The sequence below is a fragment of the Dipodomys spectabilis genome, unplaced genomic scaffold (assembly GCF_019054845.1).
Source record: "Dipodomys spectabilis isolate Male_0828 unplaced genomic scaffold, ASM1905484v1 ptg000045l, whole genome shotgun sequence".
NCBI classification, from domain to species: domain Eukaryota; kingdom Metazoa; phylum Chordata; class Mammalia; order Rodentia; family Heteromyidae; genus Dipodomys; species Dipodomys spectabilis.
This window is the reverse complement of record NW_024870722.1, coordinates 1,780,979-2,307,158: the sequence shown is the minus strand read 5'-3', so window position 1 is coordinate 2,307,158 and position 526,180 is coordinate 1,780,979. Positions and strand designations below refer to the sequence as shown.

The following is a 526,180-nucleotide window of genomic DNA, read 5'->3' as shown; positions in this document are numbered from 1 at the left end:
GCATAGCAGAGGCCCCACGCTGAAGTGTCAAGGTGGCCCTGGCCCATGCTTCAGGCAGCCCTGGGGACACCTCCTCCCCCCATTCAGTATGGACTTGACTGCAGAGTTCTGTGCTGTCCTCCAGGACTGAGGGACAGAGCATGCTCCTGAACAGAAGGGAAAATGAGTCCAGCCTCCGAGTTGCTTTGGACTCTAACATCCCCACTCTTACCCAGCTAGGGAAGGCTGTTCAGGAATCTCAGCCAGAAGCCTCTTTCCTTAAGACAAATAGTTAAGGCTCCTTCCCTCATATTGGTCATGACTCTTGGGATTCTGACACCTGAAAGTTTTTAAGTATTTAGCAAAACAAAAGGATAATAAACACATTTTAGTATCATGAGCATGAGTTCAGAGCCCTCTGAACTCCCTCTGAGAGGAAGGTGGACAGCAGAGGAGGCAGATGTAGAAAACATCTTTGGCTGGCTCCCTGTCTGTCTTGCCTTTTTACTCTATTTTCAGAGCTTACATTATGGAGACAGCTAACCATAAGCTCAGCATTGACTGAACCAAAAGGGAAAAAGCCAGCCACATGCAGATATAGACACACATTTGTAAAGGCTGCCATCAAATACCACTTAAATCATTTTGAAATATTCAAGTCTGCTCTCGAAAGAAAGACTAAGTGTGTTTTGAAAATGGGGAAATTATCTTTGCTCCCCACCCTTTCAGCTCCCATAAGGCATTTACTTGCAAAGCTGGAGGTAGACTATTCCTGGTGAATCTAGCTTTAATCACAGACTCCCTGAAGTCAAACCGGTGTTTTTGGCCTGCAACTGAGATTTAACATTTTCAAGTATCTGGCGGTAGATAAGGAAGAGCCCATCCCCCAGTCTCAGAGAAGGAAACATGAAAATAGTCCAGCAGTCAGGCATGTCCTCCATTGTTCAGCCTGGAGCAGTACTCTCAAGGCCCTGGCTAGAACTGCAGCCATGGAAGGTCCAAACACCAGGGGTGTGATGGTGGACATTTTCCTAGTATAAAGAAGTAGGAACTGATTTGCTGAAAATCACACTACTTCCTGTGTCCTATATGGGCCCTATTGGCTGACACACTTCATGGATAGCATTCCACATTTATAGCTTATCCAGTTCAAAACTGGAGATTTGATAGACTGGACATCTTCCAATACTAGTTTGTGCAGAGGGCCGGTGGTAGACTGCTTGGATTCCCAGTCTCTTTTCCTCTGGGAAAGAAGCTTTTGTGGAAACTGAGGGTTTTTTTCCCCCTAGCAATCCCAAAAGGTTGTCATGAAGAATGAAGGGATAGAAAACTAGAAGACTCCATGGGGCTCACTTTTCTAAGTTATTTCTAATGTATTCTTGGAGTCTGATTTTTATATTTCTATATTTAACCATGATACTTGAGAGTTTATTTTTCCTTCCAAAGGCCTCTGAGTTCTGTGATAAATATTCAGGATCGAAAACAAAAAAAAAAATGCATTTGAGGCCAGGGGGATATAGGAAGAGTATATATTCTTTAAAGAAGCATGGGAAACTACCTTAGTAAGTATACTCAAACTTTACTGAAATGCATGTTGTAGGTAGATGTAGGCACAAGAGGTAGACAAGACCTAGGTAGCGTATTGCTTAACTATTAAGAGACTTCTTGAGTGGGCTTCTACCCTTGGCTAAGCATGCACTGTGAAGCTGAGATCTCAAGTTACCAGCCAGATCTTATAGGAAGGACGTTCATTCAGCCTAGTACCCTCACAGCTGGGTACTATCTGCTGACTGACCAAGGACCAAGTCCCAGCATTAATCCAGCCCCTTCCTCCCATGATCTATTTCAAAGGCCTAATGTAACCGACCTGGCACATTGAGGACTTCCCATTCGGTTTACCCTTGCATATCTTTCCCCCCCAGCATTGTGTGGATGCCACTGGTTGTCTGTCCTAAAGTCCAGGTTCTCAGAAAGAATGTAGGTCAGGGTCTTACCAGGTATCCACAGGGAAAAATCCTGGTTGTTTGGAAAGTTTAGTTTTTTCTGGAGAACCTGTGGCGACCATCAGTTTCTTTAAGACTTCTCCCCTCTATGGGAAGATTACATTGTTGCATACTCAATACACCTGAGTTTCCTAGAAGCAGATACCATGTCCTTTGTTGCCTGCACACACTCTCGGGGCCATCTTGGCTCATTCTAGGACTTATCCACTGGGTGCAGGGGATTTAAGTACAATTGCTTGCTTAAACCATAAAAGAACACCTGGTAATAATTGGGTTTGCTCATTCCCTTTTATACACAAGAAAGTTGCTTGCCCAAAGTCATCCATCTAGTAAGCAAAAGTGGGCTCCGTTGAATCACAAACCTCCAAACTTTGTGCTTATGCTCTTCCTGCCCTACAGAAAAAGCCTTCCCTATCCAGCCCTGTGGGGGGAGCCATCAGTTCCCCACGAAGCAACTATGTGTTGAAAAGACTGAGACCCACAGCTCCACTCAACCACAGACACCACAGTTCCTGGTGAACACGACGCCCTATTTGATGTTCATCCAGGAAGTCATTAGTGCTACAAATAGAAGTAGTACATTTTCCTTCCCCTTCCAAATAGAAATAACACTCAGCTTCTTTTCAAATGGAATTCCTAAGTTGGGTTTTGATTGTAGGTGAGGCAGTTACCCTCAGAGTTGGGGATTTCCAAAATGTGGCTGGCCAACTATTAGCTGGCCTTGGAACTTGCTTGGAGTGGGTGGCTGGGCCGGGAAGGAGGGATTGAGGACAATATAGTAATTTGTCTTTCTCAGGGAGTGGGCTTTTACGGTTCATTTGTTAGTGACGTGGACTTGAGCTGTGCATTTGTGCTGTCCTGCTCTCCTCTGCATTCCATCTCATGGCTGCAGCTTTTGAATTTGACCTGGGATGATAAGCTAGGTTTCTGATCTCTTTTACTGTGGTGGATATAGGAGATGAAATCAGTTATTGATATTCTTGGGCAGAGAGTCAATCCAAAGTGACTTCAGAGTATAAGATAGTCAAATCCTTTCCTCTTATATCCCAGAGAGGACAAGTGACATAGCTCAGGCTATGCCATCTGGTTTTCTGATTCTAAAATCTTACACTGCCTCACTCAGCATGAATTGAAATTAGAATCTAGACCTAAATTGGATCCTCTGAGCTGTGGCCAAGTAATATTTTTTAAAGATGAACTCAATTATGTCTTGAATGTACTTAGAAAACTAGTTGTTTATTTTTTTTCCACATTATAACTATAATGTGAACAATGGTCTCTTTGTTGTCTTATGTAGCAAGGATGTGAGACATGAATTCAGGTTTCCATCTTTGGAATTTGCTACGGTCTACTCTACTTCAATCCCTCTCCCTACTCCATGGCTCCAACAGGACTTAGGTTTCAGCCTCTGACTCCACCCACTGCCTACTTTCTTTAGCCATCAAGAGCCCTAGAGTTTGCTGGGTAGAAGCCATGCCATTGGAGAGCTGGTTGGAAAAACATCAACGAGCAAGAATCCCATTATTTCACTTCCCTTTGGGGAGAGGGAGGAAGGCAATGAAAGAAAAGTTGTGTAAGTCTGCAGTGTGGTTCCACAGTGTTTATTGGCAGTGGAAATGCCATGCTGCTTTCCTACCCTGGGCAGAGGAACCAGCAGAGAGCTCTGAGTATTAGGGGATAGTCCAGATGGGCTGGAGCTGCTGGGATGTCTCTCCTGCAGAGAAAAGACCACCTGTGCTGCTCTGAAAGCGATGAGTCCAACAACGATGGGAGTCTGGCTGGGAAGCAGCACTGTGGGAATAGACAATAATAGTCTACTGGCCCTTTTCTCCCCTGCATCCGAGTCCTTATTTGCTGGGGCCCTTAAGAGCAGCTATCAAAGCATCCGGCTCTCTCTCCTAGCTCCTGAAGTATTGCACTACTGAATACTCTTGAATCTGCTGCAGCCCTTCCTGTTTACACCAGCAGTGAATAGAGCGATAAAAAGAACATGTCATATGCAATGTGCTTCGTGCTTAGTGCAACAATCAAAGCTCACCGGGGCAGGTGTAGCAGAGAGTACACAGATGACCCTGGAGTCTTACTGTTGCTGTATCTCTCCTGCCCCACCCAGCTCTCTGCTGACCCATGCAGCCACCACAAGGGCTAAATTACTGATTGAGCCCACTGGTTTCTCCTCATAAATGCAATGACTTATTTGTGATCCTGAGTCTAATCCCAGGCTCGGAAGCATAAGCTCATGACCTACTCCTTTATTCTGCCCCGTGCCTTGCCCAGGGGAGGGAGACATTTCTAGCAATCATGGCTTTCTTTTGCTGCCTGGTGCTTTTGTAGTACTTCATTTGTTTTGTGTATGTGTGTGAGCAGTCTTTTTTTTTTTTTTTTACTGAAATTGCATTAGTTGGTTTGTCAAGAATATATTTATTGTGTTTGACAAAACATGAGTATATGTATATGTGTATGTATAAAACCAAACATATATATATATATATATATATATATATATATATATATAAGTCAAGGCATGTATACTAGATATTTTAAAGTTATTTATCAAGAGGGAAAAAAAGATGTGTGTTATAAAACAGAGTCTATATTTTATATATCATGTAGATAGTAAAAATAGCTTATAAATTATAGAAGGTTTTGGTTTTCTGTTTTTATTATCAAAGAAAAAAGAAAAAAAGTATGGGGGTGGGGGTGTATGCAACTGTTCTTAAAGGCCAAACTACTGTGGGAGCTGGGAGGTGACCCTCTCTGCTAAGCTCCAGCAGACTAGGGTCTGCTGGTCCAGCTCTTGGTAACCATGGTTACCTGTGTGATGCTCAGGGCCAGGGGTTCACTTTGTTCATCAGAGCCCTGTGCCGCTCAAATGCAGCTTCTGGCTGCTCACCATAATTTGTGTTCGTGGGATAAAGATGGCAAATAAAGGCTTCAAAGAAGATAAAATTCAACTCAGTCTCATTTTTTCCAGACTTAGATGCTTATGGTTTACTTCCTGCCCAGTGTGTTGGATGGATTTGCAGCAGGAAAGGAGTACACTGGAGAGGGGAAGATGGTCAAATGTCAGCAACACCCAAGACCTTGAACCATGGGAATCAACTGACCTTCCACTTAATTGGGGATTACTGCATGTGAGCCCTGGAGGCACTTTAGAGGCATCTCAGTCAAATCTTCATTTTGGAAGTGTTGAAATAGAAGGAAAATAATCTGCCTAAGGCTTCTTGGGGGGGGGGGAGTGTGTGTATATGAGTGTGTGAGTGAGAGGGTGGGGAGAGGGACAGAGAGGGAGATGTTGAGGGAGAGAGAGAGTGTGAGAGAGGAAGGAGGGAGGGAGGGAGAGAAAGAGAGAGAGAGAAGCTAAGTTTAGCATTTTCTATTTGAATACTATGCCAAGGGGTGGGGAGCCTTTTTTTCTCAAAGGACCATTTAGATACTTATAAAATCATCTGCAGGCCACACAAAATTATCAATATAAGCAGATGGCCACAGGTAGCTAATGCAAAGTCCAGTCATGTACCACGAAGCCACCTATCCTTCACCTCTGTCACACCAAGTTCTGAAAGACCTTCTGACAGATTCACTTGACATTTAAAAGACTATCTTTGCTTACTTCTTTCATAGCAGTGGTTAAGGGCAGCCAATGTGGACTGAGCGCGCTCACTTGAAGTTTGCATAGCGTGGGGTCTCATGGATGGGTTGCTTTCCACTCTCTGCTGATGTTATCTAATACACACAAGCATTTTGTCTGCACCAGGCCTGCCCTTTACTTAGATAAAAAAAAATAAGACATAATTCCACCAAGCCAGAAATCTCATTATTCATTCCTTCATGAGCAGGTCCTGATAAATCAGTGAAAATGCAGTAAATCTGCATCCACATAAGATTAGTACCGTGTACACATAACAGTCTCTCATCCCTCACAAGAAGGCAGGACTTAAAAGGCAAGACAGGAGTACTTTGTCAAAGTTAGAAATGCCATGGGTCCAAATATGAAGCATTGTCGAGACAGGATTCCATTCTCCCATTTCTTTCAGCAAAGTTACCTGGGAACCAACACACAATGGAGGTTGCCAATCTCCTACTCATTTTAAACCTAGAACAAGTTATTCTTCATAGGGTTGGGCTTCTTTTTGCAAATAATGATTCCTTCCAACTCGGGCCTATTTCTTGCTTGGTAAATGGAAGATTATGCAGGCTGAACATTCTTAAATCTGAAAATCTGAAATCCAGAATGCTCTGAAACCTGAAAATTTTTGAGAGCCATCATAATATTTAAAAGGTTTTGAGAGCTGGGTGCTGGTGGCTCACACCTGTTATCCTAGCTACTCAGGAGGCTGAGATCTGAGGATCACAGTTCAAAGCCAGACTGGGCAGGAATATCTGTGAGGCTCTTATCCGCAGTTAGCCACCAGAAAACCAGAAATGGGGCCGTGGCTCAAAATGGTGGAGTACTAGCTAGCCTTGAGTGAAAAAGCTCAGGGACAGTACCCATGACTGACGAAAAACAAAATGGTTTTGAATTTTGGAGCAGTTTAAGACTTTGGATTTTCAGATTAGGGCTGCTCAATCAGTATTTACATATTCCAAAATCTAAAAAATAAGTTGCTCAAATGTAAACTTCAGTCCCAAGCATTTGGATAAAGAATATGGAGTCTGTACTGCCTTCTCCTAAGCCATGGAATGGGATCAGTACCATGTTAAATCTCTAAACTCACTCCTAACTGCTGCCCTCCATGGAAGAACCACAGCTGCACAGCAAAACCATTCTGGTTGTTCTTCGCTGCTCACACGAGATTTCTGTATCCTCCCATGCCTGTCTACTCAACCACCTTCCAGTTTCATTTCCTGCTGCCTGTCTCTCATGCATTTTTGCACCTACTGTAACAAGTCAGGGTGATTTTTCTTTTTAAAAAGTGACTGCCACAATTTTTTATGAGAATGAGTTACATATGTACAAAGTATGCAGAATTTTTTTTATAGAAATAGAATTTAAAACACTTCATCGCATTTTAAGTAGTCAGGTTCCATTTCATTAGTCCATAGCCACCTCATTCTTGCCTAAGGAAAGAAGAGCCCTTTGTCTGGATACTTCTTGGCTCTGTCCCAGCTCCTACTGGAAGGTTGTCCAAGAAGTGTAGAGGAAAAAGGCCCATCACTCCAGAGTCGGTGCTGAGTTACATACAACCAGATAGACAGTGCTGGAACTCATTTGAGCCAAAACTACCACAGAAGACTAATGCAAGTTGAAACCATTCAAAATAGTTTGTCCTGTTCATTCAAGCTTAGGCTACTTTGCGAATCTTATCTCTGAGTCTCCATCTGCTGAGGAAATTCCTTAGAGATGACTTGAGCTATGACAGTTTATGGAACATTACTGTGGCCCAACCACAGGTCTTCAAGATAAATGCCACCATATTTGGCTAGTTGTTGGGCTTCTTCTAAAATGCCTTACTCACTATGGAAATACCTTTCTCTCCTAATTCATTCAAATTCAGGTCACCTTGGATCAAATCAAGTTTTGTTTTGTTTTGTTTTTTTCCTTTAGCTACCTTTGAAAATGAGGCAATTTCAGTCATTACAGGATCTTCTATACATACCCAGATCTATAGATGCTCAGATCCCATATAAATTGGCCTAAGAACTACACATATTTCCCCATATACTTTAAAACATCTCTAGATGACTTATAATACTTAAAACCATGTAAGTACTTTGTCTATAGTTGTTATACTTTTAGGGTTGGGAATATAACAGGGAGTGTCAAGAGTTATTTGTATATTCATAAAATCATTATAGGTCACACAAAGCCATCAATCCAGGCAGATGGCTGCAGATAGCCAATGGGAAGTATACAAGAAGTATCCATATCTGTTCCACGGAGCACTAAGTAATTCCACCAGCTGTCTATAGCCCACAGACCTGAAGTTCCCCACCCTGGAGGGAATGATGACAAGAAGAAAGGCTGCATATGATCAGTACAGATGCAATGCTTGTTTTGGATTTTTTTGTTGTTGGTTGTGGAGCCTGAATTCTGGGCCTGGGTGCTGTCCCTCAGCTCTTCAGCTCAAGGCTAGCACTCTACCACTTGAGCCACAGCACTACTTCCGGCTGTTTCTGCTTATGTGGTACTGAGGAATCTAACCCAGGGCCTCATGCATGCAAGGCAAGCACTCTACCACGGAGCCACCTTCCCAGCCCTTGTTTTGGATATTTGCACTGTTGGTCCATTGGATCTGGAGATGCAGAGCCTGTAGATATGGATGGCCTTCTACAGGAAGCTGAATTCAGTTTTGATCATGTCCTAGAATCACAGCCTGGAATCTACATACCTATGTGTTCCATCGTCTCTGATCCTTTCATCATTGGTTATCAGTGCTCTGGGAAGGAGGACCTCTAAGTAGGCCTTGTGTGACAGTAGCTGACGGATAGGCCCTGTGTGAAAAGCCTAGAGGTGTAAGCTTAGTCATGATCTCTCTTAGAGAAAAGGGTCTTTATTAGGTCAAGGTCAAGGTAAGGCTGTCTGAGATTCCCTTGGGAATTAAAGAATCATTCCAGCTTCCCCAGAAACAAAGACCAAGAAGGTATTAATAGCTAATGAAATCCCAGGGCAGGAAGGAAGACCAGAGCCCCTCTGTACTCCTAGATGATGTACAGGTTGTGTCAGCCAGAAGATGAGGCTAGCTTTTTCAGTGGGCTGGGCTGAGGGACCTGGACTTGATGACATTCAGGTTTCTGCTACAAGAATAGAGTCAGAGTTAGCCCATCCCCACCACCCAAACTGCTGTATTTTTTTGTTTGTTTGTTTTGGCCAGTCATGGGGCTGAACTCTGGGTCTGGGCACTGTCCCTCAGCTCTTCAGCTCAAGGCTAGTGCTCTACCACTCAAGCCATAGCGCCATTTCTGGCTTTTTCTGCTTATGTGGTGCTGAGGAATCGAACCCAGGGCCTCATGCATGCAAGGCAAGCATTCTACCACTGAGCCACCTTCCCAGCCCAACTGCTGTATTTTTTATCTGGCTGTGAAGCACTAAGACCATAAATATGGTGGAGGAAGGAGGAAGGCAATAAAGACAACCGAGAGAAGAAGGATCCCTGGGGGTCACAAAGGGAGGTGAGGCAGTGGCAGAGGTGGTAGTTCACGCCAGGAATAAAAAACAGAAGAGCAGGAGAGAATAGATGAAAAGACAAGAGAGTTATGCCTTTAAGCCATGGAAAGTTGTGAAGATACTCGTGGCATGAGATGGAGAGATTTCTGCAATAGGGGCTGACAGGCCTTGATCAGAGTCTGGGAACAGCTTGGATGAGGAGGAGGGTGGCAGATGAGAAGGAATGAGGGAGGAATTCTTACAGGAACTTAAAATTCCTGGCTGACTCACTTCCATGGCTGTTCAAGGCTATCATGCTGTTGGCATTTGCTGGGAATTTCTCAATCTCAGCCACTTTGTGTGGGGAGTGGAGAGGAAGCACCATCCCTAAGACCCTAAGAAAACCGTGGATCCCCTCCTCTTTTCCTGCTGCTTTTCCTATTTGAAGATCTCCCAACGCCGACATGTTCATGGACTCGACATCTGCCACCTCACCCTTCCATTTTCCACCCCTTACGGTGTCAGAATCAAAGGAAACATCTCAGTAGAAGCAGGTATGGGGCACCATTGCACACCATCTGAGTCCATTTCAGGTGGAAAGTGAATCCAAACACTAATCCCAAAGTTCAATGATCACTTCGTAAGGAGTTTAAATAGAATGACGACCACTTCCACCTTTTCTTCCTCTCTTCCTTTTCCTCCTCCTTCTCTTCCTCCTCTCCTTCCCCTCTCCTCCTTCTCCTCTCCCCCTCCTTTTCCTTTCCTCTTCCTCCTCCATCTCCTCTTTCTCCACTTTCAAGTAGGAAAAAGTAAAAATGCAAATATAACCCAAACTGTACAGGACATATCCTTTTTGTCCTAGATCTTCATTCCCATTTTTTTAGAGATAACCCCCAATGATTTATATTCTCTTCTTGATGTTGTCCAACCACACACCCTCATGTTTAATATCCATATTATTTTTCAACTTATTTTCCTCTTAATGATTTAACATGTTTACACATAGGCATTTCAGACAGACCTTATACTTAAGACTTTATGGAGAGAAATCTGCTTCAAAATTCAAATTAATTACAAGAGAAGAAAATAAAAAATTATTAATACAAATACCACCAAAGTACAAATATGTACAAGAGAAAAGGAACACAAAGTGTACAAAACAACTAGTAAAAAAAATAAAATCACAAGTATGTTTATACTCAGCAACAATAACTTTGAATGTAAATGGATGAAATCCCCTAAAAAGCTACAGACCTACTGAATGGACAAAAAGATAAAAGTGATCTAGTATCATGCTGCTTATAGCAAATGCACATCACCAATAAAGACCCAGCCAACCACAAAGGGAAGGTAATAATGCATCCCACAAATGGAAGCAGAAACTGAGCTATTACTTACATCAGGCAAAAAGATCCTAAGTAAAAAGATAAGCACAGAAGATCACTATATCATGACTAATGGATCAACAAGCAGAACTCTCAATTATATATCTATATCTATATCTATCTATATCTATATACTCATGTCAAAACACCCAACTTCAGAGAGAACATATTATAAGACCTAAAGGCAGACTATAGCTAACAATACCATAAGTGGGCCAGACATTTACAGAACATGTCATCCAACAGCCGTAAAATACACATTCTCCTCATACGCACATAGAACATTTTCTAGGATAGATTGTATCTTTTTTTTTTTTTTTTTAAATTTTTTTATTGTGAAAAAACTGTACAGAGGGTTTACAATTACATGGGCAAGATGAGTACATTTCTTATCAAGCATTGTAACCTCCTCCTTTGTTTCCCCTTCCCATCCCTTCCAAGCCTCCCTCCTCCCCATCCTCCACCTGTACAGAGGGGTTACAATTACATGGGCAAGATAATGAGTACATTTCTTTTTTTTTTTTTTTTGTATTTTTTTTTTTTATTGTAAAGCTACTATACAGAGGGTTACAGTTACATGAGTGAGGTTATGAGTACACTTCCTCTTGAACATTGTTACCCCCTCCATTGTTTTCCCCCTACCATCCCCTCCCTCCCTCCCTTCCCCGAGGTTCTTTTTTTTTTTTTTTGATTGTGATTAAATGATTACATAATTTCAAAGTCACAAGTTCATTCTAACTTCCCTGGAGCAAATTGTCTACCACAGTCTGTAATATATAACAGTGTTCACATGTTATATACCTTATTTGTGATCAGCAGCATGAGGATATTTAGTAGTGGTTCAACCAGATGAGCGGGAGTTCTTTGTTTCTTAAGTCCTGTTAGTTTTGTCGTATCACCTAACCTTTTGGATTTAGCATCCACTTATGAGGGAGACCATGTACCGTTTGTCTCTTCGTTCTTGGCTTACCTCGCTCAACATGATTCCTTCTAGCTCCATCCATTTCCCTGCAAATGCCATTATTTTGTCATTTCTAATGGCTGCATAATATTCCATTGTGTATAGATACCACAATTTTTGGATCCATTCATCTGTGGTGGGGCATCTAGGTTGTTTCCATATCCTAGCTATTGCGAACAGTGCTGCAATAAACATGGAGGTGCATGTGTCCTTGTATATTGGTTCCTGTTGTTCAGGGTAGATGCCTAGAAGTGGTATGACTGGGTCGTAAGGGAGGTCAATCTTTAGCTTTCTAAGGACCCTCCAGACTGCTTTCCAAAGTGGTTGTATAAGTGTACATTCCCACCAGCAGTGTAATAGGGTTCCTCTTTCTCCACATCCCCTCCAGCATTTGTCGTTGGCTGATTTGTGGGTGTGGGACATTCTGACTGGGGTAAGGTGGTATCTCAGGGTTGTCTTTATTTGCATTTCCTTCACCACCAGGGATGATGAACATTTCCTCATGTGTTTCTTTGCCATTTTTATTTCTTCATTTGAGAAGTCCCTCTTTAGTTCCCTTGCCCATTTAGTAATTGGTTTGTTAGGTTTGGGAGGGATTAGTTTCTTGAGTTCCCTGTATATACAGGATGTTAACCCCTTGTCTGATATATTGCTGGTAAATATTTTTTCCCAATTAGTTGGTTGTCTTTCTAGCTTAGTTGCGATAGATTTAGCTGTGCAGAAGCTTTTTATTTTAAGGTAGTCCCATTTGTCGAGTCTCTCTCCAACTTGTTGTGACCCTGGGACTCTGTTCAGGAAGTTCCTTCCTGTGCCTATTAGTTCAAGTGTCTCTCCTACTCTGTCCTGCAGTAGTTTCAGAGATTCAGGTTTAATGTTAAGGTCTTTAATCCATTTTGAGTTGATGTTGGTGCATGGTGATAGGCTGGGGTCCACTTTTAGTTTTCTGCATGTGGCTGCCCAGTTTTCCCAGCACCAGCGGTTGAAGAGGCTGTGTTTCTTCCATTGTATGTCTTTGGCTCCTTTGTCGAATATCAGCTGGCTGTAGGCCTGTGGATTTATATCTGGATCTTCTATTCTGTTCCATTGGTCTTCGGGTCTGTTTTTGTGCCAGTACCATGCTGTCTTTGTGATTATAGCTCTGTAGTAGAGTTTGAAGTTCGGCATGGATAGCCCTCCCATATTGTCTTTATCCCCTAGAATTGTTTTGGCTATTCTAGGTCTTTTGTTGTTCCATATAAATTTTTGGACTGTTTTCTGTATTTCAGTGATGTACGTCATTGGGATTTTAATAGGAATTGCATTGAATTTGTATATTAGTTTTGGAAGTATCACCATCTTTACTATATTGTCGGCCTATCCAGGAGCATGGGAGGTCTTTCCATTTCCTAGTGTCTTCTGCAATTTCTTTCTTTAACTTTTTATAGTTCTCATTAAATAGTTCTTTTACATCTTTGGTTAGGTTAATTCCTAAATATTTTATTTTTGGGGAGGTTATTGTGAATGGGGTTGCTCCCTTTATTTCCCTCTCTTCCTGTGCGTTATCAGTGTATAGGAAGGCAACTGATTTTTGTGGGTTTATTTTGTATCCTGCTATTTTGCCGAAGTGACTTATGATTTCTAAAAGTTTGGGGATGGAGTTTTTGGGATCGTGGAGGTATAGTATCATGTCGTCTGCAAAAAGGGATAGTTTCACTTCTTCTTTCCCTATGCGGATCCCTTTAATGTCTTTTTCTTGCCTTATTGCCCTGGCTAAGGGTTCTAGGACTATGTTGAAGAGGAGTGGAGACAGTGGACATCCTTGCCTTGTTCCTGTTTTTAGGAGGATTGGTTGTAGCTTTTCCCCATTAAGTATAATATTGGCTATTGGTCTGTCATAAATGGCTTTTATTGTTTTTAGAAATGTTCCTTCTATTCCTATTTTCTCCAGAGCTTTTAGCATGAATGAATGTTGAATTTTATCAAAGGCCTTTTCTGCATCTGTGGCGATAATCATGTGATTCTTGACCTTGGCTCTGTTGATATGCTGGATTACATTTATTGACTTACGTATGTTAAACCATCCCTGTGTCTCTGGGATGAAGCCTACCTGATCATAGTGTATTATTTTTTTTATGTGTTTCTGGATTCTGTTAGCTAGAATCTTGTTAAGGATCTTTGCATCTGTGTTCATCAAGGAGATTGGCCTGTAATTCTCCTTTTTGGTTGGGTCTTTGCCTGGTTTGGGGATGAGTGTGATATTGGCTTCGTAGAATGAGTTTGGGATAGCTCCCTCCTTCTCTGTTTCTCTGAAGAGCTTGAGGAGTATGGGTATTAGTTCTTCTTTAAAGGTCTTATAGAATTCTGCTGTGAATCCATCTGGTCCTGGGCTTTTTTTTGTTGGAAGACTTTTGATAGCTTCCTGTATCTCATTATAGGATATTGGCTTATTTAATTGGTTAACTTCTTCTTTGCTCAGTTTGGGTAACTTGTATTTCTCTAAAAATGCATCCATTTCCGCCAGATTTTCTTCCTTTAGAGAGTATAGCTTTTGAAAGTAGTCTGTTAGAATTGTTTGGATATCTTGGGTACGTGTTGTGATGTTTCCCGTGGCATCCCTAATCCTATTAATATGGGTTTCCTCTCTTCTTTTTTTAATTAATCTTGCCAACGGGCCATCAATTTTGTTTATTTTTTCAAAGAACCAGCTTTTTGTTTGGTTTATTTTGGTTATGGTTTTCTGATTTTCTAATTGGTTAATCTCTGCTCTCAATTTGGTTATCTGGCTTCGTCTAGTAGCTTTAGGTCCCATTTTTTCTTGTTTTTCTAGCTGTTTTAGTTGCAACATGAGATTATTTACTTGGTCTGTCTCCATTCTCTTGATGTGGGCACTGAGAGCAATAAATTTGCCCCTCAGGACTGCTTTTGCTGTGTCCCACAAGTTTCTTTGTGAGGTGTTTTCATTTTCATTGAGTTCTAGGAAATGCTTTATTTCTTCTCTGATCTCTTCTGTTACCCAGGTATTGTTAAGGAGTGTGCTGTTCAATTTCCATGTATTAGAGAAATTTCTGCGGTATGCTTTGTTATTGAGAGCTAGCTTGATTCCACTGTGGTCAGATAGGATACAGGGGATTATGTCGATCCCTTTGTATTTGCTTAAGTTCCTTGAATGAACCATGATATGGTCTATTTTGGAGAAAGTTCCATGAGCTGCTGAGAAGAATGTGTACTGTGTTGTTTTAGGGTGAAATACTCGGTAGATGTCAGTTAATTCCGCTTGAAGTATGGCCTCACTTAATTCGGTAGCTTCTTTGCCAATCCTCTGGTTGGTAGACCTGTCCTTTGGTGAGAGTGGCGTGTTAAAGTCTCCTAGTATTATCGTATTGGGATCTATTTTATTCTGTAAGTTTGAGAGCATTTGTTTAACATATCTGGGTGCACCGATATTTGGGGCATATAAGTTGATGATGGTTATATCCTCCTCTTGGATTGTTCCCTTTATTAATATGTAGTGTCCGTCCTTGTCTTTCTGTACTGATTTTAATGAAAAGTTTATTTTGTCAGATATCAGGATAGCTACACCTGCTTTCTTATTGGGGGAATTTGATTGGTAGATCCTTTTCCACCCCTTCACTCTGAGTTTGTTTGTATGTTTGGCTGAGAGGTGGGTCTCCTGAAGGCAACAGATGGATGGGTCTTGTTTTCTGATCCAGTCCTCAGTTCGTTTTCTTTTAATTGGCGAATTCAGCCCATTTATATTAAGAGAAAGTATAGAGAGATGCATTGTTGTCCCTGCCATTCCGTTTTCCTAAGTTTTTCTTCTTTCCTTTCCTCCTGTGCTTGCTCAGTTAGACTTTGAGTAATGCCTGTTTGGGGCAGGTCCCAGTTCCTGGTTGCTTTCTTCAGGTTGTGTCCCCCCTCTTAGAATTCTTTGTAATGCTGGCTTAATGTTTATGTATTCATTTAGTTTTTCTTTGCTATTAAAAGTTTTCAGTTCTCCATCGAATGTGAATGCTAGCTTTGCCGGGTATATCAGTCTGGGTTGGCAGTTATTGGCTCTCAGGGCTCGTATGGTGCTTTCCCAGGCTTTTCTTGCATTCATTGTTTGTGTGGAGAGATCTGCAGTGATTCTAATTTTTTTCCCGTTGTAGTATAGCTCCTTCTTCATTTTTGCTGCATGCAGGATTGTTTCCTTATTATTCAGATCCATCATTGTTACTATTATGTGCCTAGAGGTGTTTCTCCTGGGATCTTGCTTGTTGGGTGTTCGATAAGCTTTTGTGATGTAGTTAAGATGGTCGTTTTTGAGGTGGGGAAAATTTTCATTGACTATCTTGTTAAATAGGTGTTGCATTCCCTTGCTCTGGAATTCCTCACCTTCGTCCACTCCGATTATGCGAAGGTTAAATTTTTTAGCATTATCTGCTTGCTCTTGAATTTCCCTTTGGTTTAATTTGAGTGATTTTTCCATATCTGTCACTTTTTGGTCCAGTTGGTGTATTCTGTCTTCTGTATCTGACACTCTACCTTCCATTTCATTCACTCTGTTGACCATGGCTTCTATTGTGGTTTGCATGGTGGAAATGGATCCCTTTATGGATTCAATGTTGGTTCTCAGAGTACTGATCTCACCTCTCAATGAGGTGAGATCAGTATGCATTACCTCTAATTTGGCGTTTATCTCACTTCTTACTGAGGTTTGTGCCGCTTCTATTTTTGCATCCAATTTTTGTTTGATATCCTGTATATCTTTTGATAGTTCATCCTTGTGCTCTTTCAATTTCTGATCCATTTCTCGCTTTATTTCTTGAGTCATTGCCTCCAGCAACCCTTGGATGTAGTTTTTGTCTTCCATTCCTGCTTTGCTCCCACTGGGGCTCTCCCCTGCATGGCTGCTGGCTTTTGAGGTGAGCTTGCTGTCCTGGGTAGTGGTAAACCTTGTGATTTTTCTCTGTGATTTTCGCATGGGGGTTCAGGAGACTGCTCTTCAATCTTGTTTTGGTGTGTCTGTCTTTGCTTGGTTGCTGATTCTGTATTGGTAGAGAGAGTCTGTGCCTGATCTGGATTCTGTTGGGAGCCTATTTCCAGCTGCTATTCACTTAGGATTCTCAGCTCTCTGCTGTAGCAATTCCCGCCTTTGGAAGGGTTGAGCAGCCTAGACTGCTTGTGTTTGCTCCTGCGGGTGCTCTTGGGAAGATCAGATGCTCTGGATGCACTCTCTCAAATACTGGAGTCTGCTATGGGCTCCTGATGTGTTTTTGTTTGTTTGTTTTGGGCTGGTTGTGGGCTTGAACTCTAGGTTTGGGTGCTGTCCCTCAGCTCTTCAGCTCAGGGCTGGCACCCTACCATTTGAGCCACAGCCCCACTTCTGACCCTTTTTGCTTTGTTCAGGCGCCGGTCCCCTGGCCCCAGCCTGGAGCGCGCTCGTTAGGCCTGTGCTAATGTGTATACCACCTTGGTTATGCAGCCTGGAGGACACAGTTCAAATTTCTTCTACTGTTGGTAGTCTTGACCCAGGGGCACTGTTCCTGGCTTGAGCATTTAAGCTCCCTTCCAGGGGCGCTCTTGCTCTGGCCTGGCCAGCAGAGTGTGCTCCACCGGCTGGTGGAGCTCTCGAACAGTTCCCAGTTTTAGTGGGTCCTGTGGTCCGGGTGTTGGGGTAGGGAGTCTAGGTCAGGGTCTGGGGATTCCCTCCAGCTCTGGTCTCCCTTGATGGATTCCCTGTCCCCTGATGGGTACTCACCCTGTAGGTCGTCAGTTGTTGTTGCAGTCCGTCAGTTGTTGTTGCAGTCCAAGTTCAGTTGGGGTGGTTGCGGGCTGGGTTGGGCGGCCCCCCGCCGGGTCGTTGCTATCGCAATTGGGCGGGTGGTCTGCGGACAGGTCCCTTTGTGGCGCTGCTGGTGCCGGGCGGCTTTGGCGGGATGGAGCCTCTCCGCTCCGGTGGAGAGTGATGGGTGGGGTGGGATCCTCCTGGAGACTCCCGGCTGGTAGGTTTCTCTGTTCCTGGCGATCTGCTGTTCTGCAATCCGGTACCTGGTGATCTGCAAGCAGCCCCCTGTGTCTCTGTGGCTCCGGCAGCCCCTGCCGGGCCGGCTGGCCGGCGGCTTGGCGCACTGCCGCGCGGCCAGTAAAGGTTGGGGGAGGGGTCTTCGCTCTTCTCTGTTCTGAAATTCTTCTTTTCCTCTCTTTCTTTTTTTGTTATTTTCCACCTCTGGTTTTTCTCTGAGTGTTCGTCTTTTTGTTGTTGTCGGTCTCTTGGGGAGATTAAAGGTTGGAACTCGAACTCTCTTTTTGGTTGGAGAGAGCTGTGGCGTTTCCCTACTGCCCCGTCGCCATCTTTCGGATAGATTGTATCTTAAGCAATCCTATCTTACTTATAACTAATCTCATCATTTTTTTTAAAAAAGTGAAGTCTTATATGCGTATATAAAAATGTCACAATGAAACCTATTATTAGGCCAAGAATGGTACTTATTCCTGTGATCAAAACTACTTGGGTGGTGGTATTGGGAGGATCATGGTTCCAGGCTAGGCGGAGTAAAAATTTGGTGAGACCTTATCTCAACAAATAGCTAAATGTGGTGGCATGTGTCTATTGCCCCAGCTATACTTGAAGCTCAAGTAAGATTGTGATCCAGGCGGGTCTAGCATAAACTAGAGACCCTATTCTAAAAAACTAAGCGCACGTGGTAGCGTGCCTGACTACTAAGCTTGAGAACCTGAGTTTAATTTCCAAACCCACAGGAGGGGGGAAAGACGTCAAAGTAAACAACTTAATAATGCAACCCAGGAAAATAGGAAAGCAAGAGCAAATCACATCCAAAATTAATAGGAGGGAATAAAAATCAGAGAAGAAATTTTCAAGCAAAATAGAGATTGAAAGAAATATAAAAGATCAATGAAAGTTGTTTTTTGTTTTGCTTTGTTGTGTTGTGGGGGCTGAACTCTGGGCCTGGGCACTGTCCCTCAGTTCTTCAGCTCAAGGCTAGTGCCCTACCACTTAAGCCACAGCGCCACTTCCGGCTTTTTTCTGCTTATGTGGTGCTGAGGAATTGAACCCAGGGCCTCATGCAAGCACTCTACCACTGAGCCAACTTCCCAGTCCCTGTTTTTTTAAATATAAATAAAACAATTGGGTGCCCACAGCTCAAGCCTGTAATTCTAGCTACTCAGGAGGCTGAGCTCTGAGGAGACTCTTATCTCCAATTAACCACCAAAAACCTGAAGCATAGCCGTAGTTCAAATGGTACAGCTCCAGCCTTGAATGAAAAAGCTAAAGGACAATGCCCAGGCCCAGAGTTCAAGCTCCAATATCAGCACACATCCAAAAAAATGAACAAAACTGGCAAGCTATTATCTTGACTAATCAATAAAGAAATAAACATACCCAAATAAATAAAATCAGAAATGCTAAATGAGACATTAAATCAGATACACAGTGATATACCACATATATGCAAAGAATCATTGGGGGCTATCACAAACTATAGACCAAATTGGAAAAGTCATAAAATTGGATGTCTAGGTAGAATGGCCTACCAACATTGGTAGGATGGCCTACCAACACTGAATTATAATGAGCCTAGAAAACCCAAACAGACCCATAATAAGAAAAGTTCAGGGCTGGATAGCCTCACTGCTGAGTTTTACCAAACCTTTAAAGCAGAACTAATCCTGATTGTTTTCAAACTATTCCAAAGAACTGAAAAGAAAGGGAACCTTTCTAAATTCTTTCTCTGAGGTCAGCATTCCCCTGTTAACAAAACCAGACAAGCACACAACAAAAAATATAGCTGATGAACACAGATGCAAATACGCTCAATACTGGCAAATCAAATCCAACAGCACATCAAAAAGACCATAAATTATGGGCAAGTGGGAATCATCCCAGAGAGGCAAGACTAGTTCAACCTATGCAAAGCAATCATTTCTTCTTCTTTGCTGGTGGTGCTGGGATTTGAACTCAGGGCATTGCACTTGTTAGGCAGGTACTATACGACTGAGCCCCATTTCTAGCCCTAGTTTTCACCAGTCATTTTTGTGATAGGGTCTTGTACTCAGTTCACCTATTTTAGGCTTTTCTGTCAATGCTGAGATGACAGATGTGTGTCTCCACATTCAGCATCTTGTGTTGACATGGAATCTCAGACTTTTCGGCCCTGGCTAGCCTGAAACCTCATCCTTTCAGTCTCAAGCCTCCCATGGAGTATTATATGTTATCATACCCAGCTATGGGTTGTGAGGGTATGGAATTTTCTACTCTGATTGGCCTTGAACCATAATCCTCCCATTCTCAATGCCATAAGTGGCTAGGAATAAGAGATATAAACCACCATCACCTGACCCAAATCAATAAAAGAAATACATTATGTCAACAGAATGAAGGACAAAATGCATGATTGTCTCAACAAATGCTGACAAAGTATTCAATGGAATTCAAGAATACAAACAGAATGTCAAAACCTCCCAAAACTTCGGAATAGAAAGAACATACATCACAATAAAAGCTCAATACAACAAACCCAACATTTATACCAAATGAGAAAAGGCTGAGTTTTTTTTCTAAGATCTGGAACAAGACAAGGATGTCTGCTTTCACTTTTGTAATTCAATACAGTATTGAAGTCTTAAAGGTTCCAGTAAAAAATAAAGGATATCCAGTTAGGAAAGAGAGCAAATTATCTGTTTACAGATGACACATTTTTTTATATACAGAAAAATAAAAGAAAAAATTACAATTGATAAAAGTCAGTAAGGTCATAGGATACAAAAATCAGGCACCAGTGGCCCCTGTCTGTAATCTGAGCTACTCTGGAAACTGAGATATCTTAGAATCATGGTTTGAAACTCATCAAGTTTGAAACTAGTGAGACTCATTTCTCTAATTAACAAACAAAAAGGCTAGAATGGAACTATGGATCATCTACAGTGCCAGCCTTGAGCAAAGTGTTTGGGCCCTGAATTGAAGCCACAGTACCAACTAGGATTAACAGATATAAGCCACTTGGCTCATAGATTTATCTTTATATGACTCCAAAAGCACAATTGACAAATAGGACTATATCAAAGAGTTGCAGGTAGCCAAAAAAACCAAAACAAAACAAAACAGTGAATGAAAGAACATATTCACAAAGTATACATCCAATAAGGGAATAATGTCCATCTGACTTAAAAGTAGGAAAATGTGATGAATAGACATTTTTCAAAAGAAGATATACAGTAGGCCAACAGGTATGTGAGAAAATGCTCAACACCACTAATCGTCAGGGAAATGCAAAAACCCACATCAAGACATCATCTCTAGTTAGAATGGCTATTATCAGATACAAACAATAACAAATGCTGCTGAGGACAGCAGTAGAGGGGAACTCTCGAATCCTGTTGTAGGAAACAGGATGGAGGATCCTCGAAAAACTAGAAATGGGACATTCTCACGATCCAGCACTTCAACTTCTGATTATATATACAGAAGAAATAAAATTAGTGTGTTAGCTTTCTGTAACTGTCACAAATACTGGAGATAATTAACTTACGAGGAGAGGAGAGTTATGTTGGCTCACATTTTCACAAGTTCCTGTCTATGGTGGGTAGGCTGCATTCTTCTTAGACCTACAGGGTATAAAATGGGAAAGGAGAGGACTGAAAAACAGTCAAGGTCCCACAACTCCTTGGGAGAACCCACCAATAACATCTTGAAGACCTCTCTCTAGGTTCGATCTACTGAAGTTTCCACCATCTTCCAATAGAGCCACAGGTGGGGACCAAGTCTTAATACACAGGCCTTTGGAGCACATTCCAGATCCAAATCCCACCTATCCGTATGTTGAAGAAACATCTGTACTTATGTTTATAATAGCATTATACACAATAGATAAGACAGGCATCAACCTTGGTGTCCCTCAATGGTTGAACTGATATATACGTGTATAGAAACAAATATCACATGTTCCTACTTGAATGTGAATGCTAAAATGTTGATCTCAAAGCTGTACAGATGAAGATAATGGTTATTTGAGCCTATGGAGGATGGAGTTAGATGAACAGGTACAGTTGGATGAGATGAATTAACTTCTAATGTTGAATATAACACCTTAAGTAACTATGGTTAACGGTGAGCTGAACATTTCACAGATTTTTGAATGTTCCCAAAGAAAATGGAGAAGTTCTGAAATGTTAGATATACCAATTACACTGATCTGATCATTATGCGTTGTACACACGGGATTCTACCTTATAAACATATATGATGATGGCAGGAACAAAAAGCACATTTTAAGATTCTCACTAAAAGCTCACAGTAATATTCATGTCCTGAATATACCACTAAACTGTACATTGAAAATGGCTTAAAATGGTAGATTTTGTTATATGTATTTTAGCACAGCTGAATCACAGCACCCCCTTCTGGCCATTTTCAAGTCGCCAGCCTGACATTTTGAGCCTTGATAACAGAGCTCTCTTGTTCTGGAAAACCTAAAAGCAAAAGCACGGCTTGTATTTCTTGATCCCAACGAATTCTATCATTTACCCAGGTGGCTATTGGCACAGTGTTTTGGCGCATGAAAGGGCTCTTTGCTAGGCCTGTCAGGGGTCAGAAGACAGCTTATTACCACTGACAGCCCTTGTCGTCCATGAGGACAGAATCCTCTCCAGCTCCGAATGCCTTTCATCCTCTGCTCTGAAAGCCCTGCAGAAATTAGGCCAGGGCTTGTGAAGCCATTCAAGCCTGGCCACAAAGGCCCACAGTCTATGATAGCAGAAGTCTGCATGGAAGCGATCCCGCTCCCTCTCCCCCCGGCCCCCCTCCACAGCATGCCCCCTAACCCTTGTTAAGGATGCCTTGTACTTTCTTTAGTGGCAATTCTCCATCCTTGACCCAGATAAAGGGTTTAGAAAAGGCCTTTTCACCAGTGATGTGTTCAGATAAGTTAAATCCCCTGCGATTCAGCGCCAGGTGGTCTAATCTGCACAGCTCAGTGTTGCTGTGTGACCTACAGACCAAGGAGCAGATCAGGTTCTGAGAGAACAAAGGCTGATGCACAGCATATCGCTGATGCAATCACCAGGCTGCGTTCCTCTGCCCTTACTAAGCTGGCTCACATGGAAGAGCCCCAGAGGAACTGCCCTGGCTACTGGCCCACGATGGCCGCCTTAGTCACACATTCACCACCTGGGCCTAGTACTATGGAATCCAGATTGTTGCCATGGCCAGGCAGGGAAATCACTTGAAACCTGGGAGGATCTGTCTCAGCACTTCCCTGCTGGAGATCTACAAGTTTCCTAGTGCCTTGTCACTCCTTGTAGTGTTATGCCACACCATTGCATCCAACACAGCAACATCTTGGCCAAGTATACATAGATTTGAGTGAGGCCTGGCTTTGTGTTTATCTTCTAAATTCATGGATATTTTTCCCAGTTTTTTTTTTTCCTTTTTACCTGGCAGCCTTTATAAAATAGCCTAGAATTTCTCTGAACCATGCAGAGAGCATACCACAAATGCAATCACCATTAGCATCCAACACTCACCCCTATTCCAGTATCCTGTGCTCATGTGTTTATGAGCTACATCCCAAATTCCCCTTTACAGGATGCCCATACATCATTCCTTTGCACAACCAGGGCTTGCTGGGCCTAGTGATGGCTTGTCTTCTCTTCTCAAGCTAGAATCCAGGGAGAGGAGAGAACTGGCGCTTGCATTCAGAGACTGCTGCGGGATGGGGCAACCACATGCCCCACCCACTGCCCTTGCTCTGAGGTCAGACTGTTTTCAGATCTTATCGTGTCACTGAACTAGTTGCCCAGCAACTACTGTACAAGGTGAGGTAAATGGGTTGGGGTCTGGCCCTGAGAGGGTTGAGACAGGCCCCAAGTTACCTGGCTAGCTAGGTAGCTTCTTGAGATCAAAGTTTTACTCTGGTTGCTGCATTGTCATGGCATCTGATAATCCTTTAGAGCCATTATAGAACTGTTTTCCAGACTCTCAGTACAGAAAACAAATAGGATCAACGTCTGTTTTTATCTTTTATGTTGTGGGTCGTTGGTTAACACTCAAGAGAGTGCACACCACACTCATTCTATAACATTTTTAGCTCAGATGCTTAAGCCAAACGACTTCTCCCATCTGCACAAGCCAAGTCCGCCATAGGGGACAAGAGATTTTCAATCTGGGTCCAGACAAGTATAATTTGAACGTACCTCCAGGCCAGCCAGTTCTCCAAGTGTGGCTCCTGGAGCAGCAGCAAAAGCATACAACATTGGGGAAGCTTATGAAAAACACAGATCCCCAGATTTACAGAAGCAGAAAGGCTGGGGTGGGCCCAGCAAGTCCTCACCACAGGCATAGCCTTTGCTGAAGTTCTCTGCACCCCATCTGTCCCTCATCAAGATTGTTTGCCTTCTACCTGGCTCTTGTTAAGGACTGTTCTAGAAAGTGGCTTTCAGCTCTGCTACATTTTAAAATCAGCTGGGGAACGTTTCCAGACAGCAGATACTCTAATGTCACCTCAGAGGTTCTGAGTTCACTTGACTGATGCTAAATTAGACCCTCCAGGTGGTTTCCATACCCAGAGAAGAGTTTAAGATCCACTCAGGTGGAGCTTGTGCAGAGTTGCCCAGGCTTGTAAGGACCCACAGGAAAATCTCATGTTCCTCCCCAGCACAGAGGGGACGCATTCCTTATGATAATTTATCAGTTCTGCCAAGATGGGCAACTCCATGCAGGAAGGCAGCACAGGGGAGAAGAGGCAGATTCTCACCCAGAGGCCCCTTCCAGGCTGCAAGGGTCTGGAACATTTGTAAAACAGGAATGATACTAATCGTTCTCTTTCCTCAAAAAGCCTGGAAATGGTCTCTTAAGGTCTTTACCAGAAAAATAAATCTTTTGCTTCTGAGAACTTTTAAAAAGTCTGAACTTGTCTTTAGTATAGAATTGTGGATGCTAGCCGGGCGCTGGTGGCTCACGCCTGTAATCCTAGCTACTCAAGAGGCTGAGATCTGAGGATCGAGGTTCAAAGCCAGCCAGGGCAGGAAAGTCCGTGAGACTCTTATCTCCAATAAACCACTAGAAAACCGGAAGTGGCGCTGTGGCTCAATCGATAGAGCACTCGCCTTGAGCTGAAGAGCGCAGGGACAGTGCTCAAGCCCAGAATTCAAGCCCCATGACCGACCAAAAAAAAAAAAAAAAAAGAATTGTGGATGCTGATTTCACTTCCTCGGGTAGGTGCAGAAAATCTTATGAGCAGGTCAATTTTGCGATTTTCTGATATTTACAGATAGGAGTTGAGCCTGAAGGAATTTGGCACTCAGGTAAACAGATGACAAAATGAAGCTGTAACAATGGCTCATATTGCTGTGCTCTAAAGTGTCCTAGCAGGCGGGGCTGGGAAGGTGGCTAAGTGGTAGAACGCTTGCCTTGCATGCATGAGGCCCTGGGTTCGATTCCTCAGCACCACATAAGCAAAAAGAAAAAAGCTGGAAGTGGTGTTGTGGCTCAAGTGGTAGAGCGCTAGCCTTGAGCTGAAGAGCTGAGGGACAGCGCCCAGGCCCAGAGTTCAGGCCCTAAATAAATAAATAAATAAATAAAGTGTCCTAGCAGGCATCCAGCACCAGGAGACAGGCTTCGATGTCCAAACAACTCTTATCTTTACGTTCAAGGTCATTCACTACTTCCACCTAGCCCCAGACCACCCCCTTCCTAACTTTTCAGTTCTTTCTGGCCCTGAGAACAATGCAGTTATCTGCCTGTGGCTGAGTCTATACATCTTACCTGCTAGGACATAGCTGCCCCAGCTTTTGTGCCTCACCCCCTGCCAACAACTCCAGTTTTCCAGGAAGAAGAAGGTAGGCCAGATGGCAAATAGGTCTACTAAGGTAGTTGCTTAGTCATTTTTTGGTGTGTGCCAATCCTGGGCTTGGACTCAAGCCTGGCCCTGAGCTTTTTTGTTCAAGTCTAATGCCCTACCACTTGAGTCACAGTTCCACTTCTGGCTTTTGGAGGCAGTTAATTGTAGATAGAGTTTCACAGACTTTCTTGTCTGCGCTAGCTTTGAACCATGATCCTCAGATCTCAGCCTCCTGAGTGGCTAGGATTACAGGCATGAGTCACCAGCACCTAGCTTACTCTTTTATCTTCTGGATACTTATTTTCTTCTTCTCTGAAAAAAAACAAACAACAAATTAAGATTCAATGTTCTCCTGTAGCCCTCAACAATAATAGAATCACAAGGCTGTGAGTTGGTGGCAAATTGTTTGGTGTTGACATTGTGTCCACCATACTAGTAAACCTGTCTAGAAATCCCTTCAGAATTAAAGACAGAAAACCCAACAGAGGAACCCAGGAGCTTGCCAGAAAACACAGCCAACCATGGGGACATCAGCTGTCAGAGTGCTGTCCCACCTTCCTCTCTTCAGCCCAACGCAACTCCAGTTTTCCAACTGCAGAGTATTCCTTCTCTGGTGATGTGTTCCAGCAGCCACTGAGCTGTCCCCCTGGGCCAGGGTGAAGCCTTCTGGCTCCTCTCCCAGCTTGAATTTAGGAGACACCAATGTGGCTGCCAAGAACAACAGATGTGCTTTCCATCCAGGGGAGCCGGTGATCACCTTTGTTTTCTTTGTATGTTCTTCCCTTGCTGCTGGCTAGACATTCTGGACACCAGCTCTGCAGTCCCGGGGAGCTGTTTGGAAGTTTCTCAGAGATGCACCTAAGCATTTGGCATGTGGATAGCACACACTAATTCTGACTAAACAGATTTTTAAAATGAGTCTTTCTTTGCTTCATTATGTTTCTTTTTTTTTTTTTGGTCGGTCATGGGGCTTGAACTCTGGGCCTGGGTGCTGTCCCTCAGCTCTTCAGCTCAAGGCCGGCGTGCAACCACTTGAGCTACAGCGCCACTTCCGGTTTTCTAGTGGTCTCATGGACCACTAGAAGTCTCATGGTCTTTCCTGCCCGGGCTGGCTTTGAACCGCGATCCTCAGATCTCAGCCTCCTGAGTAGCTAGGATTATAGGCGTGAGCCACCAACACCCGGCTGCTTCATTATGTTTCTGAGAGGATTTTTTTAAAATTTTGTCTTTTATTGATAAAGTTGATGCTTAATTACATGTCAGGTGAGTATATACTTTTCTTATTGTGAAAATACTGTATAGAGGGGTTACAATTACATGGGCAAGATAATGAGTACATTGCTTATCAAGCATTGTAGCCTCCTCCTTTGTTTCCCCTTCCCATACCTTTCCATCCTCCCCCCACCCCCCCTACCCAACCCTCCCCCCCCCACCAAAGTTGTAAGTTTGTTTTCGACATAACGACTTGTACGTCTCATTGTTGCAATGGGTCCACCTGTATCCCTATTTAAACGATTTGTTTTTCCCCTTCCCCTCCACAAATTATAACAACATAAAATACAGTGAAAACAGGGGTTATACCATGGGGGAGGGACATACAAAGCAACAAAGAAATAATCTTATAAATGTGTTAGAAAAAAATCACATGAAAGAAAAAAAACATTTGAATACATATCTTAGGGTTCATTTTCCTAACATCAACTTATCTGACCTTTTCTGCTTGACTCAGACATATACTAGTTATTGCAAATAAGGGAAACCATGGGACCTACGTTTCTTTGGGCCTGCCTTCACTTAATATAAATTTTTCCAAGTCTTTCCATTTCCTAACAAATGGGGCGATGTCATTCTTTCTGATGGAGGCAGAGTATATACTTTTTTTGGACAATATCACCCCTTCCTTTGTGCTGTTTTCCCCTCCCATCCTCACCCACTAGTTGTATAGCTCATTTTCAACACAATGTCCAGTGAGTACCACTGCTTCATTAGTTCACCCATTTCCCTCCATTTCTGTGTCTCCCTTTATCCTCCCAAAGTGAGATTAATGAACAAACAAGACAAAAAAGAAAACCAAATACAGTAACAAAGATAAAACCTCTTGTGTCCATTTCTTGGAGTTCATTTTGATAAATATTATTTTATATGATCAGATGCACATAGGCATTGCACCTTTGTGTTTCTCCCCTAAGAGTATCCTCCTGTGGTCTCACTATATGAATGCCTAGAATCCTGTATAATTTATCCTGTCCTGGAGTATTTCACTGACAGGATGTTTTAAATGATAGCTGCTGTTCAACTCTGATAAGACAGGGTAGCTGTCAAGACAACTTCACCCTTTGGTTTAATATGTGCATCTTGAAATCTTTTTAGGGTTACTCAGGTGTCAATCCCATTGTACAATTCTACAACAGAGCCTATGTCACAGTGAAACAAATCAGTTCAGCTGTCATGTCATGAGGATGCCGGAACTGCCCTGGCCATTCATTCATACATGAAACTTCACCCCATTGGCTAATGTCAGACCAATCATAATAAGCAAGGAGCCCTACAGAAAGAAGCTTGTTGAGTCTGCCTACATAGTACTTGATTTATCAGATTCCTCACTGATCCTCTCATGGCCACTGGTGTTCAGTTCTCAGTCTTCTTTCTTACCATATAACTGATTACTCCCTCTCCAATATACTGTTAAAGCCTGGTTTCCATTGGGTGGAGGACATGACTCAAGTGGCAGAGCACCTGCCTAGCAAGTTCAAGGCCCCAAATTCTAACCTCAGTGCTACAAAAACAAAAAAAAAATCCTGGGCTTTCAGGAAAAATCTCTTGAGGGATTTGATTTACTTGACTCTCCTTCTATTCTTTATTGTTACATATTGGTGATGCCATGCTCTCAGCACCTTTAGTTACTGGTGTTTCTCCACATTTTATAACCTGCTGGGCCTCATATATCAGTCAGAGCTTAGTTAAGGGACAGTTACAGCACGATTAGAACAGTGGCAGTTTGATGTAATAGGGCACTGGAGTAATAGAGGACCTGCCTGCATTGATTATAGAGAAAAAAAACAAATACTAAAGAATTCAGGAGTGTAGGGAGCAGTCACCCCACCCCGCAGTGCGCGCACACATGTGCACACACATACACACACACACACACACACACACACAAAGAGAGCATCTGTGGGTGCTAATCTGTAATCTGGTTCCTCCACAAACTCCCCAGAACTGAGCTCCAAACCTGGGCAGAGCAGCAGCAGCTTTGGTTCATGGGAAGCAGTTCCCTAGGCTGTTGCCCTGACAGGACTGAGAACTGACCTCGGGCTGTCTGCTGGTTAGTGCTGCACCTCAGAACATGCTACAAAGCCACACAAGGAAACCACCCACACAGAAGTGCCTTGTCCTGCTGGCTGTGGTCCACTGCAGGAGCTGGGGACTGCAGACACTACACCCCAGGCCTACCAAGATGCATTCCTTGATTCAGGAACAGAAGCCCTTTCCCCCTATAAGGTCTGTTCTAATGTACTCTGCTGAGAATACTTTACATCACGCCAAATGCTTACAGATCTAGCTTTATTAGTGTTGAAGAGACAATGAAAGATTCATGTAGAATTGAAGGCAATTCTCGGGTTTGTGACCCACAAGTACTTGGCATTTTCACTGAGATGTGTAATAGATAACTCACCATGTCCACAGATGAACTGGTGCTCACACACCTGCTCTGTTTGCAACCTGTTGCTCAGGCCCCAACACTTAATTTCATTGCTGAATCCTATTTTTTCTCTCACAATCTGCTTAATTTGTGGTGAAATGGCAGTTGACTTTACTTTAAAACTGTATCTATAGTCTAATACTTGTCACCCTTGGTCTAAGTCATTACTATCATTCCTTGCTCTGATTTCCATGATTTCCCTAATACATATTCCAGCTTCAACCTATCAGTCCCTGAAGTTTATTCTCAGCAGAGCCACCAATGTGGTTCCTTGAGTAGGAGTTCCAGTTTCCCCTGGAGAAATGGTCTGAGTTTTCTCACTGACTGATGTAACTTGCTATTTCTACTACTGTCACTCCACTCCTAAAGTAATTGCCTCCTGTCATTCTTCAAATCAATAGGTATACTCCCAATCAGCATCCCTTTCTTCTTCTAAAATAATGAATGTATACATATACTATGTGTACTGTTGTTGTCTGCTTACCCTGCTAGGATGCATGCTTTATATGGAAGGGACATTTTATTTTACTTTCTATGTATTCACTCCCTTGGACACACCACAGGCTCTTAGAAAAGAATGGGAGCTACGTAAACATTAGTTGAATACTAAGTCTCTGAACAGAAGTGTCCTGTGGTCATCTCCTCCCAGCTCCCCACACTGCCAGCCAAGAGTGACTTTTTCTTCCTGGAAAAATTTATGCCCTGTATGAAAATAGAGCAATAAAACCTATTGAAGTAGTTTTAATGGGGGATGTGATAAGGGCGAGTAATAGAGGTTGGCCCATTATATAGATGTGTAGAAATGTCACAAATAAACCCCTTTGAACAACTAGCGTATCCAAATTAAAACAAGAACAAACCCAGCAGTTTATATTGCAGATGGGATGTAGCTCAATTAGTGGAGCATTTAGCTATGGGTTCAAGCTCCAGCACCACAAAAAAGAAGGAAAAGCCTTCATCTTTTTTTCTTTGAATTTTTTTTCTCTCAGAACTAGGGATTGAACTCATGACCTTGTGATTGCCTAGCAAGCACTCTTTTTACATGAGCCACATCCACGGTGTTTTGGCTTTTAGTGTATTTTTAAGATAGGGTCTCAAATTTTGCCTGGGAAGCCTCAAAATTCCATTCTCCTACTTTCCCCTCCCAAGTGGATGGGATTAAAGATGTATGCCACCATGCCTGGCACAACACCTCTTCTCAACTGTAATATCTCTGGTCTCTGCGAACCAAATCAAAGGCATACATTCTACCTCCTACTTCTAACTCCTTGCTAAACCCTGGAACTCTTATGCACTCTTAACAGAAGTTCCTCTCTATAGATCCTGGTTCATCAAACTACTGGTGTAGACATCATGCTGTAGTGACAAAAGCAACAAAAATTGTTTTATTGGGTAAGATGCAGTGGCTCATGTGAGATGGGAGATAAAAGGATTGCAGTTCAAGACAAGCCTGGGCAAAAAAGTGAGACCTCAGATTTAAAAAAAAATCAAGCTGGGTGCAGTGGTTCAAATTTATAATCCCAGCTACAGAGGAAGGAGGAAGAAGGAATATGATCTGAAGCTGGTCTAGGGAAAAGTGAAATTCTATCTGAAAAATAAAATAAAGCAAAAACAGCTGGAGGCTGCTTCTTTTTCATTTTCTGTGATTCCCTTTCCAGGCTGAATGCATTCTCTTTTGATGTAACAGCCTTTGACCTGATATAACAGCCTTTTATATACGTTAATGCATCAGGTGTCTGTGTGGGTTGCAGGATCACCTGCATGGTTTACAGAACATGGCTTACACCATGTTCTATGACTGTAATTGAACAATGCAAACTGTATACTCTATAAAGAAAAGGTGTTGGGGCTGGGAAGGTGGCTCAGTGGTAGAGTGCTTGCCTTGCATGCATGAGGCCCTGAGTTCGATTCCTCAGCATTACATAAGCAAAAAGAAAAAAGCCAGAAGTGGTGCTGTGGCTCAAGTGGTAGAGCGCTAGCCTTGAGCTGAAGAGCTGAGGGACAGCGCCCAGGCCCAGAGTTCAGGCCCCATGACTGGACCCCCCCCCAAAAAAAAAAAAAAAAAGAAAAGGTGTATTTGGCTCACAGCCCAGAAGGTAGAGAGGTCCAAGACTGGGCAGCTCCATCTCCAGATACTTTTTGTTGATGGGTCTCTCTGCAGAGTCCTGCTGTGTTATCAAGCACCACATGGCAAGAAGCACCTCAGTTCTAGTCTCTCATTTTCCTATGAAACCACAGTCCTATTGGACAAGGACTCCACCCTTATGCATTCAGCCCCAATTACTTCTCAAGATCCCACCTCCAAATACATTACATGATTAAACTTCCACCTCTCAATTACAACAGGGAACATTCAAACCATAGTAACTTGTCTTCAGCAAAGTCTAAGCTCCTTGAGGTTGGGAGTCTTTCCAATGCTTGACATAGTAGACACTCAAATATTTGTGGAAGGAATAGATGTTTGTAATTCTCTTCATTCATAGCTTCCTTTCCTATCAAATCATAGTCTCTGGGATGGATCTAGTAAACACATACACAAACCATCAGTGTGATTGAATGCATTCATTCTTCCAGAACTCCTGGCTCCTAACAGCAGAGAGAATCTAATAGTGGCTCTAATAGGGGAGAGAATCTCAAACTAAGGAAATGGCCCTAACTATACTGAGAAGCAGCAGAAGGGATGAAATTGGAACTGAGAAGTATAGGCTGGTGAATCATATTATGTGGACGACTCTTGCATTGTCCTCCAGTAATGCTAAGCAGTACTGTGAATGAAAGCCCCTTTTACCTTGAGATTCAATTCTATCCCTAGCACTACAAATAGTTCCATAGTTTAGTAAGAAGTTAACCACCAGAGGGCAGTAAATTCATAAGCAGTAAAGAACAATGAGCAACAAACAGACAGTAAGTTATACATTCACATAAAGTGACTTTAAAAATTCTTCTCATAGAATTCCATTACACACACACACACACACACACACACACACACACACACACACACACACATGCCACATTTTCTTGATCCATTCATCTACTGAGGAGCATCTGGGTTGGTTCCATATCTTAGCTATGGTAAATAATGCTGTGATAAACATAGTTGTGCTGGTAGCTTTCGTATGGCTTTGTTTGTGATCATTTGGGTAAATGCCCAAAAGTGGGATTGCTGGGTCACAGGGGAGCTCTCTATGGAGTCTTTTGAGGGAAACTCCATACTGCTTTCCAAAGTGGTTCAACAAGTTTACACACCAACCAACAATGCAGTAGGGTTCCCTTCTGGCCACATCCCCTCCACCAACTGTTTCAGAAAGAATAACATTGCCCCATTTGTTAGGAAATGGAAAGACTTGGAAAAATTACATTAAGTGAAGTAAGCCAGGCCCAAAGAAACCCATGGTTTCCCTTATTTGCAATTACTAGTACATGTGTAGGACAAGTAGAAAAGGCCAAAAGCTATGTACATATGACCATATAAGATGATGTTAAGCTAAATGAACCCCAAGATAGGGACACAAATATCTTTTTTCTTTCTTGCTATTGTTTCTAACGTATTTATAATGTACCATGTGATTTTTTTTGTTGCTTTGTATGTTCCTCCTCTATGGTATAACCCCTGTTTTCATTGTATTTGATGTTGGTGCCCTGCATCTTGTATATACACTTCTCTAATTCAGGGAGGGGAAGGGAAAAAAACAAAATGCTTAAATAAGGATACAGGTCGACCCATTGTAACAATGAGGTGTACAAAACACTATGTTGAAAATGTTGAACTTTACAACTTTGGTGGGGGGGGGGGTAGTTGTGGAGGTGGGAGGGAAGGGATGGGAGGGAGGAGGCAACAATGCTCAATAGGAAATGTACTCATTACCTTGCTCATGTAACTGTAACCCCTCTGTACAGCATTTTTACAATAAAAAAGTACCAAAAATTCTTATTTCAGGTTGGGCACTAGTGGCTCATGCCTGTAATCCTAGCTACTCAGGAGGCTGAGATCTGAGGATCACAGTTTGAAGCCAGCCCAGGAAAATATGTGAGACTCTTCTCTCCAACTAACCATCAGAAAAACTGGAAGGAAAGCTTTGACTCAAAGTGGTAGAGCACTAGCCTTGAGCAAAAGAACTCAGGAATAGCTCCCAGGTCCAGAGTTCAAGTCCCATGGCTGAAAAAAAAATTATTTCAACCAAATGCCTCAAATTTTATTGCCTGTCTATAATCCATGTTCTAGGAGTCCAACAATTAACGACTTTGAACAGCTCACATTCCAAACACATAACTCTACTAAAGAAAGAATGACAGTCTATTCACATTGTGTGGACTCCCTTTTCATTCAGTAGGTCTATATTAAGCACTTAACTTACTGTGTGCCAGACACTGTCTACGAGCTCAGAATGCATCGTTTACAAAGCAAATATCCTGCACTTTGTGGAGTTGATATTCTGGTGAGAAGACATAGCATAAATCTGGAAATAAATTGTGCAGTATAATAGGAGGTTAGAGCTGTGGAAGAAAGATATAGATAGGGGAAATGGAGAGCAAAAAGACAGATTAGGAAAGGGGTACAGTTTTAAGAAAGATGGTGAGAGCAGGCTAAGGGGAGGGGGCATTTGAACAAGGAGATGGAGACAGGATGTATGGCTTTATGAAAAGTGTACCAGAAGAGGGATGGGAGAGACTCATTAGTAAATGAGGTCAAGGTAAGAGGAGGCAGATCATGAAAACCTTTGAAGGCAGCTGTGAGGACTTCGGTTTTTACAACGAGTAACATGGAAAAGGGAAAGTTTTGTAGGATCTTGTGCAGAGATGACACTTGCAAAGGGACACATTGGCTGAGCTTTCAGAATAGCTTCAAAGAGGTTTATCTCTAAGAAGCTTCTACTGTTAACAGCTCACCAAAAAGCAGGGAAGGGCAGCTGAAAGTAATATTGCTGTCGCCATTCAGCAAATAGCAGCCTGCTTGAATGCAGGCATTGTGCTAAGTATTTTACCCCCACATTCATTTAATCCTTCCCGAATACCTCCATGTCATCACTGTTGGCTCGATGGCAAAGGAGGTGATAAATGTTAGTGACTAGTTCTATGTTCAAATGAAGTAAATGGACTTAGGAGAGCCACGCTTTGAACAATTCTGCTTTCTAACATGAAGAAACACTAAGCAACCCCAGAACTGATGATGGAGGGGAGGGTTAGGAGGGAAATAAAGGTTTGACTTCAGCCACAGCTTCTGTCTAGCCTCTATAACACTACTCACACTGTAACTGTACTGGTTTATCTACCATTGATTTGCGTTGGAGTCAGTATAGTCTATTAACATTTTGATTATTAAAGAGTCAGCACCCATTATTGAACCTTCTTTTCTCTAAGGTATTTTTTTTTCTCTTTTTGGTGTTGATACTAGGGCTTGAACGCAGGGCTTGGGTGCTGTCTTTTAGCTTTTTTGCTCAAGGCTGGTGATCTACCACTTGAGCCACACCTCCACTTCTGGCTTTTTGGTGGTTAATTGTAGATAAAGAGTCTCCCGGACTTTCCTGCCTGGGCTGGTTTCAAACTGTGTTCCTCGGATCTCAGTCTCTTGAGTAGTTAGGATTATAGGCATGAGCCACAGGCTCCTGGCTCTGAAAAATCCCTTTTAAACTATGGTGGTTTAAAAATCTACACTCCTGTGGTGTGACACCTCCAGGCCCAAGGGGTGAGACAGACCAGAAATGGAAGGGGTTAATACACTTTAAGAGCATCCAATAGGAATAATTCGGGACTTGTAATGGGCACTTAAAAAAACCACAAACTTCATTTTTATCCTTTTGTATTTTACCTGAGAGGCTAGATAGGCAAGGAAAATGATCTGACCCTATGTATAAGGCAGAATCTCATAACATGCAACAACCGACGAAGAAAACCAACTCCTTAGGTACAATAAAAACGTCCAGGACACCAGACTTTGCAGGCAGTCAGTGGTCTGCAGGAACAGTAGGACTTAACAACGGTTTCCTTCTAACTTTTTGCGCAGCTCCTGGGGGCTTGAACTCAGCGCCCGGGCGCTGTCCCTAGGCCATTCTGCTCGGGTCATGGTTCCACCCCTGGCTTTTCGGTGGTTAACTGGAGATGAGAGTCTCACGGACCTTCCCTGCCTGGCTTCGAGCTGTTGACCCTCAGCTCTCGGCCTCCCGGGTAGCTGGGATTATAGGGGTGCGCCACAGGTGGCTGGCTCCTTCTAATTCTTGTCCCTATTTCCAACTTGGCCTCAGCCAGGGAAAGCCCAAACCTGCTCTCCACAACCAACCAATCACCAAGGCGCCCGCCCCTGCCCCGCGCTGCCTCCGCCCCGGCCGCGTCGGGGTTCAGGCAGAGCCGCGAGGGACCGGGGTCTGAGCCAACAGCTTGGTCGGTTACGCCTCCCCGGTCAAGTACTTCCGGGACACGCTGTCCCGGTAAAAAGAAGCTTCCCGGAATCAAGGGTGCGTCGGAAGGCAGATCGCAGACGGATCTCCCGGGCGGAAAGGGTGGAAAATCCTTTCCCAGAGCCGCGGACCCGCCTGGCTCTTTCTGAAAGTCGGGGCTTTGGCTTCCGGGTGCTGGCCTTTGCGCATGCGTCCGCTCCGCTGCGCGTGCGCGTTTTGTGGCCTTCGGTCACGCGGCGCTGATGTCATGTCTAGTGGCCCGGGAAGCGGCGGCGGCGCCGGCGGCGGCGGCGCACGAGCGCTCCTGGGCTCCCAGCAAAGCCTCCCAGCAAAGCCTCCCAGCCCGCCGTGGGTCTGAACGCCCGCCTGGTTTCCACTCCGACCTCTCAGTCTCCACCTTGGGTGTGTTTTCCCCTGCTGGAGGTGAAGCTCCTCACGGGAGCGCGGGGCCTGGCGTCTGGCGCCGGGCGCTCGCGGATCATCCCACCGGGCCGCGGAGGATGACCCGGGGGAAGGCCGGGGTTGCCGCCGTCACCAGCGGCCTTCCTCCGGGGGACGCCGTGGCCACGTAATCGCAGACCCCGGGGCCCTTCGAATGCAAGACGGGCCCCCAGGTCCGTCTCGTCTTGTAAGGTTCTCCCGGAGAGCTTAGAGCGCTGTGAAAGCAAAGGTCTCAAGACACGAACTCGTCTTTCCAGGGGTGGAGTTGATCCCTTGAATGAAACCTTTTCAGCAAGCAAGAAGCCCTCCCCCGAACAGCTTGGGCATTTTTAAGCCCTGAGGCTTTACTCTTTCTTTTGCGTGGACACTTGCTTTTTTTTTTTTTAAGGATTTACATCTTTGGTGTTTTTGAAACACCAACCTAAACGATCTTTTTCTTGATTGACCGTCAATACAAATGAATGCCGTTTTGAAAGAACCCCCGATCACAAAGCTACTTAAAATTCCCACGCCAGACTTTAAACCGTTTTTCTGCTTTGACTGTGGCGTCTCTTGTACAGCCTCTCACATTCCTAACTCTTTTTGTTACAATTTACTGTTGTTGCACGTCTGGTATTTTGGTAATTATACTTGATAGAATTTTTCTACAGTGAAAGGAAAATATAGGACAAACCTGTGGGTATTCACTTTTATATAACTTATTTTCCTTCACACACACACACACACACACACACACACACAAAATGCCCATTTAAGAAAGAATAGCTAAGTAAAAGAAAGGGGAAAAATCACCTAGAAGCCTACGTAAAGATAATCACCACTAACATTTTGGAATATAGTCTTTATATACTTGCTATGTAGTTCACCCTTGCCTGGAACTCACCATCCTTCTGCTTCAGCTTCCTGAGCACTGGGAATACCAGGCACGACTTAAATTTTAAGTGAATAATATTTTACAAAAAAAACAAATTCATAGTTTATACTGTTTGAAAACCCCTTTTCGCAACACATCTTGCCTGGTTTCTCATCTCAGTGTTTATACATTTATAATGGCCATAGAATATTCGGTCATGCTAGGAGCTCCCCTAAGTAAAGTAGGAACCCTACTTCATATACTTTGGGCCATTTAAGCAGCTCCAGGGGACTATTGGCTTATATCTTGGATTTGGCCAAGGGGCAATAGGTGAGATGAATTGTGTAAATGGAAAGATTTTGTGTAAATCAAAAAGTAAATTATATCTGTGTCCATCTTTTCAAGGTGGAGAAAACCATTGGAATGTTTTCTGATTGTTCATTCTGTGTTTCTAGGTTCACTTCTTTTTCTATTCCTTCATCTCTTTCCCTTTCTCCCCTCCAAGAATGAATCATGACTGAGGACTCTCAGAGAAACTTTCGTTCAGTATATTATGAGAAAGTGGGGTTTCGTGGAGTTGAAGAAAAGAAATCATTGGAAATTCTCTTGAAAGATGATCGTCTGGGTGAGTTATATATGTTAAGCTTACTAGTTCCCAGTCATTCTACTATTCTGAAGTACATATTAGGAGGCATTCAGGGGTAATTTTTAAGAATCTTATTGTATTGTAAAGATGCTGTACAGAGGGGTTACAGTTACATGAGTAAGGCAATGAGTACATTTCTTGTTGAGCATTGTTACCAGGGGTGGTTTTTAACTTGCTGTATCTTTTTTTTTTTTTTTTAGTGATATGATGTATTTTGAGAAAAGTTCCAAATTTTGTATTTCCTTTAGATACGTTATCATAGCTTCTAGTAAGCTTTTTCAATAATGCCCATCATGTTTTTTTTTTATGGAAATACTAAAACTGAACCATGGCTAAAAATAGTTGTGGTTTTTTTTTTTTTTTATAGAGTGCTCCCCCTGCCCCATTCCCTGCCCCTTCTTTTGTCTTCCCATACCTCTTTGGTGCTAGAAGATTGCAGTCCAGTGTTCTACCACTGAGCTACATACCCAGTTCATATAGTGCGCTTTTAAAGTTTCAAAAATATTTCACATCTGATGTTACTGTACATTCCATGTTTTAAATATGTCTAGCCTTATTCTTCCTTAATAAGCATAGGTCTGGAGGTCCAGGATGATTTAGTATTATTTATTGGGATTTGAAAGTTGACTATACCACTTACTAGCTATGTTAATTGGGTGAAGTAACTTGACTACTTTGAGATTCACTGGTCTTGTAATGTGGATTAAATGAGATAAATTCTATAATTAGTCTCTGCTGCTAATGTAGAGAATGCAGTAAGTTAAATGTACCTCTTATGCTCTAAAATGCCAATTATTTTAAATAGCTTAATGGTGGAAGACTTAGGCTAGAAATCAGACGTATCTTTGCTGTATTTGCAGACTGCATGGTAGACTTGCCCTAAAAATGTCTGATGTGTACTTTCACTTTTAACTTGAAATGTGCTTCTCCACACTGTAATCAGCCTGAAAAGCTTATAACTACTTGTTTGTTTTTCTCTTCTTCTACTAGATATTGAGAAGCTTTGTACTTTTAGCCAGAGGTTCCCTCTCCCATCTATGTACCGTGCATTGGTTTGGAAGGTGCTTCTAGGTATGAGACCCAGGGGTTGGGAAATTTACCTTCAAAAGTATTAGATAATGGGATCATTTGTTATCTTACGGTTAGAAAAGCAGGATTTGGCTAGGCCTTTTTCTGAGTATTGGGCCTTCCTCTGGAGACACAATTACTGCTCTCTGTAAAAGCCTTTAGGATTGCTTCAGCAGAAATATATTAGATATTACTCCAGGAGTGTCAATTTATTTGTGATGGAAAAGAAGCTAACATATCCTCCTAGGATAAAGTGTGGACTGGAGCAAGGAGAAATAGTCTAGCCCGATAAGAGAGAACCACTGTGGGCCGCATTTTTTACATCTGTACAGTTAACAGTCAGGAGCTAAATCACATCTAAGTTTTAGCTTTAAGTTTGTTAGATTCTTCAATTCTCAGTGGCAGAGGTATTACTTCCTACAGTGTACTACCAGAGCCAAAGAGGAATCCGTTTTCTTTCCCTAGAGGTGTGAGTGAATGAATTATGATGATGAGTGGCTGAAGGAGAAGGAAAACTGATCTGCCTCTTCGCTTGGGACAAAGACACCGCCCAAGCAGTTGGCAGTATCCTTTTGTAGCCCAGGATGTTTTTCTCTGTCACTGCTGAGCCTCCCAGAACATAGAGTTATCCATCATCAGCCATTACTTTACCATTCTTTAGCCCCATAGGTCACTTTTCCTTGTGAGGGAAGTAAAGGCACTGGAAAGTTCAATCTGTCAGAGCACATACAACTCTTTCTAGCACAAATTTTGATTGCTCTGGGACCTGTATATACCTGGTGACTTTTTAGATAACTATCAGAAAGAACAGTTTAGGATCACTTTTTGAAAACAGTTTACCATGAGAGGCATTGTGCTGCCTGTGGATGGAGTTTTGGCTACAGCTGTGTAGTCTGTATCAACCCAGATGTGGAGGATGCTTTAAGTCTTCCTTTGGTTTCCCTAAAAGCCTGGCCTAGAGCCCTACAGCTATGGCAAGAGTAAATGTGTGTCAGCAAAAGAAAATTCAAATAAATTGTTAACCACAGAGTTTTGAATCATCTAACTTTTCTTCCAGAATGTTCTGGAGGATACTGGATCTGTGCTGCTTTGTACAAGAAATGAGCCATAGTCAAATGTGCTAGCTGACACTAAGCATGTACTGGGTTACTCTTCTTAGTGCTTTATGTATATTGATTTGTTTATTAATTAAGCAACTGTCTAAGATTAGGTATTAGTCACTTTTTTTTTTCTTTAGATGAAGAAGTTAAGGCATAAGATATAGAGAAAATTGCTGAAGATTTCCCAGGCCAGTTAAATATAAAGCCAGTAATCAAACCTCAGAAGGCTGAAACTGAGTCTTTGCTTTTGTCCAGTATTGTTACAGTTAATGAGGCTGTGATAATTAAGTCATTTTTTTTCTGTTGTAAAACTGAGAGCCTACAAAATATGTTGTCACCATTCTTCTAATCTATTTGAGTGTGGTACCATTTTCTGATGAACTCCTAGGGCTCAGAGCAGAGAACACTTGGTGAAATTCTCATCTATTCTACTTCTTGCCCCTGATAAATGAAGAACCAGATACCCAGAGACCCTGATATTAGCAGTTCTAAGGCTGGAACCCAACGTTACTGAAGATCCTGCCATGATCTTTTCACTAAGCCATTTATTTAAAAAAAAAAGATTCTTGTGCCAAAGCCTAATACTGTGCAGACATCATCATGTTTAAATGAAGTAATGAACATAAAATGTCATAGGAATGTAGTGTACGATTGGATACCTCATCAATGAAGTAGAGGACTTGTGTGACTCTGATGATAGGATACTTTGTGATTGTGTTTTAACTGTTGAAGAATAAAAGGACTCAGCCAGCTGTCAGTGGTTCTGAGACACACATGGAGAGAGGTCTCTAGGAGTGAGGAGTGGCCCCATGCTGAGAGCTATAAATCGAGTTAAACCATTATAGTTGATGTGGTCTTGAAATTATATGGCAGACTTATTCAGAGGCTTTTAATTTCTCTAATAACAATGATGTATCATCATTCAAAAATCAAAAGTATTTAACATAAGATTATAGTGAGAATTTAAAATTTAAAAATGCTATTTGTGTAAATTCTAATTGTGATAAGATGCAGGATTGAGGTTAGTGCTTCATTATTTTGCCCTTTTTTTGTTCTGGGTTTCTGCATAGGGATCCTGCCTCCACACCACGAGTCTCATGCCCAGGTGATGATGTATCGCAAGGATCAGTACTCTGATATCCTTCACGCTCTCAAAGTCACTCGCTTCATCAGTGATACCACGCCTCAAGTTGAAGTGTATCTTCGAATGTATCAGCTGGAGTCTGGGAAGCTGCCTCGAAGTCCGTCTTTTCTGCGGGTAAGTGATCACTCTTGCTTGATGCTTAGCTCAACTCTTCATCATCCCATGTTGTCAGCCTTTGATTGCATTCTGTCTTTGTTTAGTGGTTTCCCATTGTCAGTACAATGAAAGTATCACATCTTTAACTGGCATCTGTGGCCCTGCACATTCTGATCCAACCCACTTTAAAATTAAAAAAAAATATATTTCATTGTGAAAAATACACATGCATTGCTTAATTATACGAATATATTGTTTTATTTGCAGACATGTATTCTTATTCAAACTAAGATAACTATGATGTCACTAGTTTTATGGTGACACCATCATATAGTAGGTCTCCTGTTGACTAGAACATTGTTACAACTTCAGAAACATTACAAGAATATTGTCAGTGATTCCTGTATACCGGTTACCCAGATGCCAATGAACATTTCATGACATCTGTTTTGTCTTTCCTGTACATGTACACATATTCCTTCTTATAAGTCATTTCAGAGTAAGATGCAGACATGATTCTGTTAACTGAGAGTCCTTTAGTGTGTCTGTCTTCAAGACCACCTCTGGAGGTATTCATAGTAGTTATCAAAACTAAGAAGTTAACATTAGTAAGAATTGTCCTCTAATTCATACTATCAAGTCTGACCAGCCGTATCAGAAATATTCTTGGTCTTGGGTTATGGATGGCATTGAGTTGCCATTGCTTTAGTTGCCTTTGAGTTGGGTCAGTCCTTTTGTGTTTTCGTGCTCTTGACATTTTGGAAGTGTGTCAATCAGTTGTTTTTTGGTCGAAATCTCACTTCAGCTTTGGCTACTGCTTCCTCCTGGCTGCATCATGCTTCTGCGTTATTGGCAAGGGTACCATAGGAACATTAGTCTCATTACTGTGGATGGTAGCTTTGAACACTGCCTGCTGAGTATCTGATTATTCTTTTTCTCATTGGAATTAATAATTTTGAAGGAAGTATTTTGAGATTTGTAAATATACAACCACTAATAATTCTTGCCTAGAACAATGTTACTGCTCTACCAAATGATGGTTTTCTAATCCCATTAATCCTGAATTTTAGTTGGTTTTTACTGATGTCACTGTAAATGTATAGTACTTTTTGCATCACTGGCTTGTAATTTTGTACTGCCATTATTGCTCTTGATGTCCAGAATGTCCCAAGTTTGAACACTGGGTGTCCCATCAAACATCTGTGTCTTTTTGAAGGGTTACCATTAATTTGAGTGATTCCAACTTTCTAACACAGCAAAATGTTCCAGGCTTGTCTTGGACTTTCTGGGCTGTGGTCCTGCTGCAGATAGCTCTTTCTTATTGAAGTAGAGTGTGGTTTTTAGAAACCAAGAACTGGGCACTAGATCTACTCTGTGTTCCCTAGCTGCCATTATTTCTGGGCCCTCTCAGCAGACAATGATAGGAAATGTATGTATGTATGTACACATAGTACCATACAATTCACACACGTATATGTGCATGTGCATATGTATGCATATACATATGTATTTGAGCTACAGTCCTAACCCCCATGTATTGTATATTATTTGCCGGTGTATTAATCCTTAGTCCACACTGATAGGTCCAGTTACAATTCTATTAATTCATTCTAACTCCACCCTTTCCACACTTGCAACTCTCTTTTAACAGGTGCAGGTGTGAAGACTCCTATTATGCTCAGTATATTTATTTATCTGCTTTTTCCCTGTGTGTGCCAGTACTGCCAGCCACTTGTGGCTCTGGCCTGCAGGCCTTGTGGGCTTCTGTGTCTCAACCTTTAGGATTCTGGTAGTCTGGCTGTTTTAACACTGTCTTCAGGCCTGACCTCTCCTCAGTCTCAACCTCTTCCTCTGCTTGAGCCACCTCACAACCTCAGCCCCCCACACTACTTCTTAGCTTCATCTGTAACAAACCCCTGACTCTAGTTACTTGGATTATTTTTTGTAAAGGAAAGAAGGAAGGAAGAGGAAGAAGACAGAAAAAGGAGTATTACAGGTTTTGAGATTTGGCTGCCTAATTATAGTCTCTGTAGACATTTTGTCTAGGCAGGGTTTGGCTGTTCAGTCCAGGGTGGCTTCAAACTCACTCTGTAGCTCCAGGCTGGCCTTAAACACTCAATCCTCCAGCCCAGCCTTCTGAAGGCTAGGATTACAGACCTGTAGGCATGTACCACCTACATGGCTTTCTAGACATTTTAATATTTTTCTTATTTATTTACATAAAACAGAATGAGTTATTTGAACAGGGGTTTGCTTGTGAGCTCTGCTCTCTTACTTATTTTCATTGCAGATTGGGCTTTGAGCCAGGTGCAGTGGTACATGTTTTTAATCCCACCCCTCTGGAGGCCCAGGCAAGAGGATCACAAGTTCCAGGCCAGCCTGGACTACATAGTGAGACCTTGCCTCATAATGGGGAACGGAGGGCTGATGTATTTGTTTTTGAATTGATGATGTGACACTCTTGAACAAATTGTAGAACTAGTCTTGGTCATTTGCTTTTATTAAACTTATGAAGAGTAAAAAGATCCCTGAAATAACTGGATGTCTCACACTCTCCCTTAAGGTTCATTTATCATCAGAACAGTGAAAATGACAGTACTACCTGAGTCCTTAAAATTACATATTAAAATGTATTAGATAATCTGCTAGCTCAGGAAATCTAAATGAGAGGCCACAGCCCCACCTCATCTCTGTTCAGCTGGTCTGCACTCCAGGATCCGTGCCTAATGTGGGCCCAGTACCCATCTGAGGTGGGTTTGGAACCAGTTACTGACCCTACTTATTTTTTTTAATCTATTAGTAAGTTTGTGTGTGAGACAGTGCTCAGCAGGGAGTGTGGTCAGCTGAAGGACATTGGTCCTCTGCTCTAATCCTCTCCCTTGGACAGCCATCAGAAACAGCATGTGCATGCCACCTTGGGGGCAAGGGACTAACATCAAGTGACCATGTGGGGTTCAAGCAAGAAGACTTTTCTTTCTTTTCTGTCCTCTACCATATTAATAACAAATTGAAATTCATTTCTTTAATCTTAACTCTGGTATGCTTGAGTTTTTATGGAATTTTAACAATTTGAAAGAAGGCCTAAACATGAAATAGTTTCTACTTTTTATTGAAATTAGAATTTTGACTTAACTTGGGACTTTTTCAGGGAAATAGACATTTCTCAGTTTTAACTGTAAAATCTTTCTTCAGCTATGACATTCTTGATGAAAATATAAGGTGTTTTTTAAAAAATATATTTGAAAACAAAATAACTTCCACATATAAGGATCTAGTTCTCATAAGATTTCTCCTGAAATTTACTTGAAGGTTTACTATGTTCTGAGTATTGACCCATGGCTTGAGAAATGTTATTCCTTTGATTCTTAAAATTCTGATTCTAGGGACAGTTTTAACTTTTCAGGCATGTACAAATGCTTTGAAGTAAAGCAAGTACTGTATTAATCCTTCTAGAATCCTTAAATATTGGTAAATTATAGACAAATTATATAGACAAATTACCTCCAAGTATGGTTTGTGTGGGAAGGGTTTTTTTTTTTTTTGTCAGTTATGGGGCTTGAACTCTGGGCTTGGGCGCTGTCCCTCAGCTCTTCAGCTCAAGGCTACCGCTTGAGCCACAGTGCTACTTCCAGTTTTCTAGTGATTTATTGGAGATAAGAGTCTCACAGCCTTTCCTGCCTGGGCTGGCTTTGAACCATGATCCTCAGATCTCAGCCTCCTGAGTAGCTAGGATTACAGGCCTGAGCCACTGGCACTCCGCTGGTTTATGTTGTTCATTACACTTGTGTGGAAGAAATTCCAATATAGCTCTGAGAGTATTTTGAGTGGAGAGTTATTGCCCTGCTTACAATTTATGTTGACTTCATGATTTTATTTTGAAGAAAACAAAAGCTGTTTCCATTTCTTGGAGTGATGGGTTTATTGTTACCTGAAAACTAGTTATTCCCAAAAAGCACTGGTTCCGAGAGGCTTCCAAAGCTGTTTGCCCTCCCTTTCCCCTTGCTCTTCTCTTTTTCCATACACTCTGCTTTCTGAAACCAGTTTGATTTCTTAAAGTGGCTTCTTCAGAATAGAGAGGGTAAGGTTTCTTTTTTATTAAAGAAATATATCTTGGTCTTGTCACCTGTCTCTCTCCTAAGATTTACTATTAATCTTTCAGCAGCCTGAAGATGAAGTATTTCTTGCCATTGCTAAAGCCATGGAAGAGATGGTGGAAGATAATGTTGACTGTTACTGGATCACCCGATGCTTTGTGAACCAGTTAAATAACAAATACCGGGATTCATTACCCCATCTGGTAAATTTTTTTTTTCCTGGTGAGGGAGTTGGTACAAGATGTGATATTGGGGTCTTCAGAGAGTACTCTTATTTCCTGGTGTACCTGCAGTTATGAGTGGACCATCTATTGGAGAACTCATCAAATATTTTCTATAAAAGTCCAGATAGTTGCAGTGTCATAGGCCAGAGGATTATTATTGCAGCCTCTTAGTTTTCTGTTGGAACACAAAAGCAGCCACAGACTGCTGGGTCAATCTACTGTGGATGCCCTGCCCCTGCCCTACTGCAGGCCAGTTTGCCAACTGCCGCTTATCCCAGTCCAGAATCTACCAACCTTTTATTTACAATGGTTCCTTATGTATTAGCTAGGATTTAGGTGTACCCATAAGTAATGGGAGGCTCACATAACGGTAGCTTGTTTCCACTCATGTAACCAGCAGGGAGCTATGATATTCTTAGGCACCATCTTTCCTCTCCCGCTCACAAGGTATAGTTTGGGCCCATGGCTATGACTTCCATGGAAGGAGATAAAAGTAAAGGAAAATAAAGACAAGCCTTTAAAGTTTGTCATTCTTGAATTGGCTTTCCTTCTGTTTGAATACACATTCTCACTGATGAATTCTATCCAAATTTAAGGTGAAAACCTAAATTCAAAATGCATTGAATATATTTGATCTGCAGAATATCAGTTTAGCAGCAGGGGGCGCTGTAGAGTTGGGTTGATCCTTGCGGTAATACAGCTACTAGGTGAGTGTTTCATACCTCCTATTGATATCCCATGAAAAGCCAGAATTCCAAGTTCAGTTTCTATGGAATGTCTATTGCTTTCATACCCATTGTAAAGTTGAAAACCTTAGGTCACACCATCAGAATCCTGAGACAATCAATCCATATGAGTGGCCACAACTGTCATTTGGTTCCCCATCTTCAGCAGAGGCTGGGAAACAGGGTTTTTAAAACCTTGGTAGTCTCTTGTTAAAATAGCAGTTCTGCTAATAAAGGAGGAAGGCTGTCTGGATGTGGCAGACAGCCAGTTCTGTGTGCCAATTTCTGGCCTAGGAATTTTAAAAAACCAAGAGGTACTTGCTTCATGCATGAGCTAGATTTCCTTGGCCTGTTCCTTCTTCCCTCTGCTCTCATTTTCTCCCTTAGTTATCTCATTCTTCCATGAAATTTTATAAAATCATTTTTATGTGAATCTGTCTTCATAAAACATTGTTTTTTTTTTAACTTGAAAATCCTATTGAAGTGGTAGTAGTGGTGGAAGGAGATGGAAGAGAGGTAGTGGTAAAGGTGGAGGGTCCCCAAAGGTCACTGCTTTAAGTGTGTCCAGTTCTTACTAAGCAGGGTGGTGGGCAGGACACTTTAGTTTATTGAGCTCTTACAAGAGCAGTACTTAGTATTTCAACTAAAGCATAAATTTGACCCACTTTATTGATTTCAATAAAAATAAGTTATGGAATTGGAACATTAGTAAATATGTTAATCGCCTAATGAAATCAGGCCTCAGTTATACCAAATTTAATCAACTTTTTAGTTTAATATTAGAGCACTTTTTGTGATTAATGCCATATTTTAAGAAGTCATTCTTGGACTAGGCATGGTGGTGTTGTCTATAATCTCAGCTATGTGGAAGTCAGAGGTAGTAGGATTATTGTCTAAGGCAAAAATGAGTCTCTTAACTGAACTAAAGCAAAAAGATCAAGGAATATGACTCAGATAGTAGAGTACCTGCAGCAAGCACAAGACCTTTAGTTCAAACTCCCATTATTTTGGGGGAACATAACAAATGGATACATTCTCAAAAAAATTATACTAACCAGATGAGTCTACTATATTTTTCTAGATCTGTGCCACCTGGTCTACACAGTGAACATGGCTTCAAAAGTACTGTTGTAGATGCTTGCATGCATATGTATATACAAAATGAGTGTGTTAAGCCAGGCACTGGTGGCTCACGCCTGTAATCCTAAGTACTCAGGAGGCTGAGATCTGAGGAACATGGTTTGAAAGCCAGCTCTGGCAGAAAAGTCCCTGTGAGACTCTTATCTCCAATTAACCACTCAAAAACCAGAAGTGGTGCTGTGGCTCAAAGTGGTACAGCACTAGTACTTTTGAGCAAAAAAGCTCAGAGACAGCTCCGAGGCTCTGAGTTCAAGCCCTACAAGTGACAAAAAAAGAAGTTTTAAAAACACACAAATGGTATCATACAGTGCACACATGCCCTACCATTCTCTTGTTTTGCTTTTAACTTAATGCTTGGAGAACTTTCCATCTTAGCACAGAAAAATCAGGTTTGTTTTTTTTTGTTTTTAAAGATAACTTGGCAAAGCTTTATTAAGTAAGTCAGAAAGGCAAGCAGACAAACAGACAAGTAGAAAGACTGAAGCCTATTTTAGCCCAGTGTGGGTGCTTTCAAGGGGAGAGACATACCAAATCAGCAGTTTTATTCCTGACTTCCTATCAGTTCACCCAAGAGATTAATCAGTCGCAGCCACTTCTCCCCCCAGGCCAGTGGAATCTGAATCTCTAGGGGTGGGGTCCTGGAATCATCAGGAAATTCTGATGGGTAGTTGGGGGCTGAGAGCCACTCAAGTAGAAGCCCCCCCCCTTTTTTTTCCTAATTTACTCATTGTATTCCCTGTTATAAATTTGTCATAATTAAGTATAATCGACTCGAACCAGTTGTGAACGTGCCATTGCACAAGGAGCTCTGGTAGCCAAGCACTTTGAGCTTGACCCAGAATAGCACCATCATTCTGCAGAGTTTCCTCCTTATTCATGGGACCCAGTCAGGCTGACACACCCTGAAGCCAGGGATTTGATGTTATCTTTTTTGTTTGTTTTTAATTCCATGCGGGTGGCAATATCTGGACCAGTGGATATGGTGCAACTTACCAGTTTACCTCTTTGACAGAGCAGAGACAGAGGTTTAGGAAAAATAAACATTTATGTTTGTTTTGGTGACATGGGATGTGGTCATCCTCTTCCAGCAGGTCAGTATGGACTTTAGGGTCTGAGCCTCAGTATCTGTTCTTAGCCAGTGTACCCTAAATGCAGTGGCTTGGCTGGCTGTCCCAGTCTTCCAGAATTGGCTTAAGTGAGAGAGACTATCAGAACCTGACTGCTCTGTTCCCTCTGAATTCATTCTCTGTTCCAAGAAGTTTTTGTGTCCATCTGTGCTGGGGACTGAGCCCAGTGTTTGTACATCCTCTCTCTAGCCTCCTTGGCACTGTACATCGTGCTTAGGAAAGGGGAGTTAGTGTCAGTCAGTGGCTGATGCATTGCTGTGTATCACCTCCTCCATGGTCCACCTGCCTCATTCTTCGTAACTCTCCACCCTAACTCTACTTTTTCTTGCACCATTCCCTTCTCTTCTTCTCCTGCCCTATGAATGCTGTCCCCCCCCCCCCCACCTCATGTTTTTGAGACAGGGTCTTGCTGTACCTCAAATTGCAGTCCTCCTTATCTCAGGCTTCCGAATAGCTAGTATTCCAGGTGTGTGCCACCATATCCACCTCTCCCTTAAAAAAAAAATATAGCTGGGCGCTGGTGGCTCACGCTTGTAATCCTAGCTACTCAGGAGGCTGAGATCTGAGGATCGCGGTTCAAAGCCAGCCCGGGCAGGAGAGACCGTGAGACTCCTATCTCCAATAAACCACCAGAAAACCGGAAGTGGCGCTGTAGCTCAAGTGGTAGAGCGCTCGCCTTGAGCTGAAGAGCTGAGGGACAGTGCCCAGGCCCAGAGTTCAAGCCCCATGACCGACCAAAAAAAAAAAAAAAAAAAAAAAAACAAACTATATAGATAACTATCTGTTCCAGAATAGTCATTTCATGGACCTTTTGTTTTTTTTTTTTAAGCTTCCCAAGACAGTTACATTTTGCTTTGGATTTTGCCTTCGACTGTTGGATCTGATTCACGCAGTGGGCCTTGGGAGGAATACCCACTCTGCTTATCTGGGACCATACTAGAACAGCCCTGGGTCCTAGGAATCCTCTCTTGTCACTGTTGTACTGGAAATGGCTGTGTCACGAGTGACTTTGGGCGATTCTGAAACTTTCTTTTCTAGCACTTCCTTGCATGCAATATACAGTTCTTTTCTTGTGTGCTGACACTATGGCTTGAACTCAGGGTCTCACACTTGCTCTGCTTGCTTGCTTGGCTGGCATTCTACCTCTTAAGCCATGCTTTTAACCCAGCATTTTTGCTGTTAATTTGAAGATTGAATCTCACAGACTTTTCTACCCAGGCTGGCTTTGAATTTAGTCCTCTAGATCTCAGGCTCTTGAGAAGCTAAGATCACAGATATGAACCACCAATGCCAGGATGCAAATATTTTATAGGCTGTCACATCAGGTGACGTTATATCAGAGAAAATGAGTAATAATATTCTTGTTCCATCTCTAGCCTAAAGCTTTTGAACAGTACTTGAGTCTGGAAGATGGCAGGCTGCTGAGTCATCTGAGGGCGTGTTCTGCAGTGTCCAGACTTCCTTATGACCTTTGGTTCCGCAGGTGTTTTGCAGGATGTCTTCCTGAATCCAGTTTGCAAAGGCAAGTGTTTGTGCTGAAGGCCTGCAGTCAGAAAGACTGGCCTTTCCTGTAGCCATCTGTCAGAATGTCAATTTGTTTTACAGCAGCATAGTAATTTGAAGCTAAGTTCTTGAGCAGCTGCCCCAACAGGGCATGCTTCTGCTTTTCATGCTATACATTTGAAAGACTGCAGGCTCATCATGGGTGGATGCTGGAAGCAGCAGAAACAACCTGCAGGAGTATGCATGAGCTGGACCTCCTCTTCCTGCAAGTGTGCTGCATCTCATCTAGTGCAAATCTCCAGCCTCCTTAGTTTTATCGTGTGTGCGTGTGCGTGCGCGTGAGTGCGTGCGTGCGTGTGTGTGCGTGTGCGTGTGCGTGTGCGTGTGTGTGTGTGTGTGTGTGTGTGTCTGGAGATTGAACCCAGGGCCAGCCTGCCACTTGCTACACAAGTACCCTACCTCTTGAGCCACATCCTATCATTTTGTTTGTATTTTTGTTTTTGAGATCAGGTCCTACTAACTTGCCCTGGCTGGCCCAGAACGTAAGACCTTCCTGTTTCCTCCTCCAAAGTAGTTGGGATTACAGTAATGCCCTACTTTGCCTACTCTCGTTATATTTTCAAAGGAATTGAATGCAGTCAGAAATGACAGTCAAGCTGACCTTTTTCCAGTCTGTTTCACACCACGTGTTTTAAGTGTTTCTGAGTCCAGCCCATCCCTCCAGGACTTCATGATGTAGATAAGGAGTTTACTAGAGGAAAATATATACTTAGTGTACACAGTATACTGCTAACTTAAGAGTTACAGGATGGGCTGGGAAGGTGGCTCATCGGTAGAGCACTTGCCTTGCATGCTCGAGGCCCTGGGTTCGATTCCTCAGCACCACATAAGCAAAAAGAAAAAAGCTGGAAGTGGCGCTGTGGCTCAAGTGGTAGAGCTCTAGCCTTGAGCTGAAGAGCTGAGGGACAGCGCCCAGGCCCAGAGTTCAGGCCCCACGACCGGACCCCCCCCAAAAAAAAAAGAGTTACAGGAATAAACAGTAATTAGCTTAGAGTAATAGTGAATTGGTAACTAGCTCCTTAAAAATCCTTGGAGAAGTTTCAGCAATCTGTCCTCAGGGTTACAGCCAATGAAGCTGACTTGACCTCATATTTTGTGTGTGTGTGGTTTTTTTTTGGTTTTTTTGCCAATCCTGGGGCTTGAACTCAGGGCCTGGGCACTGTCCTTTTTTTTTCTTTTGCTCAAGTCTAGCACTCTACCACTTGACCCATGGCTCCACGTCTGGCTTTTTCTGTGTATGTGGCATTAAGGACTCAACTCAGGGATTTGTGCATGCTAGGTGAGCACTCTTATCACTAAGCCATGTTCCCAGCCTTTGTGTGCTATTTTTGTTGACATCCTGGGGAATGCAGCAGTTCTGATAGCCTTACAGATGACCAGCAAAAATTTGGTAGATACCAGAGCTGTCACTTTTAGTGAACTTTGTAAAGACATCAGAGCCTTTTACTGATGCTGATCGTTGTTCCAAAGTAATTCTGCTCTGAAACTTTATGAAAGAGTAGTTTGATCTTATTTTTATAGTTTCAGATGTCTAGGTAAATATACACTAAACTGTTATTTGATGATGCTGTGTTTGCTTTTTCTAGGGTTTGGGATAAAGTTGTAAGTGGATCCTGTAAGATTCTACTTTTTGTAGCTGTGGAAATTTTGCTAACCTTTAAAATAAAAGTCATGGCACTGAACAGTGCAGAGAAGATAACTAAGTTCCTGGAAAATGTAAGTGCGCTTTATTTGATTACATTCAAATTTAGAAATGAAGTCAACTTAAGCCAAATTTTCCTATTCTGCTAAATTATTTCAAGTGGTTGGATAGTCATTGTATATTTTTAGAGAATGATGTGGGGTGCGGGTTAGATTGGAACAAATTATAAAGGTATGTGGAAATGCAAAGGTGAAATCCCCATCTTTATAACAAATGTAAGCTGGAAAAAAAAAAGCTTATTTTTACTTTATGAGAAACATTTTTCCCGTGAAACATTTTGTCTGAAAGTTGGCATGTGGATTATATCTATTTAGGGGATGCAGGTCTGAACCTTGAGACCACTGTTCAAATGTGTCTTCTGTGGGACCCATGATCTTATCCCCACATGACCTCCAGCAGGCAGGGTGGGGATAGGAGGAAGCAGGAGTTGGCTGCAATCCTTCCATCAGCAAGGAATCCTGCAAAACCTTTTCATATCTGTGCTAGCTCTGGGGCAATCCCAGGTGGATTGATACTCATGTTACCACAGTGCATGTGGAAAAAGCCTGAATGAGTTACTTTTCCTTTTGTGTCTCAGCATGTCTTCTCTTAGGAACAAGCTGGGGTAAGGACACCTAGGCCCAAGTATAGACCCAAGGTCTATACTTCTTATTTTGGCTTAGCTAGCTCTCTACCACTTGCGCCATGCCTCCACCCCAGCTTTTATGCTGATTAATTGGAGATGTGGAGTCTTGGACTTTTCTGCCCTGGCTGGCTTTGAACTGAGATTCTTTAGATTTCAGCCTTCTGAGAGCTAAGATTATGGATGTGAGTTACTAGTGCTCAGCTTTTCTATATATTTTATATTAGCATCCATTTGTCGTACAGAAGGTCTCATTCTGATATGTCTACATGTATGCAATGTACTTTGATCAGACTCATCCCTCTATCCCTCCCCCCTTTTTAAAAAATTAGTATTAACATTTGATCAGTGGCCTGGAAGATAATGAGTACTAAGTGACTGTGTGTTCAGTAATGAATCATCATCATTACAATAATTAGTGGTCAGCTGTGCCAGCCCAGCTAAGTGAGGATTATCTCTATCACCCTGTAAACAGCTCTGGAAAGCGGGCTGTCCTTTCTGGTTGAGAGTTGAGCTGGGAAGCCCAGATGACCGGACTCCATGACCAGTGAGCCATGCAGGTTGTCACAAGGCCATCTGCTACTAGGCTACTCAGTATGTCCTCCTTTGTGCTATCTCTGTCTGAAAAACAGTGAAAGCTCCATGGAAGTTTTATGCCAGAGTACATGTGAGAAAATGATGAAGTTTTTGTAAACAAGTTTCACCTGGCCTGATTTCTTCTGTTCACAGATTCCCCAAGATAGCTCGGATGCTATCGTGAGCAAGGCCATCGACTTGTGGCACAAACACTGTGGGACCCCAGTTCATTCGGCCTGAACACTCCGACCACTGAGAAGTCTGCCAGCCTGCCCTAAATGTTTTGTTCTGTCATAAACGGATTGGTTTATAGTCTTGCTATGGTGCTCAGTGTGCAGTTTTTTTCAGTAAAATAATTTAATTCAAATATCTGGTGTTTCATTTTGTGAAGTCTTTTGATGACACTGTATAAACATAGGGAGTTCACTTCAGACTAGCATTATGAGGTGTTGTTAGAAAATATCCACCACCTGAAGGTAGGTATGTGTACATTTGTGAACAGTTGCAACCTCTCCCCAGTTAGCACCAAGGTGTTTTGTTAGTACCAGGATTTAAATCTTTGCTGGATTGGCTAGATTCTCTACCACTTGAGCTACTCCTCCAAGACAGCTTTATACTTTATAATTGGAGATGGAGTTTCTTAGGCTTTTCTGCCTAAGCTGGCCTCAAATTGACCTCCCGTCAGCCTCCTGGGAGCTAGGATTACGCTTTGAGCCACTAGCACTCACGTAGTACCAAGCGTTGAAAGGTGCTAAGAGGAGTAAAAAGTGACTTCCTTTCGTTGGCACCTCACATGTGGCTCTTGTGGGTGCAGAACTTGATTAAAGCTAAGTGATTTCCTTCTCAGGCTTCATTCTGCTAAATAGGCTTAAAAAGAGTTCTTACATTCTTTTTCCTTTTGTGCCAGTCCGAGTGAAATCTCTTTCAAATATGTCTCAATTTACCTATTAAAGGGGAATGCTTGTTTGATAATCTGCTGGACTCAAGCTTTCCCCTGAGTGATTAAATGTCGATAGACTGTAGGGAGCCTCTGCTACACACAAAGGAGTGGAGAAGTGGCAAGGTCAGGCTAACAGCTGATGACCCCTGGGCTTCTTGGGGCCGTAGAACAGTCACCATTCACCAGGCAGTTGCTGGCTTTGAGAATGGTGAGTGAATTGGGGTCCTTGTTTCAAACTCAGCCATCAGGCCTGCAACAGCCTGCATGGTGGTTGGATCCTCCACCCGTTCCCCTAAATGAGGAGGGAGACAACCTTGGATATACAGAGTTAGACGAGGAGTCATTGCAAATGGAATTTTTGAAACAAGCCTGTATTTCTGTATAGTAATAGATCCATAGTAATTTTTTAAAGCAAAAGTCTCAGAACATGGCTGGAAATGTGGCATAGTGGTCGAATGTTTGCCTAGAATGCATGAAGCCCTGGGTTCAATTCCCTAGTACCACATAAACAGAAAAAGACAGAACTGGCGCTGTGGCTCAAGTGGTAGAGTGCTAGCCTTGAGCAAAATAAGCTCAGGGATAGGACCTGGAACCTGAGTTCAAGCCCCAGGACTCACAACAACAAAAATCTCAGAACACAACCCATTTATAGCAACTACTACCTACATTTCAAACTTTAAAAGGTGACTTTTCTGACTAAAGTGTTTTTACTCATAGGTGAATCTAGACCTTTGAAAAAAGAAAACATGATTGTAAAAGGGACTTTGTGGGAGTGGAACCAGTGGAGAGGGGAGGGGAAAAGAGTTATGTGTGTCTATATGAAAATTTTAAAATTGCTAAAAGGGAGGAGAAGGAAGAAGGGGCTAAGAGTAATATAGATGGAGTGAATTTGATCAAAGTATATGATGTGCATGTTGTAAATATTACAATGCAGCCCCTTTTATAATTAATGCTAATATTTTTTTTCGATGATTGTCATTTAGCTAGTACCTGCCTCTGCCCCTGAGAATGTGGGTGACATAGAACACGAACACACACACACACACACATATCCCTGGCCCAATTGCCTGCTATCTAGTGATCTTGAGGGACGTGAAATCCACATAATGATAAAGTAGACACGTTACTTTTGTTTAAGAGTCACAATGTATATATGCATGCATGTATATTTGTATGTATGGCATCCATACATGTATAGATAGCCAGGGTCATGCATTCTGGACATAGACTGTGGGATGGGGATTTTTTTGGAAAGTGAGTCAATGTGATACCATCAAGGATTTTCTTGGCCAGGCATGGTGATGCTTGCCTGTAATCTCAACAATGTGAGAGGTGCTACCCATTGTCACCTCTGGACATGCTGTTGTCCTTGCCCCAAACTTCCTTCCTGTGTCTCTCATCTCTGAGACTCAATCCAAGTGTTTTTTCCTCCATGGGGTTTCTGCTTCTCTTGAGACTCAATCCTTAAGTGTTTCCTTCCATGACTGTTAGACCTGCTAGCCTGTGATCTACTTGAGGCCAGAGGCTCTGTCTTGATTCTTTCTTGCCATGTCCTGAGTGTCTGAAGACTTAATGTTAAGACTTCTCTAGTAACAAGTCACAGAGTTGTCCCTGAGCTAGCAAACTTTGCTTATGAGGGACAGTTATAAAACACCAAGGCGAGGCTAAGAACTCAAATAGGATAGGGCTGGATTGGACATGGGTCTAAATGAGACCTTGGACTCGATTATTCTCTTCTCTGTGATCTATTCAGCATGTTGGCTATCTGCTCTCTCTACAGTCTGGTTGTCCTGGTGAAACAGACTTAGCCTACATTGAAAATTCTAGAGGACAGTGCCAGCCTCTGCTGCCAGCCTCTTGACCCTAATTCCTAAGTCAATGAGGACGAGACTGAAGTCTTGCTTGGGTCTGGTGCAGCTATGGTTCTACAGCCAGTCTTCAGCCAAGGGATGGAAGGGTCATGTGGCAGATACCAGGTGCCAGGAGCCCTTGTGTGCCTGTGGCAGTTTGGGGGTGGAGAGGGGGGGGGCACTGTTAAGGGGTCACTGCTGACTGGGAAGATATCCTCAAGAGCTCTGCATTCCACCCGAGTCTGTTAACCAAATTCCTATCTAGGACCAGGAGGCTTCTGCCTCCACACTAAGTCTGAGTGGCTTTTTCTGCCCTATTCTTTCCCAATTTCTGCCAGCCACTATGCCGGTGGGCAGTCAGCCCTCAGAGGGTAGTCAGTGTCCCACTGACAGCTTTGGCAAACTGTCTTGCCCAGCCAGGTGTTTTCCTGGGCAATCACTCTACCAAGTGTTGTTTGTTCTAGAGTGTATAGAAATCGGCTTTGTCTTCCTTATGCCTCCACCTGGATCAAGTAGGAGAATTGAGGTGGGGGCAGGCACCTGCTGGTAGCAGCTGTGTCTATGTGCTCTGGGTGCTGGGGAAGGCACAGGGCTTCACATCTGTATCTCACATGTGTGTCTCCAGACCAGGCTGGGTCTGGTCAAGCCAGGTGACAGCCAGATGAACCTAAGTAAAGTCAGGGTCAGCGGCTGCTAAGGCTGACAGATTACAGACAAAATGGGAGGCATGCCTAGCCCTGAGGAATGTCCAGCTGGAGGAAGCCCTGGGAGCAATCAATTCTCAGATAAGAGAAGCAAGGTTCCAGCAAAATGGGTTAGATAAGGTCAGCTGGTGGTTAAACAGGTTCTAGAGGCTGCTTTCCTGGCTGTCAGTCTAATGGGTTTCACCAAACCCTTTAGTATTTCATCCTGAAATATTGCCTCACCCCAGCTTTCTCTGAGTCTTACAATACCTTCTTTGGAGGCTAGAGGATGGAGCTTTGCCTAGCATGCACAAAGCTCTGGACTCATTGCTAGCAAAGCACACACACCTCCCCTTCCCCCCACCCTGCCCCTCTGTGGGGCAAACCAGTTCAGAGAGGCAGTGCCGGCCTAGACCCCTTATTTGAGCACATTGTCCTCATCTATAAACCAGGATGCAGGATGTAGACTGCTTCCAGAAGAGGCAGTGTAGGGGAAGAGGCCTACTGCTGGGGCTGTAAACCCCACACTGAAACAGGGGTCTCTGACGTTACGATGCACAGTTGACCTCAGAACCTTGTCACTATAAATTTTGTCAATATATATAGGAAGGGTTGGAACTCTGCATTTCAAACAAGCCTCCTGATTATACTGTCGCTGCTGGACCTTTGGGACCATAGTGTGTCATGTGGATTTTACCTAACACAAGATTTAACCTGATTCCTAAGGAAACCAATATGATGGGTCATCGGGGGTGGGGGTGGGGGAGAGGGATGACACCGAGACATGGGCATGATGGCTCAGTGAGCCCAGCACCACAGCTTCCACTGTGTCCAGAAAAGATGGAGTTTGGGGCCCCTGCTCATGTTGATGTCCCATGAGTGTGGAGGGAGTCAGGGAGGACGAGCTTTCAGTGTGACCTTGGGAAACCTGGGTCTACAATTCCTGAACCCAGCATGGAGGCCTGGAAAGGGGCACTCCCCGCACGGCTTTGCTGCTGAGCCTTGTCATTGGCACTGAGCTCTCTCCTAATGATCAGAGCCCAGAGTAACCTATGTCCAACCATGATGGAATTATCCACAGCTTGTCTATCCAAACCTAACATTTCTCTCAATCATCCTCCAAATCCAGTGCGACCAAACCTGGCCTTTCTTTCCAATGCACACCATCACACACACGTATCTCTAGGGCGTTCCTGAAGTACAAACTCCACATCTGTACATTGAATAACAAATAGCAAGAACTGCACTTACCCTTCAGGGGCAGAGGTGCGGCCATAGACCAGGAACACATGGTGCCATTTTACCCTCTCTGTGCTTGTCTGGATGGCTCTGGTTTTTTCTTTGCTCAGGTGCTGTGTGGTCTCCAGACATCTGCATTTCCTTATGGTCACCTGGTCCTTTTAAAATTTGTTATGGTTGAAATGAGAACCTGTGCAAGTCCACAGATTGCACACCACCCATTTCATTGTGCATATTTCCTGGCCTTTTTTTTTTTAAGTCAGTCAGTGTGCCTGGGTGCTGTCCCTCAGCTCTTCAGCTCAAGGCTAGCACTTTACCACTTGAGCCACAGGGCCACTTCTGTTTTTCTGGTGGTTTATTGGAGATAAGAGTCTCATGGACTTTCCTGACTGGGCTGGCTTTGAACCGTGATCCTCAAATCTCAGCCTCCTGAGTAGCTAGGATTATAGGCATGAGCCATGATGCCCGGCCTGATTTTCTTTTTAATGGAAAAGAATAGGGGTGTGTGGTAGGGGCACAGGAGATAAAACGCAACCAGGATAAAAGGGTCTGTGTCTCTGCACACTCCAACCCCAGGTTCCCTTCTTTAGAGCCAACTTTCGTGAGTTTAAGTAAACACTGCTATTTTGTGGGCTTTTCTAGAATGAAAGATAGGGTTCTTCCTGTTCACCCTGGGCTGATGTCACAGAGCCAGATAGATTCAAGGAAAATCTGATAGAAGCTAAACTACAACAAGGAACTCTTGTCACAGCAAACTGTGTGTAGAGCAGCAGGGTGAGGCCATACACTGGGGCTGACAGAGGTGACAGCTGGCTTGGAAAGGGTCCCTAGAGCCCCAGCAACAATCAGCACACAGAGGAACAGGGCCAGCTCTTGTCAGTGGGTATTCGTGCTATTTGAACCCCTGAGCCTTGTAGAGAGCAGGCACACTGGGGCTTTGTGAGCTCTGAGCATCCCAGGGGGGGAAAGTCCAGATGTGAGCAGAGAGGCCCAGATGTGATCTCACAGCCGACATAACAGTCAGTCCCAGGGTGCGGGAGACTGGCCTTAGGGCTCTGGAGTGGGACCAAAGATGTACTGTTATTTGTTCCTTGGTGGGGACTCTCTGAAACAAAACGTGCAAGCAAGGCACACAGCTTTTCCATTGGTGTGGCTGTGGAGCTGGTCATGTCTTTCTCCAGCTGGGAGTTTGAAAAACACAGGTCTCACAGCGACCTGAGGCTCACTCTGGACAAGATGTTACTGATGATGTCCTACTCCATGGTCACTAAAGAACAGACCAGCATGTTCCTTCCTCCTGCCACCATTTTCTTTTGTTGTTGTTGTTCTTTTCTTTTCTTTTTTGCCGTGAGCCATAGCGCCATTTCCGGCGCTTCTGTGCTGAGGAATTGAACCCAGGGCCTCATGCATGCAAAGCAAGCACTCTACCCCTGAGCCTTGTTGTTGTTGTTGATGGTGGTGGTAGTGGTATTGATGCAGATCCTGGGGCTTGTCCTAAGGATTTGGGAGCTGTCCTTCAGCTTCACTCGTGGCTGGTGCTCTAGCCCTTGAGCCACAGCTCCACTTCCAGATTTTTGGGTGGTTTAATTGAAGAGTCTCAGACTTTCCTGCTTGGGCTGGCTTTGGATTGGGATCCTCAGATCTCAGCCTCCTAGGTAGCTCTGATTACAGGCCACCATTACCCACCTTCTATTTTTTTTCTATTTTTAAAGAGACATAGCAAGAATGATAACCACCATGCAAGAAACACCATGGCTCACAGACCAAATAACCTATGAAGAATGAATTTATCCCAAATGAGGAAAGAATTAGAGTCTGGAACTCCAGTTCAGTCTAGGATAGACCTAGACTGATTGTCATAGACTGGAAGAAGGATTAGCAGTTATTACATTTCCAAGTAATAACCACAGAACAAATTCATCAATTGAACATGGCCCGTTTGCCTTAATCTAGGGCACTGCTTCCCTGGAAATACTGGGTGAGCATGGCTTTCCAGGATGAAATATGGAAAACATTGATTAAGGTCTTAACTCCTCCCCACCTTTTTTTAATTACAAAGTAGCTTCGAGGAAGGAGTTGGATGCTTACCTACAATTGATCAAATACCCAATGCATGCTTTTCTGTCATGAGGCAGTTTGTCATTTTTCCTTGCCTTTGCTGTGACTTTAGGTGGGGCCCACACAGCGCTAGGGCCTTGATCAAGATTATTTCCCTTGCGGGAAGTCATAAACACTAGCTGTCAAGTGACTGTCATTTGCCCGTTGGAGGGCCCCACTGGTGGGAACTTCAGTCTCACCCCAGAAGGGTAGTATGTGGAGAGCTGGAGAGCTGTGGCGATCTTTCCTGGTCCCTGGCTCTCCAATATGAGGGTAAGGTCATCACTTGAGACAGGCAATAGGGATAAGTAGATGGACAGTGGAAACTCAGAGGTAAAGCAGTAGTGGAGAGGCTGAGGGCTGGTCTAGTCTCAAGTAGGCTTGTGGTGGAAGCCATTCTGCTGTTCAACCATCTGCATATTGGCTCACATGGTTGTACGGGCCTGTGTTGTCATGCGCAAGGCATTTCAGGTGAAGTGGAAGAACATGTCAAAACTGTTCAGTGATCAGGCACTGGTGGTTCATGCCTGGATTCCTAGCTACTCAGGAAGCTGAGATTTGAGGAGATATGTTCAAAACCAGCCTGGGCAAATGAATCAGAAAGACTCTTATGGCCAATTCACCAGCCAAAACCCTGAAGTAGAGGTGTGGCTCAAATGGTAGTGTCAGTCTTGATTTAAAAAAAAAAAAGCCAAGCAAGAACTCAAAGCCCTGAGTTCAAGCCCCAGTACTCACATACACAGCCTCATTAAACACACACCTAAAAACCAAAAATCAACCAACTAAACAAAAAATGGTTCAGTGTGTACTCACAGTGTCTGTGAGTGGAAGCTACTAGTACTGGCCCTGGTAACAATCAAGAGACCAAGCAGCCAGTATTAGAAATGAGGTGCCCTGTGCCAGAGGTGAAGCCATTGTCCATACTTTGGAGGGGTGTGGTTGATGAGCTCCCTGGCTCATTAGAGTTCCAAGATCAATTAAGTGAGGCCTCTGTTGGACAGCTTGAGGGGCACTTGGGTGTTCATTCCTGGAAGGTCCTTGCTGAACCCCTGGTGGCCCCCAAGGTGGCCCCGTAGTATTGCTGCATCAATACATGCCAGAAATGCCTTCATGGACACTCAGCCGTGGACAGGGATCACACTGTCACCAGAGAGGTCACACTGCAAGCAAGGTCACACTGGGGTTTTGTTAGACAGCCAGGCTGGGGTGGGGAGGGGGCTGAGGAAGACACCAGGCAAGGGAGTGAAATGAGCATGTCTGGGCTTGAACAGCCACAGGCCTGGAGCCTGGGCTCCATCCCTAGGTGGGAGACAAGGGTCTTGGTGACAAAGCAGCAAAACTGTCAAGGGTGGATTCTCTGCAGAACTGGCAGGTGTCCCTGTTTAGCTGGAAGTGGAGAGAGAAGGTGGCTTCAGGTGGTAGCATTTACTGGGAAGGAAAGGAGGAATGGGACAGGTGGGGAGGCAGGGCTTGGAAATAGGAAAACAAGTCTGAGAGTCTTGGAGTCGCTGGTGGGATGTGGATGTCAATCAAGCAAATGAATAAATGTGTAGTAGGGTCTGTGTGTCTCTCACACACACACAGACACACACTGTTTCAGGCACCTTGTACATACTGCTGTCCTTCATCCTAACAGCTCCATAAAGCCAGTGCTTTTATTACCATTTTGCCCACGAGACAGCAGAGACCCATCAAGAGTAAATGATTTGCCTCATGTGACCCAGCTAGGCAGGGCTTGGGTTTGACCTCAAAGCCCTCTGGGCTCAGTGCCCTGTGATCTTGAGATCTGTGCTGCTTTGTAACATGGAGAGATCTTGGTCTGGAGCTCAAGTTAGAACCTGTGCTACTGCTGTACAGGGGGACATCTCCAGCCACAGTGGAGGAGACTGAGGCAGCGGGGATTGATCCTTTGGATGAACAAACATTTAGGCTGAAGTAACCACATTGGGCAGGTACCCTCAGATGGGGCCCCATGGAGGACAACACGTTCAGCAAAGCTACTGAGCCCCTGTAGGCAACTCAACTAGGGGATGGAGGAGAGAAGGCTGTTGGCAGAACTCTAAACTGCTCCCCAACAAGACTTAATTCAAGCTTCCTTCACGACTTCTAAAACGCCCATATCCCTGGAGCTGACAAGCCAAAGGATGAACACGTAACTCAATGGTCCTATTTTCTAAATGAGAAAACTGAGGCCTGAAGCAGTTGACAGGGCCTACGTTGTCCAGTTGGTTGCAGTAGCTGAACCATCACTGCTATCACCAGACGCTGTAAACCCTGCGAAGACACACGCCAGGAGTCTCTGCTTGCTTGGGGAGAATGTGTAGCCATGACCTGAAGTTCACTCCTTCCCAGCCATTTTTATTTTTTCTGTCTTGCTAGGCAGAGACTGTGTGTGGCTTCTCAATGCCCTTCCCTCTCCCTGTTGCCCCCTACCCCTTTCATGAACCTGGACTACAGAGTCTGGTTCTACACATTAGAATTTTGAAAAGCCAGGGAGCTTCAGGAAGAAAAGGCTGGATGAGGGAGGCAAACTTGCAGATCGGAAACTGAAACCCATGTGTAAAGCACTTACCATGTCTGCTGCCAACACTGCTTCCAGAGCAAGACAGCCCAGCCACTTGGATGCAAAATCTGGAGGACCGAGGAAGCTAGCAGGGTTTTCTCAGCAAAGACTAAGGCCCTACATGTGAGCCATTCGAGGTCCCTTGTAAGGAAAAAGAGGATCCCTTTCAACTGTTGTTCCAGGCTGGAACCAACCCACTGCAGCTGGTCCAGCCCGAGGGGAGGGCTTGTTAGCCACAGAGACTCTAGCCCGGCCCCACCCAGATCTGCTAGGTGGGTGCCTACTCATTAACCAAGTCCACAGGTGTTTCCTGGGCAAGTGTGAGTTCAGTGAGCAGCCCCTCACTAGGCCCCTCCACCCAGGCAAAGTGTCCTATACGTTTTTTGTGGCCCAGCGATTTTTTTAGTTAGTAACTAAATTATGCAAGAAAGTGTTTGTTTTCTGGTCCTGGGGCTTAAACTCAGGACCTGAGTGTTGTCCCTGAGCTTTTTTTGCTCAAGGCTAGCATTCCACCAGTTGAGCTACATACAGCTCTACTTCTGGCTTTTTGTGGTTAATGGGGATAAGAGTCTCATGGACTTTCCTGCCCAGACTGGCTTTGAACCATGATCCTTAGATCTTGGCCTCCTAAGGAGCTAGGATTACAAGCATGAAACACTTGTGCCTGGCTAAAAGGTGTTTTTTGTTTGTTTTCTAATAGGACAAATACTGAGTCTTTTCAAGATGTGAGGAAATTGCCTTCTCCAGATGTGGGCGGATTGTCTGTTTTTGAGGGTCTGCCCATGGCCAATACCAATATCTGTGATTGTTCCAGTCCTTTATATAAAATGACAAACTATTTGCCTAGGACCTGCTCACATCCTCCTGTATACTTTAATCCCTGTCTATATTACAATTTTCAATGCAGCCAAAATTCTGGGTCAATAATTGTTATACTATATAATGCAAGGAGCAGAGGTGAAATGTCCACTATATGCTAAAAAGTAAAGCTATCTTGGGCATCTCTTTAGGGCCAGGTAAAGAACCCCCAGTATTCATTGTGAGTTTAGACCAATACTTAACATCCATAAAATGACCCAGAGTGATTTAACAAAAATTTCATTTATAGTCACTATCCCAGAAAGGCAGTGTGTGGGGGGTGGGGTGGGGGGAGGGGTGCTGGGGCTTGAACTCAGGGCTTGGGAACTGTCTCTTAGCACTCTAGCACTTGAACCACACTGCCACTTCTGGCTTTTTGCTAGTTAAATGGCGATAAGAGTCTCATGGACTTTCCTGTCTGGGCTGGCTTCTAACCAGGATCCTCTGATCTCAGCCTCCTAAGTAGCTAGGATTACAGATGTGAGCCACTAGCACCCAGCTGGGCAGAACATTATAGGTATCCTGAAAGTTAAGAAAGTCCTAAAATACAAAAGCCTTGAAGAAAGTTAATCTATGTGCAACAATACTTCCTCATATTACTAGGTACAGGAGCCTGCCCCTGTATCATCACTGACTAGTATTATTTTGCTGATCAGATGAACTTTATCCTTCTTGGAGCCCCTTTCCCACCCCAACTAAGTATTCTTTTCTCCTTTCCTTTCCTTTCCTTTTCTTTCCTTTCCTTCCTTCCCTTCCCTTCCTCCCTTCCCTTCCTCCCTTCCCTTCCCTTCCTCCCTTCCTTCCTTCCTTCCTTCCTTCCTTCCTTCCTTCCTTCCTTCCTTCCTTCCTTCCTTCCTTTTGGTAGATCTGCGGGTAATAAAACACACAGTAGTCAATTTTTTTGATTTTTTGGTTTGTTTTTAAAGAAACTGCATACATCATCAGACAAACAATAATTTAAATACCATGCAGTTTCTGTATGTACAAAACCTAGGCCATAGAGATCCAGTTTAATTCATACATCATCTTCCTCACACAGCTGTCATCTGTGGAACAAGAACCTGGAAGAGCACGGACTGACGCTCACCACACGCACTCACTCCTATACAAAGACGAACTATGTACAGACACCGGAGAGCAACTGCAAAGAGCCGCCGGCTAGGGGATCACCAGACAAATGGGAAGAAAACGTTGCCGGAAGTGACCTTTGCCCACTGGCTGTGCAAGGAAGGCGTGTGTGACAGCCTGAAATTCCACACCACAATGTTCAATCAGCAAATATAAATACAGGTTCAGAAGCGGGAGAAAAATAAACTCAGAGCTTCTTATCACAATGGACCATCTCCTTGTTTGGTTTTTCTCTCATCTGACAGAAAGGCTAAAGTTTTCCATCTTTTACAGGGCTTTGAGGGCCTTTGGGGGAAAAAAGAATATGAAAGTGGAGCAGAAATTTCACAAAAGCAAATCGGCCAGAGCCTCTAGTCAAGGTTGGGGTTTGAGGTGGGGTTTGGCACAAAGTCTCATTATGAGAGGGAACTGATGTGAATTCAAATGACAGCACACTCCACTGGGCATGGAGACCCTCAAATATACTGTCCTCAGAACTGCACGCACATGTTTCAGGAAAGGGGTGTGTGTATGTGAAGCTGTCTAGCCCACCTCTTTTCCTTCCCCACTTAAGTCAAATCGTCATTTTGGGAAGTAACACAAGTTGCTTCAGTAACGATATGGGGGAAAAAAAAAGAAAGAAATATGGATAGATCATCCTAAAAGACCTTAAGGGTTTTAAAAAGAGACAGCAGAGGGCCCTGTCCTGCAGGCTGCTGAGCTGGGTAAAGCCACTTAACTTGGGTTTGTCATAGCTGATCCTGAAGGTCAATGACCTTTCAGGAGTATGGGAAGTGCACCCTTAACTCTGAGACAATGACTTCCACAAAGGGTGTCCTTGTAGCAGGAAGAAAAGTGGGGACTGTTCACTTTCTCCCATGCAGAGAAGGGACTGCTGTCTCAGGGCACTTGGAAGGGCAACCGGGCCTGTGGGCTGACTACAGGGATGTCAGTTTGGGCCTTCTGTTCCCAGGGGGAAGGCCCAAGAATCCAGGCCAGTAGAGAAACCCTGAGCCTTCCTGGGAGGAGTCAATGGAATGAGTTCCCAGGACTCACTCCTGGCTGGGGAAGGCCCGGAGGTCAGGCCAGGGCACTGTGTGCTTCCTAAAGCACAGCTGCTGGTTAGAGGAAGTGCCGACCTCAGGCCACAGCCAGGCAGGCAACTGGGCCTGCCCACAGCACATGCCTGCCTGCTTTAGAGAAGTTCAATGAAAGAGCCCTGCGGTCTTGTCCTACCGTTTGCACATTCAAATGTCAGTAAGCCTTTCCAGAAGACTGTGTTGACAGCCATGAAGACTGTGTTTATAGCCACGTTAAAATCTCAACCACATTTTCCCTGAATACCTCTCCCAACTGCAGGAATTATTCAAATTCAACATTCAAATAATAATGAAAAGATCTAGTGATAGTGGTGTCCTTGGGCTAGACAGAGTCGTGCGCTGCCTGTGGAGATATCCTGAGCTCCCCCTCACTGTATCTCTCTTACCATGGAGAAATTAATGCCTGCCAAGAGATCCATGGCCTCACGGATGGATTTTACATACTAAAAGTAACTAGGTTTCCACACAGTTGATGGTGGGGCCTTGATTCTTTTAGGGATAGCCAGGCTGGCATCTTTCTAAACCCGGGGCATGTGTGGTATAGAGAGAGCTATCACCAAGAAGGACTGTGGTGATCCTGAAGCTAGGCACACCACAGATGGTTCAGAAGAGCTCCGGTAAGGAAAATAACGCCCCTGTGGCAAGCCTCATTAGCATACTTGTTAGAGTTTGGACAACCAAACTATATATATATATATGCCCTGGTCAACAGAGCTTGCCTTCCTGGGGTCCCAGTACACAGGACTATTGGAGGCACATCTCCAGCCTCCTACCATCAGCAGAGAGAAGGATTCTCTCTGGATCGGTGGAGCATGGAGGTGCTCTGTGGGTCGGCATGGCTGGCCCATACTCAGCTCTGGACATCTCCATGGAAATGCATCAGACAGAGAAAAGAGAATTAGAAGGCCATGGAGAGGTGCTGGGGTTCCAGTCCCTCAGGGGCTGGAGAGCCAGTCTTATAGCATGGCTTCTGGTCCCCATGCCTGATCCTAAAATCAGAAGCTGTTTATTTCCAGGCCACATCATCTTAGTAGACCCTAGGGGGCATAGAGCAGCTGAAGGATACCAGCCAGAGTTTCTGACCCTGACGGGCTCCTCATGTTCATACAAGTGAACGCCATGTTTTTGATGGTGTTCATCTGTGTGGATCACCTATGGCATTAGGCTTCCTGAACGTGAGCGGGTCAATTAGTTTGAACTGATTAGCTAACAACTCTCCTTTTCTATCCCAGAGCATCTGAGCAGGCATCTCAGCTCAGGATAGGGGGCAGCCTGGAGCTTAGCACCAGCTTTCCCCATCCACTCACACATGCTCAGGACCAACAGGCTAGAACACAGACTCTCCCAGGAACAAACTGAAGAGAAAGGATAAGAGTGACCCAGAACTCCTCCCTCCTTCCTCATATCCTCTTCCTTCTCCTCAGGGATTCCCCAGGACGGGTGCCACATCTGGAGCCAGTGCGTCTGGCCAAATCTAGAAGGCCAACTTTGTACACTCACTCCCACACTAGGCCACATCTCCCACATCCTTGGACCCAGCTCATAGTCCCTGGTGAGGAAGGAATTCATGGCAGACTAAACCAACACGGTGCCTGCCGGGCCTGGATGGAGAGGGTGAGGACCACTCCACCTCTGCGAGGTCTTCAGTCTGGGCTCTGCTGGCTGCTTGGGACCCATTTCAGTACTGGAAGTAGAGCCTGCAGTTCTGATGGAGCATCGGTCACCATCACGATGTTGTCACACTTAGAATCCTGATTGTTTCCTTTTATTTTGCTGCTGCTTCTTTTTCTTCTCTTTCTCTCTCTCTCTCTCTCTCTCTCTTTTTTTTTTTTAAAAAAAGGCAGTTCAGAAGATTTACATCTTAATGGGGAAGTGAATAAATACCAGCACTTATGGTTCTTATAAATTTATGTTTTGAAGACAGCAGAGTACTCAAGAGCAATTCCACTGTTAAGGTCGGTGAAACCTAGGAAAACAAATAACTTAATCAAAGACCAAGGCATTGGATTTGGCAAGACCACTTCCCATGTTTGTGATAGTGATTGGAGGAGGTATAACCCTCCCACGTGAGACAGCTCCACACAGGAACACACCCGAGTACCAAATTCCCCTCTAGTTTTAGGACAGTTTTAATCTGGAGTTCCTAGGGGCTAAACCAGGCAGTTCTGGTGGGCTGGGTCTGTCCATGGGCCTGGTTCTAGTAGCAGGCTGGAGGAGGAGCCTGGACCATTTTCCCTACATGTTTACCAAAGGAGAGTAAGTGGAAGAATGAAGGCAATCACTTACTGGCTAACCAGCCATCTAACCTTTAATAAGCCCTTTAGTGGTCCCATGCCTTAGTTTCCTCAAATGTCATCACCCAGCACTGTCTTAGAGAATGGCAGAGAATAACAGACGTGAGCTCACTCTGGAAATTCTATGTGGCTTTGGCCTCTGTCGACTGGGTAGAAATTGGGATCCACTTTGCTTTCCACTTTTAAGTTTTCATAAAAGTTCACTTCTGGTTTATTGGTAGTATGGTGCTTTTACATTTTTCATTTGAATGAATTTAAAAAGTGAAGTTTCAGAAGGCTTCCTCATCTTACTTTGAGTAAATGTGGAAATTTATGTTGACTTTTCCTTTATCTTTCCTCCTTGATACCAGCCAAATTACTTGTGACCCACAGGAAATGCTTACTGCCATTGGATGGAAGGGAGGAACCCCAGCTAATCCCCCCTGGATACTAACCTTGTTAAGTGTCTACTCAACTCATGAACTTCCATCTCAGTGCTTTTAAATTCATTGAGCTCCTTCCGAATGGCAGCCTGGAATGAAGAGCTTGTCAGCACACAGTTTAACATATCTAATGTGGATTTTTTTCTTATTTTTACATTGAGAACTCCTTTTATTGAGAAAGGAAAACAATCACCTAGACTGTCCTCTGGAACCTCCTAAGATTCCTCTTCTTAGGGGAAATTGATGAGTACCTAATACAGCAAGTGATGCTTGTTGATGTGACTATGATTTGTTTTCCATTTCTCCCATTAGGACAAGAATAGCAAACACAGTGGCTTTAGCTTCTTCAATTCTGTGCATCCTTCACTGGATACACTCACTGGAGGACCGTGACCTTGTCACAGTCTGTGATAAGCCTGGAGCCTCATTTCTAGGGATCAGCCTGGAGTTTCATACCCTTAAACTGTCCAGTGCTTGCAAAAGCACTATCTTGCCTCTTTGGGAATAGCCTCCCAAGCTATGGCTTAAATGAAAAGTTCATGTGTTAGAACTTTAATGCTCAGTGCATGGTATTGAGAGGTAGTGAGGCCTTTAAGAGACATCAAGAAAGATTAATGTTTTTCTCAAGGGAGTGGATCAGTTACAGCAAGAGTGGGCTGCTAAAAATATAAAGCAAGACTTGTTTTTTTTAATCTTTTCTTTCTTTCCTTTCTTTTTCGTTCATTCGTTCCTTCCTTCCTTCCTTCCTTCCTTCCTTCCTTTCCTTCCTTCCTTTCCTTCCTTCCTTCCTTCCTTCCCTTCCTTCCTTCCTTTCTCTTTCTTTCTTTCTTTCTTTCTTCCCTTCCTTCTTTCCTTCCTTCCTTCCTTCCTTCCTTCCTTCCTTCCTTCCTTCCTTCCCTTCCCTTCCCTTCTCTTCCCTTCCTTCCTTCCTTCCTTCCTTCCTTCCTTCCTTCCTTCCTTCCTTCCTTCCTTCCTTCCTTCCTTCCTTCCTTCCTTCCTTCCTTCCTTCCTCCCTTCCTCTATGTGTGGGCTGGTACTGGGCCTTGAACCTGGGGTCTGGGTACTGTCCCTAGGCTTTTGTACTCAGGTTGCTGCTCTACTACTTGACCTACTTCTGGCTTTTTGGTGGTTAATTGGAGATGAGAGTCTCACAGACTATTCTGCCTAAGCTGGCTTTGAACCCCAATTCTCGGATTTCAGCCTCCTGAGTAGTCAGGATTACAAGCCCCTGGCACCTAGCAACTGCTTCTGTTCTATTATGAAACACCTTGAGGCCCTCACCAGACCCCTGAACTTGGGACTTCCTGGCCTCTAGTAACAGTGAGACTTAATAAACTTCTTTCCTTATAAAATTACCCCATCTCAGGCACTGGACCGTCTTATGCGTTGTCCAAGTGGTGAAGAACACCAGCAGTGACCTTCCTGCTGATCACGGAGGGGAAGGGGTGGGAGAAGGAGCACTATTAGGAATGAATAGCACTATTAGGATGGAGTTCTGAGCACCCACCAATAGAGGCAGGCGGTGGCCTGGCTGTTGGTCTCTTTTCAGGCTTGCCAGCAGCACATGGAAGTCTCCCACCACAACCCTCCCCATTTTTCCTTGTGCCCTTTGCATACTTTATCAGCAGCGGTGAGGCGGGTCCACGGCTTGTCTGCCCTGCGGTCATAGTCCTGAGCATCGGCCACCTCCACGTAGTCACTGAAACGGATGAGGATCTTCCTTTCCCGAAGTTCTTCCACTGTGGGCCTTTGACTGAGCTGCACAGAGGGATGAGAGAAGAGTCAATCAAAGCAGTTTCACCCATAAGGTCTGTTCATGAAATTGTAGGCATTGGAAAACAAGCTCCAGAAGGGCAACAGGCATGGCACGTGGCAAAGGCAGAGCAGGGGTCTGGTGTGGGGCAGATCCTGGGTTCCCAACTTCTGAAGCTACTTCTGACCTATGATGATACAACACGTTTCAACCAATGTTATTTTAAAACAAAAATTTCCCCATGTTTAATGCTATATAAAATAAGCAAGTATGTCCAGCTTGTTTTCTGGGGTTTTTTTTTTTTTTTTTTTTGGTGCCAGTCCCAGAGCCTGGGCACTGTCCCTGAGCTATTTTGCTCAAGGCTAGCCCTCTACCATTTGAGCCACAGCTCCACTTCTGGCCTTTCGGTGCTTAAGTAAAGATAAAAGAGTCTCATGGACTTTCCTGACAGGTTGGCTTCAAACCATGATCCTCAGATCTTAACCTCTTCTGTAGCTAGGATTACAGCTGCCAGCTTCCCCTGGCTATGTTTTTTTAAATTGTCACACAGCTGCTTGGTGGTGGGTACTGGGACAGACAGAAGCAGGCCTGCAATGCTGCTTGGCCAGTGGTGGGAAGCTGTGGCGATGTCCACTGGAGACCTCCTATGTGGCGCTGTCCTGCCTGAGGTAGCCATGGCATCAGTGATAGACCTTTACGGGAAGTCACAGGCTATATGTCTGGTGTTGCTGGAAACAAGAATAGCGGCCATCCGGGCACCAAAAAATTCCTCTCAAAAATGTTGCACCCAAGGAGGATTTGTACTATAATTAAACTATATTAAAAGCATTTAATATTTGCCATTTGAACCTTAGATAGAATAGAGTCTTACTCACAATCTCCTTTGTGTTCCTAGCTGGATTTACCCTCAATGCATTGGACAAGCAATATTCCTTTCTGTATGTGCTGACTCCAGGAAGTTTGTTAAGTCCTGACATTTGAGTTTATCTTTCTGGGAATCATGTCCTGGATTTAACGTACAGCCTGTCTCTCAGTGGCAGCGTCTGGAGGGAGTGGAGATTTAGTGTGAGCTCTGAAAGACAGAGACTATTTGTCATGCCTGGATCCTGCCAGGTATTTCAAACCAAGAAGGTACTGTACTCAAGTGTCGGGGGTAGTGAGTGAGAACAAAGCTGACTCTCTCTGGGGTCTCAGGTGGAATGTGAACCCCAACACTAACAAGCAGTCACTAGGAGTCTCCTCCATGAGTGTGGGTAAGCCTGGGATCAGCCCCCAGCCATGTGAAGCTACATCAGCCCTTAGGAAGGAAATCATCTTTGTTTGGTTATCTATCCATCTGTCTGTCTATTGATGGTATTGGGATTTGAACTCAGGGCAGCAAATAATCTTTGTTCAGTACTTGCTTGGTGGTACTGGAGTTTGAACTAAGGGTCTCATGCTTGCTAGACAAGTGTTACCAATTGGGCTATGCAATTTTCACCCTTGGGAAATAATTTTTGTGGCCAGCGTTGGGTTTTCTGGAGATGAGACTGAAGAAGGGGTAAAGGAAAAGGACTTGTAGCATTTGTATTAGTGTATAGTAGCAATAATATCATGTGTAACAAAAATATTTAAAAAAAAGCAAGTTAATTGAGTCCCAAATTTTACTAGTAATACAACCCTGACCAAGTTCATTTCTTTCCTTCCCTCCCTTCCTTCCTTCCTTCCTTCCTTCCTTCCTTCCTTCCTTCCTTCCTTCCTTCCTTCCTTCCTTCCTTCTTCTCTTCTCTTTTTCTTCCCTTCCTCCCTTCTCCTCTCCTGTCTTCTCTCCTCTCCTCTCCGCCCCTCTCCTCTCCTCTTCTTCTCCTTCTCCTTCTCCTTTTCCTTCTCCTTTCACTCTTTCATGGTACATACTCTAGTGTTGAGCTACATTTTCATTTCTTTGGAAAGAGGTGAAGGGCTGGAAGCTTTTTAGTATAGAATTTTTAGGTTATAATCAATTTGTCAAAAGAAAATGACAGGTCAGTTGCTATCAGCATCAACTTCTGGGTTTTATTTTTCCTACTAGTACATTAGAGAACTTTGGACTAAGGATATATAAAATGAAATACAATCAGTCCTGGCATATGGACTTGGTATGATAAAGTCCAGAGAAAAGAATTTGCCCAGAGCTGGAGTATGATACAGACCTGCTGCCTCTGACAGGTACCACAGCTCTGTGGACACAAACACATGTGCAAACTGCTTCTCCATTCCCCCAGTCATTCCCTCCTAAACACTGACCCTCTTTTCCCTCATGCTCACTATTTCTTAATTTCCCAAGCCAGCACCAGGGCAGGGCAAGTGCTACAATCTCCAGATTCATTTCCCTGGGGGAGGAAGGAGAGCAGATCTGGGAGGATGCAGTTATCTTATCTGCAAAATGTAGGGGTTATTTGGGTTAGCCTTAAGGGATGTGGGAAGCAGCTCTTGGCCACTACTAAATTATATAATTATAATTAAGTTTCTCTCTGCATGAGCCTATAATATTTTTAAGAGATAAGAAGTGAATAACTGTCTAAGCAATTTTTATGGCTATCTTTTCAGCAAGCAATCTGAAAATTTGGGAGAATTTTGGAGTCCTAGCCATCCACTCTTCTGAACTTGAAGTCTTGATTTAAATATGTTTTGAATGCCTAAGCCTTTCTACATCAGAAAGGAGGAGTTTACAATAATCTCTTTTTCATATTCATTAAGGTCATGCTTAAAACAAGCCAATGCATTTCCCCCACCCTTCTCACTCTACAATGGAATAAATGCATTCCATTGTGTATCCAAAGATTAGGAAGTCTGAAGGATGGAGAAGATGAGATCTTGACAGAGGTTTGATTTAACCAATCAGAATGATTCACTGAAGTCCTAAAGCTCTCATTCTATGAGAGTAATGCCCTGACTGTTCAGTCCCTTGTTTGTCTTCCTTTAATTAATTTGGCTTTTGGTTTGTCCCTGATGTTCAGGATGCTTTTAGGGAGAGAAAGTGTTAAATATAAATCACTTTCTTAATAAGTGGTACAAAACTTTAGGACCTCTGAATTTCTTCCTTTGCATGCTATTTCTACTGAGGGGGGGAAATAACCCTACAAATAAAACTTCTTGAGATTAATTTTAATGGATCAGCATCTTTAAGATGGTCACTGTAGGAGGCTGATTGAAGATACTTTAGTCAGACAGAAGATAGTGTCATAGCTGGGTGTCATCAATTAATTAAACTTTTCAACATCATCCGAGAATAGCCTCAAGTTTTATTATTCAAGTTTATTATTCAAGAGACCACTCATGTTGCATGAGATCCCTGTGGGGATTTGCATTGCCCTATTATCTATTTGAAAGTTTAAAAATATACAAAAACTCCAGCTTTATGACTATCTATCAAAGTTGTTTTTCAAACACCTTCATTAAATTTATCTGTATTTTTTACTTTTTTTCTCATCTAATCAGTCAAACTGGATTTAGCATAATCAAATCAAATAATTTTTAAGTATTAATGAATAGTATCAGGGGAGCAAGGAAAAATCACAGATAATGGTGTTATATTTGTTTGTTTGGGGGCAGTAGTAGGGTTTGAACTTAAGACCTCATACTTGCTAGGCAGTGGATCTACCATTTGAGTCATTTAAACAGTGCCCTCACTTTGTTATACTTGTACTACTATTTATTATAATTTTAATTACTTTTTGCCTTTTGGAGATAAGATGTCACTATTTGCTCAGGTTGTCCTGGAACTCTTGATTCTGCTACCTTGACCTCCCAAGAGCTGGGATTACAGGTACAAACTAATATGCCTGGCTGAACTAATTTTTATCACAAATTTCTGGTGGTCTGATGTGGTGATAGCGGGTGTGTGTGTGTGTGTGTGTGTGTGTGTGTGTGTGTGTGTGTGTGTGTGTGTGTGTGTGTGTGTGTGTGTGTGTGTGTGTGTGTGTGTGTGTGTGTGTGTGTGTGTGTGTGTGTGTGTGTGTGTGTGTGTGTGTGTGTGTGTGTGTGTGTGTGTGTGTGTGTGTGTGTGTGTGTGTGTGTCTGCTATTGAACTCAAGGCTTCTTATATTCTAAGCATATCCTCTACCACTGAGCCATATCCCCATCTCCTGTAAATGAATTTTATTGTATTTTTTTGTGTCAGTCTTGGGGCTGTCTCAGAATGTCTTTGGCTCAAAGTTATCACAGCACCATTTCCAGCCTTTTCTGAGTAGTTTATTGGATGTAAGAATCTCAGGGACTTTCCTTCCCAGGCTGGCTTTCAACCACAATCCTTACATCTCAGCCTCCTGAGTAGCTAGGACTACAGGCGTGGCCACCAGTGTCTGACTCTATAATTACTTTTTAAAAACAAAGTATCTACGGTGATTGAAAGTATAATGCAGTGGCCATTTCGGTGATAAATGGTGGGCTGCAGCTAGCCATGAGTGATGGGGAGAGGCAAAGAGAACCTAAAATGGAGATCTCTAAGGGAAGTACTGTGATTAAGACTTCCTAACTCACAGGTACCCTCAGTCTTGCAGACTGGACCTAGGGATAAGAATGTAGTCTCAGCCCATTTCTGTGATCACTCAAACCCCATTAGGCTAGTGTTATTCTCACTGTAAAGACAACCTATTTTGAGTCTACTTGTAGTAGGTACTTAAAATGTACTTATAACAGGTACCAAAACTCTTTGAACTGTCATGAATTAGCTAACATCAGGAGAAAAGCCTGAGCCTCCATAAGCTATTTTTTTCTATAGTCACTTTGCAGTCACCTTGGGATCTAGCGAAGACAGGATTTATCGATAACATCTTTATGACCAAGGATGAAAACTACCCCTAAGGAACATGGAGCCTCTGGGATAGGTCATCCTCAAAAGAGAACATTTACCAATAATGATCAGGCTGTGACCTGGAGCCTGAGAAATCACTGCATGGGAACCAGGTTGCTTGCCACAAGTGATGACAGCGATAACTGGAATCCAGAAGAACCACAACTGAGATAATGACCTTGTCATTATCTGCACACCTTTGTCCTTGATTCTTCTTCTATTTAAGATTCATGTTGGTGCCCTGAAGTTGGCTGGCAATAAACTGAACTGCCATTGAGTGGCATGTCTATGCCACATAAACTCCTTTTTCTGCCATATTTCATTCCTAATAAACTTTCCTATTACTTTCACTGTGTTTGCATGTTGCCTTACTTCTCTGGCTGGACACAAGGACTGAGGTCGATTAGCTGTGCCAAGTTTCTTGTAAATACCTATATTGATTTTTTTTTTAGTGGGGAGGTGTTTGGTCATGGGGCTTAAATTTGGGGCCTGAGTACCATCTGTGAGCTCTTTTGCTCAAGGCTAGTGCTCTACCACTTTGAGCTATAGCTTGTTTCTGGTTTTCTGATAGTTAATTGGAGATAAGTCTCTCATGGGACTTTCCTTCCCCAGCTAGCTTAGAACCTTGATCCTCAGACCTCAGCCTCCTTGGGTAGCTAGGGCATGAGCCACCAGGGTCCAGCTATCATGAATTCTTAAAAACAAAATATCTAGGGTAATTGCAAACATAATGCAATGGACATAGGGTTGCCAAGGGTGGGTGCTGTAATTCAGTCAGGACTGATTGTCACCAGTCCAAGGGATGAAAGGTTGAAAAGCTGAGCGGACTGCCATCCCCTAGAGAACTGTGCTCTCTGACACAACAGGAAAAGGATAAACACAGGGTGTGATTGGCCAAGAGAGTCCAACGTATGCAATAGTCTACCCTCTCCTGGTACAGCTTTTGGCATGGAGAATGGGCTCACCTTTCGAGTTAGCCGCCTCTTGATCTCTCGTTTCTCCTCCTGTTCTTCTTGTTCATTCCGAGCTGAAAGAAATGTCCAAGTTTTGGATCTCAGTGCCCAAATACAGGTTCATCCTATATAAGTCTTAGCAGGTGTTAGGTCCAAGTTCCTCAGTTTGAAAAGGGGAAGAGAATCACCCTTCCCCCCACATCCTCCCTGGTCCCCTATCCCAGCCACCCTCTGCTTGGGGGAACGTGTCTAAAAATATCTGCATTAGGTCAACTTCATGATGCGCAGGTTGATCTTTTCATTTTGCTTTATGTCAAGGAGGGTCTGCAGACCCAGGTAGAGATGCTGGGTGGAGAAATGTGGTTATAAGACAAAAGGGCATGAAAGGAAGTGGTGTTAGCAGAGATGGGGGTGGGGAAATAAGGTTCCCTTCTTGGGTAAAGGCCTAGGCCTCATTCCTGTCCCAGTGAGACAGAAGGGCTCATTATGATGTGGCCCTGGTATCTGGTATGCTGTGGGGGGGAACAGATTAGATTCCACCTGCTACTGGCACAAAATGGGGCAGGGCCAGCAGCAAGGAAGGCCAATTACCTTGGGAAGAACTTCAAAATGCTCACCTTTTACAAACCCTGATTCCATTAATTCTCTGAATCTTCCAAGAAGTCCATAGAACAGGTGTGAGCTCAGGGTGAGGTATACAATTGCCTGCATTTAGACTGGGTAAGGAGTGCCTTAAGAGCAGACTTGAGCCGGAGCTTTCTTATTAAGCTTAATATGTGGGTGAGTTACTCTACAGAGTTTTAAAGAAGATGCGGGGAAGGGAGCAGAGACTTGAGGGGTAGAAAATTTGGGTTTATCTCTCCATTTAAGTGAATACCTTGGGCAGGCCATTTTCCTCTAGGCCTTGAAGGAAATTCCTAGTAACTATGGAACCATATGTACCAACTCAGTACTGTCTAACTTAAGACAAATCATGGCTGCCCACTAGTGTCATAGAAACCTGTCATTCTCATCCACTGGCTTTCCCACATATGTGTGTGAGGCTTGAACTCAGGGTCTGGATGCTGTTCCTCAACTTTCTTGCTCAAGGCCGTGTTCTTATCACTTGAACCACAGCTCAACTTTTTGCTCACTAATGGGAAATAATTGTCCCAAGAACTTTCCTGTCCAGGCTGGCTTTGAGCCATAATCCATAAATCTCTGCCTCCTAGGTAGATAGAACTAAGGACATGAACCACCAGTGACCAGCTCACAAGTTGATTTTGATCCAGCGTGCATTAAAGATTGCCTTCTTTTCTCATTTTGCAACCACAGTGGTTGAAAGCTACATTTTGACAACCTAGAGTGTTGGTGCAAGCTTGCAATTTGATTCTGGCCTCTGTCTCACTTACAAAAGAGGTCTTTAACAGAGGGAAGAAGGAAGAGGGAAATTCTTGTACTTAGAAACAGGTATAGGGACTATCTGATGAAGGTCCCTGTTTGGCCATTGAGGGAAGGCAGCAAGTACAACCACAGCCAATTCTAGGTGGAATCATGCTCAGGACTTGCTAACACTGCCCCCTTCTCCCCACACTCCCTACTGCTTATGAGGTGAAGGACCTTGAATAGGATCAGAGTCTTTTTATAGGGGAACAGGAGCTATATGAGAGTCTATATTATGTTCTGGGATAGATCACCAGAGGACTCCAGAGGGCTCAAACCTTCCTCCAGGAGCCATCTTTCCTATGGATTTAACTATTCTGGCTCTCTCCCAGAATTGTCTTTAAAAAAAAATTTCCTTAGATAAAATGAAAACTCATTAAACTCAGCCATCAATAGCTTAGTATGAATTAACTCATCAGAGATAAAACTGGGAGGCAGATAGCCAGATTCAGAAAAAGAGAGAAACCAAGAATGACATTTACAAATATGCAAATTTCCCTGGGATAAATTAATCTATGAAACTAGGCAGCCTCTAATATCTTAGTTAGGAAACCAATCTGTCAGCATTTGGAGGGAGAGAGCAGGAAGAAGAAAATGCTACACTTGCAGCTAGGAGAAAGGCTGGAAAAGTAAAATGATAGCATAGCCTTGAGGTGGCTAGAGAGGGCTTGGGTTAAAACTTTGAGCTAGGCTGGGTTTTCATCCTTGCTTTACAAATGAAGAGAAAGCCCCCAGGGGGTTAAGTGACTAGCCCTGGGCCCCTCTCCCTCATCCCCACTGCTAATGAGTTAGATAAATAGTTCAGACCTCTGTCTTTTCCTGCAGTTGCATATTGCTTGGGGCTGGCTTTTCTTCTCTGTACTGGGGACTGGACTCACTCTGGCCTGGTAGGCCCCTTCTGAGCCATGGAAGTGGGCATTCTGTGTCAGAAGTGACAGGGCATGGAGCTTCATCTCCTCCATGGTTTCTTAGTCTCTCTTAGAGGTGGGGCCACATGCTACCAATCTACAGAATCGGTACCTTTAGTTCAAAGTCATTTACAAACCCAGTGTCATGAACTCTCAGGTAGAAGGTGCCAAAACAACCCCATTAGGCAACTGGAAAAAGGGACCAGGAAAGACCCATGATGTCATCATTACAGAGGCCACTGTCAGAGTGTGTTCATTATGTGCTCAATGTGCACAGGGCCAGCCAGGGTGGGGCTGGAGGACAAACCCACCCTTCCCTTCAGCCAGGAGGTCCCTGAACTTTTCCTTTAGTGATTTAAAGCCCAGGAAATTGTTGGAGGATATTTTTGTATATGACTGGACATTTCTTGTTTAGCAAAGTAGATTAGTTAAAAGTCACTTTAGAAAAAACAAAGTTCGAGAATGCAGGGGAAAAACAAGTTCCTCTCTGAAAACTTTACAAATTGGGAAATGATGAACTTGTTTGAATTTGATCAAGTATCTCTTTGATACGTAGCTATGTGACCAAAACCAAAAGAGGGAATGGAAGAGAAGAAAAGCCATGGGAGCCATTGTAGGAAGCCCTTCCTGCTTTGGTCCCATGGGCTGACTAGAATCATGTAGCCGTAGACACCCAATACCAATGGTCTGAGGTCATCTTCTCCCAGGAAGTGGAGAAACTGAAGGTGGGAACAGAGCTAATGCCCTTGGAGAGCCAAATGTGAGCTCAGGGATTTCAAACCTTTTCTTTCCTTAATTAAACCTTGCCTCTTCTGAGATAAGTATCATTTTGAGAAACCTAAATCATCTGTGGAGGTTTGCAGCCTCTTTGAGCTCAGATATTAGATCTGAGGTCCCAAATCCAGTGGGATCTGGACCTAGTAAGTTGTATAGAGATGCCCTAAATAAAGGCAGATCCAAATAAGCTTTTGGAGCCAACAGAAGAGAGGAGGAAACATGGCAATTTGATTCCTGATTAAGAATCATGGATTAGGGCTTTTCTTTCCTTCCAGCAATGAATCTTTATAAATTGAGACACAAAGGGAGACAAATGCATCCCTAATCATGATGATCTCTGACAAAGTTTCTAATGCCATTGTTCAGCAGAGGAAGCGCAGTGCTTTCACTGGTTCAAAAAGTTATACCCAAATTCCTAGAGACCTAGGAGCCATTTGAGGTGCCCTAGAGACAGAGGAAGGAAGGCTGAAGACAGGCCTACACCTAGCCTGGGATGGGGGCGGGGGTCTGTTGCCATGGAGAAGGGAGACAGGATGCTGAGTCCAGCCAATGCAAAGCAGATGGGCTGCTTGCAGGGACTGCACATGCCAAGCCTCTGTAAAAGCCTTCTCAGGCAAAGTCAACACCAACCCCCAGCAAATCATGCAGCACTGACCAAATCACAAGGCCATTAGGAGGACAGGTAGAAAACTGCTCACAAGGACATTTCAGATTTGTTATGTGAGAACACTCAGCTTCCCAGAGCCAGGTCTTGTGTGACTGACTGGTGTGTGTGTGTGTGTGTGTGTGTGTGTGTGTAAGTATGGATGGATGGATGTGTCCTACAAACTGCATAATATATATTTCTCTTCTGGAGAGAAATTGGAAGGGTGTTTGCAGGCTGGGAGAGAAAGGGTCATGGATTAAATGAAAAATGGTATTTTTTGGTCAGTTGAGGCAAGTGAAAGGTAGTATTGATTCATTATATAGGAACAGAGTGATTCAATTTTTTAAAAAAAAATTTGATATCTACTACCAAATCAAGTCATGAAATAAGTGACTTAGTATTTTGTATTGTTTTTATTTTTTATTTATTTTTTAGGTATCAAATGGTTCCTCTGTCCAGATTTTATTGTTAAACCAGACTCTGTCTTGTTCTTTCCATAAACTAGGAACAGCCGGTTTTTCCTGTCTTACAGGCATGCCACTGGCCAGTTGAATCCAGACAGACAGGAAACATTTTTACTTGGAAAGCCCTTCCCCCCTCTCCCCACACTTTCCACTGTAAAATTAATGTTGACAAAAGCTGAGGATTTTTTTTTTCCTGGCAGGTGCTGATCCTGGGACTTGATCTCAGGGCCTGAGTACTGTCCCTGAGCATTTTTGCTCACTGCTAATGCTCTACCAGTAGTCACAACTCCTCTTTTGGCTTTTTGGAGATATGAGTCTCATGGGTTTTGGACTTTTCTGCCCAGGCTGGCTTCAAACTGAATGATGATCCTCAAATCATTCCGATCACTCAAGAGGATCCTCTGAACCATGATCTTCCAGATTATTCAAGGGGATCTCAGCCTCCTGAGTAGCCAGGATGACAGGTGTGAACCACTAGCCCTGGGCTAAGGCTGAGCAATTTTTATCAACAGCAGTTAGCTGCCACGGAAAGCGTGTTTGCTGGAATCCATTCTCAAGTGGCGATTTCCCCATACACCAGTTTTTAAGCCAATTTGGTTTAAAGGTGACTAATTCTCAAAAACACTTACTAGTATGTTTTCTCAGTCTGTTGTGTTTTTTTTTCAGTCTCTCTCTGTCTGCAATTCAGAAGGTTCTGAGTGCAGTCCACAGACTTCTTACCAATAAAGGAGAAGCAGGAGGACTCCAACTTGCCTTCTCTGTGCAGAGGCCCCTCTGCTTCTGACCCACAGGGATGAACCTCAAGGAGGGAGGGCTTTGCAATCCCCTCTCCCATGACCTTCACGGTAGAGGCCCCATTCAACAAATACTAAAGTCACCCTAGAGAGCTCCCAGGGTGCCCTGGGCTTGACTTACGTTTCAGGATGTTCCTCTGCTCCAACTCTTCAGCAGTTGGCCTCTGGCTCAGCCGCCTACGAAAAAAATCCAGGAAAAGTTTTTGGACCATATCATATCCTCCTCTGGTGGTTAAGCTCTTCGGCTCTTGTAGACGCAAGGGGTAGAGTCAGTGGCCAGAGCTCTTGTTCCATCCTGAGCTCCAAAAGACTGATGACTCCAACGCCTTCTCAGTTCCCCAATCTCAACCCAGGAAGGGCACTGTACGTCACTTCATGCAGAACTGCCCCACTGCCTTCCTCCCTCCACTCTGCCCCTCCCCAGCCCTGCTTCTCCAGGGCCCCAGGCCAGGGGACTGAAACTTAGTTGGATTCTCCTCTTCACAGAAGTCTCTTTCTTTCCTGATGGCCTCTTAACTAGCAGGCCTGTGGCCTCTTGCCTTTTTCCCTTGCCTTAAGGCTAGAGCTTGCTTCTTGCCACATTTGTGCACTTAGAACTTAGAGGCTCAAGGCCCGTGCGAGAGACAAAAGAGAGCAAGTCCTGTCTGCGTAGAACAATGGCTCCTCTTCTTCTTGTTCCCATCCATCATTACCAGATCCTTTTTAGACATGGAATGACAAATGAACAGGGAGAGAAAGGCCACTCCTGTTCCTGGGTGCATAACTCAGCCACAGCAAGTGAGGTCTCATCGCCAGGGTATGAGTGTGTGGGGACACAAAAGGGAGAGGTGGGAGGCAGGAGGCAGGTAGTGACAGAACTAGGTAGGAAGGAAATGGAGTGGCATCCTAGAGGAGAACTACAAAGTACAGTGGCAACGAGTTCTGGAAACAACAACATTCAGAGAACTGCATTATAGCAGTGTATTATGTGACTGCTCAGGCAGTGAAAAGCAAGACCATCTAGAATCACTGAAGACAGATAGCTCTCCTTTGCTTCATTAGCCTTGCAGCATGGGCTGCTCCCATCATGTATCTGACACCATGACAATGAAAGAAAAACCCTATAGAAGGACAGAAGTAGGGACTTAACTCTATTCTGGAAAGAAATCCTGATCCATTCCTAGCATTCCTCACCTTAAGCTCATGAATAACCTTACTGTCCATCAAAGTTTTCCCATAAAATGTGACTCTTGTTGTTTGAATTCAAGGCTTCATATTGGTGGGCTTGCTTGTTTGTGTGGCCAGTGATCTACCATTTGAGCTATGCCTCTAATCAGCTCAGGTGCTGGTGGTTATTTCGGAGACAGAGGCTCATGCAATTTTCTGCCTAGGTTGGCTTTGAACCACCATCTTTCAGATCTCAACCTTCTGAGGAGCTAGGATTATAGGCATGAACTACCAGCATGGCATGACTGTGATTTGCAAAGTCCCAATCTCTGTTGAGTATGTACTTTCTCTCTGTAATAAAACATCCATTTTCTTCTTTTGTCATACCTCTAAATTCTTTGATGGCAACAAGAAGCTAGCAACACTGAGTGGAAGTCTCCCTCTGGCCTGTTTATGAGACCTCCCAGCCTTTACCCCACAACATCATAGAATGAGACAAAGCTGTCAGAATCAAAATAGAATCACTTCCGTCAATCCCTAACAGTAGTAAGTCAATGAGGAAGGCCAAGATTTTATAATGGAGACTTTGCTAGAACCACAGTCTTGCACAAAGGCCATGGTAGCTTTACACACTTACACACACACACGTGCACATCCGGATTTGATTTCCTTTATAACAAACCAGTAAATATGTCATTTTTTTTTTTAGCTCTGTGGACCATCGTAACAAATTACTTAACTTGATCAAATTAATTAAACCCAAGGAGAAGTTCTTGGGAGCCTCAGATTTACAGCCAGTTAGAGATTATGATTTCCTACTACTGGTGGCTGGCATGAGACAGAGGAGCAGCGTTGCGGGGCTGACTGAGCGCATACCTGTGGGATATGACAGTATCAGAACAGAACTGAATTATCATTTGTTAAATTGGGCATGTGTGGAGAAACCTGCTTATCTGGCCACAGGAGTGTGCCATGTTGGGTGTGACTGTAGATAGAAAACTCTTCTTTCCCAATCCCATGAACACATTCTTCATTGCCACTGACACCCTGAGGAGGGCCTTTGCTAGCTATGTGTAGAAAGTCGTAATATGGCTGGCATTCTCACACTGCAGGAGGAAAGTGGATCTAGCTGAGCAAGTTGGTGTCATGGGTCTGGAATGCAATTTACTATGAAGTTCTTTCTCACCTGTCCCTTTACTCCTGTTCCTTTTGTAAGGGATGCATAGCGCTTTTGTGGAATGTTTGCTCACAGCCAGGCTTTCCATCAGTCTAGTCAGTGTTTCTTTTTTGGGGGTGAGGGGTAGGCTGTTCAGAACCAGTCCTCCAGATCCAAGAAGAGATTGCATCATGGTGGGCAGGCACCATGGTCTGGAGTTTTACATCAGGAGGGTTTGAAGGATGTTCTCTTGATGGTTTTTGTTGAGCTGAGTATCTCAATACCACACACATTGCATAGTGTGTGTTGGCCTTTTTCTTTTTTAAAAAAAAAATTAATCTCATAAATTATGTTTGGAGAATGTAAAACAATGAGTGAGTCATGACCAAGTTGCCATATAGTCTAATATGCAGGATTTCAAATGAGGCTCTCGATTTGTTTTTCATTTCTTCCAACGGGTCTGAGCACATCAAGATTAGTTAGTGTAGCTAAACCCTCCAGAGAGGCAGGTGTTGAAATTAGATGTTCTGACTTTGACAATGAGATTTCATAGGAAAATGATACACTGGCATTGTAACACAAAGTATCAAATAGCTGTGGAGTTGGGAGTTTGGGGACTGGTCCTGGGTTTTCTGGAACAACGTGCTTTGGACAAGGTAAAATCCTGTTAGTTCCATGTCTTTTTCTGAAACTAGTGAACAATCATTTAGTAAGCTAATGCTGACTTACTGTAATACAGATGTGTGACTCCAAACACTGCATGTATGTTAACTCATTAAATCTCTATCTCAAGATCCCAAACTTACTCATGGCTGCCACATCTTCCTTGCTGTGTTTAGTGATCTCTTCATGAATTTGGAGGATAGGAACATGGATATTTTAAGGGCATGGCAGTTCTTCCATAGCTACAGCCTCTTCCTAGTCAGAAGGTGCAAGCTGACATCTGGGCTTTCACTCTCTCTAGATCTGTCTGGCATACTCAGAGGACACAATGGTTTTGCTGCTGAATGCCCTTGGGTATGTGTGTACATGGCTGTGTGTGCAGCCCTAGTACTCAGTGGAATGACCCATATGGGTACATTAACATCCAACCTGCTTTCCTCCTCTCCCAGCACTCCTGACCCTCACTAGCCTTCTGAGTTTGAGGCCCCTAGACCACATCATCAAGTCCTAAGAATCTTCCTTTCCCCTCCTTTTTATGTGCTGATCCTGGGGCTTGAATTCAGGGCCTAGGTGCTATCCCTGAGATTCTTTTTCTCTACCCCTTGAGTAACGGCACCACTTCCAGGTTTTTCTGAGTAGTTTGTTAGACATAAGAGTCTCACAGACTTTCCTGCCCTGGCTGGCTTTGAACCACGATTCTTAGATCTCAGCCTCCTGAGTAGCTAGGATTATACGTGTGAGCCACCAACACCCAGCTAAGTTTTGTTTTTATAAGTTAAAAAACAAAACAAAACAAAATCCTGACATTCAAACTGTCCAAAATGGAGTAAGAGTCCTGTCAACAGCCAGACCTGGCTTAGGAAGCCTACAACTTAGTGGTGCAGAGCAGTGACTGAAATGTGCATGTGAAAACTGGGTCATGTTGGGTGCCAATAATCCTTGCTACACAAGAGCTGAGATATGAAAAAATCATGGTTCAAAGCCAGCCCAAGCAAGAAACTCTGTTGAGACTCTTATCTCCAATTAACCACCAAAAAGCTGGAAGTAGAGCTATGGTTCAAGTGGTAGAGCACTAGTCTTGAACAAAAAGAGCTCAGGGACAGCACCCAGGTCCCGAATCCAAGCCCCCTCAAAACAACAAACAAACAAACAAATTGTCTGAACCAGAGACTTCCAAGGAGCTGAAAAATATCCTCAAAACAATAAGTTAGGGCTGGGAAGGTGGTTCAGTGGTAGAGCGCTTGCCTTGCATGCATGAGGCCCTGGGTTCGATTCCTCAGCACCACATAAGTAAAAAGAAAAAAGCCGGAAGTGGCGCTGTGGCTCAAGTGGTAGAGCGCTAGCCTTGAGCTGAAGAGCTGAGGGACAGCGCCCAGGCCCAGAGTTCAGGCCCCACAACTGGACCCCCCCTACAAAAAAAGAAAAACCCAATGAGTAAGATGGACAAGTATCTTGGGCCAACTAGACCAACAACGGTCAGTAGCACATGGAAGGAGAGCTGGACACTGGAAAAAAAAAAGTATTCTGGTTCTATCTTGACTCAACTTCCTGAATCTCCCTTCTTGAGTCCCTGTAATTATGTCACCATTCTTCTCTATCTCATTCCTGTCAAGACTTGTTCTTAGAAGTGGGGACTATACACATTGTCCCCTATAATCACACAGAATACATTCTAAGACTCCACTAGTGGATGCCTGAAACTATAGTACATCCTGCATATAACCTGCTTTTTCCTATGCATGTATACCTACAATAAAGCTTCATGTATAAATTAGACATGGTATGAAGACAATGAAAACTGGATTGTTTAAACAGAATAACTGTAACAACGCTACAGTGATAACTATGGGAATCACCTTTCTGAAAATACCTTTATAGGACCAAGTGTAGCTAGAAATAAATAGATCAAAAACAACTTCAAAACCAAACATTTAAATCCCCACATGCACATTACACAGCTCTCTGTCAGTGCCGTGTTATCATCAGCATTTCAGTTGTTGTGCAATCTGTTGAGATCTTTTTCCTGCCCTGGGTTTGGTGAAAACATGCCTCCCTGAAAGCAAATGGTGCTCAAAAAGCAAGGTCAGAGGGCGTGGCTAAAGTGAACCTTGAGAGGTACTACTGAAAGGCAGCCCATCTGTAGCAGAAATTGAACAGTATAATGGGAAAAATGAATCAACTGTCCACAAAACAATACTGAACGCTAGGCATCCCAAGCATGCACACTTTTTCCTTAATGGCGGATTTCCTTGGAACCACACACCTGTGATACCAAAGGCCTCTTGTACAAGTCTCTGACCACAGTTGATTGCAGGTAGCTGGAAATGTGTGGGGGTGGGGGTGGAGGGGAGGTGGGGTGGGAAACCACTGTCATCTCAAGAAGTGATAGTACCAAGACTCACAGTTGAGACCCTTGAATGCATTGTGTCTTCCTAACTTCCCCCTTGCCAGTAGATTTAACTTACTGTTTCATTTAGACTAACAATAGGTTAAAACGAAACATCCTGACTCCATACATAGATATTTATATGCTAAGTGCCAAGGGAAATCTTCAGAGTTAAACGTTTATATAAAGTGACTTATCCAAAATTAAATGTTCAATGGGCTTTCAAAAGCTCTTAAATGGCTTTTGCTATTGTACTTCTGACCCTGGTATTTTTACCTCAGAGCAGCAAAATTATTTCCACACCTCTAGTGATTTCTTTATGGACCACAGCTAACTGAACTAAGAACTAAAAAAAAAAAACAAAACACAAAAATCACTGGGTTCCTGCTTAAATGTCACATGCCATCAGTGTGCTAAGTGAGACTTCTTGTTTTTAAAATTTAAGAATGGATCTTACCTCTTGGCTCAGCCTGAAGGATGCTAAGCATAAGAAACAAGTAAACCCAAGCCTGTGTTTTTTTGCATGAAAGGGTTGCAAATAAAAACAAAACCCCTAAACAAAGGGCCCTTTAGCTCTGGCCTTGAACCAAAGGAGAAAGCAGGAGAATAGGAGAGCAAGATGCTTTAAATACGTGCAGAACAGGGAGCCCTGCCTTACATCACAGCCTCCCCCCAGAGAGGTGACAAAGCCCTTGTAGGTTTTGCTGGTCTGACTGCTGGAAGATTAGTTCTGCTGCACAGAGCTAATGAGTCTTCTGTAGGCTGAAGAACACCAAGGTCACAGCTTCCATTAGCATTTACAGCTGCTTATTGTTTTGGGAGCCCTAATTTTAAAGTCTGGATTGCAGATGCTGGGTCTGCATTTCAGGGCAAGGTAAAGCAGAGTTAATTTTTTCTTTTTTTCTTCTCTGCACCAGAGGGCAGTGACCATATTGTCAGTCAGATGGAAACAGGAACATATAAATGCTCAAGGACATGAGAGGTTCAGGGTTCTCGCTACTAAGGTAGGTGGCAAAAGGGCTTTCTAATAGTACCCTTAGTAGGTATCTTTGTCTTACATTGCTGTAAGAAAATACCTGAGGCTCAGTATCTTACAAAGAAAAGGGGCTTATTTAGTTCAGAGTTTTGGAGGCTGCAAGTTCCAGATTGGATGGTTCCATTCAAGCTCCCTTTGGTGAGAGCTTCATGGCGATGGAAGATGGCACCAGATGAAGACAGGAAGCCACAGAGACTCAAGGGACAGGTTTTCTCTTGTTAACTCATTTTGTGAAAACTGAGATCTCACTGAACCACACTGATCTCCTCAACACTTCATCCTAAACTGTGTGCTGGTGGCTCATGCCTGTAATCCTAGCTACTCAGGAGGCTGAGATCTGAGGATTGAGGTTCAAAACCAGTCTGGGCAAGAACGTCCATGAGACACTTATCTCTAATTAACCACCAGAAAACTGGAAAACTATGGCTCAAAGTGATAGAGCACTAGACTTGAGCAAAAGAGCTCAGGGACAGTGCCCAGGCTGAGAGTTCAAGCCCTAGGACTGACAAAACAAAAACAAAAACAATACAATGACATAGTTACCTTTTATAAGCATAGTTCTAATGACATAGTTACCTTTTATAAGCATAGTTCTAATGACATAGTTACCTTTTATAGGCCCCACCTCTTAAAGGGTCTAGGGCCTCCCAATACTGCTGCACTGGGGCCAAACTTCCAACACAAGGAATTTTAGGTATAAACGTCAAATCATATCCAAATCCCAACAACAGGAAGCTTGAGCAAGGGAATCTTGGAATGGCAAGATTAGGGGAAAAGGGAGAAGTACCAAATTCTGTAAGGGTTGAGGCATTGCTATCTAGCCTTGATCATCTATATCTTCCCAGTCTCTAAGAGAACATAGAGGAAAAATAAGTGCTCATGATTTCAACTACCATCTACATGATGAGGATTCCAAAATCAAGTCACCCATCATGTGTCTGAGTTTCTGACCTTCTTTTCCAATGGCCTTGTAGTTCTACAAGCCATCAGACTTAAAAGATCCAAAGCTGACAAATTTATCTTCATCAGTTCTAGACAGACTTCTCCTTAAGTAGTTTTGGTTCCTTGTCCTCAGTGAGTTACCCACGCCAGGAAAAGGAATCACCCTCATTGAACTTAACCCTCAAGGTCTGCCTTTGCTTGTTGTTGCTATAACTTCATGCAACAGATTGGACAATGTGTAAAAGATGGTCATCTGTTTAGCTCATGGTGCTGGAGCATCAGATGCCATCTGCTCAGTGACTGGGGAGGGCCTCATGGCATATGTGAAGAGCATCACATGGCAAGACAGCAAGCTGCTCATGTTGCTCTCTCTTCTTCCTTTTCTGAGGCCACTAACATGGTCATAGGGGCCCTACGGCTCAGCCTCACTGAATCTTAATCACTTCTCAAAGGCCTTCCTTCCAAATGCCATTAGCATAGGATGGAGACGCAGTTTCAACTTAAGCTCCGGAGGTAGTGAGCACCAGATTTTAAGTACACAATGGCTGAATGAACACTAAGTCCTCCATCTGAACCATCTCTCATTCTATCTCACCAATCCCCATCTTGAGAGAGCAGGCCATCAGCATCTCTCCTGGTTGCCCTCCTGAACTCAGGCAGAATGATCTTACTTAAAAATTAAAAAAATTATTATAACATATATGTATGTTATAATAACATATGTATAATATATATATATATATATATATATATATATATATATATATATATATATATAACAGACGGGTTACAGTTACACAAGTCAGGTAAACACTACATTTCTTTTTGGACAATATCACCCCTTCAGAATGTTCTAAGACAGCAAATCTGATCATTCCCTGCTTGGAAAAAAAAAAATTAAGGCAGGTTTTCCTGGTGTCTACAGGAGCATCAACACCATCCGTCAATTTTCTGGAATATTCCTCATGATCAGCCCACTTGCCAAGAATCTTCCCATCCTGCTCTGTCATAATCATCTCTTCTTGGTTCTTTTCAGATCTCCAAGGTCTTCCTTGTCACCGTAACACTTGTTTCCCTTCTCTTTGTCTGGAGAATGGACAATAATGCCTAAGATTCCAGGTTAAGCATTAAATAGCAGGCATTGTATTTATCTCTGGGACAAGGCACTGCTGCTGGGTCCTGGTGCTCCTGTATCCCAGTGCTTGTTATCAATCTGCTTTGTCCACTGACCCCATGGCTTAAATTACATGAGGTAGGGGGTCATACGTACAACACTCACCATCAATCTTGGTTGCTGGCACTGCATCTGTGTAGATACACACCCATACTTAGATGTTCTTCTGCCATTTTGAAATCATATATATATATATGTATACTATATAATATATAAAATATAAAAAGTATATATAATAAAACAATAAAAGTATATTACAATAAATTATTATATATTGATATAAATATAATAGATAAAACACAGTGTTTATATATATAATATGTATATGTGAGAATTGAACCTAGGACCACATACATGCTAAGTATGTGCTCTACCACTGAGTGAGTCTCTAAGTAATTTTTGAATAAGGAACATATATTCATCACGGCATCTATGTAGACTGGCAGAGTTCTGATAACTAGAGATATTTAATGTTTGTGAAATACTTAAAGAAATGCTGCTCTAAGATTATACCTTATCTTTTTTTTCTTCTTCTTCTCCTCTCTCTTTCTCTGCTAGGACTTGAAATCAGGGCCTGGACACTGTCCCTTAGTGTTTTTGCTTAAGGCTGAAGCTCTATTACTAATGCCACAGTGCTATTTCCAGCTCTTTTGCTGGTGAACTGGAGATAAGAGTATCACAAACTTTCCCGCTCCAATGGCTGGCTTCAAACCTTGAATCCTCAGATCTCAGCCTCCTGAGTAGCTAGAATTACAAGCAGGAACCACCAGCACTTGGCCTTTCTCTCTTTTCTAGTTCATTCCAATTCATTTCCAATAAACTACAACAAAACAATTGCTATGACCACCGAAGCTATTCTAACCCTACCTCCTACCTCAGCTCCCATCACCTGCTTGCCCTTGGCTGTTAGATACCTCTTGAAAGAGTGGTCCAGGCTGGAGGCCTCCAAATGCATCACAGTCTAGCTTCTGGTCACAGTTTGACCACTGGTTCTCAACCAGGGGGGATTCAGCCTCACAGAGCACATTTAGTAATGTTGGGATCATTTCTGACTATATCATGACTGGAAAGGTGTTACTGGCATCTACCTGGTAGACAGAGGCCAGGGATGTTCCTACACATCCCACAGTGTACAGGCAACTCCACTAAGGTTATCTAGCCCATGACATTCACAGAGCCAAGGCTGAAAACCTTGTTCTATTGAATCAGTTCTTTATGAGGTCATCAATGATTTAACCTTATTAGTGGCCTTCACAAAGTCCTCTTTTTATTCCAGTTTTGTCTCAGATGACACCTTTGCCTAGAATTTACTTCTGGGACTGCTTTGTTCCACTGGCTTTCAGAAGGTTCACCTTTTTGTCTTCTAACGTCTAGGTCCTGCTCCTTACCAGATCTCAGGTCTGAGGAAAGTTCACAGGTGTCCTCTCCTTCAAGGTGGCTGGAGGGCGGGGCTGGGTGTGCTGACCACCAGTGGGGCTCCACTACCAAGCAGGTAGCCTTTTGCCCTAAGCCTCAGGCTTTCTGATTTAGTCGTGAGATGGAAAAAGCCTCTAATTGTCCACTTTGATCAGACTTCTTAGAGGTTTGGTGCGGAGATGGCAGAGGAGGAGTAGAGAGGAGAAAGTTTCTGCCCTCTGCTAGCCTTCCATAGCCTGACATTGCACAAAGAATAAAAATCAAACTCATTTTATATCATGTCCTGCAACATCAGTATAATATGGTCTCATACCTAGTCTACCCTTGCTTCTTATTCACTGTCAGATAGGCTGGTCACAGGTAGGTGGTTTAGGAAAGATGAGATAGACCTCTGATTCTACTAGGCAAGATAAGGCTTTCTCTTATCTCCACCATGCCCCATCTAGTGCTTGGATGGCCTGTAGGAAGATCTCAGTGGTACTGAGAATGTCTCAAGGGCACCAATTATATTTTATTTCTCTGTGTTACTAGTACTTAGTATACAGCTCCTGGGGCACAGTCAAAGCCTCAAAGATTTTTGATGATAATACCTCACCCTGAGGGTTGTGCTTATGGGGGGTGAATTTGTGCTTACAAGATGAATTCTGGGAAGACTGAATGGTAGTTTTGCTTTTCTACCTCCGAACTATGCCTCTTTGCCTCTTCTCTCTACATACTAAGGCAGAACAGCTATTTCTCTTTCTCCCTCTCTTAAAATAGCTTATATTATTACATGCTCACACACATTTATGTTCTATTCCAAACTCTTAGCTAGCTGGTAGCTCATGCTTGTAATCCTAATCAGGAGGCAGAGATCTGAGAATCACAGAAAAGTCTGAGAAACCCGTATCTCCAATTAACCAACAAAGTGCCTGAAGTGGAGGTGTGGCTCAAGTGGTAGAGCATCAGCCTTGAGTGAAATAAGCCAAGTGAGAGTGACAGGTGCTGAGTTTAAGCCCCAGTGCCAGCACCAAAAGCAAATCAACAAAACAAAAATAAGACAAAATCTAGCAAGCCCCTATTCCCCCGCCCCCCCCCCCCCTCGCCCCTGCCCATTAGTTAGAATTTCTCTGATCACTTCTCTTTGTCAGACTCGGGGGTTTCAGCCTCCAGCCAGCTTAGCCTCACATTCCTCCTACAGCCTTCTGCCTATTTTCCTAATAATTGTTGTTTTCTCTGGACCCTCAACCTTACAGCATGAGACTAACCCATGTGACCTTAAAAAATGCTGGATGTGAGCGACATACTTGATTGATTCTATTGGAATATATGAGGGTAGACACAGATTTCTTTCACTTTATTTAATTTGCTTTTTGATGCAATACTGGGATGGAACTCAGGACCCTCCCACATATTGATGTATGCTCTACCCCTGAGCTGTACCCTCCACAGGTACAGCTTCCCAGGTAATTCAGACTTGCACTTTGAGATTACATCTCAATAGATTGTATCTATTGGAGTCAGTACATTGCACTTCATAGTCCAGCATTGGGATCACCTGGGAATTGCTAACCATGCAAATTCCAGGGCTCCAGAGCAAGTGCATCAGGAACTCTGGGAGAGGGGTAGTCCTGGCTGTTTGAACAAGCTCTCCTGGAGATCCACTCAACCTAAAGACAGAACAATGGCCCAAGATGGTATTGGATGTGGGAGCAGGTTGCTTATACAGTGGGGTGGGGAAGAGACAAGTGAGTAATTGAGGGTTTGTAGACAGCACTGAGTGAAAGCACTTATGTGTCCCGAAAGGGCCTGATTCATTGTTAGCTTTACCATAACCAGGAGATTTGAGCAATTAGGAAGGAAATAGAGTGGGCAAAGCATTGGCTACTAAGAGAAAATGTCACATGTGTTCTGTATTCCATGGAAAGATCCTGAGTTAAAAGCCATGATTTCAATCAATGAGTTACACATTTACTTAGTTTCCATTTTATTTCACCTAAAAACACAAAAATAATGTAGGTGTTGAGGTTCAAACTCAGGAGGTACAGACTGGGAGGATTGTGGTTTGAGGTCAACTCTGGGGTGGGGAGTTATGAGACCCCCCCCCCCAAAAAAAAACCAAGTTGGGTGTTGGGTGCTGTGGCTATCCTTGGCCAGAAAAGCCAGACCATATCTGAAAAATTACTAAGGCAAGGAAGGGTTGGGGCATGACTCAAACAGTACAAGACCTGTCTAGTAAATAAGGCCCAGAGTTTAAACTCCTAAACTTCAAAACTAATTTGTTATTACAAAAATTCAGTATGAGTCAAAATATATGAGTTGAATATTTTTTGATTGAGTTGTTGGGTGGGAATTAAAATGATGAAGATGATAGGTAATAAAAATTGCGGAGCTGGGAGCCAGTGGCTCATGCTTTGCTATTCAGAAGGCTGAGATCTGAGGATATTGCAGTTTGAAGCCAGCACAGGCAGGAAAGTACATAAGACTCTTATCTCCAATTAACCACCAGAAAACTGGAAGTGGTTCAAAGTGGTAGAGTGTTAGCCTTGAGTGAAAAAGCTCAAGAATGGTGCCCAAACCCTGAGTTCAAGCCCCATTACAGACAAAAACCAAACCAAACCAATATGTTAGCCACCTGGCCTTGTTCTATTCTCTTCATCTGTTGTAGACTTATCTATGTTTTCATATAAAAACAGAGAAGCAATTCTATTGCTTTCTGGGTTAAGAACTAACTGTAATCTACATACATCACAATGAAAAAGAAGTTCATCTTCTTTGCTTACCCTGGTGAGATGAGGAGCTTTGGGTTGAGGAGGTTCCGGAAGCCTGTCCACATCTTTGTAATTGGCCTTTGTAAATAAACCCTCCCCTAGTAACCACAATAAGTGAACTACCTGTTTCCTGCTAGAAATGGACCAACAGGAAAGCACAGCCCAAAGATGCTCAGATTTAAGACCCGGAGGGATCAGAGTAGGGTCATAGTCAGATGCCACATCAGCCCTGTGATCATAGGGTGACAGATACAGGTAATCCGATTAGATTATTTTTGTATCATTTCTCTTTAAAGGTGTAATACTCTGAGCAAGAGAAGAAAAAAAAATCAAATGACTTACATATAATATTCTCAAGGTCATATATATATATATATAAAACCAAGCTCAGAAAAGGAGACATTTGCTGGGTGCTAGTGGCTCATCCTAGCTACTCAGGAGGCTGAGATCTGAGGATCGCAGTTTCAAGCCAACCTAGGCAGGAAAGTCCTTGAGACTCCTATCTACAATAAACCACTAGTGGTGCTGTGGCTCATGTGGTAGAGTGTTCGCCTTGAGCTGAAGAGCGCAGGGACAGTGCCCAAGCCCAGAGTTCAAGCCCCATGACTGCCAAAAATAAGAAAAAAGAAAAAAGAAAAGGAGACATTTCTTGGACTCAGGTTAGGCCCAGGAACCACTCATCACTGTGAAAATCTTAGCCAAAGTCCAGCTTTAGGTTCAGGAAGAAGTGCATATGATGTACGGGTATCTAGGAATTCCTTTCTTCACTTGACCCTTGCCTAAGCATCCCAGTACTCATTACCCAACTTTAAGGAATATTGTTTCTGACAAACACAGAGCCCTGGGCAAGGACAGAGTGTTTCCATGAAGAGAAGCGGCTCCGGGGTTTACTACTGAGGGTGGCCGCCATGGCTAATGTCACGGTTAGGTTGATGTATACAGTCCAGATGATACCAAAATGCCATGATTAATTAGTTCATGTAGAAAATATCAAGGTTCCACATTTCCCTCAATGCCCTTGCTTTGGTGGGATTCAGTAAGCCACACTCACAACATGATGGCTTTCTAAAAGCAGGCAAGGAATGGTTTATGCCTGTTATCCCAGCTTCTTAGAAGGCTGAGATCTGAGGACTGTAGTTCAAAGCCAGCCCAGGCAGGAAAGTCTGCGAGACTCTCATCTGCAATTAAACTACCAGAAAACCGAAAGTGGTCACGGCTTAAAGTGGTAGAGCGCTAGACTTGAGCAAGAGAGCTCAGGGGTAGTGCCCAGGCCCCTAGTTCAAGCCCTATGACCGACAAAAATAAGTAAGTACATAAATAAATAAAACCAAGCAAGGGATGAAAAGTTAGAAGCAGGCTCCCAAGTCTCCTCTATGGTCTGCTCTGACATTCCCCCTAGGAGCTGTGGAGTATTATGTGGCTTACAATGATTCCATGTTACCTTCCAAATGGCCAATTTCTTAAGATAACCAGCACTTCCTAAGATGCAAACTGAGGAAGAGGTGAGGTAGAAGCCAGGGGACTGGGGGCAGGGATCGGCACACCCTTCCCTCCTTATTCCATGAAACCATTGCTACTTTCATTTCCTCACATTCTGGTCACATTTTAGGTCACACACATGCATACACACACACACACACACACATACACACACACACACACACACACACAGATCAGACACAGACATACACAAAGACACACAGACACAGACCAGACACAGACACAGATACACACACACACACACACACACACATCCTTGCTCTGTTTCCTATGTGCCCTTGGACATGAGAGGCCAGATGGAATCCACAGGATCAGCAGCAAATAGGCAGGCAGCTTCTCAATGTGGAGTTCCTCAGTAGGAGGCCAGGAAAACCTGAGCAGATTCCATTAGCAGCTCTGTGCCTATGACTGTCACTTCCTTCTTAGGAAGCATCAGTAAAGCCAACTCCTGAGGTGTGACATAAACACATAGCTCCTGAAGGTCCTTCCTGAAGGGACCAGTAGATGGCTCACCTGTCAGGGAGCTATCTTTTCTGGAAAGTATAGTGTCTAATAAGAGGTCACTGAGAGACCCAGTGTGCTCACAACCGGATTCCTACACACAGCAGACAGCAATATTTGGACACTTGGAGCCCTGAAAGTCATCCTTCCTAGCCAGGCACCATTCATGGGAGAAGTACATGGACCAAGACAGAGGAGGCAGACTGCAGCAGTGCAGAGACCATTGTCGGTGCCCAAGTTCTCAGTTTCAAACATGGACACTCCCGATGATTTGTATGCATCCACGTGTGAACATTTTTTTTTCTACTTGAAAGAAGTGAATGAAGACATTGTCCTGTCATCAACAGTTCTACCTCCCCCTTCTCCCCTCCTAAACACATTAGTGGGTTTGAAGTTGACTGCAGCTATTGCTAGAGTAGCCCTGCATACCCCTGAGATACCCCATTTATATATCACCTGTTCACTAGGGTTCTGAGCTCAGATATGTCATGTGCCAAGGGGGCACTGCTTGCCTGTTGTCCCATCTTTTCCTAGGGGGCTTAGGACCTAGATACACACATACAAGATGGCATCTACCATCTTTGTTGCTATTTGATTTTTCAAGCTGGTAGCTAGCTTTCTTAGGGCCCCCACACATCTGCTAAGACAGATTTCCCCCTCTGTCCATCTGCACACCCAAGTCCCTCATAGCTGGCCAACATGTGAATGCTTTTGATGGTGCCTGATTCACCTTGAAACAACTTCTTAGGCAGGCCATAAATCAAAGTTTCAGAGCTGGCATAATTTGTATGCTATGTGGCACTCCACAGGCACATTTTGACTAATAAATTAGAGTCCATGTGGCCATTTTGATGATTAGAGAAATGAGTACAAAGAAACATCATGTGCATGTGTGATGAAAAATAGAATTTCCCCACCAAATAAAGACATTTTAAGCAGATGCCCTTCCTAAATGGACTGGGTGTCAGCATAGAGCAAGGCTGCCTCTGCTCAATGCCACCAGCATGCTACTATCCTTACACGCGCTGCTTCTCTTCCGCCTCAGGCTTTGTAGGCCATGGGTGGTCTCTGCTGCAACTGCTTTGCCATTAAAGTGTGAAATCAGTCACAGAACAGAAAAGGATGAGTGTGACTGTGTACCAATAAAGTTTTATTGACAAAGAGGATCTGGAGTCCTGGATTTGACCTATGAACTGTAGTTTCAGTTTCTTATGTCAAAGAATTATCACCAAAGCTTGAAAACTCTTCTTTCAGCACTGGTCAGTAAAGTGGAACCACAAAAGCTATGACAGGCTTGCTATATGCAAATTATTTTGGGTCCCCAAAGCAAAGAAATGAGTGATTCTTTAGTAACATGATAGACTTTTTTCTTTTTCTTTTGCTCTTTTCTTTTGCTTAGGTATTGTGCCTGAGTTTTTTTTATTTGTGTTCAAGGCTAGCACTCTAACCAGTTGAACCAAAGCTCCACTTCTGGCTTTTTGGTGGTTCACTAGAGATAAGCGTCTTTGGGGTTTCTCTGGCTAGGTTGGCTTTCAACCATGATACTCAGATCTCAGCTTCCTGAATGAATAGCTAGGATTGCAGGTGTGAGCCACTGGTACCCAGCAATGGACAATTCTTAACCCAATCTCTGATCTGAAAGATGTAATGTGCCGAGTCCCTCACATTAGACTGAAAAAAAAAAACCTGATTCCAGTCAACTGACTATAAAGCCCTGATGTAGTTTGTAGACTGTATAACGAGAATCAGATCACACAGGCTATGGGCCCCAATTGCTATGTCAATGAAAACCTCTGAAGAAGAGGGCAACTTGACTGAGCGTCGAATGAACAGGGACATGTTGATCTGGGGAGCTCCTTCAAGAACGTGCCACACTCATTTAGTGGGCTTCAGAGGAAAGCTTCCATTCATCTTTCATAAATAATTGGTGGTGCCAACTCAGTTAAGAAGGGCATTGTGAGGGCTTTACTTGGATTGGGACAGTGGCCAGGTTTCTTGGGGGTAGAATTCATGGCAAATTCATGAATTCAATCAAATTTATGGAAGGGTATATCTCATATTGTCATTTTAATGCACAGGAAGATGGTGTGTGTGTGTGTGTGTGTGTGTGTGTGTGTGTGTGTGTGTTACTAGAGCTAAAACTCAGAGTCTGGGTACTGTCCCCTGGGCTTTCTCGCTGAAGGCTGGTACTCTACATGTGAATCACAGTTCCATTCTGGATTTTTGTTGAGTAACTGGATGTAAAAATTTCACACACACTTTCCTGCCCAGACTGGCTTCAAACCATGATTCTCAGATCTTAGCCTTCTGAGTAGTTAGGATTACAGGCTTGAGCCACTAGTACCTGGTTGAAGATAGCATCTTTTAAGAAAAAAACTTGACCAGTTTAAATACAAGGATGAGTAAAATGAGTAATAAGAGACAAGGGAAGGCCTGGAATTAGGTAGGTAGGCAAACTTCTTTTCACCACATTGATTACCTGTCAGTGTCTGCTAAATAGCTGAAGGAACTAAAAAGGCTGCCCATTTTGAGAAACTATTGTTTTAGTGACTCAATGGGCATAGAACATCAAATTTTCATGACCATACTTCCCAAAATAGAAGTGTATTCACTTACATTTCAAAGGAATTACTTTTAGAATTACAGGGAAAGTGATTTTTCCAGCATTTTTATCTCTGGAAGGTTTTTCCTGTTTATGTTCTATCTGAAAATTACTATTTAGTTTTGGCATATATGTAATTGTTGAGGCTATTATAAAAATCATTGCATTCCAAGAGGACTGAAATAAACATGAAGATAAAATAAAATGCATTACTCTTTATTAGCATTTTGCATTCGAGTTATTTTGACAGTAAATAAAGATGTAGAGGCATTCATGAAAAAAACAACTGTGCTACAAATGTTCAGTTGTAAACCAGTTCTGCTATTTAAATACTCAGAACTTTATGTACGAACTGTGCAGAAGCTGCAGAAAAATCACATCCCTTCAAACCTGATGACAAATCTGGTAGGGGAGATAGAGCACTAGATACCATGGAAATGAGTCTGGAGATGGGCAATGCCAAGGAGCATTGGGCTGGGAAGGTGGCTCAGTGGTAGAGTGCTTGCCTTGCATGCGTGAGGCCCTGGGTTCAAGTCCTCAGCACCATATAAGCAGAAAAGACGGGAAGTGGCGCTGTGGCTCAAGTGGCACAGCACTAGCCTTGAGCTGAAGAGCGGAGGGACAGTGCCCAGGCCTAGAGTTCAGGACCCACAACTGACAAAACAAAACATGGACAAGCCATGCTCACACCTATTATCCTAGCTACTCAAGAGGCTGAAATCTGAGGATCTTGGTTCAAAGCCAGCCTAGACTAACAAACCTGAGACATTCTTATCTCAAATTAACCACCAAAAAAACTCCAAGTGGTAGTGTATACATACACACATAAACCAAAGACAAAAATTTAATAAATACAAATGATTAGAGTTTCACTTATTATTTGAGAGACTGACTTCCTATAGTAGACTAGTTTTATATGAAGGCACCAGCTAAGAAGTTCTCTGAGGTACCTTCTTGGTCTTCAAAGTTATCATTATTCTTTTTCTGCAATGCTGGGGACTGAATCTATGACTCTAGACATGCTGGGCAAGTGTTCGAGCACTATCCCTGGAAGGACAGAACACAGTTGCTAGACATTAGGAGATTCTGGATTTTGGAGGTATGTCTCTTTGCCACTGGCCATCTCTGTAAGATCATCAGTTCTGCTTTCTCAATCATGATGTAGCATTTCCAACAGCAGAGCTGTGTTGAAGATTGTTAGATGAGGTGCTCATTGGAAAATATTTTATCAAAATCAAAGGGTCAATACACATGAGGGGCCATTACCTTGAAGAGGATGGCTCTCAATGTGCTTGGGTTGATCCTCTTTATATTCAGCCATTCTAAGAGTCAGCGCTTTCCTTTCTATCACATGCTAGGATAAGCAATCAATCAGAATGCTGCTTGCACGGAAGGGAGAAGGATGGAAGGGGTGACCATTGATCAAGATTCAAAAATGAAAGTAAAAACAAAAAAAATGTTTTGCCTGGCACTTGTAGCTTATGATTATGATCCTAGCTACTCAGGAGGCTGAGATCTGAGGATTGTGGTTCATAGACAGCCCAGGCAGAAAAGTCTGTGAGACTCTTATCTCCAATAAACCACCAGAAAATTGGAAGTGGTGCAGTAGCTCAAAGTGGTAGAGCATCAGCTTTGAGCAAAAGACCTTAGGAACAGCACCCAGGCCCTGAGTTCAAGCCCCATGACCAACAGCCAACAGCAAACAAATAGAATTAGTAAAAAAATACATGGTTTAACAGATATGTAAAAAAATTAAAAGAATGATATCTGTAGAGGAGCTCCATAATGATTAAGAAAATGTCACAGGAGAACTAAAAGGAGGCTATGGATAACAGGTCAGTATTGGGAGCCTTCTACAGACTAAAAATGTGGCCTTGACAGCTGTTAAGATGTGTCCTTCACTCCTTGCTTATTTGTAGTTGAACACAGCGGTATCCTGCTCAACGTTTACACCCCACATTTGAAATGCAGCTGGAACGACTTACCCTTCAAAACCAAAAAGCTATGAAATATAAAAGACCCACAATCCCCAGGGATGGCTACTTCCTGTTAAAAAAGAAACCAAACAAAAACCTAGTGTAAGCTTGAAACACAGTGGCCATTTTTACTCTCACCTAGTAAGAGGCAGCTCTTTGTCCACCATACTTTCCAAACCACTGGAAAAAAATTGCACAGACTGCAGCTGGGAGGCACAGGTGTAAAGCACTCTCAGAACCTGACATCCTGGGTGGAGCCGTAGACTGTGTGACTCCTCTCCTTCTAAGATAGACAGACATGCATGCAAACATAAGAAGAATGTATGCATGTGTGGGCCCGACCCTCCCCCCTCTCCGCCCCCTCCACAGGGTCAGGATTTAGGAACTCCATTCTGTCATGAGATGTTACCAGCTCAGTGTTTGTTCTTCACAGTGGGAGTTTGGGATTAGAGAACAAGTTGATGCTTAATCACCATGGAGTCCTGGGATGAATGTGACCCATGTCTCCAGGCCAGCACTTCCACATGTTTATTCTACTTGTGTAGGTCCCCAGAGGGCCTAGCTCAAACCTTCCCATGGGACCAGTTTCCTCACCTTTCACTGAACACAAATACCCAATGAGCATGTGGCTTCTTTAACTTCCTGTTAGATGGGTAGTGCCATATCCTTGGTATGAGCACCATTCAAAGGATGCCAATCTTTGCCAAGGGCTGTCCAAAACAAATTTCCTTTTTTTCTTGTCTTTTAAAAATGATTATTAAGTAGTTGTACAAAGGAAAAAAACAATTTTCTATCTTGTGAGTTCATGAATGATGTCCACTGATCTGTGAGCAGCTTCACTCCTTAGAGTCCATGTGTTTGTAATACAAGTACGGCACAGCTCAGTTCTGTACTTTATTCATGTTCATCTGGACTCCTTCCTTTCGTCAAGTTTCTATTTTCATTTTCACAGGAAGCCTCAGGATCTTTTGAAAAGTATTCCCATCTAGGCTATTTGGATCTGCAGATCGGTGGATGCAAGTGCCCTCTTCCCATTTCTTTCTTGTGCCTTTCAGCGGTATCCATTTCATGCTACCACAGCGTACAGAGGAGAGGAGGGGGAGGATGAGGAGGAGGAGGAGGAGAAGCAGGAGGAGGAAAAAGAGGAGGAAGAGGAAGAGGAGGAAGGGAGAGGAGGTAAAGGTGGTGGTGGTGGTGGTTTGGAAAGATAAGGTCTAAAAAGAAACTGCTTCAGACTCATCTATTTTCTTCCCTTTCTTTCAACTGGTACGTGAGGTGTATCCAGGGACACTAAGTAAGTTCAAGTGGAACTGAATTCATCAAACCTTTGATTGGTATTCCTATTTTTAGAATGTGTTTTTGCAGCAGAAGAAATGATGTAGCCTGAGCAGAGCCAGCTCACATGGAACATTAATTCTTAGATTCCTAGCAGGGAGATGGTGTTTGCCACTTCAGAGCAAGGTACTACTGTGTCAGACCTGTAGCATCCATATTCTCAAATCATAAACACTATGCAAGCAACATTCATAAGTCAGGATTACTGTACTCTATTGTCTGTGCTGTGGATACAATAAAATGGGTTTCAATTTTCTTCCTTGAATACTACATTATGATTTAAACCAGCATACAACCCTCTCTGCATATTATTTGATATGCTGCTTATAATGACAATATTGTGGACTGCTGATACTTTTCTAGCATATTATTAAGTCCTAAATAAGAGAAAATTCCCATGCTAGGTTTCACAGGGAGCATCAGAGTATTTTTTATCCACCTCCCTGAGTGAATTTGTTAGACCCTTCTGCACATACAAAGGGACAGAAATCTATAAAACTATGTGCTAAGTATGTTTATTAACTCAGGTTTTTCTTACTGTAATAGAAAGCTAATAATGTTTTATAAAATGAATTCTCATTTAAAAATTTCATATTTTTTTTCCTCCTTCCTTCCTCCCTTCCTCCCTCCCTGCCTCCAATTTTGGCTTTTTGGTAGTTAATTGGAGAGAAGAGTATCAGAGACATTTCTGTCCAGGCTGACTTCAAACAGTAATCCTCAGGTAGTTAGGATTACAGGTGTGAACCACTAATATCCCACTAGCTCTTAATTTCCTTAAAACAATAATTGGCGAGAGGGGGGTGTAGAAATGATAGTAATAGCGTTTTCTTCTTGCCTCAGTATCTAGTATTCCTGCCTGCTTCATTTTTGCACAATATCTATTGGGCTATACACACTTGCACTTGAGGTCATGGTCCCCTTTTTTAAGTAGAACCAGTCCATGTTTCCCCAAGTGTTAAGGGAAGAATCCTGTCCTCCACAATTTTATATGTTAAAACACTAACATCTCAGTACCCCAGAGTGTGGAGGGGCAAGGTATTTATTGAGGTCTTATGAAGGCAATCCACTTAAAATGAGATTATCTTCTTAAAGTGAATTGTAAATTAATGTAAATGTTATCCTCATAAGAGGAGGAGATATGGACACACACACACACACACACACACACACACACACACACACATGAGGGAGAGTATCATATGGAAATGAAGGCTGAGGTTGGGGTGATACAAATACAAAGCCAAAGAGTAACAAAGACTTTCCACCATACCAGCAGAAGCTAGGAGAGAGGCATGAACAGATTCCTTTCTCTGTTTTCTACCAAGTCCCTTTATTTGTCCAGCAAGGGGCTGGACTTGACAGGGACATTCCTGGAGTTTGAGCCTGGGGTCTACAATCCCAGTTTCAGCTTTATGGAAGCCGACATTGTTTTCTTGGGTTTCTTTCTCCATCCTTGACTTTAGTACTATTTTTGGAATGTTGCACATTATTTGTCTTATGCAATGAAGACTATTAAGGTAAAACTATGTCTTCCATCTTGTTCTTGCATGAAGACTGCAAAGCTGGACACATGGTTTTTCAAAGAGCTCTAGATTTCTGGTTTATTATGGTAGCTGACTTCCACAGCCCAAGAGGAACACAGATTGATGGCGTCAAAAATGCAAACTCTATAACAGTTTTCTAGAGTCTTTTAGTTACTTTTTATATAAGTAGGCATGCCTGTTGTATAAAGTGACCAGATGGCCTAGTTTAAGATCCAGGGAGGGCAAATAACTACTTAGGAACCAGAGCTAGAAGCCAGAATAGACAGGTCAGTCACTTGTAGGCTCTCAGATTTCCTCTTCATTTTGCCCTGGCTTTGGGATGAATAACTAGCTGGAAGCACAGGGCTGGACTCCCCTTATAAAGAGACTCACTTCTTAGACTCTTTAGGTGGGAATCCGCAGCTGTGTTACCTCAGAGATGGTTTTGAGATGCTGATTAGGCCTTTCCACCTGATTTGCTGAACTCTGAACCAGCTATCGATCTGTTAAGATCTTCTGACATCCTCTCCTTCAGGCTAGATATGGCTAGAGGTGCCATAGGTCTTACCAAAGGAAAGAAACTCTTTAGTGGAAAGAGTGCCTACAGAGGAAGCAGATTCTGAACAAGGATGCAGGACTGCTTGGAGCCTTGAATAATGCCAGCACTGCCTTTCCTATTTGTGCCGCTCCTTGGTTGGTATGTATTCTTCTATCCATAATGAGAGAAGGCTGGGAATGAACATGTCGTAGGTAAACTTTCTGTGGGTTTTTATAAGTTCCAGGAAGTATTTATGTCTTGTTAGACAAGAAAGGTGAGGGTGGGGTGTGTGTGGGGGGAGAGATTTAAAAGACAAGGTTTTGAATACAGAGCGCTCTTTCCTGTCATGGGCCGGCAGCGTTTCTTTCTGCTCTGGGTTTTTTGTTGCCATGCTGCTGGTGATGGAGGTGGAATGTGGAAATGCGTTCAGGTAGGAGAGGCTAGGGGTTATGTCTCTTATGGGGAACAGCTGTAGGGTAGTGAAGCCCTTTCTCATTTCTGTCACCTGCCACGCTGGACAGTCAGATGGGAGGGCATCTCACTCCATTCCCAGAGGAGTCTACTATCTTCCCCTCACACAGCCAGGGCTCTGCTTGCACTGTGACAGAGGAGGGGGAGGAATTACAACAAAGGGCATACATAATTAGGGGTGGAGCTGAACTCTGGGAAGAGGGGTTAGGGTCAAAGATCTCCTCTTGTTGTTCCCAAGTCCCTCCTTAGGATAGTGCCATTTTTATCCTGTGTACCTCCCACCCACCCTCAGAGATGAGATTTGACTATATGTCATCTGGGAGAAGAGACCTGGGAAGGCTGAGAATATTATGTCCAGTGACATTGGAAGCATAATCTGGAACAATGATACCCAAAAAAAGCACTGACACTGTCTGCACATTGTCCACTGTAGGTACAGTGAACATTGGCTCTAAAGCATACCATGTTAAGAGAGAGAATCCTTTGAGCAGCTGCATAAGGAAGAGAGCAGATCAATGGACAGTAGTTCATAGGAGTTTCAATTTAACAGAAGAGTGTTCAGCAATCAAGCTCACTGACTATGGACCATATTCTCTAAGAGGTCCATTCTAAGAACTTAAGAAAGACTTTGACAGGACTCAGTGGTGCCTGTCTGTAATCCAAACTACTCAGGAGGTGATTGGGAGGATCATGATTCAAGGTCAAAACCTGGGCAAAAAGTTGATCCCATATCAACAAAAAAGCTGTGTGCAGTGGCCTGTGCCTACTAGGGAGGGGGCTGTAAATAGAATCAAGATCCAGGTCTTGGTTCAAGAGGCACAGCATCTGCCTAGCAAGTGCAAAACCCTGAGAAGACCTTGAGTTCAAATTCTAGTATCATCTAAGACAGAGAAAGATCCAGACAACCATGCTGTGACCATGTATATTTAATGAGTATGGATTGAGGTCATAATATGAGGCCAATTTATCCATTAGTATTGACCACTTACATAGCCCTGTATCATTGCACAACATATTTCAAGAGAAAACTAGATTAATTCTAGGAAGAATCTGCCCTTAAGTAACAAAATAGATTAGGTGAGAGGGAAGAAGACCAGCACAGTGTTGGACAAGGTCCATGCCTACATCTCTACCACTTTCCTCATCTGGGGGCTGTGAAACTCAGGGGTTGCTGGGAGGAGTAAATCAAACGTTAACAGATCATTGGGAGCATGTGGGACAAGATATTGTTTTAAATATTTATATTAACTTGTTTAATTTTCTCAACTCACTGTTTTGCAAACACTGAATCATAGGCAAAGTGAATCAGAGAATCAATTATTTGAAGCTATGCAATTAGTAAGAGGCAGAATTAAGATTAAATCCCCATAGACTTCAACATATTCTACAGACACTCACAAGTGTCTGTACAATGTACATGTTCAAGCTGTTTAAGTACTACCACAGAGAGGAAGCATAAATATGTCTATTCCATAGAGAAGCTCAAAAATGAAATGAATACATGTAAAATATTTACAAAAATGCCTAGAAAAGAAATGCTTGGGCTGGGAAAGTGGTTCAGTGGTAGAGTGCTTGCCTTGCATGCATGAGGCTCTGGGTTCGATTCCTCAGCACAACATAAGCAGAAAAAAGCCAGATGTGATGCTATGGCTCAAGTGGTAGGGCGCTTGCCTTGAGCTGAAGAGCTGAGGGACAGCGCCCAGGCCTAGAGAATTCAGGCCCCACAATTGACCAAAAAAAAAAAAAGCTCAACAAATACCACCCAATTCTGTAAAAACAGGTCCTAGACTGCAAATACATACCTGAGTGTTTACCAATAAAACAGGAAGCCATGCTTATATCTTTAATATACACACATAGATAACCACTCAAGAAAGACCCAGAGTAGTAATGAGGCAATGCTACCAACCATTTAACAGTACAGAAGAGTGTGATTTTTCCATTGTCCTGTGCTTAACCAAACTACAACTCCGATACATGTAAGTCTTCAATCCTCTTGGTGAAGATGATTTTTTTAAAATAGGTGATTCATCTCCCTTGAAATCTGCCTTTTTGTTCTCTGTCTAAAAAACCTTGACTCAACTGAAAATTTTAAGACTTGGCTGAGTGAAGAAGAGGATCTACGAAAACAAACCCATAGACATGACTAGTCTATAAACCCTGGCAGGTATTCTCAATTGGTCTTTTATGCCGTTACATTGTTCAGAGACACCAAGGATGAGCTGGGATGGAGATCACATAAGTTTGCTACAATCTGGAGAGCGAGGTCTCGCTCTAGGATGGCAGAGGCTGCTGCTGTCCTACCTGGTGAGCTTGGTGCCAATCTGCTGCCTTAGCTCCAGCCTCTCCTCATCCGTCTGCCTGGGGAGAATGTTCTTTTCTTCTAGCTCTCGCTTGGAGGGCCTGTTGCTGAGTTTGATGGCTAAGGAGTCCTTCCTGCAGACCTTCATGGCCAGGGAGCCTGCAGGAGAGAGAAGTGAATTCATTGACACAGACAAATACCTGTGTGGGCTCCCATCCAGTCAACTGTGGATTATAGGGTAAAAGGCAAGACAAAAGACCCCAAAAGACTTTGATCAGGCCTCCCTTGGTAGAATCTCAGCCATCTCTATACTTTATATGTATGTAACACTGTACAGGGCATGTGGGGGAGACATGGGGAGCATGTGATTAGGTCTCTCCTTCTGGAAAAATCCTAGCATGTAGCCAACATTACAAAGGGCAAAACTAGCTGTGGAATGCTACCCACTGTAGAGGTAAGAAGAGGACAGAGGCCTTCGTAGGCAGGGAAGGCTTCACTTAGGAGGGGCTGGAGGGACTCCCACAGCAGGAGGTTGGTGGGAATCTACACCTGCTGCAAGATAGGAACTCCCAAGAGAGCTATTCTGGAGCTGGGTAGGGGAGGGGGAGAGGGAGAAGCAGGGTATGTATAAAAGATGAGGTGAGGTAGGCTGGGATGGGAGTGGAGGTAAGGATTTTTTTTTGTTTTTAACATACAATCTATGTTCGTATATATCGATAAAAGCTGGCATTGCTTTTGCCCCCAGAAAGCAGCTGAAAAAAAAATGTAAAGGCATTTTTGGTTGATAAAACTGAGACTGCAGTAGAGAAGTAGCTACTGGCATCTAATGGAGAGAAGCCAAGGAGGTTGCTAAGCAGCTTAAAATACCCAGCACAGGCCCCACCACCAAGAGTGATCTTATTGCTGTCTCTCTCTGAGTCTCTCCACTACATCACTTTGGTCATTTTAGCTCTCTGAAGCCTAGTAAGCAGAGAGCGAGAGGAGGATACTAGCTAGCAGCAGGCTCAAGGATTCCTTTGGATCTTTACTTAGCAATGCTTTCTTTTCTTTCATCCTGCATAGGTTTTATTGGCTTTGGAATCAAATCCCAGAACTGCCTCTTGGCACATGCAAGGCTTTGAGCCAGTTCCCTCACCTCTGTTTTCTGTTCTTATCTATAAATTGGAATAAATAATATCTACACTTCAGGATAGTTGTAAGATATGCGTAAGACAACACAGTACTTTGCTGGGCACACAGTACGTGTTCAATAAACGAGGGCTGTTATTAGTAATTCAATTGTTACACACTGGCCAACTATCAGGCTGTACTCATATCACTAATGTTTATTTATTATTCAGGGTCAGATTGCTAGCTTTTGAACTTGGCTTTCTTCACATCTTGTCTCTTAATCTATTTAAAGGTCTTAAATGACAGATTTACATTCACACCTTGTAAAGTTGTTAAGGTTTGCTTAATAGGGATCTGTTATATACACAATGATTAATATTTCTGTATATTTTCTAAAGGGGAACAGATTTTTTTCAAGTCCCTTCAACTCTGCAACTATGCAATAAAGAAGGGTTGCATTCCCCAAAAAACAACAAAGGAGTCATGGTAGGATGGTGTTGCAATTTTTACAGCTATGAAAGCATTTAGGGGACGTTTACCCTCTCTTATTACTGCTGAAGCTGAGCTGCTCATTAACCCAGGGCCAGTAACACAAGACTTATGAGAGCCCAGAACCTGGGCATCTGGGTCAGTTCACTTTCTACAACACCATGCTCCACACCCCTCTCCCCGCCCTCCCACCATGGAGAGTTGGACGCACGTACTGGTGTACAGAGAGCTGTCATCATCTTCATCCTCTTCCTCTTCCTCCTCTTCTCTTGTGTATAGGCAAGAAGAGTCTTCATAGTCCGACTCATGAGGCACATTTTCTTTATTGTCATCACATTCAATCACAACAGTTGGCACTTGTCTTATTTCTGGAAGGCCCAGGGGTCCTGCTTTTGTGACACCGTCACTTGAGTGCAAACCAGAGCTGTGGTAAGAAGTGGAACAGGGGACTCGCTGCTCAGAACTGTTTAAAGAGAAGGAAGAAAGAGGAAACTCATTTTAGCTAACATGCCATCTACATGGCTGGGAACTTTGTACAATTCGGTTGCCCAGTCCTAAGTGGCAGGGCCCACCAAATGGCATCGACCCATTTCTCGCTATGTAGCTTACTGTAGCTCATTCTTTCAGGACAGTGGTTTCCTGATGGTGGCAGTGCCATGGAACAGGACAGAAGGATTCTAATTACCTGTGGATGCATGGCAGAGGTAGCTATACAACAATGTGGACATGGCCAATGCCACTGAATGGGACACTTTCAAAAGGCTAGCATGGCACTTTTATGTGTATTTACCATAATTAAACATTTTTTTTTTTTAAAAAAAGGAACCCAAGTCTCACAAATATTTCTGAATGAGATCACACTCTCCAAGGGACCAAAGAAAAGTTTACTTGTGACTCTCCTGTCTCATAGTAGGGGCAAAGTTGGAGATGAAGCCAGAGAACCAGGAGAGAGTTAATAAATGTGGTTCTAGTTCTCCAAAGCTATGCAGAGTGACTGGCAGGGACTGAAGGTAGGAAAGATGGATTGAAATGTCGCAAGAGCTGAAATTTGTTAGATGGAGTTGCCAGGATGAACAGAAGGCTAGAGACCCGTGCACAGACATCAAGGCAGGAAGGACTGAGATGACCTAGAGAAAGCTGTCTGCCAATGATAGAGTCAGGCCTCTGAAGATAGCTACAGGTAAGGTCAGCCTATTGCTTTTGCAAGATAGTTTTTCTAGAAGTAATGATGATGTTCCTAGTGTCAACTCTGAATAAATACTTTTTAAATTCTAATTTTATTGTCAAGGTGATGTACAGAGCTGTTACAGTTACATAAGTAAGGTAGTGAGTACATTTCTTGTCTAACTTACATTTTTTTTAATTAAAGAAAAAAAAAGCCATCCAACTGTTGCAGCTAGAAAATTAGGAAATGCACAACATCTGAAAGAAAGAAAATAGTTTTCTTGATAGTGTCTTTCTGCACTTTTGAATCCTTTTAATGCAGGAAGTCCAGCAAGAATAAAGAGAAATGTGGAATCAGAATATATAGTTACTGTTTTTCCTTAATAAAGATCGAACCCAGGACCTCATGCATGTCAGCCAAGAGCTCTGTCACTGAGCTTCATCTTGAGCCTGGACGACATTTTAATTCTTTTTCAGATTCACTACGTGCACAATTTTAATCCTTCACTTAAAGAATTTTTAAACACAGTAAACTCCTGTGGATGTATTTTGCCATTCTAAAGAAAGACAAAATAAAGAAATGGGCTGTAAGGTAATACCAGAGACCAACCTTCTACCTTCAAATATTTTATTCGAAAGAAATCATATGATACATACAAATCATTAGTTTTCTTGAAAGCTTTCACTTAAGCTTTGAATTATTGCCATGTCTCATTTAAATTCAGTTAACTTTCTTCCTTTCATTGTTTCCAAAGAACTGTTTCCAGCCTCTCTGCTTTGAACTTTGCACATAACTCTTCAGTGACACAAATGAGAAATCTAGTTAACACAGTATAAACTATGATGTTCAAGGTAATGCACTAAATCAACTTAATCACAACAAACTAACTTCTGAATGAGGCTAAACCATGTATTTACAAAACACAGCATTAGCTGGATTAAGAGACTGATTTCCAAGCTAATTTCATAAAGATGACAATGGGATCAAGAAGGTAGAGGACATGCTAGTTTCCAGGGTGACAGACACAGTATTTTACTCTAAGGTGTATTAACTGGAGACTTGCTGCTCTGCCCTGTAAGATGTTGCTATCCAGCAACAGCAATTATTGCATTCCACGCTGGAATGTCTACCTTGGGTATTGCAGGAAGTAAGGATGGAAGAAACAAACATGTAATTCCATAGTTCCCCTTTTGTCTCACCCCTGCCTTCTGCTTTCTCCATGGTTTAGTAATCATAGTTTGAACCATGATCCTGAGATTTCAGCTTCGTGAGTCACTAGGATTATAGGTGTGAGCCATTAGTGTCTGGCTACAGGGTATTAAGGTACATTGTTTAATTTTAAGGGGACATCTAGAGGTATACTGCAGTGTTTGGAGGGCTTCATACTTGTTGGCATCTTGTTGGCCTAGATAATGAGACCATCAATAATAGAGATATTGCATTCTGGTTAAATGCTTTCTGGAACATCGGCATGATTGACATTCCAGGCCAGACAATTCTTTCCTTTGGAAGGTTGCCCTGAGTGACGGTGGCACATTTACCATGGCTTCTGTCCTCTACTTACTGGGTTCCAGTAGCACTTTCACCAATAGTGACGAGTCAAAAGTATTTCCAGACATTGCAAACTGTCCCTAGGGGAACAAGATGGTCCTGGATATCATGTCAGTCTCAGTATCATGATCTCCCCACTTTAGGGGGGGAAAAAGTCTCAAGACATATGTTCAAGAAGAAGGGGGCAGGCATTATTGAATACAGGACTGCTATACACCAAAAAATAAAAATAAAAAACCTCATTCAACTCAGGAGCACTTGGTAAAGCTTAAGAGTTTAATGCTAGCCCTATCTTGGTGAGTGGGGCTTGGACAAAACTCTCTCATGTCTCCGTGGACACGCTGGGAAAGAACAAGCTTCATTGTCTCCCCTTCGTCTTGTCTCTCTTAGGGCTGACACTTACGTAAGTTTCCTTTTTGGAAACCAACTCTCTTTTCAGAAATTCTAATTCAATCAGATAGGAAACATATAGATTAAGAACACAGTGGAAAGCAAGCGTGGTGGTTCACACCCAAAATTCCAGCACTGGGGAGCCCAAACCAGCAGAATAGCAAGTTCAAGGCCCAACCTGTTCTATATCTCGAGACCCCATCTCCAAAATCAAACAAACATGCACCCTGACAGCACAGTGATGCTCATTTTCCTACTATTTAAATGGTCACATGCTTCCCCAAATCCTATAGACTCTAAGGATGAAGAAACTGGATGATCTTTCTTATTCATTTTTGGGTCAGGGTAAGGCACAAACATTATTTTGAATAACTCATAGAGAAATGAATGCAGAAACACTGCTAAGTAGTTAGGGCAATTCCATCAGTGGGTCTCCTTTGAAGAGAGTACCTCTCCATCACTTGGTAACTGGCTGATGGGGAGGAGAATGCTGTGGACCCCCCCCCCCCCATCCATCTGTGGGAATTACTTGTTTCCAACATCTTGGAAACTCCTGTAGGGAATCAGGAGCCTGTTGTGAAATTAAAAATCACTATGTCTTTCACATCTTTAATCTTCCTTAAAATACTTGGGAACCATTAACCATAATTTCTAAAGAAATAAAATGATACTGCTTTTTGGCATCTGATTTCAAATGCATTGACTCTTAAAGTGAAAAGAGAGAGAAAGAGATTCATCTTCCCAAAGGACCAGGAAATTTATTATCTGCAAATATGACACTGTAAATGAAATTAAACTTCAATAGGGAGAGCTTCTGTAACTTCGTCTGCATGAGTTATGAAGAGATTTTTCAAAGGAGAGAGAGAACAATCAGCCATTTTCCTCTTAGAGACCCAGAACGTGTGAGAAATTATGTTACAAATTACAGTGCCTGAGGCTGAAAAATGACAGAAATAACCACTGAAGCCCAAGAAAGTAGTTAATCAGCTTCATTTTAAGGAAGTAAGCACACATTCTATGTTTTAACATGGCCTGGGATTAGCCTTCAAAGATAGAAGAACAACATTAGAGCTTTTTGTTTTGTTGGACTTTAGTCAGCAGGAAACTATGCTTTTTCTATATATAGATAGGGGTATCGAGCCTTTCTGAACAGAGAATGTATTTTGAGTTTCTTTTTCCAGAAGTGGTAATGGGTTTAAGTTAATTCACTTCCATTTCATTGGTCCACTCAGGGACCAATGACCATCACATTGCTGAAATAACCATCTGGGATTTGGATGTGATGATTAATGCCACAAGATATACAGAGTCTGACCAACAGCCTATGCCTTTCAATGTTCTCCATTTCTGGCTATGAAATCCATCAGTGGTGGCTTTTACGCATGACTTTTTCTCTAGACCTCTGAGTGTGTCCTAAGTCATGTCTGGCTAGGGTGGTACCAGAGGGGAAGACACTGACTGAACTGTAGCCAGGCTATTCACCAGCTGTGCCCTTGGGTCCTTGGTTTCCTTTCAGATAATGGGGAAACCTGCTTGCCTACTCTCATCCTGCTATAGGAGACATGCTGGTGGGTGTGTTTCTTCCACATTAGCCTTGATAGGAGCTGCTGTTTAACTAGGATGCTCTTAAACATGGCGATTTATCATAATCTAGTCATTGTGTTATCTCCAGTGATGACACTTTAATGGATAAAGTATTATTCATTAATAAATGGATACAATGGAGAGATTATTCATTAATTTATTACAACACTTCATTTAGTATGTATGTATGTATATATGCATGCATGTACATATGTATGTATGTATGTATGCATCCATCTATCTTTAAGTCAGGATCTCTTTATGTAACCTAGCCTGGCCTCAAATTCACGATCCTCCTGCTTGTCTCCAGACCTCTGATATTACAGAGATGCACCACCACATTCAGTTTTTTAAAAAATATTTTAACTAGGAAAAATTCTGTACAACGATTCCTAGGAAAACAAAAAAAACCCCAATACTTATGAATTGTGATAAAGCAGTTTCTATCGAAGACAAGAATTCAAGTGCAGATTTTTTTCTCTCTTTCTTGAAAATCACTTTGTTTTATGTTTGTATGGTCTCACTTGAACTTTACACCTACCAGTTAGATTGCTCACCCTGACACATTACATCCCTTGAAATAGCAGGTAAAGCTGAAAAAGCAATATGTATGTAAAGTTAGCATTTAAAGATGATAAAGATAGACCTTACAAATAAATAACTAACCTAAGAGTTTGACAATTGTAGGATAAAGGGTTAAGCAGAATTGCATGAGAATTTGAAGAGATGGTGTTAAGAGAAGAAAACTTTCCCCTGGAAATACACTTTATTTAAGATAGACTATTTGCTCTACAGCGAACAAAGCCCTGAGCTTCAAATCAGTGCTGCTTCATGAGGATGTAATGCCAAGAACTTGGTCAGCTAAGGCAATGACCTTGTGTGCTTGTTTGCATGGAGCACCATGATTTACAGGTGAAAGATTATAAACAAACCAAGGCAGCAGCCACTCTGCAGCCAGGCTGCAAGGAGCCCTAGGGACTGTCTAGTTCAGGACCATGCATTACACAGAATTTCCTGTGCCTCCTGAGGTAACATGAGGAAAATGAAACAGATTTATCCTAGGATTATAAACTGTATTGTACTCTTTGAAAGGTTTAAAATTAGTCATGGGATAATAGAATTTTAGAGATTGAAGAGTTTTCTTTTGGCTACTGATTTCAATTTTTTCTGTCTAATTTAAAAAGGATTCTTTTGTCAATACTTTTGACAAGGGAATAATTTCATCTCTAGCTAATATATAAACATTCAAAAGGACATTATAAGCAAACAATATACTGTATGCATACCATTAAGATTAATTCAAAGGAAATTTTTTTTAAAGAATTGTATAATGCTATCACAGTGCTTGGCAAAGAAGTACTCAGAAAGGGTTGCTAAGAGTTTGAGGAGGTTCTGGAATTGTCTTGGGTCTGGTTGACCATGGTTCTAATCTTTCAGACATATACCTAATACTCCAGCTGAGAAGTAAAGCCATGTGAAGAACTTTCACATTAGAGTTAACAACTTATTCTAATATCACTAATGTGGAGTCACAGAGATGGACAGAGCTTTAGAGATGATCTGACTGGTTAGGTTTTTCTTCCTTTGGGAAGGAAAGACTTCGGGACTGCTGCTGGCCCCATCTTTCTCAAGGATTTCCAGGGTGTCCCATCCAATGGTTTTGGGGTTCTTCTATTTGGTTATACTCTGCTGTCTTTTCACTCATTCTCTAAGACTGGTCTTCTAAAATCCTGAAGAACAACTGTCAATTTCCTCCCTTTAATCATTAAAGGTCTCATTACTCTTTTGGAAACATTACTTCACACTTTCCTCTGATGTAACCATTAGAATGACCTCTCATTCCCCCTTCTCCCTCTTTCTCTGGCCATCCCTATTTTGGTACTATCAGGGTCCACTCTGAGCCCCACAGATAGCTGTCAGTCCTATTGCATGCTACCCTTCCACCCTGTACCCTTTCAGGTACTAATCTACTCAAACTACCCTTTCAGGGGATGTGCAGCTCCCTTGAGGGTAGCCACCCTCTGTATTCTTTCTAAAGCCTGGTCTAGAAAGCGTATTTAGTAAAGAATCGTTGATGGCGACTAAGTGCTACGGTTTGAATGTGTTCCACAAAACGCATGTGCCAGACAGTTAAGCCCCAATGCAACCATGTGAAGAGATGGAACATGTCAGAGGCGATTAAGATGGGGCCCTCATGACCTAATGGATTAATGCCATGATCTTGGGAATGGGTTTGTTCTAAAAGCAATTTCTTCCCTATTTCTTATCTTGCCCTCTCTCACCCTCACACCTTCCATCTTGGACTGCCATGGCAAAAGGCCTTGGTCAGACCCTGGCACTTTGATCTTGGACCTCTAGCCTCCAGAGAATGTATCTCTGTGGTTTAAGCCACACAGCCTGTGGTACTATGCCATGGCAGTCTTGGAAAACGAATGCGTTCTTGATTTGGTTTTGTGGAATGCTGTCTCTTTGGCTACTATGTGGGGCATGGCCTGAGGAGACAAACCACTAGGCAGGAGGGCAGACTTCCAGGAAGGAGGGCAAAGCAAAGCGGGGAGGACTAGGAAGGTTTGAGCCTGAGGGCAGAGGAGCAGATATCTCTTTGTAGATCAGGCTTGGGGCAGGAGGAAAAGAAAGGTATAAAAGGTGACCCTAAACTGGGTGCTGGTGGCACATGCCTGTGGTCCTCGCTACTGAGGAGGCTGAGATCTGAGGATCACAGTTTGAAGCCAGCCTGGGCAAAAATATCCATGAGACTCTTATTCCCAATAAACTACTACTCAAAGAAAGCTGGAAGTGGTGCCGTGGCTCAAGTGGTAGAGCACTAGCCTTGAGTAAAGGAGCTCAGGGACCCAGAGTTCAAGTCCCAGGCCTGACGCATACATGCGCACGCGCGCGCGCACACACACACACACACACACACACACACACACACACACACACACACACACACACACACACACACACGACCCTACTTCTCTCTTTGATCAACTCGAAGTACAGAACTGCCTTTAGTGAAGATGGCACTTTTCCTCCCTTACAGTGAAGTTCTTTAAGAATCTTTCTAAAATTCCTTCTGTGTCAACAAGGTCCAGGTCTATATCTCACTAGGAGAACACAGAGAACTTCTTAACAGCGGAAAGAAAACCAATGGCTGATTAGAGTTTAGTCTGAGTTCCAAGGTAGATGCCATCTAGAGCATGGAGTTTACTGCAGGTCTTAAAATTAAAAAAGAAAATTGAAACCATAAGCTATCACCTTCCAAAAAGATGTAAATTATCAGTGGAGAGCCGAGAACATGGTCTAATTCTAAGGAACTGGAATAAACAAAAGCTCAAACAAGAATTGGCTCATTCTTATTTGTAATGCACCTTTTAGGGCCACAAAGACAGCTTTTTCTTTGCTGTATAATTTTGCTTAATGTCATTGTTATTTATCGGACATTTGAAATGTGCCACATAATGACCCAATTGATTTGGATTGATGAAATCATTTGATGCTCACAAAATAACACTAATGAGGTTGTTGCTATTATTATTATCCTTGTTTTCCAGATGAGGAATGAAAGGCCACATGAGGTTATGCAGCATGCTTTGGGCCACAGTGCTAATCAGCAGTGAGTCTGAGCTCCATCCAAATCTTGGTGTTAAAAGTCTGGAACTCACGCATTTGGTCATGAGGTGGGATAAATACAGACCCTTCTTGAGACTTTGGATAAATACAAACCCTTTTAAGTTTGCTTCAACTGACCTAGTTCTAGTCTAGGACTAGCTCTAGTTCTAGGACAAGGGAGTATGGGGCCAGCAGACAGCAGGCGTTAGGAGGAAGTCAAGGAGGCAGGCTCCTCTCAGCAGATCAGATAGAATTAGCAAGGATTAGACATGAGGTAGGAGAGAAAGAAAGGTCTCAGAAGTGACTCAAACTCTCTCAAAGTTTCTGCATGAGCATCTAGAAGTATGAACCTGCTTTAATCAAGGAAGGGCATTTTCTTAAAGTGAAGTCTTTTGAGAATCTAAAAGCCAAAGCTCTTGGTATTTATTATTTTTTTTTAATGCTACTAAGCAGCCTCGGATGGAAGACAATTAAAAACTTCTTCATACAGATCAGAATAGATTCATACAATCTCTGAGAAACAGGAGAAAAGATTGTGAGAAGCCTTTAGGTTTTAGGACTTGGTAGCTCCTTTCAAAGGTCTGAAAACCTTTCATAGAAAAAGATGATTAGAAATAAGATGTGGGAGATAAAAGTTACAATTGAATAAAAGTCTTTTAGTTTAATATAAGAAAGGGCATAATAAAAATCAGGCCTTCTCCATAGTAAAGTAGACCCAGTAAGGCTCTCATTCAGAGACTAGAGGAAAAATGATCGGGAATGCTGTCTCAGGCAGGAAATTGGCTTCCTACATAGCCTTCAAGGTCCCTTTCAGTGGTAAGCTAAAGATACCTGGACGGCCCAGAAGCTAGTGTAATTAGAATGGTGCCTAGCTCAATATTTGATTTTCAGATTATCTGCAATGTTTCTATCAGGATCAGACTTCTGGTTGGTACTGATGCTCTGCAGATGGCATGCTATGAGATCTTCGGGGCAGTGACAACACAAATGTGGGAAGCCCCAAGGATCCTTGGTAGAATACCTGAGTGTTCAATGACCTTTCCCCCTGCAGTGTTTTGGGATCATTGGACATTGTCAGGAGGATAGAGAAACCATTCTTTCTGAATAAAACTTGGCTAGATCAAGGAAAAAATCATATTGACAGGCAGTTGGAAGGATTTTATTTGGGGGGGTGGTAATGATAAGGGTGACATCACCTGAGATACTGACACATTCCTTCATTTGTAGGGAAGTAGACAGACAGTGGCTTTATCCTTCCCTAGGACTCTGCTAGGACTATGTGGATAACATGGGTAGTCAGAAAAATCTCTCCAATCTTTCTGGGAAGACAGTTCTCTTCTTCTAGGTATGTAATCTTGTTAGTGATATGTGAATGAATCCCCTCAGTCCTGGCTAGTTTAGTAGGAGAACTCTACCCCTTGACTTAGGTAGAAGTTGAGGGAGACAGAAAGAGGAAACAAGCAGTTAGTGTGGCACAAAGTATGGTGACATCCTTAGCTCAGCTGCCAACCTTAGCTGTACCCTCTCTCCTATCTCCCAATATTCCCCTTCCAGTCTATTCCCTTGGATTCATTTCAATAAAGAGTTTAATTCAGTATAAGCCCAGTAGACTCCTTATTGGTCTAAACGCCACTGAAATATTCCTCACAAATACCCATGGATACCATGAAATGGTCTATTTTTTTAATTTTTGTTGGTCATGGGGCTTGAACTCAGGGCCTGAGTGCTATCCCTAGGCTTTTTTGCTCAAGGCTAGTGCTCTACCACTTTGAGCCACAGTACCATTTCCAATTTTCTGTTGGTTAATTGGAGATAAGAGTCCCCTGGACTTTCCTGCATGGGCTGGCTTTGAACCCTGATTCTAGATCTCAGCCTCCCGAGTAGCTCGGTGTGAGCCACTGGCACCTGGCTGAAATGGTCTATTTTATATGGAAACATATTCGCAAGATCCTACTAATAATGTTGTCACAAGTGTCTGTTTCAGATGATGAAGGCTCACAGGCAACATAAAATTTTACTTGGTGGAGAATCACAGTGACTTAAGTTGTCATCAAGAATCAGCTGTGCTGTAGTACAGGATTATGGACTTGTAAGATGGCAAGATCCAGGCTAGAAGGCTTGGCACCTCTACGTACTGCCTATAGCAATGCTTTTCAAATGGCTGCTCTGAAACAACAGTTCTAATTGTGTATTTCTTTTCATTCTGAATCCATTGAAAACTTGTGCTTTTGTGAAATACGAGTGTTAAAAATAATGAAAGCCTTTTTAGTCACAAGACTCAACAGACATAAAATTATCCTGTCTAACACTCTAAAAGTATCTGGAAGTATGCTCTCAACTTCTGCACTCATGGGTGCTGACAGGTGACAGGTGCTCTGTGCAGCATCCTTTGAGGGAGCAGCGTTGAGGGACTTACTCAACCTCTCCTGCTTTCTCCATGAGGATTAAATACGATGATGCTCCTGCTGCGGATGTGCGGATGCAGGCACAGATAAAAAGTTTTCTCCCAAACTTTAAGTTCTTAATGTTCTCACTAATAATAACTAGAGTTGAAAACAATAGCAAAGGGCCAAAGTAAGTTTTGTTTTTGCTTTGGATGACATAACATGATAAAATCAGAATACCTAAGAGGCAACAACTTCTCTCTGAGTTAAGTCTTTTCCCAAACGCACATACTTTGACCAAGAGGCTGGAAACCAAAGCTTAGATCTCTCTCCTGGGTACATCTTGCCCTTGGCTCTGCCTTGAGGTCTACTAGGCCTTCAGAACTGCTGTTTTCTCATCTGCAGGTCTTGGTCTCAATAAATAGCAGTTACTACCCGGGACACACATTCAGTGTCTCAGATAAGATATACTCTTCGCCCCAGATGGAAAAACTTTCTCCTTGTCATGCAGGGAACTCAAGTCAAGCAATGTGCCTTGGACATCTGGGCATTTCTCAGGCTGAGGTAGGATGTCTGGCCCAGAACATTCCATTTAATTCCACTCATGATTTTGGGGACAGAGGTGAGATCTGGTCTCAGTGGCCACTGTGGTAGGCCTCAACTGTGACTTTGACATTTCTGCTCATTCTGTTCTCTATACAGTGACCCAGGGACATATTTTAAAGGGCAGTTTCCACATCACTCCATGCTCAATAATAAACTCTAAACCTTCTGTATGTTTGTTCCTTGAGATTCAACGTTTGGTCTGGTTCATCTTCCAGTCTCCCCATCATCCCTTCCACCTCCATCCCAGGGGATGAGCTCTTGTTCACATTCCTCAGGTGATTGATCTCGATCCCCCCCCCCCCCCCCCCCCCCCCCCCCCCCCCCCCCCCCGGCAGCCCCTCTCCCTTCCTTCCCGGCCTCCATTACCTTTCCAGCCTCTGCATGGTCATGGCCAGCGTTTTATTCAGCTCGTCTATCATCCTGCAGCCGGAGGGGTGCATGGGGAGGGTGCCGGTGGAGGAGGGAAGGTGCTGGCCGTGGCTGCCATACTGCAGCTGGTGCTGGATCTGAGATGGCAGGACGGTGTGGTGGTGCTGGGCCACGCCCTGTTGGCTGCTCTTCTGGGCTGCGTAGGCTGCCAGGGAGAGCTCTGGGCCCCCGCCGGGCATACAGATCATGACTTTCTTTGGAGGTAGCGGAGGTGACAGTTTCATTGGCAGACAAGGCAATTTCACGGGGGCGCCAGGATCTGAGGGCAGGAGGTGGAGAGATGTGAGTTGAGGCATTAGAAGAAAGAGAGAACACCACAGCTCTTTCTACCTTGGGTTCATAGGTAAGGAGGTGGGCCCTCAGGATGCAATCAATCAGCTGAAGGCATCAGCATAGAGGATGCCCTCAGCTAGAGCTGATTTCCTGGAGCTCCGGGAATGCACTGGCCTCAGGCGCCCCAGGCAGGGTTGGTTAGTGGTATGGTCTCAGGCATGTCAGACTGAGACTCTGGAGCAGGCCTGAGAAGGAAGGCTGCAGGAAGGGACATAAGGAAGAAACTCACTGGTCTTCAAGGAAAACTTTTCCAGGACCTGCCAAGATTATCTACGTATTTGCCTTTATTAAAGTAATACATCCTTTTGGTTTCCAGTTCCCAACAGGCAGAGGGCAGAAGCCAGCACTTGGTTCAAGTCTGCTAAGGGCACATTTCTCTACAAATGACTTAACAGTGCCCACCTGAACTCCTTCATCTGCCTGACATCCAACCTTGGGAGGCTGAGTTGTGAAGATTTATGGTGGTACTGGGTAGGAGTGAAGTATGTGTGGTTGCAAGGCAAAAGCCTATTTAAAAATAACCAGCACAGGGGCTGGGAAGGTGGCTCAGTGGTAGAGCGCTTGCCTTGAATGCCAGAGGCCCTGGGTTCGATTCCTCAGCACCATATAAGCAAAAAGAAAAAAGCTGGAAGTGGCACTGTGGCTCAAGTGGTAGAGGCTAGCCTTGAGCTGAAGAGCTGAGGGACAGCGCCCAGGCCCAGAGTTCAGGCCCCACAACTGGAGGGCCCCCCCCCAACCAAAAAAATAACCAGCACAAAAAGAAGGAGAGGTAGAAGGAGAAGAAAAGGAAGGATCTCACAATAAACTTTGTTGTCCAGGATCTTCCCTATTTCAGCGTGCCACTAGTTGGGATTACAGGCATGAGCCATTGGTGCCTACCTTAAATCTTTTTTATTGGTGGGGGAAGGAGGAATTAGTCCTTGGGCTTGGGCCCTGTCCCTAAATTTTTTTTTGCTCAAGGCTAGTGCTCTACCACTTGAGCCACAGTCCACTTCTAGCCTTTTGGTGGTTAACTGGAGATAAGAGTTTCAGGGACTGATTTTCTTCTTGATCAGCTGGGAGGACATTTGTGACCATGTGGCAGAGAGTAGGAAATTGATAAGAGACTTTGGCTATCAAATCATTTTGCATTTAGTTAAACACAGGCTTTCAGCAAAGTTATTTTGTGGGGCTAGGCAAAACTTGAGTTACAATTTCAAATTGTGCTTTATTTATTTATTTATTTTTAATCTATTTATTTATTTGGATGCCAGTGCTGAGTGCTGTCCCTGAGCTTTTTTTTTTTTTTTAAAATTGTGAAAATACCCTATAGAAGGGTTACAATTACATGGGCAAGATAATGAGTACATTTGTTTTTTTTTTTGGTTCATTGTGGGGCTTGAACTCTGGGCTTGGGCGCTGTCCCTGCGCTCTTCAGCTCAAGGCAAGCTCTCTACCGCTTGAGCCACAGGGCCACTTCCAGTTTTTGTTGGTTTATTGGAGATAAGAGTCTCTTGGACTTTGATGCTGGGTCTGGCTTTGAATCTGATGCTCAGATCTCAGCCTCCTGAGTAGCTAGGATTACAGGCGTGAGCCACGACACCCAGCATGAGTACATTTCTTTTTTTCTTTTCTTTTTTTTTTTTCCAGGGCTGAGGACTGAACCCAGGGCCTTGCGCGCACTGGGCGGGTGCCCTTCCGCTGGGCTAAGCCCCCAGTCCCATGAGTACATTTCTTATCAAGCATTGTTGCCTCCTCCTTTGTTTCCTCTTCCCATCCCTTCCCATGCCGCGCACCCCCCCCCCCCTCGCCAAAGTTGTAAAGTTCGTTTTTCTTTTTTTGATTAAAATTTTTAATTGTAAAGCTGATGTACAGAGGGGTTACACTTACATAAGTCAGGAAAAGGGTATATTTCTTTTTGAACAGTGTCATACCTGCTCCCCTCATTTTCTCTAGATTTCTCCTTCCCAACCCCCTATTTTTATTTTATTTTTTGTGAGTCCTGGAACTTGAACTCAGGACCTGGACACAGTCCCTGAGCTTCTTTTGCTCAAGGCTATCATTCTGCTCCACTTCTGGCCTTTTCTGTTTATGTGGTACTAAGGAACCAAACTCAGGGGTTCATGCATGCAAGGCAAGCACTTTACCACTAAGCCACATTCCTAGCTCCCTTGATTTTTTAAACAGGTTCTCACTCTGTAGCTCAGGCTGGTCTCAAACTCTTATTTTCCTATCCTGGACTCCCAAGTGCTGGGATAATAGGCATGTGTTATAAAGGTAAAGTTCGTTTTTCAGCATAACAACTTGTACATCTCATTGTTGCCATGGGTCCACCTGTATCCCTGAGCTTTTATGCTCAAGGCTAGCACTCTACCACTTGAGCCACAGCTCCATCTCTAGCTTTTTGGTTGTTAATTGGAGATAAGATTTTTATGGACTTTGCTTTCCTGGCTGGCTTCAAACTGCAATCCTGAAATCTCAGCCTCTTGAGTAGCTAGGATTACAGGTGTGAGCCATTAGTGCCTGGCTCATAAATATAGTATTTGTAAAATAACTTTGTACATGAAACAAAGTCTGTACACATTGAATCATCGGATGTCCCAATGGCATGTTAGCACTCAGAAAGTTCTGAATTTTGAAGTGTCTTGGGTTTTGGGTATTCAAATTAGGAATATTCAATCTGCATCATGCTTTCTATATGCCAGACACTGGTTTAAGTGTTTTTTTTCTATGATAGTCATGTCTTCCAGCCAATTTAGTCCTATACCACACTTCTTGTTTGTGTAACTATCTCCTTGCCTAAATAACAATGGACTTGAACCAATATATCATGGTACTCAGTGCCTAGTTCACATGAGAGAAGGTACAAGCCATATAACACAGACTGAGCTGAAATGCTGATGATCTATTGCTAGAAGAATCCACAGGTTTCCTAGAAAGAGATCCTCCAAAAGGCATAAGGCAGATGAGCCATTTTAAGATCATATAGCTCTGAGTGGCTGGAAACAAAACTCCTAGTTCACAATAGGACACAGCAAAAGCTAGTAATTCCAAGGTCTCTGGTGAGCTTGGTCCCAAATGCAAAGCTCCTATGCTCAACCTCCAATTCCCATCCTGTTCACTGTGATCGCCTGGACACAAGGCCGCCCCAGGCAGGACAAAAACAGGAAGTATTAGCTCATTCTAAGTGCTGAGTGAAATGCAGAAACTCCATATTTGCGTCAGCTCTTGGTACTGACTTGTCTTCCTCTGGCTCCTGGAAGCTTTAGTGCACACCTACCAATCATGATACATCTCATTGTGTTTATGGTTTGGCTCCAGCAACTCTTTCCTATGATCCTTCATTTGTGGGTTCTGGGTCCATCTAAGGCAGCAAGATTCTTATTCCTTTCACCAGGAAAAGGTAAGAGCTAGGAAGGTAAAGTAGGAATGCTCTACCTAGGAGTGACAATGCTGGAAAGTTCTGCTCATCTTAAATGACAATCTCCCATACTGTAGGATTACCTGTCATTACTTCCATAGCAAAAGGAGCCACGTGGACCCCAGAAATTCTAACAAAACATGGGAAGAAGAAACTGCTAAATGAACTAATAGATATAGTCATTCTAATTGTTCTAGAAAAGATAGGTGCTGGGCACAGGGAAGTCCCATCCCTTTTACCTTTCCTGCTTGCATCTCCTTTCTGATTGTTCTGATATATGTGGTTATCATTTAAGTATGGGCAGAAGATGAAAGTAAACCATTTTAAATCTGGTTTCTTTTTGGGGGCTCAGTGGACTTGGCAAGGAAATTAAGAAACAGGTTACAATGGTGGAATTATCTATTTTCTGTCAATTTCCTATGCAGTCCCTATCCCTGCCCCCCCATCCCCAGTCTAACGAAATGCTGGTGAAAGCCTGGGCAGCTCAGATCTTTACTTTTATATTTTTATGACATCTCAGTATCAGCGCCATTTCCTATAACAGGTCTGGAGGCATGATTTGGAATCAGCAACATACCATTCTGAATTTCTGTTTCCTTATCTTTCTACCCATCTCAAACTTGTGTGTTCCTAACCCCCTTGCCAGTGTCCTCAATCTGGGATCTCATCATTGATGTGGATACAGGTCCCAGCCTGCCAATCCATCTTCACACAGACATCTCCTGAAACCATCATCTGTCCATGCTTTTGGTGTCACATGGCTCTTGTCCATGCTAACACATCCAAGTGCAAACTGTCAGTGTCAAATCTATTGTACTATTCTTACTCTTACTTCAGGGGTCCAGCATGTTTCCACGTTGGGTTTCTTAGTAAACAACTCATTTCTCTAGCAGGGCCTTTGTTTCCTCATCTCCCCATTCCTGCCTGAAGATCAAAATTGCCTTCACCCTTCACTGCTCAACTGAGGACCCACTGCCCCACCCAGCCTGCTTTTCCCTTGGGCCCTGTGACTCTGACAAGTCAGCCCCACTGAATTCTGCTCTATTTTTATGTTGTCAGCGCTCAACCACTTCCTGTTAGTTCTCTCCCCACCCCCATGCCACCTCCTAGAGTTCAGCAACACTTTCATATTTCCTGCAGGGTGCCCCATTGTGGGGCAACAGCACAGGCAAGGCTCAGGGAGAGTGAGCGCCTAGCCTCATGTTCTCAAGCCTCGTGTGTGTGTGTGTGTGTGTGTGTGTGTGTGTGTGTGTGTGTGTGTGTGTGTGTGTGTGTGTGTGTGTGTGTGTGTGAAGGTAGGTAAGTGTGAGAATTATACTGACACTGTCTCCAACCCCCATGATTCTATGCTAGGGTCCAGCACTGCAATTGTTAAAAACTAGGGGTAGAGTTGCAAACTACTTCTGTCTTTCTCTAGGCACAAAGTCACTGTTTCTTAGAGCAGAGTCCTGGGACCACCTGTAACAGTCACCTGGCACTGTAAGGTTATATCCCTGGGACTCTGACATACAAGTCAGGATCTCTGGGCCAGGTGTTTGGATCTAAAGTGCTGCCTGGGTGCTGAGGGCCAAGGATGGAGGGCTGCCAGAAGTTCTGAGTAGGATGCTGTTTAAGGCAGGGATTGGCCAGTCTGGCCCAGCTGTCCCAGTACACTCAGCACGGGTGCGAGCGTCCGTCCTAAGACATCATCGGATGGTCTCTTCCGTTTCTATACTTCCAGTAAGTAAAAAGGTAAAACCAACTGGCTCCAAGCTAGCTTCCTAAAAGCTGATTTGTTCAAAAGAAATCCACCTGATTGTTTTCCTTATATTTAAAATGTGCAATTAATAGTTTTTTTTAAAACCATATTATCTAACAGTAATTCCACTTGGATTTTATATAAAAATTACTTATCACGGAACATTTTGTGAATGATATCTTATGTCCCCTGACTGGATTTTTCTATTTTCTTTGCTTTAGAACACATTGAAGACATTTTAGTTGTTTGCCTAATGGGCCTTTCTTCAAATGATTGTCTCAAGCATTAACTACTTAATCAAATGTTTAGCTTTCCTAGAGCTGATTCAGCATTGGATTCTTTGTTCTTTCTCCTTGCCGATCTTCTATTTCCCTTCAGTGTACTTTGTGCCTATATTAAACAAGGAAATATATAGTGAATATTCATTGTGTGTGTGTGTGCGTGTGTGTGTGTGTGTGTGTGTGTGTGTGTGTGTGTGTTCCTGGGGCTTGAACTCAGGGCTTAGGTACTGTCCCTAACCTCCTTTTTGTTCAAGGCTAGTGCTCCACTACTTGAGATACAACCCCACTTTTGGCTTTTTCTGAGTAGTTTATTGGAGATAAGAGTCTTATGGACGTTCCTGCCTGGGCTGGCTTCAAACTGCAATCCTCAAATCTCAGCCTCCTGAGAAGCTAGGATTACAGGCATCAGCTTCCAGTACCTGGCTCTAATAATCATGTCTTGTTTTGAATCATGACTGTCTTGAGATCTCTGAGGAGCTGGTCTGGAATCCTAGCTGTAAGACTAAGGAGCTATGTTCCTCTGTCTAACACACACCCTTCCGAGGCCTGTTCTGATTGGCGTAGGGTTGTTACCCTGGAGGAAGAAACACTCTCCCTAGAGTACCTTATTCTAATTTTACAAAGTCTCCAGACAAGTTAGCATAGAGCCTAAGAGCCTCAATGCCCAGTATAATCCTTGATATGTCCCAGGAGTTCAATAGATATGGTGTTAATTGATTATAAAATAAACATCAAAATATATTCTCTGCCTCACTCACAGGTCATTCTGAAGGTCAGACACTGTGTGAATATGCTTTGCACAAAGCACAATGTGTACTTGCAGTGTTACTAAGTGGACTCTCATAATGCCCCTAAAAACTCAGCTATTGGTGCTTCCTCCCAGCATGGGTGAAAAGGTAGAAGTCAAGAAGCAGGTAAATATACCAGAGGCAATTGAAGAGTGAGTCAAGTAGTAGAGCTAAGAGCTTCCAAAGGACCATCTAAGGCATCTCCAGGCAGGCCAGGAAACACTGCAGCAGGAGCAGACAGAAGAGGAGGTGGGGATGGAGGATGAGGAGGAAAAGGAGAAAGAAGAGAAGGAAGAGGAGGAGAAGGAGAAAAAGGAGGAAGAAACAAAAAAAGCAGAGGAGAAGGAAGAGAAGAAGGAGATAATAGAGGAAGAGTAGGAAGAAGAAAAGGAAGAGGAGAAAAAAAGGAAGAAGAGGAGAAAAAGGAGGAAGAGAAGGAAGAAGAGAGGAGGAGAAGGAGGTAGAGGAACTGCCCAGGTTTTAGCAAGATGCTCTAATGCACACAGCACCATATAGTATTAGAGAGCTAAGGGAACAGAACCCAGAACTGGGGGTCTTAAAATCCAGGCCCCTTGCTTTGCGCTAACGTTTTTGGAATTCAGTCTCCTTAGTTGGGATAAGGCAGACACAGACATGCTTGCTTTACGTGGACAGGCTCTCACTGAGGAAGATGCTTTGATCTAGCGGATGCCCCTGTATTTCTTCCTCGTGGGAGGACACTCTGCCTTCCGCATTTATGATGCTGGTGGCTGGGGCAGCCGGAGCACACAGAAGTGTCTCTGCTTGCTGACTTCTTTCTGCAGTCAGCCTGATTGAGATGCAGTGTATTCATAAAGCTGTCTTTGTTGATGGAGTGGAAGAAGCAAAAACTACCAGTTCCAGGGAACAAGGAAAATAAACCCAAACTGTGAGTGTTGCACAGCCATAAAACCCAAGAGAGCCATATTTCAACATGACCCAGCTCTGGCTCAGGACTTCAGACAAAGAACTGGAAGTGTATGATTATTTCTGTCACTTGTCCTCATACAGTAAGACTGGGGGCTACAAATGGGAATGAGAGAGGGCTGAGGGAATACAGCTGAGCATCTCTAATCCAGAATCTGCCATGAAGCATGGAAAATTCCATGCTTGACCTCATGTGACAGGTCACAGTTTAAACACCAGTGCACTGCAAATGTGGCGCAACACTTCTGTCAGGCCTGAGCACACAGGGTATATGAACCATAAATGAAATTCATGGGCTAGGGGTGTGGCTCAAGAAGTGTCAGTGCTTGCCTAGCATCTGTGAGGCCCTGGGTTCAATCCCAAGTCTCAGTTCCACTAATAAATACATGAATAACTGGATGAATTTCATGCATAGACATGGGCCTCATCCCCAAGATATTTCCTATGTCCCCATCCTCTCCTTCAAAATCTAGAAGATTGCTAAACCTGAAATACTTCTGATCCCAAGTCTTGAATAAGGGAGACTCAATCTGTATCACTTTAGCTTCTTTTCTTACAACCATAAGTGAACTTTTTTTTTTCTCCTTTGGTAGTACCAGAGTTTTAACTCAGAGTCTCCCACTTGAAAGGTAGGTGCTCTATCACTTAAGCCATGACCCTAGTGGGTTTTTTTTAAACTCAGTTTTCCGATAGAGTCTTAGGCTTTTTCCCTGGGATCAGCCTTGGACTGCTATCCCCCTATTGTGTAGCTGGTATTACAAGCCTGTACTACCACATCCAGCTTGTTTGTGAAGATGGAGTCCTTCTAACTTTCTTACTCAGGATTTTAGCTTTGAACCACAAATACCCCTGCTCTCTACTTCCTGAGCAGTTGGGATTATATAGGCATGAGCTGCCATGCCCACGCCTCATAAACAAACTTTTAAATTAACACCTGGTTTATGAGTCCATTTATAACTGCTGATGTACAAGCAGTTTGCATTAACGATAGTAGCACTTGGTGCTTAATGAGCAAGCGTGTTAGATGAATTTCTCAGTCTCTTGCCATCTGGTTTCAGTTATTAAACTCTCTAGCTTCTTTCATACAGACAAGAGGCATCTCACCCAAAGACACAAGGGGCCTATTAAAAGTGCATTCAGAACTGGGCATCAGTGTTTCATGCCTGTAATCTTAGCTACTCAGGAGGCTGAAATCTAAGGATCGCAGTTCAAAGTCAGCCCAGGCAAGAAAGTCTGTGACTCTCTTGTTTTGAATTCACAACCAAAAATCCAAAAGTGGATCTGTGGCTCAAGTGGTAGAGTGTTAGCCTTGAGCAAAAAAGCTCAGGGACAACACCCAGGCCCTGAGTTCAAGCTCCAGGATTTGCACACAAGCATGCACATACATGCATGCATGCATACACGCACGCACGCACGCGCACACACACACAGTATAAGTCAGAGTTCAGCACCAATGAACTGCCAAATAAGACAGTACCCTCCCTTGCTCACAAGAGGGAGCTCATAGGAACTCCAATTCTTTGACACACCAGCCACCCTAGGATGACAGGGTAGCCTGGTATTTTGCTTTGGTCAAAGGCATAATGTGCTGACCTAATTGATAGCTTAATCCATTCACAGACTGGCAGAACAGTGGAAGGTGAGTGGAGGAAGTGAGGCACTGGGGTGAGGAACATAATGTTGAAGGGTAAATCCTGGTTTTGGCCTCTAACTGTTCCTCCTTTCGGCTTCCAGGCCGCCACAAGGAGAGCAGCTTTGCTCTCCCATGCTCTGCTACTATGATGTTCTGTCATCTCAGGCCCAAGGCATCTATCAGATCTTGGATTGAAACCCTAAAACCATGAGAGAGAGAGAAAACCCCACCCAAACCCAACCAACCAACCAAACAAAATTCTTCCTCCCTTTTCAGTCCCTCTCCCCATTGTGAAGAAAAATGAACACTCTGATCACATTTCCTTCCAACAGTCCCTAACACAGGAGAGAAGACTTATGGAAGAATTCAGAGTTGGAGAGCATGGTACTCCACTCCCTCAGAGGAGACTTATGGACAAAGCTTCTCCCCTTCCCAAGGCCTCCTGTTCTACTTCTGGCCAGCATTAACTCAGCATAGAGGAGGGAATGAGGCAAGCTCAAATTTTGCCCTCAGGAAACTTCTTCCTGGCACCTTTCCCAAGGGAAGCAGGTTGGCACCCTTTGCCATTTCTAGTCAATGCTGAGCTTCTCCTAGTAACATGTATACATCCAGTTGTCAATCAGTCTACCCAACAGCATCAATGGCCATCTTACCTATGCCAAAGATACCAGCTCAGCTGAAATGAAGTGATTGTTACTGACAGCCCACCAACGATACCCCCTTTTCTTTTCCTTTTTTTTTTAAATTTAATTTTATTTTATTTGTGAACATACTGTACAGAGGGGTTACAATTACATGGGCAGGATAATGCCCACATTTCTTACCAAGCATTGCAGCCTCCTCCTTTGTTTACCCTTCACCTCCCTTCCCAGCCTCCCCCCTCCCACCCACCCAATCCTTCTCCTTCACCCCCCCCCCCCCCCGCACCGACGTTGTAAAGCTCGTTTTGGACATGTCAACTTGTACTTCTCATTGTTGCAACAGGTCCACCTGTATCCTTAAACAACTGGTTTTTCCCCATCTCCTCAACAAGTTATACTGACATCAAATATAGTGAAAGCAGGGGTTATACTGTGGGGGAGGGACATACAAAGCAACAAAGAGATAATCTTATAAATGCGTTAGAAACACATGCATGAAAGAAAAAAACATTAAAATACATATCTAAGGGTTCATTTTCCTGACATCACATTATCTGACCTTTTCCGCTTGACTCATACATATACTAGATATTGCAAATAAGGGAAACCATGGGACCCATGTTTCTTTGGGCCTGGCTTACTTCACTTAATATAATTTTTTCCAAGCCTTTCCATTTCCTAACAAATGGGGCAATGTCATTCTTTCTGATGGAGGCATAGAATTCCATTGTGTATATATAGCACATTTTCTTGATCCATTCATCTACTGAGGGGCATCTGGGTTGGTTCCATATCTTAGCTATGGTAAATAATGCTGCAATAAGCATAGTTGTGCTGGTAGCTTTAGTGTGGTCTTGTTTGTAAACATTAGGGTAAATGCCCAAAAGTGGGACTGCTGGGTCATAGGGGAGCTCTATGTGAAGTCTTTTGGGGAACCTCCATACTGCTTTCCAAAGTGGTTGAACAAGTTTACATACCCCCTTTCCTTATCCAAAGTCGAAACCCTCACCGTGGCATTCTAGGCTCTCCAGCTTCCCTTCTGTACAGTCACTATTCAGCCCCAACTTTCATAATTACAGCAACCTACATTCCATCTTCCATTTCTGGAGCACCATGTGCCTCGTACTCTCCTTATTTAATATCAACCCCCACCTCCAACACCTTCCTTTCAAAATCAGATGCATCTGTAAGTCTTGTCTTAAGGACATCCTTCTTTATGATGCTTTTCATGATGCCTCCAAGAGGGTTTAACCTCTTGCTACTTGAAGTTCTTTAGAACTATGCTTCTACTTCTCCATATTAAATAAATATTTTCTAGGCTGGGTGCTGGTGGCTTATGCTTGTAATCCTAGCTACTCAGAAGGCTGAGCTCTGAGGATATCGTTTTCAAGCCAGCTCAGGCAAAAAAAAAAAAAAAGACTGTGAGATTATGATTTTCAATTAACCAGCAAAATGTCAAAAGCGGAGCTGTGGCTCAAGGGGCAGAGTCCCAGCCATGAGTAAAAAAAGCTCAGGGACAGTCCCCAGGCTGGGGCTTTGATTGCAAGCCCCAATACCAGCACAATTAAACATACACACACACACCACCACCACCACCACCACCATTAACAACAACAACAACAACAGATTTTTCTATTGCTTATTATGGCCTATAGTTCCAATGGCTGATGGCCTTAACATACAGAAACTCCTTATAGAGATTGGGAACTCAAAATATAAGGGCTGATTGGCTTAAATTTCCATACTAATAGTGCAACAACAAAACAGATAGACAATCTTTGCTTGATTACAGATGTCAGAGTGGGAGATATCTTTAAAAACTTTTTATTGATGTTTTTGCTATGTGGCCCAGGCTGGCTTTGAATCTGTGACCTTCTACTTCAGCCTCTCAAGTGGTAGGATTATAGGCATGCATCACAACACCTGGCTTATAAAAATGTTTTGATCAATAAATAGCGATACTATTGCCTAAAAATAAAAATTCTGCATTGTGAGAAAAGTAAACCAAGATTTGAAAAGCAGGTAGAAACTGGTATAGAAAGTAAGTTCAGGTAATGTTTTCATTTTGCTTCTTAAAGTTTATGTATGTATGTATGTATGAATATAGGTATGTATATATTTAGAACCAGTACTGGGGCTTGAACTCAGGGCCTCATGCTATTGCTTAGCTTTTTCACTTGGGCACATCTCCACTTTTGCCTTTCTGCTAATCAATTGGAGATTATAGAGTCTCTCAGATTTGTCATTCTGGGCTAGATTCAAACTTTGATCCTCAGATCTCAGCTCCTTGAGTAAGCCACTGGCACCTGACTTTTGGCTCTTATTAAATGAGTATTCCAGTATTATTTAATTGTATCATCCCTTTCCCAAATTCCTGTGTTGGAGCCTCAATTCCTCCTCTTCATCTCCCCCTCCCCAAGATGATAGTAATTGGAGGAAGAAATTAAGGGGAATTGAGGTCATAAAGATGGGATCTTACTGGATAGGATTAGTGTCTTTATAAGAAGAGACACCAGGGATTGCTCTCATCCCCCAATGATGTGAGGACAGAGCAAGAAGGTAGCTGTCTACAAGGCAAAGAAACCTCACCAGAAAAATAAAGTGTATCTGCATTTCACTCTCTAGAGCTTTGAGAAATAAATCTTTGGTGCCTCAGTCACCCAGTCTATGTAACGTGTTATATATGGCAGTCCAAACTAGCTAATAAAAGTTATAAAAATAAAGAAGCACGTTTAAAAAAATTTCTTTATCAGGTTTTCGAAGCAGGTTTTTCTCATTTCTCCATCAGATTAAAATATACAAAGCTTAAAAACAAAATGTTGGAATTACAAAATGTTGGCGTTGTCATGTGGTAAAGACTAATGGTGATGTGAGGATCTGGAGTCAAACCAAGCAGTTTCAAGCCCATTTCTGCCACTTACTGGTTATGTAACATAATCAAGGCATTCCACTTCTGTAAGAAGAAGGGTAAGAACGAGAAGGGTAGCTATCCCACAGGACTAAACACTACTACATAGTGAAGTTCTCAGAATATGCTCACTGCCCTGAAAATGCTTATTTTCCAAGCATGAGGCTACCATGTAGACTGAGTCATCATTCGATTGCCATGTGTGAGGGACGTCTCATAGTATAGTATGCGGAAGGCAGGGGTTATTTGTGCAATGTTCTACATTTGATTTCTGGGGTCTGGATGCCTGGAGAAGTGATCAGTATGCAAACCTAGAAAAGCAGAAGACAGATTTTTTTTTTTGGTCTCCATCACACTTTTCCTCTGGGTTATCCATCATCCCAGTGAGAATCCATTTTGTGAATAATTTAACTCAGATCACGTTCATAGTACAACGAGCTCGGATGAGCAAAAATACTTCCACAAATGCAGGACTCTGAGGCTCCAGGACTCTTGACTTTGTGTTATGGGCCACTGCAGAGGCAGGAAGACGAGAAGGTAAAAGAGGAGGTAGGGCTGGACCAGGCATGCTCATGCGATAGAGCTTCTGCAGAGTAAGTGCAAGAGGCCCAGAGTTCAAACACAAGTATCACTAAAATAAGACAACATAGAAAAGAGAGAGAGAGAAGATTGTCTGCAAGAGCAAGAACTTCTCTGTGCCTGGCTGAAGAAGAGAGAAAACTTGGAAGACAAAGATTCTCCAAGTTCATTGTGGGTTTTCCGGAGAAAGTGGAAACAAAAGACATAAGCAGAGAGAATTCGGAATGGCTTTTCTTGACCGAGAACTTGGAAACAGCTTTGGTTCAGCTTGTATCTCACCTAGTATTCGACCACTAACTACTGCCACTCTCTTTCCATTATGCTAGGGGCCTTTCCATTGCCCCATTCAAACATGTCAACAGAACAACAAACATCCCAGTACTCCTGAGTCTCTACTTCCAGCTCTGGAATTCTTAATTGATTAATTCCTTCTGACATGGCCCAGACTGTCTCCAGAGTAATTAGTAACAGAACAGGGTTAATGGAGCTGCCTCATGGTGATGCACATTCATTATGATGAGTTGCTCACTTATAAAAATTAAGCAAGTCTAAGTGTATTTAGAGCCAAAAGGATTGCACTAGACTGACACTAGATAACTACTGGCCTTGTCTTTAACATATTTAAGAGGCGATCAGGTACATGGCAAGGGTATAATGTGTTTCTATACACATCTGATCAAAGCTGCAGGAGGTAAGGCTCATGAATAATACAGTCTCTTTCCTGGGAAAGGACCAGAGACACCAGAGAGACTGGGCTAATTTAGATGTTTTCAGTTTTTCTTGTATTGTGAGTTTCATGGAACTCGAACTTTTCAAGCTCTAGGGCTCATGGCTGAAGCTCCGTGTGCCCTACCCACCCCCCCCCCCCCCATTACTTAGAGTGTGATCAAGTAAAGAAATTCTGTACCTGTGTATCTATGGTCTTCTCTCTCTTCTCCTACTGTCCACAGACATCTGCCAGCTCATACTGCCATGTCTGCAGTAGCTCCTCTGGCCCAGAACATTCCATTTAATTCCACTCATGATTTTGGGGACAGAGGTGAGACCTGGTCTCAGTGGCCACTGTGGTAGGCCTCAACTGTGACTTTGACATTTCTGCTCACTCTATTCTCTATACAGTGACCCAGGGACATATTTTAAAGGTTAGTTTCCACATCACTCCATGCTCAATAATAAACTCTAAACCTCTGTAAACTCTCACCTAGTGAACCCTGTCTCTCAGTACACATCCCAATGAAGCCTCCAGCCAAGCCGAACCAACTCTTCCATGACCCTAAACAGTGCCCATTTTGACCCTTTGTACAGGGTCTTCTTTTCTGGAATCCTCTGCATAAATGTCCTTCGTGTTCAAGTTTTAGTCTTCTACAAGGGCACCTTTATGAGGCTGAACTGAACCACAAATAACACTTGGAATGATAGTCATTCTAGCTTTCACCTCTGTCTTCCTATCTCCCTCCTTCTCTCCCTTCCTCTCTCTCTCCCTCCTTCTCTCCTCCTCTGGAGGAGCCTGGAATCAGTACCTCAAGGATGAATCAGAAACCACAGTGCAGTATTTGCACAGAACCTATACACATCATTCCATGTACTTCAAATCATTTCTACATAATTTACAATGTACGGAATACCCAATCCAATTTGCAAACACTGTAAAACAGTTGTCATATTATGTTGTTTAAAGACTAATGACAAGAAAAAAGTCTGTATACATTTCAGTACAGATGGACTTTTTTTTCCTCCAAATATTTTGAATGTGTGGTTGGCTGAATCCCAGTTGTGGAAGCCATGGGAATCAAGATCTGACTGTGTATGTATTCATTATCCTGCTACAGTGATGTATTCTGCCTTCATACCCAGCGCAGCATCCTGTCCATGGTAGTTATGTTGAATAAGTATGTGCTACATGCGTACATGAGAATTATTTTGTACCATATTTAATCTCGCAAGGTAAATTTGATGTCAAAGGCTTAAGCTTTGATTTAGCAATTTGGATTCTAGAAACTGGAAAAAGAGACACATAAAGATTTATGGAAGCTGTTGTTCAATGTTGTATGTATATTTTTATAATAGAGAAGCTAGAAAAGATCTAAAGAATTAAACAAGTAAGTCTTGATTCTCAACAAGCAGCCAAAAAAATTGTGCTGGGGACTATGTATTAACATAAAAATTAGTTCATGATTTATCAATGCATAGTAATACAGTATATGAAGAGATATTCAATTTTTATTTGGTGGATAAACAGAAGGATGGTGGGTGTGTCTTAGGGGATTGTGAAACTATTTCATCTTTGCAATTTCTTCTGAATTTAAATTTAGGGCACTGAACTGAAGTGTTATTGATGCATTGGGTGGTTCCTTTGGGTAGACATTGGTTCTTTCATCCAGTTGGGATGGATATGAACAACAGAGAATTGGCTCAAGCCTATGTTGGAACTGAGTGTAATAAACACAAGTACTGTGTGAGGTGTGTGAGGTCATCCTGCTCCCAAGGAGACAACAGCCACAAGGCTAGCAGTTGGAAAGCAGGGTCCAATCCTGCCTCCACCAAATTCCTGAAGAATCTACTTCTTTTGTCTGAACCTCAGTTTTTCTACAAGTTGAGTATTTCCTCCTAGCTCCATCCTCATTACATAATACAAGGTACAAAGCAGATCAAGTCTATATCATTTGTAAAAATACCAATCATATTGTAAAAGTGCAGTCAGTTATCATCAAGGTTCTTTCAGAAACCTTTTTATCTCTGATCACGCCATGATTTTAGGTCACAAAGTGGTATCGGATGCAAATGAGCACTGAAATACAATCTCATTGGAGGCCCAACGGACACAAACAATGGTGTGTACCTTGTGAACACTACAAACAAAAATATCAAAGTCATTTTAGGACAGCATGGCTAAGCTGATTCTTCTCTCCCTAATTTTTTTCCCTACAAACTTGTACATCACTGCCTTTGCTTTGCCTTTCCTTTTTTAAAGAGGGCTGACAATAACAAAATGAATTTTAATAGGAGGAATATACTAAGCTTCAGATGAATAACTTCAGGACACAACATACAAAGCCTCAACAAACTCATTATGCAAGAAACAGGGCACTGGTTTTAATTTTTGCAAACATGTTGATGTTGAATTTAGGTTTGCCCAAGCTACTCTTAAACTCGCCACATAAATACAAGGTACATATTTACAGATACACAGGACAGAAGGCTCTTGGCACATGGCTGGCAGGTGTATATCGAATGCTTCTTGACACAAAGAAAAACACAAACCCTGGTCATGACTGCATGTACTAAGACGCACACAGAAACACCCGAATGCCCCACAGGGCAACTGACCAGAGATATATTTTCAGGACTTAGATAACAAGCCCGAAAGAGGAAACAATTCTCCCTTGAAGGGCAGGAGGGACAGGTGCCATGGGAGGCCATGGCAGACTCACCTGTGAAATGGTTGGCAATCCGGGCAGTGGGTTTGGGAGGCAGGGCCGGGGGCTGCTTGAGAAGGGGCAGCTGCTTCACTGGGGTGTCCTCATGGTCTCCAGGGAAAGCAGCAGGTTTTTTGGGGGGCAGTAGCAGGACTGGTTTGGCTGAAGGATCTTGGGACAGGAGGACTCCAGACTCACTGGCAGAGGGACTCTCTTCAGACACTGAGGGGACAACCACATGATACACAGGAGACATTACATGAACGCAGCGCAGGTGGGGATGGCATGGGCCAGCCGGCAACACAGGACAGGGACGCGAGCTGGCTTAGCAAGACGGCAGAGTGACTGATTGCCTCAGGTTATCAAGTATGTGTGGAGAAAGGGGAGGACACCGGAAATCCATGAAAGCAGCAGGGGTGGTGGAGGGACATAGATGGGAGGCAAAGGAAAAAAAAAAAAAAAAGAGGAGAGAGGTGAAAGACTCCATTCCAAACTTGGCATTCATCATACAAGGTGTACTACAGATGCTGGGACTCAAGGGTCCAAAACCACAATGAACAGGATGGCAAGAATGAAGTGTGTCTGAACTGCACCAGAGGAACCAAATGTTGGCTCCAGGAAGGAAGAGAGACTGGGTCAAACTAAAGAGTCTCAATGTTGCCTGCTAAGTTTTCCCTCTGTCTTGGCTCTCATTTGGTACACTGGTTGGTCCTGTTAACAGTCTGGAAAGCTGACACAAACAGGCTGTGACCCAGCACTGAACAGCAACCTTCCAGATGAACTGCAGTGTGAAGGTCCAGCCATCTCCTATAAACTCCATCAGGGTTAAAGGATGCTTGAGGCCTTGATAGCTCTCATTTCCCTTCCCCCCTTGCATGGCCAGATTTTACTATGTTTCAATTATAACAGCTTCCATTCTAGCCATATTTTCTGTTGTTTCGATTCCCCTATTTCTCTTTGCTCTGCATTGAATCTGCCTCTTCCAGACCACAGAGATCCATGGACAGGCACCAGAGGCCTGCAAACTGTCAAGGGATGGGTTGGTGGCACACACACCTTCCTATCAAGCTGGCAGTCTGTGTGGTGATGTGAAACCCTGTGACAGTGCTAGCATGACAGATTCACTAACACATTCAAACCCACCTGATGCAATGTCACAAGGAAGGCTGAATTAAAAAAAAAATTCACTGCTCTTGTTAGAAAACTCTGGGAGGAAAACTGTAATTCAGCTGTACATCTTTCTCTCTGCCTTCCATCACTGCCGCAATTAGAAAACTTATAAATGACTCCTTCTTTTCTTCTTGGCCAGGGGATCAGCATTCTGCAAGCAACAGAGCCTCGCAGAGTACCCATAAGCCTCAAGGTCTCCCCATCTCAAAGGATATTCCTATTAGCAGTGATGAACACCTTGATGGAGCAATAACTCTCCAGGCCACTGTGGAGAATGGGAATCAACGGGGGTACACCGCCATTTCTCCTCTCCTCCTACCTGAGCTCCTGTGGGCATGGAATTTGCACACAGCATGCAGAAAGGACATGGGTTTTCTACCAGTACACCAGATATTCAAAAGCTTCCTTCCCACAGAGCTATCTGCTAACAGTGTGTACCAGTCCTGTCTGTCGGGGGAAAGGAGCAGTTAGTGACTGATAGTTGGGCTGACTGGGGGAACTCTGCACACCTCTCGAAAGCTGAGTGTTGGGCACAAAGGCAACTCTGGATTAAAGAGGGAGGCGATGTTCAGTCAGATGGTATAAGAATATATCTCTTGTATATATCTATCAGTAGGCTCCTGATTAAGCAGTAAATTGTACAGGATTGAATGAGCAATTAAATTAATTGACTGCATCCGCTAAATTGATACAATTTACTGAATTGATAGAACCATTGTCTGGTACACTGGGACTAGAAATTAAAGAGTGTTTAGGCCCTTTCCCGCCTCCTCCCCCCACCCTGCACCAATACTGGGGCTTAGCTCAGGACCTGGGTGTTATCCTCTAGCTTTTTTGCTCAAGGCTGGTGCTCTACTACTTGAGCCACAGCTCCAATTCTGGCTTTGTTTTGTGTGGTTGATTGGTGATAGAATCTCATGCCTCTTCCCTGGATTGAACAGCAATTTCCAGACCTCAACCTCCTGAGTAGCTAGGATTAAAGGTGTGAGCCTGGTTGTTCAGGCCTTCTGAATAGGCAAATTTGATAGGTATCATGTAGAAATGTAGCATGCTTCACCTTTATCTTAATAGAGATGAGTGTTAGAAAACAAAACAATGACATTTAAAAATCATCCATTTTCCCCAAACAAGCCATAAAACAAGTGAGAAAAATGGGTTTTAAAATGAGAACAACACAGGTAAATATCCCTATTTCCTTAAACTCTGTATATATGAAAAACTAATACTTGGGTCAGTTTCATCCCAGTTTCCAGATCTTTCTTTATATGTAAAAGCTAGAACCCCAAATCCAGTGGGAGTAGAGGTTCCCAGTGTGACACTCTGGGGTCTGCCAGAGGCATTACCTGGCCCATCCATAATGTCTGAAGCTTGGAGCACCTCGTATGAACAGGGATCCCTGGGCATGGGGACCGGCTCCATTTCTGACAGTGCAGGCAGAGACAGCTGGCTGGAGCTCAAGGACTGCCCATTTTCCAGGGAATCATCTTCATTGGATATGGAGAGCTCCCCATCTGTCAGAAAGAAGGGAATTGCAGAGTTAGAGAACGCTTGCCTTCCAAGGATGGAAGCCTGCTGATGCAAGTCTACATGCTTCAGACTTCTCTATTTTTAATCAAGGTCAGAACATATAAGGGGCATCTCTCCTTTTGGTTTTTTTTTTTTAAGACATGTTTAGAGATTAGTTGTCTAACTATCACTGCAATATTTTCTAATGATCGTTACAACCTTGCCTGTTTTTGTCTCCAACTTTCTCAACATAATCCATCCTGTGTTTTAGGTATCTACTTTTTAAAAATGAAAGGCGATGAAATAAAATCTTAACTTTTTCTTTTCTTTGGGTGCTGCACCTTAGTTTTGTTTTTGTTTTTTCCTCAACGTTAGTGCTCTACTACTTGAGCCTCAGCTCTAGTTGTGGCTTTTTTTTCTGGTTAACTAGAGACACAGACTTTTCTGCCCAGGCTAATTTTGAACTTCAGTCTTCAGATCTTAGTCTCCTAAGTAGCTAGGATTATAGGCATGAGCCACTAGTATTCAGCTTCTTTCTCTCTCTCTCTCTCTCTCTCTCTCTCATTGGTCATGGGGCTTGAACTCTGGGCCTGAGCGCTGTCCCTCAGCTCTTCAGCTCAAGGCTAGTGCTCTACCACTTGAGCTACAGCATCACCACTTTCTCAGCTTTTCTCTTAATGTTTAAAAAGCCAAATAGCCAGCAGGTAGCAGAGACTGAAATCAAGAGGGAGAATGTCAACCTTAGGTTGCAAAGGGCTTCATGTTGCTTAACAAGAAGTGAAACCACCGTACAGCAGGGTCCCAGGCAAAACATCATTCCACCTCCTGTTTACCTCCACTCTCATCCAATCTCTCTAGTAGGATACACATTTAAGAAGCTCTAATCTCTACCCAATAGGTGCAGCAGCCTATGGCTTTTGGGAAGTGCCAAGATTCTCCTGGTACTGACCATTAATCATGCCCACTTTGATCTGGCTTACAGCTCAGCTGCACAAGGGCTGTGAACAGACACCACAGCAGAGGATCAAAGGCTTCGGTATAATGGCCATTTGTCAGATCAAAATTCCCTCAGTGTGATTTCATCTTAGCTCTGGGGAGTCTTAGATAACTAGATATTAAAGTCAAATTAATTTTTAAAGAGGACTAAAAGCTGTTCAAGTCCAGTGAATAAATATACAGATGAAAGACAGAGTTATGTCTACTCCCAAACAAAGAACCCAGCAGAGCAATTATCTAACTTAGCTCCAGAAGAAAGATGACTGATAAAAATGAAACAGTGTGGTAGCAATGAGGTTAGTGCCTTGCTTTTCCAGGGTTCCATTCAAAGTTTGATTTTATACAATAATGCTTTGGGTGGCGTATAACTCTAGCATACCCCATTAGAACTGGTCCAATAAAATATATGTTCACCAGAGTAATCTATCAATAGGCTTGAAATAGTATATGATTCAAGGACATAGAATATTGGACCTGAATTTTCTGTAAACATAAAAAACATAAGAAGTATCCTCTCTGTTGCCTCAAGTCATCTATATCAGACAAGAGAAAGCAATGGCCAATTTGAATACTGGGTTGGATTTTTTCTTTTCATTCAACCTTTGTGCATGCCCCAGATTATCATAAAAGTTATTGTAATCGAGGTCATCAACATGCTTACTACTCATTCATAAGAGGACAAATGCAGTGGCAAGGCTGTGGATGTACCAAGGGTAGGATGGAAAGGGATTTGATGTGTTAAGGTATCATTTTTGATGGCCTCCAGTTCTCTTAATGTGATTTTTATTTATCATGGTCAAACTGATGTCGTAGGAAGTAGCTGGGCTCAGAGTTCCCAGTGGGTGGGACAATGACACAGCAGCCATTCAGCAGACTACATCTGTAGAAGAACCACTTTGGCTCTTGATGTTCCAAGTCTATTCACGCTCCTGGATAAGACACCCTGAGGCCAGGGGTGGGGGATCACAGGGCTAATGCCAAGTCCTACTTCTCTGGGGGGTTAGGGGGGACAAAGATGTACTTCAATGATCACCACCATGTTAACAGTTGAAAGTGCCAGGCAAAAGTGCCATTGGTAACAAAGATGCACTGCAGGTGGATTTCTTTGACTCCATCTATGACTCAGTTTTTGTCAATGCATCTGATTTACAGTGAAAAATTTTGCTAGGAACCAACAAGAGATACTGCTTACTTCTCTTGCGCTCAAAAAATTAAGTTCCCTGTAGAATTAAAGAGACCTTTGCTTGGTCTCACAGGCCCATGCCACTTGGGAGAGGGATTTACTGTGGGACTTCCATTTTTCTAACTGCTGGAGATTCCCATTGGAAAAATAAAAATGAGGTAGAGAAGGAAAATGGTGATCAAATAGCCACCTTAGCTAATAAAAACAAGTTTTTTTCTCTGTAAATTATTTTCATGGTTGTAATCTTACTATGTGTCAAATATGTACTGATTTTTCTTACTATTTTAAGCATAACTTGCCTAACCATCATCTTGATGATAGTAGATGAATATAGAAATACTTACTGTGCTATTTCCCTATGATTGGTCACAAAGGACTTCCATATATATATGTATGTATATATATTATTTTTATTTTTTGGTCGGTTGTGGGGCTTGAACTCTAGGCCTGGGCGCTGTCCCTCAGCCCTTCAGCTCAAGGCAAGTGCTCTACCACTTGAGCCATAGCACCACTTCCGGTTTTTTGTGTAGTTTATTGGAGATAAGAGTCTCATAGCCTTTCCTGCCCGGGCTGGTTTTGAACTGTGATCCTCAGATCTCAGCCTGTTGAGTAGCAAGGATTAGAGGAGTGAGCCACCAATGCCCAGCTAGGACTTCCCAATATTTTATACTATCATGAAAAAAGTATCAGGAGACCATCTTCTTGTATAGAGAATTTTCTACAACTAGAATTCTCTCCACTTTATTTATCCTAAAACAAATTCCAACAAGTCAAATCTTAGTATTAATATTCTAAAATCTAGTGATATAAAAATGGATCTCATAAGATGGTTTTTCTAAAGGGTTTTTGGTTTACACAGCCTTTCTTCCCCCCATGCACCCATCACTCCATCTGTGTACATACATATACATGCATGCACACATACACACTCAGTAAAAATAAAAGCCATTCAATAAGTAGAACATATCCATCATTAATCTCATTTATAGTCAATATGGTGGTGACAAAAAGAAGAGCCATTTGATTTGGGCACAACAATGTTGCCACTTTTAAGTAAGATTAAAAATTTTTATTATGATATTTTAAAACATACAGACACACTAATGAAACAGTGTAACTGTTTCCACATATCTAACGTCATACTACAAAATTAGCTGGGAATTCCTAATGCTTGGTGATTCCAAACTTTATTAATTGAAAGACTATTAGGAGTCCCATGCACATCCTTTTCCTATTAGTGTTTTATCAGTATCTTTGAAAGCATTTCAAAGTTTGCCTTTTTTGAGAAATGAATTCTGGCACACTTGTCCCCGGGAAGACTCTGTACCAAAATTAAGATGAGGCTTACAAGTTATGAGTCCCTTCAACTATGAGGTCATCACCATCTTATTTTATTATGGATGAGAGAATTCACTGAGTGATGGAAATTGCTTTGATGTTTCATAGCACTTAAAAATTGTCTGTTAATAAGATGTACAAGACACTATGTTGAAAACAAACTTTACAGCTTCACAACTTCTGGTGGGAGGGAGGGAGGAGTTGGGGAGGTGAGGAGGGAAGGGATAGTAGGGGAAAAACAAAGGAGGGGGTAACAATGCTCGATAGGAAATGAACTCATTACCTTACTCATGGAACTGTAACCCCTATGTACAGTATCTTTACAATAAAAATATTAAAAAATAAAAAGTAATAAAAAATAAAAATTGTTATTATTTGTTTTCTTGATAATAACAGGTGCTGGTGGGGATATGGCTTAAAGGGAATACTACTACACTGTTGGTGGGGATGTAAAATTGTTCAACCACTCTGGAAAGCAATATGGAGGTTCCTCAAAAAACTAAACATACAGCTTCCCTATGACCCAGCAATCTCACTCCTAGGCATTTACCCAAATGACTACAAACCAGCCTGCACTAATGCCACCAGCACATCCATGTTCATTGAAACATTATTGACCATAGCTAACATATGGAATCAACCTAGATGCCCCTCAGTGGATGAATGGAGCAAGAAGATGTGGTATATATGCATAGTGGAATTCTATGCTTCCATCAGAAAGAATGATATTGCCCCATTCATAAGGAAATGGGAAGACAGAAAAAGTTATATTAAGCAAAGTAAGCCAGGCCCAAAGAAACATCAGCCGCATGCTTTCCCTCATTTGCAATAACTAGAATATATCTATAACTCTACAAGTGAATCCACTGGATAGTAAAAGACAAATAATTACACTTGGACATGATTAATTAAACAGCACTCTAAGCATTGCACAGTGAGAACAAAGGAGGATATTTTTAGGAGAGAACCAAAATGGCTCAATAGCTATGTGTATATGACCATATAAAATGGTGCTTTATTGAAATGAACTCCAAGTTATTTATTTATTTTTCTTTCTTGTCCCCCCTCCCTTTGGTCTATTCCCTGTTGGCACTGTTTTTGATTTGTCTTGTATATAAGTTTATCTGATTTGGGGAAGGGAAAGGGAATGAAAGAAACAGTGGGACAAAGTATGAACCAATTCAACAGTGATACTTACTAGACCCCATGTTGGAAATAAACTATACTACTTTGGGGAAAAGAGGAGTTGGGAGAAAGAGTAGGGGAAAATGAAGGAGGGGGCAACACTGTTCAAAAGAAATATACTCATTACCTGCCATGTAACTGTAACCCCTCTGCACATCACCTTTACAATTAAATTTAAATTAAAAAAAGAAATCAGGACACTAAAAACAATTGTGTGAATGGCTCACAATGATCTTCAATCATTGGTTTCCCACTCAAACTAGTAAAAGTATGAACAGGAGGAAAGCAGAATGCAGGTGAGGAAACTAGACGGTTTGAGGCAGTAGGTAATTGGTGTACATCACAATGCCCTAAAAGGTAGCTGGAACCCAGATGACTAGCCTCTACCTCCAGAGTTTCTGACCCTGTAGGCCTGGAATGGCAATCAAGAACATGCTTGTTTATCAAGTAGCTGGATTCTCACACTTTGAGAATCACTGAATTAAGAGTTAAGTATCTGAGAGAAGAGAACCTGGAATGACAATGGTGTCTTGCCTGATGAAGCACAGGATAAGAAATGCTGGCTGATGCTAATACGGAAGAGAGAAGGTTGCTTTAAGCTAAAGAAATGGCAAGAATCAGGATGTTGAGTTTTCTAAATATGAATCTTGGAAGTAAACTTGGCAAAAAAAATAGATACCAACCTATGCATAGTGGCATGCCCTTGTAATCGCTTTGGGAGGCTGAGGCAGGAGGATGGCTTGAGCCCTCAAATTCACTGCCACCCTGGGAAACAGAGTCAGACATCAACTTGGAAAAAATAAAGAGCTAGGTGTGGTAATGCATACCTAACGCATACCTCCAACAGGAGGCAGGAGGATTGTAAGGCTAGCTTGGACTACATAGTCAGACTTAACCTGAAAGGAAGGAAGGAAGGAAGGAAGGAAGGAAGGAAGGAAGGAAGGAAGGAAGGAAGGAAGGAAGGAAGAGAGAAGGGGGAGGGAGATAGGGAGGAGGGAGAGAAAGAGAAACATGGACAACTAGGCTGAAAAGAGCAGTCAGGTGAAGTGGAAAAAAAAAACAATGTTAGCCAGACACAAGATGACATGTCTAACAAGGTAGAATCAGATGACAGAAGTGGCAGAGAATGGTATGCAGAAGTTGGTGCAGAACATTGTGAATTTTAAGTGATGAGACATTGAAAGCTATAGGCTTCTGTCAGGTATAAATGTGGCTGTGGAACTTGCACCAGTCTTACTCTCCTCTTTCTGTGACACTTAGGAATGAAGATGTTGGTTGGGTCAGGTTAATAACAAATAAAGGAGAGTGAGGACTGAATTCACTCAATTGACAAAACACTTGTTGAGAGACTATTGTCATTAACCACATATCTGAAATCACCAACTCCTACAGTTTCCTCCATCTTGTGAGGAAGGGCAAGGTTTGCTATTGGCTCCTGACAATTCATGCGGAAACTACCATTCTGTTGGATCTCTCCAGAGCCAGCATCCCTGCTGGTCCTTCTCAGGCATTAGGCAGAATGTTAAGCAGAAGACAGATGCACCTTGGGTAAAGAGAAATGGACAGGCTATCATGAAGTATTGTAGACCAGAGAAGAGTCAGCTTGAGCCAGCAGGTGTGAGAGTTAGGAAAAGTAGAATAAGAGACCCTGAGAAGCAGAGAAACAGTGTAAATGGCGAAAAAAGGTAGAAATATACATTCACGATATATAGAAACCATGTCCTAAAAAAAAAATTGAAGGTTTAGTCAGATTTTGGTTTAGAAGACACATTTAAATTTATGTTGTTATCTTTAGGAAGTGTACCTCTACAAGACATTACCATTTACCATTGTGGCTGTATTCCAAATATTTGGTGGGGCGGGGCGGGGTGTTAAAAATGGTTTGCTGTTTATCATTTGCTTTGCTTTAAGGTTTAGAATGGTTTGGATGTTGAATGGCCTACAAAGGCCCAGGCGTTAAAAGCTTGGTCTACAGATGGCGCTGCTGGGAGACTCTGTGAGCTTTTAGAAGGTGGGGCCTAGAGGGAAGTCTTTAGGTCATTGGGTGTGTCCTGAAATAGGACTGTGGCCCTCTGCTTTCTTCTTCTCTCTTCATCTTGGCCCACAATGTAAACAGTTTGCTTTGGTATGTGCACTCACTACTGCTATCTGGACATGCCCACCAGAGGTCAAAGCAGTGGGTCTATGGATCTTGGGCTGGAGCCTCCAAAAGTGTGAATCAAAATAAACTTTTCCCCTTATAAGTTAATGATACAGTCATTTTTTACAGTCATGGGAAGCTGACTGATGCAGGGATACTCCCTTTATTCAGTATAATCAACATCAGCTTCTGATCCAATTGATTTTATTAAAGCATACATTTAGTTGAAGTTGTTAGTTATAGATGAATATCACCATGGAAAACGGTAACAGAAATTCCTTTAGGTTCTCCTGGACATTTACATAATAACAGGTAGAATTAAAAAAAATCTTTTCAACCCCCAAGTTATGTGAAAAACAGACATTTTGTTTTGAGAATATGCAGTTTGTGGTCTTTTACGATTTAAGATAAAATTGTCCGTTCTAACTCTAAAAATAAAAATGCTTTAATAAAGTTAAGCTCACCATTGACTCTGATTTTCTAACATACAAATTGTGGTTTATAAAAAAAAGTATGTCTAAAATATATTTCTCATGGGACAAGAAATCCTTACTGGATAAATAGCAGTTGAATATGAGTATAAAGAAGAATATTGTATTTACATCCATATATTGAGCAATTATTGCTTTAAATTTTAAATATACCAAAAAGCTAAATATAAAAGCCCAAAGGAAAATAAATAGAAATATCAAAAAAGAGAACAGTAGAAACAACTATTAATTGTTAATTCAGACTGCACAAGAAGGAAGCAGATGGATAGTTTTGACTTACCTATAAAACTTTCTGACTTTTTTAATTTGCAAAAAGTAACAGGGTACACCAAGAGGAAGACGAAAAGCAGCATAAAGGAAAAAATAGGAGCTAAATATAGCTAGTAAAAGAACAGAATATTCTAAAGTAGGATGAGTGCTTGTTCAGGTAAATAAAAATCAAGTTCTAAGTGTCACTTGGAAAATGGAAATGAGAGAAATGCAAATGAAATGACCGTGTGGGTGATACTGATACATTGAAGATGTGTTTGCAGTCCTGTCAAGCACAACAGTAGGAATGTAGAACAATATGCACATATCAATGATAAAGACATCAGAATGAAATCTTTGTGTGCCCTGGCAGAGTTCTGAAGGAATTTGGTGAGATGGAAGCAGTTGAACCATCATTAACATTTTGCTCTATAAAGATGCACATATTTGTTTTATTTAAAAAATACAAAGGAATTACAGGCTGCCTCATTAAGTGAGAAAAAAAACAACAGTTTATGTTAGAGAGGAAAACCCATTCCTCACTTCCTTGCTTCTCTACATGATCCTGATTTTTGTTCAGTTCCTGACTTTGTACAGTTAGACCATGGCCAATGTGCAGCCATTGGTGCCTTATCCTGCAATGGGAGGAGAATCAAACTATCCTTCCCACCACAGGTCAGTTAACTCAGCCCTCACACCTGATGGGCTGATTCCAGGCGATAAGGATGAGGAGTCGGATTATCAGGCCCATTAGCAACTTCCTCCAAATTGGTAACAATTTGGAGCTCCCATTCGTCTCCTTTCTTAAATGCTTTAGAAACTCAGTGGTGTAAAAAAAACAAAAACAAAAACAAAAAAACAACCAAAGTGAACCCAGTAGGCTCCTCAAAAACTGTAGCAATCTGGAGAGCCAGTGGAAGAGGATGCTTTCCCCATCTCGGGTAAAAAGAAATAAAGGGAGCCACCAACAGGTGACAGTGAGGAGCCATACTCTCCTGAGAAACCCTAATCTTAATCAGAAGAGGTGTGTTGGCGAGCACCTGTAACTTATTCCCAGAGAGACAGGTGAGAGGGGAGAAGCAGCAGGCACAATGGGAAGAAGCCAGGACTTGGCATGTGAGGGTGACAAGCTGTCCCTGTCATCACTAGCTGACAATGAGTTCTTTAACCTTTCTGTCCTTTGGCTGGGGGATGGGAGTGGAGGAGTAACTGCATTTTTGGGGGGGGGGTGTCAACCTTGGTCTTTATTTTTGATCATATTTTTATTATTTAGTTGAACAAGAGTAACAACTCAACATGTCAGTTTCTGAGTACAGTGCATCTTGATCAACATCAACTCCTTTTGTTCCTCTCCTCTATTCCTCCTAACTCATCTATCCCTGCAATTTTCCTGGTTTCATGAATACCATGCCTGCATTCTCTTCCCACTCTTCTTCTCTTCATTCATCTCCCCTCTTCCCCTTTACCACCCTGCTAAACATCTCCAGTACCAACTTCCTGGTATTCATTTGATACATGTCCAACCTCCTTTCAGGTCAATGTTCTGCATGAGGTGCTGGGAGAGAGGAGAAGAAGCTTCTTATCTCCTCTAGACTTGCCAATCAGCCTGAAATAACATGTGAGCTAAAACAGCCAAGCATTTTATAGGGGGTTTTGTTTTTCTTGATTGTCTTATCTATTTGGACATACTGCAGCAAGAAATGGGAAGTAAACAAATGGATAAATGGGATTTTTTGGGCAGAGAAAGAGAATGACATAGAGAGAGGGAGGGAGGGAGAGGAGGAGGGAGAGAGGGAGAGGGAGAGAGAGAGGAGACAGAGAGACAGAGAGTATTAGGTGCTAGTCCTAGGACTTAAGCTTTTTAATTCAAGGCCAGTGCTCTACCACTTGAACTACAGCTCCCACTTCTGGCTTTTTGGGATGTTAAGTGTAGATAAGAGTCTGAGTTTTCTGCCCAGGCTGCTTTGAACTGTGATGCTCAGATCTCAGTCTCTGAGTAGCTAGGATTACAGATAAGTGTGAGCCACCAGCACCTGCCAAAGTTGATAAGTAAAGTTTTAATGTAGACCTAGAGGTTGGTAGCCCTTAAATAAAAGCTCTTGCATGCAGCAGAAATCTGGGGAGGAAGAAAAGAATGCAAAAATAAATGATTCTGGAATATCTTTATTGTCAAGTACTATGTTGTGCATTCTCTTCATGACAGGAATGGTAAGAACTCCTGAAACAATATTTCAGAATTCACTACATGCAAGGTTTATGTTTAGATCTCCTTCTCTACCTACCATGCACATGCACCCACCCATCCATGACATTGGCAACTTATCTCAAAATTTAAATGCTTCAAGGATGGCAAAACAATATAGCAATTCTCTATAAATAAGACATAAACATAGAACACACTCTTGTAATCCCAGCACTCAGAAGGAGCAGGAAATCAAAAGTTCAGGCTAGGCTGGTTGCTACAGAGAGGTCTTATCTCAAAAACCAAACCAAATCAAAACAAAAAAGTACAACACAGGAACAACACACACACACACACACACACACGTACACAATACTCATGTAGTTGTAATAAATTCTGTTAAATATTTGACCTTGTAGCAGAAAATAATGAATATAATGAAATCAACACTTACATTTAGCTCCTATTGTCAAGAGAAATTACAGTGTTACATGACCATTTTAGACTATGTAGAAACGTTTAACTAAACTGAATCTTTCCTGGTGATGAAAATGTGTAGAATTTACACTTGCAAAAAAAAATCAAACACATATTAAGTTACTGATGATCACCAAGGGCAATAATTAAAGTACAATTAAAAAGGGAAGCCACCAATGTTAAGGCAAATAATTAGCCTTGTCAAGACTCATCCAAGGATGCAAGTATCTTTTTTTCCTCTGAGAAAAGAGCGCTGCTGCTTAGTGTGTTGGGAGCACTCATTTTAGCTTCCCAGACACTCAATGAGCAAACAGGGTGCCATATCAAGAATATGTAAAGTGTCTTCTGTGGGAATGACACTAGATTATAGTGATGTCTTAGAGGATAAAAATCAATGAGCCATGATATAGAGATTTTGTCCAGTCTAATTCATTCATTCATTCATTCACTCACTCACTTATTCATTCATATTGATGCATTTTCACTACTAGAGTAGGAAAACACCCCTACTAATTAAGAGGGCATAGTCATTGCTTGCAGCCCATGAAAGTATCATATTAGCAACTAGCCACAGAGCTTTGCAAGGCTGGTCAGCTCCAATAAGCTTTTATATCACTGGAGTCAAAGTCACCAGCACCTCCTTCGTCTTCAAAATGAGACCGCAAGCAGGAATGAGTTAAGAAAGAACTCATCTAAGAATTTCCAAAAAGAGAACTCAAAACTTGAAACCTAAGAAGTAGAAAATGGCTCCCTGGCATTTTTCAACTTCGATAAGAGATGTTTTCTTCAATCTACCTGGGAGTACATGTGATTAAACAAAGTGGTAATTAAGGAAGAGAAGCAGTACATTCTGATGAAACACTGCATATTTCTTCATGGATATTATTGCTGTTTGATTCCTAAACACTTAAAAAACATGACAATCTTATTGATTCCTAAACACTTAAGAAACATGGCAATAGGTGGGAAGGTGGCTCAGTGGTAGAGCGCTTGCTTTGCATGCATGAGGCCCTGGGTTCAATTCCTCAGCACTACATAAACAGAAAAAGCTGGAAGTGGTGCTGTGGCTCAAGTGATAGAGTGCTAGCCTTGCGCTGGAGAGCTGAGGGACACAGTCCAGGCCCAGAGTTCAGGCCCCATGACTAACAAAACAAACAACCTCCCCCCCGCAAAACAAACAAACAAACAAACAAACACACACACACACACACAAAAACCCCATGTCAATCTTATGTTATTTAAGAAAAGAGAAATGGAGGGACAAAGGGTAAACAAATGCAGCAGGGGTACTCACTAGATGCTACGTTGAAAATGTGCTATACAGCTTGTGAGTGGAGGTAAAGGAGGGAAAATCTGGGAGAGAGAGAAGGAAGGGGTGATTTTCCAAAAAGAAATGTACTTATTACCTGACTTATGTAACTAGAATCCCTCTGTATATCACGTTTATAATACTAATTAAAAAATAAATATACAAAAGAACAAATGAATGAAAAATGGTGGTAGCCCTTCAGGTACATTTTTGTTTCCAATGAGGAAAAATCACTTTGGTATTGCATGTGTGTGCATGTGTGTGTGTGTGTGTGTGTGTGTGTGTGTGTGTGTGTTCTGTGTGAATCTGTTTCAGAGTGTCTGGGTTCCATCAGGATGTGAACACACATGCAGGATTTCACAGAACCAAGTATCCTATATTTTTAGAACTCACAGTCAGAGAACTTTTAATATTTTCTCTCTATCTGCAGCCAGAAGTCTCTGGGTTGGTTGAACAAGCTGTCTACAGGAAGAACGTTGTGAGATTGACAGGCTCTTTACACATGATGAAGATGTCTTTGAGACTCATACAATCTTTTAAGCTCACTGCCTTGAAGATCTATGCCAAATATATTCAATCTCAAAATTTCATTGATTTTGTGATACTCATGTGATTTCGCCCATGGGGAGGAATGGCACATGTTTTTGAATTGGAAAATCTTTTACTTAAAAAAAAAGTTGAAGCTATTACTGTGGACTTAAATCATCCTTTGATTTTAGTAGTCTTTTCTCTCTTGTTCAGAGGCCTTTGCCTAAAATAGTAACTGTAAGTGCCTGTGACTTCCCATCACAAAAGTGACAAAGACATTGACCTTGGACAGCTGGCTTCAGCTACATTTCCTGTGGCTATTTCCTGTTGCATTTATCAGTCTTTGCTGCTTTGAGCTATACTTTGTGGTCCACAGACCCCCCCTCCCTCTCCCCCCCCCCCCCCCCCCACACACAGAGATAGTCTGCATTCTTTTCTGTCTTGGCACCTGCTGCCTTGACTTGACAAAGTCAAAAAGTGACATCTACCTGTCAGAGGTGTCCGGTTCAGTCCTGGATAAATGCTTCTTCAGCAAATTTCACACCGAGGGCATTGATTGGTCTGCCTGTATCTATTCTGATGAGCTACGGGTGCTCTGACCACTATTTCTAAATAGTGACTCTGCTCCAAAATGTATAGCTGAAAGAATCTTGCTATTTATGGATGTTTTGATATCAAACATGCAACTGGGACTGTGTGTGAATATGAAATGAACTGCATATCAGTGTCGGTCCCTTGCAATAGGACAGTCTGTGTGTCACACTATCATTGTGAAAGGGGCTTAAAAAAATCATTACTGGGGTAATCCAGCTGAAAGAAGATCCCAAGATTTAAAATACTCCTTAATGGTTGGAGAGGGGTGTGGGTAGTAGGGACTAGCTACTTCCAAGTTTAAGCAGCACTGGTGTTCCAGCTGAGCTCTTGAAATGGGCCTGGTCACTGCATACAGTAGTTATTCAAGGTGGTTAGGGTTTAAACTATAGTTTATCAGTCAGATTTATCCCACTTCAAATGCTCCATGACCATCCATGACTAGTGGCTACTGTTCTGACCATTGCCTATGAGAAGACATGTTCTTCACTGCCATAAAGTAGATTAGAAAGTAGAGTTGAGAAATTCCTAGCAATAGTCTCATGTTATTGGCAAAAGCAAATGTGTTTTTGCAACTGCAGAGTTAAATGACACTCCTCAGCTGGCTCAGAGGGTGGGTGGCGTGCAAAGGATTATGGGAGAAGATGCTGGGGTGGAAGCCTGAAGCCCAGGAGAAGGAGGAGCTTCAGGGTGTGTGTGTGTATGGCAGGACCCCTGAGCAACACAAAACTGGGTGGGTGGCAGACACAGCCTTGGGAGGGGGAGAAGTTCTGACACTTCCGTGGTGGGACTTCAGCTACCCCCGAGTGCATTTAGAGAGGGTGGAGAGGATCCAGCAGGGGGTGGCAGATGAGAGGAGGGCCAGGGGCAGGACAGGGTTCATGTGTGGGAAGAAAAAAGCCCATGACTCTTGAGCTCCTACATTAGGTGGGTAATGGTCTGAGTCCAGATTGGATTATGGACTTTTATCCTCTGATAATCCTGAAGTGCCAGTTGGAGTTGGGAGTTCATCATCTGACAGCATCCCCAGAGGACCACTAGCTCGTGACAAGCAGCTTGAGGGGGCCAGAACTACAAGGCAGGGGATGGGGTGGGGGGGGTAGGGGGCGGTTAATAGGAAAGCATGACTCTGCTACCTGATACAGACTACAATCTGGGGTTTATGTTCAGCCAGGAAGCAGAATTCTAGAGAGAGGAAAACATATTCCCTGCCTTCCACACAAAGGAAATGAGACGCCAGGGACCAGACCCCAGCTTAGAAGTCTTATATGAGTACTGCCATCTTGTAGGTATTTCTGTAAGGCTCAAGGCCCAATGTTGAGTGGACACGTCTAACTCTAAGTCCTTGGCAAAAGTAGGAAGTCGGGAACCTGTTGGTAAGCTACAGGCAGCTTTCCTTTTATTATCTACTACCCTCCCATCATTTGGTTGGCCATTCCATGATGAACCAGTGTGAGTCAGTGGCTGGATGGAGCATCCGAGACCAGGTGCTTGTGAGTGGCCAGTGATACCCTGCTCTGAGTTCATAGGGGATAGCCTGGGGGCTGACAACACCTAGCACGTCTTCCAAAGGGAACTCACCAGGCAGTAGAGCTTTGGAAGTAGTTGTAATACTTAAGAGATTTATGAAAGCATTTGTCAAAAGTAAGGGAACAAATAGCTAGGGTTTATCAGTAAGCGCTCTTGTGAATGAAGAGCAGGGTTTTCTTGTTACTAGATTGAGATAGCAAGAAGATATATCCCTCTCCCCCTACTGTGGGAACTGTGATGCAGACACATGATGCTGGAATTGCTGCAGCCATCTTGTGATCATGAGTAGTTAATAACTTGAGGATGGCACCCATGAACTATGTCAAGTAACTGATGAATTAATCAATCCTACTACTTTCCTATCATTATGTGACATTCATTCCTTCTCTCATGTTATAAATATTAACTAAGCACAAACAAAGTAAACATTGGTTCAAGACATCTACCGTAGAGGACAAATAAACTAAAGTTATGGGCTTTGTCAGTGTTCCAAATTTTCCCATTGCTTCAGTATCTCTGAGTTAATTTTTTTATGTCCTGTAGGCAGAACATCTTTACTTACAGCCTGCTGACTGCACATTGACTTCACAGGTAACTGAACTGTATGCTACAATTACACAGCAGAAAAGTACTTGAAGTGCCCCTTCATGCTCCTTATTTTTCCCTCGTACATTTGACATTTGTGGACCATTTCCCCCAGTGAGCCAGAGTCTCTTACCTTGGTTCCCATAATGCTATGTTGTTTACTGCCATCTTCTTTGGCCTCTTCTCAGTCTCTGAGGGTTCTTTTAATTCACAGATTACTTTGTGAGTGTCTATGTGTGTGCTAGTCCCTGGGCTTTAACTTATGGGGCTGGGCACTAGTCACTTAGCTTTTTTTTTTCACTCAAGACTGGCACTCTACCACTTGGCACTCTACATCCGGCTTTATTGTTACTTAAGTCTCAGGACTTCACTGCTCAGGCTGGCTTTGAACTGGGACCATCACATCTCAGCCTCTGACTAGCTAGGTTACTTTAGTTAACATTCAGAACATTAACTATTGGGGTTCTGGCGTATTTTCTCCCACTGTCACCTATTTTCTTATTCTACACTTTCTGAAAGATAGTCACTTATCTGGCTTCACCACATATACACAGACGATGCTAAGCTATGTCCAGCACAGAACTCCCTCTGGAGCTTTGCATCTGTCCAATGAGTGATCTATTTAGACACTTGCATAGCTCAAAACCAATGGAGCCAAATTATCTCAATACTGTGTGTACTAAATTCACTTCTCTTGGGCTCCCAACACAGTGAATACCTCCTAGATTGGTTCTTCCCCAGCTGTTCAAGCTCAAATCCCAAGTATCAGCCTTGCTGCTTTCCTTTCCTCATGTCTTTCTCCAAATCTAAGCAATCCCAGAGCCCTCTTGTGTTTATCTCCTATGTATCTTCAACTTGGTCCCTGCCCCAAGCCTACGTTCCTCATTCTGTACTCATCATCTGAACCATGGAATCCACCAGCTATCTGATCTCTCCGACACATGTCTTGGACACTTTCCAAGTCATCCTTCCCTATGGGCAGAGCAATGAGGCCGCACATCTCATCATACACAGTGCCCCCTCACTCGAGCTCCTCTCCTCTTTTAAAAACAGGAACAAGCAGTGAGAACCGTTCTCTAGCCTGTAAGAACTGTCCTGGCTCTCTTTACCAAAAAGACATGTTGGACATTCATTCTCTCTTTCACTTTCAATATGGTGCCTCCTACTGTGTCTAGCCTTCATCTTGGGATACTCGCTTTTCATCTTTGCTAGGATAATTCCTTGTCATCCCTGAGGAATTCCTCTAGGAGACAGCTCCTTCCAACACATCTTCCCTGGATTTCCAGGCTTGGATAGATGACACTTCCATCTAAAGTCATCCATTTTTCTCCACCATATCTGCCAGGATTGCGAGCATTAGCCAGGATCCTAGCTTGTCCTTGCAGTACTTCTGGCATGCAGAATGGTACCTGCCACTTGATGGATTCTCTGCCCATATACAAGGAACCAATGCATGTACTAGGGAGTACTCACTGCTATAACAACTTCATTAATTCTCCTTGCATGGGACAGTGCTTTTCTGAGAACCTGGGGTTGCTCAAGAGAATTCTTAGTCATAATTCTTTCTTGGTCACTTTACTGTTTAAGCCTCTTTGCATCTGTCTCAGTTTGATACATTTACATTTTGAAAAGAGGATTTTGTTTAGAAGATCTAAATGAATGAGTATAGTAGGCAAGTCCATTGTACTAAGTACTGGAGTCCATACAGAGGACTGCACTCTGTGAAGAAATGGCCATCACTCTTCATTTTCGTTAATTTTTAAAAGAGTTGTTCTTGCTGGCTTTCGAGCTCCATTTGCTTGTAATACCTTTGAAAAATTATTCTCTATTACCTTTCTTTTTCTTTCTATTTTTGGATCAGTCTTGGGCTTGAACTCAGGATTTAGGTATTGTCCCTGAGTTTTTTTTTTTTTTTTGCTCAAGGTAAGTGCTCTACCGCTTGAGCCACAGCTCTACTTCTGGTAATTAATTGGAGATAAGAGTTTCACAGACTTTTTTGCCTGGGCTGGTTTTGAACTGAAATCCTCAGGTCTCAGTCTCTCAAGTAGCTAGGATTAAAGGCACAAGCCACTGGCATCTAGCTTCTGTGTGTGTTTATAAGGAGAACTAATACTTTCAAAAAGTTATGCTCCCCCGACTGAAGGGGAAGAAAAACACCCCAGTGCAGTTCATAGTCTGGGGTGCAATACTATCTCTAATATTGGAAAGTGACATTGTGCATGGGCACTTTATCCCTCCCTCCTGCAAACAGATGTCCTCTGCTGACCTCCTTCCTCTTCATGTGGGACTCTCTCTTGCCCCAGGCAGAGGGAGGCTGCAATGGAAACTTCTAGATGAGTTGCAGCAAGCCCCAATTACATTACTTCAGGCTGCTACACAAAGGGCACAGTTCTGTCTGGCATGCAGGGGCTGCCACATTGTCAGTTGGTGGTAGAGAGTGGTTCCTTTCGCTCCCTATCTCCTCCTTGTAGGAAACACACTCGTCCAAATTGGATAGACCTGTAGCATACGGAGCAAGTGAAGTGGTGATAGGATTGAGGTTTCATGGGAAAATCCAGTGATAAGAATAGCAGCACAGCCAGGCGCTGGTGGCTCACGCCTGTAATCCTAGCTACTCAGGAGGCTGAGATCTGAGGATCGCGGTTCAAAGCCAGCCCGGGCAGGAGAGACTGTGAGACTCCTATCTCCAATAAACCACCAGAAAGCCGGAAGTGGCGCTGTAGCTCAAGTGGTAGAGCGCTCGCCTTGAGCTGAAGAGCTGAGGGACAGCGCCCAGACCCAGAGTTCAAGCCCTCGACCGACAAAAAAAAAAAAAAAAAAAAGAATAGCAGCACAGGGGCTGGGAAGGTGGCTCAGTGGTAGAGCGCTTGCCTTGCATGCCAGAGGCCCTGGGTTCGATTCCTCAGCACCACGTAAGCACAAAGAAAAAAGCCAGAAGTGCACTGTGGCTCAAGTGGTAGAGCGCTAGCCTTGAGCTGAAGAGCTGAGGGACAGCGCCCAGGCCCAGAGTTCAAGCCCCATGACCAGACCCCCCCCCCCAAAAAAAAAAAAACAATGGCAGCACAATCGTCATGCTTATCCTTTAGAGTCTGCATTATATTCATTTGTAGGGCTCATTTGCAGTAACTACTGACTGCAGTCTTCATGAACGTCCTCTGACTACCAATCTGCAGAACTTTCTACATGGTGTTTGCTCCAGCAACCTTGGGATAGTTTCTGTTAAGTCAAGAAGCCACCTTGTCAGTATTTCCCTCTTCTGTGATGATTAGATATAATGACAATAATGAATGTTACAGTAAAATCAAGTCTCTAGGGTATCCCTGAGGTGTTGCAGAGAGACCTACAAAAAAGGAGGGAGGGAGGCAGGGGAAAGCATTATTTAACTGGATCTGAACAGGGTTTGGTCTGTGATGGTATTTATTGCAGCATGTGGGTGCTTATTACACAATATTATACCTGTAGTCACACATCCTCCTTCTCTCTTGGGGAATGAATATGGAGAAAGGAGCTTATGAGGAAACACAGTTGGGGGACTGTGTAGAAAGGAGATATTGGAGAAGAGTGATAAAGTTATAGATTGCTTTCTCCTGCAGTGCTCAATCAATCAAGGTGTTATATTCTGCCATAGCTTTCCCCATATGTAAGTAGATCGTGTGGCTCACCGCAGGGACTCATGGGCCCAGGAGGCTCTGACAATTATAGGATGTAGGTTGAAATAGTACTGCTTTGCATCCCTCTAGGATTTCTCACCACGAAGGCCGGACAAGAGCTGAGCTGATTCCTACTTGTATCTTGGGCTGGCAATTTGTGCTAAGAGAGAATGCTTCAAAAAATACCACTGGGAAGCTTCATGATAACAACAGAGGAGGCAGGATGCACCAGAGGAATGAAGCCAGATTCACAGGATAATCACAGGTGCAGCAAGATCTAGAAATTCAAACCACCTCTATGTGTCAGAGCCCAAACCTGGCCCACAGGAGAGCTACAAAAGCATGGTAAAAATGGCTAAATGATTGAAATGACGGGAGCCTTTTGACCATCATTTTGCATCTTGATGGTACTGTGGTTCAAAGTCAGGGCCTTGCATTGGCTACACTGGCATTATATACCATTTGAGCTACACATCCTCATCCCTTTTCACTTTTTTTTGGAGGGGGGGGGAGAGGACATGGACTACGACTTCCTATTCATACCTCCTGGTTAGCTAGGATTATAAATCAAGTTCCTGTGCCCAGCCATGCAGTATCTTTCAAGTAGAAAATATAATGCTTGGGTCATCCAAGTAATATCAGTCTTCAACAATCAACAGACCTGGCACAGACAGCCAGTACTAATGACCATAAGATTACTTCAGTGACAAACTTGAGACAGTGTCACCCTCAGAATAGGAGAAAAAGGAAAGGAAGAAGAGAGAAGAAAGAAAATAGTAGAGTCAGAGCTCACAAATATAACACACACACACACACACACACACACACACACACACACACACACACACACACCCTCTCCCTCTCCCTCTCCCTCTCCCTCTCTCTCTCCTTCTCCCTCTCCAGGTAGCAAAGGTCCCAGAAAGGAGGAATAAGGAACTGTTAATATAATGCCTAAACCATTGCAAACATGCCTGTTTAAAGAGAGTAATAAGCAAAAGACACATGGTGGTGTTCATTGGCCAACACATTCACAGAACATTTCAATCACTGTCAATATTTTTGTTTAAAATATCCTAAGTATATAGTTGTAATTTTTTCACTTCAGTTTTTTTTCTGTTGTATGCCAGGTATGGGGAGGGGAGACAAAACCAAAACAAACAAAACAAATAACTATTAAGAAAGTCCTAGATCTTGTGGATTTTGAGCATGCATTTTGGGGAGCCCCCAGGGGTGGCACAAGCCTCAGTAATTACATTCACTCCAGCTGTGCATTCACACATCAGCCCTACATCGTTCCTCAAGACAGCCTATTTTTCTTAGCATCCTGTGGTTTGTGTAAGCAGGGGAAAGGACAGCTCTCCCTCCTACAATACTGGTGCCGTTAGCACCCTTTGCTACATTCTTTTTTTTCCTCCTAAATCATCAGATTTTAAGTCCTTGCATTCTAGTGGAGTTATGCAGAGAAACAAATGCAAGGCTGGGAAGTAGGTGAAGAGTCCATGTGTGCTCCTGGGCCTGTGGTCTGAGGATTGTCTCTTACCTTTATCATAGATTTCCTTCAAGACCCCTCGCTTGATAAGCTCCTCTCTGCTTTGTCTCATTGAGATCTTCCTCTCCAGAGCTACAAGCAAGAGAGAGACACAGTTGTCAGTAGGTAACACCAACACTACTTTTTTCTATCCAAAGGATCTTTATATTAATAGGTACTGTAGTTAATATTTACATGAGATTCTATAAAATCAACATCTTAACAGTTCACTAATGATATGTGCCAGCTATGTATTATATGTTTCTGTTACTATGGTGTGTGTATGTGTGTGTGTGGGTATGTGTGTAGTTTGTGTGTGTATGTGTATGTGCCAATATTGAGGCTGGAACTCAGAACCTTGTGCTCTCACTCTGCTTTCTCATACTTGGCTGTCCTACCATTTAAGCCATACTTCTACTTTGAGCTTTTTGCTATTAAATTGTAGTTAAGAGTCTAATGGATTTGTCTGGCTAGGTTGACTTCAAACTAAGATCCTCAGATCCCAGCCTCCTGAGTAGCTAGGATTATAGATACAGTCCATCAGTGCCCAGCATAGATAAGCCTTATAATCTGATGACTTTGTTACATCTTCAAAATAGTCTTTGAGTTAACTATATTGTATGCCTATGTACTGAATTGGAATTAACCCTGATTTATGGTGTAGCTTCCTCGCAGGAAGCTACAGCACAGAGAAATCCAGTCATAGGATTCCACTCTGTACTGAGTGGAATCAGTACAGAGAAAGATACAGACCTCTGCTCTGAGCTTCCTGCGAGGCCAGGTGAATTTTCACAAGGGTGATCCTGACTTGGTGTCAGGACTGGTTTTTGGCTGAGCTAGCTCAGATTCACTGAGGAGTTTCTGAATTTGCAATGACTAAAAGCATGAATGCTACAGTCGCTCTTGAAAAGCACTTTGGATTGTCCTTTTGGGGCTCTGGGGACTCTCTGAGGGGCAGTGGGTGACTTCATCAGAGTGCCCACCCCCAGGCCTTCTTGTCTCAGGTTCCGCATGGGAGCAGCCAGGGGAGGAACGGATGGCTTCTCTAAGCTGTGCACCTGAGCCAGATGCAGGGGAGCGGGGCTTCCCTCTGGGAACAGTGGGCACCACAGTGACCAATGAGGCAGAAGTAGAGCACAGGGATGGTGGAGGAGGTGGTGGGGGCAGCATGAAGAGCTCACAGGAGGCAACCAGGAGCCTGGGGGTAGGAGTGGGACGGAGCTGCTTTAGTGCCCTCATTTCAGTCTCCTATCAAAACTGTCGATGAGGCTGTGACCGAGTATTTTAGTTGCTTTTGTCGGTCTGAGACTTTCCACATCGTTTAGAAGCCTAGTTGTTCAGGGGGGTAGAAGTCAACTGTAAAATAGAAGAACCACTCTATGCAAATTCAGATACAGATAAACACACATACTCACATCTCTGCAGGAAACACAATTTAGTCTAAAGACTATGAATAAGAGCCAAAAAAAACCAAACAGGGAACATGGGATGGTGATGCTTAGTCTGTCACCCACTAGCTCTGGGACATAGTCAAGTTACTTTGCTCATCTGGGTAAACACAGATGCCTCAGCCCAGCTATTGTGATTCCACAGATGGGACCGGCACCTCAATTGTGGTAAAGAGCTCTCTGGCTTATCCTTAGACATAGCAAGGCTGAGGGACACTGATGATATATTTGAAAACCTATTATTTAAAAAATGGCAAAGCTGGACAAGCCTGCAAACCCAGTTACTCAGGAGGCAAGTGCAGAAAGATGAAGAGTTCAAGGCCAGCTTGGGCCAAAAAAAAAAACAAAAAATCAAACAAAAGGGCTGGGATAGAGCAAGGAGTGATGTGTGCTAGGCCTTGGGTTCAATTCTCAGTACTGGAAAAAATGATTAAAAAAAAAAAAAAAGAGCCAGGCACCAGTAGCTCACGCCTGTAATCCTAGCTGATCAGGAGGCTGAGATCTGAGAATCTCGGATCAAAGCCAGCCCGGGAAGGAAACATCTGTGAGACTCTTATCACTAATAAACCACTAGTAAACCAGAAGTGGCACTGTGGCTCAAGTGGTAGAGCGCTAGCCTTGAGCTGAAGAGCTGAGGGACAGCACCTAGGCCCAGAGTTCAAGCCCCATGACAAAAAAAAAAACCTCCAAAAAACAAAAAAGAAAAAAGTTATGTTCTTTTTCTTAAGTGGGAATGAATTAGGTGGATGAGAGAGAAAAACAAATACCAGAACAGTTGCACTCACCTATGGCTTATAGAACAAAATAATAGACACCTATGAATGAATTTCAAGTTGCAGAAGGAAGCGCAGTGGGGTTGTTCATACCAAAGTCCACAAGTAAAGGTGGGTGGAGGAAACACTGGGCGGAGCTTGTCTGTGGGAGGAGCATCAGGAGCTATACAGAATGGCATGAGATGGCATGAGTGCAGAGGAAGACTGGGAGAAGGGCACCAGGACTACAGCTGGGGGCAGGGGGTAGGGGGCAAGGGGTAGTGGCTGAAATGCTCTGCTTGATCAGAGAAAATTCTGGCAGCAAAGTGAGAAAGGTCTGGATAGCAGGAGAAAAGCACAGGTTTTAAGCAAAACATTGCCACAGATCTTCTGGGTGACATTACGTCTCCACATGGAAAGAGATGCTCTGCCATCCTGTACTCAAGCCACATAAATGGAAGAATATAATGTTTCCCAGAACTTCCCCAACCCACAGACATAGTGATGAGGATGTGGCTGCAGGAAGGCAGGCTGAACCCCGGGCTTGATGGTCCAAGACTACGAGCTGTGGATTAAATGGGCCTGGTCTCAGGCCACCACTCAGCTTTCCAGAACCTGGCTGTCCCACCACACTCGTGAATAACAATGGAGCCACTGCTCATGCTCAAAGGGACTGGAGACAACTAAAGGGCCATCCGGCCCTCAGGGAGTCTACAGCTTCCAAGGCTCAAGTCATCATCAAATAATAAAATTATCTAACCTACAATTACTAACTGAGATAAGTCTGCCCTTTTGTGGTGGTATGAGGTTTGAAATCATGACCTTGCAATTGATAGGCAGTCATCCTATTACTATTACTGGAGACATGCTCCAGCCAAAATAAGTCCTCTTAAAAGGTAAGTGCATGAGCTGGGTGCTTGTGGCTCATGTCTGAAATTCTAGCTACTTAGGCTGAGATCTGATGATTGTGGTTCAGAGCCAGCCTGGGTAGAAATGTCCCCATGAGACTCTTATCTCCAATTAACCACTCAACAACCGGAAGCGGCACTGTGGCTCAAGTGGTAGAGCGCTGGCCTAGAGCACAAAGAGGCTCAAGGATAATGCTCAGGCCCTAGGTTCAGGTCCCATAACCAACAAAACAATAAAAAAAAGGAAAAGGAAAGTGCTTGGTCCCATGACAAATATCATTCCTTGTTGGAATGTCATGGGTTTTCTGAAGATCACTGAACTGAGATATGAAAGATAAAAATATATCTTTTTTTCCAGCAAAGTGCTGTTTGGTAAAGCTGAGGAAACACTCTGAACAGAGGAGCTGACCTGTGGCTCCTCATGGAGGAATCATGGTACCATCGAAGAGCAGAAAGAAAGTTGCTACGGATGCTTTCACCATCCAAATGGAGAATATCTGAAAGAAGACTGGAGAGGAGGAGGTTGGGCTGTGCAGATCTTCACAGACCATGCTATTCTAAGCTCAGTGGAAAGAAACGATCAGATCTGAGTTTTAGATGGACAGACACTCACGTGAGTGTGGCGGGCGGGCTGGAGCAAAACCTAGTTACTTGATCTGAGGTCACAGCAGGCAGAGGACAATGGCAACTTAGATGAGGGATGCATTAATGATATAATAGGTGGTCACACAGACACTAATGGAAGGTAAGAACTGCGCCAAATGCGTGCATAAATGAGAGGCGTCGAGACATCCTTCCTTGAATGAATGGAGGTGCTGTCAATGTCTGAGAAGCATGTTTGGAAGGGGGTGTGGGATAAGCTCAAGGTTAGCCAGGTCCAAGAGGAGAGAGCCAGCATGGGCTTGCAGTTGGACAGCTCATCAAACAAGAAGGAGCAGTGCTGTGTAGCACAGATTATTCCAGACTCCCTTGCACACCAGGGATTCTAGAATATTCTTTTTCCCACAGTAATACTCCTAATGGAAAAGGAGGAATTCCAGGGCCTCAGGGGGTATGTCTTGAGTTTGTTGTCCCATGCATGCCATTTCCTTGATACTTTTCTTTGAAAATTATAGTAAGTAGGCTAGGAATGGAGCTCAGTGGTAAAGCATTTGCCTAGTATATTCAAGGCCCTGGATTTGTTCTCCAGCATATCACATACATACATACATACACACACACACATGCACACACACACACAGAGCAGATAGCACAGAACATAATCAGTTTATATAGGAAACTATCCCTCCCTCCTCTACCATCCATTTCTGAGTTAAAATGACAACTTTGCCAAGTCTTTCAGGACTTTCCTAGAGCGGATTAGAAGATCAGGAGGACTCTTACCTAATCAATGGTTCATTGACTGTGATCAGCCCAGTGATGGTTTTCAAAATCTGAATAGACTACTGGAAGACGGTAGGAACTGGAGGAGGGAACTAGCTGGAGGAAGTAGGTCACTGAGGGCATGGCTTTGAAGGGAATATCTTGTTCCAACCCTGTTCTGCCTCTGCTCTGCTTCCTGACTGCCATATTGAACAACTTTGTTCCACCCAGTACCTTTGCCGCCACTTGCCTGCTATAATGGAAGCCTCTGAAACAGAGCTAAAAGGAGTCCCCCAACCCTTCAGATGTTCTCCCAGGGACTTAGTCAATCAAGGCCATTGTCAAGTTCACCACTGCTCCAGAAAGTGAAATTAAGTGAGCTGTCTGGTATAGGACACCTCAAACCATTTGACTTTGTTTCCTACTGAACCACAAACACAGAAAACATCATTCTTGCCTTTTCACCAATCAAAGAAATGCTCCGTGTCCTTCTCTCCCTTCCCTGTATTTTATTTGGCCTGGGGGAGAAGGTGGAAATGGATGGAAAGAGGAGAAATTATGAAAAGTCAAAGAAGTCAGGAGGAAAGAAGCATCAAGGAAGACCAGTGTGATTCCTATGGCCACCTGCCTGTAGGAGGAAGGAAGGGAAGCCAGGTAAATAGAGTCCAGGCTGCATGGGGAGCTGCTTCTCTGGGGGGCTTTGGAAGGTAGGAAATAAAAATAAACAGTACAGAATCATTTATTGTTTTTAGAAAACATAACAAAAAATGAAAAATGTGTATTGTTGGATAGATAGCAAAGACATGCAAGAAAACATTTACTTTTATCTGTATGCTGGATACCAGGGCTTGAACCCAGGGCCTCTAGCTGTCTGTATGCTTTTTCAATCACAGCTAGCTTTCTATTCAGCCACACCCCTATTCTGGATTTTTGCTGGTTAATTGGGCATAAGAGTTTCATGAATTTGTCTGCTTTGGCTGGCTTCAAACCATGGTCCTCAAATGTCAGCCTCCCAAATAGCTAGGATTATAGGCGTGAGATAATGCCCAGTTTAGGAAGGCATTATTTTCATACAAAAGAACAGTAGTCAGTAAAGACTGATTTTTTTTCTTTGTCGAAACGACTTTAATGGCTATCCACAATCCACGGATTTTATTACAGAGTTTTCATTCTAAATGATCACTGTCTATTTTTTTTATTGTGAAAATACTGTACAGAGGGGTTACAATTACATGGGCAAGATAATGAGTACATTTCTTATCAAGAATTGTTGCCTCCTCCTTTGTTTCCCCTTCCCATCCCATCCTCCCCCCACCCCCCCAATCTTCCTACCCCCGCCCCCCACCAAAGTTGTAAAGTTCGTTTTCGACATAAAGACTGATTTTAAAATAAGAAAATCTGTTTTAAAATGTGAGAGTCAATCCAGTATTTTCCAATTGTGACAGAAAGGGGCAGTATAAAAACCACTCATGGAATGCTTTGGAGAGAATTTTTTGGTTAGAAAACTGGACTGTGTTTCAGTACTCGAGAGGACCAAAAGTTCACGCCAGCTTGGGCCACATAGTGAGATGCTAGCTCAAGAATCAAACAGAAAAAGATTAAAACAAAAATCCTCTGAATTGTGGATGTAGTTCTACAACTCTAAATGCCCTACAATTATGGAATTATGGGATTGTACACTTCCATTGGTTAATGTTTAGTTTGTAAATGATGACCAATGTTCTTAACATATATGTGTGTATGTATATATACATATATCTGTATATATACATACACACATATAGCAGCATGCCTATGGTCATGCCTGTAACCCTAGTTCTCAAGAGGCTGAGTCTGAAGATCATGGTTCAAAGCCAGCCTAGGCAAAGAAATCTGTGTGAATATTTATTTCCAATTAACCACCCCAATAGGCCAGAAGCAGAGCTTGGCTCAAGTGGTAGAGCACTAGCTTTGAGCTGAAAAAGCTCAGTGACAATACCCAGGCCCTGAATTCAAGCCCAGAAATGGAAAAAAAGGAAAAGTCAGGGGCTAGTGGTTCATGTCTGAAATCCTAGCTACTTAAGAGGCTGAGATCCAGAGGATGTAGATTTAAAGCCAGACAGAGCAATATAGTCAGCAAAAAGTCATGCCAGAGTTATAGCTCAAGGAGTGGACTGCTAGTTGAGCAAGCAAGCTGAGCAAGCATGAGGTCCTGAGTTTAACCCTGCAGTTCACATGTGCAGCTCACATGCACCTGGAATCCATCAGGGTTTCCCGATGTCACTGTGGCAACTGATACATCAAAATAGAAAGAGGAACAGCAAACTTGTGTACACTACACTTCTAGAAACATCCAGCTTGCAAATCTAAACCACAGAGGAGCCATCTGAACAGGGAAAGGAAGAAGCAAATTTCGATTTGTACTTACATGCTGACAGTGAATTAGCTGGGTCAATCCAAACACATAAGCCAAGGCCACACATATCCCCTCTTGTCTGCTGTACAAGAGTGGGAGGAGTATTTCTCAATTACTGTATCAAAAGGGGCCCCAAAGGCTCCAAACAAGCCAGCTCAAAGGTTACCAGCCTCACCCGCAGACTGCCTGAACAAAAGAATTAGGCCTACTTCTTCTTGAATCATTACCACTGAGCTTCAACTGGACATACTCAAGCCGTAGTTCTGATGCTTGGATCTCTTGAGGCCTTGTTCAACCTGGAAGAATTGTTTCTAGAGACAGGAAAAGACTTGCCCTCCAGTGAACATGCTTTTCATAGGCAAAAAGGCCAACCCAGAGCCTAGAATCCCAGCCACCTTTCTCCACCCTAATCACCCAGGTATCTAGACAACCAGAGGCAACCTCCAAGCTGCAGAGCCTACAGAAGTATCCGCATTAGCCAGTCAGAAATCTGCCTGTCTTGCCACTTCTTTCCATGGGAATCAGTCAGATCTCCTCTGCCCACACAGTCTCCTCCTTCCTAAACAACCTCGAGGTTTCCTGGTGGCATGGTGGATATCTTCTCTTACCATCTGGGAATATAAGAAACTGTTTTTCTTTTTAAAGGCACTGCTCTTCAGCTCATGGTTTTACCAGAAGTGAATAATAATAAGGCTTAAATTTTACCCACTTACTTGGCAGGCAGAAAACTGAGGGGATTGTGATTTGAGGCCCGACTTGGCATAAAAAGAACTAGGCTCTACCTCAACAAATAAGCCAAACATGTGAGTATATACCGGTGATTCCAGTTACTTGGAAGTATAGGGAGAAGGACCGTGGTCCCAGGCTGGTCTCAGCAAAAGCTATGAGAACCTATCTGAATCATAACTAAAGCAAATGAATAACGGAGTGTGGCTCAATTGGTAGAGCTCCTGCCTAGTAAGCATAAGGCTCTGAGTTCAAATCTCATTCTGTAAGGGAGTAGTCATTTGAAAGAGAGAAAAGCAAATGAGAAATAAAGTAGCAATTTACCGAATAGTCTTCTATCTTTCGTTCTTAAAACAGTCAACTTGCAATTGGAATCTATATCTTTCACCTTTTAAACTCTACAACATCCCATGAAAGGGAAAATTAGGCTAGAAATCTACAAGTGACAAATGAAATGAAGTTCTAGAACCTAGAACATGTCTTCCCTTGTTGTCTGCCTTCATAAATAATGGGGGTTGTTAATATATGCAAGAGCTATAGGCAAAGATGACCACAAACCAGACACTCAACCCATAAGTAAATCTGATGCAACAAGAAAACCAGGTGTATTGGCACACATCTGTAATCCTAGCATTCAGGAATGAGACAGGAGTATCATGAACGTGAGTGCAGGCTGGTTTACATAATTTCACCCCAAAGTGGGGTGAAAATGTTGAAAGGGGGTGACACAGATCAAGATGAATTGTATTCACAAACTGCTTTGTTAAATGGCAAAAAAATCTCCCATAATTCAACACATATCCTACAAAATTAAGTGAGGGGAGGGGTAGGTTGGGAGGGATGGGTGAGAATTGAAAGGGGTGACACTGATCAAGACACACCGTATTCATAAACTCCTTTGTTGAATGGCAACTCCTTTATATAACTACTTAAAGATAATACAGATTTTTTTTAAAAGCTAGGATAGGATTACAATAAAAATCAGGAAAGGAAATGCCTTGAAAAAGTGATATTAGGGACTTATGAGTACTGCCAATATTTCCTCCTTTTGACTTATGGTTATGGTTCCAGGCTATTTACACTTCATAACCATCAGACAAACTGCATGTGGATACTGATCCCAGTTTTTCAACTCATATTTCATTTGCCTAAACAAAAACATTCAAACAATATTCATGTTCATTCTGCTTCTCTTTGTACTGTTGCAATAGACTCCAAAAAGCTTAGTCACTGAATAAAGAAATTGTGCAGCTGACTGGTGAAGTTGTCTGTTGAGGGCAGAAAGAGTGATCAGAAGTCAATAAAGGCACAAAGCATCTTTTCTTGGCTATTTCTTCCAGCAGGTCACACAAGTACAGAAGGGTTGTGCTTAACATTTACTCAGTCATTTCCAAAATCTATAGAAAGCAATACTTTTGGGTTAAAAAAGCTAGTAGAAAGTTTTAGAATATTACTGAGTACGAATCTGAATTTGGGGAGAGATGGAGAGAATGATGAGAAGGTGACATTGATCAAGAGGCATTGTACTCATAAACTGACAGGTTGAATTAAAACCCCTTTGTACAACTACTTGAGATAATAATAGCAATAATAACAATAATACTATTATGAATTTAGAAAATAGGATGGATGATTCTTGGAATCCATCCTAAGGTGACATGTCAGAAGCAAAACTTGAGAGTGCATACTCCAGTTTTGCTTTGTCTATTCTAATCTGCATAGGAAACTTCAAATCAAATGCCAACAGAATAAGCATCGTTTGCCACTTCTGAGATCGATGAGGTGTAAAAGAAATAATTTCTTCTCCATTTATTGGCCCCGGTTACAGGAACATAATAGGACATGCTTAATAAAACGAAGAATGGAAAAATAATTTATGAGAAGCCTCATTTACAACCTTCATTTTTTTCCCGTCATTTCTCCTAATGGATTTTTTTCCTCTGTGAAACAAGAAACAGGTGAATCTGTGGTGATGAAGGATGTAATGAGGTGAGAATGTTGATGTTAGAGACATGGTTGGGGCCTTGCTTCTATTACTTGTAAGAGTGTAATAATGGCTTTTTGTTTGTAATTGTACTCAGAGCCACAGTTTCTATTTCCACTGTGTTCTCTGTTGCCTTTAACACTACCCCCTTCCCCAGGAATAAAAATAAAATTCATTAATTTAGGACGACATAAGTGAGTTTATCCTTCCAAATGCAGCCAGCATAATGGTGCACTGTGTTTCATTCCAGACACCTAATTATTATTGATCGCCTTGTGATAGACATGTACTGCTTCAAGTTCTAAAGAATGGAACTCTGAAATTCTGCCCAGAACAGCTTAATAGCCCAGCCACCACCTGTTACCTAAAAGATAATAAGGCTCTTGTTTGATGGGTTTTGTGGTGCTGAGTTCAGGAAAGTAAACTTGTATGTTCTGCTGCATGCTTCTCTGCTCATGCTCAGAGCAACCATGCTGCAACGAATTCTTGAAGACAATGTTAATATTTTTAGGGCTTAAAAATATCTTGGAGATAGAGAAAGATAGCAGCATAAGACTGAGGGGTTTGCTTTCTGGTTATTTTTTGGTGCTGGAGAGGGGATCTGGGGCCTTGCACATGCTAAGTATGTACCTCTAATACTGAGCTACACTCTCAACCCAGATTGAAGAATTCTGTTTTTACTATATACATTCATAAATAAAGCATGATAATAATTGCATACCATCATTTAAAAATTCATGAAGCATACATATAGTTATATCATACATCATATAAGCACACAAATCAGTTACTCTGCTCTGTCCCAAGGGGCATTTCATATGAAGGCTTTGGTTCACTCCATCATCACCATGCATTAGGAATCATATTCTGTGTGTTTTCTATGCCACACTTTTAAGTGACACAATAACTCCAGAAGGTTGACACTATTATCCACCCCAACCTGGTAGAGTTACATAACATGAAGTAATTTCCCCAGAGTGAAGTTAGATGTGACTTGAGCCATATGACTCCCCAAGCATGACTGTACAAGTAGACAGGCTACAGCAATTATTTGCTATTATTATTATTGCCAGTCATGCGGTTTGAACTCAGAGCCTGGGTGCTATTCTTGAGCTATTTTTCCCAAAGTTAGTGCTCAGCCACTTGAACCACAGCTCCACTTCTAGCTTCCTCCTCCTCCTCCCCCTCCTCCTCCCTTCCCCCTCCACTTCTTCTTCCTCCTTCTCCTCCTCTTCTTTCTCCTCCTCCTCCTCCTCCTTCTTCTTTTTGAGATGAGTCTCAGACTTCCCTGCCTAGGTTGCCTTCAAACCATGATCCTCAGATCTTAGGCTGGCTTGCTCATGGCTGGTTATTTTAGAGATGGGGGCATAGGGAGCCCATACAAATTTTTCTGCAGAGGTTGGCTTCAAACTGAGATCCTCAGCACTCAGCCTAGTATTACATGCCTGGGCTGCTGGCTCTGGCTTCATCTTTAAATCACTTTCAGTTTTTATTTCTTTATTGGCACTATAGGGAAAACACTATAGGCTAGATTGTCAAGTATCAAATTGAGGAGAATAAATTACAGTCCTCTTACAGTGAATATTTTTTGTTGGTTGTAGGTCCTGCACCCTGGGCCTGGGCGCTGTCCCTCAGCTCTTCAGCTCAAGGCTAGTGCTCTACCACTTGAGCTACAGTCCCACTTCAGTTTTCTGGGTAGTTTATTGGAGATAAGAATCTCATGGACTTTTCCTGCCTGGGCTGGCTTTGAACTGCAATCCTTGATCTTAGCCTTCTGAGTAGCTAGGATTACAGGCATGAGCCACTGGCACCCAGCCCTTACAGTGAGATTTTTGACTATTTCACAATTCCTACATATGGTGGAGTTCATTTGCTTGTTTATTTTCTAGCAGTTACCTTATATTAAAGTTCAGAAGTTCATTCTTACTTCCACATTGCTTAAATCTTAAATGCAGTTTGACTAATATTAAATTTTTATATGTACCTGAATTGATCTTTGGATGGTAGTATTAGTGATAGTGATTTTCATCATCAGAAAATGCAACTTATCTGTAATATATTATCCTTTTCAAGATATTATTGAATTTAATTTCCTAAGACTGTATATATAACTTTTATGTTTATATTGTAGATATCAGCCTATAAGTTTCCCATAATATCATGTTACAATATCAAGACTTTTAAAACAAGTAATAAATTTCTTTTTATTCTTTTGCCTGGAGTCAGTTTGTACAAAAATGATACTGTTTCTTTATTAAATATTTGAAAGAATTCATTAGTGAAGCCATCTGCGCCATCTCGTCCCTTTTGGGGAAGTTTTAAAGTCATCAGTAGAATTTGCTCAGCAGAACAGTATTCATTCTATTTCATTTTCTATTTCAATTAAAAAAATTTTAAAACTGTATCTTGACTGGATAACAGAATCTTCCAAATTTGAGAAAATGCCAGGTAATTTAATGAGGCCTCTTCCTATGATTTATGGTACACATATTTTGTGTTCTGTTTTGGTCTTCTCTTATATGATAAAGTGCTTCAATCGGAAATAGAGTATGGGATTGGTGATATCTCCTATATGCACCCATCAGCTAATGATAAAAATAGTATGGCCAATACTCATTATCTTCAAGTTGGAGAACTGAATTGTTAATGTTCATTAAGGAAAAACCCTCCTTTGGTATTTGCATACCACCCATGAAAAAGAAAATCTTAGGATATTTAAGTGGCAGGTTTGTGCATCCAACATGTATCCTAATTGCAGTCAGAAAAACAGAAAAAGACAATCACCATAAACAAATAAGCAGGAATCTACACTGTCCAGGACAGAGAAGGAAGTCTAAAATCATAGAGCTATTCAAGGCTTCCTCTAGAAGGGGGTCATTGTTTTCTTAAACAAATATAGAGACTTGCCACTAGTTTATAGTAATTGCGACGTCTGAGCTTTGTTTCTCATGGATGTTTCTGTGCTGCTTTTGAAGTAATTATGGCATGCACGGTGCGTGCAACTATATCTGCAATCCTGAATTTGCAAATAAGAATCACAGGGGTCGTTTTCTTTCTTTTGCCTGGGATAGGTTTTCATGACTTCACAAAGGGTATACTTTATCCCATAATCTAGTCCAGCAAAGTCTCCTAGTTCTAGAGATGCATTCCCCTGGATTCCAGTTGGGATGACTGGAGTACAGATCTGGGCTGCAGTGGTATAGAATTCCGATTCTGATTTTTAGAACAACCTCCGCTGGTGTGAGTGGGGGAATAAGGTATTTGCTCAGGATGGGAATTTGCTGATCTTGAAGGTGTGCAAAGCAAATGTAAACCTTCGTCCCATTGTTCTCTTTTTGGCAAACTCATCAAAGGACTGTGCTGACTCTCATCACGAGGTTAATAGAAAATCTTGCCTGAGGTTACATCCACAGCATCACACAGGCACAAGTGATAAAAACAGATCTAGCAACCCGATTTGATTTTTTTTTCTTCCATCACCTGGAAGAGATAACCGGGAAAACTAATTGCTGCGAGACTGAAGATGGGGGCTAGAGTCACCTGGACTCCATTATACATCACATCAAAATTATTAGCTAGGTATCACCATAGCTACATTATGCTTTAATTGTTATTTTAAAATATGCAACATAAAGCTTATCATCAGAACATTTGTGATGTAGCTCAGTAGTGTTAAATATATTCTTTCCTTTGTACAACCATTTCCAGAACTTTTTAAACCTTGAAAAACTCAAATTCTGTACCACCAAACAGTAACTCTCCATTACTGCCCCCCCCCATCTATTTTAGGTACTAGATATGAATGGACATGTATTATTTGTCTTTTTTTTTTTTTTTTACTAATTTATTTACTTAGCATAATATCCTTGAGATTAACCCATGTTGCACAGTGTATCACATTTTCAATGTTTTTCAATTAATTAATTTACTTAATTAATTTGTGTGCCAGCAGGGAGCTTGAACTCAGGACTCATGAACTTCCTTTACTTTTTTCACTCAAGGTGAGCACTCTACAACTTGAGCCACATCTCTACCTCTACCTCCAGCTTTTGCTGGCTAATTGTAAATAAAGACTGATGGACTTTTATGCCTGGGCTGGCTTTGAACCTTTATTCTCAGATCTCAGCCTCCTTAGTAGCTAGGATTTCAGATGTGAGCCATTAGTGTCTGGCTTCACTCTGTTTTGTTTGTTGCTTTTGGTTGTGGAGCTTGAAGTCAGGGCTTGAGTGCTGTCCCTGAGCCTCTTTGTGCTCCAGGCTAGTGCTCTATCACTTAAGCCACAGAGCCATTTTTGGTTTTTGAGTGGTTAATTGGTCTCACAGGGCCTTTTCTGCATGGGATGGCTTCGAACAACGAACAATGATCATGCTCTTTCAAACCATATGTCAGTTCCTCAAAACCATAAAAATAATCAGGCATAGTGGTGCATTTCTGTAATCCCAGCTACTTGAAAGGCAGAGAAGGGAAGATCATGATTTGGAGCCACCCCACACAAAGTTACAGTTTATCTGAAAAATAAACTAAAAACAAAAGGACAGGGTTCATGACTTAATGGGAGAGTGCCTGCCTACAGAAAAAGCAAAAACATATTGCCATACAATCCAGTTATTCCTCTCTGGATAGGTATCTAAAAGAACTGAAAGCAGAATCTCAAAAAAGTTGCAACCCCATCTTCACAGCATTATACATAAGAGCCAAGAAATGAAAGCAACCTAAGTACATTTGTTCACAGATGAATGGATAAAGTAAAATATTATTCATCCTTAAACACAGAGTGGTGGGATGCCATTGCACAGGGCTGCAATCCTAAACTACTCAGGAGGCTGAGAAAGAGCACGGCACCATTGTACAGTCCCACCAGCAGCACAAAAGGATCCCCTTTCTCCACATCCTCACCAATATTTATCATTTATTTTAACCACCCTGCCAAGAATACAATGACCTCCATCATTTTAACATGTTGAATGAAACTCAAAGAGAGGAACAGTAGGAGAATCTAGAATTCTAGCATTTGGTTGTGAGCTTACATATTTTTGTAGAAGTTGGCATTTTCTCACCCTAAGCCATGGAAATAATATCACAAACTAAAGTCCTCCTTTGACCCTTTGGGATAAGATTTTATTTTTTCATAGCAGAAGTAGGCATGAGTTTTATAGAAATAATAAGTAAAAGGGAAAGGCAATATTCTCAGTAAAAGAAATGTTTTCTTATTTTCAAAATTAGGCCTTAGTCACAAATTTCTTTAAAATTAATTGACTGTGGTTTTACTGCAGAAACATGCATTTTTTTCTCCATTGTGGGTGATGAAAGTCTTTATTAATTATGTGAATCTATCAAGCTATTTTATGAAGAAACCTGGTTAGTTGGCATGGACTTGGATCTCCTTTGGGCTTTGTTGGGGCTTAAAATATTGATATTGTTTCAAATTCAACCCCATAAAAAGAGAGTTTTGAAATACAAAAATGTAAGGATTCTGTAAGCTTTCTAGCTCCATGATTCAAACAGATAGAAAAGATTAGTTAGATGCTAGTGGCTCACACCTGTAATCTTAGCTACTCAGGTGGCTGAGACCTGAGAATCATGATGCAAAATCAGCCCAGGAAGAAGAATCATGAGACTCTTTTCTCCACTTAACCAGCAAAAAAGCAGGAAGTGGAGGGAGCTGTGGCTCAAGTGGTCAAGTGCCCCCCTTGAGTGAAAAAGAGCATACGGCCCTCAGTTCAAGCCTTAGTTCAAGCACCAAAAATTAAAAAAAGGATAATTGGACAAAGTAATTAAAATAACTAGTTTGTGAGCAAAGAGAGCAGGTGTTGGCAAACCTCTATAGGTGGCCAGCTAGCCAATCCTTTTGGTTTTACAGGCCACATGGTCTCTGTGGAAACCACTCAAAAAGCCAAGCCACACCAGCCACACACAGTGCACAAATGTCTCAGCTCTTTCCTAGTTCTAAAGATGCACAAGATAAAAGTTAAGCGAAAACAAGTAGTGGGATGGACTTGGCCCATTGGCCACAGTTTGCTAACTATTTTAGAAAGATATTTAAAATTGCAGCTTTATGTTGTTGTTGATGGTGGTGTCATTTGTGTACTCTTTTTTTCCTTCTTCTGCTTTTTAGCAGGGGAAAAGTGGGCATGAAGAAAGAGAGGGAGGAAGGGTGAATAAATGCAATCGTGGTACTTAGGATACACTATGTGGAAAATGATCTATGCAACCTATGAGCAAAGACAGGAGGGGGAAACTGGGAGAAAGAAACGTACCCATTACCTGAATTGTGACATTGTAATTTCTCTGTGCAGCATCTCAATCACAATAAAATCATACTAAAAAACAGAGCTTCTCTTAAGCATAAAGAGGTGCAAGGCTTTGAGCTCTGTAGCAAAAAAAGACAAATAACAAGCATTTTATGTGATTTCTTAAAAAAAAATAAGTAAAAGGCAAGCATGGTGTTCCATGCCTGTAATCCCAGCACTCAGGAGGCTGCGGTAGGAGAAACTTGACAGTTTGTGTTGCATCAGGAGACTCTGTCAAAAAAATATCCTCTGAAGAAATGGATGAATGAATAAACTAAGAACAAAACTGGCTTTCATGTAAAAACGAAATGAATCTCATGGCTCCCTGTCATCAAGTTCAAGCTTCAGAAAGTCAACATCAGCCTTAGAGACAACCACAGTGGGTGAGGACGGAAGGTAGAGGCATCGAGCAGAAATTATGGGAGAAAACTATTGCCAAAAAGCCTGAACCTTGAATATAGGATGAGCTAAACAATTAAAAGAAGACAAAAAGGACAGCATGAATAAAACACCGTTAACTTATTTAAAATCTGCATGGAGATTTGACACACAGCAGATAGTTGAGGTCTGGCTTTAAGATAGTCTAGGCTAAAGTGTTCCATGTAAGAAATACTACTGACCCACTTCACATAAGCATTACGGAATTATTGTGTAAGGTGAACATGAGCATCACTACACTATGGGAACTGCCTTGCATGATGGAATTAGTGTGAACAGTATACTATCATGGGATTTACTCTATTATCAGTACAAGTCTAATTTTTGCATTTTCCAAATGCTTGTTTTATAGGCAATCTCATTTTTAATTTACATAGATGAGAATAGGCATTTTAATTTTGCAAATTACATTAGACAAACAAGTATGAACAAAGGGCAAGCTAATGCAACAATGGTACTCACTGGACACTATGTTGAAAATGAGCTATACAACTTGTGGGTGGGGATTGGAGGGAAAAACGGAGACGGCCAGGGAAGGGGTGACATTGAATAAAAAGAAATGCACTCTAGACCTGTCTTATGTAACTAATCCCTCTGAATATCACCTTTATAATAACAATATATTTTTTAAAAATGGCATAAAGATTCTATTTGTGAAAACTGTCAACAACTGCCTTAGAGAAAATAATTTCTTCTGTTACAAAGAATATAAGAAACAAATTTGTAAAGAAGAATAAAGGCTTCAGGAGGAGGTGGGGGCAGAATCTATGTCTCAGCTTAAACTTAGAAGTGGGAATTTGACAGGAGTAGCTTTTGTCAAACCCTGCCAAGGCTTTGTTCATGTTGAATGTTCCTAAAGGTTATGTAAAAATGCACCTGTGCACAATCACAGCTTGGATTGTCTAATGAGGTTATTAAACTATCTTCAAGCCATGCGTTGTTGGTTTATGAGAAAGTTCAGCTAAAATTTTAATTTGCCTCAATGGAATAGCAAAAAATAAAAAAGTTTACATTGGGCTCATGGTTGTTTAGCAAAAAATATGCAAGACAAAGAAAAAGTCCTCCAGATTGTGAGCTGTGGCCAAGGGAAGAAAAGACCTTCCACATATGTCTATTTTTATTTTCCAGTTCAGAGATACCACTGGAATAGGGATCCACTTAAGTTGGAATTACATTGATAGTTTTCTTTATGGTGTTCAGTATTTTTATTATTAAAAACTATTTGTGAAACAGAAGGGTTGCAGTTAGATATGTAAGGCAAAGAGTACATTTCCTACTAGTTTTTCCCTCCCACCTTACCCACACGTTCGAATAGTTTATTTTTTTTCCTTTTTTTTTCTTTCTATTTCTTTTTTGTCAGTTTTGGGGCTTGAACTCTGTGCTTGGGCATTGTCCCTAGCATTTATCTCAAGGTTAGTGCTCTTGAGCCACTTCTGATTTTCTGGTAGTTAATTGGGAATAAGAGTCTCATGGACTTTCTTACTCTGGCTGGCTTTGAACTGCAATTCTCGGATCTCAGCCTCCTGAGTAGCTAGGATTACAGGTGTGTGCTGTTGGCACCCAGCTGAATAGTTAATTTTCAACATGGTGAAATATATTGCTGTATTTTAAGTTAGAAGGACATCACCTTTATCAATGATTTGAAACAAACGAAAGGACTAGATGTGGTTCAAGTGATAGAACACTTGCCTAGTAAGTACAAGACCCTGAGTTCAATTGTCAGTATTAAAAAAATCCTTCTCTATTCCAGGAAAGTAAGATTTATATATATCAAGGGCAGAAAGTGGAGACTGAGGGAAATCTATATAAATTAATCCTGGCTTCTTTGTCACTTCTCCACTCAATTAACGACAGTTGCTTTTTTGTCATGTCACATTTCCATAGTTAACTACTCTTTGTCCAGCTGAATCTGTGTAAGTATTCATCACTAACACATCTTTGTGTGTGTGTGTGTGTGTGAGCTGGGGCTTGAACTCAGGGCCTGGGTGCTGTTCCTGAGCTTTCTCTGCTCAAAGCTGGTACTCTACCACTTGAGCTACAGATCCATTTTTGGCTTTTTGGTGGCTATTTGGAGAGAAGAGTTTCATAGACTTTCCTGCCTAGACTGCTTTCAATCACTATCCTTAGATCTCACTCTCCTGAGTAGCTAGGATTATAAGGATGAACCACTGACACTTGGCTCTTGTACATTTTAAAAGATTAAAAAAATAAACTGATATATAAAACAAGAAGTATCGTGTGACATTATGATATGAGAATACACTAATTAATATTTAAATCATATTTTATATCCTCAAATAGCCATCATTCCTTTGCAGCAAAAATGTTCAAAATCTTCCCTCCAGCTTTAGGAGATCTACAGTAAGTAGATGACTATTGTCTACAATTTCTTGCATGTTTTCAAAAACAACTGGCTAAATTCTTCCATTTTTTTCTTTCCCACATTCTTCTAGCTCCTCCAAAATAGTAACTTGGCACTTATTAAGATTTCAGATATAGCTAGGTGCTGGTGGCTTATGCCTATAATCTTAACTACTCAGTAGGCTAAGATCCGATGATCACTGTTCAAAGTCAGCCTGGGCAGGAAAATCTGAGAGACTCTTCTCTCCAATTAAGTGCCAAGAAGCCAGAAATTGTGCTGTGGTTCAAAGTGGTAAAGCACTAGCCTTGAGCACAAAAGCTCAGGGACAGTGCACAGGCTCCGAGTTCAGGCCCCAGGACTGGCATACACATATAACACAAAAGATTTCAGCTACACTGGTGTTACTTAAATATAAAAGCAGTAAACTGTCTTTATAAATCAGGGGACTGACTGGCAAATTTTAATTCACACACAGCCAATTTAGTCAGATCATTTAAACCATTTCTGTTTTTTTTTTTAATAAATTTTTTTATTCATGGTTATTTAATCTGAGTCCCAAGAAGAAACTCTTGCTTAAATGTTTTCAAATATTATAAAATTCTTAATATTAATTCCAAATGTTAACCATGTACAGATGCACCACCTGGACACTGTCCACATGGAAATACCTACATACACAGGGCCTCTAGTGAACCTGGGCTGTGTTCAACATAATAACATTTCAGAGCACAAGAAATATGGCACTATGTAGAGAGGATTTCTAATTTAAATTCTTTAATACAGCATGACATATTCATGTTTTTGTTTGTTTTATTTTTAAAATTTTCTTTTATTGTAAAGATGCTGTACAGGGGGTTACAGTTACATGAATAAGGTAATGAGTACATTTCTTGTCAAGCATTGTTACTCCCTCCTTTGTTTTTCTCCTACTGTCCCTTCCCTCTCCATGTTCCCCATTCCTTTCCTCCCAACCCTCAAGTTGTAAAGTTCATTTCCAACATAGTGTCTTGTGAGTATCATTGTTGCAATGGGTCATCCTGTGTCCTTGTTTCAGCATTTTGTTATTCCCCTTCCCCTCCGCAAATTAAATAAATGTATATACAAGATGCAGGGTACCAAAGAGACTTAAAGAGAGACTTCTGTGAAGAGGAAATAAGAATGATCAATAGACACACGAAGAAATGCTCAACTTCCCTAGCCATAAAAGAAAGGAAAATCAAAACAGTGAGATTGTACCTCACCCCAATTAGAATGGCTATAATCAAGAAATCTAATAACAACAGATTCTGGAGGGGAATGTGGCCAAAAGGAAACCCTACTGCACTGTTGGTGGGAGTGTAAACTTGCTCAACCACTCTGAAAAGTAGTATGGAGGTTCTTCAAAAGACTCCATATAGAGCTCCCCTATGACCCAGCAATCCCACTTCTGGGCATTTACCCCAGTGATCACAAACAAGGCCATACTAAAGTTCCCAGCACAACTATGTTTATTGCAGCATTATTCACCATAGCCAAGATACAGAACCAACCGAGATGTCCCTCAGTAGATGAATAGGTCAAGGAAATGTCATATATCACATATATATGTATATATTCTATGCTTCCATCAGAAAGAATGACATAACCCCATTTGTTAGCAAATGGAAAGACAGAAAAAAATCATATGAAGTAAGCCAGACCCAAAGAAATATAGGTCCCATGGTCTCCCCTATTTGCAATAATTAATATATATCTAGGATAATCTTATCAGATGAGCAGAAAAGCTCAAAAGGTATGTTCATATGACCATATAAGATGATACTAAGTGAAATGAACCCAAGATATGGACACAAGGGGTTTTTCTTTGTTGTGGTTGTTTTTAATGTACTATGAGATTTTTTTCTTTCTTTTGTATGTTCTTCCCCCTATGGTATATCCCCTGTTGTAACTGTATTTGATTTTGGAACCCGGCATCTTGTATATTCACGGGTTTTTAGGAAGGTGTTTCTTTGTTCGGAGGAACCAGAGGCAAAGTACTAGGAGAAGAATTCTGCAGTGCTGTTTAGAGGCTTTGTTCTACCCAAGGCAGCAGCATAAGCCAGTTAACAGTAAAGGGAGATCAGCCTCAAATAGTTTCAGGGCTTGGAAGAGAAAATCAAGTAACAGGAAAAACAATACAATAGAAAGACTGCTACTGTGTTTTAGGTTAAGGCCTCAAAATATGAATATGAACTAGAAAAGGAACAGGTGGCCACTTGCATGGGGGAACTTGGGGCTTAGACAAAAGGTTTATGTCCTTTCTGTATGCACAGGTTATGGGAAGGAGATCTAATCCCTGGTGATAGCATTTGGAGAGGGGATGTTAGCAGATCAGATTTGGTCAGTTTCACACGTCAATGGTATTTGGAACTGGGCAGGCCGTTAGAGTTAGATGAGGCCACGAGGGTGGGGTCTTCTTGCTGAGAAACAGCGCTGCTATTCCTACTTTATAGATGAGGAAACCAAAGCACAGGTGCTGAAGTACATTCCCAGGGTCACCAGCTGCTCAGGGACAGGAGTGGGAGTTGAACCCAGGCAGCTTAGCTTTGGAATCCATCCCTCCAGCCAGACCTTCCTCTAGGTGCCTCCAAGAGCCATCCACCCAGCATTCTAGAGGAATTCTCTGGTGCATAGGCCTTCTGTGCCAGCACTGCTTCTTTCGCCCAGAACAAAACACCCATCTCAAGCTAGCATATATTCTCTCTCCAGACCTCTGATGACCTCATATAACACCCCTCTCCACATCAAGAGCGCCCACACCTTCATTATACACTTTACTCTCCTACACTGCTGGGAGCAGAGCCCTAGCAAACAAGAGAAGTGTCATCTTGGGGCCTGACTCACTGGCCTTGTGCGGTCATCCTAAAGGAACAGAACAGCCACTCTGAATAGTTGGTTCAATGCTGGGATTCCTAGAACTTTATTAGGAGCTCAATGTTTGAAAAAAAAAAAAACATAGCAGGGGAAAGAAGAAAACCTGTTTTTAAAAAATGAAGTATCAGGAGGAACCCCTGCCAAAGCTCTTAGACAGTTTTCTTAGTTGCTGGTAAAGATTCAAACATCTGTCAGTGATTAAAGAGACTGACTCTCGGTATGGACAACATGTCACCCACACGAGCTACCTAAGGGATGGGGGTAGGTGGGCGGGGATGGTTTTTGTCAAAATGCAAATTCCATCATTCTTTACCTAGGTATAAATTTCTAATTTGGTCTGTTGTCAAAGGGTTTCAGAGCACTGAAATGATATAATTACACACCTAAGGGCTGGGATACAAAAACAAAATGAAAGAACAATAACAACAAAACCCAGACAGACTTTCTTTTGGAGTTCCTTTGCCTTGATGAAGATCTGCAGGATGGAATAGGAGTCTTTGAATCTTCTGAATTTTAAATTGCCAAAGCCAAGACACCATGACTCTCAGTCAACTGAAGGATCTGTCACTACACACCAGCTCCCCTTTGGTGAATTCACTTTTGGCTCGCCATCTCCATTTTAATATTTTGCTTGACTAGCCAGCCTCATTTGAAAGTTTTAATGTAAACACCTTTGAAATATGATTCAAATTGCAGTTAAAGAGTTGACATAGGAGGGCTTTTAGCTCTCTATCATTCAAAATCTACCTATATTAAAAAAGGCTTTTTGCTTATATTAAACTAAATTTGTCATTTAAGGTCCATTAGAGGCTTGTTCTTTCAGCTACTCTAAGCTAGAATGCGTACATGTAAGAATTATCTCCTACTCTTACCTGGGACTCAGAAAAAGAAGGGTAAGTTGCTGTGTGGTAAATGTTCTGACTATGTCTGACCAGTGAATCATGAAGTACATTGCTTGACTGGTCTGGTCCATGGGACTTATAACACTGCAAAGGAAAAATCTGAATGGTGGACTTAACTTATCCCACCTTTTTCTCAGATGCTATTTGGATCAACTTCAAAAAAGTATCTGGTAAACGTATATGACTATATCACCTTGTCTCATGACAAAATTTGGTCTTTTCACTCATAGAGCTTAAATCCTCTACTTGCTCATGCCTGTCTGTGCCTGACTGGAGTCTAAGAAGCAAATTTAATTTCAGTTGTAAACTGTAGGTATAAGGATGTACATATTACTAAGGATAGAACTGTTCTATTCTTTTAGTTGCCTTGTTTGCTTAACTTGTATTTTGGTGTGGGTTCCTAGGGAATTGTCAGTATTTTCTTGGTTATTTGAATTAGGAGTATCTGGGGAGAATACAGTCAAGAATTCAGTGTATATACCACAAAAATTAAGAAATGTAAGGGAAGGGGTGGGTCGAAGAGGGGCTGAAAAAATTGAAGGGAGTGACACTGATCAAGTCGCATTGTATCCATAACCTGCTTTGTTAAAATGGCACCACCTATGTACAGTTACTTAAAGATAAATTAAAAATAAAAATCAATTAGGACTATCCATTTTATTACTCTTGTTTGTGATTCATTTCATAATCACATATGCTTCAAAATGGTGCAGTAAAATAACTGCACAAGGAGCTCTATTGTTAGTGTTACTGACAGCCTGTAATAATCCTAAGACCTATCTTGTTTTAGTATCAAGAGTCTCACTCTAACTACTGAAGTATGCCATTCTTATTCATTAGGGAGTCATCAGGGAGTAGGTACTGAAGAATAATCTTCTTAAATCCACAGCTCTTAATTTCTCCAGTATACAAGGGGATGATGATGAAGGGGGAAAAAATCTCAAGTCAATTCAGACATGAAATAGTTTCTCAACAAGTGCAACAAGTTGAAATTAATCTCAATGGATTTTCATAAATCTATGACATGATGCCGGCCTCTGGCCATTTCACTGGAAGAGAAGATGTTCTTAACACTCACAAGGCCTAATTTATTATTTTTACTATTTAAAAATGCTTGGAGGACAAAAAACCAAAACAGTCTTTCTCTGTTTATTATGAATTTAAACTAGAAACAAAAAGAAAGCCTGAAAAGAGATGATGAAGAGGCAAGGAAGTCTCTTGTAAACCTTCCCATCCTAGGAGAAGAAATGCTTATTCAGAGCCTATATTATGAGAAATGCTTTTCATTCATATTACCCTCATAAATAACTACACTGTAAGAACTGTAGTTCCCATCCTAGAGATGAGACAGCTGAGATCTGAGTTTTATAGTAATAGTCCCTATAACAGGGTTTTAGTACTTTGCTATGGCTGCTCTTCTTAGAATGGGTCCTGCACTAGGCAAGTAGCAAAGAGATGAACTCATGAAATTGCCAAAAGGATTTAATGAGCCACCAGGATTTGGGTAAATCTTCCAGACATGCGGCTTCTTTATTCTACCACTTGAGCCATGCCCCAGCCCTTTTAGCTTTTGTTCTTTATTGGATCTGCAATTCATTCTCAGGCTAGCCTCATATGATGGTCCTCCTATTCATGCGTCTCGCATCACTGGGATGGCAGGTGCGCATCACCATGCCCAACACTTGCCACTCTTAATGCCCATTTATAAAGTCCAGGTATTTCTGATACAATACAATATGATGGAAGCAGAGAACTCACCAAGTGTCAGGGGCTAACAAGTAGATGTAATGCTTCCATCACTAATGAACATAATGGAGGTAGAAAATGATGTGTTCTGTGTGGACCGAAACTATAAGGTGAACTATTGCAAATTATGTTACATGACATTTAAAAACCCTAGCTCAGTGAGATTTAAAATATGCGCACCTTCGCATCTTCCTGACCAAAGACCCTATTTTTGTGAAGCTTACAACATGTGTTATTAACTAGTTGCAAATCAAGTGCCAAACAAAAATCTTGCTTGACTGAATCAAATACATCAGATGGTGGGCTGAGATTTAAATTTTAGCCTTTAAAGAGCTAAGGATATATTTTAATATGATATTTAATGCCATTTATTAATAGTTCTTTGGGATTCTACAAAGACTTTCACTTTCTAAACATGTGCACATGACAGAAGCATGAAAGAACAGCCCAAGTTCAAAACCATCCAGACTTAACATGAGATGGGAAAGATACCAATGGAAACAAAACCCCAAGGCCATTAAACATGGCGTCTTTCCAGAAGTGGTCTCCTCTCTTTGCTGCTACAAAGAACCAGTGACTTAATCTAAAGGGAAATCCTAGAGATGAGAAGTAATGAATTTCAATAGAAAAATGTCAGCGGTGAGAAAAATAGCATGGTAGCCAACTTCTTTCTACTGTGTACTTGGACTCTGAAGCATTTAGGTTTCAAGGCTCTGAGGTTTAAAGCTCAGCCTGTGAGTGATTGAACAAGCACAGGCCTCTCACAGGCTTGGAATAAGCCAAGAAGTTGAAGCGCACAGTGTCTCATATCAACAGGTCTGTTCTGACAAGTGTAAGGTGCTATGTATACATATTAAAAATGTATCTCCTACCAGCAGTGTAACTTGTGATAAGTAATTTAATCTCTGTATATCTCTATTTCTTCATCTGACAATGATAATACTGTCATCATTTCTCAAGGTATTATGAGTATAACATAAACAGAAAGCTTAAAAGTTCCTATTACAAGTTGAGTATCTTTTATCTGAAATACTTGAGATGTATAGAGTTTCAGATGTTAGATTTTGGAGAGGATTTTTGAATTTTGAGTACCTATGTATACACAATAGGATAATTTGGATGGGATTGAATCAAAGCCAACACAAAAAATTAATTCATTAACATCCCATCATTATAGATACTTTTGTGTGTGTGTGTGTGTGTGTGTGTGTGTGTGTGTGTGCACGTGCGTGTGCATGTACCAGTCCTAGTGCTTGAACTCAGGGCTTGGGTGTTGTCGTTGAGCTTTGTGCTCAAGGCTGGTACTCTACTTCTTGAGCCACAGCTCCAATTCTGGCTTTTTAATGGTTAATGTAAGAGTCTCACTGGACTTTCCTGCCTGGGCTAGCTTCGAACTATGATTCCTAGGTCTCAGCTTCTTACGTAGATAGGAATATAGGCATGTGCTACCAGCTAAAGATGATATTTTTAGTGTACCTGCACTCTTTTCTCTCTTCCTTTTCTTAATTGCATTCATCGATAATTTCACTGTGATGTGCATCTGTACTTTGACTGTGACTCTTCACCTGTACCAGGTCAGCACTCCAGCATATTTGGGAGTTTGGGTCAAGGATGCTCAACTTGCATTATCCCAGCACTGAAACGTTTCTCCATTAACTCATTAAATAACCCTTTTATTACCTTAAATGTTCAAATCTCATGGACTTATAGAAAGTATATAATGAATAAATGTACTACATAATACAAATGGCATACCCGTGAAGCCACCATTTGGAAATACCTCCCCAGAAGCCCTACTGTGGCTCCCTTCCTGCCATTTTCTCTAAAAGCAAACACTGTTCTATCTTTTAAGACACTTTAATAATCTTTCAAGGTGTCCATAAATGACTTAATGTATGATAAGTGGTCAATAAATATCTGCTTTTTTCCTTAATAAAAGGTTTGCTTCAGCTGTTTTCCACTGCCTCCTGTCACATTGCTCTCAACTGATAATCACCCTTTTTGTAAAGCCCTTCCCTGTCAACCTGTCCCAGGGCATGTTACTCTGAACGTGGTTTTATGCTGATTTGTAAAGCTGGCTCCTCCCTACGAAATGCACATGCCTCCCATTTCTGTCTTGTTAACTGCTTATTATTAGCTTCCTTAACCTGCAGCCTTAATGACTATATCTTGTTGACTGGATCTTTCCACAACTTATAGAGAAAAACAAGATAATCATCCCAGCCTCCCTGGGTGCTAAGTTCAGGTTCCGCTTTCAGGTAAACATTAAACTAAGTCATGGGAGGAGGAGGTGAGTCCTCGAAAGGCATTCATTTGAGAGACAGAATTCAGTGGCATAGGATGGGTAAGGGGCTGAGATATGGAGAGAGGAAGAGGGAGAGGAGGAAGAGGGAAGGGAAGAGGGAAAGGAAGAAAGGAAAGAAAAGAGGAATGGAGGAAGAGATGCAGAGAGGGAAAAAGAAGACAAATGGAAAGGGGGAAGAAGGGGACCGTTGTGGGAAGAACATGGTTGATGGAAGCATTCTTCCTTGGTTTTCCCTTGTAAAGAGGCAGCCCCTAATTTGGTGCTACTGAGAGGTAATGAAAACTAAGATGTGGGGTTTGGTAGGAGGAATTAGGTTATTAGGGCAGTAGTCTTCAAGGGGGCAGTAAGATTCTAATTCTTTTTTTGCTTATTACTTTCATCTCCTGGACATACATTAGGCAGCTTTGCTACACCATGCGATTCCTGCCATGATGTCTTGGCCCAAAAAGCAATGGGGCCAACCATCTAAACCCATAAGCCAGATTTAACCTTAGTTCTTCTTAAATTACCTCAGGCACTTTGATCTATTAAGGGAAAGCTGTGTGGCTTTCAAGAAATCACTTTCAGTTGAGTTAGACATAACAGTAAAATAAGGAAAAGACATACAATTCTTCAATCAGTTTCCTCTGATAGGATAAAAATGTCTGCCTGTGGTCATGATAGCATTTAGTTATAATGATTGAAAGAAGAATGAACCTACATTAAGATCCCCTATAGTCCTCTCATCTACAAATCAGGCATTGATCCTAACTTGGGAGGCAGCTTAGCCTTGCTTGATTATAGTCTTCTAGCCCTGGCATGACATGAATCAGTTTAGACGTCAGCTTTATACCTTTATGTCACCTGGTGGCATACATAATTTTTAACCTCATTAGGCTTATATGGATTTTCTTAACTTCATCTAAGCGGAGCTTCCGTGGGAATAGGTGTGAAATGTAGCACTGTGCTAAATAAATGCTCAATAAGATGTGCACGTCCTGTGCTGCCATGAAGATACTGATATAGATCTGCAACTCAGGGAGGAGGAGCACATTTGGAACAGGGTTTCTTAACTTCAGCATGATTGACATTTTGAGACACATAATTCCTGATTGGAGAGGGTTTCATGTCCTGGAAGATGTTCACCCTGAGCAACTGACACCCGCAGTACCTGCATGATTTTAACCCTCATATTGTTAATATTTACTGGAGGGAGGTTGGGGAGGAAAATGCCCCTGGGTTGAAAACTCCAGAGCTAGACAACTTTGTTTCTAACCCTAAAATGTGGTTCTTGATGATGAAATTCATCATGCGACAAAATGCCGTTCAGTGATAGCGGTGTGCATTTGTAGCTTTCTACTCAGGTATTATGAGTAATATTCCTGCCTTCTAAAGAATACTTTCTGGGGAAAAAAAAGAGGTTTAACCTGATGTTCCCCGGCAAGTCAGAGGGAGCCTTGTACCCAGAAGGCAGTGAGTGGCTCCTGGGTCTGTGTCTGGAGGAAGAGCTCTGGGCCTGGGCTCAAACCAGATGCTTCACACCTTAGACACTTAGGCTCTGAGAGATCTCAATGGATATGGAGTTTTTTTAGGAAATGAAGATCTATAGTCTTTTCTAGTCTTAAACCAGAAAAGAAATCTCCCAGCAGAGGGGGAGAAAGTAAAGCCACCAGCCCCAGCCCAGCAGCAGTTCCATGGAGTTAAAACAAACAAACAAACAACAACAACTCAGGGCTTCATGCTCTCACTTGGTTTTTTCTCTTCAGGCCTGGTGCTCTACCACTTGAGCCACAACTCTACTTTCTTAGTTCCTCCTAGACTCAGCCTGAAGCTATGGATGGCAGGTCTTTTATTTCCATTTTGAATTTCCTTGGTGTTCTATTTTTTTCCAAAATAAACAAGATTTTACTGCTTTTATCCATTATGATAATAGCAGTATTTCTAATAGTCATAAAACTGTGTTTTTCCTTACCTTAATTTTATGTAATCTGCAAATGACTACATTTGTTTTCTCATTTCCAATCCTTATAATTTTAATATATTTGTCTTAATGCACTGCACTGGCCAGGACCATTGGTATGATGGACAGACAGAAAGCTAAACAGTAGAAAGAAATTGACTCTCTCCATTTTTTTGTCAGTTGGGGCTTGAATTTAGGGCTCGGGTGCTATCCTTGAGCTTTTTCACTCAAGGCTAACACTCAACCACTTTGAGCCACAGCTCCACTTCCAGTTTGGGGGAGGTTAATTGGAGGTAACAGTCTCATGGACTTCTCTCCCTGGGCGCGCTTCAAACCATGGTCCTCAGATCTTAGCCTCCTGAATAGCTAGGGTTATATGTGAGCCACCACACATGCCACTCTGAGGCTAACTTTGAACTTTGTTCTCTTTTCACTTATGTATTTTATGTGCCTTTTCAATTATTCTCCTGATTTCTTCACCAGGGGTTCTATTTGTGGAGCTTCTGCGGCATGTATATTTTTCTGTTTCACAAATTGCTGTCACTATGTCTTGGGTATCTCTTTCCTTCTATTTTCTTTAGATGTATTCTTCTGAACTTAGGCTAAGTTTTCCCGTATGAATACTTCTAAGGCTGTAAATTTTCCTGTATCTCACAACTACTAACACAGTCTTTTAGTTAATTTGCTCTGTTTTAATTTCCGTTGTAATTTATTCTTTGACCCAGGAGTTATTTAGATGCATGCTTTTAAGTTCTACACACACAACAGTAATTCTTTAATTTTTTTGTTGCTACTTTTGATCAGTATTTGCTTTCATGGTAATCCTCCCTCTGCTTTTTCTTTGCACTCAAGTCTGGTTTGGGTGTCACATAAAGTATTTGATTTGATGCTGTGTTTCTGTTGTACTGGTTGCTCTATCGTGGAAAGAAAGCTTAATCTAAAAAAAATCATGCCTGAAAACTCAGCAGTTATTTGTAATATACTTTATCCCGAACAAATTGCTTGGTAGCCAAAGGGTCCTTTAGAGAACCTAGTCCGAAAATATCTGAGAGAAGAAAATAAAAAAAGACTCAAGACCTTACAAATAGGCTTCAACCAAAAGTCATCTGAGATTTGAGGAGAAACTGTTATGTGAAATAGAGATGCCATGTGAACAAAACCAACAAATGGTTCTAATGAAAATAAATAATACAAAGAAGAGAAGCACATCTGTGTGCACGCATGCGTGCGCGCGCGCACACACACACACACACACACACACACACACACACACACACAGAGTCCTTTAAGTGGAAGTGGACTGTGTGTTGTAAAAAACGAACAAGGCATAAGCTCTTGAAAGTAAAACTTAAAGTTTATGCATACAAGTTAGAATACAAAGAAAGCATCCCAGGAATCAGAAACAAAAGATGAAAAGATGCGCAATGTAGACATAAAGAAATAAAATCACTTAAAGAGTCTAAAAAATTTTCATAATGAAAGAGCAGAGAAAACCAAATGGAATACAATTTAAAAAGAAGAAAGCTCCCAGTACTGAAGGACAAGTCTTCAGATAGAAAAGGTCAACCAGATGCCAACCGCAGTACCTATTAAAGTTGACAAATATGACATTCTAGCACATCAGGGGTACAGAGAGCGCACAAAATAAAATATTTTGATGAATAAAAGGTTAAGTCTGGCAGAAGAAGAATCACAATGCATTTGACTTTTGAAAACCACTCAATGCTAAGACAAAAAACACAATATTCAAACTCTTAATTGTTTTTTCAAGTCCTAGTCCTGAGGCTTAAACTTAAGTCCTGGGCTCTGTCCCTAAGCTTTTCTTCTCAAGGCTAGGACTCCTACCACTTTGAGCCACAGCATCACTTTTGGCTTTTTTTTTTAATTTAAATTTTGTTGTAAAGGGGATGTCCAAAAGGGTTACGGTTACATAAGTCAGGTAATAAGTACATTTCTTTTTGAACAATGTCACTTCCTCCTTCATTCTCTCCCAGTTTTCCCCCTTTTGATCCCCCTCCCCCACAGGTTCTAAAGTTCATTTCTAACATAGTGTCTAGTGAGTAGCACTGTTGCATTACTTCTCCCTTTGTCCAACTGTTTCTGTGATTCCCCTTCTCAGTTCAGGTAAACATATATAAGACAAAGGGTACATTAATCAAAAACAGTGACAAAAGGGAATAAACCAAAGGAAAAAGAAAAAGAAATAACTGCAAACAGTGTAACATCCTGGGTTCAATCCCCAGTACCAAAAAAGACCAAAAAAAAAAAGTTAACAAAACCCCAGAAACAAAAAGCAAGAAACAAACAAGCAAACACCTCATTTCCATTTCTTGGAGTTCATTTTGATAAGCATCATTTGATATGATCATACCCATTGGATTAACTTGTAGATTTATAGACATATTCTAGTTCTTAAAAATGAAGGAAACCATGCAGTTTCACTTCTGGCTTTCTGGTGATTACCTGAAGAGTCCTGTGGAATTTCTTGCCTAAGCTGGCTTCAAACCATCATCCTCAGAGCTCAGCCTTCTGAGTAACTAGATTTAAAAGCAGAGCCAACAGGGCCTGGATAGGCAAAGTTACTTTAAGCTTAGAATTTTATATAGAATCAGGCAAACTGAGTTTATTGTTCCTCAAGATAAACCACAGAGACAAAGTAAAGTCATGTGACCTAGAAATCCATGGACTCCATGAAAAGAATTGACTGGGGAAGAGTTTCCCGTTGATAAAATAGTAGATGTGAAATAATCAATCTCTGAAAGAAGTGAAGTAGCCTCAGAGAAAGCCAAGATCATTTAATAACGATGCTGGGAAGAAAGAATATTGTAAAACATGACATTGCAAGAATAAAAGAACAACAGTTGAAAACAATTAAGGACTCTGGGAAGGGAAATAAGCTACATAAGAACAGAGCTATAAGAACGTATTAGCTCAGCATACAGACAACACTGAAAGTGGTCTGTCCTGATTCAATTACATGATACATTGAAAGGAGTAAGAAAGGAAATCGAGGACTAGGGCAAGAGTCTCACCCAAAGAGCAAGATGCAAAGAGTAAATACCTCAAGAACTGAAGTAGCAGTGTGTAAGATCGAACTGAACATCTAACGGAGTTAAAATTAGTTTCTTGTGAGCATCAGGACTGGAAAGCTGAGGAGTGGAATGGCAGTGGCTATATTTTTCTTTGTAAGATTTTTCTCTACTATTTGATATTTTACCAACATATTTCACTCCACAGAACTTAAATAGACAAATGCAAATGACAGAAAAGACATGATGCAAAGACGACACAACAAATAAGGAAGCTCCAAATCAAGTCCCAACACGAAGGGAGCTATTATTAAACAATTTGAACGTTTATAAAATATTTTTACATCTCGTATTAGCTAGGTCATGGTGGCATGCAAGTGCCCTTCAGTGATGCTGAGTTAAGTAGAATGGTCTTTCTGGATAGCAATATGGTCATTTGAATAAGGTGCCAACCAAATGTCCACGTCTTTTGATATAGCGATTTTATCTTGTCCTATGGATATAATAAGAAAGTACATTAATATTAATGTACATCAATTGGGGGGGTCTATGTTTCATTTAAATTGTGAAGGATTCTTATGTAAACTATGGTGTATGCATTCACAGGACTATTCTCCTGTCGTTAAAATATAAATCTCTAAAAATGAGGGAAAAGATAGTGTATAAAGAAAGAGAAAAAAAACAGATACAGAATTCTGCAAGAAGGACAGAATTTCAACTTCAGGCATTGATAGGCTAGATTGACTTGACCTTCAGCTGCAAAAAGCTAGAAAGTACTACAAAAAAGCCTGAAAAAATGTTTCTGGACAATTTGGACCAGCAGAACGAGACTGTGAAAAGAGAAATGAATGAAGTGAGCCCTGTGATCTCCATAGTTTTACACTGGAGATGGTTGCAAAGTGGTGCACAGTCAAGGTACCACACAGATCTTAGCTGCCTTGTGTTGAAGAGCTGGAGACTGACGCTCATAGGGAGGCTGAGTAACTGCTGTGAGCAACAGAGTTCTAGAGAGGAGAGAGCCAGAGACTCTGGCTGCAGAAATCCAATTGAGTTTTAGATGAGATACAAAGCTGTTGAGCAGATGATAACCCCTTAGTAGGAGAGAGAGAGAGAGGGGGAGAGAGAGAGAGAGAGAGAGAGAGAGAGAGAGAGAGAGAGAGAGAGAGAGAGAGAGAGAACCAGAAAGCTGAAGGCATTCAAATTCTGTCCATGAAAAGTGAAGAAACCCTACTAAATCTGCAGCCTCCTATACAGACACACAAAGGCTCTAGTCTAAGGGCTAAAGGAGTCCATAGGGAAAACCTACCCTAGAACTATCTGAAATAAATGTAAAACAAGCTACAAAAAAAGGCAAAATATATCTTATTTTGGAGGTCACATGGAACATTCAGCAAGTTACTCTGTCTCCAGTCATAAAAGTAGTCTAACAGTAAATTTAAAATAGCTGAAATCATGCATTATGTCATGTGACTGAAAAAGTAAAAAATCCATACCAAAATTATTGGACAATCATTTGTATAGTGCCAAATTATACAATAACAGTATGCATAAACTATGGGTCCAAGAGAAGAAATCATAAAGGAATTAAGAAAATTTTTCAAAGGGGTTAATATGAACATGTAACTAATCAGATTTGTGGGTACTGGAGGAGGAGATGCTCAGTGATAGATATGAGCTTAGCATTCTGCAGCCCTGGGTTCAATCCCTAGGACTGGCAAGAAATATTGTGTTTTATTATTGAGATAGTGGCTCTGTTCAATTAATCTGAATGTGTATTTTGCTGAATAAAACCAAGCTATCTTAAATCATTACTCTATTGGTAAGGTCTCTATATTATTTCTCTTTAAGAAAATGTTTCTTGTTCAATTACCATGCCTTAGCATACCACACACACACACACACACACACACACACACACACACACACACACACATATACAATCTCTCTCTCTTCTTCACACACATACATGCATTCTACCAAATACACATTTGTTTTAAGAAACTTTTTTATGAAAGATTGATTTTTAAGATACTAAGGACAAAAACCAATTAAAAGAATGTCACTTTAATGGAATTCTATTTATTTTTCTATTAATGTTCATTTTTTTCTGGATCCTACTAGGACTTCAAAGTTGAATTTAGTTGATATTACTCTTTATAATGTTAGTCTGTAATGATCAGTCTGTACTGTGGTTAATAAAACTGTACCAATATCAGTATTCCATCCCTGATTACTGTACTTTAGTCACCTAAAATGGCAATACTGGGGTGGCAAATGATAGACAAAAATTACAGGAGTCTATGGCTCTGGATTATGCTTCTGAACAAACCAGGCTAAAATTCAAAGCAGAGTCACCAAATTGAATCTAATTTTTATCTGACCTTTCAAGAAATCATTAGAGAGACAAGCAAATTTTCAAAACAGGCCAATTTGCCTGGCAATGAAGATCCCTGTCCTTAATCATTACCTAGAAAAGTCACCTTAAGTAACTTGATGTTAACCACTCAGTTATTGTTTTACTTCTAGTGTTCCCTACATTACAAGGCAAGCAATTCTTCCAAAGATTGGTCTCCTTTTGTTTTTCTTCTTTAGCCCTTTGCTGTCTCCAAAACCATCTTCCTCTGCTCAACTCCTCAGACTACTTAATCTATTTTATGGAAATGAAGTGTTGCCTTGGTTTTACAATTAAAAAAGCCAATTTAAGATCTTTAACTTGTAATTTATCCACAAAGATTAAGGGTATAATAAGGTCATTATGTTCTGTTTCCACATTATTGTAAGTCTAAACTCAGTTCAATATTAAGCATGAAAGCAATAGTTTTATCCCATACAAACATGTTTACATTCTTTTAAATGTGTAGTGTAGAAAGAAAACTAAAGTCCATTTTGAGAAGTTACTTCAGAAACTGGGTTGTAAGGGAAATAACGGGGTTCTACAAACTGTTGACACCTGCTATTTTTAGTGTAATTTCATGTTATGAAAGTAACATAATTACCATTTCAATGCTGTTGAAAGTATTTGCAAATTCTCACAATACTTAACCTCCTTTGGCACTTTGTCAGCATCTTTCTTGTTTCATCTTGGAAAAGAATTCAGATGTCTATATCTGAAGCTGGTAGAGAGCGTGTACGGAGCAGCCCTCATGTCTAATTTATAATATGCCTCCAATTATATCTACTGCTTAACACCCATATGCTTGCCAAGAAAGTAATACAGTTAACAGCATGGCACTTTCTCCAACAGGCCAAAGTCATCTATTTAGAATGTTTCCAAAGCCATATTTGTGACAAACCTTAATAGGTGGAAATAAGTAGAAATTTATCCCCTCTATTTGATGGCATCATAAAACGAATTCTGATCACATGAGAGGCAGGCAGCTAAGTTTTGTGAAGAAACTAAATAGCACAGCTCAGACTGCCTTATAAGATACAGTATGTTGGAAATGATCTGTACAACTTGGGGGGGGGGTAGGAGATAGGAAGAGGGAGAAAAATGAGGGAGGGATAACAACTTAGACAAGAAATGTAATCACTGCCTTACTTATATAACTGTAACCCCTCTGTACATCACCTTGACAATAAAATTAAAATAAAAAAATAAAAAAATCAAATCATGAGCTCTTTTACAAGCATCTTCTTGGTAAGAGGTTGACAGACTATAAAGAAAGTTATCGAGGTTTGTATGCCACTTAAGAAATTACGGCTATAACATGATTTGCACATGGACAACATGTAATGCACACGAACAATATACAATATGTATAACTTCATTTTGAAGGTCATGTACACTCCTATCATACCAGATGTTTATGTCAGCTTGGCCAAATAACAATGTTCACTGCTGAATGCAGGGACAGACATGGAAATTTTGTTTCTGTCAAAGACATCATATACATCCTGTGGTTATAGCAGCCTACTTCAGCCACCAGCAACACTCTTTGCAACAGTTCTGTAATGCTTCCAAAGCCAGCAAAAGTGTGTGTGTGTGTGTGTGTGTGTGTGTGTGTGTGTATGCATAATCCAAAAGTGTAATTGCCACAAACCAACAAGTTACACTGCTAGATGCTGTAATTCTCCTTGCCCTTCATTTCTAATTGTAGAGCCCACTGTATGAATTTAGAGACTTGGTATATTATATTTTTGGTTCTTCAGGAGAATTCCAAATTGCAGAACCATTCTTTTTCATGCTATCTATAACCTATTGCCCAAATCCAGAAACTGCCTTATTCTGAGCCAAGAAGTGGGATTTTTAATGACACCCAGTACAACTTGGTCAATGTAGAATTCTGATGATTAGTCCAAAACTTAATTGTACTTGTTTTTCCTCTAGTCCAATCAATAGCTCCTTGCATGGGGCTTGTTAGAAGCTGATTGCTAAATACTTGGCAACTGCTTTGCCCTTAGGGACAACAGAAAAATGCCACTAATTGCAGGGGTGAAAGTCTGGGTCAATGAGCAATACAAGGGTATTAACAGCCCAAGTTTGACAAGTATTTTCTGGCTGGTAGGGAAAGCCTTTGCAGAGACTTTCTGGGCCATCTAGAGTGGATGCCCAGTAAGGCCTATTTGAAAGTGCAGTGATAGTAACCAGAAGGTAGCAGGAACATCCCAGGGAGAGCCAGCATCCTAAGCATCTAGCTTTTGCACAGTTCCTCCTTGGCTAGGGAGGGTCTCCACTGCATAAAGAAGTTTTATTTTTATTTTTGTAAGCAGAGTAAGATTACTTGAAAGTAAAAGGAAATCCATGAAAGAAAGTAGTGAGATTCTCCATTCTGAGAGAAGCCCCAAAGAGGAGTTCAATGGAATCCTTTTGGAGAGCTGTTTTTATAATATGGGGCTCCTCTCATATCTCCTCCCCTGAGCTTTGTGCTGATTGCTTGATGGCTCCCACATGCACTGCCCCAGCTGTTTTCATCAGTTGAGTGGGCACCCAGGGCATTGTGGGAAGCAATAAAGAGTTCCTCATTGACTCTAAGACACAGAATTGAGTTTGAAACTGGTATTCTAATGGTAAATGTTGAGTTTTCTTATTTCTTTTCTTTGGTCCCAGTTCTGGGGCTTGAACTCAGGGCCAGGGTGCTGTCCCTGAGTTTCATTACTTAAAGCTAGCACTCTACCACTTGAGCCACAGGTCCACTTGCCGCATTTTTGCTTAAAAAAGAACCTCTTCAGAGATATCCTTTCCTACCTGTTCAAGCACCGTGATCCCATACTTTCTGCATGTTGAGTACATCACACAGTTTCTACATATTTCTCCCATTGTCAGCCCATGTGCTGATTGGATCAATGATGACGTACTGCTAACAAACAAGGCATTGAATTCTACATCCATCATTTTCTGACCACACAACTCTGGGCTACATAATTAGAGAACTGCTATTTTCTCAGTCAGTCTACCCTCTCTTTTTTCTCATAAATAACATAATTTTATTAAAAATAATTGTATTTTCCAAAAAAGTGGGAGGAGCAGGAATGTTTTTCCTTATCTTTGCAAATCTCTTTGAAATGAAGGGGCAATTTTAATTAGTTGTACTTACTTTGTCTTCATCACCAGCTTTAGAGGTCTCCTTGCTAAGTGATTATTTCTAATAGTTTTGCTGTAGACAATACCTCTGATCTATGGGTCATAATGGAAACAATCACTTAGGTTATGCTCCAGGAACCGAGAGAAGCCACTAACCATGCAGTACATGAGGGGTGAGCTTTTTCTATCAGAAGGTCCCAAATTCATACTACTGCTACCATTTTCTGAACATGCCTCCTGGAAGCTTTACAACTGCACAGACCACCTTTAGCTCACTTTTCCCTACCTCTAATTACTTTCCCCCTTGCCTCAGACCAGGAGGAAGTGAGCTGAGACTTGGAACTCTTGTCCACTGATTAGTTCAACTCTATAGAGGAAGGATTTCCTGAAGCTAATGATCACACCATTTAGGGAAGCCAGCTTCTGCCAACCAGTCAGCTCATAACATGAAGATGGTCCTACATAGATAGGAAGACAAAGATTGCCCCTGCAGGCTGGGAGAGAAGGGGAATAACTAAGTGAATACAGTGCATTGATTTGGGTAGAGGTATAGGGACAGGGAGAAGACTCTGGAGGAAAATGGGGACTTGAAAAGGCTTACTTTTCCAATCCATACAGTATATCTCCATAGGTTTTGACCTACCTACTAGAGGCAAATTATTTCAAGTTCAAGTACTTAGAACTGTATACATCTAAAAAAAAACCCCAACTGGTGGACCACATATTTGAGGCTATAATTCTCTTTTAAAAATTCTTGAAATAAATTATTACCATAAGATTCTTAATTCTAAAATGTTTTTCCATGACTATTCACTTTACCAAGTCCAAGTCCAACAATACATTAAAATTTGCTTGTTAAGCTTTGGGTCTTCATCTCTGAAAGTTCCTGTGTCACATAAAATTTTATCTAAATCAATGAATATGCTTTTCTTTTGTTCATTCATCTGTCTTTTGTCATAAGAGCATCAGACATGAATCTCACAATGAGCAAGGACAAGATGTCTTTTCTCCTCTACAGTGTGTGTGTATGTGTGTGTGTGTGTGTGTGTGTGTGTGTGTGTGTGAGAGAGAGAGAGAGAGAGAGGGAGAGAGAGAGAGAGAGCACTGTCACAAGGCTATTAAATCCTCATCAGGATTTCATAATCCAATCAGTATGTTTGCTTGAATATTGCTAAGTATTATAAGCTGAGCAGAGTAAAAGTGGTCCCCCTTAGAACATTACATCTTGTGTTTACCTTATCACCATCCACAATACTGAGAACTTAGTCATCTAACTTTAAAGTTACCAAAAGTTCTAACTTTAAAATGTGTACTTTTCCCTCCTCCCCATTTAAACCTAAGCATATAAGCATATAAACTAACACAGTAAAAAGAAAGCTGAGCAATGTGAATGTTAATGGCCTCTACTAAAGCAGCCCAAGGTCATCTTATTGGGTCAGTAGAAGTTTGCAGTTTAGTTGACAAAGTGTCTCTTCCTGTTGGAGAAACAGGATGGCTAGGGCAGAGTCAGATCCCATTGAGGCTGTGGGTTGACAGTTGGGCCACTGGCCATGCTACAAGAGGAACTGGGCTATTAACTACTTGGTGCTCAATCTAGAGAGAGGGGTATTCTTCCACCTTATTTTTTCTTCTTGTATCCAGTCAAATGGTTTTTTGTGCCTGAAAAGTACAGGAACTTTTCCTCTGTTCTAACAAACAAGAAAAAAAATCTCACAATGTTACTACAAATAGCTTAAACTATTTTAGAGGAAAATAAGTCATTTATGCTATTTGTGGTAGCCCTGGAGGGAAGAGGCGGGGAGAAAGGGGTGCCAGGAAGGCCTAGGCATGGATTCATTACATCACTGTGGATAATACTTTTCTGAGAAACAAATCCATATTTAATAAGTACAATCCTTTGCATTTTTGTCAGGAAGCAAAAAGAAACTCTGGAGACAATATAGGGATTTTGAGCCAAGATTCCTTAGCTAGAACACCACGAGAGCCTAAAGAATTCAAACTGAAGTCTGCAACCATGTGGGTTGAAGGAGTTAACTTCACTCTGTAAGCCTGACTTACAACATTTTGTAGCTATGGGAAACTCAATTTCCAATCATTTCCCTTCTACCTTATTAAATGTTTCCAGCAACAGAGAAGCATTTTTTTTTCTTTGAAAAAAATCCCAACAGATTGATTCTTGTCCAACCTTAGCGACTTTGGATTGGGGATATAATTCAGTGGTAGAGGATATGCTTTGTATAATAGAAGCCTTGGGTTCGACACCAGCACCATCAAGCAAAACAATCCTCTTGCTATTCTTTTTTATACACCATCTTTGCTTTATTTTTCCTATTTTGTGCAAGATCTCAGAATCCAGAGGCCATGGCTGATAGTGGGGAGAAACCATAGGTCTTTTGAATAGACACTTGATCTAATTCAGATCAGAGAAAAGATACAATCCTTAACCTGCTATTTCCCCCCCAGAACCTATGGAAAACAGAGCGCTTCCCTAAGTGTATCTTACTTTAGTTTTGTAAACCAGTTAGTTACAATACTGATTCATGTCTAAAAATATTTATTAAGTAGTTCTACAGAAGGGTTTCAATTTTAGAAGTGACAAGTACAATACATCTTGATCAATGTTACCAATTCCACCATTCTTCTTCATCTTTCCCCATCTCATCCCTTATCCTCAAGTTATGTAGTTCAGTTTCCATAACGTGTGCATTGAATATGATGACTGCATTTTCTCACTCTTCTTCCCTCCATTTGTAAGCTACCTCACTTCATTAGCCCTCTCTCCCAGCTTCCTGGTATTCATCTTGCTAAATAAGTCATTTAGTTGTTTGAAGGAGATGCACTGATGGACTCCTCCCCTAGATAAACAACCTTTAGTCAATTTGTCTGTATATGCATATAACCCTGTGTATGTTATCATGTATGTTTCTATTTTAGATCGAATGTCCAAGCTCTGAAGTTTAATTAGCAATACCAACCTGCATCCATATAGTCACCAAGATTAGATTTGCTTCCCTGCCAAGCTCCCCAAATATATTTTCCTGTTAAAAAAAAATGTTGGCAATAGTAGGGTTTGAACTCAGATCCTCAAGCTTGCTAGGAAGGTGAGGTACTCTCCCATATGAGGTATGCTTCCAGTCCCTAATTTCCCTAAATTTAGAGAATCAAAAAAGAGACATATGTAAGAAGACTTCCTTCCTAAAGCTTTGCTTCTAAGAGCTGTCTAAGCTATTTCTACTTAGCTTATGTATTTGACAGATCTGAGGCATTGGTTTAATCTCTAATCAGAAGAGCAGTTTCTCTTTTATCTTTAGGGACTCTTGTGAATAAGTCAATCCCTTGTTTGGCTCCCAAGATGCCACAATTAATACCAGGGAGTAGAAAAGGAAGGATCTAGTTTATTTCCCTTCATTTTCAACTTGCTTCCCATCCAGTAAAATGTGCTGGCAATACAGGGAAAAAGCAAAAAGAACAAATGTGGGCTGGAAACATTCTCATTTTCACCCCGTAGGCTGCCTGAATCCATTGGTTGAGGAAAGGAGTAGCAGAAAAAGTCAAGTTAGTATTGTGTGTGGGGATGAGGTCGAAACAAAAATAGACAGTGTGAAGGAGAAGGGCATCATTGCCAGTTGTGATTCAGAGCCTAGCTACTGAAAAGTACACAGTTCAAAGAAATGACACACCAACCAAGAAACCTCCTGCTATCTTCCTGGTTTGCCAAATCTCCACCGTTCCTATCCACTTAACACAGAACAGGAAACATGTTAAACCAATGGATCAAAATGTGATTCTTTCTTTAGATAGGTTACCAGCTTAGCTTTAGGGTCTTTAACAGAAAACTTCAAGGTAATTCACTTGAGTTGTTGAAGTTTAATATTAATTATGGTTCTAAGCTCAGGTTACTCCTTCCACTTTCCACCTTCACCTCCATTTTTTCAAGTCTTTGGGTGACCTTAAAGTTATGGGTATGTCTACAGTTTTTTTTTTCAAGAAACAATTTTTTTCTAGCTTTAACTCTAAAATAAAATAGCTCCTCCATATCAGATTCTACCCAGAAACGGAGCCTATCTATCCACTGTATTTTAACTTCAGTTGTCATATTTGAAGCAATGTTTAGTATTTTGTCTTGGTTGAATGTAAGTACTATATTCATAGTAAGTGTAACATCATTAGATGAATTAGACACAAACCCACTACTGATGATACAGGATGGAACACAAATGAGTCAAGAACCTGAGAGGAATTGACTTGAGCCTGGAGCCCTTGTTAGCAATCTTCTGAAGCTTTGCTCAAATGAGGAAAGAGCTGTAAACTAAACGGGCCTGAAATGTGCAACACAAGTGGCTGCTTTCTTGTCATACTGCTTTGTGGGCATGCTGGCCAGAACTGAAATGCTGTGACTGCTCTGAATGATCTACCAACCATCTGGCATATGTCTCATTGTATAGACCTGAGTACATTTAATATTCTTCTGACTACATAAAGCTGAATACTATCATACCTTAAGCTATTGAAAAAAATTATGCACATCAAACTACATGGGTATCTCCGAAGATTATATTATTATTCCCATTAATGTACTAAAAATCAAGTGCAATAAAAATAGATGCTTTTGACTTCTAGCTTGCCCTCAGTTTATAAATCTAGTACCATTGTGAACATTGTGGTTCTCAGTCTAAACAGCAGTGTGGGTAACATAGTCTAATATCACGAAGCATCATTCAACCATGTTAAGGCCTGGGCTGACTCTTCCCTAATCTGTCACTCACAGGCACAAATAAGACCATGGCTAAACCCCATAGCCAGCAGGTCTATTTTAAAGATCAGCAGATGAGGATATTTGAGAATCTCCTCTAGATACCTAGTTCCTATTCTACACTTTTTTTAAATACATGTTTATTGTAAAAGTACTGTATAGAGGGGTCACAACTTTCAAAATAAAAGAATATCTCCCTGCTTGAACCACTCAAGCTGTAGTTCATTCTGTTCTCAATGAAAATCATCAGCTATGTGCATACAGTAAAAAGGGATCTACTCCAGCATTTCTATTCTAGTTGGCTAACAGTGTCCCCAGGGCTAGGGGCCTCTGTCAGGGGCCACTTCCTTTCCCTCTTGAAGGTCCTATATGATTATCTCCCATAAGACTGGAAGTCACTTATGGGTAGGGACATTGCCATATTCACCATCCTACATCACCATGATGCAGCAAACAAATCTGGCATATATATCCCCAGACTTACAATAGAATAACAGAGCACACACTAATAGTATCATGAATTAAAAATGCATTGGTGGCTCATGCCTGTACTCCTAGCTACTCAGGATGCTGACATCAGAGGATCATAGTTCAAAGCCAGCTCAGTCAGGAAAGTCTATGAGACTCTTATCTCCAATAAAATACTCTGAAAAAGCCAGAAGTAGCACTGTGGCTCAAGTGATAGAGCACAGCCTTGAGCAAAAAAAGTTCAGGGACACAAATAGCAAAAACTATCCTCAACAGAAAGAATGGTGCTGGAGGAATATCAATACCAAATTTCAAACTCTACTATAAAGCCATAGTAATCAAAACAGCTTGGTACTGGCACAAGAACAGACCTCAGGACCAATGGAATAGAATTGAAAACCCAGAAATGAACCTACACACATAGAGCCACCTAATCTTCGATAAGGGAGCTAAAAAAATAGAATGGAAGAAAGACGGCCTCTTCAGTAAATGATGCTGGCAAAAATGGTCAACTACTTGGAGAAAACTAAAGCTAGATCCTTCTACATCACCCTGCACCAGAATCAACTCCAAATGGATCAAAGACCTTGGAGTCAAAGCAGACACTCTGAAAACATTACAGGATGGAATAGGAGAAGCCCTAGGTCTCCTTGGCACAGGCTGAAATTTTCTTAATAGAGACCCAGAAACACAACAAATCAAAGAATGGTTGGACAAATGGGATTGCATGAAATTGCAGAGCTTCTGCACGGCAAAGGAAATAGCTAGCAAGATCAATAGAAAGCCCACGGATTGGGAGAAGATCTTCACTAACCATTTAACAGACAAGGGTCTCATATCTAAAATATACCTGGAACTCAAAAAATTAAATCCCCCAACAACAAATCTTCAAAGAGACAACTGCCCAATAAATAAGTGGGCTAAAGACTTAAAGAGAAACTTCTCTGAAGAGGAAAGAAGGATGGTCAATAGACACATGAAGAAATGCTCAACCTCTCTAGCCATAAAAGAAATGCAAATCAAAACAACATTGACATTCCACCTCACCCCAGTTAGAATGGCTAAAATCAAGAACTCTAATAACAACAGATGCTGGAGGGGATGTGGACAGAAGGGAACCTTACTTCATTGTTGGTGGGAGTGTAAACTTGTTCAACCACTTTGGAAAGTAGTATGGAGGTTGCTCAAAAGACACCACATAGAGCTCCCCTATGACCAGCAATCCCACTTTCCCACTTTTGGGCATTTACCCAAATGTTCACAAACAAGAACTAAAGCTACCAGCACAACTATGTTTATTGCAGCCTTATTTACCATAGCTAAGCTATGGAACCAACCCAGATGCCCCTCAGTAGATGAATGGATCAAGAAAATGTGGTATATATACACAATGGAATTCTATGCCTCCATCAGAAAGAATGACATTGCCCCATTTGTTAGGAAATGGAAAGACTTGGAAAAAATTATATGAAGTGAAGTAAGCCAGGCTCAAAGAAACATAGGTCCCATGGTTTCCCTTATTTGCAATAACTAGTATATGTCTGAGTCAAGCAGAAAAGGTCAGATAAGGTGATGTTAGGGAAATGAACCCTAAGATATGTATTCAAATGTTTTGTCTTTCATGCAATTGTTTCTAACACATTTATAAGATTATTTCTTTGTTGCTTTGTATGTCCCTCCTCCATGGTATAAACCCTGCTTTCACTCTATTTGATGTTGTTATAACTTGTGGAGGGGAAGGGAAAAAACAAATCGTTTAAATAGAGATACAGGTGGACCCATTGCAACACTAAGATGTACAAGTCGAAACGAACTTTACAACTTTGGTGGTGGGGGGAGGAGGAAAAGGGATGGGAAGGGGAAACAAAGGAGGAGACTACAATGCTTGATAAGAAATGTACTCATTACCTTGCCCATGTAATTGTAACCCCTCTGTACAGTATTTTCACAATTAAAAAAAAAAGTTCAGGGACAGTGCTCAGGCCAAGAGTTTGAGCCCCAGGACCAGCAAAAATTAAAAAAAAAATCCTAGCCTAGTACCACAACACCCTAGCAGGGAAAGGGAGCCTTATTTCTACCAAGGTCCATCTGGACATTTATAACCTCATTTGTCAGCCATACAAAACTATCAATACAGGAAGACAGGCCATGAGTAGCCAATGAGAAGCGTTACACCTGTCCTGTCCTATGTGAAATGATTTCTTAGACCTTTTATGGCCCCTGGGGTGGATGTGGTGGCAGCATAGCTGGCTTGGTGTGACCACAACATTCACAAGTGCTGCGACACCCCAGCATCTATGAGAGATGATGAGACTACATTTAATGGCCTAGGAAAAGACTTAAACTCAAAATCTGAAAGGAAGTTTCCACTGCACGCAGGTTGTTTCCATACCATTGTAAAGTTAAAAAAAAATCATCAAGGTAAATAAAGTCTTTAATCTGTAAAGGCAAACTATTGAAAAAACATTTGTGAAAGAAACAAAATCTCTGTTTAAAAAAAGAAAAGGGAAATACTCCCATAGTGTTTTCACCTGCTTTTTGTGCTTCATTCCAAAACAAGCTTGGGACGTTACAAAGTTGTAGAATGCAAGGGCAAAGGATGGAGACCTGAGAGTCCATGTGGAGCTCAGTACAGTTGATTCAGTGGATTCCAGTGGAGGGATCATGGAGGAGATGAAACTGGAGAGGTGACGTTAAACGATGATAGCAATGTCACTCTGCTTTCTTCTGCGGTCTGGCTTCTGTTGCTTCACCTGACCTGATAGCCCGATGCTGTCCATGTGTGATTCTAACAGTTTCATTCTACAGTAACCAAACTGGAACCCTAAGGGTATAGCTGGAAAAAGGGCCATCCAGGAGCAAGAAACGAGTTCACTGTTACTCATCTAGTAGACCATCTGTGGGTCAGTCCATTTACTCGGGTCCTGGTTTCCCAACCTAATGAAAAGTTTGGACAAGGATTTTGAAGGTTATCTCTAAGTTCTTACATGTTAGGATTCTGCTGGAAAATGACAGTATGTCAGGTTAATGAATGTGTCAGGTTTCTCCACATTGTCTATTTCCAGCTGCACAAAAGCCAGGAAAGCCTCCCTGAGCTTGGTAGTATGAAGCCTCCCTGTAGCTCAGGCCTCCGTACAAGGTGAGATGTCTGAGCAGAGTGTATGCTGGCCAGGAACTTACACCTCTTTCAAAACTGCGTTGTGGGTACTGGGAACCTCTGTATTGCTTCCAAATGGTAAATAACTTCTAGGGGATAAAGCTTTAGCAGCTGACAGGTTAGAAGCTTCCATAAGAAGGGATGGGTGTAGGGTCGGATGAAATGAATGAAAAAGCGAAAGGAGGCTGAACTGCAATTGTTCTTTCGTTAATGGCAATGGAGTGACAGATGACAGGGACAGTGAAAGGAGAAGAACCAGACAATGCAGCTCATTACTACTCCCGAGAATCTAAAATAAATTGCTTGGCGTTCTGAGAGTTTGAAGTGTCATATAAGCCATTACCAAACATAATTGGCAGGACTGTTAGGCTCAGAGGATACAAAGCTGAATAGTGTGGTATCTCTGCTCTTGAGAGTCATGAAGAAATATTTTATTGTCTATTGCATTGCACTCCCAGCTTTCCTGCAGATGAGAGTCATTTAAATGTCATTGACTTGAGAAGGGTTCTTTTCAGGATGACCACGGAGAAGTCCATAAGTATGAGAACCAAATGTGAGAAAAAAAGAGAAAGGAATCAGAACTAAGAGTATCTGATCTGTGTTTAGAGGGCTCTTGAGAACACTCTAGGGAAGATTCCCTCGCTGCTCCCCCCTCCCCGTATCTATAAAAGGAAATTTGTTAAATAGAAACTAGTTGAAATGAAGTGTCTTTAGTACAGTAATTACTTAGTACAAGTTAAAGAGAATACAATGAAGAAGTGAACTTGTTCAGAGTACACTGTACACATTTATGAAATTGTTACAATGAAACTACCTTGTACTATTAATGCACAAAGGACTAAAAAAACCCAGATGGATCAATACAGACATGGAGGAAGGCATCACCTAGGTACAGATATTTGTGAAGGGGTCAGATGGAATAAGGACAAATTAAATTTTTCATAGGAGGCAGTATGAAGAGGCAAGCCTGTTAAGGGTGAAATGGAGAGTCAATTATATCGCAACCGAGCACTGAGCTTTGCTGTGTTTGGCTTTTGTTTTGTTTTATTTAGGGCTATCAAGTATAGAATCTCTGAAGGTTTACATTTTCTAATCTCTCTTAACTGCTCTATATGAATTCTACTTATTAACAATTAATTTACACCCATAGTTACACTGCCAAACCTTCCAGATTTGTCCTGTATGTAAAGATTGCCTTTTGTCTTTTGTTTTCTGTGTAGACAATGTGCCTCATTTTTGTGAGTCAAACCTTCAGAACTATGTGAAATAAGGGTGGTGAGAATGAGTCCTTTTCATTGTTATCTGTGTTTTACCATCCAGTGTGGGTCTTCTAGATGAATACTTTACTGAGCTAGAGATGTCTACTTTTAGAGGCAGAAGATACAGAGCATCCCAATTTGAACCTAGTCCAGGCAGCAAATTTCCTGAAACTCCATCTCCAAAGTAATCAACAAAAAAATCCATATTTAGAAATTTTAGTCCCAGTTATTTATCCCACCGAGATGAAAAACTGCTTGAATGGATGAATAGAATATTACTCGACAAGAAAAAGGAATGGACTACTGATATGCATTGTAACATGAGTGAATCTGAAGTGCATCCTGAAAATGCTATATGCTATGTGATGGTATTTCTACCACATTTCAAATCAGACCAAATTCTAGGTGAAGAAAACAAATCAAATGTCTGGAGCCCAGGGTGAGAAAAAGAACTGAACAAAGAAGGAAGGACATGCGCAAATTTTCAGGCACTAAAATTGTCAGTGTATTGATTGTGGCAAGGGTTTCCTGTCTACTTAAAAGCTCATATATCTATACATAAAAATGGATGAATTTTACCCTATGTAAATTATACCTCAATAAAAAGTTTCAGAAAGAACAAAGTTTCTGAAACTCCTGATTTAACTTGTGAATACCAGTTATACGCCGTTGAGCTTTTCCATTTCTACCAGTTCCCATCTTGGCAGTTGATATTAATTTCTATGTAATTGTGTTTTTAAGCTTAGATTTTCAAATCTGGGCATAAAATTGCTCTCGGTTCTTCTTTTGATGCATAAAAATGATTATATTATTTCCTAGCATTAAAAAAACTGTGTGGCCTTTCAGGTGATTACTTTGGCTAGACTTTCTATTTTAGAGGTCTTTTCCAATAACTGCTTTTAGGTTTTATGAGTGTCCTCATTGCTTCATTATTTTCTGATCCATAAACATTGGGTCATTTCAATTTTTTTATTCCCTAAGGAATGCATGTATAAAACTCCTTCTATTTACCACTTTAGCTTTATTTTTATTTGTGTTTGATATGCAATATATTTATGTCTAAGTCAGTTCCAAAGGCTTATTACTATCAGGCTTAATTTATTCTTGAATCCATAAAACATTTATTCACTTTGAAAGTTCTAAACTTTGCCAGGTGTGAGGCTCAGAAGCAGTCTTTGGAAGGTAGAGGCCAGAGGATTGGCAATTGAAAGCCAGCCTGAAATACCTGGAAAGATCCTGTCTCAAACTCAAGTTAAATCAAAACCAAACATCTTTGTTCTAAATTATATTCCTCCTCATTTCTTCTAGGGATTATCTCTTGGAGGTAAACTTTTTTTAGATGCTGATAGTTACAGCATATCTTCATCACTCTTGGAAGTGATGGCTGGCCTGCATGCATAATTGCTGGTTAACAGCCCATGGCAGCCATATAATGAATTCCATTGGCCATCTCTAGGTGCCAAGAGATGCTCACTAAAGCCCCTGGTGCCACTGTGGAGAAAGAAAACAGATAGGAGAGAATAAAGGAAGGAGAGAAGGAAAGGGATGAGGGGATCATGATAACCACAAGTAGGAGGCAGAACAGTTTGAAAAGGTTGAGTGAGGGAGACTATCAGTGGACTCCCCAAGAGTCTGTGCCTACACCTCTCTGTCTTGGCCATGATAATTCTTTCTGGCTAAGTATGAAGCTCTTCTCTTGTTGCACAGAATGTGTGCTGTCAAACTGTGAAAGAAAGCAGTGTGGCTGAGAGGGACACCATTTGGTCATGTCTTCATTTGGCTTCTTATTTAATGCTTTAGACAATATCATGAAGGTCTTTCAAATAATCATATCTAGGAGCAGCAGTTTGGGAGGGCATTGTACAAAGAGGGATAGTTCGGTAATAGAATACAGTACTTATTATTTCTGCTGCTACTCTATATAAATACAACTGAAAAAGTACTTAATAAAATTTGGCATGTTCTTTCCACATGTAATGATATAAAACCTAAGAACATTAGGGCTGGCAGGGCCACGCTGAAACCATCTTTGATGAACCTCTCATTTCATGGATGAAGTAAACAAACTCTAAGGGCACTGGTTCGTCGATAAGGAAAACCCACTTTGAGAAATACAATAGGGCTAAATTCCAAGGACCCATGTATGGATAGAGCTACACTCACAGTATGTATTGCTTTTGGAGTACATAAAAGAGTGAGAAATTCTTAGGGTTTCCATATCTCAAACATTGTATTCTGCTCTCAGGAATTAGGCATTGGCTACCCAACACATTCTAACTTAATGCTGATGTAACAAATGGCCCATTCTTTAAATGTCTGCCCTTAGTTTCCTTATTCTCCTATTTAGCTCATCCTAAAGATTCCTTTGGTTTTCTATTCGTCATAAAAAATGTTTTCTTTGATAAAAAGTTCTCACCACGGATGACACAGAATTTAGGCGAGGAAAATGCAACCACTATTGTACTACTTAATCCTAATACCTATTTTTTTTCTTCAACAGGGTTTTCTTTTCTGTTTTCCCTCTTATGGCACTGTTTATTGTCCTCAAGGATAAGGTAAGGGCTTGTTTGACAAAGATATTGTTTCTGACTCCTGATCCAGAGTTCACTTCTAAGATAATTACTGCCAGGTAGCAGATAGACAGGTCCTATGAGGTGGATGCAATCAGCTTTCTTCACCTGTTTTGTTCATGGCACATTTGAATGGTTAGTTCTTAGAAAACCATCTCCTATATTCAGAAAGCTATCTCATTTTAGAAGGTCTGTGCAGAAAGTAATTGAGTGCACTATTGATTTAGCTGGTAAGAAATCAGTGCAAGTCTCCTCTCTCTGACCCAAATACACACCTCCGTTCCAATTCAACCAGCCACATAAAAATTTTGAGAAGGTTAATTTTCCAGCTGGAAATGTTCATGGATCACCAGGACCTAGTCTCAATTACAGATGTCTCTGACACTGCTTGCCCTACAAAACCCTAAACTCCAATACTCACACTGACCTTTTCAAAGGTCCCTAAAGAAATACATTCAACTCTTATAAATCAGGAGTGATGCTTGTGTGGGGTGAGAGGGTCAGTGGAAAGATGAGAAGACAATATTAAGGTCAAGAGACATTATCCAAGGTCATGATAGACAGCTGGCTATAGCGCTGTTTTAAACAGATGATATCCCTTGTGGCAGATATCTTACATAAAGCTGGTGCAGGTAAAGTTTTTTAGTCTCTCAACACATAGATCCTGGTTTTAGATAGAAAAACAGTGGTGACAAGGAAGTCTTGTTAAGTGACTTTCCTTTGTAGAGAATATCTGGCCACTTTCAACATGAGAGGAAAGTTAGATGGAACAGAAACCTAGAGATGGTCTAGCCTTCAGACACACATCTTGAAGATGAAATGATAAAGGTTCAACAAGATGAACTCATTTCTCCAAGGTCATACAACTGGTTAGAGCTCCACCAGTGACACTGCTAGTGTATTGCCCTGCTCCTCTTAATTTAACATCCAATTAAAAAAGAAAGAGTGGCTGGTGGCATATGCTGCTATTAGGACATCATGGAACTTTCTCAAGGGCTCCTGGAAACCCCATTAATTAGAGAGAGCAAGCAACTACTGGGCATTTTACCTGTCAAAATCCCTTGAGGTATATTTTTGAAACTTATTGCTGGATGCAGGGGTGGCTTGCCAAGTATTCTTTGGCCTGCAAACCTAGCACTGCAAATCTGTGAGTCTCCCACAGCGAGAAGAGTGAAAAATTAATGAGAAGCTCAGCAAAGCTCATTTTCAAGGCTACAGAGATTGGAAAGGCAATGAAAACTGGAAGTGAAGGAAAAAGGCTTTCAGCTCTCAGCCTCCATCCAGCACTGGCAGATCATACAAATGGGGTGTGAATGTAAATAGACCCACATGAAAATGCACTAGCACTAAAGAGCTATTTAGGGGAAGGACTGCATGTGAATTATAAATGCTCAGGGCAGGACTCTCATTCTACTCATGGGCATCCATCCATCTCTGTGATGCCCAAACCCAAACTCCAGCCATTTGACACACACAATCCAGTCCAGGTTTTCTTGAACAAGTATATTTTACAGGAAGGACCCTGTACCTTGATTTCAAATGTGCTTTTCTCTGATTCTATTTGGCCACTACAGCTAGAAGTTTGACAAGGATAAAAATGAACTTGGAAGAGTTAGGTTGTTTCCAATTTTTGTTGTTGTTATTTTTGGAAGACTTAATTCCATTTCAACAGGTGGATATAATCCATTTCCCAAGAAGAAAACTTCAAGTTAAAAATAAATGAAGTTATCTTACTGACAAAGCAGAAGGCCACACCAGAGCAAAATGGACATAAGTCACTTCTGAGTGAGTACCAAATTTAGGATGTTATCTGCACTTGAACATCTTGGGGACCCTAGCTCAGGCTCTAACCTTTATCAGTTGTTCCTCACAAGTAGTTAAACCCCAAAGGAGCTCTCCAGCAGACAAGCCTGTGTTACTGGCTGGGGATCTACTTCTTGTTGTTGGAAGATATTATTGGAGGGAGAGTCATTCATTCTCTAGAGATGGCAATAATTTAGGCCATGACCTTCTCTGCCTGATTAAGAATATATGCAAGTCTTATCAATGAGTTGCCAATGAACCTCAGCTCCACTGATTTGGTAGCAGTTTTAAAGCCAATGATAAATTGCTGTCAGGCCTCCAGAAGATGCCTAAGAAAATGGCAAGAAGCTTGATTATGTTTAGAAAGCAATCAGCCTTCATCTCATACACAGTTATCATGGGCTGAACTGTGTTCCATCAAAATTTACATGTGGATGTTCTAATTCCCAGAATCTCAGCCTATGACTTGATTAGGACTTAGCGCTGTTCAAGATGTCCCTAGTTAGATTAGCATGAAATCATGCTGGAAGTATTACTAGTACAATATGAATGATATCCTCACCCAGCGCTGAGCAGACACACACCTGGGAAAGAAACCATGTGAAGATGAATACATTGGTTTCAGCATGATGCAGCTACAAGCAAGAAATGATGAAAACTGCCAGCAAACAATGAAACAGCAGAAGCAAGGCATGGAATAGATTCTCCCTTATAGCCTGGAAGGGGACAGCCTTAGGAAACGCATATAACTTCTAAAGTGGATTCGGCTACTCCATCTCCTTTTAGACATGATGCAATGTGGCCTGTGTGGTGGGGCTGTCCTGGCCAGGAGGGCTTGTATTGGTTATCTTTCCATCACCATTATACAATTCCTGAGAAAGTCTGCTTTAAAGGACAAAAGGTTGTTTCTGGCTTAAAATAGTTGGAATCAGAAGTGTTGATCCATAGTTGGTTCTGTGGCAGAACAATACACATGTAGCACAGAAAGCCCTATAGTGGCTAGGAAGCAGAGACAGGGGAAGGGCCTGGGGTCCAATCAGACTTCACTTCTTCAAGTTAACAGTTCGCAGCAGTGTCTTAGGCTGGTGATCAAGCCCTTGCAGGACATTAGAGATCCAAACTCTAGCAAGGCTGTTTGTCAGAAACAATAACTATTTCTGATCTAAATGCAACACATCTCTACTCCAATTACCAGTCACAAATTAACATGGTTCAAACTGCTGAGCATTCTTATCTTTTCTCTCCCCTTTTCCATCACTCCTATATTTTCTTTCTCCAGGCCTGCCATGTCTACCTCCTCCATATCTCTTCTTTCTTCTTCTTGTCACTTTTGATGCCAGCACCTTATCCAAACTCTAATTAGCTCTCTGCTAGCCTGTTATAACACCTCCTAACTGGCCTCCCCTGCCAGGCTCCCCACTGTCCCCCTCCTTTGTTATATCTATAACCATGGGTGAGTCACCAGCAAGGCCAGGTGTGATTGTGTTACCTCCTTGCTCAAAAGCCTCCAGTGGAATGTAAGCTCCACTTGACAACTTCCCACGGTTCTATCCCAACTTCTCTCTCCAAGCACTTAGCTATTATGACCCATGTCCCTACTAAGTCATACCTCTGAAGAACACTCCTAACTTCCTGTTGTCAGGGGATCCCATTGGCTGCATCCAGAAAGTCTTCTCCTCTGATTCACTCAGTTAGAACCCTGGCCATTCTGCAAGGATGGAAGCCTCGGTACCAAGGCCAGGTCTACAGGCTGTGGAATGCCATAAACCAGATCCATCCCAGCTCCCGACTCACTCAGATACAACGCTGGGAAGTTTTCACACACCTGTGTTTCAGGGTCCGTTCCTGCAAGCTCAGGGTTATAACATCTCATGGGGATATGGTGAGAATTATACCATAGGTCTAAATACAAGTGTATGAACTTCATTTAGGACAGCACCTGGCATCTTAAGTATCAGTAATTCCAGCTTGTGCTATTACATGCTCCTTTTATCATTCCTTCTGGACCTGCCCTTCCTGAAGGCAAAGTCCACTCAGAACTCCATTGTTTCCTTTGCTTCTGCTTCAACTGGACCACATCCAAGTGTCTCACAGTAAGGAGTTATAGTTTGTCAACTTCATGTTCTAGCATCTAACCCAAGGACTAGTATTCTGTAAGCACAGAAAATGAATTCTTACAGAGCAAAGCAAGACCACATGTTGAACCTCCAGAAGACCATGAATGTGACACTGCAGTGGGCAGGATCTACAGTTTTTTTCTCTACATCTAGACAGCCCTCCAGTGCCTGCATTGCCAGTGGTCACCTGTTGGTTGCATTTATCAGTGAACAGACAAGGGCTGAGACAACCCAAGGCATTAGTAACTGCCTGATGGACAACTGGGGTCATTTCCCTGCCCAGGAATTGTCACTCAGGACTAAAGTCAAACAATCCAAGAATCACCTGATTTGTCCTTCCAGAGCATGGTATATATACCTCAGGGTCACTTAGCTCTCAGCATTGTAATTATTGGTTGTTAGTTCTGTTCCTTTCACAAGTGTGCACTCAGTGTGGGTGACTATCTTTTAAAGCTCTTAATTTTCTCTGTATGGAATTTAGGAGATCTTGGGTATGTGATTGATGAAAAAGGCATTTTCAGAAGAAATGCACAGGGAATAATATGGTAATATTACCTGTTAGTAGAAGGAAGGAAGGAAGGAAGGAAGGAAGGAAGGAAGGAAGGAAGGAAGGAAGGAAGGAAGGAAGGAAGAAAGGGAAGGAGGGAGGGAGGGAAGGAGGGAAGGGAGGAGGGCGGGAGGAAGGAAGGGAGGTAAGGAGGGAGGGAGGGAGGAAGGAAGGAAGAGAGGAAGAGAGGGAGGGAGGGAGGAAGGGAGGGAGGGAAGAAGGAAGGGAGAAAGAAGAAGGAAGCAAGCTCTTTTTCATTGTTTCCTCAATTTATTGCTAAGAAGGTACTTCTCATCAAATACCATTATTGTCTCATAACACAATTCCAAAAAGAAACAGTTCTTAGCTGTATAAACCTCATCACTTGGGACTAGGATCAATTTTTGACTCACCGTATTTTGTTTTCACAGCCTGATGCAGTGAGTCAGAAGCCAGAAAGATCCCTTGGCATATGACCTTGAACTACAAACTGCTCTGCAATAGCGCATTGGGGAGCCAGGGCTGGGATCTTATAGTTCCAGATCAGAGAAGAAAGGAGCCATGAATGTGTTCTAGACAATGCCTGGTCTCATATGGCTTACAACATAGACAGAAACAATAATTCCTACAGTTAATCCTATGAGAACAATTTCCTTACGGAAAACAAAACAAGGACCAAAAAAGAAGGAGGAGGATGAGGAGGGGGAGGAGGGGGAGGAGGGGGAGGAGGAGAAGGAGGAGGAGGAGGAGGAGGAGGAGGAGGAGGAGGAGGAGGAGGAGGAGGAGGAGGAGGAGGAGGAGTTGTTGTTGTTGTTGTTGTTGTTGTTGTTGGAGTTGTCCCAAGCAGCAAGCCTTAGCTTTCTATCACTGTAACAACATACCTGAGACAAATCAGCTTAGGAGATGAAAGGTTTATTTTGGCTCCAGTTTTGCAAGTTTTGGTCCATGGTCAAATGATCTTGTTGCTTTTGGGCAAGGACTGAGGCAACACATCATGGCAGAGGCATCTGACAGACAGGACAATCTGTCACTCCAGCTGGCAGCAAAGCAAGAAGAAACAGGAGCTGGCAGGGTCTCAACAGCCCCTTCAGGGACACACTTCTAATGACCTAACTTCCTCCCTCTTCAAAGTTCCACATCTCTCCAATAGCATCTCAGGCTTCACCCCATGGGCTTGTGGGGGCATTTAAGACCCATATTACAGCAGGGCACTCCTTCCCCTTTATGAAATGTCTTCTGAATCTCCAGAAGAAGCCTGGATGAACTCTGTACCAAAATAAAGGCATCCACTGGAGATATGGGCCATTACAAAAGACATTATTCAGCTGTGTGTCAGTGGTTCACACCTGTAGTCCTTGCTACTCAGGAGGCTGAGATTTTTTTTCGTTGGCCATGGGGCCTGAACTCTGGGCCTGGGCTCTGTCCCTCAGCTCTTCAACTCAAGGGCAGCGCTCTACCACTTGAGCCACAGTGCCACTTCCAGCTTTTTCTGCTTGTGTGGTGCTGAGGAATCGAACCCAGGGCCTCATTCATGCAAGGCAAGCGCTCTACCACTGAACCACCTTCCCAGGGCCTAGGAGGCTGAGATTTAAGGATTGTGGTTCAAAACTAGCCCAGTCAGGAAAGTCCATGAGATTCTGAACTCCAGTTAACCACGATAAAGTAGGAAATGGAGCTGTGATTCAAATGGTAGAGTACTAGCCTTGAGCATGAAAGTTCAGGGATAGCACCCAGATTCTAAGTTCAAGCCCCAGGCCTGGCACAAAAGAACAAAAAAAAGACCTTAGTCTATGTAGTCTATGAAAACACTTCCTGTCTGAATTATGAATAACCAAAAATAATTCAGCAAAATTATAGTGAAATGGGATGCTAGACTACCAAAGTTCAAATCCTTCCTCTTTTCTTTTTCTTGTTGGTTCCAGGGTTTGAACTCAAGGCCTTGACCTCCTGCTCAACTTGCTTGCTCACAGCTAGTGCTCTATGACTTGTGCTGTATCTCCAGCCTGGGTTTTTGCTAGTTAATCAGAGACAGAATCTTGCAGACCTTTTGCTCAGACTGGCCTGGAACCTTGATTCTCTGATCTCAACCTCTTGAGTAGCTAGGATTACAGGCATGAACCACTGGTGCCCAGCCTTCTTGCTGTGGCTTTAAGATAAGGTCTCACTGTAGCCCATGCTGACCTCAAACATGGTATGTAGTGCAGGTTTCAAATTCATAATCCTCATGCCTTAGCCTCCTGAATGCTGAGACTGCAGGTGTGAGCCAGTTTTCCTTCTGAGCTTAAAAGCTATGAGCCCTCCGGGAAAGTTGCTTCACCTCTTTGGGCCACAGTTGCTCCATCATAAAAATGGGAATAAAATAGAGCTGGTGTTCATGAATGTCTGTGATGATTAATGACTGATCTGTATAACGATGTAAAAAGCATGGAATGGTATGACACATAAGTAATACATGGGATAAACCAAGATTAGATTAGGCAAAGTCTATCTATACAGAGTCGATCCTCAGTGAGATATGTTTGATAATCATTTAAGTAATTCTAATTTGAATACCCTAATTCAGGTTCCCAAAGACCACCACACTCTCAAATGTTTCTTCCATATATTTTTTTGCAGAAAAATACATAGGCAAAAATGAATATTTTATTTATAGATATTTTGGCTATGTATATAGATATATTATATAATCTATTATTTCAAATGAATTCCAACAGTATCTTAGCATATGTACTGTTGTACAGCTCAGTCTCCTTTTCTCATTTAACTATGTACCTAATGTTTTCTCCATAACTGAAGCTATAAATCTTCCTTGCACTGTTTGCTAGCCTACTGGCACTCCATGGTAAAGGACAGCTGTGATTTATACAACCCATCCTCCACGGATGTTATTTACTCTGCTTCCAACATTTTTGCTGTGATGAATGACCTTATACACCCTCTCACTGTGCTTCTGCAAGCATCCATGTAAGGTAGAATTCCTGACCATTCATAATTTCTTCTGGACAAGCTTTTCTTCCTACTTGGAACTTGATTTATTGGTCCAAAAGCAGGATTTGAACTTGGTATCTAACATTTTCTCTCATTGGCTGGTGCTGTACTGCCTGAGCCACAACTTCAACCTCTCATAATTGGAACTTTACAACATATTTTTTTTTCTTATGCCCAGTGTGTTCTTCCTTGCTTTACCATTCTTTGCTAGGTTGGTGCACTGAAAGAGCATTTACAATTTTGGTCATTCTTGTCATACTGGATGTAAAAAAGCCTGCATCATGTTTACCTGCTGTCAGCAACACTGTATGACAATGGTTGTTTCCCAGTCAGTTCCCAAACTATCTAAAAAATGGTATCTTACAAATTTCAACTTGTGTTTCTTAAATTATCTGTAATGTCAAGACCATATACGTATATGTGTAGATAGATATACACACATATCCACATGTATATATGTATATAGACACATGTACATATAGATACATATGTATGCACATAGGGCATATTTTCCTTTTCTTTGATTTTCTGTTTCTCTGTTTAAAACCTTTCATACTAGTCTATAAAGTCTGCATTCCCTACTATAATTTTTTAAAAAAACCCAAAACATACAGTAGTTGGTTCCTTCTCTGCTACTTCTCTCAAGTGTTTCTCCCCTGCCTAAAAAAAATGTGCTGATGTAGTAATGGCTGTGGTTCCAGCTTTAACTGTGTCATGTTCAAAAAGTTATCAAGTAACTGGTTGATATAATTCCAATAGTCACATACCTTACCTTAAAGTTATTATGAAACAGTTGATTTATTTCCCCCTGTGTTTCTTTTCCTGTGAATCCTATTATCAGTGACCATTTGTAAACAATATTCCTGCTATGGTGTTGGTAGTTTAGATTGGTAAATCTACCCAAGTATCTTTCAACTACTGAAGTTCTGTTATTACAATGGGAAAATGTTTAGATTTCAGTGGATGGGACATCTGTAACATTCACACCAGGAGTTGGTAATAAATTACAACAGAAAAAAATCAGCTTATATTGAGGCCAAGGATCCGACCTTCTGTGAGCTACTGTAGTCCAGCTTTGGAATACCTGGGGAAAAGTCTCATGGCCCTTGCGTGATTTCTCACTAACAACTTTCACTTCACACCACCACACATCTCCATCTCTTCCCCACAGAGTGTGAAGTCATTACTCTCCACATCACAGGTGGTGCAAATTATCACCACCTTCCCATAAGCAAAGGCCACAGAGCTATTTCACACACCAATGCACCCCTGAACCAGGTCTCTATCCCAAAGAAAACACCCTAAAGAAAGCAATGCTACCCACACAGATGTTTGTAGCAGGGTTATAACAACTCATGTTAGGAAAGGAGCTCCTGGCTATGAGCAAAAGTTTCTATTATTACATCATATTAAATGCAAAGCTAAAACAAGAGAGATTTATATTTATTTCATTTTTGAAATGATTTCATCTATGTGAAATTATGAAAGCAAGAATGTATAATCATAATTTATGACTGTCAGCATTGAGGATGTTCTGTCTCTACATTCAAGCTTTAATAGTATCTATCAATAAAAGGAAAAAAATCCTCGCCAGACGTCAGTGGCTCACGCCTATAATCCTAGCTACTCAGGAGGCTGAGATCTGAGGATCGAGGTTCAATGACAGCCCGGGCAGGAAACTCTGTGAGACTCTTCTCTCCAATAAACCGCTAGAAAACTGGAAGTGGTCCTATGGCTCAAGTGGTAGAGCGCTTGCCTTGAGCTGAAGAGCTGAGGGACAGCACCCAGGCCCAGAGTTCAAGCCCCATGACTGACAAAAAAGAAAAAGAAAAAAGAAAGAAAAAAAGAAAAAAATTCTCAAGTTTTCTATTTAGAGTCTCCATACAACATTATGATAGCATTGGCCAGGAGGGTAGAAATGAACAAATGAAGTTACTTAGAGGTACTTAGGATCGATAGGTGGAATTCAACATCCAAGAGCCCACTGGTCTTTCTGGACACTGATGTGGCCAGTAGGAGGAGACTCATTATTTTGAATATCTCTAAATATCTGGTCTAGATCTCTGAAATGATGTCCCTGTCATTCATTCATTAGGCAGGTGAAATTCAGCCTTCTGGTAATAGCAAATCTTGCAATGAACATTCCAAACTGTCTGTGCATGAAATACTTTTGTGCTACCTAGATACATTGTATGACTTTCATTACATAGCAATATGTAAGTGTGAAGCTGCAGAATTACAGTTCATGGTTGTTTCATATATTCTTCACGGAAACATTTGGAAATGTAATTAGCATGATGCTCAGATGATGAAGTTAAACAACCCTCTTCCTATACACCACAAAGTATTAAAAGATCCTTTTCTAGAAAACAATGATAGCAAGCAACTTTGGATGTGTTAGCAGAGCCTTTCATGTCCCCCAAACAAACCAGAGACTGTGGACACAAAAAAATGTTGGTATTCCCGAGAAGAGACCGTCATTCCCTTAGAAACTTACACTTGGTTAGTTTGAGAACAAAAATACAGTGAATGTTACAACTGTCTTCTGTGCCCCAATTATATCTCATCTGGGCATCATTAGTGCTCCTCTGACTTCTATTCACAAAAGCCTCTCACTGCCTGCCCTTAATTATCACCCATTGTGATTACACAGGAAAAGTCCTGGGGCTATGTGAGGTTGTCCCCCTCCCAGCCTCTCAGCCAGGCTCAAACAGCTCAGCCCAGCTCAGTACACAATGCCTTCTTTCACTCCTGTCATTCCAGGAATATCTCATTCACTTTCTATGCCCAGCTCTCCCTCAGGCTGATAAAGAGAAGGTGGCCGTTCTAATGTGTCAGAGCTGCTGGATTCGTGGGAAGCTTCATGTCTATTTTTCTCTATAGTACAATGACTACATATTAGTTGAAGTCACACAAACCTCAACGTGTAATGGATTAGTGTCATTTCTGTGTCCCCTATGCCATAACAAAGAATTCAATAAAACTAACCACAAATTATGTATGTGTGTGTGTGTGAGAGAGAGAGAGAGAGAGAAAGAGAGGGGGGGGATTGAGAGTCAACTGAGTGAGTGAGCGTATAGGCGTTAAACTAAGGGCCTCACACTCTTGCTTAGCAACTTTACTCATGGTTGGTATTCTGCCACTTGAGCCATTGCTCCAGTCTGACATTTTGCTACTTATTTGGAGATGGAATCTTGCAGACTTTTCTGCCAGAGTGGCTTCAAATGGTAATCCTCCAGATCTCAGGCTTGAGTAGCTAGGATTACAGGTATAAGGTACTGATGTCCAGTGTAATCCCTATACATTTATTTATTCATTGTGTGTGTGTGTGTGTGTGTGTGTGTGTGTGTGTGTGTGTGTGTGTGCGCGCGCTGATCCTGGAGCCTGAAGTCAGGGCTTGGGTGGTGTTCTTGAGCTTTTTTGTGCAAGGTTAATAATGCTCTACCCCTTGAGGCACAGCTCCACTTTTTGGGAGTTTTTTTGGTGGTTAATTGGAGATCAAGAATCTCAGGGACTTTTCTGCCTGGGCTAATGATCCTCAGAACTCAGCCTCCTAAGTCACTAAGAATTACAGACATAAGTCATCCACTTGGCTCTCTCCTCTTTTTATTATTATTATTTTTATTGTGAAAATACCATACAGAGGGGTTACAATTACATGGGCAAGGTAATGAGTACATTTCTTATCAAACATTGTTGCCTCCTCCTTTGTTTCCCCTTACCATCCCTTCCCATCTCCCCCACCCCCCACCAAAGTTGTTAAGTTCGTTTTTCGACATAACATCTTGTACATCTCACTGTTGCAATGGGTCCACCTGTATCCCTATTTAAATGATTTGTTTTTTCCCTTCCCCTCCACAAATTATACCAACATCAAATACAATGAAAGCAGGGGTTATGCTGTGTGTGGGGGGAAACATACAAAGCAACAAAGAAATCATCTTATAAATATGTTAGAAACAATCCCAAGAGAGGAAAAACATTTGAATATGTATCTTAGGGTTCATTTCCCTAACATCAACTTATCTGACCTTTTCTGCTTGACTCAGACATATACTAGATATTGCAAATAAGGGAGACCATGGGACCTATGTTTCTTTGGGCCTGGCTTACTTCACTTCATGTAATTTTTTCCAAATCTTTCCATTTCCTAACAAATGGGGCAATGTCATTCTTTCTGATGGAGGCATAGAATTCCATTGTGTGTGTGTGTGTGTGTGTGTGTGTATCACATTTTCTTGATCCATTCATCTACTGAGGGGCATCTGGGTTGGTTCCATATCTTAGCTATGATAAATAATGCTGCAAAAAACATAGTTGTGCTGGTAGCTTTAGTGTGGTCTTGTTTGTGATCATTTGGGTAAATGCCCAAAAGTGGGATTGCTGGGTCATAGGGGAGCTCTATGTGGAGTCTTTTGAGGAACCTTCATACTACTTTCCAAAGTGGTTGAACAAGTTTACATTCCCACCAACAATGCAATTCTGTCACATCCCCTCCAGCATCTGTTGTTATTAGAGTTCTTGATTATAGCTATTCTAACTGGGGTGAGGTGGTATCTCAATGTTGTTTTGATTTGCATTTCTTTTAAGGCTAGAGAGGTTGAGCATTTCTTCATGTGTCTATTGGCCATCCTTCTTTCCTCTTCAGAGAAGTTTCACTTTAAGTCTTTAGCACACTTATTTATTGGGCAGTTGTTTCTTTGAGGATTTGTTGTTTCCCTCCTCTTTTTAAAATAGACAAGTTAACACACATCATAGAGTTACCTTTCCCAAGTATAAATATCTGCAATCACCAAACCCTATTTCTATATTCTTTCCTACTACAATCAGATTTCTGAAGTCAAGTATGTTGAAAACTTACTACCTAGATATTTATATATCATGACCTTTTTACACATCATGATTTCAAATCACCTGTAAAGGTGATATTTCTAAGGAAAGCCCAGAATGCTTTGTAATAGTGTTTTTACCATTTATTTGCTGCATGATGCTTAGGAATTTACTGACACTTCCTGTGTCTTATTCTCCTTGTGGATAACCCAAATATTAGAAGTAACTATTTCACAAGACCATTGGGACATAAAAAGCCCATGGCAGCTTGTTCAGTATTGGTAATACTAAAGTATATTACGCAGTAACTATTAGGTCTGAGTGAAACAAAACCAAAGAGAAACAGCCAAAGATTTCTGAAGGGACACAGGAAATCCAGAGCAATTTACATCTAGATTAAAAAGCAAGCGACGGAAGAGATAGGAAGTGGACTGGACCTGGAAATTATATTGAGACCTGATTCAGAAGTATTCTCCAAGTGATTCATTTTCACATCAGGATGCTTCTGAAGGGGAAGTCAAACAGGGTATAAAGGAAGCATCTGGTGTACATAACCTTACGATGGTGGATCCCTTACAACCCACAATGTTTATACATATATATATATATATATATATATATATATATATACATACATACATACATACATATATAGCTGTTTTTGTTGGTTGTGGGGCTTGAACTCTGGCCTGGGCACTGTCCCTCAGCTCTTCGGCTCAAGACTATCACTCTACCACTTGAGCCACTACCCCACTTCTGGTTTTCTGGTGGTTTATTGGAGATAAGAGTCTCACAGACTTTCCTGCCCAGGCTGGCTTTGAACCACAATCCTCAAATCTCAGCTTCCTGGGTAGAGCCAGGATTCAGGTGTGAGCCACTGGTGCCCAGCCCACAATGTAATACTAATTCTCGTTTAGGAGACATTAGATTAGACCCAAGTAGATCTTTAAGAGGTACCTATAGTCCTGAGCTCATATAATTAATGAATTAGTGACTTAAGGTTTAGAAAGTTGTCTTGAGAATAGTTCTCAAGAATAGTCAGTTTGGTGCATCTTTTGAGCACTTCCTGCCTTTTGCCATCTATTTCCCTCTGCTACCTTGGGAATATACCAGTAAGAAGGCCATTACCAGACTTGGCCTATTGACCTTGGACTAGTCCCAAGGTCTGTTTTTCTTTTTGTTCTACCACTTGAGCTACTACTCAAGTCCATTTTGTTTTAGTGATATTTTTCAGATAGGAGCTCCCATTTTTTGTTGGGGAGCTGGCCTCAAAGCATTACCCTTCCAAATTTTACCTCCCAGATAGTTGAGATTACAAGCACAAGCTACCATACCTGGCTTAAACTTCTTTTCTGTATAACTTGTTTAGTCTATGGTATTATGTGATTAGCAGCAGGAAGTGAACTCAAACAATCTATATTTTAAATTCTGCCCAAGGCTGGTTCTGTCATCCACCAAGGACACAAATTAGGCCTGTAAGGAGAGCTAAATCCAATGCTGCTGCATGAATAGGAAACAGCAAATGTTCATCCAACTGGATGAACCAAGGAGCTTTACATGAGATAAACATATTCTAGGAGGAAAGGAGAAACAATGGAAGAGAACTATGGTCACCTATCATTTAACTAGTGGAATTCATTTTGAAAGATGCATCACTGGGTGATTTTGTTGTGAAAACATGCTAGGATGTACAAACTAAGATGTCTACAACAGTCATTAGAAGATGCAACTTATGATCCACCTAGAACATCATGATAAAGAGCATGACGAGATAGTAGAGAAAGAATAAAGAAAACTGAGTTCAAAAGAACTCAGGGAGAGTCAAAGGTGATTTTCCCATGCCCCAGTGAGAGGCAGCTGTAACAATTGTGTACTGAGTCCTCCGGAGGCTTTGGAAGGGGTAAAGGTGTCCAGGCCTAAGTGGGTTGAAATGAAGACAGAAGCCACCAAGATTTTTGGAGAGTAAGACATGCTGAAGGAAGACAGAATATGGTGCTGGTGGAATACTGCACTGGAGCAGAATTTCTAATCAAGACCTTCAGCAGAAGAGTTCAGGAGAGGAGGTGGACAAAGAGGACTGGGGACAAAGAAATCTAATTCTGCAAAGAAGCAAAGGGAATGACCCAGAATTCATGTCACTGAAATGCAGGGGAGGAGAAAGAGAGAGGGAGGAGGGAAGGGAGGGAAGGAGGAAGAGAGAGAAAGAGAGAGAGATAGAAAGAGGAGGGGAGGGAGAGAGAGAGGCCATTCTAATGTGCCGGTGAATTCAATTTTTTTCTTGAAAGAGAGCAGGCACTTCTGTTTGTAAAACGGAACTGACCTCAGGAACAGCCATTTCTATTTCCATGGCTGTGTATAGGGTGACCACATTCCCTGCTTTGCCTGGCATAAGTCATGATTTATACTTTCTAACCTGCTTCAGTAGTAACTACACTCTGCTTTATGAGACATGAAGATGAAGCACATGGGCCATTCTGCTTATGAATCTTCTCTTTTTGAGCCTTCTGACTTGCCATAGATTTTCAAATGGAGACTTTGGACATACTGACCCTATTCCCAATGCATGGCTTTTTCTGTCATGTGTATTTTTGCCCATGACTTACCAAGGGGAAACAGGATGGAGCACTTCCTCAGGGTCAATGTGTCAGTTCACTTTAACAGTGATTCAGAGAGGGGAGGAAATGCTTTAATGAATCTACTTGTTGGAACTTAAGAAACCCGGGGATAACTCCCAGCTCTGACACTGTGTGTGTTTAAAAGCAGGCTTCCATGCTCAGTCTTTTAAACAAATACTGCCTAGATGTCAGAGAAGTGGATCATCACCAGCAGACTCAAAACTTAAAATAAAAAGTCTTTCCTTATTCTGGGTATATGCCTAGAAGACAACAATGACAGACAAAATTGATTGTATGCAAAGTACAACCCTAAAAGTTTGTCTGCAAATTATTATCTTTCTGAATCCTCACAACAACTTCCTGAGGTACCAGTTTCAAGTGTATTTCAAAGATGAGAAAAACAAGGCAAGGGGAATGTATGCAACCTGCCTAGGGTTAACCTTACAACCAGGTTCCAGTGTCTAGGCCCTGGCCGTTGTTCAACAACACCTCTCTCCTTGAAAACTTTTTATCATTGAAGTCTGTGGCCACACCTACTTCTTACAATGAATGCTGTATGCTTTGTGTCCTTTTATACAATTAGTACTGTATCTATCCAGCCCCAAATCTAGTGACCCTTTTAAAGGCCTGTGTGATTGCTACCTGCTGACCTCAGAACAAAATATGCTCCTATGCCTGGTATAGGGAAATGAGGCCGAGGTCCAATGAAAACATTAATGCCATGATTCTGAGCGGTACTGGCTGAGAGAGTATAGATTAAGTAGTCCTTAGCTCAAAATTTGGATTTTGGAGCATTCTGAATGTCCAGATTAGGGAAGTCCTATCTGTACTGACTTACCCATTCAACAACTAGAACACACCCATCATGAATATGCCATTTGGAGGGCAAAGATGTATAACAGGCTACGCTCTGCCTTCCAAAGCATTTGAGAAAGACTCATACGATGACTTCCATTGTCAAGTTTGATCACTGAGCTTCTGTTCACATTTCAGCTTTAGAAAGGTATGTCAGAAAAAAAGCATTTTCAAATGCCACTGGTGACATTCTTTAAATCACCTAAATTATTAGCTCTAGACTCACAGATCTGACATGCAATATCATGTAGAAAACCGTAAAGCCAAATTCAAATCCTAGCTCTGTAATCTCTACCAATTATTCTGTCTTTCTGAGCCTCAGTGTCTTCACTGGCTAACCAGATCCTGTAGGTCTACTGTAAGGCTCAAGCCCTGGAGGTATGGAAAAAGTCCTTCATGAATGTTTCACATCACATGACATAATAAACGTAACATGATGGCTTCTGCTGTTGTTACTGTCAGTGTAAAACTGCAGTAGTATATTCTACCTGAGAGGAAGGAAACAGGCACCATCTGTTATTTGATACACCTTGAATGATGGTGCAGTTGGCTTCCAAGGAGGATCCTGGCATCCACATCATAAAGTTCACTGCAGCCATGAATCTAGGTGGTCTTGTGACTTGCTTGAACCACAGGCACATTGTGAATATCATCCTGGCCCAGACATAAAAAGGTCTTGCCCCTTCTACTCCTAAGATGATGTTGGAGACAGACCATAGAAAGACACTGTGCAGAAGGTCTTGAGACTGTATGGAGACTATATGTCTTGTTTGCTTCAGATGATTCCAATTCCATCTACTTCCAAATGTGTGTAAGATTCCCAATAAGACCAACAGAAGAACTTACTGGCTGAACCTGGTCAATCCCCAAGACATGGGAGACAATACAATGGTTTTGTTACATTAAATCACAAAGTTTGGGGGATTTTTAAATATCAGGTGCTAACCCAACCAAGAGTCCTATCCAAATAATCTGACCTTGAATAAATATTGTTATTTACCCTAACCTCATATAACTGTGATAAATAGAAAAACAACCAGAAATGTGCCAGATCCCTCAAAGGCCAAGTAAGGCTTTCCATCTTAAGATGCAACAACTGCTTTCTCTCTTCTTCTTGATTGTGGTTTAACTACCAAAAAACATCTGGCTAGCCATCTGACTTTAACTTCAATATGTGTTTATTGGGCATCTACTCTCTACCACGTGCAGTGGCCTTGCTGAAAGATAAGGGAAAGACTTACAAGCAGAGAGTTCTGGGTACAATTCACTTTGAAATCAACTGCCTCTTTTGTCATCCAGTAGAAGGTACTGATTTCCACAGTAGCCTGAATCTATTACAGTTTTCTTTAAAATAACTTAGGCCAGTATAGCTGCCTTGCCTTGTAACCTGTATGTATTCCCATTGTGGGTTATGATAGCTATACAAGTAAGAACACATGACCTCTTTTTAATTTCATTTTGGTTCTGGGGATCATACCCAGACGGAATGCTCTACCCAATCACCCAAAGGGAATGTGGGATCCAGCTACATGTGGAAAGCCACTCACTTTTGTTGGACGACTTATTAAAATCAGATGCTAAATAACACTTTATTTGCATATTTGTTTTCCCTAGTTTTGAGTTTTGGTGACTGCTGGAAAACGTGTGAAAATGTTCTTCTTCAGCTTTGTAATCACTCTGCTGGTGACTCAACTTCCCTCCCAATGCCAAAGCCCCATTGAGGCAAACTCGGAAGCTTGGTAATTGGATTATTCTTAGTACCTCCCTCAAGCTCACAGCCTCTTTTGGGTTTACTCTGTAGTACTCCACATTTCTCCAAGTCCAAGTTCCTGAGGAAAAAATTATCCTAATCCCTCCCCTTGCATTTACTTCTTAACTCTATGGCAACTAAATCCCAGATTCCTATCTGGCTTCCTCCAAACTGTTATCCCCCAAAATGTTAAATGCACTGGACATCTGTCCATCCTTACTATCTTTTCAGGATGTGTCAGCATTTCTCTTCTCTTTCCTTTCTTCAGCTTTCTCCACCTTTAGTTTGGTAGTATCATTGCTCCACTGGAGTTCCTTCCCAAGGCCCCAGTGAGTCTATCTGCCATTCACTGCCTCTGCTCATATCTTCCAACAATGGGGGTCCTACTGATGAAAGTGAACTGTACAACTCATGGGTGGAGAATGGAGGGAGGGACTGGGAGGGAGTGGGGGAACAGAAGACACTGTATGAATGGAAATGTACTCATAACCTGACTGTAATCCCTCTAACTGTAATCCCTCTGTATACCACCTTAATAATAACAAGTGAATTAATTAAAACAAATAAATAAATATTACAAAATGGGGGTCCTAGGGGATGCCACAACTCTTGTGATTCACACTTCGTATTTTGTCACTCCATGCTTAAGCGACATTCTGGGAACACAGGACTTGTAGTATGGATTCCTAGACGCCATTTTCTGTCCCCAGGGGGCTCTCTAGAAAACTGAAGAGCGGTGATGTCTTGAACACACACAGAAGTCAGCATGCCCCCAAACTGATCGTCATCTTCAACAACCTTCTCCTGTTCAGTGACCCTGACACAGTAAGTGGTACCTCCACCCACCATACTTCTCAGAGAGAAACCCAAATGTGGCTCTATATGTATTCTTTCTTCATCCTCTCTCTCACACACACACTGTAATCAAGTCTTGCTCATTCTGTCTCCTAAATATCTCTTGCTCTGTTCATAGACTTCAGCTCCGAATGTCACTGCTACTTAAGTCTCAACTGTCTTCCTTTCTCCTCAACATTATAATCAACCACCTGCTACTGGTGTCCTTGTGACCAGAATCAATAGGAACACTTAAAATTACATTTGATCTGACAGTAATGAGCCGTCTTCTTAATTCTAACACAAGTAAATCTTCTCTTATTACAGATAAATACATAGATGTTATAAATTTGAAAACAAAATTTTGCTCCATTCCAAGGTATTCCCATGGTACAGACAATGATTTTTCCTAAAATGCAATCCTCTGAGAATTTTTTTTATCCCATTGGGATAGCGTCCAGACTCCTTAACACACCTCTATGCACACACAGAGAATTTCACAGCTGACCCTTGCCCACCTAAACCTAACTCTAACCCTAACCTTCATTTCTCTACTCTGTGTCTCCCCACAAGAGGGTTCTTTTTTTTTTATTGTGAAAATACTGCACAAGAGGGTTCTTTTTAGGCTCCTGTCCAGGCTTTGTGGCATCTATTTTGTCCTTGGTTAGGATATATTTTTCTAGACAACTTTCCTGGAAACTTGTACCTCTCTGCTGTGAGATCTCAGAGCCTCTGTGCATCTCCTGTCTTATAGGACAGGCTTTAGTGTGTCTGCTAGAGTCATGAACACCAAGTGGCAGTGGCCACCAGTGCATAGGGAACCATGGGAGACAGTCTTCCTCGGAGCTGCCAGGAGCATCTGCTGACGCCATGACTTTATATTCTGGCCTCCACATTGTGAAAATAAATTGTTATAAGCTACTGAGTTTATGGTAATTTGTGATAGCGTTCTTGAGAGAATAATATAAATACCCTAGGTGATGTCTAATCACACAGGCTGGTACACACACACACACACACACACACACACACACACACATACACACACACAAGAATTTCCTTCCTTCTGAAAGTGTTTTCGGTCAGTAAATATCCATGGATCCTCACCCCACTCCACAGCCATAAATCTTTACTTTTTCAGAGTTCAGAGGGGAACTGCTCAATCTTTCCTACTGTAAGACCCATTGCAGAGACCCCTACATACCTATGCACTGGTCCTGAACATTTCTCCCTCACCAGCTTCAACAAGTGGCAGAGAATGAATTTTCTTGAACAACACACACACACACATATCAGACAGATATATACATATGGACTAAAACCGACCAACCAATTAGCGTTCCCACAATCAAACAATCCTCTTGCAGTTTTTCTGTTCTCTATGACTCATATCCACACACAGGAGATTTTCTACTTTATTACTTGAAGCTGTGTACAATCTATCATGTTGAATATCCTTATGTTGTCAAATTGTTACTTTGGGCTAAGGAAAGTTTCTCCTTTGTAAAAGTAATACAATATTCTGGGATTCAATTAAGAAGTGAGCGTGACACAAGGTAAGACATTAAATGAATTACAGAACAAAAGACACTAGAATAGCATCAGGTGTATGATGTCCTCACTCATTTCCCATGATATAAAGGTATCCATAGGTATCCTCTACCTTCTCTAATTCAGAAGCAGTGTCTTAAACCACCATCACGAACACAGAACATTATGATCAGCTGCCAGATGAAGCAAACTGGCTGTGGAGACCACAACACTTGCTAAGAATAGTTAGTAAGAAAAATATAGAGCCAGCAACTGGGCCTGTCACATGTTTGGATCCTTTCTCCCTGAAGAGCTAGAAATGAGTACTTTTCAGATTTCTTAGTGACTCATGAGTAATTTGACACCATTGTATCTGTATCTCTCAGAGGGACAAATCTTCCAACGTCTTTAAGAAGTCAGAACAATCGATCACAGAAGAAATCTCATGCTTTTCCCCTATGGCTTGGCCAAAGATGTTCAGCGAAGCCTTTAATTTGCAAGGAGGCATTGTGTTTATCACCCCGTCAGCCAGGGATTCATGCTGACACTTGACAATTATTTGAAGACGTGTTTGTGTTATTACAAAACACTTTGCATAGCAAAGTCAGAAAGGGCTCTTGTAAAATCTACTATTATTATAGCAGCAGCAGCATCTTCATCACTACTAATGGTAGTAACAGAATTTAAGCTGAGGGCCTCAAACTCACTAGGCTTGTGGGCTCACTTGGTGCTCTACCACTTGATCCATGCCTCTAGACCAGAGTTTTGCTAGTGATTCTGGATATGAAATCACACAGACTTTTTGCTTGGGCTGAACCTCAATCCTCTGAATATTGCAAGCTAGGATTACAGGTGTGAGCTACCAGTGCCTTGCTTTATTATACTCCCAGTTTCTTTCCTGTTCGTGTGGCTTATAACTGACCTTGAAGACACTATATTACTTTGAGATTTCTCCTCAATGAAACATACTATGGACATACAATACTTGCACATGATTTTGGTGGTAATTTGGTGATAATTTGCAGTGATAATTTGATACATGTATAGAAATGTATAATCACCAAATCCGGGTAATTAACATTTCCTTCTTAAACAGTAATCATTTCCTTATGCTGTGAAACTTCAAATACTTTCCTTTTAGTTCTTTATAAAATAGATAATAGACTGCTGGATGCTAGAGTCCCCTACAGTGCTACCCAACACTAGCATTTATTTCTTCTATGTAACTATTTTGGTTTCTATTTATCCAACAGTCTAGCCGCCCTTTTCTGTCTCTCTCAGTGGGGAATGTCCACTTGGCGTTTTGCTTACGTTTACACCACTCTGGGGATTTTAGGAATGCATGAATGACCTATATTACACCTAAGGCAATCCGTGCAGTGTTAGAGGAAGGAGGATACAGAGTCAGGGTGAAGGAACTCAGTCAGAGAGGCAACAATTTAGTGGGTCATGAAGTCATAAGGTCATTCCTCTCCAAGGAATTAACAAATGGCAGCAACTGAGTGGAGGGTTCCACCTAAAACAAAAAAGCCTAGAAAACATGGACTGGGGTGCAGGGATCTGTTCTGAGCACATTTCAAGATTTTCCCAACTTTATTATGCGTTTGTTTTTCTAGAGTGATTGTCATGAAGATGCTCAATTCTGTAGATGTTCAGGGAATAAAAAGGGGATCATCGATTTCCATGTTAAACGGGGTTGAGGCAAAGGGGGAAAAGCAGAGGAAGTGGTCATTCTGAGGGAAGGAAGCAGATTGAGCTTTTGAGGACATAGAGGAAGAAGGAAATCCAACTCTTGAAGAAGGCCTGGGCGGAGACTGAATACATAAACAGACACAGTGCTATTGACTGATTTGTGCCACATCCAACTTCATATGTTAAAATCCAAAGCACAGAGGGAAGGCATTTGGAGACAGGAGTTAGTCAGGGTTAAGAGGGTGATGTGATTAGTGCCCTTATCAGAAAAGACCCTAGACAGCATTCTCTAACACACACAAAGGAAGATTTCATAGCAGCAACTTGATTTCATAGCATTGATTTCATAGCAAGATTGCAGAAGTCTCAGAAAGAAACCTACTTTGTCGACACATTCTTCAGTCTCTACTACTGTAAGAAATACATTCTCTTAATTTAAGCCACAATTTGTGGTATTTTGTTATGGCAGCCCAGGAAGACTAAGAGAAAACTAAAAACTATCTGTAGAACTTCCCTATCATCTCATTGCAAACCAGCAGTATGCAATAACTCTTTGTCTTTTCCTGTAACATTTCCTTCCTCTGAACCCTTACTTCTCTAAAATCACCTATCTACTTCATCAGGGAAAATCTCCACAAATATGAACTTATGTAAAATACGAATTCTTACCCCTACTTCTGCAAATGATATAACTGAGGCAGAGAGTTAAATCAACTGAAAAAGCCATACACTAGCAAGTATCTTAGCTGGGATTTGAACCCAGGCAGCCTGACTCCAAATTGACAAATCTCAGCTGTGCTGACTTTCCTCATATTTCCTGGCTGGTCACTAAGCTGTGAACAGCATAGTTATCTTTATCATTCCAGAAATGACTAATTTCTATTCTTTGTTTTCCTGACTTGTCCAAGAATCATTTTTTCATGATTTTTCCTCCATGAAATAACCTATTCTTATCTGCCAACCACCATACATAACTCATTTTCTGCTGTGTGTTGACTTTTAGTGAAGCAGTGAAAATAAAACGAATAATAAGAAATGGATTGTCAATGCCAGAATGAAAGCATTCAATTATAGAAAAGGTAGAGTTCCAAGTCCAGATTATTTATAGATCAAATAGTAGGGGTAAGTTTTTAAATTAAAAGACTATAACCTCTCAAAAAATCCTCTCATGAGATACAAGGGAATACAAAGAACATAAAAGCCATTTCCAAGCAGATTGAGGAATTATTATTAAAGACAAGAGCAATTCTAAAGCTTGATTTTTTTTCCTATACTTTGGCCAGCTGGTGGTAATTTAATTCTCCAAATTAAGATATGAAGTTGAATTAAGCAAACACCCAATGAGAAATAAGGAAGCAGCCTTCTTACCTGCTGATGTGTGTTTGAACTTTTCGCTTTTCTTCTTCCTCCATTTCCAAGGCTTGAAAATCCTCCCCAGGTTGGCAAACTTACTTCTCCTCCGGATGGGTGGGGTGTGAGTGCCCGGGACCAGGGAGTCGGAACGCATCGCCGCCAGCCTCTCCACTTCCTCAGCTTGTTTTTTCCAAGAAAGAGATGGAAATAAAAGGGGGGGGGGAGAGAGAAGTGTTAAAATGGGAGCTTCACAGATGGCTAGCGTTTTCCATGGTTACAGATAACAGCAACCACGTGACTCGAGCTCCATTTGCCTTTTGGAATGGAAGTCATACTGATATGTTCCAAAGACTGGGGACAGTAAAACAAACCCTAGAGATTCAGAACATCCCAACTACATTTGTGTGCTTCTTTGTTTCTTAAAGAGACAAGGTCTCACACTGACACGTGCTCAAGTGATCCTCCTATCTTAGCCTCTGGAGTAATTTGGATTACAGATGTGCACCACCATGCCTACCTACTCTAACCAAATTTGCCCAACCTTCATTTAGATGGCATGAGATGGGCAAGAAGAAGACAGTGCTCTCTTGACATGTATCAAACTCCCCACGAGGCAGGGAAATGCCAACTGAAGATTCAAATAAAAAGTCAATGGGATTATTGGTCCAGTAATTCTCAACTTTGTGGAATCATTATGGCGCCGTCTAGTGAAGGAAAAGGAGAAGGAAAACATTTGCCCACCATCTATTCTCCAATATCTCCATTACCCAATTCCTACTGCTCAGATTTACCAAGATGCTCAGAAGCCTGCCATCTACCGAGGGTGGGACTCTAGAGTTACTACTAACAGACATTACAATTGCTCGCACTTTACTAGATTTTATGATTGCCTTAATTTTGCTGGATTTCTTTAACTCCTTGAGTTTTACTTTAAAGTATTCTTAGAAAACTGGCGGGGGTTAGGGAACAGCTAGACTAGTTTTGATAACTGAACATCTTGAGACTGCTATGGTTTGGGTTTGGAATATTCTCCAAAGACCGTGGGTTAAAAGCATGGTCTCCAGCTTGGTGTACTATTGGGAGGTGGTGGAACCCTAAAGAAGTGGAGCCTAATGGGAGGTCTCAAGTCATTGAGAGTGTGTTCTTGATTAAAATTGTGAGACCCTGATCACTTACGCTTTCTTTCTCCCTTTTTCTCCCCCATTGTGTGGTGTGTGTGTGTGCTTTGCCATATAATTAATACCCATCATAAAGTATTGCCTCACTCTAACAATGGGTCTAATTGGTCCTGGACAAAAACCTTCAAGATAAACCTTCCATTTTTTTAAAAGTTTATTTAGCTCAAGGTGTTTTGTTTGTTGATGAACACAAGGACATTAAGCTTTTCAAGTCTTCTTAAGGGAGGATGATGGACCTTCCTTGAATGCCACAATCTCACCAGCCTCTTTTTACTAGGTAGAACTAAAGAAACTGTTTTCTAAGTTACACAAGTATTTACATTGTCCAGTGAGCTAAATATACCACCATTTGAGTGTCTAAGACAAGAACATTCAGAGTAAATAACTTTCTCAGCAGAATGGAGGGGCTGACATAGAACTTAACTTTCCAGAACACAACACTGCATCTAACTCTGTGACAAACCCAAGCCACTGGATTTGTCTGGCCTGAATAACTATCCCTCCAAGGAAAGACATGTGCACTTGTACACCATATACAGTCCTGAAGAATAAGATCTTATGGACTGAGAGATTTTCTGTTGTAGTCTGAACATGATTATAACTTAGGAGGACTCCTTAACCTACAAATAAAGACAGGATTATGACTGGATGGCAGTCGGTACACTGTGGCAGTTATTCTGGTGACAGGTAATGAGAAGCTGGCAAAGGCTCTTGGCAACAAGATTAAAGGGAGGTCGATGGGCTTGGGAGGTGTGTAGAAAGCAAAGTCAATTCACGGATTCCTGATCGATTGAGTGACCTGAAGGACAGGAGGCAAAGCATTCCCAGTTCCAGCTCAGCAGAATGACACTCTTCTGTCATCAAGTTAAAAGATAGCAGGGTGGCACAGGCTGGAGAGTGAGTGCCACAACCATCTGGCTATTGCAATGAAGATGCATTGACCATAGATGCTCCTCCACTCCAAGATGGAGGGACAGAATGCTCCCAAGGTAAGCAGCTTTGCCCCACCCAGCACCCTCTCCATGACATCCTGCCTTCCTCAGGAGTCCTGAAAGTAACAAGTCTGCCAGATGATGGGCTGGAACTTTCAAAACTGTGAGCCTCAATTACACCTTTCTCCTTTATAGTTGATTACTTTAGATACTGGTTATAGTAACAGAATACTGACAGCCACATAAGCTAGTGACAATTGTGAGAAACCAGAGCCAGGGGGAAGAGAGAAGAAATGTCAACGTAAGACACAGCCATTTTGTCTTTCAGCCTCTTTCCCTGGCCCCCTGCTCCCACACCATTTCTTCCTTTAGTTTACAATGTTATTATGGCTGGCCCGGATTTCACAGGCCTCCAGGCCTATGCCCCCAAGCCCAGTCTCCTGCCTTTAATTCTCTCTTTTACTGTGCCACTGTCTTTCCTGAAGTCTGCTCAACCCAGAATTTTACAAAGCTTCCCATAGCTTGCAGTAGAAGCTTCAGATTCCCTGCCTTGATCTTCAGGGAACTGGACCTGTGTTGCCTGGCTTACATAGCTCTTCTAGTACTTCCCAAACACATGCTGCAGTGAAGTGAAAAGAGGTCTTGTCACCACAGCTCATTGGGGTGTCTGCCTCCCAGTAGCCTGTAGGCAGCCTTCTAGCCACTAAGACTATGCAAAACAATTTCCCTATGTTAGGTATCTGCATTTACTTGGAAGAGTTTCCATTTTCCTTTGGTCTCCAATATAACTTAGGATATACAAATTTAAAAATAATGAATTTGAATGCTCTTGAGGCCAGCCAACCTAAAATATCTGTTAAAGGTTAAGAAGGGATTAAGAGACAGACTCCTAGGAGGAAAAATGAAGATGAAAATTATTCAGGATTGATACTGAGTTTCTGTCTCCTGGCTCGGTACTCAGTAATGACTTATAAAATAAATGAGTTGATTATTTCAAATAAAGGAATGAATCACACACATTCATCTATGTCTTAACAGGGACAAAGTAAGTATTACTATCTGTCTTGAGAAAAATAAAAGTGTACCCATGGTTCCCGCTATTCAGGAGGCTGAGGGAAGAGGCTATATCAAACCTTATCTTTTAAAAATAGATTAAAAATTTCTGAAGTTGTTGCATTAAGATCATTATAATCAATTAGGAGAGCTTTGTTAAAACCTAGAGTGGCAAGGAGCAGAGAAAGCATTATAAAGGCATAATTATAACTCTAGTTAAATGAATCCTTAATAAGTGTATTATTAAATTCAAGATGGTTAGCCCATAAGTGCAGTAGATTATTGAGCAGACTAGATTACACTAGGCTTAATTGATTTATACTTTAATCACCCATATTGCATTTTTTCACCAGTTCATCTGATGGCAGAGGCTGGCTCTCAATCTGATGGCTCTGCTACCAGATAATGGAAGGCTGAAGGCTGAGGCCGGAGGCCAGCTTGTGAATAAAAATTGAAAAGGAAGAAAAAGCAAAGCAATGCAGGACTCGGAATCCAGTAGTCTCGCAGCGCAATAACGTGAGAAAGAATTGTGTTCTGAGAAGAAAGCTAAATAGAAGGGAAGGGGCATACGTTAGAGGCATTTTGGGGATGTTTTCATTGGACACAAAACACATGGAGACTGCTTTGAGCAAGCTTTCTGTTCTCAGTCCTACGGTGGCTTCCTTACAGCTTGCAAGAGAAGATGCTGTCTGGGAAAAATGCTCACTCAGACATGATTCAGCTTGAATGTCCACTACTAGGAAGGGCAGTGTGAAATCACGTGGTAGGAAGCTGGGAAGCTGAGCAGAGAAAAGTCTGGGCCAGGAGTGTCCCAGGGACTGTCTAGTCCTGACATCCAAGAGAATGTTCTTTATGAGACTAGACAGTGTGAGCTAGGTTGTTGTATCTGTACGGGGAAAATAGGGAATGCTTTTTCTTTTCCTCTTTAGAAATACCAGAAAGATAATAGTTGACTTGTAAATAATTTGAGTAATCATGGTCAAAGTACATGTTCTTGCTGGTACTCTGAACCCACCCTTCATGAAATTGCTTCTGGGGTGGGAGGGTCTGAGGCGCTTCAACTGGCACTCTTACCAGTTCTCAAAGTGACTTTGCGATCCAAAGACTTCTCTAAGGACAGAAGCAACTAGCTCCCCTTGGCCTAAGGAGTGTATGGTCTCCCACTGGGCCGCTAGAAAAGAAGGAAGCCATGTGCTTATGCTGCTGGGTGTCTGGCTGGAGCCAGCAATGGGAACACAAGGAACAGGCTATTTGGGGCTCCTTTGTAGCTAGTCCCATGTGCCAAATACTCCTAGGAATTTTGGAGAAGCTGAATCCAAAACTGTAGCAGGTTTTCAGATTTCCCCTCACAAGAGGGGACATTCTAAGTAGGCTAAGGCTTTCTTAGGCATTGTTATGGATGATAGCAACAATAATGCTGCTGTTAATGTTTGAGTCTTAAATAATCCCTCCAAGATGAAAGCTAGGCTTGTTCCTAGGTCTGTGGTGTTATTGGGAGGTAGTAGAACCTTTAAGAGGCAGGGGCCTAGTGGGAGAGAGCTAGGTTATTGTGGGTGTATCCTTAAGGGGGATATTAGGATCCCAGCTCCCTACTTTGTACCTCTCTGCTTCTTGGCTGCCATGAGGTGAACATATTCCCATGATGGGTTGTGGCTTTGCCACAGACCAAAAGCATCAAGGTTCAGAGACTATGGACAAAAATAGACCCCACCTCCTTTCAAGTTGACTTATCTCGTGTCTGTCACAGCCATGGGAAGCTGACTTAAACAATGACAGCAATAATGGTAATGAAGCTGATGATGACAGTAAGAGTATGAACAACAGCCACCACTTTTCAGACGCCCTGTCTGTACCAGACACTGACCTAAGCATTTACAATACATTACCTTAGGCAACCTTCAGGTTTCTCTATGAGATAGTGTCATATACTGTCCCATTTTATACTTGGGGAAATTGAGGCAGAGCTAATAAATAGAAAAAAAGTAACTTCTCAGAAGAAAAGGAACACATGCTTTTTAATTAAGATGTGTCTGTTTTCAAGAACATCTCCCTACTGTGTGACCATCTGGCTATTGAAATCTCTGTATTACTGACCAAGTAACAGGACAGCTTCAGGGATGAAGGAGGAAGTAAGCTTCCTTTTGTGAAAAGATTATACAACAGATGCCAACATAAATGGATCTGCTCTATCAACTGAAAAGAGGGGCAGTCTGATGCTAAAACATATAAATATGCATACACTCGTACACAGGTATGCTGGGGCATCCCCATCCTAGGTGAACAGAAAATCAAGACATTTTACCAAACACTTAGGCCATGGGCTACAGTGATGAACTCAGTGGGCACCAGTTAAAGGCTAGAATAGGCTCAAATCTACTTCATTTAGCGAATATAATAAATGGTGTAGAGTGAAAAAGAATGTTAGTTTTAAAATCAAGAGGATGTGGGTTCAGAGCTAACCTCCTGATTGCTGCTGACAGATTCTGATGAGTTCTTTTCGGCTGTTAGATAATAGGTGGCATGTGCTTCCTGACTTTCTCTAACCCTCAGGACTCATTTCCTTTCACCTCTAAGTCTAGGGTGTTCAGGAAGCACTTCCCTGGACCTAGACACTAGAAGTGAGCATGCCACCAGTGCCAGCCAATCAGAACATTTCATTTTCCCTCTTTTTTTCCTCCCATACCCTGCAGTGACTCTGTTAGGGATGAATAATTGAGCTTAGCCAGTCAACGAGACTCAATTCTGGATTTCTTTGGGATTATTGGTAGATAGGCTGCTTCAACTGGGATTGCAGATTAAGACTCAAAATCTAAACCAAGTAGGGACCATAAGCCTTTCTTTCAGTGTTGGTTAATATTAAAAAAAATATCAAGGTAATCACGATGACAATTCATAGGCTGAAAGAAGACACAATCTGAATAGGTCAACTAGTTTGCATTTCCTAAATGCTGCATTGGGAAGATGGAAGACGAGGGTATTTCTATTCTATGACTAGAGGATCACTCCTAAGAGACCACACAGGTAGGAGGGAAAGGCACTATTTAAATGTACAATCACGTAAGTACTATGCTATATTTATTGACATTGTAGATGTTATTGGCAAGATTCTTTATAAGATATTCAACACAAACTGCCTGTTTCGTCTCAGGAATCTAACCTCCAAGCACTGGCACATACAAGAACTACAAACGCTGATAAAGTATTCCATTAGTTATTTAATCTACAGAATATATGTGTACTGGGGAAAGGAATGTGTTTATTTAAATTGTAAATGAACTTGTAAAAGTGTGTGTTAATCCAAAGCAACAATCTTTAAATAATGTGGACTCTTTATTCATCCCCCAAACCTCAGACCCCAGGGTCTAGTGTTCTTGTAGTTAAATAAATAGTGCCATTCAGATACAAATCAACCCTAAAAAAATGAAAGAAAGAAAAAAAAACCCTGCTTTCTCCTGCAGGGGTCAGTAAATTCTTTCCTTTAAGTCAGCTGTAAACATCGTAGGCTGTGTTTACATAGTAGCATTTATTATATAATATGTGCTCAACTACCACACCATGAAAGTAGACATACAAATGGGCAGGATTATGTTCTAATAAAGTTTTATTTACAAAAACAGACAGATATCAGGCCCTTAGGGCCATCATTTGCCAGTCCATAGCTCCATAGCATGGAGCCGCTGGTAACTTTTCTGCCACTTTGAGGGGAGAGGCTGCCTGAAAATTCAGCCAAGGCAGAGGAAAAGACAGCCAAAGATGACTCAGGTGAGAGAGTGGACTCATTGTATCATTTGGAGCTGTGGACCCACCTCTGCCATTAAAACACTGGGCACTTTCCATATATGAGCAAGTAAATTCTCTCTCTTTTATTTTCTTTGAGTTAGATTATGTTAGTTGCAACCAAATAGCAAAGTCACTGATGGTCTTAGAAAAGTTCTATCAGTTTCTTCCCTGAAAGATGCAGATAATATTCACTTATAAAAACAAATAGGCACCATAATTTGGATTTTAAATGTCTCCCAAAGGGCATTTTTGCAAGGGGTATTCCCTAGCTGATGATCCAATCAGGAGGTGGTAGAACCTTTAAGAGGTGGGACCTAGTGGGAGAAAGTTAGATCATTGGGATCACAGGGCCTTCTCACTTTTCTACCACCCCTACTTCCTGCTTCTCCAGGTGAGCAACTCTGTTCCATCTGTATTCCCCACCATGACGCTCTGCTACCAACTTACAAATTCTGTTAAGTTTCATTTCACAGTTGCAGTAAAAGAGTCACAGGGCGTTAATAGGCTTGCATAGAATGCACCAGTAAGATGGGGAATTAAGGTGGCCCAGGATTACTGAGGCTAGAGATGGTTCACCTAGTTCACCATCACACACATATCATGTCTTGTGGGTGGCCTGAGAGGGACTCAAGACCAGGCTGGGATGGCTATTTGACTCAATCCTTTGAAAGCCATCTTTCTTCCATTAATCCTGTTAAGATTAGTATGGTTCTAAGCATTTCATCTCCCTTGAGCACATTCTAACACTTCATGATATTAGCTGCTTGGTTCCCTGTAGCATGTAGGATGCTGGACAATTACGGAGTACCTTGCATGCCACTGAAGACTCAGTTTTGGAATATACTTCTTTTTTGGTTCAGGGTTCTTGTTTTCTTTCTCTAATGACACTATAGTTTCTTTATGTAGCTCCTAAACTAGTTTTCAGTGCCACTTGTCATTTGTGGGGGGACTATGCAAAATTTAAACAGTACTTCTGGGAAGTATATTTTTGCTAGGATGTTGATCTTTGCTAAAATATCCTTGTTTTCTTTTTTTCCTCTTCCATGTGTGTATTTTAGTTACTATAAATAGCTTTCCTTTGGGTCTGCTCTGTTGCTCAGAAAATAAGAAAATCTGCTTTTATATTTATTGAGATTTTTTTTACAAGTTATTCTCTGTTTCTTTTGAAACTGAGTTTCACTGGTCATTTTTCAGGAGCAAATATCTTTATTATTTTTAAACTCTGTAGAGTCTCTTAATTATTTCTCTGCATGAAAGATGTTACATTTGTAAAACTGTTAACCGGAAGTCATTAGTTGACTTTGCTCCCTATGTGTTCTGAATTCATCTTCAACTTAGTTCTCATTTTAAATTATTACTTTTTTATTTTTAATTATTATTTTTAAGACAAAGTCTCATTATATATCCCAGGCTGGTTTTGAAGTTACCCACTAGGTGAACACACACTAGTGACATTTGGTGGCTACTCTTCATTGCCTGGATTCAAATTTAGGCTATCGATTGCTTATGCCTGCTGCTTTGTCATATTCACCCTGGATTGTTCTTGAATCTCCTCTGACAGACTCTACTGGGTAAAGCTCAGTGCTGCTAATGACAGTTCAACAGGACTCACTGCAGACAATCACTGAGACTTACTGATTCACACAATCCCCAGTAGGGCTCTGCTCTAAATTGCTCAAGAACAACTGTTTGCTTAAATTTATACTTATAATCTGCCATTGTTTCCTGCTTTTACTAGAAATGTTTATTTAAATATCTATAACAGCCTTTCTGTTTTCTTAAGGTTATAAGTTTATAAGGTTATAAATAAGCTTCACAAAATTAGTGCAACTGGAGCTAGGCCTTCTGGTCCATTCAATAATAATTATAGTAATATTGTGTTTATTACATCTACTATCATTTGTAGTCCTGGGAACAGAACCCTGGGCTTCACACATGCTAGGCAAGCATTTTACAACTGAGCTACACCATGGCCCTCCTTTCCAATATTTCTCAAATTAAAAAAATATAAGAGATGTCATAGGCAAGACTGAGATCATGACTCCTGCCCTCTTATCTGTCTTTTTGAGCACTGCTATAAAGTATAGCTGGCCCACTGTATCAACAGGGGCCACATCTGGGGGTCCAACTTACAATGGGGTGAAATTATTTGAAACAAGTTGTTAGGGCCAGGTGTTATGGCCTGTAACTACAATGAAGGCTGCCCAGGAGGCAGAGACAGGAGGATCATGCTCTGAGGCCAGATAGAGGAGAAAAAAAATTGAGCTTCTATCTAAAAAGAACAACAACAACAACTAAAGCAAAAAAGGGACTGAAAATACAGTTCAAATGACAGAGTACCTGCCTAGAAATGCATGACTCTGAGTTCCGATCCCAATACTGCCAAAAGAGAAAAAAAGGGAAAAGATTGCATTATACTACATATTTGCTGATGGCTTTCTTGGCATTCTTCCATAAACAATATAGGGTAACAATATGTAACATTTATACTGCATTCCATTAAGTGACCCCAGTCATCTACAGATAATTTATAGTATATAGATGGGTATGCCTAGGTCATAAGCAAATACATACGGGACTTAAGCATGGAAGAATTTTGGTATCCACTGATCTCATGGCATTAGTACCCTATGGATACCAAGGGATAGCAATACCAAAGCCCATGAGACTATGAGGTTTCAATACACTGACCTGAAAACATTTATTGTTTAGTTCAAATTATGGAACCAAGGTTTTGAGGAAAGCGAGGAAGTTCCTAGTCTAAAAAATTCTAAAACAGAGCCATAAAAGAAAACCTGACCACACATACAAAAAGCAATCCCTATTTCATCTTTAGAGGACTTTGAAACTGATAGACACTTAACAAAAAGACAAACCACCCTCCCCCCTCCAAAAAAATCCACATGTACATAATAAAAGGTTACATACAGAAAGTCAACCCTGCCTGATAGAATAATCATAAAGGTCATTATTTAAAGTACTATTTACTTCTGAAGCCAACTTCCAAATTTAAAAAGAATATGAATATTCACAGATATTTCCTGACTAGCTTAGATTTATTTTAAAGGGAAAAGAAAGTCCCTTTTACGCACGCCCAGGAATTGTTCAATTTTTTCCTCGCTAGGGTATAGAAGCCCTGCCACCTTCCCATCCAGCTCCTATAGAAACCCAGAAGTTAATTTCCCAGTGATAAAGCCCCTCCCTTCAATACCACCTGTTTGAGGGACCCAAAGTAGAGCAGGGTGAGTTAATGCCAGGAACTGCTGTCTCTACACACTTTATCTACCAGAAAAACATTCCATGGAGGGTGGAGAGCTCAGCAGAGAACAGGAAGTTCTCCTGCAGAGCTGATCAAATACTTATCCTGGAGATTATGAAATTGATTCAGAAAGCCAAGGAGAGCATCGTCACTGAATGGTTCTTACAGACACATTTTCTGCTGTTGACCTGACATATTAGGAAAATGTGTCATTTTTCCAAGAAAATCTTTTTGTGGTGGTCCTGGGGCTTGAACTCAGGGCATAGATGGTGACTATCCTTGAGCTTTTGTGCTCTATCACTTGAGCCACAGGTCCAATTCCAGCTTTTTGCTAGTTAATTGGAGTATAGAGTCTCACGGACTTTCCTGCGTGAGCTGGCTTCAAACTATGTTCCTCAGATCTCAGCTTCCCGAATAGCTAGGATTACAGATGTGAGCCACCAGCACCCAGCTTGCACTCTTTCTTGTTGAAAACATATCCAAATGCCCACAATGGACACATGGCTACAACCGCCTGGATGTATTTTCTCAGTATCCATCCCTTGCCTCATTACCCTATCACTAGACCCTCCAATAAACCAACAAGTGTGGGGAGTGGAGTATGTTAAATCCTTTTTTTACAAAAGAGCAAATTCACAGTGACAGAGAGGTCTGGCTGCCTGCCAAATACATTTGTCTCTTCCTCTTTAGTGATCACAGATTGATTTTTGTCCTACTGAAAATCATTTCCCAGGCTTCTCTGACTGTAGTGTGGCCAATATTGCAAGGTTTGACCAACAAGATATAAGTTGAAGTTTGTGACACCTGTGAGGTCTATGTAAGGGGAAGAGATGGGCGGGTTTGCTTTTCCTTTCATCCAAGTTTCTAGGGCAGAGGTGTGATGGTTGTATGAGAACAAGGGTCATTTCATTGATAGGGGCTTTGGCCTGTAAAAATGTTGCAGAACACCATATTTGGCAGCCTTGAAATGGCCACCTTTGTACTTCTTGAGAGAGAAATAAATCCTTGCTTCCGTTACTTTTTTTTTATGCAGTGAAACCAAATTCTTTTTTTTTTTTTTTTGTTTGGGTTTTTTTTAAAAACTGTATTTTTTTTGTCTTTTTTTTTTTCGGTACTGGGGATCGAACCCAGGACATTGCACTTGCTAGGCAAGCTCTTTGCCACTGAGCTACATCCCAGCCCCAGCGGAACCAAATTCTAATACAAAGAAGTGACTTACCTGAGTTTATTCAAATGTATAGCTTGTAACTGGCAGAATGCTGAGTGGTAACATACATGTTTACATTCTACTCTCTCTCTCTGGCAGAATTTCAAAACCTTTTCATAGAAAGCTATTTCTGTTTACATAGGAGCCAGATTCTTTCAGGATTATTATTTTAATACTTGACTTATTTAAAAGAAGCGAAAAACTGGGTGCTGGTGGCTCATGCTTGTAATCCTATCTACTAAGGAGGCTGAGAACTGAGGATTGTAGTTTGAAGCCAACCTGGGGCAGGAAAAACTGTCAGACTCTTGTCTTCAATTAACCTCCAAAAAGTCAAAAGTAGAGCTGGGGCTCAAGTGGTAGAGCTCTAGCCTTGAGTGAAAAAGCTAAGGGAGAATGTTCAGGTCCTGAGTTCAAGTCTCAATTCTTCCAAAAACTGTCAGAAGGTTTTTGTAGTAGGCAATATTCATTGCTGACTGAACTAAAAAACACCCTGGAGGGCTTTAACTTACTCAGTGGATTAATCCCTTTATGGAGTCATAATATGATCGCATTGTTAGGAGGTGGCAAAAGGTAGGAGCTAGGGCAAGTGGAGGAAGCCATTGGGGGCATGTCCTTAGGGCATGCATACTTCCTATGTTTCCTTTCTCTGCTTCGTGGCCACCATGATGTGATTTTTCACTTCTATGAATCACTCTTTGTGAGCCAAAATAAATCCTTCCTCCTTTAAGTTGTTCTGTCAGGCACCTTAGTTACAGTGACGCAAGTAATACAGATTTCCTGTTTCGCTCTTCTGTCCTATGCAGTACTTTTGTATCTCTTGGGACTTGATTTAAATAATAGAGTTCCTTAGGGCTTAGCTCTCCCCAAACCATTTTATGGGCTCCTGGACCTTCAAGTAGCATTGATCATCAAAATATTACTACATTTGTATTTCTGGCCTTGAAGACTCTCTACCTTATGCAGGACTAGCTGTAGAACTCGGATCAAATGGCTTTCTTTCTCTGGTCTCAGTTAACATTCCTGTAAATCAGGACTAATAAGATGATCTGTTTTATGGGGTTATGGTTAGCATTCGATTATTTCATACAAATGAATGGTGTGAACCAATGTCTGAATTACTGCTAGGATTATTATTACTCTTCATCTCCAATTCATAGTTCATAAGCAACTTAAATTCATTGTACTTAGTGTGACATATATTTTTGCACTGTTCTTCAGTAATGGAAATGCCAGTTATCTAACTGCTCAGAAGGGAGATCATAAATTATTCTTGAAGCCTTTTCCTTTACCATTTTCCCCCATTGAATTCTTCACTAAGACTTGTCAAAAGTAATCAGTAGTCCTTAACCCTCTCCACTTTCCTCTTCTGGTAGACCAGTTATTTACATCTTAATTTCTATGCCTTTTGTATCTGCCCCTAAGTCTTCCACACTGCAGCTGGGCATGTCTCTCATTAGAGGCATCCTACTGTTCTCTAGACTCAATAGGTCTTGTATGCTCTTAGTAGAGGGCCTCAGTTTTCACATCAACCCAGAAAGGGTTTTGCCCATCAAAAACCATTCACTGAGCTAAACATAGTGGTTCAAGTCTGTATTCCTAGCTACTTAGGAGGCAGAGGAGATTGGGAGAATCATAATTTAAGGCTAGCTCAGGCCAGAACTAAGTTTACAAGACTCTATCTTAGATTGATTTTTGTTAGATTCAGTGTCATTTGTCCGTCATCCTCAGTAACATATAGAAGCACAAATAGGAGGCTTGCATCCCAGGCTTGCCTGATCATAAAGAGAAATCCTACTCTGAAAATAAGCCAAGCAGTGCAAAAAAGGATTGGAGGCCTGGCTAATGTGGTAGATTGCTTACCTTGAAAGCATTAAGGCTCTGTGTTCAATTCCCAATATTATGAGAGAACAACAAAAACCACTTACTGCTTCATCAAAATGGACAAACAAAAAGACATTCCTCTATTTTTCAAGAATGGAGAATGCATAATTTTCTGTAAGAAATAGATTTTTTTTTTCTGCCCCCAGGTCTTTCCACTTGCTGCTCCCTCTACCTGGCTAATTAATCATTAATGTTACTCCTGCATACCCCTTTAACAGTCAATGCTGTACCCTTCCTACCCTTTGTATTCCTTAGCAGAGCCCACACGCTACTCAGAAGGCTATCTCTTCTCTCCTCCAGTTTACCAGCTTCCTAGAAGCCGACCCATGTCAGTTGGAGAGGGGAATTCTGTGGTCATTGATTGGTTCAAAGCCAGCTCTGGCCAATGAGGTCTGTTAGGGGCACTGCTAGGTGGTAGGGCCTCTTACAATGGCTTATTCCTTCACAGAGAGAGCGAGCTATTGAGAGACAATCCCATTTCTGTACCTTGTCACTGATAATAAGGCAGGGAATGACTTGTCAATGCAATCATTTGCCTATCTGCAATGTGAGATAGTATATAAACATATTTAGAACAACATGGAAGAAGGCTTCAGTTGCTTTAGCCAGAATTTTTCTAATTGACCTGCTAATACTGCATGGGTTACTCTGGAGGCAAGGATCACTTATGATATGGAGGAAGCAATCCATGAATATACTTTTAAATAAATAGATGAACATTTCCTAGAAAAAGACAGGACAGGCTCTGGCTTGGGTCAACATCATATTAATAATCTTAGTCTCCTGGCTTGTACACAGTGATATCAAATAATAGTAGTTAAGATCCATTCTGAATTCATTACAATAGCTGGTGATGGGGCTACAGAACACTCCAAAGTCTAGGTAAGAAACTGTACACACAAGGGAAAAAAATAGAGGCTATCATGTTTCTTTAAAAAGTTGTCATGGTGGGCTGGGAAGGTGGCTCAGTGGTAGAGTGTTTGCCTTGGATGCATGAGGCCCTGAGTTCGATTCCTCAGCACCACATAAGCAGAAAAAGCTGGAAGTAGAGCTGTGACTCAAGTGGTAGAGCACTACCCTTGAGCTGAAGAGCTGAGGGACAGTGACCAGGCCCAGAGTTCAGGCCCTACGACCGACCAAAACAACAACAAAAAAAAGTTGTCGTGGTCGTATTTTCTAGAGGCTTTGGGGGTGAGCTGACCATTGGCTTCTAATTCATGCCATCTGTCCCATGTTCCATGAAAGGATTTGCTGATTGGCTATTATTGAAGGTGAGATCCCAAACTAAACATGCATATTTTAGTACAAAAAGGACAATAACCCAATGATCAACCAGGAGGGACTGATTAAATAAAGGACCAGCCATCTGATGATGCTTGACTTTGTGGCCATTAAAATGATGGACAGCCCTAATATTCAACGTAAAAAAAATCACTATTCATTGTTCAGTGAAAAATAAGTTGCCAAATACTGTATATGGAACAAATCTATCTTTCTAAGACAGTGACTTGCTTGTCTATTTATCATGGGGTATGGGAGAAGATGCTTAGCTGGGTGCTGGTGGCTCATGGCTATAATCCTAGTCACTCTGTAGGCTGAAAGCTGGAGGATCAAGTTTCAAAGACATGGGCAGAAAAGTTCTCTACTTTCCATCCTCAAAATAACAAAAGGCAGGGCATTAAGGATGGTTCAAGTGGTAGAGCACTAGCCTAGCAAGCATGAAGCTCTGAGTTCAAACCCCAGTGTACCAAAAAGCAAACAGAAGGGGTAAAATTAGGGGATATTTTCAAAGATGGACCATATTAAATTTAGTTCAACTTTAATTAGATGCAAAATTCATCTTTATCATTTGGGATTTAAATTTCATAAATACAGTATTCTAATAAAAAACGGAGGTGGGGTATTTAAACTAATTAAAAACAACAGAGCCCATTAGCCCATATGTCTAATAAGACATATCTACAATTAATTTTAATCTTGAGGATATATGATAATTTGGGTTTAATATTACAGTCAAGTTGACAGGAAAGGCAAAGAGTTGTGCCTTGCACAAAGCAAGTACTCTTAAGTCTTCAAAGGTTTTGGATAACGTATTTCTATGGAAATTGCCTGAGATAGGTAAATCCACTAAAAAAAATGAGGCCATTGAAACCACTATTTTCATAGGTTTTTCAAACAGCATTTGATAGTAGTTGAGCTTGATCTATTCCTGATTTTTGCTACCCAGAAATCAGGAAAGGAAGCATTTTCCTCATTCATACTGGCTCAAATGCAAATATAATTGTTTCCCTTTGATAGTTATTTAGAAAAAAAGATGCACTCACAGCGTTCTGCTGATTCTAGAAAGAATCAATTCAGGATGGCAAAGCCAAACTAAGGGAGCTTGTATTTGCAAATGAGAAGTTCCATCAGAAAACAAGTCCTCAATGTAACCTCAAACCCAAAACCAAACAGGAGCAATTATCTGTAGCCCTCATCCATTCCTCCACTACTGATAGGAAAAGCTGACCTCTTAGCTCACCAAAGAAGCAATAGCTGAACTTCCAAGAGATAAAACACAAGGGGAAGTGGTTTGGGTAGGGGGGGGGGGGGGCGGGTGTGTGAGGCATGGATATCTTTATCAAAGTTCTTTAACAATAATTGTTTCATCCCAACAAACCACTTTTTATGAATTCAATTCAACCAACATTTACTCAGAATCTATGGATTAAAGAAAGATGACTCTCACTCTTCAAATACAATATTGCAGGACACACACACACATACACTCATACACACACCACTACCATCATCACCACCATCATCATCTATTGGCTTAGACAAGATATAGACAAAATTGTTCTCAGACTTTCTTGAGAACAACATTAGACAGCTATTTTAGAATTACTTGGGGGACCATTTTGCTCTATTTTAACTGATAAAATGTATGGATGCTTAAAAAAAATCCACCAAAAACATAAACTAGCTGTTTGAGGTCTCTGTAAGGCAGGAAGAAGGCACGTGCATTGTATTTGTATAGCACCAACTAAGTTCTTTTCTAGAATAAATCATCTGTCAAAGGCAGAAGGCATTTTTATACCAGCAATCATGGCTATGTGAATTAAGTTTCAAGATTCTGATGGACTGAATCTCATACAGCATTTTTTTCTTGGTTCTTGGGCTGGCCAACTAGGATAAATAACTATGAATAAACAGTATTATATGGTTATCTTAAAAAATCTTTATTGAATTTCCAATAATAGTTACATACAAGCAGTGCTTGTCAAAGGAATCACTGATATAATGGTACATTTTAACAGCACTCTACACAAGACAACTTGTCCATAAAACTACCCATAATACTTTTATATGAAGTACTCTCATGGCAATAGTAGCTAGATTATATCAGAGATGCAAGGTTATTGCACACTGAAAATGAAAAGTAACCAATCTGTTACTTCTACAAATTCAGCTGGGGCTGAAAAAGAGGTAGATGAGGAGGGGAGATGGAGAATAACTTTATTTAAAATAGGACCTGTGTCAAAATGCAAGGATGAGGATTTTACTGATACTAAGCATGTAATGCTTAAGAGTTTGTAGGTAAATCTGCATTATTCCTAGTATTTTGGAATCTGGGGAGAATTTTTAGTAATGGAGTCATGAGTCCTTTCTGTAGAAGGATCAATTCTGTGTGTGTTCTATTGTGTAGAAACTTATGGCTAATATATTTATTAATGAACACCTGCCTTCCATTGCTATTTCTCCTTCTATAGGTAATTTCAAGTGAAGATTTATGACTTAGGAAATGGAATGCAGTGGTGAATTCTTGTCACCTCAGGTATGTGGGGAGGCTAAGATTGAGAGGCTGGAGATTCTAGGCCAGCCCAAACAAAAAGTTTGGGAGACTCCATCTCAGCAGCAGAAAAAGCTGGGCACAGCGGTACATACCCATCATCCCAGCTATGATTGTAAGTATAAAATAAGGAGTATGGTCCATGTGTCTGTACCTTGGGAAAAAGTGAGATGCTGCATGAAAAATAAAAAGGCATGTGACTTAGTGGTAAAGCACCAGTCGGGCAAACCAAGTCCTTGGAATTCAAAACACCAGAATAAAAACAATAACTGTTAGACCTGCCCAGAAAAACAATGTTCCCTTCTCTGTTTGCTCTCCATGTGAAACTGCATGTAGACCCCTTTTCTCTCTCTGTGCAAAACTGCACATGGTTCTCCCCAGAAGTCCCTGCCCAGCACCTGTCACTGCCAGGTAACTGGTCACAGGCACTTGCGGGTCAGTGGGAGGTCCCTGGGGCTCTGCGGTCACTTCCTCATCCACTCAGGTCATGTATCTTCTCCTTCCCTGTAGCTGCACCCTACTCTGCAGTACAACCTGGAAATTTGGCTCTCCCAATCAACTCTTTTCTGCCTGAACCACATGGTGGTCTCCTTTTGGCACCCCTAACCATAATGAAGCTTTATCTCATTATCATCTATATTCTAAAACAATTAGCATATCACAATGAAGTACCTATCACATAAGCATAAAGGCAAGTACAAGGAATGTTTTGTACATGTAGAAAGGTGACTCTGGAAAATACTGTTGTGAACAAGATGATGTATTCTACTTGGAAGGACTGAGAGCTCAAAAATAACCAAAATGATTCATATTTTATTTTTATTTTATCAGTTGTAGGTCTTGAACTCAGGGCTTGGATACTGTTCCTAAGCTTTTTCTCTCAAGGCTAGTGCTCTACCACTTTGAACCATAGCTCTACTTCTGGTTTTCTGGTGGTTCATTGGAAATAAGAGTCTCACAGACTTTCCTGCCAAGGCTGGCTTCGAACCACAATCCTCAGATCTCAGCCTCCTTAGTAGCTGCAATTACAAGTATGAGCTACCAGGTGCCTGACTGCTTAACATTTATGTGTACAGCTCTTCTATAACCAGATAAAATAGGGGAAGGAATGAATGTGAATCATCCCATATGTAGATTCAAGGAAAAAAACAGGGTGAGTTCAAAATACAATAATCATGTTTTAGGAAAACAAATATTTGAAATACTATGAGCCATATAATTTTTCAAGGTAGTGAACAAAGTGATTCCCAGGCTATGTAACATCAGAAAAATATTTCATCCAGAATAGTGGGTGAAACAGTGTATTTCAGAACTGCTGTTCATGACACAGAAAATGTAATGTATTTATTATTAGACTAGTAAGTCCTCAAAAGTCTCAGAATAGTAATATAGCAAACTGTGGACAGATCCTATTATATATGTTTTAAAGATACAATCTAAATACTGACCTAATTCTCCATATCCCCTATAACTAGTTTTCCTACTATGTTAAATGACCTCATTTCCATGTGGCATTTAGCATAAGAGTAAGAAGTACAAGCTTTGACTTCATTTTTCTTTCTACCATTCTATGTCTTTGGACAAAAGTCAGTAAAAAAAAGGGCTAATTGTGTGTGTGTGTGTGTGTACATACACATTCATGCACCCTGCTACTAGAGCTTGAACTCAAGGCCTTAAGGTTCTTACTTAACATTTACTTCAAAGGCTGGCACTCTGCTACTTGAACCATGTCTCTACTTCTGACTTTTTGCTGGTTAATTGGTAATAAGAGTCTCTTGGATTTGTTTGCCTATGCTGACTTTGAAATGTGATCCTCCAATCTCAGCCTCCTGAATAGCTAGGAGTACAGGTGTGAATCACCAATGCTCAGGAGAAATGGTAACCTTGGGTAGTTGTTTTAAAGACATGGATAATATTAACATTATCTTATAAAGGAAATGGCCTCTTAAAGACAATGAATGTGCTTCTTAATATAACCAGAATTTACCTAGAAAGGTATCTGGTAGACAGCTTGAACAATACAACACTCTTATCACTCCAAAATGCCATCTCTGCCTACCAATATAAAACAATCAGTGATTATATTCTTCACCAACAAGTATAACCATAACGCAAACATGGGAAAAATCAGACCAAAAAAGCTAAGATTGCTCTGCTTAAAGTTTTAAATGAAATTTGTTACCATTAACTGGGTGTTTGACTTATATCATTGTTGGGATAGAATGGCATTCAATGTCATTAACTAGTTTGAAAAGTGTTAACTATTTGTCTAGAGTTCATAAAGATTGAAAGCGAGTAGTGATATGATTAACGCATCCAGACTTTTAAGGCAGGCTTTGTATGGTGGATGGTCATCACCATATTTTCAAATTAAAAAAATTAGGATACATAGACATTCAAAGGTAGGCATAGCTATCAAGTCAGTGGGAAGACATGTGAAATTAGGACTGTCTTCTGAATATAAGAAATCTGACAGGAATTGTCAGTTGTACAGATTGCAAAATACCATCTCCAGCTATTCTGGAATCATCCATTTATATTGGTGGTTTTTGAGCAATAATAATGTTGAGCCCAAGAGAGACTTGGAGTTATGGGGAGGTGTTATTGACTCTCAGACCTGGAGGATGGGCTGGTCGCAAGCATCTCGTACACAGTGGCCATCATAGTGCTAACCATTCTGCAATGCCCAGGACAGACTCACAATGAATTACCCACCTCAAATGTCAATAGTGCTAATGGTGACAAATCCTGCTAATGGTACCTTAGGACACAGGGCTTGTAATAAGCCAGGCCTCATTACATAAGTTCCACTTTGAGCTCCACTGTGTATTGCTGAATGAGTGATCACTGCTTGAGCACATGAATGGCTTGTCTGTGGTGAGTAACCTCAATACACAGAACAGAGACAATTCTTCATTACCCACAGACAGCCGTTTTGCATGTGTGATTTATCTTGATTCAGCTATAACATAAATAGAGCATTTTGAAAAGCAAATGCTTCCACTGTTTACTCAACGCTCCTGGTTTATGAGCAATAGACTTCACTCTAGGGACTCCCTAATTAACAAAGCAATCAATCGATTCCACATGTAAAAATCTAAGCTATTTATGTATACTTAATGCTAAAAATTTTCCCCATCAGATACTTTCTTAGTGGAAATTCCACAAGACATCTAAACAATTTCTTTGTGCTTTTTCACATAATTCATTTAAGATCATCTAATTTTGTTGGTGGTGGTGGTTATGGGACTTGAACTCAGTGCTGCTCCTGAGAGCTCTTTTGCTCAAAGCTAGTGCCCTACCACTTTGAGCCAGTGATCTATTTCTGGTTTTCTGGTGGTTATTTGGAGAGAAGAGTCTCCTGGACTTTCTTTCCCAGGCTGACTTTGAATAGTGATTCTCAGATCTCAGCTTCCTGAGTAGCTAGGATTACAGAGGTGAGCTACCAGCATCTGGCATTTTTATGTCTAGTTTTTAGCTTCTCTTTTTATTAGTTCTAATAGCACAATACACTGAGTGCCATGTGCTAGACATTGTAAAAATTCCCAGGACTTTTGTACTCTTTAACAGTTCTACTTGGTAGAAACTAAAGGCACTTCCTTATTATTCTTCAAGAAATCTGGAGATAAGAAGAGAGAGCTATAAATAAACACCTCACATTAGTTCATATAAATTCAATGTGAATTCCTTTAATGCAGTGGAAAGCAGGAAGGAAAAAGGAAGAGATAAGCAATACTTGTGATAATAATGGTCAATACTTATTGACTGCTAATTATTTGCTTGAGACAGTGCTAAGTGCTTCCTATTAGAATCTCATTTAATCCTACCACCAACCCTACATACAGAGGTTGCCAAACTCCCCACTGTACAGATACAGAAACTGAGGTTTTATGTGATGGTAGTCATGGCTTCATTTTACATAGCTGGGATCTGTGACCATTCTGCCACACCTGACAACAGACTGGGGATAGACCAGTTGTAACTCTTTATTTCAAAATTAGTCTGTTGCCTCCTTTGTAAATAAAGTTTTATTGGAACACAGCCATGATCACATTTATGTACTGTGCATGGCTGTCCTTGCACTACAACAGCAGAATTGAGTCAGAGACCATATGGGTGAACAGGAGTTGGAAGTATTTACTATTTGCTGACCCTTGATAGAAAAAGGTTGCCAACTCCTGTTTAAACTCTTCACTAGTATTATCAGTTTGCTATTTTATTACCAACTAGTTTTGTTTTCATTTAGCATAACACCTGCCGTTATTTTTTTGTGGCCCTCCTGAAGAATAGTAATTTAAAAATTAATTAGCTAGGTGTCACTGGCTTACAGCTGTAATCTGAGCTTCTCAGGAGACTGAGATGAGGACCATGGTTTGAAGCCAGCGTAGCAGGAAAGCCCATGAGACCCTTATCTCCAATTAACCAGCAAACAAACCAGAAGTGGAGCTGTGGCTCAAGTGGTAGAGTGCTATTATTGAGCAAAAACAGCTAATGGACAATGTCTAGGCCTGAACTCAAGCCCTAGTACAAGCCTGCATGCACATGTATACACATACACACATACAAATGTACATTGAATTTTTAATATGTTTTTATTGTAAAAATACTGCACAGATGGGTTACAAGTTACAGGAGTAAGATAATGAGTACATTTCCTATTGTAAGTTGAATTTTTTAATGGTGGTACTGGAATTAAATTCAGGGCTCCATGCATGCTTATTTGCTTGCTTGACAAGCTCTCTCCATAACCCTTTTAGTTTGATTTCAATGTCTCATGAATGCTAACTTTATCTAAGTCAGCCTTGGACCATGATCCTCTCATCTCTGTCTTTAAGGTAGCCAGGACCATAAGTGTTTACCAGTAGTGTATTACTGACTCACAAAACATAAAAAAATGGCACATATTAATGGAGTGCCATGTAATATATTTATACATTGTCTAGTGTTTAAATCAGGCTACATATATATGCATACACATATGATCATGACTTCATGATAAACATTCTCTTTTCTACTAGCTTTTTAAAATGTATGCACATTATTGTTGTCTGCAGTCAGTATATCAGAAACCCATATTCCTATCTAACTATAACTTGTGCTCACTGATTAATCTTCCCCATACCTCCTGGCCCCTAATCTCCCAGCCAATGGTAACTAATGTCTTTTCTTCTAGAAAGATTTTACCTGAACCATGGCAGTGGTGTACAATGAAATTTATTACATCTGATTTCTTCATGGTGAGTAATCATTAAACAAAATGAAACAAACGCAAAGCATTTATTGATTTACTCCTGGTAATAGAATGTGGGACAGAAATACAGAAATGAAAGCAAACAAACAAACGCAGTTCTAGCCTCAAGGACCCAGGTGAGAGGGGGAAACTGAGGCAGGCCTAGCAAGAATGGCTATGAGCTGCATTCAGTTATTGCTTATCTCAGGTTGAGAGCAAATGATATGGAGGCTCAGAGGAATTAAATAATGTGCCTGAGTCTCCCTAATCATAAATGTTGAGGTTAGGGTTCAAAATCAGGTCTTTTCATACAATGATGGGAATTAGAAATGATACCAGGTAAACACACTAACGCATGGTAAGTTTCGGACAGGTGTGTCTGGACTTGATGATGCTCTGCATAAGAGAATGGCCTCTAACTCAGCAGCAGCAGAGGGACAGAGTGAAAAGATCACATGGGAGTCACTAAGCAGCACAGGACTCTTTGGAGGGTTAAGGACTTTCGGAGGTGAGCTGTTGGCATGGAACTGAACAAGCCTCTGCTTCAGGCTTGGAAGACCACTGAGCCTGGCCGAGTGCATGCGCAGAGGGATTGGAGTGGAAGAGGAGGTCGGAGGGACATTTCCTCCCTGGGGGAAGCAAAGTGTACACAATAGCCCGGGTGAATGATAAGGCGCTTCCTTACCCCTTCCCTTACATGGGAAGGGCATACAAGTGACAGGAAGGCAGATGGACCTTGTTTTGTGCAAGGTGGTTGGTCGTGGAGTGCTGTTTGAGCCTGGCCTTACTGAGGAACTCCAGTTGTCAATATATTTATACATTCCTACATTCCTTTCCTAGTCACCTGTTATTTATTTATTTTTTGCATAGCTCTGTTAACCAACAATCACTGAGTAGAGATATTCTGAGACAGCATTTCTTCTCAGTTGCTAGGGTATAGTTTGAGCCAACAGCATTTGCCAGGAAAGAAAAATTCACGGAAGAAACCTCGCTGTTCTGTTTCTGTAGCTCTCCTGAGGGGGAGCATGTTCCATCTATATAGTATTATACTTTCTATGAGATGATTCTGAGGCAGTCCGTTCATTTCCTAGGACATTCATTGCTTATAATACTCGAAGAAGACGAAGAAGAAGAAGGAGGAGGAGGAGAAAGAGAAAGAGGGGGGTGGGGAAGAAGGAAGAAGGAGAAGCAGCAGCAGCAGCAAACCAAAAACCACAAGAAATGTAGGGTAAGTTCTAAGTTTAATGGTGCACATCCATAATACCAGCTACTGGGGGGGCTGAGCAAGAGGATCACTGGAGCCCAGCGTTCAAGGCTGGAAAACATAGCGAGACCTATCTCTAAAGAGAAAAGGGAAGGAAGGAGAGAGGAAGGGAGAGGAGGGGACTGAGAGTGGGATTAGGAGAGGCCAGGCAGTGACAGGAGGGATCTGCACTTCCTAGAGGACCTCATCCCAACCCTTCTTGTTTAAGAGCTTGCAGTGTTGTCTCCCTGTCAGGGAAAGGGCATTGCCAGGTGTTCAGAGTGCAACAGCAGCGCCTTCAGGATTCTGTTCTTCAGAGTTGGCTGGAACTCTGTGACCCACACAGGCTGAAAAAGGCTGGGCCAGGCATGCGGATACAGCACAGCCAGAAGCATTTCTGCCATCTGCTCCTCTGGCTCAGGGGATCCCTCTGTGCTGTCACCTTGAGCTGAAACAACTCTCATCCTCCTGGCCCTGGGAGTCACACCACAGACTGTTCAGGCTCCACCCTTATGGCAACCCTTGCCACGAATGGAGGTTAGAATAGCACAATAGCAGAGAAATTCATCTTCCTCTTGAGAGAATCCAGGCAATAGGGATCTGGTAGGTGCTAGATAGAAAAGCATCACAAAGCATAAAATACCATGTTCTTACTTTTGAATGATTTCCAGATTCCTACTTCCTATATCCTCTGGAGACCCTCTAGAAATAAAGTTTAATAGTTCTTTCTTACTTGTGCCTTTTTTTTCCCCACAAGAAGGAAACCAGGTGGGCCTTGGGTGGTGGCTGTCTGAGGCCATTGGAAACAAACTGAGCTGAAGGCCCCAAGCTGCTTTGCTTTCCTAAGCCTCCCCTAGAGGCTGGATAATTCCTTCTCTCTGGTAAACAAGGCCAGGAATGGCACTCCTAGGATTACACCACAAAAACACATTGTATTTGCTTTCTCAAATTGTGGCGGAGATCCTCCTGGCTGAATCTTGCTAGGGGACTAGCATGATGAGATTTTCCAAGTAAATTTGTACCGTTTCACTCATGGCTAATGATGCACTCGGAGCTAGTAATGCATGCTGACCCATTTGTCACGGGCAGGACTTAAATGCTAAATGCTGCTCTGGTGAATTTGAGAATGTTAGCAGTGCTGAGATAGAAGCAGAGAGACTATATAGTGGATCCAACTTTGTTTTAAAGAGACTATATAGTGGATCCAACTTTGTTTAAACTTTGTTGCCTTTTTAATTTAAGTAATTAATAAATGTTGATGAGATTAAGTATGCCTCTTGGAATAATCCGAATCTAAAAATGCTATATTGCTACTCATTTATAGATGATGTAATGTAAGTCACCATATAAACATAATACATGTTATATACATTTTCCTAAAAACAATTGTGTATAGGATGTATCACACACTCATACCTTATGGGACTTAGTTATACCTTAAATATGTCACAAGCTACCAAGACAGATTTATCAACATCTTTGTAGAATTAAAATTGGGCTGAAAAATGGCCCCTGGAACGAGGTACTGTTCATATTCAATATATAATTATCACTGGTGTTGGTGGCTCACACCTGGAATCCTAGCTACTCAGGAGGCTGAGAGCTAAGGATCACAATTCAAAGCCATCCCAGTCAGGAAAACACATGAGATATATATCCATCTATCTCCAATGAAACACCAAAAAAAGCCAGTAGTAGAGTTGTGGCTCAAGTGGTAAAGCATTAGCCTCGAGCAAAAAGACTCAGGGACACCTCCCAGGACCTGATACAAGCCCCAGGACTCTACAATGTATTGGCTGTTCTCTAAATGCATACAACAGAGAACAAATGGAAAACCACAGGACCCTAGGACAGACAGGGCCATCCCTCTGACCTCTGCCACAGCCATGTTCCTTCTCCTAAGTCATCCAGGAGCCCCATCCAGGGTACCAATATGTTTCTTCTTCCAAAGAATAGCTGCTCTATTATGTTTAGTTCTTGAATAAGTTTGCCTTTTTTAAATATGCGTTTCTCTTTTTGGTTTTCTAGAAAAACACAAAATACTGACCCAGACACACAGCCCAATACCTCTGACACTTTAAGATTTCAGTGCACTGATTCTCAAGCTCAAAGACCCAGGGCAAGGATGGAAGTGGGCCAGGAGCCCATCCATCCCTCTTCCCTGCAAAGGGTTCTTTGAGCTGTTGGATGTTCAAAACTCTCCTTTTGCATTCAGGCTCCATCTGGGGAGTGGCATTCTGGCCACAGGCTGCCTAAGAGTACATGAATAATTCACACCAAGACAGCCTAGGTACTACTCCTTCTCGATGGGAATTCCTGAGAGCTTTGGGTGTGCAAATCAACTGTGTGGTCACTTGGGAAATGAAGGGCACTCCACCCATGATTTGTTTGGCTTAACAGTGCCTCACAATGAGATTCTTGGATCAGAGTCACTGAAATTTAAAGAGCTCATCTCTTAAATGTGTAGTAGATCCATCATGCAGCCTGCTGCCAAGATCTGTTTGCCTCTTTCTCTCCACACACACATATATGTATATGTATATTATATATTATATAATAAAGATGATATAATATATACCTATGTAGGTATATATACAATCATGTATGTATACACATCATCTTTTCATCATGTGGAGGATAGTTCTGCTAATCCGACCACATCTAAACATAAATAAGCATTATTTATAGTACCTGCTGGATCCATTGTCATACACTTGCCTACCAACAGATTTTAAGTCTCCTAAGAAAGGATCTAATTCTGCTATATGCTCAACCTGCCAAAGACGGATGGTTGTTAACCGTGCAGCAAATTTCATTCCTCAAATTATGCCAGGAAATGTCGGTGCCAACGCTTACTGAGAACACCTTTAGAATCTCAAGGCCTGGCCACAATAATTCCAACCAATCAATAATCAAGTCTGGTAGGATGATCCCACCGATTCTACTTTGTTTTAAATTCCCCATTTCCAAGAAGATTCATGTCTTGCTTTCCACTTTTTCTGTCTAGTCCTATTTTTCTCTTGGAGCATGGTTACTGGATTGAGACATATATATCTCAGAAGGATCTGGGGTTCATTAGTAATTGCCATTTATTTAGATGACATCAGCAGTGAGGCCAAGGGGGCAAGGAAAGCAAAATACTGTAGCCCTAAAAATGAGACTTACAAAAAAGAAGAACCTCCCCCCCGCCCCAAGAGAGCCATTGCTTGGGGTTACAGCTTGTTTAGAAGATAATTATTTGATTTTATAATTACTTTTGTGGGCTGCAAAATAATTACTGTGCAGGCACATCTCCATGTGCCAAAATAGCAGAGACAATTGTTTTAAAGTTCACGCTGCAACAATAATAGAGTTGAGATGGTTAGTGCTTAGGTAGAGATTATAGAATCTATCTCCCTTTGTGGAAGAGCCAGCCTGAGGCCTACACAAAGGTCAGGGAAGAGGTGGGGCGCCAAAGATACTCTACTAACTGAACTCAGACCAATTTGCCCTTTCTAGCATAATTTCCACTTTAAAGCTGTTCATCTGAACACAGTAGGATGTCTAATGGCTTTTTTTTTTCTTATATTTTTTTTTGTCTGTTATGAGGCTTGAACTCAGGGCCTGGGCACTGTCCCTGAGCTTTTTCACTCAAGGATAGCACTGTACCACTTTGAGTCACAGCACCACTTCGAGCCACAGCACCACTTCCAGTTTTCTGGTGGTTAACTGGAGATAAGAGTCTCAAGGACTTTCCTGCCCCAGCTGGCTTCAAACTGCAATCATCAGTTCTTAGCCTCCTGAGTAGCTAGGAATGAGCCACCAGCACCTGGTTACCTAATGGCAAAAAAAAAAAAAAACCAAGTCTCTGAAAGGATAGAGGTAGGAAGATCATATTCAAGAGACACGGTCTAACAAACAACCTAAAAGCAGGGATTGGGGTATGGCTGAAGTGTTAGAGGTCCTTCCTAACAAATTCAAGGTTCTCTGAGTTCAAAACACCAGTTGAGGAAAAATAAACGTTTGAGCGGAACATTAGTGACCTGTGACACTGCCAAAACAAGACAAAAATCCACCACCACTACCCCTACCAACAAAATCTACCCTGAAACCTGAAACCAAATAACCAAGTATTTGGTAAGCCCTGGGCATAGTGGTACACATTCTTGTCACCACTGCTTAAGAGGTTAAAGCAGGAGTTACAGGCCAACCTTAGCAATGTTATTAAAGCACAAAGCCACAATTCACTTCTATGATCCTTATGTTTAACTGGAGACCAGATCACCTGTAAGATTCTCCTTACTTCTTAAGATCAGATAGGGTACTAAATGTTTGGGGTGGTATTATCTAATGATAGAAACTGTGATGTAGCCAAGGATCAACACCATTTTTCTGTACAGGGCTGGACAGCAAGCATCTTAGGCTTCACCAGTCTCTGTTGCAACCTATCAGCTGTGCAGCTGTGGTTTGAAAGCTGTCATAGACAGTATGTAACAAACATGCATGGCTGTGTCCCAGCAACAATACAGTCATGGGAACCCACGTGGGAATTGCCTGTGCCTGTGTCGTGCAACATTATTCTTTTTTCTTCAGCCATTTGAAATTGCAGAAAAGATTCCCAACCTACACACCCAGGTGGAAGGTCCATAGATCACCTTTTCCTAACCCTGAGTTTAGAAACCCCAGCAAAATTCATTTTCCAGGTGGAAGAAACGGGGCAGGAGGTAGGGGTCGGGCAGGTGTGACTCAAGAGCATGCAGAGGGTAGAAGAGGTCCCACAGGAACCTCACTTCCAATCAAATGCCCTCTTCTTCAGACAATTCACTTCACTTTTTAATAAGCTGGCAGTTTGCTTTGCAGAGTTTGGATTTATTTTTTTGCCCAAATTTTACTGAATGATTTTCACATTCTTCATCATGCGCGTGCGCGCGCGCGCGCGCGCGCACACACACACACACACACACATACGCATTCAGTTATAAAATGAAAATGTAATTCTGATCTGCGCTACAGGATGAGTGAGCCATCAAAGAAGCCAGGCACAAGGAACCCCATATGGGCATGATGCTATTGGTATGAAATATCCATCAGAGGGGAATCTATAGATAGTGAAAGTAGATGGTGGTTACTGGGATGGGAGAGGAGTTATAGGAGGACAGGATAACTAGGTTTAGGATTGTGTGTGTGTGTGTGTGTGTGTGTGTGTGTGTGTGTGTGTGTGTGTGCCCACATGCATATACATGTGCATGCTGCTCCTGGGGCTTGAACTCAGGTCCCTGAGCTTCTTTGGCTCAAAGCTAATGCTCTACCACCTAAGCCACAGTGCCACTTCCAGCCTTTTTCTGAGAAGTTTATGGTAGATAAGAGCCTCATGGACTTTCCTACCCATGCTGGCTTTGAACCTTGATCCTCAGATCTCAGCCTCCTGAGTAGCTAGGATTACAGGCATAAACCACCCATGCCTGGCTAGGCTTAGGATTTTCTAAAGGGAGTAGATACTGACCTATTCTGAACTGGATTGGTGATAACTTCACAATGCTATGAATATACTAAAAGCCACTGAATTATATGCTTTCAATGAGCTAACTATGTGGTGTGTGAATTATTTCCTAACAAAGCTGCTAAGAAACTCCACCTAGGGAATCTATTAAACTGTCAGAGAGCAAGTCCCACTCGCTTAGCACTACAGTGAGGGCACTCCTGTCTAGCCTCTACTCACTTCCCATTGCTCTGCAGCTTTTAAGCTCTGCTCCTGCCCCATGAAGCCACTACCCTTTGTAGTCCTGTAATAAGTGGGTTACATTTATCAGCTGGGTCTATATTGAATGATCACATATACTTATGTCATGACATATTCTATTACATGGTAGGGAAGAATATACTGTTGATGCTTAGTCAGACTGGCTTCATACTACAATACTCCAGGTTTCAGCCTCCTAAGAGGCTAGGCATACAGTGGTGAGTCACTATGTTCAACGGGGTACAGTGGATCTTTAGTACTTTTTTTATTTTGTTAATCCAAGGTCTGGCATATGCCAGGCAAGCTCTACCACTGAGCTGGATACCCAGCCTCAGCCCTTGGAAATTTCTTTTTTTTTTAAATTATTATTGTGAAAATACCATACAGAGGGGTTACAATTACATGGGCAAGACAGTGAGTACATTTCTTATTAAGCATTGTTGCCTCCTCCTTTGATTCCCCTTCCCATCCCGTCCCCTCTCCACCCCCTCACCCCCCTACCCCCCTACTCCCCTCCCCCCACCCCTGGAAATTTCTTGAAACCTCAAACAGCTGGTCAAGTTCAAGAAAGTTCTTACCATAAAAAAAGGAATGTTTAGGGCTAACAAGCAAGTGCTGATCCTTTTTCCCCACCCATAAAGTTTTATGCATATATTCTTATTTATGAGTGTTTTCAGTTTGATCTTATGTCCTTCAGACATTTGGATCTATTTGAAAGCTACTTTTCCCCACAGATTTTCAACATTTCTTCGCCTAAAGTAAGTGAATAGTTACAGATGTGTATAAAGTGTCAGAAAGAACAGAACAGAAGGAGAAATGATTAGCAAAATTATATGAGTGAAAAGTTATGCTAAAAATAAAATCCGAAGATTCTGATTGCTTGTGCGTGGAAGCATATTGAGCACATTTGAGCCCATCCCAAGGTTGTAGAATCTGTGTGTGTGTGTGTGTGTGTGTGTGTGTGTGCGTGTGTGTGTCTTTTTTACTCTTGCTTCTTGAGGCCAAGAGCTACCCTTTTCTGGCCATGGGAGTTGAGTTCTTCTCTTTGTTGGGTCCTTAGTGGGCACTGACAGCAACAGCATGGTAATAAAACAACAACAAAAACCCAACTCACCCCAATGTGCCTTGAAATGATACAGGAGAGAGGAATCTGGGTGATGAGTCTCGTTTTGCAGAATGTAAAATTTCTCATAATAATTGTTTAAGTGTTACTTGATTACACCACCATTGTGGCTGATGAAACGTCATATTTGTGGTGCTTAGTAACCAGAATCTGAACCCTTCGAGGCTATTCATGTCCTCTTTCTTGCCATGCTTCCCAAGATATGTATGTATGTGTGTGTGTGTGTGTGTGTGTGTGTGTGTGTGTGTGTGTGTGTCTGTCTGTCTGTCTGTCTGTCTGTCTGTACTGGAACCAGGATTTGAACTCAGGGCTTCATGCTCTCATTTAGCTTTTCTGCTCATGGCTAGGTCTCTACCACTTGAGCCATGTCTCCAACCCACTTTTCCATTGCGTAATGGAAGATAGAGTCTCATAGCTTTTTCCTTCCAAACCTGCTCCTCATATCTCAACCTCCTTAGCTAGAATTACAGGGGTTACCCATGTCCAAGGAGTTTTACCACTGTTGCTTCCCCCAGACACCTAAAACCTTCTCTTGGACATTTCAAACTTCTATGCACATCTGTGTCTACCTTCTTTCTTTTTAAAAATAGTCTCTACTATTCACCTTCTTTCTTTTTTTAAAAATCCTCTGCTATTCTATTATCTTGATGGCTTTTATTCATTCAGTGCTCAGCATAATACATTAAAAATGCTTCACAAATAAACCGGAAAGGCTGAACTGTCCTGCTTGTTTCTGAACTAACGTTATATCCTACTGCATTCTACCTGTTAAACTTGCCCTTTTTCCTGAATGCATCATGTTCTTTTGCATACATGTAGGTATGTATATGTGGTTTTTTAAAAAACAAAACATACTTCCTACTTTACTCAGAAAACTCCACCTTCAAATCCAATTGCAAATGGTCCTTCCTTTGGGAAGCCCTCCTGCCTTCAGCATATAATCAACAGTTTCTTCCAGCCATCTAACAAACTGTTTTGTTGCTGCTGTCACTATAAATACATTAAAGGCAACAGCTGGTTGATGTATCTCTTAGTATCTACCCTCAAACTAAGGTGACCTTGTTCACAAAAGCTGCTAAATTTTACAAGCAACAGCTCAGATGTTTAAAGATACCACACCATGACAAAAAGAGTCCATCTTTATTAGAATTCTCTGGCTCTGTACACTCCTTTCTAACCTCCAGCTAAGTCCTATTATTGTTATTATTGTTGTTATTCAGTACTGGGGATTGCAAATACTAGAGAAGTGTTCTATATTAACCTGCACCACAGCCTTGTTCGTCTTTCTAATACATAACTAGACCTTAAACTTGCCTCCCTTTTTTGATTATTCAATTGATCAAAAACTGCTACAGCATTAAAAAGTTGGGCATATATGTGAGTTCTCTTACCTGGAACTATTACATGCTTACATTGTGAGCTACAAGAAGGTTGCTTTCATGTTGGACAGAATTCAAGGGATTTAATTATGGAAGAGGCAAAATGGTACAGGATAAGCAGTAGGAGAAAAACCCAAGGCACTGTTGGACTTGGTGGTAGCCATACAAATGACAAGAATCACAGCTAATATTTTTAAGCACTTTATTCTGCCAGGCACCATACTGAGTGCTTTGTATCCATTATCTCATTTACTCTTCACAACTCCATGAAGTAAATAATATTGTAATGTCCGAACGTCTCCCTCCTCCAGCCCCAGCCAGTAAGTGGAGCAGCTCTTATTTGAACCCAGGCAGGAAGGGTTTTAGGATCCAGTTCTGAACCACTGCTGGCAGCCGCTTCTCTCTTTGGGGAAAGTTCTGTTCAGGAATGGATTGAGCCTGGGGGAGTACCTGCCTAACCTTAGTAACCCACAATTTTCTCATCTGCAAAAGGAGGAAGTGGTTCATGGAGACTCACAAGGTATTCTCGCCTAAAAGGCTGACATGCCCAGAGAGTGCTGCCATGTGTGTGACAGAGAAATAGCATGACAGATTTTTCTCACTCCAATGATATGTATTGGGATCCATTTCAAAAATGTTAAATAGTTCTAATCTCTAAAACAAGGTTTGGGGACACATCCAGTAAGTCAATGGATTACTGACGCTGTATGTGAGCGTTCAAAGAACAGAATCCATATTTATGTGAAATGAAGACAACCTTGAAATATTGATCACACATAAGAGACAGTGAGTAGCAGTCACAATTGATATGCATTGTTTCTAAATCTACCATTCTAATATTTACTTGGTTTGTTTTTAGTGCTGGGATTTGAACCCAGAACCTTGAACACATGCAGGGCTGGGTAATGTCTAGTCCAGGACTGTATGAGGCCCTAAGAATCATCAGGTCTGGCCATATCAAGGCTATCACTGGTAGAACTTGAAATTCAATATAAGTACGAGATATTTTTTCATAGGATCGTAACATCAATACCGCTAACATTACATACTAACTGGCCCTTGGCAATAACAGATTCCCCACTCCTGAGTCATATATGCAACCTTCTGCCACTGGCCTACACCCCCAGCCCTTGGCTTTTTGAGGCACAGTAGAGCCCTGTCTCAAATTCAGGATCATCTTGTCTCTGCTTTCCAAGTGTTAGAACATTTTAAATGTCACTACTAAAACAAAAAAGTCAAGAGACTTCCAAATATTTGCAAAACTGTTAAAGATATGTTCTATTTATGTGAATTACATTTTTATACTAACATATCTGTATATGTGTGTGATGCTGAGCACTGAACCCAGGTCTTCATGCATGTGAAGCACATGTTCAAACACAAAGTCATACTCCTAGCTCACATCCTAATAATTATTAATGAGGCTGTATTTCTTAAAATAAGTCCCCACTATTAATAGGCCTGAAATGAGCTATGAGAATAGAAAATGTGGATAAATTATATGCAGAAATATCTTGCTTTCTAGAGTACATTTCTTTTTAAACTTGAATTTTAACCATTTCTCTTACTAACTTCTAATCTAAAGGTGTGGTAATAATTTAGCTGTCACTTGTAGTTGAACCATGACTATAATCTCTATTGCATCTCCTCCCATACATGTCATTTTCTCTACCAAGCAGGTAAAGGAAGGTTAAACAATTATACCAGGAAATTCTGCAATTCTTTCTCATTTCTTACCCTAATAAACTATTGAAACTATCAATATATTCAACATGTGCATGCATACGCACGCACACGCACACACACACACAGAGATATCCAACTTTCTACATCCTAGGTAGATACAGAAACAAATCCATTTTTAAAAAGTCAAAGCCAGGTGCTACTTGGGAGGTTGAGCTTGGGAGGACTGTGGCTCAAAGAATTCACCAGTTGCATTCTCACCTCATAGATGGGAACAATTAGGTGCGCCTACCATCTCAAATGACAGAAATTGGGGCATAGGTGGGGGAGGTGGTCATGGTTCCAGGCCAGCCCAAACAGAAAGGTCTGTGAGACTCCATATCCACAGAGGAAAGCTATCCCAGAAACGATAGGAAGCCTAAAGTAGGTGGGTCAGGTCTTAAGCAGGCACCCAAGCAAAAAGTGAAGTCTGATTTTTAAAAACAACCAGCAAAAAACAGGACTGGAGGCATGGCCCAACAGTAGAGTGCCAGCTTTGTGAGATGCTCTGAGTTCAAACCCCATTCTGCCAGAAAAAGAGAAAAAAATCAATCAATTTGATGGCATAATAAGAAAATACCATGAATCTGTGCCATATTTTGTCATGTGGACTTTAGCACTGGAGTGTGATGTCAACTTGTCTCATCTGAAAATGGCCTCCCTATGATACCCACACAGTGAAAATGGAAGAAAACAATTTGGGCCATCAATGAACAGTGAATTGTACAGCATAGTCTCTTTAAAGCAGAAATTTACTTAAACTAAAACCAATTTTTAAAAAATCTTTAATACTAGTTCATAAATATTAAGAACGAGCAAAAAAGATCATCGCTAAAATGTAACTTCACCTTTTACCCACTGCTTAATTAACCAGGAGTATTTTTTTTCTTTTAAAATTTATTCTGCAGCAGCTAAATATTTTTTTTTTAGCTGTAAACTGTCTTTAAAGGGAAAATTATTGGAATATGCTTTAAATACGTTTCAAATAACTGACATTTCGTGTATATGTCTGTAAGTAAGTAAGTATTCCCACCGCAGAAATTCTGGAGAAGGGGCCTATTGGTAGAGCACTTAACTAGCATGTGTAAAGCCCTGGGTTCTATAACTACAAAAACAAAAAATTTTCTTCTCTTGAATGTTACCAACTAGGTACACTGGTAAAATGTACCATCAAAATCTTGACTACCACTACACATTTCCTGTAAAATAACTGACCCCCAAACAAACAAACCACAAAAGACTAGAATTGGCCCTCAGTCTTATTTCCATTAGTAAATGAGTATAGTACACACAGAGGCTTATTGATGTACAATTAGGCACTGAAACAGAGCATCCCCTTTTTATCATGTCAGGTGATATGCCAACACGCAACCACACAGCTAAGTGCATTCAGAGGTGTTGGAGGCGAAGTGACATGCGATGCTTTGGGTTAAAATACATGACTACCTTCATACACACAGCACCCAGTCTGTGTTCACAAGTGATAGAGTTCATAAGCACATTATGTAAACACACATCCTTGAGTGTAGACAGACACCTTTCCTTGTTATTGCAGCATTTAGAGAAAGTAATTGAAACAAGCTTTTGTGGTTAGGGAAGCAGGCCATTGGGATGTGATTCAGTCAGCAGAGGGGCAGACATTTAATAAATGTCTTGGCTGGCAACTCATGCTCTATTATACTAGTTGGGAAAGGTCTGCCTTTGGATCATCTCATTAATGTATTTGTCCTGGTGCCCTCGGCTTATTCAGTAATCACAGGAATCAAACACATATCAGGTGTGCCTCTCAGAAACGAATTTCCTTGCTAAAACTAAATGGAGCGGTATTGCTCCTCCCTCCTGCCTCCTGCCCTGCTCGGGGGTGCCTCTCTCATACCGCACAGCCTCACATGCCTTTTAATCAAAGAAAACTATAATTACTCTAGCAGGACTCTAATTCTGAAAAGACATTAGCCAAGACAATCACTTCATTACACGGCATTTCAGAAGCCCACAAAGAAAAGGATGGCTCCTAAGTAATATGTGTTCTTCCAAAGAGAACAAAACAAACTTGCCTGGTTGATAGGAAAATCTGCCTGCCCAAGCAGGTGGACATGTCCCAGAGGGACAGCCCGAGTTCCAGCCTGGCCAGCAGCGAATACATCCCCTGGAAAAATCTGCTGCCTAACAAACAAACAAGAACTTTTCCTGCGACCTTCAGCGTGGCCTTCTGGAGTCTGCTCCAGGAGCTGCTTGGGGGTTCTTGGGAAGACCAGGCCGCCACAGAGGCGCGTCCACATCTGCAGAGGCTTCAGCCTGATCCACGCCAGCTGTCTCTCATTCTGGGCTTCTTCCTCTGCCCATTGCAGCCTGGCTGGCACCCCTTTACCAGCCAACTTCCTATCAGATTGGTGGTGGTGGTGGTGGTGGGAACTCTTTGACTTGCAAGTGCCCAGCTCACCAGAAGGAAGGTTGGGCTGCATGCCCTGCCCCCCACCCAGCTCCCCACATTTTGCCATTAGGCACCTTTCCAAGAGAGACTAGCACCAAGCCAACTCCAAAAACCACAGCTACGTTTTACTCTAAACAGGCATTTTCACGAACTCCACAAGTCCTTGGGGGGGGGGGCGGGGCAGGGAAGGGGTTGCTGGGCGCCACCGCCCCCAAATCAAATCAACCTCTCCAAAGTAAACCCACCTGAAGGGAAGAAGGTGGCACCCCGGTAACGCAGCCCAGAAAAAAAAAATCCTGTATCCCAACTAACTGCCTGGATGGAGAATCCGTTAAAGAGCCTCCGTTAAGAGAAAACAAAAATCAAGTCTAACATTCCCCCCCGCCCCACCACCACCTCCAAAGGCTAATAATGTTGCTGTTCACACATCCCCTAACACCCCACCTTTCAAAGACAAATTCCAGACTTGTCCTTCTCCGTCACTTCGAACCCCCTGGGTTGGGCGAACCTCTACCTCCCCGGGTTCTGGCCACTAGCCGGGTTTGGCTCTGGATGGGTGGACGGTACCCTGCAAAGTGCCTGTCGGACGAGGGTCAGGCTCGGGTAGAGGGCAGACGTTCCCTCAGATCTCCAGTCTGCAGTCTCCGCTGGGGACCCAAGTGAGGATCGGGGTTGGGGGAGGGGAGGGGGGCCCGCCGAGCCGCCTTCGCGCCGACCCCCGCCACTCACCGTCCCGGGCGTCCTCCCCACGACTGCAGTTGCTGCAAATGTGTTTGATCTCCTTGCCTAGTTGACAGTGGATCACAAAGGACACGTTGCTGTTGTTGTTGGGGGCGGGCTCCTTCCGGGGGGGTTTCATTCTCAGCAAATAAAAAGCTTTCTTTTTGGATTTCTCGGCGCCTGGCACCGCGCCCTCCCTGCAGCGCGGCGAGCGGAGCGCAAACCTCCCCGGCTCCGCGGTGGCGCGCGTGGGATCCGCCATCGGGGCCCCGGGGCGCCCGGGGGCCAGCCGCTGCTTGGGTCCCCGCGCTGCCACTCGCGCCCCTCCGCCTTGCCTGCATGCCCCCCGCCCCGGCTCCGCCCCGCCCCGCCCCGGCCGCGGGGCGGCCACGGCGAAGGCGCCCACGGAGGGGGAGGGGGGTCTCGACCTGGCCGACCTCGCGGTCCCTTGCCGACCTGGATCGCGAGGTCCGAAGAGGAGGAGGAGGAAGAGGAGGAGGAGGAGCCTCTCCGCTCGTACCTGAGCCTCTCCACCCGCACCTGTGCCGGGCTCTCCAGCGCACCGCCTCCCGGGCAGCCCCACCCCTCCGAAAAATCTCCGCACCAGCCCTTGGGGAGCCTGCGGGGTTGGAGACTAAGGCTTAAAAACGACCACCGCTCTTGAGTTCTGGGGCAGAATGCCAGTCTCTCCCGTCCTCCCGCCTTTCTTGGAGCTTCACCCTGCCAAATGAAAGCAAGATGTGCCGCTCAGAAGGCAGCGGCACCCCCCCCCCCCCTCCAGCCCTTGGGGAGAAGCGCCTCTCAGACCAGAACAGATTTCCAATCCTCTGGTGGGTGAACCCCGCCATCCCTCCACTTGCCCTGGGGTAGACAACCTGTGACAGTACAAGGGACGTTTCCAAACCTTCCCTGAAGGGAGGGGACCTTCACCAGGGTCATGAACATCCTCAGAAAAAACAGCAACTTGCAACTTTGTGATATCAGCGAAATTAGCGGATCTCTCCAGCTGTCCTAACACAGCCAATAGGGCAGAAGCAAGCCAAAGACATCTACCGAGAACCGGGTCTGAAATAAGACACATCCATGGCTCAGGAATAAGATTAGCCACAAGTTATGGAGCCCTGACTCGCTCTGCGTTTACCACACATCTAAAGAGCCACCCATCCGCAAAAGTACTGTAAGACCCACCTCTTAGAAAATTACTTTTTTTAAAGCCAGCACAGACTTAGAAAAGACCCCTTATTATGTTCGCCTCGAGTGCTCTTTTTGTTTTTGCTTCTAAAATAGAAATTTGGGGCTCCAGCCCCAAGATCCTGGCGTGGTTAAGTCCGGAATCTGTAGCTTTAACAAGCTCCCCAGGTGATTTTAATGCAAGGCATCAACAAAGAAAGGGAGCTCACAGCCAGCTGTGTCAGAAGCCAAGCCTGTGCACTTTGTACCACTTTCCATCCCTCTCAGTCACAACCGTTAGTGCTTTTCTGGTCTACTAAAAGAGTGCCCTCAAGAAAGCATTATTCACCCATGGCTTGCTCCCAGAAACCTAGCTCTTCAAGAAGCTGGGCTCTGAGGGTGGTGGTTCGAAGCCAGCCCAGACAGGAAAGTCTGTGAGAGTCTTATCTCCAAAAGTGGGGTGGGGAGTGGGTGGGATTGAAATAGAGCTATGGTTCAAGTGTTAAGAATACCAGCTTTGAGCAAAAACGTTACAGGACAAAGCCTAGGGTCTGAGTTCAAGCCCCAGGACTGGCACAAAAAAAAAAAAAGAAAGAAAGAAAGAAAAAAGAAAACAATAGGAAGGAAAGAAAGGGGGGGGGGAAGAATAGAAAAAAATAGAATGCATTATCATTACCAGTGTTGATTTCCCAAAGCCCCGAGACAGGAACCTCCACAAAAGTTGGGTCTTCTCTAGCCTCTTCAACTGCGCAAGTTGTACCTACATGGGCCTTCCAGGTTAAAGGGTTGGCCATCCACTAGGGATGCTATCACAATATGCTTCCTAGCTCTCCAGCTGTACCATCCTGTCATCTACAAAGGCCTCTGGCCAAAAGGAACCCTGCTGAATTGTTGGTGGAAGTGTAAACTTGTTCAGCCACTTTGGAAAGCAGTATAGAGGTTCCTCAAAAGACTCCACATAGAGTTCCCCTGTGACCCAGCAATCCCACTTTGGGGCATTTACCCAAACAATCATAAACAAGGCTATACTAAAGGTACCAGCACAACTATGTTTATTGCAGTATTATTTACCATAGCGAAGATATGGAACCAATCCAGATGCCCCTCAGTAGAGAATGGATCAAGAAAAGAAAATGTGAGATATATATATATATATACATACATACATACATACATACATACATATATATATATATATATATATATATATATATATATATATATATATATGAATTCTATGCCTCCATCAGAAAGAATGACATCACCCCATTTGTTAGGAAATGGAAAGACTTGGAAAAAATTATACTAAATGAAGTAAGCCAGGCCGAAAGAAACATAGGTCCCATGGTTTCCCTTATTTTCAATAACTAGTATATGTCTAGGACAAGCAGAAAAGGTCGAAAGCTATGCACATATGGCCATGTAAGATGATGTTAAGTGAAAGGAACCCCAAATAGGGGGGACATAAGTGTTTTTTTCTTTTTTGCTATTGTTTTTAATGTATCTAAAATGTACTATGTGATTTTTTTTGTTTCTTTTGTATGTTCTTCCCCCATGGTATAACCCCTGTTTTCACTGTATTTGAGTCTGGTACCCTGCATCTTGTATATACATTTTTCTAATTTGGGGAAGGGAAGGGAAATAACAAAATGCTGAAACAAGGATACAGGCTGACCCATTGTAATAATGAGATGTAGGAGACACTATGTTGAAAATGAACTTTACAACTTTGGTGGCGGGAGGGAGGGGATGGTAGGGGAAAATCAAAGGAGGAGGTAACAGTGCTCAATAGGAAATGTACTCATTACTTTACTCATGTAACTGTTAACCCCTCTGTACAGTATTTTTACAATAAAAACATATATAAAACAAAAAACAAAAGGCTCTGGCCAAGTCAATGTGGTCAGAGCTCCACTTTCATTTTGCCACTCGGGTTAGGGAAGTGAAGAGTCCAGGCACCATTCTGTGACCTTAGCTGTGATGTCAGGGAAAAATGGAAGGCAAGAGTTGGAATTGTACACTCTTTAATTGGATCTCAGGCCCTACCAAGGCTACCCTCTGGCTTCAAGTAACTCGGTCCTTCCCACCTGAATTACTAGCCACAAGTAAAAGTCCTTTCATCTGTTCTTCCCTGGGCCCTGGTGTAATTATAAACTCTGGTTTAGAGAGCACAAAGGTCCATTAGTAATCCTGGCTGGAAAGCACTTTTTGCTTTGTGTTTTATGTAAACATGTGTCATTGTTTTTCTAATCTTCAGGCCCCACCTCCAAACTACATCTTTTGTTATCCTACCCTGAAAAGTAAGAAAGGAGGGAGCCCCTGTGTGTACAGCACATGCCATCTTTTCCTGACTGTTTATAAAATTGCATGCCTTTTCTACTTTCTTCTCTGCCCCACAGGTTGGAACAGGAAGCCTGTATAAACCCCATATAAATCCCATCTGGCCTTATTGAAACAACTGAGCTGGTAGCAAGCTTTTATTCACTCCCTGAATACTAAGCCTGACCTAAGGGCTTTGCATTTCCCTATCTTAATTTGCCAAGTATGGTTATGGTTGTAGCAGTAGACAACCAAGCCATAGTCACCAGCTTGAACTTAGATATCAAAAAATATTCCTTGCAGGGTAGGGGGCTTTCATCTGAGTTAAGTGTGTAAAAAGGTCTGTGGTTTGCTTGGAAAACCTGTTTTCCTTGTAATCCATTTTACTAATCTCTCCTGGCTGGATTTGCAGCTCCTAAATAAGTGCTGACCAATATGGCACCCGCTTGCTATATGGAGCTATTTAGATATAAATTAATTAAAACTCAAATCAATTAAAGTTCCTCAGTTACACTAGCCATGTGGTCGATAGCTACGCATGGCTAGTGGCTACTATAATTATAGTAGAGCGTGTCCATCACAGAAAGTTACAATAAATCATGACGCTCTTAGAGGATATATGGATTTCAATGTCTCTGGCTGATTTCAGAGATGATTAGTTTCAAAAGCAGAGAAATAATTGTCTCCTATCACCGAAAGCAGTTGGAGAAAGGACCAGGATGTAAGGATCCCTAGTGCCGGTGGCAGTTTGGAAGGCAGTAGCTGTATCTGGTAGCTGTAGACACCACTTTGCCTTAGGAAGAGAGAAGGACCAAAGTGCACACATATTGGCATTTTCCTATTTTTTTCAACTCTGGGTTCTGTGCTTGTTAGGCAGGTGCTCTCCGACTTGAGCCACATCCCCAGCCCAGGCATTTCCTCTTGACCCTACTCTGTGCCCTGTGTGCTACCTCATGGAAGCCTGCTTCTGGTGTCCATTGTCATAGTGTCCTTATAGCTCTTGATGCCTAGATGTCTTTTAGAGAGCTGTATATATATATATATATATATATATATATCCTCCTGTGTAAGAACACAGGTTTTATTACTTGTAATTAGGACTCATGGGATTGTTGGCATTGATGCTCATTTCTCTGCATTGAGAGTGCAAGAAAAAGGCTAACCTACATCAATGTACAAATATATAAAAAAATATATATATTACAGATTATTTTCACCTTTCAAAGACAGGAAGAAACTATCAAAGGGAAGAGCAACCCATTCCATTCCAGTGCTCATAACCGCGTTTCTTAACACCAAGCTTATGAAATGTATATGGAATTTTAATCCAGACAATCTACACAGGAAACAGATGACCTCTGTGATCACTCTCAGTGTCTCGTTCAGCTGGATGACAATCTCTCCATCTCTTCTTTAGAAATCAATTAACTTGTAGATTCCCTTCTTAAAAACTATTTTGGGTGTTCTAAGTCTAAGGGTGCTCACTTACCCAAAATGCTCAAAATAGATGCCAGGTACAAGAGCACTTATTAGAAGTGCACATCTAAAGTTCTGCCCCAGAATCTGCATTTTGACAAGGCTTCCACGTGACTTGGATACACAGTAAGGTTTGAGAAAGACACCCCCCCCCCCTAGAAATTGGCCTCATTAATAGTTTATCAGCAGTATTGATGGTAATAGTATTAGTTGCCTACCAGAGAAAAACAGTTTGGCTCTAATGTCAACCATAGATAGGACTCCTCATCTCTTGGATCTTATACCTTAGTGAAAGAGAGGATGCGCTCAATAGAGGGACATGGAAGCATAACAGAACACACCAGTGGAAACATCAAATTGTAATGAGGGACAGCTGTGCAGAAGAATGCATTTAATATGTGAGTGGGGGCTATGTGCAAAGGGAGTTTTGCAGGAGTTAATGAGAAAACAATGGAGGAGGAGCCTGGGAAAATGTGATCAGCAGCAGTTGGGGCAGGAGAGTAATGATGGTAGTGGTGGTGATGGCAGTACAGAGAAAACGTGAGATGTCAGGTGAGAAGAAATTTTGGTGAGGCTGAGTAAAGGGCCAGCAGCCATTGGCTCGGAATCCCAGTTACACCAGCAAGGCACTAGCTAAACACTGGGCTTTCCAGAAGACTCCATTATTAGGGGAAGGCAACCACAGCTCTTGACCCCAAATCTGAATGTGAGTAGCAGTAGGTGATCTTTATCAAGCCCAGCATTTCTTAGATATTCAGGGAACACAGTCAAATGTGAAGGGTAGAAAAAAGAAATGCTCACAAAGTTCTTTAACTCTTATATAAAAAGGAAAATAGTAGAAAAACAGCATATAAAAGTGAATGTAGGATAAAGATGGAACCATTTGAAGAAGTGTATTTTGATGAAAATCACTACACATACTTGATATAAGAAATGACTTTAAAAATCCTTTCTTTCCTTAGTGATTTGGTTTTGTTTTCATTTCTGTCTTTTTTTTTTCAATTTAAATGCTAGTTATCCATTTAATTTTCTACTTGTTCCTGTGATGCCTTTTTCTTTCTTGGCTTCTGTGTAACAGGTATAAAAGTGCTCCAACCTTCAGAAAATTGCCCGAGTCAAATCTCAGGAAAAAGGTGAATGGACCCATATTTGGAAAAAGAATCTTTGCAGATGTAATTCAGGATGGATCTTGAGATGAGATTATTCTAGATTATCTAGGCAGGCCCTATGTTCAGTAGCAAGCACTCTTTTTTTTTTTTTTTTTTTGTCAGTCATGGGCCTGAACTCTGGGCCTGGGCGCTATCCCTCAGCTCTTCAGCTCAAGGCTAGTGCTCAACCACTTGAGCCACAGCACCACTTCTGGCTTTTTCTACTTATGTGGTGCTGAGGAATTGAACCCAGGGCCTCATGCATGCAAGCACTCTACCACTGAGCCACCTTCCCAGCCCCCAGTAGCAAGCATTCTTATGAACGACACTCAAGTTAGACTCAGATAAGAGGGGAGGGGTAATGTAAAGATGGAGGTAAAGACTGGAGTGATGCAGACCTATGAATGCCAGCAGACACCAGAGGCTGAAAAAATACTAAGAATGAAATCTCCCTCAGAGGAATCACAGCTCACCTTTAACCGGGACTTCCAGTTTCTACAACTGTGACATAATAAAACTTTATTGTTTTAAACCAATTGTGGCAATTTGTCATACCAGCCCTTGATAACAAAGACACTCCATGAGCACCAACAGTGTGTGATAATCTTAATACAAGAATAGCAGCTATTTTCAGGCTTGATCTAAGTGTGCAGTGTGTTAAAATAAGAACTGTAAGCTCTATAATCTGAAAGCTAAGAACAAGGTTAATAATTACTTTCAAGTAGTAATGCACTGCTGTTCCTCTTGTTCATCACACATAGGTGTGCACATGTGTATGGCTGTGTGTATGTAGCGGGGATGCTTTAGAGTATTTTAAAAATTGTTTTGGCAGATGCAAGAATAAAAATGTGTCGTGGAACAGAGGTACACTGACATTAAGAGGAGATACAAATTTCAGGCTTCTGCATATTTAGTAAGTAGTTCTCCCTCAATACCCACAAGATGTATGTTTTAAGACATCTACTGGCTATCTGAAGTCACATAATACCAAGCCCTGTGCATACCACTAAAGTTCTTACTGAGAAGGTTAGCAACTTCAGCATATGACTTTTTTTCTGTCCCTATTAAGAACTTTTACCTTTTCACATAAAGGAGGCTCCTCTTTGGCGTATCCAAATTGCTAGCCTCATTATTTGTGCACTTTGGGACCATTATGAAGTAAAATAAGATTACTTAAACAAGAGTGCTTTGATACCAGGACAGTATTGTTCTAATAACTAGATGTGTAGTAAATAAGAAAAGGATTGACATGATGAGTGAAAGGAAGAGTCATGTCTAAGGTAAGACAGTGTGTGTGAGGGTACAAGGTTTCATCTCACCGTTCAGAATGGCATATGATACAAAATGAACATTTACTTACAGAACTGTTCATTTAAAAAAATGTTAGACTGTGGTTGACCATGGGTAGCTGGCACTGGGGAAAAGGGAATACTATACAGTCCATTTATATTCTGTACAAGGAGATGTAATCAGCACTAGATGTTAGGAGCCAGAGAAAATTCTGTGTGCAATTCAGGCCTGTGTAAGTAGAGATCATATTGAGCCCTCATACACTGGACCAGCTGTATAGATTATTTGCACCTGGCATCTCTTCTATAGGCTGAGCTATCTTTCAGATGCTTGCAAGTCTAATTATTAAATCCTTTGCATGTCATTCCTACAGATAAAGATTAGAAAGCAGCTATACAATGGGGGAGATTTAATTCTCTGACAAGTTAGCTTTTCCATCACACTATTTTTTCTTATGTTTTGGAAACTATAACAATGTTCTTCTTTGTTACTGTTTCTTACTCTAAACTGGCAAGTTTTGGGTGTAATCCAAGGGCAGATCTGTGGACAGCAGGTTTGTAAAAACAAATTTCATGTTTGCTTTTTGCAGCTGGAGTTCTTAAAAATACATGCAAGACAGGTAAATGGTATGAGCATATTTTTGGTATGTTTGTAGGGTATTTGGGTGATTTTTTAAGCAAATTTTTCCCCCTTAAAACTTTAGGTAGAAAGCAATTTTACCTGTAGGCTTATGATAATTCTGCTTAGTAAGGGATTGTTTCCTGCAAAGAATTCTGCAAACATTTAGCAGAGAGCAGCATAAGGAGAAAACATGGAAGTCATTTATACAAAACAGATGGATAGGGCACTGAGAGAGACCCTCCAAGGGTATCAGTCCTGTAGTTCCCTGACTGAGGTTATACTTTGGAAGTCTTCTTTATCTTTTTGAATTGTCTTGGAGGGGAAGAGGACTAGAACAACCTAGTTTTTGAGTCCAACTCTAAGGATCTTCCCCATAACAAGCTATGTTGTCAGAACAGTTATTATTTTTGTGGCTGTGACAGAAGAAAAGAAAAGATCAGATCTGGTGGAAATTTCTGAAAGATCTTGTATCTGGAAGGTCAATGATTTTTAAACTCTACATTGCTACTATCCAAAAAAAGGCTCTCATTCTCAATTTAAAAAATTGGGTGTTAGGTGTTGCTGCTCATGTCTGAGGCAAAACAGAGGATAGATTGGGTTGAGGTTAAGAATTGTTCAAGTTAAAATATGAGAATGAGAATTGCAGTTCCCTCAAAGCATTTAGTTTTTTTTTACATGTTGCTCCAAGTTATAAATCCTAATTTAAAAGCGATTTATAGCTGTTATGTTTTATAAATGTAGCCTTATGGTTTTCCTTTGGGGAATGAGATCTCTCTCTCTCTCTCTCTCTTTCTCTCTGGGAGTGTGTGTGTGTGTGTGTGTGTGTGTGTGTGTGAGTGTATGTTTTCAGATTGGGCACTTTTAGCTATTTATCTCATAGAAATGGAAGCATCAGAATATAGAGGTGTACTAAGTATGTTTATATTGTGGTAAAATAATGAGTAGGTCCACTAGTAAAGAAATGACTGAGCTTGGTGCTGGTGGTTCAAGCCTGTAATCTTAGATACTCAGGAGGCTAAGAGCTGAAGATCATGGTTCAGAGACAGCTGGGGCAGGAAAGTGTGAGACTCTTATCTCTAGTTAAATCACAGAAAAAATGCAGAAGTGGTGCTGTGGCTCAAATGGTAGAGTACTAGTCTTAAGCAAAATGAGCTCAGGGACAGGACTGTGGCCCAGAATTCAAACCTCCAGACCAGCAAAAACTGCAAATAATGTGATACATTATAGCATGATACCACTAAAACATGACTCAGACATAGTTAATGAAGTAATTTACATTATATATGCATATTTGTATATATTTACATACAAATTATGTATGTATAAACACACACATAATTTTTCATTTTTTTGAGACCAGGTTGGCTACCTAATTCAGGGTGGCCTTGAACTCCTGATATTCTGAGATTATAGGCATGTATCACCATGTTCATCTTCACAATGTACTGTCAAGTGAAAAACAAAGTTCAGAGTGTTGGCTATTACCATGATCTCATTTTAACCAAAGATACATTGTAGACAGCCATTTCGTTCCCCAGATATTTCTGATTCACAGCTTTCAGGTGCATGGTAGGACTGTAGTTTGTACAAGAAGATAGATTTCTTCACAGTGGGCAGATCCAAGTAAGCAGTTCTGATGTAGGAGTGAAAAGCCAGTGTTCAAGACAGAAGCTGCTGCTTCTGCTTGGGTTCTAGTGTGATGCAGTGATAAACTGCTGTAGGTTGAATCTTGAGTGTCTTTTCAAGGCTGGATTTCTAGTCTGTGGCACTACTGGGAGGTGGCAAGACCTTTAAGAGGCGGAGCCTCATGGGAGGAAGTTAGGTCATTGCCCTCAATGGGGCAACAATGCTTGTTTCCTGGCTACCACATGGTGAGCAACCTCCTTAGCCACATGCTCCTGTCATGATTATTATGCCATCATAGGCTCAATAAAATCAGGAACCCAATGGAACATGGGCTGAAGTCTCCAAAACCAGGAGCCAGGAGAAGCCTTTTCCTCTATTAATTATCTAAGATATTTAGTCACAGGAATGCAAAACTGACTAAAACATAAGCCACGAGAATGCTCACATGGTATAGAAATAAAGCTTATTGTTGTTTCAAGCTACTGAAATTTTGGAATTTTTACTGCAGCATAAATCTAGTCTATTGGAATAAATGCACTGAGAACAAATGTATCACATTATTTAACCATCAGATCAACTCCCTTTTATGATGGACCCTTAATTTTCATTTTGAACTTCAGGAAACAAAAACTCAATGAGATTACACATCTCCACATCTCCTCCCTAAACCCTCCTGCTTTCACAAATTAGCTTTTTTTTTTTTTTTTTTTTTTTGCCAAGCGGAAATCATACCTAAAATACATTCAACAGCAAAGCATACCTTACCTTTCCCCAAATATCTTGCTGACATTCAGGGTGCTGGTAGGTAGTTTTTCATCAGAGGACCCTCAGCACTATTTTAGGACTGAAGCATATGGCATCATAAAACATGACCAAGAAAGGTTATCAGACAACAGGCTCAGGACACAGAAACCTTGGCTGCCACGCAGAGCTGAGCTGCTGGTGGTAAAGGGGGCAGGGATAAAAATAGAACCACAGTTTCTTATCTATCATCTATATTGGCAAATGGCTGCCCTCTCCATGTTTTAAAGGGACTGCAGTTGTATATTCTCTGATGTGACCCTTTTTAGCCTGGGTTTATGTTTATGTGAGGAGCACCTTGAGACATTTCATAGAAGCTTGAGGTTGGCAAATGATAATTGATCTTTTCATACAATCACAACTATTTGTACAGGACAGGCATAGGAACAAAAGGTAAAAGGATGATGTAACCATGGTCCTTTCTCCAAGTTTGAGAACTTCAGTTATACATAAAACACAATTGCCTGTGTGGGCAGCTGCATTTAGCCAGCTATTGGAGAGTTAATATTTTATCCCAGGTGTATAAAATTGTGACATGCAAATGACTTCTTCTGAATAAGATGCTTTAACCCACCAAGGGAAGCATTAAAATATGCAATAAGACTTGTGAAGTGAATGATCAAAGCAACATCTCTGCTCCTAACAGGTCAGGTTGTATATTCTTTCCAACACGAAAGTATCCTGGGAGCTGGTGAGCTTCCAAGACAAGTTTTTCTTTTTTTTTTTTTTTACAGCAGAGACACCATGCCAAAAAGCGATGACATTTATCTTTGCACATTATATTTCAATAGAGCTTTTTCACTATGGTGCATATGAGAGCCACAGAGATTATTATAACAATGCTTTTTAGCCACCTTACATATAAAGGAAGGGTCTGTAAAGATGAAAGTATAAATTAAAAAGCCAAGAACAGAAAAATAAATTTATGCTAAATATATATATATATACACATTATATATTATATACATGAAAAAGGGAGAGAGAATGTATGAATGAAGGAGAATATATTCTAGAATCCTCCTCAGAAGATCTCAGGATGTAGCTCAATGGTGGAGAAATTTCTTTGCTTGTCAGAGGCTCCTAGGTTCAGTTCCTAGTACTGCCCAAACAAAATCATTCAGAAATAAACATTTCTCTGTTTCAAATCTTGTAATTTATTTTAAAAACTACACATTTTTCTTTGGCAGTAAGCAGGCAGAAAAGCAGAAGAATTAAACATTGGCAAAAATAGTCAGTAGCCAGATATGGTGGTATGCCCCTGCAGTCCCAGCTACTCAAGAGGCTGAGGTAGTAAAATCCCTCAAGCCTAGGAATTTGAGACCAGAGTGAGCAGCATAGCTGATCCCAACTGCAGTTTTTAAAAAGGAAGAAGAGAAAGAGGAAAGGATCAATACTTACAATATAAGTTATAGCTAAAAGTAAAATGCTCCCATGATCTATAGACATTGTCAACATGTTTTTGTATTTTACCAAGTCTAATGCATAGAAACTATTTAAAGGAAATCTTGGTGGAAAGTCCCTTTTCCAATCTCCCTTTTGGTAGTGCCCTTTCTGTTCCTTTCCCCAAATGGGCATAGTGTCAGAGAAACCTAAAGCCTTCAGCTTATGATGCCTTGGTTTCTAGAAGGCAAATCGTACCTTCATAGGTTTGCACACCCCAAAATCTGTCATACTTTTTCAAGGCCCTTATTGAATCTTAATTTTACTTAAAAAAATAAAACACTAGTTTGCTTGCCAGAGAAAGGTAAAGACAATTCTGGGTAGCCTGATGAGCAGAAGTTCAAGTTCTCAGCTGTGCTGCCTAGCATGAATGTATATGACTTACAAGCCATCGCTCACAAAGATTCCTTGCTAATGTTTAGGATCCGTTAGAGGACATATTAACACTCTTGGATTTTGGGTCTGCTAATTTTTTTAAAAAAATGGTTCATATTAATTCAACTGTGAGTTGTTGAGAGCATTTTACACATAGTTTTGGAACTATTAACCTGTCATTGAATTCATTTAAAGTAAACTCCCCATGCAGGTGTTGATAACATTAGGCTTGGCAGACCGTGGCACATGATCAAGCCATCACTGACTATGTTTTGGTGTTACGCAAATCTTCCAGCAGAGACAGGCTTTGTCATTGATATCGTTGTGCTCTTAAGCTTGAGGGTCATGGAGGAGACACATGATAATCATAAAGAAATGCTGTCTGCATAAAAGATTCCTCAAGTGTCCCTGAAGTCCTAGTAATGAGAGAGACATCTCCATCCACATGGGAGTATGAGACATAAAAAGACAACAGAGCTATTTTCCTGTGGAGATATGGATATGATGGCTAACCAGAATGAAAAGTGCAAATGTAGATGGTAGCATTCTGCCAGGTACGAAAGAAATTTAATGACTGAGCTAAAAACAGCAGCCATCTTTTGTCTTTACCTGAGACATGGATATTGTTTGCAAAATGAGATGAGCATTGTGTTTCTGTGCTCTCCAAGATGACCTTAGCTCACAGCTGTATGAAAGAAAGATGGATGACCCAACAAGGGAATGGCCCACTCTCCTACAAATGTATAGTTTGGTGTTAATGGTAAATTTAGATATACTAGATATCACAAGACTTCCCCAAACGAATGAGACCTGGATGATTAAAACAGTAGACAAATCTTCCTCTTTAAATCCAAACTGGTTTGAATTCAAATTAATAGACATATTGACACTAATCAAAGGTCAGTATCAGCTAGACTGAAATCTCTGCTGCGGCTGCTGCGGCTGCTGGCCATATAAATGAGACAAATTCTTCATGGACATTCTACTCTACCTATGGCTCAAATGGGTCATGGAAGATTAGGAAACACAGAGGTTTCAGACACAAGTGACAAAAAGAGAAGGCCACACACAAGACAGTCCCTTGCCTAAAGGGAGGGAAACACCATTTCTTGGATTTCATTGTTTTGGCAGTGTGAGGAATCAACTCCAGAGATGTTAGGCAAGTGTTCTACCTCTGTTATACCTTCAGCCTGCTAGTCATTTTCAAGGTCCACCAATTTCTATTGAGAAAGAAAGAAAGAAAGAAAGAAAGAAAGAAAGAAAGAAAGAGAGAGAAAGAAAGAAAGAGAGAAAGAGAGAAAGAGAGAAAGAAAGAAAGGGAGAAAGAAAGAAAGGGAGAAAGAAAGAAGGAAAGAAGGAAAGAAAGAAAGAAAGGAAAAGAAAAAGAGAGAATGTCTATTTATGGGAGATATTACATTCCAGGACATTACAAGGGAGCTTTGAGGAAGATTTGGTCCTGTTGATTGGCTACTGTAAATGTGTGGGTGGGGGGAGCAATGATGCAAACTGATGAGAATGTAAAGTCACAATCTGAAATTTGACAATGCATTCTCAAACCATGACCTCATGTACAAAGTGTCCTCCTTATAGGGTCACCATTTCCTACCAGACACAAGATTGTGAACCTTCCATATGATTTCTGATCACTCCCTTTGAAACTTCTATATGCAATGTTTCACCTAAGCCAAGCTCCAGTGGCTCATACTTGTGATCCTAGCTTCTTAGGAGGCTGACTACTGAGGATCAAGGTTTGAAGCCTGCCTGGGTAGAAAAGTCCCTGAGATTTTTATCTCAAGTTACTGAGCAGAAAGCTGGTATAGTAAAGTATAGGTATGGCTCAAGAAATAAAGTATCAGCTGTGAGTGAAAGAAAAACAATACAAGAGAATGAGGCCTTAAGTTTGAGCCTCAGTACTGGGAAAGTAAACATAAGATAAAATATGAGGCCTTATTAATTCCTCTAATGATTTATGATGTTAGAAACCTTTCAAGTTGGGGATGGAATGGGAATTCCACCTCGAATTAAAGTGACTTCTTTTCTTCTTAATTTTCATAATTAAAACACTACCAACATCATCTATAACGCCTTTAACACTGTCTGGCTGGATCACAATATGACTTCCATGAAATTTTCTTTTTTTTTCTTTTTTCTTTTTTTTGGGGTCCATTCGTGGAGTCTGAACTCTGGGCCTGGGCGCTGTCCCTCAGCTCTTCAGCTCAAGGCTAGCGCTCTACCACTTGAGCCACAGCGCCACTTCTGGCTTTTTTCTTTTTGCTTATGTGGTGGTGAGGAATTGAACCCAGGGCCTCATGCATGCAAGGCAAGCGCTCTACCACTGAGCCACCTTCCCAGCCCCTTCCATGAAATTTTCTACCTCGGCCCTGACACAGTTTGTCCCTGCTCCTCTTCCAAAAAGCCAACTCAAGTCCACTTGAATCAACCAGAGAAAAACTTTGCCAGCCAAACAACATTCATTGGTTGATTAAAATGAGGGGATTAAACTAGTAGATAATAGATCAGGCTTTCTTGAACATGCAAGTCTTTGACTTTAACAGGTGTTAAACTGCAACTATTGAAAGTATATCTTGGAAAAGGAAGAAGCAAAAAGAAGCTTCAGTTTCCACAGAAGTGGAAACTTGGAATGTGCATCCAGCTCCTCTAAAATATCAATCCTTGACCAAGGCAGCAAGACAGGCTGAATCTTCCTCTGTCTTTGCACCTCCAAAACACCTGGGACCTCCTGCCTTTATAGCTACATCTCCCAGGTGACTTAGCTCACTAGTGACCCTGTGCCTTGACACAGCTTCCCAGCATGCCATCTCATCTTTCCCAGAAACCTCTGCTTCCTTCTCAGCATCCCAGCAGTAAAAATGCCATTTTGGTTGGGCATGGTAGCACACAGCTATAATATTATCTACTGAGGAGGCAATGATAGGAAGATGGTGTTGGTCTGAGGCCAGATGAGGCAAAAGTGTGAGACCTCCCATTTGTGCAAAACAAATGCTTCAGTGGTAAATAATTTGCTTAACAAGTCTGAGGCCCTGAGTTCAATCCTCAGTACTGACACACAAAAAAGTTAAAGCAAATATTTTATGTCATAAGACTATACAATCTTTACTATATATTTTTAAAACGTGTTCTTCTATTTTCTTGAACAATTTGTATGTGACAAAGGTTATATAGCCTCTAGAATAGTTCCTAGAACGCTAACATAAATCTTCCTAAGTGTTTATTAAAACTCACCAGCCAAACCTTTCCTTTCCTTCCTTCCTTCCTTCCTTCCTTCCTTCCTTCCTTCCTTCCTTCCTTCCTTCCTTCCTTCCTTCCTTCCTTCCTTCCTTCCTTCCTTCCTTCCTTCTTTCCTTCCTTCCTTCCTTGCTTCCTTGCTTGCTTGAACTCTGGGCCTGAGTGCTGTCCCTCAGCTCTTCAGCTCAAGGTGAGCACTCTACTACTTGAGCCACAGTGCCACTTCTGGTTTTCTGGTGGCTAATTGGAGATCAGAGTCTCACGGACTTTTCTTCCTGGTCTGGCTTTGAATCATGATCTCTAGATCTCAGCCTCCTGAGTAGCTAGGATTACAGGTGTGAGCCACCAGCCAAACCTTTTCTTTTTGAGGATTCAATTTCTTAGGAATTATAGAGGTACCACTTTTCCTATTGCTTCTGCAGTCTTCTTGGTGATTTATAATTTACCTAAAAAATTCTGTTTTACCCAAGTTTTAAAATTCACTTGCATTCAGCTTATATTATTCTTTCATGATGTTTAAAATTATATATTATCAATTCCCTTCTAATATTTTATCTATGCTGTCTCTTTTATTGTAAGTAATGAATCTTGCTAGACATGTGCTTATTTTATTAATGTTTTCAAAATGTTGGCTTTTTGTTTTTTACTATCATCTTGTATTCCCTTTCCATTGTTAATCTCTAGTTCTTATTTTAGTATTTTATCTTTCTTTTTTTTTAGGATATAAATTTTATTATCTTTAAGTAGTGTGTAAAGGGGTTTTAATTCAACGTGCCAGTTCAGGAGTACAGTGCATCTTCACCTGAGCTAACCCTTCCATCATGCCCTCCCATTTCTCCCAACCCCACCCCCCCTCAAGTTACTCATTCCATTTGTGCATAGGTACATTAAATATTATGATTGCATTTGCCCACCAGTCCCCTCTCCATTTGTCTGCCCCAGTTTTTCTTAAGTTGTCTGTGTGACTCCTTAACTTGACATTTTTTTCCTCCTAATATAGTGATTAGCCACGTAAAGCATTTTTCTTCTTCTATGCACCACTGGCAAATCCAATGTATTTTGTATGTAGTTTAAAATTTCTTTATTTTTGATGTACTAATTTCTTAGGTGTTCATATAATCCCAAACATGATTTCATTAATACTTCATCAACCTACTGAATTTTAAAGAAAATGCTTTGTGTGATATTAATATTTTAAAACTTGTTGATTTTTTCTTTTGCAATTACCAGGGCTTGAACTCAGGTCCTATACCACTTGAGCCATAACTCTTGCCCAGCTTTTTGCTGGTTAGTTGGAGATTGAGTCTTTTATATTTCTGCCTGGACTGGCTTTCAATTTCAATCTACTAGATCTCAGCTTCCGAGGTAGCTAAACGTACATGTGTGAGCCACAGAGGCTCAATTTTATTTACTGCTTTATGATCTAACTTGTAATTTTTAGAATTCTTTTTTTTTTATTGTGAAAATACTGTACAGAGGGGTTACAATTACATGGGCAAGATAATGAGTACATTTCTTATCAAGCATTGTAGCCTCCTCCTTTGTTTTCCCTTCCCATCCCTTCCCAGCCTCTGCCCACCCACCCACCCAATCCTCCCTCCTCCCACTAAAGTTGTAAAGTTCGTTTTCGACATGACAACTTTTATTTCTCATTGTTGCAACCGGTCCACCTGTATCCTTATTTAAACGACTTCTTTTTCCCCTTCCCCTCCACAAATTATAAAACTTGTAATTTTTTAATTAAGTGATTTACAAAGGGGTTATAATTCCATAAGTTGGGTTATGAGTTCAGTGCATATTGATCAATGTCATCCCTTCCGGCAATTAATCTTTAAGTTGGATATATATTTAAATAATATGTACTGTTTAATTATTGCCAAGTTATATCAATGAAAATATGTTATTTGAGTGTGTATTAAGCTTGACTTATCAATTACTAGAAAAACATAATTTAAAAAAACTCTACTTAAACTTTTTTTCTAATTCTTAATGGCTATTTTTTAAATTATTTTTTAAAATTTAATTTTTGCTTATTTGGCATCAAGGAATTGAACCCAGGGCCTCATGCATGCTTGGCAAACACTCTTCCACTAACATACATTCCCAGACCCACCACTTACAAGTTTTAGTAATCAATTTTTACTTGTAATTCTGATTATTTCTGCATTACATATTGAAAAATCTATTGTTACATTTTATATCCTCCTATGAACTATTTTTTATCATTAAGTATTAAGATAATCATTAAGTATTAATAGTGTAATGTTAAATATTGTTTTCATTAAGTAACAATTTTCCTTGTCTGATGATGCCATTAGCTTTAAAGTATGTGATAGTAATTTGCATGCTAATTTCCTTAGGCTAATATTTGTCTATTGTGTTGATACATCATTTTCCCCCTGTCTTTGAGCAGGAAGATTGTAAGTAGTTACAATTACAGTGACTCATTTGTATCATGCTATTTTGTTTCTCTATTTGACTTTGATCCTTTTCATCTTTGATTGATGTAATTTTCTTAACACTTCCTGCCCTCTTCCTCCAGTGTAAAAGTTACATGTTTTGTTTCTGTTTACCATAATCATTAAAACTTTAACATATTTTGGTGTTAACATATCTAATTAATATGCTCCGGAGGCCTCAAACGTGATCCCATTATGATAATCCCACTTTTAGTTTATAGTTTGTTTATAAATCCCCTCTTAAATTTTTACTTACCTTTTGCAAACAAATTACTTTGATTTTTTTTTTGGAGACAGGGTCTTTCTATGTAATGCAACTTGCTATTAAGTCCAGAATGGCAACTCATAATCCTGCTTCTGTCACCTGAGTGCAAGAATTGCAGTCAATTACTAGGAAACATTTAATCTTCCCATCTGCCTCTCGAATCCCTCTCTTCCCCTTATCGTTCACTCTTCTCCATAATCATACCAATTAATTCTTGTAGTAAGGGTCCATGAATTGTATACTCAAGAGTCTGGTCAAGTCACTAGCATTGATCTTTGTATAGTTTAGGAAATTCGTGTAGTTTAAATTTTAATTAGTGGTGTAAACAATATTGTGTATTCCTAACTTCCTCAGAGATAATAATTTCCTGCCTTTTCTCCTATGTAAGCTATTCTTTACCTTTTATCCATGTTTCTAAATAGATATACTCATAATATTCTCTTAATTTGTCAATTTATCTTATTTATTTACAGTTTAATTTGAAGGAAGAAGACTGAGCTCTCTTATACTTTCTTATTTACCTGTTGCTCCTTCATTGTTACATCATTTTTCTGTTAAATATTCTATTATTACAATATTGTGATTTTGCTAGAATGGTTCAATGGAATTCTGTGATTATACTTCCCATTTTAAACAACCTTTTGTTTTTCCTGTAGTTCATAATGACTTAAAATATTTTCATGAGTCTTCTTTTCGTTAATCTCTAATCTTTCCATATCCTCCAATAGCCTCTCAGTGTGACACGCCACACAGGCAAATGTTTTGCCCAAGGAGCCTCACTCCTGGGTGGGCAGTTGTATACTCAAATCCGGGCACACAAGGATTTCTCTTTTCCCATGAGCTGAAGTCCCATCTCCTAAGGAAATCACTGAGAAGTTGTTTTATCCAATCCCTTGGAAACAGACCTTGAGGCACTGATTAATTGCTAATGATTCATTCTGAAGGTGCAAGGTCAAAGCTGGGGAATGAGAAAAGGAAGGAGTTGGTCAGGGGAAAAATAGAAAGGATGCTAAGCAATGCACATTGGGTTAGCTTCTGCTATATAGTGAGCTAAGGTGGGTGTGAACAGGAGTGGAAAAGAGAAAGATGGTACAGGAGACCACAAGTTGTGGAGAAAGCCTTGGAGAAGCTTATAAGGAACAAGTTCCACCCTAAACCTATGTCCTCTCATCTACCTTCTCCATGCATGGAGTTTTCTTACCTGCAAGTTGGGTCATGGTACTCAGAGTGTCATTCTTAGGCTTGAATAAATTAATACACAGGAAATAAATGATGAGTGATTTCCTTATATTTTCCAGTTTACTCATTCTCTATTCACTCTGCTAATAAATCCAAACATACAGTGTTTGATTTTATACATTTTAATTTTCGCTTTTATATGTCTTTTTTGTTGCTGTTCTTTTTAGTACTGGCTTCTCCTTCTACTGTAACTTCTACTTATCCTTGAATTTGCTTTCTTATTGTAAGCACACATATTTGATGTAACCTTTGAATTTCTCTCTTGTTTCTAGTTCTTCTATCAGATCTGCCAACTCTTCTTACTGTAGTCCATTTCCTCGTGTGCTTTAGAAGTTTTTCACTATAACTTTAAACCCAATAGTCTCATTCCTTATATAGTAGTTTTTAATCTGCTTCTATCAATATTCCAGTGATTCTGAAGGCCTGGAGGTAGTGGTGGAGGTGAGTAGACAGATGTTCACATTAGCTTGGAGCTTGGTGAATACTAGAAATTTGTATCAGTTGGCTTCTAGTTTCAGCTTCTAGCAGGGATCATTCACCTTTACCCAGACCCTTCCAACCTCAGACAGAGGGTGTTGATTAAAGCCCCTTGGTACTTCCTGGTCCTTATAGTAGAATCTTTGCTTTGTTTTCCTAATTTTGAAGCTTATCAATGGGTAGATCCTTAAGACCTCTTTAATCAGGAGGTCTCATGCCTCAAGCGAGTCCAAGGCCACATCTCTCCTCCTCCCTGAATTGGAACAGGCTGAATATCCAGCCCTGGGTATTTGGAGGGGATACCCAGGCCATATACCCTATAGGGATGTCACCCAATTTATCCATACTGCTGAAAGTTCTGTTTCTTTATGTATGCATCTCCCTTACTAGTCAGCAGCATCTCAAAGGCAAGAACTGCTGTATTATCTGCCATTTCCACCTGCTCTGCCTCATAGTCTCTAGCATAGCACCTGCATGTGGTAAATAGAAGCTTGCTAAATATTTGATGAATTAATGGATTTAATTTAGGTGGATGTGACATTTACTCAAAAGTTCCCTATAACTTACTGCTTACAAAATAGGTCCAGGTCACAGGCAAGAGATTTGTCAGAAAATAACAAGGTTTGGAGGAAGGCACTTGGAGACCTCTAGGGTCCTGATTGTTCTGCCCTCATCTGGTATGTTCCTCACTGAGAAGTTACTTAAATTAAATAATTAAAAACAATGTTAAGCCCCACAAATAGCGATCAGATGCAAATGCTATAGATAGATCCTGGTGACGAAGTTATGCAGTACACTGAAACAAAGCAAGAAGCGTTTTGACAATTTAATGAACATCTTTTCTAAAACTTCAACTTCTTAAAAACACAAGGGGACTTCATTTTCAATTTATTTACAGTGTAAGAGGAGGGCACTTTGCATTTGTCTTCAACATCCCCCACTGGGGGATTTAGGCTAGGGACTGGAGAGAGAAGAAAAGAAAGGTCCAGTCTTTAACCTGGAATTCATCCTTTACCCCCCATTTACTTGAAGTTAGTTTGTTACTTCTAGAATACCTTAAATAACAACCTATTCCTCAGTGCATTTGGAAGGTAAGAAAACAGCAGATACTAGGGCTAGGGGCATAGCTCAGTGGTAGAGTGTGTAGCATGCACAGGGCCCAGGTTCAACTTCCAGCAATGCAGAGAAGGAAGGAAGGAAGGAAGGAAGGAAGGAAGGAAGGAAGGAAGGAAGGAAGGAAGGAAGGAAGGAAAGAAAGAAGGAAGGAAGGAAGGAAGGAAAGAAGGAAGGAAGGAAGGAAGGAAGGAAGGAAGGAAGGAAGGAAGGAAGGAAGGAAGGGAGGGAGGGAGGGAGGGAGGGAGGGAGGGAGGGAATTAGGGAAGGAAGGAAGGAAGGAAGCAAGGGAGGGAATTAGGGAAGGAAGGAAGGAAGGGAGGGAATTAGAGAAGGAAGGAGGGAAATGCACTTCGACTCAAAATTTATGCTTTACACATTCAGTGATTGATATATTCATTCTATTAAATCCTGACCTAGATATTTTGTTGTTGTTGTTGGTCATAGTCCTGAACTCTGGGCCTGGGCACTGTCCCTCAGCTCTTCAGCTCAAGGCTAGCACTCTACTACTTGAGCCACAGTGCTACTTCTGGCTTTTTCTGCTTAGGTGGTGCTGAGGAATTGAACCCAGGGCTTCATGCATCCAAGGCAAGCATTTACCACTTAGCCACCTTCCCAGCCCCCTGACCCAGCTTTAAATAGAGTGTGTATAGATGATACTGTGTTTGTGAGTCTGTACATACCCTGACAAGAAGATATTATGGCTTAATCTAATTAAACCAAGTCCATTTTCCTGTGCTCACCATAAGAGCCCTGGCCTCTCTCAATAATGTGCCTTCTCATCCAAGTCTCAGCCTACCCCTTGGATGCCAGCCAGCTCATATGGCAACAAAATGCTGAGGTGGGACTTTAAGTTCTTCAGTTATAGATTTTTTTAAAGAAAAAGATATAGGATAGGACTTTGTCAGACAAGAATAAACCAAGAAGGGAGGGAGTATTTTTCATGAAATCCAGAAATCTGCAGGACACTCCTTTTCTGTATGGCTGGCCTCTAATCCAGGAAGCCATCTGTGGGCAGGTCTGCCTGTTATAATGGGATGAGCTGTTTTAATGGGTGAGCACTAATTTACTGGTCAGCCCTGTAAATGGAAAACTTTCTAGAACAGGACAGCTGGGCAAAGATATAAAATCAACTTATTCATTTATTGCACTGCAATAGTATTTGCCCTGATATCGTAAGGCTGCCTCTAAGAGATCAGGGTCCTTGGCAGTAGAAACAATTCACGTCACCCTGGCACATGGGAATTTTCCATTCTAGTCACATGGATGGTAACTCACACTGGAATCCACTTTCACATCCATGATCACTTTGATCCTCTCAAGAACAGGTGGATGGGTAGATGCCTGTAATTATCGTCATTTTATAGCTGAAGACAGTAAGGCAGACTGGCTAAGTGGTGCATTCCTGGTTCCATGCATCAGGGTACTGCAAAAATGTGAGCATGGCTCTTGTGGCTGAAAATCCCACCATGCATTTGTCCCCATGTTGCTGGGAAAATTGCTTAAACCTCCAACCTCAGTATCCTTATATGAAAAGGGGAATGTAATATCCTCCCTATAGTGAGAAAAAAAGATCACAGAATTAAAAGGTGCTTAGGTTATGCAAATATTACCATTTTGTAGCTTGGTGGTTTTCTAGGATTGATGGTCATAGCTTCATTTGTAACACTCCAGTTCTACCAGTACCAGTGATGATGATGTAGCCAAAGAGCAAACATGAACGTTTTTCTCCAATACTTCATTATAAATATTTAATATGGAAGCTGAGCATGTTCCTATCCTTTTGCTATTATGAATAGTACTGTGTGATCAGTATGACATGGCTTCATGGTACATAATACTTTGAGATGGTTTCTACATCATTTTCAGCAATCAGGCTAGATGAAACTGTTCAGTTCACAATTACATGACAATAGCTTCAATCTTTTTAAAAAAGATCTGGAAGAAATGGTTCTATTGTTCCTCTGCATTTTTGCCTGCCGAGATGATAGACTCCAAAGCATTTAATTTCTACTGTTAATTCATGATGATTGCCTTAGTTGACTGATACATGAAATGTGTGAGAGTAGAGTCTAGGGTCAGTTAGTGGTACTGGACTGAGTCTTACTCATTCCCATGGTACAGACCAATGAATACTTTGATGCCTGTGTATCAGGGACTGGAAGTCTCCTCAGGATAGCGCAGGTGGCAAGTCTTAGCCAGAATTCCTGGAAAAACTCCCACGATCAAGATGGGACAATTTATGCTTCTCCTTGGAGTTTTGAATGTGTTTTACCATGAAAGCATCATTAACTCTTACCTATCTTTCAGGCCCCAGGAATTCTTCACTATGAGATTGCTGAAAGTTTCCAGTGCACTACTTCACAGCTAACACATTCTTGTTGTTTCCAGTATCACTGCTTCAGGTAGAAACTGAGTGCCTCTCCCATCTCTTCTCCCTGAAAACTGCTGCCCAATGAGCTTTATTTGCACTAGGACTATTTTTATCTCACCATTCTTCTGCTCAAAAATCTCCATTGGCTAACACAATCCAGCCTTAAACCTTCTTTCTGGAAATAGAATCTGTCTTAATGTGCCATGGCTTTACCTGTACATCCGAGATCTCATTATTTCCAAAGAGAAACATTTGTCCTCATCATTTAGCTCGCATGTACACTTTGCTTTGGCCTCAAATGTCCTTTCTTGTGCTCTGCTTTCCATAAAACTATTATAAACCTTGGGACTGACTGGGGATGTTGCTCAGTGATAGAACACATGCCTAGCATGCAGTAGACCCTGGCTTTAATCCCCAGCACTGAAAAAGAAAAAAAAAAAAACAGAAATACTATGAATTTTTGCAAGCTTAGCTCTGACCTCATGTTATTCCATAAAGCCTTTCATTAAGATTCTGATTCACATGCCATTTTTCATCCCTAACTTTTTGCATATGTTGATGTAATACATTTTGGAGCTGATTCAAATACTGTTCTGAATTGTTCTCCAAGTGTTTCAATTTCAATTGACTATATTATTATGCTGCTATAAAAAGTACTTTCTGATCTCCTATTCACCTATATAATAAAATAAAAATTCTTAGTATTCTAGATCTTTCTTAACCTAGTCACAATAGATTATGGGATACAATTATAACACAATCCTTTTTTAAGTTTCTTTTTTTATTTTTTGCCATACTAAGTTTTGAACTCTGGGTCTTGTACTTGCTAGGCAGGTATTCTTCCACTTGAGCTATAATCCTAGCACAGTTTTGGTTTTGTTTTGTTTTTTGCTTTATTTTACAGATACTTTTTTTTCTTTTTCTTTTCTTTTCTTTTGCCTAGGACAGGCCTGGGACTTTATTCCTATAGTTTCCTGAGTAGCTCACATTATACCTGTGAGCCACCATGCCTGGAAAATTACAATTACTTTTGAAATCACATTTCTGATTGTGAATATAGGATACTATAAGAATACCATAAGGAATATATTTCTTTTCCTTTGTTGTTTTTGCTTTGCTGGTGGTGGGGCTTGAACTCAGAGCCTGGGTGCTGTCTCTAAGCTCTTTTGCTCAAGGCTAGTGCTCTACCACTTTAATCCATAGCGTCACTTTTGGTTTCCTGGTGGTTATTTGGAGATAAGAGTCTTATGGACTTTGTGGCTGGGGCTGGCTTTGAACTGCAATCCTCAAATCTCAGCCTCCTGAGTAGCTAGGATTACGGGTGTGAGCCAGCCAGCACCTGGCAGGAAAATATATTTCTTATTGTCAAAAATAAATGAGTCTGGGGCTGGGAAGGTGGCTCAGTGGTACAGCGCTTGTCTTGCATGCTTGAGGCCCTGGGTTCGATTCCTCAGCACCACATAAGCAAAAAAGAAAAAAGACGGAAGTGGTGCTGTGGCTCAAGTGGTAGAGCGCTAGCCTTGAGCTGAAGAGCTGAGGGACAGCGCCCAGGCCCAGAGTTCAGGCCCCACGACCGGACCCCACCCCCCCCCCCCCCAAAAAAATTAATGAGTCAGTCTCTTATAAAAAGTAGGAAAAATGCTCACAATGTAGCTCCTATCAACATCTTGATAGATGTTCTTCAGATGTGTGCCACCGGGGCATCAGCTGTCACTTCTCTCAGAGCTTTGCTCCTATTATGCTCCCTGACCTGTATCATCCCTCTGAGTCCCCCTTGATAAGCAAGCATACTGATGAAGCAGAGTTAATGCTGAATCACCTACCACTCCCACCCCCTCACCATAAAGCTCTCTTTCAGCTCTACAATAGTTAGGATCTTAAATGTTCACCAAAGGCTTTGTCCCAGTCAATGGGACTACTGGGAAGTGGTGGAACCTCTAAGAGATAGAAAGTATTGGGAGGAAGTTAGGCTATTGAGATGTGCCCCTGAAGGGGATAGTGGGATCCCATTTCCTTCTCTGTCTCTGCTTCCGGTTACCATGACGTGACCAAATTTCCTCTGCCAAGCATTTCTACCATAGTATGCTGCCTCACCAATACAGGCCCTGAAGCATGGGGCCCCAGACCATGGATAGAAAAACCATGAGTTCAAACACACCTTTCATCTCTCTAAGTTTGGTGTCTCAGGTATTTTGTTGCAGGAGCAGAGAGCTGACTAATACATGTTCTACTCGCCCAGGTAAGATCAGTCCTCCCCATCAATCTTTCATTCATTTTTCAGTACTGGCATCATGGTGCATTGCACATACCATTGCATTGCACATATGCAATGCACATATGCACCATTTGGGACAACTCTGCACAGATGTCTACTACCCCAACGAGATGGTAGCTCACTGAATGGAGAAAGGGGGTTGTTCCATCCATCTCTGAATCTTTCACATACTGCCTTGCACAAGATGGGCATTGCACACACTCTGGGTAAAAACTTAACATATCAATATTATTTGTGGTTTCTTAGCTAGTGGTGAAGGTCTAAACCCTACTTAAACATATTTTGTTTTTCAAGTGGAACAGTGGTAGAGACAGAATATTCTGGAAATACTTGATTTACGCATGTTTTCTCCAGCACATTACATTCTTTTAAAATAGAGATTGTGCTTACTACAGAATGAAAGGTCTAGAACAGACACTAGCAATGTGTTACTCACTTGTGTACTCCACATGCAAGGTCTTCGTGTAGACATTACATCACCCATATCAGAACATCAAATGTTAACAGCTCCTTGGGAGAGCTTAGTGTCCCAGCTCAATCACTTAATTCTTCCCCCCCTCCACATAGTTCATTTTTGCATGTTTTTGGACTTCATATTAAATGAGTTATATAATGTGTATTATAGCCTCTTTAATGATTATTATTGCACAATATAAATTTAGCATACCATTGTATGATCAAGACATCCATTTTATTGTTCACAGACATGGTATTCTTCCCAGGTTTTAGCTTCTAATGGAACTAGAAAAACGGAGGGGATGAATGGGGTTGGGAGAAGTAGGGGCAAATGATGAAGGCGGTGACACTTCCCGAGATGCACTGGACTCACAAATGGACATGATGAATGAAAATTCCTTTGTATAACTTCTTAAAGAGAATTTTAAAAAAATTAAAAAATTTAAATGGAAAAAAGTGAATTATATTTATTGATTTTCCTAGTGTAACACCAACTTTGTGTTTCTGGAAATATGTTATTAATCTTCATATGTAAATATATTTATATACTTAACTTTTTCATAGGTATAACATATAATGTATATACATTATACATAAGATAAAGTATATATATATATATATATATATATATATATATATATATTTCATCTGTAGCCCTTTGCAAACTTCTGTTGAAAGACTATGTTGAGTATAAGCAGTAACCACATTTAAATACATTTATGTGCTAATGAGCATGGGTTTTCGCTGGAATGAAAATTAAGGGGGATAGTTACTGGAATAGAGGAAGTCCAATTGCATCTGCCCTTCATCAATTTTAAACCTCCCTCTGCTGCTTTGACTCCATGGATAAGCAGATATCTAGTATCTGCATGTTAATTTCTCAGCTGGAAAGAAGACATTAGGCTTAGATTTTACTTGTAGAGGAAATCTATAGCATAGAAAAATCTGGATAATTTATGGAAGATCAGATGTGAGATAGAGGAATTGTAAATATCATTTTTTTCAAAATGCATTCTATACACATCAATTTGGAATGCTGATAATACTGACTTAGCTGATATTCCATTAATGAAAATTCAATTTCAGATAGCTTCTGTTGGATATAATTTGAAATGTATACATAACTTAAGGAATAACCTTATTTTGCCAAGTATAAAACCAGTTCCAAAATTTGTAAATCAAAAACTTGAAGTGACTAGGTTGGCCATTTAGTCCTGATCAACTTTCTTCTTCTATTCCAGGATTATGCTATAAAATCTCTATGTCTTCCTGTTTATTATATGCTTGAAAACCATAATGGATAGGCTCTCCAGTGTTCAAGACCAGAAGACTTACTTTTTCTTATGAATCAAGCTACTGAGTTGAGGAAGGCTGGCCATGTCTGTCCAGCACAATGAACACATCCCCAGACAGCTGTGTAACCTGCACACAACCTGAGCGTGGGAGGGAGAGTAGGTGGGGCCATGAATACCGATGGGCAAATTTAATTTTAAAGAAACTGTGTAGGCAGGTTCAGGCCTATGTGGGAATATCTGAAAAATGAAAATATTACTGTGGAAAGATGTGACAGAAGTATATAAACAGCAAGACTATTTCCCTTCCCAGCTGTCTGTCTCTGGTCTGCACTAGTTATCTGTAGGATAGAGTTTGTGTATTTAATGTTTAAGATAGATTCTGGAGTGAGGGGCATAGCTCAGGTGGTAGAGTATTTGACTAGCTACAGTATGACTCTGGGTTCTATCACTAGCATCACCAAACAATAATAATAAAAGATAAGATAGTCCTCAATAATTCCCATAGATATAATTTTTTTTTTTTGGGTCCAGTCGTGGGGCCTGAACTCTGGGCCTGGGCGCTGTCCCTCAGCTCTTCAGCTCGAGACTAGTGCTCTACCACTTGAGCTACAGCGCCACTTCCGGCTTTTTTCATTTTGCTTATGTGGTGCTGAGGAATCAAACCCAGGGCCTCAGGCATGCAAGGCAAGCGCTCTATCACTGAGCCACCTTCCCAGCCCTAGATATAAATTTTTAAATGCCATGGCTTCCTTCTCTCTTCTCCTTGATCACATACAAAATTATTATGTTTGTGACTCAAAAAAGGTAAATCTAAACTGCTGGCAGGCAACCTTGGCCCTTACCTCTCTCTTGCCCTCTGTCTAATGTTTATTGAGGACTACAAAGTAAGCGCGAGTCACCATGCTGTTCTATTTGTGAAGACCAAGGAGAGTTCATTGCCTTGAGAAGCACAAAGTATTACAAACACGAGGAAAACAGTAAACAAAGAATGGCAGTGATGAAGGTGGCAGAAAGACAAAATCCAGATGCAGGAAGTAGTGTGGAAGAGAAAAAGGGCAATTCTAGACACGGTGAAAACTGTGAGCCAGAGCAGGAGCTTACAGGTACTAACGTATTCTGTTCTAAGTGGAGCACATGGTCACCTCACGGGATGCACTCCAGATCCTGCCATCTGAGGTCCAGGGCTAGGAGAGTAACAGGTAGTACTTAACGAATCCTCTCATGCTTGGTCACTCTGAGCCGACTGGGAGGGTAGGGACAAGAAGGGTGACACAGGTCAAGTAAGCCTTTCAGCACTTCTTATTTGTCATGTGCACACATGTATGATTGCTTTTTCCCAGAAGCTTTTAGAATAACCAGTGTATTCACAATGTTAGATAAGAAACTTGGTTGCACTGAGGACTTTCTCCAGCTTCAGTTTTCTGTGACACACAGGAGCATCTGGTACTGTATGAAGACTGGGTACCAGTTGCTCGTGTCTCTAATCCTAGGTACTTAAGAGACCGAAATCTAAGGATCCAGGTTCAAAGCCAGCTCAGGCAGAAAAGTCAGTGAGATTCTTATTTCTAATTAACCACCAACAATGCCAGAAGTGGAGCTGTGGCTCGATTGGTAAATGAAAAAACTATGAGAAGGGCCAGGGCCCTGAGTTCAAGTCCCCCAATACGGGTACACACAAAAAGAACACTCCATCATTTGACCAGAACATCATAATTCTGCCAGTTTCACTATCTATAGATCTGACCCTTTCATGTATTGTGACAAGGACTCTCTCTTCTTGTGGCCAATAAATCATGCTCATTGTGAAAGTGATTTCATCCCCATGAGAAGATAAAAGAACAATTTCCAGAGCCAACTCCTGAATGAAAAGCAGATCCATGGAAAGCCAAATAAGCTGTGTTATTTAGTAAGACTTTGACAACACCAGGATAAAAGAACTGTTATCATTTGATTTTGTTTTAGAAAGAAGGATAATATTTTACAGAACTCCCAGAATGCACTGCAACTTTGGCTATATGGTGTTTCTTTCTTTTTTTTTTTGTTTTGTTTTGTTTTATAGGAGGGGGAGGAGGGCTAGTCATTTGTTTCAAAGGAAAACTCACTGCATTGGGTCTCCTCCAAGTATAAAAACACAGAGAGGAAAAGCTGCACTAAACAACATCTCCATGCACAGGCTCTCAGTGCTACACAGATACACAAGAACAATTCTGTATAAAGAAAGCAGAAAGGTATGGACAGGCCAGGTGTCCCATCACAACGTAGGCAGGGTCTCTGGAGGTCTGAACACTGGGGACCCATTGCCAGCTACCCAATAGAGCTCTGAACTCCAAACTCCTCTCGGCTTTAGTTGCTCTATGAACTCCTGCAGATGAGAACTGCTGGGTGATTTGCACAGTTACTCCAATGCCTAGCATCACCCTGTCCTAGTGAGACATACTTAGTGGATCCAGACATATTTACAGTGATTATAATAATGACTAGAGGACATGAACTCAAAGAAAGAGACTAGGAGCCAAGTGAACATGTTCAACTATTAGAAAGAAAGCAGGTGTGCAGACATGGTAGCTCATTCCTATAATCCTATCTACTTGAACAGTGAAGATCAGAAGACCACAGTGTGAGCTCAGCAGGCCCAATATAGCCCATAGCTGAGTATAATGGTCCATTCCTGCCATCCCAGCTATGGTAAGAAGTATAAAAAGAAGGATCTTTGTCCTGGCCAGCCCAGATAGAAAGCAAGACCTTATCTTAAAATAACCACAGTTGAAGAGGCTGGAGGTTTAGAGTGGTGCAAAGCCCTGATTTCAAGCCCAACAACCATAACAAAAAGAAGAGAATAAGGCTGAGGATGCAGTAGGGAAGAAGTATGGAAGAAAGGAAGGATAGAAGATTTAGTCTTTTCTCTCTTCTTCCCAGTGAAAGTCAATACAACAGTGTGTGACCAACAAGGTCCCTGGTCCCTTGGCTGGGCTAAAGGTGGAGAGAGAGAGATGTTGGAACCACTCCCTTTCTCAGCTTCTACTAGTACACAAAGGGGGTTAAAATCAACAACTTTTTTCATGTATCTGCCTAAGGCTTGAACTTAGGGCCTTATGAGCTTGCTTGTTGTGTCTGTCTGTCTGTCTCTCTTACTTCTGGCACTCTACCACTTGAGCCAAGTCTCTAATTTTGGCTTTTTTCTGATTAAGGACATTATCTGCCAGAGCTGGATTTTAACTATGATTCTCAAATCTCAGCCACCTGAGTAGCTAGGATTATAAGTGTGGGCACACAGCTTTCAACCATCATTTTGAGGCTATCCCAGGATACAACAGATCTAAAGTCAGACTCCTTCTCTTTGACATTGGTGACCTTAAACCCTTTGTAAGATCTACTGCAGATCTTCAAAAAGAGATCTAAAAAAAGTCTTTTTCCTTTTCTTAATCAATTGACCTAATGTAATTTTTTTAAAAGTGGTGATCAAATAGAGTAAGGCCTAAATCAACTTTTTCTGAGAATACATTCTCCTTAGTGGCATGGTCATTCAATTTCTACCCTTACATTTTAGCAAATTTTGCTCTCAGTGTTCAACAAAAAGCCAAAATAAACTTCTCTGAAGTCTTTGTTTGACTAAGGATGCTCATACTTTACTTCTAACATCATAAAACTAAGGGGGACCTGATGATAATTTTTGGGTGTGTGTGTGTGTGTGTGTGTGTGTGTGTGTGTGTGTGTGTGTGTGTGTGTGTGTGTGTGTGTGTGTGTGTGTGTGTGTGTGTGTGTGTGTGTGTGTGTGTGTGTAGGGTGGGTAGGAAGAAGGGGGAGGGGAGAATTAGCAGAATTGTAAGGGGCTGGGCAGACAGCACTGGATGAGGTATCAGGATTTTTTTTTCTTGGTCATGGGGCCTGACCTCTGGGCCTGGGCACTGTCCCTCAGCTCTTCAGCTCAAGGCTAGCATTCTACCACTTGAGCCTCAGCCCCACTTCCGTTTTTTTCTGCTTATATGGTGCTGAGGAATCGAACCCAGGGCCTTATGCATGCAAGGCAAGCACTCTACCACTGAGCCACCTTCCCAGCCCCCAACACAAGATTGATCCTAATCTTTTATTTATTTTTTGGGGGGGGGTCTGGTTGTAGGGCCTGAACTCAGGGCCTGGGCTCTGTCCCTCAGCTTTTCAGCTCAAGGCTAGTGCTCTACCACTTGAGCCACAGCGCCACTTCCAGCTTTTTTCTTTTTGCTTATGTGGTGCTGAGGAATCAAACCCAGGGCCTCATGCATGCAAGGTAAGCGCTCTACCACTGAGCCACCTTCCCAGCCCGAGGTATCAGGATAGTTGAATCCACAAGTTCTCTGATCTTTATGGGCAAATCTCTAAAATTTTCATGGTCTTGGTTTCTTCTTGAGTCAAAAGAGACATTCCAATTAAAAGCTCTATAAATTCCTTTCTAATAAATTCTTTCTCTATAAATTTTAGAAGTTCTAAAACTCTGTGTTGGATATAAAGTCAAATCTTATTTCAGATTCACCCAGGGAGTTTCATTTGTTACCAATTGGACTGTTTCCTGAAGGCGCTATACCTGTACTTGGCTTTGTTAGAATGTTCAACATGCTGTTCACAGAGGGCCTCTGAGAAATCCTCATCTCTTGTTGTGAAATATAAAGTGACCAAAGCTACAATCCTTTGGCCAGTGGTCTCCTTCCCCTCCAGTAGCCCCTCCTCCACTGATCCATTGCCAAACATCTTCTGTATATCCTGGGTGTCAGCCCCTCAAAAAGAGACCACAGAATGGGGAAAAGGAGCTGAGTGATCTGATTCTAAATGGTAGATATTTTCAATGGATGGCAGCAAGACCACCTGGCCAATTCACGCAGTGCTTGCTGGCTTTGAAGGAAAGACAGACTCTTGGCCAGACAGACAGAACCTTCAACATCAAGCAACTCAAGAAGAGCTTCTTGTTCATTGAATACCCATAGCACTATGACATCTTTAGTACCACATCTCAAAAATGGATGGATGGAAAGAGAAAATCCTATTGCCTGTTTTCAAAGAATGATGTTGTAAGAGCATTTCCATTCCAAAATCATTCATTAAGCACACTGGTCTTTTCATTCTGGTCAGAGTTCTGTGAACTCTTCCTTAGTGATTGGCTACAAATTACTTTTCTTATCTATGTCCACCATGAGGATGGCATGTAGGTATCACAAAACGTTATGAGCCACGACTTAAAAATCTTAGGAATAGCCATGCCAAGCTTACAAGATATAAAGCCAGCCCATTCTCATTTCCTAAGGGACCACTCACTTCCCACTCTTTCCCCACACTTCACATTCACTGGGCAGGTGCTATCAGCCTCCCTCCAGAACCCAACGGTACTTTCTTCCACGATTAGAACCCTTATTGTGAACACCTGCAACTCAATAAAGGGCTTTGTTTCCTGGCTGTTGGGGTCCTGGGGAACAAGTGCTGGGAAAACAATATCCATTGAAACAGTGCTTAGCCAGAGATGGGAGAGAGGGGAATAGATTAAATGCTCGAATTTCCACTCCACTAACTTGGCATCACTGGGTGGGATGTGGCCCACAGTGGCTGCTGTTTACCGGCCTGTCTTCTCTTTCTTGTCTCATTTCAGCAAACCTCTGCTGGTATTTCCTGAGTGCAGCAATCCAAACGCTGTATTCAATGTCTGATCCCTGGGTCAGCCTTCTGGGAATCCCAAACCAAGATCATATTCACCAAATGTTTGGTGTTGATAAGATATCAGAATTGAAAGCATCCCCTTAAGTAATTTAGAGAATTAGATTTTCCTGTGGAGAAACTGAGATCCAAGTGGATTGATAGTAACCTGACCTTATTAGTTGATGGCAGACAACAGTTCATGGGAATCTCTTCAGGTTCTAAGAGTTAAGACGAACCTAGTTAATAGCCCAAGACACTTCTGAACTCAAATACTCTTTGCCGTAGAAGTTTGTCATGGAATTTGGATATTTTGAGCACAGCTCAGAAATGAAATTGGCTATCAGTGGCGCACATCTGTAATTCTAGCTACTCCACAGGCTAAGACCCTGACGCAATTCTGGATAAAAAAAACTCTGAGGGACTCCATCTCCAAAATAATCAGCAAAAAGTCAGCCTGGAGGTATGGTAGAGTGCCAGCCAAGCCAGAAAACCAAAAGCACAAGCCAAGCAAATCTGAGGCCCTAAATTTAAACCCCAGTACTGACCAAAACAAAAAAAGCTCAAAAACACAGGAGGATGATACATTAGGTAATGAAAATAGTTGTTACAGGGAAAGGTTAATCAAAGAGAGATGAGAACATGTAGGAAAATGGAATAGTAGGTAACAGAATGTCTCAGTCTCTCCAAACCCCAATGCTTAATATTCAATACTTTTGAATGTATTTACATAACTTAAATGTTTTATAGGTTATTTTTTAAGGTCTCTACCTTTGTAACAACAATCTCCTGGAGCCTAGTATTCTTGAATAATGATAGGTAGGTAAGTCTTTTTATATATATTTTTTATACTGTTACTAGGACTTGAACTCAGGATCTGAGCCGTATCCCTTAGGTTTTTTGCTCAAGACTGGTGCTCTACCACTTGAGCCACAGTTCCACTTCTGGGTTTTTGGTGATTACTTGGAGATAATAGTCTCATGAACTATTCTGCCTAGGCTGGTTTTGAACTGCCACCCTCAGATCTCAGCCTCCTGAGTCTCTAGGATTAAAGGCATGAGCCACTGACACCCAGAACAACCCCTCTTTCTTTCTTTTTTCTCTTTTTTTGTGGTGGGGGGGGGTCCGGTCGTGGGGCCTGAACTCTGGGCCTGGGCGCTGTAACTCAGCTCTTCAGCTCAAAGCTAGTGCTCTACCACTTGAGCCACAGCGCCACTTCTGGCTTTTTTCTTTTTGCTTATGTGGTGCTGAGGAATCAAACCCAGGATCTCAGGCATACAAGGCAAGCACTCTACCACTGAGCCACCTTCCCAGCCCCAACCCCTCTTCCTTTTTGGGGGGGGTCCAGTCATGGGGCCTGAACTCTGGGCCTGGGTGCTGTCCCTCAGCTCTTCAGCTTAAGGCTAGTGCTCTACCACTTGAGCCACAGGGCCACTTCCGGCTTTTTTCTTTTTGCTTATGTGGTGCTGAGGAATCGAACCCAGGGCCTCAGGCATACAAGGCAAGCGCTCTACCACTGAGCCACCTTCCCAGCCCCAACCCCTCTTTCTTAATGGTGCTTTTGGTCAGGATTCAAGACCATCCCATAACCTTCAGTTTTGCTTTCCATCTTCTACTCAAGCTTGGTGCCTCTAGTGTCTTGGCTCTGACAGTTTCCAGCTGCTAGAGGAGGGGATATGCCAAGACCAAACTTGCCACCACAGAAACTAAAAATAACACAACACTTTCATATTTAAAAAGTGCTTCATGAGGCTTGTATTTGTTTTTAAAAGAAATCATAGAAGAGAAAGTATGCTTCAAAACAGTTTATGATGCAATATAAATATTATTCTGTATGTGTTTGTTCTCATTTGTCCAAACTTCCACATTCCGCTGGCACAGGACTCTCTGAGGGCGCGACACGCTAACATTGTCTTGTAATTTATCAATGTATAACAATAATACTTCCAAAGGAAAATAATATTCTAATGGCACACGATCAAACTTGTTATTTATCTTCTGCCTCTCAAGTTGCAAGTGGAGAACATTTAAAATTAGAGACAAAGGATGTTTTCGTTACCGGTCTCAACTTCATTGTTATGAATAAAGAAAAAGGCTTTGAGCTCAGATTAAGATGTGGAAGATGCCTTTTACTCTGGGACACAGGTCAAAACCAGGTTTTGAGAGTTGGGGTGTGGTAAGTAGAATGATGGCCTACCAAACCTGTATGTATTAACCTTTGTGAACAGATAGACTCTGCAGGTGTGGTTAAGGGAGGTCCTTGAAATGAGGAGTTTTCCTGGATCAGCCAAGTGGGGTCACAAAGATTGTTAGAACAGGGAAGCAAAAGCCTTAGAGTCTGATCGGAAGTGATGATGGAGGCAGGAGGTTATTATTACTAGGAAAGGGTTACCAGGCCAGGAATGTGGGGGCCTCTGAGAAACTAGAAAGGACAAAAGAAATGTTTCTCTCCAAGTTCTGTCTACATCTTGACTTACAGTCAGTGTGATAGATCTTGGCCTTCTGACCCCCAGAACTATGAAAGGAGAAATCGGTGTTGCTTTAAGCCACAACATTTGTGATGGCTTCTTACAGCAAGAACAGGAAAGGAAAGCATGGAGGATATGTAAGAATTACTTCCGCTTAATCTCCCAAGCAGTGCTACCTCACGCGGTGCTCTTTACTTCAGGGCAGGGGACTGAAAGAGGATCAGAAAAGCTTTATATCAGACAGTCCCCAAATTCTAATCCCGGTCCTGCCACTTCCTGTGCAACACTGCGTACAAGTTACTTCATCTCTCCGGAACCCTGATTGCTTCCTAGGTAAAGTGTTAGTTGCTTATATTTCAGATCCAATCGAATCCCAATCCTAGGGTACAGATTGCCAGATGCAACAAAAGAAAAGTGCCAGGAGTTGCAAAGTCTAAGTGATATAAGGCCTGGAAGGTGTCTCTGCATGGTGTTTATCATACAGTTCGTGCTCAACACAGGTTAGTTCTCCTCACCTCACCTCACTTTGCACACAGAGGCTGTGCAATGCTGATTGGAGCTTTCCAAAATGCAGGTGCAGGAGATCTACAGCCCCATCCTACCTGCTTTACTCCCAGATGCTGTCAAAATGTCTTAGCAGGGTGCTTTTGTTGTTGTTGTTGGTGGTGGTGGTGGTGGTTGGTGGCGGGGCGCTGTCCCTCTGTTCTTCAGCTCAAGGCTAGCACTCTACCACTTGAGCCACAGTGACACTTCCAGTTTTCTGGTGGTCTATTGGAGATAAGAGTCTCATGGACTTTCCTGCCCAGGCTGGCTTTGAACCATCATCCTCAGATCTCAGCCTCCTGAGTAGCTAGGATTACAGGTGTGAGCACCAGTGCCCAGCTACAAGGTGCTTAAGAAACAACAACAGCTTTTCTTTCTTTTTTCTTTCTTTCTTCCTTTCTCTCTCTCTTTCTTTCTCTCTTTTTCTCTTTCTCTCTTTCTTATTTTCTTTCTTTTTCCTTCCTTCCCTCCCTCCTTCCTTCCCTCCCTCCTTCCTTCCCTCCCTCCTTCCTTCCCTCCCTCCTTCCCTCCTTCCCTCCCTTCTTCCTTCCTTCCTTCCTTCCTTCCTTCCTTCCTTCCTTCCTTCCTTCCTTCCTTCCTTCCTTCCTTCCTTCCTCCCTCCCTCTTTCCCTCCCTCCCTCCCTCTCTCTTTCTCTCTTTCTTCTTTCTTTCTTTCTTCCTTCCTTCCTTCCTTTCTTTCTTCTTTCCTTTCTTTCTTCTTCCTTTCTCTTTACTGTTGGGATTGAACCCAAGGCCTTGTGCATGTTATTCCTGCTTGGCTCTAACAGCCTTATTAAGATATAATTTATATACCATCGAATCCACTTTGTTTTAGATATATACATTACAATGATTCTAGGAACTTTAGTGATTTTGACAGTCTTAGCATATATATTGCAGAATTATCATCACTATAATCTACTTTGAGAACAGTTCACCACCCTAGGTTCCATCTCTCTAGAAACGGATCTTTTTGGATCCTGCATGCACATGAAAACATATACTATGTGGACTTGTGTCCTGGCTCATAGTCACCTTTACCAGCTTAACTTACCTATTTCCCATCCCCTCCTTTCACCTGACATGACAGGAGAAAGGAATCTCTTCCATTCTCTCAGTAAATCATTTTTACCGTTTATGTTCTTGTCTGTAGCTCTATTTCTAGAAATGCTCCAAGGTCAGGACAGCTTCTGTATCCTTCTGGAGTCACTTTTTTCTTTATATCATTTAAGTCTTCATTAGGTTCCTTTGCTACATGCTTTCCTAGATCCTTATTATATAATTTCCGGTTTGCATTCCTTGTAAGTCTGGAGAAAGCAGCCACTGTATTTCCCTTCTTATCAGTGTCTATATAATTTGCATAAGACTTCATACTCTAGATATTTAGTGATCTAGTGACTTTGTACTCCAGATATATAGTGATGAAAACATGTCCCTAATATGAACAAGTTCCAGGTTTTCCATTACTAATGGAAATTTGATTGGAGGATTTGTGATCATCTATTAGATACCAAGAATCTGTAGCATTATATAGCATTTTATTTTCCTCAACTAATTTCTGGTTACAATATGGTTAAAGGGTTTACTCTACTTAATCTGAGAAACATTTCTATGTGTGAGGTAGGCTGAGAGACCTCTTCATTCCTAAATCTCCACTGACAGGCATTTTCATTCATGTTTAGAAGATTCTTACTGAAGTATAGGGGAATATAAGGCTCAGTGTTCAGGAGTGAAATTAGGCTGGGCTGTAGCTTAGGGATAAGAATGCCTGTTTTGATATATACAAGGCCCTTTCTATCCCCTGTGTTGCAAAATAGGAATCAACAAAATAACTAATAGCTGTATTTAAAAGGTAAAAAGGAGGGTTGGAAGGTGGCTCAGTGGTAGAGTGCTTGCCTTGAATGCATGAGACCCTGGGTTCAATTCCTCAGCACCACATAAGTAGAAAAAGCCAGAAGTGGCATTATGGCTCAAGTGGTAGAGCGCTAGCCTTGAGCACAAGAGCTGAGGGAAAGCACCCAGGCCCAGAGTTCAGGTCCCATGACTGGCAAAAAAAAAAAAAAGATAAAAAGGAATTGGTCAAATTATATTTTTAAATTTTGTTTAACCAATAGATCTAAAGTATTATTTCAACATGTAATCAACATGGAAACTGCTAATGGGCATTCTATTTTTCTTTCATGCTGTGCTTTCAAGATACAATGGGATTTAGCACAGCACATCATAATTTGCATGAGGCTTACTTCCAGTGCACACTGGTCCCTGTGGCTGATAAATAGCAGCTGGCAGTGGATACAGGATAGCCATAAGCAGACCTGTCCCAAGAGTTTTTGAGTTAGACCAGTGATGTCAGCAATTAAAGCATACTTGAATCATCCGAGGGATATTTTCTAAAGTTCCCATCTCTGTGTCTCATGTCTAGAGATTTCCATTTAATTGGTCTGGGATGAATCTTGTAATCAGTATTTTGAGATTGCTTCCAGGCTATGCAAATGAGACCCTCCAAGAAGAACTGGTCTCAATGACTTAGGTTTGCTACAATGCTGTTGCTTTAAAAAAATAATTTTGGTATGCTTCATTGTATTTTTTTGTGTATGTGTGCCAGTCCTGGGATTTGACCTCAGGGCCTAGGTGCTGTCCCTGAGGTATTCAAGGCTAGCGCTCAACCACTTGAGCCCCAATTCCACTTCTGGCTTTCTGGTGCTTAATTGGAGATTAGAATCTCATAGATTTTCCTGCTTGGGCTGGCTTTGAACCACAGTCCTCAGATCTCAGCCTCCCGAATAGTTAGTATTATAGGTGTGAGCCACCAGCACCTGGCTCTTCAATTGAACCCATGGTCTTAGGCATACCAGATGAATACTCTAGCAGTAAGCTATATTCTCAGCCTGACACACTTCTCTTTATCCCAGATCATTTGGTAGTTTTCTTGAATTCTTACCTACCTGAGATACTCTTACAGGCATTCCAGCTTTCTCAATGGCCTTCTTACTTTTTAGGTTCAGGTTTCTGTTTTTTATTTCCTTAACTTTTTGCCATCTTGCTTGCCTTACTTCTTCATATTGTTTCTGCCAGGTTTTGCATCTGTCTATCCTTTGTTACTATTTGTGTCTAATGATTGTAGTGATTTTGTACTCTCTTCTTTTGGGTAACTTCCTTATTAAGGACCTATCTCATTTAAAACATCTGTTTGATCACTAAAAGCTGAAAATAATCTCTGGTTATGAGAATGAAAGAGTCTATCTCAGGCAGTAGCCTGGATGGACTCTCAAGTATGGCTCCTTTCAACAGAATTGAATTGCAGTTTATATGTTCTCTTCAAGAAGAAAATCCTACTATCTAAGCAAACTGAGTTGTATGAGCTCATTGGCCGTCATTTAAAAATTCTGCAACAGCTTTCTTGTCACCTTAAAAAATGAAAACTGAATCTATCTAAAAATCTTCCCTAAGGGAACTGTGTAATATTGAGTTCCCAGTATTATGAGAAACTGAAACTGGAAGGGTGAATTTTCAAGTCATAGCTTTAAAAAATACACCGTTGGCCTTCCACATCCAGGAATTCCATATCCATCGATTCAGTCAACCACAGACAGAAGCTACTTGTGGAAATGCATCAGTATTGCACCTAAACAGATGGTTTTCCTTGTCATGATTCCCTAAATATTAAGCATAACAACTCTTTAAACAATATTTACATTGCTCTCAGAATTCTAAGCAATGTAGAGATGACATCATAAACAGAAAGACATGTAGGTTCTGTGGAATTACACCATATTACATAAGAAACTTGAGCATTGATGGGTTTTGGTATCTATAGAGGGTCTGAATCCGTTTTTTCCCCAAATACCCAGAGACAAAAAAGAATTGAAGACAAGACAGATAGGATGACTGGCAAAAAATTAAAAAAGATAAGAAAGGAGTTTCAGGATGAGAAAGGAGTTTCAGCCCTCGGACTAGCGATGGGTGGCTATGGAATTGGAGAACAATAAAAAGAGGGATCTTAAATTATTCCCTCCAGTCCTGGCCACACGTGTGGGTTAGGCTAACTTCAAGGGCTAGGTTGGAGTACCTGGATCCTCAAATAGTATAATGAAAGGAAGAATAAAAACAAACATCTCTCTTCATGATTATCCTGACCTTGTTTATTCGACTAGAGACCATTCTACTACTGATCGATCTGATCCAGTTTCAACTCATGGAAAAAAATGATGGATATGACTTCTGATTGATTTTGCCAGTTTTTGCTATACTACAGAATGGAAAATGTTATGTGGCATCAAAAGTTTGTGTTCTTGGGATTAGGCATGGTGGTACACACCTGTGACCCCCAACTGAAGGTAGATGTAGGGGATTACAGCTCAAAGCTGGATCTGGCAATAAAGAGGGAGTCCTACCTGAAAGATAACTAAAGTAAAAAGGGCTGGGGGTGTGGCACAACAGGCAGAGCACCTGCCCAGCAAGTTTAACTCCCTGAATTCAATTCCCAATACTTGGAAAAGATTTTTTTTAATGTCTTTAATCATCACAGTATACTGGCAAAGAAAAGGAAAAGGAACGGGGGACAAGGGTAAGCATTCCTTTTTTTGGAAGATTAAATTTAAGGTCTAAAGTAAAAATACTGTAATACTGTGCAGTTAATGTCTCCTTCTTTAAAATTTAAATTGGAAATTGGTCCGTGTCATTATTAGAGAAATCGGAGAGCATCCATCTGCTAGAACAGAGATCCAACCTTCTCTGTGTTGTAATAGTTTTATTATCGGAAATTAGGAGTGATCTGAAGAAGTAACTGCTATTGGTGGCTAATTATTGTGAGAAAGAGAAGATAATTCTCAATTAAAATAAAACTGAAATGGATGGCATGCATTTGCTGATGTTTAAGTGTACAATATCTAATGGTACCAGCCATCCATAGCACATTCAGCTACCAAGGATTGCAGTAACAGTTTATTAGAAATAAGGATCTCAGCTGGTCACTAGTGGTTATAATCTTAGCTACTCAGGAGGTTGAGGTCTGAGGATCATGGTTCAAAGCCAGCCCAGGCAGAAAAGTCCATGAGACTCTTTATCACCAATAAACTACTCAGAAAAGGCTGGAAGTGGTATTGTGGCTCTAGTGGTAGAGTACCAAGAGGCTAAGGGACAGTGAGTTCAAGCCACAGGACTGGCCAAACAAACAAATAAAGTCTCACAGACTTTCCTGCCCAGGCTGGCTTCAAACCGTAATCCTCAGATCTCAGCTTCCTGAGTAGCTAGGATTTACAAGTGTAAGTCAGCAACATGCAACATGGAATTGTTCTTGAGATGGATGATGGTAAAGGCTGCACAATAATGTGACTGTATGGATGTCATTGGCCTGGACACTTACACTAACATGTTAAGTTGGTTCAGATATTTCATTGTACAATTGTGTGTTTTAGTACATATTAAAATTTTAAAATGAGATTTCCCTGTCCCCCCTTTCCCAAAGTGACTGTCTCCTTTGAAGCTGTTATTCCCACCCCCACCCCCTCATGCCTATTAATGAAATTCTACCTGGACTCTGCCAATGCTATCAGAACTTCAGTAGAGGAGTTATCTTCAGAGTTATCATTCAACAAAAGCCTGTGGGGAAGAGGGCAGAAAACTCCATAAAAGGGAATGAGTTTGAGAGGCCATCATGAAAACCAGTAGTGAGTGTTCCCTCCAGTTATGGGTTCTCTTTCTATGCTTCCAGGAACAGAGACAGGCACAAAGCACTAGTTTCTCAAAGGGACGGGACAATGGGCTCCGCTTGGTCTGGAAACCTTAGTATGCAGGGCTGCTGTCCCCAGAATCATATCCAGATTCTGCTCAGGCATTTGTAAGCTCTTGGCAAAACAGGGCTTCCTGTTTTCAAGATAATGTCTTAAAATGGCTCATAAAGAGTTTCTTGGACAGAACTAGTCCTTGCAAAGCAATATTTTGATGATTGAACTATAAATGAATCCGAAACATATGGAGTGAATTTCCCTTGGGTTTGGCAAAGCACATTTTGGACTTGATTCTGTCCAGGATATTTGAAAGATGGTTTCCAGTGTTTGTTGAATCAAACAAGGCTTCACTTTTTCCACTTCCCTTTTAAGCTCTGAGAGTGTAAAGAAGAAAGACAAAGATTTCAGAGCCTTTTTCCCTAATGCTCCCAGATCTCTACACAAATGCAGAATGTATTCGCCTAAGAGCTACAGTAGAAAGCACATTTGCCAGCTACATTCAGCTCTTTTTTGTCTCTTTTAGCTTCAGTACAGTTCAGGAGGTTTCTTTTTTAATTTATAAATGAAGGGTTTCAGATGGGTTATTTCAAAGAACAGAAACTCCCTTTGGGTGAACTCTTTTGCACTCACTGACAGAGATTCAAGCTCGCAGTTCTTGCAACCCTGGGCATTGAACTCTGTGGAGAGGTATTTTGATGGACTGCCGTGGATCTGTAGAGAGTACTTCCATGTGGCCAGAAAGAATGCTCATGTTCTTGGATACATTGAAGGAACATTTTAGAGAAGGTAAGAGCTCACGATGCTGATGCAAGATTTTTTTCCTTCCCCTTACACATTGTTAAAGTGTCTTTGACTATAATAATCATCTCTGGACTTTTCCAGATGAGATACTCTCTGTACTATTTAGAAACTACTTTGTCCACAAGCACACTTCTATTGCGATGAGTGTTATGAGACTAATATATGTCTTGGGGAATTTTTAATTTCTTACTATCTCAGGATCATAAGCAAATAAGGCTTGGTACAGAGTTGGGAAATTTGGACTGAGATTTCATAGCTTGCTTTTATTTATTTATTTACTGGTGCTGGTCCTGAGCCTTGAACTCAGGGCCTGGACACAGTCCCTGAGCTTTTGTGCTCTATCATTTCAGCCACATTTCCACTTCTGGTTTTTTGGTAGGTAATTGTAGATAAGAGTTTCATAGACTTTCCTTTCTAGGCTGGCTTCAAACTGTGATCCTCAGGTCTCACTTTCTTGAGTAGCTAGGATTTACAGGTATGAGCCACCAGCAACTAGCAGGAGATTTCATATCTTTTAAAAGTTTCATTCATGTCCCAGATGAAATGCAAAATGAGAACCATGACTTTTTATGCTGAGCCTTCCCAATCTAGTAGACAAATAGCAAGCTTCTCCTTTATTAATGATCTCAGCTTCTCATTAACCATAGCTGTAATACCATGAAATGCAAGAGTGACTAAGAGAATAGTTCTTCTCAGAAATGTTTTATATTCTAGAAAATACTGGAGCATTCACACTTATTTTGTTAAATAACACAATTAATAGAATACAACTTAGCATGTCCAATTTGCAGCTACTAAATAATTTTAACCACTACTCTGCAGTATAAAAGGAAGAAAAGACAGGGGAGGAGGATACACAAGGAGGAAGTAAAGGAGGAGGAAAACGAAACCTAAAGACTAGAATAGTAACATTCCTTGGGAGAGAAGAATTTGAACAGTAACATGCAGATAGAAAAAATACTGGGAAAAATTAAACTGAAAACCAGAAAGTAGAGAACAAGATAGGGCATCATTAATATAAATGCTTCTCTTCCTCCCAAACTGGAAACCCAAAACTCTTGGTGATTACAACCTCCCTGGTCATCAGGCCTGGACTTGTATTCTCTGTTCATCGATTCATTGGCAGACGGTCCGTGGGCAAGTTGTGGTATTTCTATGAGTCTTACTCTATCTGCAAAATGGGAGTAATATTTCCTATCTTGTAGTGTTACTGCAAGTATCAAATTAGATCATTTGTTCGGTACCTCTGACTGGGACCTGGGATATATTGAATGCTCACAAAATAAAACCTGATGATTTTATTCTCCAAACCAAGCCCTTAATCACTGCTGCATCCACTGTTTTCTCTGTGACTTTGACCTCCAGCCTCTCCATTCCAGCAATCTATCACTTCCACCAGACTGGAGAGCTGTCTATAGCCCTCTCTTCCCATTTTGCCCTCTAAGAACAATTAGTGGCCAGGTCCTGTTGATTCTATTCCTTAAACTATTTATATTTGCCTTCTGCTCTCCATGGACATCTCCATATAAGGTCTTTGACCTTGTTATTACAAGTGCTCACCATGCAATTATGGCAAGCTAGTCTGGCACATTGAGTTTAACTAGCTGTGCAGTACTGAACAAATTCTTTAGCAATCCGAGCCTTAATTTGCTTCTTGGTGGAAATGAAATAACTAGTGGATTCTTGTACTTCTCACAGATGGCAAAAAACTAGAAGAAATAGATAAGTTTCTAGATGCATGTCATCTTCTAGAACTGAGACAATGAATATAAAGTTAACCATGACAAACCATTTGAAAGTCACTGTGGACAATGAACCACTACTACATTTTTGTGAGCACATTTTCATCAACTCTTTAGCACAATCTGTGTCTCATGCACATTTCAGTTTATACACCCCTTATTCGACAGGCATTGTTGATTGGATGTTCTCACGAGGCCCACTACAGCCTTCTTTGCCGGTGGGAATGCCACATGGTATTTCAACAAAAACACTTGGGGCCAAGCTACACAGCAAGCTCACCAATAATAAAGCACCCAAAAAAAAAAGCATAATACTAAACACAGCATGGAAAGGACACTTTAGGCGGAGCTACTCCGCATTCTACTTCCGTTTGGAATCTGGCTACTTGGAAGAAGTCCATGAAGGTCTAGGGAAGTACCTCTAGAATACGGATCTGCGTTTGTCAATACTACATCCTCACAAAGCAGTGAATTTTGCAAAACATCAAACTTCATGCAAAGTAAGGATCCAATGAATGAATTCCTACCTCCCAGGACTGCTGTGAGGATGAAAGAAGGGAACGTCAGCATTTACTCAATGACTGAGAGCTGATGATGTTCTTTTTTGTTGTTACTGATTGCCATTGTCATGCCTGCCACTGCACTATGATCCCCAATGATCACCATGTCTTTCCATTCATGCCACCCCACACACGCTTTTAAGGTCTGATGGTGTCATTTGGAGACTTGGTATTCAAGTTATGTTTCCCTTCTCTCCTCTTTGCATCTCTCAAGGCTGTTAGGTTAACAACAACTCTGCAGCCTTTTCTCACTGGGATTAACATCTCTTATCTCCATCCATAACCATATTTTTCTGTTCTCATGGAAACTGTCATTTTCTACATTTTGTTAAAACTCTTTGCACATGTTTTATTTCTCTGAATAGATACACATAGATCTGACTCATCTTTGTGTTTGCTGCACAACTCTTACCACAATGCCTTGTTCTTAGTGCAGTAGGTAATAAATGCTTACTGATTAAGCACAATAACAACAGCAAAAGAAAAAAGAAAAAAAGAAAAAGAAAAACCCTACAAGACAGTTAGCTTTTGCTTTATTGAACAAGCCATAATATGCATAAAAAACAAATTTTGACTTGGGAGATTCTACATCTGCACAAACCAACTTTCTTCTTTTTTATTCAAGTTTCTAACTTACAATAAACGCCACAGAAAGTCAACACTGAGTTCTTACAATCTGATGACTTGTTCCCGAGTGCCTGCTTGTTCTTATCACTTCAGTGACTGCCCCTTTTATGGGCAAGTCATGAACCTTAAAATCAGTGCTAAAATATCCAGGCACAAACAGATTCCAAATTACATCACAGTTGCTTTTTTTTTTTTCTTTCAACAATCTCACTCTAATAACCTAAACAAGAACACTTGACACATGGTGATGACATTGCTTCCAAATAGCTTGAAGCTTGGGCAAAGTATGATGCAGTTCCACTCCTCTGCAGTGGAGCTGGGGATGAGGGAAAGTCTGTGTTCCAGTAACCCAACGTGTTCTCATCTGTTCAGAAAGTAAGGAGGGAGGCAGCAGGCATGTAAGGAACTGATCTTTCCTCTTGTGCATGCTTTAATTTTTAATAAAAAAAGGACACCATGGAGTCCTTTGCAATCACTATGTTCTCTTTTGCCTCTTCTAGCATAATTTTTCTTTACCCGTTGCTTACCAGGTATCTTGCTTGTATGATCTTCCCCCATTAGTCGGCATATTCCTATTTGGAAATAACAACTTGACTGTCAACTAGAAACTGGACGTGTGCTGCAGAATAAGCAATAGTCCTAGTAAAGCTTCAATGGTCTCCTCATCAGTGCTGGGAGGGGAAGAGAAAGCAGTGAGTGAGCAGGCTGACCTTCACCTGAGATTACCTGTTCCACTTGGTGCCCCTCTCTGGCTTGTGCCTTTTCATGGCTGTGAATTTAGAACAGGTGTCAGGTTCATTCAACACGTTCCATATTTGTGAGGATGCCTCAGCCAGGAGAAGGGCATCCTAATTCCTCTGACATCAGAAAGGTGAAATTTGGAAAGTAAATCCCACATGCAAATCATCTTCTCTAACCTCAAATTCCATTTCTGCAATAAATGTGCATGCATATGAGAACACATACATGTTTGTAATGAAAGGCGTTATGTCACGGATTATTACTGCTCAAGCTGAATGGGAAAAGAAGGGGCTGGGAACTGATTTGAACAAAAAAAAAGGTCACTATTGTGCATGGTCTTGCAGAAGAAGCAGAAACTTGAATGGCAGGGTTAACCTTCACTTTCCTTTAAGAGAGAGGATATTGAAATGTAGGAGAAAATCATCCAGAGAAATACCAGATCCTTTCTGAGCTCAAAAGAGCATCAAATGGAAAACTGAGTGAAATCCATCCTCTAGGAATAGCTGCCACCACTGAAATGCAATCTTGGTAAAGACAGTCTACTACTACTTTGACAGACTCCCTGATGGAAATCCCTAAAGCAAGGCTCTAACTTTCCCTCTTAGATGCCCTAGCAAGTCAAGCTCTCTTAAGAAACCTGATACAGGCTTACCAAGGTGTCTTCTACGGAAGTCCCCAGGGCAGTTTGAAGATACTATTTTCCCTTATTAAAAAATATAGTAGGCACCTTTATGAATCTGTCTCAGAAAACAAGGATAGTACATTAAGGAAATACTTTTCTTAACTTAATAGCTGTTAAGGACTGAACTGAGTACCCTCTACAAGTTTTATGTGTTGGAACTCTAACCTTCAGAACCTCAAAACGTGACTCCTTCAGAGATCAGGCTGTTAAGCTGGGTACCTGTGGCTTGTGCCTGTAATCCTAGATACTCAGGAGGCTGAGATCTAAGGATCACAGTTCAAAGCCAGCCTGGGCAGGAAAGCCCAAGAGACTCTTCCATTAACCACAAGGAAACCAGAAGTAGAGCTATGGCTCAAAATGGTAGAGTGATAGGCTTGAGTGAAAAAGCTCAGGGACAGCACCCATGCCCTGAGTTCAAGCCCCATGAATGATAAATAAATAAATAAATAATCAGATTGGTAAGAAAGTGATAAAGGTAAAACAAAGTCATAGCAGCCTCATCCAACTTGAATCATATTCTTATAAGAAGAGATTAAGACACAAACAGCACACAGACAAAGGAATGACTGTGTGAGAAAGTAGCCATCAATCTACCAGGAAGACGCATCAAGAGAAATCAGCCTTGATCTTGGACTTCTCATTCTGAAGAACTGAGAAGGAATATGTTCCTGCAACCCAGCTAGTTGAAGCTTATTATGACAGCTCCAGTGAACTAATTAGCTACAGATTATAGTAAGTGATTTTCTTCTTTATTTTCAATAAGAAAAAAAAATCTCAGTTTTTAGTAACATACACATACTTTTTCTTTTTTTGATCTTTTTTTTAATCCAAAATAGATACTAATAGCTGCTAGATAGGCCCAGGTGAAGTTCAAGGTCCCAGTATCAACAAGAAGAATAGGTTCTTGTTTATTCTTTAGTGTTTTTTTGGTTTGTTTTTGTTTTAGTTTTTGCCAGTCTTGGTGTTTGAACTCAGGGCTTGGGCTCTGTCCCTGAGTTTTTTTTTTTTGCTCAAGGCTAGCACTCTACCATTTGAGCCACAGAGTGACTTATAGATTTTTTGTGTATGCGGTACTGAGGAATTGAACCCAGAGTTTCATGCATGTTAGGCAAGCACTCTACCACTAAACCACATTGCCAGCCCTTATTCTTTGGTTTTTGACACAGGATTTTGTTACTCTTTGGCACCCTTGCAATAGGGAAGGAATTATTTTTACCATTTTATAAATGAGAAAATAGATTTAATGTACAGATTTAACCCGGGGCCTCAGACCAAGTGTATAATCCAGATTTTCAAGTCTACATTCTTTCCTGCTTCTTCCATATTCTTAACATTTTTCTTCTTCCTAAGCATTATCATATTTCCAAGTTTGAGGGTTTTTTTACTTCTCAATATTTGTTCTTTGTTTTTAAAACTTTGTCTCATTTTCCTGCAATTCTGTTGGGTTATCTTTTCTGCTTCTTTTAAATTTTGTTATTGTGTAAACTTCCAGTGCATTTAAGAGGATCTTTTTACCCAGTCAATTTCCTTCAGAATCCCAAGAATTCTGTACTTTACAGTATGCTAAATGCTCATGGGATGCAAAGTAAAGGCCTTTGGAAATGTTTAGATTAATTGTGCCTCTATCTTAGGACTTTATGCTATATAATCAAGAGTTTCTTTTATGGGAGGCATTGAATTTCCATGCCAAGGAACTTCAAAAAGAAAAAAAAATCACTGTCCTTATTCCTTCAGGAGCTTCTCTACTCTAGAAGGATTTAAAACCTCTGGCTCCAGACAAGACAAGAGCAGGAACAAAACTCACAGCAGGGATGAAGCAGGAAAACCAAACCTGCCCCAGCAACTGAAAGGTTTCTATGGCTGTCCAGAGACTAGAGCTGTTCTGCTTTTGTAAGACCTCTATGTGGTTCCCAAGCTTACATTATCAGGCAGAAGGTAGAGCCCAGGGAGTCTGGAGAGAAATTACATATCTGGTTGCCCCCACTAATGTTCTGTATGGCTTAAACCAGTTTAATGGACTCTTCTGTCCCAAACACAGTGACAAAGATGACCCCTAATAAAGAGACATACATATGTCAGCAGACTAATGCCAGATATTGAGAAGCACTAGTGCCAAGTTAAAATGTCAGATATGTTCTTTATTTTCTGGTAATTAATTCTTGTTTGTAAATATTTTATGGCCACTAGATATTATAAATAACAATAGTAATTGCAGCCCCTGTTAAGATCTAAGCCAGGCATAACATTATACGCTGTTCTGTTCATGCATCATTTTAGTTACTTCCCATACAATCTGCTATTTTCACTTTTTACAGATGAGGAAACTGAGCTTTAGAAAGAAACTTGCCTAACATTTTCTTACTGAAGAGGTGGCAGATTTGGAACAGGAACTCCGGTTAAAAACAAACAAACAAACAATCATTTAGCCAAAAGCACCAATATTACCATAAGAACTGGATCTTCAAAATCTATTCTATTTCACATCTTTTGGACATTTGTTCCATAAAGTGTTGAACTACCCAGAATGCACAAAACTTGCCATCCAAGCTATAGCTCCCAGACTACCCATAATACTGAAAGTAACACAAAAGCCCTCTGTAAAATACTAAGTCTAGCCTCTTGACCTAGAAAGGTAGATGACAAAATCTAGGCAGGTTACCAAAGTTTAGAAAATTTGAGCATAAAACAATGTCTTCAACTAAAACTACTCAGAGCATCTTGTCTTGCAATGTTTGGAGACCATTTTTATGAATGTCAGGCTCTAGGACATTATATGTTTTCAGCAAGTGTCAACTCACAGAAATCTAAGCAATGCTTTCTTGAGAGGCCATCATAGTTTTAAAAAGGATGTCCACTAGAAGGGAACCCCACTGCATTGTTGGTGGGAGTGTAAACTTACTCAGCCACTTTGGAAAGCAGTATGGAAGTTCCTCAAAAGACTCCACATAGAGCTCCCCTATCACCCAGCAATTACCTGGGCATTTACCTGAATGATCATAAACAAGACCATACTAAAGCTACTAGCACAACTATGTTTCTTTGCAGCATTATTTAACCATAGCTAAGATATGGAACCGACTCAGATGCCTCTCAGTAGATGAATGAAGAAAATGTGATATATATATATATATATATATATACATACATATACATATACAACAGAATTCTATGCCTCCATCAGAAAGGGAAAGACTTGGAAAAAATTATATTAAGTGAAGTAAGCCAGGTGCAAAGAAACATAGATCCCATGGCTTCCCTTATTTGCAATAACTAGTATATGTCTGAGACAAGCAGAAATGGACAGATAAGTTGATGTTAGGCAAAATGAACCCCAAGATAAGGACTCAAATGGGTTTTCTTTCTTGCGATTGTTTCTAAAATATTTATAAGATGATTTCTTTGTGCTTTGTATGTCTCTCCCCATGGTATAACCCCTGTTTTCACTGTATTTGATGTTGGTATAATTTGGGGAAGAGAAGGAAAAAAAACAAATTGTTTAAATAGGGATACAGGTGGACCCACTGCAACAATGAGATGTATAAGAAGTTATGTCAAAAAACGAACTTTACAACTTTGATGTGGGGGGGTTGGGGTGGGGGGGAGATGGTAGAGGATGGGAAGGGGAAACAAAGGAGGAGGCAACAATGCTTGATAAGAAATGTACTCATTACCTTGCTCATGTAATTGTAACCCCTCTGTACAGTATTTTCACAATAAAAAAGGATGTCCGCAAGCTTTTCTAATGTATTACAAATATTTATAGTACCTATAGTATCTATATCTCAAATATATAGGCTCATGGGACCTTTCGGCTTTGTTGTTTAGTTTTATCTGTGGAGCATCAGACTAGATGAAGGGAATAGAGCCCCACGAGAAAAGATGGTAGAAGTCCATGACTCCCTGCCTTCGAAGTCTTCTCAATTCTCAAACGTAGTCTGTGGCCTTGGAGATCTAAGAATCTCAAAATCATTTTTATTCAGAAATTCAAATGTCCTTTCATATGCATAATTGTACTGCTCTAAAGAGTTGTTTAAGTTAGACACATTCAATTTCTGCATAATTTGCCCCAAAATAGAAGTAAGGTGAGAAAGGGAAAAAATGTAACAACAACTTGAATATCTCTCAGTATTGTCAGGATATATTCTCTTTGGATGCTAACATCACCAGATTATGTTTAGGACATCTCATGTGGCCAAGAGAAGAATAACAATTAGAAAATTGTAACAATGAGATGTACAAGACACTAGGTGGAAAAAGAACTTTACAACTTGTAGGGTGGGGGGAGGAATTGGGGATGTGGGGAGGGAAGGGATGGTAGGGGAAAACAAAGGAGGAGGTAACAATGTTTGATAGGAAATGTACTCATTACCTTGCTCATGTAACTGTAACCCCACTGTACAGTATTTTTACAATAAAAAACATACTTAAAAAAAAAAGAAATGAGCTCTCCAAACTAATGCCTGGCCTATTTCTCAGGTACTATACAAACTGTTACAAAACCACCCCATTGAAGAAATTCTTAGGCACAATGAGCTGGTAACAGTTCCTGTGTTGCTGTTTATCTCTATTTCGACGCATATGTCAAAATACGATCCCATCAAATTTGGCCCCTGTATTTTCAAGTCATCTTTCCATTGCCACTTTTCTAGTGTTTCTTTGAGCCCCATTTCCTCAGAAGAACTGCTTTGCCCCTTTCCTGTCTTTTTTTGTCAGTCTGAAACTTCTGAGATTGGGAAGAGCTTGCTCTCTCAGCCTGCATTCCGGGGCTTCCAGTCCCTTCACTCTGCAGAGAGATTTGCCTAAAAAAAAAAAAATCAAAAACCAAAAACACAACAACAAACAAACAACCCCCCCCACACCAGCTTTAGAGGCAACTACGTGAAAACCAGATTCAAGAATTTCAAATCCAGACATCCTTCAATATTGGCAGCTCCTACAATAGGTAAATTCTCTAAAGCACACAGTGCCCCAAACCCATGGAAAAAAAAAAAACCCACTGATCAAAATCAACAACAAGAAACTCAAAAAGCACCCAAATAGTGCCAGGTTCCTCATGCGTACCTTAAACACCACCCCGAGTTCTTGCTTCCTATATGTGTTCTGCCCCCTGGGGCTGTTTGCTGGCTCTCCAAATAGCCTGGCTTTCTTCAACTGAGCACGAGTCTCCGCCAGCGCCAGGCGCTGCAAATCCACATGCTACACACACAGCCTTGCGGTGCCAGGCAGCCCCTTCGTCTTCCCCCCCCCCCCCTCCACCCCCGTGGTGCCAGTGCCCTGGCTGCTAACCAGCTCCTCGGGTGCAATGAGAAGGACCAGGAGCCAACTAGGAGTTGGGGAGGGGGAGAGGATTCAACTCACCCTGCACTAGGTGGCTAAGCATCTGGATAGGAGGGGTCCATTTTCTCCCCCCTTTAAACCTCACTCCCTCCCCCCCCCCCCCCCCCCGCCCTCCAGGCTTCCTCCAGCCTCCTTCAGAAATATCCTCCTCCTCCTGGGCGTGACCCGCGGGCACACAGACATCAGCAAGCAGCCGCCCCCCCCACACCCTCCCCACCCCCAGCCTACCCAGGATACATGCACGATGCCACCTCCTCTTACCAACACAAAAGCCCCAGGCTCTAAAGCCCAGCTATAACCGGCAGGGAGTCCTGTTTGGTCCCGGGCATGGGAGGCCACCGGTGTGTATCAGAAGCAGGGGGCATCTCGGAAGGAAATATGGGGTGGGGGTGGGGAAGTTCCAAAGCAGACCTTCGACCAGACCTGCGGACCCTCACCAGACCTGCCCTGGGCCTTCCCAGAGCTCCCCCAGGCTTCTGACTCCGCCTGCTGCCCAGCGGCTCCTGCCTGCTGGGGAGATCGGAAGATCGCAAGGAAATTGCTCTTTACAAGTCTGCAACTCACAGCCTGAGCGTTTTTCTTTCTTTTTCTTTTCTTTCTTTTCTTTTCTTTTTTTTCTTTTCTCTTGTTTCTCCTCCTCCTCCTCCTCCTCCTCTTCTTCTTCTTCTTCTTCATTGGTTGAGCTTTTTAACATGCAGTTTGTCTCCTTCTGCAGGGAATTATTCTGTGATCCTGTCACCTGACTTAGAGCAGCTCCCTTGGATAATTCAAAGTGGGCTATTTGAGTTCTAATCAGATAGCTAATCTCCTCCTCTTGGCCCCTCATCTAAGTCAACATCTGCTACCCCCCACCCTCAACTTGCCCTTCCACAGAGGGGGAGACACTCAAAAAAGGGGATGGTAATTAACCTTTCTAGAACCTTTGCTAGGGGAACTGCCACCACCACCTTCTTCTTCTTCCTCCTCCTCCTCCTCCTCCTCTTCTTCCTCCTCTTCTTCCTCCTCCTCCTCCTCTTCTTCCTCCTCTTCTTCTTCCTCCTCCTCCTCCTCCTCTTCTTCCTCCTCCTCCTCTTCTTCCTCCTCCTCCCCCTCTTCCTCCTCCCCCTCTTCTTCTTCTTCTTCTTCTTCTTCTTCTTCTTCTTCTTCTTCTTCTTCTTCTTCTTCTTCTCCTCCTCCTCCTCCTCCTCCTCCTCCTCCTCCTCCTCCTCCTCCTCCTCCTCCTCCTCCTCCTCCTCTCCTTCTCCTTCTCCTTCCTCCTTCCTCCTCCTCCTCCTCCTCCTCCTCCTCCCCCTCCCCCTCCCCCTCCCCCCTCCCCCTCCCCCTTCTTCTTCTTCTTCTTCTTCTTCTTCTTCTTCTTCTTCTTCTTCTTCTTCTTCTTCTTCTTCTTCTTCTTCTTCATGTGCTTATGTTTCCTCCCAAGCGCCAGCACCATTGAGTTAGCAGAGATTTCCCAAGCTGCATCTGTACCAGCTTCCTTGATTTTCACTTAGAGCAACTCCGTGTAGATTGGATAAGTCACAGAATGGATTTTGAAATGATAGACAGTGCCATGAGCTGTGAAGTCTCCATAGATTTATACCACATGTGCACACAAAATCTAACATCTACAATGCTTAGTATTATTGCCACATATCTAAATTCTGCAGAACGCCAGTGGGGTAGTTGGAGTACCCAACCCCTTTGCTCTGACCTTGATCTCCTCTAGCCCCCTCAAGTAAGCATAATATCAAGTAAAAACTGCCTGGGTGCTAAACAAACATCTCTTACAAAACAAGCCCCAATCACCCAGACTTTACTAGTCACATCCCAGTCCCTAAGGCCAATTGACAGATCTTTTGCAGCTACCAACCACCATCTTAGGTGAATAATGAGAATGATTTTATTCTTTCCCAATTCCCCTGTCTTAGCACATGCCATCTCCATCCACATGATGTTAATTGAGGGGCCAGCATATTCAGAGGCTTGGCTCTTTGAGAAATGGAAAGAGCTCTCTCTTTGAGAGCTCTTTGAGAAACTGCAAACAGCAATGCACTAAGTGATCAAGATTTAAAAACTGTAGTCTGTTCACTTGTTCACCGTCAATGCCAAGGAAGATGAACTATATGCATTGTGGACTCTGAGTCTCCTATCTCCCCGTTTGTCAGATCTGGGAAGGATTACTTTCTGTCTGTGAGAACAGATGATCATATTGATCTGTCTCTTCTGCCTCCTCACCCATATGCACCAAAGGAAACTGTTTTTTCTTTCTTGCCAGGTACCATGTTAGGTCTTAGGATCACATTAAAACAGATACCATTAGATGGATGCTGCACCCTCAGAATCACTTTTAATTCTTTGGAACTACCTACATATCCCTCCTGAGGCGAGGTCAGAATAATTACTGTTCTCTTTATCTTCACCCAGAGAAGCCAGGAGAATAAGAAGGAATTAGCAGTCAGGTCTATGTATTTAGTGTTCAGATTTGCATAGGAAAAACAAGCTGTGTGAGAGAAATATCAGTGTGTACACCTGAATGACAGATTGGTGTTTGTTTATGTCTCTCTCTGCAGGTGTAGTAAATAACATACAAGGTGTTATGGCAGTTTGCCATGACAACTTCTCTCTTAATAAGGTGCCAGGCACTGGTGGCTCACACCTGTAATCCTAGCTACTTAGGAGGCTGAGATCTGAAGAACATGGTCCAAAGCCAGGCCAGGCAGTCTCTTATCCACGAGTCTCTTATCTCCAATAAACTACTTGGAAAAAGCTGGAAGTGGCACTGTGGCTCAAGTGGTAGAGGACTGGCCTTGAGCACAAAGAGGCTCAGAGATAGAGCCCAGGCTCTGAGTTCAAGCCCCAGGACGGGCAATAAAATGAAATAAAATAAGAATAAGGCATATTGGGTTGGGTATGGTGGTGTATAACTGTAATCCCAACGGAGCAAAACTAGATGTTGTATCTGAAAACTGAAGCAAAAGTAAAGGGGAGGGGAGGACTTGGGACCCCAGTACCAGTTGCTCATGCTTGCAATTCTAACTACTCAGGAAGCTGAGATACAGAAGATCATAGTTCAAATCCAGCTTGAGAAGAAAGGTCCATGATGCTTTACTTCAAGAAAAAGAGGCTGGAGGTATGTCTAAAGACCACCAGTCAAGGAAGCAAGCCAAGTTAACTTGAGGCCCTGAGTTCAGATGTTAATATTGTCAGAAAAAAAAAGTAAAAAAAAAAAAAAAGAGTAAGGACACATTGGAAGGTAATAGAACATGTCACATCACAAAACCTTTCTTTGTAATGGGCAGAAGAGCAATAATAGAAAATACATTCTTAATCTGTATAGTCATTAACTATTGGACCTGATGAAATCAAGACCAGAATAGGCTAATCCAAACAGAATCTGAGTCAAATGTATAATCAATCTTGAATTTTCTAGTAGTGATATTAAAAACACTAGTACAATTATTTTCATAATGTAGTCTATTTAATATATTCAAAATGTGTTCATGTCAATAGGTAATAAGTAAAAAAAAAATGAGCAAAATATTTTGGATTCTTCTCCCAGTACTAAATTTCTGAATTCTAGTATAAATTTCACACTTCTATCACATCTCAGAACTAGTCATATTTCAAGTGCTCCATGGTTATGTGTAGTTCGTAGCTACCACATTTGATGGCCCAACTCTGGATTATATTTGGAATTAGAATTTGCCCTTTGAGAACCTATTTGTCTGTTCCTCTTTGGGACTTTTGGCAAACTAAATAGCCAAGTCTCAGTTGGTTCAAGTCTCAAGGCATAACTCAAGTGGTAATCTCTTGGAGGGGGGGCAGGGTTGAACAGGAAAATTATCAAACATGCTTGGAAGTGAAATAGTATTAAAAATTCCATTCCTTTCAGGTCACCATAGTATTGTGAAGATTAATAAAATCATGGTTTGCAAAAAAAAAAAAATCTTCTTTGGGCTGCCCCAATTGTCCAAATAAATGAATCAGGGTTACACTTGAATCTCTGTAGCCTCTCTCCGACCATTTTCTCCAGATCATACAATCTCATATCTACCATTCTCAATCAGGGGCTTGGCCCTAACTGAAGCCATTATGATTCTTTTCCTGGTCTTCTGGTTTCAACTTTCTACCCTTCAAATTCATATGCTGTCTTGTCTTCAGCGTGAGCTCGTGTCAAAGCAGACATTTAATCATATAGTGTCTAAGCTCATAGACTTTAGTTTTTAAAAACCCATTGCCTTTCAGATAAAATGTATACTGCTTGCTATGGTATGCTAGACAATCATAAACTGGCCTGATGAGCCTTTCCAGTTCATCTCCTTGTTACTTGGTCTTTGATTTTACTTGGCTTGATGATGCCAACATTCCCATGACTGCCTGTCTTTGTTTAAAGTCTACTTCTCTACTCCTCACCAAACAGCAAACTATTTCAAATCTTGCTCAACGGTTGGGCATAGCTTTCTCCTACTTGTGCAGTGCTTTCATTTGTGTTATCACCCCACCTTTGTAAATGAAGGAATTATAGCCAGGACTGATGGGGGAAGTCTATAATCCCAGCCTTCAGGAAGGGGAGACAGACAGATGGCTGATTTGAGGCCATCCTGGTCGACATAGCAGGATTATACTTCACACTCCATCAGAATATATATATCATCACACTCCCTCAGGATCATGTAATATGCTCGATGAAGACCTCTTCAAAATTAGGAATGATGTTCCATTTACCTTCAAACTCACCTTAGGACACAGGATTTTCCTTATGGGAGGGCTAAACGTCTGGAGAATTTTAGTTCTAGAAGCAATATTCTAGTATTCTTTCTTTCCCATATCTTCCCTTTCCAATTCTATAATCAATTGGTGTATCATCACCACCATTATATAACATTTACTATTACGGCATAATAGCCACTATTTATTAGTGCTTACTAAGTACCATATACTGTCCTACTAAGCATTTTATACACATCATTTGCTTCCAACAACAAATCAATAGAGACCACTAATATTTGATAAAAGTGACATCTTGAATAGAGCTCCACACTTTTAATAAGTTAGGTAGCTTCTTACAGAGTAAGCATACTTTAACCATTCTGTCTAAAAATCTTGCTCTTTGGTATTTACCCAAAGGAGTTGAAACACACAGACACACAGACACACACACATACACAGACACACACACACACACACACACACACACACACACTTACACATAAATAGCAGTTTTCTGTCCAAACTTGGATACAATCAGGATATCTTTCAGTTCATGGGTAAGTAAACTGTAGTATATTCAAATGATGGAATATTACTCAACATTAAGAAGAAACAAACTATCAAGCTATGAAGAGACATGATGGAAACTTAAATGCACATTATTAAGTGAAGGAAAGCAAATCTGAAAAGATTATATTCTATTTGAGTGCAACTATATTATAGTTTGGAAAAGACAAAAATCATGGAGACTCTGAAATACCGAGAGTTACAAGAGGGGGGGCTGAACAGGGGGTGCACAGGGAACATACTGAGCATGCTCAGTGAATGTGTCGCACCCAAAGTGAACCCTCTTCTTTTATCTCTCCCCATCTTTTTCTATCCAATTGCCTGTTGGCACCCTGAAAGATGGAAAATACATTGACTTTCACAACTTGTGTTTTCTACCCTTCTTCTTTCCCTTTCCCATCCTCCTTTCTGCCCTCTTGATTTTTTCTTCTCTCTCCCTCTTTCTCTCTCCCCTTTTCCATTTATAATGTTTAATATGAGCTAATTTTGTCCCATGCTATTCTTGGCCAACTCACTAAAACTCTCTGCATGGAGATCTTTTTGCCAAAGTCATATTAAACTCTCTAAGCTGCTAAACTTAGATCAGTTTGTTTCTGCTCTGCTATGGAAAGTCTGCAATGCAATAAACAAGCAAGGTGTGGGGCCAAGGGATTCTTCTTCAGAGAAAGAGGGCTGCTTCGCAAGGGGCTTCCCAGAATGAAGGCAGAGCCTGACAGGAACAAGATCTGAGAGCTCCAGCATAATCCATAACAGAACAGTTATTACCTTGTTCCCTGCCAAGTTAGTGCCACTGCCAATCTCAAAGGCCATTTTTCACACTGCTTTTCAGCCAGCTCAGCAGAATATCCGTGTGACAACTTCACTTCGGGAGAGCAACAGGAAAAGGCAGTTTCCCACAGGCTTAGCTTACTCCCTTTAATTCCCTCCAAGGCACCATGTGGAACTGATGTCATGATTGGGCTTCAAAAAGGACTAAGACCAGTGGGAGATGTAAGAGGGGAGAAGAGACATTCTATTGCCGTGCTATTGGGTAAATGAAGGAGATTGTGATTGTAAAAGGCGTGTAAAAGGCTGTGAGTGACGTAGCAAGAGGCCTGGGATTGAATTCTAGTTCTGCTACCTGCTCATTGCAGGCAGGGTATTTAACCTCAGTTTAGTGAGCTAGGGAAGAGATGTGCAGAGATGTTATAAGGCATCACTGGTGAGTCTGGTGTAGAGCAGATGGTGAATGCCCCTGGCCACATTGGTGTGTGTGTGTGTGTGTGTGTGTGTGTGTGTGTGTGTGTGTGTGTGTGTGCCAGCCATGTTGCAGGCTGTATTTTTAAAAATTGTTATTATAAAGGTGATGCACAGAGGAGTTATAGTTACATAAGTCAGCTAAAGAGTACATTTCTTTTTGGATAATGTTACCCCTTCCTTTACTTTCTCCCAGTTTTCCCTTCCTGTCCCCACCCACAAGTTGTATAGTTCATTTTCAACACAGTGCCTTGTGAGTACCACTGCTGCATTGGTTCACCCTTTGTTACACCATTTCTGTGACCACCCCCCCTTACCTTCTGAAGACAGATAAATGAACAAACAGGACAAAAAGGGGGGAAAACAAAAATGACAAAGAAAAAAACTTCTTCTTTCCATTTCCTGGGGTTCATTTTGATAAATATTATGTTATATGACCAGAGACACATAGGCATTGTGCCTTTGTGTTCTTCCTCTAAGAGTATCCTCCTTTGGTCTCACTGTTTGCAAATTGCAGGCTGTGAATTTTCAAAGACATGACTAACCATACATTCTATCCCACATGGTCTAGCTGTGCACCCCATCAATGGTGAGATCTAATTCCTCTATCTCCCAATTACAGTTGGGATTTGTGTGGTTGATATAATTCTTAGAACTGCAAAGACTCCATCATAAAAAAGCAACTCGGCACCAGTGGCTAATGCTAGCAATCCTCACTACACAGGAGAGTAAGATCTGAGGATCATGGTTCAAAGTCAATCCAGGAAGGAGAATTTGTGAAATTCGTCTCCAGTGAACTATCAAAAAACTGGAAGTGGAGGTATTCCTCAAGTGGTACAATGCTAGCCTTGAGTAAAACAGCTCAGGGACAATACCCAGGCCCTGAGTTCAAGCTCCAAGACTGGCATACACACACACACACACACACACACACACACACACACACACACACACACACACACACACACACACACACACACACACACACACACACACACACACACACAGAGAAAAAGTAACATAACAAGTGCCTAAGTAGTTAGGCATTTTCCTTCAGTGTTCAGGATGGAACTCAGGCCTTACCTATGCTCAGTACTGGCTGAGTCATATTTGCAGCCCTGCCTCACTAAGTAGGATTATCCTATCTTGAAGCTGTCAACTGGCAGTTAGTTGGGCTGAGACTATCATGCTATGAAGAAGCCTAACCTAGGTTAGATAAAGAGATCAAAGAAAGGGTTTCCAAATATCCTGACTAAACTCCCCAACAATCACTATGGGAACTGCAATCTCATGAGTCACCTTAGCCAATGAAGATAAAATATGATTGTTGTTTAAAGCAAGTCAGTGTTCGAGTGATTTGTTAGACAGTAGAAAAGAATGGGGACACTCCAGGAGCTCTTTAATAAAGATCCTGAGCAGTCCAAGATAGGGATTAGGTGTGAGATAGTGCAGAAGATTGGCTAGCTAATCATTCAGCTACAGGGAAGAAGGTACACCACTCCTAAGTGGTAACATTTTCCTTTCCTCATAGCTGACCCAGGCCAGAGCAATGTGTGGGCATATAGATGTGCAAGCATGTGTGTGTATGTGTGTGTGTGTGTGTGTGTGTGTGTGTGTGTGTGTGTGCATGTATGAGAAAACACCAGGAGACCCAGTCATCGAGCCACACTGATTAGTGATACGTTCATCAATTTCTTTTCATACTAAATCTGAAAAGTATCAACTCACTTTGGTTTAAGATGACATTAATATCTTCACTTTTTCAAAAGTCATTTTTATTAGTATTTATATACTTTAAAAGTTCAATGGTGAGAAAAATCACTGTTGCTCCTATCTTCAGCGCCCTGCCTGGTTGCAATAGCCTTTCCAACACACATGACTTTTGGGCCAATTTATGTCTGTATTGTGTTTAAAAGGATTTGCCTCCCCACATAACCACAGAGGCTTTCCATTGTGAGTTTGGGTTAGGAGGACAGTATCTGCACTGGAAACCATTCCCATATTGTTCTTTGGTACTCATGGGCTTAAGCTTTGCCTCTACTGTGGTGAAACTCCTGGTGAATGGAGAAGCCACGCTTTCTATTGCTTTAAAGCCCTTTCTCACATGAATTCATTGCACCTGACTATTTTAATGTTCTGGCCCCATCTCCACATAAGTCTGTTCTATTTTGCTTCAAAATGCTTTTGAGACTTGGCATACCAACAAGGTAACAGGGAGAAATTGCCTGGAAATACAATTTCATATATTAGGAAATTAGTGCGTATTCAAATATTTTATAGCATAAGAGCAGCCTGCACACATTAATGATTAGGAGCATTCAGCAAGACCTAATAGGCAGAGAAATAAAGACTTCCCCACATTCACATCCTTCTGGGGGAAACAATATAGAGTTCAAAGCTCAGGCCCTGGATTCAGGCCAAACTAGTGTTAAAATTGTAGTTGTTATTACTTCAGCTATGTGATCTGTGACAAGCTAAAAAGGGAATCTAAACAGTGTCTATGTCTTCGGAGATTTGTCAGGATGAATGGTCTGTGTGTCAAGACCTCCGCATCCTAACTGGCAGAGGCACATCTTGAATATTATATAGCTTGTCATCACCATCAATGACCCTTTCCAATCACTATGATGGATTTCATTCCTAAAACCTTGTGGGGACTTGAATACACTCCTTTCTTTCTCTAATCATTTAGACAATTTCCCTTTGACCCAAGCCCTATGCAACTACATTTTCCAGCCTTCATGCTAATGCCACAATCCTGGAGAACTGTCTCTAGCAATGCAATCCGTTTCAGCTATTTGTACAGCTTATTCCCAGCTCTTGGCCCTGAACTTTCTCCACTGAGTCACCGCACTACTCTATGGTTAGAGCTCTGTTTTAGTTTTCTTTGGTGATTACTGTTCTGCTTTACCTACAGAATAAATTTTACTAAGGACATACAGTTTAAAGACTACATTTTAAAAGCTATTTGAAATAATGCATTTGCCATTATGTCACTACTTTGATAACCAAATAGGCTCGATTTAATGTATATAAATGGGTTTCAGATGGATTCTTTTAAATGACAAACTTTAAATGGGTTTCATTATGACATTTTCATACATATGCATAATGTCTTTTGACTGTAGTCATCCACGGTTACCTTCTCTTCCTTTCCTCCTCCCTCCTGCAGATCCCCCCCTCAGCACAACTTTTCCTAAGTCTGTCAGCCAATCAGCATAACTTTTCCTTGAGCAATGTGGAAAGGTTCACTGAACACTTGACTGGGCGGACATAAGGGAACAGTAACACTGGAAAAGATCAAGGACATTAGAAACTGTCTTCATTTATTTGGACATATATTCTTTTGCTCATTCCATCAACAAGGCTGTTGGTTAACAGCCTTCTCTGAGTTTGTAGGGTCTGGCCATATCAGTAAGAATAAAACAAGCCTAGTTTTTGCCTTGTCCAGTTTTCAGATAGGTGGAAAGTAACTGCCTGCCATTTTGCCCTGCATTTGAACAAGACTATGTATCATTCACTATGTAATGAAATCCCTTAGCCATTTCTGAGCCTTATCTTCTTCTTTGGTTCACTGTGAGAATTCAAAACATTGACTAAGTGTACCACTCAATGCAATATCTGGAAAAGCACACATTTCTTTCCCCAGGGGTCACAGAACTTGTACTAGAGTCAGGAGATAGACCCAGGAGGCTCTGGCTCCACATTTTTGGTTTCAGAGAATTTTTCTATTGATTGGGTTACTTCTTGCTACTTTTAATTTACTTCTTCCCCATAAGCATTCAACTCAATACTCATTTAAAACAAAACTTTCAGAGAGTGAGTTATAGTTCAGTGGTAGAGTGCTTGCCTAGCATGCTTGATGTCCTGAGTTTAACTTCCAACACTATAAAAATAAGTAAATTAAGTAAAATTTGGGTTTCCTATACATTTCTTCCATCTCTCTCTCTCTCTCTTTTAATCAGTGAAGCTTTGTCACTCAGCCATTTCTCCATATGTTAACGGATATGAAAATTATAAAGTAACTAGTGACACCATAGAGTTAAGCAGGAATAGGTGACATTTTGGGAAGCCAAACTGAATTGGTGGTTTATATAGAAATGGCTCTGCAGAAAGAGCCATGCTGACCACACGGGCAGAAAGAGCTCAGCATTCTATATGGTAATTTACCTACAAGCTGGACTATTACAAAATCCCATTACTGACCTGAGTGGAAGTGCTCCATCAAAATCTACCCTCAACACAGCTCTGCATACATAAAGTTTATCTGGACCTCTGAGCTCTCTCCACTATGGGATACAGCATTGTGAGTCTTCTCCCTTCAACAACCATTCTATGTGATTGTTTTGTTCATGTGTATTAACTATACATGTTAGACTCGTCTTTTTTCTACACACTCTTTCAATGTTGGAGTCTCTCTGGGGGTCTTCTCCGGGTTTGTTCTTTCCTGCATGGGACTCACTTCCCATTGAATCTACTCGTCTAGAATATTCTTTCCTGTACCAACTTCCACTTCTCTAATTTACATCCTTAGCCTCTCTCAATAGAAACGATGTTTTCTTTTTAAACTGGCAAATTGCTCTTTGCTCTGCTTTGCTTTGTATGAGGCTGCCAGAACTACCATCCCCAAATCAAGTTAGTGTGTGTGACATCCTTCTTAAAGGTTGATATTTCTTCTCTGCAGCATGGTGCTGAAGATATGCCTGCCAATCTCTCATTGCATGCCTCCTCAGTGCACATGTTCTGCTATAAAAGTCACCTTAGTATTCTATACCATGTTCATCGTCCTCTAGCTTCCCTTATTTTATTGTGGCCCTGCCCAATAGAGGCTTCACAGGATACTGTTCTTAGGCTATGTTCTACCGCAGAACACGAACATATGTGGTCATTGGTTCTGATTAATACCATTGGGACTAGACCTTCACCTCCTTCGGAGATTTCATGCACTGCAGCTGGATTAGTTTTGTGTAGCCCAATGTTTTCCAAAACGTAAGTGCTCTTTTTCTGGAAATCTTCAGGAACTAAAGTCTTATAGCTCTACTTTGGAGAATACTAATCTGTTCAAATCTTCTCATTTATACTCCATGTTTCATTTGTCCATTGCTGGAAAATAATTGCTTAACACCATGACTAAGGGAACAATCTCTTTGTGTGATGCTGTGTGTGTGTGTGTGTGTGTGTGTGCGGGCGTGCGTGTGTGTGTGTGTGTGTGTGTGTGTGTATGTGTGTGCTAGTACTAGGATTTGAACTCAGAGTCTTAGTCTATTAATAGGCTTTTTCACTTGTAGCCATACTCTGTCAATTGAGCCATAGTTATTTAGAGATAAGAGACTCTTGAATTTATCTTCCAGGTCTTCCTCAGATCTCAGCCTCCTTGAGTAGCTAGAATTACAGGCATAAGCCACTAGTTCTCAGTGAGAACATTCTCCCTACAAAGGTGGTACACAGAGCCTCTGTTCTCACAGACATTTAGAGTTTTGCCTGAATGGCAGAGAACTAAACATGCAATGACCACAAAGCATGGTAAAAGCTATAACAGGGGAGACAGAGTTGTGGCCACACAACGCAGGAGGACTTGATTAGTGTGGGCAGTAGTGAAGGAGGGCTTCTGGAAGGAAGTGGTTTTCTATAGACACCTGAGGAGAAGTAGGAGTTAGTGGGTGCAAGTCAAGGACAGGCCAAGAAAGTCATGTGGATCAATGACTATGGAAAAGCACTCTAACCAGAGAGAGCCTGGGGATGTCTGGGAGACTAAAAGAAGTCTCAACCCAAAAGTGACCATTCCGTCTTCCATGCCTTAAAAATATTTTTATTGTTATTCTTAGGGTGATGTAGAGAGGGGTTACCATTTCATAAGGCATGTCAGGAGTATGTTTCTTTTTGGACAATGTCATGCCTTCCTTCACTCTTTCCCCATTTCCCCCTCCCATCCCTACGCACAAATTGCATAGTTAATTTTCAGTTTTCCATGTCTTTGCCCCTCTACCCTGTTGGGTTTACAAAGGGGATGTTCAGTGTATGTTTGAACATTATAGTAACCTGGTCAATTATCTTAGTAGGATGGATAGGATCTTTTGAAGCACACAACCATACGCATACCCCCTCTGAGGCTTAATAAAGTCTAAATAAGGGGCTGGGAAGGTGGTTCAGTGGTAGAGCGCTTGCCTTGCATGCCTGAGGCCCTGGGTTCGATTCCTCAACACCACATAAGCAAAAAGAAAAAAGCCAGAAGTGGCGCTGTGGCTCAAGTGGTAGAGCACTAGCCTTGAGCTGAAGAACTAAGGGACAGCGCCCAGGCCCAGAATTCAGGCCCCACGACTGGATCCCTCCCCCCCCAAAAAAGTCTAAATAGGAACATTTATTTTAAAAATAGATCTACTGTTAAAATATTTAGAACTATATTAACTTTCCTTTGATTAATATTTTGAGTAAAAAGATTAACTATAGATATGTAATTGTGAGTGGAGAGGGTTATTCTTAATTAAATCCATTGTTATTTAATCCTCCTTAACATATTTTCCATTCTTTGGTCAAGTAGCAAAGAGAGACAAGCTGAACTGTAACTGGACAGACTGAACTAGAGGCTTAGGATTTGAGTGTCCCCAAGAGCTCAGAAGTTGGACCCAGGGTCTCTCTCTCTCTCTCTCTCTCTCTCTGCAGCTGCCACACAGGAATTCCTGTCCTGTATGGCTTTGTTAATTCTCTGACTCACTGTCATTCTACCTTTTCTTCCATGGTTGCTATCTGTAATAAATGAAGAGCCTCTCCTTGGGTTATCAGTAGAACAGAGGGTAATGTCTACTAATCAATGAAAAGAAGTGGTGCAATGTAGTGGAATTAATGGAATTAATTGTCTCCAATTAATTCCATATGAATTGGAGACAATTAATTCCATATGACATTTGACATTGTTAACAGTTCATAAAAGAATTTGGGATCTAAATATACAGAACTTTCATCTTTTAGCACTAATTTTTCCAGTATCCCAGCAAAAGGAAGGCAACTCAAAGGAGAGATGCATGGAAGATCTATGGATCCACAGTATTATACACTCTTACATATAACCTCAAATACAAAATACATTTATATGTGCCATTCAGATCTTACGAATTTCCAAACAGCTTACAAACTCTGGAAACGATTATATGTTGGCAAGTGCAAATTCAAAACCAGTGGAAAATTTATTTTCTTAGCAACAACGTTTGTCACCAAATAAGGACTCCTTCATATTCATGGAAGCAGGAAGAGGAAGGGTCAAACAACTCTCCAAAGAAGAAGAACAAATGGCCAAAGAATACATGAAGGAATGCTCAACATCCCTAGCCCCAAAGGAAATGCAAACCAAAATGACACTGAGAATCTGCCTCATCAAGAACACAGACAACAATGCTAATGAGGGCGCAGAGAAAAAGGAACCCACATATACTCTTGGTGGGAGGGTAAACTAGTGTAGCCACTATAGAAATCAGTATGGAGGTTCCTCAAAAAACTGAAAATAGAGCTTCCATATGATCCACTTAAGGAACCAGCCCAAATCTCTCCCTACAACTGATGAACAGAAAAAAAGAGAATGTGGTACATATACACAATGGAGTATTATTCAGTCATAAAGAAGAAGGGAATTATGTTGTTTCCAGGTAAATAGAAATGGAGACCATCCTGTTCAGGAAAACAATAGTTGCATTCGATGTCACTCTCCATTATTGGAGATGGAAAAGCCTACATTGCACAAATTAGCATCATTAAAGTCAAGTTTAATAAGAAAGTCTCAAACCACACCTTCTTTCTACATGTCAAAGCTAGCATGAACTCATGTAACTGTGACCCTCTGTATAGTAGCTTTACAATAAAAAAAAAAAAAAAAAAAAAAAAAGCTAGCATGAGCTAGGATATGACACAGGGAGATGCACAGAAGTGTGTTTTGGCCAATACTTGGCAGCATATATCTGTCAAGACTTTCCATGTACTGTGAATTCCAACCTGAGTCCTGGCCAACCATCATAAAGCAATGTTACCACCACTGCATATTTTACCAGCCTAATTAGAAACTCCCCTGGACTGTTACCTTATGATTGAAGTTGTTAAAAAAAGAGTCACTCTAAACCCATCCACTGAGGCTCTCCGGAGTTAACCGGGAACCTTTTATAACCTTGTAATGTATTAAGGACCCATCTTTAAGCCTTAAAAAGTTTTCTCAGTTCTAGCCTATGTTGTGAGTTATTTAATTGCAACAGGAATGTGTGTACCAAGAATCATTCTTTAATTAGTCTAAAGCTAAAACAGCAGTTGTTAAATGTGTGATGTGAGTTGAGGCTGTGGGATGTGCTTTGGTGGCTGTGTGGCAGAGACAGCCAGGCTGTTCAGGTTTTATTTTTAAAGCGTAGGTAATTATAACTTAAACCAACAGCAGGGGGGAAATGAATCATGGATTTGTTTCACATATATGGTTTCTTTCCCCTCACCTTCAAGCATTGGGTTTCTAACAGCGTTTACCTAGCTAGTGAGGTGTTACTCTGCATCCTGACAACTTAAGCATCTGGGAGGTGATCACACAACTGTATAGTAAACATTTAGAGATGGATACTTGCCACTCAATTCCTTATAAAATGGAGGGAGGGAAACATTTGCTCGTTTGAATTCAGTACATTTGCTTGAGATAAAACTTGAACCATCAGCAGGTAGTATTTTGATATAAGTGGAAGGTTTTGGACTGGATAAATCAGGAAAGCTGGGTTCAAGTCCATGCCTGCCAGGGATTGCTGCAGGTGGTATATCCTAGCTCATGGGCCTTAGCGATCTGAGGTCATATGTGGTCTGAAATGCTCAAATTCTCCTCATCAGAGTGATATGACAATAAAGAAGACTAGACCCGCACGGGAGTTAGGCAGCTACAACCACTTGGCTAATCTCCTGCTTGTCTCCCATTTTCACGAGACATGAGTCAGCTTTGAACTTGGCTGGGATTCTGACTGATAAGAAAAAGAGTTGTCAGGAGCAAAGGGACTTGTTGACAGGGACACTGTTAGTAAATGTGGGAGACTGCGGGAATTTCTGCTTTGGGGTTATCTAAGGCAATCTATCTCTCGCTTGAGGAGAAACCAAGATGACATGGGAATTAAAGGCTCTACAACTCTGTTTTCAATGGCTTCTCATTATCCATGGATGAGGGTGGGCTCCCAGCTTTTGAAAGCTAATAGTCTTGGCTCTGTTCCAGGATGATTTTTTTGTGTGTGTGTGACACAAAGCAGTTTCTGTATATCCTTTTTCAATCTTCTGTAGGGAAACCATATCACATACTGATCAGGAGTGTACACATGTTCACAGCAGTCTTAATTTGTAATAGTAACAACTGGAGATGGCCCATGTCTTTAACAGATGAATGGGCAGATTGTGATGCATCTGCACAATGGAACACTGTTCAGAAATAGAAAGGCACCTATCTTATCTGCAAAAACATGGATACATTGGAAAATAATTCTGATGGCCCTCCCTAAAAAGAATCTATCCTGCAGGATCATATTTACATAAAACGATCAAAATTCCACACTACTGTATACTGAGGGAAAGCAAATTTATGGTTGCTTGAAGATAGGGACATGAAGAAGGATGGAGGGAGGGAGGGATCAAGTAGGCAGAAAGAGTAGATGGTAGGAGTGGATTGATGGGATGTTATTATGTCAAAAGTTCTCAAACTGTACACCTTAAATAGCTGCCAACTACTGCAGTTATACCTCAATAACTATCAGTTATACCTCAATGCAGCTTTAAAAAAAATCATCTTCTAGCTATGTAGGCTCCAATGAGTTATTGGGCTCAGCTATGAAGGAGAGAGATGTAATAATAACTCCTCCCTCACAAAGTTGCCAGGAGGATGAAATAAGTGAATGTTTTTAAGTGTTCCATGAAATTAATTCTAAGAAAACAAAGAGAATTTCCTTTTATCTTTTACAGTGCATTTTGTTCTATTAAAAGTCAAGGTTAATTACTCATGTAACTATAACCTCTCTGTACAGTATCTTTACAATAAAAAATATTTTTAAAACAAGTCAAGGTTAAGCCCAACCCAGGTGACTCATACCTATAATCCTAGCTACTCAGGAGGCTGAGATTTGAAAGATCACTGTTTGGAGCCCGGCTAGGCAGAAAAGCCAATGAGAGTCTATCTCCAATTAACCAGCAAAAATGTGGGTTGGAGGAATCGATCAAGTGGAAGAGCACCAGCCATGAGCAAGAAAGCCAAGTGAGAGTAGAAGGCCATGAATTCAAGCCCAGGTATCATTCAAAACAAAAAGGAAGTTATATTAGTCTCTTTAAGAAATAGCAAATTGAAATTAACTTGCATAGGCTTTCATATTTCTGCTTAGCATCCTATCTGGGAACTTGTTTCTCTAAAGTAGTAATCTTTTCCCAGCCACTTTCTTTTCCATCCTAAACCCTCTCAACATCTGACATTTCACTGTGTATTTGCTTTGTTTATTCCTTTCCTCTTTGTCTCCCACTGGAGCAAAAGCTCTCTGAGATCAGAGGCTGTTTGGCTCCCTGTCACATAAAGGTCACTGTATGGATATGGGTTAAGTGTTGAATCAATAGTGGCTACATTGTCTCACAAGGACTGCCCTGGCCCAGGTGGCAGTAGTGGCAGCTGCACAGTATAATTGTTCTGGGATGGTTGTCATTGCTAAGATAGAGTTGCTTGTCAAATGCCTGTGTTCATATGCCCTATGATTCTGTGCCTAACAGGGAGAAGTATCTGGGCAGCAAGAAGACCTGACATTGGTTACAAGATTAGGGTCTGAGACGATTACTAAAACATGGAGAATAGAACTCTAAGATTTAGAATACGCTCTTCACTCCTATTTTGTAGTCAATAATGATGTGCGTGTGTGCACACGCATGCACGTGCATGCATGTGTGCGCGTGCGCACGCGCGCGCGCGCGTGTGTGTGTGTGTGTGTGTGTGTGTGTGTGTGTGTGTATGTGTGTGTGTGTGTTTTAATGAAAATCCAAGCAAAAAGTCACTTCTGTCCTCTAGTGGCCTTCAAAACTACAGCCGATTTGCTCAGTCACTCAAGACTTATCTCTGCTGAATTCATTCCTTCTGTTTAATTCTGTGAATAGAGATCACAAATCTGCGCTTCAAAGCATTCAATTCTTGACTTGCTTCCCTTTGTCTACTTGCACTCTTCCTTGCCAGGTTTACCACAGATGCTATGTCTTTAGGATTAATGCACATTCACTGTGAACTCTTTCATAAGCGCACATCAGATCAGTAATCTGTGGAGTATTTTCTTGGGTTTGCTGTTGTATTGCAAGCAGTCCTCATGAGCAATTTTATTTGACAACTGTTCATAAGCAGATCATCAAATTATCCTCCTCTTGAACCTTCTCCTCAAATAAACAGCAAATGTTCAATGCATACCAAAGACTTCCTTAGCTTGCAGTTATCATCTTTTGTATTTTAATGATCTCACTTTATCTTTTTATTGCTGCAATTACATTCTAAATTTTGTGCAGACACTTTAGTGCCTTGGGCTAGATTAATCAATTAATATTACAATTATTACTACACCAATACAGATATAAGTAGCTGGGTGGTAGGTAGCTCCAGATCCATTATTTTAATTCCGAATAAAGTGAATCTGGCTGTAAAAAAGCAAATGAAAAACAAACAACAAAAACTCAGATTTTTTTTTTTTAACTGGAAAAAGGGATATTTCCTAAAATTCTAAAGAGGTTTCAAGTTTGAGTTTCAATTAGTTTGGGGATCCCAAAAGGTTGATAATTAAAGGATTTCCTACAAAGTGGCACTATTGGAAGGTCGTGGAATATCTAGGGGATGGAGCCTACTGGGAGATCCATAAGTCATTGTGGGTGTGCTTTTTTCCATTGTTGGTCCTGGAGCTTGAATCCAGGGCTTGGGGTGCTGTCACTGCGCTTTTGCCCTCAAGGCTAGCGCTTTACCACTCTGAGCTTCTGTGCTACTTCTGGTTTTTCTGGTGGCTAATTGGAGATAAAAGTTTCAGACTTGCCTGCCTTTGCTGGCTTCACACTGTGATCCTCAGATCTCAGCCTCCTGAATCACTAGGATTATAGACATGAGCTATTGGCACCCAGCTTGGGTGTCCCTTTGAAAGGATTCTGTCTCTTTCTCCTTCTGCCTCTCCCTTTCCTTGTCCTTCTCTCTCTTCCTTTTCTTCCTCTAATTCTCCCTGTTCTTCTCTGTCTCTGTCTCTCTGTCTGTTTCTCCTTCTGTCTCTCCCTCACTCTGTCTTTCTCCCTCTTCCTCTCCTTCCTCTTTTATTCTTTCTTTCTCCCACTGACAGGCTCCTGCATTGCTAACCACCAAGTGTTAGCTGAGGGACAGGCCTTGCCAGCCTATGAACTCGCAGAAGTGTTAGGTAAATAGATCTTTTCTCTTTGTAGAATCTGTTGTCTTGGGTATTTCATTGTACTAATACAAAACTGAATAATGTTGATAGACTTTATTTGTTTTGGCGTCATGTCAAGCCTGGTTTTTTCATACATGAGTATTTCTTCAAGGGATTATCTATTTTTCTCTTATCATACAATCAGAAGTCCCAGCAGTGGCTTTGTTTACAGGCTGTTGGTGAGTTAGGAGTTTGAGAAGGTTGTGAGAACATTAGGTTCCAGACCATAAAAGGAAACAGCTCAGTACCATGCGTGAGCTCCCAACTTAGTGCGCAGGTCTCTAAGGAACCTGTGCACCCAGGCCCAGCCAGCCATGATGAGTGTGGGCCAAATGCACAACCAAGCTAGTTCTTGGCTCAGCAAGAATGACGTGATTAGACAGAAATAAAATAAGGAAGAAAGGGTCCTAGTGACTTCAGGAGTCCCAGGGAAAATACTTCTCTCCCACAGTACTTCGGAAACCAAGCATGTACTTCACCCACTAAAAACACACACACGTGCATAGTCTCATTCATTCAGAAAATAACACAACACTTCTGTGTGGTAACATTAGTATATAATCTCTCGCATTTTTGCTTCTTAGTCTCTGAACTATGGCCCTGTTTTGCTCCCATGTGGGATTATAGGCCCACTGAACATAGTAATATCAATGGGAGACATTAATTAAGTATTAGCTATGGCCCATACAATATCTGTCATGCCATCTAATCCGCAGAGATTAGGTATGGTTGTCTCCATTTTACCCTGACTGTTTCAGTAAGCTGCTTCTTCCTTCTGTTCCCAAATCCATCTCCACTTGCCTTTAGAGAGACACAAGGAAGCCTACGGGTGTGGGGTGGCTGAGCTTGGGCCCCACAAGAAGAGAGTGACAGATCCTGTTCTGAAATCCTCATCTAGGAAAGAATTTCAAAACACACTTTTATTCCTTAATTTGCAATTGGGATGAACATTATTCCAAAATATCTCTGAAGATGAAAATCACATATTTTTGTAATTTAGTTCCAGTTTTCATCATTGTATAGAACTTTACATACATACATACATACGTAACCAGACTTTTTTCGTTTTAATTTAGGCTTAGGCATTTCTTCAGTAACCATCTCAAGAGATCCTCAATCTTCAGACATTCTAGTTATTATTTATAACTCCAAGACATTTACTAAATTATTGTTTATCTTTTTCTCATTTAAGCTAAACAGTTCCAATTCCTTAAGTAATAATATATTTATACACACACACATAGATCTTTCTCTCTCTACAAGTACATACACACACACACACACACACACACACACACACACACACACTTTTTTTTTAAAGACAGGATCTGGTTATGTAGCTGAGGGTGGCCTTGAATTCACAATCCTCCTTCCTCGGCCTCCTGAATGTTGGGATTATAGGAGTGCACTGTCACACCAGATAATGACATCCATTTAATCATGATGGATCCAAGTGGTTTCCTAAGTCTTTTTGTTCATTTTATGCATATAAAAATACATCTAGTAATCTGAAAAATAGCCACTATAGCCTTATTCAGTTATGCAGAGGAGGAGACTGAGGTTTAGCAAGTTAAGCAAACTGCTTGGGGTTACAGAATTTGGAAGTCATCAGGCTGAAGTTCACAAGGACATGAACCAAAGTCATGTGCGTGACTTTTTGGAGAGTTTTCTTCGAAGAGGAAGTGCTTCCTCAAACTTCCTTTGTCCCTCCCACTCTCTGAGAAGAAGTAACAGTAGCTGGAGAAACCGTTGAAGCTACATGTAGAGAGAATAGCCCTGGACTGCTACCTTCTAGACCTATACATCTCTATCTTGTCTAAGGGATCCTTGCTGGGTATGGCAGCACATGCCTGTAATCCCAACACTGGTGAGGGAGAAGCAGGAGGATCACATGAGCTCAAAAACAGGCTGAGCTATACAGAAAGACCATGTCTTACAAAATAAACATTAAAGAAAGGGAATGGGAGGGGGGACTGGGAAGGTGGCTCAGTGGTAGAGTGCTTGCCTTGCATGCATGAGGCCCTGGGTTCGATTCCTCAGCACCACATAAGCAAAAAGAAAAAAGCCGGAAGTGGCGCTGTGACTCAAGTAGTAGAGTGCTAGCCTTGAGCTGAACAGCTGAGGGACAGTTCCCAGGCCCAGAGTTCAGGCCCCACGACTGGAACCAAAAAAAAAAAAAAAAGAAAGGGAATGGGGAGAGATGGGGGAGAAGGATGGAAGGGGTGATATAGATTAAGATACATTGTACTCATAACCTGATGTCTAGAATTGATAGCTCTTTGTACAAGTACATAATGAAAAAATTAAAAGCCAGGTGCTGGTGGTTCATGCCTGTAACCCTAGCTACTCAGGAGGCTGAGATCTGAGGACTGCAGTTCAAAGCCAGCTTGGGCAGAAAAGTCCATGAGATTCTGATCTCCAATTAACCTCCAGAAAACTGGAAGTGGCACTGGGGCTCAAGTAGTAGAGCACTCACCTTGAGCTCATGGACAGTGCCCAGGCCCAGAGTCAAGCCCCATGACCAAAATAAATGAACAAATAAATAAATAAAAATAAAATTAAAAAATTAAAACAGGGCAAAACATGAAAATGGGGGCACTTTTGGCTAAAGAAGCTACACCGTTAGCATAATTACCTAGGTGGTTATGATGTTAGTTAACTTTCTGAGCTCAGGGTTCTAGATTCATGGTACAGATATATCCTTTTTCACACCTAGTGATAGCATCCCTCTATATTTGTATCAGGTTGGTACTAAGTTCCCCTGAGGATACCAAAGCTCATTGAGTGCTTAAGTTCCTTACATAAAATTATGTATTTACACATACATATTAAGTCATCTCTATATTACCTGTAATACCTGATACAGTGCAAATGCTATATAAATAGTTATTATATTGCTAAAAAAAATAAAAGTCTTTATAAGGCTGTGTGCTGGTAGCTCACACCTGTAATCCTAGCTACTCATAAGTCTGAGATCTGGAGATCACCATTTGAAGCCAGCCCAGGAAATTCTTATCACCAATTAACCAACAAAAAGCCAGAAGTGGATCTGTGGCTCAAGTGGTAGAGTGTCACCCTTGATCAAAAAAGCTAAGGGAGGGCTAGGATGTAGCTCAGAAGCAAAGCACTTCCCCAGTAAGTACAACATCCTGGGTTTGATCCCCAGTACCAAAAGAGAAAAGACAAAAAAAAGTACAGTTTTTTTTTTTTTAAAAAGATAAAGGACAGCACTGAGTCCCTGAGTTCCAGCCCTAGTATTGGTGCGTGCGCACACACACACACACACACACACACACACAGTATAGATTCAATTTTTGCCCTGAATATTTTCAATAGAAGGCTGATGGGATCCCTGAATGTAGCTCCTGTGGATACAGGGCTTGGTATACCTGCTAACTGGCCTGGAATTGCATTTAGTTCTACCTCTTCCAGTCAGCTGAGTCCCCTCCAGCCTCTGTGTCCTCCTCTGTAATGATCTACTACTTTGGGTTGAGCTGGGAGAAATTTCAGGGGGCAGCAGACTCTGAAGGACAGATTTAGTTGTTAAAGCGAATACACAAAGGCTGTGTTAATGATACAAATAAAAACTATGGCTATCATACACTTGAGTAGTTGTTCTGAGGACCTTCCTTAGTTTGGCGTGTGTGTGTGTGTGTGTGTGTGTGTGTGTGTGTGTGTGTGTGGTGTGTGTGTGGTGTGTGTGTGTGTGTGTGTGTGTGTGTGTGTGTGTGTGTGTGTGTTTGAACTCAGGGCCTCGGTGCAACCCCTAAGCTTTTTATGCTCAAAGCAAGCCCTCTACCACTTAAGCCACAGCTCCATTTCTGGCTATTTTTTTTTTTTTAAGTTAATTGAAGAAAAGAGTCTCATAGACTTTTCTGCCTGGGCTGGCTTGGAACTCTCACTCTCAGATCTCAGCCTCCTAAGTGGCTAGGATTACAGATGTGAGTCACTGGCACCCAACTGGCTTTTCTATCTTGAATACAGTCAAAAGAGCTCTGTACAAAGGGAGGCTATTGATGCTTAGATTGAGGTCTTTCATTTGCAATATTTTGGGGGTAAAATATTTTATTTATTATTTTTTGTGCTTGTCCTGGGGCTTAAACTCAGGGCTTGGGTAATGTCCCTTATCTTTTTCACTCAAGGCCAGCATTCTATCACTTAAGCTAAAGCTCCACTTCTGTTCTTTTGTGCCAGTTAATTGGAGATAAGAATCTCACAAACTTTCCTGTCTGGGCTGGTTTTGAACCACAATCTTCAGATCCCATCCTCCTGAATACCAAGGATTACAGATGTAGTGGTGGGCTTATATTTATTGTAAAGATGCAAACAAAATTAGGAGGAGACAATAGCTATTGTTGGTGTCTCAAAAGACATTGCCATTTACTTCAGTATCTTGCAACAATGGCTACTCCAGCCAGAAGTACCACAAAGGCTTTTACAGAAAATTAACATGATTTTTGACAGGCTGCAGGGAGATGCAATGTAAATTGTGGCTGAACAGTTAGAACCCATTCAGGGATATCACCTGGGGATCTTGGATGTGGTTTTTTTTCCTCTTTTTACCCAAGATAACATAGTAGAGAAGCTATAGGCTTTGGCTTGTGAATAAGCAGTTCTCAAAAGAGGAGGGATGGGCAGCATCCTCCCCAGCTGGTTTGACCCAGGGACAATGAGTCATTTGTTCTTCACATCTGTTGGTTTCAAGTCGGAGAGTCATCCTGTTGCCTCTACTACTTGGATTGTCTGTCCTTGAAGCCTGTCCCATAAAATGCCAATGAGTCAGTTGGGGATAAAATTTTAGAGTCCATTTTTCCTCTGACCGGTAATGAACAGTCTGAATGACTAGGCTGTCTGAAGACAGTTACTACAAAGCCCAGCCCAGACAGGAAGTCAGGTGTATGGGACTTACTGGCTGGATACGCTCAGGAGGCCGGGGTTGGTGTACCAAAGGTAGCAGCAAGGAAGTGGAGATTGGAGGATTGTGGTTTAAGGCCAGCCTGGGCAAAAAATTTAACTCTGACTCAAAAAAACAACTTGCCTATGATGACCAACACCTGTAATCCCAGGTAGGTAGGAGTCAGAGATAGGAAGATAGCCATGTGAAGCTGATCCAGGACAAATAGCAGCCCCTATCTTAAAAATAAATCAAAGCAAAACGGTCTGGAGGCATGGCACAAATGGTAAAGCATTTACCTAGCAAGTATGAGGTCCTGAGTTCAATACCTCCAAGAAGCAGGGGTGGGGGTGGGTAGTTCCTGTGAGCCCAACTTTAAAGACGCTTCCTATATTAAGACTCTTGGGGCTGGGAAAGTGGCTCAGTGGTAGAGTGCTTGCCTTGCATGCATGAGGCCCTGGGTTTGATTCTTCAGTACCACATAAACAGAAAAAGCTGAAAGTGGTGCTTGGCTCAAATGGTAGAGTCTAGCCTTGAGCTGAAGAGCTGAGGGACAGCATCCAGGCCCAAAGTTCAGGTCCTACGACCGACAAAAAAAACAAAAACAAAAACAAAAAAAAACACAAAAAACCAAAGGATTCTTGCTCTCAATGGGCAGAATGCAACTCATCAAAGGTATAGAAAATTTGTTCATGGAATGAATGAATTACTATGTAACTAGTAAGTGGGTTGGACACACTTGGGTTGGATTTGCTCCTGTTCTTCCTTTTACTTGCCAGTGACTTTTGTTTGGTCTCTGATACAGCACTGAAATTGAGTGGGCAAAGGCTGTAAGGAGATGAGGACATTGAAGACAAGGCATGGAGAATCAGCTAGCAGAGAAGTGTTTCCCTCCCCAGTCTATGGCTATGCCTGTAAACAACCACTGATCTGTCCCCTGCATATTTAAACTGATACCTTAGCATCTAGGTTGCTGGTGTTAGGATGTCTTCTGACCTGACCTCATTCTTCCTGGACTCCAGCACTATGAGTGGCAATTGGCCTTTATGTCTGTACAACACTGTGTTTTCTTGTACATGCTTCAAAAGAATGTTTTTCAAAGCCTGGCAAAATAAATAATGGCTGGATTATCATTATTCCCATTTTACAGATGAAGAAACAAAAGCTCACGTTTGTGTCCTAGGTATAAAACCTTTGCTGTCATGTTGACTTCCTGCCTGGATGAGTTGAGGAGAAAATGCGCTGGTGAGGGTGGGAAGGGGGCAGAGAGAAAGGACTCATACATGATGAGACATATCCAGGTCTGGGTTTGCTGAGAGCCATTCTCTAGGACATGTTGCTGGCTCTTACCATGGATGCTGGTGCTGGTGCTGTTTTAAACAATACTAGCTGGCTACCCTACTGATTTATTGAGTACCTACTATGTGTAAGGATCTTTATCAGTGCCATATCATTGAAGCCACTCTTCAGTAGCTTTAGTTACTGAGATATTTGGAAATGAATAGTTATATACACAAATAGCTGTGAAGGGCTAATAAGTGACAGGCTTCAACTATGCTATTCTTCAAAGATAATGTTTCAAAGCAGGATGAAGGTGGCTTAAATTCTGAGGGTACACATTCAACTCTATCATGGTATTCCATAAATATTTCTCAAATAAATGAATTGTTAACAATGGCATTCCTTGTACTTAGTCAAAGCTTATCAATGTTTTCCTTTATTGCACTAAATTGAATCATTAATATAAATTTGCAAGTCTCTGAAGCCAACGCCCACTGATCTATGTGCAACAAGACAGACCTGTGAATAATTTTACAAAATTTACATAACATTTCTCTCAACAGTCAGTATGATGATGAAGTTTTAGGATTAGTTCTGAATCTTAATTTTTTTCATTAAACAAATGAGGAAGCAAGCTCATGCAAGAAGAATCTCTTATGAGGCCCGGATTACTGAGAAGCAATGGAAGGCACTAGGAACCCAAGGAATTCAACTTCAAATCTTGTTCTGCACAAGGTCCTTGGCATTCTTCATCAAGGTAGCTCATATTTATTCTCTGCTTTAGGAGTTCCACAAAGTGTACCCTCTCCTCTGATGTTTGTCATTCCCATGACTGGGATTGCACAGGTACCATTGCTCCCATTTGCTATGGGTGAGATCCCCCATGGGATGAAAGCCAGACCATGCTGAGCTGAGGGACAGTAGCTAGACGAGCCTGTCTGCCCTCTTCCCTGTTAGCCCGAATGGGATGTTGTAGATCCACTGTGCACCAGCATCGGAGTCTTGAAGACCTACTTCCGATGTCATCTCCTTGTGTCATGCACATCCAGCCCTGTGTCTCATGCTTTAGTGAATTTATTCTCTTATGAAGCCAAGTGTGCTTGCCTGAGCTCGTACCTCACAGGGCGCTCAAGAACTCTGGATCTGATCTAATATTTTTTTTTGGTCCCTTTCTTCTTAGTTGTGTGATCGTGCCAGGGTGGGACTTGGGTGGAGGAAGTGAAGTTGCAAAATTAAAGATAGGAGATGAGGTGCTCATTCTCAGATATACTTGTGCCAACTTGAGAACCCTTCAACCTGTAAGGTGAGCAATTTATATGCCTCCTAATCCTGGCTCTGATTCCTTGGTTTCTCTAATTGTCCTGTGTGACCAAGGCTAATAGTGAAACTCCAAGTGCCAAAGTCACTATTAAAGACAAAAGACTGGCTGGGTGGTCATGGCTTATGATTGTAATCCTAGTTATGCAAAAGGCTGAGATCTGAGGATCACAGTTTGAAGCCAGCCCAGGCAGGAAAACCTGTGAGAATCTCAACTCCAACTAAGTGCCAAAATGCTGGAGGAAGAACTGTAGCAAATAAAGTTCAGGGACAGTGCCCAAGTCCTCAGTACAAGCCCCCAAACCAGTTCTCCCTCATCTCCCCCCCCAAATAAAAAGACCAAATGCTGTTGCAAGTTTAACCAAGATGTTGCACAAGTACTAGCTATTATCAGAGTTTCTATTTGAAAATAGAAACTTGGACTTGATTGTGCAACACAGAAATGCACACCTTCGAGCCTCTTCCTTTTCAAATTTATTTAAATGCATTTATTTTATTCCTGTTTCAAGAAGTCCAGCTTTTGCCTTATTCTAAGAGACACTTCAATAATGATGGCTCTTTTGTTCCCACTAGACTTGTGCAACTCATTCTAAAACATAAATGAAAAGTTGCCACCCAATTCCACTTCACACCATATAGCATCTGACAGGGAAAATGGAAACAGGAAGAAAAGCAGAAGCTTAATAAGGAATGGATTATCATTAATTAAGAGATAATGAAAAGCATTCATTAACATTTCTGCAAATCCAGGCCTTGGCAGTTTATGTTCAGTGACAGCTTTGGAGTTCTTGTTGGGCTCTGTGCATCTGATCAGCAACTGAGCCCAGGGAAAGAGAAATAGCTCAGGTTTACGAGCTCACAGGATAGGAAATAGTCAAGGTGACCCCCCCCAATGTAAATTTTGAGCTTCCTATAATTAATTTATTTGGGATTTATTTTCTTTTATACTGGTACTGGGGGCTGGGACTCAGATCCTTACCCCTCTTAGTTATGCCTCATCTTCCACTTCTGCCTGTTTACTAGTTAATTGGGGATACATGTCTTTCAGATTTGTCTTCCCAGGGCTGGCTTTGAACTGTAATTCTCAGATCTCAGCCTCTTGAGTAGCTAGGGTTACAAGTATGAGCCCCCGCCTCTTAGCAGCAATGCAACATTGAGATGTTCTGAGGGGATGCAGGGTTTCCCAGGAAGAAGCACCTCCGATGGAATGTGTTTCCATCCAGTTTAATAACTAGGCAGAGTGAGCAGCCCAAGATAGGAGGAGAACCTACAGATCTGGTCAGAATGCCCCAACACTTCATGAGCAGCAGCTTCATCCACATTGTGAGCTATGGAGAAGGTACAAACTTAACCTGCCTGTGACGTTTAGAGGTGGTTCCTCTGGGAGGAAGTTAGGCAAGGCCAGTTGGGTAGGGCCCTGTGATTGCATGCCAAGAAGGAGAAACAGGAAGACATAGGACAGAGGCATGCATGTACCCTTGCCATGATGTGGATGCTGGATAGAGCTGAGACAAAGAAGCATTTGAACTTTTGATATGGTGTGATAAATAAAACCGCTTTTCTTTATAATGCTAGCCTGCCTCACCCATGTTCATCGTAGTAATGAAAACCTGACTAACGTATGGAAGAAGGAGATCTTAAGATTTCTCAGATCATTCAGGAGAATAATGTCTTGGAAGTGTAGGTTGTTCTCGGAGACAACAGCTTCAAAAGCATCAAGATGTGCAGGAGGTAAACGTGTCACCTCTGTGAGTGTCTTCTACTTTTTTCTCATAGCAAGGAAGAGCTGGGACATCACTGGCTGTCCTCCAGTGTGAACTACATTCACAAGCTCATGGCTCTGTTGCTGGGACCTTTTGGTTATGAGAATCATTCAGTCCTTTCAGGACCTAAAGCCCTGGAATCCTCTATAACTTTGAGAGGGCCTGGGGTACACCTGATGCAGCTTGCTTCTACAGAGCTAGACTTTGGTAGGGACACTAGAAAAAGAGTCCCACCTTTGAGAGACTCATATGAATTTAAGGGTAGAGAGACTTGGTCTTTGGAGACCATTGGGAGTCCCTGGAATGATCGGAGAATCTGTCTTATTCAAACATTTCCTGGGAAGACATAGTCTCAGGTGGAAGTTGGTCAATCCCACTACCTTCTGAGCTGCCAGGATCTAACTGCTCTCTGATGCTGTGACTTTTCAGCAAGAGGGTCTTGGGATTTGATTGCTAAAAGTTGCATGAGGTTTTGACACTCTTTTGGGACACAGAACTCACAACTAATTGCTACGTAATAGAGGTCCCTTGATGAGCCTCTGGAGCCAGGGTTATTCTCTATTCTACACAGTCTCTTCCCGTGGAGAATCGTGTGTGTGTGTGTGTGTGTGTGTATGCATGTGTATGCTTGTGTGCGCAAAGGCCATCTGATTTCTGCCTGGATTCTATCTCCATTGGGTTTTCCATAGGAAACTTGGTGTCTAATCTGATATGCTAAACTCTGCCTGCCTCTTGGGGGTGGAGTTAGAGAAACTGGTATAAAGCTTTTTCAAGCATGATGGGTACCTCCTGCCATACATATTTGTGATGGTTCTCAATGCCTGTTTCTTAGATACCTGAGGATCAAGCAAACCATTTTTTAAGAGGACGTGTGTGTGCTGCCAAAAGGAGAGGAAGAGAGAGGTATGATTGAGCTAGCCACAGAGATAATGATACCCACAAGCCCTTGCGTGCTCATTCTTACATGGGCTTTTATAGACAGGCACAAAACCCACCCATATGACAAAACCAAGCCATGTGAATTACACCACCTGTGTACTTCAGAGGATGACATGAAACCACCCTTGACCCTCTAATTCCTTTTGAAAATGGGGAGGTCTTCTGAAAATCTGTCCCAATCAACTACGGGGATTAAAAGCTGTGGTGGAAGTGCAGTGCTCATCAAATGTCTCTTTGTTGGCAAGATTGTGTTTTCTTCCTGAGCCTTCCTCTCCCCTGGCCTTGTTTTCAAGCAGTTAAGTTAATGGCACTTTCAGGCATGATTTCACAGTTGATGGTGGTAAAGGTTAGCTGCCTTGAATCACACAGAGGTTATTTTGTGAAGCTGTTTGGAAAAAGGACAAAAGCAATAATAAAGGTGTCTGTGTGATGTCCCTTGAAAAATAAATAGCAGACAGATAAAGTTTACCATTTTCAGTTATCTGTGGTAGACATTGTGGATTGTTTTTTAAATGAAGAATCCTTTGGGTATCTCAGACTCTGGACCTTGCTTCTGAATCAAATAAAAGGAGTTATCCCACAGCCAAACAGCCACATTATTACTTGTCAAATGTTGCCCCCTAGCAGATGCTTCAATATTGCAAGTTTTGTATTCAGAATGTTTCTTGTTAGCAGTTTTAGGGTAAGTTCTCTGAAAGGACTTTCTCACTGGCTGTGACAGATGGATCTAGAATGTTCCCAATGGCCAGGATCCTGAAGACTTGGTACTCTCTAGGGGGCTGCTACTGGGAGGGGTAGAACCTTTAGGGTGTGGAGCCTAGTGGGAGGAGTTAGGCTGTGTGTGTTTGTGGGGTGCCCTTGAAAGGGATTTGGAACCACAGGGCCTGAGCAGAGCCACAGCACAGAAATGTACTTGTACCCGGTACACTCACTCAATGAAAGAACCAAGCAGCCATGGACTAGACTTTCCAGAACTGTGAACCAAGATTAATCTATTCTTTTCATCAAGTAGTCATTGCACCTGCAGAAAGCCAGAACATCAACTAAGGATTCTCAACAGCTAAACAAGATGATATATTCCTTTGGAGCGTCTTTTTCAAAGTATACACAATGATTTATAAGTCATGTGCTTTTTTTCTAACATAAAGCACCAGACATTGATTCATGCTGAGAACAGAAAATAAATAGAAAATGAAAATAAGCCTGCAGCCAACTTGAAAAATCACACCTGGCCACCATATGCATGACGGAGAGGAGTCCATGTGACAAGGAAGTTTGGTAGTGAGAGCATGAGGCTTGTAATGCAATGGGGGTTTTCTGAGCATCAGCTGTGCTCACCTGTAGGCTAGGAGTTCTGGGGGTTTTGGTCACACATCCTTAGCTTGTGACTGGATAGCTTGGGAACTGTTTCTTTCCCTATCTTTCCAGGCTCCCCTCAATCCTAATTCAACTTTCAAACCACTCAGAGATGGCATGTTCTCCTCCGAGCTCCTTGGTCAGTTGGCCATGCTAAACAAGAGTAGTGTACGTGGTCAGGTATCTAGTTACACATCTGCTTTGTGCCCTCATTGGCCCAAGCTCCTAAGATGTTCTCAGAGACCCAGCTTGCAGAACTGCTATTGTATAGAAGAGACATACTGAACTGGTTCAGGTCTGTGCTGTGCTACTACATGTCACTCTTTGAATCTTAGTTTTCTCATCTACAAAATGGGAAAAGTTCATCTCTGTGACTATTTAGAAGATGAGAGTATGACTTGATCACCCTGTGCGTTCGCAGTTAGTGACAATTGTTGAACATAATGAAAAGTCCGTGTGTGTGGTCATGGTACTAAGGAATGTTTTGTTTTGGTGTCCTGACTGACCTGCAGGTGGATAAGTTGAAAGTGTTTATGCATCATTTGGTAAAGCTGTTTTTGTTTCTGTGGTCAATACATGATGCATTTTCTCAGAGAAAAAAATACAAATCAAGCAAGTTTTCTTCTCCACTCCCCCCTTTTTTTTGAGGGATGGGAATAGAATCCAGGGCTTTGTGCCCAGCTGCTTCAGCATTCTTACTCTAATTTTCAAAATAAGTACCTAGTTCATCATCTTAGCATAAGAGTCAGCTGACATATACTTGCTGATATCCTCCATGATTAGTCATATAGGTTGCTATCACTAGATAGCTGAAGTTCTGTAAGACATGCCCTTGGAAATAAAAGACAGGTGTGATCTAGGGTGGCCACTGTTAAGAGTTTCAAAGATCTATGTCATATTGCTACTGATGGATACATATTAGAACCTCCCCTGACCCCTCGAACACAGGGTCTTGTCAGCACATGTAGAGCTCATCTACAAATATGTGCAGAGGAACAATCTGCCCATTCTACCCTCTTGGTTGGCATGGACCTTCTAAGTGTTACATACAAAGGCTTGGACTTGGCTCTCATTTACCCAGCACTGAAGAGCAGATGGGCTCCTATAGAGGAGCTGGGCTAAATGAGATTAAGCAGCATTATTTCCCAGAACTGAATTTCATGTTGAGTAAATGGCCTGTCAAGCTTGCCAGGGTACTGTATGGCACCGGAGGTAACTGGAGAAAGGAAGCTCAACAGTGGTTATTTGGTAGACATTGAGGGAGAAAAAGAGAAGCTTAGGCCATAGGTAATGGCCTCCTCCAGAGCAATGCCAAGTATTTATTGCAGATCCTAAATCACAGCAGGGCAACCAGGAAGCTTTCTGCTGGCTTTGGGCATGAGTCCATTTTCACATTGTCCTAATCAGCCAGTGAACTTGAAAGAGATGGATGGGGCATTGTATCTGTACTGCAAGGTTGTAAATGCACAAGGATTGTTTTCTTTTTAAAACACTATTTCTAAAATCTACATATTCTGTGGAGATATTACAGCAGGCCCCAATGCCATGCCCTTCATATTTTAAAAATTCAATCCCATGGTTCATTAGTATAATTACAAAAACAAATCTAAAACCAATTACTTCTGCATATAATTATATATCTCACAACTCAGCACTTGCAGATAAAGGCAGCCATAGCTGTTATGACAATAGTTCTTAATAGCCTGGAACTGTGCTTAATTGCAGCTGCAGTTGACATTGGGATGTAAATAGAGCTATCTTTATTATTTCAGGATCATTGTGCTGTAAGGAAAAAAATAGGTCACAACTAAATAGTGAAAGAAAGGTCCCTAGGATCTATCAACACCAAAAAAAAAAAAAAAAATCCCCAAACAGTATGACATAGAATGGTTGATAAACTTGGAATATTTTAGGGAAAAAATTATCATTTTATCAATAATCTAGTCAAGGATTGAGTTCTGAACTTTTTATGGCATGACAATTTGGGCCTTCACCCTGTCTCTCCTTCTCTACTGGCCGAGTACTTCTATCTGCTCATCAGTTTGGTCATTCCCTTCATCACATTACCCCAGCTTCTCTCTGACACATTTTACACTTGATCTTAGCCAAAAGGCCGAGAAGCGATTGACACATGTTACTACAACACAAATGTGACGAGATCATTTTTGTGCTGGCAGTCATCCAATAGCTCTCTCTCTCTCTCTCTTACTAGAAAGATAAGTTCTGGTCATGTTCTCAAGCCAACTTTCAAGGACCTTTGTCGGGGATGGGCTGGTTTCTACCTACTATGGGTCATCTCCTCCCTCTGCTCCTGGGTATTCAATGCCTGGCTGACCTGGAGAGCTATAAGCACTCTATTCTTAACAGTTGCTGAAGGCTGGCACTCTACCACTTGAGCCACAGTTCTATTTCTAGCTTTTTGGTGGTTAAGTGGACATAAGAGTTGCATGGACTTTCCTGCCCAAGCTGGCTTCAAACCTCAGTCCTCAGCCTTCTGAATTGTTTGGAGTACAGGTTTGAGCCTGTGATCCCGAATTTCTGATTTTTTTAAAATTGCCAGTAGTGTTTCATGCATCTTGGGAGTGTCCTAATTATTCCTGAGGATGGGATTTAAAAGGAAAGCTACCCCTTTACCAACGTAAGCCTAAGACTACAGTTACAGTTTATATTGCCCATGAATAGTTTGAATTCATTGGATTCATCAGCATGTTTGAGTCTGTTTTTGATTTAGCAAAGAGTTAGCTATATGTTTTGAGAGGTGATAGGAATTCAGAATGTGGAGGATCTGGTCATTTTTCTGCAGTTCTGAGAGAGCCATCCCTACAGGATTTTATGTGCTCACATTTTCTTCTGTCTTTTTCTCTTAATGGAGCAGTATGAGTGGGAGAATGCTGATGGCAAATCTGAGATGCAAGACCATCATGGTGTCACAAAACTGTATTTTATGATCATCCATTTTTCTTCTTTATAAACTCTGGTTTTGCTTTAACAGCCAAACCTTGTACGGTCACTTTATGTTGTAGAAGCTCATAAGAACACTTCCCTATTATCTACATGAAGCCCTAGAGGAAACTTGGTTCAGATTGGCTGGAAAGCATTGTCTCAAAGACACTAGCATTCTGTGAAATGTGTTGTACCTAGAGAGTCATTTTGGCAGCATATTAAGTGAAGCCCTTCCAGTTAGTCCTAGGACTGAGAAACTCTCTTTCGGAACAAAGTCTGTGGCATTGCTGTGCCAGAACACTAACCATTTTCTTTTAGTCTAAAACTATGTTTCCACTAAATCAGAGGAACTTCTTCCAAGATGGGGCTGCCAGATCCCCACGCAATCACAAGCCAGGGCCATTTCACGTCACTTCATACTTATTGACACTTAGGAACACATGGCCCCTTTGGTGACACCAGTCCCCAGCCTAACCAACCAGAGGGCCAGGGGGTGCTGAGACAATGGAAAGTTCACAGAAGTGATGACTGGAGGCATTTATCACTGCAAGCTGAGAGCCAAGCAGGTTAAGCTAGCTCTGATTTTGGAAGGTGAATGCCTGACCTGTTAAGGCTCTTTTCTCCTGGTACCCACTTTCTGTGCCATTCTATGTGCTACTAGAAAAGAGTTTCTTATATGGTGATTTGTAGAAGGAGTCTACAAGTTCTCCACCATCGTCACAACGGATGTCTAGGCTGTCTCCACAGCAGAGGCTGAATAACAGCGATGTCTCACGGGGTCAACTGGGCCAATGACCTGGAGTCGATACACGGAGGAGGAAACTTCAGGCCTGATACTCCACATTAAATGACTTCCACAAAGTTGTTCTACCCACCTATAATCTGTCCTTGAGAGGAAACCAGTTCCTTTCAAATTACAGTAGATATATAGAAAAATAAGACAATAACCACTCTTCATGGACATCTTATACAGTGAAGAGTATAAAAATGAAGTAATAGTTTCAAAAATAAAACAATAATTATGTAGTTATAAATTATATGGCAAAGTTTATATCAATCATCATAATAATACTATACTCTATGGGCTGGGAAGGTAGCTCAGTGGTAGAGTGCTTGCCTTGCATGCATGAGGCCCTGGGTTCGATTCCTCAGTACCACATAAGCAGAAAAAGCCAGAAGTGGTGCTGTGGCTCAAGTGGTAGAGCACTAGCCTTGAACTGAAGAGCTGAGGGACAGCACCCAGGCCTGGAGTTCAGGCCCCACAACTGACAAAAAAAAAACCCAACCTATACTATAATTATAATCATAAGTATGAATATAATATTATGATATAATTATAATAGAATCTTAAGTATATTACAATTATTCACAATAGTTATGTATTTTATAACTTATAAAACTTAAAATAGTATAATTGTATAATGTAGCTTTATGATATGTTATTTATGTAATTATATAGAGTTTTTAAGTATATAAAATATATAATTTATCATTCATAATAAATTTATAATTTCCATTTTTGAAAGCACTTCAAAAATGAGATCAATCTATTTTTCCAACCCCTATCAGTTTCTCTGGAGAAATGACACACTTGACCTAATTAGGTTTGGTTCACTTTTATTTTAATAAAGCAGTAAGTTTTGGAAGTACACAAGTTGCATGAATTACTGGCTTTTCTCTTTTGTGATGGTATGGAAAATGGAAATGCACCAGTAACTGCAAAGACTTTCCAAAGGCAGAAGGTATGAGCTGCACAGTTTGCTAAATCTTCAATTAGAATTTTACTTCTATTTACTGGAAAGGGTGAATGAGGAACAAGAGACTCTTCTCTAATTGGTCTATCCTAACTTCTCCCTTAGGGGGACTTTCCTTCCTCTTCTCTGTGATTCTGTATGGTTTTTGGCGCTACTAGTAAATACATTTTCTTACATAGCAATGTGTAGAAGGAGCACAGTATTTTCTAGGAAGAATAGGGCTGGGCAGTTGGCGTGGGGGAGGGTTAGGTATGACAATATTTGAGAGGCTGGGATCTTCCTTGCCTGAACTAGATCTCACTCCTGAGCCAATCAATTCTTCATCTTTTTTTTTTTTTCTTGGTCGGTTATAGGTCTTGAACTCTAGGTCTGGGCGCTGTCTCTCAGCTCTTCACCTTAAGGGTGAAGAAAACTGTAGCTCTTGAGCCACAGTGCCACTTTTGGTTTTCTGGTGGTTAATTGGAGATAAGAGTTTCACAGACTCTCCTTGCCCGGGCTGGCTTTGAACTGTGATCTTCAGATCCCAGCCTACTGAGTAGCTAGGATTACAGGCATGCGCTACTGGCACCCAGCTTCTTCATCCTTTTTAGTTAAGCGGATTTCAAAGGGAAAAAAAATTACTAGTTCTGAATGCTGCATTAACTAGTGATTTTTTGACTCTCAAGGATAAAAATACACAGATTATTATTATTTTAGTTTATCATCAAGTGTACTTTCTCTTAGAGAACTGAAAGCATCTTACAATATAAATTTTTTGGAAAAAGAAAAAAAATGACCTTTAGTAGTCTAGCTGTATGGTAGAAATTAAAAGAAAAAAAAGGGAAATGCAACATTTGTGTATCTTTTAAGTGAAGTTCTGCAAAACTTGAACATCCTTCCCTAAGGGATACAATATTACAACATTCTTAAATTGCAAAAGTCTATAGTTGAATGCTATTGAGCACAGTAAGAAATGTATTTTTATGAACTTTGTTTTTTTTATCAGTTATGGGACTTGAACTCAGGGCCTGAGCACTGTCTCTGAGCCTCTTTGTGCTCAAAGCTAGTGAGTGCTCTACCACTTGAGCCACAGCGCCACTTCCAAGAAATCTATTTTTAAAACACTCAGATTAAATGGTTCAAAGCCAACAATCAGGGAATTAATTCTAAACCCAGAATATAATTGGTGTCTTTGTCACCCTGTCTAATATATGGACAATCACAGACACACAGAAAAATCAGTCTTAATTGGTCTATGAGATAAACAGGACAAGAATAATGTGAGAGAAATGTGGAAACAATTCTACCTCTGTTCCAGAACTTTCAAAATTGGAAGGACTATTAAAGTAATTTATACATTCACGTGCTATGTTAGGATATTATCACATAAATGTCCCAGGGAATTTAATTAATTGCCATCTGGAAATAGTCTAAGCTCTTATGTTAATATTATCTTAAATGGATGATAGATACCTACACATCTGAATTGATAAGTTTAGTATAAAGCAATACGGATTCATAGCTGTTGGGCGAAACTGTTAAATTCTTTTTTTAACACAGGGTCCTGACACAAAGGTGGAGGTTCATATACTTTGGACTGAAACCAATTATCCAGCTGCTAGTTAGATGGCACAGTATGGGAAGAATTGGTGCAGAAGGTCTTACTTAAAAGATCTCAACCCTTGAAACTCAGTTAAAGGATGCAGTCTGATGGTGCTCAGCTTGAAATGCACTTCAGTGGTTGTTAGCTTGTGCTGAAGATGGTATCCTGTAAAATGTAGTTTCTACTTAAGTTAGACCTCCTGAGAGAGGGTCCTAGGCAAAACTTCCCCAGGCACACTTAATATTCAGGCTTGAATAACAGCGATTAGCTGAAGACCAGGGATTACTTCCCTTCCTACTATCCACTTTCCTCTTGCTTTGAAGGAAGGAGACGGGATGCTGGCCTCATGATCTAAGCACTGGTACCAAGTGTTCACTGTCTGCTAGGCAACTGACTTATGCCAGGCAAGCAACATTTCCTGCTTCCCCTTTTACTCCCAGAAAAACAAAAGCAACAAGGGTTAAGAGGCAGCAGAGATGCCGTGGGATTCTCCTGTCTTGGAGTCCAGCTGTACCCTTGGCTCCATTCTCTATCTTAGGCTGGGGGGATGGAATTCTACTTATATTCCTCTAAGACCTGCGCAGTAGCCCCCTGGCATAGAATTGGTTCTTCTTGTGTAATGAGTCACTTACCCTCTCCAGGTTATATAGGCGATAGGAAAGTGAAGATGGAAAGATTTCATGTCTCCTATGATTCTCAGGTCAGGGGAGCCATTGTAATGAACTGTTTCTATAAAAGAAGCTAGTTAAGAGAAACAACACATCACAATGAAACCCTGGCTGTTGTTTTTATATCCAGTTCACTTGTGAATCCCTACATTCCCATCTCTTATTTAACGTAAGTGAAATGTCTTTGTTCTAGATGTACTCTGTGCCAAAGCTTCAAAAAACAGTTGCTCAATAATCTCCTATGCATTAAAATGGTTGTAAGCATTCCATTAAGAGAATAACTCTCATTTATAAAATATTTATTTGAAGGTTAAAACAAGAATTGATCTTTACAAATTTTTAGACTGTTACCACTGGAAAAAGGTTTTAAATGGTGAAATGTGGCATCGTCGGGAAATAAGTCAAAAATCCATAGCTATTACAACTTTTTTCTACTGGGGATTTAATTCATGGGCTTGCTAAAGTAAGTGTTTCACCATTTGAACTATGTTCCCACTGTTTGATTTTTAGTTTCATTTTTCCTGTTTGCATGATAGGTTCTCATGATTTCCCTGGGGTTGGCTTTAGTCTTTGATCTTCCTTCGTCTCCTGTGTAGCTAAGATTATAAGCATGCACCACCATACCTGCTATGGTTGACTTCTTAGCCTGTTCGAAACTGGTTAGGGATGTTACTAGGCTGAAATAGTCTCTAATTTGCCCTCGCTTTACACATACTTCAAAACTCAGTTGGTGGAAAAATTTAACTACAGCCAATGATTTGATTTAAAAAAAAAACTAGTTTGTTTTATATGCCTGCAAGGTCTAGCCATATTTCTTATCTTTAATAACACAAATCTCATTTAACTTGTCTTCCATCCTAATTACATACTCAGGTGATTTTCTTCTTTCAGAGTTGTGCCCTTTACCCCATTTTCTATATTAGGCTGGGTAGGTGGAATTCTGGTTATGGTTCTCTAGGACTTGCTCAGTGGCCTCAAGGTATATAATTGCTTCGTCTGGTAATGAGTCATTTATCCTTACCCAGGTTAGAAAGGTGAAAGGTGAAATTTGGTGAATGTGGGATGACTTAATGTGCCATGGGATTCTCAGGTCAGGTGAGCTGCTCTGGGACTAGGGAGTGAGAGCTAAGAAGAAATGAGGAGAGACGCTTGGAGAGCTAGTTGTACGCAGTGAGCTGCTCCTAAGCAGGAAAGAAGTGGACGCAGTTAGGTCTGCTTGAAAAATGGTCCCTAGCCCTATGTTTACCCTCTATTCACATGCAGCCCTCTCTAGAAGTGTCTGCCCAGTACACAGGTAACTGGCATATCTGGGGGCAGTGGGAGGGTCCCAGGCTCTGAGGTCACTTCCTGTTCCTCTGAGGTCACATCCCCATCTGCCCAGGGGGTCCCTGGCCGCATCCGCCCTGGCCACACCACCTCTTCACCCTTTCCCTACATAATCAATCTCCAGGATTAGATTCCCCCTCTGTGCACTACATCTTGGGGGGGCCGGCAGTTTGCTCTTCCCCCTGGCTCCCAGAAAATTCTTTTCTGCCTGAACCACAGGCGGTCTCCTTTCTACGAACCTTACAGAAGCAACAGGAAGTCAGTGGCCTCCAGGTCCTCTGGCCTTGTAAGGAAATGAATTTAGTTTAGTGTGCTGTTTAATGTGGGTGAGGTCACCTTTGACCACACTGACCATTGGATTGTTACCTTTGCAAGAATAATGCTACAGAAGGGTGGTATTTGTGAGAACAATATCCACCTTTTTCTTTCTTTCTTTTTCTTTCTTTTTTTTTAGTCATGGGGCTTGAACTCAGGGTCCACTGTCCCAGAGCTTTTTTGCTCAAGGCTAGAGCTCTACCACTTTGAGCCACAGCTTCACTTCTGGTTTTTAGGTGCTTAATTGGAGATAAGCATCTCCTGGACTTTCCTGCCTGGGCTGGCTTTGAATCGTGATTCTCAGATCTGAGCCTCTTGAGTAGCTACGATTACAGGCATGAGCCACCAGCACCTGGCCAATATCCACTTTTGACTACTACTTCAGGGATGCTTCTCTTTAAAGCAAATCTACTCTTTACAGGTAGTAGAACCCTTGCCTACCAGGCCTGAGGCTCTGGGTTCTGTCCCCAGCACCACAATTTAAGACAAAAATAAAATGGTAGCAGCTGTGGATGGTGTAAGGAAGGTAACCAATTCTTCTAAGCAGGGTGTGCTAGAGCCTAGGGTTGAATGGGCTGGGGCCCCAGGACCCTCATTCCCATGCTCTATTTCCATACTCTCTACACATCCCTGTAGAGTTGACTTCTGTTTCTCCACATCTCCTTTTCCTCTCTCTCCTCCACTCACAATGAAGGTAAGGAAAGGGGAACAAATGGGTTGGGTTCCCACTCTTCTTCTCCATTTACCCTAAGCAAGAAAATCCACAGCATCCTAGGTGCTGGGCTGTGGCTGAGCAGCGGCCTGGCCTCCACCAAGTCCATCTGGGCTCAGTGTCAGAACAAGAGAAGAGGAGGAGGAGGGGGAGGACAGGCAGAGGAGAAGCAGGAGGAGGAGAGGGAGGAGGGGGGAGAGGAAGTAGGGAGGGGGAAGGAGAAGAAGGAATAGAAGGCGGAAGAGAAGAGGGAAAGGAGAGTAGAGGGATGGGAGGAAGGGGGAGGGGAAGGAGGGAGAGGGGAGGAGGAACCACTACCACATAATCACATCTTGCCGACCCAAGGGGCAGATCATCTTCCGATTGTCCTTTTTATCAACAGGTTTCTGGAATTGTAAATAAGAGAGAAAAAATATAGCACACAAATAGAACCCAATACTTGTCGCAACAATCAAGGAAAATGAACTGGAAGAGGCTTAACTGTCAAGTAAGATTTAGAAATCGAAAAAAAAACCACCTCCAAGCCAGGAAGTCTCAGTGTCCAGCAAATAAGAAAGTCAAAATGAGGCATGGAAAAATTCCTACATTGGAGCCAAACATTGAAAGTGGGACCTTAAATAGAAAATTTAATAAAATACTAAAATAATCAAAGTCTGTGCCAATGGATGAATAATAAGAGCCCAGATTTTCAAGTGCTGTATGTTCATTCTTGGCAGAGTTCATCTAAGACAGAAAGAGACCACCGGCCTATCCTAAGCAGTTTTTTAAAACAAATAAGCTATTCCCCATTGATCCAGAAGAGGGCGCAGGAAAATGCCTGTTCACCCCAGAACTGGGAATCAGTACTTTTCTCTTTTCCACTTGCTGCTTAATGACTTCACTGTCTGCATTTTCTGAACACTTGCAAGTGTGTATATATACAGAGACATATCTTGTCATGGTAGCTGTATTCATTCAGGCGAATTAAGTGAACTTATGCTAGCTGGGCATTTTAACAGTTTTATGGCATGCTGACAGGCATAAAAATCACATTAATTGGGGCAACAGGTTAAGGGCTGCCTTCCTCTTCGCAGGGGAGCTTTTCATAACTGTAATGCTTTTGAAACGATTGCTTCCACCCGAGTTCCTCATCATGATCCTATTCAAGGAGAGTCAAATCATGCTGCATCCATTCACTTGGCTGCTATTTTACTGTGTGTCAGGCATGTGATGGCGCTGGAGGCCAAAGATGAATACCATGCAGCCTATACTTGTGAGGGGCATACAGCCTTTGAAAGCAAAAAAAAACAGCCAGTGTCATGCGTGATGTGATGAAGCCAGGCACTGGGGCACATGCCTGTACTCCTAGCCACTCAGCAGGCTGCACACTGGAGGAACATGGTTCAAAGCTAGCCCCAGGAGAGAAGCCCAAGAGACTCTACCTTGAGTTAACTAGCAAAAGCGAGACTGGAGGTATGGCTCAAGTGGTGAAGTGCTGGCTAACCATGACAAAGCCAACCAAGAACAAAAGACCCTGACTTCAAGTCTCAGTACTGACACACACACATATAAAAAAAGGGGTGTGATGGAAATACAGATCCTCTGGGGAAAAGGCCAGGTGATCGCGGTCACAGCCTTTGAGGAGCCAAGGGGCATTCTCTGGGAAGCTGCATAGGAAGAGGTATTGGCAAAGCAGGGAGAAGGGTAGTTCTGCAGAGGTGCATTCAGGTCCAGAGCACAGCGTGTGTCAAGGGCTTGGGGTGAGGGGGAATGAGTTGGCCGGGGCACTCAGGGCGACAGTGAATTGAGAGGCCTGAGCTCACAGCCACAGATATGGGCATGGGAGGAATCTGGGGAGGAGAAGCCATGAGGAAAGCCATGAGGATCCACACATAGAGGAGCAGGGAGGAAAAGGAGGTACTGATGGGCAGGAAGGTGCAAGAACAGTTATTGTAGCCCAATGTTCCCAGGTAGGATTAAGTGGGCTGTGACACTCCAAGAACAGGAAGTCATCAGGAGGCCGTCAGCCATCGGACTTAACATTCCACCTTCAGCACATCGCAGGCTGAGAACTGACCTTCTGCTTCCATCAAATAAAATAACAGCACAAGGACGCTGTGTCAAAGAGAGAACCAAGCAGATCAAAACCAACTGTGTAGGAAGAAGGGAAGAAAGACTTAAGGAGCATCAGTCCACTGTAGTTTGTATCTTTTTTTAAGTGAGACATTTATTCCCCAAACAAGGAACTTCAGAACAGCCATGGACTGCAGCTTGCCTCTGTTTATTTTAAACTAGAATCTCCCAGGGATGGGGATTACTCCTGACACTCTTACCTTTTTCTCCATCTTGGCGGTCTGTCTGCCATTTTGTTCCCATATGCAGGACTTAATTGTACCTCAGAGGGGGGCGGGATGACCTGGGGGGGCTTGGTCCTGAGAAGGGTGCTCAGAAGTGTAGTAAACATAAAATGAGACACATAGTCATCAAGCTAGGGAGATTGTCTAGCAAATGTGTGGTCTGGATGCTTAAGGAAGCCTAGAGGAGAAACCCCAAACAAATCAACCATATGGCGTTCAACCAATTACTGCACTTGGATACAGTTCCCGAGTTAGCACTGAAGCCTACTATGGTCTCCACACTGAAGACCCAGGCAGTGTCTTGAGTACAAGGGTTAGAGTTGATGTAAGAGTCAGTGTGGTCATGGCATGTTCTCTGACAGTATTTACTCTACCTGCAAGAATTCTGCTGCTATTTCCCTAGAGAAGTGGGAAGAGCTCTGGTCACAATGTATAGTATTCTGCCTCCCCCTCCCCCTCCTTCCCCTTCCCCTCCTCCTCCTCCTCTTCCTCCTGTTTTTCCTCCTCCCCCTCCTCCTCCTCCTCCTCCTTATCTGCAAAGCTTTGACAAGCAGCGTGCCTGGTGTTTATTGTGAGCCACACACAGAATTCTAGTGAGGTCACCCTGACATGAACTTTGTGGGTAATTTTATTTAAAGCAGAGTTTATGTTAGGTATACATTCAGATTGAATTAGCTCCTGTTACCCAAGGTGGGGGATCACTCCATTACGAAAGAGGGCTCTATCCAAGACCTACAGTGAATGTCTGACATGGCAGATAATTCAGGTAATAATTCAGATATGTATATACATAATATATAATACATATGCATACATGTATATATGTATGTTATATGTATATGCATGTACATATACTTACCTAGGATTAAATTTTAATTCATACATCCGTCACAGTGAGAGATTAGCAATAATAACTGGTAGTAAAATAGAACGATTTTAGCACCATGCTGTGAAAATATTACCAGCATCACTACTCTTGTGCCGTGGGGCCCTCATTAAGTGGACTTAGGGTAACTTGAACACAAGCATTGTGAAACTGTGGCGGTTAATTTACAACCAAGGCAGCTACTGAGTGACTAATAGATGGGCAGAATATATAGTGTGGACATGCTGGGCAGAGGTGTGATTTATGTCCCCTGCAGGATGGAGCAGCAGAGTATGGGATTTCATGCTCAGAAAGTTGTGCGGGTTCAAACATATAGATTGTTTATCTCTGGAGTTTTTTTTCACTTCATAGGACCAAAGTTGACTTTGGACAAGCTGAGGATAATGTGGTATAGCTATTCTTGGGATCTATTCAGAGTGTGGGTGATTATTTCAAATATAATTTTCGTTTCCTTTTTGGGGATTTTTTTTCTATCATGGACATTTATTATGATAATATGGTAAGATATTTATTCTGTTCTGATTCTGTGATTTCTCACAACCGCGGTGGAAACGTGGCAAGTGGTTGTGGTACAGCAGGACCGGCCTGGTTCTGGCACACGTTTACTGGTGACAGTATGATTGGCAGGAACATGGACAAATCAGACCCAGTGTCTCTGATATCTGCAATGACAAGTCTGACTGCTGAGGTTTAAACCCATGGTAGACAAAATCATGAGAACAGTATAGGCTTTGGTTGCTCTTTATTTTTATATGATGTTTTTTCTGTTCCTGTGAACATAGGGGTAAAAAAAAAAATGAGTGACTTAATAGATTTGCAAAGGCAAATTCATGCAATATTGAAAGTAGCCACAAGATGGCAGTAAGGACTATACAGTGAAGGTGAAAGGACTTCCACACAAATTCCTTCAGGGAATGCAAAAGGCTGTGTGTTTCCCGGAAACATTCCCTCTGCTGTGCGGTAATTGCAGACAGTGTTCTTGTCAGCCTGAGGTGTCTTCCCTCCCTTTCCCTGCTCAACATAGGGTGCCACTGATTTCAAGTAAATACAAGTGAGGGTTCTGGAATCTTCCTCGCCTCTAACAATGGACTGTTTTGCTGAATCTAGAGGCCCATGGGCCTTCTGACCTGGTTCAGGGGTTCAGCCTGGATTGAATTGCCTGAGACCGCCACAGTTTATCCTGGAAAGGAAGCCATGGAGGAAGAAAGGGGAGAGATTCCTCCTTTTGGTTGGACTGTGAGTTAGAAAAGGCGGCTCACACATGTTGATCAGCATGCTAGTACCCAGGTGAGGGGTGCAGCCATCACGAGAAAGGAGAGGGAAGAGGACCCTCAAATCTTCAAGTCAGATACGCATATGCTCAAAGGCCATCTTCTATGTGTGTGTGTGTGTGTGTGTGTGTGTGTGTGTGTGTGTGTGTGTTTTGTCTGAAATCTGTCCACTGTATGACTGACTTTTCTCTCACTGTTACTTTTTTTCTTTTCTGAAACTGGGGCCTCAGGGCTTCACCTCCAACTTTCTCTAAGCCTTTTGCGCTCCTACGTGAGCCAGGCCTCTACTTCCAGCATTTTGCTAGTTACTTGGAGACAACAGCCTGTCTTGGGTTTGTATGTGCTGGTTTTAAACTGGGATCCTGGGATCTCAGACTCCTGAGTAGCTGCGCATATGGCGTGAACCACCGGCAGCTGGCTCTGCTGTTATTAACTTCGAAGCCCATTGTAAAACTCCTAGGTATACCAGGCAGTAGTACAGGGAGTAGGTGAATCTTCAAAGCTGCTTTAAATAAAAAATAAAGTAAAAACAGGGTCTTCCTAAATAGCTGGAACTGACCTGGACTCGAACTGACCTTCCTCCTGCCTCCTTTCACCTCTAGAAAGCTGGGAATACAGTCAGGTGCCACCAGCTCCTGGTCTAGATAAAAGTTTAGGGGAAGGTAATCACAAAGTCTTGTGTCCATTGACTTCTTAAACATTTCTGTTTCTCAGTCACTCACGGGCTGATGCAAAGCGCATAGGGCACATGGGAGACACGGCCTTGCTTGGCTTTGGCTTTCTACCTGACTGGCTACGCGACGCTTCTGAGAGAACCTCGAACTCAAAGGCAGCAGTCCTTCCTCCTTGAGCGTTTACTTTCTCAGGTCCCAGCTTTGTCTGAAGTCACACAGTGGTCAAACACATGAAATGGAAAATTCCAGAGATAACTCATATGTTGTATATAACTTCCATGAAAGTATGTGGTATCTTCTTCCATTGCATTATTGGTGATTTTTGCTAATCTCTTACTGTGCCTAATTTACAAATTAAACTTTATCATGGATATGTACATGTAAGAGCAAACATGCTATTTATGGACATATATGTGTTCATTATATACATGTATATATATATATATATATATATATAAACATATACATATATGTGGAGAGAGAGAGTTTTGAAATAAATCCTGCTTTGGATCAGGATGGACTAGTATACTGAGATTTTCATTTCTCTCCAGTCTGACCTTGAGCCATGAAACTGGCCTTCTAGAGTTTTCCAGACTCTCCATTATTGATACTTTTTGCTTTCTCTTCATGCTCCTTCTCTGGAAGTTTCTGTCTGCCTTCTCTGTTCAGAGAAATCCTAGCATGACGTCAGGGGCTGAACCCAGCTTTCCCTCTGTGTCCAGCACCTTGACCATGAGCAGTTCTAATGAATTCTCACTGGCTGGCATCCTTCACTAGCCCTATGGAATGCCCCGTGAGCATTTCCATGTGTCTGCACTTTACCTTATACTGTGTACCTTCAAGCAGACATAGTGCAGTACCTTCCTTGTCTGCTTTTAGCTCTCTCTGAATGAAAAGGATGAACTTCTGTTCCTCCCTCTATCCTGTCTCTGCACACAGAAAACTGTGTGCACAAATACGTCTACAATGGTAGCTGCCTGTATTTCTGCTCCACTTGACCACGAACACTAGAAGTCAATGAGGAATTAGAACTTTTTCCCACAAACAATAAACATTGACAGAAATGAATACACTAACTACCCTGGTTTGATAATTAAATATATATGTGTACACTGAAACAACACACTATACTCATTAAATGTGTATAACAATTAACAAAGAAAAATAAAATTAATCGGGGCTGGAGGCTCATGTCTAGCTATTCAAGAGATCGGAGGATTGCAGTTCAAAGCCCGTCTGTGCAACAAGATCCATGTGACTCTTATCTCTAATGAGCAAAGAACTGGAAGTGGAGCTGTGACTCAAGTGGTAGAGCACTAGACTTGAGCAAAAAGCAAAGAGACAGTTCCCAGGTCCTGAGTTCAAGCCTCAGGACCAGCACCAACATATATAAATAAACAAAGCTAAAAAGACATGGATGGTAAAAGGATTCGAGACAGGAACGAGGAGAATGGGAAAGCTGGTAGTGTTGGGTGGTCTTGATTTTCCCAAGCATGCTTCATTGAGAGGGTGAGAGCAGTTTCTGGAGGAAGAGGCTGACCTGGACTGAGCTGTGTAGGGCAGATCATTCCAGGAGAAAAGTCGCCAACACAGAGGTCCTGAGATGGAATGAGTTTGTGTTTGGGAACTAGAACCCCCTCACAAGGCTGAGACAGAATGAGTGGGCAGTGTGGTGGTAAAGGAAAGACAGAGGTAGCCCAGGTCACACAGGACCCGGTGGATGATGGGGACCAGACGGCTTTTCTGTGAATGAGATGCAACTGTGTCAAGGTTCTGAGCAGAGCTGGGTCATGTTAGAACAGTGGAGCAAGCTCCCTCTTGTGGCGATCATGGGAATTGCAAATGGGGGCCCTTGGAAAGGAATTAATCTGTTCACAGGAGTAGAACCCATCTGTATCTCCAGCACTTAGAATATTGTCTGGCACCCGGAGGACTGACTTGGTAAATGTTTGTTGAGAACATTTGGCAAATGGAGGCATGAATGCATAAAACATCAAAGTGCTAATATCTTGCTTTCAGTGTTGGAGAATTAATTCCTCCTTTGGAGACATCCCCAGGAAGGCAAAGGTCAGGCCAGGCCTGAGTGTTCAGCTTAGCTGGAGGATTGTCAGCTAGCCAGAACGACTGGGACTGGGGGGAAACAAAGACCAAAAGCAGAAAGCTGCAGTGCCTCCCTTCTTCCCAAGGGGGAGTCTTCTTGTATCGTGTTTCTTTGGGAAGTCTCCCTTGAACTAGCAATCTAGCACAAGTCTGTCTGACATTTCTATTTGGTGTTTGCTCCTCTGAGCATGCTTCCCAAAGAAACACGATACAAGAAGACTCCCCCTTGGGGAGAAGAATTCCAAGAGAGGGATAGTTGGAGCCGAGCTTTGCAGCTCAGGGAATGGTTTTGATTTCCCCAGACTTGGGAGGGATTGGCTAGAAGAAAAGGAAAGGCAGTTTCTGGTACTGGCTAGCATTGTGGAACAGCCCATAGCTAGCTTGGAAAGGTTCCTGCTTCTGTTAAAACAAAACAAAACAAAACAAAACAAAACAGCAGGAGGGAAGGGAGATGGGGCAGGAGGAAAAGGAAAAGGTTCTAAGAAGTGAGAAGGAGAAACGAGAAGCTGGAGGAGGAAAAAGGGAAGACTGTAGTTTATCCAAGTCATAGCAGCTTGTTATTATTTTTCAATCTGCAGATTTTAAGACAACCATGGTTTGGTTTCTCTACTGTTGGTGCATCCCTTCAATTAACACATACTCACTAAAGGTCTTTCCTTCTTGGGGTAAGTGCTCTAGAAGTAGAGGAGAAAAGGCATCACTGTACACTTAAAGAGCAACAAGAAAGGAACAGAGAACTGTACCCTAACATGATCCAAGCAGGAGACTTTCAGTGAACCACTGGTGGGTGTGAATTCCGCTATGTTGGTTAATTTTGTGTGTCAACTTGCCTGTACTACCAGGTACCCAGATCAATCCTGGCTGTGCCTGGTAGGGTACCTCAGGATGAGATGAGCATTCGAATCACTGGACTCTCTAAAGTAGGTCTCCCTCTCCAGTGTGGGTAGCCATCACCCCATCTGTTCAGAGCCTGAATAGAACATAAGGTGGAGGAAGGAATTTGTCACACTTCCTTTGCTCCTGCTCAGCTGCGGGAGCTGGCAAATCTTATCATCATGTTCTGCCTTCAGACTCAGATTTCTACCACCAGCACCCCAAGTTCTCAGGCCTCACAACTCAGATTGACTTGCACCCCTGATTTTCCTGGATCTTCAGCTCACAGATGGCAGACTGTGGGACTTTCTCAGCCTCTGCAATTTCAGGAGCCAATTCCCGATGGCAAACCTGTCTAGCTCTGTATTTGTATCTTTCCATCTCTATCCATCCAATTCATTCTCCTTGTCTGCAGAATCCCATACTGGCTTAAGCATGGCCCATAATTTTCTATTCCTTGATAATAAATTTTGGAATCGATGCTTCTTAGCCTGTTTTGCCTTTCTCCAGCCCGATGACACAGATTAATCACCCTTAGCTTGACCTGTCAGCAGGTATCTCCCTTGAGACTTGAGCAGACTGATGTGTTTCATGCCCCAAAGGTAGGGAAATGCTAGTTTCAAGAAGCAGTTTCTCACGAAAGCGGATCTTTTCTTTTAAATAGTGCTGGAGTTTGAACTTAAGACTTAGGTGTTCTACCCCTTGAGCCACTACCCATCGATCCCTCCCTTTTGCCACTTTTGATATTTTTAGATAAAGTCTTGCCTTTTGTTTGTTGGTTTAAGAACATCCTTGCCTGTGATCTTCCTACTTAGGTCTCCCAAGACCTGAGGGGTGAGGCATCACTCCTGAGCCTACCAGAGCAGATTTCTAGCTCTGTAGTTTACTAGCTGGGGTCGCTTTGTTCAGTCTCTCAATTGCTTCTTGCCTCTGTTTCCTCATCCATAAAATCAGACTAGAGCCGATGTTAGTCCAAGGATGGTTGCTATTGTATACCACACTCATATCTGTGAATTATTAGGACGAGCCCATAGCTACTAAGTGCTTAGATTTAGAATAGCAGTAGATGCACGTGAGCTGTGCTTCATGACCGGTTCCTTGGGTCAGGAGACTCTGCAGAAGATGCAACTGCTCTGAAGCCTGTGCTCTGCCCTGTAAGCACTGCACGCTCAGAGCAAGAGGCATTGCTGCCCAACAATGTGAGCCTTTGAGGGGCTGGCAGCAGCCTTGTGCCTAACAGAGGTGAATTTGCCCTTGTAATGCCTTTGATCTCTTTCCTCTATGTCCACTGAGACATGTTTGTGAAACAGACCCATTTAAAAGCTGGCAAAGTTGTCCCAATCTTCCCTTTCATGTTTCTGGTTTTTCCAGCTTTAGGATTACATTTGCCTAAGAAGCACCTCATGGGGTAGACTTTCTGGATTATTCTACATAGTGTCCCTGCTCCTCCTCTTCATGCATTTACAATCAATGGTGGAACTTCATTAGCAACACAGAAGACATGCCTTGTCACCTGGTTGCATTTGCCTTCCTGTGTCTCATCCTGAAAACACAAGGTCAGCTTCTTCAGCAAATGCTCCACTTGTGGAATGACCTAAACATCCTCCAGCGCATGCGCAGGACACACATTAATCTCTACCACCCTGACTTCCAAACAGCAACAGACAGTTCTGGAGGTTCTACATCTTGATCAAATCAGACTAGGCAATTTTCATTACTGGTCTTTCAAGAATAAGTAGCAAAGGCATGATTTTTATTCATTGGGGCAGCACAAAACATGGAAGAACGTTCTTCATCTGAGATTAGAAAGGCCAAGGTCACCGCTGACTCTTGGCTCTGTGTGACCTTGGCCGTAACAACCAGATTCTACTTTTAGCAGATTGTCGGCCTTGTTCCTGGCCCAGAGCTCTTAGAGAACCAACATGTCTCTGGAGTCATAATAAATAAATTCCCTTCCCAGAAAAATTATAACATGCACACTCCATGGAAAACATGAAGGAGAAAGCCCTAAAGTTTCAGTGGGAATTTGCTTCTTGTGTTTCTGAGCCATTTGGCACGCAGTCATCCAAATGATCTTCAGTCAAGAGCAATTTGATTTCCAAACTGCCCTCTGAAAGAGAGGATTTTTTTTTTAACCTAAGCATTCACTTCTTAATTTATCTGGGTATTTATTTGGTGCAGAATCAGGGAATTCTTTGCTAAGGATAAACACATTTGAATACCAGGGGATTAAAATTATTTTTTTCTTTCAAACTCAATGTCTGCCAAGTCTGAGTTTGTTCTAATCCACTATTTAAAAATACCAGGAGAGGGGAGGCGTTCTGAGTTCCAACCTCATAATGACAAGTTGACATGAGGCGAAAATACCTTAAGTCATTTGAAAGAGTGTTCTTGCTTATGGGGTAGGTGGAAATTGACATTATTATTATAGTTGTTATGCGTCAAGGTAGAGACGCAAGGCATTTTCTCTTTTTGTGATTAGGAGAGGTGTTTTCAGTTCAGTACTACAGTTGGAAATGAGTTTGATCACTAAAGAATGAAGGCTAAGTGAAGGATGTTGACGGTGAGATTTAGACCCACAGCGAGAGCCTTATAGAGCCTACCAATTCAGACAGCGTGAGCTGAAGGAATGGAAATGAAGTTGCAAAGAATGTTTTGAAGAGGAACAAAGATATGATTAACAGCCATTGCTTCTTTATACAACTGTGCCTTTAAAACTTGGAATCATAGTCCTTGAACAAGCCTTCTTGTGCTAGTGAAGTTGAATAAGTTGTATCTAGAAATGAATCCGGTATTTTTCTCTATTGTCAACTCACAAGTGTTCTCTGATGGATTGCTATTCTCATTCTTTTTTTTTTTTTACATGTTTTAATTTTTATTTTAGAATATATTTATTATCTTTAAGTGGTTGTCCAAAGGAGTTGTCATTCAACAAAGCAGTTTATGGAAACAGTGCCTCTTGATCCATGACAGCCCTTTCAATATTCTTACCCACTCCATCCCACCCATCCCCCACTTTGTCTTAATGTTAGGTTACATATTTAATTCTTTTTCCCTTTTAACGCAGCTGTTTGTGTGTACGATGCCTCAATCTGTGTCATTACTTCAACGTCTTTAACCCCTAACCCACCTCCTCCCTTACATTTCTCAATTCTGATATATACAATAAATTCTTCCCTGCTTTCTCCCCCTCCCTCCTCCTGCTTCCTGTTTCCACTCTTCCTACCTGGGCTCCACCCTACCCTCTATGATTACCCATTTTTTGGTACTTACTTTGTTGATTGTCGACTTAGATTTTTTTTAAGAACTACAATTTGCACTCCCCACAGAACCCATTCGACATCAGCTAATTCACTTGTAAATACTGGCTTCACCTCCAGCGTGCTTACTTATAGATGTACATTTATTTATTTATTTTTATGTATTCTTGTTTTGGTATGGGACTGGGGCTTGAACTCAGGCTTGAACTGGAGGCTGCTGTCCCTTCGCTTTTTGACTCGAGGCTGGCTCTACTATTTGAGCCACAGCTCCACTTTTTTTGGTGGTTAACTGGTAATAAAACTCTCTAGGACTTTGCTGCTACAAGCCCTCAGATATCAGCCTCCTGAGTAGTTAGGATTACAGGTATGAGCCACTAGTGGCCCTCTGAAAATTCATGCTAGAAGAACAAGTCCTGATGAGCCAGAATTTTTCTAGATTCTTTCCTACTCAGAGTGTGCTGAGCTGTGTAGCACTATTGACATCATGTAGGAGCTCCTTAGAAATTCAGATTTCAGGCCCACTCAGACACCAAATGAATTGAACTTGGCTTATAAACATCTTAAAGTCCATTCAGCAAGAGCAGACTTCATAGTAAAGACTTTATAGTATATCAAACTTGTATGTATCCATCATACTTTTTTTTTTTTTGTAGGTTGTGGGGCCTGAACTCTGGGCCTGGCGCTGTCCCTCAGCTCTTCAGCTCAAAGCTAGCGCTCTACCACTTGAGTCATAGCACCGCTTCCAGCTTTTCCTGCTTATGTGGGGCTGGGTAATCGAACCCAGGGCCTCATGCATGCAAGGCAAGCACTCTACCACTGAGCCACCTTCCCAGCCCTCCATCATCCACTTTTAGCAATATTTTTCCAACCTTCTTTTTGCTCCCTAAGTCTAAATGGGTAGGCCAGAAAGTATGAGGATAGCTTCTGAGGCTTTGGTGTATTTACAAAGGCAAACTTAATGGACTGTCATGTGTATCAGAGGAGAAAGAGAAGAATGTGCACAGGGGCAAAACCAGCCTGGAGGAGGCCCTCGAGGGACATTTCTTAGAAAGATGGGAGGCAGGGAGGCCAAGTTCATTGATTTGGCAATGCATGCATGCTTGCTTGTTTGCAAGTTATACATACATACATACATACACACACACACACACACATATACTTATACTAAGGTACATGATTATAACGTCAGTGTGCATCATAGGTATGCTACTATAATTGCCCTAAGGTGAATCTTTGACAGAAAAGCCCCAGGTAGTCAGCCTCCAGTGTGTTTTTAAACTCTCCAAAGGCTGATATCTTCTCATAAAAACAATTCCACCAAATATCTTTTCCAAGGTGGAATTGATAGCCACCCCCCATGATGGAATCATACATTCATAACTCTCCTATTTAGGAGAATTGAATTAGGTCACACAGCAACAGTCTGAAAGAGAGGGAAAGAAGAGAGAGGACAGCGTCCCAAACAAGACACACATTTCTTAGTGAATCATCTCTGCCTAAAACGAGAGCATCCCGGAATCTCTTTGAGTTGACAGAGCACTGTGTTATTACACCTACGTGGGCACTGCTACATTCTGCGACATCATATCGAAGACAATGTGCATCTCTGCCTGTGCCAGTTAAAGAAGTTGTTGGTGTCAGAGAAGCTCTGGTGTTTTGTTTGTTCGTTGTTGCTGTTATTTTTTTTAACCATGCGGATACATTGATCATGTAGATAGCTCAATTGCTTCCCTCTTTTAATTTGATCCAATACATTGTACTGAAGACCTGCTACTGGGGCGGGAATTAATAATCAGACCATATTATGAGATCACCTAAGGCCATGGTTTAGTCATCTTATAACTCTAAGGACTCCTAGGACATAGGACATATAACTCCTAGGACAAAGCTTGACAGGAAGTATTTGTTAAGGGGATCTGAACAATTGCAGGCATGCCCAGCGACTTTTCAAATGCCTATGTGGACTAGATCTACGTGAAGGCAGATCATGATAAAGTAGAATGTCGCTAGGTAAACAAAATAAGGTTAGGAAAAAAGCTACACAGAGAAGACCAGAGGCATTACGATCCTAATAATTCTCATGTAGATGGTTAAGATTTTGAGAATATTCAGGACAGCTAGGCACAGAAATATCATGACTGAGAGGAGGGTGGAGACTGGGCTTGCTATGGAGTCAAGAGCTTGGTTTAGCTGGAATGTCAAGAGCAGGGTTTGATTCTCAGAAAGAGGTGCAAAGAGTTGAGGTAGGGCTGGACTCTTAGGGAGAGGATGTGGGTGGTTGACCTAAGGATGTCCTATGAGGTTGGGATGCTGGTCTGGGAAATAATGTTGAACCATCAGTTAGTTGTGTAGGTAGTAGGAGATGGGCCAGGCTATTAGGAAGAAAAGCAGGGCATAGAAAAGAGACTGGATTCCTAGGGTGGTGATAGAGGAAGGAGAGAGGCCTGGGCTTTCAGGCAGCAGAAGGTCAGGGGACTTGAATGTCATATTCTGTATCTCCCTCAGTCAGCATGGCTCAGGGAACTGCTGTGGGCTACAATCTGGGACTCTATCAGTGTTGTATGAGTTTCCCCCCCATGGCCCAGAGTTATTAGACTTTGAAGCACAGTTGTAAGTCCTGAGATGCCTACAGAGGAGGAGGAGGAGCTGTGGGAGGGTTGCGGGAGGGGCTTGGATAAAAGGCTGAGCACGTGGGTGGAACCATGCTGTTGCTCGGAAAGCAGAGACCATGAAGATGGGTTATATTTGGGCTCTTCTCCTCTGAAAGGAGTTCCACAAACGCAGCTTATGAGCAGAAATGAGGTTTCTATAGCTTCATGATATTTGGCAAAGATACTAGTAGGCCAGGGATACAGTGCCTGCCTTTTATGCCGGAGATCCTGAGGTCAAATGCCAGTATTGCAGGGAGAGAGGGGGAGGGAGGAAGAAAGGAAGGAGGAGAGAGGCAGGGAAGAAGAAGGAGAAGGGAAAGAGGAGGGGAGAGAAAGGGGGGAATGAGAGAGATGGGGGAGAGAGGGAGGGAGACTTTCATGTACTTAATACTGCTGTTACCCAACCCCTGAGGCAAGTTGCCTGCTTTCCCTGTACCTCACTCTCCTTGTGAGGGAAAATTAGATACTAATTCAACTGGAGTCATTATGGTTCCTAATCAATAAGTTGGGCTGTGGTGAGGACTTAGAGGACAGGGAATACCTTTCCTCCTTCACCTGATTCAGTCTACAGAAGAACCTGACCATTTAGGCCACGTGGTTGTTATTTCCTTTGTAATGAGCCCAGGAAGTCGGAACCGCTCTGTCCTCTTGAAACACCCATCCGAGAAGGCCCAAGAGAAACATGAGGTCGACTCTGATGCCGTGGCTGGAGCATTAGCACCAGGCATTCCCATTTTCCTACCTCCTGTTTCAGCTCCTGTGTGAGTCCCCCACTCCCCAGGCTGGCTGTGGCTCTGTGATCCCTTCTCTCATTCTCCTCCTTTACTCGACCTATCTGTGTTTCTCTCAATGTTGATGTCTGCATCTCTCCGTCTATCTGGCTATCGCTTGCATTTCTCCCTGCTTCTCTCTTCTCTTTCCATTATGGTTTCCGAATCCTTAAGCTTAACGCTGAGCATAGAACAGACAACCAGAAGGAGGGGGAAGGAGGAAAGAAGCAAAGCATTTTACAAAATGGACCTTCAGCCCAGGCACACACAAGGGACCCTTGTGTTTCTTTTGAGAAACAGAAAGACTAGTTTAGCACCTACAGCTCCCCCTCCACCACCACTTTGATTCCCTGGCATGCAATCTTGCTGGAAACACCTCCTGTCCATTGTTGAGGATTTCTTTGCTGTCACCAGAGCTCCGAGTCTCCTCTCAGCAAGGCAACTTGCATAACATTTTCTTTCAGAGGGAAGGCAGGCGCCTTGCTGAGGCTCCTTAACCTTCCTGAACAGAAATGGTACATTTTGAACACGCCTTCCCAATTACCCCCATGGCAGCCTGCAAAGACAGGGCCTGTGTGGGAGGTAGAAAGATTGAGCGGGCTGAGCTTTGAGGTACCAATTCTTTCTGCCAGAAAGAACTGCAGCTCTGAATTATGGCTGAGGGGTGGGGAAAGGGAGAACTTGGAAACTTTTCCATTCTATTGTGGGGCGGGGGGGGGGGGGGGGGGGGGAATGGTGGAGGGAGAAAGGATTGAGGAAAGACCTGAAGATCTGCCTGCAATTGGAAAATAGACCAGAAGTCAAGCTTGAAATGTAACCCAAACATTACTCTTTCTAATTTCTTTCTTTTCCCAGGTCCCATGATGCATGCAGTCTGCTCACATGATAGGTGGTTTGTTCTGGATGGGAAGAATACCAGGTTTGAATGCTATGCTCACAAACATGATCAGTTTGCCATCTCATAGGCATAGTGAAAGAATAAACTCTCTGGCATTCTTGCCGAGAAAGGTTTTTTTTTTCCCCCAGCACTGTTGTGCGAACTGAAATTGCTGAGCAATGAGATTATTATAGAAGAAATGAAACATAGTTGAAAGAGTGGCAAATTTCTTCCCATGGACACTTTTTCCAATCAAAAGACAGTAACTCAGGTATCTCTGACTGTGTTTGTGGAGGGTTTCTTTCTTGGGATAAGGAGAGAGGAGAGGTAGGGTGGTAGATAACGTATGAAATGACAGAAGACAGGTCTAAATGGTGTTTGCCCATGAAAGCTTCATTTTGGGGTCAACTTAGTTAATGGAATCAAACATCTTTTATAGCTAGGCGAGATCATATATAAACTTTACCAAGCCCTCAAAGTGGATTTGGATCTAGTATGATCAAAGACACTTTGTGGGTGGCACTGTTGTTATCTAGAATTAGGAGCGTCCAGGAAAATCTAGTACAAACCTATCATTTTACAACTCTGACATCTAGGTTATTTGGTGAGTACCAACAAACAGGGAATGAAGAGTTGCTCACAGCGGCACTTTATTATCACTGCAGACTAACTGGCATCGAGTATGCTACTGCCTATAGGAGCAGTGTACCCATTCATGAGAATAAACACACTGGGGTGTTGCACCTTAGAAGGACTTGGAGGGGGCGGGGCGGCGGTGGAGAGACAGGGTTTTCTGCACAAGTGTACTCATTTACCAACTCCAGGCTGTCTCAGTCAGAGTCTCACACTGGAGCCTGGTCAGAGAGCAGCAGGTATAACCTGGATGGCACTTGCCCGATGAATCCACCAAAACTGAATGAGTTTTTTTTTTTCTGTTCCCATGGTACCATCATCATCCAAACATTTTTCCAATGTGATGGAACATGTTAGTAGAAATAACCATCAGCAATCATTATTGTCCTTTCTCCATTAACATCCTCCACCACTCCACCACCCCTTCCCGGGCAGCAGTACGGTATCCTTCCTTTACAGTGATCAATAATACTGATTTGCCCATAACTGAGGGTTTTGCAGGGAAAGGGGAGCTTTCACTTTTGTTTTAATAGCTGGAATCACCCACGAGATTTGGAAAGGATGGGTCGTTTTGTCTCCTGCATATAGCCTCCCTCTGCCCTCTATATTTACCTCCTAGTTTTTAAGGTGGTCTGTCCACGAGCACAAAGTGGTCACAAGAACTCTTTCTTAGAGAATTTAAGACTCAGTGTTGGGAAGTGATTTCCGTCTTCAGCGCATGGAGTCGGCACAGTGCATCGCGTTTGTGGGTCAGCAGCCGCAGGCCCCATCCCACACCAAGGAAAAGGAGCCAACAATCTACTCCTTCAGGCAATTCGGGTACAAAGTAAGATTGAGAGCCACCTGGTTCATGTACCCACAACCCTGCTGCCTGTCATTCAATGGATTATACAGCGCCGTCTACCCCCCCCCCCCCCCCCATTGAACATTAAGTCTAGCTTTCACGTTGCCATTCTGTGTCAGTGAATTGATAACGGGTCTTAGATTCCATCATCAACAGTAAACACTCCACATGGTACCAGGCTAGAGCCCTCAGCATCAGAGCCTGAAACTCAAATGACATCATCCATTCTAACCCTTCTTACCTCCTCATTGGCTAATATTACCAATCATGAATTATAACGGAACCAACCTTCACCACACTGACCCTCAGCACTTGGCTGCTCCTGGAATTCTGCAAAAGTCAACGGGGATCTCCATTTACTAGACTATTATGTCGAAGAGATTTCATGCCTTTAAAATCTGGGAACTTTAACATACATCTGATGAAGAAGTTAGGCATTCAATGAATTATCATCTTACCCTATCAATAAATACTATCACCCAAACTTTGCTTAACATCATGTTTTTCTTCCTAATGATACCCTAGGACTCTCTTGTGTTACAGGGTGGTTATATGTTGCATTTATATCTCAATGTCTACCACAAACTTACTGAGGACTGACTACATCGCTTCATCTTTGCCTCGCAGGTGCTTGGAGCGCTATGTGGGATGGACGAAGCATTCTGTACTTGCAGCTGGCTGACTAAGATAACCTGCCTGAGGAAGATGAAATAGCAAATTCTGTACTTATGCTCAGATCTCATAACTACAAAGCTCTTATTTTGTTTGCACAAATTTTTAGTGAAGCAAGGTGTTCACATCTCTTTACTGAAGAACAGGAGATTCAGAACTAGTCTTGAGAGGCAGAGCTTGAAGCTTAGGTGATTTTAAAAAGGGGATTAAATGAAAATCCCAATGCCGTGCTAGGGTGTAACTCCAGGGTAGAACTCATGCAAGGCCCTGAGTTCAATCCCAGAACTAAAACAGAGCAAAGAAAGAAAAAAAAAAGTCCACAACAAGAAAAGCAAAACTGAAAATAATCAAAACACAGCCCCCAATGCAAGCCAAAATCCTATTGTTAATTCATTCATAACAGTTTTTAAAAAAATAATCACTAGCTGAAGACTATTCCTGACTAGGAGAAGATTGATTTTTTTAATTATGTAGGCAACTGTATTAATCTGACCTTAAGTATAAGTTTCAGATCTTTTTCTTAGGATAACATTTGACTTAATTTTTATCTAAGTGATATATTCCCAACTACCTGTGGTCCACAGTCAGGAAATACCAAATAGCAAAACCAAATACAAGCAACTCAGGCAATCAAGTAAACATATTCTCAGAGACAGACATAGACCTGTTTGGGAGACTGAGAAATTGTTTTTTAGGTTCTATATTTGGAAATAATATTTTCCTCATTAGATGCCTTGGGCTTACTGGAAACATAGTATTTCTCAACCAGAATCATCTCCAGTTTCTTGAGAGAATTAAAATGACTGGACCTCTTATTTCATCAGCTTACAAGGACTCTGGGATCTCACAATGACCACAGGGTCTTTTCCCAAAGTCACAGCACTCAGGAAAACAAGTTCTGTGCCTCTGGTTGTTGGAGGAAATGACAATGCTCATTTTGTTGACTGACAGGCCAAGACTCCTCTCTGGGGCCTAAACTTAGGATCTTGTTGTCTATTCTTGCTGATCCTAATGGCAAAACCCAGCAGGGGAGAGAAAAATCTCTGAAATCGTGGGTCTTTTTGGTAGATCATAAAAAAAGATTTGTATTTGGTTGGAAATTTTATTTGTTTACCTTATTCAACAAAGAATACTAAGGCAGGACTTCATGACTTCAAGTCCAGCCTGAAATACATAGCAAGACCATGTCTCAAAGGGAAATAAAGGCCTAGCATGCACCAGGCCCTGGGTTCAATTCTTAGTATTGGAAAGAAAATAAAATTAAGAGGCAAAATTGGGAATTAAACTTAAACAGGCAGTGACTTGATGAACAATGAATTATGCAAGTCTAGACGCCCAGGCTAACCTGGTTATAGTTGAACTAAAGGCTGAGCATTTAACTGATAGCCTCTGGTAATTGTCATTCAGAAAATGTATCACCTTTCTTCCCGTTCATCTTCTAGGTGAGTAGCCTTTGCTGGTGACAACCAATTTCAAGGTTTATGAGCTTGGTTGTATAAGGTTTTCGAGGAGAACCAGGAAATTCTGGTGAGCCAGGAAGTATCTTAAGGGATACATTTTTGCCTTGGGTCCTGTTCTCGTGTCTTTTCAGATTTAGAGTTAAATTAAAAAAAAAGTTATTCAGGAAATAACTGTCCATCACACAGCAAAACATTCTATCAGGAAATGCTAAGACAGTACAAACACTCTGAGAAAGGAAGTTCAACCAAAAATGCATCCTGTTAGCCTGACTCTACCCTACATCTCAGGATATGAAATAGGAAAGAAATGGACACATTTCCATGACAACGCTTTTGTTTTCTGTAATGATTTATGTTCTGTCGCAATTTATTTTCTGTAATAATGGAAATATGTTGGAGGGAAACATAACACATCATTTTAATTCATTTAAAATAGACTAACTATCATGTGTATGAAGAGCTACCAAGCACAAGGGTCCTTTCTTCAAAATCCACTTCAAGTTTTTTCATGAGAAGCTAGGTATGGTAGGTAGTTCATGTCTGTATTCCCAGAAACTCAGAGGCCTGAGGCAGGAGGATGATAATTCTGAAACCAGCCTAGGCTATATAGTGAGTTCCATTCCTTATACACCTGGGCTATGTCAGGAAACTCTTATCTCAGCATCTCTCTGTAAGGTCTGCACAGGGACACCTCCCTGCCTCTTGGCTAAGTTTCTGCCCAGTATCTGTTACCTAGGTAACTGGCAGACCTGGAAGCAGTCACCTTCCCCTCCTGCTAGGTCACATCCTGGGCCACCTTTGGTCACATGCCTCCCATCTGACCTTAGGAGGGTCCCAGACCCTGAGGTCACATCTGGATCCAGTGTGGCCACACCTTTCCTTCACCTGGCCACACCTCTTCCTGTCCCTGGCCTAGATAAGTCCTGGCCCAGGGGTGGGTTGCCCCCTTCCCTTTTCAGCCATATCTCTCCACTACGCATGGCCGGGCAGCAGTTCAGTAACTAAACTCCTTCTGCTGCTTGAATAGGGCGTGGTGTTTTCTTCATGGCTACCTAATGAAACCTACCTATTTACTATACCTTACACTCTCCAGGGGGGACTGCAGACTACCCAGTGTCATTTCCACACCCTCCTCTTAGGGCTTCTCCTGGTATGGTAGGTGGGTGTGTTCCTCAGGAGGTACTGATAAGTCTGGTTGAGCGAGGAACCACTGCAGCCACACTGAAACCTGAGGGCTCTCTTCCCCTTCCTCCTTCCCCACCCACCAATGAACCTTCTGTTATTACCTCTGTGTGGGAAAATCTGCAGGTCTGACTTGGAACAGGCTCCTAATTTCCCATGGGCAACCTCCTGCTGGGAAGAACCGGCAGCTCCCTCACCTTTATCAGAGTTGAATAGAGACAAAAATCAATCAGGCCCTATCTGAAAAATCATTTCACCTGCGGTTAAGACAAATATGGTCTGTCTTTGAAATAATTGATAATTACAGGCAATCAGATCAAATATGCTCAGAGAGAAGTTTAAAAAAAAAGGTCTTATTTCTTCGGCATTTTAGTGGTTCTAATGAGCGTCCTATGATTTTTCAGACATGAATGAAGAAATTTACATCAGAGAGCGAGAATGAGAGAGAGCAAGCTCTTTCCTTTGAATTGAGGTAAGTCTTCTCCCGCGGCCCCGGAAGTTTGTTTCTGAGAGCAGAAAGCCATTTGGAAATACATTCAGAGCAAGAGACACAGTTATTTTGCTCATTTTGCTCAAGCTCCCACGTCTGGTTTCCTAAGTGATTAGTTACTCTGAAATGTTTGTCAGTGAGGTGGAAGAGAACACTAAATGTCATTTACAGGGAGATAATCTTCAGGCATGTTGAGAGCTAATTGTCTCAAGAAACCTTTTAGAAATTCCCTTCCTTCCTGTTCTATGTGAACTGCTATTCAATTTCCAAATGGTTAGATTTTTTTTTTAATAGAAATGATACTGGCCTCTTACCATAGTCTAGTGGAGGCTCCAAAGTTTGGGGAAAAAAAGGTAATAGGAAAAAGCAAAAAAGAGTGAGACCTTATGCATAAGGGAATTTGGTAAGATATTTCATATATGTTTATATATACACATATACGTATCTGTATTTGTAAAAGCATAAATGGGAAGAGGACAAATATCTTGCTCTTCCATTGGTAGTTGATCCTTTCTCATGGTTATAGAAAGATTTTAACACAAAGATTCAGTCTTGCATGGGTTTGTTAGCTCTACTTTGCCTATAAGCAATGAGTGCCACTGGTCCAATCTAAAATGATGCTTGGACTAATCAATTGTCTTATAGAAAGAATAACACTAAGTTATCCTAGATTTCTTTTCTTTCTTTCTTTCTTTTTTTTTTTTTTTTTGGTCTGAGACCAGGACTTGAACTCAGTATCTGACTCTTGCTTTTGCTCACTCTATGACCTTGAGCCATGCCTCCACCCCATAGTGGATTGTTTAGTATAGTTTCCTTCATAAGTGCTCAATGGTAGCATTGCTTGGTGATTTGGCTTTGTCTTGGGAATTGCCTTTCTCCTAACCACACCAAATGGCACGATCCATAGAAGTTCAAATAACAAGAATGTATAGAAAATAGCGAATATTTTTTTAAACCACAGTTACATGGTATCACTGAGGAACAAACGACTTAAAGAGGTAAATTTCGAGGAATATTGCTTTGTTTCTTTAAACATTCTCTTTAATGCTTTCAAAGGTAATTTTTGCATGAAAATATTTCAAAGTCATTAGTTATTTTTCTCTTTGGAAGCATAAGATCACGAATAGTTTATTATCATTAATCTTAATTAGGATAAGGTGTCACTGAAATACCTTGGGATATGTCTAGTAAATTTTATTTTTAGCTAGATGGCCTCTGACTATTGTTCTCAGGGAGGTTTTGTGCTTTTCTTTTTAAAACATTTCTGATCCTCATCATTACCAATACCAAAACTAATATGAACACTGATACCTTACCAAATATATTAAAATTGAAAAGATTTGCAGATTCTCAGTGAGTACTGGGAACTATTTCCTGTGTTAGAAGTTTGTGAAGTGGTGTCATCTCATTTGATAGAGATCATTTGTGTTAGCTTATTCTTGGTATCTGAGCTGATCTTTTTTTCCATAGATGAAGTCACTTGGATATTTGGTTTATAAAGAATGGAGGGGCTGGTGCTGGTGGCTCACACCTGTAATCCTAGCTACTCAAGAGGCTGAGATCTGAGGATTGCCGTTCAAAGCCAGTGCAGGCAGTAATGTCTAGGATACTCATGGTAGAGGGTTTGCATTAAGCTGAAGAGCTCAGGGAGACAGTACCCAGGCCCAGAGTTAAAGCCCCATGATTGACAAAAAAAGAAAAAAACCTGGAGGGGCTATTATTTATTTCTATATTATTTGTTTCCATTTATATGTATCCACACAGGCACACACACCACACACATATTGATGATGCTGAAAATGACATCACTGAGTGTCTAAAAGTAGCATGATGGGAAGTGGCATACAAATGACAAAACTTCAGGTACCATATATTATCTAGAGCTATGGAAAAAGAGCCAGAAGTGCCCTTAATTAGTGAGTTAAGTGTTACAAGTTTCTGTCTTTTCACATATTCCTATATTTCTGAATTTTCTCCAGGGTTAGTCTCATTTCAAATGTCAATAAGCAAATACACAAATCAAAAATCTGGTAAGGGTCACAAGTTGCTACCACACATTTCTTTTGCATGCAAGAAATCTGACTTGCAAGCTGGGCTCTAGTGGCTCATGTCTGTCATCCTACCTACTCAGGAGGCTGAGATCTGAAGAGCGCAGTTCGATGCCAGCCCAGGCAGGAAAGTCTGTGGGACTCTTTTTCTCCAATTAAACACCAGAAAACTGGAAGTGGCACTGTGGCTCAAATTGATAGAGTGCTAGCCTTCAGCAAAAAAGAGACAGCACCCAGGCCCTGAGTTCAAGTCCATGATTGATCACCCCTCCAAAACAAACAAACAAACAAACAAACTGACTTGGGCTAGTAACATCAAAGTGTGCCTTGAAGCTTCAAATCTCTGTGCAAACTTGAGGTCTACATCGAGATTTGTTAGACAAAGCAAAACCACATGTGGAATTAATTAACTAGCAATAGAGTCCTTAAAATGATGAAATTGAATTAATTAGGGCTCAGAGTCCTTAAAACTGTCAGTTTGGAAGGGATTTGCAATGTGATCAATCCCAGGGAAAGTAGCTGGTATGTGCTATTACACTAAAACTTTCCCACTCCAGAACAGTTAAGATCCACCATGAACACTTGTTTATGTGTCCATCCAGTAGCTGTTTACTACAACCTTGCTATGTGACAGGCAGTACACTGGGCCCTGCAAACATAGGTGAACAACATGGAACTAAAGCCTTTCTGAGTGGAGAAAGAAAACATTATTTTAAAGTGCTCGAGCTCAGTGTTTCCTTTTCCTTAAAAGAAATAGCTTTAAGATGGACATCAGTTCACCTCTCTTTATTCCTCAGTTTTCCTGTCTGTGAGCAAATGACACTTAAGCCAGTCACCCTGCTGGCTTGCCTCAGGAATAGGATAAAAAATGAGACATATTCCAGCAGGTGCATGAGGTCTGCTACAATTAAATGCTTTCTTCATCAGATGCAATGTTAGGGGACAATAAAAGAGTTCTTTTAAACAAAGCCAAAGTTACTCTTTCAGAACCTGAGAGGATGCTGTTTCCCAGTGAGACAAATTGTCTTTCAAAATTAAGAAGACCGAGGGAAGGGGTGGGTAGGGGAAAGATGGGTGAGACTATTGAAAGGGGTGACATTGATCAAGATGTATTGTGTTCATAAACTACTTTGTTAAATGGCAACTCCTTTGTCCAAGAACTTAAAGGTAATAAAAAGATAAGGAATGAGATAATGCATTGCAGGCAAGGAAGTACATCATGGTACATTAGATACCACACACAAATAAAACTTAGCATGGCGAGGAGATGCTCAAAAGGTGGAAGAATGGGAAGGGTTGCTCTAACTCTACTTTCTATCCTTCTTTCAGGACTATTTTTTGTCACTATACACAAAAGCTGTATCGAAGCTAATAATCTCAGCCCATCAGACTGTCTCAGTGCTCAGCAGAAATATTAATCCCTGAGGGGAAATAACTGCTGTGCTACAGACAGAAATGCTGCCATCTAATGCTGCAATACAGCAGAAAGAGTGCTGTTCATTACGAAGATTTTTCATGGTGACATCTTTGCACTCTTCTCCTTTCTCCCTGTAAAACAATGAGTTCAGCCTCTGCCAATAGAGACTAGAATGCAAAGGAAAGAGGAGGGAAGGTGGTACAGAAGATCAGAGGGTAGATGTGGTGTGGAGCTTCACATCCTGGGTTCCATTGAAGGAGAGAATACCAAATAATGTCAAACATATCTTTACTTTCCCTCTCGCACACTATGCAAAGACTGATAAGCAAATTGAGCACATAATCATGCTGGAAATAAATGAACCCCATGCTCCCAGTCATGAAAAATAGATTCAACACCTGATGCTGATGTACATACATATATACTGAAAGACACATGCATACATCCATATGGCCTTTGTTTCCATTTTTTTCCCCCTTCACAATCTTTTTTCCAAGGGAGAATTGAAGCAAAATCCATGATCCTTTTTCAAATGGCAATTATCTTTGGGTTTTCTGTTACATGTTAAGAATTTATGTTTCCACCACTAGAGAGCAGCAGATGGAGGAGTGTAGGGTTCTTTGTTTCTTTGCCTATAGATATTTGTTTAAATATCTTTAAAATATTGTTAGTATAAAGGTGAGGTGGAGAGGGGTTACAGAAACATAAGTAAGGTAATGATTGCATTTCTTTTTTTAAATAAGTTTTTTATTGTGAAAATACTGTACAGAGGGGTTATAGTTACATGAGCAAGGTAATGAGTACATTTCTTATCAAGCATTGTTGCCTCCTCCTTTGTTTTTCCCCTACCATACCTTCCTTCCCACTTCCACAACTACACTCCCGGCCTTCCACCCCACCCCTCGGAAAATTGTAAACTTTGTTTTCAACATAGCGTCTTCTACATCTCATTGTTGCAATGGGTCCATCTGTATCCCTATTTAAACATTTTGTTTTTTCTCTTCCCCTCCCCAAATTATACCAACATCAAATACAGTGAAAACGGGTTATACAGTGGGGGAGGAACATACAAAACAACAAAAAAATCACATGGTACCTTATAAATACGTTAGAAACAATAGCAAGAAAGAAAAAACCACTTGTGTCCCTATCTTGGGGTTCATTTCACCTAACTTCATCTTATCTGGTCATATGTACATAGCCTTTTGACCTTTTCTACTTGTCCCAGACATATACTAGTTATTGCAAATAAGGGAAACCATGGGACCTATGTTTCTTTGGGCCTGGCTTACTTCACTTAATATAATTTTTTCCAAGTCTTTCCATTTCCTCATAAGTGGGGAAATGCCATTCTTTCTGATGGAGGCATAGAATTCCATTGTGTATATATACCACATTTTCTAGCTCCATTCATCTACTGAGGGGCATCTGGGTTGATTCCATATCTTAGCCATGGTAATTAATGCTGCAATAAAAATAGTTGTGCTGGTAGCTTTAGTATGGTCTTGTTTGTGATCATTTGGGTAAAAGCCCAAAAGTGGGATTGCTGGGTCATAGGGGAACTCTATGTAGAATCAACCCCAAATGGATCTAAGACCTAGGAATCAAAGCAGATACCCTCAAAACATTACAGGACAGAATAGGAGAAACCCTAGGTCTCCTTGGCACAAGCCAAAATTTTCTTAATAGAGACCCAGAAACACAACAAATCAAAGAAAGGTTGGACAAATGCGATTGCATGAAGCTGCAGAGCTTCTGCATGGCAGATATAGCTAGCAAGATCAATAGAAAGCCCACAGATTGGGAGAAGATCTTCACTAGCCATACAATGGACAAGGGTCTCATATCTAAAATATACCTGGAACTCAAAAAATTAAATCCCCCAACAACAAATCCTCAAAGAAACAACTGCCTGATAAATAAGTGGGCTAAAGACTTAAAGAGAAACTTCTCTGAAGAGGAAATAAGAATGGCCAATAGACACATGAAGAAATGCTCAACCTCTCTAGCCATAAAAGAAATGCAAATCAAAACAACATTGAGATACCACCTCACCCCAGTTAGAATGGCTATAATCAAGAACTCTAATAACAACAGATGCTGGAGGGGATGCAGCCAGAAGGGAACCCTACTGCATTGTTGGTGGGAGTGTAAACTTGTTCAACCACTTTGGAAAATAGTATGGAGGTTCCTCAAAAGACTCCACATGATTGCATTTCTTTTTGAACAGTGTCATCCCTTACTTCACTTTCTCCCAGTTTTCCCTTCCCATCTTCTCCCCCATATTTTCAACATAGTGTCTAGTATCACTGCTGCATTTAATCACCCTTTGTCCCACCATTTCTGTGCTCCTGCCATACTCCCCCTCAAACAGATAAACTTACAAACAAAACAAGAGGCACAGAAAACAAAAACAGCAACAAAGGAAAAAAAGTAAGTAAGAAACCTCTTATTTTCATCTCTGGAGTTCATTTTTCTATCATTTTATATGATCATATTGAACATAGTTATTGAGCCTTTGTGATCCTCTCCTAAGAATATCTTCCTTTGGTTTCACTGCATGAATGTCTAAAAACCTGTATAATTTACCATGTCCAAGTTTTTTTTTCTTTTTACCATCCAGTGTGTTTATTTGTAAATTTATAGGCACCACAAATGAGGGAAATCATATATTTCTTTGGGTCTGGCTTACTCCACTTAATATAATTTTTCCAAGTCTTTCCATTTCCTTATGAATGGTACAGAATCATTCTTTCTGATTGGCCTACAGATTTTAAATGTAGCTCGATTTCCTCCCCAACCCATGTCTTCCTTGTCTCCTGATGAACTGATCATCTCCTCTCTGTCACTCACTTACTCTCAATTTTTACATTTCATCCTTAATTATTTTTTGAATATTGAAGGCTTTAGCAGGTAGGTCCCCCTTTAGTATTTGTCTGCATTCTCTAGGGGAATGTTTTGCTCATAATCATAAGCAAGATCATTTATGAACACCTCTTACCATAATATAAAACTCCAAGAACAATTGTGTGGTTGTTAACGCTTTACATAAGTTTTGGTCTGTCAAATTGGTCACAATGTCACTTGTGTGTAACAATGCCTGATATATCAAGAAGAGTACCCAGACCTATGTGCCTTACCTACAGCATCTTTGAGCCTTACAGTACCATAGGTGATTTTCACTGTTGAATTTTATGTCTGATGTTACATAAAGGAAACTGAGAATCAAAGATGCCAGATAATTTGTATAAGGTTGAATAAATAGCTAAAGACAAGTCAGCTGAATCAGATTCATATCTTTGGCTTTTAAAACATATATTTTAAAATTTCTGGTTATATTCCACAGAAGATGGAAAGGAAGAAAAGGATTTTTATGATCATATGTAATATTTTATAATAAAATATTACAAACTCGACCTGTTTTCAATGAAGGGCCAGGGGAAACATACTGATCCATTACCTGCAGTTGTCATTCCCCGGGTGTCATTTAGTGTTAGTCTGTTAATAATTTCTGGGTATTTGAAAAACTCAGTTGCCAGCTTAGGTCTGATGCTCTTAATGTTTTTGTCACTGGCATTGAGAAGAAGCTTTGGATTTATGGTATATAATCCAATATGTCACTGAAGGACTAAGTGGGCTTCAAGCATCTGGTATGTTCATCAGCTTCAAAAGAAGGATGTTTCTAGGTAAAACAATTGTTTAATTTGTCTGCATCACCACCCATTGTTCCATCCATCCATCCATCCATCTATCCATCCATCCACCATCCATCCACCTATCTGTCCATTTGTCTACAGACACACATATATACACACACACATTCTAGCTTCTTCACTAGATGTTATGGCTTATTATTTATGTCTGCTCTTTTCTTCTAGGTTCTCATAAATTGTCATTGAAATGGAGAATAATAATAAGATTAATCAAATACCAGATAATTGAGGTGCCTGCTGTCCAACTCCCACAGCTCAAGTCCTTATTGCAACTACAAGAATGACTTTTAGTATTTTCAAAGATTGACTCAAACTCATTTCTCTTCTTAGCTAGTAATGAGAAAAAGTCTTGAGTATTCTTCACACTATATGGAAATTTACAAGGGAAAAGAGCATGAATTCTAATGTCAAGACACTTGAACCATCAGAATATAAACCCAGAATCTTTCTGCACTGCAATGAGAAGAAATTGCAAAAAAAATGTTTAATTAAACTAGCATACAAAGGGAAGGCAAGTCAAATTGTGATCCAGAAAGTATTTATTATTATGTGCTAGTTGTCTAACTACAGTGAGATTCTGTAAATAACCATTGTCCAGAGAACATTAATGTTGATTTTGTTAAAAAAAAGCCCAACCCCATCTAAACTAAACATGCATGAAGATAATGAGATACCACGAAATCCTACTTATCTTAAACTTAATTGTCCACCTTCCAGGACTTGACAGTTTCAAAACACTGTAGTGCCAATATTGTATAGAGACACTATTTTATGTAGAATGATGTGGACTATGTGTAGCAAATTAGAAAAAGAAGAAAGCACTGGGTGTTGATGGCTTATTCCTGTAATCCTAGCTACTTAGGAGGCTGAGATCTGAGGAATGTGGTTTGAAGTCAGCCTGGAAAGGACAGTCTGAAAAAGTCAGAAGTGGTGCTATAGCTCAAGTGTAGAGCTCTAGCCTTGAGGAAAAAAAAAAGAATCTCAGGGATAGTACCTAGGCACTGAGTTCAAGCCCTAGAACTGGCATGAGAGAGAGAGAGAGAGAGAGAGAGAGAGAGAGAGAGAGAGAGAGAGAGAGAGAGAGAGAGAGAGAGAGAGAGAGAGAGAGAGAGAGAAAGAATAGAGCAACACATTGGTTTAATGGACAGGTCATATTCCTAAGATTAGGAATATATATATTCCTATATATATTCCTAAGATTAGGAATAAGTTATAACATGTCACAAGGCACTGTGACATGTTATAACTTATTGAACATATTATCTTGGATGAGTCACTTACTCTGTACAAATCTCAGTTCCTTTATTTTATACCTTAAAATGATGTTGGGAGGAATTTATGAAGGCATTGCTGTAGTTTGGATCTGGAATGTGGAACTCCTCCCATGGGTCCATATCTTAAAGGCCTGGTCCCTAGCTTGGTGCTATTGGAAGCACCAAGAGGTGGAGTTTAGAGGGAGCAAGTTGGGTCACTGAGGTGGGGTTAGGACACTTGTCTTTCTCTCTGTGTGTATGTCTCTCTCCTCTGCCCACTTCTTCCATCCTGGCCATGGGATGAGTGATGTATGAATCATTTTAAGTGACCATGGGATGGAACCTCAAAACTTGTGAGACCCAAACAATACTTTTCTCTTTAATAAATTGATCCTCTCTGGTATTTGATGTACTAATGGAAATCTAACACAAAGAGAATGAAATGAACTATCTTTGGAGAGCTTCACACAGGCCCTATTATGCAACAGACAGTACAAGACTAAAGCTGGTTTTTATATTCCTCAGTTTAAGTCACTCAAACATATCCAGGGCACCCTTTCCTACCAAGTGTCATTTTTTGAGCTCCATGCTACCACCTAGTTGCCTATTTAAATTCTTGTGCAAACATGACTGAGTCCGTGGCCTTGAATTGTACAGAGTCTAGTTAGCTGCCCATCCTACAGCATCTATGAGCCTTTCATGCACAGCATTGTTCCTTAAAGCAGTCATGACACTGCTGGCAATCAACAAAAAAGCAAGAGGACATGGTCACTACAGTTTAGAAGTTATTACTTTGGTTGTTGGAGGAATAGGCCTGTGCATTTACTTTTGGTAAAGCTGGTGAAAATTTGCTGACATGTGCGTATAGAAGGTCCCTCTTTCAATTACCCATTCCTAATTCACTAATATATAAGACTTCACTTGGAGCCAAATCAGAAACAGCTTCAGTAGAGTTCGCTAGATGGAACTCCATGGGTGAGGAGGTAGGTTCCTACTGCAGGGTGAGGCTTTGCTATAGGTTGCACCTTATATGTCCCCCTGAATGAGCCTGGCTAAGGGCTAAAGGTTAAAGGTCATTCACCCCAGTTGGTTGCTATTAGAACATAATAAAACCTTTAAGGTGGTGAGGTTTAGTCATAGGTTCTTAGATGATGAAGAGTATGCCTTTGAAGAAGATTTGGAGACCCTGGCCTCTTCTCTTCTTCTCTGGCTTCCTGGACATAAGGTGAAAGGTTTGCCCTGTCACATGTTCCCTGACACTGCTACCTGACATTCCCACCAGAGGACCAAAAGCAAGTGGTCCATTTGATAGTGAAATAGAATCTTTCAAATCAAGAGCCAACCCGAACGACTTTTCTTCACAAACTAATTATCTCAAGCATTTTGTTACAGCAAATGTGAAGGTGCAAAGGACAGAGGGCAAACTCTAGGAACCAGCTGTTAGCAAGTAAGAAATCATTTTCCTCAATCTTACAGCTGCAGGCAACTGAATTTTGCCAATAAGATGGCATGGACCTAGAAACAGGTCTTTCCCCAACTGAACCTTCAGATGAGAATATGATCTTAGCTGCCACCTTCAATTTCTCTGAAATCCTGAAAGACCCAGGTGTACCACCAGATAGATGCCTGATCACACGAACTCTCAGACAGTAAAAAGTTTTTACCCCTATGTTTATTACCCCTATGCTTGGGACCATAGTGTTTGTTATAAAGTGCTAGAAAACAAATACATTGTTTTGCCGCTCCTTCATATATCTTTACAAGATTCCTGATGATTCTGTGGAGAAACTGTTACCCAACTTTCACATAGAGAAAGTTGATGTTCAGCTTTCAAGTAGCTTTCCCTTTCCTTTGCAGCTATTTGGAGATAGTGTGTAATTGAGAGGAAAGAGATAGTAGGTCCCTTGATTTGGGAAGCTATATCAATAAGTTAGATAAATAGCATCTCTTGCTTACTTTTTATTTTTTTAAAGAAGAATAAAATTATGCTAAGTGCATGATTGATTTTTTCATAACATCAGAATGAACAGCACGGAAGTAATGGGGGGAGGGAAAGTAGGAGAAAAATGAGGAAGGGGTAACAAGTTTGATAAGAAATGTACTTTTACCTTATTTATGTAACTGTAACTCCTCTGTACATCACCTTGATAGTAAAAAACAAATTAAAAAAAAAACAAAAAAGGAAACTCTGCTCCCTAGAGAAAGCCTTGTTAATGCAGTTAATAGTTGAAATAATATTTTAAAGATTTCAAATTATAAGTGAATTACTAAGACAGTGTTGTTTTCTGAGAACAATTCTTTATGAACAAAAGACAGTGATTAAAAATGCATAATTTATGTCTCTAGAAATATTATGTAGAGGATATTTCAACTATCATTTCTAGAAAATGGACTCCAAAGCTGAATAATGAATGAATCTTTGTCTTTCTCTCTGTCTCTCTTATTCTCTGTCTCTGTCTCTGTCTCTGTCTCTGTCTCTCTCTCTCTCTCTCTCTCTCTCTCTCTCTCACTCATTTGCAATGTCTCTTTACACCATTCATTATTGCATGTATTCTGGGAAATTTGCAAAGATGACTTCTCACCAGTACTTAAGGATGCCTCTCACCGATTAGTTTTGTGAAAATTGCTATAAGCTTTCTGAGTTTGTATTCAGCCTTGTTTCCTCTACTTAAGACAAAAGTTCTTGGCTTTCAGTCAGGGGTGAAAGGAAGGGGTAATTCTTGCTTCAAGACTCAAATGAAACCAAAGTTTTCCCTCTCATTCTATTTTTAGATTCAACAAACTGCCACTAGATGAATTCAGACTATTGTTCAACTAATGGAAACTAGAATACCTTGTTCATTGATCCTGGAATGGAAACTGAAAAAAGTGACAGAGGAGGCAGTAGGGAGAAAGACGTCAGAGTCAGGCTTAATCTTCATATCTTATATCTCTCTGGGGGTGCGTGTTCTAATGCCTTGAGATGTCAGGTAAGCCTGAAGGGTTTCTGATAGGTTTCACAAAGTTATTCAGGATGAAACAAAGGCCCCAGTACTTAATTCCTAAGCATAACAACCATTAACCATCATTAAAATTGCTTTTGTGGTATTAAAGACCATTATGTTTTATAGGATTTGAAAAAAGAAACAATGTAGACATACTAATGCTTTAAATTGTTGCTTCAAAGGGAATCTAAAACTTTCTTCTTTAGAGCTATTCAGAAAATTGTGGATAAAATTAGTATATGTGCAACTTTATTTGCAGTTATTCTTGGCTATTTTTTCCTTTTTTCCTTTAAAACCTGAGTCATTAGACATTTCTGCTAAAACCTTATTAAATCTTTGCTAGTTACTAAAATTATTTCCTCAGATGAGGAAATACTTTACAACATGTCAACGGGACACCATGAAACTATGAAACTATACACAAAACTCTTTCACAAATGTCTTGGATCTGTGGTTGTTTTCATCCACAGATCAGAAACCCTGTAGAGCTGGAAGCCAGCTTCTGAATTTTAAGAAATTGATTGAATTGTGATGTAAAGAAGTGTCCTGGCTACATACTTTTTATCTACTGATGATATATTTCTATATAACACAAGATGGAATTTTTCTCTTCCAAATAACAATTTAAGGATCTGAAACAAAGGTATTTCTTGAGGTAAGGAATTTTGAAATAAGCAATAAAGGTAAAAGAAATCTTAGGGATTACACTAAATTTAATAAAACCATTTGAATTTTTCCTTCAGAGTTCATTAGCCTTCAAGTAAGAAAGTTTTGACTCATTAAAGAGTTCCTTTGCATCCAAATTATTAAAGCAGATTGAAAGAGCCCAGAGTATTTCCTGTTGAGGAGAGATGAATTGTCTATTTGAGACATGCTGTGAATTATTTTTAGTCAATAACGGGACAATGATCAGAGTATGATCAATGCATTAGCCTGGCAAAGGAGACCACTGGTCTAAAACTAAATGTGTACAAGAATTCAGCTCAGCTGTAAATTATACAGTATGAATTCTGTTTCAGATTCCCAGTTCATAGATGATGTCATTTTGAAGTGTTTACTTTGTAACCAGTTGTATGCTGTGATTTTAGTAGGTTTTCTTCAGGACAGTGGACAATAAGCTGAAAGATAAGCCATGGCTCTGCTGGATACAGCCACCAACCATGTCTGCTTTCATATTTAACTTTTCAAAACCCATGATTATAATTTTTTTAAAAAACATGTCAGTCCTTTATAAAATAAGAAGGGATTCAAGATTATGTGTTCTAATATCCCTTTCTCTCCCAAATTAAAAGATACAGCAGCTCTATTAAGATCTCCCTAAAAATTGACTTCCATGAAAAGATCAAGGCGATGCTCTGGAGAAGGACATTTTTCCAACTCTTAGCCTTAATCTTGTCTTTCCTTCTTTCTCTAAGAAATGCTAAGAAACATTAACATCATTACTATGTGAGCTTGATGACCACAGATGGTTCTAACTCATGTCATAGTTACCATTTCTGTTGTATGTGTCAGGTGATGTACTAGAATGTAGAACTATTTCAGACTGCCCCAAGTTAGTTAGTTTGTTCGTTCATTGGTTCGTTCATTTGTTCTTTCCTTCCTTCTTCCTCCTTCCTTTCTCCTTCCTTCCTTCCTTCCTTACTTTCCCTTTCCTTCCTTCCTTCTTTCCTTCTTTCTTCTTTTGTCAGTTGTGGAGCTTGAACTCAGGACCTGGGCACTGCCCCTGTTTTTCTGCTCAAGGACAGTGATCTACTATTTTGACTCACAGTTCATAGTCTTTTGGAGATAAGGGTTTCATGAACTTTCCTTCCTGGGATGGCTTTGAACCACAACCTCAGCCTCTTGAGTAGCTATGATTTCAGATATGAGCTCCCAGCACCCAGCTTCAATTTTAAGAGGAAAGAAACACTTCAAAGTAAGCCACCTTTGGAACTTGCAATATGAGTTTAAACAAAGAAGCCAACTTTGTATCCAAATAGTGCCTGGGTATCAGCTATGTAGATATGAAATAATGGGTGAGATTTCCTTTCATTTTTAAGGATTCTTTCTCTCACCTTCAGTTTCTGAAGTTCAAAAAACAGTACGTATGTACCTGGCCTCCTGAGTGTGGTTCTTTGCTGAACAATTTTCTTCTTTGGATTTGATGACACATCCTACTTTGGACAAACCAAATGTCCCTAAACTATCACTACTATATCCTCAAGTATTCTCACAGTTTTAAAAATGCCTCATAACTTCAATGCTTATTTGTTTTTCTAGTTACACAATGCAAATTTGTAGATCATCTATGGTGGGCAGTACAAAGCAGCTTTTGTTGGTCCAGTCCAGGAGTCTGAACTCAGAGCCTCAAGCTTGCTTGACTTGCCTGCTTGGCTGGCATGCTACCACTTTGAGCCATAGCTCTTGCCTTGCTTTTTGATTATTATTTTGGAGATGAGGAATCTAAGCTTCCCTCAAATGGTGATCTTCTAGATCTCATCCTCCCAAGTAGCTAGAATTATGAACCACTAGTGTTGGTTTATTTGGGCTATTTTAAAGAGTCTCTGCCCCTTAAATTCATTATGCTATGATTCTATGCCTCAAGCCATTTACCCAGGGCTGAAGATTAGTTTTCTAAAACATGGTGCTAGTCTAATTATCCGCCTACTGAAATGCTTTCAAAAGAATCTCCATTGCCTCCTAAGCCAATCAGGAAACTCCTTAGTCTTGGGCTTAAGATGATGAGTCCCTCTTGTGTTAAACCTCTTCAGAGTCTCTTGAGGTGAGGCCAGGTAAAGGACAAGTTCATGTAGATCATTCTTTCTGCTACTAAAAGCAGGCTTTTCTTTTGCCTCTAAACTCTTTAAAAAATAAACCTTTTTCCTTTTGAAAAACCTTGCTATATGTGTTCTAATCAGACGCTGTGCTGTCTATGGAATGGCTCCTCTTGGTTAAGAGCTTCAATGCTGGTCTTGCCTCTATTCTAGACTGCTTTTGGAAAAGAGGTAGCATTTTATACAACAGGGTGTTATTATGACCCTCCACACAAAAATAAAATTTCTTTTGTTGATTCTTTGTCTTATTTAAAAAGTAATATATTTTTAATAACAGAAAAAAATTGGAAGAGGGAAAAAGAGAAACAGGGAAAAGTCTATTTTACCCAAATGTTTAAAAAATCTTCTCAAACGTAGACTTAAAATGGCACAAAGCATCCACCAATTATTATTACAAATAAAAGGCACAAAATGAATAGAAACTCTACATAGACCATTCTCGACCATCTACTTTTTAGTTATTTTCTCTTCAGAGGAACATCTCTGCATAATTTTCCATCCTTTTACCACTGAATTCACTTGACTTTCTCAGGGCTCCTATAATGATTTTATATAGAATACTTATAAATGCTACAGAAAATGTACTGCATGAAAACTAGTACAATTTAAATAGGTAACTGTAAAAGTCAGTGACAATTTCTAATTAGTTGGAGAACAGAGAAGCATAATGTTCCACTTTAAGCTGTGAATTTCATGATCTTCTATAAATAAATCCTTTGATGCACTGGAATCATATGTAGCAAAATCACAGAATGACAACTCTGTTTCCTGCCCACTCAGCCCCCTGCCATTGGTTAAGGTTAGCTAGGTAATCACAGCCTGCAGCTACTTCTTTGTAGAGATAATTCTAGTTCGAATGAACCTAGTGGTCATATTCTAAATTAAGTTTCCAACCGGAAAAAAGATGGACACTAATAATAAAAAAAATTGGAAAACACCAAAGTGACGACTATGTCTCATAAAGGCCCTCTTTCAAATTGTAATGTGTCCACAGGCAGATACCATCCCCTCAACAAGACAGAAGGCGATGTCCTTCCAGTCATTTTCATGTTCTATACAGAATAGATTATGTTAGGATGCACTGAGGTGCTTTCTTTCACCAGGGTGCTTGCACACTCTGTCTTCTCAGGAAGGATGGATAATATTAAGCCTGATTTTGCTTAAATAAAATTATTAACTTTTGTCAGCTCCAAGAATAGCTCTGCCACAAACATCAGCTTCTGCCAATCTACTAAAATGGATTTGCATCCCTGGGTGGAGTCTCAGGTTGCTTTTAAATGCATGAAAATAACTTCTCTGGACACTTATCTATTGACTCTTGTTGTTAGGATGATGTCAAGTTAAGTCCCTGAAATAGATTTCTCCATACACAGGTTTTCATTTACATGTATATATCTTATGATACCCAGAGCAAAGTTATTTAAGTTAGAATGAATGGCATCTTTGGTTAAAGGGCTTTTGTGCAGCTTCTAACATAACATCTAACATAACATCTTTGGAATGATAGAAAACTAATATTACAAATCTCTATGCTCTGTTCTGGGTGAAGGACCATCATTTTTTTGCCTTTTTGCCATTTTTTTCAACATATGTGACCCCAAAATGACTTTTTTGGGGGAGGGATCAGTCAGGGGCTTGAACTCTGAATCTCTGCCCTGTCCCTGAGCTCTTCAGTTCAAGGTGAACACTCTACCACTTGATCCACAGCGCCACTTTTGGTTTTCTGGTGGATAAGAGTTTCATGGACTTTCCTGTCTGAGCTGGCTTTGAACTGTGATTCTCAGATCTCAGTCTCCTGAGTAGTTAGGATTATAGGCATGAGCCACCAGTGCCTGGCTCCCAGAATGACTTTAACTACATTAGAATAAGTTTGCATTCATATTCCTGCAGTAAAATTAGAATTTTATAGAGATAAGTGCACAGTCCTCACATCTGAAATGATGAAGCAGAAGACAGGGAAAAGGTTTATTTTAAAAAAAATGCTAGCCATGCTAGCCAGCAACAATGTTTCATGATTTGGCTTGCTTAAAGAATCAGTGATTTCTTTTGGGCATTTACCCAAATGTTTACAAACAAGACCACACTAAAGCTACCAGCACAACTATGTTTATTGCAGCATTATTTACCATAGCTAAGATATGGAACCAACCCAGATGCCCCTCAGTAGATGAATGGATCAAGAAAACGTACTATATATACACAATGGAATTCTATGCCTCCATCAGAAAGAATGACATTTCCCCATTTGTTAGGAAATGGAAAGGCTTGGAAAAAATTATATTAAGTGAAGTAAGCCAGGCCCAAAGAAACATAGGTCCCATGGTTTCCCTTATTTGCAATATCTAGTATATGTATGAGTCAAGCGGAAAAGGTCAGATAATGTGATGTTAGGAAAACGAACCCTTAAATATGTATTTTAATGTTTTTTTTTTCTTTCATGCATGTGTTTCTAACGCATTTATAAGATTATTTGTTTGTTGCTTTGTATGTCCCTCCCCCACAGTGTAACCCCCGCTTTCACTATATTTGATGTCAGTATAACTTGTGGAGGAGATGGGGACAAACAAGTCGTTTAAGGATTCAGGTGGACCTGTTGCAACAATGAGAAGTACTAATTGTCATGTCAAAAACGAGCTTTACAATGTTGGTGTGGGGGAGGAGGGGGGGAAGGATTGGGTGGGGGGGAGGGGGGAGGCTGGGAAGGGAGGTGAAGGGTAAACAAAGGAGGAGGCTGCAATGCTTGGTAAGAAATGTATACATTATCCTGCCCATGTAATTGTAACCCCTCTGTACAGTATGTTCTCAAACAAAATAAAATTAAATTAAAAAAAAAAAAGAATCAGTGATTTGATAACAGTCAACTTCATGAACATAATCATTTAAGAAGGATGGCAGCAAAGTGAGGAGTATAGTTGCCCCATAGAATTGCCCGTGTTTAGAGCTATGAGGATGCTACTAGCACCTTCTTTTTTTGACACCTTGTATTCATATACTGTTTTGTAGAATGGGAACTTCTTTGTACAACTACTTAAAAATAATGATAAAAATGTTAAAAATGACCTCAAAGTACAATATATCATCTTATGCATTTTGCAAGGGAATAAATTGTGTATAATGAATTTTAAGACAATAAAAAAGTCCGTTAGCAATATTAGTCCCATAGCACTTCTTCCTGCTTTTCCTGTCAAGGTCATGGGGAAAGCAGTTCATTGCACAGAGTTTGCTCACAAGGTATTCGAGGATCAATCCATGCTGGATCTTCACATCAAGATTAATTGTCTTTACCCTGAGTTGATCATTGCCTTTTACATTGATTTATGAGCACTGAGAATTTTGCAGACCTAAAAGTTCTGCAGCATAGATGCTTTGCTTAAGATGCATTGAAATGATTCTTATTCTCAATATCTAAATAGTACCTTTTCGCACTTAGGAAATTAAATTTAGAAGATTCAAGGACATCATAGAACAATGTGGCAGTCATTTCAATTTCAAATGTTTTTATCCTTGAGTGAGCAGCAGAAAGGGAACAGGGTGCAAATTGACTACATTTGGATCCCACAAGAAGGACCCAGAGAGAGTCACCTGTCCTATAAGGTGAGGTGGGGAAAGCATTGGAAATTGTTATTTTCCATTTTTTCCAGCCAACTAAGTGACTTCATCGATAAACATTTATGTTACACATACATGGATAAATATGATATACATTTTTTGCACCCTAGTTCTACTTTGCCACCAAGTTTATTTTGTTTTCCTTTTTTTGAGGGGGATGGTAAGATACAGCTTTACATTTGTATTATTTTTGTTGAAGAATATGTATCCCTATACATTCTTCAACTCCTTTTTCAAGATAATGATAAATCCATAAGTGGTAATATTATAATAAATGTGTTCAATTCTGTTGGCCTTCTTGCGTTGAAGTCAATCAATGAAATGGATTTTGGAGTGAGCCACTGGAGAAATTTTTATTCTCACCATTACAGAATCTATTTCTAATCTACTTGAATGCACAGAGCCATTCTGAGAAGCATTGAAATTGCAACCAAAATTGAGCCAAGAGAAAGCATATGCAGTTAGAATAAGTCTCTCCAACATGTTTGTTTATTTTCTTTATTTGCCATGGGTTATTTTTGATGTGTACTTCTTTGTCAATAGAGAATCTACCATGACTCAAGGTGAGCTTGGAAACTTTTCTGAAGAGGTGAAGTAAAGAAAGCAGTGCTTTGGCAGATCACATGCAGAGAATCCAATGATGAAGGAAGGGGAGAAAATGGAGACAGAGGAATCCACAAAAATTTTGCAAGGGAGGATAGAAAGAGGGTTTCATAAGGAAATGTAAAGACTTGGAAAAAGTTATATGAAGTGAAGTAAACCAGACCCAGAGAAATAAAGGTTGCATGATTTCCCTCATTTGTGGTAGATACAATGCACCTATAACTCTATAAGTAAACATGTTGGATGCATGCAAGTGATTACAAAGAATTAACTGAAGTATTATAGACTATGGAGAGCTCAAATAGTGTATGTATATATGTATAAATACATATACACATATATATACATATATACATATACGCATATGTATGTATATATGTATGTACTATTTGAGTATATATATATATATATATATATTAGCAAGACTAAGTCAAAGCCCAACTAAAATAAGCACCAGGAAAGGGGCACATGCAAAAGGGCTGGGGTGGAGGAAAGGGGAGGGAGGTAAATGAATGAAGGGAGAAGGAGAGAGAATGCAATCAAGAATTATACCACAAAATTAAGGAAAATAAGGGTAGGGGTGGGCCAAAGGGGGGGGTGAGAATATTGGATACACGGATCAAGATGTAATTGGTTCATGGGGCTGGGAAGGTGGCTCAGTGGTAGACCACTTGCCTTTCATGCATGAGGCCCTGGGTTTGATTCCTCAGCACCACATAAGCAAAAAAAGAAAAAAGCCGGAAGTGGTGCTGTGGCTCAAGTGGTAGAGCGCTAGCCTTGAGCTGAAGAGCTGAGGGACAGTGCCCAGGCCCAGAGTTCAGGCCCCGTGACCAAACCCCTCCCCCCAAAAAAAGATGTAATTGGTTCATAAGTTGTTTTAAATGACACCTTCTTTGTACAACTTCTTAAAATAATATTTTTTTAAATAATGGAGAGGGGAGTGTCTAGGGAAGGAGGCGGGCAAGAAACAATGCTTCTTGGAGATGCATTGTTCCTTTGGATTCAACTTGACAATACACACAGGCAAACAAGACCAGATGGCTTTACAAAGCTTCTTAAAAATACAACTAGGCTATATTAATATAAACTTAAGTTTTAAAATCTGCATATTGTGTTCTATACCCTCCAATATGAGGGTATGTTGCCAAACAATACAGAGGAACAGCACTAAATGCTATCTTTTAGCTTGTAAACAAGAGCAGAGAATGGCTAAGAGGTATTAAGTACCACTCACTCCTAAGCAATTTAAATAATATTAATTTTCCATCAATTCCATTGATTTTTCCACATGTATGAACTCAAGCCCAAAGGACTTGGAGTCATAGTTACAATGGGGCCCTGACTTAGTCTAGACACTGTGGGTAAATAACCCATGCTGTTAATTACCACCCATGGAAGATGGGCTAACTCATGGTCAAGGTGACATGCATTCATGTTAACCTGCTGAAACTTTAGGATTTAAGTATATCAATAGACTTCACTATTTATTTATTATGTGGAGAGAAGAGATTAAGTATGTGATACAAACAGAATTAGGAATCAGGACATTATCAATTTCCTTTCTGGTCTCTATGCTTTTCTTCTTGCAGGGAAAGAGGTAGATTGAGAATTAAAAAATATGTATATGGCCTCTCTCTTCAATAGAATGCAGATGTATAGTCCCACTAAGAAATCAGACAAGCAATCAAATTTTCCTTCTCAAGGAAAATAATGAAAAAGGTAATTCAGAAATCCCTCAGATCAGTGGGTAGTCACACCCCAATGAAGCACAAATGAGCCCGAGTAGCTAATGGATTTGGGCTTGTATGTGTTTGCAACGTGGAGGAAAAAATAGGCATGATGAATGAACATTAAATAGAAGGGTATAAGGAAGCAGGAACTCACTTCTATCCTATTATTTAAAACCACAATCATAATCACAATAGTGCTGAGCCAAAAGCTTCAACTGACATAGGGAGTTTATGAAAATCAATGAATATAATTGAATACCCCTTATCCTGAATGCAGAAGTGGGGTCTTCATCCCCAGAACTTTCACATTGCATTGCACTCAGAGACTGCTTTGTTGAGTGACAACTCCTTGGCACAACAACTTAAAAGATAGTAATAATAATAATAACAACAAATAACTGCTCACATCCAGAGATGGACTTGTAGTACCAGTAACAATAAGCTACAGTTAATACTGAATTTTTTTTTCAGTTAACTCAAAAACAGCCCCAGAGTCTTACTGTTTTTTTGTTATTGTTTAAATAATGGATCATTTATTATGGATTATTTGTTTATAAACTCATTGCTCACTTACTGACTGGATGCTTTCAAATAGCTGCTTGAACTCACTGTTATTTTAATAAAGTTCATTTAAAATATCATAGTAAAATCTGAAGCACTGGTCACTCATGCCTATAATCCTAAATAGTTAGGAGGCTGAGATCTGAGCATCTCGGTTTGAATTCAGCCCAAGCAGGAAAGTTTGTGAGTATCTTATCTCCAATTAACCACCAAAAAGCCAGAAATGAAGCTGTGGCTCAAGTGGTAGAGGGCCTTGAGCAAAATAGCTCAGGGGCAGTACTCAGACCCTGAGTTCCTGCTGGACCAGCACAGGAAAAAAAAATATTCATGCATTTGTTTCCCTCACAAAATCTTACACAAAAGTGACATTCTCATTTTTTCAGATACAGAAAGCTAAGCATAGAAGATATACTTACCCAAGTTATGTGGGTTGTGGATCAGAGCACAGTCTCCATAATTAGGTGGATTGTAATGCTTCCTGAGTAGATAGCTCTTCTCTGGTTGGATGTCTTGATTACACACCTTTGTTTTCATTGTATACCAAGATAACCAATGCCATTATATCCTTCAGTAAATCCATTAACTAGCAAGTCACTGCTAAACCCCTAACTTGAAGGAAAAAAAGTACTAGTTTTGCTCCCATCATTTGTCTGGGACTTTAGGTTCATCCACCCTCTCAGGGATTATAAAACAAAACAAAAATCTTTTCTCACTATAGATCTTGAAGGAGTCTCAGTTGTATTTAATATGGCCCCTATAGCTTATTATTCACATACTAAGTGGTCTTTGAAGATAACCTCAAGGGTTAGGCTTGTGGTTGTCTAGAAGCCTACTCCGTCTGGGAAAGGCTAGTTGGCCAGATTTTTCAGTTTCCTGATTGAGCTTGTCCTCACTTCCTAGATGTCTTTCCTCCTCCCAAGATTGGAAAAGCAGAGAAGGGAATGGGTAAGGAGCACAGGATGCCTCCATTGCTTGGAATGATTGTACACTTCGTTTCTGCTGGACATGGCAGATTTTGTGCGTGTGTGTGCTGGTCCGAGGGCTTGAACTCAGGGCCTGGGCACTGTCCCTGAGCCCCTTTTGCTCCAGGCTAACATTCTACCACTTCAGCTACAGCGACACTTCTAGCTTTTTCGAATTAGTGTATTAGAGATAAGAGCCTCATAGACTTTGCCGCCCAGGCTGGCTTTGAATCATGACCCTTAGATCTCAGCCTCCTGAATAGCTAGGATTACAGGGCATGAGCCACTGGCACCCAGCTTATGGAAGATTTTCATAGTCAGCGATCCAATGAAAGACCTTGGGGAGGTCTGGAAGCCTCTACCAGCCTCACTGTCCTCTACCCCTCATTCATTTGGTGTCTTTCCCTCCTAGCTCCCTCTCTAGGGCGGCTGGCTCCCTAAGATGTCTCATGCAGGCTGTCATTTTTATTTCACTGTCCCATTAGACAGCTGTCTAATGCAAAACCCACTTTAGATATCTTTGAGTTTCTGCCCACATTTCCTCTGCTGGAAACACATTTCTATGACCTTTAGACAAAAGGAGTCTAGTAACTGTAGCCTACAGGAGTTGACAGTCCTCCTTCTAACTGCCATAGTTAGGTGCTTATGTGTTCTGTTTCTTGAACCTGTGTCAGACAGCAGCCTATCATGAGTTCTTCAAGGACCACAGAACACACACGTAACTCTCCTTGTAGATTTTCTTATTGGGCTAAGATTGTATCTGATGTTAGACTGTATCTGAGCTCTTGTCTTTGTGTGGGGCTTGTAGTTAAAGTCATTTCTCCTAAAATTTCCTTTCAAGGATGGCCTAGTTTTTCTAGAATACTGAACAATACTTATAGAGACACAGAAAAACCTAATCTAAACAAATTTCCTGATAGATCTGGGTTCAAATATGAACTAGACCTTTGGCAACTTACTTGACCTCTCTTCTGAAATACAAGGGGTTATTAATATCTGGAAAGAATTGGTAAAACATTTATAAGGTATTTAACCCAATACTCTATAAACATCTAATAAATTATGGGCATTATGATTAAATCTCTGTGTGTATGTCTGTCTGTCTGTCTCTTTCTCTCTAATGCCCAGTGAGTCATGTCCATTTATATTTATTGAAATATTAAATGGTGGGCTAAAGGCTAGAGTTCTGGAGGGTTTGCAAGTAAGAAATACCCTGGAGATTTTGGTTTGTGGTTTCAGATGTGAGCTACATTCATTGATGCTCTACTTTGTCACGCACTTTGGCCTCTTTTATAAGAACTCAAGATATAATCACATTGAATAACCACGTCACTAGATCTCAGGAAGATTGAGTGCCTGACCTACATATATGCTCATAAATTAAAAGTCCTTCCTGAAAATCCTAGTTCTCTAGCCAAGTTTTCCAATAATAAAATATATGGGAGGTATTTGAAAAGGCAACAAAGCATCCTGACCAGCTATCAACAGCAAACAGGGCATATTTCGTTTTCTTTCTTTTTTTGTTGGTCATTGGGCTTGAACTCTGATGGTTAATTGGAGATGAGAGTCTCACAGACTTTCCTGCCAAGGCTGGCTTTGAACTGTGATCCTCAGGCCTTAGCCTCATTATAGATATGAGCCACCAGTGCCCGGTATGTTTCTTTTTCTATGCATATTTTTCCTTTTATGGGGGTTTGTTTTTGGTATTGAATGAGAACAATAACTTTCTATAGAGTGCTTGTAGAAATGATTTTCACATTTTCATTTTTAAATCAAGGTCTAGGCATGCAAATGGGCTAGAAATAAGACTCTAACTCAAAATAATCAGCATGAAAAAGAGTAGGAGGGATGGCTTGGTGGTAAAGTCTCTATCTTGAGTTCAACTCGTGTTGCAAAACAAAACAACAACCCCTACTACAATTTGAAGTGCAACATTGAGTGCTTTGATTTCTAAATTATGATAAAGTGGAAGCTGTGCCTAGAGAGAAGGACAGAAGTACAATTTGCAGAAAAGGGAGACTGAGGATGGAGGACAAGTTCTGCCTACTTCTTGATCTTAATCTGTTTTCCTGGTTAAAAACACTGCTACAGAGCCCGACGCAGGTGGCTCACGCCTGTAATCCTAGCTACTCAGGAGGCAGAGTGAGATCTGAAGATTGAGGTTTGATGCTAGCCAGGGCAGGAAAGTCTGTGAGACTCTTCTCTCCAATAAACTTCTCAGGAAAAGCCTGAAGAGGCACTGTGGCTCAAGTGGTAGAGTGCTAGCCTCGCAGACAAAGAGGCTCAAGGACAGAGCTCAGGCCCAGAGTTCAAGTCCCAGGGCCTGCAAACAAACAAGCAAACAAAACTCTTCCAAAAATGACTGCATATGCCCACTAAATATGCCTACATATACCCACTAAAATGATCAGAAGTTAGCAAACATTTATGAATAATGATTATTTTCAGACAACTGCATACCAGCCCCACTTAACAAAGCCATGGTACCATCTTAAATTCTTATTATGTATTTGTATTTATGTATCGGTATCTTATTATTTATAATGTATTCTCATTATGTATTTATACAGATAGACATACACACTTAAACACATACACTATTACTTTCTCTTCCTTCTGCATTTTAAGTTATGAATGTCCTTTGGGACTAGCAAAGTTGTTTTTTTTTTCATGGTTTTAAAAATGGGGAAAGATAAGACAAACCATTGCCCCATTGCATTTCCTGCTCTAATCAAAATATTATCCAAATATTTTATTCTTCTTAAACTAGTACTTGCAAAGCAGTTTGACACTTATCAATATATCCTTTTGATCATTCTAGCATGTTAATACAATAGAAAGGATATTTTTTACAACGAAAGAAAAAAAATCAAAGTCTCTCTTTTGGGCTTTGGCTATTGCAAGTTATATCGACAGCAATGCGGTTGAGAATTTCTGAGAAAGTATACTGCCTTGGTTGTGAGCTAGGATTTCAATGGACAATGACATGCTGACAAATATCTCTTAACTGTGATGTAAGGCAACGAAAGGCCCCCAGGAACAAAGCTCTCTGCCTTAGAGAAATGCTATTCTTCTCTCTGGAGAACACACGTAATCAGGCTTTATCTCTCCTTGATGTGAAACCCAAGATACAGAGTTCAATTACCTAAATCCCAAAGTCCAAAGGGAATGACTGAATTTACTGTGGAGAGCCAAACTCAGATTAAGAGAGGGATAAAACATTCAAGAAATGACACCATTGCTCGAAACTCTAAAAGAATGGGTCTCCTAAAATGTCTTTGGTAAGAGGTTAAGTGGTTCAACGTTTTAAAAAATGCATCAGGTATTACCAGATATATTAAGAGATAAGCTAGGTAGATTCTTTGTGTTCACAAATCTCTAATTTAAAAACCATTTCCACATTTCCAGTTCTGAGCTGGGTAGCATTGGTTGAAGATTCCAGAATCTAATGATTTCTACGCACACCTGTGTTCACTCATGCAATAGGTCCACCTGCAGGGGCCAAGAGATTCTTTTACTTTTCTTTTGTTCATACTGGAGGGACTCCTCCCTTTGAAAATTGAGTTGTAGAAACATTGATTTTTTTTTTCCTTTGGAAATGGAGGCAAGGCCTGTGATTTTTTGGTTGGTCGTGGGGCTTGAACTCTGGGCCTGGGCGCTGTCCCTCAGCTCTTCGGCTCAAGGCGAGCGCCCTACCACTTGAGCTACAGCGCCACTTCCCTGTGATTTTTTTTTTTTATGATGTGGCTCAACCTGGCCTCAAACTTTTGATCCTCCTACCTGATCCTCCTGTCTCCATACCCTGTGTTAGGATAATAGGTCTGAGATACCTAGCTCAGTATATTGGTATAGCTGACTCATTTCATTATTTGTTATCATTATCAATGTCTCTCTGTGTCTAATTTATGAGTTAAATTGACCATAGGAAAAAAAATACAACATACAAAGGGTTTGGTACCAGCCATGATTTCAGGCTTCTACTGGGGATCTTGAAAAATAACACCCACAAATAAGGTCTGGGTGTGACTGTAATGACAGACAGACATTTTTGGACTCTCTGCTCTGTGACAGACCTAAAGTACTTCACGTAAGTATCTTGGTTTAATCCTGGCCACATCCTATCAGAACGAGGAAACAGGGGCACATGACGTGCAAGCAGATGAGGACTCTGATCCCCTCTCCTCTCTGATCGAAGAACTGTCAGGAAGCTGCCTGGGAGAAGCCTGGACTCCTAGAAGGGGTAGAGATCAGACCACAGGAAACACACACTAGAAACACCTGCCTTCTTAGGTGGCAGGACAGAACACCTGAACGGAGGGACCAGAACCAAGGCAGATCTGGAAGGGCATAGCTGGGGTGGGGGTGGGGGTCCTCTATGTGGAGATGGAGGAGAAGGACTGAGGCTGAGAAGAAACAATGACTAGTGTCCAAATTTCTTGCATCTCCAACTCCGAGCTTCTTGCTTTCAGGGGAAGTGGATGTTGCTGCTTCATGGACAGTGCTGGTGTTTCTAGGTTCTGATAGTTTCTTTTTTCCTCTCTCTACTTCATGAAAACTATTGCTAGAAGCTGGCTTTATCCTAGTGTTGAGATTCAGCTAGCTGTTGATATTTTGTCTGCAGCAACCTTTGATCTGATGTACAGTTTAATTTACTGGTAAGATGGGAACTTAAGAATTATCTTTCTAAGTGCCGACTCCCTGCTAACAGGGCTGACAGGTTATCAGGGATTTGGGGATGGCAGACAGGCCACCTCACACAAGGTACTCATACCTCCCAGACTGCAGAGGCTGATTGCAGAGTATCCTCGCTCTGTAGGCTGCTGTTTGGAGGACTAGCGGGAATGCCAAGATGTAGTAGTTTCCAAACCGTGAGAACCCTGCAGAAGTTCTTCAAGGTTCATTCTGAGAAAATGCATACATGTAATATCCTCTAAATAATTCCCAGGTGTCAATTGACCCCCCATGAAGTTCGGTCATGGGGCCTAGGTTAAGAACAATATCTCTAATACGGCTCTTGGAACTAGTGTTTGAATAAATAACCTAACACCAAGAGAGGAAACACACATCTACAAAAATAAAAATGATTCTCATTGGCAATGCAATTTGTAAATATTTAAATACTTATTCATAAAATAATTAAGAACTCCTGTCTGTTTCCCATCTCTCTGTGCATCTTTAATACACACACCCAACCAAGTTTTTCAATAATTTAAATTTTAAATTGCTTTATTATCTCCTAGTTGACAAAGCTCCACCAACAATTAGAGAAATAAATTGGCCTAATGAATTAATTATTAAAATCCACCTCTGCCATGGCTGCCTGGAGCTGCTCATATGTAAGTTACAGCATTTCATCTTCACAGCAGTCCGTGCGCAGTTTGCAGAAACCCTTCGTTCTCCTACGAGTGCCAGGTGAAGAGAGAAAATTACTTCGGGGCTTCAGTTTGAAGAGGCTCCAATCACACATCACTGAAGTATAATGTAAGTTTTGGCCATGTTTTAAGTATCTGATTTGAGACCTCACGGGTATGATTTTAAACCAGGGAAACCACGACCAAAGGCTCATTTGGTCCACTCTGAAACATGGCACCCATCATTAAAATATCAGTAGGTGCAGATGTGAAGTCAGCTCTCTACAGTTTAAGGGACAGGACAAGGAACAAATAATTTGATCCTTTACAAGAGAGACAGACATCCTGGAGTAGCAGAAAGACCCTGCATGGAGAGGCAGGAATTTATATCCTAGACTTGGCTAGACAGATTTCTATTATCGTCTTGAGCTACATATGTCACCTCTTTGAACCTTAGTTTTAAGATCTCTAATATAGAGAAACTAATACTCTCCATGAGTATTAGTACCTCATGTACCTTGCATGCATGGGGCCCTGGGTTTGATTCCTCATCACCACATAGGCAGAAAAAGCCAGAAGTGGTGCTGTGGCTCAAGTGGTAGAATGCTAACCTCGAGCAGAAGAGCTGAGGGACAGCGCCCAGGCCCAGAGTTCAGGCCCATGACCGCCCCCCCCCCCCCCCCCCCCCCCCCCGCCCCGGCCTAAAAGCATATTACTCATGTAACGTACCGTGGAACCTGGCACTTTGATCATACTAAAAAGTGTTAGCACTTGAGCCATTAAAAAGTCACTGTTTTTGATTCTGGCACCCTGCATCTTGTATATGCATTTATCTAATTTGGGGAAGGGAAGGGGAATAACAAAATGGTGAAAGAAGGACACAGGGTGAACCAGTACAACAGTGATATTCACAAGGCACTACGCTGGAAATGAACGTTACAGCTTCGGTGCGGGGGAGAAGTGGAGGGGAAGGACAGTGGGAGAAAAACGAAGGAGTGGGTAACAATGTTCAACAAAAAAATGTACTCATTACCTTACTTATGTAACTATAACCCCTCTGTACAGAACCTTTACAACAAAATAAAATTTTAAAAAGGAATGCAGTTCTGATGTGTGCTATAATGGAATGAACTTCAAAAGATTATGCTAAGTATAGTAGTAGTCAGACCCAAAATGTGTATATTATATGCTGCCATTTATATGCACTATGCAGAATTGAAAAATCCGCAGGGATAGACAGCATATTGGTAACTGCTGGGTGCTGGGAGAAGGGAGAATGGGAAATGATCGCTTATTGAGTACAATTTTTATTTGGGGGACTGATGAAATTAGTTTGTACCTAGATAAAACTTTAGTACTAAATGCCACTGGATTGTGCTCTTTCTAATGGGTCATTCTATGTTATGTGCATTTTGCCTGCATAGAAAAAAATAAAGCACTTGTGATCGTACATCCTTTCTCCAATTCATCGTGTGCAGCAACTTCCCCTTTCAGGAAAAGAGGAAGGGCCCCAGACTCCTAGGATCTTCATGGTTCTGACATTCTTTGCCTCATTAGGTTATTGATGGCATCCTACTGTGAGTTAAGCCTGTGCTAGCTGCCATGGGCTCACAAGGGGAAAATAAAACACAATGCTTGCCTTTAGAAACCAGAGTTAAGTAGGCAGTAAGAGACACCATGTATGGGTTATTTAAATGATGGCACCCAAGGAAGACAGGGACCCAGGCTATGTCTGAGGAGGTGATGGGAATGAAATGGCATACTAGAAGAGAAAGAAGACAGTGTTGTGTGGGAAGTATTTAAGCCAAAGCGCTGGGAGGGAGACGATCTAGACAAGATAGAAATAATATGCATTAAGGAAAGCATCATGTTGGGTGCTTCTAACCTGAAAGCTAGCAAGCAAAACTAAATGAAACAATCTTCAAGGGCCAGACAGCTTGATGCTGTTGTAGGGAAATGCCTGGGCACATTACCTACTCCACCACATCCAGCACTGGCACTAAGAAAACACATGTGCTTTCAACAGGTCAAATGATTAAATTCACAAGTTATTTTAGGTGATGAAACTGAACGGGAGGAGTGTACTCTTACATAATCAGAGGTGCGTTTTATGTAATGGTTTTAAAGAAACCAGTGCTAGATCTCATTCCATCTCAACTTCCTTTATTTTGAAGGTGTATGTTTTTCCAACATCTCTTATCTATGGCACTTCCTTCCTATCATTTCTGACGCTGCTCTATATAATCTAAGACTGAAAATCAGACCAATAAAGGATGCATTTTCCTCCACCTTGCAAAATCCCAGGCACCAAAATCATCATAAAAATCTAGGAAGTCAGTCTTGAACTGGAAATGCTATTGTGGAAGTCATTTGAACATCTTGGAAGAACTATAGCTTATTTAAGGCATAATATTCTATTTTTTCAAGCAAGACATCTACCATTTTATTAGTAGTTATAATATTTCTTAGGAGCTAAGAGAAGTTTTGATAAATGAAGAAACATAAAAAAAACTGTTCGATAATAAATGGAATGCAAAGAGCTAAGCAAGCTTAAATTCCTGGCCAACAGAATTCTGCTTTGTTTTATTTTGTTTGGTGGTTTTCTGAGAGTTGGCAAATAGGCTTCATCTTCTCATGCCAACTTGGAGGAATGAAGTGGCAGCCAAGAGCTCAGGACTCAGCATCACTGAGTTTCATTGAGCTGTTCCTGTGTATGGGGGGGTGGGTGGGACTGAGGGATAAAAGCTGCTGTAGGCAGAGGCGCAGGGCTTCTTCTGCCCCAGTGTATACTATTCCTGCTACAGGAATCCATCCATGTAACACCAACAAATAGCTTTTATTTTCCCTCTTGCTAAAGCAATCTGGGTTCACTGTAAAAAAGTTAGCACAGATGACTAAAAATACAACTCACCAGTATTCTGTCCCTTGGAGATGTCGCAGCAATATGGATGGCTATTCTTTTTCTTTCCCACCAAAGCACTATCTTTCTAAGAATGGTATTTGTTCCATTTTATAACCTGCTTTCTTAACAATAGTTCATGAAAATCTTTCATGATTCTAAATCTCCATGTGATATTTGTAATTTCATTGCATATATAAGATTGTATATTTATATACATAAGAAATTTCATAGTTGGGCACCTCGTAGCTCACATTCTCCATCCTAGACTCAGGAAGCTCAAATCTGAGGATTATGGTTCAAATTCAACTCAGGCAGGAAAGTCTATGAGACTCATCTCCAATTAACCACCTAAAAGCCCAAAGTGAAATTTTGGCTCAAGTAGTATAACACCAGCCTTGAATGAGAAAGAGAAGGATGGTACTCACATCCCAAGTTTAAGTCATAGTGTTGGTACACACACATACACACACACACACACACACAGAGGATAGTACTCACATCCCAAGTCATAGTGTTGGTATACACACACACACACATACACACACACACCAGGACAATTTCATATGCTATATAAGATCTCATATAATATATGAAATTCAAATCTTGCATTTGGAATATCTTTTTACTAATTTTCTGTAGCTTTAGCACTATCCCTCTATATTATGGAAGTACTTAAGTTTTCTATTTTAGCTATCTGAAGTTCATAAATTTTGTGTAGTAAAGTCTTCTGACATTGCATGACTACCTTATTGAGAAATATTTTATGAATGTTAGAATAAAATAAATGCAAATCATCCCTGATCTGTGATAATAACATCTTCTCTTAAAAAGTTATAAAAATTTGCTCTTCATCAGATTTTTGAAATTAGCACTTTTAAATGTGGTTAGAGGGAGGGGATGGTAGGGGGAAAACAATGGAGGGGGTAACAATGTTCAAGAGGAAGTGTACTCATAACCTCACTCATGTAACTGTAACCCTCTGTATAGTAGCTTTACAATAAAAACAAAAATAAATGTGGTTAGAGACTGAAAAAGATTTAAGAGACTCATAAAGAATTTTGATGTATAGATTATTAATTAGCTTTTCCCCCCAAAAAATAGTTTCTGTGGGCGTGGATTACAATGAATCATGTGGATGTCATATTTGGAGTGGTGTGGGTGAGCAAATACTTTTTTAAACACTAAAAGGTAATGGAACAATTACCTGCTTGTCACGAATGTCTTGACTCATTAAAGGGGTCAAGACTTCACAGTGAACTCTACCTTGCAGTATGTTAGAGAAAATAAGAAAAAAAGTTCCTATAAAAAGGAAGGGCAAAGTTCTACATAGTTATCCTGCTTTCATCATAGACTAGTATATAAATTTATGTAAAACCAAATCATGAAGATGATCCTACAGCCTAAATGAAAAACTCAGTCTCTGAAAATCATATTCAAACATTGTAAATCTGCTTACAATGACCAAGACTCAGTTGTACCTAATACATGTACTCTTCGCAAATCAAGTTTGACAAATTCTTTTGGACAACCACAGCAGGCTATGGAATCCACAAAGCAGATGTAGGGATTTACACAAGGTCTTAGCTCAATGTGGTAGTGCACACTTGTAATCTCAGTTATTCTGAAAAAGGAGAAAGAACCATCAAAAGTTGGAGGTAAGAAGAATCTGGGCAAAGGCACCTAGACTTTATCTTAGTAAACAAAAGCAAGCAAACAGAAAGGGTGGGGAATATAGCTCAAGTGTTAGAGAACTTGCCAAGTAAGCTTAAGGCCCTAGATTCAGTTTCCAGTGTTACAAAAACAGCCACTGCCATCAATAACAAAATCCATGGTCTTTGCATTTATTGGGAAATTGATGAGCACAAGAATGGGTGAAAGGAATTTCAAGATATAGGAACATGAGAAAGCCCTTGCTATTGTTTCTAACATATTTATAAGGTGATTTTTTTGTTCCCTCCCCCACGGTATAACCCCTGTTTTCACTGTATTTGATGTTGGTATAATTTGGGGAGGGGAAGGGAAAAACAAATTGTTTAAATAGGGATACAGGTGCAACAATGAGATGTACAAGATGCTATGTCAAAAAACGAACTTTACAACTTTGGCGGGGCAGAGTGGGGGTGGGGAGTGTAGTCATGGAGATGGGAGGGCAGGGATGGTAAGGGAAAAATAAAGGAGGAGGCAACAATACTTGATAAGAAATGTACTCATTACCTTGCTCATGTAATTGTAACCCCTCTGTATGGTATTTGCATAATAAAAAACTTAGTTAAAAAAAGCTTCTGTTCTACCTCTGACCATTGCTGATATAGTTTATAAAGTAAGGACAATTTAGGATGGATTCAGTGGGTAGACTGGGCTGGCATGAAATTTTTGATAAGAGTCCACGCCAGGTCTTCATAATAACTTCACATGTCTCTGTTCTAACAAACACAGTCCACTGTCACACTAGATATGGGAAATTAGCACTGGCTGACAGTGGCCATTTATCTATTATTCATCATTCTCCTCAGACCTTTGTATTTCCCAAGGGTTGACACAAAAATAATATTCAGAATCAAATTCTCCAATGAAAATCTTGAAAGAAACATTCTCTATCCAAAGCCATCCACCTATTAGAGAAGAAAAGAAAATGGAATGAATAACTATTTTTCCTTTACCTGCTCTGTTGCAATCATATACACACAAAAGGATATGATCAAATAATCCAAATAATATCCATTTACTCATCTCTTCATGAGAAACCCATTGTGTACCCATTCTGTGCTAAGCATTGCGAGATTTTTTTAAAAATCCTATTTCTGCAAGATAATTAAGCCCCGGCAAATCTATGAAAACACACATGTGTTACAACATCATCTTGCAGAATCAGACTCCATGTTTTGGGAAACAGTGATTTGTTTGCCAAAATACTGTAACATGGAAAGAAGAAATAAAAATCTTTGTGTCTTTAAAACCACAACAGCTGCTTTGGAAAAAAAATAGTCATCATAAAAATAGTTAAACATAGAATGGTAATTGCTCGGCTTGTCATCTGATTGCCAGATCAAAAACTCCAGATTCATAATTGTAGCTATCTTGCAAACAAATTCACGGTTCTGAAAATATATGTTCTACTAGTTGTGATTTTTTTAAGGACAGCATTTTACCCAGGGATTTCAATGCAGAGTATTTTAATTGTCTTAAAGATTGAATTCATAACAATTTCTAGGAAAAAATGCACAATGCAGTATGATTTATTAAAAAGTTTACCGTTTTACTAATCAGTATCCTATCAAAGGTAACTTTCTAGTATTAAAATATTCAAGGAATAGTAGCCACCACATTCATTAAAAACACTAATAGGGCTGGGATATAACACAGTGAGGGAGAACTTTTTGAGCATGTGCTAGGCCATGAGTCCAGTCCCCAATATTGAAAACATACACATATATACAAACAAAACTGAAAAGGTTTAAAGGTCCAATTATAATTGTTTGAATTTTACATTAGCCAAATTTCTGTGATGTAACAGACCAGACCTCTATATTCCATTATATAATCTTTCAGAAGATAAAGCTGATATCTTCTGGGGTACTCATATATCCCACCAACTTTTCATACACACACACACACACACACACACACACACACACACACACACACACACACACACACACACACATATGTTATATCAGAGGAAAGTCAACATGTGCATTCACTTGGAAACCACAGCAGAACTTTGGAAATGTCATCATGTAGAGCAAAGAATTAGACAACTCGAGAAAGAGGTAATATTTCTAGCGTTTTTGAAGGTTGAAGCAAATTTCTTTTGGAAGAGACATTCTTCATAAAGAGATAAGCTTCGGCAACAGCTTATAGTATGGAATAAAAGGGAGAAGAGCAAGTAGGGGCTTAGTCCTCATATGCTGAGCCTGGAAAAGAAGAGAAGTGATATTGGAGACACCACAGAGGACCCTCCTACATGATTTTTCCCTGATGCAATGTGTGGCAGGAGATAGAAAGAACAATTAAGGCTTTCTTATAGATTAAAAGTCCAGATGATGGCAGAAATGGTGTTGATAAGAGAAGTTGGGATAGGGGGAGAGAAGAGTGTTTAGGAGTGTTTAGATGAGAGGAAGGTGTCACACACTTGGAGTTGTTCAAAGAGGAGGTCATGAAAAATGCAGGTTTACATGGAGTATGCTTTGGAGGCAAATAGTATAGCTTGAGACAAAGGGATCCTAGTAAAAAAGAATACAGAGGGAGTCTTGGTTCAACCCCAGGATATGGAGATGTCTTTGGGCAGGAGGGGTAGGAGAGTGGGATACTGGCATGTGGGAAGTAGGAGAATGAGAAAGTAGTGTGCTGAAGCCAAGGATGGGAAGTTTCATGATGAAAGTCCTAGTTGGTCCTGGGAAAGGCAATTAGAAATCTGAGGCTAAGCAAATGAGAGACCATTCAACTGGACAATTAATAGTCATTAGCATCATAGGGAATATCATTCTAGGAAAAATTCTTCCATCAGGGATTGACTATGAATGGGAGATGGCCATGTGGAGTTGACAGAGGGCTGGTGGGTAATTTATTTTGTATTGCCTATTAATGTTATTTATTTATTATCATTAATTAGTTGTACAAAGGAGCTACCATTGAACAAAGCAGTTTATTAATATAATATATGGAGACAGGGGACGTGAGGCAAAATTTAAGACTATACACAAGTTTCACTCTTCTCTATATCAGAGAAACTGGGGACTGAAGATGAGTTAAGGCACTATGCCCTCAAGTAAACCAGATGACTTAAAAAGAGATTTATTTTAAAGGGGAGTAAAAGTGGCACCTAAAAATGTATTGTCAAATAAACTCCATACAATGTGTTAATTGATGAAGTCTATGTGTGATATTTTCAAGAGGAGGAATGAGTCATTTCCTTCGTGATAAGAATTTCTAACTTAACTAACAAGATAAGTTGTTAGGTTTTGTGCTCCAAACTTTTTCCAAAAAAAGTGTCTTACAAATCTTAATCAACCCACATGTGCCAAGAAAGTAAAATTCATTGCAACATATAGATTGAGGATAAAAGAAGGGCATAATTCTCAATAGTGTAAAAATGGTATACAATTTTGTAGCAATCATTATTAAGATTAAAGTTTTGATAAATTTTCCTGGAATAAGCCTGACTTGTTTTGAGGGGGTTACCTGTTTTCACGTATGCTTAGTTGAAATCTACTGAAAACATTTAATAAAACCTACCAAAAACATTTAATAAAATCATATTTAATAGAATTCTTTTTACAGCAAAGAATCATTCTGTAATGGAAGCAATTGCTTCTTCCAAATAAATTTGATTCCAGTGAATTGTTCTCTTTATAACATTTAAACTTTCTCTAACAGGAGTTAGGATGTCATGTTCTGGTCATTCCAAGCAAGTTAGGACATATGGGAAGAACTTAGATAAATTTAGGGGCAAAACAATTTTTAAAACCATATAATCACTGGATGGCAGGGGCTTACGTTTATTATCCCAGCTACTATGTAGGCTGAGATCTGAAGATCATTGTTCAAAGTCAACCAGACCAGGAGCCAGAGAGCCCACAGGACTCTCTCCAATTAATCACCAAAATACCAGAAGTGGAACAGTGGCTCAAGTAGCACTAGCTTTGAGCAAAAAAGCTAAGGGTCAGTACTCAGGTATACAGTTCAAGCCCCAGGATCCACACAAAAGCTGAAAAGATACTCAAACAAACAAACAAAAAACCCTCATATAATCTAAGCTAACACCAATGAGCTTTCCAAAGTCACTGTGTAAGATGTAGAGGTCAGGTTTTTTTTATCTAAACATAAGTGTCATCAGACAATTTGTCCAGAATTTGTCACCGTTTTGAAGAATTTACCAAAGTATATTACATCTTTGATACACACTCAACCTGTTTGCTATTAATAAATACTAATATTGACAACAGGGGTTATACCATAAGGGTTCATTCACTTAGTATATTATACTGTATATGATTCTGATGCCCTGCATCTTGTATATACATTTTTCTAATTTGGGGAGAGGAAGGGAAATAACAAACTGCTGAAATAAAGATATAGGCTGACCCATTGTAAGAATGAGACGTACAAGACACTATGTTGAAAATGAACTTTACAACGTGGGGGGCAGGGTAGGAGTTGGGAGCGAAGAGATAGGGGAAAAACAAAGGAGGGGGTAACAATGCTTGATAGGAAATGTACTCATTACCTTACTTATGTAATTTTAATCCCTCTGTAAAGTATCATTACAATAAAAATATTTTTTAAAGTTATCAAAATTAAAAACTAAAAAATACTAATATTTGTTGTTTTGTTAGTTATCCTAAACACATTTGACTCTTTAAAGAGTGCAAGTTTAAGATGCAGTTTCTGGAGAGTGACACAGTTCTAACATGTTTTCATGATCTTTAATTTCCTCTTCTTTCTTCCAGTGGGCCTTATCCACCTTAGGACATTTTCTACAATGTACTTCATCTTCTCAAATTCGGCTCCCACCCCGACCCAGTGAAGAGTGGAGGAGGAGGAGGAGGTCAGAGTTAGTAGTGCAGGAAGAAAGGTGAGAGGCGGACAGACAGCCACAGCTTCCTTCCAGCACTTACATTCTGATTATTTTGCATGTTTGATTCAAAGATGTTCAAGCTCTGTCAAGTTCCAAACACAGAAGCCTTGACACACAGAACATGAAGCTATCGGGAGAAGATAAAAGAATGGGAACCTGTACCAACAAGCTTCCAGAGTGCCACAGTACGAAGTGAACTGTGTCCACAGATGACAGTTCAGTGAACAAGTTTAGAAAGAGCAAGCCCAAGTTAATTCCAATTTTAAACATTATGCACCTTCATTGTATTATGTAATGTGTCATATATATTGTTTTATATAAACACACACATATATTTAGATTTATATACATAAACAGGTGTGTTTATGTACATAAAAGATATATATTTATATGAAACATTTCTATTTCACCATCTTTGCCATTCAACAGCAGGGAACAAATAGAATTTTCTGTGAAAACAAGAAAATAAAACCCCAAACTTTAGTCACTTGCAAAATTCCTCTGCTTGGAATAAAATGGCATAAATGACTATCTTAGGAGGCCAGGGGTTTGGAGAAATAGTCAATTCCTATGTCACTAAGGTTCAAATATTATGTGTCATAGATTCTTCAGCATACAATAGTAGGAGACTCTGTCACATTTTAAAGCCTCACAATATATCTTATAATTGTAGAGATAAGACTCATCATGTCATAATTTAATTGGCTTTCTCTTTTTTTTTGCTGGCAGATAGAACAATGCTACAGCCTAAAATTGACAACATTTTAGAGTCAGTGAAAAAAGTTAATGATTCCTACATCTCTAGAGTTGCTCTGATTTAGGTGGGTCACCGTTAATTACTCCTTTTTAGATATGTACATCAGGTTTTGCTTTTTCAAATTTGTTTCTGTTTAGTTTTTACTTTAACCTAATTATATATTCCACTTGCCAGCACATAAAAATGATTAATTTTTGAGGGAAGCTTTTTGTTCCTCTGACTGTTCCTTTTTCTTTTACATTACCATGAATTACTAATGACAACTACACACTGATGTGATCTAAAAATATTTTAATAAATAAGTTGCTAGACTGGGTGCAAAAGAACATATGTAGAAATTAGAATCCACTCGTTGTCTTTGATGTTAGCTGGCTTTATTACTTTTATTCTAGTTATGATAAAATAATATATAGCTCAATTTTCCTCTGACCTAAAGGATACATAAATTCAATGGGCTGTACGAAATTAAGTTATCACATCAGAAGGAAATTACTTTCCATATATAATTCTGTACATTTGAATCCAGTGAGGCTAGTAATAATGTTACAAATAATGTTAGTCTAGGATAGCGAAGGACTGGCTCTGCTAGTCCTTTGTATAGTATCTTCTCAGGAGTTACATTCGTATTGGTGTAAATCAAGACTTCGATGTTGCAAGGGGATGTCATATTCTAGGATTCTAGTATCTTGGGAAGAAAGGTATGAGGCGGAGCTTCTTCTCTGCTCAATAAAGTTTTATTTAAAAAAATAAAGTTTTATTAAGTAGTTCACACTTGCAGACAGTTTCCCCTGCTTTTTATCTTGAAGCTTCTGTGGCTTAATTTAGCCTCATTAATTCCAACCAAGTCTCTGGATGATCTCTAAAACGCCTTACCATGATCACATCCCAAGATTCTGATAAACGCTTCCTGCCTGAACTTCTGCAGACTTCTTCGTTCCTTCTTTGCAGTGAGTACCTCCTCTTCCTTCTGTTGCCCCTGCCCTGGCAGAGCTGTCAGCCAAGTTTTAAGGTTATTCTGTTCCTTTTTATTTTTATTCTTATACACGAACCCTTATGCTCTTTGCCAGGGCTACTTCTAAACTTGCTTTGGGGTGTGTGTGTGTGTGGGGGGGGGTTACATCCCATTGACAATGAGACGGCCCCAGGCCCTGCATAGTTGAGTAGGTGAAGTGGTGTCTGTAAAGTCCACCCTGGAAAGGCAAAGGCGGGGCAGACTCCTCCCTCCTCTTGGTTAAGTCTCCGCCAGTACCTGCATCACCTAGGTAAGGACATACTTGGAGGCAGTCACCTCCCCCTTCCCTGGGTCACATCCGCATCCAGTGTGGCCATACCTTCTTCCCACCCTGGCCTTGATAAGTCGTAGCCTGGCTGTGGTTGGACCCTTTTTTTGGGGGGGGGGGGGGGGGTCCGGTCGTGGGGCCTGAACTCTGGGCCTGGGCGCTGTCCCTCAGCTCTTCAGCTCAAGGCTAGTGCTCTACCACTTGAGCCACAGCGCCACTTCTGGCTTTTTTTTTTTGCTTATGTGGTGCTGAGGAATCGAACCCAGGGCCTCATGCGTGCAAGGCAAGCGCTCTACCACTGAGCCACCTTCCCAGCCCTGTGGTTGGACCCTTTTTATTCCTGCTGCATGGGCTGCCAATTCGACCAGAGGCGTCCTGCAAATAAACCTTTCCCTTGCCTGAATACCACGTGCTGCTTTCTTTCGTCAGCTGCCAATTTAATTTTAATTTACCCAACACTGCCCACATCTCGACTTTTGGTGATCATGTGGTACAGCACTGCTGACTAGACCCCTGGATCACATGATCCTCATCAATCTTGTTTTTCCACTAATTTTGCCTATATCATTGAGAATTATTAACAAAGTAGGTTGCATTTTTCTGTGATTCATTTGTTGCCAAACTTTTATATATTCACACCTCTGGATCCTCATCATCTTCAAATCTTCTACATGCACATCTTCAAAATCTTTGTTCAGCATGAATTACTAACCAACATGAATAACTAAGATACACGGATGCATCTATTCTTTAGCTTTAATGTAGAAACCAAAGGCTCTAAAAGACCCCAGTACACAATTACCATATACCTTCTTTCTAGTAATTTCCATTTTATTTTTATTTATCTAATTTATTTTTGTATTATCTTATTTTTATTTTTCATTATTTTATTCCTTTTAAAATTATTATTCTTAAGTGTTTGCACAGAAAGAAAAGAAAAAAGAATAATTTAAAACCACCCCACAGTGTTGATAGAAAGATTACGGTAAAAAACAAGGTAAGCAAAAAGTATTTGTAATTATAAGGTAGTATAATATGTTACAGGGTTACAGCAGATTTCTGAGCTTGGATTTAGCAGCAGCATGGAAGCTAACTTATTTTTATGTCCATTTACTTGGATAAAAGTTTGTCTATGAGCCAGGAGCTGGTGGCTCACACTTATAATCCTCTACTCAGGAGGAGTGAAGCCAGCTGAGACAGAAAAGTCCATGAGATTCTTATCTCCAATAAACCACTCAGAAAAGGCCAGAAATGGAGCTCTGGCTCAAGTGGTAGAGTGCTAGCCTCGAGCACAAAAGGCTCAGGGACAAGGTCCAGGCCCAAGGAAAGGCAGGAAAAAAAGTTTGCTTATGAAAAAACCTTACAAAAATCCATTTCCCGTATTATTTTCAAGGTCATATTAAAATCAGGTAATTTGTGGTAACATAGTTGTGTGTGTATGTGTGTGTGTGTGTGTGTGTGTGTGTGTGTGTGTGTGTATGTGCACACATGTGGGCATGCCCTATATGCGTGCATGCACATGCTTTTATTGTGCTGGTCCTGGGAACTGAACTCAGAACCAGGGTACTGTTTCTGAGCTTTTTGTTCAAGGCTAGCACGCTTCCACTTGATTCACAGCTTCATTTCTGGCTTTTTGCTACTTAATTGGAGATAAGTGTCTCAAAGCCTTTTCTGCCTGGGTTGGCTTTAAAGGACAATCTTCAGATCTCAGCTAGGATGATAGGCATAAACCTCCATCACCTGGCAATGATAATATTATTGGCACTGGAGTATCATAAAGTGAAGTTTAGCCGCATGATTGCACTTGGCCAGGACTTCCAAGACTGCTGACACAGCAGAAAGGTGCAGTAAATTGGTTTCTATCAATGATGTCCAGGTGAGGAGAGGCTGGTCCTTCCCTCTTTGACCAGTCAAAGAAACAGAAATACAATTATTTTTCTCATTTCTTGTGTGCTCTACCTTTGATACTATATGAGCCCTCCACAGATCAAAGTGGTTGGTGAGGCATAGCCTCAAAACTGAACAGTGTTTCATCAGCACACACATTTTTCATACTAGCTGGGTATAGTAAGTGTTATGTAAAAAGATGCTTAGGTGAGTTTTCCAATGAACATGATCCTAGTGCTTTCTTCCTTCCTTTATTTATCCAGGTCCTAGGGCTTGGGATATCTCTTGAGTATTTTTGCTCAGGGCTAGTGATCTTCCACTTGAGCCACAGCTCCCCTTTTAGCTTTTTGCTGGTTAACTGGAGATGAGAGTTTCATAGACTTTCCTGCCCTGGCTGGCTTTGAACCATGATCCTCATTTCTCAGTCTCCTAAGTAGCTAGAATGACAAGTGTGAGCCCCCAGCACCTGACTTGCAAGCTCATGTTTGATCTCTTAGCAAGACTCTAATTTGATGGATGATTTCACCTTTGACCCACCCTCTGCATAGATCATGATGCCATGCTACAGGTGAATAACATTTCACAGATTTTACCACTTGAGGAAAACTGAAGTGAATCACACGAGCCAAATATGTGCGACAGAAAGGTCAAATCAAACAATGAATACTGCTTTTCCCAAAGGGAGTGAATGGCAGAATATGACATCAAGAACTCGTTATTCAGCCTTTTCACAGTTTGATATCATCCTAAGTCAGCGCAATGCTATCATTTGCTACCTGGCGATCTTCACAAGGGAAAGAAAAGAGAACAGTTTCAAAACAAAGCAAAAACTGAATATTCTTTTGAGGGGAGCTGGTGAAATTTGCTTGTGAGGGAAGAACCACCAGCTAGTCTAAAAGAACAGAGATTGTCACAAAAGGGCTGGAGAGTTTTACATTTAGAAATCATGGGACGTGGTTTAAAGCACTAGTCATGGTACATGGGCTGGTTATGCACAAAAATCAGAAGCCAAGGGAGGGCACTAAAATTTTTCTCTATGAAACCCTGAGTTCCAATGTATAAGAACAAGTAAGTGATTGTGCTTCTACTTAGAAAGCATGAAACATACTTATGACAGCCACCTCCATTGGCAATGCCACCTAAACACGGACTTTATGGTAGCTTGTGCTGCACTGCTTCCTTTATGTAAGAATTTCATCAGTGCATGTCTAGGCAGTTCCATGTTTCTGGAATATCTTCCCATTTGGAATCAAATTAATTACAATCATACAAAGCACTTTTTGTCTCTTTCCCTAATTTATTTTTCTGTTCTGTCAGGCAGTGGTGGTTCCTACTCCTCTACTTGAACTTCATCTACAGCATTAAACCATCACTATCTTTACATATGGCAGATCCCCTCCTCCAACCCAGGTAGTCTAATGCAACAAATACCTGATTAAACTTCTCACCAGTGAGGCCTTCCTTCATTTTGCCTTCTTTCTCCTTTGCTTTCTTCCCCTTTCCTGTCACTCATCCACTCATCTCTCTCTCTTTCTCTCCCTCCCTCCCTCTCTCCCTCTCCCTCCCTCCCCCCCTCTCATTCAGTCAGTGAATATTGACTAGAGATCCTTTGCTAAGTACAGTGCCAGCCATTGAGGATATAGCAATTAACTACAGTTCCCTCTATTATGGAACTCATAAGTGTGTGTGTGTGTGTGTGTGTGTGTGTGTGTAAAAGGATAAGAGAAAGGCAGCCCAAGAAAATAAACATGGAAACAAATAGAAATAATATATCCAACAGTGGTAAATGAATGAATATATGTTCTAGATTATGGTAGAGGGACCTGCTTTAAAACTGATGGTCTCAAATGACCTCTTTGATGAAGTGACTTTTGAGCTGACCTCCTCAGTGACAGAAAGGAATAAGCCTCAGAACCATCCAACGAAGAAGGGCCCCAGAGGGAACACATAGTACAAAGCACCCAAGACAGGAATAAAGAAGAGATGCTTCAATAAGCATCTATTCAATGAAGTCATGAATGGGTCACCTTTTCATTTGTGTGTCTTATGAGAAGAGCCACTGAAGTTGTCCAACCGTATAGAGTTGATGGGTGACAAATGTACTGATGAATGGACCGATACTGCCCTTCAATTGCTACATAATACATGATACTAGCTCATGAATTCTGCCACAGTGTTTGGTGGTTGGTCTCTATTACAAGACTTCCAGGGGCCACTAGAACTGCTTCACTGTCTCTTAGCCCCTTGGAAGTTGGTTGCCATCAATCTGCCCCCCTGCATCAATGGTATAACAGCTCCCTTCATGACACCAGGGCAGCCTTGGGACTTGTAGGATCAACTCTCTTTCTCTGACTGGAGTCCTTCATGAATCATCCTTTCTCTTAATTTCTCTCTCAGTTTTTTTCTCTCTTTCCCCCTCAATCTCTCTATCTCCCTCATATACACATCACATACACAAATCACACATACATACACATACACACATACACACTCCCAGGTTTTGGGGGTTTGACACACCAGCCCCAGGTCTGGGCCTTCTACTGACAAAGGCTGTACTCTTGAGCAGCATTTTTGAATCTCAGTTTTCTTGACTGGCAAATGGAAGGGCTCATGACTAATCTTCAGTATTGCTGTACAGAAGAATTGGTAATTTTTCAACAGTGCCTTGTGGAGCATCAGGAACACTACAGACAGATGCTAGTTTCCTCTCTTCATAGCCAGTAGCTCTGGAGTGTCATCTCTTTCCTATGAAGCAGGCCCATCAAGAGTCTTTAGGCGGAATATGCCTCCTTTAGTTACCTGGGCCACACCTCCCACCTCCCGGGGTAGAGGTGTCTGTGGATGTTACGGAAATCAATGTATAGCAGTATTGTTGGGAATCTGACTTTGAAATCAAATTAGTTATCTATTGAAGACCATGTGTCTCAGACTCAGGATATCTCTTCCTTGGGTTCATTTTGTAATGGCACCTCATTGTCCATCACATTGCTGTTAGAGAACTAGGCTAGAACTCGATCCACAGGCGATGCATAAAGATAGGACTGTCAATGCAGTGTTAGGAACTAGATAGGCCACATGAGAAAGTAACAGAGGGTCTGAAGCATCCTGCAATCTTCTAAGTAGCAAACCCTGGGAAAATTTTTTTTTAAATCTAAACTGAGATCCATATTTAACTGCTAAAAAATCAATAATCGTAAGTCAGAGGATATTTAAATATTCTAAAAGAAAATGCACATTTAGAAATGATATTGGTTTATTTGTGCTGAACTCAGGGCCTGGCTGCTGTCTCTTAGCATTTTTGCTGAAAGTTAGGGTTCTACCACTTGAGCAACAGCTCTACTTCAGGTGTTTTGATGGTTAATTGGAGATAAGAATCTCACAGATTCCCTCCCCCACCTCCCTCCCCCTCCAGGCTAGCTTTAAGCCACCATCCTCAGATGGCAGCCTCCTGAGTAGCAAGGATTACAGGTGTGAGCCACAAGTGCCCAGCTAGAAATTACATTTTATACATTCATGGTGCATCTTGTCTCCATGAGCATGTCAAGTGGTTCTCAGAGACTCAGAAAGGTTAACTTGCTTTTTGAAGGTCACAGAGCTGGTAAGTGACTAAACTAGAATTTCAACCTCTCTGACTTTAAACTCTGCACCATTTCCACTGTCTTTCCTTCTATTATTAGAGGATTTAGTACTTTTTTGCTACAACACAATAAATGCTATTTGAATTCAATTTATTTCAAGCTCACATGCAATTGTGCTTTAAAATCTCTCTCAAATCATTAACTGTGAGAGGGTTATTTTGAAGGTGCTTTTAGGAAAGAAGTATTGACTATATTTGAAGTTTAATGACTCTTATTAAAGAAAATAGAAATGTGGGCGTATTTCAGAAAAGGTGATTCACACCTCACATTTCCCTTTGCCTTTGGAAAAGAGCGTTAATGGTTGAAACACCACTGAGTACGTAATCATAACTCTGGGGTCCTGATATGGATTCTACCACTAAAGTAACTTTGTGAAGTCCTTCTGCCTTTCTGAATTTGGTTTCTTCAGTAGTAAAATCAGTGTTGGGCTGGACACTGGTGGCTCATCCTGTAATCCTAGCTACTCAGGGGGCTGAGATCTAAGGATTGCAGTTCAAAGCCAGCCCTGTCAGGAAAGTTCATGAGACTCTTATTTTCCAATTAACAGAAAAACTGGAAGTGATGCTGTGGCTCAAAGTGGTAGGGAGCTAGCCTTGAGCAAAAATGCTCAAGGATAGCACCTAGACCCTGAGTTTAAGCCTCATGACCACAAGAACAAAACAAAAACAAAAACAAACAAAAAACAGTGTTATGAGCACTAGGTATATCAGTCCAAACTTTAATAAAAAAAAATTTTGCTCTCTGCAATTTTGCTTTTCCTTTCCAGTCTTGAAGCATGATGAATGATGGCCTTTATTAAAATTTCTTTTTACTTACTTGATGTACACAAAGGGAAAGGATGTGAAAACAGAAATCTTTGCTATATCCCATTCAGAAAATTCATTTCTCAAATAACCTTCTTTGAAAAAACACAGTCAGAGAAAAAACAATCAGAAAAAAGGAACAATACCACGGAAAGCTTTGCAGTAACAAGATTTCTTAGTCCAACAAAACTCAAGGAACAATTGCCAGCTCTCCCATAAGGAAATCCTCAACATGTGTTCAATTTTGATTCTGAAGCACAGACGAAATACTGACTTAATAATCTCCTATGAGAGCATGAGAAATACTGCAGCACAAAATGAAGCCATTCATGTGAATGCTACCTGCTAACTCTGCTTTTATGTATTTAATTTTCACATGGAATGAAGAGTAATCATGACTTTAATGGGAAAAAATATGGCTTTGAAGATAAAATTAAAGTGACCAATCTCACACACTCAACTGAGATGAAATTCTGGAATCTAAGCAACGTTTTTGATGAGCAGAGAATGTGCTCAAAATAGAAAGTATGTAGGTGGAGTCGAGATAGAAATGCTGCAGAATTCCTTTGACGACGCTTGCCCCTTAAAAAGGTTTTATTTAAAGCGCCAAGAGGGCGGGAATATCAACCTTCAAGAATCTACAGCTCTATTTAATATCACTAAATCTGGGCTTCCCATTTTAATGGAATCGAAAAAGGCTCAGGGCCCACATGAATTTTAAGCTGAGTTACATTTGCAATATTCTGTATGCAATCTAGAAAAGCATAACCACAGCAGCTTAAGTATTTCAAAGACCCATACAATACTGAAGTGCTCACAATTATAGACAGATTATCATGCAACAGCATGAATGTGGGGTCTAGAGTATTGTCAGTTTTCCAAGCAATAAAATTACTCTGTATATCTTTTGATTTTTCTAGGCAGTACCAAGATTGTCTGTCTTTCTCTCTGTCCCTCTCTCCCTCTGTCTCTCTCTGTCTCTGTCTCTGTCTCTATCTTCGTGTGTTTCTGTCTGTGTTGTCTGTCTGTCTCTGATAGGCAAGCTATATCCTGAGCCCCCTCCCCCTTTTAAAAAAATCATCTTTAAGTAGCCATACAAAGGACTTGCCATTTAACAAAGCAGTTTATGAATACAATATATCTTGATCAGTGTCCCTGTTTCAGCATGCTCATCCATCCTTACCCGATCTACCCTTCCTCTCACTCTTCTTTATTTTGTAGAATATACAAAGGAATTTTGACTGCATTCTCCTCCTCTTCATTTTTTCTACCATTTTTCATTTCATTTTCAGTTCCTCTACCATGTTCCCCTTGACCCTACTCTATACCATTCGCAGATCCACTTCCTAGTGATTCATTTTGCTAAGCTCTGATTTTTTAAATATTTAAAAGTTGTTAGGGTAACCGTGATGTACTGAGGTCTTCCAGTTATGTAAGTAAAGAGTACACTTCTTTTTTTGACAATGTCATCCTTTCTCTCACCCTTTCTCTCTTAGGTTTTCCTTCTCTTAGTTTATCCCCATCCACAAGTGGTTTAATTCATCTTCAACATAGTGTCTAGTGACTACCACTGCTTGAACTTTGATTTGGGCTTTCTAAGGAATCACACTAGCTGATGTCTCTCTTGAATCTACTGGATTTCAATTAATATATTTGTGTACACTTGCATACCATCCACCATATTTACTTATAAAGTTTGCAAGCTAAATCTACCTATCTTCCTCATGTAAGAAAAAACACACATCCTTTGTTTCTCTGGGCCTGACTTTCTTTATGTAACAGTTTTTTTTTTCATGTCTTTCCATTTCTTTATAAATGGTACAATATTATTCCATCTAAAGACCTCCAATCCAATAACAATATATAGAGATGGGGCAGGGGCAGGGAAGGGATAGACAAAGGGAACAAAGGTGTCTGGGAAAAAGTACCAAAGCTGACATATACCCTGCACCAATGGAGAGATGGCCCTCTCCATCAAAACACAGTCTGCCTAGTCAACTGAGAACACAGAGAATAATCCACTAGGGAGATCTTGGGCACCTGAAAACCAATACCAGAAAGCCCCCTTGGTTTTAATTTTGCTCAAGCAAGCCTCAAACTGGCAGTACTCTTGCTGACTGCCAAGTTTCCCAAGTAGCTGGGATTACAGGAAGGCACCACCATGCCTGGATTTTGCTTTTTTATTTCTAACTACAACGTGTGGTGCAATGCCATATATGTATGCATGTGTGTATGTGTGTATATACATATAGATACACACATATTTCTATATCTATATTGACAGGTTTACATAAATATACGTGTTTATTAACATCTTCTCCTTCCTTGACTACCTTTTATTAAGTAGTTGCCATCTCCAGCTCATTTTTGCTCTCCTGTTTGCCTTGCTTTCTTTTTTCTTTCTTGTGCTGGCCTTAGGGCTTGAACTCAGGGCCGGGGTATTGTGCCTGAGCTTCCTTTTGCTCAAGGCTAGCACTCTACCGCTTGATTCATAGTGCTACTTCCAGCTTTTTCTGAGCAGTTTATTGGAGATAAGAGTCTCATGGGCTTTCCTGCCCCTCCTGGCTTCAAACCCCAATCCTCAGATCTTAACCTCCAAAGAAGCTAGGATTATAGGTATGAGCCATCAGCACCTGGCCTCTGCTTTTTTTTTCTTTTTTGCTTTTTTTTTTCTTACTGATGCTTTCTACCTACCATCTGCATCTTATGAACCTTATTGTATACTTACTGTCAGCTTTCCTTATTAGGCTCTAACTTCTAGAAAAGAGATTTTTTTTTCTGTCTTGTTCATTGCTATGGCTGAAACAGAATCTGGACATAGAGGTGCTTGGTAAACATTCAGTATAAGAACCTACATTTAGCAGCTGCCTATTTGCAGGAGGCTTCATGCTAGCTACTCAGTAATTCATGGTGCCATTTAATCTTCTGAGTAAAGGTTATGACTTTGTAACTTTGATGAATATTATCTCTTGTCACTGTTAGTACGGTGAAGAACTCCTCCCAAGCAGGAGGCTTCAAACCCAGCCCACCAGTGGGCCTGGCCACTTGGCTCCTCCACTTCCTCTCTCCATCCCTTTCTAGTGTTACTGTGTGTGCATCTCCTTTTTTTTGGGGGGGGGGGTCCGGTCATAGGGCCTTAACTCTGGGCCTGGGTGCTGTCCCTCAGCTCTTCAGCTCAAGGTTAGTGCTCTACCACTTGAGCTACAGTACCACTTCCAGCTTTTTTTTCTGCTTATGTGGTGCTGAGGAATCGAATCCAGGGCCTCATGCATGCAAGGCAAGTGCTCTACCACTGAGCCACCTTCCCAGCCTGTGCATCTCCTTTTCCTGGAGGTCTGTCTTCACTGACACTTGGCTACACTCTGCTCAGACTTCTCTGTACAGTGCTCTTAGGTCGCCTCATTTATGTAGTGGGATCAGTGATCTGCTCCTGGGGGAGGGGGAGAATTTATAGCTGGATATTTGAGATGTTCTGGTGCTTTAAATTAATTCCTTCACTTTAGGAAGTGAACTTGAGCAAGCATCTCAAGTACCCTGTAAGAGGGGTTCCAGTAAAGCATACTCTCAGGTGAGAGGGCCGCAGCGTGAGATCCCTGTGATCCCATCTAGTGGAGGAATAACACCTCTGAGAGCTTCTACCTGCCTCCCTTCTTCCTGTGCAGAGGGAAGCAGCCATTTGTTTTCCTATGTTCTCACTGCACTTCGCATAAACATCCAGGAAGTTTACCTATCATGTGACACATAATGATTTACATGACTGTCATGTCACTCCTCAACCCCTGCTCTGAAGCCCAGGGAAAACATAGAGTTGGTACTCAGTACCATGTCTACTGTGTTTTCCTGCTCATTATTTATCCTGCCCTTTTCTGATAACAGCATACCATTTTTTTTTAAAGATGAGAGATTAGCCTTTCACAATTTGAGTTAATCTTAAGAGAAGTTGATCAAGTCACCTAACCTTTTCCTGGCCAAAGATCAGGCAGGTACTGAGTGAGGCCAAACTTGCTTCCTGGAGTTTCCACCTAATGTTAATAGAGCTCATAATTTAGATGATGGTAGTTGTCTGGGGAGATGTATTCTAGATTTTCTCACAGCCTTATTCCTCACTGTCCTTCAGATGCACTGATCCATCCCATGTACTTCAACTAACATCCTGCTTTCCATATCAGCTATGGTCTGTCTCTGTTCATTTATTAAACAAATGTTTGCTGAATTCAGCCTATAGTCTTTATCATTGAACAGTGTAAGGTCCGCTCCTGGATGGCTAGCAGACTCCACCCTCCTCGCAGCAAAGTCTCCACCCAGTACCTGTGTTACCTAGGCAACTGGGACACCTGGAAGAGGTCACATCTGCATCCGCTGAGGTCACATCTGAATTTGATGTGGCCACACCTTTCCCCGCCCATACCCTACATAAGGCCTAGCCCAGGCCCAGACACTCTCTCTCTCTCTCTCTCTCTTCGTTTCTAACTCTCTATCCCTCTTGCTATTCTTTTCTCTCTCTCTCTCTCTCTCTCTCTCTCTTGCTCTTCTTTTCTAGCTCTCTCTGCTCTCTCTCTGCTCTAGCTCTTTCCTCTCTCTTTCCCAGCCACGTGGAGTGCCAACCTTGCCTGGTCCCAGCAGGTCTACTGAATAAACCTACCCCTTACCTGAATACCACGTAAGTGCTACTGTTCTTACCCCTCTCTCTGCTCTTTTCTAGCTCTTTCCTCTCTTTCCCAGCTCTCTCCTTCCCAGGCCTTTCCCAGCCACGTGGAGTGCCAACCTTGCCTGGTCCCAGCAGGTCTACTGAATAAACCTACCCCTTACCTGAATACCACGTGCGTGCTGGTGCTGTTCTTACTTGGCTACCTCTTTTTAAAAACCTAACATAAATGGTGCCGTGACTCGGATAAAGCCTTATAGTCAGGAAAGCTGGGATTTCTCTGTTTTTTTCCTCTTTTTTCTTTTTTTTGTTCTTCCCTTTTTGCTCTGAGGAATACCCGCAGTTCTGATGGCCTTTTGCGAACCAGTCTGTCTGCGGTGAAATCAACGCATCGATACCATTGCTGCCTTCACATCCACATCCACACCACTTCTCTACTCTGGTGAGTGAAACTACTCTACGGCTCTCTGTTACTCAGTCTCTGTCCAGACGTGGTGCCACGCCAGAGAGCTCCTACGGCCTTTAGCTGAAAGGCCGGTCACCTCTGAAGCCGAGGACGCTTGGCTTTGGGGGCTTGGCCATTTCTCTCTAGAGGGCTCTGGGGGAAGTCGGGACGCCGCTTCTGCCTGGTCAGCTCTCCTTCACTCACCAGACTGACTCTACTCATTTAATGGGGTGCTACGAATCACGCCTGAGCCGTGAAACCCCTTTTAAATGTCTCCTGCGCTCCCTGGGAAGCCAGAGAGCCTCATTTTTATGCCATTCTCAGAAGTACAGTTTTTGCTACTGCAATGGTAAATGGGCAGAAGTTTGTTTAATTTCAGGCTCTCTTTGCTCTCTCTCTGCCATTCATGTGCAACTTTCTACCCTTTTTTCTACAACTTTTTGGCTTATGCCCTGAAGAGTGCGACGCAGGCTGGGTCCCAGGGACCCCCCTCTAGGTTCCCTCTCAAAGGCTAGCCAATGTAGGCTTAATCTATTCAGGCTTTCTTTGCATTCTTTCAGAAATTCGCCATCTTGAATTCGCCATCTTGGCCACGTGGTGGGTTAAGGGTTTGGCCCCATCTGACCCTTAACCTTCCACTAAGTTTACTACTTCATCTATTCTAAGGTGCCTTGCTAACAAGTTGCTCTTTTCACAGGCCCTGGTAAGTGAGGCCCAACCATCTGATGTGCTTTGTTAGCAAAGATGTCTAAACGTTGTCGAAATTTTAGGTTTTAAGTTTTGCCTTTTTTGTTTTGTGTTGAGTATTCTACTACTGACTACGTGGTTCTAAAATACTGGGCATATCTATGCTAAAATTCTCATCACATCTAATGAGTTTTGTTATTTCAGAATATTTGTTGGTCAATTCTTGATAAGAACCAGGTAAGCTCTACTTATTCTACTTGATCTCCTTGTTGCTTTAATTGGAAATAATAAAGGGCTTTTGTGGCAAAGATTTTGGTTCAAAGCCAGTCCAGGCTGAAAAATCCCTAAGACTCCATCTCCCAACTAACCTGCAAAGAGCCAGGCTGGAAGCATGGCTCAAGACTCTTATCTCTAACCAGCCAAATACTGGAAGTGCTATTGTAACTCAATGTGGTAGAGCACTAGCCTTGAGCAGAAGTGCTCAGGGACAGTGCCCAGGCCTTGAGTTCAAACCTCCTTGAATATTAGTGGTACTGTAACTCAAAGTGGTTCAGTGCTAGCCTTGAGCAGAAGTGCTCAGGGACAGTACCCAGGCCTTGAGTTCAAATCTTGAATACCAACTGGGACAAGCCATCCCAGCAATGAGCACCTAGACTCAGCCAGTCTGGGGAACAAGGGAACATGGAGAAGAGTAAGAGGAGATAATGTCACATCAGCTACTTTGTGCCTGCCCTTTCAAAATTAACCTGAGCCGGGAGGTCAGTAGAAGTAAGAAACCTGCCCATCTAGTGTCCATACCTGTGTACCTATTAACTGGACAGGAATTTAGATTCTTGCCTTTGTCACCTGACTTCTCCACCTAGTCGCCTGATGCCAGAAGTAGCTAGGGACGTTTCTAACAACATTTTCAGCTCAAGTCCTTCCTCTTGCCATTTATTTGCTCTCTAGTATTTTTTTCCAGCCCCTCAATGCTCATGAGACTTCTCCATACTTCACCTAAGGACTCACGCCACCAAGGGACAGCTGCTGCTCACTGCCTTCTCTGGGAGGGGACCAAATTCCAGCCTTTTACCCCTATTGTCGACGCCCCTTGTCAGCAGGAAGTAGCCAGAGAGAATCCGCGCCCTATTTCATGATTATTAAAAGGCTGGAATGTAAGGTCCGCTCCTGGATGGCTAGCAGACTCCACCCTCCTCGCAGCAAAGTACCTGTGTTACCTAGGCAACTGGGACACCTGGAAGAGGTCACATCTGCATCCGCTGAGGTCACATCTGAATTTGATGTGGCCACACCTTTCCCCGCCCATACCCTACATAAGGCCTAGCCCAGGCCCAGACACTCTCTCTCTCTCTCTCTGTTCGTTTCTAACTCTCTATCCCTCTTGCTATTCTTTTCTCTCTCTCTCTCTCTCTCTCTCTCTCTCTCTCTCTATCTCTCTCTCGCTCGCTCTTCTTTTCTAGCTCTCTTGCTCTTGCTCTTCTTTTCTAGCTCTCTCTGCTCTCTCTCTGCTCTAGCTCTTTCCTCTCTCTTTCCCAGCCACGTGGAGTGCCAACCTTGCCTGGTCCCAGCAGGTCTTCTGAATACCTGAATACCACGTGCATGCTGGTGCTGTTCTTACTTGGCTACCTCTTTTTAAAAACCTAACAAACAGAACAGACAAAAGGTGGTAGATCTCACAGCACATAAAATGAACAATAGTAGTGTGCTGGGAGCTGGCTTGCTGACATTCTAAACTGGGTGGGAGAAGAGGAGTCATCCAAGTTAAATGATGCTGAGAACCAGTTCAAGGAAAGTTAAGTGAAATATGGCATCCATAGGGTTGAGACATTCATGAACAGAGAAGTCAGGGGCATCCCTGATGAGTTCAAACACAAAGAGGCCACACTGGTCAGGGCAGAGTGAGAAGAACAATTCTAGGGATCAATAAGGATTCCAGATTATTCCTTCATGATCTTGCTTTTACTTTAAATAAAACTGGAGACGGATGGAGAGTTTACACAGAGGAGTGATATGACTTGCTTTTCATCTGAAAAGGATCACCCTGGTTTCTGTTTGAGAATATTTTTTAGTGAGGAAAAAGTAGGAACAGGGACTCATTCAGGGTCTATTGAAATACACCACATGAATCATAGTGATATGAATCATGATAGTGGTAATGGAGGTGGCAAGACGTGGTCAGAGTATTTACAGAATAGCCAACAGATTTTCCAGATGGCAGTAGTGAGAGATAGGAGAGGCAGAGATGACCCTATATTTAGACTAAGCCATTAGAAAGACTGGGTAGCTGTCAGCCGTGATAGGAATGCTAAGTTGTGGTAGGAATGGAAGTGGAATTTGGGACATGTGTTGGCCATTTAAGTGAGGATATAAGAAAGTGTAAGATATGAGCACCCAGTATGAAAGAGTAGCCTAGATTGAGAATACTTTATATAAAATCAATACACAATTTATATGGAATTGTTTTTAGCTTTTATGCTATCAGCAAGGAATCTGTGGATGAGAGGGCAGCCCAAGATGCTGGTTTTGAGGTGCTCCAATATTAGAGAATTAGGGCTAGGATGAAGACCTCGAAAGAGACTAAGTAAATATTCAATATCACTGAAAAGAAACCAGAGAAGGAGCTGTCCTAAAAGCCAGACACATGAAAAAGATCCCGTTTCATTCCCAGGGAACGATGGGAAGTAGCCAAATACTGCCGACTGGCTATGTAAGAGGAGGGGTGAGAATTAACTCTCAGATTCCATAGTATGGAAGCCATTAGTAGTCTCCCTAAGTGTGAAGACAAAGATGAGACAAAAGCAGTGGAAAGACAAAAGCCAGGTGATTCCAGAGGACACGGGAACAGAGAAATTGGAAATGTGAACATCAACAGAAAAAGAACAAAGAAATGGTGGTTGGTTTTAATCCATCACTTCTTTTCATATGAATTCTTCCTTTCTTTCCCAAATACACTTGTTTCTCCAGTTCCTACTCTCCTTTCTAAGTTCATATGATTATTCTTGTCTTTGAATACTTGCTTTTGCATTTATTTCTTGTACCTACAATTCAGTATTTCACCATATTCTTTTCTCCTACACCCTCTGGAAGCCACTCAATTGTTAGCTGCTGGAAGGCAGAGACAATGTTTATGATTTCTTTTTGGAATCTTATAAATGACTCCTAGAATACTGTACATACAATGTGTACCCAGAAAGGATCTGGCCACTATTCTCTCAGATTAATTCATATTCTCAGATAAATGAACTGATTTCTCACCTTATTAATATTTTGACAGGTAAGAATAATAATTTCTATTATGAAATCCACATTGGGATTTTTGGTCCATCTGAAATTAGAACAGTATAACCAAGGTAAAGTAAAATTGCATAGAAAATTAGCCCTCAATGTATTCTCAGTGTCCTGCTGAATTTATTCTCATTTCTTATGTCTCCTTCCTGTTCTTTATCCACAAAATCCTTGTTAAAAGTAGATGATTTTGTATGTCACTGCTAGGTCACTGAAAATGGTCAGAAATCCATGTGATATGGTAATATTCTTCTCTGTTTGTGGTCTGTGGGGACTAGAATTTGGTTTCTCTAAAGCCACACTCTCATCCTGCTAACCGGGGAAAATTGGAAATTTAGTTACCATTACTTACACTGTCTAATGTCACGGGAGCAATGGGTCTATTGATGCTGTTTCCTTTGCTTAGTGTACCCGAGTCTACTGTTTATGGGTATATTACAATATTCACATATTGTAAAGATGAAAAATTGTCAGTCAAACCATTATTAAGTAGATGATGACCATCTCTGTGTATACTGCTATATTTTTCCTATAGACATACCTCTATGATAAAACTTATACTTTAAGCACTGTATGAGATTTATAATAACTAATAATAGAACAATTAGAGCAACATACAATAAAAAAAACCTACTTAAAACTTATGAGTGCTTCTGGAATTTTCCATTTACTATCTTGGTACTGTGGTTGACCAAAGCTAGCAAATCACAAAGAGCAAAATTACAGTGAGGGGAGATACTATGTGAGTCCCCATCTGTGAGCATACTTATTCTTAACCTACAATAATAATGGCAACAACAACAACACATTCTAAGCTGGGACGTAGTGGCTTGCACCTGCAATACTAACTAGTTGGAAGGCTGAAATCGGGAGAATCAAGGTTTGAAGAGAGGACAGGTGAAAAAGTTCACGGTGCCCCCTTCCTACCAATAGCTTGGCACAGTAGCAGGCACTGTCATCCCAGGCTGTGTGGGAAGTTGATATTGGGAGGATCACTGTTCAAAGCCAATTTGCGCAGAAAAGCCTACGAAACACCACCTCAACAGCAGAAGCTAAGGGTGGTAATATGTGCATGTCATTCTAGGTATGGCAAGAAGTCTAAAATAGGAGATTGTGGTCCAGGTGCACCCAGACAGGAAGTGAGACTGTTTCTAAAATAACTAGTATGAGAAAGATCTGGAAGCACAGCTGAGGGGTAGAGTGTCTGCCTAGCAGAAGCTGTAAGTTCAAACTCCAGTACTGCTAAAATAAATAATTTAATAACTCAATAAATCAAACATTCTAACTTTTTTTGGAGGGGTGGGTGGGTCAGAGATTGGGATTTGAACTTGGTATCTGAGGCTTTATGCTCATTGGATGATGCCCTCCCACCTGATCCCCAAACATTCTAACTTAAAAAATGGCAGCCTTCTTAACAGGAAAAACTTGGCAAAGATATGCTGACCTTGTCTCAAAGGTTAGCATTATACTCTGAAGCAGCCTTTTACTATGCCCATCACAATTTCATCAGCTCTGAAGAAAAAGAGTGTGCTCTTTGTTCCCTTCTGTTTTAATATTGTTTAAGAAGTGTCTGTTAAGTCATGTTTTGTTCTACCAGTGGGGAAGCTGCAGACTCTCAGTTGCTTTATTAGTTTAAGTATTATTAGTTTTAAATATTTAAGTATTTTCATTTGTAGTGTAGATGGCCCTTGACTGATGGTGGCTGAAGAATTTCTGATTATCTGATGGAATGATGGTGGTGTGTGTTCAGTGGAAACTGTACAGCAGATTCTGGATTTGGATGTTTTTCTGGCATATGATCGGATCATCTCTCACTATGCTGGTTAATGGCAGGGCTCTCCGCTCCCAGTTTGCCTGGTGGCACAAGGGCAAACTATTTACATTCTGCACTATGTCATGTTGTTCACCTGCAGTGCTCCATTGGTCAGATACATTAAGCATGTCTGAATAGAGTATTTCCAACTCATGATGGGATTATTGCGACTGACCATACAATAAGTAGAAGAGCATTTGGAATGGCTCAAGTGATAGAGCACCACACATGAGTGGGGGAGGGGAGAGAAAAACAACAGAAGAAAAGCAACTTATACATTTTTCTCACTGATGGAAGTTAGGACACAGTGCCTGTTCTCTAGAGCACACTTCTATAGGTGATGAAGTTGGAAGTTATTAAACATGTAATTTTATAGGTGGGATTTTTTTTTTACAAAGTTATGGTTTCTACCATGGCTATTCTGTTCAGAAGAGTGGCTTTAAAGTCGGAGAAGAAATCAGCACAACTACTTGAACTCAACTGATGACAGTGGGCACTGAAGAGCCGCACTCTCGTGCTCTGACCTCAACTTGAGAACAGCAATTTCCTGAGCTCTAGCTTCTTTGGCACTTGAACACTGGATAGCGCAGTAAGGGAAGCCTGTCACTTAACTTTTACTCTGATCAAGCCTGTACTTTGGCACAACCACTTATAATCTGCTTTTTGGAAGCAAGAGTTCAATTTTCTTCTTCTGTATCCTCTTTCTGGAAGACTTATATTTGAGTCTGAGACAAGCATTACAGTCTGGGCTGTGTTTATCCACATAGTTGATGCTCTGAAATGGATGAATAGCAAGGAAGAGACTTTCTATTCAAAATTCACCTAAAGAAGCTATGAATTCATAATGCTGGGCATAGATATGTACAGAGTTGAAGGGAAAGAGGGAAAGACCAAAAAAGACACACACACACACACACACACACACACACACACACACACACACACACACACAGAAAGCAAACAAGCAAGCAAGAAAGAAAGAAGAAAAGAAGGATACAGAAAGGAAGGAAGGAAGGAAGGAAGGAAGGAAGGCAAGCAAGAGGGAGCAAGAGAGGGAGCAAGAGGGAGCAGACTGAGTTTAAAGTAGCACAAGAAACCCTGCTGGACACCTTTAGCTCACACCTATAATCCTAGCCACTCAGGGGGTTGAAATCTGAGGATTATGGCTCAAAGCCAGCCTGGACAGGAAAGTCCATGAGACTCTTATTTCTAATTAACTACCAAAAAGAACACTAGAAGTGGCTGAAGTGAGTGCTAGCCTTGAGTGTAAAAGCTCAGGGACAGCACTCAGGCCATGATTCTAAGTCCTAGGACCAGCACACACAACAACAACAAAAGCAACACATCATATCTCTTCCAGCTGACTAAAGTATGGTTTATGAAAGGGAGGGTTCCAGTGATGTAACCCCTTTGAACTCGCTTTTTTTTTTATTGTGAGAATACCATACAGAGGAGTTACAATTACATGGGCAAAATAATGAGTACATTTCTTATCAAGCATTGTTGCCTCCTCTTTGTTTCCCCTTCCCATCCCTTCCCATACTCCCCCTTCCCCCCACCCAATCCTCCCCCCCCCCCCACCAAAGTTGTAAAGTTCGTTTTCGACATAACGACTTGCACATTTCATTGTTGCAATGGGTCCACCTGGATCCCTAGTTAAACGATTTAAAATAACTAACTTATGATTTAACAAAATGAATACTAGGAAGATGGAACCAGTGGTGTTGATCTGGGGGATATGTGCAAGTGGAATGGAGTGGGGGAAGGGTGTGAGAAAATGTGAAAATGAAACTATATAACTTGAGGAGATAGGAGGGGTTGGGGAGATGAGGGGCCATAGTGAAAGGGGTGACATCGATCAAGATGAATGGAACTCATTAACTGACAGGTTGAATTGGAACCCCTTTGTACACTTAAGGATAATAAAACAAATACTAAAGAAATGAAACCCCAAACCAAACCATATCAAACACAAAGAAAATCAAGCATCGTTTCTTTAGACTTTAAACTTAAATATATTGTTTTATGTTAAGAGTCACAAAAGGAAATGTAGTCCAACAATGATTCCAAAGATTCTAGAAATAGAATGAAGACTTTTTAATCACCATGTTGATGTTTTTGAGCAACCAAAGGCAAAAGGAAACAGCGAATTAGGGAAGGGTGACATTGTTCAAGAAGAAATGTACTCTTTATCTGACATATAACTATAACCACTCTGCACATCACCTTTATAACAACAGTAAAAATGCATGACAAATAAATACAAGTATAAACTCTAAAAAAAAGTTATCTCGCTGTCATGGATATCTTTGTCACCTATTATGCCTCGCCTGTCTCTGAGCCCCACAAATGTAATATTAAATATATGTATTATTAAATAGAATTTTAGGCTCCCAACTAATACTAAGATGAGGTGGATTAATTTTCCTAAATGTGAAACATTTGGCCTTTGTATAGATTCTGAATATCATAGTCCTGGTTATCTTCTAGGACCCACAGAAATAGAACATGTATATTTGCTATAACCCTGGACAAAGGCTGAAGGGAGATCACAACGCAACATGACGACTCAGGACTTAAAACCAGGGGTATGACATTAAACAAACAATACACCAGCAAAGCAACAGGCTGATGACAGCCTTTCATCCTCATTCAACAGCCTGGATGCTTTCCTATCTCCCTTGAACGCTAGGTGTTTGATTTGTCTAGCCCGAGTCTTGGCAAAACTAGACATTAGAGACCAGCATGTATGAGGGAGACTCAGAGCTGAGAATTGTAAATATTTAACTTCACAAATAACACAGGTTGAATGCAAACATTTATCTTGTTCTCCTTTCAGTCTCCAAACTGAGTTTCTAGAAGATAATTACTATGTATAATGAATAATTCTTTTCATTGATAGCTATGAGGTCCTTCATTTCCTATCATCAGGGTGTCATCCAGAATCTTTTCTTTTCCCCTGCTCTTTTGCCTGTCTAATTAATAGTATTCTTCTTCTCTAATTCTACTGCTGGTCATGATCCCCTCTGATGTTCCTTACAGGGTAAACATATCTCCTTTTTGTTCTTGTTGTGACACATACATATTATAATTCAAGACCATCAAAAGGAAAATGTTGGATCTAAAGGGAGAAAAATTTATATTTATATTTTGTAGTCAATAATACTCTGTGGGGAAAAAAATCTCACATCATGTCTACAATATTATGAGTCCACATTACAAATAGTCTTAGAAACTCAAGCTGATGATTTCTTGTCCCAGTGAATGCAGACTTCTCCTGTCCTGAAGAGTCAGTTTTCATACTTCCTAACTCAGAGTCCTCTGAAGATGCTAGCTCCACCCACAAGTGGGGTGAAGAAAAGGGGTCATGTCCTGGGATGTGCCTAGATCCCTCCAGATGTCTAGAAATGATGAGAACAGTACGAAAGTCAAAGTAGAGTTCTATTTATTCCTTAGGACAAATAATGTCCTTCCACTTGGGATTGGGAAGAAAAATTTTGAACGAAACAGTCAATTGATCACTGAAGAAGGACATGAATTTACCATTTTCTCCTTGCGGGATATCCAAAAGTGAAGTACCAAAGAAAAGATTGAGAAACGCTCTCCTGTCTTTCACAGATTTGGCAACATATTCATTGCTCCAGGTTCTGGGCTGGGAGGGTATATTGACATTGGTTGATCTTGAACTTCCATGCAACAGCTGCCTTTCTAAGGTTATGATTTTTACTAAAATAAGCCTCATGGATTAAGGTGACCAAGTTGAGCTTTTCACTTCCTTCCCAAATGACAAGTCCTTCCTATCAAAGGACACGATAGAAATGATTTTCTCAAAGAACAAAACTCTAGAACTTGAGTATGTCTGTTTAGAAAATAGCACCGCAGGGCTGGGCATGTGGCTTAGTGGTAGAATGTTTGCCTAGCATGCAGGAAGCCCTGGGTTTGATTCCTTAGTATCATAAAAACAGAAAAAGCTAGAAGTGGCACTGTGGCTCAGGTGGTAGAGTGCTAGCTTTGAGCAAAAGAAGCTCAGGGACAGTGCCCAGCACCCAAGTTCAAGGCCAGGACTGGCAAAAAGAAAAGAAGAAAAAAATAAAAGAAAATAGCACAGCAAGCATTTGAGGAGGGCAAACACTTCCTTACTATAGTCAGCATATTGAGGAGAAGCAGGCTATAGGAATAATCCTGGACCTTCTCTTTGATGGCATGGACACAAGTGGCATGGGTTCTTTATCCTAAAGTTACCAAAGAACTGCAGATGCACCATGAAGCCAGAATCAACCCAGATGCAGAATACAGGAGGACAGAAGGAGAAGGAGGAGGAGTGAGGAGGAGTGAGCAGGCTCTGCATCCCTGCTTGGAAACAAGAATTTCCGTTCCTCACAGATGACTGCCAGCAACTCTCCTGGGCGACTGGGAGTGCAAGGGGCCTGTTAGCATCCTTTCCTGTAGCTGAAAGGAAGAAGATAGATCCGAAATCTCTCTCCCCAGTCTTGGCCTCAGTTCACTTGCCATCCAAGGCCATCTATCACACAGGGGATGATACACTATGGAGCACAAGGTCAGAATGCACTTTAGTATATTTCAGAAATATCCATTCAAGCTCTCTTGGCATGTTCTGAGTTAGGGGGTCATTTTCTGAAAGTGTGCTTAGGTTCCTTTTCCAACTGACCATTAGGCTAGATAGAATGAATACACTCAAATTCCAGATGCACAGCTAATAAAAGCACCTGCCTTAAGCATGCTTTCATTCACATGCTAGTGCAGGCAACAAGGAAGGAGGTCATTATGCATGTGCCTGGAGAGAGATGTCAGAATGCACACAAGGCTTTGACTCTCTAGGGAGAAGGTAGCTTCCAGTGCTCTGTTGCAGATTTACTGAGTGATAAATGGCTGTAAGCCACTGAGGAAAATTGCCTCTGCATAATTCTTCTGGGTATGAAGCTTAGGGGAAAGGATTTACTATTTAAGCTCACAATCATGTAACAGCAATTACATTTTCATACATTAGGCTCGGTGCTCATGTATGGAGTGACCTTCTGCAGAATGCTTGGATAGACACAATGGAATGCCTTTTCTCCAACTGTTTCACTCTCATTTACACACACACACACACACACACTTCTACTTCTACTGACTCATATTCCAGAGACAACTTTTAATTTATTAATCACATACTTGCCAAATGTTTACACAGTTAAATATCAATAAAGATCATGGTAAAATATAGTCAATTTCCCAAGACCCTAAACTGTCCTATGCTTTGTAGTTTAAAAGTACAGTGGTTACCCAGAGCTTTTGGTACATCTCCCTCCTCTCTCCTTCCCTCTCAGCTGCAGCAGGATGTAACACATGGACTTCCTCAAGGACATGTGGAAATAAGCTGCAAGTAGCATTTAAAGCTCAGTGAGTGATATTCAAGTGAACAGCATTACATAATTTGTCATGATGCATTCCTATTTGGGGTGCTCTATATATGGAAGAAACTATTTAAATTAAGCTATAATGAGAACACATACACGGATACATGCACAGACACATAGACATAGACACAGACACACAATCACACACACACACACACACACACACACACACACACACTTATTGCTGTTTCTGAGAACTGCAGCATTAGCAAGTAGTAAAATTATGTCTTTATTGCTCTTACCAGTTAAGAAAATTGTTTTTCCATAAATATAAACTGATCAAGAAAGGTCAGGGGACTTGAAATTAGAGTTTGACTATTTACTTAATCATATCAAGGGAAAGAAAATGAAATGAATGCAATGGAATTAGGTAAATAGGTGGTAATGGAATTAATGGAATTAGAGGCACTATTTATTTAAGAAAAGACCAATAGGAATAATAGTTTTCCCAAGGGAAATATCAAAGTGCATAAACCAGGGCACTTGCTTTAATTAAATTTAATTTTAAGTAAATATGACATTACAACAAATGCTTAACACAGCTTCTGAGTTAATTTGAAAGTCAAGAGTTTGTTGTTTATAAAATGAAAAGAGCCAAGTGCTGGTGGCTTACACCTGTAATCCTAGCTGTTCAAGAGAGTGAGATCTGAGGATCTTGGTTTGAAGCCAGCCCAGGCAGGAATGTCTATGAGACTCTTATCGCCAATTAACCACCAAAAGCCAGAAGTAAAGCTGTATCTTGAGTGGGAGGGTGCTAGCCTTGAGTGATAAAGCTCAGGAACAGAGCCCAGGCCCTGAGTTCAAGCCCTAGAACCAGCACTAAAAATAAAAATGAAGAGAAAAATTTTGTCAATTTTGTAAGATAACAAGTGAGCCATGCTCAGGATGTAGTAAGGACCCTGAGGCAAGTGGCAAATGAGGGCTGGAGTCCCATCTGGACCTATGGCTTCTTACCAGCGCTAGACTAAGAATAGCTGCAAGAAGGGATAACATTTCCTCATTAATGTAAAAGCCTGGTATGGATGAGTAGGGGTTTAAGTGAGTAGTGTTTAAGTGCTTGATAATGTGCAACTCCTTTGTATAGACCAGCTTATATAGAACAGGTTTTAAGATCTGAACAACTGGTAGCAGAATCATCAGAAAGAGAGGAAAGGTAGATGGAAGGGTTTAGAAATGTTTTACAGATTCTCTATGGGAATTAATTTAATTTTCAGCTTCTAGTTAGACGATGGTTAAAAATTAAGGCTATTTCTTGTGTGATAGCAACAAGTGGTCCAGACAAGGAATAAGTGTTAAATATTTGGGAGCTAGTAGCTGTGGTAATCCTAACTATGGAGGAGTTTGAGAAACAGAGACTGGGTTTCAAGGCCAGCGTGGGTAGAGAGGTTTACAACACTTCATTTCCAAAATAGCCAGCCATGTCTGGAGACATGGCTGAGGTGGTAGAGCACCAGCCAAACAAACCAGGTGAGTGTGATGAGATGCTGAGTACCCTAATACCACTAGAAAAAAAAAGAGCAAGTGACTTATTGGTACCAAGTATATCCAAAGAATACACAAAGGTTTGCTATGTTCTTCCAGAAATCCATGAGTACAGTGAGCTCAGAATCATAGTTACCATAGTAATGTATACCATGCTCACATTTGGAGTGGTAATTTAATTTCATCCAAACAATATGTTTTTGCCACATTAAATTAGCTTTGTTAGCTTGATTTTAATTGACTTTGTAGCTTGTATTTCATTGTTTATTTAGATTTTTATGGCTGTCCAGGGGTTCTGAGACTGAGGGGTTTACAACCTGGCTCACATATTTACACATTTATTATGTTTGTTATGTTGCATGTGCATAACAAAAATGATCTAAGGCAATTCCTTGGATGTATAATAAAATATATGTTGTCGTTTTCTTCTTGGTCTACACTTGAGGATTGAACCCAGGACTTCACATATGCTAAGCAAATGCTCTACTGTCAAGCTACATCATCAGTCCTATTTTTACCTTTGAAAAGTACCCACACATTACTCAACCTTGAGAATAATCCTCCCTTATACCTCCTAATCCACATCCTTGTTGTGTTAGCTGTTGAGAGATCAGACTTACCACGATAAGTTATCCTGTCCATGTGCGTATACGATACTAGTTATTAGATACAGTTTTCACAAGACTCAAATATCTCATGTTATCTTTCTTCAGATGCATGGAAATGCTAAATTGAACAAAGTACAAGAGTGTTTGGGTGCTACCCAATTCTTTGGTGTTTTCATCAATGGATTTTTTTGTTGTTGTTATTGGTCGTGGCACTTGAACTCAGGCTGGGCGCTGTCTCTGAGCTTTTGTGTTCAAAACTAGTGCACACAAATTCACTTTTGTTTTTTTTTTTTGGGTAGTTAATTGGAGGTAATTGTCTCATGGACTTTCCTGCCCTGGCGGGCATTGAACCATGATCCTCAGTTCTCAGTAGCTAGGATTACAGGTATGAGCCACAAGTGCCTGGCTTCATCAGTGGATTTAAAAACATCATTACAGGGGTGCTTGGAAACGACTAACCTTGAAAATGAGTGTACATACTAGAGAAGGAATAAGAAACACAACCCGGGAAGGCTTTGGTAGGTTATTATTATCTTGACTTTGTGGTGAAGTGTGGGTCAAGCTTTTTATGTTTGTGTATTAAAGACAGTGCTTAGCTACAGGCTATGTCATAAAAAGAATCTATTAAGAATCTTCAATGTTATTCTACCAGCTAACATCTCATTTCCTCAGTCTATGGGCAGACACAAGAAAGTAAATATTAACTTGGTTATATAGAACTTGTGTTTGATATTTCTTGTGTTCTTAAGTTAGAGAAGATAAATATGTATGGTTGATGAAAATCAAAGCAAATTTTAAGGTAATGCATTTATATTTGTTTAAGGCACTCTTGAATAGCTGGGAGGGGATTAGACTTGGAATGTGCAAAATGGCAAATGTTCAATTGGAACAATAAAATTAGTTCTAAAAGATCCAGGCATTTCTGAGCCACCTCTCCCCACGGGTACCAGCCCAGGACCACTTCACAAGGCCAACGAGTCCCTGCAAGATGATGGTAGGCAGATTGCCAAGGGCAGGAGTGTCAACTGGCAGGTGTGATTTCGCACCTGGTTTGCTCTGGTTCCAATTTTATAGACTCAGCATTTTAGCAGAAGCAGAAAGATTGTTTTCTCATTTTGGACAGCATTAAATTTGTAAATGGTAATGAAGTGTGTGTTAAGACAACAGAAGAAATTCTCACTTCTTTCTTTCTATGAGTAAACAAGGAAAATAAAGACTGTTGGCTACAGAACCAATTCTCTTTCTGTGGATGTGAAGACATACACATTTAAGGATTCTGAGAATAAGGGGGTTTACAACCTGGTTCACATATGTACAAATTTATTATGTTTGTTATGTTGCATATATATGTATAACAAAAGAATCTAAGTCCATTCCTTGGAGGTATAACAAAACGTGTTCTTTTTCCTTGCTATTGTTGGTGGTGGGGCTGGAACTTGGGGCCTGGGTTCTGTTCCTGAGCTCTTTTGCTTAAGGCTAGTGCTCTACCACTTTGAGCTGTCTTTGAACCACAATCCTCAGATCTCTGCCTCCAGAGTAGCTAGGATTACAGGTTTGAGCCACCGGTGTAAAAGGACTCATTGATAGACAAATGATATAAAAAAGAAACCCTTCGTTTTTTCCCTTCCCCTCCCCAAATTATACTGACATCAAATACAGTGAAAACAGGGGTTATACCGTGGGGGAGGAACATACAAAGCAACAGAAAAAGTATCAATGAGATGTACAGGACACTGTTGAACAACGAACTTTACAATTTAAGGGGGGGGTGGGCAAGTGGGAGGGAAGGGATGGTAGGGGAAAAACAAAGGAGGAGGCAACAATGCTTGATAAGAAATGTACTCATTACCTTGCTCATGTAAATGTAACCCCTCTGTACAGTATTTTCACAATAAAAACTTATATGTAAAAAAGAAACATTTCATGTTTGGTTTCCAAAAGAAAAGATCTTCAGAAAGTACATTTTTGTGTTTTCAAATGTTGAATGTTCTAGCTAAGATGACTCTTAAAGTTATAGAACACAAGCCAGGTGTGGTGGCTCACACCTAGCTACTCACGAGGCCGAGATTGAGAGGATCGTGATGTGAGGCCAGCCTGAGCAAAGAAGTTTGTGAGACCTATTTTCAACCAATAGTAGCCCACAACCGTCATCCCAGCTATGTAGGAATATAGAAATAGAAGGATCACACACCAGGCCAATCTAGAGGGGAAAAGCAAAACGCTATATGAAAATTAACAAAAGGAGAAAGGCTTATGGGAATGACTCAAGTAGTAGAGTATAACTTCTGCCTAGTAAGTGCCAAGGCCTTGAGTTCAAACTCTAGGACTTTAAAAAAGTATGATTGATCAGAACAAACAATATGACTATTGTTCATAGTATTCTTCTCTCTGCAGGCTTCATGTATGGCATAAAGGAATTGCTTGTGTGCGTCTGTTGTTAAATCAAGTAATTATTTTTAATTAATTAGTTTTAGTGGCTTTTACTTATATAATTAGCAAGTGGTTTCTTGCCTGTGGAGCATGTGAAAATAGCTGATAATATCTCTGATCAGATCTGGAGGTAGGCAAACCTGGCAGTACAGTTTGTTCCAGTCAAAATTATTGGCAGGGAGAATCCTGGACTCTGAGATCCTCAAATAGCAATCTTTGACAAAATTTAGCAGAGTTAGAGCAAAAGAAAACCACCTGCTTCTTGATTCCCATATGCACAAATTGCATTTCACTCTAATTTGCATCTTGCATGAATTTGCATATTTTCTCCACCACAATGGATTAAAAAAAAAACAACCAATATGAAATTTTACTTTGCCATTTGACAACCTAAGAGAGAAGAAATATTCCAGGATTAGCCTTGACCACCATAATAGAAATTTAGAAGGAGAGCCATGCTACACAGTAACATTAGGCCCTATGATTAACGAGTTCAGTGAATGGAAACAGATTTATGTCCTCATATTGTATTTACTATGTGACTAGTTAACTATGTGGTGACAGATGGCCACATCTAACTTTCTGCAAATAAATGTTTTTTTTTGTTTTTTGTTTTTTTTTTTAAACAAGATAGTTATTTTAACTTTGTTTTCACAGTAGGTGTTACTTCATTAGTAGTTTTGGGAGGATTGATTTAATATAGGATTGTAAATGTTAGAAACCTCTTTATTTGTCCTGTTGAGTGCAGTTGTGTATATGTTCTCGGGTAATTGGTTAGTGTCAAGAAGATTAAGGGAGTCTAGGGGACTCTCGGAAAGAGGAAACAGTGAGAGGCACTGGACACTGTCCTTGTATCTCCTTTTGATGGACGATCTGTCTATGTAGGCCGGGTGCTGAGTGGATGCCCTTAGTACTTCCCACATGGGGTGCTTGGGAAGAGTGGAAAGTCGTGAGTCATTCAGCTCTATACTGCTCCCAAAGAGTAACTCAGGAATGGCTAAGGGACATATTCTTCATTTCAGTCATGTAGCACTCATTGACAGGGAGAGATGAGAAAGGAGTGGTTAGTGTTTAGTCCTTGTGACCATCAGAGGGTACACTGAATGGGCTAGCCTGTGCTGCTGCTATGTGGTACAGCCAGGTTCTCTGAGAGGCACTGAGGAACAACTAATACAAGATGAAATTGGGCGCAGGAAAAATGCTGCCATCAGGAGAAACGGTAAACCTGAGATATAGGCCTGCAAAATATACTGAAATGTTTCAGTGAACCTTTTTTTTTTTTTTGGTAGGTTGTGGAGCTTGAACCCAAGGCCTGGACGCTGTCCCTGAGCCTCTTTGTGCTCAAGACTACCACTCTACCATGTAAGCCACACCTCCACTTCCGCTTTTTTTTTTTTTGGCGGTTAATTGGAAATACCAATCTCACAGACTTTCCTGCCTGGGCTGACTTCTAACCACCATCCTCAGATCTCAGCCTCCTAAGTAACTAGAACTGTAGGTGCAAGCCACCAGTGCTCAGCTATGTGGACTTTTTGTTAAGCAAAATGTTGCTACATGATATGTGAATTTAATTGGAAGTGGCTTTGCTTTGGGAGAACCAAACAGGCTGTGACACCCAGGATCTGTCTCTTGCTCATAGCTTCTAGTGTCTTGCTCATAGGCTTGCGTCTTTGGGTGCAATGCTACAGTTAAGCATTCCACAGAGGTGTAAGGTTCCAACAACTATTAATTTGAATCTATTCAAATCGATTCAAATTATTGGTTTGACTCTTGTTCAGATGCAGTTTTATAGATGCCTAACATATGCCTGGAAATCTCAAGGAGTTTACTCTGGAGGTAGAAAAGATCAGAGAGCATTTGACCAACTGTAGGGGGTTATGTGAATATTCATCATAAATATTATGTACAAATGACTATGACATAGAGGAGTAAATGTAATGTTCCAGTGAAGTAGGAAATGGAGGGGTGGTTCAAGTGGTAGAGTGAAAAAGCCAAGCAAAGACATGAAGCCCTAAGTTCAAGCGCCAGCATCCACACGCACACCACGCGCATGCATGCATATGCACACACACACACACAAGATTTATAAAAAGAATACAATTTAGCTAGATGAAGCACTATTATCATGTGCGTCAGAGTGTATTAACTCTCAAACTTTCCACTTTAGACATCTTTCTGTTGCTCCATTATGGCTTTTTCCCATTCATTACTCTTTCCTATCCTTACTACCCTAAGCTTGAATTCCTGGAGGTAGCCAATGTGTGTTGGAATACATTTTCTGGGCAGCTCAAAATAATTGGGGCTTGAACTCAGGTTATATGCACTGCCCCTGAGCTTGTTTTGCTCAAGGCTAGGGCTCTACCTATGACTTGAGCTACGGCTCTATTTCTGTTTTTGTTGTTGTTGTTGTTTGGTGGTTAATTGGAGAAAACAGTCTCATAGACTTTCCTGCCTGGGCTGACTTCAAATCATGGACCTCAGATCTCAGCCTCCTGAATAGCTGGGACTATATGTAGGTAACAATTATGTCCTAGTGTAGCTGAGGTGGAAAAATAGGAAAGATGGACTTACAAAACAAGAAGGGATTTCTATTTCTGACTCTTGATGGGAGATTACTGGATATTTTTGTTAAAGCTTGATATTTTTTAAGCATTATATGAGAAGTAGATAGTCTGGCAAAGTGAAATGTCCATGTGGTTTTCACAATTTTTTTAAAATGCCAAGTTGATGCCTGAAGCAAATATTCACAGCTCAGATATTATGAGATCTGTGAAATGTGAGGTTTTATATTAGAACTGAGACAGGACATTTGCAGGCAGCCTTCTGCTACTGCTGTATACAGTCCTAGGCTGGCTTCAAATGTGAACTTTTTCACGTATCCAATTTAAAACAAAGACACAGAACAAGTAAAAGTTATACTTCCTATACTTTTAAGAAGGCAAGAACTTATTGAAAAATCCACTAGAGCACCAGGTGAGGCTAGATGATACAAATTATAGCAACTTTAAGTCAACTGGGGAAAACAGAAGTATTTCTCACTTCACTCTTTTAAAAATGTTTTTTATTGTGAACATACTGTACAGAGGGGTTATAATCATATGAGTAAGGTAATGAGTACATTTCTTATCAAGCATTGTTGCCTCCTCTTTTGTTTTTCCCTTATCATTCCTTTTTTTTTTTTTTTTTTTTTGGTCAGTCATAGGGCTTGAACTCTGGGCCTGGTGCTGACCCTGAGCTCTTCAGCTCAAGGCTAGTGCTCTACCACTTGAGCCACAGTGCCACTTCTGGTTTTCTAGTGTTTTTTTTTTTTTTTAAATAACTTTCTTGCTCAGATCAGTCCTCAGATCTCAGAAACCTGAGCAGCTAGGATTACAGGTGTGAGCCACCGGTGCCCAGCTGTCACTTCATTCTTTAAAAGATGGACCTAGTTGAATGCTGGTGGCTCACACCCATAATTGTAGCTACTCAGGAGGCTGAGATCTGAGGATCATGGTTTGAAGTCAACCCAGGCAGTCAAACCTGAGAGACTTCTATCTCTAATTAGCCAGCAAAAAGCCAGACATGAAGGTGAGATTCTAGTGGTAAAGTAGCAGCCTTGAGTCCTTGAGTTCAAGCCCTGGTACTAGAATAACTATAACAAATTGAGCTATTTGTACATTTGTAAAATACAAATGTTCACAGCAGCATCAACCAAATGTGAAATTTCAATTATTGCATGCCCATTAAGAAACCTTAGCATCATGAGATAGGATTCAGCTGAAATAACTTATCTTTTTATATGGAGATTTTTTTTCTGTCAGTTCTAATGAATGTTAGGCAAGTACTTACTATTGAGCTACACTAGCTGACCAACATGAGTTTTAAAAATTGTTATCTCATTTTTGCTTTAGAAAAAAAGCAAGCAGCAGCTACTGCACACAAATGTTTCTATTAAAGAGAGACTTCCACTGTGTGTTCAATCAGTTCACCAGAATTGCTTAATATTTTTATTATTTTAAAGGGCATATTTTCTTATTTAAAGGTCTCAATATTATCACATATCCATATTGATTTTTTTCTATATAAATGCCTGGGAATCTTATTGGTTTGGGTAGAAGTTTAAATCTCTAAAAAAATGGAATTGAGTCCATTTGCTATGATATGTAATCAGGTCTATTTGTTGTTGTTGGGTTTTTTTTTTTTTTTTGAGCCTAACAACACATCCTTCTACAAACAGAAATTATTATGTTATATTTACCATGCTTTAATATACACATGGACACAGACCTTCCATTTAACAGCAAAGAGAAGGGTAGTATTTTGTTTTTTGTTTTTTTGGTTGGTCGTGGGACCTGAACTCTGGGCCTAGGCACTGTCCCTCAGCTCTTCAGCTCAAGGCTAGCACTCTACCACTTGAGCCACAGCACCACTTCTGGTTTTTTCTGCTTATGTGGTGCTGAGGAATCAAACCCAGGGCCTCATGCATGCAAGGTAAGCACTATACCACTGAGCCACCTTCCCAGCTAAAGGGTAATATTTTTAAAATAAATTATTGCCTGGGAAGAATTGATCTCATGCTGAAACCCAACTGGTCTCTTTGGGCTGATATTTGAGAATAATGAGACCCACCCCCAAGTACCATATTCCCCCACACAAAAAAGTCAAAAATGCAGAAGGCGAACATATGTTAAAAAGCACTGTGGTACAGGAAAAAAATGTTTCTTAACAGATGAATGGAGGAGAAAGGCCAATGTGCAGAGAAGTGGGCATAAAATATCTTGTTATGCTTCAAATCACCTTTAGATAAAAGAAAAGCTCTGGGGAAAGAAGGTTGTTGTCCATCAAATCCCAACACTTCAATAGATTCATTATTGCTAAATTCACAAAATCTGTTTTTGCCTCTCCTCATGAAATGTGTCTGCACATATTTACAAATGTGGTAAGACATATGGACTTGGCTCACATACAATCAACCTTGTGTGAATAATTCTGTGAGAAAAATCCACATGTAAAACTACATGTCCCAAATTGGCATCTGGAATGTGCCCAACAATGTAGGGTTATCTGCTTCTGGGAGCTTATAAGCCAAGCAGGGAAATAAGATTAGCTACACCTCTGTGCTGAAACACAGAGCCAAATCTCTCCATAATTTAGCACAATATCCTGTTCTAACTCAGCTTAGGTGTTCTCACCTTTCATTCACATCCCAGGTCCAGGAGTGAGAAGTCAACATTTACTCCCTCCATTTTCTCACCTTCTTTCACTTTTCTCCCTATTGCCACTGGGCTTCTAGCGCCTGAACGTAATGAAGTTAATAACCACTTTCTTTATGCCTATAAAAGGGAGATGACTTAGTCCTCCCTAATTGGTCTGCTGTACACGCACACCCTTGGCCCCTTACATTTCTCTAGAAAGCCCTTCTCCTGCCTTGATTTTCTCTCCCCTGCTGTCTCTTTCCTTCTCCCTGGATGTATTTATGGTTCCTCTTTCCCATAGTCCTTTAAAAAGAATGTTCCTTTGGGGAGTCCTTTGCCAACTCTCTCCCATGTCTCCCCTTTATTTCCCTAGCATCCATTTCTTAACTTTCTGTTATAGTGTGGCAAATGAACGATATTCTTAAGGTGCAACAGGGTAAAATGAAACCTCTGATCATACCAGGAGAAGCTGACCTGGGAAACTGAACCAGTATTTTGTGTGTGTGTGTGTGTGTGCTATCCTAGGGATGGAAGAAATCCACACAGGGAACATTGAGCAAGAATTTTTGACCTAGGAGATTTTACCCACCTATGGATTTGGGTAAATGTGCACATTTCTCCTGTCTTCCTAACCCAAGAGCTCATTATTTGCTGGATCTTTCTTTATGATGTCATCCAAAGTCTACTTACATAGGTGTGAGCTCATCTCCTAGTGTAGTGCAGATCTCTTCCATCCTAAATGTTCCCTAAATGCTTAACCTAGTTGGCAAGGATATAAAATTCAATGTCATATATTCCTTGCCCTCACTCTTCAATTGATTAAGGGGGTCTGGGTTATTTCTCTTTGAAAATACCTTTATTGTAAGTTACTTTTCCATTTCTGCTATTACTCCCTTCAAGCCTTAATTATGTCTAGCTAAGTGTTTTGGATGGATAACTGCAGTGAGGAGAAGCTTTGGAACCCCAAGTGTATGAGGTCCTGCATGGATTCCAATTCCTTCCCCAGCCCTCTTTCTGCCTTTGTCTGATTCCACATCAAACTTCATCCTAGCAGGTCTCTGACTGTATGCACTCTTGCAGGGGCTCTGCCTGCAGACTTTCCTTCACATACATTCTCCTCATTACTGAGGCCTACCTTCACCATAAAGCCACTTGTAAAGAACAAAGCTCACCATTGTCTGTCACCTTCCCAGTCCGGAGCCCTGCAGCTCCACTGCATGCCCCGCCCCCCCCCCCCCCATAGCTGCCCTCCTCCATATCTGGGCACTCCAGGTAGAAAAATTTGCCCATGGACATATCAATGATTTTCAGATCATCTGTGGATAATTTTACAGACATACATATGAAAGCTTGTAAATCAGAGGAAACTGGAATGCCAAATGCATTCTGGGCTGTTTCGTCTGATGACAATGTCCCTGAGTTCTCTTGTTTTGTTCTCTTAGTACTAAAGACTGAATCTAGGACCTCACAAATGCTGGCTAAGTGCTGAACTACTTGAGAAACTCCCTAAGTCCTTGCTTCTCACTTCAAGAAATCCTTCTCCCATATCTTCTTCCTTGGGAAACAGCCTCCTCATCCTCTGAGAGGCAACCCAAGTACCCTTCTTTCTAAACAGACCCCAGCTCTTCCAGGTAGAGCTGATGTTTTCATTTCCTATGTCCAATGATGGGCTCTCTATGATGTCTCCATCTTTTCCTAATTCATCTACTTGACGTAGGCCAAGCTCCTAAGAATGAGGCCTAACTTTGTAACTAGGATCTAGAACACTGGATACAGAGTTGCTAAAGAGATGTATTAATGTCTACTAATCACCACTCAGTAATTGCAAAGTTAGTTTCAGCATCACCACAACAAGAGGACACAGCAAGGATGCTTTCCAAATGAAAGAGCAAGAAGACCTGGAGCCTTCCCTGACTCACACCCTGCTTCCCACATCTTGTGACATTTCAAATTACATAATCATTCCTATCAGCGAGAATTACAAGTGACTAAACACTGGCATATCACATCTTTTACCTGCCTGCTGAGTTAACTACTTCCCCCTCTAAGTTGAGTTGCCTTAGAGAGACTTGAATCTGCCTAGTCACAGCCTGAGCTATGATGTGGGACAGGTTGCTTCAGCCAAGGCTCAACCCAGGGGGTTAAAGAGATTTTGCCTTGAGCCTCTAAGCAGATCTATTAAGAAAAGGGACCAAAGTGAGAACATTGACTCATGGAGGGATCTTGCGGCTGAGCCAGCTGGCTCTGTTCACCCAAGTCTGTCTGCAGCTCTTCTCTCTGTAGGTGTGCAAAATCTGAAGCTTATTAGCATCCTGGGCCTTCCGGGACAGCCATCCTTTCTAATCACACCAGAGACCATTTTCACAGTGCTCATGGAGTACCCAAAACCATTTGGAGAACTTTAGTCATACTGCCTTATCTAATTCTTACAACTGCGAACCAGATGTGATTATTTTCTGCAATCTATTCAAGAGAAAATAAGAGAGGGCTTCACGAAGTAACTTAAGGTCTTCTATCTGGAAAGGGCTACCAATCCATGAGCTGGACTTTATAACTTATTGTCTAACCTATATACATCAGTACTAAAACATGTCCCTTTCTCTCTCAAAGACAAAAATATTAGAAAAATATTTGCCCTGTCATATTAATTGATCCTACCATGATCTTAAGAAGGTAAAAGCTGGGTGCTGGTGGCTCATTCCTGTCATCCTAGCCAGACTGGACAGGGAAGTCTGTGAGACTCTTATTTCAATTAACTGTAAGTGGAGCTATGGCTCAGAGTAGTAGAGCACTAGCCTTGAACAAAAAGAACTCAAGGAAAGCATCCAGGCTCCAAGTTCATGCCCCATGACTGACAAAAAAAAAAAAAGAAGAAGGTGGTAAAAGTAAAATCTAGTTTTATGTCAACTGATTCTTTACAGATCTGTTACTCCACAGGGAATTTGATGGCTCCCAGGACCTACTCCATAAAAAGGGATTCAATAACATTCTAGTTAATTTTCTCAAAGGAAGAGAACCCTCCAACAACAAAATTGAATAAAATTCAAACAATTTCTAGTTCCTAATTGAAAACCTGACTTATCCTAATATCTACATCACAGAATAATTCCTGGTCTATCATGTAATGATATATATCAAGCCCAAATACAACTGGAATGTCTGCTTGATTCATGCATTTCGCTATTGTACACATGGTAAAGAGTATGTTAATGGCTGTAAAGTTTGTTACTTTTCCTGGAATTTCTCATCCTTACATTATTTTCTTAATGATCTCTCATTCTGAATCCATTTGTTTTCTTCCATAGTCAATATGCCTGAAAATGGTGTGGAGAGCTTTAACACACACACCAATAACATAAATGTTACTCATATACAGCCCTGTGCCTAAATGAAAACTTCAAATTTAATTTCTCGATGTTTGCATACATAATTTATTTTATAATTGTCACTGAGTCTTGAACAGAACTTGTTTAAAAGAGGTGTTCCAATCTCTTCCTGCAAGTCTAGGGCCTTTATTTTCATCTGCAGCTGCTTTTACTATGAGTTAGAAACCACTCCACAAACAAATAAACAACAACAGAATAAACTGTTTCTAGATACAAACTCATGTGGCCTGCAGAAACCAAAATATGAGCCTACCCTGATAAGCTTTTTTAAAGGTCTGATGTAGTTAAGCAATTGTACAGATATAAGATAGCCTGAGAGCATTCTGAACAGCAATGAACTTCTTGCTTTAAGATGTATCTTTGCAGCTGCTGAGACTGGTATGAACACACTGCAAATGGGCATCATTTACCTAGATGAAGTTGTTTTCTAAATAGTGTTTTACAGTGGCATTAGCTAGGAAATGTAATGTGCTGGAATGCTGACCACTACATTGTTATTATTGAACAGACTGCAAATAGCAACCCACTTTTATCTTCCTAAGATTGATTATAGTGTCCAAAATGCAATGTAAGGTGATAAAATGTGATAGAGTAACTTGATAATAATTTTTCTATGAAAAACTGTTAAATTTACCTTTGCCCATACATATTTATTTCTATCTGTTCTAGAAACCAATATTTTTTAAAGACATGCTTATGATTCTTTACCCTAGGAAAGTAGTCATCAAAATTACCTATCAACACACTCCTAGATAATGTGATATAAACAGCTAGATGTCACGTTGTCAAGCAAAACCGTCTTCATTATTTTCCTCCAATATTTTTTAGCAACAGAATAAAACAAAGTGTCTGAACTATCTGCTTGTGTATTTAGAACAGTGTATCTATCAAACATCATTTGCAGCTCTGTGAAGAGTGCAATGGGTACTATGGACAAATAAGTATTAGTTCTCTAATTCACAGTGGTGTGTGTAAACAGTCCATGACTGATTACAAGGTACCCATGTAATCTCACTAAACATGGAGCTGGGATGAAATGAACATACAAACATAACCTTGGAACTGAGGTACATTTTTAAATTAGTAGTTAGATTCTGATTCTGAGGAATTCCCCTTTACATTTTCTATTTTCCTTCTAAGGGACCGAAGAGTTCCACAGATCCTCATGTCCTCATTTGCAAGGTATGTTAAAATTGAGATAGACAACCTCTAAGCTTTTCAGTTCAACTCTCTAGATACATACATAATGTTCCTACTTTTAGACTTAAATCAGCCTGATTTTGACAACAGAATTCAAGAAAAATTCTGTTTAATTCAAGTTTATACTATAAAGACTTGGAGATCAAGTATGGTTCCTGACATGGTGTGGTGTATGTCATTCTCAATGCAGTGCAGCTTATTTTATAAAATTTAAACATAGCTTGCAGAAATATCCCATGGGAGGCCCCTGGAATTTCGTCACCAAGATGTCAGTTCTTGTACTATGTCACAGAAAGAGGACACCGTGGGTCAATGTGAGTACATATGACAACAGAACCTGCTTCATTTCCACTTGAGCATTTTCAAGTGGACGCAATCAAAGGCATCACTGTTTCTCAAGTAGGAGGCATAACATCTGCTCTTCTTCGTAGAATTGTACTACAAATCTTTCTTCAATGTCTAGAGAATTGCTTGGGAAGAGGCCATGAGCTGAATATTGAAGAGGAAAAGGAAATGTTACTGCAGCTATCATATAACACGAGTTAAATCAGCACAGTACTTTACTCATTTTCGGGAGCTAAACACAAACTCCATAGACAGTTTCTTCAGAAGAGAGGGGGGTTGAAGAAGTGGATCTAGAAATGCTGAAAGGCCTGACTGGCTTGTGGCCAGCTCTCAGAAGAGCTATATTCCTGATTTACAGCTTCTGCTTTCAGATACTGTTAGGCAGAAGCAAGGACCAGCTATATGGAGATGTCTATGGATATCATTATATAGAGAAAAATGGCAACAAGTTCACTATATGGAAGGCAAGATAGCCTAGTGTCTGTGACTCTCATCCATTGGTTCCTTTAACAAGTACTTTGTGAGGCTCTAGTATGGGCCATACCCACCATTAGATGCAAAGATTCAGGAGTCAACAAAGCAGATATGTTTCCTTCACTGTGCTAACTACATTGCAGGCCTTTGATAAATGTTTGACAGATGATTGTTGAAATGAGTAACCATAAAGATAACAAGTCATCTTTTCTTTTCCTAAATTTTCATTTAGGTTTTTTTTTTTTTTAAATAGCAGGCTTGGTAACCTAAGTAAATACTTGTCACTGTGATGTAACATCAATATTTTTATGTTAATGAAGCTAAATCAGGTGTGGTGGCTCAAGCCTATAATCCTAAGGTACTCTGGAGACAGAGATCCAGGGCTAGCAGTTCAAAACTAGCCCAGGTAAAGAAGTTTGGGAGAACTCCATTTCAATGAAAGGCTAGCTGTGATGGCCCATGCCTGTCACTAGCAGTGACATCAGGATAGATTGAGCATAAAGTGAGACTATCTTAAAAATAACCCACAGAAAAAAAGGGACTGAAGTTATGGCTCAAATGGTACAGTGCCCACCTACATCCTACTATGTTAGGCACTTTGCTTTAAATTGCATTTTTCAGGAAATTCTGATAACTCTGAGATATGAACATTTCTATTTTATAAATCAGCAAGCTGATCTATAATTAATTTGCTCAAAAACTGTCTAGTAGAGTTAGAAATCAGTATCTGTGAAACAAGTCCCCTGTACTGTGAGGTTTCTTTGTGGTGAGTGATCAGACCCTCATTTTACCTTGACCTGCTCAGAGTACTGCCTCGGTGAGCCAATGATCCTCAGACATTTTGCCCCTTCTAAGTAAGATGATGTGAGAAGTCTGTGGGAGCCCTCTGCCTTGTACTGACCCCCAGACGTTTTTATATCTATGCCTGCATCTATACAGTCTGTAGACTTTCACCACAGTAAAGCATTATTCTAACAACAGTCAGAGCAAAGAGTGTGGTCAAAGAAATCACAAGACCCTAAGACACTAGTGGTTCTTTCACTAGGGAGAAAACTAATTGAGCCTCAGCCATAGATTTACAGAAACCAAGGATTTATGGGAAAAATGAATGTTTTTATGAGCCCACATAAAATAGCACAATTGTTTTTCCTTAAGTCCCCACACAGCCAGCATGAGTATTGACACCAGCTATAATTTAAAAAAGACACTAAGAATGCACTCAAGATTCATTATGGCTATTGGACTGTATCTGAGCTTTCCAGAGATTGATAAAGTCCTCCAAGAGCCAGAAATAGAAGAGAAAATCACACTAGCCTTAATACACCCTAATATTGAGTGTAACTGCCCAGTTGCAGTAAGTACACTAAATATGTCAATCAGCAGACATACATGCTTCTCAGTTTCCTCCAGTTCTGAATGACGCCCCATGGCTACAGGAAAGCTTTCATTTGAACATTAACGTCTACTTTACATTTTCTCTCCTTCTGACTCTAATGTATATCGTTTTTTTTTCAAAACCAGTTTGACCATGTCAACCCTTTATCCATTGGTGATATGACAAATTTAGAAAATTACTGTGTCACCTGAATTTTGGTAATATATACAATTGGACTATGCTCCCCAAACCCAGATTATATTGAGTACTGATTAATAATAGCTTATGAATGGCTAATTTATTTTCCTTTGCCATTTGGCACAAAAGATATTAGTTAATTACATGTAAAAATTAGCAGTGTGGTTACTGAATTCAAATTAAATCACCAACTAATATTTATAATATATAATATATAATTAATATCTAATATATAGATATAACTTTGTGTAGATTGTGAAATTGATTTGTCAGTGAGATACTGATAATATCTATTTGGTTATAAACAATCTGCTTATGGCTATTGTAAGGCTGTACCCTATCACCTTTAGTAAATAAAGTTAGCAATTTACAGCAATAAGAAGTAAAATTATTCCTGATTGAGTGACTTTACCACACTCTTTTGTGTTGGCTAAATTTCAATCATTGTGGCTTTGCCAACTCAATATTTCCACTTTGCTGTGCTTAATAAGTGGGATCAGGAAGCTATAGAACAGATAAAGATCCTAGTGACCCTAACTCTGCTGAATTGTTCTCATAACTGAGTTTATGAAAGGACTCTGTAGATGATCAATTTCTTTATGAGGTAGCTTTACAACAACAGTATGTGTTCATACAGATTGTATTATATGAGCTAGAATCCAGAGGCCAATGAAGTTGAGTTTATAGCTGACTTGAGCCTGACTTGGTATTGCTTTTATGGATACGTCCAATCTTAGAGATAACATATATTCCATTCCTTTGGCTGTTATGTCTATAAGTCAAATAGTGGTTTGACTCAGATTTGAGTAGACAAGAAACATCAGAGCAACTCTTTTTTTCTTCTAAGAATGCCCTCAAGATAACTAAAAAGATAGTTCCTGGCTTATAGATATAAACCTATGAATCAACTTTGAAAGACAAGGAATTTCAAATTACAAGTCAAGCATCCTTTGTAGTGGTAGTTTCCTGGCAGAGGAGGATTTCTGTGGTGAGGTTTAAGTGGCTTGTGGAGTGTGGGGACACCTTTGCCAAACTTCAGAAACCACATCAATGATTTATTTGTGCATACTTACAATGAACTTGCATGAGAGGGTGATGAAAAATTACCACAGGCATTTTAAAGTTGAAACGACTTTCACTGTGAAAGAGTGCACAATGGTCATCAGTTGTAAAGGATCTAATTTGTTTAAGACCCATTAACTAAATATCCTTTATGTCATTCACAGTAAAATACTCATGAAAAGTATGTGGAATGATAAGGTATGAATTAACAGGGAGGCAGATTAATCAGAATTTGGTGTTGTTTGCATTATTCATCACAACTCCAATCCGAGACAATTTGGCTGAAATTTTCACTCGTTTTATAAGCGAGACCCATGGTGGAGGCCAAAGAGACTCTGAAATTACAAACTATAAAGAGAAAATAAATAAACCAATACCTCAATTAGTCACAATTTTGTTTTGTCTGTTCTGTTTCAATATTTTCAATGTGAAGACATCATTCCTAAAACAAACTTTTCCTCACTTGCAAGTAGGTGTGAGTCTCCTTTGCCTGAACGCAGACAGAAGTCATTTTTCTTAGTAAAAGATTCTCCTCATAGCAGACTCCAGCCAGCCTCACTCAACATTAGACAGCAAGGCTATTGCTGGAAGGCAGCAGTGGAAGAGACCTGGAGTAAATACAGGGCAGCTGGTCCCACAGCTGTGCAAACTGTAATTCTAGGGTTGGAGTGGGAGGAAATGAACAGCCCTAGACTTCCGCAGATCCACGGGGTCATTTAAGTCCCTCTCTCTCTTAAACATGAAGGCCTGGCTTTGAAACTTCTGGCTGTGTTTTTGTAAGGTCAGAGCAAATAATTAGGGCATTCAGTTGGAGGGGGGAGAAGGAGAGAATGAAGGGGAGAGGAGGTTGTAAAAGCAGGGTACCACTTGGTTCTTTGGCTGAGTGTTGTTAGTCTTATGCTAAGTTGGACCAATGCCCTATGTGGCATTTCACATTATTCTCACCTGCTTTTAGCCTCAACAGGAGAGGATCTTTCGTGAGGATTGTTATCAAGTGAAGTTGAAGTGAGGCCCAGCTGTACTAAGTTAAACATCTGTACAACTCAGAAACACTTGAAAAATTCAAGCACCTTGTCATCTAGTGATAATAGAATTCTAAGGACCCTACTATTTCATACAAGGATAGGGATTGATAGTGGAGGCCCAAACAGGGCCTGAATGCATAAACTGGTAAATGTGTTCAAGCCTCTTTGGCCTATTTCTTTGTATCCAGTTTGGGGCCATGGCAAAAGCAACATGTGCGGGGGGGGGGGGGGGGAAAGTTGTTAATTTTTACATTTTCACTATACATTCCATTCATGAAAATTATGTAGACCTAGATAAAGTACATTTCTAGTGAGGCCTAGTCAAAAAGTATTTTAGATACTGAGTTAGGATACATCTTAATTTCTATGTATTTCCTTCAGCCATGTTCAACTTTAAACATGAACTCAGAGCAAAGCTGGTAATATTAGCTTGCTGTCTTGGTGTAAATCATGGCCATTATTAACATAAGTTATCCAGGTGAAGTGGTTTACCTGTATACTCCTATCTCCTTGGAAGAAGGAGTATAGTTAAAGACCAGCCTGGACAAAAGCATGAAACACCATGTGAAAATAACTAAAGCCAAAAAGCAAGGGACATGGCTCAGGTGATGGGATGTCCGTCTTGCAGGTGCCAGGTTCTGAGTTCAAATATTAGTACCACCAAAAAATATAACAAGAATGTTTGAGGTCATAGTAAACATGGTCCAAGTTCCAGTTTTTCTTCTTGTTTGTTTTACTACCTTCTAAACATTATTTAACTTCTCTATGACTTAGCTTTCATGTGGATAAAATAAGGAGCGTAACAATGTCAATCTCTTAGGGCAATTTTGAGCAATAAGCAAATTCTTAGAAAGTCCTTGACAATAAACATGAACAAATGTGCTCTATCTTATCAATCTCCTTAAATAGTAGAAAGTCAATCTAGGGCAGACATCATTTTTCAATCCAGACACTTGTAGGATGGCTTAGTTAGTAACTCTGCTCGGATATCCAATAGATATCTCACACATGACATGCCTATATGGTACTTCTGACCATTCAACCAGACTCCAAAATAGCCCTATTGTTGGTTGTCCAGGTTAAACTTTTGAAGGACTCTGTTCTTTTCTCAACCCCTACGTGCAATCCACCAAGAAAGCACACTGGACAGAGCTGTAAGTACACATAGAATCTGACCACTTCCCATTGCTACTTAAGGTCCATGCTGAAGCGTCACTCTTGATTCTTGGGTTACCATGACAGTAGAGAGGCTATTATGGCCTCCAAACTTCATCTCCTGGCTTTTCACTGTCCAGATGTAGTATAATCTCAACTCAGCAATCCCAGTGAACCTTTCAACACATATCAGAGAATTACTCCTATGCTCAAAGTTTTCAGGACTCCACATTTCACTAAGAATATGAAGTCTTTGCACCCAACCCCATATGACCTGGCCCTTTGCTACAGCTGGGACAGTCCTGGTTTAAAGCTTTTACTCTTGCCTGTCCCTAGCTGTCTCCTCCACAGCACATTGATATTGTTCATTCTTTCATCTGAATTAAAGAAATTTAATCAAGCTCCTCCTCATCCATGTTGAAGATCCTGCAGGTTACCTCTCTTCTTGATCCCTCATGCTTCAACTTCAGCCTGCTTTACTCATTTTGGTCTAAATAGGTGTGAATTAAATAGGTATTCACATGTAACATCTTATACAATATACTTATATATTTATTATAGGTTGAATATCCTTAATCTGAAAAATACTAAATTCAAAGTGTCTTGAGAATCATCCACTTTTTGGAGCATTTTAGATTTCAGGTTTTTCAGATTAGGGATATTCAGATATTAAAGTGTATGCAAATAATCAAAATCTAAAACATCCCAACTCTGAAACACTTTTGTTTTCAAGCATTTTGGAAAAGAGAGTGTTTACTCTCTATAATCTATCTTTAGAAGTTAATATTCACAAGGGTAAAATGATATTGGTTTTGGAAACTAATGTAAGACCAAGTGCTTAAAATGTTCTTTTACAGTTACAGTTAATGGAGGAATATTTGTTAATTGAATTAATACTGTTATATTATTATTTCTTCTCATATCATCCCCCAAATAAAGGGCCAGGTGGAAAAAGGGAGGAATTGAAAATTAATATTTCTCTGTAGTTTTGATTAAACTATGAGTTAATGTTAAACCAACCTGTGGTTTGCTTGGTAGAAATATTGCAATACATGTCTATGTCTATAAATGTCAAGTGAGCAATACTGATAAAATTAAGAATGTTTTCAAAACTAACACATACACACACATTCCTAATGCCTATACTGACAGCCCAACTACTTACTATCAGATTAGAGCATACCAGTTAGAGCATACCAGTGTGGCAGAAAAAGATCAATAGGAAATAGCACAGCACTTGCATTTATAAATGTTAAATAATTGCAAGTGTGAGATCATTCCTGTTTGTCCTTTAGTACCCTATGTTGAAAGTCATGAGAATCCATCATCATTCAATAAAGCCATAAAATTGATTTTGTCTTTTGTTTAACTGGCTTTCACTATGTAAAAGACTTATAAATTAAAGCATTTAAATTGTCAAGATGGTCCGCTCTCCTCCCTGGAAATTGCATCCACTTTTGCACCTATCAAAGTGGGTGGGGATGGAGAAGAGAATATGCCAGAGCTTCTCTTGTCATATACAATTAAAAACATGCTCAGTCAGTTATTTTTCGAAGGATCTCTTTTGTTCACATAACACACTGGCTATACTGGATGTCATCTTTTTCACTTCAAGTTGAGGAAGAAAAACATCAGCTCTACAAATTACCTTCTGTTTCCACTTGAATTTTAACTTTTACTTGCAACACTAAATAATAATCATGAAATTGTGTATCAAAGTACCTCCACAAGTAAGATTAAGGACAGTTGCTTAGACAGGTGCAGGTGGCTCATTATTCTATCATTCAGGAGGCTGAGATCTGAGGGTCACCATTCGAAGCCAGCTGGGCAGAAGAGTCTGTGAGACTCATCTCCAGAAAAAGCTGGAAGTGGTACTGGGGCTCCAGTGGTAGAGTGTTAGCCTTGAGCATAAAGAAGCTCAGGGACAGTGCCCAGGCCCTGAGTTCAAGCTCCAGGACCAGAAAAAAAAAGATACTGACAGTAAATTAATGGAAAAATGTTGCAGTTACTATGATTAGTAGCTTGTTTCCTCCTATCAGCATTTATGCCTATGGAAAAAAAGGATAAAGATCCTTTTTGTTCATGACTGGATCAGTGCCAACAGGTAAAGTTTTACTCTGTGAATTCCAAAGGTGCAAATCACACCTCGGCTGCATCTGGTCATTTAGCTGCCCTACACCCATATCTACTTTCCCCACACCTAAAAAAAGAAAACATGCAACTTATGTACTCATATGTTTTTATGTACTCATACAAAGAACAACAGGTTAAAGGGCTTGAAACACCAATCAGCAACTAGATTAATATTTAATTTTCTCACACTATTTGTTGCTTTGTTGCTAAGATCTCTCCTATGTTTTAATCATACAACAAATATTTATAGAGCACTAAATATGTTTGAGGCTAATTCCTGAATATCCAAATTTAAAATACTTTAATTAATATGGCACAAAGAAATAGATCTATGCAATATTATTCAATCTTCTTTTAAGTCAACTCATTTCCATATATGTGCTATAATCAAATATTTGTGTTTTTATAGTAGTTATCTTCTCTTGCATGTTTTATCCCATAAATAAGACTATATATGAAATCAGTAGTAAAGTATGTATTCAACAACACAGCTAGATTTAGAAATCTCAGTTTTAGAGGGACGGGACTTTAGATACTGAATCTGTCATATTAGGGCTGAGTGACCCAGCCCACAAAGATGAAATGATGTGTTCATGGTTATTAGTAGAAAGATATATTGGCATCAAATTTTTCTGTCTCTGGTTTCACATTTTTTTAATAGAAAACACACTCTTGGGACTTGTATGGACTTAAATTATGTACACAAATACAGACAAACCATATAATCCTAAAATAATCTTAAATACAATGCTCAGATGTTTAAAAAATTAATACTCAGACCACAGATCCTAAGAACATTTAATTTTTCAACATAAATTATGTTTTCTTGGTGTCTCATAACTCTATGTTATTGCGGAAACAATGACAAGATGAGCAATCAAGACCCTTATAGAAAAACACTTCTCATATCCTCACAGTGTTAATTACTTCCTTTCCTTCACCTTTGTTTACATTGTTTGGGGGTTACCTTCATTAGCACCCCCTTCTTGTATAACCTAGTGATATGATCAGGCCTCCCAGATTTTAACCATGACACATAGGAGGCAAGCTCCCCCTAATACAGGCTTCTCATCAGATAAATGCTGTCCATTGAATGTGAGAAGTAACACTAAAAAGGCTTTAATTAAAGCCACCAAATAAAAGTCAAAGTCACCTGATCAACTATCAACCTGAAATCAATATGATAAAAAGTAATGTGGCCTCCTTCAATAACCTTTAATGAAAGGGTAAGAGAAGACTATTATTAAGACCCTTAAATGGTAAATAATAGCAAATCAACAGAATAGTATTCCCAATCTGTCTAGAGACTCTTTTTTTGTTGTTGTTTTTGGTCATGGGACCTGAACTCTAGGTCTGAACTCTGTCCCTCAGCTCTTCAGCTCAAGGCTAGCATGCTACCACTTGAGCCACAACACCACTTCCAGCTTTTTCTGCTTATATGGTGCTGAGGAATTGAACCCAGGGCCTCATACATGCAAGACAAGCGCTCTACCACTGAGCCACCTTCCTAGCCCATTAGAGACTACTTTTGTTAGATGACAACATGTGCTAAGCTGCTACTTTTCAAGAGCATGGGCTTTCATAATTTGACTAAAGGAAAAAGGTCCTAAGAGCCTTTATTTATTTATTTATTGGTACAGGCACTGGAATTGAATTCAGGGTCTTGGCTTTTTTTTTTTTTTGCCTCAAGAAGCTGGTACTCTACTACTTGAGCCACATCTCTACTTCCCTGACTGTCTTTTGAACTTTAACTAGCTGACCCATCCATTTTAAGAGGTGGTCAGAGCACGCTAATGCTAATTCTGCTTATTCTATGGGCCTGCAAGAGCGGAAGAGAATAGTAGAAGGGAGATATGGCTATTCTTAGGTGATATCAAGAACTCAAATACATCTTGGCTCTCTAAAGAGCGTAAGAATGCTGGAGATGACAGTGCTATTCACTTAAAATCTCACTCATATAGCACGAAACAGTTCTGAAATGTCAATAAAAAATAGAACTCCTTGTAATGAAAAAAGTACTCATTCTTGTCAACAGTGCTCAACATTAAGTTTGTGTCAAACAGTCCTAAATCATTAGAATGGCTAGCTTTTCTTCTTTTATATATATTTTGTTAAGAAACCTTTGTGCTTTAATTCTTCTCCTTTTTATTGAGTACTTTCATTCACTTTAGGGTATAATTGTGGAGAACTTTTCAGTTTTAGCACCTCCTATGTATCGGATACTCTCCGACACAATGTCAATGCAAAAATAAATAGGATACATTCAATGGTAGGGAAATGTCTACCTAAGAAATGCTGCATGTTTTCACTGAATTTAGTTCAGTGCAGTGAATGAATGACTGCCTAAGGAAGGGCAAGTTCTCTCAAGTAAAATGTCAGTGATGTTCATTACTAAGTGAGAACATAATTAGAAACACTTGCTACTCACATTGTGCACATACTCTTCTGTTACAGAATGTCCTTTTAATACATTTGTATTGCTCAGGGAAAAACACCCCCTTTTCCACTGCTCTAAATGAGGCTTGCTATCTCTGGGTAACCTTCATCACAGACATTGACTTACTTTCCCTTAGCATTTATAGTCGTTACCAGACAACAATTTACCAGCAGTTGCATGGCCTGAACACTGAGCAGAAGTTTCAAACCTAAAGAAGGGGCTCTGTGACCAAATAAATTGAATAGCTCAGAAAATTCTCTCCTCTGTTTTCTCAGTTCAACCTGAACCTTGAAATTAGTACCTTGGTGTAGTGATGAAAGAATCATGTTTCAGTGCTATTCTCTCAGGGATATTGAGATTGTAGGTGAAGGAATACATTCTTCACTCAAGCTGTGCATTATTTCCAAAAGAATATTATTAAATACTTTCAGGGATGCAAGGTGTACTGAAGGAATGTTGAAGTATTTAATGAATATTTAAAATTCTTGGCAATGAGTGGATTTGTGGAAGGAAGATGGCATCTAAATCATTTTTATAATAACCAAGTAAAATGAACATAGGTACTTTTATCTCCTTGAAGCATGGCTAAACCTTTGCAATATCAAAAGTGGATTTACATAATGAGTGGGTTCAAGAATACAAATATTTAACATAAGCTGTTTAAAACAATACATGAGGATAAATGATAAAGGTTAGGGGTAGGACATGGGAATAAGGAAGAAAGGAGAGCAATCATTGCTTGCTTAGTTTTTTGTAAATTGTGGTTAAAAGCAAACCAAAATTCTTCTATGCCCAGATTATGTAATTTACTGGGAGTCTGTAGCTTCTCCATTCAGTAGTGCTGATAATGACACTAATCGTTTAATTACAACTTACTGCTCAAGGAGATAAACAAGGCTGCTTGCTTTTTCAAATCAGGGGTTACAATTACTTTCAAATACGGGGGAAAGGCACATCTGTGAATACATCTTACTTTGTTAGGAAAAGCAACTAGAAACCAGCTGGAAAACAAACAAAGCCCCAGAAGTGAGCAGCCGGAGCAAAATTGGGGGGGGGGGGTGAGAGTAGCAGAATAGTAGTTGTGAGAGTAGACAGGTGGCAAATCTAGGTGGGCAGGGATTGAAAAGTTCTCAGTGGTCACATCATCCTTATTACCTTGGGATTCTATCCTGGAGAAGGTCCAAGAAGGCTCCCTTCTCTGTCCCCCGTCTCTGCTCTCTGACCTTCCTTCAGCACCAGGAAGAGAGGACAGCTCCCCAGGCCCAGTGTGGAGCTGTGATTTCCCTCCCTCCTAGAGCAAAGCCTCTCCATACCATTTCTCCTTCTCCCTGGTGTCTTTCTTACCACTTTGCATTGAGATGTATTTTAAGAGACATATAGAAGGATCTAGGGACTTGTCTGGTGTGTTTATTTCCAGATGAAAGGAAGATAAGTTCTGACTGAGCCAGTCTTTTAATTGGCCTCCAGAGCAATTTAAGTAGAATATAGATTGCAAGTTACTTGAGTTCTAATCTGTTGGTAAAGTGACTCAATGTAATCAAGTAGTCCCTGCAACTTGAAACTCTTTTTTCGGTGCTTCATTGTTCTGTTTTTAAAGTACTAAAAGAAGGCACATGACCTGTATGAACTCCTGCTTTATCCCCTTTCTGCTATTCTAAGTAGAGTCCTGAAACAATACAGCTGAGTTAGTTAGCAAAGTGGTCAGTAGAGTAATTGGTGATATCATTGGGCTAAGATAACAAAACAATCATGGTCTTAAAGTTCTTCTCATTTTCTAAAAAACACCAAACAAACCTCCATAACCATACATTAAATATACACACTCAAGGAACTGCCAATTCCAAAAGGAGCACTATGAGCTGCCATAGTGTACTTCCCCACATACACACAACCAAAGTCTCCTCAATAAAGTTCTTTTTTATGCATTGCCAGAGCCAAAGGGAACCATCTAAATGACAGATGTGCAGCATATAAAGGACCAAATCAATGAAACAGAAAATTATACTCCAAGTAACTTGAATACCAACACAGTCAATTCCTGTTCTCCCAGCCATCTAGATTCAATTGCACAGATGATACACCTTATTTCTCTACACAGTGTTCTCATGTGTCCAAACTTCTCATAACACTCACCATGTGAAGGTTTCTTTACTCCACCCAACACACACACACACACACACACACACACACACACACACACACACACACATGCTTCTTTCAAGGGTAGAGTTTCCCAAATAAAAAGGATTGATTGCTTGTAAATGATTCTGCAAGCAAGTCTTCATGAAATGCACTCACACTTCTGCAGTGGAGTTGATGTAAGAATCAAGTTCCCTGCAGATGAAGGGTTTAGGAGTCAGTCAGAATAGGCAGCACTGTGAAGTTAAGTTAGTGGGGAACAACTTCCTCTCAGTAACAAGAATAACTTACATAAGGAGGGAGTTTCACACAGCAGCAGCACTGGGAATGGTAGACTCTGAGCTAGGTGAGGTCTTTTTGATTCTCTTAATCCCTTGGTTTCTCTGTCTTGCGCTCTCCTTTCTTTTTTCGTTCGTTCTTTCTTTTTCTTTATTCTTTCTTTCTTTCTTTCCTTCCTTCCTTCCTTAAATCTTTCTTTCTTTCCTTCTTTTTTACTTTTTCCTTCCTTTTGTCCTTCCTCCCTCCCTCCCTTCCTTTTATCCTCTCCTTCCTTCCCTCCTTCCTTCTCCCTCCCCTCTCCTATTTTTCCTTCTCTCTTTCTTTTCCTTCCTCTCTCTCATCCTCTCTTTTTCCTCCTCCTTTCCTATCTTCCTTTCCTCATCCTTTCTCTATCTTTCCTTTCCATTTCACCTGCTTTTCCACCCTCCATCCTTTTCTTCCTCCCTTCATTCCTTCCTCTCTTCTTTCCCTTTCCTTCCTCATATTCCTTCTCCAATGCGCTCTCTTTTTTCCTCTCCTTCTCTACTCAGTTACCCTTTTCACTTAATTCTATCTGGGCCACTTCAAGCACTGATTCCAGGGACAGCACCCCTCTCCTTCTCATGCTTTTCTTTCCCTTTTTGCTTTTCCAGCCACCCGACTGCCTTGCAACTGCTCCACCCGGAATAAGGTTCTGCTCCCTGCAACCGGCCCCGCCCCCTCTCCAAAGCGGCGGCGGCCTCCACCATCAAAACCACCAGGAGTCTGAATGTCACCAACAAGTTCCACCCTGTAGTGGCTCTGCCCCGAGCATCTGCTTGGAGCCTGGCCAGACCCTCCGCCCACAGCCAGCATCCCCAGGGGCGCACGGGGCTGCGGTGATTCCTAAGATCATTGTTAGCCCTGACCACACTTTCTTTTCTTCCAGCGAAGGGGTGTGTGTGTAGGGGGGGGGGGACCCGTGTGTCACTCTTGGGTGGACGCAGGCTTCCATGCGCCGCCCTCCCCCACCTCTGCAACACACACACACACACACACACACACACACACATACACACCCCCTCCTTGCACGAGGTGACACAAAGAGAGCCAGCCAGAGCGCAGCGCAGGGCGCAGGGCGCAGGGCTGGGTGGGGAGGGGGGGCGCAGGGAGGGACGTGGGGGGGCAGCTGGTTGGGAGGAAGGGAAGGAAGGAAGCCGGGTGGCATGGACTGGCATCCAGGCGAGAGAGGCGTCCTTACCTGCCCCCAGGTTAAAGGAGATCCTGGCCTCCGCCAGGTACGGGGTGTCACTCTTGGAGCGGACTCTGCGGATGGGCCTCCGGTCTATGTCATCCTCCGAAGATGCCGCCATTAATGTGGGAGGCAGGAGCAGGGTCGCCCGGCGAGCTGAGAGAAGGAGATGGAGAGAGAGGGAGAGAGAGGCGGAAAGGGGGAGGAGGGGAGAGGAAGAGGCTCACACACATGGAAAGGGGGAGGGGAAGGGGGGATGGGAGAGGAGGGGAAAGGGGGCAGGGAGGGAGGGGAAAAGAGAGGGGAAAAGGGGAAAAAAGAGGGAGAGAGAAAGAAAGAGAGCAAAGGAGAGAAAAGGGTGAAGGGAGAGAAAGAAAATCCGTTAAGGATTTGTGGACTGGAGCAGAGATCAGGCTATCCCTGGCTGGTGCCAGGGGTTCCCCCCCCCCCCGCCCCCCACACACCTCCTTTTATTTCAGTCTTGGACTCAGGGGGGTCTTTGCTGTGGACAGGCACCCCGCCTTCTGCCTGCAGCCCCAGTTTCAGCCGCTGGCACAGATAGGCAAATGCAAAAGAATGTGAAGACTCCAAAGCAAAGATGCCAGGTCAGCACTCTGCCCGCTCCCGCCAAGCGCACTTAGTCTGCTTTTCAAATACGCACTAAGGTCTTCTTCATCAGCAGGATTCTGTAGTCTGAGTATTGGGGACCACACAGGCTGGTTTTGGGGGATCCCTGAATACACTTGTCACTCCTGGGGTGCAAGCCCTGGACCCTTGGTCGTGGAGGAAGGCACCACTTTGCCCCAGGCCAACCCTCTGGCTTCCTTTTTCCCAAGGATGAACTCAAATAAGAGATAGGACCAGAGCTGAAATCCTCACAGCTGTCTTCCCTGCCCCTTTCAGCTCTGAGGCAGGGAAGGGAGGAAAAGTATACACAAGTTTGGAACACTTTTGAGGTAAGGGCTCTATAATTGGTTGTTTTGAAGGTAGAGGAAGACATATTTGCACAGAAGAGAATGACCCTTCTTCTACAATGACTAACTTGTAGGATGTATTTAACTCGACATAAACACCCACTCCTTCTAACCTCCAACTTTCTCTTTATCTGGCTCAGGTATAACACCAATAACAGTGCTTGGGCTGGACCTGTAGTTTCTACAACTCGGTACCATTGTCTCTGAAGTGAGAGGATAATATGAAGGGACTTCACTTTCAACATTTGGCTCTGTTGTCCACAACTCTTCCCCACAACACAACAGAAGAAGCAGAAAGGTTTCCAGGTGGTGAATCAGAACAGTTTGATGCTCTTTGAAGCTATTGATGGACTCAAGTCTTTTATGTTTGTTTTTCTGCAACTTCAGACACTCGGTCTTTTTTGTACCCTGATGTGGCCACTCTACTCTAATAAGTGCCTACCTGCAGTACACAGATCATCTTAGTGTGGTACCAAAAAAATCTCAGTGTGGAGTTCTGCCCTTCTGTCTCAGGGGAAGCAGTGTTTCTCTGGCTTTGCTTCATTTCCCTCTCCTCTGTATTCCCTCCCCCTGAAGTCTTCAGTCTCCATTCATTTATTTATTGACTTCACATATGTAGGAACTGTTCATCTTAGGAAGAAAAAAACGTATCTGATCTTGGCCTTGGAGCTTCCTCTACCCTTAGCATATCATTTGTTTCTTTCCATTTGACACTTCCTACGAGACACTTGGCCCTCCTCAGTCCAGTTTTGCACCCAATTCCCTTCTTTCCATCCCCACCTTTGGACTCTACCCTCATTTCTCAAGCAAATTTATTTTTTAAATAATTAATGCCTTTATATCAATCTCTTCCTTGATCACTTTGAAATACTTAGTAATCTCTCTCTCTCTTTCTCTCTTTCTCTCTCTCTCTCTCTCTCTCTCTCTCTCTCTCTCTCTCTCTCTCCCACTTGAAATTATCCCTTCTTTTGGCCTTCTAGTACTAGACTACCTCCTCACCATTTGGCCACTTGATTTCCTTTCTGGTTCTCTACATCTTAATTTGATACTGCTTCTCAGGAGCCTCTACAGCCTGATTCTACCCACCCTTTCCATCTTTGTTTCTGATTATTGATAATTTACTGACAATGGTTCAAGTTTACCTCATTTTTGCATCAGCCTCTACATTCATGTGGTGTACCACAAATTTCTTCCCCGTAAAAACATTCCATGAAACTAGCATATAGTAAATACATGCTCAGGAAACATTTTTGGATAAAAGAAAGAAGAAGAATGATGGTGAGAAGAAGATAAATAGTAAAAAGGAATGAGAGAGTTTTAAACAACTAAGAAGTAGTTAAATTGGGGACTAAATCCATGTTCACCTGATTTGACATCTTATGATCTTAATGTGTGCATTCAATATTCCATGAGATTGCTGCAAATGCCACCCCAGAGATACCAAATCCTCACATGTTCAAATACCTTGCATTAAGATGGTGGAGTAGTTACATAGAGTATGAGTATATCCTCCCTTATGCTAACCTCATCTCTAGATCATTCATGTCTTAGATTATTTATAATGCCTCATACAATGTAACTTTGGTATAGTTTATGGTATATTGTTTAGGAAATGATGAATGGCCATAGTCTGTGCATACTCAATACAGACCTAATTTTCACAGTATTTTCTATCTGCTGTTAGAGGATGGAAACCCCATGAAAATGAAGGGAAGACCATATACTGATTTGTATACATATGTATACATATATACATATGTGTGTATCTACACATAAAACACACATGCACTATGTGTATATATGCATTTTAGCATTTTATACACATATACATATGTGTATATGCACACCTACACACATATATGTATGCACACATATACATGAATACACTATGTGCATGTACACCCACTAGCCACATTTTCCTTTTTTTCCCTTCCTTCCTTCCTTCCTTCCTTCCTTCCTTCCTTCCTTCCTTCCTTCCTTCCTTCCTTCCTTCCTTCCTTCCTTCCTTCCTTCCTTCCTTCCTTCCTTCCTTCTTCTCTGTCTCTCTCCTTCCCCTCTTGCTTTCTCTTTCTTGTTTGAGACTTCTACTAGAACTCACTGGCACATGCTTTCACTCATTGGCTGGTGCTCGACCACCTGTGCTATGCCTCCTACTGATTTTTCTTTCTTCTTTTTTTGTTTTTGTTTTTGTCAGTCACGGGCTTGAACTCTGGGCTGAGGCGCTGTCCTTCAGCTCTTCAGCTCAAGACTAGTGCTCTACCACTTGAGCCACAGAGCCACTTCCAGTTTTCTGGTGGTTTATTGGAGATAAGAGACTTTCCTGCCCAGACTGGCTATGAACCGCAATCCTCAGATCTCAGCCTCCTGAGTAGCTAGGATTACAGGCGTGAGCCCAGGATGGCCTCAAACTCAAAAATTCTCTGGGGTGTACCTCCTTAGGGCTGAATTTCACATGTCCACCATCACATCTGGTTTGATATACTTTAAATTCACTTTTCTATAACATTTGCCTCATTTTGTTATATTACTTGTATTCTCTGTTAAGTATAGGTTTTTAACTGAGTGTTTCTTATTCCAAGAAGCAACAAAAAGGGGTCTTTGGCTCATCAAATTAACCATGCAAGTTAATATTTTAGATGTTATTCCATGCTATAATTTTAAAAATGTAAGTTTAGGTTCTTAAGGAAGTGTAAAAGGCAAAAAACTAAATTAAATCAATTCTGGATATTATATGGACCTCCTCTGAATGAAGGCAGTGCTATTTATTCCCAATGCCTGGGATTCCTCATCTCCTGAATTCTCTCATTCATTGGCCACATCTACAGAAAGCCAAAAGTCATCTGAAGGTATGAATGCCCTTAGGTGTTTCTTCAGTTTGTTTTTGTTTTTGTCCATCATGGGACTTGAACTCAGAATCTGGGTGCTGTCCCTGAGCTTTTCTGCTCAAGGCTGGTGCTCTACCACTTTGAGCCACAGTACCACTTACAGTTTTCTGGTAGTTAATTGGAGGTAAGAGTCTCATGGACTTTCCTGCCTGGGTTGGCTTCGAACCATGATCCTCATCTCTCATCCTTGTGAGTAGCTAGGATTACAGGTCTGAGCCACCAGCACCCGGCTACCCTTAGGTTTTCCAATGTTTCTTTGATTTTATGTAGACATCATTCTTGATAGAAATTAAGTCTTTGAATTTCTATTCCTTATTCATTTAACATTTTAGAATAGAAACTTAATACTGCTACCACTTAATGTTTATCCCTCTTTGTTGTTGTTGTTGGTTGTGGAGCTTGAACTTAGGGCTTGGGTGCTGTCCCTTTGCCTCTTTGTGCTCAAGGCTAGTGCCTTGAGCCATAGACCCACTTCTGGTTTTTGAGTGGTTAATTGGAGATAAGAGTGTCATAGGGACTTTTCTTCCGTGGCTGGATTCAAACCATGATCTTCAGATCTCAGGCCTCAGAGTAGCTAGGATTATAGATGTGAGCCACTGGTGCCCATCAGATTATCCCTCTAAGTGAGTTTTTGTATTTATTTACAACAGGTTTTTTTATAGGAATAATTCTAGATAGACATACTTTGGATAAAATGGGCACAAAATACTGTCGTTCCTTACCATGTTGAATTCTTTTAGCTTATTTTCATTTTTGATTATTATCTTTCATTATTGGCTTCCCTAATTTGCTCTTTTCTTTATTGTTCAATGAATTGTGTGTTTTTTAACTTTGGCCTGTTTCCTTGCCTCTTGTTCCCTCAGTTCTTCCTAACAATGCTCGTATCGAGTTGATCCTTTTTCTTGCATTCTCCTCTTGAGCTTGTCTGAGTCCTCATAGGAAGGACTTCTGCTTGTGGGCTTGTCATAGGATTTCCACATTCACTGGGATTCCTTCCAGATTCATGGATTCTTATACTAAAATATGTAGGTTGGAGCAAGGGATAGTGGTTGCTAGTCCCTATATTGTCATTTCTCACTACTAAACACTGAGCACTTTGCTGTGCCAGTGTAGGTCTGAGTGACCTCACCCACAAAAGCAAAAGGTTCATGAGACATAATTGTAAAGGTTCTGTCTACCTTCAACGCCTCATAGCTATGTACACTTACCCTTGTATTTCTACTCCTTTCCATAAACTTCCATGGCATATTTTGTTTTACTTTAAGAAAATTTATTTTCCTTTGATTTGTAACTGATCATATGTAGAAGATATAATAACTGTACATCTCCAAAGTGACTTCATATTACATAACTTTGTATCTCTTAGAAACTACTTCTCCCCATTACAGTTGTAACTGAGGGACAACATCTGTATGACAGAATGTATGGATGTGAGTGTGTGTGTATAGGGGAAATTGAATTCAATTATAATCTCAACAAATCATACACTTACACACATACGCACACATATACTATGTATATTAGTTTAGATTACATCAATTATATGTTCTATGCTATAGTTTACATGCTATAGTTTATATATATGATTTATATACTTATATTTATATAACCTTACATATTTTGTATATTTTATTTATATTAAATTACATATTATTTATATTATATAAATATATTTATATATTATATTACTTATATATAGTTATATATGAACATACTATAAGTTATAAGTATTATAATATTATTATATTATATAAGTATATAATATTATTATATTATATATAATATTATTATATTACTATATTATAAAATATAGGTTTATATGTGTATATTATATAATGTATATTTATATATTATATATTTATATATTTAAGTATATATACATTCTTACATATTTATCTATAGCATATGTGATTTATATATGTTATAGTACATCTGTATCTATTTCTTCTCTTTAACATACAACTGCTGATCTGGGAAAGTACTTCTCTCCTTTTCCTCCTAAGGACAGTCAACATTCAAAAATTCCAGACCAATATTTACATTTCATTTCTAGAGTTAAGAATCAGAGAGAAAAAGTGAGGTGCCTCAAATAAAGGCATTTTCTTATACATACATCAGTCCCATTTAAGAGGATGGAGATGAGAAAAGGAAAAGATAATGGAGCAACATTCCATTTTTTTTCTTTTTGTGGGTAGTGGGGCTTCAACTCTGGGGTGGGTGCTGTGCCTCAGTTCTTTAGTTCAACCATTTGAGCCAAAGTGCCACTTCCAGTTTCCTGGTGGTTAATTGGAGATGAGTCTCGTGGATTTTCCTGCCTGGGCTGACTGAGTGGTGATGGTCAGATCTCAGCCTCCTGAGTAGCTAGGATTATAGGTGCGAGCCACTGGTGCCTGGCAACATTCCATTCTTATCAAGAAAGTTTTTCAGGTGAGTAAATCTGATCCTTTACAATTATTTGTCCATGTGTGTATCTAGGACACCTTTAAACCAGAATCACTTGAAGAGTGGCAACATATGTATTTTCTTTTCTTTTGGTTTTGTCTGTTTAAGACGGGGTCTTTCTATGTATGCCAAACTAGGCTTGAACTCACATTTCTCCTCTATCAACCTTCCAAATGCTGTGATTACAGGTAATACTGTATATTAAAAGCCTTCATATCATTATATGTAGGTAAACTGAAACTATAACTTCAATGACTAAACTTTAGAACTCTTCAATATGAAGTATGCATTGAGAATATGGAAGAACTGAAGCACTCAGACATTGCTAATGAAAATATAAACTTACCTAATCACTGTGGAAAACTTTATGCATGTTTATAAAAACATGGATAGCCCTATACACTGAGGTTATGACATGACCAAGAATGTCCATGATAGATTTACTTATAGTGGCCCCAAACTGAAAATAATCTGGGTAGTCATAAGCACACACACAAAAATAAAATAATTGTATTAGCTTCAGAGTCATCCTACATAAAAATGCCATAAGCAACCTCATGGATGAATCTTATAGACATAATATAGACAAGAATCCATTCTAAAAGAGTATATGTAAGCTAGCCACAGTGGCTCACACATAATAATAGCACCTTTTCAGGAGGTTGAGATTCAGAGAATCATGGTTCAAAAACAGCCCAAGCCAATAAGAAGCTGGGTGTAATATTTGCATTTCTCATCACAGTTACACTGGAAATGTAATTAGAAAGATCACAATCCAAGCTGGCCAAGGCATAAAAAAAATAAGCTTATAAAAAATAAAACCCTAAAGCCAAAAGAGACAGGAGGTGTGGATCAAGTAGTAGAGCACCTGCTTAGCAAATGCAAGGTCCTGAGTTCAAATTCCAGTAACACCACAAGAGCAGAACATACATTGTATGAGACTATATGCATGATATTAAGGAAAAAGCAAAAGGCAATACAGTGTAACTGAAGGATAATGGGAAACATAATGTCTTAAAAGTGCCAAGGTATTTTGGGGGATGTGTAACATACTCTGTATCTTTAAAAAAAAAAAGTGCTAGGTTTGAACTTGGGGATTTAGAATTTTCTCTATATGATTGCTTAGCTGGTGATTTACCATTGGAGCTATGTTTCTAATCTTATTCTGGTAGCTATTTTAGAGATAAAGACTCTTGGACTTTTTCTTTTTTTCAGTTATGGGGCTTGAACTCTGTGCCTGGGCATTGTCCCTGAGCTCTTCAGCTCAAGGCTAGTGTTCTACCACTTGAGCCACATCACCACTTCCAGTTTTCTGGTGGTTAATTGGAGATAATAATCCCACAGACTCTCCTGCCTGGGCTGTCTTTGAACTGTGATCCTCAGTTCTCAGCCTCCTGAGTAGTGAGGATTACAGGCGTGAACCACTGGCACCCAGCTTCTCTTGGCCTTATCTGCTTGGGCATGATGCTCTGGATCTCAACCTCCTGATTACCTAAGATTGCAGGCATGAACAACTGGTGCCCAGTGACATATTGTGTTTCTTGATCTAGGTGACAGTTGTACTTTTGATAATGATGTTTACTTTTGGAAAAATTCAAATCACATATTTTCCATTTGTGCATTATCAAATGATGTATGTGTGATATGCTACACTAAAAATAAGTTCAATAAAAAACTTTCAGATTTTTATACACATTAGTCAGCTTGAGAACTATTCCCTTTAACTCTAAGTATTTGCAGAGTTACCCTATTAATAGGGTAAATTAAATTACTAATGAAAATTGGGATGCCTTCATAACATCATTATTTTACCATGCCAAACTTCTACATTGTTATGTTTGACTCTGAGCTTCAGTCTTTTTTTGTTTGTTTGTTTTGGTTGGTCATGGGGCCTGAACTCTTGGGCCTGGGCGCTGTCCCTCAGCTCTTCAGCTCAAGGCTAGGACTCTACCACTTGAGCCACAGCGCCACTTCTGGCTTTTTCTGCTGATGTGGTGCTGAGGAGTTGAACTCCTCATGCATTCAAGGCAAGCACTCTACCATTGAGCCACCTTCCTAGCCCCTGAGTTTTAGTCTTTTAGTCTAACAATATCTCCATTGAATACTCATAATTTTTAAAATATTACACTCCCAACATTTGGACCTACATTGGCAGCAACATAATAAAATCACTGAATTGGGAATGTATACAAGAAACAAAGGGACATAATAACAGTAGGATTGTTATGCTCTGGTAAGGGTCAAAATGAGAAAGGACATATCACAGAAGCCTCACATGGACTCTGAAAAGGCTTGCACTGGCCAAATTATGGCGATTCAAACACCAAAACCAATGAAGACGCACTGGAGGCACTGGAGACTCACATCTGTAATCTTAGAGATTCATTGTCATTGCACAGACAAGATCTGAAAAGCATGGTATGAAGCTGGGGCAGGAAAATCCATTCTTATTTCCAATTAACCACCAAAATGCTGGAATTGGAAGTGTGGTTCCAGTGGTAGAGCACTAGCCTTGACCACAAAAGCTCAGAGACAGCTTCCAAACCCTGAGCTCAAGCCCCAGTAAGGGCATGCATTCATGTACACATGCACGCACGCACACACACACGCATGCACACACACACACACACACAAGTACACAAAACATACACATCTCCTAATGAAAGATCAATCAGTAGGAATAGGACTTATGACTACTGATCATACATGGGTATTAAAAACTGCTAAGAAAAAGATGGACATGAAATGAAGGAATAAGTAAACAAGCAAATGAATGAATTCAGGAATGGAGTGGTCCCTTCCTTTAGTGAAATGTCAAAAGCTAACTGATCAATGTGGAGGGACTTAGAGGAAAAATGATCATTTTACAGCCATCCTAATGGTAAAAATCAAACCAAAACCAGTAATACATGCTCAGTGTAGCTGGGTATTGTGATGAAAAGTGGGAATGCTTTTGAAGTCTAAAATTATCCTTTCCCACCGTTAGTTTCAAGGTAGAGATTGGACAGAATCTTGCTTTGGGAATGAAAACTATCATCTCCAATGAAGGACACATGGATATGCAGTGTCTCCAGATATGATTTCTCCTGAAATGAAGACTGTCATGATCCAGCCTAGAAGGGGTACAGTTGAATCTAATAAGAAAAGGTCAGACCACTCCTAAATTATGAATGGCCTATTAAAAACTGGCAGAAGAACTATATTGCTCACAAATGCCAAAGTCTTAAAAGATAAATTAATAGTATGGAAATTTCCATTTCAAGGAAGGTAAAAGAGACCTGACCCTTGACAAAGCCCTACTAGACCTCAATATTGCATTGAACTGACCATCGCCTAGCCTGATTCTGCCTTGGAAGAGAAGAGTGCTCTGACAGGACAGGGTGGGACAAATTGTAAGACTGAAATGCAAACAACAGGTTAAATTAAAATATTAGTGTAAAATTTGCTGTAATTGATACCCTATGGTTATAGAAAGTACTACACACACACACACACACACACACACACACACACACACACACAAACCTTTTACATTCCTGTCTCACAGACAGACAGAGGTAACAGAAGGGAAGAGACAGGAGCAGTGAACTGAGTAAAATGACATCAAAAGGCGAATCTGAGTAAGTGCATTGGTGTTTATGGTATTATTTTATTCTTGCAATTTCCTGCTTTTTAAATAATTTCCAGTACATGGGTAGTCCCAGTTCTCTTGTTGGGCACCTCTAATCCCAGCATTCAGCAGGCAGAGACAGGTGGAATGACAATTCAACATCGCCTGGGCTATACTGAAAGTTCCAGGAGGGTCTTGGATTACAATGCTGACACACACACACACACACACACACACACAAACCTACATAAAAAATACCCCCAAACCAAGCTAAGTGTTGGTGGTTCATACCTACAATTCTAGCTTGAACTCCAAGGATCACAGTTGGAAGCCAACCCAGGCAAAAAGCTGGAAGTGAAGCTGTTGCTCAAGTGATAGAGTTCTAGGCTTGAGCAAAGAAAGCTCAGGGACAGTGTCCAGGCCCTGAGTTCAAGCTCCAAGACTGGAATTAAAACAAAACAGCAAGCAAAACCAAACCAAACAAAAACCATGCATGTCAAAAACATAGCTATTCCTTTCTATTTGGGAGAGTTTTCATTTCGTTTTCTTTTGTGCCAGTAGTGAGTCTTGAACTCAGAGACTCATACTTGCTTAGCGTTTTTCTCAAGGCTAGTTATCTAACACTTGAGCCACATCTCCAGTTCTAGCCTTTGGTTGCTTAGTTGGAGATGAGAGTGTTTCAGATTTGTCCAGCCGGGCTGGTTTCAAGGGGCAGTCCTTCAGATCACTGCCTCCCCAGCAGCTAGGTGTATAGGTGTGAGCCACCAGCATCAGACTCCCACGGTTGATCCTAAATTTTGTTTTCAAAACAGTTTTATTGTCAGAATGTGGACAGATTTAGTATTGATAATAAGAGCATTATGTCCTGGATTTATAAAAAGCCTTTGAATACTTGTTAATGAATTGATTCTGGCATATTTTAGTCAAACAGATTAAAAATCTGGTCTGCATAGATAAAGATTTCACAGTTTATGTATTTGGCATAAGTTAGAAATACAAAAACTTTTACATCTCACAATCAATCCCAGAACAATATCAATTATAGTGAACATTCATGTAAAAAATGTAAACTGTAAAGCTGGGCACTGGTGGTTCATGCCTGTAATCCTAGTTAGTCAGGAGGCTGAGATCTGAGGATCACTGTTCAAAGCCAGCCCGAGCAGGAAAGTCTGTGAGACTCTTATCTCCAATAAACCACCAAAAAACTAGAAGAGGTCTGTGGCTCAAGTGATAGAGTACTAGCCTTGAGCTGAAGAGCTGAGGGACAGAGCCCAGGCCCAGACTTCAAGCCCTACAACCAACAACAACAACAACAACAACAAAAGAAAACATAAACTGTAACTGAGGAGGATAAATATTACCAACTCTGATATCAACCCAATTTATAATCTTAACATTCATATCTTAAATACATAAAATACATAAGTATACAAAATATATAAAAATTCTTTGAACTTTTTTTTTGCCAGTCCTGGGACTTAATTAAACTCAGGGCCTGGGCCTATCACTGAACTTCCTTTGTTCAAGGCTAGCACTCTACTATTTGAGCCACACCACCATTTCAGGTTTTTTCTGAGTAGTTTTATTGGATATAAGAATCTCACAGATTTTCCTGCCTGGGCTGGCTTTGAACTGGATCCTCATATCTCAACCTCTTGAATAGGTTTATGGGTATGAGCCACTGGTGCCCGGCTTATACTGGTTTTTAATTACAGCTAAATGTAGCGTATTGATACTCAAGCATTATTTTGCTAAAAAAGTAAACTTTTCTAGAAAACCAAATATGAATGTGCTGGAAATATATATATATACACAAATATATTTTGCTGAGAAACTAAAAATCTGAGGAATTCCTGTTGATACATTTGAGTTGTCTCTGTTTTAACCTTGTTTCTAAACGAACTGTGCCCTTTGCATAGTTCTGAAACTAATTTTCTTTTATTTCTGGTCATTTTAATATCCTTTAAAAAAAAGTCCCTTCGGGTCACAATGAAGAAGTGCTGCCTTTTTGTTGTTGTTTTTATACCATTACTGCCAGGTTTCAGCTCTACAACTCCTACTTATCTCAAGTCTTCCCTTTGTCATAAACTCAGACGTACACAGGTTACAGCTTAGTATAGATGAATAGATTCAGAGATTGGTGAAATATATAGTTTGTTCTGCACATGGCACTTGGTAGGAGACCTTGATTCCTTTCTGCATGAGCCTCTATATGAACTTTCCAAAGAGGTAGTTTCATTTCTGGTCACCCAGAGCCCCTCCTGTTGTCTATAGCCATGGGGGTGGGGGAGCATCTAGTGGCTTTGCTTTGGCTCTTCCTTAAAGCTTGAATATGCCAAGCCTCTCTTGGATGCTTGCATATAGATGCTTGCAAGACTATTGCTACTCTACCATGGGTGTTGTGGCCCTTTCTAGCAGCCTACATTTTGTTCTATGCCATATTGTGCCACATTTAAAGACTGCTTTTGATAAGAGGAGTATTAGCAACAGTTGGTTAAGTCTAGGAATCATGGTCTCTCTTTATTTTGACGATTTTCCCTAAAAAGAATTGTGCAGTACTAGCTGGTTTCCAAAATGCCATCACAATCCTTAATAGTCATGCCTCTTTGATACATGACTTGATGTCCCCTCCCACTCTGAATCAATGTTATTCTTGGAGAGCACTAGAAGTAATGGTATGTCACTTTCAAAGTCAGTCCATGAAGGATATTATGTCTAGTGTCTTGTTTCCCCTTTGGGTCCTTGGTTTGAAAATTAGCTGTAATCATAGAGATAGGCAGCCTATGGAAAGACTCATACGGAAAGGAACCAAGGTCTCCCACCAAGTGCCATGTGCAAAAAGAAGCCTTCCTGGAATCTCCATTCTAGGCTTTAGCTCCCAGAAGCCTCAGACTCTGAACCAGAAATATTTAAGACCATCCAGAGATTCTGATTTACAGAAGTAAGCCTTTGTGGTTTCTTAAAGTTACTAATTTGGGGAGTGATTTGAAATGCAGCAATAGATAAGTAATTCCCCTGGGTTCTCAACAGACTCAGAGCATCAGTTCCAAATGTCTAGATGTTACCTCTGGATATCAGAAAGCCCAAATCTTAATCAGTTTGGTGGATCAATTGACAGAAGCTTCAAAGCAAAACTAGGTTGATGAAGGGAATGTTTCCAGTAGAAAACTTTTCTTTTCCTTCTCTTCCTTGTCTTTTCATATCTAATCGATGCTAAACTTCTAATGTAATATATGTTTATCCTCACCCCAACTCCAGTGCTACAAGGAGAATTAATATCATACTCTTTTATTATCTCTGTCAATCTGTGGCACTCTGTAATTCTTACTTTGTATAAATCTATAAGTAAGATAATAAAATATTAGATTCCTTTTGGACAATATGAACTACTGCTAACATTACAGGCTTGGAGGTTAGACTTCCCAAGTTTATATTCCATACTCAATAGTTACATGATTCCACACAAGTTGCTAACTCTTGTACATCATAAGACTAACATTAACTATCTTAGAGGGAAACCATACAGCCTATGTTTCTTTGGATCTGGCTTACTTCACTTAATTTGATTTTTTCCAAGTCTTTCCATTTCCTTACGAATGGGGCAATGTCATTCTTTCTGATGGAAGCATAGAATTCCATTGTGCATATATACCACATTTTCTTGATCCATTCGTCTACTGAGGGGCATCTGGGCCAATTCCACATCTTAGCTATGGTAAATTATGCTGCAATGAACATGGTTGTGTTGGTAGCTTTAGTGTGGCCTTATCGTTTGGGTAAATGCCCAGGAGTGGGATTGCTGGGTCACAGGGGAGCTCTATGTTTACTCTTTTGAGGAAATTCCATAATGCTTTCCAGAGTGGTTGAACAAGTTTACAAGTTTAGTTCTACCAACAGTGTAGTACTGTTTTTTGGCCACACCCCTGCAAGCATCTGTTCTTTTTTTTTCTTGATAATGGACATTCTAACTGGGTGAGGTGGGATAGTTCTAGCAGAGGATCACAATAGCTCAATGGCTGTGTACTAAGGACCATATAAAATGATGATAATTGAAATGAACTCCAAGATATGAAAAAAGTGTGTGTGTGTGTGTGTGTGCGCGCGCACACGCGCGCACGCACACATGTGGTTTGCAATTCTTTTCTTTTGTTTATTTATGGTTTATCCCTGATGTCACTGTTTTTGATTTTGCATCCTTAGTCTTGTATATGTTTATCTGATTTGGGGAAGGGAAAGGGAATCACAGAAATGGTGAGACAAAGGATAAAGTGTGAACCAATGCAACAGTGTTACAAGATACTATGAATGAACTTTACAACTTTGGTGGCAGGGGGATGGGGGGGAGGCAAAGTGGGAGAAAACAAGGTAAGAAGTAACACTGTTAGACAAGAATTGTACTCATTTCCTTACTTATGTAACTGCAACCTCTCTGTACATCACCTTTATAATAAAATTAAATTTAAAAAAATCTTAGAATCTCTATTAAGATTCAACACATAATCCATACAGAATCTTTGGCAAAGGAAATGCTCAACAAACATTAACTATGTTAAAACTGTTAAACGGATTGTTACTAGGCAGATCCAAGTAAGGCTGCTCCTGAAAAATTAAACCCTGGCATAATTCCCAACCTTAATGCTTATTAGACCTTGTAATAATAATAAAAAAAAGCTCTCCAAGCTTTGTTTTTTTGTTTTAAAATTTCTGAACTAGAAATAAAATGAACTCTCTCACTGGGCCTTGGGAGGATAAAACATTATGTAATATATGTAAAACACCTAACAGAGCCTGACAAATGGTAGGCGGACAGCAAATGTTCATTGCTTCCTTTCCTCCTGGATTCCTAAAGTAGACACTGTGCAGAGAGTCTGGGGGCTGGCTGCTAAAACATGCTAGATTCAGAAAAGGAAAATGTGTCTTGAGCTTTGTATGTTGAATTGAGTTGGACAGAAACCCAAGCAGCTTTCTATTATTCAAATGTTGAATGTGTCTGGTTAAGACATACAAGTCACATTTCCAATCTCCTTTAACAGTACAGGTAATAAGCCTTATTCATCCTAATTTTGTATTTTCTACGTGGCCAATTTCCAATATAGATGGTAATTAATGACCTAATTTAAAATCTAAAGGTTCTAATATTATAATCCATGTTCAACATATAAAAGGGCGTATGCAGGGAAATAACTTTATGTAGGAAACTATTAGGTTTGTTTACTTTCAGGCAACCTCAGAAGGAAAGGCTGTGAGCTTGAATCCATTTAAGGTCCTTATACAGGAAGACAACTGGGTATAAAAATACAAACCTCAGACTAGGCATCAGGCAATTATTTAATATGTTTTATTTTTGTCTGAGTTTCTAATTTGTCTAGTTCGTCTACTTTCTGTTCCCCACCATCTAGCTGTTGATTTAGTAAAATTACCTCCTTTTATCCCCAACACCCCAAAAAGAAGGATGCTCCAGGGGAAAGCTATGCAGTCAGAAAGATAATGTCTGAATGCTGGCCCTAACTCTGTTCAGTTGCATGATATCAGGCCCATTTTTAAAAACCATACTGAGTTTGCATTTCATATGATTTGCAACAATGATACCTAACTTGCAAATTTGTGGTTTTGAGTGAAATAAACATATTCTTTTGGGCTGGGAAGGTAACTCAGTGGTAGAGTGCTTGCCTTGCATGCATGAGGCCCTGGGTTCGATTCCTCAGTACCACATAAGCAGAAAAAGCTGGAAGTGGTGCTGTGGCTCAAGTGGTAGAGTGCTAGCCTTGAGCTGAAGAGCCGAGGGACAGCACCCAGGCCCAGAGTGCAGGCTGCAGGACTGGACCAAACAAACAAACAAACAAACAAAAAACACATTCTTTCTGTTACATGTTAGATAGGTAATAAACAATGTTTGTATTTGTGTCTCCTGTCTTTCCCAAGGGTCAGTTTTTGTCATTTGTAAAACGAGCCAGTTGAATTTAAGCACCATCTGCTCTAATGTTCTATTCTTTTCGTGATTACGGATCTTCATAATCTATGATCTTCGAGAGAACCTTTAAACCCAATATGTTCTAAATTGAATGTCTTGTGTTGGGTAATGAAGAGTTTCACCTGTTTACTGCAAGAATAAATGCATAGTGTGACCGGGAAGGGGGAAGACACCAAAAGTCCTTAATGCATGAATCTAAGAGGGAAGACCCGCTCAATATAGATTTAGGTAGATATTTTATTGCATTTGTCTATGTCTATAGATGGTCTGATAACAGTTATCAGATCACAGAGTATTAGTCAGAGTCTATGTCTAGTCAATAGTGGAGGAATAGATCCAGGAATACAGCTGGTAAAGTCACCCTTTGCATGAAACAAAGTGGGGTTGACTATTCTTTTATCCTCAACTATCTGACAATTCATATGTCAGTTAGACTCAACAATCCCCAGGTAAGAAGTATTATTTAACAATAAGACAAGAGAAAGTGAAAGGTAATCAATCTGAGGAGTGTGCTTTATTGTAAAAGTGTATACATACAAAGAATGGAAAAAATTCATCAGGTAGTAAGGAATATCTATCTTTTTAGACAATGGGGCTAACTGAATTTTATTTTATTTCATTGGTTGCCTAGATTTTCTGTAATTATTAGGTATTAAATTGTTAATATAGGGAAATGATATTGGAAATGGCATTAGAAATATACTGGTAATGACAGGGAAAAATGAATTGGGAGTATCCTAAGAAATTCCCATGGAAACTTAGGTAGATTGCTCTTGTAAGCAAGTCACTTGCTCTGTAACTGCAAACTCAGGGTCAGAAGCTCTATCCTCCCAATGTTATAGTTTTTCAAAGGTTTTTTTTTTGGTTAGGCAAAATGACTTTTTTTTTATTGGCATATTTCTCTTACAACATCGGAGCATTGTACCTTTGTGTACATCATGAACATCCTTGCAATTCCCTACATTAGCTCATGACAATTTGCTTTTAAAGGGGGAAAAAACCCATATCTCTAACCAGCTGTAGCAGAGTCTTCTGTTTTTCCCTGCTTTGTAATGATCTGTAATCAGCTATAGTTCTATACAAGACTGACTTGCAATGAGTTTTTTTCAAACTTTTTTTTAATGGCCTCATAAATACTAAGTTAGAATGTTGCTTCATATAAAAATGCAAGTGAGAATATGAAATAATCTCAGTAACTGAAAACAATTGTTTTATATAAATATTCTAAATGGGTTATTGACTTAAAGTATTAGTGCTAGGTAAAACATATACATTTCTAGAACAAAATTAGAAAATATGTTTCCTTTAAATTATTGCTCAGTCATCTAAAATAATATGAAAGGAAGCACATGTTCAGAAGCAGAAGCAAAATATGCTAGTGAAGTTATTGTAGGAATTACCTGGGCATAAAGAATATTTTAGATGTTTCACTAAACTCTTTATACTGAGCCACAGAATTTACTTCCTTTTGGTTATCTATGGGTCATCATTATGTTCTCAATTGAATTTCTTCCCTCCCTCCATCTTGATTCTTTCTCAGTGATTAGTTTCAACAGTCATCCATTGAGAAAGAATGTATTATCTAAGCATCATTTGATCTCTCACTATCTGCTTGTCTGTCACCACAAAATCAGAAAAGAATCTTCTCAATATTTTCTCAATATTCTCTTGTTTGGAATTCACTCTGCCAGGCTCCTTTCCCAACTATGCTTCTTTCTTGCCTGAACCCTGCAGTAGCCTTCCAATGGCTCTCCTGGCCGCTAATATTACTCTTCTATGGGCCCACCATATTTATGACCTGTATCAAAACAGATCTGAACACCAAACTCCTCTGTATTGGATTCTTTAGTGGATTCAATATCAGCTTCAGAATTCCTTAATGGATCACATTGCCTTAGCAATACATCTGTGTAATATAACCTCCTCGTGTAACACATACACCCTAATTTATCAAACTCTTCCACTGCCCATTAAATCTATCTGAAGTGAAAGCTAATTATCTGCTCATCTGGGGCAACAATTCAGAGCAGCACTTAACATCTGATAAACTAGAATTTGCTGTACATTTAGAGGAAGTTAGCTTAGACTCAATGATGTTACTTAGCAGTAGACCTATAAAGATTCTTTTGAAGTTTGTGGCTAATTTTATTTTAAAAATCAAATTTTTGTTGCTTTTCCTTGTGCTTGTGTTTTAAGATAACCACCTATTTCTGGAGGGCTTAGAAAGTTGAATCATAAAGGAATGGCATTCCAGGAGGTAGAGCACATGGGAGCTCTTTGTTGGGGAAGCTGAACCCTAACACTTTCTTCTGACCTTGGACATAATTAAAACCGGATTAACAGAAGAGCCACTATTTATTGTGTGGGTACAAGATACTATGCATTTTGCTGAAGGCTTTGTATTCATTTATTCAGTATTTGTAAGCTATAGTCATTCCTATGTCACTTCTGTGTATTTTGCTACATCAAAGTGCCCTCTATGCTATTATATAATGGTTTTCTTTAAATGAGTTTAAGCCTTACATTTTCCACTGCTCTTGCCTTGCTGTTCTCAGCAGTAGTCCATAAATATGCATATATATACATATATATTTCCTTTTATTTTCCAGTACCTGGATTTGAACTTGTTTGCTCAGCTGGCATTCTACTCCAGCTTCATGCTGGTTAGTTGGAGATGGAGTCTAGCAGACTTTTCTGTCCAGGCTGGCTTTGAGCCCCCAGTCTCTGAATTTCAGCTTCCTAAGTAGTTATGACTATAAGGATGAGCCACTAACATCCAACTACTTTTCCATTTTAACTAAATATTTTTATTTATATTTACTTAAAACACAGTAAAACAAGTATATTATGATTATAAAAGTTCATATCTGAAGATCATATTTATTATCCTTTATAAAATGCTATTCTGTTTCATTTAACCCTCCAGTTTATCCTTTGAGGTAAGAACTCTTACTATTATCACTTGCATTCACAAGGCAAAAGTAAGACAAAAATAGAGTAAATAACTTGTCTAATCTCTCTAAAAAAAAAATAGAAAATGTCATTTGAACCCAGAGCTGTGAGACACTAATTGTGGTTTTACAACAATGAGATATATTTTTTAACCATGTGGGGCATCATTTTATTCCTACCTCCATTCCACCTCCCCTGGCCCCTGCCCAATACCTGGGTTTGAGCTCAGGGCCTCAAAGTTATTCTATGTCAGTTGAGCTACCCCTCCAGCCAAGCTTTTTTTTTTTTGCAGGATGAGACTCTCAGACTTTTCTGCCCAGGCTGGTCTCAAACCAAGCTACTCAGCTTCCTGAGTACCTAGAATTCCAGGCATGGGACAATAGCACCCAGCTCCTGCCTCCAATTTTATATGCACCATAATTACAACTTAGTAAAATTTCAAATGTGTGCAAGGCATTGAATAGAAAGAAGAAACATTTGAATAGTTGAATAGGGTTGATTACATGCTCCACTTTTTTTAACCAAAGGTTTTAATAGTATTTTGCTTGTAATTGAAAAAAAAAAATCATAGAGCTCTCTAATCCTTATATGTCAGTACTCCAATTTCATGCCAACATTCATTCGAGGGCTTTGTATAAAAGTGTGCATCTAATTGCTTATTGAGAAATTCCTAAACAAGGACAGTATTGGTGTGAGTTGGCTTTGAGTACTGGCTCTTCCACCTTACCTCTGCTAGCACAGGCCCAGGGGGTGCAGAGGATAGGTGTTTTTAAATTTTTATTTATCATTTATTACTTTTTTTTAAGCAAACAGATTTGTTTGGGCAAATGAGGAGAGCTCTTCCCAAACACCTGTGAATTGTTTATGCTAATTGGGTCATGGATGATGCTGGCTGAGTGTGGGTTGCATTTTAATCTGCTCTCATATGCTTTCTGCGAGAGTGGGAGTTATTAATTGATTGGAATTGTTTCATTGTATTTTTGTGTCATTTTCTCCCCCCCCTCCCCTCTCTTCCAGCAGCCCCACCTGGTTCCAAGTCCATGTCAAAGCAAATGCTTGCTGGGGCAAAGGCACAAAGGGCAGCATTATGAGGAAATCTGAAGCAGGAGGAGAGCCCCATTGTATGCAGACTTGTCTTGTTCCCAGGGCCCTGTCTAGAAGCAGGAGCTGGATGTCACGGTCCTCTAACGTGTCTGTGTGATCAGGAAGCTTGCTTTCTATTTCTGCCATATTTTCTTTCCTCTTAAGCTTCTTTCATTCTCTCTTTCACACATAATGCACATAATGTTCCCTGTGTTAAACACAGGTTTGGAGAACCTAGGTGTGAGTAATCACAAGGCCTAAAATGGAATATGTAGGAAGCTAGAAGGGTCAGTCTGGTAGTTGCTTCCTCATCCATGCGCCAAGCACAGTGCTCAGATGAAGGGCCTGGGGCTTAAAGAGGTGGAGTCATTGTGAGAGTCCTTGCTTAGTCTATGTAGAGATCCAATATGGAATACTGAATCCACAGAACAGAGGTGGGATCAGGCATGATGGCAAAGGCTTTCATGTAACTGAACAGACCACTGTGGGGAAAATATCTGGAACTGTCTGACAAAGCTGCACAAAGGAAGTGATATTTGTGGCTCAGTTTTGCCTTGAGCATAGAAGAAAAAAACTAGCACAGGCTATGTTGTTGATTACTGCTAATAATGTATGGCTAATTGAATGCTAGCAAATGTCTTTGTCTCTTGGGGCCACAAAAGTGCAGAGTTTAGGACTAGAGGGGCCTTAAACTCTCAGCTGAAGATTCAAAAGACAACTATTCTGACAGATTTCACAAGGTGGGCAAAGGGTAGAGATGGTGGGAAGGCTGGAGAGGAAATGGTTGATGGAGTGGGTGGAGACTTCAGTGAATGCCTGTTTCCAAAAACTAACTTGAAGAGAGAGACTCTGAGCTGTGGCATTCATCAGTTGTCAAACGTGGCATTTCCTTTTGTTGAGCAAGACAATGCAGACAAGAGAAAAGGTGCATTATGACGAGGAACAAAGCCTACAGTGCCTGACTCTGAGTTATACCCTGAGTTATGTAAAATGATTTTTTTTTTAAACAAGAGAGGGGATTGTTAGTAGGAGCTATATATTATTGCCTAGTTTCCAGTTTTAGAAGCTTTAGTTAATTGGCTGTTTTTAAATGTACTTTCTCTTTAGAAGATAATTTGAATATCCAAAGATATGGATGATCTTGGGGAAGATACCTTGGCCCGTGAGAAGGGCACAAATGTGGTGAGATTATGGAGAGCAGGTCCAACTTCCTCTCTAGTGTGTTCTGGCCACCAATGTCATATTCACTGACTGCATGATGATGATTTTCTCAACCTGACTGGGTTGAGAAGGTACCTCAGCCCAGACAGCAGCATGAAGCAACTTGAAGGAAATGATTTGGGTTTTGGAGTATGGCATATTGGAATCAAATCCTTACTTAACTGCTTTCCAAGTCTACAATCCTATTCACGAAGCTGTGAAAGTTTCAAATCTGCAACATATGCGTGGGGCTTTAATTCCTATTTCCCCCAATTTCTTTGAGGATTGATAGACACAATGAATATGTAAAGTGAATTCCCTGATACACTGTTTTGGTTTTTTTTTTTTAGTCTAAATTGTTTGGACTCATTTAAAAGGGAAGATATTGGGTATGGGAGTGAGGCTCGGGGACAGAGCATTTGTCTAGCATGAGAAAGGTTCTGCTTTTTAGCTCCAGTAGTGAAAAAAAGAAAAGAAAAGGAAAAGGAAAAAAGAAAAACCCACAGGATATGATGTGATAAGACCTCCTGTACTATAAAATGGGCGGGGCCTAGATCTCAGCAACAAGTGGCCATTGGCACCCCCTGGGTGTAGTTAAAAGGATTGGCTAGATGTACCCTTCCCTAGAGATTTGGATTCAATTAGACTTCTATCTGTTTTCAGGCTTGTGGTTGCAAAAACTCCCCAGGTGTTTTTAACATGCCATGGACACAACCATTGCTTCAACATTAATAAAACTTCAACATAAACAGTCTACAGAACCAGTTAAAAAGACAGATTCTGAGTCTCTAGGTTGAGGATGGGGCCTGAGATTGCGCATTGCTACCAAGCTTTTGGATGAAGCTGGGGATGCTTATCTGGGAGCAAGTAGCAAGTGAATGATGCCCATCACTATAGCTCTCAATCTTCAGTGTTCATTAGAATAACCCAGGAGTCTGTTGAAAATAATAGCACAGGGCCTGAACACATCTGTCCAGATTGTATTTCCTCTAGTTTAAGGAAGATCCTAAGTGAATCACTGATTTCTAATATTTCCAAGCCAAGAAGCTCCTGATACTGATCATATAATATAGGTTCTCTCCCAGTTCAGTTGTTGGTTATCAAACAACTGTCGAGTCTGTAGGAGATCATTGTCAGAAAACTGAAAGATGGGTGAATCCAAATTATGTAACACCAGGATCGAGCTGATCTTTGAAGTCACACATATCTCCCCAATCATCCACCAAGTGCCTTCTCTGTTAGCAGGATATACCAGCGATGAATCCCTCTCTGATTAACCAGAAAAGCATCATCCTGCAGCCACAAGAGACCAGTAGGAGACTCCCAGCCTTTATTTCTGCTCCATACTTTTGAAAAGCAGAACTCCCAAAGGAGGTTCTCCCCACTTTGAAGTCAAAACAAAAAAGAATGGGGTTGGTAAAAAAAAAAAAATAACAAGCCGCTTTATTTAACAGTATAGCTCCCTGGCCTTTGAAAATCTCTAAGACTTCCAAGGAATCTGTGCCATCATAGATTATCTTTTTTCCTTCTTAAAGTACTCTACTTAGGGCAGGCTTCCCTCATTTTGCTTTCAAAAAAAATTAAAAACAACTATGAAGTACAACATAATTCTGCATTAGTTGCTTCGGATAATGCTTTTGTGCATGATTAATATAACAAGTTCTGCTTTCCTAGCACTTAATGAACAAGAACAGTAAATTTATATATGGGTAAATCATATAGAAAATGAGAGGGAAATTAAAGATGATCTTGCTTTTGTCTTTAAAATACTTGCATTTGTAAGAACACCGAAATTGCTTAAGGGACAACTAAAAATTTCAATAAAGACACAACAGTTTTGTCCAACAGGCTTAGGCCGCTGAAGTTCCAAGTACTCAATTCTGTACAGTGTCCCCAGCTAGACATTTATAGGAAAGGATATATAATATTGGAATTTTATCCCTAGGATCCAAATCCTAATATTCCTGGGTAGCCGGACTAGATTGTCTTAACAGAAAGCTGTCCTGGAGTGAGATTCATCTATATTTCTTATTCATTTATATCCCTTCATCTATATTCCTTTCTAAAAACGTATTCACAATACTGCCCTCCTTCCCTTCTCCTTCTTTCTCCTTAGAGCCTTGTCATTGCTTAAATACATGCTAGAGCCATGCACTAAAAACCATGCATATTTGGTGTGTGGAGGGAAAGGAAGGGAAAGGAAGGCCATGGTACTCAGCCCTTCACCCATAGTCTCAGAGCCTTTCACCAGGCATAGGGGCTTGTTGTTAAGGTCAGACTGGGGAATCTATACAACATGGAAGGAAGCCAACCTAGAGGAGACAATGCTGTGCACTGAAAATCTGGAATCTGGAAAGTCTTAATGGAAAAGGCTCCAGAAAGGAAGAGACTCCAGGGATGATAGGCCTTAGGAGTGGATCTCTGGGGAAGGTGTTTACCTCATATTTATGACAAAACAAAGAACTAGGCAGATGAAGAACAATATAAATATTGTTTTTTTTGGTCATTATCTAATCTGAGTTTTGGTGAAGCAAGAGAGAAATCATTGTGTGCTTATACTTATAGAATATTTCCAAAGATTTAAGTTTGCTAGATATGGGATATTTAAAGCTTTCTATCAGGGAAGATCTCTTTATTTGCAAAGCCATGGCTGCCTTGTGAACTTTCATGTTCTTTCTGTCAGGGATGATGGTTTAATTGATTTACTGGTGTTTAGCATGCCTTGTGTGGTAGAATTTGTGTTAAGCATTTTAAAACCTTTCAGGAATGATCTTAGGTCACGATTGCTGCTTCCATCTTGTAGAGGACTATCTTCTAATACTGCAACTGCCGCCACATGCTCCTGCTTACAAGCAGAAGGAGAGAAACAGAAAGGGATGGTTCCTAAATCTAGGTCCCTAGAGGCACAGGCTGCATCTGTCACTATTGCTGGTGCTCCAGTTGAAATGCAAACTCTCCACACTTCTGAAATACCTACATTTCAGATCTGTTCAATCTGGGGGCTTGAGAGTAATGGCCTAGTTGGTGTTATGGGAACACCAGTTTCTCCTGCTGACCCAGGATCCTTTGGTTCCTTGACCCTAATTCTCTCTTAAATGAACATGACCCCAGAGAAGAGTTGTAGCTTATGCTACCACCTCCCATGGATTTTCCAGTCTCTCTACTCTGGAGTCTTAACCACAGTCACTGATGGTGACAATTCTGACCATTCCTCCCCCAGCTCCATCTGCTGACAGCCTCCAGACTTCAAGTTCTCTGAGCCTCCCACACCTCTGCCCACTTCTCTTTCGTGAAAGCTGGGAGCTTTTCTTCTTCAAGGGTTAATCTGTCCTCAGTGCAAAGTGGAGCTTTTTATTCTGGAGAATTAATGTTTCTTGCTCCACCCACATCTGTGCTGCTTTGGTGGATGGATTGCCACAAAACATGTATCTGGCATTCAGACAGAACCCAGCAGATGTAGCAATGTAGAAACTCAGGCCTGGTATGGGATGCAGTTTTCCTTCATCCCCCTTTCCTTCCAGCTTCTACTCTGATCTACTTCTAGTACCTTCCTCCTTCAGAGCCAGTACTGGCCACCCCTCTTCCTCTCCAACGACACTTTCATGTCTCTAAGTGGCCTCAGCTGAGAGTGGTAATGCTGTATCCTTCCTTTTACAGAGTGAGAATTAGTTATTGTATTTTTAAAAACCACTTTTGCTAATCGACGCTCTACTGATAAACAAGTGACCCTTGTACACTAGATCATTCCCAGTCCCTCCTGACTACTGGAAAAAGGGGGCAGGGAAGGGGGAGGTTTTCAAACCTAGCAATTTGCTTCAGAATGAGATTAAAACAAATCAAAAGACCACTTGGGGAAAGCCACAGTAGAATATTATCAGTGCCAGCTAGGAGGTCCTCACTGGGTAACAGTGAAAGAAGCTGGGATTGAAAAACTCTCCTCAGCTCTGCTTTGAGACTGCCAAGTTCAACTGCTTTTCTAGTTATAAAAAGGTATCGCCTGTAGCATTTGGGACATGACCACTAGCAGGTTGCTTTAATTAAACACCTTACTTCTTCCACAGAAAACATAAACTAGGCTTCTAAATAAAGAGTATCCTACCCACCAGGAGATCCAGCTTATGACAAAACATTCCAGAGAATCCTTGAACAGAAAAGCAAGCATGCTGGAGTGTAACTGATCATAATGAATTAGGTACTGAGAATCTATCCATCAGCTACATTTCCTAGAAGGGGCATTTCTTACTGTTCCTTGCATATGCACCATTAATTCTCAAACACAGTAACTGGAAACCATCTAAAACAGAAAGCACAGCTAGAGAGAGAATTTCCATGATTATCTCCAGAGTCCCTAATCTAGACAGATTTCTCTCATCCAGGGCAGAATGCCCTGAGGTTTCTTTAAGGGTAGTGGCTGCAAGCCTAGAGTTTTCTAGGAAGAAAAGCATCCTTAATTCCTTTTAGATATATATTTGGGGTAGGTAGAGAATCTTTTGATTAAAACAGCTTTCAGACTGTACCCAAAGTTGAGTGCATTTTTTTTAAAACTATCTTCAAGAAGGATAACTGATTTATTCTAAACTATGCCTGATTCAATTCCAGCAGCAATTAGGTAGAGATTTATCAATTTATGAATACCAATTATTAACATTTTGGGGGACAGAGCTTAAACTGTTTTAGTTGACCCTATACTGTTATAAACCCAGCATGCAACTGAAAGGACTTTCCTTTTTCCTCCTTGAGCTTTATTACCTTGAGCTCCTTGGCTATAGAAGAATCTTTGAGCTGACTCCACATCCAAGAGTCTATGAGCAGACTCGACATCCAGAAAATAATCCATTTTGGGATAATCCATTGTTGACGTTCCAAACACAGGATTTGGAGAGAATATCTTCACTTAGATACCTATAAAGAAAAAAAAAAACCACAATAGTTTATACTGTCAAGTATGAAGTATGTACATACTTTAAATTTTTGAATGGGAACATCGGATTATCATATACCGTTATTTGACTGGCATTTCTAACTCAAAATCCCCCTCCCCCACAACAGAGATTTCCTTTTGTATAAGAGAAGACAGCCTTCAGCCAACATTCATTAAAAGTAATATATTCCACTTCGGAAAAACAGAAGATCCAAGTCAAAGTGAGATAACATCCAGTCTTGCCTTGCTGTATACTTAAAACTAGAAAATTATACTGCTAAGTTCAAGGGCTATCAGTTCTCAAAAGGTCTGTCTGACAAATGGCATTGTTAGGTGTCAGCTGATCTTCAGCTGATCCAGAGACTTTTGGATTCCCTCCTATAGACAATCTTCTGGGAATCTGAGCTTCCACTCACAGCTGCCTTACCTTTATAACATACACACTGACTTATTTGCTGTAGAAATGCATGGAATTCCTTCCTTCGCAGGGAAGTTCAACAGATCCTTACCTGCTTGCACCTGCCACAGCCGGCTTTGGGGAAATAATTGTGGTTGGCAGAGCAGTGACGATATTACAGCCTTGCAATGATTTTCATAGCATATACATTTGCCTGACAGGAAGCTAATATACTTTATCAAAAATACCCAGCCTTTTGGGTCTACCCCAGCTCTCCCGAAGCCCCGGTAACCTTTTCCTGATATTTACACACAAGAAGTATCTCTATTTGTGTAGGATATGTTCAAAGCAGAATTAACAAGACAAAAATCAGAAATCTGAAGATTAATCTGATTGCTTTCTCTTCCTAATAGTATACATCTTAATTTAAGAAATCAAATCTAGCATGAGGAAACTTTTTTAAAAAAACACCCACATGTCCCCCAATAGCAAATTATACTTACTGTAAAAAAAAAAGAAAAGAAAAAAATCAAGGGCTAACTGTCCGCCAGTAGCCAAACAAGGGCAGTTCCAGCCAGCTGTCTTTGATCTCACTAAATATTCCCAGAGAAAGTAAACAATTTTGATTGTTTGATTAGATCAGTGATGAATAATGTATTCCATCCAGTGGACTTCCTTTATCAGATAATATGGCCAGCGCACGTTACCTTAGCAACGGAAGGTGACGCCAGCTTCAGCCACTCTGTGCCCTCCTCTGTGAAGGAAGAAAATCATGTTTCCCATGTAAAACTTTGGCAAAAAACAAAACAAAACAAAAACCAAAAAAAAAAAAAAACCTCCACCAAAATCTACATGGAGATTTAGAATGAGGGCCATCCCATTCCCTTCCCCCATCTCCTATGTCTACAAGTATGATAGTCATCATATCCCAGAATGACCATTTAATACTTTATTGTTACAATCCTAAATCCCCACTGGATTCACAAATACAGAAGAATAGCATCCATCATAAGATTAAGGGATGAATAAGAGAAAGTTAATCTAGACATTCTTAGGGTGCACCAGTACTCTACCCTACTTCCTGCTGAATGGGAAGATGATGGATAAAGGTCATTTTAGCTAACATATATTCAATCGTCTCCTCTTAGAATTAATACACAGAAACACTCTTCAGCATGTAGGCTGAAAATAACTCTTTCCTTCTGTGAATCAGTCACTGGGAGCAGCTTTAAAAAGCTGTCTGAAATTTCTGCAGATTTTGAAAGACAACATTAGAACAAATCTTACCCGAGACACTTGCACCCCTAAGGAAAGGCAGTCAGAAAGATAGACAAAAGGAAGATTCTTAAAGTTAGCGGAGACTCACCAGCACTTGTTGACCTCCTTGCAACAGGACGCAGGAGAGCAGGAAATGAAGCCGAGTGGAGCTTGCTCAGAGCCTGTGAGCTCAAATGAGCAGCTTTCTAATTTCCCCTTCAATCTCCAGTCAAGAGCACTGAGTGGGGGGAAATGATGGATCTGCCCATTTTATATTGTGATAAAATGCAACCCCACAGAAGAGATCCGAGTGGAACTGCTCTTTAGAACGCATTAGACTGCTAATTTAAGAAAATTGAAAGGTTTTGTTTTACTGTCTTTTATATGTTCTTCTCTGCTACCCCCTCAATTTAATTTGCATTTAAAATTATTCTCATGTCTCCTCGGCTCTCCAAGGTGTGGAGTACTTTCTAATCACAAAGGCTGCTCCGGTAGGCTTTTGGGGCCATGCCACAGTTATTCTGAGCAGCAAAACAAGGTGGGTAATTATAATTGTGGGCTATTTTCTGGAGAGAAATACAGACGGCAAGGTTTGGTTTCTCTGACTCGCAATTCCCTGGCTGTTTCTTCACCTTCCTGCCTCAGATTGCTTGCTCAAATCTTCAGCCCAAATCATGTCCACCTGTGTAAAATGCATTCCTCTCCTTCTGAATGTAGCCAAATGATCCTAGCAGCAGAAAAAAAGAAAACTTTGGTTAGGTCCCTGAGGAAGTTCTGATACTCAGGACAAATTTGTAGACACAAGGCTTTGAGATCTCTATTCATGAAAAATGTAATAATAGCCAAATCAAGCCCTAGTATGGGTTTTCCACCGCCTTCTTTCACCCTCTGTGCAACACACTGAATTAGTGTTTAGTATGGTATGCTGCGTGGCATATTGGAGAACCAACATTTGAGAAGACTTGGAAAGTAGCTCATTGGATTCCCCTCCCCCATGTACATAGTTCTGCCAGTTGCCCTTGAGCCAAAACCAAGGAATAAATAACCTACAGATTGCCTCGTGACTCCTCCCTCCACCCCCACCCCCCTCCCATGTCAGAACAAATCAGATGCCCACTGGGGCTGCAGAGAGTTAAGCCCAGTGGAAGAAGGGAGAAGCACCAATGGTAGGCACTTGGGGAGAAGTCAGTTTGGGATTCTAAATGCTAACAGTTTTGCTCAGACCCAAGGACTCACTTCTTTCAGGTTACATTTCTATTCAGCCCCCAATGGAGACAGGCTGAACACTTGACATTTACAAGAGAAGAAAGCTGTCTTCTAGTTCCTTTCACTTACAGTAAGGTGTGGGCGACAGGTTCTGAACCCTTTATTGTGAGTCTACTGAAATTGTAATGACTCACAGGTGAGAGAGAGAAGAGGGAGAGAGAAAACGAGAGAGAGAGAGAGAGAGAGAGAGAGAGAGAGGAGAAAGAGGAAGAGAGGGAAAGAGAGTAATAGAACAAGGGAGGGAGGGGAAAGAGGGGAGAGGGAGCAGGCAAGAGAGAGGGAGTGAGGGAGGGAGAGAAGGAAGGAGAAAGGAAAGAGAGGGATGAAGAGAAGGGAGAGGGGAAAAAGGAGAGGAAGGAGAGGGAGAATCAATTGCAGCTGACAAACAGCCACTATTTAGGCAAATACAAATGAATATGTGACAGGAAAAGGTAATGTTAAATGGGATATTTGAAAATCCTTCCTGGGTACTGATGGTGGGTTTGAACTTTAGATTTTTCTGGAGAGTTGACCAAGAAAGGAAAACATAAACTACCTTTTAAAGTGAAAAAATAATGCTTTGATTTAAAAATGAAACACAAAGGGAAAATTCAGCTTAATGAAATTTATTTAGGAAGAGGATGATTATTCACTTGCAACAAGGGACTTCATTTCACTAAATAATTAATCACAAGGTTTTTAACGTCATATCACCAGCTTCTGAAACAGATTTCAAATATGATTTCAGGCTCTGGAGTATTTAGCTTTGAATTACTCATAGGAAAATGCACATGAGGAAATTATCTTCCAAGGTAGGGAAGCATAGTAATATTCAAAAGCCAATGCCAAAAACTGACCAGTTAAACCCTATTTTACAATTTTAATCTGTTCAAAAGCAACACATAATGATGGCTCATTGTTCTAGATGCAATAAGTCAGAGAAGGTTGCAAGGTCAGTATAAGTACTCCAATTATGTATGCAGCACTGAGCAGTTCAACTCAAAACCCTGAGGCATCCGCTTAGTAAAAGTTAATGCAGACGATGTTAATATTTCTCTGTAAGCTAGAAATTAAAAAATTATATTGTTTAAAAATTTCCAAAGCGCAGTCATGTCTTTTACCTTGATGGCACCATGGTGAAATTGCTAAAGAGTCTGGCCATGACATGATGGTGCATGCTTATCATCACAGCACTAGGGAGGCTGGGGCAGGAAGATCAAAGCCATTATGGGTTCCATACTGAGACCCCGTAAAAAAAAAATAAAAAGAATATATAGAAACAAATGATCCAGAAACTAGTATTATATACCTATCTGTTTATAGAGAATATTTGTGCAATTGTTTTATAGATAGTATTTAATTAGTTCAAAATAGAGGCTTATTCACAAGGGAATCTGGAATCTTTATTCTATTGGACAGAAATATGACCCAAACATTTCAAGTGAGATCACATGATTTGTAAATGGATAACTGTTCTTGTTTTTTTAAATACTATCTGATTGACTTCCACTGGAATCATTCTAGGTTTAATCAGTTTCTAAGATTCCTGTAATTTATAATTTTAGAAAGAATTTTATTTATTGAATTGCTTTACTATAATCCAGAGCTCTCCAGAGCACAATGTTTTGTTATTTATTTATTTATTTATTTTGTGCAGCTACCAGGATGTGAACTCATGCTTTTATGCTCTCCATGAGCTGTTTAGCTCATAGCTGACCATGTCTCACTTGAGCCATACCTCCAGTCTAGCTATTTTGCTTGCTAATTGGGGATAGAGCCACTCAGACTTTTCTTTCTGGGCTACTTTAAACTGAGATCCTCAGATCTCAGATTCTTGAGTAGCCAGGATTGTAGGCCTGAGCCACTGGTATACAGTTTAGAACATCATGTTTTATATTTCTATTAGACTACATAAAGTTCTGTCTTCTACCTGCATGACATTTTGGTGAAGTTTCTCCTTTTTCCTGATATATCCACCCAAATTTACCTTTAAAATGGCAGAAGCTGTCTTACAGTGGCAAGGCATCTTGTCTCATTTCATAAAGTATCTAGATTGATGACTTTGGCTGAAGGGCTAACTTGCTAGACAAGTATAGCCATTACTTTGGTATCCCCATGTGCACCAGAATCCACAGATACCCAAGTCCCTTACCTAAAATATCATTATATTTGTGTATAACTTACCCATGTCCTCCTGTATACAGTAAATCATCTCTAGGTGATTTATAATACCTCATATATAAATGTAAATGTTCTATAGTTTCATGCTGCATTCTTTAGATAATGAAAATTCTGTGCTTATTCAGTACAGATGCAGTTTGTTCACTATTTCTATTAATGATTGGTTGAATCCATGGATGCAGAACTCATGCATACTGAGTTGAAAGGAAACCATGTCCATTTGTTTTTATGAATAGTTGACTCAAAAATAGATTTACTTCAAGTACAGTGGTTCCTCTCTGCTTGTCAAATGATTCAATTATCTTCCAGCCTCTCATTCACAAGAAATCTTTCCTTTCATTTCTCATTAGGGCTTGTCATAAAATAATAGAAGTACTGCAAATATTTTATCAAAGGCATTATTACTATTCAAATATCCCTGGAGAAGAAATACTTTCAGCCATCACCAGTTATTTTAACTTTGAAGTAAATTAATTTCTGGCTCTATCTTTTTAGAGAAGTTTTGGTATTAGCCGGAAAGCTAAAGAAGCTTGGGAAATTTAAAAAGAAAGAAAGTGACTGAATCAAAAAGTCTTTTAAGAAAGAGAAGCTTAATTCTATTCCGTGCTAGCATGCACTCATATTTTGAGGGTTTACTATTTGTAGAAGATGCCAATATTTCAGTTGGCAGAAAAGAGCATTAACTCTATAAACATCATAATCATAACTGGTTCCTGAAGCTGTCTTAAATGTTCAGGGTAGATTCTTAAATTCTCTTCAAGGACACTAAATTAAAGGAGTTTTCCCTTTTCTGTTAAGACAACTTTGTAGGGAGTTACCTTGGACTGCGTTGGCCCATATGGATGGACCAAAAAGGGAATTTTTAGCCTCACTTTATACCACGTCTGAAAATATCCACCACCCCGCCATGAATCCTTTGAAGAATGGTCTGTTTAAAGAATAAAGAACAGAAATGGAGGTATAAAAGGTAAATAAGAACAGCAGTGGTACTCACAAGACACAATGTTGAAAATGAACTATACAACTTGTGGGTGGAGATGGAAAGAAAAACTAAAACTGGGAGAGAGTGAGGAATGGAGTGACATTGTCCAAAAAGAAATGTACTCATTACCTGACTTGGGTAACTGTAACCTCTCTGTACATCACCTTTATAATAACAATTTAAGAAAAGAATAAAGAGCAAGAGTTCAAATAGCATTTCATGCTCTGAAAACTGTTGATTTTACTTGAAATATAGGAAATCTCTTTAATGGGAAGAGGGAATAGTTACAAATCATATCTTATTCTTGGGCTCCTGTAATTGATCTGACAGTAGGGAAAGAGAGGAATGGCGAGTAAAGCAATGAAGAATTCTCAATATCTCAAGCTCTCTACTGATAGTAGCCTCAGATCCTTAGCCATGAGGGTAAGATGTATTAATATTGGTGCTTTTGTAATATGAATTTTAGAACATATGATAGTGAAAATATATAATAAGGAAAAATCACATTTTCCTTAAATCAATCTCTGTCTCACTCTCTTTCTCTCTTTCTCTCTCTCTCTCTCTCTCACTCTCTTTTTTTTTTTCTCTCTCTCTCTCTCACTTTCTCTATTATAATTTCTTTCAACTTTCTGGAAGTAGACTGAAAATGAATCACAAGTCCAAGTGCATTTTCCTCAGATAGCAACCTGAAAATATCCAAAGACATATTTGTTGACAAAGGAAAGAATAATGACTTTTTAGGGCCATACATCTAATAGACCCTGCACAGATCACAGTACGCCCGAACTTCTAAAGCACATCAGACGAACAGAGCTAAAGATAGCCTTGAGATCAAGGAAGATAGGGGTCTATGGGTAGTATCACAAAAGTATGTCAAGGAGACAACAGTGATCATTTCATTCTATTTATATTTTAAATATACTGTCAAATTCTCCAGCAAGGTCTCTGCGCCTAATCATTAATACTAAATGTTTTCCTGATGCACTTATGCAAGAATATTTAATGCATATTGTTGTATAATAAACATGATTATTCATGACAGCACCTAATTTGATTGGTTGTGCAGAATTATATATCTTTGAGATTTGACACCTAAAGGCATCATATCATAGAATTCCAAATGATGTTTCTCTGCTCCTTATAGATTGAACATAGCACCATGTTACTCCTCCTTGATATTCACTGGTTGAGGGCTTACTTATTATTCACTGGATTTTAATTTCTCATACACATTATTAGTGCATAAAAGCCATTATAGTTAGCCTAAAGGTACTCATTGCTGAGTAAGAAGCACCAGATAAATGTTATTAGATCATCAGGAGACAGTGCAATGCAGTAGATATAAATGTTGGCTTGTGAATCTGGGTGCTGATGCTTACCAGCTGAGCAAGCTAATCTCTGCAGATTTCAGTTTCCATCTCTGTAGCATGGAATTAAAAAAATCAAGGTCCAATTTGATTGGCTGTGCAGATTTAAATAGCTTTGGGATTTGTCAGATTGCAATCCAATGTCAGCTGGCTCCATTGCTTTGGGATTGAGGTGAGGCAGAAACATCATGGTGGCAGGAGTGTGTGGCAGAGGAGGCTGCTAAAATCATGATAGCCAGGAGCAAGAGGGGAGGGGTCAGGGGCAAGATATATTTATTAAAGGCACATCCTTGGTTGTAGACTTTCTCCAACCAGGTCCATCTTCAAATAATGCCATCAAATTATGAATCCCATCAATGGATGAATCCACTGATTAGGTTAGAGCCATCAGGATCCAATCGGCTCTCAGTGATTGGACTTACCAGCTGGGGACCAATCCTCATTGGGTATGAAGACATTTCATAGCCAATCAATAGAAGAGAGGCCCATTTTAGCATGCCATTTGAGAAACTTTGTGTATGGTGCCTCTGTCTTAAGTGTATTGAACTTCTCCATAGATGTTCAAAATTTAGTGAAAATATACAGTACCTACTTGGTAATGGGTGAAGGGAAGAGCAGACACTATTGAATTTGGTTTTGTTTGATGTTGACCTTGTAGACTGGGACTCCTATGTTGGAGTTTTAAATTAAGAACAACAAAGAATTAGAAGTCTGACTGATGGGGGAGAAACAAAACAAAACACTTTGCCATCATGTTTTGAACAAATATTCTTTAAAACAGTGTCAAGAGCTCTTGGTTTAAAACTGATTGTTTGGTTTTTCAATGGCAATTGCTTAGAGTGAGTTGCCATCCATTATAGGCTCTTTTGTGAATTTCAAGAATTTCTCCCAAGAGGAGAAATCACAGAATTTTGTTGTGTTTCACTAGCTGAGGATCTGTGGAGCACAAGGTAATTGGGAGAAGTCCGTGTTCTTTATCCATTAGGGCTTTGGGAGGGACATGTTTTTTAGGTTAGTACAACCTTCTTTGGCAGGAGAAACATTTGGACTGCAATTTTTAAAGAGCCCTTGATGTAAAAAGCTAATAGTGGTTAAGTAACAAGAATCCACCATCACAATTTTTTGTGCATAGTTCCAAAGGAACTATGATTTAAAAATCAAAAGTCTTCTCATTCCTATGGCAACCAACAGAAGTATTCCACTAATGCTACATGCTGTGTACATTGAGCAAGCTGCTCCTCCCCAACCCTTCTGCTGCCTCCCTCCCTTTGGATTCAACCTGAACCTCACTAAATGATGTACCTTGAAAAAGGCTCTTTTCAAACATGTAAGCAATCAAACCCACCAATGCAAATGGGAAACAACCTCCCAAAGGATACCTTTAGAAACCCTAAGGGAAAATACACTTCAAAATAGAGACACACCGTCTGCTTCCCTGATTTGACATGTTTGAGAGCTCCTTGTTTTAAAGCCAGATACAAATCTGTGAAGAGATTCCCTTTAGTTTAAAACCCTTTCTGGGAACAGCAACCGTGACGATAACATATGTGGTGAGACAGAGCCAAAAAGCCCCCTCTGGGCTGCAGTGCAGCTATGGGAACATTTATAACACATTCCCAGGAAGCCTGAGTGGTTAGTCATGGTAGGAGAGATACCCACTTGGAGCTGACTGGCTCATGGGTGGCGGGGTTGGCTGTCACCAGTAGTACCTGCTCCGTGGCTTTCCTGAAGAGCTTAGTTTGTGCCCCACCTCACCACCCACTCACCTCAAGTATTAGAGACTGAAGCCTGTCATTCAAAGATCCAAAGTTTAGGGAAAGACAAAGCCAGACTCCAGGCTGTCATCTACATTTTTTAAGGAAGATAATAATTTGGTGGCGATGAAAGAGACATAGAATAGAATCTTTCTAAGACCTAAGTTATTGAGAAAATGTGGGTTAGCCATTCTTTTGGGGGGCCTTGGAAAGGGTTCAGAGGAACACTCCAGGACAGAAAGGGGCATGGCATCCCTATGAACTTCTCTCTGGAGTCCAGCCTTTGCCCCTTTGGCTCCTAAGACATTCAGTAGGTCATATGTTTCAGAGGATTTGGGGTAAAAGTATTCTCAATCGCCATGTTCATATAAGAACTGAGGGCCCTGTTGCTTTTTTACTTTAGGCTTGGTACCTCCTAATTCTGAGCTTTTCTTTCTCTCACCTGTAATGCGTCATGTTGAATCCTTTCACTTACCGTTTCAGCTTGTTTTCCATTATTATCACACAATACCCAAGACTGGGTAACATGAGGACACAGAGATTTATTTAGCTACAGTTTTGGAGGCTCAATGTCCAAACAGCACAGCACCAGCTCTAGTGTGTCCCTGCCTCAGCTGTATCACACCAAAGAGGTCTTCTTAGCATGAGTAAGTATGAACAGGAGAGAGATCACCTGCTACTACAGGAAGCCCCAGCAGGGGACAGAGCCAGGGAAGGGGGCGGAGCCAGGGAAGGGGGCGGAGACAGGGAAGGGGGCGGAGACAGAGCAGGAGGTGGAGCCAGAGCATGAGGCAGAGCCAGAACTTAGAGGCAGAGTCAGGCTGGCTTACTTATAACCCTGGCATGAGAACCTACCAGGGTCCCAAGAGAACTGCATCAGTTTCTTCTGAGAGCAATATACGAATGACTTCCCACTCAGAGTCATCTCTTAAAGGTCCTACCACCTTTTTACCATCACCAAATATCATCTAAACCACCGCACTTAGGAAGCCCAGAATTTTCAGCACTGAACTCAGTAACATTGATTTCTGATTAAAAATTTCTACCTTTTTTCTTTTTTTTTTTTGGTAAGGAAAAGTGAAGATGCTTAGAAGTGGCCCCCACAGTGATACCCATAATATAATGTCTTGCTGCTCAAAATTTGCCTATAAGTGAACAGCATCAGTATCATCAAGGAGCCATGGCATCTTGGGCCCCACCCCAGACCAACTGTGACAGAATCTAAGTTGTATCATGATCTTCATTCACAGGCACATTGGAATGGGATGACAGCTGGACACCAGTGGCTAACACCTCTAATTCTAGCCAATCAGGAGACAGCTTCGGAGGATTATCATTTGAGTCCAACCCACACAGAAAAGTCTGTGAGACTCCATCTCCAAAACTACCAGTAGAAAGGTAGACTGAAATTATGGCTCATATGGGAGAATGAGAAGCCCTGAGTTCAACCCCAGTAAGGCCAAAATAATTTATCCATTGGTAAATGTGTTGATTGACAGCAAGAACATTATTAGTTACTATTCCCATTTAATGAATGACAAAACCTAACTGCAGACAGCTGTGACTTTTCTGTCATCTCATACACAGGAAGTGCAGAAGTTCTCCTAAAATCTTTCTTGGCACCAACACTTTGATATCTGATGCCACCATTCATTTACTAGACAGTATCCACGAAAACAACAACAGAACTTATGAGGTATTGATCACTGTGGCTTTGTTTTCAATAGCCCCCAAACTAGAAACAGCCCAACGTTTCTCAACGGGAGAATAGAAAACAGGTATGACACATTCATACAATGGAACACTCCCCAGCAATCAAAAAGAATGGACTGTTGATAAATGTAACAACTAACATTATGGTGGACTTCAATATTATTGCTCCAACTGAGAGAAGGCAGATAAGAAGGACATACTCTGTAACTCGATTTATATGAAATTCTAGAAATATATAGTAACAGAAAGCTATCTTTGGTTGCCTGGAACGTATATGTAGGCAGGAAGAGGAGATAATAAAGGGCATAAGACAAGTTGGAGGTAAAAGATGTGTTCGTTACCTTGACTGATTTATTGTTGTTTTTAATGTACTATGTGATTTCTAATTTATTTTGTATTTTTTTCCCCTATGATTTATGCCCTGTTGTCACTGTATTTGATTTTGGTATTCTGGGTATTGTTTATATGTTTATCTGAATTAGGGAAGGGAAGGGAAACAACAAAATGATGAGACAAAGGACAAAGGGGAGCCCAATGCAACAGCGATATCACAAGACAATGTGTTGGAAATGATCTGTACAACTAGGGGGGTAGGGAGGGAAAGTGGGAGAAAAATGAAGGCAAGTGTAACAAGTTTGACAAGAAATGTACTCACTGCCTTCCATCTGCAACCGTAACCCCTCTGTACATCACCTTGTCACTAAAATCAAAAAATAAAAAGAATGTATATAATTTGTGAGTGAATTAAACACACTACACCCTTGAAATATATGTATATTTTTTATTGTATATCTACTATGGTTCTGGAACTTATCTTAAAATTGAAAGAAACTTTAATATCATAGCTTATTTTATGTCCATTTTTGTATTTTATTCCTTTAAGGGTCTTAGAAATTGGAAGTGCAACTTCTGAGGATTTAACCCACCAAAGAAAGGGGTCATGTCAAAGTCATATAGTTCTTATTGTTAAGGATGTTCAACCTTTTATGAAACCATGCAGTAATTCCTGTTGTCATTATTTTTTCATGGCAGCAAGCTATGTTGAACATTAATGCCAGAGAGAAACTGGTCTTAAAAGAGTAATTGAGGTCAAATGATGTATTTGAGAATGGCTTATTCAAAGCAAACTGAAATAAGTTATTTCTAGGAGAAAAGTCAACTATACCAAGGTAAGTACTTTTTTTTTGAGATTGTAAGCTATAATATAAAGGTTTTCATCCAAACCATCATGAAATATATAAAAAGAGTAAAATTGTTTCTTTGAAGTGGTTATGTGGCTTCCTGTGTCACAAAAGAGGATATGGTTGAAATAAATGGTATATAGGTTTCTCATATCATCTCTTGATTAATATAATTAACAATAATATGGCCAGATCTAGTTGGATTTTAATTTTGATATCCTTTAGCTTATTAGTTTTTCTGTTCTTCTCTGACCTGTAGAAATTATCTTCCCCATAAACTCATGTAAACAGAAGAAAATCTCATATCACCCAGAAGTGATCAGTGACATTTTTCTCCATGATAATTTGTTGTCTACCCATAAGAAATAATGAAAAAAAGCTAAATATGTATGTGTGTTTGTATGTTTGTATGTGTATAATATGTGTGTGTACACACACATCACAATAAAAGCCAATTGTTAAGAACAAACATTCACAAACTAAAATTATCTATAAAATGTTAAAATGTTGCTATAACAAGAAATGATGTACAGAGTTATGCTTATTTGGTCTTTATAAAGACTGTGTTGTCGGAAGTGGCGCTGTAGCTCAAGTGGTAGAGCGCTCGCCTTGAGCTGAAGAACTGAGGGACAGCGCCCAGGTCCAGAGTTCAAGCCCCACGACCGACAAAAAAAAAAAAAAAAAGACTGTGTTGCATTTGCCATAAACACCAAGCCAAGTCCCTTTGTTGTCCAGTCAGTAACGAATTAGTTGTTACTTCCTACCACTTTTATAAATACTGTGAAACAGTCACATCATGAAATAAACTACTGGCTGACCTCTTGACAAGGTCACCTCTGGTAAACAGAATGAAGTAACATGTTGACAATTCATTTGTTAAATACTGAATGATTACAAGGATAAACAACATAAGGTTTTCAGTACTGAACTACTTTTGGCCAACCAAGGCATCAGGCACTGATGCAGTGCTAAACATTAAAACATGATTGAAAATAAAATAAAATTCCTGCATTCGAAAGAGTCATTAGTCTACTGAAGTAAATAGACTTGGAATGAGTGATGATTGCACTTCATGATAGAAGTCTCCCAGGACTTTGGGAAAAGAGAAAATGGAGAAACTAACCTTGTTTCAACAGGAATTCTAATTCCTGTTATTTATCATCAAAGGAAAGTATTCCCATGAGGTCAATCTACCATATTCTGTTCTGGGTTCCCAAATTCATTTGAATGTAATAACATCAACAACCTCGTGCATACGGTTAGAAGAGAATTGCCTGAGTAGTTTCATCTTTTTTTGTTCAGAGACTTGAAACGGATCAATTCTTCTATCCTCTTCACAACTCCATTTGGAAATTCTTTGAATATCAGCAAAAAGACCATCAGCAATGGCCCATATAGAACTTAGCTGCATTGTAGTTAAACAGCAGTCCATGCTACTGACTGTTAACACTCAGATACACAACTGCAGGGCCTCTCCTCATCATTTGAAAAGTATTACAATACCCCCAACATTACAATAACTCTTGGTAGAGAGTTCCTATCTTTCTTGATTAGCCATAAACTCAGTTCTAAATGTTTTGGGTACTAACATGTCTTTTAATCATTATAAAGAATTTCTTTTCATGTTAAAAATATACTAACCACCCTTCCCAAGCATTTAAACATTTAAAAGTTTAAAACACCTACTCACCTTAAAAAAAAAAGAGAAAGAAGTAATAGCAGACCTGCTGATGTCACTGTTCATGGATGTTGATGCATTTAGCTTGTCAATTCTATTTCTGTTCACTTAACCATAGCCTCTCATTTCCACTTCTAGAATTTAGCTTGGAAATTTGGCTTTGTTCAAACTTCAATGGTTGCAAAGGCATTCAAGGCATGATACAATTAAAAAATACCCTTGAAATGGTCTCCTTTTTTTGATGGATCTTGACTTTTGTAATGATGAGTGTGATGCTTTGTGCCTGCAGCTGGCTTGTGGAATAAAGACAGCGAGAAGCAAGCCACCATATTACCTAACAAAAACCACTCCTGATACACAAGCATTTGAATTCTTTTCTTTCTATTTGTTAAATCCACATCTCTTAACTCTGTTGCTCTCCAGGGAAGCTAAGCAATCAATTTGAGCTTAAACAAATAAATGTTTATTGAACAAAAGAATGAAACAAATGAAAGCTGATTTCTTTTGCAGAGTCAAGGAAGGCAATGTTACAGACCATACAGTGCAGCCCACTCATTTTGTCATTTCTTTAGTTGCACTGAAAAGCAATACAAATCTATTAAAAACAATACAAGAAAAGTAAGCAAACAACAAAAAATGCCTGTCAAACTCCCCAAACCTTGGTATGCCTCTCTGACAGTAAGGGCTCTTAGTTTGTGGAAGAAGAAAGTCATAAAACAAAGGAATTCACTTCAAAGTTTAAAGTTCATTCATAATGATTCCAGGAGGGAATCTAACCAAGTCAAGGTGGGGTTCAGAGAATGTTGAAACCAAGAAACATTGAATTTACACTTAGAAGAGCTGAATAGCAGTTTAGATTTCTCAGTGGGAAAGAGTCAGGAAGAGGAGGCAGGCAAAGTTAAAGGCATGGGAACAGGCAGGAGGCTAGCTATCTCCTAATTGGAGCGCTTCCTTGAGAAAGTCAGCTTCCAGCATTGGCAAAGGAGGGTGAAAGGTTTTACACTGATGGACAGCATGTTAAGACTTTTTTCTCTAGGGTTAAGGCTGGAGGCAGAGACTTTTAAGGAGCAAAAGGCAATGTCCAAGCAATCACAAGAAGTATTTAGACAGTGGGATTCCCTTTGAATCACTTTGAATTTTAAGCTCCTCAGTAATATTAAGGAGTAGATGTTTAAAAGAATAGAAACCAAGGGTGTAAAGGAAAAAGTCACACAGTATATAAGGATCCCTTTCTGTGTATTTGGAAACTGATGTGATGAGAATGAGTAAGATGGTTGCTTTGAAGACAGTGACAAGAGTAAGTACATGGCCTATTGGGATAACGAAGCACTTACAGACAGATGGGGCCTTTGGAGAGACTGAGATATACAAGAAGAAAGAGATTGTTCAGAAACCAAGAAAAAATCAAGGAGGAGAATGGGCAGGCAAAAACCTAATAAGCATTTTCTACTGTCTTGTGCAACAACCAACCACTCAATCTCTGTCTTTACTGGGGTTCTAGTTTCATTATGACTTCATTCAATAGTTAGACTACCATTAAAAAATGCTGTAGTGATTTTTTTTAATAACAGGATTTCTCTTCAGCAGTTAGTAAACCATTCTTTAGTATCTTTCAGTTTTTAATCTGAAATAAAATCCTAGGGGAGCTCTCCTAGTTAGTCATGATGTCAGAATATAAACCCCTAAGCTGTAGCAGCTGACACTATAAATTAAACAGAATTAGTGTATACAAGATGGACTTGATGAAGTAGTTGGGAGTACTTTTGTCTATCCCTTACTTAGCACATTAGATTTACCAGAGCTCTTTGGAAGCCCAGCTGCCTTTCAGATTTCCTGATTTTTCAGTAATCCAGCCCATATCCTGAGATCTAAGGCCAGGTGAACTCTGTAAACTCAGTTTACAGAGTTATATCAAAAGCTTTATTTCCTTGATACTCAAAGTGGCCCCCAAAGATGTAACTATTTTAAAATGTAAAAATTTCATTTCCTGTTGCAGCTGGCCACAGTTTTGCCTTGCATTGACCAGGGCTCACCCTCTGAAGGTAACTGGACAGACTCCGTCAAACCCTACTTAAGTATCTGCAGAATCAGCAAATGGTGGCTTCATTTCTTCCTGAATATTAGAGTGGAAGAAGTTCAGACTCAATTCCAGGGGATTTTAATTTTTGTTCCCGGGTGAGACCTCAGCCCCAAGATTATAAACACCAATCCAGGTCAAGTTCGTTTCTAGCTAGTAGGAAAAGATTCATTGTGAACAAAAACTTTGAGGGGGAGTAGAAATAGAACTTCAGTTTAAGTCTAATAAGAAATTTTGTTCATATAATGAAAGTACAATGCCGGGAAAGTCTTAATAATAGAAGTCTCCAGTAGCTGTATTGAAGGTGTGAAGGCAATTTCTTAAAGTATCACCATCACGGATGTCATATTCTCTGAGTTCCAATTAAGCTTTTGCTAGAATTCCTGTATAATAGTCAGTATGACAACATTTGTTGTTGTTGTTGTTTGTGAGGCCTGAACTCTGGGCCTGGGCGCTGTCCCTCAGCTCTTCAGGCCAAGGCTAGCACTCTACCACTTGAGCCACAGCGCCACTTTTGGCTTTTTCTGCTTATGTGTTGTTGAGGAATTGAACCCAGGGCTTCATGCATGTGAAGCAAGCACTCTACCACTGAGCCACCTTCCCAGCCCAGTACAACAACATTCAAAAGTCAGGAAAGATAAGCCAGACACTAGTGGCTCCTCACACCTGTAATCCTAGCTACTCAGGTCTGAGGATTGGGGTTTGAAGCCAGCCTGGGCAAGAAAGTCTGTGAGAAGCTTATCTCTAATTAATCTTCAAAAAGCCAAATGTGGAGCTGTGGCTTAAATGGTAGAATACTAGGCTTAAGCACAAAAGCTCAGAGACAACATCCAGGCCCAACTTCAAGCACACACAAAAACTCAGCAGAGCTAGCAAGGCCTGGCACACACAAAAAGTCAGCAGAGACAGCAACAGGATAAAAACTTGTCTTATGTCAAAATAGTTCAAGGAAGGGGAGAGGGAGAGGTATTTTTCTCTTAGCAATAAAGATCTGTATGCCTAATTTGCTAAACTCTGAAATGGTGGCATTTTGTAAGACTGAAAGGATTTGTGTAGGTGTTAGTAGAATGTCAAGGATGAGTCAAAGATTAATACCTAAATTATAGAGTATGAAATGGGAATTCTATGGCTCTTATCTTAGAAATCAAGGTAGGAAGGAAGAAGTATTGATTGATGGTACAGCAATGCTTATATTTGGACACTAACTATATATTGGCTTCAGGCCAATTTCCAAAATGTGGATGACTTAAGCCATGTACAGCTATTAATTATCAGGTCACTCTGACTGTGCAAAATAAGGTCCATCAAAATTTGGGATTTTTTCCTCTCACAATCTCAGAATATATTACATATAGATCATAACCAGATTTTTTTTCAACTGACCAAGCTACGGTGCAACAATCATCTTGAAAGTGACCAATAGCTGGGTGTCAGTGGCTTACACCTATAATATTTGCTACTCAGAAGGCTGAGATCTGAGGATGATGGTTCAAAGCCAGCCCAGGCAGGAAAGTCCATGAGACTCTTATCTCCAATTAATCACAGAAAAATCCAGATATGGAGCTGTAGCTCAAGTGGTAGAGTGCTAGCCTTGAACAAAAGAGGCTCAGGGCCAGCACCCAGGCCCAGAGTTCAAGCCCCAGGAGTGGCAAAGAAAGGTGACCAATAGCAGAATGATTCTTTATGCAACACTTGATAGAATGTCTATATTTTTGTATTTAGCTTCTTGTTAAGTTCTCCGAAATGAATTGGATACCGGTGGATGGTATGATAGAATCGAAAGATACTTTGTCCTTGAAGGGTATAAACAATTCAATAAAAGCAATGGAAGTTGTGAATCTCAGGAAGATGTGTTATTTTCAAGATAGCATAAAAATTGCACTTCAAGCTTCAGAAATCTTCAAGGTCATAAAGTTTGAGGTTTTAAAAGTTGAATGGCAACAATAATACTCCTAGTGACAGAGGAATGATAAATAGTGATATCTAGATGATTTAATGTCTCATGCAAGATTGTAAGGAAATTATGATATCACCTGTTAGGTATGGTACTCAGTACTGTCCTTTTAAGAAGTGATCCTAGCAAAATCTAATATTTAGAATATGTGAAGAACAGATACAACTTCATAACAAGAGACTCATCATAATTTGTTTGTTTTGTTTTTTTTTTTTTGAGATAGGATCTTGCTATAGCTCATGCTGACCTCAAACTCACAATCTTCCTGCTTCAGCCTCCTGAGTGCTGGAGTTATAGGCATGCATCATCACTATTTTTATTTTGTTTTTGGTCAGTCGTGGGACTTGAACTCTGGGTCTGGATGCTGTCCCTGAGCTCTTCAGCTCAAGGCTAGTGCTCTACCACATAAGCCACAGCACCACTTCCAGTTTTCTGGTGGCTAATTGGAGATAAGAGTCTCCAGAGCTGGCTTTGGACTGAGATCCTCAGATCTCAGCCTCCTGAGTGGCTAGGATTACAGGCGTGAGCCACCAGTGCCCATCTTATCTACCTATCTACCTAAGTTTGGAGGATTGAACTTGGTTCGATACTAATACCAAAAAAAATGATTAATGAACATCTGTATATGAGATCTGGAAAAGGTAAAACTATGGTGACAGTAGAAAAATCAATGGTTGCCAGAACTGGAGGAAAGGATGGAGTGCAGAGAATTTTTAGACCAGTGAAATTACTGTGTGGTCCAAATATGGTGGCTACATGTCAGTAAACATTTGCCCAAACCCATTAGGAGACGATGTCAAGGGTGATCCCTAACACACACAATGGACCTTGGGTGATAATGATGTGCCAAGGAAGGTTCATCAGTTGTAACAAGTATCTCACTGTGGAGTAAGGGGTTGATGATAGGAGGAAGGCTATGTGTTTGTGACTGATGATGTGTTTGTGAGAGAGCCGTTCATATATGAGAGATCTCTGGATTTTCTGCTGTATTTTGCTGTGAATCTAACTTCTCTAAATAAAAAGTCTATTTTTTAAAAAAGAAGTGATCCTAGAATTTCCTGCTCCTTAGAATATAGGTATAATCAAGTACTCACTCTCAAAATGAGGAGGGCAGGTAGGTGCTAGGGACCCATTCCTGTAATCCTAGCTACTCAGGAAGTTGAGATTTAAGGATTGCTGTTCAAAGTCAGATAGAACAGAACAATCCATGAGACTCTTATATCCAACTAATCATCTAAAAGCCAGATGTAGAGCTGTGGTGCCAGGGGTAAAGGGCTAGCTTTGAGTAATCTCCAGGACTTCTGTGCATGTGAGTACACACACACACACACACACACACACACACACACACACACACACACACACACACAAATAAATAAATAAGTGAGTAAATAAATCAGCCGGGTAAAAATCATTTTTGCTTTATACAAGATCATGTTAAGTTTGCAAAGAAGATAAGAAAGGGAGCTGTCTGTACCTCTGGCCTCATTTATCCTCTGGAACTTTGTGATCATGGCTACTTTTAGAAGTGAACTAGGCCTCTGAGGACTAGTGTGTGTGGAACACATGGTAGACTTTTAGAAAGCATTCCTGACATGCTTCACTTCAAAATAAAATTCATTTGATTTCATTCTGAGGGGAAAAAAAGTCTTTTGGGGTGATACTATACAACTTTGGCAAATGAAAATAAAAAGAAGTCACAGAGACATTGACTTCACACTCACCTAAAATCAGACAAAGGAAAAATCTCAAGTTGATTTTTAACCTAAGTCCACCCCAAGGCAGATATTTGCTGTCTGCATTGTCTAAGGAACTGCACTATTTAACTGGAAATTCAACTGTGAATAGTGGCCATTTGATACATTGAATCTATTATCATAAGGACCTCGAGGGTGGTCCTGGGCTCTCACTTTTGCCATTTTCTCAAGGTCTTCAACTGCAAGACTTAGGAATTAAGGAGATGTCCTTTGATTTGGAATCTTATAAAGTGATGTACTAGTTCTGCGACCTTCAGCAAGTCAACTAGCATTTCTTATTGGACTTTGCTCATTTTTGAAAAGAGGTAATTGGAGTTCCTACCTCATGTGGTTGTGGTAGAAATTAGACAGACAAATGGCAGAAAGTCTTAAGAATAGCACCTAGTATGTGGTAAGCACTTATTATATACATGTGTATATAATATGTCTATATACATATATAATATATATTATAATACATATATTGCACATATATATGTAATACATATGCAATATAATATATATATATACATATTATCTTTAGTTCTGCAAAGGAGTTGCCATTTAACGAAGCAGTTTATGAATGCAATAGCTTTCAATTTTTTACCCATCCCTCCTCTACCCATTTAATCATGTAGAATATACATTGGATTTTTTTTTCACTGAATTTCCCCCCCCCCCCACTTTTTCTCCTCTTCATTTGTCCACCACTTTCCCTTTGACCTCACCCTACCCCTTTCAAGTACCTGCTTCTGGTATTTTATTTCACTGAACTTTGCCTTTGCCTTTAAGGACTCTATTAGACTTCTTTCTTGAATCTACCGTATTTCAGCAAATGTATTTGTATACACTTGCATACCACGCAAACTTGCTTATAAACTTAGTTGTAAGTCTGTAAGTTCAATCTGGCTTCCACAGCCAAGGGAGAATATGCACCCTTTGTCTCTCTAGGCCTGACTTACTTCACTTAGTTTTTTCATGTTTTTACAAATGGTACAATATCCTTCTTTCTAATGGATGGATAAAATTCCATTGTGTATATATACCACATTTTCTTGAGGGGCATCTGGGCTGATTCCATACCTTTGGTGATTCCTTATTTCTCTGTGAAACTTCAATTGACCTAGAAGGATTTTCAGAGCCCTGAGATATATTCCTTTCAGCAATTGCATGGCATCACCTTGTGTCAGTCCATTTTCTGTTATAACAAGAAGTATCTTGGGTAATCAGCTTGTAAAAAGAAAGAGCTTGGGCTGCGGGCATGTAGAGTGCTTGCCTAGAAGAAGTCCCAAAGAGGGTGACAAATGCAGCCATAATATTCAAAGCTTATCCTATGAAAGTAAAAAAATAATTGAGGGATGGTTTGTGTTGGGAGAGAAGGGGGAGAATGATGAAAGAGATGTATTCATAAACTGATTTGTTGGGTGATAACTTCTTTATACAACTACTTATGAAAAAATGGAAAAAAAGAAAGAAAAAGCTAAGGGGCAGTGCTTAGGCCCAGAGTTCAAGTTCCAGTACTCTCTCTCTTTCTCTCTTCCTCTTTCTCCCACATACCCTCCAACTCCCTCCCCCACACACACACAAGGAGACAACACAGGAAAAAAAAACCCCACAAACTTCGAAACTGTTGTGAGAGAGAAGTGGGGAGAAGAGATAGAAGAGAGGGAAAAAGAAAGTAAAGAAAATAGAAAAAGGAATAGAGGGAAGGCTTATTTTTGGCTCACATTTTGGAGATTTTGGTTCAGAATTAGGTGGTCTTAGGCTGTTATGCCTCTGGTGAGTACATGGGGAGACAGAAGCACATGGTTCAGCAACACTGCTCACTTCAGGGCTGGTATAAAAAAAGAGGAAAGAAGAGACAGGAGTCCCATAATCCCCTTTAAGAAGGCACACCCCAACAATCCTCAAACCTTCCATTAAACTCCACCCTTTAAGTTTCCTCCTTCTCCCAGTAGTGCCTTGGGCTGGGAATTAATTCTTTAACCCATGGGACTCTGAGAGACTTTCCAAATCTCAACCACAGCCCATCCTATCAGCCTGATTATTACCTGTTCTAGTGAGAGCACACTCCTTGATTTCCATGATCTCTAATGGTATTCCGCACTCTGATGATACCTGGTCCTTGCATGGGCTCTGTCGCCTTCATTTGAAACACTTCTCTCCCTGTATGTGCCTCTTTGATTCCTTAACACTTTTACACCAATTCCTAATGTCTGAGTTCTCTATGTTTCCCCTTCTGATGCTCCCATAATTCCACTTTTGGGGGGCGGGGCACGTCGGTCGTGGGGCTTGAACTCTGGGCTTGGGTGCTGTTCCTCAGCTCTTAGCTCAAGGCAAGTGCTCTACTACTTGAGCCACAGCGCCACTTTCGGTTTTCTGGTGGTTAATTGGAGATAAGTGTCTCACAGATTTTCCTGCCTGGGCTGGCTTTGAACTGCGATCCTCAGCCTCCTGAGTAGCAAGGATTGCAGGCGTGATCCACCTGCGCCCGGCTCCAGGTCCATTATTCCATGGTACAAACCATTGTAGTGTGATGCTCATGAAGAGGTCACTCCTCATGACAAGCGGGCCATGAGCTTCTTGAGAAAAGGACTATTTCGTTCTTTTCTTTGTCCTCAACTTCAAACGCAAGGTCTCAAGTACGATTCTGTCTATAGATCAAGTAAATCATAGTATTTGAGTTTTAGCAAGAATCATCTGTACAAAATTAATACCTAAAGGTAATATTTGCCTTGTAGATGGCTGCTGGTAAGATCTGTCTATAATGTAGATGGCTGGATTGCAGAGTGGTCTGGAAATAATCCAAATGTACTCCTACAGGGCAGGTACAGGCAACTGTACCTGCATTATCTTATACAGTTGCATGCAATTTGTGTTTGATTAGAGGATTTGTGTAAACCTCGGATCATCCTCTTTCCTTGAGTTCATTCTTGGCAGATAAAATGAGCTGAACTCTAAATGTCGTTTCTACTTTGATGTCTGAGTTGCTATCATATCCACTCACCCATCATTCCCCATTTGTTCATACATATTTATTGGGCACTTAACTATGTGACAGGACCTATTCTAATTCAATTGTAATCTTCCATACATTGTACTATACCTTTTCCTGTGGTACTGTATTTAACTCTGTGTGGATATTGTTGTCACTCTCTTGTAGTTTCTGAAACTCTGGCATTCAATATATATCAGGTGAATAATTGAATGGATGAATTCATATACATACAGTGGATAATTTTTTCAGCCAATCACTGTTTAGTGCACATTCCAGATTTAATTATGAAATATAATAAGTGTTTTATGTCCATTTTCAGGTTCAAATACTCTCTGTTCACACTTTGTATGAGATTATAAAATGCCATGTGCATATGTGGTTGGTTTTCAAAAGGTCATTGAAAATACAGCCACTTCTGTAGGGAAGAAAGATAATATTTCTTAATCCTATTATCCAAAAGCACTATCTGAATTTCAGTTAAGAATGTTTTGCCACTTGGGTGCTGCTGGCTCAGGCCTATAATCCTAGCTACTCAGGAGGCTAAGATTTGGGGGATAATAATTTGAAGTCAGCCTTGTCAAAGAAGTTTGTGAGACTCCAACTCCAAAATAAGTAGCAAAAGCAGGACATAAGGCATGGCTTATGTGGTAAAGCTTCAGTAAGCATGAGGCTCAGTGTTATCTACTTAAAAAATTGTACCTGCAGAGCCACAGTTTTTTTATTTTTTAATATACATTCTTATTGTAAAGACACTCTACAGAGGGGTTACAGTTACATGAGCAAGGTAATGAGTCCATTTCCTATCAAGCATTGTTACCTTCTCCTTTGATTTTTCCCTACCATACCCTTCCTCCCCATTTCTCCAACTCCTCCCTCCCCCACCTAAAAAATTGTAAAGTTTGTTTTCAATATAGTGTCTTGTACATCTTGTTGCTACAATGGGTCATTCTGAATCCTTATTTCAGCATGTTGTTATTTCCCTTCCTCTCCCCAAATTAGAAAAATGTATATACAAGATGCAGGGTATCAGAATCAAATACAGTGAAAACAGGGGTTATACCATGGAGAAGAACATACAAACAAACAAAAAAATCACATAGTACATTATAAGTACATTTAAAAAAACAGCAAGAAAGATAAAATCTCATGTCTCTATTTTGGGCTTTATTTTGATTAGAATCAGCTTATATGGTCATATGTACATAGCTTTTGACCTCTTCTGCTTGTCCTAGACAAATACTAGCTATTGCAGATAAGGGAAACCATGGGACCTATGTTTCTTTGGGTCTGACTTACTTCACTTAATATAATTTTTTTCCAAGTCTTTCCATTTCCTAACAAATGGGGCAGTCTCATTCTTTCTGATGGAGGCATAGAATTCACACACACACACACACACACACACACACACACACACACACACACACACACACATTTCTTGATCCATTCATCTACTGAGGGGCATCTGGGTTGGTTGGTTCCATATCTTAGCTATGCTGAATAATGCTGCGATAAACATAGTTGTGCTGGTAGCTTTAGTATGGCCTTTTTTGTGATCATTTGGGCAAATGCCCAGAAGTGGGATTGCTGGATCATAGGGGAGCTCTATGTGGAGTCTTTTGAGGAACCTCCATACTACTTTCCAAAGTGGTTGAACAAGTTTGTATTCTCACCAACAGTGCAGTATGGTTCCCTTCTGGCCACATCCCCTCCAGCATCTGTTGTTATTAGAGTTCTTGATTACAGCCATTCTAACTGGGGTGAGGTAGGATCTCAATGTTGTTTTGATTTGTAGAAGGTGAACATTTCTTCATGTGTCTATTGGCCATTGTTGTTTTCTTTTCAGAGAAGTTTCTCTTTATGTCTTCAGCCCACTTATTTATTGGGCAGTTGTTTCTTTGAGAATTTGTTGTTGGGGGATTTAATTTTTTGAGTTCTAAGTATAATTTAGATATGAAGCCCTTCTTGTATGGCTAGTGAAGATCTTCTCCAAATCCAGGAGCTTTCTATTGATCTTGCGAGCTATGTCCTTTGCCATGCAGAAGCTCTGCAGTTTCATGCAATCTTATTTGTCCAACCTTTCTTTGATTTGTTGTGTTTCTAGGTCTTTATTAAGAAAATTTTGGCTGTGCCAAGGAGCTCTAGACTTTCTCCTATTCCTTCCTGTAATGTTTTCAAGGTGCTTGCTTTTACTTTAGGTCTTTGCATGTATTTTAATTATCCAGTATCCTGATTTTCTAATTTTTATTAATATTTTCTATAATTCTAAACTCAAGGCAAAACGTAGTCTTTTTTTTTTTAACTACTGTAACTGTCACAAAATGTGTGAGTCCTCTGAATGTGTAGCGTTTTGGCAGATAGCTCACTCTTTCTGTTAAGCTTTTATTGTGGCTCCCTTCAGGAAATGGACACATAGAAGTCTTTCAAATAGAATCAAGGCCCTGACAAAATAGTTAAGCAAAAGAACACAACGGTGTATATATCCTATGTATGCATGTCTTTCCCTCCACAGCCTAGGACCTGACTCATCTTTGTGGAGTTCATAGTCCAGCTATGAAGATCTAGTTCTCTGGGATGCATCCATCATTTGTCCAAGTTTTTGAGTAACCTCATCAGAGGAATGGAAACAAGAGGGTACAAAGACACCCACTTATGCCAAGATTTCTAGATTTCTCAGTGCTAATATGACTTATAGATGAAATATTGAAAACTATTGACATATAAATTGTTATTATATAAATGAGCAAATGGACAGTTATAAGAAGAAAAATACAAATGTCTAATGATGCATAAAGAAATCTTCCAAGATTCCTAACTATAAAGGACATGCAAGTCAAAACTACAGTAAGATTGCATCTCACCTCAAGTTGGAATAGCATCCATCACAAAAAAAACAAAAAACAAAAAAAAGAAACCCTTATAGATAGAGGGACTGAAAATTAGTGTAATCACTATGGAAACAGTATGGAGTCTCCTACAAAATAGACCTACCTAATGGCCTGCCATACTGCTCTTGTGCATAGATCCAAAGAAAAGTATATCAATATGTAAAGGAGATACTTGCATACTCATAGTTATTGCAGCTTTGTTCATAATAGCCAAATTTATTTTATTTTATTTTATTTTATTTTTTTTGTGAGCACACTGTACAGAAGGGTTACAATTACATGGGCCGGATAATGTGTACATTTCTTATCAAGCACTGCAGCCTCCCAGCCCCCCACCCTCCCACCCAATCCTGATAATAGCCAAATTTTTAAGTCAGCCAAGGTGCTGAGTTTCCCAACAATTGATCAATTTGCGTGGTGTATGTGTGTGTGTGTGTGTGTGTGTGTGTGTGTGTGTGTGTGTGTGTGTGTGTGTGTGTAATCCTAGCTACTCAGGAGGCTGATATCTGAGGACCATGGCTCAAAACCAGCTGCAGGAAATTCCATGAGAGTCTTACCTACAATTAACTACCAAAAATCCAGAAATAGTGCTGTGGCTCAAAGTAGTAGAGCAATGGCCTTGATCAAAAAAAACTCTGGGACAGTGCCCAGGTCCTGAGTTCAAACCCCAGACACAGCACAATAAAGCAGGTAAATAAGCAAGAAGAAATGTTCATCATCTGTAGCCATAAAGGAAATGAAAATATATATTATAGAATATATCATTTATAGGAAAATGGATAGAACTGAAAATCATCTGGTTGGAAGGAATAAACTGAGCACAAAAAGCTAACTATTGAATGTTCCTAATAATAACAATAATAATAGCAACCATAATAAATTAGTGGGATCTGCAAGTAAAAGGACTGTCTGGTGGTCAGTGGGAAGAAGGAGACGGAAAGGGAAGGATCCTGAGGAGCGAAGAGAATTGAAGTACACTATCTATAAATATACATATATTGAAATAAATATATGAAGACCATATAATGAGGCCTACTGAACACTGAAAAATTGGGGAGAAAGAAGAGAGGAATGGAAATAGAAAGGATAGGTTAAACTTGTTCAAAGTACACTCAAAGTAGAGAATACATATATACTCAAAGTATACTCATGTAGAGACTTATCCACACTAAAACAATGAAAATCTCTTGTGTTATGAATGTATGCTAATTCAAAACTAAAGTCTTGGGCTGGGAAGGTGGCTCAGTGCTAGAGTACTTGCCTTGCATGCATGAGGCCCTGAGTTCGAATCCTCAGACCACATAAGGAGAAAAAGCCAGAAATGGTGCTGTGGCTTAAGTGGTAGAGTGCTAGCCTTGAGCTGAAGAGCTGAGGGACAGCACCCCGGCCCAGAGTTCAGGCCCCACAACCGACAAAAACAAACAAACAAACAAAATCTCAACTAAAGTCTTTTGTATTAATGAATGCAGGATAAATCAGCTAAAATAATAAAACTAAAAAGTTATTATACTTACACAAAAAAAAACTTCCAGGAAGAAAAATAATTAGGAATTCTGTGACCATGGAGTTATAGATTATTTATAAATAAATTGTATTTATTTTTACATTTATATTTTAGCACTTAATGTTTCTTAGACAAAAAGCCACTCTATTTTCCTATTAAAAAATCCAGAAAATAAACAATGCTGAAAATATTAGTACATTTTCTAATTTTTGAATTTATATAGAGGTTTTTAGTTTCCTATGAATAGGTAAACATTCTCATTCCTATGGGTAAGTAAACATTGCAAAGTTTATAATACTTTTGACTTGTGTAAAACATGTATTTAAATTTTGTACCTGAAAAGTGTAACCATTATAAGGGTGAAGACACCACTGAAGGCCATGTTTTTATTTACCTTTATACCTTTATAGGGCATCATGCACTTGATCAAGCCATTTGTGCAATGAGCTGAAAAGCAGAAACTGAACATTTTAAGAAGTAAAGAAGGAAGAAAAGGCCACTTTTCAAGAGCAGTGCATAGTATCTACTCTGGCTATTGGTCTCTTCTGAGCATTTTAATAGAGAATCATGAAAGTGATGTTGTTGTATTTACAGAGACTGGGTTTATGGCTTGAATGTCATCATTGTAGGATTTCATCTTTCCACAAATAGGCTTTAAAGTCAAACAATGACTAGGGAAAACAGTTTTATGAACAACTTGCTGTAAAGTATATTTCATATCTTAGTTTTAAAATAGCCAAAAAGAGTCTCCCCATGCAAGCTGACACGGGGAAATCAGAATCGAGACGGAAGTCTCATACCCTTACTTGGTCATGAACTTCCTCACTGGGTTCTGAACCATTCTCTCCTCAATGTCAATGAAAGAGAGATCCTCTGCATTACTGTTCTCTTCTCTCTTCCTCATAATCTCTTTCCCTTACCTACATTATAGTAGGTTTATATACTTGCTCATGTAGAAAATTCAAAACCTTTTTTATTTTACAAATGATTGGACTGGACTTCTAGCTGATCTTTTTGTCATACGTCTCTGGGGGTGGTACTTGCATCTTTAATATAATTCAGCATATTCACAGCTCTTTTCCTATCATGCCTTGTGCCTCTTCACCATTTATTTTCCAACCTTTTTAAATTTTCTTGTTGTCATCATCCTGGGCATTGAACTCAGGGTATCACACAATGCTCTAACTCTGAGTCCTATCTCCAGTCCATTTTCCCTGCCTGGGCATATCATCTGGCATCCTCCTAATGTTTATTTCCCATCACTGTTGAAATGACTGACATGCACCACCATGCTCAACTTCTTCCAAGAGGGTGTAGACTGTTCATCCTGGGCTAAACTAGAACAGTAATCCTTCTGATCTCAGCCTCCTATATAGCTATGAGGATGGGTGCATGGTACAGCATCCAACTATGTGTTGAGAAAGGATCTCATGAACTTTTCTTCCTGGGCTGGCCTAAAACAGTGATCCTCCTAATCTTTGCCTCCTGAATAGCTAAGATTATAGGCAGGAGCCATGGGAGTCTGGCTTTCCAATATTTTGTAAACCAATTCTTTCTTCAGCTCATTTTACCTACATCCCTTCCTTCCTTCCTTCCTTCCTTCCTTCCTTCCTTCCTTCCTTCCTTCCTTCCTTCCTTCCTGCCTCCCTTCCTCCCTTCCATTCTTCCTTCCTTCCTCCCTTCCTTTCTTCCTCTCTCTCTCTCTCTCTCTCTCTCACCCTATTTCTGTTTGAAGTGTATAACACTCTCTTTGTGCCTTGTACATGGGTGCTAACACTGAGCATGTGTTTTAACACAGCTGCATCCTTAATCCAGATGCTACTGTATTCTAAGTTGCTTCCTGGAATTTCCATTGAATTCCAATGAGTTCTGGTCCCTTGAAGCTGTATCAGAATTCCATGCTGAAAGAAGACCTATTCTTTTGCCATCTGGACCCTGGATGCCAGGACTCTGCTACAGCCGGTGTCATGGCTGAAACTGCCCCTACACCAAGGAATATAATGTGGGCTGGCTGTCAGTTGGAGAAGCTGGGTTTGAGGATGGAGGGGGCACATGGGGAAGAATGATCACCATATGATCTCTGCCTGGAGCACATTTGTTGGTGGCTCTGCTGTGATTGCTTGCCAAGCATCTCTGCACAGCTTGAGCCTGGTATGAGCAGGAGTACCTGCTGGGCACCTTGCTGCTCTTCACTGTTGCAGCAAAGACAGCTGAGGGCTTGACATTTCTCTTCCTTATACAGATAAGGACCTCAACCAAATGAGGAAGAGACATATTTCAACATATTTCCATGAGTTCCCTCTTGTGACATAACGTGTTTGTTGTTTATAATTGTTTTGCTTCTTTTAGTGTAAATTTTATTTTATTTAGTTTTGCCAGTCCTGAAGCTTGAACTCAAGGCCTATGCGCTGTCCCTGAGCTTCTTTTGCTCAAGTCTTGTTTTATTTTTAATTGACAATTGTCTATAAACTTATGGGGTAAAATGTGATATATTTTTTTGGTGGTGCTGGGGTTTAAACTCAAGGCATTAAGACTTCAGGTAGATGGGTGCTCTACCATTTGAGCTATACCTCCAGATCTAATTTTATATTTAGGGTAGGTTTCAGGTAGGGCCTGGTATTTTTGCTCATGCTGATTTGAAACCATAATCCTCCTACCTATGCCTCCTATGTAGCTGGAATTACAGATATGCACCTGTAAGCCCACTTTCAACTTATGTGTTGAGATGAAATCCTGCTAAATTGTTGCCTGGGGCTGGTACTGAAGTATGCCCCCATAGATCTCTGTCTTCCAAAGACCTAGGGTTACAGACATGAGCCACTGTACTGTGCCCACAATGTGATTCGTGATGTTTGTTTATAATGTGGAATGACTAAATCAAGCTAATCAATTCACATACCTTTTTGTCAGTGTTGAGAATCAAGCCAAGATTCATGCATGTGAGCAAGTACTCTATGATTGAGCTACAAAACATCACTTGTTGTTTTCATGTGGCAAAGACATTTTAAATCTAGTACTCCTATAGCAATCTACTCTGCTAGTAATAACAAAGCAGTTATTCCTCTCATCCAGTCACTGTCCAATAGAGTCCCAGGCTTTATTTCTCCTGTATAACTTGGAAGTTTGTGCCTTTGTTTAATATCTCCCCCCTTCCTTATCCCTGTCTCTCACCTAGCATTTAATTGCCAACTTTCTACTTTGTACAGCCATGAGTTTAATTTATTAGAGTCTGAATATAAGTGACATCATGTGGCATGTGTCTTTACCCTGTGCCTGGCTTAGCATTATGCCCTCCACATTCACCCTGCAGTTGCAAAGGCAAGATTCCCTACATACACTTTAAAGGCTGATGTGTCCCCATTGTATTTGTGTGTGTGTGTGTGTGTGTGTGTGTGTGTGTGTGTATAGGCATACATTTCATCGTGCATATGTCTATGGATATATGCCCATACATATGAACATAAGTGTGTGTATACACACGTATGTATATGCATAAATTTACACCCACCCACACACATGTATGTATCTGGGCATACAGGTATTTCTTAAGTAACACATCATATACCTATCCAGAGTTGCCACTTGCCCAGTAGAAGATCCTTGCACTAATAGGAACTAGACAACTAAGAAATCAATTACTTTCTCCTCATCCACTTCCAGACAGGGGAAGAAAGTCTAGACATCAAATGGAGATGGCATTCCTGAAATATGAGGGTGGGCTGAGCATGAAGAAAGTGAAGTGAACAGATGCAAAGGTGAAGGGCTCCCAGAAGCAGGCTAGACACTCAGTGGAGGCCCAGCCCTCCTCTCCAGGTATGTTCATGGTAGTCACAGGAACCATCAAGAGGACTCATGCTGGACAGAAAATGCAACCTTG

The 526,180-nt window shown here is 41.0% G+C and overlaps 2 protein-coding genes across 13 annotated transcripts; one reads left to right on the top strand and one right to left on the bottom strand.

Annotated features, from left to right (window-relative positions):
- The first annotated feature begins 35,338 nt into the window (after positions 1-35,338).
- LOC122107006 (TBC1 domain family member 7) lies at positions 35,339-52,818 on the top strand. Of its 8 annotated transcripts, none has more exons than XM_042678562.1 (8): positions 35,339-35,387; positions 37,080-37,249; positions 38,261-38,341; positions 40,509-40,696; positions 44,838-44,975; positions 49,365-49,510; positions 51,138-51,267; positions 52,605-52,818. In XM_042678562.1, exons 2-8 carry the CDS (start codon positions 37,138-37,140, stop codon positions 52,689-52,691), a joined length of 882 nt encoding a protein of 293 aa, XP_042534496.1. In that variant the 5' UTR covers positions 35,339-35,387; positions 37,080-37,137; the 3' UTR covers positions 52,692-52,818. The 8 variants fall into 8 exon arrangements, with proteins under 8 accessions (XP_042534496.1, XP_042534499.1, XP_042534501.1 ...); XM_042678565.1 differs by lacking the exon at positions 35,339-35,387 and adding an exon at positions 35,598-35,732 and having other exon boundaries at positions 37,129-37,249; XM_042678567.1 differs by lacking the exon at positions 35,339-35,387 and adding an exon at positions 35,598-35,732 and having other exon boundaries at positions 44,841-44,975.
- Positions 52,819-66,667: 13,849 nt separating this feature from the next.
- Phactr1 (phosphatase and actin regulator 1) lies at positions 66,668-497,431 on the bottom strand. Of its 5 annotated transcripts, none has more exons than XM_042678533.1 (15): positions 497,155-497,431; positions 495,220-495,372; positions 469,363-469,509; positions 230,286-230,450; positions 158,181-158,261; positions 138,044-138,211; positions 135,546-135,752; positions 118,806-119,127; positions 107,363-107,610; positions 105,551-105,707; positions 80,253-80,308; positions 75,133-75,194; positions 69,222-69,362; positions 67,617-67,693; positions 66,668-66,854 (listed from the first exon to the last, which is right to left on the bottom strand). In XM_042678533.1, exons 2-15 carry the CDS (start codon positions 495,320-495,322, stop codon positions 66,839-66,841), a joined length of 1,950 nt encoding a protein of 649 aa, XP_042534467.1. In that variant the 5' UTR covers positions 495,323-495,372; positions 497,155-497,431; the 3' UTR covers positions 66,668-66,838. The 5 variants fall into 5 exon arrangements, with proteins under 5 accessions (XP_042534467.1, XP_042534469.1, XP_042534468.1 ...); XM_042678535.1 differs by lacking the exon at positions 497,155-497,431 and adding an exon at positions 496,292-496,346; XM_042678534.1 differs by lacking the exon at positions 497,155-497,431 and adding an exon at positions 495,585-495,632.
- Between the last annotated feature and the right edge of the window lie 28,749 nt (positions 497,432-526,180).

Excerpts from the sequence above, each read along its gene's own strand:
- LOC122107006 (XM_042678562.1), top strand. The coding sequence starts at position 37,138 with ATGACTGAGGACTCTCAGAGAAACTTTCGTTCAGTATATTATGAGAAA. Across the intron at positions 38,342-40,508 it reads GGTTTGGAAGGTGCTTCTAG|GGATCCTGCCTCCACACCAC; the intron begins GTATGAGACCCA and ends GTTTCTGCATAG. Across the intron at positions 44,976-49,364 it reads GGGATTCATTACCCCATCTG|CCTAAAGCTTTTGAACAGTA; the intron begins GTAAATTTTTTT and ends TTCCATCTCTAG.
- Phactr1 (XM_042678531.1), bottom strand. The coding sequence starts at position 267,221 with ATGGCGGATCCCACGCGCGCCACCGCGGAGCCGGGGAGGTTTGCGCTC. Across the intron at positions 119,128-135,545 it reads GATTGCCAACCATTTCACAG|ATCCTGGCGCCCCCGTGAAA; the intron begins GTGAGTCTGCCA and ends TCCTGCCCTCAG. Across the intron at positions 107,611-118,805 it reads ACCATGCAGAGGCTGGAAAG|TTCTGAGCAGCGAGTCCCCT; the intron begins GTAATGGAGGCC and ends CTCTTTAAACAG.